Source organism: Heptranchias perlo, chromosome 31, assembly GCF_035084215.1.
Source record: "Heptranchias perlo isolate sHepPer1 chromosome 31, sHepPer1.hap1, whole genome shotgun sequence".
Lineage (NCBI taxonomy): Eukaryota > Metazoa > Chordata > Chondrichthyes > Hexanchiformes > Hexanchidae > Heptranchias > Heptranchias perlo.
Window position 1 is genome coordinate 2547638 of NC_090355.1, and position 576716 is coordinate 3124353.

The 576716-nt window shown below is 46.8% G+C and overlaps 4 protein-coding genes across 4 annotated transcripts; 2 read left to right on the forward strand and 2 right to left on the reverse strand.

Annotated features, from left to right (window-relative positions):
• The first annotated feature begins 474 nt into the window (after positions 1–474).
• Positions 475–70224, forward strand: zgc:92275 (cholesterol 7-desaturase nvd). The gene is made up of 7 exons (XM_067969457.1): positions 475–928; positions 49795–49983; positions 51575–51753; positions 58288–58413; positions 60440–60559; positions 61383–61559; positions 69692–70224. The coding sequence occupies exons 1-7, from the start codon at positions 547–549 to the stop codon at positions 69851–69853; spliced, it is 1335 nt and encodes a 444-aa protein (XP_067825558.1). The 5' UTR covers positions 475–546; the 3' UTR covers positions 69854–70224.
• A 26944-nt stretch (positions 70225–97168) lies between these two features.
• Positions 97169–486768, reverse strand: LOC137300457 (tetratricopeptide repeat protein 28-like). Its single transcript, XM_067969521.1, has 23 exons — positions 486699–486768; positions 463440–463520; positions 457849–457955; positions 440012–440221; positions 438121–438310; positions 436565–436815; positions 433618–433769; positions 431530–431701; positions 427388–428467; positions 424916–425101; positions 419985–420147; positions 393455–393621; positions 392207–392426; positions 390596–390817; positions 132669–132816; positions 129408–129574; positions 124119–124262; positions 121323–121601; positions 119062–119147; positions 114195–114352; positions 110018–111248; positions 108272–108463; positions 97169–97607 (listed from the first exon to the last, which is right to left on the reverse strand). The coding sequence occupies exons 3-23, from the start codon at positions 457939–457941 to the stop codon at positions 97392–97394; spliced, it is 5727 nt and encodes a 1908-aa protein (XP_067825622.1). The 5' UTR covers positions 457942–457955; positions 463440–463520; positions 486699–486768; the 3' UTR covers positions 97169–97391.
• On the reverse strand, positions 224691–227561 carry rnf208 (ring finger protein 208). Its single transcript, XM_067969458.1, has one exon. It carries the CDS (start codon positions 226537–226539, stop codon positions 225802–225804), a length of 738 nt encoding a protein of 245 aa, XP_067825559.1. The 5' UTR covers positions 226540–227561; the 3' UTR covers positions 224691–225801.
• LOC137300313 (RING finger protein 224-like) lies at positions 354530–376578 on the forward strand. The gene is made up of 2 exons (XM_067969401.1): positions 354530–354757; positions 376060–376578. The coding sequence occupies exons 1-2, from the start codon at positions 354530–354532 to the stop codon at positions 376576–376578; spliced, it is 747 nt and encodes a 248-aa protein (XP_067825502.1).
• Positions 486769–576716: the final 89948 nt, after the last annotated feature.

The window sequence follows — 576716 nt, forward strand, 5'->3', positions numbered from 1 at the left end:
CTCCATTGCCCCTCTCCCCTCTCCCCTCCCCTCTCCTCTCCTCTCCTCCATTGCCCATCTCCCCTCTGCTCCATTGCCCCTCTCCCCTCTCCCCTATCCAGTTCACTCCATTGCCCCTCTCCCCTCTCCCCTCTGCTCCATTGCCCCTCTCCCCTCTGCTCCATTGCCCCTCTGCTCCATTGCCCCTCTCCCCTCTGCTCCATTGCCCCTCTGCTCCATTGCCCCTCTCCCCTCTGCTCCATTGCCCCTCTGCTCCATTGCCCCTCTCCCCTCTGCTCCATTGCCCCTCTCCCCTCTGCTCCATTGCCCCTCTCCCCTCTGCTCCATTGCCCCTCTCCCCTCTCCCCTCTCCTCCATTGCCCCTCTCCCCTCTCCTCCATTGCCCCCCAGGTCGAGTCCCTTTTCTTGTACCTGTGCGGTGAGCTGGTGACGTGTGCTCCAGGTGTGAGGGGGGTGGGGCCCCGGCGACGGGGACAGGTGGCGGTGACGGGCAGCGAGACAGATGTGAGGAAGCGGACTGGCTCCTGAGCCGCCGCCGCCGCCGCCATGGAGAGCGAGGCTCCGAGCCGCCGCCGCCGCCTCCTCCTCCCCGCCGCCGGGCTGCTGGTCCTGGCCGCCGGGGCTGGATCGATGCTGCCCGCCTGGCCGCCGCTCCGCCCGCTCTCCCCGCTGCTGCCCGCCGGCCTGGCGCTGCTCCTCGCCCTCCGCTGGCTCTACCGCCTCTGCTTCGCCCCCCTCCAGCGGCTCCAAGCCGCCCACCAAGTGGGTTACATCCCCGAGCCCGGCGGCAGCAAACGAGAGGCGGCCAACGAAGTGAGGAGGAGGCGCAAGAGAGGGGACCTGCCCCCGGTCTACCCGAACGGCTGGTACCGGCTCCTGGACTCGAAGCAACTCCAAGTGGCACAGGTCAAGAATATCACCATCTTTGGTAAGGGGGGCGGGCGAGGGCGTGAGAGGGCGAGGGCGAGGGTGAGGGGGCGGGCGTGAGAGGGTGAGGGGGTGGGCGCGAGAGGGTGAGGGCGCGAGAGGGCGAGGGCGAGGGGGGCGGGCACGAGAGGGCGAGGGCGTGAGAGGGTGAGGGGGCGGGCGCGAGAGGGTGAGGGCGAGGGGGCGGGCGCGAGAGGGCGAGGGGGGTGGGCACGAGAGGGCGAGGGCGTGAGAGGGCGAGGGGGCGGGCGCGAGAGGGTGAGGGCGAGGGGGGCGGGCGCGAGAGGGTGAGGGTGAGGGGGGAGGGGGGCGGGCGCGAGAGGGTGAGGGGGACGGGCGTGAGAGGGTGAGGGCGAGGGGACGGGCGCGAGAGGGTGAGGGGGCGGGCACGAGAGGGTGAGGGTGAGGGGACGGGCGCGAGAGGGCGAGGGGACGGGTGCGAGAGGGCGAGGGGACGGGCGCGAGAGGGTGAGGGCGAGGGGACGGGCGCGAGAGGGTGAGGGGGCGGGCGCGAGAGGGTGAGGGCGAGGGAAGCGGGCGTGAGAGGGTGAGGGCGAGGGGGTCAGGTTTATGTTGGTACTGGCTGTGCATGAGGGTGGGGGTGAGCGGTTGTGTGTGGGGGTGCTAGGGGTTGCCTCCGGGGTGTGTGTGTTTAGTGTCCCCTAAGTGGGCAGACCTTGATGTAGACTCGGCAATACTGTTGTTTTGTGCAAACTCAAGCAGTAATCAGTAACTTGAGATCTGTTTGAGTTTTGTTTTATTTGTGAACGATCATCAGTTTTCGACCGTTGATTTAATCTCTTGAGTATTTCTATGTTAAGGGGTAGGTACCTGTAACGACAGTGAGTTGCTGGATGGTGTATCAGTAATTACAGCATAACTCAGCAGCAAAGGGCGGGCAGGAAACTGGTGTCAAGTGCTAGTTTGAGTGAGCTGCTTGGATTTGATAGATATCCGAACGGTAGCATTGATAATATCTGAGGTGTCTGGAGGTGCATGTTGATCACTGAAATGGAGCAGGGAGCTGCCTTAAAGGGACACTGTCCTCATGCGGCATTTTTGCACACAACAGCCAGGAATTTCCTACAACGCTGATGTTGATGATGTACGCATAAGTTAGACTGTTATCAGTCCCAAACATCCAGTGTCGAATTTACGCCAAATTCACCGGAGAGCTGATTAGAATAGGCTGCAGCAAGCGTCGCAGCCAATCAGAGGCCAATGGCCAATTCCGGGACAATGATGGTAGAACGGAGATGGGCCTCTCGTTTCAGTCTATTGTCACTTTGACATTGTTGATGAGTTGCCTCTTACCAATCTCCTGTAAGTGAAAATTCCTACGCTCTGTTCATGGAGCATCGCCTAGGTTGCTTCAAGTTTGACTTACACAGGACACCGATGTAAGCCATTGATTAGAATCTTGTATCAACATATCCTTATATTTCTTTCTCCCTCATTTAGTTATAAGTTAACCCAAGAAGAGTACCAGATTTACTCAGTTGTCAATAATGTACGAGATTCCAAAACCATTAGTATGATTGACCTGTGACGCTCTCCTTATCTACCTGGGAATCCAATTATTTTAGGAAGCAAGTTACAAAAAGCTGATGTTGTTCTGTGAATGCCATTTATGTTTTATTACGATCACATGTACCTGACCTCACCAAGATCCTGACACAGTCTTAATTTAGGGACATTCGGGCAGTTTCCGGGGATGAAGTTAGCGAGCCCACCTGCGGTGTTCTTTAACGGTCCCTAAGTGGCAGCAACGATCAAAGTCGGCTCATGCAACAAATTCACGAGCTCCCTTGATTTTAAGGGGTGGGGGGTGGAATTAATACTGTTCGCTATTTGGGCGAGGGGAACGGAGTGGCGCAAAAGTCCCCAGAAATTATGGCGTGTTGTAAATAATGACTTAAGTCACTTTAGGCATGTCCTAAGCAATAGCTTAGGTCATGGCAATGTAAGTAGCTTATGTCATAATTTCCTGGGACTTCTGTGCCATACAATGGGGCTCTGCAATGTAGATGCGCCATTACAATGACGTAAAACTCCAGGAAGTTCTGGGCCAATGACTTCTGACCATGATGCACCACACACGCCCCCATTTATTCTGTGTCTGATCACCAAGCTATATAGGTCTGAAGGATTCTGGTTACATACCTGGTCAGTGTAGTCAGCCAATCTCAGTTGGGGAGGTGGTAGAGATGCTACAATTGGCCTCAGTGCCTCTGGGCTAGGTAAAGGGGGTGTGTGTGATCACGCACATGTGAATGTTGGGTGAAGACTGTGAAGCTCATCTGTGCTGCCCCCACAGTCAAATAGCCAGCCAACAATTGTAATAAATTGGATAGCCAGGTGGTGAAGGATAGAATAATAGAGCCTGGTCTTCAGTTGCTTCCAAGCCTTTATTCACAGAGATCCACATTACACACGCTCATATAAATGGATACAAGAGAGTCCTAAATTGATACGCACCACCTGAATACAATTAACACTAATTGATATAAATCACATGGATACAATTAACAACAATCACTATCTAGGCCCACGGGAAAATTGTCCAATGTACCAGAGGGGACTTGGCATGAATCAGCACCTACAGGAAGAAAGGGGAAAAGATTTTGGCCCAAACAGTAGTGTCAACCAATCTATTGCAGAGGGTTCACTCTGGTAATCTGGCATTGCATTTACTCCAGTGGGAACACATGAGGGTAAATTTTAATCCCCAAGAACGGGTGGGAGGTTAAAGTAACAGCTTTTTGGAGTGGGACCAGAACCAGGCTCCAACTCTCCCACTTCTGCGTTTAACCCAGGCAGGTTTGTATGCCTGTGCACAACAGAAACCAGGAAGTCTCGCCGATACTTAAAAGGGCAGTGTACCTCATTGAGATACTTGAGGCATTTAATATTTTGTGTATTGGACAATTAAAACGAATTTAACCTTACCTGTTCGGGTTTCCCATCACTTCCAATTCGCGTCAGGTGAACGCAGGTGAGAAGGGCCGGATCCATGAGGTGAGTGCCTTTATTGCACTGCTTGTGGGCCCAGAGGAGCAGGAGTGCTTCATCCAGGCCCAACAAGCTCACTCGGCTGACAGGGCCCTGCGATCGGCTGACCTTCATTGTCGCTGGGTCTAAATCTTGGAACTCCCTTCCTAACAGCACTGTGGGAGATGCTACAATTGGCCTCAGTGCCTCTGGGCTAGGTAAAGGGGGTGTGTGTGATCACGCACATGTGAATGTTGGGTGAAGACTGTGAAGCTCATCTGTGCTGCCCCCACAGTCAAATAGCCAGCCAACAATTGTAATAAATTGGATAGCCAGGTGGTGAAGGATAGAATAATAGAGCCTGGTCTTCAGTTGCTTCCAAGCCTTTATTCACAGAGATCCACATTACACATGCTCATATAAATGGATACAAGAGAGTCCTAAATTGATACGCACCACCTGAATACAATTAACACTAATTGATATTGACTGCAGCGGTTCAAGAAAACAGCTCATCACCACCTTCTCAAGGGGCAATTATGGATGGGCAATAAATGCCGGCCTTGCCAACGACGCCCACGTCCCATGAATGAATAAAAAAAATATATTAAAGAGCTGTTCAGAGGAGAGTGTTCTCTATCGCCTACCCAATCCCCATGCCAGGTTTCTCACCAAACTATCTTAATGAAGTTCTTAATGAATACTTTGTGTCTGTCTTCGCAAAAGAGGGGAATGATGCAGACATTGTAGTTGAGTAGCAAGAGTGTGAAATATTGGATGGTATGAACATCGCGAGGGAGGAAATATCAAGGGGTTTAGCATCTATGAAAGTAGATAAATCACTGGGCCCAGATGAAATGTATCCCAGGCTGTTAAGAGAAGCAAGGGAGGAAATAGCGGAGGCTCTGACCACCATTTCCCAATCCTTTCTGGCTATAGGCATAGTACTGGAGGACTGCAAATGTTGTACCGTTGTTTAAAAAGAGAGACAGGGATAGACCGAGTAATTACAGGCCAGTCAGCCTAACCTCAGTGGTGGGCAAATTATTTTTTAAAATTCTGAGGGCCAGTATTAATCGTCATTTAGAAAGGCATGGATTTGTTAAGGGGAGGTCGTGTCTGACTAACTTCATTTTAATTTTTTGAGGCGGTAACAAGGAGGGTCGATGAGGGTAGCACGTTTAATGTACTCTATGTGGATTTTAGCAAGGCTTTTGACAAGGTCTCACGTGGCAGACTGGTAAAAGCCCATGGGATCCAAGGGAAAGTGGCAAGTTGAATCCAAAATTGGCTCAGTGGCAGGAAGCAAAGGGTAATTGTCGACGAGTGTTTTTGTGACTGGAAGGCTGTTTCCAGTGGGGTTCCGAAGGGCTCAGTAATAGTCCCTTGCTTTTTGTGGTATATATCAATGATTCAGATATAAATGTAGGGGGCATGATAGTTTGCAGATGATACAAAAATTGGCCGTGTGGTTGATAGTGAGGAGGAAAGCTGTAGACTGCAGGAAGATATCAATGGACTGGTCAGGTGGGCAGAAAAGTGGCAAATGGAATTCAATCTGGAGAAGTGTGAGGTAATGCATTTGGGGAGGGCAAACAAGGCAAGGGAATACACAATAAAGGGAGGATACTGAGAGGTGTAGAGGAAGTGAGGGACCTTGGAGTGCATGTCCACAGATCCCTGAAGGTAGCAGGACAGGTAGATAAAGTGGTTAAGAAGGCATACGGGATACTTTCCTTTATTAGCCAAGGCATAGAATATGCTAGAACTGTATAAAACACTAGTTAGGCCACAGCTAGAGTACTGTGTACAGTTCTGGTCACCACATTACAGGAAAGATATGATTGCACTAGAGAGGGTACAGAGGAGATTTAAGAGGATGTTGCCAGGACTGGAGAATTTTAGCTATGAGGAAAGATTGGATAGGCTGGGGTTGTTTTCTTTGGAACAGAGGAGGCTGAGGAGAGATTTAATTGAGGTGTATAAAATTATGAGGGGCCTAGATAGAGTGGATAGGAAGGACCTATTTCCCTTAGCAGAGAGGTCAATAACCAAGGGGCATAGATTTAAAGTAATTGGTAGAATGATTAGAGGGGAGTTGAGGAGAAATATTTTCATGCAGATGGTGGTGGGGGTCTGGAACTCACTGCCTGAAAGGGTGGTGAGGCAGAAACCCACATCACAATTGTAAAGTACTTGGATGTGAACTTGAAGTGCCATAACCTACAGGGCTACGGACCACGAGCTGGAAAGTGAGATTAGGCTGATTAGATCTTTTTCACCTGGCACAGACACGATGAGCTGAATGGCCTCCTTCTGTGCTGTAAATTTCTATGATTCTATCTTGGAATCTTAGAATGGTTACAGCACAGAAGGAGGCCTTTCAGCCCATCGAGTCCATGCCTGCTCTTTGTAAGAGCAATCCGGTTAGTCCCATTCCCCCGCTCTTTCCCCGTAGCCCTGCAAATTTTTTCCCTTCAAATATTCATCCAATTCCTTTTTGAAAGCCACGATTGAATCTGCCTCCACCACCCCCTCAGGCAGCACATTCATAACCACTCACGCGTAAAAAAGTTTTTCCTCATGTTGGTCTTTTGTTCTTTTGCCAATCACCTTAAATCTCTGTCCTCTGGTTCTCGACTCTTCCGCCAATGGGAACAGTTTCTCTATTTACTTTATCTAAACCTTTCATGATTTTGAACACTTCTATCAAATCTCCTCTCTGCTCTAAGGAGAACAACCCCAGCTTCTCCAGTCTATTCACATAACTGAAGTCCCTCATCCCTGGAACCATTCTAGTAAATTTCCTCTGCACCCTCTCTAAGGCCTTCGCATCTTTCCTAAAGTGCGGTGCCCAGAACTGGACACAATACTCCAGTTGTGGCCAAACCAGTGTTTTATAACTTCCTTACTTTTGTACTCTCTGCCTCTATTTATAAAGCCCAGGATCCCGTATGCTTTTTAACTGCTGTCTTAAACTGCCCTGCCACCTTCAAAGATTTGTGCACATACACCCCCAGATCTCTCTGTTCCTGCACCCAGTTTAGAATTGTGCCCTTTAGTTTATATTGCCTCTCCTCATTCTTTCTGCCAAAATGTATCACTTTGCACTTCTCTGGATTAAATTTCATCTGCCACGGTGCCCGCCCATTCCACCAGCCTGTCTATATCCTCTTGAAGTCTATCACTATCCTCCTCACTGTTTACTACACTTCGAAGTTTTGTGTCATCTGCAAATTTTGAAATTGTGCCCTGTACACCCAAGTCGAAGTCATTAATATATATCATGAAAAGCAGTGGTCCCAGCACTGACCCCTGGGGAACACCACTGTACACCTCCCTCCAGTCTGAAAAACAAACGTTCACCACTACTCTCTGTTTCCTGTCACTTAGCCAATTTTGTATCCACGCTGTCACTGCCCTTTTTATTCCATAGACTTCCATTTAGCTGACGAGCTTATTATGTGGCACTTTATCAAAGGCCTTTTGAAAATCCATATACACAACATCAGCCACATTGCCCTCATCAACCCCCTCACTGTTACCTCATCAAAAAACTCAATCAAGTTAGTTAAACATGATTTACCCTTGACAAACCCATGCTGGCTTCCTTTATTAATCCACATTTGTTCAATTGACTATTAATTTTGTCCCGGATTATCATTTCTAAAAGCTTCCCCACCACCGAGGTTAAATTGACTGGCCTGTAGTTGCTGGGTTTATCCTTAAACCCTTTTTTTGAACAAGGGTGTAACATTTGCAATTCTCCAGTCCTCTGACACCACCCCCATCTTCACTGCTTTTCTCCCTCAACCTCTGCATCGAGTAACTCCTCAGTCTCAGTGATTTCAGCCTCCATTTCAACTTACTTTGCCCTCTCTCCTCTGAGTTCACTGCCCTCCAAACCTCCCTTAACATCTCCCTGCATATAAACTCCCCTACCCATATTCACGGCCACACCCTTGACCTTACCATCTCACATGGCCTCTCTTTCCATCTTTTCAATCACGGATAAGGCCATCTCTAATCACTTCCTTGTATCCCTCTCCACTCACGTTCCCCTTCGTCCTCCCAGCCCCACTTTCTTCTGTGTCCTCCCCTGGAAAAAAAACTTTCTTCCCAAGTCATTTACAACGGCACTTTCAAATTCCCAACTGTCTAGCCTTTGGCCCTCCATTCACCAAGACATTTCTGCAGCTACCGATCTGCTCAATCACACCCTCACCTCCACATTTGATGCCCTTGTCCCCAGGAATGCCCTTACTCTCCTACCCTGGTCGCTCCCCATGGTATGGCCCCATCTTTGCTCCCTTAAGTCTAAGGGATGCGGACTTTAATGTTTATGGTGCACAACAGGTTTAGCCATTCATTGCCCGATCTGGCTGGACCGCATAAAGCACTATCGAGCCCATTTCTCCTCTGCCAAAACCGATCACTATTCTAGGATCATCCTGGAATGCAAAGATAACCCCTGACCTTTCTCCACTACAAACCATCTTCTTAAATCCCTCTTCCCTGCCCCCTCCACCCTCACCTCCAACAACAAGCGCGAGGAGCTCATGGACATCTTTGTCACTAAGATTGAGACCACCCGTTCAGCTGCCTCTGCCTAACCCTCCCTTCTCCTAGCCCACCATGCCATACTCCCCCAAGGTTCCCCCCTGCCCTAATCCTGAACTCGCATCTTTCTCTAGTTTCTCTCCTATCTCCCCTCATGCCCTCTCCGAGCTGATCTTGACCATGAGACCCACCTCCTGCTCTCTCGACCCTGTTCCCACTAAACTGCTGACCACCCAACTTCCCTTCCTGGCCCCCATGTTATCTGATATTTTTAACAGTTCTCTCTCCTAGTGTACTGTTCAGATCCCCTTCAAATCTGCCATCATCACCCCACCTCCGCTGATAACCCACCCTTGACCCCTCTGTCCTTGGAAACTTTCGCCCCATCTCCAACTTTCCTTGTTAAATGTGTTGTCGCCTCCCAAATCCGTTTCCATCCTTCCCACAACTCCATGTTTGAACCTCTCCAATCAGGTTTCTGCCCTTATCAAAGTCACAAATTACATCCTATGTGACTGTGACCGTGGTGAACTATCTCTCCTCATCCTTCTCAACCTGTCTGCAGCCTTTGACTCAGTTGACCACACCATCCTCCCCCAACACCTCTCCTCCGTTGTCCAGCTGTGTGGGACTGCCCTCGCCTGGTTCCATTTTTATCTCTCTCGTTGTAGCCAGAGAATCACCTGCAATGGCTTCTCTTCCCACTCCCGCACCGTTACCTCTGGAGTCCCCCAAGGATCTATCCTTGGCACCCTCCTATTTCTCATTTACATGCCGCCCCTCGCGACATCATCCGAAGATATGATACAGATTCCGCATGTACGCTGACGACACCCAGCTCTGCCTCATCACCACCTCCCTGGACCCCTCCACTATATCTGTGTTATTCGACTTCTTATCCGACATTACATGTGGTCCCGCCACAAACTCTGTTCCCGAGCCACTGATTCCACCCCTCTCCTTGGCCACTCTCTCAGACTGAACCAGACTGTCCATAACCTTGGCGTCCTATATTTGACTCTGAGCTGAGCTTCTGACCCCATATCCTCTCCATCACCAAGACCGCCTACTTCCAGCTCCATAACATCGCCTGTCTCCGCCGCTGCCTCAGCTCATCTGCTGCTGAAACCCTCATCCATGCCTTTGTCACCTCTAGACTTGACTATTCCAATGCTTTCTTGGCCACCTCCCATCTTCCACCCACCGTAAACTTGAGCTCATCCAAAACTCTGCTGCCCGTATCCTAACTGGCACCAACTCCTGTTCACCCATCATCCCTGTGCTCGCTGACCTACATTGGCTCCTGGTCCAGCAACGTCTCAAATTTAAAATTCTCATCCTCATGTTCAAATCCCTCCATGGCCACGGTACTCCCTATCTCTGTAACCTCCTCCAACCCTACACTCCTCCAAGAAAGAAAGACTTGCATTTATGTAGCGCCTTTCATTACCTCAGGACATCCCACAGCACTCTACAGGCAATGAAGTATTTTTGAAGTGTAGTCACTGTTGTAATGTAGGAAACGCGGCAGCCAGTTTGCACACAGCAAGATCCCACATATGTGAAATAAATGACCAGATAATCTGATTGTGATGTTGGTTGAGGGATAAATATTGGCCAGGACACTGGGGAGAACTCCCCTGCTCTTCCTCGAAATAGTGCCTTGGGATCTTTTACGTCCGCCTGAGAGGGCAGACAGGTCCTCGATTTAACGTCTCATCCGAAAGATGGCAACTCTGAAAGTGCAGCACTCCCTCAGCACTGGAGTGTCAGCCTGGATTATGTGCTCAAATCTCTAGAGTGGGGTCTTGAACCCACGTCCTTCTGACTCAGAGGCAAGAGTGATAACCACTGAGCCATGACTGACACCTAGAACTCTGTGTTCCTCCAACCCTGGCCTCTTCTCCAACCCCACACCCTTCACCCCATTATTGGCGGCCATGCCTCCAGCAGTTGAGGCCCTAAGCTCTGCAATTCCCTCCCTAAATCTTTCTGTTTCTCCACCTTTAGGACCCTTCTTAAAACCTACCTCTATGACCAAGCTTTTAACACCCATCCTAATAACCCCTCCTTTGGCTCGGTGTCAAATTCTGTCTGACTACACTCCTGTGAAGTGCTTTGGGATGTTTCCTACATTAAAGGCGCTATATAAATTCAAATTGTTGTTGAAAGGATCCTTGTCTTCAGTTGGTCCAATATTTGAGCTGGGTGAGTCAGCTGAGGGTTCAGGGAAGTGATGGTTAAAATATTATCCCTTTCTAACCAGGGATTGCAGTCGAGGCTGCTTTCTCCCATTTTCAGTTTCTTGTCTCACTGCCGATTCATGGGATGTCAGATCAGTGGGAACAGGAATGTCATCCAATGAGCAATGGAATAATCAGTCGTGATGCAATTTGGGATGTTCGGGAGGTCCTTGACCGACAGCTGAAGATCTCCGTGTCCTGAGCAGTGCCAACTAGGCTGGCACTATCACTGGACTGGCCTTGAGTCTCTCATGGTGAGAGTTGAGAATGTTTTAACTCCCTCCTCCCAATGCAGAGGTTGAGTTCATAGAATCATAGATTGGTTACAGCACAGAAGGAGGCCATTCGGCCCATTGAGCCCGTGCCGGCTCTTTGTAAGAGCAATCCAGTTAGTCCCATTCTCCCGCTGTTTCCCCGTAGCCCTGCAAATTTTTTCCCTTCAAGTATTTATCCAATTATTTTTTCAAAGCCACGATTGAATCTGCTTCCACAGCCCCCTCAGGCAGTGCATTCCAGATCATAACTACTCGCTGTGTAAACAAGTTTTTCCTCATATTGCTTTTGGGAGTGTTATCATGGAGTGGTAGCCAGTGAGTGGAAGAGAGAGTGAGAGAGGAAGTCCTTGCAGAGTAACATCCTTCAAAGAAAATCATGGGGTGTGGGTTAGGAGTTGGTACGTTTCAGTAAATGGTGAGAAATGTGGACATTGGGGAATCCGCGGTCTAATGTGACGGAAGAATGAGGGACAGTGAGGGATCACTGCCCTGTGACAGTAGAATGAGGGACAGTGAGGGATCACTGCCCTGTGACAGTAGAATGAGGGACAGTGAGGGATCACTGCCCTGTGACAGTAGAATGAGGGACAGTGAGGGATCACTGCCCTGTGACAGTAGAATGAGGGACAGTGAGGGATCACAGCCCGGTGACAGTAGAATGAGGGACAGTGAGGGATCACTGCCCTGTGACAGTAGAATGAGGGACAGTGAGGGATCACTGCCCTGTGACAGTAGAATGAGGGACAGTGAGGGATCACAGCCCGGTGACAGTAGAATGAGGGACAGTGAGGGATCACTGCCCTGTGACAGTAGAATGAGGGACAGTGAGGGATCACTGCCCTGTGACAGTAGAATGAGGGACAGTGAGGGATCACAGCCCGGTGACAGTAGAATGAGGGACAGTGAGGGATCACAGCCCGGTGACAGTAGAATGAGGGACAGTGAGGGATCACTGCCCTGTGACAGTAGAATGAGGGACAGTGAGGGATCACTGCCCTGTGACAGTAGAATGAGGGAGATTGGACAATGGAAATTTTGTAATTATATTGCTTATGTGTTAAGGGTGAATTCTTGATTGACATTCGGTTATTATTAGCTCAACATTGCAAGAACCAAAGGCTCTACAGAACGGTCACAGGACATCACATAAACTCCTGATTCTATTTACATATACAGAAAAAAATAAACATATAGTTGTATCGATGAGTTTGAACTATCCACGCCTATTTTATTTGCTGCCAGTTACACCCTTATAGATTTGTTGACATTCTACAGATATCGTCTGTCTGTTGCATTTGCAGGTTTTTTTAATTATAAGATTTTAACTACAGAAATAATAAATTGAAAGCAGTACAAGCGATTCTTCTGCCATTTCTTAACTATTTCTCAATCTTATTAACAGTCCCCTCTTTGTGGGATCTTGGGAATGAATTTTACAAACCTATCTTGAGCCATTTGCTCTTCCATTCCAAGTTTCCTTTGGTTAATATTACACATCGTGATACAGAGAAAGAAAATCAGAACACATTGTACAGCAAGCAATAGTTAAAACTGAACTCCAGCCAAATACTGCCATATATCAAGAAGTCATCCTCTGGACTTAAAAGATCCTCCAGATCTCCTTTTATTGTTATTCACCGTGGATAATTCTGATTTAAGTATTATTTTTCACTTGCCCTTTAATTGGCCCAATTTCAGTGTCAGTTCAGGTGAACCCAGCCCTGAATTCTGGAATTTCAAATTCAATGTCCCTCTATATTTTAATTCCCATCTCTCTGATAGGTGCCAGAATGTTTAATTGGATTCTGATTGTTTCATTAATTTGTATGTAAAAAGTTGATTTCTCTGTGGAGCATGTATCAGTGCCTTTTTAAAAAAAAAGTTTTAAATCAGTAGTGATACAGTATTTGCTCTCACTCTCCTGAGCCATATTAACCATTTCATGTAGTGGTTTTGTCAACATGGCTGAGCATGTCTGAGACCCGTTCTTCATCATGCATTCCACATACTAGTTGCCTCACACGCAGCATTTCACTAACTTGATTGAGTTCTTTGATGAAGAAACGGAGAGGGTTGATGAGGGTAGTGCGGTTGATGTTGTGTCGATGGACTTTCAAAAGGCGTTTGATAAAGTATTACATATTAGACTTGTTAGCAAAATTAAAGCCCATGGGATTAAAGGAACAGTGGCAGCGTGGATACAAAATTGGCTAAGGGACAGAAAGCAGAAAGTAATGGTGAACGGTTGCTTTTCAGACTGGAGGGACGTATACAATGGTGTTCCCCAGGGCTCAGTATAACAACATAAGAGTATAAGAAATAGGATCAGGAGTAGGCCATACGGCCCCTCGAGCCTGATGCGCCATTCAATCAGATCATGGCTGATCTTCAACCTCAACTCCACTTTCCCCCCCAACCCCCATAGCTCTTGATTCCCTTAGAGTCCAAAAATCTATCCATCTCAGCCTTGAATATATTCAATGACTCAGCATCCACAGCCCTCTGGGGTAGAGAATTCCAAAGATTCACAACCCTCTGCGTGAAGAAATTCCTCCTCATCTCAGTCTTAAATGGCCGACCCTTATCCTGAGACTATGCCCCCTAGTTCTAGACTCTCCAGCCAGGGGAAACAATCTCTCAGCATCTACCCTGTCAAGCCCCCTCATAATCTTATATGTTTCAATGAGATCACCTCTCTTTCTTCTAAACTCCAGAGAGTATAGGCCCATTCTACTCATAGGATAACCCTCTCACCCCAGGAATTAATCTAATGAACCTTCGTTGCACCGCCTCCAAGGCAAGTATGTCCTTCCTTAGATAAGGAGACCAAAACTGTACGCAGTACTCCAGGTGAGGTCTCACCAAAGCCCTGTACAACTGTAGTAAGGCTTCCTTACTCTTGAACTCCAACCCCCTTGCAATAAAGGCCAACATGCCATTTGCTTTCCTGATTGCTTCCTGTACCTGCATACTAACTTTTTGTGTTTCTTGTACAAAGACACCCAGGTCTCTCTCAATACCAACATTTAATAGTTTCTCACCATTTAAACAATATTCTGGTTTTCTATTCTTCCTACCAAAGTGAATAACTTCACATTCACCTTCTTGCCCACTCACTTAACCTGTCTATATCCCTTTGCGGACTCTTTGTGTCCTCCTCACAGCTTACTTTGCCACCTAGCTTTGTATCGTCAGCAAACTTGGATACATTACACTCGGTCCCTTCATCTGAGTCATTATTATAGATTGTAAATAGCTGAGGCCCAAGCACCGATCCTTGCAGCACCCCACTAGTTACAGCCTGCCAACCTGAGAATGACCCGTTTATCCCTACTCTCTGTTTTCTGTCCTTTAGCCAATCCTCTATCCATGCTAATATATTACCCCCAACCCCATGAGCCCTTACTGGTGGTATTAGGACCACTGCTCTTTTTTATATACATTAGTGATCTGGACTTGGGTATAGAGGGTATAATTTCAAAGTTTGCAGATGACACAAAACTTGGAAATGTGGTAAACAATGTGTAGAATAGTAACAGACTTCAGGAGGACATAGACAGATTGGTGAAATGGGCAGACACATGGCAGATAAAATTTAGCACAGAGAAGTGTGAAGTGATACACTTTGGCAGGAAGAATGAGGAGAGGCAATATAAACTAAATGGTACAATTTTAAAGGGAGTGCAGGTACAGAGAGACCTGGAGATGCACATATACAAATCTTTGAAGGTGGCAGGAGAAGTTGAGCAGGTTGTTAAAAACGCATATGGGATCCTGAGCTTTATTAATAAAGGCGTAGAGTACAAAAGCAAAGAAGTTATGTTGAACCTTTCTAAAACAACGGTTCGGCTACAACTGGAGTATTGTGTTCAATTCTGGTCACCGCACTTTAGGAAGGATTGAAAGGCCTTAGAGAGGGTGCAGAAAAGATGTACTAGAATTGTTCCAGGAGGCAGATTCGATAGTAACTTTCAAAAGGGAATTGAAGGGCAAAAATTTACAGGGCTATGGGGAAAAGAGCAGGGGAGTGGGACTAATGGCTAGCTGTTTCAAAGAGCCGGCAGAGGCACGATGGGCTGAATGGCCTCCTCCTGTGTTGCACCTACCATGATACTATGGTATATCTACACATCCCAAGATCATGCCACACAAGACATCAGATACAAGCCAATCCTGCACTTTCAGGCTATCTTACCAAAAGATCGGGGCTGTCTGGAGGTCTTTGATTAGAATCTCCCCCTTGCATGGCTCCAATGGGGGACAATTTAAGCCCCAAGGATGGGTGGGTTGGGGGCGGGTGGGAAGCTAAAAATTTTAAAATTCTCAAACCCGACCTCAACCTGCCCACATTGCGACGTTAAGCGACTACCACAGGTGCACTGTTAAACTCCAAAATTCAAAAACTTGCATCCTTAAGAATTAAAAATCTGGTAAAACAAGCAAAACCCATTAGTCGATTGATTACATTATCCGTACTGTTACCCGTCACTGTGTTACACAATCCTGTTGGGGAAGATGGAATTTAGTTTGTTCATCTCATTTAAAATGAAAAGTGGTGTTTCCAATCCCTGTCTCATCGACACTAAAGGATATACCTACTAATGTCTCAGATTAAACCCCAATTTTTGTTAAATTATTTATTCCTGTTTTATAGCTGAGAGCTGTTCAATACCACTTTAGTTCTTTTATACAAGTGTTAAAGTAGTTTTGACCTGGAGTTCAGTCAGTAAAGTCCAATCACAAGATGCCTCCAGTTGTTGCTATAGTGATGGCAGAAGACCCTCCAGTGTTTTCTTAGACTGCTGGGCCCACAGTTGGTCACAAGATCAAAGGGTGCTGGTCATTACCAAACTTACTCCAGGCTGAATTAATTGTTCTAATTCCTTTTAAAAGTTGACCAAACGAATGAGACAAAGCAGGACTACCTTAAATCTCCCAGGAATTTGGGGGCACAATCTTAAGCTGGACTTCATTAATTAGGTTTTCTTAGATATCAACTGTAATCAATTCTCCGATATTGAACAGAATAACTCCGGTCACCTTAAATATACGCAACATTCACTCCTTATTTACTCTAACACAGCTTAAATTATTGATTCCCTGTTATGGGTGATGAACTCTGAAGTGCCAATTGTTAAATGACGATCCCATGTCAAGACTCCAGCATCTTTTCACATAATTTACTTAATTAATTTTCTAAAATGGCCACTATACAAGACCAGTATTCAGAATTCAACAATGTATTCTGACACGGTTTGTTAACTCAGGTCAGCTAGTCTCAATTACTCTAATTCAGTTCAGACCCAAAAATGGAGGGACTCAATATCTCAAATTAACATATATGTAAACGTATATAGGACAGCAGGAGCTTACAAATATCCAGTAGATTACAAGTCATTTTCCTTGTTCTTTTCTTCAGCATGTCTTGCAGATAACTGTAAATCTAGTGAATATAAATCTGGAAAAATTAGCTTTTGCAGTTAAAACAAACATTGAAATGCTTGTTCAGTCTTAATAATGTTAGCTAAGGACTACAAAAGGTTAACATGGGAGACTGGATAGGGGGCGGAGCCAGGAGAACCGAAAAGTAAACATGCACACATGTTTAAAGAGACAGAACACTGAAAACAAAAACAATCCTGGAACCTTTTCATTTATCCTTTTTTCTCTCATTTCAGTTTCTGATGTTTGCTACTTAACCCCATTCTGTACTGATTTAAAACCTCGGTCTTGTATTGACCCTCCTAGTTTACTAGCTCAGGAGAGGTGGGTTTGTGTTTCTCCCGCCCCCCCCAACATGGTCATCGAACCATGGGTCAGAGTCTGTCTGCACCCAAGCCTGGTGTTGTAATGGCCTGTGGGCTTTTAATTTCTCTCCCTTTTCCCTAATTCCTTTGCTACACTCTGCGTGACTAAAAGAGGGGTTACAGCCTGCCTCTGCAAGGGCTGCCATTGTCGTCTCCTGCACAATGCCCTTCATTTCATTACAATGTTTTGAGCACTGTTCTGGTTGTTTTATTAGTGCCTGACAGGTTATACTGTACAGACTCCTTTCTTTCTCACCTGCTCTAATTCTTCCATTGTCCACAGTTAACATTTTCACATCTGCAGGGGCTGGAGGGGAATCTGGTTGCTGCTTCTGGACCACATAATCTCTGGCTTCAGGGTCACCGATGTTATTGGCCAAGCGATCAGCAAGGGGGTGAAGATGAAGGAGCTGGGGGAGTGGGGTGGGGTGGGGCCGGGCCCCGGGGGAGGGGGGGCGGAGCGGGGCCAGGCCCCGGGCCTGGGGGGGGGCGGAGCGGGGCCGGGCCCCGGGCCTGGGGGGGGCGGAGCGGGGCCGGGCCCCGGGCCTGGGGGGGGCGGAGCAGGGCCGGGCCCCGGGGGAGGGGGGGGGGCGGGGTGGGGCCGGGCCCCGGGGGAGGGGGGGCGGAGCGGGGCCGGGCCCCGGGGGAGGGGGGGCGGAGCGGGGCCGGGCCCCGGGCCTGGGGGGCGGAGCGGGGCCGGGCCCCGGGTCTAACTGCTGCTCGAGCGTCTGAGGAAAAACATCTCCTTTGTCAGTATGGGAGTACAATGTAAGATCTGCTCTGGCAGGGATAGGAGCAGTTAGAGACTGCATCTAAACTTGATGCTCGAATTCTGCACTTCGCTTTCTGAAATGCTGCTTCTCACAGATTAAATCGGATTACTAATTCTAAATTGCTCTACTGGAGCAGACGGGGATACATTCAGGACCTCTTGGTCTTAGTTTCCCTTTCTTAGTCGAATAAAATAGCAACATTCATTTAACCTCTTAGTTACTCTCTTGACAGCCATTCATAATTCCTGTAGGATTCATTCATTAATTAGGCCTTTATATTTATTAATTGCTAGCATTTTCCATTTGAATTGGTCATCTTACACTATCTTTAAACAAAATAAAACAATGAAACAAAAACAAACTAACGCAGGGAGCATTAATAAACCTGCAATATGTAAGAATTGTTTGGAATGTAAATGTTATAATCGTATATGCCAAGGGTTCAAACGTTAAACCAAAGCCCCATCTGCCCTCTCAGCTGGACATAAAAGATCCCATGACACCATTTGAAGAGCAGTGGAGTTCTCCCGGTGTCCTGGTCAATATTTGCCTCTCAACCAACATCACTAAAGCAGATTATCTGCTCAACATCACCATTGCTGACTGTGGGACCTTGCTGTGAGCAAATTGGCTGCTGCGTTTCCTACATCACAACCAATGCAGTACTTTTGAAACACTGTTGTAAAGCACTTTGGGGTGTCCTGAGGTCGTGAAAGGCGCCACATAAATGCAAGTCTTTCTTATTTCTTTCAACCAACACCATCAATAAACACTAATTGGTCATTGCTGTTTGTAGGACAGTGTTGGCACAGAATGTGTTCTGTTTACCTGCATAACAGTCACTAGCATTTCGCTGCATGAATCACTCTTTTGACATGACCAGGTGCTATATAAATAAGTGCTCATTATTAAATATATTTGTACAATAGGAAATACCCTGTTGGATTTTTCAATAGAAGTTAGTATTGACCTTTGATTCTACTGGGCTATGGAAATGTATCGGTTTGAAGTTTTCAACTCCCAGCAGTAGTCACTGTGTCTGTCTGTCTCCAGGGTTAAAGCTGTGCTGCTGTTAGGAGCTCTAACAATAACCTGTATGTGTGGCTTACTGAATGTGAGCTCGGGTGTGAGATTTTTGCCAAGTCTGTTGCTGCTCAGAATTTGCAAAAAAAAACCTAATAGCCGTGTCCAGAATGACGAATCTTTCCAGATGCGGCAAGTTCCAATAATGGTTAAATTGCTCTTTCAGCGGGAGGGATTGACCCAATGGCAGCTCTTCATAATGGGCTGTGAACCGGTATATCATGTGAGAAACGGTTGCTGAGCATGGTGCATTTGTGTGTGAGTAACCAGATTTGACACACATGTACTCCTCGCCCCTGCAGTATCTATCCTCTGGCATGGAGCTACATGTCCTAGATAAGATGTAGAGATGGATATCCACTGTACCCAGTCACAGGGCATTGTCTGTCCTTGAAATATCACAGCTCACCGAGGGACTGTCTCTTACACAAGCACTGTGTGCGTTCCTAATACATGAGGATAACTGTGTAAAATGTGCTACAGCAGTGACAATCATGTGAGTTCTTTACTAGTAGTCCAATAAAAGATTTGCATTTCTATAGCGCCTTTCACAACCTCAGGATGTCCCAAAGTGTTTTACAGCCAATGAAATACTTTAGAAGTGTCGCCACTGTTGTAATGTAGGAAACGCGGCAGCCAATTTGCGCACAGCAAGATCCCACAAACAGTAATGCGATAAATGACCAAATTAGCTGTTTTTTAGTGATGTTGGTTGAGGGATAAATATTGGCCACGACACGGGGAGAACTCCCCTGCTCTTCTTTGAATGGTGCCGTGGGATCTATTACATCCACCTGAGAGGGCAGACGGGGCCTCGGTTTAACATCTCAACGGAAAGACAGCTCATCCTCGTGTTGGATCACTTCACGGCCTCCCTATCCCTGTAACCTCCTCCAGTCCTACAGTTACCTCCCCTCCCCACCAAAGACTCCGTTCCTCTGACGCTGGCCTTTTGTGCATCTCCCTCCCTTCCCCCACCATTAGCAGGCTTGCCTATAGCCTTTTGGCTCCACATTCTGAAACTTCCTTTCCAAACCTCTCCGTTTCCCTCTCATCCCTTAAGATCCATCTTAAGACTCTTTGACCAAGATTTTAGTCACCCTCCTCATATCTCCTTCTTTGGCCCAGTGACCTTTTTGCCTGATTATGCTCCTGTGAAGTGCCTTGAGGTGAGAGGGGGCCGGGGCGAGAGGGGGAGATATGTATGTTGATGGCATAATTACCAGATCAGGGATTCAGACAGACCAGGGCTCTCTCTCTCTCTCTCTCTCTCTACTCCTTCAGCACTGCATTGAAGTGTCAGCCTAGATTTTGTGCTCAAGTCTCTGGAGTGGGACTTGAACCCATGACTTGGAGGCGAGAGTGCTGACACTAGTTTATAGTTACGTAACCTGATACCACCAGTGTGTGCAATCGAGGGTGTAGTTAGTACGGTATGGACAGGAGATTGAGCCTTGTGGGTATTAACCCTTTTAACTGTTGATTGTATCCCAGTAGTCATGACTGAGGGGAGTTTGAGTGCTTGGAGTCCTGGATAATGTAGGGTGTAGCGACTGTGCTGGTGGTTTTTGTCTGATAGTTACTCTTTGCTTAGCAGCAGTGTGGGTGGAAGGAATGTGTTTCCAAGAATGTTGAACTGAGAATGTGGTTTTGAAGAACTAGGAATACCAGATTGGTGAGTTATTGGTTGTAGGCGGGTGGGACAATAAGCATAGCACGGAGAAATGGGGTTGAAAGGCCTGTTGCTTTCTCCTGAATTGTCACACGATTTGAAAGCTTTGATATCAGAAGATTTATTGGTATCTCAGGCAGCCCTGTGCCTGAGACTTTTTATTTATCTCTGCACAAACCTTGGACGCTTCTCCATTGTGCTCAAGTGTCAGCTCCCAAAGTGCGGGTGACACCAAAAATAAACCCGTTGGACTTGTAAACCCGTCGGACATGTAAAGACTGGCTTAGCCCATTATCTTTGGTATAACTCTTGTCTGTGTGGGGCAGGAGCACTAAATGTAAAAGTGACCAATCTGGGTACAGCTCTCTTGATGTCACTGAGGCAGGATTTAGTGATGTATTTTGAACAGGAGTAGAGAGAGAGAGAGAGAGAGAGAGAGAGCCCTGGTCTGCCTGAATCCCTGATCTGGTAATTATGCCATCAACATACATATCTCCCCCTCTCGCCCCGGCCCCCTCTCACCTCAAGGCACTTCACAGGAGCATAATCAGGCAAAAAGGTCACTGGGCCAAAGAAGGAGATATGAGGAGGGTGACTAAAATCTTGGTCAAAGAGTCTTAAGATGGATCTTAAGGGATGAGAGGGAAGCGGAGAGGTTTGGAAAGGAAGTTTCAGAATGTGGGGCCAAAAGGCTGTAGGCAAGCCTACAGGTGGGGGAAGGGAGGGAGATGCACAAAAGGCCAGCGTCAGAGGAACGGAGTCTTTGGTAGGGAGGGGAGGTAACTGTAGGACTGGAGGAGGTTACAGGGATAGGGAGGCCGTGAAGTGATCCAACACGAGGATGAGCATTTAAAATTGGAGGCATTTGGAGATTGGGAGCCAATGGAGGTCAGCAAGGACAAATAATAGGTGAGCAGGACTTGGTGCAGGAAAGAACACGGGCAGCAGAGTTTTGGATGAGCTGAAGTTTATGGAGGGTGGAAGATGGGAGGCCGGCCAGGAGAGCATTGGAATAGTCAAGATTGGAGATGACAAAGCTTTGGATGAAACTCTCAATGGCAGATGTGCTGAGGTTGGGGTGGAGACGGGCGATATTACGGAGGTGGAGGTAGGGAGTTTTGGTGATGGAGCGGATATGTGGTCGGAAGCTCAGCTCAGGGTCAAATAGGACGCCGAGGTTGCGAGCAGTCTGGTTCAGCCTCAGACGGTGGACAAAGAGGGGGAAGGAATTGGTGGCTAGGGAATGGAGTTTGTGGCGAGGGCATAAGGCAATGGCTTTGGACTTCCCAATATTTAATTGGAGGAATTTTCGGCTCATTCAGGACTGGTTGTTGGACAAGCGGTCTGACAACACAAAGGCAGTGGAGGGGTTGAGAGAGGTGAAAGATCCAAATGTCCTAGCATCCACAATGTATGCAAATCAAAAAGCAATCAAAAAGGCTAATGGAATATTGGTCTTTATCTCAAGGGGGCTGGAATACAAAAGTGAGGAAGTCGGTGGGGGGAAGACTTTGAGACAATAATCCGGGACAAAATTAATTGGCACTTGGAATACTATGAGCTAATAAATGAAAGTCAGCACGGATTTGTTAAAGGAATATCTTGTTTGATTAACTTGATTAAACAATGTGGAGGATAGTGATAGATTGGTGAAATGGGCAGACACATGGCAGATGAAATTTAACACACAGAAGTGTGAAGTGATACATTTTGGTAGAAAGAATGAGGAGAGGCAACGTGAACTAAGTGCTACAATTTTAAAGGGAGTGCAGGAACAGGGAGACCCGGGGGAGTACGTACATTGACAACAACAATAACTTGCATTTATATAGCGCTTTTAATGTAGTAAAACGTCCAAAGGTGCTTCACAGGAGTGTTATTAAACAAAATTTGACCCCAATCTTTGAAGGTGGGTGTTAAAAAAGCATATGGGATCCTGGGCTTTATTAATAGAGGCATAGAGTACAAAAGCAAGGAAGTTATGCTAAACCTTTATTAAACACTGGCTAGAGCCCAGCTGTGGAGTATTGTGTTCAATTCTGGGCATCACACTTTAGGAAAGATGTCAAGGCGTTAGAGAGGGTGCAGAAGAGATTTACTAGAATGGTACCAGGGATGAGGGACTTCAGTTATGTGGAGAGACTGGAGAAGTGGAGGTTGTTTTCCTTAGAGCAGAGAAGGTTAAGAGGAGATTTGGTAGATGTGTTCAAAATCATGAACAGTGTTGATAGTGAATAAGGCAAAACTGTTTCCAGTGGCAGATGGGTCGGTAACCAACGGACACTGGTTTAAGGTGATTGGCAAAAGAACCAGAGGCGACATGAGGAAACATTTTTTTACGCATGACTTGTTATGCTGGAATGCACTGCCTGAAAGGGCGGTGGAAACAGATTCAATAATAACTTTCCAAAGGGAACTGGATAAACACTTAAGGGGAAAAAATTTACAGAGCTGTTGGAATCTTAAAAAGACAAGTCTAAAGGCATTGTGTCTTAATGCGCGGAGCATTCGCAATAAGCTAGATGAATTAACAGCGCAGATAGATATTAACGGTTATAATATCATTGTGATTACGGAGACATGGCTGTAGGGTGACCAAGGATGGGAACTGAACATCCAGGGGTATTCAATATTTAGGAAGGACAGGCAAAATGGGAAAGGAGGTGGGGGTAGCGTTGTTAGTAAAGGAGGAAATCAATTCAATAGTGAGGAAGGATATTGGCTCGGAAAATCACGATGTGGAATCTGTATGGGTGGAGCTAAGAAACACCAAGGGGCAGAAAACGTTGGTGGGGGTTGTCTATAGGCCCCCAAACAGTAGTGGAGATGTAGGGGAGGGCATTAAACAGGAAATTAGAGACGCATGCAAAAAGGGTACAACTATAATCATGGGTGACTTTAATCTACATATAGATTGGTCAAACCAAATTAGCAATAATACTGTTGGGGAGGAATTCCTGGAGTGTGTACGTGATGGTTTTCTAGACCAATACGTTGAGGAACCAACTAGAGAACAGGCGATCCTAGACTGGGTATTGTGCAATGAGAAAGGATTAATTAACAATCTTGTTGTGCGGGGTCCCTTAGGGAAGAGCGACCATAACATGATAGAATTCCTCATTAAGATGGAGAGTGAAGTAGTTGAATCCGAAACTAGGGTCCTGAATCTAAATAAAGGAAATTATGAAAGTATGAGGTGTGAGTTGGCTAGGATAGATTGGGAAACTTTACTAAAAGGGGTGACAGTGGATAGGCAATGGCTAATATTTAAAGAACGTGTGCAGGAATTACAACAATTATTCATTCCTGTCTGGTGCAAAAATAAAACAGGAAAGGTGGCTCAACCGTGGCTTACAAAAGAAATTAGGGATAATATTAGATCCAAAGAGGAAATACATAAAATTGCCAGAAAAAGTGGCAAGCCTGAGGATTGGGAGCAGTTCAGAATTCAGCAAAGGAGGACAAAGAGATTGATTTAAGAGGGGAAAAATGGAGTATGAGAGGAAACTAGCAGGGAACATAAAAACTGACTGTAAAAGCTTCTATAAATATGTCAAGAGAAAAAGATTAGTGAAGACAAATGTAGGTCCCTTACAGTCAGAAATGGGGGAAGTTATAATGGGGAACAAAGAAATGGCAGAACAATTAAACACATACTTTGGTTCTGTCTTCACAAAGGAGGACACAAATAACCTGCCAGAAATGTTAAGGAACCAAGGGTCTAGTGAGAGGGAGGAACTGAAGGAAACCAGTATCAGTAGAAAAAATAGTGCTAGGGAAATTAATGGGGCTAAAGGCTGACAAATCCCCAGGGCCTGATAATCTACATCCCAGAGTACTAAAGGAAGTGGCCCTGGAAATAGTGGATGCATTGGTGATCATCTTCCAAAATTCTATAGACTCTGGAACAGTTCCTACAGATTGGAGGGTGGCAAATGTAACCCCACTATTTAAAAAAGGAGGGAGAGGAAAAAACAGGGAATTACATACCGGTTAGCCTAACATCAGTAGTGGGGAAAATGCTAGAGTCTATTATAAAAGATGTGATAACAGAACACTTGGAAGGCATTAACGGGATTGGACAAAGTCAGCATGGGTTTATAAAAGGGAAATCATGCTTAACAAATCTACTGGAGTTTTTTGAGGATGTAACTAGGGATAGGGGAGAACCAGTGGATGTGGTGTACTTGGATTTTCAGAAGGCTTTTGATAAGGTCCCACACAAGAGGTTAGTGTGCAAAATTAAAGCACATGGGATTGGGGGGAATATACTGGCATGGATTGAGAATTGGTTGACAGACAGGAAACAGAGAGTAGAAATAAATGGGTCTTTTTCCGGGTGGCAGGCAGTGACAAGTGGGGTACCGCAGGGATCAGTGCTTGGGCCCCAGCTATTCACAATCTATATCAATGATTTGGATGAGGGAACTAAATGGAACCTTTCCAAGTTTGCAGACAACACAAAGCTGGGGTGGAATGTGAGCTGTGAGGAGGATGCAAAGAGGCTCCAATGTGATTTAGACAAGTTGGGTGAGTGAGCAAGAACATGGCAGATGCAGTATAACGAGGATAAATGTGAGGTTATCCACTTTGATTGTAAAAACAGAAAGGCAGATTATTATCTGAATGGTGATAGATTGGGAAAAGGGGAGACCTGGGTGTCCTTGTACACCAGTCGCTGAAAGCGAGCATTCAGGTGCAGCAAGCAGTTAGGAAGGCAAATGGTATGTTGGCCTTCATTGCAAGAGGATTTGAGTACAGGAGCAGGGATGCCTTACTGCAGTTATACAGGGCCTCGGTGAGACCACATCTGGAGTATTGTGTGCAGTTTTGGTCTCCTTATCTGAGGAAGGATGCCCTTGCCATGGAGGGAGTGGAACAAAGGTTTACCAGACTGATTCCTGGGATGGCAGGACTGACGTATGAGGAGAGATTGGGTCGACTAGGCTTATATTCACTGGAGTTTAGAAGAATGAGAGGTGATCTCATCGAAACATATAAAATTCCAACAGGACTAGACAGACTAGATGCAGGGAGGATGTTCCTGATGGCTGGGGAGTCCAGAACCAGGGGTCACAGTCTCAGGATACGAGGTATGCCATTTAGAACCGAGATGAGGAGAAATTTCTTTACTCAGAGTGTGGTGAACCTGTGGAATTCTCTACCACAGAAGGCAGTGGAGGCCAAGTCATTAGATGTATTCAAGAAGGAGATAGATATATTTCTTAATGCTGAAGGGATCAAGGGATATGGGGAAAAAGCGGGAACAGGGTACTGAGTTAGACAATCAGCCATGATCATTTTGAATGGCGGAGCAGGCCCGAAGGGCCGAATGGCCTAGTCTTGCGTCTATTTTCGATGTTTCCTTGTTTCTATAGAAAAGAGCAGGGTGTGGGACTAATTGGATAGCTTATGCTAAGAGCCGACACAGGCAAGATGGGTCGAACGGCCTCCTTCTATGCTGTACATACTATGATATTATGATGCTTCATTTGTATAGAGCCTTGGTCAGACCCCATCTGGAGTTCTGTGTTCAGTTTTGGGCACCACACCTCAGGAAGGATGTATGGCCTTGGAGGGGGTGTAGTGCAGATTCACCAGAATGGTACCGGGGCTAAAAGGGTTAAATTACGACGACAGGTTTAAAAAAACCTGGCTTGTATTCCCTTCAGTATCGAAGATTGAGGGGTGATCTGATTGAGGTGTTTAAAATATTAAAAGGATTTGACAGGGTAGCTATGGAGACATGATTCCCTCTGGTGGGAGAATCAAGAACCAGGGGACATAATAGAATTAGAGCCAGGCCATTTAGGAGTGAAATCAGGAAGCACCTTTTCATACAAAGGTTATTGGAAATCTGAAACTCTCTCCCCAAAAAGACTGTGGATGCTTGATCAGTTGACATTTTCAAGACTGAGATTGATAGATTTTTGTTAGGTAAGGGTATGGAGGGATATGGAGCAAAGGTGTTAAATGGGGTTGAGGTACAGATCAGCCATGATCTGATTACTGAACAGGCTCGAGGGGCTGAATGGCATGCTCCTGATCCTATGTTCCTAAAACAGTGCACTGATGTGGGATAGCATGGCATGTTCTTTATTTTGTATTATTACACCAAGATAAGTTGTACTGTTTGAATTAAGTGAGTCTCATCTCAACTACTGTCCTGTTGCTTCTCCTTACTGTGAAATAAAGCAGCTTATTGATTTGTACCGGGATTTGTCTCGCTGTTGTTTTGATCTGCTTTTGATGAGTTTGAAGAAGTACCCGTGAAAGACGTGAATATCCTTTTGAGGTCACAAGGGGGATATTAATGTTGCACCCCTGGGTTATTTTGCCATATACGTAGATATAGGGCCAGGTGAGTCAATTCCCCTAGAGGTATGATGCTCAGGCTCCTTACGGCAGTGACTGATACCACTGCACCCGAGAAGCTATCTGTGGCCGAATTAAGTATGTAAGAGTGGTGTCTTCACAGAAATCATCTTCTGTGGGCGGCTAAGGAGCTGCTCAGTCCTGGAGGCGTAGGGGGGAAGAATTAATCTATGCTTGCACCCCTTCAGTTACCTTTTGGGATTTTAAAATCTTCCGTGTGAGATTCAACACGAGACTTGAATTTGGCTGGTGTGTTTTCACGTTGATAGCTTGTTCACATACCTGTGTTTATATGCTTTTGTGCTTCTGGCATTTTCATCCAGAGACGAAAACCACCACAAATGGGGCTTGTTGAGCATTTGTTATTATGTGGCGCTTGAATTGAATTCAAAGAATGGGGAAGGTCATAACAAACATTTTTAGATCGCCTCAAGTGAAATGAAGCTCTAGATACGGCTGGTAGAAATGTAGAGAATGGATCTGATTCAAGTCATTGTCTTCCTCCTTCTCCGCACCCCATGTACTTCAAAGCTGCATTTGTGTTACTGGAGTGGGCAGAAATCTGCGTGTGGTTACAATATCAGCTTGGGGGGGAGTTACGGGGGTGGGTGGGTGGTGTGTGTATGGGAACTGGGGGCGGACGAAGTGTGGTCATGGTATTGGGGGGTTTGACTAGATGTGGTCACTGTATTGGGGGGTTTAATTAGATGTGCTCACAGTATTGGGGGGGTTTGATTAGATGTGCTCACAGTATTGGGGGGGTTTGACTAGATACGTACATGGAATTGGGGGGTTTGACTACATGTGGTCACAGTATTGGGGGGTTTGACTAGATGTGGTCACAGCATCGGGGGGGTTTGACTAGATGTGGTCACAGTATTGGGGGGGTTTGACTAGATGCGGTCACAGTATTGGGGGGGTTTGACTAGATGCGGTCACAGTATTGGGGGGGTTTGACTAGATGTGCTCACAGTATTGGGGGGGTTTGACTAGATGTGGTCACAGTATTGGGGGGGTTTGACTAGATGTGCTCACAGTATTGGGGGGGTTTGACTAGATGTGGTCACAGTATTGGGGGGGTTTGACTAGATGTGCTCACAGTATTGGGGGGGTTTGACTAGATGCGGTCACAGTATTGGGGGGGTTTGACTAGATGTGGTCACAGTATTGGGGGGGTTTGACTAGATGTGGTCACAGTATTGGGGGGGGTTTGACTAGATGCGGTCACAGTATTGGGGGGGTTTGACTAGACGGGCTCACAGTATTGGGGGGGGGTTTGACTAGATGGGCTCACAGTATTGGGGGGTTTGACTAGATGGGCTCACAGTATTGGGGGGTTTGACTGGATGGGCTCACAGTATTGGGGGGTTTGACTAGATGCGGTCACAGTATTGGGGGGGGTTTGACTAGATGTGGTCACAGTATTGGGGGGGGGGTTGACTAGATGGGCTTACAGTATTGGGGGGGTTTGACTGGATGGGCTCACAGTATTGGGGGGTTTGACTAGATGTGGTCACAGTATTGGGGGGTTTGACTAGATGTGGTCATAGTATTGGGGGGGTTTGACTAGATGCGGTCACAGTATTGGGGGGGTTTGACTAGATGGGCTCACAGTATTGGGGGGTTTGACTAGATGCGGTCACAGTATTGGGGGGGTTTGACTAGATGTGGTCACAGTATTGGGAACTGGACGAGATGTGTTTTTGAAGGTATATTGTTAGATTTTGAGGGTGTCGGCCCGTATTTGCCCTATTTGGCAACGTGGTGATGGGTAGAGATTCATCTGGAATCTGCGTCCTGGAATGCAATGAGGTGGAGTGCAAGAATCCAGGTTCAGTTAAAATTATCCAGCTGCATCCTGGGTGTTTGTGTCTGGGTTTCCCCCAGACCCGCCTCAACCCTGCTGAGGCAGGACAGGTGCTGAGACCTGTCTCGAGCTCGTGGGCGGCATCAGTGTAGGAAGAAGCACCATCCCTGCTGGCTGGACGTTCAGTAACCCTTCCAGCTCAAGAACTCTCTCTCTGTTTTTAATTGGGCTTTTTCTTCCTCTTCTGTTGCATGGTGGCGAGGAGTACCAAGGTCAAAGGTTTGATCCCCTCCACTCGAGTCCTGGTCTCATCCACGGCTGGCAGTGTAGGGGATGTATTTTGGCCAGGCACAACCTTGTACCTCTTGGCGGGTGGTCGAAGGGGTTTTGGCAGTGGTGTTGGTGGAGGTCTCCTGCAGGAAAGCAGCAAGGGATAAATTAAGTGTCAGGGGATGTTCCTTGTTTTGGAAAGTCTTCCCTGCAGTTATGTTTTGTAGTTGGAAGTGGAAGGGAGAGGAGTTCATTCTGAAATGGAGTCTCCATCTTCCCTCACTCCTCTGTTGCTGGCTGGGAGACTGAATTCTCTGGGTATTTATTGGTACTTGATTTATAGAATGAGAATGGAGTGATGGAATCCCAGCCACAGCCTCAGCCTTGAGGATTAGTAACCACTGAAAGTTGGTCTCAGCTGCTGAAAGTATTAAAAGTAAAAAAAAAACCCAAATTTTCCAGTGTTTAACCTCCTCTTTCTCTCCTCTCGGCGAAGACACTTTTCCTCAGCTGGTTGTGTGTGAGGAAGGTAGTTGACAATGGGGGCCTGAGGTGATCCCGGTCCTGTTCTTGTGGAAACTGAACAACTCACCCTGTTCAGTCAGGGCTCGCTAGACAGCGACTGAACCTTTTCTGCTCCCTTCGCTTGGATAACGTGGCTGATTGGAGCAACCTGCTGAGATCACCTGGCGCCTTCCTGGCCTGTATGGCTCAGTACCTCATGGGGCGGTGCCTTCAAACATCCAACCATGTAAATTAGAACCATAGAATCATACAGCACCCCCAGGAGAAGGCCATTTGGCCCATCGTATCTGTGCCAGCTCCTTGAAAGAGCTATCCAATTAGTCCCACTCCCCTGCTCTATTCCCATAGCTCTGCTACCCTTTCAGGCAGTGCATTCCAGATTATAATAACTCTCTGCGTGAAGCAATATCTCCTCACCTCCCCTTTGGTTCTTTTGCCAATTATCTTAAATCTGTGTCCTTTGGTCACCGACCCTGCTGCCACTGGAAACAGTTTCTCCCTATCTGAATGCCTCTATTAAAGCTCTGCTCTAAGGAGAACTATTCCAGATTCTCTAATCTCTCCATGTAATTGAGGTATATTAGTCAGGGGAACTAATATTTTGGGGTACACAGGACTGCCTAGCTAGTTGGCATTTATAGATCGATCAGTACCAGCGCAGTGTATTGGAGCAGAGAACCCAGAAAGGAGCAGCAGTGCAGCGTTTACAAAACTGAGGAGCTGAACTGACCTATAGGCCCCAATATTAGCAGGGAGGTGGGTTGGCAGCAAGCCGGGGGGGGCGGGGGGGGGGGGCTGCGATTGGGCACGTGGCAGACCTGCATGAACCAAACTTACCGTTTCCGACGTGATTACACGTTGATTGATTGATGGTGGTTAACGGCCTCTCCGGCTTTCGCGCCCGGCAGCTAGTCTGATTGACAGGCTGGCTGCCGTCAGGAGCTGCAACGCGAGGGGGGTGAGGGTGGGGGGCGCGGAAAAGAGAGAGAGCCAGTCATCATCCGGTGCTGGACTGGAGTATCTGGGGGTGGGGGCGGTGAAGAGGGGAAGATGATTGGGGGAGGAGAGGGGAAGACCGGGGGTAGGGGGGGGGACACCAGGAGGGTGAGATCGGGGTTGGGGGGGACATCGGGAGGGTGAAGAGGGGGACATCGGAGCGGGAGACATCGGACATCGGAGCAGATTTCCAAGGTAGGTGCATTTAGTGTTTTCGCTTCATTGCATGTTTTTTTATTGAATGTATTTAGTTTTTTGTTCCCTGATCCGCCTCTTCACACCTGGTTTCACCAGGCGTGCATCAGAAGCGGTGGACAAGCCGCCCAGGTAAGTTTAAAAAATCGTTCTAATGACTTACTCTGTCACAGGTAAAGTGCCTTAAGTACCTCAATGAGGTACATTTGGCTCTTTAACTATCATCCTGCCGGCTTTAATTGCCGGCGGGACTTCTGGTTTCGGGTCGCCCGTGCGCATACAGGTGGGTCCCTGAGAAACTCGGAAGCCGGCTTCCGAACCTGAACGGGATTTGCGTGATCTTCGGAACCCCCCCACGCCCAGCACACCCGCAATTGCCTCCTAAAATCACCGCCATAATGTTCAGGGGGCATCTGTGTGTTTATTGCACACTGTGTGTTTATGGGAGAAGAAGCAGTTAAAACAGCAATTTAGACCAATGAATCCTCCGGAGTGAGCCGAAGGCTGGGATTGAGGGATTTGGATGACTGATTAAACTGAGTTTGAAGTTTGCCTGTTAATATAGGCCCTGAGGTAATTACTGCTCATAAATTACTCCCATGGGTCCAATTACAGTATAGGTATGGGGAACAGCATCTTTAGCAGTTCTTGTCACTGCTAGTTTATGGCAACCAGCCATAGCCAGGCCCCTGGATTTAAATGGTGCAGTAATTTAAATCGGTGAGAATGAATGTGTAACAGCAAGGGATGTGTGTGTCTCACACTAACAGAGAGGCAGTGACTGAGTTAAATGTACAGGCAGCTGCTGCTAGTTAGGCCATGGGCTAGCAATTTAATCCAAGTGGATAGCGAGGGCTTTTGAAATATTTTTTTTAAAAAGAGCTTTGCTGAAAGCAGTGGATGAGGGAATGAAAAGATTGGAGGGTTGTGTGTATAGAATGAAATGCAGTTCTGTGGAAATGTGTGTGTGAGATATGTGGAGGAACAGGTTCGTGAAGCACAGGTAACGTTAAAAGAGAGATAATATTACAGGGAGAGGCGTGGTTAAAAAATGCTGCACCTGTTGACTTCCAGAGGAATGAATTGGAAGGGGAGCATTGAATCTGTGACCTGGACCTACTCGTATCCAGGGCTCCCAGTCCATAGCCTCACCCACTGAATCAGTCAGTGAAAACTGAAGTGGTTAGTTGACAGTATCATTCTTAATGGAACATTCCTTATATCGGGAGCATAAACTGCAATAGTACTTGAAATAAAAATCTGCAGTACAAGATGAGGAAGGCCATTTGGCCTCTCTTCATCCATCCAGAACAACCCTACACTCCCTCCATTGCAGCATCAAATTGTTAAATAATTTTAGGTTGTTGCCTCCACTATTCTCTGGGAGTCCATTACATACGTTAACCACTCTGTGTAACGAACAATATCCTCATATCAGTTCTAAAATTACTTATTACTAGTTTGAACTCAAGTCCGTTTATCCTACTTTTTTTATTCGTTCATGGGACGTGGGCGTCGCTGGCAAGGCCAACATTTATTACCCATCCCTACTCCCACGGTGTAATCTAAAATAGGAGCCGATTAGCCTTTTCCATATCATTTTATATGCCTCTATACCTCTCCTCTAGCGTGTCTCAGAGCAAAAAGCCCAAATTTCTCCAGTATTTCCTCATAACTGACCCCTGACCCTGGGGACCAGCCTTGCGACTCCTTCCTTCATGATAGTCCCTGAATGTCTCCTTATGTCTCTGACCAGAACTGGATGCAGTACTCAAGATGGGTCTGACCAGAGCTCAGTACTGTTTGATCACTACCTCCTCTGACTGGTATTCCACCGATTTGGCTGCACAGTCCAACATTCTGTTGCCTTTGTTGATTGAGGCTTTGCATTAGTTGGACATGTTGGGTGTTGTGTCTAAGATTCCGAGATCTCTTTCAACTTCAGGCTCAGCTATTTTAACATCATTTGTGGAATTTGCCTCTCTTAGTTTGTTATCTGCAAGTTTGACCACTGCATTGAAATTCTGAATCCAAGTCATGAATATAAATGAGAAACTATAGTAGTCGCAACCCTAGTCCCTGGGACACCCGACTCAACACATCCCCCTGCCCAGCCGAAGGTGACTCCTCTAATCAGTAGCCATTGTTTTCTACCCCACAGCCAAGTTTTTTTCACTCATTCCCAAATTTGAACTTGAATTCCACAGCTATGAGCTTAACTAGTTAAACTTTAGTCTGAAAGAAAGAACTTGCATTTATAAGAACATAAGAAATAGGAGCAGGAGTAGGAGTAGGCTAGATGGCCCCTCGAGCCTGCTCCTCCATTCACTCAGATCATGGCTGATCTTTTGACCTCAACTCCACTTTCCTGCCCGATCCCCATATCCCTTGATTCCCTGAGTGTCTAAAATCTATCGATCTCAGCCTTGAATATATTCAACGACTGAGCATCCACAGCCCCCTGGGGTAGAGAATTCCAAAGTTTCACAACCTTCTGAGTGAAGAAATTCCTCCTCATCTCAGCCTTGAGTGGCCGACCCCTTATCCTGAGACTATGACCCCTAGTTCTAGACTCTTCAGCCAGCGGAAACAACCTCTCAGCATTGACTCTGTCGAGCCCCTTCAGAATCTGGTATGTTTCAATGAGATCACCTCGCATTCTTCTAAACTCCAGAGAGTATAGGCCCATTCTACTCAATCTCTCATCACAGGACTATCCTGAAGTGTCAGCCGAGATTATGTGCTCAAGCCCTGGAGTGGGGCATGGACCCTCGACTTTCTGACTCAGAGGGAAGAGTGTTACCACTGAACCACAGTGTTTGGAGAGGGGATGAATGCTGAATCTTGTGGATCAAGCACTGATTGTGGGTGCAAGGTGACAAGTTCATGAAATGCTCAGAAGCACAAGTTCCAGGAGTTAATCTATAGGCGTTCTCTAAAGCACAAAGATCACTTTATGGGTGAAATAGCGGGTTAGAGAGCCCTGTGTCAGGGTCATGTGTCGGGTTAGAGAGCCCTGTGTCGGGGTGGTGTATCGGGTTAGAGAGACCTGTGTCAGGGTCATGTGTCGGGTTAGAGAGCCCTGTGTCGGGATGATGTATCGGGTTAGAGAGCCCTGTGTCGGGGTGGTGTATCGGGTTAGAGAGCCCTGTGTCGGGGTGGTGTATCGGGTTAGAGAGCCCTGTGTCGGGGTGGTGTATCGGGTTAGAGAGCCCTGTGTCGGGGTGATGTATCGGGTTAGAGAGCCCTGTGTCGGGGTGATGTATCGGGTTAGAGAGCCCTGTGTCGGGGTGGTGTATCGGGTTAGAGAGACCTGTGTCGGGGTGGTGTATCGGGTTAGAGAGCCCTGTGTCGGGGTGATGTATCGGGTCAGAGAGCCCTATGTCGGGGTGGTGTATCGGGTTAGAGAGCCCTATGTCGGGGTGGTGTATCGGGTTAGAGAGCCCTGTGTCGGGGTGATGTATCGGGTTAGAGAGCCCTGTGTCGGGGTGATGTATCGGGTTAGAGAGCCCTGTGTCGGGGTGATGTATCGGGTCAGAGAGCCCTGTGTTGGGGTGGTGTATCGGGTTAGAGTGCCCTGTGTCGGGGTGGTGTATCGGGTTAGAGAGCCCTGTGTCAGGGTGGTGTATCGTGTTAGAGAGCCCTGTGTCGGGGTGGTGTATCGGGTTAGAGTGCCCTGTGTCGGGGTGGTGTATCGGGTTAGAGAGCCCTGTGTCGGGGTGGTGTATCGGGTTAGAGAGCCCTGTGTCGGGGTGGTGTATCGGGTTAGAGAGCCCTATGTCGGGATGGTGTATCGGGTTAGAGAGCCCTGTGTCGGGGTGGTGTATCGGGTTAGAGAGCCCTGTGTCGGGGTGGTGTATCGGGTTAGAGAGCCCTGTGTCGGGGTGGTGTATCGGGTTAGAGAGCCCTGTGTCGGGGTGGTGTATCGGGTTAGAGAGCCCTGTGTCGGGGTGATGTGTCGGGTTAGAGAGCCCTGTGTCGGGGTGATATGTCGGGTTAGAGAGCCCTGTGTCGGGGTGTTGTATCGTGTTAGAGAGCCCTGTGTCGGGGTGATGTATCGGGTTAGAGAGCCCTGTGTCGGGGTGGTGTATCGGGTTAGAGAGCCCTGTGTCGGGGTGATATGTCGGGTTAGAGAGCCCTGTGTCGGGGTGTTGTATCGTGTTAGAGAGCCCTGTGTCGGGGTGATGTATCGTGTTAGAGAGCCCTGTGTCGGGGTGGTGTATCGGGTTAGAGAGCCCTGTGTCGGGGTGGTGTATCGGGTTAGAGAGCCCTGTGTCGGGGTGATGCATCAGGTTAGAGAGCCCTGTGTCGGGGTGGTGTATTGGGTTAGAGAACCCTGTGTCGGGGTGGTGTATCGGGTTAGAGAGCCCTGTGTCGGGGTGGTGTATCGGGTTAGAGAGCCCTGTGTCGGGGTGATGTATCGTGTTAGAGAGCCCTGTGTCGGGGTGGTGTATCGGGTTAGAGAGCCCTGTGTCGGGGTGGTGTATCGGGTTAGAGAGCCCTGTGTCGGGGTGGTGTATCGGGTTAGAGAGCCCTGTGTCGGGCTGGTGTATCGGGTTAGAAAGCCTTGTGTCAGGGTGGTGTATCCGGTTAGAGAGCCCTGTGTCGGGGTGATGTATCGGGTTAGAGAGCCCTGTGTCGGGGTGGTGTATCGGGTCAGAGAGCCCTGTGTCGGGCTGGTGTATCGGGTTAGAAAGCCTTGTGTCAGGGTGGTGTATCCGGTTAGAGAGCCCTGTGTCGGGGTGGTGTATCGGGTTAGAGAGCCCTGTGTCGGGGTGGTGTATCGGGTCAGAGAGCCCTGTGTCGGGGTGGTGTATCGGGTTAGAGAGCCCTGTGTCGGGGTGTTGTATCGTGTTAGAGAGCCCTGTGTCGGGGTGATGTATCGGGTTAGAGAGCCCTGTGTCGGGGTGGTGTATCGTGTTAGAGAGCCCTGTGTCGGGGTGTTGTATCGTGTTAGAGAGCCCTGTGTCGGGGTGGTGTATCGGGTTAGAGAGCCCTGTGTCGGGATGATGTATCGGGTCAGAGAGCCCTGTGTTGGGGTGGTGTATCGGGTTAGAGAGCCCTGTGTCGGGGTGGTGTATCGGGTTAGAGAGCCCTGTGTCGGGGTGGTGTATCGGGTTAGAGAGCCCTGTGTCGGGGTGTTGTATCGTGTTAGAGAGCCCTGTGTCGGGGTGATGTATCGGGTTAGAGAGCCCTGTGTCGGGGTGGTGTATCGTGTTAGAGAGCCCTGTGTCGGGGTGTTGTATCGTGTTAGAGAGCCCTGTGTCGGGGTGGTGTATCGGGTTAGAGAGCCCTGTGTCGGGATGATGTATCGGGTCAGAGAGCCCTGTGTCGGGGTGGTGTATCGGGTTAGAGAGCCCTGTGTCGGGGTGGTGTATCGGGTTAGAGAGCCCTGTGTCGGGGTGGTGTATCGGGTTAGAGAGCCCTGTGTCGGGGTGGTGTATCGGGTTAGAGAGCCCTGTGTCGGGATGATGTATCGGGTTAGAGAGCCCTGTGTCGGGGTGGTGTATCGGGTTAGAGAGCCCTGTGTCGGGGTGGTGTATCGGGTTAGAGAGCCCTGTGTCGGGGTGGTGTATCGGGTTAGAGTGCCCTGTGTCTGGGTGATGTCTCAGGTTGCAGTCACCATGTTTCCATGTGAAGGCAGAGGGTAAACCTACATCATTTGGTGCCAGCAAACCTGGGTTTCAGTAATTGTGATGGGCTCCTGTTCTTTCTTTCTTTATTCTAACAGTTTGGGGTTTTGGGGGCACACTGAGTACAGGATTGCTCCTCCCAGGGGTGGGGTTAACATTCTGACCAGGTCACTGCTCAGCGAGTCCTGACACCGCGCTGCATGGAGTCATGTGAAACACTGAGCGTAAATTCAAAGTTGCTCTGGTTTTGATGTGACCTGCCTCCACAGCTCTCTTTCCCCTCTTTATCTTCCCTCCTCTGCTCCTTCCTTGAAGCACCAGTGTTTTCAGTCATCTTTTACATACCCTCGGGTCTGGTGTGGTTTGGTTTGTTTGTGAGGGATTGCTGATAGTTTTGAGATAGTTTTACATTATGTCACTTACTCGATAACCAGTGTGATGATCATTCAGTTTGAACAGTATTGCTTTGAGCAGCTGTGCTTGTGGGGTGCACTGTTCTTTAACAGTATGTGTCGAGCACAAACCTCACCATCCCACATTCTATCTCCAGCATTACACTCAGCACTTTGATCAGTTAGAATATTAAGTAATACTTGTGTGCGTAGCTAGCGTGTGTGTGGTCAGATTTGGGTTGTATTGTTTTATGTAACCAGGTTTCAGTGACTATCAGATTAAACATTTGTGTTTGAACATGGGCTGTAACCTTGGGAGCACTGCCAACTGGGCAGTCCGTCAAACAAGGCAGTTGGTGATCCGATTTATCTGACCAGAAAGTTCATCCGAAATTCAGACCATCAGTAGCTTGGGAATCCTTTCCCTCAGTGCTCCTGGCTCACCTCTCCCAACATTCCCCCAGTGCTCCTGGCTCACCTCTCCCAACATTCCCCCAGTGCTCCTGGCTCACCTCTCCCAACATTCCCTCAGTGCTCCTGGCTCACCTCTCCCAACATTCCCCCAGTGCTCCTGGCTCACCTCTCCCAACATTCCCTCAGTGCTCCTGGCTCACCTCTCCCAACATTCCCTCAATGCTCCTGGCTCACCTCTCCCAACATTCCCTCAGTGCTCCTGGCTCACCTCTCCCAACATTCCCCCAGTGCTCCTGGCTCACCTCTCCCAACATTCCCCCAGTGCTCCTGGCTCACCTCTCCCAACATTCCCCCAGTGCTCCTGGCTCACCTCTCCCAACATTCCCTCAGTGCTCCTGGCTCACCTCTCCCAACATTCCCCCAGTGCTCCTGGCTCACCTCTCCCAACATTCCCTCAATGCTCCTGGCTCACCTCTCCCAACATTCCCCCAGTGCTCCTGGCTCACCTCTCCCAACATTCCCCCAGTGCTCCTGGCTCACCTCTCCCAACATTCCCCCAGTGCTCCTGGCTCACCTCTCCCAACATTCCCCCAGTGCTCCTGGCTCACCTCTCCCAACATTCCCCCAGTGCTCCTGGCTCACCTCTCCCAACATTCCCCCAGTGCTCCTGGCTCACCTCTCCCAACATTCCCCCAGTGCTCCTGGCTCACCTCTCCCAACATTCCCCCAGTGCTCCTGGCTCACCTCTCCCAACATTCCCCCAGTGCTCCTGGCTCACCTCTCCCAACATTCCCCCAGTGCTCCTGGCTCACCTCTCCCAACATTCTCTCTAGGAATCCTTTCCCCCAGTGCTCCACACCCTCCCCACCTGTCACTCCCTCTTTAATCAAAGTCACCAATGACATCGCTTGTGATACTAATAACGATGCACTATTCCTCCTTGACCTCTGACACTGACCGCTCCCCTCTGGTCTCTCTCCATGGCACTCTGCTGATGTGGTTCCACTCCCAAAATCGTCAGTGCATCTCCAATGTTTACATCCCATCCTTGAAGTTGTGTCTGCTCTGGGCCCTTCCCCTGCCGCTCTGGGCCCCACCCCCTGTCTCCAACCCACCCCGGGTCCCTCCACCCTGTTTACCACCCCCACCCCCCGCCCAACCCCAACCTCCCCCCTCCAACTTGGAGACTATTGCTGCTGGTGATCCATTATATATTTTTCTTTCTTCCCCTACCACCTCCCCCGCCCCACCCCCCAAAAAGAATGTGGGAAGAAATTTTAGTTTAATTGCAATTGAAATGTATTTGGTGAAAAAAGTGGAAGGTGCAGAAGGTCAGATGCTGACCTCTCACCTCTGGGCCTGGGGTTCAAATCGAGCCCAGACTGCTGGGAACGGAGTCAGCTCTTTCTATTGCCCACATAAACATAGAAACATAGAAAATCTACGGCACAGAAGGAGGCTATTAGGCCCAACGTGTCCGTGCCGGTCGAAAAAGAGCTATCCAGCCTAATCCCACTTTCCAGCACTTGGTCCGTAGCTCTGTAGGTTGAGGCACTTCAGGTAGACTGGGTACGGTAGCACAGTGGTTATATTACTGGACGAATAATCCAGAGGCCTGGACTCATCATCCGGAGTCATGAGTTCAAATCAATTAATAAAATAAAATCTGGAATTAAAATACCAGTATCAGTAATGGTGGCCATGAAACTACCGGATTGTCATAAAAACCCATCTGGTTCACTAAAGTCCTTTTGGGAAGGAAACCTGCCGTCCTTACCCGGTCTGGCTTATATGTGACTCCAGACCCACAACAATGTGGTTGACTCTTAATAGCCCTCTGAAATGGCCAAGCAAGCCACTCAGTTGTAAAATCTCGCCAGAAAAAGTCACAATGAGAATAAAACCGGATGGACCACCCGGCATCGGACCACTAAGCACAGGATACGACAACGGCAAACCAAGCCCAGTCGACCCTGCAAAGTTCTCCTCACTAACATCTGGGGACTTGTGCCAAAATTGGGACAGCTGTCCCACAGACTAGTCAAGCAACAGCCTGACATAGCCATACTCACAGAATCATACCTTTCAGCCAACATCCCAGGCATATGGGATACTTGCCTTTATTAGCCGAGGCATAGAATATAAGAGCAAGGAGGTTATGATGGAGCTGTATAAAACACTGGTTAGGCCACAGCTGGAGTACTGTGTGCAGTTCTGGTCGCTGCACTACAGGAAGGATGTGATCGCTTTGGAGAGGGTGCAGAGGAGATTCACCAGGATGTTACCAGGGCTGGAGCGCTTCAGCTATGAAGAGAGACTGGGAAGATTGGGTTTGTTTTCCTTGGAGCAGAGGAGGCTGAGGGGGGACATGATTGAGGTGTACAAAATTATGAGGGGCATAGATAGGATGGATACTAAGGAGCTTTTTCCCTTCGTTGAGGGTTCTATAACAAGGGGGCATAGATTCAAGGTAAAAGGCGGGAGGTTTAGAGGGGATTTGAGAAAGAACTTTTTCACCCAGAGGGTGGTTGGAGTCTGGAACTCACTGCCTGAGAGGGTTGTGGAGGCAGGAACCCTCACAACATTCAAGAAGCATTTGGATGAGCACTTGAAATGCCATAGCATACAAGGCTACGGACCAAATGCTGGAATATGGGATTAGATTAGACTGGGCTTGATGGCCGGCGCGGACACGATGGGCCGAAGGGCCTCTATCCGTGCTGTATAACTCTATGACTCTATGACTCTATGACTCTTCCATCACCATCCCTGGGTATGTCCTGTCCTACCGGCAGGACAGACCCACCAGAGGTGGCGGTACAGTGGTATACAGTCAGGAAGGAGTGGTCCTGGGAGTCCGCAACATTGATTCAGGACCCCATGAAATCTCATGGCATCAGGTCAAACATGGGCAAAGAAACCTCCTGCTGATTACCACCTACCGCCCTCCCTCAGCTGATGAAGCAGTCCTCCTCCATGTTGAGCACCACTTGGAGGAAGCACTGAGGGTAGCAAGGGCACAGAATGTACTCTGGGTTGGGGACTTCAATGTCCATCACCAAGAGTGGCTCGGTAGCACCACTACTGACCGAGCTGGCCGAGTCCTGAAGGACCGAGCTGCCAGACTGGGCCTGCGGCAGGTGGTGAGCGAACCAACACGAGGGAAAAACTTACTTGACCTCGTCCTCACCAATCTACCTGTCGCAAATGCATCTGTCCATGACAGTATTGGTAGGAGTGACCACCACACAGTCCTCGTGGAGACGAAGTTCCGTCTTCGCACTGAGGACACCATCCAACGTGTTGTGTGGCACTACCACTGTGCTAAATGGGATAGATTCAGAACAGATCTAGCAGCTGAAAACTGGGCATCCATGAGGTGCTGTGGGCCATCAGCAGCAGCAGAATTGTATTCCAGCATAATCTATAATCTAATGGCCCGGCATATTCCTCACTCCACCATTACAAACAAACCAACGGATCAGATCAAAGCTCTGCAGTCCTGCCACATCCAGTCGTGAATGGTGGTGGACAATTAAACAACTAACGGGAGGAGGAGGATCTATAAACATCCCCATCCTCAATGATGGCGGAGTCCAGCACGTGAGTGCAAAAGATAAGGCTGAAGCGTTTGCAACCGTCTTCAGCCAGAAGTGCTGAGTGGATGATCCATCTCGGCCTCCTCCCGATATCCCCACCATCACAGAAGCCAGTCAATTCGATTCACTCCACGTGATATCAAGAAACGGCTGAGTGCACTGGATACAGCCAAGGCTATGGGCCCCAACAACATCCCGGCTGTAGTGCTGAAGATTTGTGCTCCAGAACTAGCTGAGCCTCTAGCCAAGCTGTTCCAGTACAGCTACAACACTGGCATCTACCCGATAATGTGGAAAATTGCCCAGGTATGTCCTGTCCACAAAAAGCAGGACAAATCCAATCCGGCCAATTACCGCCCCATCAGTCTACTCTCAATCATCAGCAAAGTGATGGAAGGTGTCGTCGACAGTGCTATCAAGTGGCACTTACCAATAACCTGCTCACCGATGCTCAGTTTGGGTTCCGCCAGGACCACTCGGCTCCAGACCTCATTACAGCCTTGGTCCAAACATGGACAAAAGAGCTGAATTCCAGAGGTGAGGTGAGAGTGACTGCCCTTGACATCAAGGCAGCATTTGACCGAGTGTGGCACCAAGGAGCCCCAGTAAAATTGAAGTCAATGGGAATCAGGGGGAAAACTCTCCAGTGGCTGGAGTCATACCTAGCACAAAGGAAGATGGTAGTGGTTGTTGGAGGCCAATCATCTCAGCCCCAGTGCATTGTTGCAAGAGTTCCTCAGGGCAGTGTCCTAGGCCCAACCATCTTCAGCTGCTTCATCAATGAACTTCCCTCCATCATAAGGTCATAAAAGGGGATGTTCGCTGATGATTGCACAGTGTTCAGTTCCATTCGCAACCCCTCACATAATGAAGCAGTCTGAGCCCGCATGCAGCAAGACCTGGACAACATCCAGGCTTGGGCTGATAAGTGGCAAGTAACATTCGTGCCAGACAAGTGGCAGGCAATGACCATCTCCAACAAGAGAGAGTCTAACCACCTCCCCTTGACATTCAACAGCATTACCATCGCTGAATCCCCCACCATCAACATCCTGGGGGTCACCATTGATCAGAAACTTAATTGGACCAGCCATATAAATACTGTGGCTACAAGAGCAGGTCAGAGGCTGGGTATTCTGCGGTGAGTGACTCACCTCCTGACTCTCCAAAGCCTTTTCACCATCTACAAGGCACGAGTCAGGAGTTTGATGGAATACTCTCCACTTGCCTGGATGAGTGCATCTCCAACAACACTCAAGAAGCTCGACACCATCCAGGACAAAGCAGCCCGCTTGATTGGCACCCCATCCACCACCCTAAACATTCACTCCCTTCACCACCGGCGCACTGTGTCTGCAGTGTGTACCATCCACAGGATGCACTGCAGCAACTCGCCAAGGTTTCTTTGACAGCACCTCCCAAACCCACGACCTCTACCACCTAGAAGGACAAGAGCAGCAGGTACATGGGAACAAAACCACCTGCACGTTCCCCTCCAAGTCACACACCATCCCGACTTGGAAATATATCGCCGTTCCTTCATCGTCGCTGGGTCAAAATCCTGGAACTCCCTTCCTAACAGCACTGTGGGAGAACCTTCACCACACGGACTGCAGCGGTTCAAGAAGGCGGCTCACCACCACCTTCTCAAGGGCAATTAGGGATGGGCAATAAATGCCGGCCTCGCCAGCGACGCCCACATCCCATGAACGAATAAAAAAAAAAGTTTATCCTGTCCCTCAGAATTGATTCCATTAATTTGCCCACCACCGAGGTTAGACTGACTGGCCTGTAATTACTTGGTCTATCCTTTTCTCCCTTTTTAAATAACGATACAACATTAGCAGTCCTCCAATCCTCCGGCACCACATCTGTAGCCAGTGAGGATTAGAAAATGATGGTCAGAGCCTCCGCTATTTCCTCCCTTGCTTCTCATAACAGCCTGGGATACATTTCATCCGGGCCTGGCGATTATCTCCTTTCAAAGATGCTAATCCCCTTAATACTTCCTCTCTCACTATGTTTATCCCATCCAATATTTCACACTCCTCCTCCTTAACTACAATCTCTGCATCATCCCTCTCTTTTGTGAAATCAGACGCAAAGTATTCATTGAGACCCACACCCACATCTTCCGCCTCCACACATAGGTTACCTTTTTGGTCTCTAATAGGCCCTACTCTTTCCTTAGTTATCCTCTTGCTCTTTATGTATTTATAAAACATTTTTTGGTTTTCCTTAATTTTACTTGCCCATATTTTTTCATGCCCTCGCTTTGCTTTCCTAATTTCCTTTTTAATTTCACCCCTGCACTTTCTATACTCCTCTCGGCTTTCTGCAGTATTGAGCTCTCGGTGTCTGACATAAGCTTCCCTTTTTTGCCTTATCTTACTCTGTGTCATCCAGGGGACTCTAGATTTGACAGTCCCATCTTTTTCTTTGTGGGAATGTGTTTACTCTGAACCCCTTGAATCTCCCCCTTGAATGCCTCCCACTGCTCTGACACTGATTTACCTTCGAGTAGCTGTTTCCAGTCCACTTTTGCTAAATCATATCTCAGCTTAATAAAATTGTCCTTTCCCCAATTTAGAACTTTTACTCCTGTTCTATCTTTGTCCTTTTCCATAACTATGCTAAATCTAACTGAATTATGATCACTACCAGCAAAATGCTCTCCCACTGATACTCCTTCCACCTGCCCAGCTTCACTCCCTAAAACTAAGTCCAGAACTGCCCCCTCCCTTGTTAGGCTTGCTACGAACTGGCTAAAAAAGTTCTCCTGAATGTAATTTAAAATTCTGTGCCCTCTATACCTTTTACACTAATTGTATCCCAGTTAATATGAGGGTAGTTGAAATCCCCTATTACTGCCCTGTTGTTTTTGCACTTCTCAGAAATTTGCCTACATATTTGCTCTTCTATCTCCCTCTGACTGTTTGGGGGTCTATAGTGCACTCCCAATAGTGTGACTGACCCCTTTTTTGTTCCTTAGCTCAACCCATATGGCCTCATTTGATGATCCTTCCAACATATCATCCCTCCTCACAGCTGGAATTGTTTCTTTAACCACCCCCCCCTTTTTCATCCCCCTCTCCATCTCATCTGAAAACCCTGTAACCAGGAACGTTGAGCTGCCATTCCTGCCCCAGTTTAAGCCATGTTTCTGTAATAGCTAAAATATTGTACTGCCACATGTCTATCTGTGTCCTCAGCTCATCTGCCTTATTCACTATACTCCTTGCATTGAGGTATATGCCATTAAACACTGCCAAACTCCTTTGTTGTCTTTGTTGTTTCCTCTGCCTTCCAAATTCACTTACTAATTTTCTCACTTCCATTTCCAGCTCTGCTTCTCTCCCTTCTGAATCTACGTTCAGGTTCCCATCCCCGTACCAAGCTAATTTAAACCCTCCCCAACAGCACTAGCAAACCTCCCGGCGAGGAGATTGGTCCCGGACCTGTTGAGGTGCAACCCGTCCGGCTTGTACAGGTCCCACCTCCCTCAGAACCGGTCCCAATGCCCCAGGAATCTAAAGCCCTCCCTCCTGCACCATCTCTCCAGCCATGCATTCATCTGCTCTATCCTCCTATTTCTAAACTCACTAGCATGTGGCACCGGGAGTAATCCAGAGATTACAACCTTTTGAGGTCCTGCTTATTCATTTTTCTTAGCTCCTTAAAATCTGCCTGGAGGGCCTCATCCCTCTTTCTACCTATGTCATTGGTACCGATATGGACCTCGACCTCTGGCTGTTCACCCTTCCCCCCCCACTCCCCCCACCCCCACCCCAGAATGTTCTGCAGCCGCTCAGTGACATCCTTGACCCTGGCCAGGGATGCAACATATCATCCTGGAATCACATCTGTGGCCACAGAAATGCCTGTCTGTTCTACCAGCTATTGAATCCCCTATCACTATTGCTCTCCTGACCTTTCTGCTCCTCCCACCCTGTACAGCTGAGCTAGCCACGGTGCTGTGGACCTGGCTCTGGCTGCACTCCCCAGAGGAATCCTCAGGGGACTCCTACACTACCTGCCTGGTCCTTCTTGTCTGTCTGGTGGTCCCAGTCCCTCTCTGCCTGCTCTCCCTTAATCTGCGGGGTCACCACCTCCTGAAACGTGCTGCCCACGTAGCTCTCGGCCTCGCGGATGCACTGCAGTGACTCCAGCTGCTGCTCAAGGCCCGAAACCCGGAGCTCGAGCTCCACCAGCTGACGACACTTCCTGCACCTGTGGTCGTCCGGGACACGGGAAGGGTCCTGGAGTTCCCACATGGCCCAGGATGTGCATTCAATGGGACTGAGGTGCCCTACCGTGCCTCAATTTATTAGATTATTAAAAAAATATTGACCAGAAAAAGAAACACTCGCCAGATACTCACCAATCAGCTCCTTCCCTTGTGCTGACATCACTTTAGGTGTTTTTTCACCTCTCTCTCCCTCCCTCTCTCTCTCTCTCCCTCTCATCTCTCTCTCTCTCGCTTTCACCTCTCCCTCCCTCCCCGCCCTCTCTCTTGCTTTCATCTCTCCCTCCCATCTCTCTCTCTCTCCCTTTTATTGCTGATTCTGCACTCCCCTCTCTCTCTCCCTTTTATTGCTGATTCTGCACTCCCCTCTCTCTCTTCCTTTTATCGCTGATCCCACTCTTTCGCTCGCACTCTCTCACTCCCTTTTATCGCTCATCCCCGCTCTTCCCTCTCTCTCTCTCTCTCTCTTCCTTTTATTGCTGATCCCACACACCCCTCTCTCTCTCTCTTCCTTTTATTGCTGATCCCATAAAATGATGTGGAGATGCCAGTGATGGGCTGGGGTTGACAATTGTAAACAATTTTACAACACCAAGTTATAGTCCAACAATTTTATTTGAAATTCACAAGCTTTCGGAGGCTTCCTCCTTCCTCAGGTGCATGCACAACATTCACCTGAGGAAGGAGGAAGCCTCCGAAAGCTTGTGAAACCCATAAAATGAGGTTGAGCATCTCGTCCCAATGGATACAAGTCCACAACACAAATTGAGACTCCAGGATACCTTGAACTGGTATCAGCCTTGGCTCAGTGGTATCTCCCTCAACTCTGAGAGAAGGCCATGGATTCAAGTCCCACTCCACAGACTTGAGCACAAAATCCAGGCTAACACTCCCAGAGTAGTACTGAGGGAGTGCTGCACTGTCGGAGGTGCCGTCTTTTAGATGAGATGTTAAACCGATGCCTCGTCTATCCTCTCAGGTGGATGTAAAAGACCCCACGGCACTATTTCGATGATGAGCAGGGGAGTTCTCCCCGGTGTCCTGACCAATATTTATCCCTCAACCAATGTCACATTAAATAGATTATCTGGTTATTTATCTAATTGCTGTTTATGGGATCTTGCTGTGCGCAAATTGGCTGCCGCGTTTCCTGCATTACAACAGTAACTATGCTTCCAAATGTACTTCATTGGGACGTCCTGAGGTTGTAAAAGACGCTATATAAATGCAAATTTGTTCTTTCTTGATCTGGTGCTGGGAGTAGTGAAATTGACTGGTGTGGCAAGAAACATGAGAAAGCAGTGAGATTAGAGATAGTCGCAGTGTGAAGGGCCATTCCTGAGGGAGGTGACTGACCAGGAGTAACCTTCGAATAAAGCAAAAGTTAACCTCCCTCTAAGTCCTGAAGGTAAACAAGGACGGTGAGCAAATGGCAATCTAACCATTCAATCTAACCATTCAATCTAACCATTCAATCTAACCATTCAATCTACACTCAAAAACAAAATACTGTGGATGATAGGAATCTGAAATAAAAACAAAAAATGCTGGAAATACTCAGTAGGTCAGGCAGCATCCATGGAGAAAGAATCAGTTAATGTTTCACGTTGATGATCTGTTATCAGAACTGGAAGAAGTTTGAGATTTAACAGTTTATAAACCAGTACAGAGCCAGGGAGGGGGAGGGGAGGAAAGAACAAAACAAGAGGGAGGGTCTGTGATAGAGTGGAGGAGAGGAGTGATGAAATGACAACAGGGATGATAGCCAAGAAAATGGGAGCAGTGGTTCTGGTCTGAAGTTATTGAATTCAGTGTTGAGTCTGAAGGTTGTAAAGGGCCCAATCGAAAGATGAGGTGCTGTCCCTCGAGCTTCCGTTGAGCTCCATTGGAACAGTGTGAGAGGCCGAGGACAGAGAGGTTGGAGTGGGAGTGGGAGGGGGAATTAAAATGGCGAGTGACCGGCAGGTCAGGGTCATGCTTGCGGACAGAGCGGAGGAGAGTTCAGCAAAGCGATCACCCAATCTGCGTTTGGTCTCCCCGTTGTAGAGGAGACCGCATCGTGTGCAGAGAATACAATGTACTAAATTGAAAGAAGTACAAGTAAACTGCTGTTTCACCTGGAAGGAGTGTTCGGAGCCTTGAACGGTGGGAAGGGAGGAGGTGAAAGGGCAGGTGTTGCATCTCCTACACTCACACAGGAAGGTGTCGAGGGAAGGGGAGCGGGTGTTGGGGGTGATGGGAGAATGGACCAGGGTGTTGGGGAGGGAGCGGTCCCTTCAGAATGTTGAAAGGGGAGGGGAGGGGAAGATGTGTTTGGTGGTGGGATCACGCTGGAGGTGGCGGAAATGGCTGAGGATGATCCGTTTAATGTGGAGGCTGGTGGGGTGGAAGGTGAGGACAAGGGGGACCCATCATGGTTCTGGGAGAGAGGGGAAGGGCTTCCTTCCATCCCACTTCCTGTAAGGACTCTATTCCATTCTCCCAGTTTGTCCGTCTCCATCGCATCTGTTCTGACGATCCCACCTTCTGCACCAGTGCTTCTGATATGCCTTCCTTCTTCCTCAACTGAGGATTCCCCCTTCACTCTGGTCCGCCCCATTTCCAGCACTTCTGCCTAAATCCCTTCCCCTCTCTCCCAGACCCACGATAAGGTCCCCCTTGTCCTCAACTTCCACCCCACCAGCCTTCACTTTCAGAGGATCATCCTCAGCCATTTCCGCCACCTCCAGCGTGATCCCACCACCAAACACATCTTCCCCTCCCCTCCCCTTTCAACATTCTGAAGGGACCGCTCCCTCCCCAACACCCTGGTCCACTCTCCCATCACCCCCAACACCCGCTCCCCTTCCCTCGACACCTCCCGTGTGAGTGTAGGAGATGCAACACCTGCCCCTTCACCTCCTCCCTTCCCACCGTCCAGGGCCCCAAACAATCCTTCCAGGTAAAACAACGATTTACTTGTACTTCTTCCAACTGGTCTGAGATGGAGGTGGGGATGGTGATGGTCTCGGGCCTGTTTACGTGTCTATTCAATGCAGCACGTTTTCATATCAAGTGTTCTTTGGTGATGCTGCTTTTACACTGGGTGCGGTGATACCCCCTACACCGGGTGGATTGAGGGTACGGTGATGCCCCCCTACACCGGGTGGATTGAGGGTGCGGTGATACCCCCCTACACCGGGTGGATTGAGGGTGCGGTGATGCCCCCCTACACCGGGTGGATTGAGGGTGCGATGATACCCCCCTACACCGGGTGGATTGAGGGTGCGGTGATCCCCCTACACCGGGTGGATTGAGGGTGCGGTGATGCCCCCCTACACCGGGTGGATTGAGGGTACAGTGACCCCCTACACCGGGTGGATTGAGGGTACAGTGACCCCCTACACCGGGTGGATTGAGGGTGCGGTGATACCCCCCTACACCGGGTGGATTGAGGGTGCGATGATACCCCCTACACCGGGTGGATTGAGGGTACGGTGATACCCCCCTACACCGGGTGGATTGAGGGTGCGATGATACCCCCTACACCGGGTGGATTGAGGGTGCGGTGATGCCCCCCTACACCGGGTGGATTGAGGGTGCGGTGATTCCCCTATACCGGGTGGATTGAGGGTGCGGTGATGCCCCTCTACACCGGGTGGATTGAGGGTGCGGTGATCCCCCTACACCGGGTGGATTGAGGGTGCGGTGATGCCCCCCTACACCGGGTGGATTGAGGGTGCGGTGATTCCCCTATACCGGGTGGATTGAGGGTACGGTGATGCCCCCCTACACCGGGTGGATTGAGGGTGCGGTGATGCCCCTACACCGGGTGGATTGAGGGTGCGGTGATGCCCCCCTACACCGGGTGGATTGAGGGTGCGGTGATACCCCTCTACACCGGGTGGATTGAGGGTGCGGTGATGCCCCCCTACACCGGGTGGATTGAGGGTACGGTGATTCCCCAACACTGGGTGGATTGAGGGTACGGTGATTCCCCTACACTGGGTGGATTGAGGGTGCGGTGATTCCCCTACACCGGGTGGATTGAGGGTGCGTTGATGCCCCCCTACACCGGGTGGATTGAGGGTGCGGTGATGCCCCCCTACACCGGGTGGATTGAGGGTGCGGTGATGCCCCCCTACACCGGGTGGATTGAGGGTACGGTGATGCCCCCCTACACTGGGTGGATTGAGGGTACGGTGATGCCCCCCTACACTGGGTGGATTGAGGGTGCGGTGATGCCCCCCTACACTGGGTGGATTGAGGGTACGGTGATGCCCCCCTACACTGGGTGGATTGAGGGTACGGTGATGCCCCCCTACACTGGGTGGATTGAGGGTACGGTGATGCCCCCTACACTGGGTGGATTGAGGGTACGGTGATGCCCCCCTACACTGGGTGGATTGAGGGTACGGTGATGCCCCCCTACACCGGGTGGATTGAGGGTACGGTGATACCCCCCTACACCGGGTGGATTGAGGGTACGGTGATGCCCCTCTACACCGGGTGGATTGAGGGTACGGTGATGCCCCTCTACACCGGGTGGATTGAGGGTACGGTGATACCCCCCTACACCGGGTGGATTGAGGGTACGGTGATGCCCCCCTACACCGGGTGGATTGAGGGTACGGTGATACCCCCCTACACCGGGTGGATTGAGGGTACGGTGATCCCCCTACACCGGGTGGATTGAGGGTGCGGTGATGCCCCCCTACACCAGGTGGATTGAGGGTGCGGTGATACCCCCCTACACCGGGTGGATTGAGGGTACGGTGATGCCCCCCTACACCGGGTGGATTGAGGGTGCGGTGATGCCCCCCTACACCGGGTGGCTGAGGACAGTTTTGCCAATATTTTCAGCCTCCCATTCGGTGGTTCTGTTCCTTCTCTGCTGCCTGGAGGTGATCTGTCGTGTGTGAGTTCACCGTCCCTGGACTGGTGGATTCTCTGTTAAGTTTCTCTCTGGTTTGCACTGCTGCTGACTGGCTGTGTTCAGAGTTTGTGCTAACGACGCTCTGTCCTTTTGCAGGTGAGCAGGTGGCAGTGTATCGTGGCCAGGATGGGCAAGCTTACGTGGTTGATGCCTATTGCCCTCACCTGGGTGCTAACCTGGCAGTGGGGGGCCGGGTGATGGGGAACTGTATCGAATGCCCGTTCCATGGCTGGCAGTTCCGTGGTGAAGACGGCAAATGCACGAAGATTCCGTACGCAGAGAAAGGTACGGGCGGCAGAGATTCTCACCCGGCTGGTCCTGTTCAGGGTGCAGGGGGCGTCATGAGGAGTGGGGAGTGAGTGGCATGTAAAGGCTCTGTGTGTAACTCAGGGTGGGGAAAGGACTGGGGAAAGTCGGTGGAATGGGGCTGTGGGGGCGGAAGTGACATCTCAGAGCATGAAACATAATTGAGGGGAAAGGCAGGGAGCAGAGATGGGACGTGTGAACGGGGCTATATATGACTTGAGAGGGGAAGAAAGTTGAGGGAGGCCTGAATGGGATGGGGATGAAGTGTGGGGGAGGGTCTGTATGTAATGGGGCTGGGGGAGGGTCTGTATGTAATGGGGCTGGGGGAGGGTCTGTATTTGTGGGGCTGGGGGAGGGTCTGTATTAGTGGGGCTGGGGGAGGGTCTGTATGTAATGGGGCTGGGGGAGGGTCTGTATGTAATGGGGTTGGGGGAGGGTCTGTATGTAATGGGGCTGGGGGAGGGTCTGTATTTGTGGGGCTGGGGGAGGGTCTGTATTAATGGGGCTGGGGGAGGGTCTGTATTTGTGGGGCTGGGGGTGGGTCTGTATTAGTGGGGCTGGGGGAGGGTCTGTATTAGTGGGGCTGGGGGAGGGTCTGTATTAGTGGGGCTGGGGGAGGGTCTGTATTTGTGGGGCTGGGGGAGGGTCTGTATTAGTGGGGCTGGGGGAGGGTCTGTATGTAATGGGGGAGGGTCTGTATGTAATGGGGCTGGGGGAGGGTCTGTATGTAATGGGGGAGGGTCTGTATGTAATGGGGCTGGGGGAGGGTCTGTATTTGTGGGGCTGGGGGAGGGTCTGTATGTAGTGGGGCTGGGGGAGGGTCTGTATGTAGTGGGGCTGGGGGAGGGTCTGTATTAGTGGGGCTGGGGGAGGGTCTGTATGTAGTGGGGCTGGGGGAGGGTCTGTATTTGTGGGGCTGGGGGAGGGTCTGTATGTAATGGGGCTGGGGGAGCGTCTGTATGTAATGGGGCTGGGGGAGGGTCTGTATTTGTGGGGCTGGGGGAGGGTCTGTATTAATGGGGCTGGGGGAGGGTCTGTATTTGTGGGGCTGGGGGAGGGTCTGTATTAGTGGGGCTGGGGGAGGGTCTGTATTTGTGGGGCTGGGGGAGGGTCTGTATTAGTGGGGCTGGGGGAGGGTCTGTATGTAATGGGGGAGGGTCTGTATGTAATGGGGCTGGGGGAGGGTCTGTATGTAATGGGGGAGGGTCTGTATGTAATGGGGCTGGGGGAGGGTCTGTATTTGTGGGGCTGGGGGAGGGTCTGTATGTAGTGGGGCTGGGGGAGGGTCTGTATGTAGTGGGGCTGGGGGAGGGTCTGTATTAGTGGGGCTGGGGGAGGGTCTGTATGTAGTGGGGCTGGGGGAGGGTCTGTATTTGTGGGGCTGGGGGAGGGTCTGTATGTAGTGGGGCTGGGGGAGGGTCTGTATGTAGTGGGGCTGGGGGAGGGTCTGTATTTGTGGGGCTGGGGGAGGGTCTGTATTAGTGGGGCTGGGGGGCGTCTAGTGTTTGGGGGCACGATGTCGATGGTGGGGTTGGGCTGATCTGGTTGTCCCCTCTTTTCTCTCCTCCAGTGCCGGACTTCGTTAAGACTAAAACCTGGCTTTCATGTGAGCTGAACGGAGAGGTCTTTGTGTGGTATCACTGTGATGGCATTGATCCGAGCTGGAGCATTCCGGAACAGGAAGAGATCCACTCCGGAGCGTGGGTGTACCGAGGGATGACAGAGCATTACATCAACTGTCACATCCAGGTAGGATCAGGGGCCGTTTGCAGAACTGGCAAAAGCACCTGGCAGAGTGGAAGTGTGTGGACACCCGAGTAATGTGGGAGAGGAGAAAGAGATTGGAGTTTATTGAACCTCGAGCTATTTTCATATGGCACTAATACCACGGGCTACACAGACCTGAGATTCAGCAGCACGGACATGCACAATGGCCATTGTTTCTGGAAGGATCTTTTGCTTATAGTTACCTAACAATACTGAACTTGATTCAAACACCACTGGGAACAAGAAAGTTTTGAGGAACAGCAGGAGGCGGTTTTGGTCCATCAAGCCCGTCCCTTTTCGATGTTAACCTCAGTATCTCGCAGTACGCCTCAATCCCTTCTCTCTACAACAGCATGGTTAATTTCACTACTCTTGTACTCTCTGCTTCAGTTTCTTAGAGCTACAGAAGTTTACAGCATGGAAGGAGGGCATTTGGCCCATCATGTCTGTGCTGGCTCTTTGCTGGAACAATCCAAACCTGCCCTGTTCTCTGCCCATAGTCCTGTATCTTCCTCTGCTTCAAATTTTATCCACTTTTCCCTTAAAAGATGCAATGATCTCTGCCTCAAATATTCACTCAAAGTATTCAATGCCCCAACAACCCTCTGCTTAAAGAATCCCTGATAACTTATTCCACACTTTTTTTATTCATTCATGGGATGTGGGTGTCGCTGGCGAGGCCGGCATTTATTGCCCATCCCTAATTGCCCTTGAGAAGGTGGTGGTGAGCCGCCTTCTTGAACCGCTGCAGTCCGTGTGGTGAAGGTTCTCCCACAGTGCTGTTAGGAAGGGAGTTCCAGGATTTTGACGCAGCGACAATGAAGGAACGGCGATATATTTCAAGGTCAGGATGGTGTGTGACTTGGAGTTCCCCTCTTGGATGATAAAGTCCCCTCTGACTTCACTTTTTCTTCCTAACTCCTTAATGTTTAACCTGGGTTTTGAATTTTAGTGAATTCATGATGCTGAAAACTTTAATTTTCGAGGTGTGAAGATGAATCTCATGGTCTCACTGGAGTCTCTGTGAGGCCCGCCCTCTCTTTGAAGAATCAATCCCGTGCAGTCAGTCAGTAGGAATCCATCTATAGAAGTAAACTAGAGTAAATTAGCAATAACTATCCTAACAAATAGGAACTCCTAAAAAACAAAACCATTCACTTAGGAAATGTGGGAGGTTCTGGGCCCTCTCCAACAATCACCTCCCTCTCCCCAGACCCCCCAATCCCTCCTCTCCAACGATCACCCCCCCTCTCACCAGACCCCCCAATCCCCCCTCTCCCCAGACCCCCCAATCCCCCCTCTCCCCAGACCCCCCAATCCCCCCTCTCCCCAGACCCCCCAATCCCTCCTCTCCAACAATCACCGCCCCTCTCCCCAGACCCCCCAATCCCTCCTCTCCAACGATCACCCCCCCTCTCCCGAGACCCCCCAATCCCTCCTCTCCAACGATCACCCCCCCTCTCCCGAGACCCCCCAATCCCTCCTCTCCAATGATCACCCCCCCTCTCCCCAGACCCCCCAATCCCTCCTCTCCAACGATCACCCCCCCTCTCCCCAGACCCCCCAATCCCTCCTCTCCAACGATCACCCCCCTCTCACCAGACCCCCCAATCCCTCCTCTCCAACGATCACCCCCCTCTCACCAGACCCCCCAACCCCTCCTCTCCAACGATCACCCCCCCTCTCACCAGACCCCCCAACCCCTCCTCTCCAACGATCACCCCCCTCTCACCAGACCCCCCAACCCCTCCTCTCCAACGATCACCCCCCCTCTCACCAGACCCCCCAACCCCTCCTCTCCAACGATCACCCCCCTCTCACCAGACCCCCCAATCCCTCCTCTCCAACGATCACCCCCCCTCTCACCAGACCCCCCAACCCCTCCTCTCCAACGATCACCCCCCTCTCACCAGACCCCCCGATCCCTCCTCTCCAATGATCACTCCCCCCTTCTCACCAGACCCACCCATCTCTCCTCTCCAATGATCACCCCCCTCTCACCAGACCCCCCAATCCCTCCTCTCCAATGATCACCCCCCCTCTCACCAGACCCCCCAATCCCTCCTCTCCAATGATCACCCCCCTTCTCACCATACCCCCCAATCCCTCCTCTGCAATGATCACTCCACCTTCTCACCATACCCCCCCAATCCCTCCTCTGCAATGATCACCCCCCCCTCTCACCATGCCCCCCAATCCCTCCTCTGCAGTGATCACTCCCCTTCTCACCATCCCCACTGATTTCTCCTCTCTGCAGGAGTTCATCCACTTGTCTTTTGACCACATTCATACTGCCTGCTTCAATGACATTTCCTGAACTTGCTCCATAATTTGATAACCCTTCTCCTGCGAAGGCTCCTTTGCATTCCCTTCTTGCTCCTAACTGGTGTTCCCTGGTGGGTGAGTGTGTGGTGCCTGGTTTGTAGAGGGTCTTTGTGATCAGCACAATTCTCTGCTCCCTGCCACTACCCTCTGATCATGAGTACAATGACTGGGCAATGGTCCTGGGTGGAAAGGGAAGCCAACGCAGGGACAGAAGGCACTTTCATTCTGTCCAGTATTTAGAGCTCACGGCCACAAATAATGCCCATTGCTTGTTGTCCTGAGAAGACAGTGATGGGTCTTCTCCTAGAACCACTGCAGGCCTTGTGATGATGGTGCTCCCACAATATTGTTAGGCAGGGAATTCCAGGCCATTGACCCAGCAACAGTGTAGGTGCCCAAATCAGGTGTTGATATGGCTGCTTTAGTTAAGCTTTTGGTTTCCCCATCCTCCTCATTTTCTTCATTCAGTTTCATCTCTCCAACATGCTGACTCTCAGACTTCAGGCAGTGTGTAAAATGATTGGAGGCTTGAAGTGCTGACACGTGCTGACCACAGTCAGGATCATTGTTGCATGTCAACACTTGATCTGGTTTCTCTCTGGATTTCAGCCGGCATTGGGAGGAAGTCCTGTAAGATGGCACCTTTCTTTGTAAACAAGCTCAGTGAACAGTGGCTGGGTAGAGGACTTCAAATGCTGTAAACCAAACATCAGGACTATCTCTCTCGTTAGCCAGACTTGCCGTCAACCTGCTGTATGGTGACAGGATGGATAGAACTCAAATTAGCACTTGGAGAGGGAGTCCCATCTTCTGTGGAACCAACCAACCTGATTCTGCTGGTGGTTTGGGAGTCTGCCTGTACCACGTTAGCACTGCTTCATGTCAGCACAGTGAGGGGTGCAGTCCTGGGCTTACGTAGAACTACGTGCAATTTTAACAGAACAGAAACAGGCCATTCGGCCCAATTGGTCTATGCCTGCATTTATGCTCCACACGAGCCTCCTCCCACCTTCCTTCATCTCACCCTATCAGCATATCCTTCGATTCCTTTCTCCTTCATGTACTTATCTAGCTTCCCCTTAAAGGAATCTATACTATTCGCCTCAACTACTCCATGTGGTAACAAGTTCCACATTCTAACCAGTCTCTGGGTAAAGAAGTTTCTCCTGAATATCCAATTGGATTTATTGGTGACTATCTTATATTTATGACCCCTAGTTTTGGATTCCCCCACAAGTGGAAACATCTTCTCCACGTCTACCTTATCAGACCCCTTCATAATTTTAAAGACCTCTATCAGGTCACCTCTCAGCCTTCTCTTTTCTAGAGAAAAAAGCCCCAGTTGGTTCATTCTTTCCTGCTTGTCTATGCTATGTGAGTATTTCCATTGTGAGACACCTGGCATGTGGGTGACCTGACTCTAACTGTCTTTGTGTGATGGTCTGTTTGTGACACAGGGTTGCCTTGTTTGGTTTGCAGATTTCTGGAGGCACTGGTTGCCATGGTCAGTTGTTAGAAGAAGCATTAAGTGGTCCTAATGCATTCCCTGTACCATCAGGCTCACTAACTAACTCTTCCCAGCTGGTGCTCTGGGTTACTGTTTCTTCTTGGTCAGCTAGGTGTCTGATTACATGTGGAAACCCATCTCCAGATCAAGCGACTGACAAATGAATCCCCACCTCAGGGTTAAAATTCTCATCCTTGTTTTCAAATCCCTACATGGCCTCACCCCTCCCTATCTCTGTAACCTCCTCTAGACCCTAACCCTCCGAGATCTCTGCGCTCCTCCAATTCTGGCTCTTACACATTCCCGATTTTAACCGCCCCACCATTGGCGGCCGTGCCTTCAGCTGCCTAGACCCTAAGCTCTGGAATTCCCTCCCTAAATGTCCCCGCCTCTCTACCTCTCCTCCTTTTAAGACGCTTCTTAAAACCTACCTCTTTGACCAAGCTGTTGGTCACCTTCCTAACATCTCCTTATGTGGCTCGATGTCAAATTTTGTTTGTTAATCGCTCCTGTGAAGCGCCTTGGGACATTTTACTACGTTAAAGGCGCTATATAAATGCAAGTTGTTGTTGTTTCTATTTGCTTGGTGGAGTGCACGCTCTCTCCCTGTAGGGACACATCCCACTTACCCAAGTACCGAGAGCTTCAGATCAGGTTGGCAGACGTAAGACCTGAGGAGCCCCATGTGTGGGATGTGGTACTGCTGGAGTTTAACCAGCTAACACAGTACACGCTGCCAGGAAACACCTTCCTGCTGCTCGTCTAGCTGTGAATGCCTTCCCTGTTGGGACATTGACTTGAAGAGTTACTTGGAACCAAATGGGAAAAATTCTGGTCCCCACTGACTGAGTATCTGGGTCCATAGGACCTTTAGCCACCCAGTAACCAAGGAACTTTAGGTGACCATTCCACACCTTTCCTGTAAGGCAATGAAACACATCTGTTCCTTGAAGGTCAAGTCTGATCGTGACACCCAAGGAATTTGTATTCCAGGTGAGGCCAGACCTTGTGAGGGAATTCCTTGTGCTTCTCCAATGGAGTAATCACTGAGGCAGCTCATGGACATTGGTCAATGTGGTGCCCAGGCGGACCTGTGTACCAGCCCCACTCATGGCCTTCATCCCCTCTCCAACTGACCCTTTCGTTGTCCTGGTGCTGATGTGAGGTTTGCACGGAGGTTTTCATCATGTCACTCGAGGAGAGTTCCAATCATCTCCCTCACCTTAGATCCAGCTGTAACTAGATGTACTCCAGATGTACCCTGTCAGGAGTAGCCTGGCACTACAAACAACACCAGCCTTCCACCCAGAGCTGCTCTCCTCGAGGAACTTTCACAGTGCAGCCCGACTGCCCCGTAGTAGGGGTCCAGGATCACTCCTTCCTCAAAACATTCTGTTTGGTTGCCTTTGACTGGTTGATCCTGTCCTTTACCAGCGAGCTCCTTTCCCCAGGGTGGGGATGTACCTGTGTTAGGAGGCTGCCAGCGAGCTCCTTTCCCCAGGGTGGGGATGTACCTGTGTTAGGAGGCTGCCAGCGAGCTCCTTTCCCCAGGGTGGGGATGTACCTGTGTTAGGAGGCTGCTAATGACCAGCAGCGTTGTTGAAGACTGAGCCATTTACTGACTGTATCTGTACTGATGTTCATCCAACTCCCTTTCACTGTTAAGCTCAGCAACCCCTGTTACTGTCTGGTTTTATCTGCGCTGATAATTCAGTTCTCACTGATGGAAAATTAGCTGCTAACCTCGATCACAAATGTTTCTGCATCATGACCGGAAAAAAAATGGATTTTAATTTAAAGAAATCTGGTGTCCAATGATTATTAAATATTCGGGCCTTAATTTTAATCCCCCTGGCCCAGGGAGAATGGTGTGTGGGAGAGGTTAAAATCAGACCGAGTCCACTCACCGGCCTGAGGTCGCTCTGTTCCTGCCCGGTGACATCTTATCTTCACCGACTTTGAAGTCCCACTGCAGACAGGCCTCATTTAAATTCAAAAACTCACGGTTGGATGACGTCATTGGTACGAGTCAATGAAAGGCACCGCCTGGCGTGAACCGTGACACCAGAGCCACGGCCGGAGAAAGCGCCCGGTGTGAACCATGACCGGAGGGACCGACACGCCAGAAGTGGCCAAGGTAAGTTTAGAAAAATGACTTTTGTGTGAACTCCCTGTGGGCCAGGAGGAGCAGGCGTCCTTGGTCTCCCCAGCCGCGGCCTTGCCACGCTCTGCACGCTGGCACCAGCTGCCAAAGCCCTTGCCCAGTGCTGAGATTACGACAAGGACCGTACATTCCCGTGAGTACCCGACGGCCTGAGGCTCCCGCCCATTGGCCCTGACGTCAGTCCTGCTGTTTTCCCCCTGCCCCTCCCGAGCGCCCCCTCCCCATTGAAAACCGGGGCCTTCGTGTCTGGTCCAAGCCCTGATGGCGACAGACCCACTCTCCGCACAGTGAGGCTGAGAGGGTCGGTGAGCAGACGGACCCCGACCTCTGCTGTTCTCAGCCTGACTGCTCGTGTGAGGTGCTGTATGTTTTGAAGGTGCCGAGGCTGGGGTGGGTGGGTGGGTGGGGGTCTGCAGGTCCCAGGAGTAGCTGTTGTTGGCTGCGGTGTAACTCTGCTCTGCTGATAGGTTGTGAGTGTCTCCATTGAGTGACTCCCGTTGTGGCTGTGTTTCTGTAACAGGAGATCCCAGAGAATGCTGCCGACATTGCCCACCTGTCCCACCTCCACTCTCCAAGTGTCCTGAGCGGGGCAGATCTCCGCTACACCAGCTCCAGACTCTGGGGTTTTGCACAGCACGATTGGAAGGTAAGGGGAATGGGGAACGGGTTTTCCAACAGTCTGGCCCTTGGGCTTTTTATTGGGATAAGATACATTCAGACAGCTGAAATCTCCAGTGGGAGTCCTGTTTAATGTTCCTCGAGCTAGGAAGGGATTGGGGCTCCGACTGGGATATGCCTGGGAGGGAGAGAAGTGGGAAAGGGTTATTCAAGTACCATGGTGGTTTCCCGAGGGAATGGGAAGTGACCCTCTCGCTAAATGCGTCTCCCCTCCATCCCCCCACCCACCTTCGTTGGAGCTAGGCTCACTGACCTTGTGTGAAACCAGATGCCGAGACTGAAAAAACTGACCAAACATCGAACCTTGGACACACGCAAGTGTCTTTTGTACTTGTTCAGTCTTGGGCCACTTCACCTTCTGTGTTCACACCTTCACAAGAACCACAGCTCAGGGGCAGAAGGGAAGGGGAAGATGTACAAGCACAAAGGAAATTATGCTAAACCTTTATATATCACAGGTTAGGCTGCAGCTGGAGTATTGCGTCCAATTCTGAGCACCACACTGTAGGAAGGATGTGAAGGCCTTACAGAGGGTGCAGAGGGGATTTATTAGAATGGTACCAGGGATGAGGGACGTCAGTTGTGTGGAGAGATTGGAGAAGCTGGGATTGTTCTCCTTAGAGCAGAGAAGGTTAAGTGGAGATTTAATAGAGGCGTTCAAGATTATGAGGGGTTGTGATTGAGCAGAAAGGTAGAAGCTGGCTCCACTGGCAGGAGGATTGGTAACCAGAAGACACAGATTTAAGATGATTGGCAAAAAAGCCAGGGGAAGATGAGGAGAAAATCTTTTACGCATCAAGTTATTATGATCTGGAATGCACTGCCTGAAAGGGCGGTGGAAGCAGGTTCAATAGTAACTTTCAAAAGGGAATTGGATAAATACTTGAAAAAGAGAAATTTGCAGGGCTATGGGAAAGAGCAGGGGCGTAGGATTAATTCGATAGCTTTCAAAGGCCGAATGGCCTCCTCCTGTGAATTATTGAGGGGGGGTGGAATTACTAGATTACTGGAGGTGTAGCACCAATCTGACTTCACAAAGATATGGAGTTCAGATTGACACAACCTGATTGAGGACAGACGGAGTGAATTTTTTTTTTATTCATTCATGGGATGTGGGCGTCGCTGGCGAAGCCGGCAATAATTGCCCATCCCTAATTGCCCTTGAGAAGGTGGTGGTGAGCCGCCTTCTTGAACCGCTGCAGTCCGTGTGGTGAAGGCTCTCCCACAATGCTGTTAGGAAGGGAGTTCCAGGATTTTGACCCAGCGACAATGAAGGAACGGCGATATATTTCCAAGTCGGGATGGTGTGTGACTTGGAGGGGAACGTGCAGGTGGTGTTGTTCCCATGTGCCTGCTGCCCTTGTCCTTCTAGGTGGTAGAGGTCGCGGGTTTGGGAGGTGCTGTCGAAGAAGCCTTGGCGAGTTGCTGCAGTGCATCCTGTGGATGGTACACACTGCAGCCACGATTGGATTTGTCCTGCTTTTTGTGGACAGGACATACCTGGGCAATTTTCCACATTGTGTTGTAGCTCTACTGGAACAGTTTGGCTAGAGGCGCGGCTAGTTCTGGAGCACAAGCCTTGAGCACTACAGCCGGGATGTTGTCGGGGCCCATAGCCTTTGCTGTATCCAGTGCAGTCAGCCATTTCTTGATATCACGTGGAGTGAATCGAATTGGCTGAAGACTGGCTTTTGTGATGGTGGTGATATTCGGAGGAGGCCGAGATGGATCATCCACTCAGAACTTCTGGCTGAAGATGGTTGCAAACGCGTCAGCCTTGTCTTTTGCACTCACATGCTGGACTCCGCCATCATTGAGGATGGGGATGTTCACGGAGCCTCCTCCTCCCGTTAGTTGTTTAATTGTCCACCACCATTCACGACTGGATGTGGCAGGACTGCAGAGCTTTGATCTGATCCGTTGGTTGTGGAATCGGAGTGTTAATCATGGCCAGGGCGATGGGCTTTACTGAAGCTGCTGTTGTTTGTGTGCAGGCGGAGTGGAACCCAGAGCCAGAGCCCAACAAGCACTGCTCGCTGATGCTGGTGGACCACGTGCTCCATATTCTTGGTCGACGCTTCTCTCTCCTGGACGTCCATGTTGTTGCCAGGCAGGTAGGTACTGACGTGAGAAGCTCCAAATCCACAAAGACCGAGCAGACCGCTCTCTGAAACGCCTGGGCAAGGCTCCCACAGCTCAACACACAAACTCTCTCTCAGTCCCTGAACCCTGATAACTGATAATTGTCAGGCATGGTTCAGTGGGTATCTCTCTCGCCTCTGAGTCAGAAGGTTGTAGGTTCAAGTCCCACTCCAAAGACTTGAGCACATAATCTAGGCTGACCCTCCCAGTACTGAGGGAGTGCTGCACTGTCGGAGGTGCCGACTTTCGGATGAGATGTTAAACCGATGCTCGTCTGCCCTCTCAGGCGGATGTCAAGAAAACCCATGGCCATTATTCGTAGAGCGGGGAGCTCCCCCCCCCCCCCAGTGCCCTGGGCAATGTTTACCCCTCAACCAACATCATCTAAAACAGATTATCTGATCAATTATCTCATTGCTGTTCGTGGGATCTTGCTGTGCACAAATTAGCTGCCGTGTTTCCTACATTACAATGTGACTATACCTCAAACGTACTTCATTGGCTGTAAAGCTCCTTGGCCAATCCTACGGTCGTGGAAGGCGCTATATAAATACAAGTTCATTTTCTTTCTCTCTCCCAGGCTCCTCGCATGCACTGCATTTCTGTGGCCAACTCGAGGTCACCTTCTACCCATTCTCCTCCCCCGCCACCCCCCCAACAAAGAGGGGACCGTGTGCTGGCTCCGTTCCCCGCTCCCGCCTCCGACCCCGCTCCATTTGCCCGCTCGCCCGCTCCCTGCCCCCTAGCCCACTCAGTCTCTTTCCCCGCTCACCCTCTGTCTTTGTCTTGCTGAAGGTGGGCCCTGGCATCGTTTACCTGTGGTTCAGCCACTCGTTCCTGGGCCGTGGGGTGATCCTACAATGTGTGACGCCTGTAGAGCCTCTGCTGCAGCGAGTCTCCCATTCCATCTATTACCAGGCCAACATCCCCGCCATCATCCCCAAGTTCGTCATGATGGCAGAGTGTATACAGGTGAGTGCTGCTACAGAAGCCATCGCTGTGTGCTTGGGTGGTGTGTATATGGTGGGGGGCTGGGGGGAAGAGAGGCCAGGCCTGTTGCAAAAAGGAGTTTATACTGAGGACAGGTGTTAAAGCATTTTAAAGATGTCAGCTGTGGCTCAGTGGGTATTTCTCTCCTCTCCTGAGTCAGAAGGTTGTGGGCTCAAGGACCACTCCAGAGACTTGAGCACAAAATCCAGGCTGACACTTCAGGACGGTACTGAGGGAGTGCTGCGCTGTCAGAGGTGCTGCCTTTTGGATGAGACGTTAAACTGAGTCCTCGTCTGCCCCCTCAGATGGACATAAAAGATCCCATGGCACTATTCGAAGGAGAGCAGGAGAGTTCTCCCCGGTGTCCTGGCCAATATTTATCCCTCAACTGACATCACTAAAAAAAAAACCAGATGATCTGGTCATTATCTCGCTGTTTGTGGGATCTTGCTGTGTGCAAATTGCCGCATTTCAACAGTGACTACACTTCAAAAAGTGCTTCATTGGCTGTAAACGCTTTGGGACGTCCTGAGGGCATGAAAAGTGTGATATAAATGCAAGTCTTTCATTTTTCTTTTTATTTAATTCTGAGTCGTGGATAGTCTGGCTTCTCACTGGCCCACTAGGTGATGGATTCCGTCAACATTGCTCACCTAAGGACCTATCTCCAGGTTGGTGAGCCTGCAGTGTGCAGCAGGGAGTTAACCAGTGACAGTGCCCTCTCCCAGTGCTGCCGGCTGCTCAGGGAGTGACAGTGCCCTCTCCCAGTGCTGCCGGCTGCTCAGGGAGTGACAGTGCCCTCTCCCAGTGCTGCCGGCTGCTCAGGGAGTGACGGTGCCCTCTCCCAGTGCTGCCGGCTGCTCAGGGAGTGACGGTGCCCTCTCCCAGTGCTGCCGGCTGCCCAGGGAGTGACAGTGCCCTCTCCCAGTGCTGCCGGCTGCCCAGGGAGTGACGGTGCCCTCTCCCAGTGCTGCCGGCTGCTCAGGGAGTGACGGTGCCCTCTCCCAGTGCTGCCGGCTGCTCAGGGAGTGACGGTGCCCTCTCCCAGTGCTGCCGGCTGCCCAGGGAGTGACAGTGCCCTCTCCCAGTGCTGCCGGCTGCCCAGGGAGTGACGGTGCCCTCTCCCAGTGCTGCCGGCTGCCCAGGGAGTGACGGTGCCCTCTCCCAGTGCTGCCGGCTGCCCAGGGAGTGACGGTGCCCTCTCCCAGTGCTGCCGGCTGCCCAGGGAGTGACGGTGCCCTCTCCCAGTGCTGCCGGCTGCCCAGGGAGTGACGGTGCCCTCTCCCAGTGCTGCCGGCTGCTCAGGGAGTGACGGTGCCCTCTCCCAGTGCTGCCTGCTGCCCAGGGAGTGACAGTGGCTTGAGTGTTCTATGGAAACCATCTGTCCTTGAGGATGTGTAGATGACGGGTCTCCAGGTATCAGGACCAGGCCCCCTGCAGTTGTCGAGAGGGCGATGGTGGAATACCTTGCTGGAGATAACCACTGAGTATAAGAGACAGTTGGGTGCATTTCTAGTGAAAGGTGGAGGGGGGTTATTGAGTTCTATCAAAAATAGATGATCCTTCGGTTCAGAGGAATTAAGAACATAAGAAATAGGAGCAGGAGTAGGCCATCCGGCCCCTCGAGCCTGCTCTGCCATTCAATAAGACCATGGCTGATCTTGGCCCTCAACTCCACTTTCCCACCTGATCTCCATGTCACTTGATTCCCTTAGTGTCCAAAAATCTATCGCTCTCTGTTTTGAATATACTCAATGACTGAGCATCCACAGCCCTCTGGGGTAGAGAATTCCAAAGATTCACAACCCTCTGAGTGAAGAAATTTCTCCTCATCTCGGTCCTAAATGGCCGACCCCTTATCCTGAGACTATGACCCCTAGTCCTAGACTCTCCAGCCAGGGGAAACAGCCTCTCAGCATCTACCTTGTCAAGCCCATTAAGAATTTTATACGTTTCAATGAGATAACCTCTCATTCTTCTAAACTCCAGAGAATATAAGCCCATTCTACTCAATCTCTCCTCATAGGACAACCCTCTCATCCCAGGAATCAATCTAGTGAACCTTCGATATATCCCCTCTAAGGCAAGTATATCCTTCCTTAGGTAAGGAGACCAAAACTGTACACAGTACTCCAGGTGTCTCACCAGAGCCCTATATAATTGCAGCAAGACTTCCTTACTCTTATACTCCAACCCCCTTGCAATAAAGGCTAACACACCATTTGCCTTCCTAATTGCTATCTGTACCTGCATGTTAACTTTCTGTGAATTGTGTACAAGGACACCCAAATCCCTCTGAACACCAAAATTTCTTAGTCTCTCACCTTTTAAAAATATTCTGTTTTTCTACTCTTCCTGCCAAAGTGAATAATCTCACATTTCCCCACATTATACTTCATCTGCCACCTTCTTGCCCACTCACTTAACCTGTCTATATCCCTTTGCAGACTCTTTGTGTCCTCCTCACAGCTTACATTCCCACCCAGCTTTGTATTGTCAGCCCAAGCACTGATCCTTGCGACACCCTACTAGTTACAGCCTGCCAACCTGAAATTTTTTTTTAAAATTTGTTCATAGGATGTGGGCAAAGCTGGCGAGGTCGGCATTTATTGCCCATCCCTAATTGCCCTTGAGAAGGTGGTGGTGAGCCGCTTTCTTGAACCGCTGCAGTCCGTGTGGTGAAGGTTCTCCCACAGTGCTGTTAGGAAGGGAGTTCCAGGATTTTGACCCAGCGACGATGAAGGAACGGTGATATATTTCCAAGTCGGGATGGTGTGTGACCTTGCTGTTGAAGAAGCTTTGGCGAGTTACTGCAATGCATCCTGTGGATGGTACACACTGCAGCCACGGTGCGCCAGTGGTGGAGAGTGAATGTTTAGGGTGGTAGATGGGGTGCCAATCAAACGGTCTGCTTTGTCCTGGATGGTGTCGAGCTTCTTGAGTGTTGTTGGAGCTGCACTCATCTAGGCAAGTGGAGAGTATTCTATCACACTCCTGATTTGTGCCTTGTAGATGGTGGAAAGGCTTTGGGGAGTCAGGAGGTGAGTCACTCACCGCAGAATACCCAGCCTCTGACCTGCTCTTGTAGCCACAGTATTTATATGGTTGGTCCAGTTAAGTTCCTGGTCAATGGTGACCCCCCAGGATGTTGATGGTGGGGGATTCGGCGATGGTAATGTCGTTGAATGTCAAGGGGAGGTGGTTAGACTCTCTCTTGTTGGAGATGGTCATTGTCTAGTGCGAATGACCCGTTTATTCCTATTCCTTGGTTTCTGTCTGTTAACCAATCCTCAATCCATGCTAATATATTACCCCCAATCCCATGAGCCCTAATCATGTGTAACAACCTCTTGTGTAAATAAATGTAAGGAGTCACACAACACCAGGTTATAGTCCAACAGCTTTATTTGAAATCACAAGCTTTCGGAGCTTTGCTCCTTCGTCAGGTGAAGTGAAGAGATGCATAAAGGCACAGCATATATAGTCAGAGAACAATGCCTGGTGATTACAGATAATCTTTCTAACTGCCCTTTATCACACCTCGGCAGAGAGATAATCACAGCAATCAAAGGAGTGAATGGTGTTCAAACAGGTTAGTCAGGGAAACATTACATCCAAGAATACTGAGGTGGGGTCACAAGGGATCAAATGTAGCAGATGCTGGGGTTTGTATTAAAAACAGATAACTTTTTTTTGCTGGAAATCACAGCAGGTCCGGCCGCATCTGTGTATGGAGAACAAGCCAACTACGACTTGAGTCTGGATGACTCTACGTCAGGTGGGGTTACATGTAGCCTGACATGAACCCAAGATCCTGGTTGAGGCCGTCCTCATGGGTGCGGAACTTGGCTATCAATTTCTGCTTGACGATTTTGCGTTGTCGTTTGTCTCTAAGGCCGCCTTGGAGAACGCTTACCCGAAGATCAGAGGCTGAATGTCCTTGACTGCTGAAGTGTTCCCCGACTGGGAGGGAACCCTCCTGCCTGTGCGGTGTCCGTTCATCCGTTGTCGCAGTGTCTGCATGGTCTCGCCAATGTACCATGCTCCGGGGCATCCTTTCCTGCAACGTATGAGGTAGACAACGTTGGCCGAGTCACAGGAGTATGAACCATGTACCTGGTGGGTGGTGTCCTCTCGTGTGATGGTGGTATCTGTGTCGATGATCTGGCATGTCTTGCAGAGGTTGCCGTGGCAGGGTTGTGTGGTGTCATGGTCGTTGTTCTCCTGAAAGCTGGGTAATTTGCTGCGAACGATGGTCTGTTTGAGGTTAGGTGGCTGTTTAAAGGCGAGCAGTGGAGGCGTGGGGATGGCCTTAGCGAGGTGTTCGTTGTCATCGATGACATGTTGAAGGCTGCGAAGAACATGGTGTAGTTTCTCCGCTCCGGGGAAGTATTGGACGACGAAGGGTACTCTGTTGGTTGTCTTCTGAGGAGGTCTATGCGATTTTTCGCTGTGGCCCGTCAGAACTGTCGATCGACGAGTCGAGCGTCATATCCCGTTCTTACGAGGGCGTCTTTCAGCGTCTGTCGGTGTCCATCGCGTTCCTCCTCGTCTGAGCAGATCCTGTGTATTCGTAGGGCCTGTCCATAGGGGATGGCCTCTTTGACGTGGTTAGGGTGGAAGCTGGAAAAGTGGAGAATCGTGAGGTTGTCTGTGGGCTTGCGGTAGAGTGTGGTGCTGTGGTGCCTGTCTTTGATGGAGATTCGTGTGTCCAAGAATGAAACCGATTCTGAGGAGTAGTCCATGGTGAGTTTGATGGTGGGATGGAACTTGTTGATGTTATCATTTCGTCTCTTCAGTGATTCTTCGCCGTGGGTCCATAGGAAGAAAATGTCGTCGATGTATCTGGTGTATAGTGTTGGTTGGAGGTCCTGTGCAGTGAAGAAGTCCTGCTCGAACTTGTGCATGAAAATGTTGGCGTATTGGGGTGTGAATTTGGTCCCCATGGCTGTTCCGTGTGTTTGGGTAAAGAACTGGTTGTTGAAGGTGAAGACATTGTGATCCAGGATGAAGCGGATGAGTTGTAGGATGGCTTCTGGAGATTGGCTGTTGTTGGTGTTGAGTATTGATGCTGTCGCAGCGATGCCGTCATCGTGGGGGATACTGGTGTAGAGTGCCGAGACGTCCATCGTGGTGAGAAGTGTTCCTGGTTCAACTGGTCCGTGGGTGCTGAGTTTTTGTAGGAAGTCTGTAGTGTCGCGACAGAAGCTGGGGGTTCCCTGCACGATGGGTTTCAGGATGCCCTCGATGTATCCAGAGAGGTTCTCACACAGGGTTCCGTTGCCTGATACGATAGGACGTCCGGGTGTGTTGGCTTTGTGTATCTTTGGGAGGCAGTAGAAGTCTCCCACGCGGGGAGTACGTGGGATGAGAGTGCGTAGGATGCTTTGAAGGTCTGGATCGAAGGTCTTGATCAGTTTGTTGAGCTGGTGGGTGTGTTCTTTGGTCGGATCTGCGGGTAACCATCTGTCGTGTTCCTGGTTGTCCAGTTGTCGGTATGCTTCTTTGCAATAGTCTGTTCTATTCTGTATGACGATGGCTCCTCCTTTGTCCGCTGGTTTGATGACGATGTTGCGGTTGGTCTTGAGAGCGTTGATGGCGTTGCGTTGTGCTCGGGTGACATTCTGGACTGTCTTGTGAGTGCGGCTGATGAATCTGGCGTTGACGCATCTCCTGACAGCTTGAGCATACATGTCAAGCTTAGGGCAGCAACTCTCCGGAGGAGTCCAGTTTGACTCTTTCTTCTTCGGTTGTTGTACCGCGGATCCCTCTGTCTGCTGTTCCAGATCGTTGATTGTCTCATTGGGTTCGCTGCTGACATCTTGGGATTTGTGGAAGAATTCCCGGAGAACCTCTTGTGTGGCACCTCATCAAATGCCTTTTGAAAATCCAAATATACTACATCCACTGGTTTCTTTTATCTACCCTGTTCTAGAAACTAGGGAATTCTGTAAGCTCAAAACCAATGCATCCACTAACTCTGCAGCTACCTCTTTTAAAACTCTCGGATGTAGGCCGTCAGGTCCTGGGGATTTGTAGGCTTTTAGTCCCATTAATTTCTCCAGTACTTTTTCTTTACTAATCTTTATTACTTTAAGTTCCTCGCTCTCATTAGACCCTTGGTCCCCCACTATTTCCAGTATGTTTTGTGTGTCTTTTACTTCCAAAGTCACCTCTTCCTCCCAAGCATGATACACTTACCACATGTCATCTCTCAAATTACTCATATACTGAGTCCCAAGATGTTATTTTCTGAAAGAAATCTATCTAATTTGCCTTTGAATGAATCAATACTAACTGCTTCCACCGTCTCCCTCAGGAGCCTGTTCCAGAGATTGACCACTCATTGAACTATTGTTTCCACACATTAGTTTTGAATTTACCCTCCTTCGAGCACAGGCCGTGTCCTCTGGTTCTACTGTTCTGGACAAGGTGAAACAGCTTGTCATGGTCTACATTATCTAGTGCTTTTAGAATTCTAAAAACAGCAACCACATCACCTCTCAACCTTCTCTTTTCCAATGAGAACGTGCCTAATTTCCATAATCGCTCCTCATAATCCAATCCCTCCATCCCCTCAATCACTCTGGTTGCTCTCTTCTGTATTCTTTCAATAGCTGCAATATCCTTTTCGTACTGTGGCGACCAGAACCTTACACAGCATTCTAAGTGCGGTCGCACCAATGATTTATAAAGTAACCCCACTCTTGCGGCTCAATACTGATCTTTTAATACATCCCAATATCTGATTTGCTTTACTCACTGCCACTGAGCATTGTTGCAATAGTTTCAGTTTATTATCGATCAGGACCCCCAGATCTCTTTCATTTTCCATGCATTCCATTTGCATTCCATTTAAGTAATAGGCCCTTTCTCGATTTTTTTCATCCCCATGTGAAGCAATTTGCATTTCCCAACATTGAATATAATCTGCCAACTGTGTACCTAATTCCCAGGTATATTCAAATCCTCCTGCAGCTCATCCTGTTCAGCTTTAGAGTCTACCACTTTCATTAGCTTTGTATCATTTGAAAATTTAGCCACTGTGCTTGTGACTCCTAGCTTCTGATCATTTATAAAGATATTAAACAAAAAAGATCCCAAATCAGACCCCGGTCGGACCCCGGTGGTAACATTCTCCCTGGCTGATGACAATCCCTGTACCACCACCCTCAGGCTTCTATCGGTCAACCAGTTACTTATCCATTGTATCAAAGGCCTTACTGAAATCCAAGTAACCACATCCACTGCCTTACCCCTATCAAACTCCTTTGTCACACCCTCAAAGAAAATCAGTAAGTCATACAAAATTCGACATTTTTTCCGAGTACAATTTGGAGAGCAGCAGGGAGTTGTCCCAATCTCGTGGCTAAATTCTCCCGCAACCAACGTCGGCAAAACCGACAACAGCTTGCGTTTATATAGCACCTTTAACGTGGTGAAACGCCTCAGGACGCTTCACAGGAGCGATTATCGGACAAAATTTGACACTGAGCCACATAAGGATATATTAGGACAGGTGATCAAAGGGGTAGGTTTTAAGGAGCGTCTTAAAGGAGGAGAGAGAGGTGGAGAGGGGGAGAGGTTTCGGGAGGGAATTCCAGAGCTTGGGGCCCAGGCAGCTAAAGGCACGGCCGCCAATGGTGGAGCGATGAAAATTGGGGATGCGCAAGAGGCCAAAATTGGAGGAGTGCAGAGACCTCGGAGGGCTGTAGGAGGTTAGAGATAGGGAGGGGGCGAGGCCATGGAGGGATTTGAAAACAAGGATGAGAGTTTTAAAATCGAGGTGTTGTTGGACCGGGAACCAATGTAGGTCAGTGACACAGGGGTGATGGGAGAACAGGACTTGGTGCGAGTTAGGATACGGGCAGCAGAGTTTTGGATGAGCTTAAGTTTACGTAAGGTGGGAGGCCGGCCAGAAGAGCATTGGAATAGTCAAGTCTGCAGGTAACAAACTGGCCGGTCATCTCCTTTTTCGGGATCTTGCTGGCACAGGATGACTTGCCGTGTTTGCCCTATTGGCACCGCTCTTTGAAATAACTGGGTGTGCGAATCGTGGAGAGGTGTGGTTTAAGTTGCTGCATAAATGACACACACATTCTTATCTCTTCCAGTTCGAGCGGGACATAATGATCTGGAACAACAAGAAGTACATCTCGAAGCCGCTGCTGGTGAAGGAGGACTCTGCAATCGCTCGGCACCGCCGCTGGTACGCCCAGTTCTACAGTGAGAACAGCCCCCGGTTCCCCATCCAGCAGGACGGCCTGGACTGGTGACCATTGCTGGAGCAACCCTCCCCACAACTCCCAAACCCGAGCTGTGGCGGGCGGTGTTGGCAACTCACCCGAGGGGGGACCAGGTGGGAGTGGCAACTGCAGTCTCCCAGAGTCTGGGGCAATGTGTCCTGAATTCCATTTTAATATCATTGGCTAAAGAGGTTGAGGTGATCTCAGAACTGGACACCACTTCCACATTCATGGCTCCCCATCGGTCATCAAGGAGAAATGGTTTGGCGTGCATTTTACAAGAGATTTTATATTATTCTGACTTTTATTTTTTGCTGATCAGTAACGTGTATTTACGGACTGGAGCTGGTTGTCACTGGAGCTGGGTGAGCCCCTCCTGCTACTGGGGGAGAGGACTGGAGCAGGTGGGAGGGGTCCCCGCGAGGGGCGGGGGGGAGGGGTCCCCGCGAGGGGGGAGAGGGGTCCCCGTGAGGGGCGGGGGGAGGGGTCCCCACGGGGGGAGGGGTCCCCGCGAGGGGCGGGGGAGGGGTCCCCGCGAGGGGCGGGGGGGAGGGGTCCCCGCGAGGGGGGGGGAGGGGTCCCCGCGAGGGACGGTAAGTGTTTGATCCCTCCTTCGTGCAGTGCCTCTTGGGATGGCGCTGGCAGGTGAAGGCTCGGGCTGAGTACGCAGGTAATGCCTACTGCAGACCCCGCCCCCCACCCCCCACTCACCCCCCCCCCCCCCACCCCCCCCCCCACCCCCCCCCACCCAACCCAAGCGGTGACTGAAAGGCAGGAGCTGGCACTGGTTGTGGTGGGTAATGGAGAGGGGGTGGGGGAGGGGTGGACTCCACTTGCTGCTGTATAACGGGGAGTGCGGACACTGCTTTTCGCACCGTGTAACGGGAGGGGACGGCCGCTGGTCAACACCGTGTAATTGGAGAGCAGCGAGGGAGGTGCAGAGACCACAGCTCTTTTTTATCCAGTCTGTGGAACGTCAGCAGAAAGTGTTGTAGGATATTGATGAGCTGCAGGCATGAATCAGTGGCTATTTTAGACTAATTAATTAGGGGATCCAAAACATTACGATCCAGAACTACAGTCAACTGGTTACTTACAGTCACACTGTGAGGGAGGTTGGAGGGAGTTACTTATAGTCACACTGTGAGGGTGGGTCGGAGGGAGTTACTTACAGTCACACTGTGAGGGTGGGTCGGAGGGAGTTACTTATAGTCACACTGTGAGGGTGGGTCGGAGGGAGTTAATTACAGTGAAACTGTGAGGGAGGGTCGGAGGGAGTTACTTACAGTCACACTGTGAGGGTGGGTCGGAGGGAGTTACTTATAGTCACACTGTGAGGGTGGGTCGGAGGGAGTTAATTACAGTGAAACTGTGAGGGAGGGTCGGAGGGAGTTACTTACAGTCACACTGTGAGGGTGGGTCGGAGGGAGTTAATTACAGTGAAACTGTGAGGTACGGTCAGAGGGAGTTACTTACAGTCACACTGTGAGGGTGGGTCGGAGGGAGTTAATTACAGCATAACTGTGAGGGAGGGTCAGAGGGAGTTACTTACAGTCACTGTGAGGGAGGGTCGGAGGGAGTTACTTACAGTCACAGTGAGAGAGGGTCTGAGGGAGTTACTTACAGTCACACTGTGAGGGAGGGTCGGAGGGAGTTACTTACAGTCACACTGTGAGGGAGGGTCGGAGGGAGTTACCTACAGTCACACTGTGAGGGAGGGTCGGAGGGAGTTAATTACAGTCACAGTGAGAGAGGGTCGGAGGGAGTTACCTACAGTCACACTGAGAGGGAGGGTCGGAGGGAGTTACTTACAGTCACTGAGAGGGAGGGTTGGAGGTAGTTAATTACAGTCACATTGTGAGGGAGGGAATTACTTACAGTAACACTATGAGGGAGGGTCTGAGGGAGTTACCTATAGTCGCTGTGAGGGAGGGTCGGAGGGAGTTACTTACAGTCACAGTGAGGGAGGGTCTGAGGGAGTTACTTACAGTCACACTGAGAGGGAGGGTCGGAGGGAGTTACTTACAGTCACTGTGAGGGAGGTTGGAGGGAGTTACTTACAGTCACACTGTGAGGGAGGGTCGGAGGGAGTTAATTACAGTCACACTGTGAGGGGGGGTCGGAGGGAGTTAATTACAGTCACAGTGAGGGAGGGTCGGAGGGAGTTACTTACAGTCACAGTGAGAGAGGGTCTGAGGGAGTTACTTACAGTCACACGGAGAGGGAGGGTCGGAGGGAGTTAATTACAGTCACTGTGAGGGAGGTTGGAGGGAGTTACTTACAGTCACACTGTGAGGGAGGGTCGGAGGGAGTTACTTACAGTCACTGTGAGGGAGGTTGGAGGGAGTTACTTACAGTCACTGTGAGGGAGGTTGGAGGGAGTTACTTACAGTCGCACTGTGAGGGAGGGTCGGAGGGAGTTAATTACAGTCACACTGTGAGGGAGGGTTGGAGGGAGTTAATTACAGTCACAGTGAGGGAGGGTCAGAGGGAGTTACTTACAGTCACAGTGAGAGAGGGTCTGAGGGAGTTAATTACAATCACTCTGTGAGGGAGGGTCGGAGGGAGTTAGTTATAGTCACACTGTGAGGGTGGGTCGGAGGGAGTTAATTACAGCGTAACTGTGAGGGAGGGTCAGAGGGAGTTACTTACAGTCACACTGTGAGGGTGGGTCGGAGGGAGTTAATTACAGTCACACTGAGAGGGAGGGTCGGAGGGAGTTAATTACAGTCACACTGTGAGGGTGGGTCGGAGGGAGTTAATTACAGTCACTCTGTGAGAGAGGGTCGGAGGGAGTTACTTATAGTCACACTGTGAGGGTGGGTCGGAGGGAGTTAATTACAGCGTAACTGTGAGGGAGGGTCAGAGGGAGTTACTTACAGTCACACTGAGAGGGAGGGTCGGAGGGAGTTACTTACAGTCACACTGAGAGGGAGGGTTGGAGGGTGTTAATTACAGTCACATTATGAGGGAGGGAATTACTTACAGTAACACTATGAGGGAGGGTCGGAGGCAGTTACTTACAGTCACATTGAAAGAGGGTCTGAGGGAGTTACTTACAGTGTAACTGTGAGGGAGGGTCAGAGGGAGTTACTTACAGTCACTGTGAGGGAGGGTCGGAGGGAGTTACTTACAGTCACAGTGAGAGGGAGGGTCAGAGGGAGTTACTTACAGTCACTGTGAGGGAGGGTTGGAGGGAGTTACTTACAGTCACACTGAGAGGGAGGGTCAGAGGGAGTTACTTACAGTCACTGTGAGGGAGGGTTGGAGGGAGTTACTTACAGTCACTGTGAGGGAGGGTCGGAGGGAGTTAATTACAGTCACAGTGAGGGAGGGTTGGAGGGAGTTAATTACAGTCACAGTGAGGGAGGGTTGGAGGGAGTTAATTACAGTCACTGTGAGGGAGGTTGGAGGGAGTTACTTACAGTCACTGTGAGGGAGGGTCGGAGGGAGTTAATTACAGTCACAGTGAGGGAGGGTTGGAGGGAGTTAATTACAGTCACAGTGAGGGAGGGTTGGAGGGAGTTACTTACAGTCACAGTGAGAGAGGGTCTGAGGGAGTTAATTACAGTCACACTGTGAGGGTGGGTCTGAGGGAGTTACTTACAGTCACACTGAGAGAGAGGGTCGGAGGGAGTTACTGACAGTCACAGTGAGGGAGGGTCGGAGGGAGTTAATTACAGTCACACTGTGAGGGTGGGTCTGAGGGAGTTAATTACAGGGTAACTGTGAGAGAGGGTCGGAGGGAGTTACTTACAGTCCAATGAGGGGGGGAAGGAGGGAGTTACTTTCAGTCACACTGTGAGGGAGGGTTGGGATGAGTTACTTACAGTCGCTTTGAGGGAGGGTTGGAGGGAATTACTTACAGTCACTGTGAGGGAGGGATGGAGGGAGTTACTTACAGTGACACTGTGAGGGAGGGTCGGAGGGAGTTACTTACAGTGACACTGTGAGGGAGGGTCGGAGGGAGTTACCTACTGTCACACTGTGAGGGAGGGTCGGAGGGAGTTACTTACAGTCACAGTGAGGGAGGGTCGGAGGGAGTTACTTACAGTCACACTGTGAGGGAGGGTCGGAGGGAGTTACTTACAGTCACTGTGTGAGGGAGGGTCGGAGGGAGTTACTTACAGTCACACTGTGAGGGAGGGTCGGAGGGAGTTACTTACAGTCACTGTGTGAGGGAGGGTCGGAGGGAGTTACTTACAGTCACTGTGTGAGGGAGGGTCGGAGGGTTAGTTTTAACTCTGCTGGAATGCTCATGGTCTGACCTGTCACCAGTGCGACGTGCTGTTGTTGGAGTGTGACGATGTGGGATCAATGGGACACTGTCACTGGGACCACAGCCTGTCTCCCGGCGGGTTTTTGTATTCACACCGAGGGTGTGTCTGTCGTGCAGCTCAGGTGATGGGATTCCTAGTCTTGCTGTGTAGCCCACTGCTAAATAACCCTGGCTCCCTACCCATCTCCGAGGGACAGTCTCAAATTATTTTTGTAATTGTGCATCAAAATTGTTTTGTTATTAATACAGAATTAAAATAAAGTGTAATTTAACATGGAGTAACTTTCTTAAAATTAGGAGGAGCCATTGACCTCTTCTTCCTCCGCCTCTGCCCTTCCTCAAGGTTAACTCCCTGGCTACTCCTCAGGTTTAATTCTGGTACTGACGAGGCCTGGGTCACTTCATTTGTTCAATTGAACAAATTGGAATGATGGGGGCAGCATAATGACCCTCTGCCCCCTGCCCGCACTCTGATCCCCACTACACCCCCATCTGCCCTCGGAACCCCCCCCCTTCAAACACCCCCATCCACCCCAGCCATGTGATTTATTTAACTGGTAAATGAAAATACAAACAGTTTATTTATTAGAATAACAATACACTACTCAAGACTGAAGCAACAAAGGCTCTACACCCAGCCCTCCTTGTGTGACTACACGCCACGACACCGCTCCCCATTAGCTCCACACCACTCGAGGACCCAGACTGTCCTGACTATTTTATTCTAATACGACCGGAATTACATCTCCACTTTCTTTGACATTATCCCAGAACAAATGGAATCAAACTTGGGCATTTCTCAAACTACATTAAAGGGTCAGAGATTCTGCAGGATTCAGGCAGTGTTTACCCTGGACCCACAATCACCCGGCAAACGGGTGCTGTGATCAGCCGGCAAACGGGTGCTGTGATCAGCCGGCAAACGGGTGCTGTGATCAGCCGGCAAACGGGTGCTGTGATCAGCCGGCAAACGGGTGCTGTGATCAGCCGGCAAACGGGTGCTGTGATCAGCCGGCAAACGGGTGCTGTAATCAGCCCACCAGGTGCTTAGACTTGAATTGTTTGGTTTGATTCCTTTCTGAGAAACCCATTGATCTGCTTCACACACTTTGATCAAGCGATGATTATGGGGACACTTGCCTGGACAGCTAACGAGGGAGCTGCTGGACAGAATTTTAACCCTTTCTATTACAGCTGTCATTGTCACAGAAGCACGTTTAGTTATAAACACTAGTTATTAAGATATATTTGAAGATAGTAAACTGGGTCAGGGAGTGGAAAAGCTTTGATGCTCTTGCAGCTGCGATGAGATCTGGAACTTAGGTGCTTTCCCCTCTTGGAGTGAGAACGTACCCAATCTGGGCAGAGAATTTATGAATTCAAACATGATGCTGAACTGTTCCCAGGGACACAGGAAAATGCACAATAATAGTGGGTCAGCACTGCCATTGGCTCATCTAATCTTGCATGAACAGTATAACCACTTGTCATCCAGCAGCAGTCTGCCCTCATATCACCACATCTCACCCACGTGGCGCTCTGCGCCTCAGCTCCCCGTAACTTCAAAGACGCCCTCACTTACATAGAACTCCATAGATAGAATGTACAGCACAGAAACAGGCCATTCGGCCCAACTGGTACATGCTGGTGTTTATGCTTCACACGAGCCTCCTCCCGCCCCTCTTCATCTAACCCGACCTAGATCAATCTTTAAGACTTTAAAAATACCTTTTTCTTAAACATTTATTACGCAGTCCAATAAACCTCAAAGGCTACTCAGTACAGTATTCGTATGTGGGTCTAGTGAGTAACATCACCTGTGCACGGTCCAGTGAGCATCCTGTTGGTGAAGGAAATAGTGTTGGTGCCAACTCACAAAATGGAACTAACCAAGACCTTGGGATTTGAGACAGGGTCAGGGGCACATCTATGAGGCAGGCAGAAGTTCAGCACAAACCACGTCTGCCCCTGTAACGGCTCCTCCAGAATTTCTGGGCCTGGGTACTTGTTCATCAAAAATGTCAAATGGAAGCAGATTCCATTTCCTCCCAGTTGTTTGCTCAAGGCCTCGCTGTCCCAAATCGCTCCACTTTCCCTGTTGTTTTCTTCCCTCCCTTTCTAGACTTTTCCTTGGGCTCTGATGTTCTGTGAGCTCCCATATTTGTCTCAGTTCCTGCAGGTCTCCACATTGAAGGTGAGGGAGCCTCCAAGACCAGGCCCCAGCAGAGGAGCAACAGTGACTTGTTCTGCCTGCCCAGGGAGTGTATATGTGGAGTCTCCCAGCAAATGATGCCAACACAAGGTATTAGACAAAAAGCTGAATGCTTGGATAAACCAAACCAGCTCAAAATATATCAATTAAATCAAATGTCATGCAACACTTTAGACCTACAAGCTCCATCTCTCCATTTTTCCATCTCGGGTTCAGCGCCAAGTTTTCAATCAAGCCAGACTCCGAATCAATTTGTTCTTCGCGAGTCATCTGACTGGTATTCAGTGTGACTGGTGCCTGTTACAAGAGGGCTGGGCAATGACCATCTCCAACAAGAAAAGGCCCAACCACCTCCCCTCCCCCCATCTTCACTAGCACCACCATTCAGTCTCCCACCCAACATCTACATCCTGGGGGGTTCACCATTGATATCTACACCATGGCTACAGGAACAGGCCAGAGACTGGGTACTTTGCGAGATGTGGCTCACCTCCTGACCCCTCAAAGTATCTTCACCATCTGTGTGGATCAAGTCAGCAGTGTGATGGAATACTAACCATGTGTCTGGGTGGGTGCAGCTGCAAGAATACTTGAGAAGCTCAACACCATCCGGGACAAAGCAGTTAACTTGATCGGTGCACCTGCTTACCGGACTGGAGATTCACCATCACTGGCGCGGGTTGGCTGCAGTGTGCACAATCTACACAATTCACTGCAGCAACTCACCAAGGTTACTTCGCCAGCACTTCCCTCCCCGGCGACCTCTGCCGCTGAGAAGGACAAGAGCAGCAATGTCATGAGAACGCTATCAAGTTCCCCTCCAATTCACAAGACTTGGACTTGTGCCGTAACTTTCTATGATTCTATATATCGCCGTTCCCTCATTGTCGCTGGCTTAAAATCCTGGGATTCTCCATTAATTTCATTGTGGGATCACCATCACCACACGGACTGCAGCAGTTCAGGGAGAAGGCCCACTACCATCTCCTCAAGGCAACTAGGGGATGGGCAATAAAAGCCGGCCTTGCCATATCAAATAACTTAGAAAGGATAAAACCCCTGGTCCAGATGAATTGCACCCGTGCATATTAAAAGACATTAGGGAGGAGGTAGCCGGGGCACTATTACATACATATAAAAATTAATTAGAACAGGGTATAGAGCCAGAGGATTGGCAGACAATGTGATTCCTATGTTTGAAAAGGGAGATAGAACCAATCCAGGGAACTATAGACCAGTTAGTCTAACATCGGTATGGGAAAAATAATGGAATCTTTGAATCTCAAAGATGTAATAGAAAAACATCTAGCAACCGAAAATATAATAAAGAATAGTCAGCACGGATTCCAAAAGGGAAGGTCATGCTTGACCAACCTTATTGAATTCTTTGAAGAAGAAGTAACAGAAAGAGTAGATAAGTGTAATGTAGTAGATGTAATATATTTGGATTTTCAAAAAGCCTTAGTTAAAATGCCGCATAGTAGACTCATGGCTACAAAACAGAAAACAGAGAGTTACAGGTTAAACGTAGTTACTCAGACTGGCAAAAGGTGGGAAGTGGTGTTCCACAAGGATTGGTGCTGGGACCACAGTTGTTCATCATTTACATAAACAATTTGGACTCGGGAATCGGAAGTACAATTTCAAAATTTGCAGATGCCACCAAATTGGGGAGTGTAGTTAATACCGAGGAAGGCCGCGACAAAATACAGGACGATATTAATAAACTTACAGAATGGGCGTGTAATTGGCAAATGAATTTCAATATTGGTAAGTGTGAGGTGGTACATTTTGATAGGAAGAATAAGGAGGACACATATTGCTTGGATAATAAGAGTCTAAATAGGGTAGAGGGGCAAAGGGATCTGGGGGTACATATGCACACATCACTAAGTTAATGCAGGTTAATACGGCCATAAATAAAGCAAACCAAGCACAGGGGTTCATTTCTAGAGGGATAGAATTGAAAAGCAGAGAAGTTTGTTAAACTTGTATAGAACCTTGGTTAGACCACACTTGGAATACTGTGCACAGATCTGGTCTCCATATTATAAAAAGCATATAGAGGCACCGGAGAAGGTGCAAAAAAGATTTACTAGGATAATACCAGAACTGAAAGATTGAATCAGGAAAGGCTGAACAGGCTGGGGCTCTTTTCTCTAGATAAGAGAAGACTGAGGGGTGACCTGACAGTAATCTTTAAGATAATGAACGGGTTTGATAGGGTAGACGTAGAGAAGATGCTTCTACTTGTGGGGAGACCAAAACTAGAGGTCATAAATCTAAGATAGTCACTAATAAATCCAATAGGGAATTTGGGAGAATCTTCTTTACCCAGAGAGTGGTTAGAATTTGGAACTCGTTACCACAAGGAGTAGTTGAGGCAAATAGCATAGATGCATTTAAAGGGAAGATAAATAAACACTTGAGGGAGAAAGGAATAGAAGGATATGGTGATAGGGTGAGATAAAGATGGGTGGGAGGAGGCTCGTGTGGAGCATAAACACTGGCACAGACCTGTTGGGCCGAATGGCCTGTTTCTGTGATGTACATTCTATGTAATTCTATGTAACAATATTTTTTTAAAAGAGCAGGCTGGGAGGAGGGGGAAGAGTCCCACGGCCAGTTTGACTCCCAAGCTGCCTTTTGTTACCAAATTCTGAAAAAATGCTGGACACAGTTGAGTAAAATATGGAGCCTAGAATTTGCAGTTTGGCAATATTATGTTCATCTGAATTTTCTCTCCTGCTATTTTACCTGAGGTGTTAGTCTATTTATTTTAACCTGCCCTTGACCCCTCTGTCCTTGCCAACCACCGCCCCATCTCCAGCCTCCCTTTCCTCTCCAAAGTCCTTGAACCTTATGTCGCCTCCCAAATCTGTGCCCATCTTTCCCACATTTCATGTTTGAACCTCTCCAATCAGGTTTCCACCCCACCACAGCAGTGAAACGGCTCTTATCAGAGTCACAAATGACATCCTATGTGAGTGTGACGATGGTAAACTCTCCCTCCCCATCCTTCTCGACCTGTCTGCAGCCTTTGACACGGTTGATCACACCATCCTCCTCTGTTGTCCAGCTGGGTGGGACTGCCCTCGCCTGGTTCCATTCCTATCTGTCCAGTTGTAGCCAGAGACTCTCCTGCAATGGCTTCTCTTCTCGCTCCCGCGTCTGGAGTCCCCAAGGATCTATCCTTGACCCCCTCTTACTTCTCATCTCCATGCTGCCCCTCGATGACATCATCCGAAATCACATCAGATTCCAGGTGTACATTGACGACACCCAGCTCTACCTCACCACCACCTGTCTCAACCACTCCATTGCCTCTGATTTGTTTCGCTGCTTGTCTGACATCCAGTACTGGATGAGCAGAAATTTCCTCCAATTTAATATTGGGAAGACCGAAGCCATTGTCTTCGGTCCCCGCCACAAACTCCGTTCCCTGGCCACCGACATCATCCCCCTCCCTGGCCACTGTCTGAGGCCGAACCAGGCTGTTCGCAACCTTGGCTTCCTATTTGACTCTGAGCTGAGCTTCCGACCCCATATCCGCCCAATCATCAAGACCGCCTACTTCCACCTCCATAACATCGCCCGTCTCCACGCCTGCCTCAGCCCATCTGCTGCTGAAACCCTCTATGCCTTTATTACCTCCAGACTCCACTATTCCAATGCTCTCCTGGCCGGCCTCCCATCTTCCACCCTTCGTAAACTTCAGCTCATCCAAAACTCTGCTGCCCGTATCCTAACTCGCACCAAGTCCCGTTCACCCATCACCCCTGTGCTCGTTGACCTACGTTGGCTCCCGGTCCGGAAACACCTCGATTTTAAAATTCTCATCCTTGTGTTCAAATCCCCCCATGGCCTCGCCCCTCCCTATCTCTGTAACCTCCTCCAGCCCTACAACCCTCCGAGATCTCTGCGCTCCTCCAATTCTGGCCTCTTATGCATCCCGATTTTAATCACTCCACCATTGGTGGCCGTGCCTTCAGCTTCCTAGGCCCTGAGCTCTGAAATTCCCTCCCTAAACCTCTCGAACTCTTTACCTCTCTCTCCTCCTTTAAGACTCTCCTTAAAACCTACCTCTTTGACTAAGCTTTTAGTCACCTGACCTAATATCTCCTTATGTGGCTGTGTCAAAATTTATCTAATTACACTCCTGTGAAGTGCCTTGGGACGTTTTACTACGTTAAAGGCGCTATATAAATGCAAGTTGTTGTTGAATTTAATAGGTATGTATTAAGCATCTCTTTGCTATCATCCTACTGTCATAGTATCATAGTAGGTACAGCGCAGAAGGAGGACACTCGGCCCATCTTGCCTGTGCTGACTCTTTGAAAGAGCTATCCAATTAGTCCCATTCCCTCGCTCTTTCCCCATAGCTTTGTAAATTGTTTCCCTTCAAGTATTTGTCCGATTCCCTTTTGAAAGTTATTATTGAATCTGTCTCCACCGTCCTTTCAGGCAGTGAATTCCAGATCATTACAACTCGCTGTGTAAAAAAGTGTTTCCTTATGTCGTCTCTGGCTCTTTTGTCGATCATCTTAAATCTGTGTCCTCTGGTTACTAACCCTTCTGCCACTGGAAACAGTTTCTCCTTATTTACTCTGTCAAAACCGTTCATGATTTTGAACACCTCTATCAAATCTTCCCTTAACCTTCTCTGTTCCAAGGAGAACAATCCCAGCTTCTCCAGTCTCTCCACGTAACTGAAGTCCCTCATCCCTGGTACCATTCTAGTAAATCTTTTCTGCACCCTCTCTAAGGCCTTGTCATCCTTCCTAAAATGTGGTGCCCAGAATTGATCACGATACTCCAGCTGAGGCCCTAACCAGTGTTTTATAAAGGTTTAGCACAACTTCCTTGCTTTTGTACTCTATGCCTCTATTAATAAAGCCCAGGATCCCAAATGCTTTTTTAACAGCCTTCTCAACTTGTCCTGCCACCGTCAAAGATTTGTGTACATACACGTCCAGGTCTCTCTGTTCCTGCACCCCCTTTAAAATTGTACGATTTAGTTTATATAACCTCTCCTCATTGTTCCTACCAAAATGCACCACATCACACTTCTCTGCATTAAATTTCATCTGCCATGTGTCTGCCTATTTTACCACTCTGTCTACGTCCTCTTGAAGTCTGTTACTATCCTCCTCACTGTTTACCACATTTCTGAATTTCGTGTCATCTGCAAACTTTGAAATTATGTCCTGTATTCCCAAATCCAGGTCATTAATATATAATCAAAAAGAGCAGTGGTCCTAATACTGACCCCTGGGGAACACCACTGTATACTTCCCTCCAGTCTGAGAAACAACCATTCACCACTACTCTCTGCTTTCTGTCCATTAGCCAATTTTGTATCCGTGCTGCCACTGTCCCTTTAATCCCATGGGCTTTCATTTTGCCAACAAGTCTATTATGTGGTACTTTGTCAAATGCCTTTTGAAAGTCCATCTACACAACATCAACTGCACTACCCTCATCAACCCTCTCCGTTACTTCATCAAGGAACTCAATCAAGTTAGTCAAACACGATTTTCTATTAACAAATCCATGCTGACTTTCATTTATTAGCCCAGACTTTTCCAAGTGCCAATTTATTTGGCCCGAATTATTGTCTCTAAAAGTTTCCCCACCACCGACATTAGGCTGACTGGTCTGTAATTGCCGGATTGATCCCTCTCCCTTTTTTGAACAGGGATATAACATTTGCAATCCTCCAGTCCTCTGGCACCGTCCCCATATCTGATGAGGATTGGAAGATTGTGACCAGAGCCTCTGCAATTTCCACCCTTACTTCCCTCAGTAACCTCGGATGCCTCCCATCCGGACCGGGTGACTTTTCTACTTTGAGTACTGCCAATCTTTTAATTACCGCCTCTTTATCTATTTTTATCCTGTCCAATATCGCTACCACCTCCTCCTTTACTGCTACAATGGCAGCATCCTCTTCTCTAGTGAAGACCGATGCGAAGTATTCATTTAGTATCTCAGCCAGACCCTCTGCCTCCACAAGAAGATCTCCTTTTTTGTCCCTAATCGGCCCCACCCTTCCGTTTACTACCCATTTACTATTTATATGATTATAAAAGACTTTTATGTTAGCCGCTAATCTATTCTCATACTCTCTCTTTGCCCCACTTATTCCCTATTTTAGATCTCCTCTGTACTTTCTGTATTCTGGTTCTCTACTGTATTATGAACTTTACATTCATCATAAGCCTCCTTTTCCTGTTTCATGTTAATCTCTATATCTTTAGTCACCCAGGGAACTCTAGCTTTGGATGCTCTTTGTTTCCCCCCCATTGGGATGTGTCTACTCTGTACCCAAACCACCTCCTCTTTGAAGGCCTCCCATTGTTCAATTACTGTTTTGCTGCCAATTTTTGATTCCAATCCACCTGGACAAGATCCCTTTTTAACTCACTGAAATTTGCCCTTCTCTAGTTAAGCATTTTCACATTTGATTGTTCCTTGTCCTTTTCCATATCTATTTCAAACCTAATGATATTATGATCACTGTTTCCCAAATGCTCCCCCACTGAAACATGCTCCACTTGCCCCACTTTATTCCCCAGAACTAGATCCAGTACTGTTTCCTTCCTCGTTGGGCTGGAAACACACTGTTCCAGAAAGTTCTCTTGAACACATTTCAGGAATTCCTCCACCTTTTTGCATTTTACACTGTTACTGTCCCAGTCTAAATTGGGATAACTGACGTCCCCCATTATCACTACTCTGTAGTTCTTGCATCTTTCTGTAATTTGCCTGCCAATGTACTATGTAATTTCAAACTCCAGGAGTTAATGGAGACAAAGGAATGGGTTGGCAGTCATGCCAGGACTTAACTCTGCCTCCAGTATGCAGACTGAGCTAGGTTTAATTCCCATCAAAGATCGTAACATCTGTCCGTACATTTTACACACACGTCAAGGTGTGATTCCTTTTACTATGGTGCAAGTGGAAGCCGAGCGAGGGAGCTGTGAAAGCACAAGGTAATTCATAAATATCATTGAGATGTCTCAAAGCGTGTCACACAATGGAATGCTTTTGGAGTGCCGTGACATCATGTAACTGTAACATTGCGCCCATAACCTGTTTTGTTCACCAGAGGATTTTCCACCAGGTCCATTGCCTCAATATATCGTGAGCACCCGTCCATTTACAGGGATGGCAGACAGAGAACGTGGCCTTCCTCTGCTGGACTTTGTCTGAATGTGGAACAGGCTAATGGTCCATCTGCACCACTTTGCCCACCCTAACTGCAGTGCCCGCTTGTGTAACAGCGCTCTCATTGGGTTTCTGACCCCCTCCTGTGAGTTGTGGCCTCCTGACCAGTCACCCCGATCGCAGTGAGCTGCCATTCACGGTGTCTCCCAAATAGTGTCAGCTCGGCTGCACCTGCTCATTGTGCCTGGGGATGTCTCTTCTGTACAGTTGTGAGCACCTGATTAGGTGTCTCTCACACTCGTGATAAATGTGAGTCACTCAGCGGGTACATAGAACAAATTTCATGCCAGATCTCCCCGCCCCCTGAATGCCAAACTTTAGCTCATTTGGTGTCATATTTAGTTTTTGATGTTTCTTTGAACATTGGAGAACTTCTGCACACCCTCTGGATTTATTTATCCAGGTGGTGAGACATCATAGAATCATGGATGTCTACATGGGTATGGTAGCATAGTGGTTATGTTACTGGACTAGTAATCCAGAGTTATGAGTTCAAAATCCCGCCACGGCAGCTGGCGAATTTAAATTCAATTAATTAAATAAAATTCTGGAATTAAAAAAAACTAGTATCAGAAATGGTGGCCATGAAACTACTGGATTGTCGTAAAAACCCATCTGGTTCACTAATGTCCCTTCAGGGAAGGAAACCTGCCGTCCTTACCCGGTCTGGCGTATATGTGACTCCAAACCCACAGCAATGTAGTTGATTCTTAATTGCCCTCTGAAATGGCCTAGCAAGTCACTCAGTTGTAAAATCTCGCTATGAAAAGTCATAATGAGAATAAAACCGGACGGACCACTCGGCACCGGACATGACAAAGGCAAACCAAGCCCAGTCGACCCTGCAAAGTTCTCCTCACTAACAACTGGGGACTTGTGCCAAAATTGGGAGAGCTGCTCCACAGACTAGTCAAGCAACAGCCTGACATAGCCATACTCACAGAATCATATCTTTCAGCCAATGTCCCAGACTCTTCCATCACCATCCCTGGGTATGTCCTGTCCCACGGGCAGGACTAGACCCACCAGAGGTGGCGATACAGTGATATACAGTCAGGAGGGAGTGGCCCTGGGAGTCCTCAACATTGACTCTGGACCCCATGAAATCTTATGGCATCAGGTCAAACATGGGCAACCTCCTCCATGTTGAGCACCACTTGAAGGAAGCACTGAGGGTAGCAAGGGCACAGAATGTACTCTGGGTGGGGGACTTCAATGTCCATCACCAAGAGTGACTCGGTAGCACCACGACTGACCAAGCTGGCCAAGTCCTGAAGGACATACCTGCCAGACTAGGCCTGCGGCAGGTGGTGAGTGAACCAACAAGAGGGAAAAACCTACTTGACCTCGTCCTCACCAGCTACCTGTCACAGATGCATCTATCCATGATAGTATTGGTAGGAGTGATCACCGCACAGTCCTTGTGGAGATGAAGTCCTGTCTTCGCAATGAGGACACCATCCATCGTGTTATGTGGCACTACCACCATGCTAAATGGGATAGATTCAGAACAGATCTAGCAGCTCAAAACTGGGCACCCATGAGGCGCTGTGGGCCATCAGCAGCAGCAGAATTGTATTCCAGCACAATCTGTAACCTCATGGCCCGGCATATTCCTCACTCTACCATTACCAACAAGCCAGGAGATCAACCCTGGTTCAATGAGGAATGTAGAAGAGCATGCCAGGCGTACCAAAAAATGAGGTGCCAACCTGGTGAAGCTACAACACAGGGCTACATGATGCTAAACAGCGGAAGCAACATGCGATAGACAGAGCTAAGCGATTCTACAACCAACGGATCAGATCAAAGCTCTGCAGTCCTGCCACATCCAGTCATGAATGGTAGTGGACAATTAAAAATCTAACGGGAGGGGGAGGCTCTGTAAACATCCCCATCCTCAATGATGGCAGAGTCCAGAACGTGAGTGCAAAAGACAAGGCTGAAGCGTTTGCAACCATCTTCAGCCAGAAGTGCCGAGTGGATGATCCATCTCGGCCTCCTCCCGATATCCCCACCATCACAGAAGCCAGTCTTCAGCCAATTCGATTCATTCCACGTGATATCAAGAAATGGCCGAGTGCACTGGATACAACAAAGGCTATGGGCCCCGACAACATCCCAGCTGTTCCAGTACAGCTACAACACTGGCATCTACCGACAATGTGGAAAGTTTCCCAGGTATGTCCTGTCCACAAAAAGCAGGACAAATCCAATCCGGCCAATTACCAATCATCAGCAAAGTGATGGAAAGTGTCATCAACAGTGCTATCAAGTGGCACTTACCAATAACCTGCTCACCGATGCTCAGTTTGGGTTCAGCCAGGACCACTCGGCTCCAGACCTCATTACAGCCTTGGTCCAAACATGGAAAAAAGAGCTGAATTCCAGAGGTGAGGTGAGAGTGGCTGCCATTGACATCAAGGCAGCATTTGACCAAGTGTGGCACCAAGGAGCCCTAGTAAAATTGAAGTCAATGGGAATCGGGGGAAAACTCTCCAGTGGCTGGAGTCATACCTAGCACAAAGGAAGATGGTAGTGGTTGTTGGAGGCCAATCATTTCAGCCCCAGGACATTGCTGCAGGAGTTCCTCAGGGCAGTGTCCTAGGCCCAACCATCTTCAGCTGCTTCATCAATGACCTTCCCTCCATCATAAGGTCAGAAATGGGGATGTTCGCTGATGATTTCACAGCGTTCAGTTCCATTCGCAACCCCTCAGATAATGAAGCAGTCTGTGCCCACATGCAGCAAGACCTGGACAACATCCAGACTTGGGCTGATAAGTGGCAAGTAACATTCGCGCCAGACAAGTGCCAGGCAATGACCATCTCCAACAAGAGAAAATCTAACCACCTCCCCTTGACATTCGATGGCATTACCATCCCCAAATCCCCCACCATCAACATCCTGGGGGTCACCATTGACCAGAAACTTAACTGTACCAGTCACATAAATACTGTGGCTACAAGAGCAGGTCAGAGGCTGGGTATTCTGCGGCGAGTGACTCACCTCCTGACTCCCCAAATCCTTTCCACTATCTACAAGGCACAAGTCAGGAATGTGATAGAATACTCTCCACTTGCCTGGATGAGTGCAGTTCCAAAAACACTCAAGCAGCTCGACACCATCCAGGACAAAGAACCACGCTTCATTGGCACCCCATCCACCACCCTAAACATTCACTCCCTTCACCACTGGCACACAGTGGCTGCAGTGTGTACCATCCACAGGACGCACTGCAGCAACTCGCCAAGGCTTCTTCGACAGCACCTCCCAAACCCACAACCTCTACCGTTTAGAAGGACAAGGGCAGCAGGTGCATGGGAACAACACCACCTGCACGTTCCCCTCCAAGTCACACACCATCCCGACTTGGAAATATATCGCCGTTCCTTCATTGTCGCTGGGTCAAAATCCTGGAACTCCCTTCCTAACAGCACTGTGGGAGAACCTTCACCACACGGACTGCAGCGGTTCAAGAAGGCGGCTCACCACCACCTTCTTAGGGCAATTAGGGATGGGCAATAAATGTTGGCCTTGCCAGCGACGCCCACATCCCATGAACGAATAAAAAAAAAACACAGAAGGTGCCATTCAGCCCATTGTTTCTGTGCTGTGCCTTTGTTAGAGCTATCCAAAACTTATCCCACAGTCGGTGTCGGCTATGGCTCAGTGGGCCGCACTCTCGCCTCTGAGGCAGAAAGTCATGGGTTCAAGCCCCACTCCAGAGACTTGAGTACATAATCCAGGCTGACACTCCAGTGCAGGACTGAGGGAGTGCTGCACTATCAGCGGTGCCATTAAACCGGGGCCCTGACTGCCCCCTCAGGTGGATGTAAAAAATCCCACAGCACTATTTCAAAGAAGAGCAGAGACATTCTCCCTGGTGTCCCGGCCAATATTTATCCCATAACCAACAGATTATCTGGTCATCATCTCATTGCTGTTTGTGGGATCTTGCTGTGCACAAATTGACTGCCATGTTGCCTACATTGCAACAATGACTACACTTCAAAAGTAGTTAATTGGCTGTAAAGTGCGATGGGATGTCCTGAGGTTGTGTAAAGAGCTGTATAAATGCAACCCTTTCCTTCTTTCTTTACCTTTTTTACTTCAAGTGCTTATCTTCTCTTTCCTTAAAAGAGGCAGTGAACTTCTCCTTGTGCGAACCATTCCCTACGGCACCAATTCTGTGAAGAAATCTCTCCTCTCTTTCTTGGTGACAATTTCAAAATGATGACTCCTTGTTGCTGTCTCCCCAACCAATGGAAATCCATCTTTCCCTATTTACTCCAACTTAACCTTTCACCCTTTACAAAACTTCCATTAAATCCCCCTGTGGCCTTCTCTTAATGCAGTGGAAAGAATCCCACTGTCTCCAGCAACTGAGAGCCAGATGGAGATGTTAAAGTTTAGAAGTGGATTTGTTTGTGAGGCTGTTTTAGATCCAAGGTGTATGTTTACAATGTCACTGAAAACTCTATGGAACCTCTATGGTCTATTACCGGTCCATAATTGCAGCAAGACCTCTTTACTCTTATACTCCAACCCCCTTACAATAAAGGCCAACATACCATTTGCTGTACTTGCACGTTAACTTTCTGTGATTCGTGTACAAGGACACCCAAATCCCTCTGACTACCAACATTTCTTAGTCTCTCACCTTTTAAAAAATATTTTGCTTTGCTATTCTTCCTACAAAAGTGGATAATTTCACATTTCCCCACATTATACTCCATCTGCCACCTTCTCGCCCACTCACTTAACCTGTCTATATCCCTTTGGAGCCTCTCTGTGTCCTCCTCACAGCTTACGTTCCCACCTAGTTTTGTATCATCAGCAAACTTGGATACATTACACTCGGTCCCCTCATCTAAGTCATTAATATAGATTGTAAATAGCTGAGGCCCAAGCACTGATCCTTGCGGCACCCCACTAGTTACAGCCTGCCAACCCGAAAATGACCCTCTGTTTTCTGTACATTAACCAATCTTCAATCCATGCTAATATATTACCCCCAATCCCACGAACCCTTACCTTGTGTAACAACCTCTGGTGTGGCACCTTATCAAATGCCTTTTGAAAATCCAAATATACGACATCCTCTGGTTTCTTTTATCTACCCTGCTGGTTACATCCTCAAAAAACTCTAATAGATTTGTCAATCATGATTTCCCTTTCATAAAACCGTGTTGACTCTGCCTAATCATATTATGATTTTCTAAGTGCCCTGTTACTATGTCGTTAATAATAGATTCCAGCATTTTCCTTACTACTGATGTCAGACTAACTGGCCTTTAGTTCCCTGTTTTCTCTCTCCCTCCTTTCTTGAATAGCGGGGTTACATTTGCTACCTTCCAATCCACGGGGACCATTCCAGAATCTAGAGGTTCCTGGAAGATCAAAATTAATGCATCCACTATCTCTGCAGGCACCTCTTTTAAAACACTAGAATGTAGGCCATTAGGTCCAGGGGATTTATCGGCTTTTAGTCCCATTAATTTCTCCAGTACTTTTTCTTTACTAATCTTAATTACTTTAAGTTCCTGACCCTCATTAGCCCCTTGGTTCCCCACTATTTCTGGTATGTTTTTTGTGTCTTCTACTGTGAAGACAGATACAAAATATTTGTTTAACGTCTCTGCCATTTGCTTATTCCCCATTATAATTTCTCCTGTCTCAGCCTCTAAGGGACCCATGTTTATTTTTGCTAATCTCTTCTTTTTTACATACTTGTAGAAGCTCTTACAACCTGTTTTTATATTTCTTGCTAGTTTACTCTCATATTCAATTTTCTCCCTCTATCAAATTCTTGGTCATCCTTTGCTGGTTTCTAAAACTCTCCCAATCCTTAGGCTTACTGTTCTTCTTGGCAACATTGTAAGCCTCTTCTTTTAATCTAATACTTCTTTAGCTTCTTTAGTTAGCCATGGTTGGATCACTTTTCCCATGGAGTTTTTATTGCTGAAGGGTATGTATATTTGTGGAGAATTATGAATTATTTCTTTAAATGTTCGCCATTGCTTATCTACCGTTATAGCTTCAATCTAATTTCCCAATCTACCTTACGATCTTGGGATGGATGAATCAAAGTTAATGGGAAGTACACAATCGGCCATGTGTGTGGGCTGGAACAGCTCCAGATGCGGCCAGTCAACAGTGGAGTGTCCTAGTATTTAAATCCTTCCATCGGACTGGCGATGCGCGCCTGTTATGTCTTAAAATGGAAATCTGCTGTATGTATTCGATCAGTTAATTTTCATTGGTATTTCTGTGTTGCTCCCACTCATAGCCCCTCAGTCACGATCCCTGGTGACTGCTATCAAAGGATTTGAATCAACACTAGTAAATTGCCCATGGGAAGTCGGAGGGAGTGATGTCTCTGAGCTGTCTGTGTTGCAGGTTTTCTTTTTGTCTGCTGTTCTGGTTTGTGTGTCTGCTTCCAGTCCCTGAATGGTCTCCCTGCGTCTCAGTGACCAGAGCAGAACCCAAGGTGGGTCTGACCAGAGGTCTGTACAGTTTGATCACTACCTCCTCTGACTTTACTCTGCTATCTTGGTGAGGTAGTTCAACACCTCGGGGATGGCCCTGCTATCTACACTGGAAGTGAGTTAAATAATAGGGCCTTCTCCAAGCTACCTGCACTTCAAAAGGATGAGCAGGAGTAGGAGACAGGATCAGGAGAACAGGAGACAGGAGACGGGATCAGGAGACAGGAGACAGGAGCAGGAGACAGGAGAAGGAGACAGGAGACGGGAGCAGAAGACAGGATCAGGAGACAGGAGACAGGAGCAGAGACAAGAGAAGGAGACAGGAGACGGGAGCAGAAGACAGGATCAGGAGACAGGAGACAGGAGCAGGAGACAGGAGAAGGAGACAGGAGACGGGAGCAGAAGACAGGATCAGGAGACAGGAGACAGTAGCAGGGGACAGGAGCAGGGGACAGGATCAGGAGGCAGGATCGGGGACAGGAGACGGGAGCAGGAGACGGGAGCAGGAGACAGGAGACAGGAGCAGAAGACAGGAGCAGGAGACAGGAGAGAGGATCAGGAGGCAGGATCAGGGAACAGGAGCAGGAGACAGGATGACAGGAGCAGGAGACAGTAGACAGGAGCAGGGGACAGTAGACAGGAGCAGGAGACAGGATACAGGAGAGAGGAGACAGGATCAGGAGGCAGGAGACAGAAAACGGGAGCAGGAGACAGGATCAGGAGACAGGAGACAGGATCAGGAGACAGGAGATAGGAGCAGGAGACAGGATCAGAAGACAGGAGAAGGAGCAGGATACAGGATCAGGAGACAGGAGCAGGAGACAGGATCAGGAGACAGGATCAGGAGACAGGAGACAGTAGCAGGGGACAGGAGCAGGGGACAGGATCAGGAGGCAGGATCGGGGACAGGAGACGGGAGCAGGAGACGGGAGCAGGAGACAGGAGACAGGAGCAGAAGACAGGAGCAGGAGACAGGAGAGAGGATCAGGAGGCAGGATCAGGGAACAGGAGCAGGAGACAGGATGACAGGAGCAGGAGACAGTAGACAGGAGCAGGGGACAGTAGACAGGAGCAGGAGACAGGATACAGGAGAGAGGAGGCAGGGACAGGAGACGGGAGCAGGAGACAAGAGACAGGAGCAGGAGACAGGAGAAGGGAACAGGAGATGGGAGCAGGAGACAGGATCAGGAGATGGGAGCAGGAGACAAGAGACAGGAGCAGGAGCAGGGGACAGGAGCAGGGGACAGGATCAGGAGGCAGGATCGGGGACAGGAGACGGGAGCAGGAGACGGGAGCAGGAGACAGGAGACAGGAGCAGAAGACAGGAGCAGGAGACAGGAGAGAGGATCAGGAGGCAGGATCAGGGAACAGGAGCAGGAGACAGGATGACAGGAGCAGGAGACAGTAGACAGGAGCAGGGGACAGTAGACAGGAGCAGGAGACAGGATACAGGAGAGAGGAGGCAGGGACAGGAGACAGGAGACGGGAGCAGGAGACAAGAGACAGGAGCAGGAGACAGGAGAAGGGAACAGGAGATGGGAGCAGGAGACAGGATCAGGAGTTGGGAGCAGGAGACAAGAGACAGGAGCAGGAGCAGGAGACAGGAGACAGGATAAGAAGGCAGGAGACAGGAGGCGTGAGCAGGAGACAGGAGACGGGAGCAGGACGACAGCGGCTTTGTTTAAATTTTCCGTAGACCAGCGAGAGGCTGAATGCAGAATGCGAAGAGGTTAAAAGCTGTCAGTCGTGGCTCAGTGGGCAGCACTCTTGTCTTTGAGTCAGAAGGTTATGGTTCAAGCCTCACTTCAGGGACCTGAGCACATAATCCATGTTGACACTCCAGTGCTGCTGGTCTTTCAGATGAAACATTAAACTGAGGCCCTGACTGTCCTCTTAGGTGGACGTAAAAGGTCTCTTAGCAATTTGTCAAAGAAAAGCCGGGGAGTTCTCCACGGTGTCCTGGCCAATATTTATCCCACAATCCATATTACTAAAATAAATTATCTGGCTTATCTGGCCATTTATCTCATTGCTGTTTGTGGGATCTTGCTGTGTACAAATTGGCTGCTGTGTTTCCTACATTACAACAATGACTACACTTCAAAAGCACTTTATTGGCTGTGAGGCACTTTGGGTCGTCCTGTAAGGTGCTAGATCTTACTTTCATTCTTTTTCCTTTGCGTAAGAGGTAAGGAAATCATGTAAAGGAGAATGTTTTTAAACTTACCTGAATTTGGGCTGAATACTTAGAAAAGGAGAAAAGTTTTTTAAATTAAACTTGCCTGAATTGTGACTGGAGCCACTGCACTGGGCAGTGTACAGGTTGAACAAGCCGACAGCACCACCTGCTGTACACAGTGACCTGCCGATAGCTGCTCTGTTCACCATGGGATGTCATAGAATCATAGAAAGTTGCGGCACGGAAGGAGGCCATTCGGCCCATCGTGTCCTTGCCGGCCGATAAAGAGCGATCCCGCTTAATCCCACTTTCCAGCACTGTCCTATCGCAGTGCCACCTAGAGGTATGACGGGGAATGCTGATGCCCAGAAAGGAGTGCACAACATCTGTCCTGGATTCAATCTGATGGATTTCATTATATTTCTCTCTTTATTCAGACTATCTCTCATTTTTTTCCTCTAATATCTTTGGTTACTCTCACCTATTTAAATCGCACCAAGTGGTGAGGATGGGAATTTCTTTAGGAGTTCCCAAACTGCTATAGGATTTGGAGAAGGAAGATGGGTTTCTGAGAGGCCAATTAATGCCACTGCAACAACATCTGAGGTGTTTTGTCCGTATGGAGTACTACCCTGGAACCCGCGCTTATAGACTCTCCATGTGTACTCGGATCTGTCTTTGTCGCCTCTGTCACAGTTGTATCACTTACTGCACAACCCCATCTGGAAGATGGGAGGCTCCTCCTGCAGAGGGAAAGTTCCAACAGCCTCTAGATGTCCGCAACCTTCTGGCCAGCCACAGGAGGTATCTGCCACACCTGGCAGCCTGCAGTGCACACATGGATTAAGCAAGTGCCAAATGCTAAATGTTTGTAAAGATCCCTGTGGAGTGGAGCATCAGCTGGACAGGGTGCGGAGCTTCCACTGGGTTCCCTTGAAGGCAAGGAGTCAAAGGTAACAATCTTATGGGCAGCGGGGCTCTTCATCGAAATCCCCATGGACAGAAAGGGGCCTCATTTTAATCCCCATGGATGGAAAGGGGCCTCATCATAATCCCCATGGACGAAAAGGGGCCTCATCGTAATCCCCATGGACAAAAAGGAGCCTCATCATAATCCCCATGCACAGAAAGGGGCCTCATCGTAATTCCCATGGACAGAAAGGGACCTCATTGTAATCCCCACGGAGAGAAAGGGCCTCATTGTAATCCCCATGGACGGAAAAGAAACCTGATCGTAATCCCCATGGACGGAAAAGGGACCTCATCGTAATCCCCATGGAGAGAAAAGGGCCTCATTGTAATCCCCATGGACGGAAAAGGGACCTCATCGTAATCCCCATGGAGAGAAAAGGGCCTCATTGTAATCCCCATGGACGGAAAAGGGACCTCATCGTAATCCCCATGGACGGAAAAGGGCCTCATCGTAATCGCCATGCACAGAAAAGGGACCTCATCGTAATCGCCATGGAGAGAAAGGGGCCTCATTGTAATCCCCATGGATGGAAAAGGGACCTCATCGTAATCCCCATGGACGGAAAAGGGACCTCATCATAATCCCCATGGAGAGAAAAGGGCCTCATCGTAATCGCCATGCACAGAAAAGGGACCTCATCGTAATCCCCATGGAGAGAAAGGGGCCTCATTGTAATCCCCAGGGAGAGAAAGGCTCCTCATTGTAATCCCCATGGAGAGAAAGGCTCCTCATTGTAATCCCCATGGAGAGAAAGGCTCCTCATTGTAATCCCCATGGAGAGAAAGGCTCCTCATTGTAATCCCCATGGAGAGAAAGGCTCCTCATTGTAATCCCTATGGAGAGAAAGGCTCCTCATTGTAATCCCCATGGAGAGAAAGGCTCCTCATTGTAATCCCCATGGAGAGAAAGGCTCCTCATTGTAATCCCCATGGAGAGAAGGGCTCCTCATTGTAATCCCCATGGAGAGAAAGGCTCCTCATTGTAATCCCCATGGAGAGAAAGGCTCCTCATTGTAATCCCATGGAAAGGCTCCTCATTGTAATCCCCATGGAGAGAAGGGCTCCTCATTGTAATCCCCATGGACGGAAAGAGTTTACACACAATTAATGTTCAGGGGCATGAAAAGTTTAGGCATATCAGTGGCCCTTATCCAGGATGTAGCCATGTGGCCTTGATTATCCAGCAGTCAATGTATGCATATTTTTTGAAGGAGAGGAAACACTGGCGGAGAGATGGTATGTTCATTCTTCAATTATTCAAAGGCTAGAGAATGAGAGGACTTGTGCACATTCAGTGAGCTAATTATAGTCAGGGGGCATCAGTGCAATCCCTCCCCAACATTACCATCCAATATTGGGTGTTTTTTTGCCAAATATTCCCTTGGGTTCAGTGTCCCTGTAAGTGTACCTCATGTCCCCTACAATCTGGAGTGCACCCATTTATGCCCAATATCTAGTTAAATGATAGCACGATGCAGGGATTGTAACAGTGAACCCTTGCTCCGTATAACGGTTACTGAAATATCGCAGGTACCACCACATGCATTCTCCTTTTATGGAGGCAGACTGAAAAGTACACTATCTTTGTCCATTCAGAGCTCAGTTGTTAGTTTTATGGGTAAATGCACCACCTAGTGCCCTACTGAGCACCACAGAGTAGGAAAGCTCCAGATTTGATCCTTGGTCTGTACTGAGTTAGATGATCTCAGCCAGCATGGTAACTATAGCATTACAAGTCACCGCAGCGTCTCTGGGCTCGGGAGGGATGGCAGTCCGTTCGAGTTTCCACTCCTGATCACTATTCAGTGACCCAATGCTGGAAAGTGTTTGTGTGCAAAGTTAAGTGAAGATAGGATCGGGCTTGCCTCTAACGGCCTCCGTGTCAACACTCACTGATTCGACTCACATTTAAAGAATGGCCATTTGGGGTGAGGTCACTGGTCGGAGTCTAGAATCGTACCCAGTGGAAGTCAGCTCCTTCAGGAGAGGAGGGGAGATAATTGGATCTCTATTTAAAACTGCACGCTCATCTGGATGGTGATGAATCTGTTACCAATTTGTGAGATAAACTGCACGAGAGGGTAGTCTACATTTCCAGGGCATTGAAACTGCGCAGGAGGGAGAATAGCTTTATTGTACTGATCACCAATAAGAGTTAGATGTTTGCTCATTCATTGGTGTGTGGAGTTAATGTATTCCAACAAAGTACTCAGTGTCAGCCAATAAGAATTGTGTTTACTAAATCCTTTTCTTGAGTTCACATCATTCCACCCAGAGGAATCCATGCTTCTCATTTGGGATGGTCTCTGTTCCTATTGGGCGATTTTCTGCCAACCATGTAACCATGGATCCTGCACTGTTGTTTTAAGATTGACAAACAGCGAATGAGTCACAACAGCAGATACAATCTGTTAATTCCATCAAAGACGCAAAATACAACCGAGAAACAGCCATCGATTTACTCACTAAGAGTCTTCCTGGACTTGGAGAGTTTTCCTCTGTCTTGAGGGGATCTTGAAGGTGTTGGTTGTAAAGGAGACTAGGACACCGGTCCCAATTGTTGATTAGTCTGTAACAGTGAGGCAATGTCTGGCCCAGCTGCGAGATCCAGGACCAAGGCTGGGATCCAGGACCAATCTTTGAGGTAATTTGTGGCTAAAAAGGGGAGTGATTGCAGGGAGGGAGAACTCCGGCCCATACTGACCTCTCACTGAGTATCTGGAGGGGGAGTCAGTGGACATGGCTCTTTGCCAAAGTCCCTCAAATATGTAACTGGATTAAACTCTTTGAGAAAAATAAGCCTGGTACACTACGTTGGTCTTCAACACACAATCATATGCCGAGGGCTTGGTGCCAACCAGGGCCGGGTACTGGTGGAACTACGATTGATGGAACCTAACATTTGCCCATGCTGTGGTCAAACCAGCTCTTATCAATTGTCTACCGACCAATTTGTGACTGTCCTTCTTAGGGGAGAGGTACACTCAGCCTCTTTAGTGAGGTGTCTCCAAGGTGACATGCCTGGTGGTGGAAGTTCAGTACCAAATCAGCCCTCTCTGGCAGACTTGGTAATCTGATACCTCAGCCAGACTGGTCCTTAGTGCTCCAGGGCATTGTTGATTGAGAATCCTGGCTGGCTCACCGACTGAACCGACCTGTCGCTGGGGGCTGGGATTCTTGCTGCCAATTATCCACGTGGAAAGTGAAGAAGGCATTTGCCCTTGTGAACCATTTGATGCATCTGTGCATTGTAGATTGACTGATGTTGTTTATGTCCCCTGGGGTAGCTTGGAAGGAGCTGGAGGCTGTTGCTGCTATTTATAGGGTCAGGTGGCACATCTCAGTCATTCCCTCCCGGCTGAAGCAAGCATTCCCAGGTAGGGTGTACCTGGACCTGTCCACTCAGCTGGCAGGTGCGGCTCATCCACCTCTGCAGCCAGCAAACTTGCTTCGCATTGCTCTCTTCATCCTTTTTTCCCTTGAAAAAGTCAAATAAAGAGATGCATTCAATCCAGTGCCCATTCTAAGAGTTTAGGCTCTAGCAATGGAAAATGCAGGTATACAGCTCTCTGCCAGGCCGGAATGTGTCTGTCCTTGTTCAGCGGGCTGCCTGCACAGCACAATTCCAGAAAGGCAATCAAGGAACTCTGCTTGTCTGGTAATTGTCTTTCATTAGCATAACATTTGCGGCCTTAATTCTCTGCCGGATTTCCCGCACATGCTTCCCAGGCCGACAGGGCCAATCCCACTGGCCGGAAAATCTACCCCTTCTTCATTATACCTTCCCAGGTGGTGCAGGTAGGGAGGCTGCATTAACATCCCATGTGTATCAGTGTTGAGCTCATCCAGGACACCTGCACAACCGCTACAGTCGGCAGCTCCTGCCAGTCATTGGCAACCCATGCCACCGGCAGCCCTCCCTCCCCCCGTGTGCACTCACGGTGTTACAGATTCAGTCACTGAGGGAGGCCACGGCTTCTGGTTGGGGAATTGGTTGCTGAGTTTATTCAAATGGTCAGATCATTTTATGTCAGTGTTTGAGAGTTGCTGGGATCTCAGAAAATGTTAAATGATGATGTCTGCATTTGCATAGGTTCCTGTTTAGAGATATCACGTCGCACATCAGCACACACATACACAAATACAAGCATGGCCTCACACACGCATGTACACAAACACACTCACATAGATGCAAAGCTACAGTGTCAGGGCAATGGATCAATAAAAGGCAGGAAAAGGTCTTTGACTGCAGCTCTGTGTCGATGCCGCACATTCTCCTCTTGTTCCTTTATGATCTTCTGTGCAGTCGAGCGCAGTGCAACGTTCTGTGAAACAGGGATGGGTGGGGGCTCGTCTAAGGGGGTCCGGATATCGCTGGGGGTTCTGGGCCCTTTGACCTTCACCTTCTTTGGAGTGCAGTCCTGTTCAAACAAAAACGTAATGAGTCAGAGGGGTGGGAAACATTCAGCTTATCCTGGGGTACTCCAGGTAAGTGAATCATAACATACACCTCCGATGACAGCATGGTAGGGAGAAGCAGATCAGACACATAATTGTATGGCTTGAAAGATGGTGTAGAAAGCAAGGATTCAGATTTCTGGAGCACTGGAATGAGCTTTAGGTAGGGGGAAGGTCTTTATCTAAAGCGAACCAGTATTGATGGCCTCCCAAAGAGGGTAAATAGAACGGTGGAAGAGGATTTAAGCTAAAGAATCACAGAATAATACAGCACAGAAGGAGGCCATTTGGCCCATCGTGCCTGTGCCGGCTCTTTGAAAGAGCTATCCAATTAGTCCCACTCCCCAACACTTTTCCCATAGCCCTTCAAATTTCTCCTTTTCAAGTATTTATCCAATTCCCTTTTGAAATTTATTACTGAAACTGCTTCCACCACCCTTTCAGGCAGCGCATTCCAGATCATAACAACTCTCTGCGTAAAAAAAATTCTCCTCATCTCCAAGCTGGATTTTTTTTGCCAATTGACTTAAATCTGTGTCCTCTGGTTACCGACCCTTCTGCCACTGGAAACAGTTTCCCCCTATCGACTCTATCAAACCCCTTCATAATTTTGAACACCCCTATTAAATCTCCCCTTAACCTTCTCTGCTCTAAGGAGAACAATCCCAGCTTCTCCAGTCTCTCTACGTAACTGAAGTCCCTCATCCCTGGTACCATTCTAGTAAATCTCTTCTGCACCCTCTCCAAGGCCTTGACATCCTTCCTAAAGTGTGGTGCCCAGAATTGAACACAATACCCCAGCTGGGCCCTAACCAGTGTTTTATAAAGGTTTAACATAACTTCCTTGCTTTTCTACTCTATGCTTCTATTAATAAAGCCCAGGATCCCATATGCTTTTTTAACAGCCTTCTCAACTTGTCCTGCCACCTTCAAAGATTTGTGTACGTGCACCCCCAGGTCTCTCTGTTCCTGCACTCCCTTTAAAATTGTACCATTTAATTTATATTGCCTCTACTCATTCTTCCCACCAAAATGCATCAGGGCAAGGGCAGATCTGAAAGCATATGGAGAGGTGATAAAAATAAGGGGGAGATAGGGACAAGGATGTGGAGAAGGTTAGTGAGGGAAAGAACAAATAAAAACGGCAAAGAGTACTGAAGCATGTCATTGGTCAGGGTGCAGCATTTATATGTGAACCTAAAAAGGATTAGAAATAAGCAGGGGATAGATTTTATCAGCCTGGACAGGATGCAGGAGATGGATTTTATCAGCCTGGACGGGATGCAGGGGATGGATTTTGTCAGCCTGGGCGGGATGCAGGGGTTGGATTTTATCAGCCTGGGCGGGATGCAGGGGATGGATTTGATCAGCCTGGGCGGGATGCAGGGGATGGATTTGATCAGCCTGGACAGGATGCAGGGGATAGATTTTATCAGCCTGGACGGGATGCAGGGGATGGATTTTATCAGCCTGGACGGGATGCAGGGGTTGGATTTTATCAGCCTGGACGGGATGCAGGGGTTGGATTTTATCAGCCTGGGCGGGATGCAGGGGATGGATTTGATCAGCCTGGACAGGATGCAGGGGATGGATTTTATCAGCCTGGACAGGATGCAGGGGATGGATTTTATCAGCCTGGATGGGATGCAGGGGATGGATTTTATCAGCCTGGATGGGATGCAGGGGATGGATTTTATCAGCCTGGACGGGATGCAGGGGTTGGATTTTATCAGCCTGGATGGGATGCAGGGGTTGGATTTTATCAGCCTGGATGGGATGCAGGGGATGGATTTTGACAGCCTGGATGGGATGCAGGGGTTGGATTTTATCAGCCTGGATGGGATGCAGGGGATGGATTTTATCAGCCTGGATGGGATGCAGGGGATGGATTTTGACAGCCTGGATGGGATGCAGGGGATGGATTTTGACAGCCTGGATGGGATGCAGGGGTTGGATTTTATCAGCCTGGATGGGATGCAGGGGATGGATTTTGACAGCCTGGGCGGGATGCAGATACACACAATGCAGCAATAGCTAGGGGTGCAGATACATAGAATGAAGGAACAGAGAGAGCTAGTGGTGCAGATACAGAGAATGAAAATACAGGGTGAGCCAGGTGTGCGGATACCTTAAGTGTAGGAACAGAGGTGGTAGGGGTGCAGATACATTGAATGCAGGAACGAAGAGAGCTTGGGCGCAGATACATAGAATGCAGGAACAGAGCGGGTAGGTGAGCAGATTCATTGAATGCAAGTACAGAGGGAGCTAGGGGTGCAGATACAAAAAAACAGTGACAGAGAGCTGGGGGGCAGATACATAGAATGCAAGAACAGAGAGTGCTAGGGGATCAGATATATAAAATGCAAGAACAGAGAAATCTAGGGGTGCAGATACAGAGAATGCAAGTACAGAGAGAGCTAGATGTGCAGATACCTTAAGTGCAGGAATAGAGGGGGGTAGGCGTGTAGATACATAGTCTGCAGGAACAGAGAGCACTAAGGGTGCAGATACAAAGAATGCAAGAACAGAGAAATCTAGGGGTGCAGATACAGAGAATGTAAGTACAGAGAGAGCTAGGTGTGCAGATACCTTAAGTGCAGGAATAGAGGCGGGTAGGGGTGCAGATACATAGAATGCAGGATCAGAGAGGGTAGGTAGGCAGATATATAGAATGCAGGAGCAGAGGGAGCTAGGGGTGCAGATACAAAGAATGCAGGGACAGAGAGCTGGGGAGCAGATACATAGAATGCAAGAACAGACTCAGATAGGGATACTGATGTATAGAGTGCAGGAACAGAGAGCTAGGGCTGCAGATAAGTAGAATGCAGGAACAGAGAGGGTAGGTGGGCAGATATATAGAATGCAGGAACACTGAGAGCTATGGGTGCAGATACATAGAATGCAAGAACAGAGAGAGCTATCGGTGCAGATACAGAGTATGCAAGTACAGAGAGAGCTATCGGTGCAGATACAGAGTATGCAAGTACAGAGAGAGCTATCGGTGCAGATACAGAGTATGCAAGTACAGAGAGAGCTATCGGTGCAGATACAGAGTATGCAAGTACAGAGAGAGCTATCGGTGCAGATACAGAGTATGCAAGTACAGAGAGAGCTATCGGTGCAGATACAGAGTATGCAAGTAAAGAGAGAGCTAGGTGTGCAGATAACTGCAGGAACAGAGTGGGGATAGGGGTGTAGATACATGGACTGCAGGAACAGAGAGCTAAAGGGACAGATACATAGAATACAAGAACAGAGAGAGCTAGGGGTGCAGATACATAGAGGGGAGGAACAGAGGGAGCTAGGGATGCAGATACCTAGAATGCAAGGACAGAGAGTTAGGGTACAGATACATAGTGTGCAGGGAAAGAGAGAGATAGGGGTGCAGATATATAGAGTGCAGGAACAACCAGAGATGGGGGTGCAGATACATAGAATGCAGGAACAGAGAACTAGGGATGCAGATACATAGAGAACAGAAAAAGAGGGTGATAGAGGTGCAGATATATAGAGAGCAAGAGCAGCGAGAGCCAGAGGTGCACATACATAGAGTGCAGGAGCAGGGAGAGCTAAGGGTGCAGATACATACAGTGCAGGAATAGAGAACTAGGGGTGCAGATACATAGAGTGCACAATTAGAGAGAGCTCGGGGCGCAGATACATAGAGTGCAGGAACCAAGAGAGCTAGGGGTGCAGATACATAGAGTGCAGGAACAGAGAGAGCTCGGGGTGCAGATACATAGAGTGCAGGAACAGAGAGAGCTCGGGGTGCAGATACATAGAGTGCAGGAACAGAGAGAGCTCGGGGTGCAGATACATAGATCATTAAAGGTTTGGAGTGCAGGTAGAGAGGACATAAAAAGATAGATTAGATTCTGGGTTTTATACATAGGGGCACTGAGTAGAAAAGTATGGAAGTGATGCTGAATTTATATACGACATTGGTGAGGTAAAATGTGTGCAGTTCTGGATACTCCATTATAGGAATGATATTAGCACCCTGGAAAGGGCAAAGGGAAGATTCACTCGAATGTGACCAGGAGTGAGAGTTTATAGTTTGGATAGAACAGAGGAAGCTAAGGGGAGAGCTGAGAGGTTTTCAAAATTATGGAAGAGTATGGAGGGATAAATAGTGAAAGATTGCTCCCATCAAGATCAAGGCCGTAGACTCATGACTCTCACTGGAAGAATGAAGAGGAAATTGTTTTTTCACTCAGAGAGCTATTAAAACATGGAACACTTGACCACATGTGGCCACTGAGACAGAGACTATAACGTCATTTAAAATGCAAGTAGCTAAAAAGAAGAATATTAAAAGTTTCGAGGAAATGGGATGAGCAGATGACCCCGGGTTTTGTTGGGGCCAAAGTCCCAGTCCCAGTCGGCAGAGTGTGCAATGTAACTGGAGGAAACTTGGGCAGTCCCTGGATATGCAGGACCCAGGCCAGGCAGCCAATTCCCAACAGGACCTGAGCTGGGCAGAACCGTTGTCCACCTCAACCCCTGCATGTGGTGCAGGATGTTGGAGGCAGTGGGGGTGAGGCTGGGAACTTTCTCGATTCTGGCCTTCCTACCGCCCAGCAATCTGTACGCCAGGATGGACCCAGCGAACAGGACAACTAAGGGGTGGAAGTGGGGCCCACATGGGTCTCTGGGCCAGGAACATGGCTCGGAACACCCTGGTTGCCATTTGTTGGATTGGCACTCTTAGAAAGGGGTGTAACCCGCACTTCTAGTCCCATCAGGCAGCCGTCTGGCCCTACCTGCACCTCGAGTCCCTTCAGGCAGCTATCTGGCCCTGCACTCCATGGCCCTAAGCTACCGAGCTGCACTCATAACGGTGCAGACAGCCACCGATTTTATTATAAAGATTTGATACCATCATGAACCCTGGATACACTGATGGGGCCAGGAGCGGAGGTCAGCAATGCCCGTTTCCCTGCACTTATGCCAGTGGAGTGGGGCCACTATCTCCAGTTGAAGAGCTGGCACTGGCACAGTGCAATGGACTGAAGGGCCTCCTTCTGTATTTCTATGATTTCACGTGTAATGACACGTGAAATGGCAGTGATATCCCCAATAATAGTGACACTATAATGGCAGTGACAGCCCCAATAATAGTGACTCTATAATGGCAGTGATATGCCCAATAATAGTGACACTATAATGGCAGTGACATCCCCAATAATAGTGACACTATAATGGCAGTGACATCCCCAATAATAGTGACACTATAATGGCAGTGATATCCCCAATAATAGTGACACTATAATGGTAGCGATAGCCCCAATAATAGTGACACTATAATAGCAGTGATAGCCCCAATAATAGTGACACTATAATGGCAGTGACATCCCCAATAATAGTGACACTATAATGGCAGTGATATCCCCAATAATAGTGACACTATAATGGTATTGATATCCCCAATAGTAGTGACACTATAATGGCAGTGATATCCCCAATAATAGTGACACTATAATGGCAGTGATATCCCCAATAATAGTGACACTATAATGGCAGTGACATCCCCAATAATAGTGACACTATAATGGCAGTGATATCCCGAATAATAGTGACACTATAATGGCAGTGATATCCCCAATAATAGTGACACGATAATGGCAGTGATATCCCCAATAATAGTGACACTATAATGGCAGTGACATCCCCAATAATAGCGACACTATAATGGCAGTGATATCACCAATAATAGTGACACTATAATGGTATTGATATCCCCAATAGTAGTGACACTATAATGGCAGTGATATCCCCAATAATAGTGACACTATAATGGCAGTGATATCCCCAATAATAGTGACACTATAATGGCAGTGACATCCCCAATAATAGTGACACTATAATGGCAGTGATATCCCGAATAATAGTGACACTATAATGGCAGTGATATCCCCAATAATAGTGACACGATAATGGCAGTGATATCCCCAATAATAGTGACACTATAATGGCAGTGACATCCCCAATAATAGCGACACTATAATGGCAGCGATAGCCCCAATAGTAGTGACACTATAATGGCAGTGATATCCCCAATAATAGTGACACTACAATGGCAGTGACATCCCCAATAATAGTGACACTATAATGGCAGTGACATCCCCAATAATAGTGACACTATAATGGCAGTGACATCCCCAATAATAGTGACACTATAATGGCAGTGATATCCCCAATAATAGTGACACTATAATGGCAGTGATATCCCCAATAATAGTGACACTATAATGGCAGTGACATCCCCAATAATAGTGACACTATAATGGCAGTGACATCCCCAATAATAGTGACACTATAATGGCAGTGACATCCCCAATAATAGTGACACTATAATGGCAGTGATATCCCCAATAATAGTGACACTATAATGGCAGTGATATCCCCAATAATAGTGACACTATAATGGCAGTGATATCCCCAATAATAGTGACACTATAATGGCAGTGACATCCCCAATAATAGTGACACTATAATGGCAGTGATATCCCCAATAATAGTGACACTATAATGGCAGTGACATCCCCAATAATAGTGACACTATAATGGCAGTGATATCCCCGATAATAGTGACACTATAATGGCAGTGACATCCCCAATAATAGTGACACTATAATGGCAGTGATAGCCCCAATAATAGTGACACTATAATGGCAGTGATATCCCCAATAATAGTGACACTATAATGGCAGTGATATCCCCAATAATAGTGACACTATAATGGCAGTGATATCCCCAATAATAGTGACACTATAATGGCAGTGATATCCCCAATAATAGTGACACTATAATGGCAGTGATATCCCCAATAATAGTGACACTATAATGGTAGTGATATCCCCAATAATAGTGACACTATAATGGCATTGATATCCCCAATAGTAGTGACACTAGAATGGCATTGATATCCCCAATAATAGTGACACTATAATGGCAGTGACATCCCCAATAATAGTGACACTATAATGGCAGTGATATCCCCAATAATAGTGACACTATAATGGCAGTGACATCCCCAATAATAGCGACACTATAATGGCAGCGATAGCCACAATAATAGTGACACTATAATGGCAGTGATATCCCCAATAATAGTGACACTATAATGGCAGTGACATCCCCAATAATAGTGACACTATAATGGCAGTGACATCCCCAATAATAGTGACACTATAATGGCAGTGACATCCCCAATAATAGTGACACTATAATGGCAGTGATATCCCCAATAATAGTGACACTACAATGGCAGTGACATCCCCAATAATAGTGACACTATAATGGCAGTGATATCCCCAATAATAGTGACACTATGATAGCAGTGATATCCCCAATAATAGTGACACTATAATGGCAGTGATATCCCCAATAATAGTGACACTATAATGGCAGTGATATCCCCAATAATAGTGACACTATAATGGCAGTGACATCCCCAATAATAGTGACACTATAATGGCAGTGATATCCCGAATAATAGTGACACAATAATGGCAGTGATATCCCCAATAATAGTGACACTCTAATGGCAGTGATATCCCCAATAATAGTGACACTATAATGGCAGTGACATCCCCAATAATAGCGACACTATAATGGCAGCGATAGCCCCAATAATAGTGACACTATAATGGCAGTGATATCCCCAATAATAGTGACACTATAATGGCAGTGACATCCCCAATAATAGTGACACTATAATGGCAGTGACATCCCCAATAATAGTGACACTATAATGGCAGTGACATCCCCAATAATAGTGACACTATAATGGCAGTGATATCCCCAATAATAGTGACACTATAATGGCAGTGATATCCCCAATAATAGTGACACTATAATGGCAGTGACATCCCCAATAATAGTGACACTATAATGGCAGTGATATCCCCAATAATAGTGACACTATGATAGCAGTGATATCCCCAATAATAGTGACACTATAATGGCAGTGATATCCCCAATAATAGTGACACTATAATGGCAGTGATATCCCCAATAATAGTGACACTATAATGGCAGTGACATCCCCAATAATAGTGACACTATAATTGCAGCGATAGCCCCAATAATAGTGACACTATAATGGCAGTGATATCCCCAATAATAGTGACACTATAATGGCAGTGACATCCCCAATAATAGTGACACTATAATGGCAGTGACATCCCCAATAATAGTGACACTATAATGGCAGTGACATCCCCAATAATAGTGACACTATAATGGCAGTGATATCCCCAATAATAGTGACACTATAATGGCAGTGATATCCCCAATAATAGTGACACTATAATGGCAGTGACATCCCCAATAATAGTGACACTATAATGGCAGTGATATCCCCAATAATAGTGACACTATGATAGCAGTGATATCCCCAATAATAGTGACACTATAATGGCAGTGATATCCCCAATAATAGTGACACTATAATGGCAGTGATATCCCCAATAATAGTGACACTATAATGGCAGTGATATCCCCAATAATAGTGACACTATAACGGCAGTGATATCCCCAATAATAGTGACACTATAATGGCAGTGATATCCCCAATAATAGTGACACTATAATGGCAGTGATATCCCCAATAATAGTGACACTATAATGGCATTGATATCCCCAATAATAGTGACACTATAATGGCAGTGATATCTCCAATAATAGTGACACTATAATGGCAGTGATATCCCCAATAATAGTGACACTATAATGGCAGTGATATCCCCAATAATAGTGACACTATAATGGCAGTGATATCCCCAATAATAGTGACACTATAATGGCAGTGACATCCCCAATAATAGTGACACTATAATTGCAGTGATAGCCCCAATAATAGTGACACTATAATGGCAGTGATATCCCCAATAATAGTGACACTATAATGGCAGTGACATCCCCAATAATAGCGACACTATAATGGCAGCGATAGCCCCAATAATAGTGACACTATAATGGCAGTGATATCCCCAATAATAGTGACACTATAATGGCAGTGACATCCCCAATAATAGTGACACTATAATGGCAGTGACATCCCCAATAATAGTGACACTATAATGGCAGTGACATCCCCAATAATAGTGACACTATAATGGCAGTGATATCCCCAATAATAGTGACACTATAATGGCAGTGATATCCCCAATAATAGTGACACTATAATGGCAGTGACATCCCCAATAATAGTGACACTATAATGGCAGTGATATCCCCAATAATAGTGACACTATGATAGCAGTGATATCCCCAATAATAGTGACACTATAATGGCAGTGATATCCCCAATAATAGTGACACTATAATGGCAGTGATATCCCCAATAATAGTGACACTATAATGGCAGTGACATCCCCAATAATAGTGACACTATAATTGCAGCGATAGCCCCAATAATAGTGACACTATAATGGCAGTGATATCCCCAATAATAGTGACACTATAATGGCAATGACATCCCCAATAATAGTGACACTATAATGGCAGTGACATCCCCAATAATAGTGACACTATAATGGCAGTGACATCCCCAATAATAGTGACACTATAATGGCAGTGATATCCCCAATAATAGTGACACTATAATGGCAGTGATATCCCCAATAATAGTGACACTATAATGGCAGTGACATCCCCAATAATAGTGACACTATAATGGCAGTGATATCCCCAATAATAGTGACACTATGATAGCAGTGATATCCCCAATAATAGTGACACTATAATGGCAGTGATATCCCCAATAATAGTGACACTATAATGGCAGTGATATCCCCAATAATAGTGACACTATAATGGCAGTGATATCCCCAATAATAGTGACACTATAACGGCAGTGATATCCCCAATAATAGTGACACTATAATGGCAGTGATAGCCCCAATAATAGTGACACTATAATGGCAGTGATATCCCCAATAATAGTGACACTATAATGGCAGTGATATCCCCAATAATAGTGACACTATAACGGCAGTGATATCCCCAATAATAGTGACACTATAATGGCAGTGATATCCCCAATAATAGTGACACTATAATGGCAGTGATATCCCCAATAATAGTGACACTATAATGGCAGTGATATCCCCAATAATAGTGACACTATAATGGCAGTGATATCCCCAATAATAGTGACACTATAATGGCAGTGATATTCCCAATAATAGTGACACTATAATGGCAGAGATATCCCCAATAATAGTGACACAATAATGGCAGCGATAGCCCCAATAATAGTGACACTCTAATGGCAGTGATAGCCCCAATAATAGTGACACTATAATGGCAGTGATATCCCCAATAAATGTGACACTATAATGGCAGTAACATCCCCAATAATAGTGACACTATAATGGCAGTGATAGCCCCAGTCATAGTGACACCTCCAATGGTAGTGATATCCCCAATAATAGTGACACCTCCAATGGCAGTGACAGCTCCAGTGACAATGGGGGTGTCACTGCCACTGGGGGTGTCACTATCAGTGTCAGTGGGCTATTATAACTGGTGGTATGGCTGTGACTGTGTGGACTCAAACCCCTCTTGCAGAGTGTTAACTGACTGAGATGAGCCCTCTTCCTGGCACTTCTGCTGGTACCTGTCTCTTGTTTTCTCTCTTCCCTGGCTTTCTCTCCAGCTCCTGCAGAGTTTTCTTGTGCCATAGCCCCAGGCAGTGTAAGTGAGCCTGCTGCTGTGAATGGAGAGAGCTCATGCTCTGTGCCAGACCGTGCTTGACTCGTAATTCCTCCGAAGTTGGTTTGACAGTAAGCCATGGAGCCTGCATCATGATCTGAGAGAGACGGGGATAAATAAAAGGTTCAGAAGGGACATATTCATCGCCAGTGAAACTAGCAACAAAAACTAAAGTGATGCACTCTGGATGTGAATTGCTGATATTCTATTGAGTGTACATGTTGTGCATCTGTGATGTAATATCAGTGACAGGATTGGTATTAGCCCAATTATCATGGGGGATGCAGCTGGTAGTCACCCAATGCCTTGTTACCCCTTAATTAAATCACGAGAGGCCCTGACGTCCTGAGGCCTCAGTGACCAAGGACAACTAGTTTGAAGCTATAACATCCTCCCAGTTATACCTCAGCAAGCCTTATTCCTCCTACCAAAATGTACCACCTAACGTTTATCTATATTGAAATAAATTTGCCAATTACTCGCCCATTCTGCAAGTTTATTAGTGTCTTCCAGTATTTTGTCGCAGTCCTCCTCAGTATTGACTATAACCCCCAATTTGGTGTCATACGCAAATTTTGAAATTGTACTTCCAATTACCAAGTCCAAATTGTTTATGTAAATTGTGATGTCATGCCCACCATAGTCTCCCTGGTAAATACTGAGGCAAAGTAACTATTCGATATTTCTGCCATTTCACTGTCATTACTGTGAGTTTATCTTTGCATCCCTTAGTGGCCCTATCGCTATCCTGATTGTTCTTTTGTTATTTATGTGTCTGTGGAATACTTTACTATTTCTTTTTATATTCTTTGATAATTTAATTTCATAGTTCCTCTTTGCTTTCCTAATTGTTTTTGACTTCTTTCCTAACCTCTTCATATTGCCTTTTGTCATCCTCTCCGTTATTGTCTATGTACTTAGTGTGTGTTTTTTTCTTTAATTTCAATTTTGCCCTTATCTCTTTATTCATCCATGGTGTTTCAGTATTGATTAGTTTGTTCTTGTTTTTTAGTGGAATATATTTCTCCTGAACACTGTTGATCACCTTTTTAAATATTTCCCACCACTGTTCTATCTCTTTGTCAATATTTTTTCCCAATTTACCTTCCCTAGTTCGATTCTCCCCTCAAAATTTGCTTTTTTTCCAATCTATTACTTTGGTCTTTGTTTTACTTGTGTTTCTCAATCATTATCTTAAACCTTGTTATGTTATGATCGCTATTGCCTAGATGTTCCCCTATGCTTACTTCTCTTATCTGCTCTGGTTCATTTCCCATTACTAGATCCAGCAGTGATTCCTCTCTTGTTGGGTTTCTTACATACTGGGTAAGAAAGGAGCCCTGAACATACTGTAAAAACTCAATTCTCGTTTCCCCTTTCACTACTTCTTCTTGCCAGTTTATTTGGGGGTGGTTGAAATTTTCCATGAAAATTGTTCTCTGTCCCCTGATTATTATTCTATGTCCCCTGATTATTATTCTATGTCCCCTGATTATTATTCTATGTCCCCTGATTATTATTCTATGTCCCCTGATTATTATTCTATGTCCCCTGATTATTATTCTATGTCTATGTCTCTGGATCCAGTCTGTGATGTAATTGGAGAGAGGATCCTGCCCAGTGTTCATTACTCCGGTGTGTCGATCTTTACCTGGTGTCTCAGCACCAGCAATGGCTTCAGAGTGTTTAGATGGACTTTTGACTTTCCAGATGGATATGTTGTTCTTTTGCTGTCTGTCGCGTTTTCCTGAGGACCCTGTTTGTTTTTTTTGCCTCTCACGGTATCTGCCGAAGTTTCCTGAGGACCCTGTCTGGTTTTCTTGCCTCTCGATGTCGAAGTTTCCAGAGAATCCTGCCTGGTTTTCTTGGCTCTCGATGTTGAAGTTTCCTGAGGACCCTGTCTAGTTTGCTTGTCTCTCAGTGTCGAAGTTTCCTCAGGACCCTGTCTGGTTTGTTCATCTCCCGGTGCCGAAGTTTCCAGAGAATCCTGTCTGGTTTGCTTGTCTCTCGATGTTGAAGTTTCCTGAGGACCCTGTCTGGTTTGTTCGTCTTTCAGTATCGAAGTTTCCTGAGGACCCTGTCTGGTTTGTTCGTCTTTCAGTATCGAAGTTTCCTGAGCATCCTGTCTGGTTTGTTCATCTCTCGATGTTGAAGTTTCCTGAGGACCCTGTCTGGTTTGTTCGTCTTTCAGTATCGAAGTTTCCTGAGGACCCTGTCTGGTTTGCTCATCTCTCGATGTTGAAGTTTCCTGAGCATCCTGTCTAGTTTGCTCATCTCTCGATGTTGAAGTTTCCTGAGCATCCTGTCTGGTTTGCTCATCTCTCGATGTTGAAGTTTCCTGAGGACCCTGTCTGGTTTGCTCGTCTCTCAGTGTCGAAGTTTCCTGAGGATCCTGTCTGGTTTGCTCGTCTCTCGATGTTGAAGTTTCCTGAGCATCCTGTCTAGTTTGCTCGTCTCTCGGTGTCGAAGTTTCCTGAGGACCCTGTCTAGTTTGCTCGTCTCTCAGTGTTGAAGTTTCCTGAGCATCCTGTCTAGTTTGCTCGTCTCTCAGTGTCGAAGTTTCCTGAGGATCCTGTCTGGTTTGCTCGTCTCTCGATGTTGAAGTTTCCTGAGCATCCTGTCTAGTTTGCTCGTCTCTCGGTGTCGAAGTTTCCTGAAGATCCTGTCTAGTTTGCTCGTCTCTCGATGTTGAAGTTTCCTGAGCATCCTGTCTAGTTTGCTCGTCTCTCGGTGTCGAAGTTTCCTGAGGACCCTGTCTGGATTGTTCCTCTCTCACGCTGGCTGAGGAGTATTGCTGAGGGTCTGGTTTGGAGACTTCAGCTCCCTGTAGTGGCTGTGGACGCAGGGCTAAGAAGAGGCTGAGACTCCCCAGCAGCAGTGACCTGTGGAATAGATCAGAGTCCGTAGTTGATAAACTGGATATTCCTCACTGTGACTCAGCTTCAGAGCTGGGATTCCCAGACTGGGGCTGCCAGGCTTCCACATCAACACCTTCAACTCATGGCGACCAGCAGAGGGCTGGTGCTGGTGCTGGATCCACGTGAATGGGGGGCAATAACAAGTCCATCCCATCACCTGATGCTAAACTGGGCGGTGTCAGTGACTACAGGATATGGCTGATCCCATCTCGAGCACTGCGTTCAGTTCTGGGCAGCGTGCCTCAGGAAGGATATATTGGCCTTGGAGGGGGTGCAGCGCAGATTTACCAGAATGATACCGGACTAAAAGGGTTAAATAATGGGTCAGGTTGCATAGACTAGGCTTGTATTCCCTTGAATATAGAAGATTAAGTGGTGATCTAATTTATGTGTTTAAGATGATTGAAGGATTTGATAGGATAGACAGAGAGAAACTCTTTCCTCTGGTGGGGGGAGTCCAGAAGAAGGGGGCATAACCTTAAAATTAGAGCTAGGCTGTTCAGGGGTGATATCAGGAAGCAGTTCTTCACACAAAGGGGAGTGGAAATCTGGAACTCTCTCCCCCAAAAAGTTGTGGATGCTGAGGGACAATTGAAAATTTCAAAACTGAGATTGATAGATTTTTGTTGGGTAAGGGTATTAAGGGTTACGGAACCAAGGCGGGTAAATGGAGTTAAGATACAGATCAGCCATGATCTAATTGAATGGCAGAATAGGCTTGAGGGGCTGAATGGCCTCCTCCTGTTCCTAGCTCTGGTCTATTACTAGATTGGTAGTTCCTGGGCATGCCATCTGGGTCACACAGTTGGAGCCATGCCCTGAGGACTGGCACACCAGCAACGGGCAAGGGAACGTGCGGCTCAATGGGCAAAGTCAGATTGTGAGTTCCGGTCACTACTGGCTGTACTGGGTCAATAGCCGATACAGCCCTGCTTCACCATTACACAGGTCCAAAGCTGGGCTCGGCCACTCCCTGCAGGCATACATTCGCCAATGGTGACCGGACAGCAATCAGGACCAGGAACCCTGACTGTTCGCATAGGAGCAGGAGGAAGCCATTCAGCCCCTCGATTCTGTTCCGCCATTTAATCAGATCATGGCGGATCTGTACCTTAACTGCATTTACCCGCCTTGGTTCCGTACCCCTTGATACCATAACCTAACAAAAATCTAGCGATCTCAGTCTCGAAAGTTTCAATTGTCCCCAGCATCCATAGCCTTTTGTGGGAGAGAGTTCCAGATTTCCTATCCTCTTTGTGTGAAAGAATGTTTCCAGATTTCATTCCTAATTTTAAGATTATGCCCCATTGTTCTGGATTCCCCCATCAGAAGAAATAGTTCCTTTGTATATCGAATTCCTTTATCACTTTAAATACCTCAATTAGATCACCCCTCAATCTTCGAAACTCGAGGGAACATAAACCAAATTTATGCAAGCTGTCCTCATAATTTAACCCTTTATGCCCTGGTATCATCTTGGTGAATCTGCGCTCTACCCCCTCCAAGGCCGGTATATCCTTCCAGAGGTTCAATTCTATTTAGTTATGTCCCCCCTCCCTAGCCTGGGGCACTGAGGCTAACTGAAGCGTCCCCACCACTAGCCCAGCTGAGATTCAGTGCAGACAGGGATCCGGCGCGGACACGATGGGCCGAAGGGCCTCTATCCGTGCTGTATAACTCTATGACTCTGTATAACTCTATGACTCAAACCTGGGACCTTGTGGACTGTCTGGCTCTGTGCTACACCGACAATGCACTCGCCAAGCCAGCTATGGGGTTTATGATAGGTTAGTGTACTTGGAGTAGAGATGGCGGCCCTGAAAATGTATGGCTGGGGGCAGGGGGATCCTGATATAAGTGCATCCGCCTGAAACCTCTTCTGCTGACCCCACCAAAGTTCATGGGGTCATGGGGAGGGGCTAGCTGGACAGAGGGGAGGAGTCTGGGCCCCATCCCGGAAAGGTGGAAATCCAATCCGGGCCTGGAGCCCCAGTCCAAGCCCGGAACCCCAATACGGACCTGGATCCCCAATCCAGGCCTGGAACCCCAAAACTGGCCTGGAACCCCAATCCAGGCCTGGAGCCCCAGTCCAAGCCTGGAACCCCAATCCGGGCCTGGAACCCCAATCCGGGCCTGGAACCCCAATCCGGGCCTGGAACCCCAATCCAGGCCTGGAACCCCAATCCGGGTCTGGAGCCCCAGGTGGGCCCCATTTCCGCCAGTTGTCAGTAAGATATGCCTGGTGACATTAGGAGCACCTGTGCAGACTTTACAATGGGTCCAGACTGTCTGCCAGGGTGCATGATCTCCTGAATTATGGAGTCCCCGCCCTCCCCTTTCACTGATGGCCTTGTAAGGGTGGTTGAAGGCCTGGCAACGTGTAGTTAAGGCCTGGGACTGGGTATAAATGGGCAATTCCGGCAATCCCCTACCAAACCTACAGTGGGAGTCTGCTAGACCGACCGCAGATTATCAGCCCTCCAGTGTCCATCAGGCCCTATTGAGCCTGAGTATCAACCAATGCCCAGTGGCTTGCACTCTCAGTCCTTCTCTCTTTGTAAGGCATTCATCACCTTCTCCCCTCTCCCTCCCCTTATATTATGCACCATTCGATGGGCAAAGCAGTAGGCCCACAGCCTGCTCCCACGCCCCTGCTAATGCTTTGCGGTGCCAACCACTAGCAGATAGTCAAGGACGGCCTGAGGGAGTCAGGTGCTCCTGACTCGCTCGTCTCCGACTGGTGTGTGGGGAGCGAGAGGAGTGTGGCTCGGCCCTGCGGTTACACCCAATTCTACCAACAGAAAGTGCCAGCGTGCCCGTACAGCAGCCAGTCCCCCTCAATGCTTGGTGTGTCACTATATTAAACGCAGTGGGGGTTGGATTCTGCTCCAGCCAGAGAGGTGCACGCACTTGTTGAGGTCCCTGGGGTTGTGGAACAGGTAGAGTCCAGCCTGCTCGTATCCAATGACCTGCAGAAAGTCTCTGAGATGGGGCTGGTTCCAGAGAGTCGCCACCCCTTTCTCCGTCAGTCTAGGGCACACCGTGGGGGATGACTGATTCTTCTCCAGCTGCAATAGAACAAAGAGCAGAAGGGTAACTGTCGAGGATCACAGGAGCACAGAGATAGGAAGAGTCACCACTGACCTGCTAGGGGCCGTCCTCATTCTTTCAATGGGAAGCAATCCTCATCACACTGTCGGAGTAAAGCCCAGCTGGTTTTGGGGAGACCATGTGCTGAGCAGACATGTGAGAGTGTGGTCACGAGGTCGCAGATAGGCAGTGCCACACATGCTCTCCTACTTCCATGTCATATAAACCTCTAGGATCAGCTCCAGGGGGCAGCTCTAAACACCGACCTCTAACCCCCTCCCCGAAAAACTAAACGCCCCCACATCCTGTGCAGAAGGATGGGTGTGTGGAGGATGCATATCATTCGAACAGTGAAGAAAACTCCACCTTCATTCTTCACCCTCCACCCACCTTTGGAGCAGACGGAGAGACCAGCTTTGGAGCATACCATCGTAGTACAATTCAGGAGGGAGAGACCAGCTTTGGAGCATACCAACGTAGTACAATTCAGGAGGGAGAGACCAGCTTTGGAGCATACCAATGTAGTACAATTCAGGAGGGAGAGACCACTTTTGGAGCATACCAATGTAGTACAATTCAGGAGGGAGAGACCACTTTTGGAGCATACCAATGTAGTACAATTCAGGAGGGAGAAACCACCTTTGAAGAGCAACCATGACACCAGTTGTCAGATCCGATCTGTGTGCTGCAGTTGTGGATAATAATACATCGGAACAGGAGCAGGCCATTCAAGCCCTTGAGCCTCTTCTGCTATCCGGTTAGATCACAGCTGATCTGTACCTCAACTCCTTTACCCCCCCCGTTGCTCCATATCCCTCGATACTCTTACCCAACAAGCATCTATCAATCTCAGACTTGAAACCTCCAACTGAACCCCACCATCCACAGCCTGTTGTGGGAGAGAGTTCCAGATTTCCACTACCCTTTGTGTGAAAAAGTGCTTCCTGATTTCACTCCTGAACGGTCCAGCTCTAATATTAAGATTGTGTTCCTTTGTTCTGGATTCTTCCACCAAAGGAAATAATTTTTCCGTATCTAACCTATCGAACTCTTATTTCATTTTAAACACCTCGATCAGATCACCCCTCAACCTTCTATACTGGAGGGACTACAAGCCAAGTTTATGCAACCTGCCATCATTTTACCGTTTTAGCCCCGGTATCATTCGATATATATATTATTAAATATCTTGAGTAGTGTACACACTTCCTGTTCACAAACCTCACTTCCTGTTCATCACACTTTTGTGTTGCTATTTACCATTGCAAATTGCTATGTCAACATTTCCCATTCAATTTTGCCATCTCAACTCTCATGAGGTAGTTTGAGGCTTTGGCCACTTGGTGGCGCTGTGGGTTGAGTTTCCGAAGCTTCTCTCCCAACTCTGGCAGTGTTCTATAAAAAAACTGATCTTCATCAACTAACTGTGGGCAACGTCAACGGCAACGTGCTCGTGTTTAGTAAATGTGTGAGAATTGCTCTGTGTGGCAGCCTTGCACATAACATTAATTGGAGACTGACTGAGAAGGAAGCATTCATGGAATAGGGAGAATGGCCTTTATCCTCCCACTTGGGCCTTTTCGGTGGTGGTGTGGGATACACTCAACCCCAGTCATTTAACTATCGAATGGTTAGTTGTTGGTTTATATTGAGAAATGAATAACTACCGAGACAGTCTAACTTGCTCCATGTGAGAGGAGTAGTATCTCAGGGCTTTGAAAGCACTTAGGAATTGCTGGACGATAAAAGACCAAGGTCCATCTAGTTCACCTTCGACTATCCTGACAGTCCCATAATACAACAATAATGGAGTTGTTGATTAATCATAGCAATCAATCTCTATCAATTAGTCTACAGCAGACCCAGACATGAGGCGAGGAAAACCCCAGTCGTGGAGAGCTTTGGGAACCATAGGTCCAAAGTCACCTGTTCCTCCCAAAATATTATGTTCTGAAAGAAATCTATCTAATTTGCCTTTGAATGAATCAATACTAACTGCTTCCACCGTCTCCCTCGGGAGCCTGTTCCAGAGATTGACCACTCACTGAACTATTGTTTCCACACATTAGTTTTGAATTTACCCCCCTTCTGGTGTCCTCTGGTTTTACTGTTCTGGACAAGGTGAAATAGCTTGTCATGGTCTATATTATCTGGTCTCTTTAGAATCCATAGCATTTCCATAATGGAAACAAAGTTCCAGTTCTAACTTGTGACTGTACAACATTTCTTGACCCAACTGAGGTCAAAGATCAGCCATCATCTGATTGAATGGCGGAGCAGCTCGAGGGGCCATATGGCCTACTTCTGCTCCTATTTCTTATGTTCTTAACTAAAGCTGAGGGGCAATTTAGGTAAAACACTGGGTGCTAAGGACTATATTAATGACTTAGATGAAGGGACTGAGTGTAATGTATCCAAGTTTGCCGACGATACAAAGCTAGGTGAGAAAGTAAGTTGTGAGGAGGACACAAAGAGTCTGCAAAGGGATATAGACAGGTTAAGTGAGTGGGCAAGAAGGTGGCAGATGGAGTATAATGTGGGGAAATGTGAGGCTATTTACTTTGGTAGGAAGAATAGAAAAACAGAATATTTTTTAAATGGTGAGAAACTATTAAATGTTGGTGTTCAGAGAGACTTGGGTGTCCTTGTACAAGAAACACAGAAAGTTAGTATCCAGGTACAGCAGGCAATTAGGAAAGCAAATGGCATGTCAGCCTTTATTGCAAGGAGGTTGGAGTACAAGAGTAAGGAAGTCTTACTACCATTGTACAGGGCTTTGGTGAGACCTCACCTGGAGTACTGCAGAAGTTTCGGTCTCCTTATCTAAGGGATATACTTGCCTTGGAGGCGGTGTAACGAAGGTTCACCAGATTAATTCCTGGGATGAAAGGGTTGTCCTATGAGGAGAGGTTGAGTAGAATGGGCCTATACTCTCTGGAGTTCAGAAGAATGAGAGGTGATCTCATTGAAACATATAAGATTATGAGAGGGCTTGACCTGGTACATGCTGAGAGATTGTTTCCCCTGGCTGGAGAGTCTAGAACGAGGGGGCATAGTCTCAGGATAAGGGTTGGCCATTCAAGACTGAGATGAGGAGGAATTTCTTCACTCAGAGGGTTGTGAATCTTTGGAATTCTCTACCCCAGAGGGCTATGGATGCTGAGTCATTGAGTATATTCAAGGCTGAGGTAGGTAGATTTTTTGACTCTAGGGGAATAAAGGGATATGGGAAACGGGCAGGAAAGTGAGTTGAGGTCGAAGATCAGCCATGATTGATTGAATGGCGGAGCAGGATCGAGGGGCCGAATGGCCTACTGCTGCTCTTATTTCTTATGTTCTTATGACCTGCACTGTCTGAATGTCAAAACCAAATACAGCTGATCTAGAAGGGCTGGCATCACAATAACTCTGTGAGCTGAAACAGACACTAACAACAGTACAGGCCTCCATGGAAGAAATTTAAAATGACGCATTCAAAGAGGCACATGAACAGTGGCTCCATTAACTTGTTAACGAAAATAAGGTCTCAATTGGAAGCAGTGAGGGTCTAACTGGGCTCAATTGTCAAATACTTTGCATAAGACAGGACACCAGTGGGTGATTCCCTAATGATCTGAATGGGACTGAAATAGACCCATGAAGCTGAATAGAACTGGGCTATAAACTAATGTCAAACACATGCTGGAGACACTCCAGAATGTGTGGGACTGTCTCAGCAGGTTTTACCAGCTCTATTAGTGGTAATAAACAAGGCATCTACACCTGGACCTAGTGGCCTACATCCTAGGGCTTTAAAAGAAGTGGCTGCAGAGATAGTGCATTAGGGTTAGGGTTAGTTTTGATCTTTCAGAATTCCCTAGATTCTAGAACGGTCCCCGTGGATTAGAAGGTAGCAAATGTAACCCTGCAATGGTAGGAGAGATGAGAAAGGCAACCAAAACCTTGGTCAAAGAGCTGGGATTTAAGGAGGCTCAGAAGCAAGTGGCATTATCCCCATGTGGAAGCAGAGAGTAAAACCATCACCAATCACCCATCACCATCCTGTGGGCAGAGAGTAAAACCATCGCCAATCACCCATCGCCATCCAGTGGGCAGGGAGTAAAACCATCACCAATCACCCATCGCCATCCTGTGGGCAGGGAGTAAAACCATCACCAATCACCCATCGCCATCCAGTGGGCAGGGAGTAAAACCATCACCAATCACCCATCGCCATCCAGTGGGCAGGGAGTAAAACCATCACCAATCACCCATCGCCATCCAGTGGGCAGGGAGTAAAACCATCACCAATCACCCATCGCCATCCAGTGGGCAGGGAGTAAAACCATCACCAATCACCCATCACCATCCTGTGGGCAGAGAGTAAAACCATCACCAATCACCCATCGCCATCCAGTGGGCAGGGAGTAAAACCATCGCCAATCACCCATCACCATCCTGTGGGCAGAGAGTAAAACCATCGCCAATCACCCATCGCCATCCAGTGGGCAGGGAGTAAAACCATCACCAATCACCCATCGCCATCCAGTGGGCAGGGAGTAAAACCATCGCCAATCACCCATCACCATTCTGTGGGAGCAGGGATCAGGGAGGAAGAAGATAAACGTCATCTCAGCATCAGCTGGGGCCGAAGTCTGAGGGACCTATGGGACGCAGGCGATGAAACAAGGGATGAGATGGTACATACCAAAGTGATGAGTTGCTCCAGTCTGTCACGCGTCAGCGGCAGGATCCAGATCAAGGCATTCACACACTGAGAGCAGGCGCTGAGGTCTGAAACCAACACAAAACACACACCCTGGATGAAGATCAGCTCCTTTGATCTCATCATTCCTGAACACCAACCCCACCCTTTTCCAATTACAGCTGTTTGGCCACGCCAGCTGCACAGGCCAGGCCTCGGTTTAACGTCTCCCCTCCAACAATGCAGCACTCCCTCGGTAGTGTACTGGATTGTCAGCCTAGGTTAGGTGCTCAGGTTCGGGAGTGGGGCTTAAAATCCACAACCTTTGAACTCAGAGGCGAGACCGTTGCCAAGTGAACAAGGTGATAGCTTCAAACAGTGTACAACAGAGGCCTCGGCAGCAGAATTCTGTCACTGAAAAATCAATCAGGGGACATTTTCATTCTTTCTGTAGTTTCTTTACTTGTCCCATTACCACCCCCTTTGCCCCTGCACCATTATCCTTTCTGTCATTTAATCACTCATAGAATAGAACAATACAGCACAGAGGGAAGGCCATTCGGCCTATCGTGCCTGTACCGCCTCTTTGAAAGAGCCCTCCACCCTATCACAACCCTTCCACTTTGTTCTTTCCCTCTCCCTCCCCTTTTCCCTGACTCTGTACTTGCTTATAATCTCTTAACATCTTCCAGTTCTGACGAAGGGTCATCGACCTGAAAAGTTAACTCTGTTTCTTTCTCCACAGATACTGCCTGACTCGCTGAGTATTTCCAGCATTTCCTGTTTTAATGTCAATAGTTTTGATCATTGCAACACCCTCTGATTTTCTAATTGGAATGTATTTTTTTCCTGTCTCCTCCCCCTCACGCTGGTGTATAGCACCATGGGTGCCGCCTGTCACTGGTAGCCGAGGCTAGTGCCCATTTGTCCTGTGCCAGTGTAAACAGTAAGTGGTGATGGGCTATCTGACCACAAGACCATCAAAACTGAGCCCAATCCTATCCTCACCCAGCGTCCGCACATATACAAACATTCCAGGGTTCACTGGATAATAATCAGCAGCATGAACCTTTGGCCTGCTTTTCCCTCCTTAACACTAGGGTGCAGAGACCAATCATACTGCCCAACTGCCAGGCTAGACAACAGCTAACTCATCTCAGATTAGGAAATGAAGCTGGAATCTTCCTATGTGTGATCGAGGGTAGAGTCAGAGCATTGGTGGATGATCGAGGGTGGGGTCAGAGCATTGGTGGGTGATCGAGGGTGGAGTCAGAGCATTGGTGGGTGATCGAGGGTAGAGTCAGAGCATTGGTGGGTGATCGAGGGTGGAGTCAGAGCATTGGTGGGTGATCGAGGGTGGAGTCAGAGCATTGGTGGGTGATCGAGGGTGGGGTCAGAGCATTGGTGGGTGATCGAGGGTGGAGTCAGAGCATTGGTGGGTGATCGAGGGTGGAGTCAGAGCATTGGTGGGTGATCGAGGGTGGAGTCAGAGAATTGGTGGGTGATCGAGGGTGGAGTCAGAGCATTGGTGGGTGATCGAGGGTGGAGTCAGGGTATTGGTGGGTGATCGAGGGTAGAGTCAGAGCATTGGTGGGTGATCGAGGGTGGAGTCAGGGTATTGGTGGGTGATTGAGGGTGGAGTCAGAGCATTGGTGGGTGATCGAGGGTAGAGTCAGAGCATTGGTGGGTGATCGAGGGTGGAGTCAGGGTATTGGTGGGTGATTGAGGGTGGAGTCAGGGTATTGGTGGGTGATTGAGGGTGGAGTCAGAGCATTGGTGGGTGATCGAGGGTGGAGTCAGGGTATTGGTGGGTGATTGAGGGTGGGGTCAGGGTATTGGTGGGTGATCCAGGGTGGGGTCAGGGTATTGGTGGGTGATCCAGGGTGGGGTCAGGGTATTGGTGGGTGATTGAGGGTGGAGTCAGGGTATTGGTGGGTGATCGATTGTGGAGTCAGGGTATTGGTGGGTGATCGAGGGTGGAGTCAGGGTATTGGTGGGTGATCGAGGGTGGGGTCAGGGTATTGGTGGGTGATTGAGGGTGGAGTCAGGGTATTGGTGGGTGATTGAGGGTGGAGTCAGGGTATTGGTGGGTGATTGAGGGTGGGGTCAGGGTATTGGTGGGTGATCGAGGGTGGGGTCAGGGTATTGGTGGGTGATTGAGGGTGGAGTCAGGGTATTGGTGGGTGATGGATTGGACTGACTATGGGTAACATGTGCACAGATCGGATTGGCTGAGGGTTTAGTATAAACAATCTGCTGCTGACCAATAAGAGCAGCGATGGCCTGCTGTGCGACACAAATCAGTTTGTCCGGATTCCAGTGCGGGAAGATCACAGCCACTGGGTGGGCATTGGACAGAGGCAGTGTGGAATGATGTGATACGTCTCCCATTGCCGCTGATTCCCGTGCCGGCTGGAAGGTCCTGTCTCCCATTTTGGGTGGGATAGAGGCCAGAGACTGGAAGCGAAATCCCAGTAAATCAAGCATGGAGGAAACTCCTGGGATGCCGATTATATTTGCAGTCAACTTCACTGTGACATGGTCTGTGGGGAAAAGAAAGACCATCAGCATTGAAGCAGCCAGTCAGATCAACCACTGCCACTCACACCCCACTCACCCACTGCCACTCACACCCCACTCACCCACTGCCACTCACACCCCACTCACCCACTGCCACTCACACCCCACTCACCCACTGCCACTGACCCACTGCCACTCACACCCCACTCACCCACTGCCACTCACACCCCACTCACCCACTGCCACTCACACCCCACTCACCCACTGCCACTCACACCCCACTCACCCACTGCCACTCACACCCCACTCACCCACTGCCACTGACCCACTGCCACTCACACCCCACTCACGCACTGCCACTCACACCCCACTCACCCACTGCCACTCACACCCCACTCACCCACCGCCACTGACCCACTGCCACTCACACCCCACTCACCCACTGCCACTCACACCCCACTCACCCACTGCCACTCACCCACTGCCACTCACACCCCACTCACCCGCTGCCACTCACACACTGATTTTCAGATGTTGCCATTCATCTTCTAATTTCACCGTCCCCTTCACAACAAATGCAATTCGGTAGTCAAGGTATTAAGGGTTATTTTCCATCGGTTTTTGGACTGTGCTGAGTTATTGCTCGTGTGTCAGGAGGGATGCTACATTCTTTTCTTGCAGCACCTGGTTAGGGAGGGAGAAAACAGCCAGTGTTGCTGTTCTTGAACACTGGGGATTGAGGGGTGATCTAATCGAGGTGTTTAAAATGATTAAAGGATTTGATGAGATAGATAGAGAGAAACTTTTTTGTCTGATGGACTCAAACATCATCGGCAGGAGTCAGCGCCATCAGGAGGGGAGGGGAGATAATTGACAAAAAGAAAAAAATACTTGGAGCCAATATCAGCACCCAGCACATAGCCGGCTGTGGGATTAACACTGTCTGTCCCGTTGAGAACACTGCAGCTATTTAACAGAACGCAGAACAGAACAGAACGCTGGAAAACAGCACTTGTTCAGGTTCAGGGTTTTTAACACTCGTTTTGTAGATCTGAAATTCTGGAACAATTTTAAAACAGTAAATACGATGATTTTAGACTGTGGCTGTAATAAACTTGGCTTTGTGTGCGAAGGGTTAGAAATTTGAAAATATGGCAGGTGAGCTAAAGTTAGTGCGATTGGCCCCCTATAATCAGGTCATTCCTGTCTTTTCAGCAGGGTAAGGATCACTCACTGTGTAACTGTACAGAGTCACTGTTTATTCAGCAGGGTAAGGGTCACTCACTGTGTAACTGTACAGAGTCACTGTTTATTCAGCAGGGTAAGGGTCACTCACTGTGTAACTGTACAGAGTCACTGTTTATTCAGCAGGGTAAGGGTCACTCACTGTGTAACTGTACAGAGTCACTGTTTATTCAGCAGGGTAAGGGTCACTCACTGTGTAACTGTACAGAGTCACTGTTTATTCAGCAGGGTAAGGGTCACTCACTGTGTAACTGTACAGAGTCACTGTTTATTCAGCAGGGTAAGGGTCACTCACTGTGTAACTGTACAGAGTCACTGTTTATTCAGCAGGGTAAGGGTCACTCACTGTGTAACTGTACAGAGTCACTGTTTATTCAGCAGGGTAAGGGTCACTCACTGTGTAACTGTACAGAGTCACTGTTTATTCAGCAGGGTAAGGGTCACTCGCTGTGTAACTGTACAGAGTCACTGTTTATTCAGCAGGGTAAGGGTCACTCGCTGTGTAACTGTACAGAGTCACTGTTTATTCAGCAGGGTAAGGGTCACTCGCTGTGTAACTGTACAGAGTCACTGTTTATTCAGCAGGGTAAGGGTCACTCGCTGTGTAACTGTACAGAGTCACTGTTTATTCAGCAGGGTAAGGGTCACTCGCTGTGTAACTGTACAGAGTCACTGTTTATTCAGCAGGGTAAGGGTCACTCACTGTGTAACTGTACAGAGTCACTGTTTATTCAGCAGGGTAAGGGTCACTCACTGTGTAACTGTACAGAGTCACTGTTTATTCAGCAGGGTAAGGGTCACTCACTGTGTAACTGTACAGAGTCACTGTTTATTCAGCAGGGTAAGGGTCACTCACTGTGTAACTGTACAGAGTCACTGTTTATTCAGCAGGGTAAGGGTCACTCACTGTGTAACTGTACAGAGTCACTGTTTATTCAGCAGGGTAAGGGTCACTCACTGTGTAACTGTACAGAGTCACTGTTTATTCAGTAGAGTAAGGGTCACTCACTGTGTAACTGTACAGAGTCACTGTTTATTCAGCAGGGTAAGGGTTACTCACTGTGTAACTGTACAGAGTCACTGTTTATTCAGCAGGGTAAGGGTCACTCACTGTGTAACTGTACAGAGTCACTGTTTATTCAGCAGGGTAAGGGTTACTCACTGTGTAACTGTACAGAGTCACTGTTTATTCAGCAGGGTAAGGATTTAATATCAGCTAACAGATATCAAGTGGTGGAGGGATTGTGATTTGAAATACTGCTGTTTTCTAGTCCTTGCATCACATCCCTCCCTACCTGTGTTGGTGTGATACAGCCTCTTGATTGCTTCTTTCATCAGTAGATGGAGCAGTTTCAGCACTGATGACATGGAGCCGTGATTCACAATGAGTTCTTCCAGACTCTTCTGTATCTTTAACAGAAGGGCTTCCTGATCTGGAACTGAAGCAGCAGAGACCCCATTATATCTGGGACTGTGAATCCAGCGATCTGCTCAGGCCCCGTTAAATTGTTCAATATCAGATTGACACCAGAGGGTAACTTTACACAATCACGCTCCAGGCAGTGAGCCTTCCGTTGGGAGAGTGATGTTGTAAATGACCCCTTAAAGGGCCACTCAGATTCCCGGACACGGTAGGATATCAGGCTGACACTAGGAATCAATCAGGAATCCATCCCTGTCCAATTTCCAGGAGCCCAATTTCAAGGAAACAAAACAGAAGGTTGGAGTAAGCGCCCGCAGTAGTCTAGTGGGCAAAGTCACTGCCAGGAGCTCCTGACCCACACAGACAGAGGGCCCCAGGTTTGAACTGCAGTCCTGAGTTCTGAGAATCAGCTGGCATTCCTGGTCCTCATCACTGCCTGGAGACCCAGGCTGAATCTGTGCATTTGTGGACATTTCTCAAGCCTGTGTGTATCGGAAGATTCTGAGCACGTTGTCCACAGAGTTCAATGGATGGGTAATCATGATGTTGCGATACGTGCTGGGGTGGTGGGGTGGGGGGAGCAGAGGTCTCTTACTGACGGTGTGAGCGCAGGATCTGGCTTGACTGTGACTGTGACGCTTTTCATGAGAGAATAGTCTGTCAACTCCCAGTGCCCTGGTTTGCACACCTAATGCATTAGTAATGGTCACGGTAGGGTATGGCTGCTAGTGTCTGGCGAATGGTGTCCTACAGTGGGCTGACGCCCGACGGGGAGGAGAAACTCGGCAAACCCAGTCAGAGCAGCAACTATCTACTGGGCCAAAATACTTTGCAATCTTAATGATACATTTAATGTTCCGGGGTAATGAGGGTGGGGTGTAACAGAGTGTTATAACTGAGAGCCTTATACTGAGGGTGGGTGTAGGGGAGAGAGTGTTATAACTGAGAGTCTTATACTGAGGGTGGGTGTAGGGGAGAGAGTGTTATAACTGAGCCTTTTAATGAGGGTGTGGTGTGACCTATTGTTTTATTTTTGCCTCTTGCACTGGTCTAAAACAGTAAGATGTGTGGATGTTCTGATGATCTGTGCCCCGATTTGCTCTTATTCTTACATCACTTTGGACAATATACAAACTCGAGCTCTGTTCTAACAGCCTGCCAGAGCAGAGGGTGCATTTATACACCCGCTATAGTGCTTCACAGCCCAAGAAGTTTTTTTGAGATTCAGTGACGGTTATAACGCAGGCAGTCGTTGGGAGTGGTGTTCACGGTATATTGCGTATGTACAGGTTGAGTGCTTAATCTCAGTGTGTACTGCATATCTACAGATCGAGTACCTAGTCCCACTGTGTTCTGCATATGTACAGGTCGAGTGCCTAGACTCGGTGTGCACTGTGTGTGTACAGGTCGAGTGCCTACTCTTGGCGTGTACTGCGTATGTACAGGTCGAGTGCTAGTCTTGGGTTTGTACTGTGTTCGTGCAGATCAAGTGCTTAGTTTCAGTGTGTACTGTGTATGTACAGGTCGAGTGCCTACACTCGTGTGTACTGCTTGTGCATGGGTCGAGTGCTTAGTCTCAGGGTTGTACTGCGTATGTACAGGTCGAGTGCCTAGTCTCGGTGTGAACTGCATATGTACAGGTTGAGTGCCTAGTCTCAGTTTGTACTGCATACGTACAGGTCGAGTGCCTAGTCTCGGTGTGTACTGTGCATGTACAGGTCGAGTGCCTAGTCTCAGTGTGTACTAAGTATGTACAGGTCGAGTGCCTATCCTCAGTGTGTACTGCGTGTGTACAGGCTAAGTGCCTACTCTTGGTGTGTATTGTGTATGTACAGGTCAAGTGCTTAGTCTCAGTGTGTACTGCGTATGTACAAGTTGAGTGCCTAGTCTCTGTGTGTACTGCGTATGTACAGGCCAAGTGCCTCGTCTCACTGTGTACTGTGTATGTACAGATCAAGTGCCTAGTCTTGGTGTGAACTGTGTATGTACAGGTCGAGTGCCTAGTCTCAGTGTGAACTGCATATGTACAGGTCGAGTGCCTAGTCTCAGTGTGAACTGCATATGTACAGGTCGAGTGCCTAGTCTCAGTGTGAACTGCATATGTACAGGTTGAGTGCCTAGTCTCGGTGTGTACTGTTTATGTACAGGTCGAGTGCCTAGTCTCACTGTGTACTGTTTATGGACAGGTCGAGTGCCTACTCTCACTGTGTACTGTTTATGTACAGGTCGAGTGCCTAGTCTCACTGTGTACTGTTTATGTACAGGTCGAGTGCCTACTCTCACTGTGTACTGTTTATGTACAGGTCGAGTGCCTAGTCTCACTGTGTACTGTTTATGTACAGGTCGAGTGCCTAGTCTCACTGTGTACTGTTTATGTACAGGTCGAGTGCCTAGTCTCACTGTGTACTGTTTATGTACAGGTCGAGTGCCTAGTCTCACTGTGTACTGCTATTGTACAGGTTGAGTGCCTAGTCTCGGTGTGTACTGTTTATGTACAGGTCGAGTGCCTAGTCTCACTGTGTACTGTTTATGTACAGGTCGAGTGCCTACTCTCACTGTGTACTGTTTATGTACAGGTCGAGTGCCTAGTCTCACTGTGTACTGTTTATGTACAGGTCGAGTGCCTAGTCTCACTGTGTACTATTTATGTACAGGTCGAGTGCCTAGTCTCGGTGTGTACTGTTTATGTACAGGTCGAGTGCCTAGTCTCACTGTGTACTGTTTATGTACAGGTCGAGTGCCTAGTCTCACTGTGTACTGTTTATGTACAGGTCGAGTGCCTAGTCTCACTGTGTACTGTTTATGTACAGGTCGAGTGCCTACTCTCACTGTGTACTGTTTATGTACAGGTCGAGTGCCTAGTCTCACTGTGTACTGTTTATGTACAGGTCGAGTGCCTAGTCTCACTGTGTACTGTTTATGTACAGGTCGAGTGCCTAGTCTCACTGTGTACTGTTTATGTACAGGTCGAGTGCCTAGTCTCACTGTGTACTGTTTATGTACAGGTTGAGTGCCTAGTCTCGGTGTGTACTGTTTATGTACAGGTCGAGTGCCTAGTCTCACTGTGTACTGTTTATGTACAGGTCGAGTGCCTACTCTCACTGTGTACTGTTTATGTACAGGTCGAGTGCCTAGTCTCGGTGTGTACTGTTTATGTACAGGTCGAGTGCCTAGTCTCACTGTGTACTGTTTATGTACAGGTCGAGTGCCTAGTGTCGGTGTGTACTGTTTATGTACAGGTCGAGTGCCTAGTCTCAGTGTGTACTGTTTATGTACAGGTCGAGTGCCTAGTCACACTATTTACTGCGTATGTACAGTTCGAGTGCCTATTCTCGGTGTGTACTACATATGTACAGGTCGAGTGCCTAGTCTCACAGTGTAATGTGTATGTACAGGTTGAGGGTTTAGTCTCGGTGTGTACTGCATATGTACAGCTCGAGTGCCTAGTCTCGGTATGTACTACATATGTACAGGTCGGGTGCCTAGTCACGAATTATACTGTGTATGTACAGGTTGAGTGCCCAGTCTCAGTGTGAACTGAGTATTTATAGGTCGAGTGTCTAGTCTCAGTGTGTACTGCGTCTGTACAGGTCGAGTGCCTAGTCTCAGTGTGTACTGTGTATGTACAGGTCGAGTGCCTAGTCTCAGTGTGTACTGCGGATGTACAGGTCGAGTGCCTAGTCTCACTGTGTACTGCGTATGTACAGGTCGAGTGCCTAGTCTCGGTGTGAACTGTGTATGTACAGGTCGAGTGCCTAGTCTCACTGTGTACTGCGTATGTACAGGTCGAGTGCCTAGTCTAGGTGTGAATTGTGTACGTACAGGTCGAGTGCCTAGTCTCACTGTGTACTGCGTATGTACAGGTCGAGTGCCTAGTCTCGGTGTGAACTGTGTATGTACAAGTCGAGTGCCTAGTCTCAGTGTGAACTGTGTATGTACAGGTTGAGTGCCTCGTCTCAGTGTGAATTGCATGTGTACAGAGTTAAGTGCCTTGTCTCGGTGTGTACTGCATATATGCAGGTCGAGTGCCTTGTCTCAGTGTGTACTGTGTATGTACAGGTCATGTGCCTTGTTTGGATGTGTACTGTGTATGTACAGGTCGAGTGCCTACACTCAGTGTCTACTGCATATGTACAGCTCGAGTACATTGTCTCAGTGTGTACTGTGCATGTACAGGTCGAGTGCCTAGTCTCGGTGTGTATTGCTTATGTACAGGTCGAGTGCCTAGGCTCAGTGTGTACAGCGTGTGTACAGGCCGAGTGCCTAGTCTCGTGTGTACTGTGTATGTACAGGCCGAGTGCCTAGTCTCAGTGTATACTGTGTATGTACAGGTCGAGTGCCTAGTCTCAGTGTGTACTGCGTATGTACAGGTCAAGTGCTTAGTCTCAGTGTGTACTGTGTATGTACAGGTCGGGTGCCTAGTCTCAGTGTATACTGTGTATGTACAGGTCGAGTGCCTAGTCTCAGTGTGTACTGCGTATGTACAGGTCAAGTGCTTAGTCTCAGTGTGTACTGTGTATGTACAGGTCGGGTGCCTAGTCTCAGTGTATACTGTGTATGTACAGGTCGAGTGCCTAGTCTCAGTGTGTACTGTGTATGTACAGGTCGAGTGCCTAGTCTCAGTGTGTACTGCGGATGTACAGGTCGAGTGCCTAGTCTCAGTGTATACTGTGTATGTACAGGTCAAGTGTCTAGTCTTGGTATGAAATCTGTATGTACAGATGGAGTGCCTAGTTTCAGTGTGAACTGCGTATGTACAGGTCGAATACCTAGTCTCAGTGTGTACTGCGTTTGTACAGGTCGAGTGCCTAGTCTCAGTGTGTACTGCGTTTGTACAGGTCAAGTGCCCAGTCTCAGTGTGTACTGTGTATGTACAGGTCGAATACCTAGTCTCAGTGTGTACTGCGTTTGTACAGGTCGAGTGCCTAGTCTCAGTGTGTACTGCGGATGTACAGGTCGAGTGCCTAGTCTCAGTGCGTACTGCGGATGTACAGGTCGAGTGCCTAGTCTCAGTGTGTACTCCGGATGTACAGGTCGAGTGCCTAGTCTCAGTGTGTACTCCGGATGTACAGGTCGAGTGCCTAGTCTCAGTGTGTACTCCGGATGTACAGGTCGAGTGCCTAGTCTCAGTGTGTACTCCGGATGTACGGTGTGCCATTACCTGCAGGGGTGTACGGTGCAGGATTCAGCCAGTCCTGGTTGCTAGTGTGGGCCACCTCCTGCTCGATATTCTCCATGGTCTGGTGTAACATGTCACATTTGATCTCCAGCAAATTGATGAACGTGTCCAATCCAAGTAACACAAAGCAGCACCAGAACCTCCCAAATCTGCAGAGACACAAATAGAAACAGAAAATACTGCCAACACTCAGCAGCTCAGGGCTGTGTAGAGAACAAACAGGGTCCTACACCGCAAGTGGTGATGTGGTTATGTGGACTAGTCATCCAGAGGCCTGGGCTAATAATCCAGAGAGTGTGAGTTGAAATCCCACTATGGTGGTTTGAGAATTTGAATTCAGTTTTTAAAAAATATGGAAATTATAAGTGACCATGAAACTGTGGGGTTGTCATCAAAACCCAACTGGTTCACTAATGTCCTTCAGGACCTTCCCGTTCATACCCGGTCTGGTCTACATGTGACTCCCTCCAACGTGGTTGACTCCTAACTGAAATGGCCTAGCAAGCCGCTCAGTTGTGAAGGCCCACCGCCACCTTCTCAGGGCAATGAGGGACGGGCAATAAATGCCAGCCTTGCCAGCGACATTCACATCCTGAGAATTAATAAAAACCAAAGTAACGTTTCAGGTGTACACTGCGGTCTGACCAAGAGTCCACACCTGAAACGCTGACTTCTCTTCTATTTGTACAGCTGTTGAGTGATGTGCCGGGCCCTCTCACTCACACCAGAGTGGGTACAGGGTGGGAACGATCAGCTACCCAACAGAACCCAGGGCAAACTGCCCATCCTGTCCATTCTATCCTGTACTATCTTGTACATTCTATCCTAAACTATCCTGTACAGTCTATCCTATACTATCCTGTACAGTCTATCCTATACTATTCTGTACAGTCTATCCTGTACTATCCTGTACAGTCTATCCTAAACTATTCTGTACAGTCTATCCTGTACAGTCTATCCTGTACAGTCTATCCTGTACTATCCTGTACAGTCTATCCTGTCCAGTCTATCCTGTACAGTCTATCCTGTACTATCCTGTATAGTCTATCCTGTCCAGTCTATCCTGTACAGTCTATCCTGTACTATCCTGTACAGTCTATCCTAAACTATCCTGTACAGTCTATCCTGTACAGTCTATCCTATACTATCTTGCACACTCTATCCTGTACTGTCCTGTACATTCTATCCTGTACATTCTACCCTATGCTATCCTATAGATTCTACCCAAACCATCCTGTACATTCTATCCTGTACATTCTATCATATACCATCCTGTACATTCAATCCTATGCTGTACAGTCTATCCTATACTATCCTGTAGATTTTATCCCATATTATCATGTAGATTCTACGCTATACTATCCTGTAGATCCTATGCATTCTATCGCATACTATAATTTACATTATATCCTACACTATCCTGTACATTCTACCCTATATTATCCTGTACATTCTATCTTATACCATCCCATACATTCTAACCTATATTACACCGTACTTTCTATCCTATGCTATAATTTACTTTGTATCCAATACTATCCTATAGATTCTACCCTTTACTATGCTGTACTTTCTATTCGATATTATCCTTAACATTCAACCCTATACCATCCTTAATATTCTATCTTATACTAGCCAGGACACTCCATCATATACCATCTTATCCTTTCTAACCTATACTATTCTGTACATTTTATTGTATACTATATTACAATGCTAAGGGAGTGTGGACGGGGAGTGAGGAGGGTGAATGGGGAGTGAGGAGGGTGCATGGGGAGTGAGGAGGGTGGATGGGGAGTGAGGAGGGTGGATGGGGAGTGAGGAGGGTGGATGGGGAGTGAGGAGGGTGCATGGGGAGTGAGGAGGGTGGATGGGGAGTGAGGAGGGTGGATGGGGAGTGAGGAGGGTGGATGGGGAGTGAGGAGTGTGGATGGGGAGTGAGGAGAGTGAACGGGAGTTAGGAGTGTGGGTGGGGAATGAGGAGGGTGGATGGGGAGTGAGGAGGGTGGATGAGGAGTGAGGAGGGTGGATGAGGAGTGAGGAGGGTGGATGAGGAGTGAGGAGTGTGGATGGGGAGTGAGATGGGTGGATGGGGAGTGAGGAGGGTGGATGGGAAGTGAGGAGGGTGGATGGGGAGTGAGGAGGGTGGATGGGAAGTGAGGAGGGTGGATGGGGAGTGAGGAGGGTGGATGAGGAGTGAGGAGGGTGGATGGGGAGTGAGGAGGGTGGATGGGGAGTGAGGAGTGTGGATGGGGAGTGAGGAGAGTGAACGGGAGTTAGGAGTGTGGGTGGGGAATGAGGAGGGTGGATGGGGAGTGAGGAGGGTGGATGAGGAGTGAGGAGGGTGGATGAGGAGTGAGGAGGGTGGATGAGGAGTGAGGAGTGTGGATGGGGAGTGAGATGGGTGGATGGGGAGTGAGGAGGGTGGATGGGAAGTGAGGAGGGTGGATGGGGAGTGAGGAGGGTGGATGGGAAGTGAGGAGGGTGGATGGGGAGTGAGGAGGGTGGATGAGGAGTGAGGAGGGTGATGGGGAGTGAGGAGGGTGGATGAGGAGTGAGGAGTGTGGATGGGGAGTGAGATGGGTGGATGGGGAGTGAGGAGGGTGGATGGGGAGTGAGGAGGGTGGATGGGAAGTGAGGAGGGTGGATGAGGAGTGAGGAGTGTGGATGGGGAGTGAGAAAGGTAGATGGGGAGTGAGGAGGGTGGATGGGGAGTGAGGAAGGTGGATGGGGAGTGAGGAGGGTGGGTGGAGAGTGAGGAGGGTGGATGGGAAGTGAGGTGGGTGGATGGGGAGTGAGGAGAGTGAACGGGAGTTAGGAGTGTGGGTGGGGAATGAGGAGTGTGGATGGGGAGTGAGGAGGGTGGATGAGGAGTGAGGAGGGTGGATGAGGAGTGAGGAGGGTGGATGAGGAGTGAGGAGGGTGGATGAGGAGTGCTGAGTGACATAATCTGAGAGTGCTATTATAAGGGGATAGCAGCGCACTCCACTGGTTGTAGAGAAAACACAACAGGCGTTTGGTCCAAACTGTAGGAGAATCATTGGTATTGGAGCCGTGTCCCCATCCAAGAGAATCTCAGTGTGCCCGTGTAATAAAAGGGGAGCCTGATGATCAGCCTTGGACCTTGTGCTGTGCTGATGAGGCCAGTGTTTGGGATATGGCACATTACACTGTAGATTGGTCCAACCTCCCATGAATCCAGTCGCGGTGCTTTCTGCTCAGTAACCTGATGCTGGTTTGTACCTGGCGTCGTTCTGCATTTGGTACTTTGCGTATTCCATGGCGACACTGACGTAAGAGCCATTCCAAAGAGCAATGTAGAAGTGGTGAAAGAAGGTGAGTGAGGCTTGCACTGGGACTGGTTTAATCTGCAGCAGCACGGCAGAGGCTCCTGTTGAAAGACGAGAGATGGGTTTAATGTGCAGCGACTGAGGGTGCCCTGCCAACCCTGGCTGACTGGTTTATCATTGGACATGATCTTAAGAAAGAACTGAACATCAAAAGGCCTCTCAGCTTGTCGAGGCCACCCCCGCTCCCCCCCCCCCCCCACCCCTCCCCGCCATGGATCATGTATCACCTGTCCCGTCCTGTTCTCCACTCTGCCCATTTACTGTCCTGAGGGACAGTTCTGGATAAACACTCGCACATCCGCCAGGGATAATGGAGTAACATGGCAGAATATTCATCCATCCTCAGCGTGACTGTTCAGACCGACCATTCTGCACGGAGACCCTCGCCTAGAAAAGACCCAACGACGCCATGTGCCAGTGACGGGGGTCAGTGACGGGGTCACTGATGGGGTCAGTGACATGGTCAGTGACGGGGGTCAGTAGGAACATAGGAACAGGAGTAGGCCATTCAGGCCCTCGAGCCCGCTCCGCCATTTGATAAGATTATGATAGATTAGGTGAATGGGCAAAACTGTGGCAAATGGAATTCAATGTAGACAAATGTGAGGTCACTTTGGACCAAAAAAGGATAGAACGGGGTACTTTCTAAATAGTAAAAAGTTAAAAACAGTGGGTATCGAAAGGGACTTAGGGGTTCAGGTACATATCCCTTAATACCTTTGGTTGCCAAAAAGCTATCTATCTCAGATTTAAATTTAGCAATTGAGCTAGCATCAAGTGCCGTTTGTGGAAGAGAGTTCCAAACTTCTACCACCCTTTGTGTGTAGAAATGTTTTCTAATCTCACTCCTGAAAGGTCTGGCTCTAATTTTTAGACTGTGCCCCCTACTCCTAAAATCCCCAACCAGCGGAAATAGTTTCTCTCTATCCACCCTATCTGTTCCCCTTAATATCTTATAAACTTCGATCAGATCACCCCTTAACCTTCTAAACTCTAGAGAATACAACCCCAATTTGTGTAATCTCTCCTCATAACTTAACCCTTGAAGTCTGGGTATCATTCTAGTAAACCTACGCTGCACTCCCTCCAAAGCCAATATGTCCTTCCGAAGGTGCGGTGCCCAGAACTGCTCACAGTACCCCAGGTGCGGTCTAACCAGGGTTTTGTATAGCTGCAGCATAACTTCTGCCCCCTTGTACTCTAGTCCTCTCGATATAAAGGCCAGCAATCCATTAGCCTTATTGATTATTTTCTGCACCTGTTCATGACACTTCAATGATCTATGTACCTGACAGTCTCTTATATGGGACTTTATCAAATGCCTTCTGGAAGTCCATATAAATAACATCCATTGACATTCCCCTGTCCACTACTTTAGTCACCTCTTCAAAAAATTCAATCAGGTTTGTCAGGCACGACCTACCTTTCACAAATCCATGCTGGCTCTCTCTGATTAACTGAAAATTTTCGAGGTGTTTAGTCACCCTATCCTTAATTATAGACTCCAGCATTTTCCCCACCACAGATGTTAGGCTAACTGGTCTATAATTCCCCGGTTTCCCTCTCTCTCCTTTCTTAAAAAGCGGAGTGACATGTACAATTTTCCAATCTAGAGGGACAGTTCCTGAATCTAGAGAACTTTGAAAGATTATAGTTCGGGCATCCGCAATGTGCTCACCTACTTCCTTTAAAACCCTGGGATGGAAACCATCTGATCCTGGGGATTTTTCACTCTTTAGTGCTATTTTTTTCTTCATTACGGTTGTTTCACTTATGTTAATTTTATTGAGTCCCTTTCCCAATTCAATATTAGTTTTCTTGGGATTTCCGGCATGCTATCCTCTTTTTCGACTGTAAATACTGACGCAAAGTAATTGTTCAACATGTCCGCCATTTCCCCATTGTCAATGACAATATCCCCACTTTCAGTTTTTAAGGGGCCAACACTGCTCCTGACCACCCTCTTTTTCCTAATATAACTATAAAAGTTCTTCGTATTGTTTTTGATATCCCTTGTAAGTTTCTTTTCATACTCTCTTTTTGTAGCTCTTACTATCTGTTTTGTGACCCTTTGTTGATCTTTGTATCTTTCCCATTCGCCAGGATCTGTGCCATTTTTTGCCTTTTTGTATGCCCTTTCCTTATGCCTTATACTATCCCTTACCTCTTTAGTTGTCCATGGCTGTTTTTTTTGGCAAGTAGAGTTCTTGCCCCTCAGGGGTATAAACCGATTCTGTATCACGTTAAATGTTTCTTTAAACATTTCCCACTGATCATCAGTCGTTTTACCCATTAACAGATTTGCCCAGTTTACTGTGGACAGTCTCTGTCTCATCCCATTGAAGTCGGCCTTACCCAAGTCTAGAATCTTAGCAGCTGATTCACCTTGAACTCGATCATGTTATGATCACTATTGGATAGATGTTCACACAGTTACGCTGTTAACTAAATCTGGTTCATTACTCATTACTAAATCTAGTATGGCTTGCCCCCTTGTTGCCTCGAGGACATACTGCTGTAGAAAACTATCCCCGACACACTCAAGAAATTCACTACCTTTCTGACAGTTGCTAGTCTGCTTTTCCCAATCTATGTGAAGGTTAAAGTCCCCCATTAAGACCACTATGCCTTTCTTACATGCTTGTCTAATCTCTGCATTTATACAATCTAGCACTTCAGAGCTGCTGCCAGGGGTCCTATACACAACTCCCACTATAGTCTTAGATCCTTTCCTATTTCTCAATTCAACCCATAAGGTCTCTGTTGGCTGCTTACCTCTCGTTATATCCTCCTTTATCATTGAAGTGATTTCATCTCTAATCATTGAGGCTACTCCTCCCCCTCTTCCATTTTCCCTATCTCTCCTGTAGACCTTATAACCTGGTATATTTAGTTCCCAATCCTGACCATCCTGCAGCCATGTCTCAGTAATAGCTATCATGTCATTCCCTCCAATTTGAATTTGAACCTGTAGTTCATTTAATTTATTCCTTATACTCTGTGCATTTGTATATAGAACTCTTAGTTGGGCCACACACCCTAGCCTGACCTTCAGCTTTGATGCAGGATTAATCGCCTTACGCCTTCTAGTTTTCACTTTATCTGTAGTGCCTAAAGTACACTTTCTTTCTGCTGCTCTACGCTTTTCCCTTTCACTTGTTCTTGAACAACTGTTTGTACTATTTGTATCGTAAATTTCCCCTGGGTCTTCCCCTCTCTTGCTGCTCTCAACTTTACTCCCTTCTGACTCCCCAGTCAGGTTCCCATCCCCCTGCCACTCTAGTTTAAACCCTCCCCAACAGCAGTAGCAAACCCCCCTGCGAGGATATTAGTCTCGGATCTGTTGGGGTGCAGCCTGTCTGGCTTGTACAGGTCCCACCTTCCCCAGAATCGGTCCCAATTCCTCAGGAATCGAAATCCCTCCCTCCTGCATCAACCCTTCATCTGGTCTATTCTCCTATTCCTATACTCATTAGCACATGGCACTGGGAGTAATTCTGAGATTACTACCCTTGAGGTCCTGCTTTTTAACTTATTTCCTAACTCCTTATATTCTGCTTGCAGGACCTCATCCCTCTTTTTACCTATGTCATTGGTACCGATATGTACCACGACCTCTGGCTGTTCACCCTTCCCCTTCAGAATGTTCTGCAGCCGCTCAGTGACATCCATGACCCAGGCAGCAGGGGGGCAACACACCATCCTGGAATCACGTTTGCGGCCGCAGAAACGTCTGTCTTTTCCCCTAACTATAGAATCCCCTATCATAATTGCTCTCCCGACCTTTCTCCTCCCCCCCTGTACAGCTGAGCCACCCATGGTGCTCTGGTCTTGGCTCTGGCTGCACTCCCAAGAGGGACCCTCTCCCCCAGAACTGAATACTGGTTGGAGAGTGAGATGCCCTCAGGGGACTCCTGCACTACCTGCCTGGTCCTCCTTGTCTGTCTGGCGGTCACCCAGTCCCTCTCTGCCTGCACTTTCTTAATCTGCGGGGTCACCACCTCCTGAAACGTGCTGCCCACGAAACTCTCAGCCTCGTGGATGCACTGCAGTGACTCCAGCTGCTGCTCAAGGTCCGAAACCCGGAGCTCGAGCTCCTCCAGCTGACGTCACTTCCTGCACCTGTGGTTGTCCAGGACACGGGAATGGGGTCAGTGACAGGGGTCATTGATGGGTTCACTGATGGGGTCAGTGACAGGGGTCATTGATGGGTTCACTGATGGGGTCAATGACAGGGTCAGTGACAGGGGTTCAGTGACGGGGTCAATGACGGGGGTCAGTGACAGGGTCAGTGACAGGGGTTCAGTGACGGGGTCAGTGTCGGGGGTCAGTGACGGGGTCAGTGACGGGGTCAGTGACGGGGTCAGTGACGGGGTCAGTGACAGGGTCAGTGACGGGGTCAGTGACGGGGTCAGTGACAGGGGTCAGTGACGGGGGTCAGTGACGGGGGTCAGTGACAGGGGTTAGTGACAGGGTCAGTGACGGGGTCAGTGACGGGGGTCAGTGACAGGGGTAAAGTGACGCGGTCAGTGGCGGGGGTCAGTGACAGGGGTCAGTGACGGGGTTCAGTGACGGGGTCACTGATGGGGTCAGTGACAGGGTCAGTGACAGGGGGTCAGTGACAGGGTCAGTGACAGGGGTTCAGTGACGGGGTCAGTGACGGGGTCAGTGACGGGGGTCAGTGACAGGGGTAAAGTGACGCGGTCAGTGACGGGGGTCAGTGACAGGGGTCAGTGACGGGGTTCAGTGACGGGGTCACTGATGGGGTCAGTGACAGGGGTTCAGTGACGGGGTCAGTGACGGGGGTCAGTGACGGGGTCAGTGACGGGGGTCAGTGACGAGGGTCAGTGACAGGGGTAAAGTGACGTGGTCAGTGATGGGGGTCAGTGACAGGGGTCAGTGACGGGAGTCAGTGATGGGGTCAGTGACAGGGTCAATGACAGGGTCAGTGACGGGATCATTGACGGGATCACACGAGAGGACACCACCCACCAGGTACATGGTTCATACTCCTGTGACTCGGCCAACGTTGTCTACCTAATACGTTGCAGGAAAGGATGCCCCAGAGCATGGTACATTGGCGAGACCATGCAGACACTGCGACAACGGATGAACGGACACCGCACAACAATCGCCAGACAGGAGGGTTCCCTCCCAGTCGGGGAACACTTCAGCAGTCAAGGACATTCAGCCACCGACCTTCGGGTAAGCGTACTCCAAGGCGGCCTTCGAGACACACAACGCAAAATCGTCGAGCAGAAATTGATAGCCAAGTTCCGCACCCATGAGGACGGCCTCAACCGGGATCTTGGGTTCATGTCACGCTACACGTAACCCCACCAGCGAACAAAAGTTATCTGTTTTTAATATAACGGGTCATTTGCTGTCTTTCTCTTCCTTCCGGATGTTTTATGTTTCTGCCTCTCTCTCTCTGATTTTTTTTTTTTGTAAACAATTTTACAACACCAAGTTATAGTCCAGCAATTTTATTTTAAATTCACAAGCTTTCGGAGGCTACCTCCTTCCTCAGGTGAACGATGTGGAAATGATTTCCACATCGTTCACCTGAGGAAGGAGGTAGCCTCCGAAAGCTTGTGAATTTAAAATAAAATTGCTGGACTATAACTTGGTGTTGTAAAATTGTTTACAATTGTCAACCCCAGTCCATCACCGGCATCTCCACATCATGATTTTTTTTTGGTTGAGTGTATATTCGGTGGCCCTGTAGGTAACACCTCTCCGTCTGAACACTTTGATTGCCTTGGCAACGGGCAGTTGGAAAGACTATCTGTAATCACCAGGTATTGTTCTGTGATTTATAAATGCGAAAGGTTCGAGGATTACTTGACATTCACCTGAGGAAGAAGGAAGCCTCCAAAAGCTTGTGATTTTCATATAAAATTGTTGGACTATAACTTGGTGTTGTAAAATTGTTTACAATTTATTAATAGAGGCATAGAGTATAAAAGCAAGGAAGTTATGCTAAACCTTTATAAAACACTGGTTAGGCCCCAGCTGGAGTATTGTGTCCAATTCTGGGCACCACACTTTAGGAAGGATGTCAAGGCCTTAGAGAGGGTGCAGAGGAGATTTACTAGAATGATACCAGGGATGAGGGACTTCAGTTACATGGAGATACTGGAGAAGCTGGGATTGTTCTCCTTAGTGCAGAGAAGGTTAAGGGGAGATTTAATAGAAGTGTTCAAAATCATGAATGGTTTTGATAGAGTAGATAAGGAGAAACTGTTACCAGTGGCAGAAGGGTCAGTAACCAGAGGACACAGATTTTAAGGTAATTGGCAAAAGAACCAGAGGTGACTCGCACCGAGTTGTTATAATCAGGAATGTGCTGCCTGAAAGGGCGGTGGAAGCAGATTCAATAGTAATTTTCAAAAGGGAATTGGATAAATACTTGAAGCAAAAAATTTGCAGGGCTGTGGGGAAAGAATAGGGGAGTGGGACTAATCGAATAGCTCTTTCAAAGAGCTGGCACAGGCACGATGGGCCAAATGGCCTCCTTAAATAGAGTTACATAGTTACTTAGAGTCTACAGCACAGAAACAGGCTTTCTACCCAAATTGTCTATGTCGGCGTTTATTCTCCACACGAGCCTCCTCCCACCCCTCTTCATCTAGCCCTTCTGTGATGTATCATTCTATGTTCTAAGGCGTTCTCTGGAAGCAAATCTAATCATATAGGAAATGAGTTAGCAGAAGTTCTCACAGCCGAATCCCAGTCGATGTCAGGCAGCAATTGGGCTTTAGTGTCTGAGGACAGAATTAGACTCAGGTGTCCTACTCCCCATAATTGAATAGCTGGCCGACACTCAGCAACGGTAAAGTGTAAGGGACCGCCTCTTGGACAAAATAATTGAGTGTTCTCAGTGTCTATAGAACTGTACCCCAGTAAGGAATCAGAGTCTGTGGAACTGTACCCCAGTAAAGAGTCAACTCCTGTGGAACTGTACCCCAGTAAGGAGTCAGGGTCTGTGGAACTGTACCCCAGTAAAGAGTCAGCTCCTGTGGAACTGTACCCCAGTAAGGAGTCAGGGTCTGTGGAACTGTACCCCAGTAAAGAGTCAGCTCCTGTGGAACTGTACCCCAGTAAGGAGTCAGGGTCTGTGGAACTGTACCCCAGTAAAGAGTCAGCTCCTGTAAAACTGTACCCCAGTAAGGAGTCAGCTCATTTAGAAGTGTACCCCAGTAAGGAGTCAGGGTCTGTAGAAGTGTACCCCAGTAAGGAGTCAGGGTCTGTAGAAGTGTACCCCAGTAAGGAGTCAGGGTCTGTAGAAGTGTACCCCAGTAAGGAGTCAGGGTCTGTAGAAGTGTACCCCAGTAAGGAGTCAGGGTCTGTAGAAGTGTACCCCAGCAAGGAGTCAGGGTCTGTAGAAGTGTACCCCAGTAAGGAGTCAGGGTCTGTGGAACTGTACCCCAGTAAGGAGTCAGCTCCTGTGGAACTGTACCCCAGTAAGGAGTCAGCTCCTGTGGAACTGTACCCCAGTAAGGAGTCAGGGTCTGTAGAAGTGTACCCCAGTAAGGAGTCAGGGTCTGTAGAAGTGTACCCCAGTAAGGAGTCAGGGTCTGTGGAACTGTACCCCAGTAAGGAGTCAGCTCCTGTGGAACTGTACCCCAGTAAGGAGTCAGCTCCTGTGGAACTGTACCCCAGTAAGGAGTCAGGGTCTGTAGAACTGTACCCCAGTAAGGAATCAGGGTCTGTAGTACTGTACCCCAGTAAGGAGTCAGCACCTCTGGTATTGTATCCCAGTCAGGTACCAGCACCTTCAAATGTAGTACAGTCCTCTTTGCAGCACCACATTAGTTCTTAAAAGTTACTCAAAGTGCCTCCAGCATACAGTGACTGCACCCAGCCCAGAGCCCTAAATGTACAGAGAAGTCACCAAGGTGGGCACCAGACGTTTAAGAGTTAATTGAAGTAACAAGGTGTGCACGAGTCCTGGCCTGTTTATGTAATCAGCGTAGTTTGTTGAGCCTCAGCCCACTCAGGTCTGGGGCTTTCCTTAATTGGCTGCTGAGTAAGGCTTTGATGTAGCTGCTTGCTGTGATTTGCTGGGAGGCCTATTATCTCTCTAATCTAGCGGAGAGGCACGTTGCTTATCTGGCACCCGTCACCGATAGGGACAGGGCCGCAGAGTCACAGCTACAGGGTGGCACCTACATTACTGGGACATCTAATGCCGAGACTGGCAGCAATCCCTTGATGAATTGAGATTGAGGTCATTCGACAAGGAGACGGCCTGTAAGGATGGAAGAAGCTATCGGCTCCGAAGATACCATGCACTGTGAGTCCTCGGGGTTTGATGTCAAGGCAATGTCCCGGGACGTTTACCCGGCACCCCAGGCAAGAGCTGGGCCTCTTGGTGAGCTTGATCAAGTGGCCAGACAGCGGGGAGAGGCTGCAAACACAGAAGACTACGGTAGGCTGAGGGACACTGAAGCCCTAAGACGTGAGGCTGGCACGAGAAAGGCTGGACAAGCAGTGGCTTTTACTCATTGCCCAAACCGTGAGGAAGAAGCAAATGTGGAAGCTAACACCACAGGGAGTCATGGTAACAGAGATATTTACAATTATGTGACGCCTGTTCCCCTACCTGTACCAAAGAGCATCAGCATACATGCAAGAGCGACTCTGCTAACCCTTCAGGAGGAGACTGAATCTGACGATGAAGGTCAGGGGCACAGAACGTTCAAGGAATGGACTCATCTAAAGGTGACTGAGAGACAATCGGTGAATTCAGAGCAACCGAACCTTCCTGTGGAGCAGGAAATCAAGGGGAGGCCCCCGGCATCCAGCCGAGGCCCTGAGAACACGACACAGACCACTGGGGCATGTACCACCGAGGCATGTACCACCGGGGCATGTACTACCTGGGCATGTACCGCCATGGCATGTACCATTCACGATAAGGAGAGTGGCTTCCAAGGGACAGAGAAAGCCCAGTGTATGTGTGAGAGTGAGGGGGACAGTGGCCATGCCATTAAGAGAGGTGTGCAAAGTCCTTTCCAAACACTGCAGATTGTGTCTGAGACTTCAGAGATTGTTACTGTTTCCCCCGGGGGGGATAGTCGTGCAGCGCCTTGTCAGAAACAATCTGATGGGGAAGACGCACCAACTACGACATCATTAGGGGCCGACCAGGCAGAGAACTGCTGTCCTTCCCAGCACAATCCCGCGATGAATGGGATGGGAAGGCAGGGAAAGAACGGAGGTGGCCCCGGTGATGTCCCCCTGCTGGGCCCCGGTGATGTCCCCCTGCTGGGCCCCGGTGATGTCCCCCTGCTGGGCCCCAGTGATGTCCCTCTGCTGGGCCCCGGTGATGTCCCCCTGCTGGGCCCCAGTGAAGTCCCCCTGCCATCTGCTGCAGGGAGTGATTGGAGAGGACGCACAGGAGACGTCTCCAAGGCTTCCTTGGCCAGAGAGGTGGGCCTTGCAGTTGGAGAAAGTCAGACCGAAGCCTGTGCAACAGGGAGTGAACCCGGGGAAGAGAAGGATGAGTGCACTCGGGCTACGCTGCATCACAATGGCTCTGACACAACCCAGCGTGCTGTAACTGAAGTCACAACAGGCAGTGTGGAGCAGGAATGCCCTGTGTGTACTGAGCTGTATGACACTACCATTCACAAGCAGGCCTTGCTGAACTGTAACCACAGCTTCTGCGACAGCTGCGTAAAAAACATCATGGAGAAGGCGGGCGTAAACAGCACCAGCCAGATCCGCTGCCCCATCTGTCGCCAGAGGACCCCAATGCCCGAGTGGGAGATCCGCCAGCTTCAGGAAGAAATGACATTCTTAAACCAGGCAGCGGCTTGCAGGCTGGGGGCAATGCCCACACAACCAGCCGCACCAGAGGGGCCATGCGGGAGGCTGGCGCGGGATTTCCGCCAGCGGCTGTGGACCACACGGAGGTGTGGCTATTTGCCGTGTCTGCGTTACCCGTTGTGGCTGGTGAACGCGCTGGCACGGTGCGACCAGAAGTGTCGGTGCTGCTACCTCTGCTCCATCGTCCTCCTGTACGGGCTGGAATTGCTGTGCCTCTCTCTCATCTTTGCCCCCGTGATCACCCTCGTCTTACTCTTTACCTTGCTGGACAAAGAGTGAGGCAGTGGGGTGAGGGGCCAGGAGTCATGCACCCTGCTCTAACATCTTGGTATTAAAGTGATGTAGTGCTAGTCTCCAATCACTGCAAATCAATGTTAGAGGTGGTAAGTCGCAGGTGGTGAGTTATGGGTTGGAGGGAGGAGGAAGTGGCTCAGTTTGGGGTTGGGGAGAAGGTGGCTGGGTTCGAGGTTGGAGGGAGTAGGAGTCTGTTGGGTTAGGAGTTGCGATGCTGCTGATTAAGTTAGGAGTTGTGGAGGGACCGGCTGAGTTAGGGGTTAGGGGGAGCCGATTGGGTTAAGTGGGAGGAGTCGGTTGGGTTAAGGGTTGGAGGTGAGGAGGAGACGGCTGGGTTAAGGGTGGGAGGTGAGGAAGAGACGGCTGGGTTAAGGGTGGGAGGTGAGGAGGAGACGGCTGGGTTAAGGGTGGGAGGTGAGGAAGAGACGGCTGGGTTAAGGGTGGGAGGTGAGGAGGAGACGGCTGGGTTAAGGGTGGGAGGTGAGGAGGAGACGGCTGGGTTAAGGGTGGGAGGTGAGGAAGAGACGGCTGGGTTAAGGGTGGGAGGTGAGGAGGAGACGGCTGGGTTAAGGGTGGGAGGTGAGGAGGAGACGGCTGGGTTAAGGGTGGGAGGTGAGGAGGAGACGGCTGGGTTAAGGGTGGGAGGTGAGGAGGAGACGGCTGGGTTAAGGGTGGGAGGTGAGGAAGAGATGGCTGGGTTAAGGGTGGGAGGTGAGGAGGAGACGGCTGGGTTAAGGGTGGGAGGTGAGGAAGAGACGGCTGGGTTAAGGGTGGGAGGTGAGGAGGAGACGGCTGGGTTAAGGGTGGGAGGTGAGGAGGAGACGGCTGGGTTAAGGGTGGGAGGTGAGGAGGAGACGGCTGGGTTAAGGGTGGGAGGTGAGGAAGAGACGGCTGGGTTAAGGGTGGGAGGTGAGGAGGAGACGGCTGGGTTAAGGGTGGGAGGTGAGGAGGAGACGGCTGTGTTAAGGGTGGGAGGTGAGGAGGAGACGGCTGGGTTAAGGGTGGGAGGTGAGGAGGAGACGGCTGGGTTAAGGGTGGGAGGTGAGGAGGAGACGGCTGGGTTAAGGGTGGGAGGTTAGGCATTGGATGGGGGGCTTATAAAAAATCCAAGATCAAGCCATTGTTGTAGAATTGTCCAAATAAATAATTTAAATGCAGTGCACTTTTAATCAGTTTCCCGTTGCTGTGTGAGCTACAACAGTTAATCAGAACCGTTGGTCAGCACTTCCTTCCTGTCTCCTTCGTTGGTTCCTGACTCAGGTCAGAACTTTCAGTGACATTTTAACCCCAAACCACACAGCCAATCAATGTTCCAAAGAAATTTTAGATTAAGAAAAATAATTTTCCCAAACAAATTAAGTCAGAATCAGCTGTTTTGTACAAAACATGAGGTGTTATTTTTGATTCTGAAACTCAGCAACAAAATTTAACTTTTATCATACCCCAATATCATTGATTGAACTCAGAAATTCCTGTAGGTTACATTTTATGGAACTGGTCACCTGTACAATGTATTACTGTGAGTTACACTGTATGGAACTGGTCACGTGTAGGGGATGTTGCTGTGAGTTACACTGTATGGAACTGGTCACCTGTAGGGGATGTTGCTGTTAGTTACACTGTATGGAACTGGTCAGCCGTAAGAGGTGTTGCTGCGAGTTACACTGTATGGAACTGGGCGTCTGTAGCGGGTGTTGCTGTGAGTTACACTGTATGGAACTGGGCGTCTGTAGGGGGTGTTGCTGTGAGTTACACTGTATGGAACTGGGCGTCTGTAGGGGGTGTTGCTGTGAGTTACACTGTATGGAACTGGGCGTCTGTAGGGGGTGTTGCTGTGAGTTACACTGTATGGAACTGGGCGTCTGTCGGGGGTGTTGCTGTGAGTTACACTGTATGGAACTGGGCGTCTGTAGGGGGTGTTGCTGTGAGTTACACTGTATGGAACTGGGCGTCTGTAGGGGGTGTTGCTGTGAGTTACACTGTATGGAACTGGGTGTCTGTAGGGGGTGTTGCTGTGAGTTACACTGTATGGAACTGGTCAGCCGTAAGAGGTGTTGCTGCGAGTTACACTGTATGGAACTGGGCGTCTGTAGCGGGTGTTGCTGTGAGTTACACTGTATGGAACTGGGCGTCTGTAGGGGGTGTTGCTGTGAGTTACACTGTATGGAACTGGGCGTCTGTAGGGGGTGTTGCTGTGAGTTACACTGTATGGAACTGGGCGTCTGTAGGGGGTGTTGCTGTGAGTTACACTGTATGGAACTGGGCGTCTGTCGGGGGTGTTGCTGTGAGTTACACTGTATGGAACTGGGCGTCTGTAGGGGGTGTTGCTGTGAGTTACACTGTATGGAACTGGGCGTCTGTAGGGGGTGTTGCTGTGAGTTACACTGTATGGAACTGGGTGTCTGTAGGGGGTGTTGCTGTGAGTTACACTGTATGGAACTGGGCGTCTGTAGGGGGTGTTGCTGTGAGTTACACTGTATGGAACTGGGCGTCTGTAGGGGGTATTGCTGTGAGTTACACTGTATGGAACTGTATGGAACTCCTTAGCTATACAATGTGTTGCTGGGAGCTACACTGTATGGAACTGGTCACACATAGGTTTTCTTGTTGGGAGTTACACTGATTGGAACTGGCCACCTGTCGTAGGTGTTACTATGAGTTACACTGTATGGAACTGGTCAGCCGTAAGAGGTGTCGCTGTGAGTTACACTGTGTGAAACTGGGCACCTGTAGGGGGTGTTGCTGTGAGTTACACTGAATGGAACTGAGCACCTGTAGGGGGGTTGCTATGAGTTACACTGTATGGAACTGGGCGCCTGTGCAGGGTGATGCTGTGGGTTACACTGTATAGAATTGGTCACCTGTAGAGGGGTATCACTGTGAGTTACGCTGTATGGAACTGGGCAACCCTGTAGGCTGCATTGCTGGGAGTTACACTGTATGGAACCGGTCACTTGTAGGGAGTGCCGTTGTGAGTTACATTGTATGGAATTGGGCACCTGTAAGGAGTGTCACTGAGTTATACTGTATGGAACAGGTCACCTGTAGGGAGTGATGCTGGAAATTACCTGGAGGGGGTGCCACTGTGAGTTACACTGTATGAACTTGGTCACCTGTAGCTTATGTTGTTGGGAGTTACACTGTGTCGAATTGTTCAACTGTAGGGCGTGTTGCTGTGAAATACACGATATGGAACTGGCCATCTGTAAAGGTTGTTGCTAAGTTGCACTGCATGGAACTGGCATCCTGTAGGGGATGTTGCTGGAAGTTACACTGTATGGAGCTGGTCACCTGTAAGAGGTGTTGCTGTGAGTTAAACTGTACGGAACTGGCCACCTGTAGGGGATGTTGCTGTGAGTTACACTGTATGGAATTGGCCATCTGTAGGGGATGTTGCTGTGAGTTACACTGTATGGAATTGGCCATCTGTAGGGGATGTTGCTGTGAGTTACACTGTATGGAATTGGCCATCTGTAGGGGATGTTGCTGTGAGTTACACTGTATGGAATTGGCCATCTGTAGGGGATGTTGCTGTGAGTTACACTGTATGGAATTGGCCATCTGTAGGGGATGTTGCTGTGAGTTACACTGTATGGAACTGGGTGCGTGATGCTGTGAGTTACACTGTATAGAATTGGTCACCCGTAGCGGGTATCGCTGTGAGTTACACTGTATAGAATTGGTCACCCGTAGCGGGTATCGCTGTGAGTTACACTGTATAGAATTGGTCACCCGTAGCGGGTATCGCTGTGAGTTACACTGTATAGAATTGGTCACCCGTAGCGGGTATCGCTGTGAATTACGCTGTATGGAACTGGGCACCCCTGTAGGCTGTGTTGCTGGGAGTTACACTGCATGGAACTGGTCACTTGTAGGGAATGTCGCTGTGGGTTACATAGTATGGAACTGGACACCTGTAGGGGGTGATGCTGGAAGTTACACTGTATGGAACTCGTTACATGAAGTGGGTGTCGCTGTGAGTTACACTGTATGGAACTGGGCACCTGTAGGGGATGTTGCTGGAAGTTACACTGTATGGAGCTGGTCACCTGTAGGGGGTGTTGTTGTGAGTTAGACTGTATGGAACTGGTACCCCATAAGAGGTATCACTGTGAGTTACACTATATGGAACTGGACACCTGTAGGTTGTATTGCTGGGAGTTATATTGTATGGAACTCGTTAACTGTAGGGTGTGTCGCTGTCAATTACACTGTATGGAACTGAGCACCTGTAGGGGTTATTGCTGGGAGTTATATTGTTTGGAACTTGTTAACTGTAGGGTTGTCGCTGAGTCACACCGTATGGAACTGGTCACCTAGAGGGGGTGTCGCTGTGAGTCACACCGTATGGAACTAGTCACCTGGAGGGGGTGTCACTGGAAGTTACACTGTGTGGAGCTGGTCACCTGTAAGAGGTGTTGCTGTGAGTTACACTGTATGGAACTGATCACCCATAAGAGGTGTAGCTGTGAGTTACTCTGTATGGACTTGGTCACCTGTAGGTTATGTTCTTGGGAGTTACACTGTGTCAAACTGTTCAACTGTAGGGCTTGTTGATATGAGTTACATGGAACTGGCGATCTGCAGGGGTTGTTACTGTGAGTTGCACTATATGGAACGGGCTACCTGATGGGTGTGTTGCTATGAGTTACACTGTACGGAACTGGCCACCCGTAGGGGTTGTTGCTGTGAGTTACACTGTATGGAACTGGCCACCTGTAGCGGATGTTGCTGTGAGTCACGATGTGTGGACCTAGCCACCTGTAAGAGGTGTTGCTGTGAGTTACACTGTACGGAACAGGACACCTGTAATTGGTGTTGCTGTGAGTTAAACTGTGTGGAACTGGTCACCTGTAGGGGGTGTTACTGTGAGTTACACTGTATGCAACAGGGCACCTGTAGGTGGTGTTGCTGTGAGTTACACTGTATGGAACTGGGCACCTGTAGCGAGTTACACTGTATGGAACTGGGCACCTGTCGGGGTTGTCGCTGTGAGTTACACTGTATGGAACTGGCTACCTGTCGGGCGTGTTGCTGGGAGTTACACTGTGTGGAACTGGTCACCTGTAGGGGGTGTTACTGTGAGTTACACTGTATGCAACAGGGCACCTGTAGGTGGTGTTGCTGTGAGTTACACTGTATGGAACTGGGCACCTGTAGCGAGTTACACTGTATGGAACTGGGCACCTGTCGGGGTTGTCGCTGTGAGTTACACTGTATGGAACTGGCTACCTGTCGGGCGTGTTGCTGGGAGTTACACTGTATGGAACTGGTCACCTGTAGGGGGTGTTGCTATGAGTTACACTGTATAGAGCCAGTTACCTGTAAGAGGAGCTGCTGTGAGTTACACTGTATGGAATCAGCCACCTGTAGGGGTTGTTGCTGTGAATTACACTGTATGGAACAGGCCCCCTGTAGGGGTTGTTTCTGTGAGTTACACTGTATGGAACTGGCCACCTATACTAGGTGTCTCTCTGAGTTACATTTTATGGAACTGTGCAACTTTAGGGAGTGTTGCTGTGAGTTACACTGTACGGAACTGGCCACCTGTAGGGGATGTTGCTGTGAGTCACGATTAATGGACCTGGCCACCTGAAAGGGATGTTACTGTGAGTTACACTGTGTGGAACTGGTCACCCGTAGGGGGGTGTTGCTGTGAGTTACACTATATGGAACTGGGCACCTGTAGGTTGTGTTGCTAGGAGTTATACTGTATGGAACTCGTTAACTGTAGTGTGTCACTGTGAGTTACACTGTATGGAACTGGGCATCTGTAGGGGTTATTGCTGGGAGATACACTGTGTGGAACTGGACCCCTGTAGTCGAGTGTCACTGTGTGTTACACTGTATGGAACTGGACACCTGCAAGAGGTGTTGCTGTGAGTTACCCGGTATGAACTGGTCTACCATAGGCTGTGTCGCTGTGAGTTACACTGTATGGGCTTGGTCACCTGTAGGTTGTGTGGTTGGGGGTTACACTATATGGAATGGGCCACGTGTAGGGGGTGTCGCTGTGAGTTACATTGTATGGAACTGGGCAACTTCAGGGGGTGTTGCTGTGAGTTACACTGTATGGAACTGGTCACCTGTAAGAGGTGTCGCTGGGAGTTACGCTCTATGGAACTTGTTATATGTAGGGGTGTCGCTGTGAGTTATACTGTTTGGAACTGGTCACCTGTAGGGGGGTGTTGCTATGAGTTACACTGTATGGAACTTGACACCTATAAGGGGTGATGCTGTGAGTTACACTGTATGAAACAGCTTACCAGTACAGTGTGTTGCTGGGAGCTACACTGTATGCAACTGGGCACCTGTAGGGGCTGTTGCTGGGAGTTACACTGTTTGGAACTGGCCACCAGCAGGAGGTGTTGCTGTGGGTTGCAATGTATGGAACTGGTCACCTGTAAGGGGTGTTGCTGGGAATAACACTGTATGCAATTGGTTACCAGTAGGGGGTGTTGATGGGTGCTACACTGTATGGAACTGGGTACCTGTAAGAGGTTTTGCTGTGAGTTACACAGTATGGAAATTGTCACCTGTAGGGGGTGTCGCTGTGAGTTACACTGTATGGAACTGGACACTTGTCGATTGTGTAGCTGGGAGTTACACTGTATGGAACTGATGACCCGTAGTGGGTGTTGCTGTAAGATACACTGTATGGAACTGGTCATCTGTAGAGGGTGTTGCCGGGTGTTACCCTGTATGGAACTGGACACTTGTCAGTTGTGTAGCTGGGAGTTACACTGTATGGAACTGCTTACCTGTAGGGGGTGTTGCTGTGAGATACACTGAATGGAACAGGTCATCTGTAGGGGGTGTTGCTGGGTGTTACCCTGTATGGAAATAGCAACCTGTAGGGGTCTTGCTGTGAGTTACACTGAATGGAACAGGCCGCTTGTAGGGGGTGTTGCTGTGAGTTACAATGTTTGGAACTGGCCAACTGTAGGGGTTGTTGCTATGAGTTACACTGCATGGAACTGGACACTTGTCGGTTGTGTAGCTGGGAGTTACACTGTATGGAACTGACTACCTGTAGGGTGTGTTGCTGTGAGTTACAATATATGGAAATGGTCACCTGTAGGAGGTGTTGCTGTGAGTTACACTGAATGGAACTGGCCTCTTGTAGGGGGTGTTGCTGTGAGTTACAATGTTTGGAACTGGCCACCTATATGAGGTGTTGCTGTGAGTTGCACTGTATGGAACTGAGCAACTGTAGGGGATGTTGCTGAATATTACACTGTATGGAACCGGACTCCAATAGGGGGGTGTTGCTGGGTGTTGCACTGTACGGAACTGGTCCCCTGTAGAGGGTGTCACTGTGTGTTACACTGTATGGAATTGGTCACCTGTAGGTAGTGTTGCTGTGAGTTACGCTGTATGGAACTGGGCACCTGTAAGGGGTGTTGCTGTGAGTTACACTGTATAGAACTGGTTAACTGTAGGGGGGATTGCTGTGTGTTACACTGTATAGAACTGGTCACCTGTAGGGTGTGTTGCTGTAAGTTACACTGTATGGAACTGTGCAAAATGTAGTGGGTGTTGCTGTGAGTTACACTGTATGGAATGGGCACCTGTAGGTTGTGTTGCTGGGAGTTACACTGTATGGAACTGGGCACATGTAGTGGATGTTGCTGTGAGTTACACTCTCTGGAACTTACCACCTGAATGGGGTATTGCTATGAGTTACACCGTATGGACCTGCGCACCTGTAGGGGGTGTTGCTGTGGGTTACACTGTATGGAACTGGTTACCCGTAGAGGGTGTCGCTGTGAGTTAAACTGTATGGAACTTGCCACCTGTAGTGGGTGTTGCTGTGAGTTACACTGTATGGAACTCGTTACCTGTATGGAACTGGTTACCTGTACAATGTGCTGCTGTGAGATACACTGTATGGAACTCGTTACCTGTAGGGGGTATCATTGTGACTTACACTATATGGAACTGGGCTTATAGGGGGTGTTCCTGTGAGTTACACTGTATGGAACTGGCAAAAGTTGGGGGTCTTGCTGGGAGTTACAATGATTGGAACTAGTTACCTGTAAGGGGTGTTGCTGTCAATTAAGCAGTATGGAACTGGTTACCTGTAGGGGTGTTGCTGTCAATTAAGCAGTATGGAACTGGTTACCTGTAAGGGGTGTTGCTGTCAATTAAGCAGTATGGAACTGGTTACCTGTAGGGGTGTTGCTGTCAATTAAGCAGTATGGAACTGGTTACCTGTAGGGGTGTTGCTGTGAGTTACACTGTATGGAACTGATTACTTGTAGGGGATGTCACTGTGAGTTGAACTGTATGGAACTGGGCACCTGTAGGTTGTGTTTCTGGGAGTTACACTGTATGGAACTGGTCAACTGTAGGGATGTGTTGCTATGAGTTACGTTGTATGGAATAGGTTATCTGTAAGGGGGGGTTTGTCGTGAGTTATACTGTATGGAACTGGGCACCTGTAGTGGGTGTTGCTGAGAGTTAAACAGTTTTGATTTTTTATTGCACACACTGAGTTAGGTTGCCTTGGGTCTACAGGAAAGATATTCTCGTGACTGAACAATCAAGAATCAGTACAGTTACACACTCAATTAGCAGTACACTGCTCGGCTCCATTAGTACATTTTTTTGGGCAGATTTTGATGAAAAAATAACGGTGTCTGAACGACTCATGCCGTTATTAAGGTGCAAATCAGCCAGCAACTTGTAGTGAGGAGGTGAGACCCCCCTGAATTTCGAATCACTACAAGTTGCTGGCCAATTTGCGCCTCTCCACCGTTAGCTTTGTGTAAGCGGCTTCTCTCCATCAACCTCCCCGTGATTTTCATGAAGTTGCTCTATTTGCACATTAATTTCACATTAAACTTGCCACGGAAAGTTAAGTCTAGTAATTAACAGAGTTCGCACCCCTTTAATGATGTGATATTTGTTGATGACTGTCACTCAACCTCTCTTGCTCAGAAAGTGTGGGGTCTCTTCCTTCAGGTTGTGAATTGTTTTAGATTTTAAAAATGTCAAAATTTTAAAATGTTTTTTTTCACTTTTCCTTTCTTTCTCTCTCTCTTAATCCAATCTTTCTTTCCCTCTCTTCATTTTCTCTTTCTGCACCTGATTTGACACTGAATCACCCACTCTAATTCATTCATCCTCATTTTCCATCCTTCCTCTGTTTGTTTCTCAATCCTTAAATTGTGGACTCGATGGGCCGAATGGCCTCCTTCCGTGCTGTAACCTTTCGATGACTCTATCTCGTTGGTTAAGGAGATACCCTGTTTGTCCTGTTGTTCACTCAGGTCCCAGATGCCCTGTAGCCCTCGCTGCACTGATACCAGCTCCCACTTTCAGCAACTTACAGGTGAAAAGATTTTACAGCCTAAACGTGCACGAACAAGTCCAACTAACGGGGCACATTGCGAGATGCCCCACTCCAGCAAGATCTGGCCCCTTGAATTTGAGCTGAAAGCTTGTGAGTTCATGTCCAATGCCAGGATTTTAATTCAAGTTAACTCCCCAGTGCATTACTGAGGGAGTGCTGCACTGCCGGAGATGCTGAACGTCAGGTGAGACTTTAAACTGGTGCCTCGTCTACCCATTTAGCAGGTTACATTTCTCACGGCAATATTAGAATGGTAAAGATTTTCCTGGTAAGGTCAACAAGTCAATCAACTCACGAATGCCCTGGAATGTTTGCAACTTCAGTCACTGCACCTCAAAAATGATTTGTTGTGTGAAGGTATTGGAGACCTTTGGATGACCTGACAAGTCACAATAGAGGTGACCAAATTTTTGTTTCAGTGGAGTACCAGTTTTAGATGATTTAGTTGGAAACCATGAGTCTCCACAAGCCAAACACCATACAATCATCTCTGCTGAACAAGAAGTTTGTGTAATTAAAGCGCTCTGTGTATGTAAACATGCTACTCTGTTTCTATTGCCTGTTGTATATTTTGTTTTGCTGGGTTTGTCTGTGCAGATTTCGCAATTTTGGTAAAGGGTTGTTCATTGCTGGATTTAGGAATAACCCTTACCCTGCTGAATAAACTGTGACTCTGTACAGTTACACAGTGAGTAACCCTTACCCTGCTGAATAAACAGTGACTCTGTACAGTTACACAGTGAATAACCCTTACCCTGCTGAATAAACAGTGACTCTGTACAGTTACACAGTGAATAACCCTTACCCTGCTGAATAAACAGTGACTCTGTACAGTTACACAGTGAGTAACCCTTACCCTGCTGAATAAACAGTGACTCTGTACAGTTACACAGTGAGTGACCCTTACCCTGCTGAATAAACAGTGACTCTGTACAGTTACACAGTGAGTAACCCTTACCCTGCTGAATAAACAGTGACTCTGTACAGTTACACAGTGAGTGACCCTTACCCTGCTGAATAAACAGTGACTCTGTACAGTTACACAGTGAGTGACCCTTACCCTGCTGAATAAATGGTGACTCTGTACAGTTACACAGTGAGTAACCCTTACCCTGCTGAATGAACACCAACACACGTTCAGTGCCCATGGAATTAATTGCGTCATTAAATAAAACATTTGCAGCGTGGAAGTTTTGTTTTAAATGAATCCAGATATAGTTTTCCCGTCTTCTTTACTTGGATATTTCTGAAGGCCTCCTGTGTGACCTGCATGGCTGGATGGTAGCTTTTAGACCGAGGGGCTCCGATTATCACTCAGAGATGGTTGGTTTGCCTCATAAAGGCTGGTCCACCCATAGAGCAGCGAGGAAGATGACGATTGAAGCATGATGAGGGAGGAGAATACCATCCGTCTTTCGGATGAGACGTTAAACCGAGGCCCCCTCTGCTCTCTCAGGTGGATGGATGTAAAAGATCCCATGGCACTATTTCGAAGAAGAGCAGGGGAGTTCTCGCCGGCGTCCCGGGCCAATATTTATCCCTCAACTAACATACAATCAGATGATCTGGTGATTATCACACTGCTGTTTGTGGGATCTTGCTGTGCACAAATTGGCTGCCGCGTTTCCTACATTACAACTTTGGCTACAGTTTAAAAACGTACTTAATTGGCTCTAAAGCGCTTTGGGACATCATGAGGTCTTGAAAGGTCCTCTATGAATGGAAGCCATTTCTTTCTTTCTTTCTTAGCAGGGGATGAGCATGAACAGTTTTGAGTGTGTGGTCCCAAGGGCTCTTGAGTGATAATCATCCTTCCCAATTCCATCTAATGTATAAGGGCACTGCGGAAATAAGTAACATCATAAAGGTCTCGGATTCAGCCGACACAAGTAGGAGAAACCCAGTCATCAAGAGAGAGCCGTGGGCCAACATTGCTAACACAATACTACGCCAATCAGTCCACGCCCCCCAGCATTCTGCGTGCAGTGGGCAGCGTTTGTGTTCGCCCACGGGACACCGTCATCACTCTCCGAAAATCAAGCTCCTGTGGGAAAGAAGATTCAGATGTGAAGAATGGACAAGGGGCCCAGTGGAATTCATGCAATTTGTTCATCAGCCTCAGGTATCCTCATCAGCTTTTCCGTGGGACTCTGATAGGCTGTTTAATCTCCCCTGTTGAATACGACTGCAAACTGGCACACCCCAGCACTCAGTCTTAAGATTAAACGCACTAGGGTTTGGCTCTCTCGGTGCCTTACAGAGTAAAGTGATCACTTGGTGTGGCACTGAGCCGCACAGGCCAGAAGGCTTCTCGGCTGGATCCCCAGTCTGTGATGAGGAAGCTGATCTCATTCAGGGTAGCAGCTGGGTCTCAGCTCCCTTACGTTATGGAGGGCAAAAGGTCAGTCGGGGGTCACGCTCCGGATCACTCTCCAGTAACTCCTGCTGGAAAGTGCGCGTGCGTGGACGCCGGGTGAAGGCGGGTCGGGATTGGGCGTGACGCCCACGGTTGAATATTCTGACGACACTCAACATTACAGCTGAGGGCTGGTACCTGTGGAACCTGGGGCTCAGTGCCTTCAGGAGAGGAACAGAGAACCAGGGAGAACATTTAGAAATGATACACGAGGCTACACTCAGCTCGTTCCCAGCTGGGTGTGTCACAATGGTATGGGACCCGGTGATCTCTGAGAGCCAGGCTGCCCGAATGGGGTGGGAGGGAGGGAATGGTGGAGTGTTTATTACAGCTACGGACAACCTGCCAAAACTGGGTTTAACGATGTTGAGCTGGAAGGGCAGCGCTGCTCCCAATGTAAGCGGCTGAGTCGATCCCTGCACGGAAGGGGGGGGTGGTGGGCAGGAGGCACCAACACTCCAGCATTCCTACAGCAGCCAGAACAACAGAAAGACAATCGTGCACGCTGGTTGTTTTAAAGTCATGGTTCCGGACACTGGACAGGCTCCCATGGCTGAACCCGTCTGCTCGCCAGAGCTGAGATGGCCCTCCACGTACAGAGGGTCAATGATATTGTTGTCAATGGCGTCGCGGCCTCTCGAGGTCTCTGCAGATTCCACTTCCTCTAGCTGGTCCTGGAGCCAGTGCCCTGTCTCCTTCCCTCGCGGTGCTACGGCTGAAGTTGGGCCTGCTGTGGCCAAGCGACAGCAGCCCCCTTCCCCCTTCCCCCCCACTCTCCGGACAGCGAGGCTAGTGGCTTTAGTAAGGGAGCGCACTTCTTACCTCAAGAGTGCACACAGCCCTGCGATCAGGGACGGTGTCTGGACAGCTGGCTCTGTGTTGTCCTGGTGAAGCGTTGGTGGGCCGTGTAGTAGCTCGGGTGGCCTGGGCGCGGCGCATCCTCGGATGAGGCCGCTCTGCGTCTCCGCTGCGCCTGTGCCCAGCCAGCCGCAGGTGTGGCACTGGGTGATCGTCTCGTCTAGCCCGAGAGGGGCATAGAGGGTGAGGCTGCCGCAGGCTGGGCAGGCGGGGCCGTCGGGATCCACAAACCTCAAGATGCTCAAGTCCTGGCTCTGCGGGCTAGCCTGGGGAGTCAGGGAGAGCCTGGTGCTGATGGGCAAACTCTGGACCCCGCCAGCATCTGCCACATCATTGGCCTCTCTGCACACGGGGCAAACGACGTGGAACCCGCTGAACCCCACCAGTTTCTCAAGGCAGCCCTCGCAGAATGTGTGCAGGCACTGTGGGAGAATGCGTGGCCTTCTCTCAGCCTCCAGGCTATAGTCCTCCAGACACACAGTGCAGCGAATGGCCTCAGCGGGCTGCATCTTCTGCTAATTCCTTGGAGTCTTCACTCGCTTTTAGAACACACTGGGCACCTGATCCTCCAGTTTCTGCAGAGGCCGACTCACCCCTCTCCCTTCTCCCAGCGAGTCCAACACCTTAAAGAACGGGACTCTGGATCATTAGGAAGTCAGCTGGGATTCTGCGACTGGTGATTAGAAGGTCTCGACCGAATAACCTCTGTGAAGGTCAGCGGAGTTCGGTGCTGTTTTCAGGCTGTCACCATGTTTGACAGAGAGAGAGTAAGAGGATCCAGGTTCTGGGTAAAATGAGAACCCAACTGGTCTGCAGCACACGTGAATTAAAGTAACAAAAAATACTCCGGGAGACTTGTTCCACCTGCGGAAGATGATGTAATTTGAACCCAGTTTCCTGTGCACTATCCCAACCCCTGGGGGCTGCTTTGCCTGACTGTCGGTGCTGTGAATCTCCCTGTGCAGATGAGCTCCCTGGCTGGCAGCTCACTAAACAATGTTAAATATTTAACTGCTAAGAGTGCAAGCAGGAAGAGGTCAAAGGTCGCGCTCATTTATGTGGCGTGTTTCAGCATGTGCCTGGCAGGCGGAGGGTTCTTTGACTGGGATTGGGTCCCTGTCTGTGGCACCTCTTAATGCGGCTGTCAACATCTGGGAGATTTCAGCACTGAGAACTGTGATCAGATTTTTTCAGACAGGATGGAGGTGTACAGTGGTGTTCCCCAGGGATCAGTGCTGGGACCTCTGCTTTTCCTGATACATATTAATGACTTGGACTTTGGTGTATAGGGCACAATTTCCAAATTTGCAGATGACACAAAATTTGGAAGGGTAGTAAACAGTGAGGAGGATAGTGGTAGACTTCAAGAGGATATAGACAGGCTGGTGACATGGGTAGACACATGGGGTACGGTAGCGTAGTGGTTATGTTACTGGGCTAGTAATCCAGAGGCCTGGACTAAAATCCAGAGTCACGAGTTCAAATCCCGCCACGGTGGCTGGCGAATTTAAATTCAATTAATTAAATAAAACAAAAATGTAAATTAAATTTAAAAATCTGGAATTAAAATACTAGTATCAGTAATGATAGCCATGAAACTACTGGATTGTTGTAAAAACCCATCTGGTTCACTAATGTCCTTTAGGGAAGGAAAACCTGCCATCCTTACCCGGTCTGGCCTATATGTGACTCCAGACCCACAGCAATGTGGTTGATTCTGAAATGGCCTAGCAAGCCACTCAGTTGTAAAAATCTCGCTAGGGATGGGCAATAAATGCCGGCCTTGCCAGTGACGCCCACATCCCGTGAACGAATAAAAAAAAAAAACCACCATGGCAGATGAAATTTAACACAGAAAAATGCGAAGTGATACATTTCGGTCAGAAGAACGAGGAGAGACAATATAAACTAGAGGGCACAACTCTAAAAGGGGTACAGGAACAGAGAGATCTGGGGGTATATGTGCACAAATCGTTGAAGGTGGCAGGGTAAGTTGAGAAAACGGTTAAAAAAGCATATGGGATCCTGGGCTTTATAAATAGAGGCATAGAGTACAAAAGCAAGGAGGTTATGATGAACCTTTATAAAAAACTGGTTCGGCTACAACTGGAGTATTGTGTCCAGTTCTGGGCACCGCACTTTAGGAAAGATGTGAAGACCTTAGAGAGGGTGCAGAAGAGATTTACTAGAATGATTCCAGGGATGAGGGACTTTAGTTAAGTGGATAGACTGGAGAAGCTGGGGTTGTTTTCTTGGAACAGAGAAGGTTGAGAGGAGATTTGATCGAGGTATTCAAAATCATGAAGAGCCTAGATAGAGAGAAACTGTTCCCATTGGTGGAAGGGTCAAGAACCAGAGGACATAGATTTAAGGTGATTGGCAAAAGAACCAAAGGTGACATGAGGAAAAAGCTTTTTTACGCAGCGAGTGGTTATGATCTGGAATGCACTGCCCGAGGGGGTGGTGGAGACAGATTCAATCATGGCCTTCAAAAGGGAACTGGATAAGTACTTGAAAGGAAAAAATTTGCAGGGCTACGGGGATAGGGCGGGGGAGTGGGACTAGCTGGATTGCTCTTACATAGAGCCGGTGCGGACTCGATGGGCCAAATGGCCTCCTTCCGTGCTGTAACCTTTCTATGATTCTATGAGAGAGGGCAGGCCCCTTTAAACATGGAGCTGGGTGGTTATTTCTGAAACGTGAGAAAGTTGGAAGGCCTGCCCCTTTATTATCTAATGTGAATGGACGTACATTTACTCCTGTATCTTTTGTGACCTTTCCTTCATGTTTCAGTCTGACTAATCCTCACTGATTCCGTTTACTTTGGGTCAAACAACATTTTTTCTCTCAATATACTTTCACACATTTTCCCTGTCATTCCAGTTCTTGCCACACAGCCTGTTTAAGTGGCCGCCTGATGGTGTAGCTGCAGGCAAGTGTGTTCAAAATATTTACTGTGTAATCACGAGAGGTCACAGTTCACTCATAGTGCTGAGATATGATTGGCTTGTGAGGCAGCACCATTTTGAAATGATCCCGCCTTCCTCTATTTTCACAATTGTAAACAATTTTACAACACCAAGTTATAGTCCAGCAATTTTATTTTAAATTCACAAGCTTTCGGAGATTTTCTCCTTCCTCAGGCAATATACTCCTTCCTCAGGCAATATATTTTCACAATCCCATCGATATGCAATTCCACGCGTTGCATAATCCTAAGAGTCTCACAATACACCAATTCCACCATTCCAACAACCCCACAGTTTTTCAAGAATCCCAAATTCCCACAATTCCAACAATATGCCAGTTTCAAGGTTCTGCCCTGGGAGTCGGTGTTGGGACCCCGACTGTTTATTCTTCACATTAACTATTTCGATTCAGAAACTCAACGCAAATTGGTCAAATTTGCAGATGATACCAAACTAGGTCACAGCTGAATCTGATGAGGGAGCCACAAAATGACCTGATAACATGTGTAAGTGGGCAGAACAATGGCGAGTAACATTCAATATCGACAAGTGCAAAGTACTGTGGGCATCACTGGCAAGGGTGGTATTTATTGCCCATCCCTGATTGCCCTCGAGAAGGTGGTGGTGAGCCGCCTTCTTGAACCGCTGCAGTCTGTGTGGTGAAGGTTCTCCCACAGTGCTGTTAGGAAGGGAGTTCCAGGATGTTGACCCAGCGACGATGAAGGAACGGTGATATATTTCCAAGTCAGGATGGTGCGTGACTTGGAGGGGAACGTGCATAGAACCACAGAAAAGATACAGCACAGAAGGGGGCCATTCGGCCCATCGTGTCCACGCCGGCTCGAAGAACAACCAGGTGCCCATTCTAATCCCACCTTCCAGCACCCGGTCCGTAGCCCTGCAGCTTACAGCACTTTAGGTGCAGGTTCAGGTACTTTTTAAAAGAGTTGAGGGTCCCTGCCTCTACCACCAATTCGGGCAGCGAATTCCATACACCCACCACCCTCTGGGTAAAAAAGTTTTTCCTCATGTCCCCTCTAATCCTTCCGCCAATCAGCTTAAATCTATGTCCTCTTGTTCTTGAACTCTCTCCTAGGGGAAACAGATACTTACTGTCTACTCTCTCTGGGTCCCTCATAATTTTGTACACCCCAATCAAGTCACCCCTCAGCCTCCTCTGCTCCAAGGAAAACAATCCCAGCCTATCCAATCTCTCCTCGTAGCTGCAATTTTCAAGCCCTGGCAACATTCTTGTAAATCTTCTCTGCACTCTCTCCAGTGCTGGTGGTGTTGTTCCCATGCACCTGCTGCCCTTGTCCTTCTAGGTGGTGGAGGTCACGGGTTTGGGAGGTGCTGTCGAAGAAGCCTTGGCGAGTTGCTGCAGTGCATCCTGTGGATGGTACACACTGCAGCCACAGTGCGCCTGTGGTGAAGGGCGTGAATATTTAGGGTGGTGGATGGGGTGCCAATCAAGTGGGCTGCTTTGTCCTGGATGGTGTCGAGCTTCTTGAGTGTTATTGGAGCTGCACTTATCCAGGCAAGTGGAGAGTATTCCATTACACCCTTGAATAGTGCCTTGTAGGTGGTGGAGAGACTTTGGGGAATCAGGAGGTGAGTCACTCGCGACAGAATACCCAGTTTCTGATCTGCTCTAGTAGCCACGGCATTTATGTGGCTTTTTTAAAAATTCGTTCATGGGATGTGGGTGTTGCTGCCTAGGCCAGCATTTATTGCCCATCCCTAATTGCCCTCGAGAAGGTGGTGGTGAGCCGCCTTCTTGAACCGCTGCAGTCCATGTGGTGAAGGTTCTCCCACAGTGCTGTTAGGAAGGGAGTTCCAGAATTTTGACCCAGTGACGATGAAGGAACGGCGATATATTTCCAAGTCGGGATGGTGTGTGACTTGGAGGGGAACGTGCAGGTGGTGTTGTTCCCATGTGCCTGCTGCTCTTGTCCTTCTAGGTGGTAGAGGTTGGGGTTTGGGAGGTGCTGTCGAAGAAGCCTCGGCGAGTTGCTGCAGTGCATCCTGTGGATGGTACACACTGCAGCCACAGTGTGCCGCTGGTGAAGGGAGTGAATGTTTAGGGTGGTGGATGGGGTGCCAATCAAGCGGGCTGCTTTGTCCTGGATGGTGTCGAGCTTCTTGAATGTTGTTGGAGCTGCACTCATTCAGGCAAGTGGAGAGTATTCCATCACACTCCTGACTCGTGCCTTGTAGATGGTGGAAAGGCTTTGGGAAGTCAGGAGGTGAGTCACTCGCTGCAGAATACCCAGCCTCTGACCTGCTCTTGTAGCCACAGTATTTATGTGGCTGGTCCAGTTAAGTTTCTGGTCAATGATGACCCCCAGGATGTTGATGGTGGGGGATTCGGCGATGGTAATGCCATTTGAATGTCAAGGGGAGGTTGTTAGACTCTCTCTTGTTGGAGATGGTCATTGCCTGGCACTTGTCTGGCACGAATGTTATTTGCCACTTATCAGCCCAAGCCTGGATGTTGTCCAGGTCTTGCTGCATGCGGGCTCGGACTGCTTCATTATCTGAGGGGTTGCAAATGGAACTGAACACTGTGCAATCATCAGCGAACATTCCCATTTCTGACCTTATGATGGAGGGAAGGTCATTGATGAAGCAGCTGAAGATGGTTGGGCCTAGGACACTGCCCTGAGGAACTCCTGCAGCAATGTCCTGGGGCTGAGATGATTGGCCTCCAACAACCACTACCATCTTCCTCTGTGCTAGGTATGACTCCAGCCACTGGAGAGTTTTCCCCCTGATTCCCATTGACTTCAATTTTACGAGGGCTCCTTGGTGCCATACTTGGTCAAATGCTGCCTTGATGTCAAGGGCAGTCACTCTCACCTCACCTCTGGAATTCAGCTCTTTTGTCCATGTTTGGACCAAGGCTGTAATGAGGTCCGGAGCCGAGAGGTCCTGGCGGAACCCAAACTGAGCATCGGTGAGCAGGTTATTGGTGAGTAAGTGCCGCTTGATAGCACTGTCGACGACACCTTCCATCACTTTGCTGATGATTGAGAGTGAGGCTGATGGGGCGGTAATTGGTCGGATTGGATTTGTCCTGCTTTTTGTGAACAGGACATACCTGTCAATTTTCCACATTGTCGGTAGATGCCAGTGTTGTAGCTGTACTGGAAGAGTTTGGCTAGAGGCGCAGCTAGTTCTGGAACACAAGTCTTCAGCACTACAGCCGGGATGCTGTCGGGGCCCATAGCCTTTGCTGTATCCAGTGGCTGGTCCAGTTGAGTTTGTGGTCAATGGCAATTCGCAGGATGTTGATGGTAGGGGACTCGGTGATGGTAATGCCACTGAATGTCAAAAGTCAAGTGGTTAGACTCTCTCTTGGACGGTGTCCTCAGTGTGAAGATGTGACATAATTTCCACAAGGACTGTGCGGTGGTCACTCCGACCAATACCGTCATGGACAGATGCATCTGTGACAGGTGGATCGGTGAGGACAAATGTTGACTCTCTCACCCACTGCCGCAAGCCCAGTCTGGCAGCAATGTTCTTCAGGACTCGGCCAGCTCGGTCAGTGATGGTACTACCAAACCACGAGGTATATAAGGTAGTAAACTGTATCAAAGAGGTAGATTAGGATCATTACTTCAAGTTAAATTGTGTCAGCAGGACTGGTAGATAGAGGAGCAAACTAACAAATGACAAATTTAGGACTGATGGCAGGAAATTCCACTTCATACAAGTAGTTGTTGTGGAATGGAATTCAGGAAAGCAAAATCCCTGGAATCATTTCAGAAACAGTTGGACGCTGTGACTTTAGGTTTATTTCAGATGAATGAGAAACAATGGACCAAAACATTGTCTGGGCCACAATTACATTGTGTCTACAGCGCAGAAACAGGCCATTCGGCCCAACTGGTCTATGCCAGTGGTTATGTTCCACACAAGCCTCCTCCCTCCCTACTTCACCTAACCCGATCAGTAAATCCTTCTATTCCTTTCTCCTTCGTGTGCTTATCTAGCTTCCCCTCAACCCACATCCCCGACACCCTCACCCCACATCCCCCTCACCCCACATCCCCACTGTCATCTTCACCCCACATCCCCGTCACCCTCACCCCACGTCCCCACTGTCAACCTCACTTCAAATCCCCCTCACCCCACATCCCCACTGACAACCTCACCCCACATCCCCCTCACCCCACATTCCCCTCACCCCACACCCCGTCACCCTCACCCCACATCCCCACCGTCTCCCTCACCCCACACCGTCCTCACCCCACACCCCACTGTCTCCCTCAAAACCACATCCCCGTCACCCTCAACCCACATCCCCGTCACCCTCAACCCACATCCCTACTATTAACCTCACCCCACATCCCCCTCACCACACATCCCCACTGTCTCCCTCACCCAACATCCCCACTGTCTCCCTCACCCCACATCCCCACTGTCACCCTCACCCCACATCCCCACTGTCTCCCTCACCCCACATCCCCACTGTCACCCTCACCCCACATCCCCACTGTCACCCTCACCCCACATCCCCACTGTCACCCTCACCCCAGATCCCCACTGTCTCCCTCACCCCACATCCCCGTCACCCTCAATCCACACCCCCACTGTCAGGCTCATCCCACATCACTCTCACTCCACATTCTCACTGTCACTCTCACTCCACATCCCCACTGTCACCCTCACTCCACATTCTCACTGTCACTCTCACTCCACATTCTCACTGTCACCCTCACCCCCCATTCCCACTGTCACCCTCACCCCACATCCCCACTGTCACCCTCACCCCACATCCCCACTGTCTCCCTCACCCCACATCCCCACTGTCACCCTCACCCCACATCCCCACTGTCTCCCTCACCCCACATTCCCACTGTCACCCTCACCCCGCATTCCCACTGTCACCCTCACCCCACATTCCCACTGTCACCCTCACCCCACATCCCCACTGTCACCCTCACCCCACATCCCCACTGTCTCCCTCACCCCACATTCTAACTGTCACCCTCACCCCCCATTCCCACTGTCACCCTCACCCCACATCCCCACTGTCACCCTCACCCCACATCCCCACTGTCTCCCTCACCCCACATTCTAACTGTCACCCTCACCCCACATTCCCACTGTCACCCTCACCCCACATTTCCACTGTCACCCTCACCCCACATCCCCACTGTCACCCTCACTCCACATTCCCACTGTCACCCTCACCCCACATTTCCACTGTCACCCTCACCCCACATTCCCACTGTCACCCTCACCCCACATCCCCGTCACCCTCACTCCACATTCTCACTGTCACCCTCACCCCACATTCCCACTGTCACCCTCACCCCACATTCCCACTGTCACCCTCACCCCACATCCCCGTCACCCTCACTCCACATTCTCACTGTCACCCTCAATCCACATTCCCACTGTCACCCTCACCCCACATTCCCACTGTCACCCTCACCCCACATTCCCACTGTCACCCTCACCCCACATTCCCACTGTCACCCTCAATCCACATTCCCACTGTCACCCTCACCCCACATTCCCACTGTCACCCTCACCCCACATTCCCACTGTCACCCTCACCTATATCCCCACTGTCACCAACCCTCAATCTACATCCCCACTGTCACCCCACATTTCCACTGTCACCCTCACCCCACATTCCCACTGTCACCCTCACTCCACATTCTCACTGTCACCCTCACCCCACATTCCCACTGTCACCCTCACCCCACATTCCCACTGTCACCCTCACCCCACATTCCCACTGTCACCCTCACCCCACATTCCCACTGTCACCCTCACCCCACATTCCCACTGTCACCCTCACTCCACCCACTCGGTGCTAATAGCCTTTACCCATCGTCCACCCTCTACCACCATCAACAATTTTTGAACATTATTAAATGGGTGCTATTAATTTAGTAGTAGGGATTGCTGTTTATTTATGCATAAGGTTTACTCACCGTGTTCCTGATGATTCACCAGAGTAACGGTTACTCACCGTGTTCCTGATGATTCACCAGAGTAACGGTTACTCACCGTGTTCCTCTTTATTCACCAGAGTAACGGTTACTCACTTTGATCCTCTTTATTCACCAGAGTAAGGTTTACTCACCGTGTTCCTCCTTATTTACCAGAGTAATGGTTACTCACTGTGTTCCTGTTGATTCACCAGAGTAAAGGTTACTCACCGTGTTACTCTTTATTCACCAGAGTAACAGTTACTCACTGTGTTCCTGTTGATTCATCAGAGTAACGGTTACTCAGTGTGTTCCTGTTTTTTCACCAGAATAAGGGTTCCTCATTGGGGGTGAATTTTTGCGGGGAGGGTGTGACTTCCGGTCGCTCGCTGTTTGTTTAGTGGCAGAGCTCTGGTAAATGGCATAAATGGTGTTTACTGGTGATACTGTGGGAATGAGTGAGTGATTGAGTGGCTAGGACAGGAAGATGAATATTCTAGCCCAGATTCTGGATGCACCCATCCCACTGCTGCCAGTCTCGATCACTTTGCATGAGGCCTCTTTGAGGGGATTCAAAGGGCTTGAAATTGTGTGACCCTCCTCCCAACAGGGTTTGCTCCCTCCTGTTACAGGCCACCATGTCCTGTAAGTAGAGAAGTAATCTTGAGACGTTGGGAATCTTAAGAGCACATGCAGGGCTAATGGTTGTCAGTAGTGCACTGGGGTTCCATATTATTGGGCACAGAGGCTTGAGGCCTACTGTGAGTCCAATGGACTCAGCTCGTACTTGTGCAGGCAGGCGGTTACCAGCACACTGGTGTATTAGGCTCATTAAGGCCCCAGAAATGATTTAGTTATGGGGGCCTCCCTATAATGTGGCAGGAGCACTGAGGCAGCACTCCAGTTGCTGAGTGTCCATTTCCAACAGGCAATGAAGGGAGAGGCCTGCCTCATAAGTTAAAATTTTTCGTGCAGGGTGGCTATCAACTTGGAATATGGCCATCCTCACTAGTGTCCCACCCTTCTCTGGGCCTTAAACAGCCAGTTCCGCCATGCAGACGTTGTACTATGTCAAATTATAACAAACGGTGACACTGTAGGGGTAGCCAGGTGGCCTTCCATTGCTGCTGCGACCTAGCATTACTGCCCTCTCACCTCTGTGGCCCTCCCAGCACATCATGTGTTACGTGCTAGGAGCACCATTACAATATTTTGATTTACTGATTATTGTGCTAGGGAAGCTCATTATCGTACAGGTGCGACCAGTGGCCCTGGCACTAGCGCACCAGGATGGAAAGTTTGGCCCCACGGTCACACCAAGTACCAATGTTCATCCCAGCATAGGTGAGTAAATGAACGTACATCGTACAGCTAGATTTTGTTGGATGAATTTTTCCAGGACACACTATAAAGATTTACGTGTTGTAAAAATTCCGGTTGTAAGTTGCAACTTGAATGTATGCCCTGCTGGAATAGGGCTGTGCATGGTGATCAATCTAAGAGCTGTAGAGTTATCCAAGTGCTTTGCATTGGACAGTGGTAAATGTGTAACAGGTTGTGAAGAAACACTTTGTGGGATGCATACTCTACTCCTCTACTTGGCATAAGATACTTGTGGGAGGTCTTACCATGTATGACCTTACCCTGGCCGACCTTACCACGGCCGACCTTAACCTGGCTGACCTTATCCTGGCTGACCTTACCCCCTTACCTGGCCGGCCTTACCTGGCTGGCCTTACCCCCCTTACCCTGGCCGACCTTACCCTGGCCGACCTTACCACGGCCGACCTAATCCTGGCTGACCTTATCCTGGCTGACCTTACCCCCTTACCTGGCCGGCCTTACCTGGCTGACCTTAACCCGTTACCTGGCCGGCCTTACCCCTTTACCCTGGCCGACCTTACCCCTTTACCTGGCTGGCCTTACCTGGCTAGTCTTACCCTGGCTGGCCTTACCCCATTACCTGGCTGGCCTTACCTGGCTGGCCTTAACCCCTTACCCTGGCCGGCCTTACCCTGGCTGGCCTTATCCCTTTACCTGGCTGTCCTTACCTGGCTGGCCTTACCCTGGCAGCTTTTCTCAGATCAGCAGACCGTGTCCTTACTGGCTCCTATGTCCCCTTGGTGTTGCAGACAGTGCTGATTCTTTCCTCCCAGGCACCATTCTCCTCTCGGGAAGCTGAAATGCTGAGCATAGCAACCCTCCTGTCGATTACTTACCGCAGTGGCACCTCCATGGCTGCTCCATGATCTGGGGTGGTTTCTGCTGTCTCTGCTCCAGATGTTCCCCAGGTTCTCCCTTATTTTGTGCTGATAAAAGAACTTTACCTTCACATGGATGTTGAAGGCCTTTAATGAGCGACAACTAACACTGGAGGTTTCCACAGGAATGGATGTGCAGAGCACGATTGGGGAGCACAGCTTGCTAGGCACCGTTCCCTCCTCCAGTGTGCCAACAACAAGAAATCATATGCCACTGCGTAACTATAAGAGTTATTCAGCAGGGTAAGGGGTACTCACTGTGTAACTGTCTTTTAATTCAGGTTAAGGGTTACGCACTGGTAACTCTACAAAGTCTGTCTTTATTCAGCAGGGTAAGTGTAACTGTGAAATTCCTGTTTATTCAGCAGGTTATGAATTAATATGTGATGTATGATGTGGCTGTGTGTTTGTTTGTGTTACAGTCTGTGTAACAGATGATGCACCTCAAGTGAGGCAGTGTGAATGTTGAATCTATTTCCAGCAGCATACAGCGGTTTCCTGTGTGCAGCAGTTTATCTTGTCTGAAGTGATGTGCAACCACTGTGGCATTAGCAAGGCAGCAGCCTGTGAGTACTGTGCTTTCAAATAAACATCTTATAGTGTGCAGAGAGACACATAGACACACAGGCATACTGACACACACACACACACACACACACACAGAATTCACAGACAAAAGGCAAACAAGCATATGCATAGACAGACTTGCACACAGACATATGCAAACACACAGAGGTATATGTACACACACATACACGCACACACACACACACACAAAACCAATCCAGCTCTGACAATCAGCAAATATTTTTTGTAAGAAACTACTTTTTCCCCTGCATTCCTTTCAAATTCTCAAAATAGGTGAAAATGATTTATGACAAAATACCAGATAGACATTATTCAAAGGGAATCCAGCTTTCGATTTTCACTGTACCAATGAACAGGCCCAGTCAGAAACCTTGTATTTGTTCAGAAGCTGTGAGACAGGAAATGTTTCTAACCAGCAGAATTCACAAGCTGTGAGACAGGAAACATTCCGAACCAGCAGAATTCACAAGCTGTGAGACAGGAAACATTCCGAACCAGCAGAATTCACAAGCTGTGTACTTGTGACAGGGCTGGCTCCACATTAATCAGCTCTGATAAAAGGCAATCTCTCATACTGCGTTAGCGTGACCTGAGTATGTTGATTGGATTTTATTATTTAAACCTCATCTGGAGCACTGCGTTCAGTTCTGGGCACCGCACCTCAGGAAGGATGTATTGGCCTTGGAGGGGGTGCAGCGCAGATTCACCAGAATAATACCGGGGCTAAAAGGGTTAAATAATGAGGATGGTTTGCAGAGACTAGGCTTGTATTCCCTTGAGTATAGAATATTAAGGGATGATCTCATTGAGATGTTTAAGATGAATAAAGGATTTGTTAGGGTAGATAGAGAGAAACTATTTCCTCTGGTGGGACAGTCCAGAACAAGGGGGCATAACTTTAAATTTAGAGCTAGGCCATTCAGGGGTGATGTCAGGAAGCACTTCTTTACACAAATCTGGAACTCTCTCCCCCAAAAAGCTGTTAAGGCTGAGGGTGAATTGAAAATTTCAAAACTGAGATTGATAGATTTTTGTTAGGTAAGGGTATTAAGGGTTACGGAACCAAGGGGGGTAAATGGAGTTAAGATACAGATCAGCCATGATCTAATTGAATGGCGGAACAGGCTCGAGGGGCTGAATGGTTTCCTCCTGTTCCTATGTTACTATGATAGGTGAGGTCTGTGTGGTGGGTTGGGGAACGTAGCACACTGTCCTGTCAGCTCGAGGATCTGAACTCAAACTCAGCTCAGTTGGACTGAGCGAAAGGCTCTTCTCTCTCAGCTGGAAGGGTCCTGTGTGAAATTAGTTTGTTACCAATTCTTGTATATCGCAAGCAGCTGCTTGGGTTCAGTATCGTCAGTCGCTGCCGTAAGCAAAGGTCTTACAATGGGAGTTGACACCCACTGCTCTGTATCTGCTTGTATGGTAGTGGGGCCTGGGCAGTAACAATAGAACTCCCTTGTAATCTGAACCATGTCTTTCTTAATTTCTTAATTTCTCCAGAGGCGGACTGAACGAAGACCTGGTGAGACAGGACTTGATATGAATCATTAAACTGATGTATTTCGCAGTGAGTGAATGTACAGAGTAACAATTATGATCAGGTTCATTTAACTCAATCAGTACCAGTGTCAACTTGGACTCTGGTAGCACTCTCGCCTCCAAGTCAGAAGGTCATTGGTTAAAGGCCCACTCCAGGACTTGAGCACATAATCCAGGCTGACGCTGCAGTACTAAGGGAGTCCTGCATTAGCAGAGGTGCTGTCTTTCAAATGGGAATTAAAGTGAGGCCTCGTTGACCTGTCAAAGTGGGTAATATTGCTATGGGACCTTTTACAAAGAGGAACAGTGGAGTAGTGCTGGTCAACACTCATCCATCAATCAACACATCCAAAAATACAGATCACCTGGTTATTTATCTCACTGCTGTTGTGGGACTTGTGTGCACACTGGCTGTTGCAATTGTTTACAAAACAGTGACTAAACTTCAAAAGCAATTCTTTGGCTGTACAGTGCTTTGGGACATTGTGAAGCCATGAAATGTGCTATGTAAATGCAAGGTGTTTCTGAATATTGTTACGTAATGATACGGAATAAAGAAAATGCCACGTTTCCTCACATCAGTGGGTTGTCTTACTTGATTTAAACAAGAGACCTTCGAATTGTTCTTCCAGCATTTTTGACTTTCTGAACCTCCCTAGTTGTTTAAAAGTCTGACTGCCCCCATAGCCTCTGTATCAAAAAGCCTGCTTCTAATTATCTCTCTTCTCACAAACAGACAGGGATCAGAGGACTTTCCATCACAATGAGCGTGAGGCGTTATTCGATTACCTAGACAAGCTAATGAGTTATTTATTGTTTAGTTTATGGGGAAAACAACTTTCAGTTAGCGTATTAACCACCTATCACTTGGGCGTTTTTTTTAAAAAAACTTATAGGAATATACTTTGCTCAAACAACATTAAAAGTAACCCTTATTTTCTAAACCTTCCTCTGGAAAAATGGTAAACGAAAATCCTACAACACCTCAGGGTTTGTGCAATCTCATCCTGTCTTTCTGAATACTGGGTTAATTTGTGCTGTTACCCAGTCCTCAGGTACAGCCCCATTTTTAAGAGGTCCCTGAAAACTATTAAACCCGCCAGCCCACTTAATTCACAAATGGAAAAAGACAGGGAACCAAATGCTGAGACATGGAGGGCCAGGTTAGGAGCGGTGACCAAAAACTTAGTCAAAGGATGGGTTTGAGCAGGTTTTTAAAGGTGGGAGGGAAGAGTGAAGGGGGAGGGGTTTGGGGAGAGAGTTTCAGAGAGTGGAGTCGAGGTACCTGAAGACCAATCAGAGGATCAAAGTGCGGGGGTGGGATAAGGTTGCAAGAGGTTTCAGAGAGAGGGTGGGACAAGGCTGGAGATGGTGTATCAAGATGAGGATAAGAGGTTTAACTTTAGTATCTTGAGGCGACATTCATCACAACTGACAGCCCCCCCTTCCTCGTAACATTTCCAGCCACCTAGGACAGCCAGTGTGCTTGTCAGCCTTATTGCTGCCGACAATCCTCCTGTCTGCTGTCCGAACACAATATGAATTGCACCATGCGTTGCTACTAGGTTACTGAGGGGAGTAAGGGTGGAAATTGCTGAGGCTCTGGCCACAATCTTCCAATCCTCCTTAGATATGGGGGCGGTGCCAGAAGACTGCAGGATTGCAAATGTTACATCCCTGTTCAAAAAAGGGAGAGGGATAAACCCGGCAATTACAGGCCAGTCAGCCTAACGTCGGTGGTGGGGAAACTTTTAGAGACAATAATCCGGGAAAAATGAATTGGCACTTGGAAAAGTATGGGGCTAATAAATGAAAGTCAGCATGGATTTGTCAAAGGAAAATCATGTTTGACTAACTTGATTGAGTTCTTTGATGAAGTAACGGAGAGGGTTGATGAGGGTAGTGCAGTTGATGTTGAGTATATGGACTTTCAAAAGGCACTTGATAAAGTACCACGCATTAGACTTGTTAGCAAAATTAAAACCTATAGGATTAAAGGGACAGTGGCAGCGTGGATACAAAAATGGTTACAGGACAGAAAGCAGAGACGAGTGGTGAATGGTTGTTATGTAGACTGGTGGGAAGTGGTGTTTCCCAGGGGTCTGTATTGGGACCACTGCTCTTTTTAATAAATATTAATGACCTGGACTTGGGAATACAGGGTATAATTTCAAAGTTTGCAGATGACACGAAACTTGGAAATGTAGTAAACAATGCGGAGGATAGTAACAGACTTCAGGAGGACATAGACAGACTGGTGAAATGGGCAGACACATGGCAGATGAAATTTAATGCAGAGAAGTGTGAAGTGACACATTTTGGTAGGAAGAATGAGAAGAGGCAATATAAACTAAATGGTACAATTTTAAAGGAGGTGCAGGAACAGAGAGACCTGGGGGTGTACGTACACAAATCTTTGAAGATGGTCGGACAAGTTGAGAAGGCTGTTAAAAAAGCAGATGAGATCCTGGGCTTTATTAATAGAGGCATAGAGTACAAAAGCAAGGAAGTTATGTTAAACCTTTATAAAACACTGGTTAGGGCCCAGCTGGAGTATTGTGTTCAATTCTGGGCACCACACTTTAGGAAAGATGTCAAGGCCTTAAAGAGGGTGCAGAGGAGATTTACTAGAATGGTACCAGGGATGAGGGACTTCAGTTATGTGGAGAGACTGGAGAAGCTGAGGTTGTTCTCCTTAGAGCAGAGAAGGTTAAGAGGAGATTTGATAGAGGTGTTGAAAATCATGAACGGTTTTGACAGAGTAAATAAGGAGAAACTGTTTCCAGCGACAGAAGGGTCGGGAACCAGACGACACAGATCAAGGGTGATTGGCAAAACGAGCCAGAGGGGAGATGAGGAAACAACTTTTTACACAGCGAACTGTTATGATCTGGAATGCACTGCCGGAAAGGCTGGTGAAAGAAGATTCAACAATAACTTTCAAAATGGAATTGGATAAATAATTGAAAGGGAAAAATTTGCAGGGCGATGGGGAAAGAGTAGAGGAACGGGACCAATTGGATAGCTCTTTCAAAGACACGATGGTCCAAATGGCCTCCTCCTGTCCTGTACCTATTATCAAACTATGATACAATGACCAACACAGTACAAACTGCTCCACATGGTGTGACTAACACAGTACAAAATGGACCACATGGAGTGACTAACACAGTACAAACTGGACCACACGGAGTGACTAACACAGTACAAACTGGACCACATGGAGTGTTGAACACAGTACAAACTGCACCACACTGAGTGACCAACACAGTACAAACTGCACCACACGGTGTGACTAACACAGAACAAACTACACCACATGAGAGAATAACACAGTACAAAATGCACCACACAGAGTGACGAATACAGAACAAACTGCACCACACGGTGTGACTAACACAGAACAAACTACACCACATGAGAGAATAACACAGTACAAAATGCACAACACAGAGTGACGAATACAGAACAAACTGCACCACACGGTGTGACTAACACAGAACAAACTGCACCACACGGAGTGACTAACACAGAACAAACTGCACCACACGGTGTAACTAACACAGTACAAACTGCACCACACGAGTGACGAACACAGAACAAACTGCACCACACGGTGTGACTAACACAGAACAAACTACACCACATGAGAGAATAACACAGTACAAAATGCACCACACAGAGTGACGAACACAGAACAAACTGCACCACACGGTGTGACTAACACAGTACAAACTGCACCACACCGAGTGACTAACACAGGACAAACTGCACGACACGGTGTGACTAACACAGTACAAACTGCACCACACGAGTGACGAACACAGAACAAACTGCACCACACGGTGTGACTAACACAGAACAAACTACACCACATGAGAGAATAACACAGTACAAAATGCACCACACAGAGTGACGAACACAGAACAAACTGCACCACACGGTGTGACTAACACAGTACAAACTGCACCACACGAGTGACGAACACAGAACAAACTGCACCACACGGTGTGACTAACACAGAACAAACTACACCACATGAGAGAATAACACAGTACAAAATGCACCACACAGAGTGACGAACACAGAACAAACTGCACCACACGGTGTGACTAACACAGTACAAACTGCACCACACCGAGTGACTAACACAGGACAAACTGCACCACACGGTGTGACTATCACAGCACAAACTGCACCACATGGAGTAACTAACACAGGACAAACTGCACCACACGGAGTGACTAACACAGGACAAACTGCACCACATGGTGTGACTAACACAGGACAAACTGCACCACACGGTGTGACTGACACAGTACAAATTGCACCACATGGAGTAACTAACACAGGACAAACTGCACCACACAGAGTGACGAACACAGAACAAACTGCACCACATGGTGTGACTAACACAGGACAAACTGCACCACACGGAGTGACTAACACAGGACAAACTGCACGACACGGTGTGACTAACACAGGACAAACTGCACCACACGGTGTGACTAATACAGTACAAGCTGCACCACATGTTGTGACTAACACAGTACAAACTGCACCACATGGTGTGACTAATACAGTACAAGCTGCACCACATGTTGTGACTAATACAGTACAAACTGCACCACACGGAGTGACGAACTGAGTACAAACTGCACCACACGGAGTGACTAACTCAGTACAAACTGCACCACACGGAGTGACTAACTCAGTACAAACTGCACCACACTGTGTATCTTACACAGTACAAACTGCACCACATGGTGTGACTAACACAGTACAAACTGCACCACACGGTGTGACAAACACAGGACAAACTGCACCACACTGTGTTTCGAACACAGTACAAACTGCACCACATGGTGTGACTAACACAGTACAAACTGCACCACACTGTGTATCTTAACAGTACAAACTGCACCACATGGTATGACTAACACAGTACAAACTGCACCACACTGTGTATCTTACACAGGACAAACTGCACCACACTGTGTATCTAACACAGCACAAACAGCACCAAATGGTGTGACTAACACAGGACAAACTGCACCACACTGTGTTTCGAACACAGTACAAACTGCACCACATGGTGTGACTAACACAGTACAAACTGCACCACATGGTGTGACTAACACAGTACAAACTGCACCACACGGTGTGACGAACACAGTTCAAACTGCACCACACGGTGTGACTAACACAGTACAAACTGCACCACACGATGTGACTAACACAGCACAAACTGCACCACATGGTGAGACTAACACAGTACAAACTGCACCACACTGTGTATCTAACACAGTACAAACTGCACCACACTGTGTATCTAACACAGTACAAACTGCACCACACTGTCTGACGAACACAGTACAAACTGAACCACACGGTGTGACTAAAATATTACAAACTGCACCACAGGGAGTGACTAACACGGTACAAACTGCACCACACGGAGTGACAAACACAGTACAATCAGCACCACACGGTGCAACTAACACAGTACAATCTGCACCACACGGTGTGACTAACACAGAACAAGCTACACCACATGAGAGAATAACACAGTGCAAAATGCACCACACAGAGTGACGAACACAGAACAAACTGCACCACACGGTGTGACGAACACAGTACAAACTGCACCACACGGAGTGACTGACACAGTACAAATTGCACCACACAGAGTGACTAACACAGGACAAACTGCACCACACGGAGTGACTAACACAGCACAAAATGCACAACACGCAGTGAGCAACACAGGACAAACTGCACCACACTGTGTATCCAACAGAGTACAAACTGTACCACATGGTGTGACTAACACAGTACAAACTGCACCACACGGAGTGACTAACACAGTACAAAGTGCACGACATGTTGTGACTAACACCGTACAAACTGCACAACACTGTGTATCTTACACAGTACAAACTGTACCACATGGTGTGACTAACACAGTACAAACTGCACCACACGGAGTGACTGACACAGTACAAACTGCACCACACGGAGTGACTGACACAGGACAAACTGCACCACACGGTGTGACTACCACAGTACAAACTGCACCACACGGAGTGACTAACACAGGACACACTGCACCACACGGTGTATCCAACACAGTACAAACTACGCCACACTGTGTATCGAACACAGTACAAACTGCACCACATGTTGTGACTAACACAGTACGAACTGCACCACACGGTGTGACGAACACGGTACAAACTGCACCACACGGAGTGACTAACACAGGACAAACTGCACCACACGGAGTGTTTAAAACAGTAAAATCTGCACCACACGGTGTAACGAACACAGAACAAACGACACCACATGAGAGAATAACACAGTACAAAATGCACCACACAGAGTGACTGACACAGTACAAATTGCACCACACGGAGTAACTAACACAGTACAAACTGCACCACATGATGTGACTAACACAGTACAAACTGCACCACACTATGTATCGAACACAGTACAAACTGCACCACATGTTGTGACTAACACAGTACAAACTGCACCACATGTTGTGACTAACACAGTACAAACTGTACCACACGGAGTGACTAACACAGTACAAACAACAACACACGGAGTGACGAACACAGCACAAACTGCACCACACGGTGTGACTAACACAGTACAAACTGCACCACACGGTGTGACGATCACAGTACAAACTGCACCACACGGAGTGACGAACACAGTGCAAACTGCACCACACGGTGTGAATAACACAGTACAAACTGCACCACAAGGAGTGACTAACACAGTACAATCTGCACCACACGGTGTGACAAACACAGTACAAACTGCACCACACGGTGTGACTGACACAGGACAAATTGCACCACACGGAGTGACTAACACAGTACAAACTGCACCACACGGTGTGACTGACACAGGACAAATTGCACGACACGGTGTGACTAACACAGTACAAACTGCATCACACGGTGTGACTATCACAGTACAAACTGCACTACACTGTGTATCTAACACAGTACAAACTGCACCACACGGTGTGACTAACACAGTACAAACTGCACCACACTGTGTATCTAACACAGTACAAACTGCACCACACGATGTGACTAACACAGGACAAGCTGCATCACACGGTGTGACCATCACAGCAAAAACTTACAGACACAGAGTGACTAACACAGGACAAACTGCACCACACGGTGTGACTATCACAGCACAAACTGCACCACACGGTGTGACTATCACAGCACAAACTGCACCACACGGTGTGACTAACACAGTACAAACTGCACCACACGGTGTGACTAACACAGTACAAACTGCACCACACTGTGTATCTATCACAGCACAAACTGCACCACACGGTGTGACTATTACAGTACAAACTGCACCACACTGTGTATCTAACACAGTACAAACTGCACCACAAGGACTGACCAACTCAGAACAAACTGCACCACACGGAGTGACTAACACAGTACAAACTGCACCACACGGAGTGACTGACACAGTACAAACTGAACCACACGGTGTGACTGACACAGTACAAACTGCACCACACGGAGTGACTAAGAAAGTACAAACTGCACCACACTGAGTGACTGACACAGTACAAACTGCACCACACGGTGTGACTGACACAGTACAAACTGCACCACACGGAGTGACTAACACAGTACAAACTGCACCACACGGAGTGACTAACACAGTACAAACTGCACCACACGGAGTGACTAACACAGTACAAACTGCACCATACGGAGTGACTGACACAGTACAAACTGCACCACACGGAGTGACTAACACAGTACAAACTGCACCACACGGAGTGACTAACACAGTACAAACTGCACCACACGGAGTGACTAACACAGTACAAACTGCACCACACGGAGTGACTAACACAGTACAAACTGCACCATACGGAGTGACTGACACAGTACAAACTGCACCACACGGTGTGACTGACACAGTAGAAACTGCACCACATGTTGTGACTAACACAGTACAAACTGCACCACACGGTGTGACGAACAAAGGACAAACTACACCACATGTTGTGACAAACACAGTGCAAACTGCACCACATGGTGTGACTAACACAGTACAAACTGCACTCACGGTGTGACCAACACAGCACAAACTGCACCACATGGTGTGACTGACACAGTAGAAAGTGCACGACACGTTGTAACTAACACAGTACAAACTGCACCCCACTGCGTATCCAACAGAGTACAAACAGCACCAGATGATGTGACTAACACAGTACAAACTGCACCACACTGTGTATCTAACACAGTACAAACTGCACCACATGGTGTGACAAACACAATACAAACTGCACCACATGGAGTGACTGACACAGTACAAACTGCACCACATGGAGTGACTGACACTGAACAAACTGCACCACACGGTGTGACTAACACAGTACAAACTGCACCACCTGAGTGACTAACACAGTACAAACTGCACCACACGGAGTGACTGACACTGAACAAACTGCACCACACGGTGTGACTAACACAGCACAAACTGCGCCACACGGAGTGACGAACTCAGCACCAACTGCACCACACGCTGTGACTAACACATTACAAACTGCACCACACGGTGTGACTGACACAGTACAAACTGCACCACACGGAGTGACTAACACAGGACAAACTGCACCACACGGAGTGACAAACACAGGCCAAACTGCACCACACTGTGTATCCAACACAGGACAAACAGCACCACATGGTGCGACTAACACAGTACAAACTGCACCACACTGTGTATCGAACACAGTACAAACTGCACCACATGTTGTGACCAACACAGGACAAACTGCACCACACGGTGTGACGAACACAGGACAAAGTGCACCACACAGTGTGACTAACACAGTACAAACTGCACCGCACGATGTGACTAACACAGTACAAACTGCACCGCACGATGTGACTAACACAGTACAAACTGCACCGCACGATGTGACTAACACAGTACAAACTGCACCGCACGATGTGACTAACACAGTACAAACTGCACCACACTGTGTGACTTACACAGTACAAACGACACCACAAGGTGAGACTAACACAGTACAAACTGCGCCACACGGATCGACTGACACAGTACAAACTGCACCACAAGGTGTGACAAACCAGGTACAAACTGCACCACATGGAGTGACGAACACAGTACAAACTGCACCACACGGAGTGACTAACACAGTACAAACTGCACCACACGGTGTGACGAACCCAGTACAAACTGCACCACACGGAGTGTCCAACACAGTACAAACTGCATCACATTGAGTGAGAAATACAGTACAAACTGCACCACACGATGTGACTAACACAGTACAAACTGCATCACATTGAGTGAAAAATACAGTACAAACTGCACCACACGATGTGACTAACACAGTAAAAACTGCACCACACGGTGTGACGAACACAGTATAAACTGCACCACATGGAGTGTCCAACACAGTGCAAACTGCATCACATTGAGTGAGAAATACAGTACAAACTGCACCACACGATGTGACTAACACAGTACAAACTGCACCACACGGTGTGACGAACATCGTACAAACTGCACCACACCGTGTGACTTACACATTACAAACTGCACCACACGGAGTGTCTAACACAGTACAAACTGCATCACATTGAGTGACAAATACAGTATAAACTGCACCACACGATGTGACTAACACAGCACAAACTGCACCACACGGAGTGACGAACACAGTACAAACTGCACCACATGGTGTGACGAACACATTACAAACTTCTCCACACGGTGTGACTAACGCAGTACAAACTGCACCACATAGAGTGTCTAACACAGTACAAACTGCATCACATTGAGTGACAAATACAGTACAAACTGCACCACACGATGTGACGAACACAGTACAAACTGCACATCACGATGTGACAAACACAGTACAAACTGAACCACACGGTGTGACGAACACAGTACAAACTGCACCACACGGAGTGATTAACACAGTACAAACTACACCACACGGTGTGACTAACACAGTACAAACTGCACAACACGGTGTGACTAACACAGAACAAACTGCATCACATTGAGTGACAAATACAGGACAAACTGCACCACACAATGTGACTAACACAGTACAAACTGCACAACACGGTGTGACTAACACAGTACAAACTGCACCACATGGAGTGTCGAACAAAGTGCAAACTGCATCACATTGAGTGACAATACAGTACAAACTGCACCACACGGAGTGAAGAACACAGTATAAACTGCACAACACGGTGTGACGAACAAAGAACAAACTACACCACACGGTGTGACTTACACAGTACAAACTACACCACAAGGTGTGACTAACACAGTACAAACTGCACCACACGGAGTGACTAACACAGTACAAACTGCACCACAAGGTGTGACTAACACAGTACAAACTGCACCACACGGAGTGACTAACACAGTACAAACTGCACCACACGGAGTGACGAACACAGTACAAACTGCACCACACGGTGTGACGAACACAGTACAAACTGCACCACATGGAGTGTCTAACACAGTACAAACTGCATCACATTGAGTGACAAATACAGTGCAAACTGCAACACAAGGTGTGAGTAACACAGTACAAACTGCACCACAAGGTGTGACTAACCCAGGACAAACTGCACCACACGGAGTGTCCAACACAGTGCAAACTGCATCATATTGAGTGAGCAATACAGTACAAACTGCACCATACGATGTGACTAACACAGTACAAACTGCACCACATGGAGTGTCGAACACAGTGCAAACTGCATATCATTGATTGACAAATACAGTACAAACTGCACCACACGATGTGACTAACACAGTACAAACTGCACCACACGGTGTGACGAACATCGTACAAACTGCACCACACCGTGTGACTTACACAGTACAAACTGCACCACACGGAGTGTCTAACACAGTGCAAACTGCATCACATTGAGTGACAAATACAGTATAAACTGCACCACACGATGTGACTAACACAGTACAAACTGCACCACACGGTGTGACGAACATCGTACAAACTGCACCACACCGTGTGACTTACACAGTACAAACTGCACCACACGGAGTGTCTAACACAGTGCAAACTACATCACATTGAGTGACAAATACAGTACAAACTGCACCACACGGAGTGACGAACACAGTATAAACTGCACCACACGATGTGACGAACACAGCACAAACTGCACCACACGGAGTGACGAACACAGTATAAACTGCACCACACGATGTGACTAACACATTACAAACTTCTCCACACGGAGTGACAAACACAGTACAAACTGCACCACACGGTGTAACTAACACAGTACAAACTGCATCACATTGAGTGACAAATACAGTCCAAACTGCACCACACGATGTGACTAACACAGTACAAACTGCACTCCACAATGTGATTCACACAGTACAAACTGCACCACACGATGTGACGAACACAGTACAAACTGCACCACACGGTGTGACTAACACAGTACAAAATGCACCACACGGTGTGACTGACACAGTACAAACAGCACCACACGGATTGACTAACACAGTACAAACTACACCACACGGAGTGTCTAACATCGTTCAAACTGCATCACATTGAGTGACAAATACAGTACAAACTGCACCACACGGTGTGACTGACACAGTACAAACAGCACCACACGGAGTGACTGACACAGAACAAACTACACCACACGGTGTGACTGACACAGTACAAACTGCACCGCACGATGTGACTAACACAGTACAAACTGCACCACACAATGTGACTAACACAGTACAAACTGCACCACACGGTGTGACTAACACAGCACAAACTGCACCACACTGTGTGACTTACACAGTACAAACGACACCACAAGGTGAGACTAACAGTGCAAACTGCGCCACACGGAGTGACTGACACAGTACAAACTGCACCACAAGGTGTGACAAACCAGGTACAAACTGCACCACATGGAGTGACATACCAGGTACAAACTGCACCACATGGAGTGACGAACACAGTACAAACTGCACCACACGGTGAGACTAACAGTACAAACTGCACCACACGGAGTGACTGACACAGTACAAACTGCACCACACGGTGTGACGAACCCAGTACAAACTGCACCACACGGAGTGTCCAACACAGTACAAACTGCATCACATTGAGTGAGAAATACAGTACAAACTGCACCACACGATGTGACTAACACAGTACAAACTGCATCACATTGAGTGAAAAATACAGCACAAACTGCACCACACGATGTGACTAACACAGTAAAAACTGCACCACACGGTGTGACGAACACAATATAAACTGCACCACATGGAGTGTCCAACACAGTGCAAACTGCATCACATTGAGTGACAATACAGTACATACTGCACCACAAGGTGTGACTAACACAGTACAAACTGCACCACACGGTGTGATTAACATAGTACAAACTGCACCACACGATGTGACTAACACAGTACAAACCGCACCACACGGTGTGACTAACACAGTACAAACTGCACCACACGGTGTGACTAACACAGTACAAACTGCACCACACGATGTGACGAACACAGTACAAACCGCACCACACGGTGTGACTAACACAGTACAAACTGCACCACACGGTGTGACTAACACAGTACAAACTGCACCACACGGTGTGACTAACACAGTACAAACTGCACCACACGGAGTGACTAACACAGGACAAACTGCACCACACGGAGTGACTAACACAGTACAAACTGCACTCCACAATGTGATTCACACAGTACAAACTGCACCACACGATGTGACGAACACAGTACAAACTGCACCACACGGTGTGACTAACACAGTACAAAATGCACCACACGGTGTGACTGACACAGTACAAACAGCACCACACGGATTGACTAACACAGTACAAACTACACCACACGGAGTGTCTAACATCGTTCAAACTGCATCACATTGAGTGACAAATACAGTACAAACTGCACCACACGATGTGACTGACACAGTATAAACTGCACCACACGGAGTGTCTAACACAGTACAAACTACACCACACGGTGTGACTGACACAGTACAAACAGCACCACACGGAGTGACTGACACAGAACAAACTACACCACACGGTGTGACTGACACAGTACAAACTGCACCGCACGATGTGACTAACACAGTACAAACTGCACCACACAATGTGACTAACACAGTACAAACTGCACCACACGGTGTGACTAACACAGCACAAACTGCACCACACTGTGTGACTTACACAGTACAAACGACACCACAAGGTGAGACTAACAGTGCAAACTGCGCCACACGGAGTGACTGACACAGTACAAACTGCACCACAAGGTGTGACAAACCAGGTACAAACTGCACCACATGGAGTGACATACCAGGTACAAACTGCACCACATGGAGTGACGAACACAGTACAAACTGCACCACACGGTGAGACTAACAGTACAAACTGCACCACACGGAGTGACTGACACAGTACAAACTGCACCACACGGTGTGACGAACCCAGTACAAACTGCACCACACGGAGTGTCCAACACAGTACAAACTGCATCACATTGAGTGAGAAATACAGTACAAACTGCACCACACGATGTGACTAACACAGTACAAACTGCATCACATTGAGTGAAAAATACAGCACAAACTGCACCACACGATGTGACTAACACAGTAAAAACTGCACCACACGGTGTGACGAACACAATATAAACTGCACCACATGGAGTGTCCAACACAGTGCAAACTACATCACATTGAGTGACAATACAGTACATACTGCACCACAAGGTGTGACTAACACAGTACAAACTGCACCACACGGTGTGATTAACATAGTACAAACTGCACCACACGATGTGACTAACACAGTACAAACCGCACCACACGGTGTGACTAACACAGTACAAACTGCACCACACGGTGTGACTAACACAGTACAAACTGCACCACACGATGTGACTAACACAGTACAAACCGCACCACACGGTGTGACTAACACAGTACAAACTGCACCACACGGTGTGACTAACACAGTACAAACTGCACCACACGGTGTGATTAACACAGTACAAACTGCACCACACGGAGTGACTAACACAGGACAAACTGCACCACACGGAGTGACTAACACAGTACAAACTGCACCACACGGAGTGACTAACACAGTACAAACTGCACCACACGGAGTGACTAACACAGTACAAACTGCACTACACGGAGTGACTAACACAGTACAAACTGCACCACACGGTGTGACTAACACAGTACAAACTGCACCACACGGTGTGACTAACACAGTACAAACTGCACCACACCGAGTGACTAACACAGTACAAACCGCACCACACGGTGTGACTAACACAATACAAACTGCACCACACGGTGTGACTAACACAGTACAAACTGCACCACACGGTGTGACTAACATAGTACAAACTGCACCACACGATGTGACTAACACAGTACAAACTGCACCACACGGTGTGACTAACACAGTACAAACTGCACCACATGGAGTGTCCAACACAGTACAAACTGCATCACATTGAGTGACAAATACAGTGCAAACTGCAACACAAGATGTGAGTAACACAGTACAAACTGCACCACAAGGTGTGACTAACCCAGTACAAACTGCACCACACGGAGTGTCCAACACAGTACAAACTGCATCACATTGAGTGAGCAATACAGTACAAACTGCACCATACGATGTGACTAACACAGTACAAACTGCACCACATGGAGTGTCTAACACAGTGCAAACTGCATATCATTGAGTGACAAATACAGTACAAACTGCACCACACGATGTGACTAACACAGTACAAACTGCACCACACGGTGTGACGAACATCGTACAAACTGCACCACACCGTGTGACTTACACAGTACAAACTGCACCACACGGAGTGTCTAACACAGTGCAAACTGCATCACATTGAGTGACAAATACAGTATAAACTGCACCACACGATGTGACGAACACAGCACAAACTGCACCACACGGAGTGACGAACACAGTATAAACTGCACCACACGATGTGACTAACACATTACAAATTTCTCCACACGGAGTGACAAACACAGTACAAACTGCACCACACGGTGTAACTAACACAGTACAAACTGCATCACATTGAGTGACAAATACAGTCCAAACTGCACCACACGATGTGACTAACACAGTACAAACTGCACCACACGATGTGACGAACACAGTACAAACTGCACCACACGGTGTGACTAACACTGTACAAACTGCACCACACGGTGTGACTGACACAGTACAAACTGCACCACACGGATTGACTAACACAGTACAAACTACACCACACGGAGTGTCTAACATCGTACAAACTGTATCACATTGAGTGACAAATACATTACAAACTGCACCTCACGGTGTGACTGACACAGTACAAACAGCACCACACGGATTGACTAACACAGTACAAACTACACCACACGGAGTGTCTAACATCGTACAAACTGCACCACATGGAGTGACAAACCAGGTACAAACTGCACCACACGGAGTGACTAACACAGTACAAACTGCACCACACGGAGTGACGAACCCAGTACAAACTGCACCACACGGAGTGTCCAACACAGTACAAACTGCATCACATTGAGTGAGAAATACAGTACAAACTGCACCACACGATGTGACTAACAGAGTACAAACTGCATCACATTGAGTGACTAACACAGTACAAACTGCACCACACGGAGTGACGAACCCAGTACAAACTGCACCACACGGAGTGTCTAACATCGTTCAAACTGCATCACATTGAGTGACAAATACAGTACAAACTGCACCACACGGTGTGACTGACACAGTACAAACAGCACCACACGGAGTGACTGACACAGAACAAACTACACCACACGGTGTGACTGACACAGTACAAACTGCACCGCACGATGTGACTAACACAGTACAAACTGCACCACACAATGTGACTAACACAGTACAAACTGCACCACACGGTGTGACTAACACAGCACAAACTGCACCACACTGTGTGACTTACACAGTACAAACGACACCACAAGGTGAGACTAACAGTGCAAACTGCGCCACACGGAGTGACTGACACAGTACAAACTGCACCACAAGGTGTGACAAACCAGGTACAAACTGCACCACATGGAGTGACATACCAGGTACAAACTGCACCACATGGAGTGACGAACACAGTACAAACTGCACCACACGGTGAGACTAACAGTACAAACTGCACCACACGGAGTGACTGACACAGTACAAACTGCACCACACGGTGTGGCGAACCCAGTACAAACTGCACCACACGGAGTGTCCAACACAGTACAAACTGCATCACATTGAGTGAGAAATACAGTACAAACTGCACCACACGATGTGACTAACACAGTACAAACTGCATCACATTGAGTGAAAAATACAGCACAAACTGCACCACACGATGTGACTAACACAGTAAAAACTGCACCACACGGTGTGACGAACACAATATAAACTGCACCACATGGAGTGTCCAACACAGTGCAAACTGCATCACATTGAGTGACAATACAGTACATACTGCACCACAAGGTGTGACTAACACAGTACAAACTGCACCACACGGTGTGATTAACATAGTACAAACTGCACCACACGATGTGACTAACACAGTACAAACCGCACCACACGGTGTGACTAACACAGTACAAACTGCACCACACGGTGTGACTAACACAGTACAAACTGCACCACACGATGTGACTAACACAGTACAAACCGCACCACACGGTGTGACTAACACAGTACAAACTGCACCACACGGTGTGACTAACACAGTACAAACTGCACCACACGGTGTGACTAACACAGTACAAACTGCACCACACGGAGTGACTAACACAGGACAAACTGCACCACACGGAGTGACTAACACAGTACAAACTGCACTCCACAATGTGATTCACACAGTACAAACTGCACCACACGATGTGACGAACACAGTACAAACTGCACCACACGGTGTGACTAACACAGTACAAAATGCACCACACGGTGTGACTGACACAGTACAAACAGCACCACACGGATTGACTAACACAGTACAAACTACACCACACGGAGTGTCTAACATCGTTCAAACTGCATCACATTGAGTGACAAATACAGTACAAACTGCACCACACGATGTGACTGACACAGAACAAACTGCACCACACTGTGTGACTAACACAGTACAAACTGCACCACACGGAGTGTCTAACACAGTACAAACTACACCACACGGTGTGACTGACACAGTACAAACAGCACCACACGGAGTGACTGACACAGAACAAACTACACCACACGGTGTGACTGACACAGTACAAACTGCACCGCACGATGTGACTAACACAGTACAAACTGCACCACACAATGTGACTAACACAGTACAAACTGCACCACACGGTGTGACTAACACAGCACAAACTGCACCACACTGTGTGACTTACACAGTACAAACGACACCACAAGGTGAGACTAACAGTGCAAACTGCGCCACACGGAGTGACTGACACAGTACAAACTGCACCACAAGGTGTGACAAACCAGGTACAAACTGCACCACATGGAGTGACATACCAGGTACAAACTGCACCACATGGAGTGACGAACACAGTACAAACTGCACCACACGGTGAGACTAACAGTACAAACTGCACCACACGGAGTGACTGACACAGTACAAACTGCACCACACGGAGTGTCCAACACAGTACAAACTGCATCACATTGAGTGAGAAATACAGTACAAACTGCACCACACGATGTGACTAACACAGTACAAACTGCATCACATTGAGTGAAAAATACAGCACAAACTGCACCACACGATGTGACTAACACAGTAAAAACTGCACCACACGGTGTGACGAACACAATATAAACTGCACCACATGGAGTGTCCAACACAGTGCAAACTGCATCACATTGAGTGACAATACAGTACATACTGCACCACAAGGTGTGACTAACACAGTACAAACTGCACCACACGGTGTGATTAACATAGTACAAACTGCACCACACGATGTGACTAACACAGTACAAACCGCACCACACGGTGTGACTAACACAGTACAAACTGCACCACACGGTGTGACTAACACAGTACAAACTGCACCACACGATGTGACTAACACAGTACAAACCGCACCACACGGTGTGACTAACACAGTACAAACTGCACCACACGGTGTGACTAACACAGTACAAACTGCACCACACGGTGTGATTAACACAGTACAAACTGCACCACACGGAGTGACTAACACAGGACAAACCGCACCACACGGAGTGACTAACACAGTACAAACTGCACCACACGGAGTGACTAACACAGTACAAACTGCACCACACGGAGTGACTAACACAGTACAAACTGCACCACACGGAGTGACTAACACAGTACAAACTGCACCACACGGTGTGACTAACACAGTACAAACTGCACCACACGGTGTGACTAACACAGTACAAACTGCACCACACCGAGTGACTAACACAGTACAAACCGCACCACACGGTGTGACTAACACAGTACAAACTGCACCACACGGTGTGACTAACACAGTACAAACTGCACCACACGGTGTGACTAACATAGTACAAACTGCACCACACGATGTGACTAACACAGTACAAACTGCACCACACGGTGTGACTAACACAGTACAAACTGCACCACATGGAGTGTCCAACACAGTACAAACTGCATCACATTGAGTGACAAATACAGTGCAAACTGCAACACAAGATGTGAGTAACACAGTACAAACTGCACCACAAGGTGTGACTAACCCAGTACAAACTGCACCACACGGAGTGTCCAACACAGTACAAACTGCATCACATTGAGTGAGCAATACAGTACAAACTGCACCATACGATGTGACTAACACAGTACAAACTGCACCACATGGAGTGTCTAACACAGTGCAAACTGCATATCATTGAGTGACAAATACAGTACAAACTGCACCACACGATGTGACTAACACAGTACAAACTGCACCACACGGTGTGACGAACATCGTACAAACTGCACCACACCGTGTGACTTACACAGTACAAACTGCACCACACGGAGTGTCTAACACAGTGCAAACTGCATCACATTGAGTGACAAATACAGTATAAACTGCACCACACGATGTGACGAACACAGCACAAACTGCACCACACGGAGTGACGAACACAGTATAAACTGCACCACACGATGTGACTAACACATTACAAATTTCTCCACACGGAGTGACAAACACAATACAAACTGCACCACACGGTGTAACTAACACAGTACAAACTGCATCACATTGAGTGACAAATACAGTCCAAACTGCACCACACGATGTGACTAACACAGTACAAACTGCACCACACGATGTGACGAACACAGTACAAACTGCACCACACGGTGTGACTAACACTGTACAAACTGCACCACACGGTGTGACTGACACAGTACAAACTGCACCACACGGATTGACTAACACAGTACAAACTACACCACACGGAGTGTCTAACATCGTACAAACTGCATCACATTGAGTGACAAATACATTACAAACTGCACCTCACGGTGTGACTGACACAGTACAAACAGCACCACACGGATTGACTAACACAGTACAAACTACACCACACGGAGTGTCTAACATCGTACAAACTGCACCACATGGAGTGACAAACCAGGTACAAACTGCACCACACGGAGTGTCCAACACAGTACAAACAGCATCACATTGAGTGAGAAATACAGTACAAACTGCACCACACGATGTGACTAACAGAGTACAAACTGCACCACACGGTGTGACTAACACTGTACAAACTGCACCACACGGTGTGACTGACACAGTACAAACTGCACCACACGGATTGACTAACACAGTGCAAACTGCATCACATTGAGTGACAATACAGTACATACTGCACCACAAGGTGTGACTAACATAGTACAAACTGCACCACACGATGTGACTAACACAGTACAAACCGCACCACACGGTGTGACTAACACAGTACAAACTGCACCACACGGTGTGACTAACACAGTACAAACTGCACCACACGGAGTGACTAACACAGAACAAACTGCACCACACGGTGTGACCAACACAGTACAAACTGCACCGCACGATGTGACTAACACAGTACAAACTGCACCACACTGTGTGACTGACACAGTACAAACGACACCACAAGGTGAGACTAACAGTGCAAACTGCGCCACACGGAGTGACTGACACAGTACAAACTGCACCACAAGGTGTGACAAACCAGGTACAAACTGCACCACATGGAGTGACAAACCAGGTACAAACTGCACCACATGGAGTGACGAACACAGTACAAACTGCACCACACGGAGTGACTAACACAGTACAAACTGCACCACACGGTGTGACGAACCCAGTACAAACTGCACCACACGGAGTGTCCAACACAGTACAAACTGCATCACATTGAGTGACAAATACAGTACAAACTGCACCACACGATGTGACTAACACAGTACAAACTGCATCACATTGAGTGAAAAATACAGTACAAACTGCACCACACGATGTGACTAACACAGTTAAAACTGCACCACACGGTGTGACGAACATCGTACAAACTGCACCACACCGTGTGACTTACACAGTACAAACTGCACCACACGGAGTGTCCAACACAGTGCAAACTGCATCACATTGAGTGACAAATACAGTATAAACTGCACCACACGATGTGACGAACACAGCACAAACTGCACCACACGGAGTAACGAACACAGTATAAACTGCACCACACGATGTGACTAACACATTACAAACTTCTCCACACGGAGTGACAAACACAGTACAAACTGCACCACACGGTGTAACTAACACAGTACAAACTGCATCACATTGAGTGACAAATACAGTCCAAACTGCACCACACGATGTGACTAACACAGTACAAACTGCACTCCACGATGTGATTCACACAGTACAAACTGCACCACACGATGTGACGAACACAGTACAAACTGCACCACACGGTGTGACTAACACAGTACAAACTGCACCACACGGTGTGACTGACACAGTACAAACAGCACCACACGGATTGACCAACACAGTACAAACTACACCACACAGAGTGTCTAACATCGTACAAACTGCATCACATTGAGTGACAAACCAGGTACAAACTGCACCACACGGAGTGACGAACACAGTACAAACTGCACCACACGGAGTGACTAACACAGTACAAACTACACCACACGGTGTGACGAACACAGTACAAACTGCACCACACGGAGTGTCCAACACAGTACAAACTGCATCACATTGAGTGAGAAATACAGTACAAACTGCACCACACGATTTGACTAACACAGTACAAACTGCATCACATTGAGTGAAAAATACAGTACAAACTGCACCACACGATGTGACTAACACAGTAAAAACTGCACCACACGGTGTGACGAACACAGTATAAACTGCACCACATGGAGTGTCCAACACAGTGCAAACTGCATCACATTGAGTGACAATACAGTACATACTGCACCACAAGGTGTGACTAACACAGTACAAACTGCACCACACGGTGTGACTAACATAGTACAAACTGCACCACACCGAGTGACTAACACAGTACAAACCGCACCACACGGTGTGACTAACACAGTACAAACTGCACCACACGGAGTGAATAACACAGTACAAACTGCATCACATTGAGTGACAAATACAGTGCAAACTGCACCACAAGGTGTGAGTAACACAGTACAAACTGCACCACACGGAGTGACTAACACAGTACAAACTGCACCACACGGTGTGACTAACATAGTACAAACTGCACCACACCGAGTGACTAACACAGTACAAACCGCACCACACGGTGTGACTAACACAGTACAAACTGCACCACACGGAGTGAATAACACAGTACAAACTGCATCACATTGAGTGACAAATACAGTGCAAACTGCACCACAAGGTGTGAGTAACACAGTACAAACTGCACCACACGGAGTGACTAACACAGTACAAACTGCATCACATTGAGTGACAAATACAGTGCAAACTGCACCACAAGGTGTGAGTAACACAGTACAAACTGCACCAGAAGGTGTGACTAACCAGGTACAAACTGCACCACACGGAGTGACGAACACAGCACAAACTGCACCACACGGTGTGACGAACACAGTACAAACTGCACCACATGGAGTGTCGAACACAGTACAAACTGCACCACACGGTGTGTCTCACACTGTACAAACTACACCACACGGTGTGACTGACACAGTACAAACTGCACCACACGGTGTGACTGACAGAGTACAAACTGAACCACACGGTGTGACGAACACAGTACAAACTGCACCATGTGGAGTGTCTAACACAGTGCAAACTGCATCACATTGAGTGACAATAAAGTACATACTGCACCACAAGGTGTGACTAACACAGTACAAACTGCACCACACGGAGTGTCTAACACAGTACAAACTGCATCACATTGAGTGACAAATACAGTACAAACCACACCACACGGTGTGACTGACACAGTACAAACTGCACCACACGGAGTGACTAACACAGTACAAACTGCACCACATGGAGTGTATAACACTGTGCAAACTGCATATCATTGAGTGACAAATACAGTACAAACTGCACCACACGATGTGACTAACACAGTACAAACTGCACCACACGGTGTGACGAACATCGTACAAACTGCACCACACCGTGTGACTTACACAGTACAAACTGCACCACACGGAGTGTCTCACATCGTACAAACTGCATCACATTGATTGACAAATACAGTACAAACTGCACCACACGATGTGACTAACACAGTACAAACTGCACTCCACGATGTGATTCACACAGTACAAACTGCACCACACGATGTGACGAACACAGTACAAACTGCACCACACGGTGTGACTAACACAGTACAAACTGCACCACACGGTGTGACTGACACAGTACAAACAGCACCACACGGATTGACGAACACAGTACAAACTACACCACACCGTGTGACTTACACAGTACAAACTGCACCACACGGAGTGACGAACACATTACAAACTGCACCACACGATGTGACTAACACAGTACAAACTGCACCACACGGAGTGACAAACACAGTACAAACTACACCACACGGTGTGACTGACAGAACAAACTACACCACACGATGTGACTGACACAGTACAAACTGCACCACACGGAGTGACAAACACAGTACAAACTACACCACATGGTGTGACTGACAGTACAAACTGCACCACACGATGTGACTAACACAGTACAAACTGCACCACACGGTGTGACCAACACAGTACAAACTGCACCGCACGATGTGACTAACACAGTACAAACTGCACCGCACGATGTGACTAACACAGCACAAACTGCACCACACTGTGTGACTTACACAGTACAAACGACACCACAAGGTGAGACGAACAGTGCAAACTGCGCCACACGGAGTGACTGACACAGTACAAACTGCACCACAAGGTGTGAAAAACCAGGTTAAAACTGCACCACATGGAGTGACGAACACAGTACAAACTGCACCATACGGAGTGACGAACACAGTACAAACTGCACCACACGGAGTGACTAACACAGTACAAACTGCACCACATGGAGTGACAAACCAGGTACAAACTGCACCACATGGAGTGACGAACACAGTACAAACTGCACCACACGGAGTGACTAACACAGTACAAACTGCACCACATGGAGTGACAAACCAGGTACAAACTGCACCACATGGAGTGACGAACACAGTACAAACTGCACCACACGGAGTGACTAACACAGTACAAACTGCACCACATGGAGTGACAAACCAGGTACAAACTGCACCACATGGAGTGACGAACACAGTACAAACTGCACCACACGGAGTGACTAACACAGTACAAGCTGCACCACACGGTGTGACGAACCCAGTACAAACTGCACCACACGGAGTGTCCAACACAGTACAAACTGCATCACATTGAGTGAGAAATACAGTACAAACTGCACCACACGATGTGACTAACACAGTACAAACTGCATCACATTGAGTGAAAAATACAGTACAAACTGCACCACACGATGTGACTAACACAGTAAAAACTGCACCACACGGTGTGACGAACACAGTATAAACTGCACCACATGGAGTGTCCAAAACAGTGCAAACTGCATCACATTGAGTGACAATACAGTACATCCTGCACCACAAGGTGTGACTAACACAGTACAAACTGCACCACACGGTGTGACTAACATAGTACAAACTGCACTACACGATGTGACTAACACAGTACAAACCGCACCACACGGTGTGACTAACACAGTACAAACTGAACCACACGGAGTGACTAACACAGTACAAACTGCACCACACGGTGTGAGTAACACAGTACAAACTGCACCACACGGAGTGACTAACACAGTCCAAACTGCACCACACGGTGTGACTAACACAGTACAAACTGCACCACACCGAGTGACTAACACAGTACAAACTGCACCACACGGTGTGACTAACACAGTACAAACTGCACCACACGGTGTGACTAACACAGTACAAACTGCACCACACCGAGTGACTAACACAGTACAAACTGCACCACACGGTGTGACTAACACAGTACAAACTGCACCACACGGTGTGACTAACACAGTACAAACTGCACCACACGATGTGACTAACACAGTACAAACTGCATCACATTGAGTGACAAATACAGTACAAACTGCACCACACGATGTGACTAACACAGTACAAACTGCACCACACGATGTGACGAACACAGTACAAACTGCACCACACGGTGTGACGAACATCGTACAAACTGCACCACACCGTGTGACTTACACAGTACAAACTGCACCACACGGAGTGTCTAACACAGTACAAACTGCATCACATTGAGTGACAAATACAGTACAAACCACACCACACGGTGTGTCTCACACAGTACAAACTGCACCACACGGAGTGACTAACACAGTACAAACAGCACCACACGGTGTGACGAACACAGTACAAACTGCAGCACACGATGTGACTGACACAGTACAAACTGCACCACACGGAGTGTCTCACACAGTACAAACTGCACCACACGGAGTGTCCAACACAGTACAAACAGCACCACACGGTGTGACGAACACAGTACAAACTGCACCACACGGAGTGACTAACACAGTACAAGCTGCACCACATGGTGTGACGAACACAGTACAAACTGCACTACACGGAGTGTCTAACACAGTACAAACTGCATCACATTGAGTGAAAAATACAGTACAAACTGCACCACACGATGTGACTAACACAGTTAAAACTGCACCACACGGTGTGACGAACATCGTACAAACTGCACCACACCGTGTGACTTACACAGTACAAACTGCACCACACGGAGTGTCCAACACAGTGCAAACTGCATCACATTGAGTGACAAATACAGTATAAACTGCACCACACGATGTGACGAACACAGCACAAACTGCACCACACGGAGTAACGAACACAGTATAAACTGCACCACACGATGTGACTAACACATTACAAACTTCTCCACACGGAGTGACAAACACAGTACAAACTGCACCACACGGTGTAACTAACACAGTACAAACTGCATCACATTGAGTGACAAATACAGTCCAAACTGCACCACACGATGTGACTAACACAGTACAAACTGCACTCCACGATGTGATTCACACAGTACAAACTGCACCACACGATGTGACGAACACAGTACAAACTGCACCACACGGTGTGACTAACACAGTACAAACTGCACCACACGGTGTGACTGACACAGTACAAACAGCACCACACGGATTGACCAACACAGTACAAACTACACCACACAGAGTGTCTAACATCGTACAAACTGCATCACATTGAGTGACAAACCAGGTACAAACTGCACCACACGGAGTGACGAACACAGTACAAACTGCACCACACGGAGTGACTAACACAGTACAAACTACACCACACGGTGTGACGAACACAGTACAAACTGCACCACACGGAGTGTCCAACACAGTACAAACTGCATCACATTGAGTGAGAAATACAGTACAAACTGCACCACACGATTTGACTAACACAGTACAAACTGCATCACATTGAGTGAAAAATACAGTACAAACTGCATCACACGATGTGACTAACACAGTAAAAACTGCACCACACGGTGTGACGAACACAGTATAAACTGCACCACATGGAGTGTCCAACACAGTGCAAACTGCATCACATTGAGTGACAATACAGTACATACTGCACCACAAGGTGTGACTAACACAGTACAAACTGCACCACACGGTGTGACTAACATAGTACAAACTGCACCACACCGAGTGACTAACACAGTACAAACCGCACCACACGGTGTGACTAACACAGTACAAACTGCACCACACGGAGTGAATAACACAGTACAAACTGCATCACATTGAGTGACAAATACAGTGCAAACTGCACCACAAGGTGTGAGTAACACAGTACAAACTGCACCACACGGAGTGACTAACACAGTACAAACTGCACCACACGGTGTGACTAACATAGTACAAACTGCACCACACCGAGTGACTAACACAGTACAAACCGCACCACACGGTGTGACTAACACAGTACAAACTGCACCACACGGAGTGAATAACACAGTACAAACTGCATCACATTGAGTGACAAATACAGTGCAAACTGCACCACAAGGTGTGAGTAACACAGTACAAACTGCACCACACGGAGTGACTAACACAGTACAAACTGCATCACATTGAGTGACAAATACAGTGCAAACTGCACCACAAGGTGTGAGTAACACAGTACAAACTGCACCAGAAGGTGTGACTAACCAGGTACAAACTGCACCACACGGAGTGACGAACACAGCACAAACTGCACCACACGGTGTGACGAACACAGTACAAACTGCACCACATGGAGTGTCGAACACAGTACAAACTGCACCACACGGTGTGTCTCACACTGTACAAACTACACCACACGGTGTGACTGACACAGTACAAACTGCACCACACGGTGTGACTGACAGAGTACAAACTGAACCACACGGTGTGACGAACACAGTACAAACTGCACCATGTGGAGTGTCTAACACAGTGCAAACTGCATCACATTGAGTGACAATAAAGTACATACTGCACCACAAGGTGTGACAAACACAGTGCAAACTGCACCACACGGAGTGACAAACACAGTACAAACTGCATCATGTTGAGTGACAAATACAGTGCAAACTGCACCACAAGGTGTGACTAACACAGTACAAACTGCACCACAAGGTGTGACTAACGCAGTACAAACTGCACCACACGGAGTGTCTAACACAGTACAAACTGCATCACATTGAGTGACAAATACAGTACAAACCACACCACACGGTGTGACTGACACAGTACAAACTGCACCACACGGAGTGACTAACACAGTACAAACTGCACCACATGGAGTGTATAACACTGTGCAAACTGCATATCATTGAGTGACAAATACAGTACAAACTGCACCACACGATGTGACTAACACAGTACAAACTGCACCACACTGTGTGACGAACATCGTACAAACTGCACCACACCGTGTGACTTACACAGTACAAACTGCACCACACGGAGTGTCTCACATCGTACAAACTGCATCACATTGATTGACAAATACAGTACAAACTGCACCACACGATGTGACTAACACAGTACAAACTGCACTCCACGATGTGATTCACACAGTACAAACTGCACCACACGATGTGACGAACACAGTACAAACTGCACCACACGGTGTGACTAACACAGTACAAACTGCACCACACGGTGTGACTGACACAGTACAAACAGCACCACACGGATTGACGAACACAGTACAAACTACACCACACCGTGTGACTTACACAGTACAAACTGCACCACACGGAGTGACGAACACATTACAAACTGCACCACACGATGTGACTAACACAGTACAAACTGCACCACACGGAGTGACAAACACAGTACAAACTACACCACACGGTGTGACTGACAGAACAAACTACACCACACGATGTGACTGACACAGTACAAACTGCACCACACGGAGTGACAAACACAGTACAAACTACACCACATGGTGTGACTGACAGTACAAACTGCACCACACGATGTGACTAACACAGTACAAACTGCACCACACGGTGTGACCAACACAGTACAAACTGCACCGCACGATGTGACTAACACAGCACAAACTGCACCACACTGTGTGACTTACACAGTACAAACGACACCACAAGGTGAGACGAACAGTGCAAACTGCGCCACACGGAGTGACTGACACAGTACAAACTGCACCACAAGGTGTGAAAAACCAGGTTAAAACTGCACCACATGGAGTGACGAACACAGTACAAACTGCACCATACGGAGTGACGAACACAGTACAAACTGCACCACACGGAGTGACTAACACAGTACAAACTGCACCACATGGAGTGACAAACCAGGTACAAACTGCACCACATGGAGTGACGAACACAGTACAAACTGCACCACACGGAGTGACTAACACAGTACAAACTGCACCACATGGAGTGACAAACCAGGTACAAACTGCACCACATGGAGTGACGAACACAGTACAAACTGCACCACACGGAGTGACTAACACAGTACAAACTGCACCACATGGAGTGACAAACCAGGTACAAACTGCACCACATGGAGTGACGAACACAGTACAAACTGCACCACACGGAGTGACTAACACAGTACAAGCTGCACCACACGGTGTGACGAACCCAGTACAAACTGCACCACACGGAGTGTCCAACACAGTACAAACTGCATCACATTGAGTGAGAAATACAGTACAAACTGCACCACACGATGTGACTAACACAGTACAAACTGCATCACATTGAGTGAAAAATACAGTACAAACTGCACCACACGATGTGACTAACACAGTAAAAACTGCACCACACGGTGTGACGAACACAGTATAAACTGCACCACATGGAGTGTCCAACACAGTGCAAACTGCATCACATTGAGTGACAATACAGTACATCCTGCACCACAAGGTGTGACTAACACAGTACAAACTGCACCACACGGTGTGACTAACATAGTACAAACTGCACTACACGATGTGACTAACACAGTACAAACCGCACCACACGGTGTGACTAACACAGTACAAACTGAACCACACGGAGTGACTAACACAGTCCAAACTGCACCACACGGTGTGACTAACACAGTACAAACTGCACCACACCGAGTGACTAACACAGTACAAACTGCACCACACGGTGTGACTAACACAGTACAAACTGCACCACACGGTGTGACTAACACAGTACAAACTGCACCACACCGAGTGACTAACACAGTACAAACTGCACCACACGGTGTGACTAACACAGTACAAACTGCACCACACGGTGTGACTAACACAGTACAAACTGCACCACACGATGTGACTAACACAGTACAAACTGCATCACATTGAGTGACAAATACAGTACAAACTGCACCACACGATGTGACTAACACAGTACAAACTGCACCACACGATGTGACGAACACAGTACAAACTGCACCACACGGTGTGACGAACATCGTACAAACTGCACCACACCGTGTGACTTACACAGTACAAACTGCACCACACGGAGTGTCTAACACAGTACAAACTGCATCACATTGAGTGACAAATACAGTACAAACCACACCACACGGTGTGTCTCACACAGTACAAACTGCACCACACGGAGTGACTAACACAGTACAAACAGCACCACACGGTGTGACGAACACAGTACAAACTGCAGCACACGATGTGACTGACACAGTACAAACTGCACCACACGGAGTGTCTCACACAGTACAAACTGCACCACACGGAGTGTCCAACACAGTACAAACAGCACCACACGGTGTGACGAACACAGTACAAACTGCACCACACGGAGTGACTAACACAGTACAAGCTGCACCACATGGTGTGACGAACACAGTACAAACTGCACTACACGGAGTGTCTAACACAGTAAAAACTGCATCACATTGAGTGACAAATACAGTACAAACTGCACCACACGGTGTGACTGACACAGTACAAACTGCACCACACGGTGTGACTAACACAGTGCAAACTGCACCACACAGTATGACTAACACAATACAAACTGTACCACACGGTGACTCACACAGTACAAACTGCATCACATTGAGTGAAAAATACAGTACAAACTGCACCACACGATGTGACTAACACAGTAAAAACTGCACCACACGGTGTGACGAACACAGTATAAACTGCACAACATGGAGTGTCCAACACAGTGCAAACTGCATCACATTGAGTGACAATACAGTACAAACTGCACCACAAGGTGTGACTAACACAGTACAAACTGCACCACACGGTGTGACTAACATAGTACAAACTGAACCACACGGTGTGACGAACACAGTACAAACTGCACCACACGGAGTGATTAACACAGTACAAACTACACCACACGGTGTGACTAACACAGTACAAACTGCACAACACGGTGTGAGTAACACAGTACAAACTGCATCACATTGAGTGACAAATACAGGACAAACTGCACCACACGATGTGACGAACACAGTACAAACTGCACCACACCATATGACTAACACAGGACAAACCGCACCACACGGTGTGACTAACACAGTACAAACTGCACCACACGGTGTGACTAACATAGTACAGACTGCACCACACGATGTGACTAACACAGTACAAACCGCACCACACGGTGTGACTAACACAGTACAAACTGCACCACACGGAGTGACTAACACAGTACAAACCGCACCACACGGTGTGACTAACACAGTACAAACTGCACCACACGGTGTGACTAACACAGTACAAACTGCACCACACGGTGTGACTAACACAGTACAAACTGCACCACACGGTGTGACTAACACAGTACAAACTGCACCACACGGAATGACTAACATCGTACAAACTGCACCACACGGAGTGTCGAACACAGTACAAACTGCATCACATTGAGTGACAAATACAGTACAAACTGCACCATACGATGTGACTAACACAGTACAAACTGCACCACATGGAGTGTATAACACAGTGCAAACTGCATCACATTGAGTGACAAATACAGTACAAACTGCACCATACGATGTGACTAACACAGTACAAACTGCACCACATGGAGTGTATAACACAGTGCAAACTGCATATCATTGAGTGACAAATACAGTACAAACTGCACCACACGATGTGACCAACACAGTACAAACTGCACCACACGGTGTGACGAACATCGTACAAACTGCACCACACCGTGTGACTCACACAGTACAAACTGCACCACACGGAGTGTCTAACACAGTACAAACTGCATCACATTGAGTGACAAATACAGTATAAACTGCACCACACTATGTGACTAACACAGCACAAACTGCACCACACGGAGTGACGAACACAGTACAAACTGCACCACATGGTGTGACTAACACATTACAAACTTCTCCACACGGTGTGACTAACGCAGTATAAAACTGCATCACATTGAGTGACAAATACAGTACAAACTGCACCACACGATGTGACGAACACAGTACAAACTGCACATCACGATGTGACAAACACAGCACAAACTGCACCACACAGTGTGACTGACAGAGTACAAACTGAACCACACGGTGTGACGAACACAGTACAAACTGCACCACACGGAGTGATTAACACAGTACAAACTACACCACACGGTGTGACTAACACAGTACAAACTGCACAACACGGTGTGACTAACACAGTACAAACTGCATCACATTGAGTGACAAATACAGGACAAACTGCACCACACGATGTGACTAACACAGTACCAACTGCACCACATGGAGTGTCCAACACAGTGCAAACCGCATCACATTGAGTGACAATACAGTACATACTGCACCACAAGGTGTGACAAACACAGTGCAAACTGCACGACACGGAGTGACCAACACAGTACAAACTGCACCACACGGAGTGACTAACCAGGTACAAACTGCACCACACGGAGTGACTAACACAGTACAAACTGCACCACACGGAGTGACTAACCAGGTACAAACTGCACCACACGGAGTGACTAACACAGTACAAACTGCACCACACGGAGTGACTAACCAGGTACAAACTGCACCACACGGAGTGACTAACACAGTACAAACTGCACCACACGGAGTGGCTAACACAGTACAAACTGCACCACACGGAGTGAATAACACAGTACAAACTGCACCACACGGAGTGACTAACACAGTACAAACTGCATCACATTGAGTGACAAATACAGTGCAAACTGCACCACAAGGTGTGAGTAACACAGTACAAACTGCACCAGAAGGTGTGACTAACCAGGTACAAACTGCACCACACGGAGTGACGAACACAGTACAAACTGCACCACACGGTGTGACGAACACAGTACAAACTGCACCACATGGAGTGTCTAACACAGTACAAACTGCACCACACGGTGTGTCTCACACTGTACAAACTACACCACACGGTGTGACTGACACACTACAAATTGCACCACACGGTGTGACTGACAGAGTACAAACTGAACCACACGGTGTGACGAACACAGTACAAACTGCACCACATGGAGTGTCTAACACAGTGCAAACTGCATCACATTGAGTGACAATAAAGTACATACTGCACCACAAGGTGTGACAAACACAGTGCAAACTGCACCACACGGAGTGACCAACACAGTACAAACTGCATCATATTGAGTGACAAATACAGTGCAAACTGCACCACAAGGTGTGACTAACCAGGTACAAACTGCACCACACGGAGTGACTAACACAGTACAAACTGCATCATACTGAGTGACAAATACAGTGCAAACTGCACCACAAGGTGTGAGGAACACAGTACAAACTGCACCACAAGGTGTCACTAACCCAGTACAAACTGCACCACACGGAGTGTCGAACACAGTACAAACTGCATCACATTGAGTGAGAAATACAGTGCAAACTGCACCACACGATGTGACTAACACAGTACAAACTGCACCACACGGTGTGACTAACACAGTACAAACTGCATCACATTGAGTGAGAAACACAGTACAACCTGCACCACACGGTGTGACGAACCCAGTACAAACTGCACCACATGGAGTGTCCAACACAGTGCAAACTGCATCACTTTGAGTGACAATACAGTGCATACTGCACCACAAGGTGTGACTAACACAGTACAAACTGCACCACAAGGTGTGACTAACACAGTACAAACCGCACCACACGATGTGACTAACACAGTACAAACCGCACCACACGGTGTGACTAACACAGTACAAACCGCACCACACGTTGTGGCTGACACAGTACAAACTGCACCACACGGAGTGTCTAACACAGTACAAACTGCACCACACGGAGTGTCTAACACAGTACAAACTGCACCACATTGAGTGACAAATACAGTACAAACTGCACCACACGGTGTGACGAACACAGTACAAACTGCACCACACGGAGTGATTAACACAGTACAAACTACACCACACGGTGTGACTAACACAGTACAAACTGCACCACACGGAGTGTCTAACACAGTACACACTGCATCACATTGAGTGACAAATACAGTCCAAACTGCACCACACGGTGTGACGAACACAGTACAAACTGCACCACACGGAGTGTCTAACACAGTACACACTGCATCACATTCAGTGACAAATACAGTACAAACTGCACCACACGGTGTGACGAACACAGTACAAACTGCACCACACGGAGTGATTAACACAGTACAAACTACACCACACGGTGTGACTAACACAGTACAAACTGCACAACACGGTGTGACTAACACAGTACAAACTGAATCACATTGAGTGACAAATACAGTGCAAACTGCACCACACGATGTGACTAACACAGTACAAACTGCACCACACGGAGTGAATAACACAGTATCAACTGCACAACACGGTGTGACTAACACAGTACAAACTACACCACACGGTGTGACTAACATAGCACAAACTGCACAACACGGTGTGACTTACACAGTACAAACTACACCACAAGGTGTGACTAACACAGTGCAAACTGCACCACACGGAGTGACTAACACAGTACAAACTACACCACAAGGTGTGACTAACACAGTACAACCTGCACCACACGGTGTGACGAACACAGTGCAAACTGCACCACATGGAGTGTCCAACACAATACAAACTGCATCACATTGAGTGACAAATACAGTGCAAACTGCACCACAAGGTGTGACTAACCCAGTGCAAACTGCACCACACGGAGTGTCTAACACAGTACAAACTGCACCAGAAGGTGTGACTAACCAGGTACAAACTGCACCACACGGAGTGACGAACACAGTACAAACTGCACCACACGGTGTGACGAACACAGTACAAACTGCACCACATGGAGTGTCTAACACAATACAAACTGCATCACATTGAGTGACAAATACAGTACAAACTGCACCACACGATGTGACGAACACAGTACAAACTGCACCACACGGAGTGATTAACACAGTACAAACTACACCACACGGTGTGACTAACACAGTACAAACTGCACCACACGGAGTGTCTAACACAGTACACACTGCATCACATTGAGTGACAAATACAGTCCAAACTGCACCACACGGTGTGACGAACACAGTACAAACTGCACCACACGGAGTGTCTAACACAGTACACACTGCATCACATTCAGTGACAAATACAGTACAAACTGCACCACACGGTGTGACGAACACAGTACAAACTGCACCACACGGAGTGATTAACACAGTACAAACTACACCACACGGTGTGACTAACACAGTACAAACTGCACAACACGGTGTGACTAACACAGTACAAACTGAATCACATTGAGTGACAAATACAGTGCAAACTGCACCACACGATGTGACTAACACAGTACAAACTGCACCACACGGAGTGAATAACACAGTATCAACTGCACAACACGGTGTGACTAACACAGTACAAACTACACCACACGGTGTGACTAACATAGCACAAACTGCACAACACGGTGTGACTTACACAGTGCAAACTACACCACAAGGTGTGACTAACACAGTGCAAACTGCACCACACGGAGTGACTAACACAGTACAAACTACACCACAAGGTGTGACTAACACAGTACAACCTGCACCACACGGTGTGACGAACACAGTGCAAACTGCACCACATGGAGTGTCCAACACAATACAAACTGCATCACATTGAGTGACAAATACAGTGCAAACTGCACCACAAGGTGTGACTAACCCAGTGCAAACTGCACCACACGGAGTGTCTAACACAGTACAAACTGCACCAGAAGGTGTGACTAACCAGGTACAAACTGCACCACACGGAGTGACGAACACAGTACAAACTGCACCACACGGTGTGACGAACACAGTACAAACTGCACCACATGGAGTGTCTAACACAATACAAACTGCATCACATTGAGTGACAAATACAGTACAAACTGCACCACACGATGTGACGAACACAGTACAAACTGCACCACACGGAGTGATTAACACAGTACAAACTACACCACACGGTGTGACTAACACAGTACAAACTGCACAACACGGTGTGACTAACACAGTACAAACTGCATCACATTGAGTGACAAATACAGTACAAACTGCACCACACGGAGTGACAAACACAGTACAAACTACACCACACGGTGTGACTGACAGAACAAACTACACCACACGATGTGACTGACACAGTACAAACTGCACCACACGGAGTGACAAACACAGTACAAACTACACCACACGGTGTGACTGACAGTACAAACTGCACCACACGGAGTGACCAACACAGTACAAACTGCACCGCACGATGTGACTAACACAGCACAAACTGCACCACACTGTGTGACTTACACAGTACAAACGACACCACAAGGTGAGACGAACAGTGCAAACTGCGCCACACGGAGTGACTGACACAGTACAAACTGCACCACAAGGTGTGAAAAACCAGGTACAAACTGCACCACATGGAGTGACGAACACAGTACAAACTGCACCATACGGAGTGACGAACACAGTACAAACTGCACCACACGGAGTGACTAACACAGTACAAACTGCACCACATGGAGTGACAAACCAGGTACAAACTGCACCACATGGAGTGACGAACACAGTACAAACTGCACCACACGGAGTGACTAACACAGTACAAACTGCACCACATGGAGTGACAAACCAGGTACAAACTGCACCACATGGAGTGACGAACACAGTACAAACTGCACCACACGGAGTGACTAACACAGTACAAACTGCACCACATGGAGTGACAAACCAGGTACAAACTGCACCACATGGAGTGACGAACACAGTACAAACTGCACCACACGGAGTGACTAACACAGTACAAGCTGCACCACACGGTGTGACGAACCCAGTACAAACTGCACCACACGGAGTGTCCAACACAGTACAAACTGCATCACATTGAGTGAGAAATACAGTACAAACTGCACCACACGATGTGACTAACACAGTACAAACTGCATCACATTGAGTGAAAAATACAGTACAAACTGCACCACACGATGTGACTAACACAGTAAAAACTGCACCACACGGTGTGACGAACACAGTATAAACTGCACCACATGGAGTGTCCAACACAGTGCAAACTGCATCACATTGAGTGACAATACAGTACATCCTGCACCACAAGGTGTGACTAACACAGTACAAACTGCACCACACGGTGTGACTAACATAGTACAAACTGCACTACACGATGTGACTAACACAGTACAAACCGCACCACACGGTGTGACTAACACAGTACAAACTGAACCACACGGAGTGACTAACACAGTACAAACTGCACCACACCGAGTGACTAACACAGTACAAACTGCACCACACGGTGTGACTAACACAGTACAAACTGCACCACACGGTGTGACTAACACAGTACAAACTGCACCACACGATGTGACTAACACAGTACAAACTGCATCACATTGAGTGACAAATACAGTACAAACTGCACCACAAGGTGTGACTAACCCAGTACAAACCGCACCACACGGTGTGACTAACACAGTACAAACTGCACCACACGGTGTGACTAACACAGTACAAACCGCACCACACGGTGTGACTAACACAGTAGAAACTGCACCACATGGTGTGACTAACACAGTACAAACTGCACCACACGGTGTGACTAACACAGTACAAACTGCACCACACGGTGTGACGAACACAGTACAAACTGCACCACACCGAGTGATTAACATAGTACAAACTGCACCACACGGAGTGTCTAACACAGTACAAACTGCATCACATTGAGTGACAAATACAGTACAAACTGCACCACACGGTGTGACTAACATCGTATGAACTGCACCACACATTGTGACATACACAGTACAAACTGCACCACACGATGTGACTAACACAGTACAAACTGCATCACATTGAGTGACAAATACAGTATAAACTGCACCACACGGAGTGACTAACTCAGTACAAACTGCACCACAAGGTGTGACTAACCCAGTGCAAACTGCACCACACGGAGTGACTAACACAGTACAAACTGCACCACACGGAGTGACTAACACAGTACAAACTGCACCACACGGAGTGTCTAACACAGTACAAACTGCATCACATTGAGTGACAAATACAGTACAAACTGCACCACACGATGTGACGAACACAGTACAAACTGCACATCACGATGTGACTAACACAGTCCAAACTGCACCACACGATGTGACTAACACAGTACAAACTGCACCACACGATGTGACTAACACAGTATAAACTACACCACACGGTGTGACTAACACAGTGCAAACTGCACCACAGGGAGTGACTAACACAGTACAAACTACACCACACGGTGTGACTAACACAGTACAAACTGCACAACACGGTGTGACTGACACAGTACAAACTACACCACACTGTGTGACTGACACAGTACAAACTACACCACAAGGTGTGACTAACACAGTACAAACTGCACCACAGGGAGTGACTAACACAGTACAAACTGCACAACACGGTGTGACTAACACAGTACAAACTGCACCACACGGAGTGACTGACACAGTACAAATTGCACCACACGGAGTGTCTGACACAAAACAAACTGCATCACATTGAGTGACAAATACAGTACAAACTGCACCACACGGTGTGACTAACACAGTACAAACCGCACCACACTGTGTGACTTACACAGTACAAACTACACCACAAGGTGTGACTAACACAGTGCAAACTGCACCACACGGTGTGACTGACACAGTACAAACTGCACCACACGGTGTGACTAACACAGTACAAACTGCACCACACGGTGTGACTAACACAGTACAAAAACTGCACCGCACGATGTGACTGACACATTACAAACTGCACCACACGGAGTGACTTACACAGTACAAACTACACCACAAGGTGTGACTAACCCAGTGCAAACTGCACCACACGGAGTGACTAACACAGTACAAACTGCACCACACGGTGTGTCGAACACAGTACAAACTGCATCACACTGAGTGACTAACTCCGTATGAACTGCCCGACACAACTTCACTGAGGCTTTCTGCTCAGGTCACCTGGTTAAAATTGCAGTCTGGTCTCGACGACATCATCTGGACCAAACAGGCGCATGTTACAAAAGACCCTTTCAGTTGTGGATGGGCTTGCTTGCTAGCTGCTGAGGAGAGCAGGTGAGTAACCGAACCTGTCGGCTCCGAGCTACTCCACGATGGGTAAGTAACTCGGGTGACCTTACCTCCCCACCTGTCTGGTTTCTGCCTCGCTGCTAGGGTTAAAATCACTCCCATCGTCCCTGTAAGTGGTTTCAGGAGACAGATCCTAACTGGAATCTGCACAGTTTAAGTTGGCCAATAACAGCTCCATGGGAGAAAGACCAGGCCAGGTTTCTTCTGTCTAATTTTAAAAAACATTACCAAGGATCAGACTCTGCGAGTTTTCTGCTGGGTCTGAATTTTTACACAGTCCCAACCCCCTGAACACACTACTTATTTCCCACCAGCACTTGTTTGTCACTTTAGTTTTTACCATTCTGTCAGACATCGAGAGCTCAATACTGCAGAAAGCCTAGAGGAGTATAGAAAGTGCAGGGGTGAAATTAAAAAGGAAATTAGGAAAGCAAAGAGAGGGCATGAAAAAATACTGGCAAATAAAATTAAGGAAAACCCAAAATTGTTTTATAAATACATAAAGAGCAAGAGGATAACTAAGGAAAGACTAGGGCCTATTACAGACTAAAAAGGTAACCTATGCATGGAGGTGGAAGATGTGGGTCTGGGTCTTAATGAATTCTTTGCGTCTCTCTTCACAAAAGAGGGGGACGATGCAGAGATTGTTGTTAAGGAGGAGGAGTGTGAAATATTGGATGAGATAAACATAGTGAGAGAGGAAGTCTTAAGGGGATTACTATCTTTGAAAGTAGATAAATCACCAGGCCCGGATGAAATGTATCCCAGGCTTTTAAGAGAAGCAAGGGAGGAAATAGCAGAGGCTCTGACCACCATTTTCCAATCCTCTCTGGCTACAGATGTGGTGCCGGAGGATTGGAGGACTGCTAACAATTGTACCGTTGTTTAAAAAGGAAGAAAGAGATAGACCGAGTAATTATAGGCCAGTCAGTCTAACCTGGAAGTGCACATCCAAGTACTTTTTAAATGAGTTGAGTGTTTCTGCCTCTACCACCCTTTCCAGTGGAGTCCCGCAAGGCTCAGTACTAGGTCCCTTGCTTTTTGTGGTATATATTAATGATTTGGACTTGAATGTGGAGGGGCTTGATCAAGAAGTTTGCAGATGATACAAAAATTGGCTGTGTGGTTGACGGTGAGGAGGAAAGCTGTAGACTGCAGGAAGATATCAATGGGCTGGTCAGGTGGGCAGAAAAGTGGCAAATGGAATTCAATTCAGAGAAGTGTGGGGTAATGTATTGGGGGAGGGCAAACAAGGCAAGGGAGTACACAATAAATAGGAGGATACTGAGAGGTGTAGAGGAAGTGAGGGACCTGGGAGTTTATGTCCACAGATCCCTGAAGGTAGCAGGACAGGTAGATAAGGTGGTTAAAAAGGCATACGGGATACTTTCCTTTATTAGTCGAGGCATAGAATATAAGAGCAGGGAAGTTATGCTAGAACTGTTTAAAACACTAGTTCGGCTACAGCTTGAGTACTGTGTACAGTTCTGGTCACCACATTACAGGAAGGATGTGATTGCACAAGAGAGGGTACAGAGGAGATTTACGAGAATGTTGCCAGGGCTGGAGAATTTTAGCTATGAGAAAAGATTGGATAGGCTGGGGCTGTTTTCATTGGAACAGAGGAGGCTGAGGGGAGATTTAATTGAGGTGTATAAAATTATGACGGGACTGGATAGAGTGGATAGGGAGGACCTATTTCCCTTAGCAGTGGGGTCAGTGACCAGGGGGCATAGATTTAAAGTGATTGGTAGAAGGATTAGAGGGGAGCTGAGGAGACATTTTTTAACCCAGAGGGTGGTGGGGATCAGGAACTCACTGCCTGAAAGGATGGTAGAGGCAAAAACCCTCAACTCATTTAAAAAGTACTTGGATGTGCACTTGAAGTGCCGCAACCTACAGGGCTATGGACCAAATGCTGGAAAATGGGATTAAACTGGAAAGCTCTTTTTCAGCCAGCACAGACATGAATGGCCTCCTTCTGTGCTGTAACTTTCTATGCTTCTATGATTTGGTGGTCTGGTGAGGTAACAGTGGAGCTTCAGTCTCAGCTTCACCTCGCGACAGCTTCACTCAGCACTGACTGGCCCGTCTCATGCTGGTCGGCAATCTGATTGACCTGAGAGACGGATACAGCAAGAGATACAGTGAGAGAGAGACAGAGAATCAGAGAGAGAAAGGGAGAGAGGGAAAGAGAGTCAGAAAAACAAAGAGAGCGAGACAGAAAATCAGAGAGAGAGAGAGAGAAAGAGAGACAGAGAAACAAAGAGAGACAGAGAAACAAAGAGAGAAAAAGAGAGAGGGAAAGAGAGTCAGAAAAACAAAGAGAGCGAGACAGAAAATCAGAGAGAGAGAGAGAGAGAGAAAGAGATACAGAGAAACAAAGAGAGAGATAGAGACACAAAGAGAGAACGAGAGAGAGATACAGAGACAGAGAAACAAAGAGAGCGACAGAGAGAGAGAGACAGAGAGAGAGCGCGAGAGACAGAGAAAGAAAGAGACAGACAGAGAAAAAAAGAGAGCGAAAGAGAGAGACAGAGAGAGACAGAGAAACAAAGAGAGAGAAAAAGAGACAGAGAAACAAAGATGGAAAGAGTAAGAAAAAGAGACTGAGAAACAAAGAGAGCGAGAGAGAGAAAGAGAAACAGAGCGAGAAAAAGTGAGAGAGACGGAAAAACAAAGAGAGAGAAAGATAGAGAGAAACAGAGACAGAGAAAAAGAGAGACAAATAAAGAAGAGATAGATAGAAACAGAGAGAGAAAGGGACAAAGGAGAAAGAGAGAGAGAGAGAGAAAAAGAGAGATAGTGAAAGAAATAAAGAGAATGAGAGAAAGAAACAGAGAAAGAGAGAGAGAGAAAGAAAAAGAGAGAGAAAAAGAGTGAGACACAGACAGACAAAGAGAGAAAGAAAGAAAAAGAAAAGAACAGATGGGGAGAGACAGGCCAAGAGATGTGATAGAGAGAGAGAGAGACAGAAAGAGAGAGACAGCGACAGAGAAAGAGAGAATCAAAGAGGGGAATGTAAGCTCTGAGAGTGAGACTGGGGCGGGCGCCGTTACAGTGCAGCGTTAAGCCTTACCGCCCAATTCCCGCTAGCCACCATTTTAACTTCTCGCTGCAGCTCGGTGGCTGAGGCACTCGCCGGAAGCAAGGCGAGAGCCTTATAGATTTATGCAAATCGGGGTCCCTGTAGGTCCCATCAGGTGAAGGCAGGTCAGAAGCTGTCGAGAAGATGAGGAGTCCCTACTAGATAAGTGAAAAATCTTCATTTGTGGGACCAGAAGCCAGTCTTCAGCCAATTCGATTCACTCCACGTGATATCAAGAAACGGCTGAGTGCACTGGATACAGCAAAGGCTATGGGCCCCGACAACATCCCAGATGTAGTGCTGAAGACTTGTGCTCCAGAACTAGCCGCGCCTCTAGCCAAACTCTTCCAGTACAGCTACAACACTAGCATCTACCCGACAATGTGGAAAATTGCCCAGGCCCTGTCCACAAAAAGCAGGACAAATCCAATCCGGCCAATTACCGCCCCATCAGCCTATTCTCAATCATCAGCAAAGTGATGGAAGGTGTCGTCGACAGTGCTATCAAGCGGCACTTACTCACCAATAACCTGCTCACCGATGCACAGTTCGGGTTCCGCCAGGACCACTCGGCTCCAGACCTCATTACAGCCTTGGTCCAAACATGGACAAAAGAGCTGAATTACAGAGGTGAGGTGAGAGTGACTGCCCTTGACATCAAGGCAGCATTTGACCGAGTGTGGCACCAAGGAGCCCTAGTAAAATTGAAGTCAATGGGAATCAGGGGGAAAACTCTCCAGTGGCTGGAGTCATACCTAGCACAAAGGAAGATGGTAGTGGTTGTTGAAGGCCAATCATCTCAGCCCCAGGACATTGCTGCAGGAGTTCCTCAGGGCAGTGTCCTAGGCCCAACCATCTTCAGCTGCTTCATCAATGACCTTCCCTCCATCATAAGGTCAGAAATGGGGATGTTCGCTGATGATTGCACAGTGTTCAGTTCCATTCGCAACCCCTCAAATAATGAAGCAGTCCGAGCCCGCATGCAGCAAGACCTGGACAACATCCAGGCTTGGGCTGATAAGTGGCAAGTAACATTCGCACCAGACAAGTGCCAGGCAATGACCATTTCCAGCAAGAGAGAGTCTAACCACCTCCCCTTGACATTCAACGGCATTACCAGCGCCAAATCCCCCACCATCAACATCCTGGGGGTCACCATTGACCAGAAACTTAACTGGACCAGCCATATAAATACTGTGGCTACAAGAGCAGGTCAGAGGCTGGGTATTCTGTGGCGAGTGACTCACCTCCTGACTCCCCAAAGCCTTTCCACCATCTACAAGGCACAAGTCAGGAGTGTGATGGAATACTTTCCACTTGCCTGGATGAGTGCAGCTCCAACAACACTCAAGAAGCTCGACACCATCCAAGATAAAGCAGCCCGCTTGATTGGCACCCCATCCACCACCCTAAACATTCACTCCCTTCACCACCGGCGCACAGTGGCTGCAGTGTGTACCATCCACAGGATGCACTGCAGCATCTCGCCAAGGCTTCTTCGACAGCACCTCCCAAACTCGCGACCTCTACCATCTAGAAGGACAAGAGCAGCAGGCACATGGCAACAACACCACCTGCACGTTCCCCTCCAAGTCACACACCATCCCGACTTGGAAATATATCGCCGTTCCTTCATCCTTGCTGCGTCAAAATCCTGGAACTCCCTTCCTAACAGCACTGTGAGAGAACCTTCACCACACGGACTGCAGCGGTTCAAGAAGGCGGCTCACCACCACCTTCTCAAGGGCAATTAGGGATGGGCAATAAATGCTGGCCTTGCCCACATCCCATGAACGAAAAAAAGAGGAGCTCCTCTGGGCCCCATTAGGAAAGTCGCGGAGTCCTCTGCCCTGGACCCTCCCTCTTCCCTCCTGCGAGACTTTCTCGAAATCCCCTCCCCACGACTTACCTTCTTCCCGTGAGCCTTCCTTTGGTGCCGATCAGCAGCCTCTGGCCTCCCTGAGCTGCCCGCTCCCATCCACGGGCGAGCTGAGACATTTCGGGCGGTATGCAGATAAAGCCTGGGAGTTTAAATACACACACACACACTCACAATCACAAACTCACAATCACGTGTACATTCACTCATTCACTCACTGACACACACACGCACACTCACTCAATCGCAGATAACACACTCACACATGTGCACACACAAACACACATTCACACTCACTTACACATACACACACTCACCTGCTCACTCACTTACACACACACACAAACACTCACTCACACACATAGGGTCCGATTTTAGCACCCACTACCGGGTGCGTTCTCGGCGGGGGGGCCCTGAAAATCCCGAAATCCAGGTGCGGGACCGGATCGTGCCTCGATCCCGCCCACTTCCGGGTTCCCCGATGACGCGCCGGCGTGCGCGCGCAGCCCCCGCTGGTGGGAATCCCGCAGGCAATTAAAGCCAGCGGGATGCCATTTGAGAGTATTTACTTTGCTTGTTCAGGTCATTAACTGACCTGATTAAGGGACTGTGTGTGATTTTGGATAAACATGGGACTGTTTCACACACTGGGGGAAACACTCCCAGTTGAACTGGACGTGTTGCAGCTGTCAGCCTGTGGCAGCTGCAAAGGTCCATTTGACAGGTGGTGGGGGGGAGACCCTCAGCCATTGCAGGAGGCCGCTCTGTCACTTGGGACAAAGTTTGGCCTCCACCACCCTCCTCCTGATGGTCGAAGTCACCAACCTGCATACTTACCCCGGGGTCCGGAGACATGTACCTACCTTGCGGACCCCCTCAGATGTACATCTTGCGGATGGGGGCCGCCGTAGCTGCAGTCATGACCTCCTCGGAGGGCGAACAGCATCACCAGCCTCGCCATCCACGCCGTCCACCTCTGACACGTGGAGCTCCACAACAGAGTGCTGTGACACATCCACCTGTACAGCAGGAGGGAGGGCTACCGCAGAGAGAGATGTGTCGCAGAGGGCACTACCCTCGCCACACATTCCACAGACCAAGGCTCAGCCTCCTGGACCTCTCTGAGCAGCAGTGCACACGGAGGCTCAGAGTCAGTCGACATGTAGCCGTGGACATCTGCAGCCTCTTTCATGCCGAGCTGCTCCTGGCTGGCCCGTGCACCATCTTCCTACCTGTCGCTGTCAAAGTCACCACTGCCCTCCCGAACTTCTGCTCCACAGCCTTCCAGGCTGCAACCGGGGACATCCCCGATGTCTCTCAGTCGTCTGCGCAGAAGAGCCCTGCAAATACACCTACACCCACTCTGCAGTGACACACTGGGTGGCATCAGTGGTGGGTCCTCATAGGGATACCCAGGAGCGGGCATTATTGCACATACCGGACAGGATTCGCGAAGACATGGCAGTAGTGGTGCCAATATAATGTGTGATGTGAGTTGTTCTGAAATTCAATAGAAGTAAGAACCATGACAAACCCTCAACCACCCTTGTGCATCCCCTTCATGCTCACGACACGTTTGCCTTACGCTGCATACTGCACATATGTGATGCATGCCCTGTGGCTGCAGCACAGGTGGTGGCAGGTTGAGTGAGGCTGGCCATGAGAGAGATGCACGAGAGGGTGAGTATGGGATAGAGCCATGAGATTGTATGAGGATTGGGTTGCGTGGTAGTGGCGGGGTGAGTACTCGCGAGGTGAGTAGGTGCAGGTAAGATGAGGATGAGGTTTGAGTGGGTATGAGGGGTGATGTGACAGAGTAGTGTTGGCAGTGCCGAAGGAGATGTGGGGTGGGGGCAGTGTTGTGGCAGACGGAGTGTAGGGGAAAGACTACGTGTTCTCACTGTGGCTGACCTACTGAGGTCATTGGAGCGCCTCCTGCACTGTATGCAGGTGGGCGATATGTTGGTGGTGCAGGTGACCTCCTCTGCCACCTCGAGCCAGGCCTTCTTGGTGGCAGAGGCAGGCCGCTTCCTCCCGCCCGCCGGGTGGAAGATCTCTGTCCCCCCCCTCCTCCTCACCCCATCTAATGATACCTGGGGTGAGGCATCATTAAACTGGGAGCAGCCTTCCCCCTGGGCTGCTCCATGCTGTAATTTTTCCTATTTCTTGCAGCATATGTCAGTGGAGGACTGCCCCTTTAAATAGAGCGCCTCCAGCTGACAGATCTTACTGCGCATGCGCAGCCCGCCCGACGCGCAGATCAGCAGCGGGGAACCCGGAGGAGCAGGTAAGTGGATCCAATTAGTGCGTTGCCTGCTACGATCGCGCGGGCAACCCACTAATTTCACCGGGCGCGCTGGCCCACCCGCCGAAAACCCGCACCCCTGGTAAAATCGGGCCCATACTCTCACACACACTCACACTCATTCATTCACTCATACACACACATTGCAGTGTGTCTTAAACTGTATTAGTTCCAGTTGGTGTTGAAGGTATTGATGTTATTCTGAGCGTATGGCTGCGTTCGCCATGCTCTGTGTGAAATGAGCACATTGTTTAACATTGAGAATGTGGGACCTCGGATTCATATTTGGGCCTTGCTGTGCTTATAGAAAGGCAGCAGTGAAGAAATTGCTGAGTTCTGTATGATTCCTTCATTTATTTTTAAATTAATTTCAGCATGTGTTCTGGTGTAGTCCTGACCTCAGTCGAGCGGTGGCTGGGTCCAGATACTTACACCGGGATCAATGGCCCAAGCCCATTTGGGGCCATAATCAAAATAAATGTTTATATGACCAAAAATGTGTTTCAGTTTTAAAGGCCTCTCTCCTAGACCTATTAGCAGAGAAACTGAGAAGTTGCCCATTATTAAAATTGGACAAAGCTGCAGGAATGGATATTGGAGCTCATCGATTCAAGGTTTGGAGAGAGAGAACTCCATCAGGCCTTCTTCCTGGGAGGTGAAAATGCAGGCATTGTCATATCCCTCCTGCGGCAGTTGTCAAATCTTGCTGCGACTATTTCTTCGCTGGTGTGATTAATAATCATTCACAAACGAGGGTTTCATTCATTCAGTTTCATTCACAAACTGCTGATTCGTCTATTCAGATTCAATCATAAACTGCGGATTAATCCATTTAGTTTCATTCATAAACTGCGGATTCAACCATTCAGTTTCATTCATAAACTGCGGATTAATCCATTTAGTTTCATTCACAAACTGGGTCTTATCCATTCAGATTCATTCATATACTGAGGACCCATCCATTCAGTTTCATTCATAAAACTGGGGGCTCTTCCATTCAGTTTCATTCATAAAATTGGAGGCTCATCCATTCAGATTCATTCGCAAACTGAGGACTCATCCATTTAGTTTCATTCACAAACTGGGACTTATCCGTTCAGATTCATTCATAAACTCAGGACTCATCGATTCAGTTTCATTCACAAACTGGGTATTCATCCATTCAGTTCCATTCATAATCTGTGGACTCATCCATTCAGGTTCATTCATAAACTATGGACTGATCCATTCAGGTGCATTCATTCACTAGGGATTCATCCATTCAGTTTCATTCATAAACTGGGGACTCATGAATTCAGTACCTTGAATATTGGATTAACATTGAAGCCAGGGAATCTCATGCCAGACACAGGCACATGGAATTTCCGCAGGGCTTCTCCCGATCTACTGCTGTAACTTCAGTGGAATCCCCGGAGAAAAGGCGGAAATGTCTGTAAAAGGGAGTTTACGCTGTTTTTCCGCCAAAATTACGGCAGTAGATTGGGTGCCCACCCCCTGAGCTGCCTGCTTCCTGCCTCCTGTCTGCTTTTGAGGTTGGCAAAAGGTGGTCACCTATTTCTGTCATGACTTCTATCCCTCAACTTCAACCAATGGCTCACCCATCAAACCCAGTAACTGGGTCACACTGAACCAATGATTAAAATCCCAAGATTACATAGGAACAAACTGTAGTCAAAGTTACATCTATAATACCATGGTGTAAATGAACCAAACCCTAAACATGACCCTAAATAGCCAATCAAACTCACACCCAATGGGTGACTGACATTTCAACTGGATATTATGGGAAAGATCCTAAGATAAAATCTAAACATATAAACATTTCGAAATTATACTTAAGTAAGATTTGAAACAATGGGGCTAAATAAAAGGGGAATATTACAATAGAGGGGTAAAAATTCGGAACGTCTATGGAAAGCATCAAAAGCATCAGGGTACAGATTTGGTCTCCTTTCCTAAGGAAGGATATACTTGCCTTAGAGGCGGTGCAATGAAGATTCACTAGATTGATTCCTGGGATGAGAGGGTTGTCCTATGAGGAGAGATTGAGTAGAATGGGCCCATACTCTTTGGAGTTTGGAAGAATGAGAGGTGATCTCATTGAAACGTATAAAATTCTTAGAGGGCTTGACAGGGTAGATACTGAGAGGCTGTTTTCCCTGACTGGAGAGTCTCGAACTTGGGGTCATAGTCTCAAGATAAGGGGTCAGCCATTTAGGACTGAGATGGGGAGAAATTTCTTCACTCAGAGGGTGGTGAATCTTTGGAATTCCCAACCACAGAGGGCTGTGGATGCTCAGTCACTGTGTATATTCAAGACTGAGAGTGATAGATTTTTGGATACTAAGGGAATCAACGGATATAGGGATCGGGCGGGAAAGTAGAGTTGAGGTAGAAGATCAGCCATGATCTTAGTGAATGGTGGAGCAGGCTTGAGGGGCTGTATGGCCTACTCCTGCTCCTATTTCTTATGTTTCTATGTTCTTATCTCAGCCCATTACTAGCTTTTCCGAGGTTGAAAGGAGCAAGTGACTATGAAAAGACAGAAATGAAGGGAAAGGGAGCCCTATATATAGGCAAGTGACAGATCCAAACACCTGACTCCTGTTAGATGGCTGCTGAAGTGAAGTTGGCTCTGCACAAGGTGGTTGTGAGCAGAGTTGCCTTCTGCGCTGCTCTACTGTAACATCTCCATAGGCCAGCACTGCAATGAGGTGCAGCCAAGTTTCAGGCCACAGCTGATCATTGCTGTCATTGGATATGCCAGCTCTATGCTGCATGGTAGCTTCATGTGCCCTTGCAGTAAGTGGCACAGTTCTGCATCTGCGTCAGCCAAGATCATGTGCTCAAGTGGTGGAGTGGGGCTTGAAACTAAGGTCTCCGTGATTGTAGTGCTACCACTGAGCCACGGCTGAGATAAACAGATGGCTGGATAATAATGAAAGAGTGTGTGCAAGATATGCAGAGAGGGAAAGAGAAAGACTAGAAGGAGGAGGAGACAAAAGGGCGGATCTTAAATCTGTCTGGGCGGGTGGGCAGTTGTGATGGCCCATGGGACTTGCCCACCAATTCTGCTGTCTTCCCGCAGGTTCTGATCTTCTGAGCAGGCGAGAGGGACACCAGCTGGAAGCCAGCGGGGTCCTTCCTCAAATTGTGGCTTCCCTGCCAAGCCAACCGAGCAGGAAGAGGATCCGAGGCCTGAAGAGGCCCAGAAAGGTAAGTGGATTTTTTTCTTTACTTTCCTCGTGGGACCAGGAGGAGCAGAAGTGCTACAGGGAAACACTTAGGCCTTTCTTGACTACGAGGCCCTCCTGAACTCCCACCAAACCAGTTACCTGAGTGCCAGGGACTGTTCCTCCGGGCCCCACGAGGAAAGTTTCGGCCTCTCCCCTGCCCCGGGGTTTCCCACTCTTCTCCTGGCATGAGCCTCTCCTGAACTCCCTCCCAACCATACAGGAGTGCCAAGGACCCCTCCTTCCTTCGGATGCCCAGAGGTGGCCTTCTGGCATCCGATGCCCTACCCCCCGCCGGGTTCGGGCAAGTGACTCATGCTACTGAGGCCTGGACGGTTTGCTGCCCACCTCGGCCTCCGCCCCGAGTTAAAATCTGGGCTAAAGGGTTAGAGAGTGGGAGATCAGAGAGAGAGAGAGACTTATTTTTGCGTTTGAGCAACACCACAGGAGATTCAATTAGTATTTATAATATGTGCTGAAAACCTTAGGGGCAAATCGTTACTGCACCAACTCCTCCTTCACCTGAGACTTAAGTCCAGTACTGGACTCTGGTCGGTTTCTAGTTCACAATCCTAGATCTAACGACATGCCTGAGTTCCTGGCTTCTGAATCTGAATTCCAATGGAGCATGTGATTCTGAACGGTCTCTTTAGTTTCCTATTCCTTAAAGCACCAGCCCTTAAAGTGTGCGAGCTTCTTACACTCTCTCCAACATCCCCCGCCCTCAACCCCCAGGCATGGTTCAAGGTGAAAGGGTAGATGTTCCTAACCCTTACCCTCAGGTAATGCCCATTTCCAGAGGTGGAAAGGTCAGGAAAAAGCGGTGGAGACTTGGTCCGTCAGTTCTTCGCCCTATTATGTTGCCCCAGGATTCCAGGGGCTTCCCAGAAAGGCCAGAGCTGGACCTAGAGCTTGAGGTAGGTACAACGGGCCCATCACACCTACAGTAATGGGGTTGGATGTGGCATTAATGCCCTCCGGCTTCAGTTTGTAGGAACATTCTTAGCAGGGGGACCCAGCTGAGGGGGGACCCAGTGAATCATGGCGCTACAAACTGCTCTTGGACCCCCCATCCCCCGGGTCAGCGGGGGTCCCGGCAGAGGGGGGGCCCAGTGAAACATGGAATTACAAACTACGCTCGGACCCCCCCCTCGGATCTGCAGGGGTCCTGGCAGAGGTGGGGCACAATGAAACATAGCACTACAAACTGCTCTCGGGGTCCCGGCAGAGGTGGGGCCCAGTGAAACATGGCATTACAAACTACCCTCAGACCCCCTGGGTCTGTGGGGGTCCCGGCAGAGGTGGGGCCCAGTGAAACATGGCATTACAAACTACCCTCAGACCCCCTGGGTCTGTGGGGGTCCCGGCAGAGGTGGGGCCCAGTGAAACATGGCATTACAAACTACCCTCAGACCCCCTGGGTCTGTGGGGGTCCCGGCAGAGGTGGGGCCCAGTGAAACATGGCATTACAATCTACCCTCAGACCCCCTGGGTCTGTGGGGGTCCCGGCAGCAGGAAGGTAAATGGCCTTTTTTGATTTCCTCCATCTCCCCAGGGTGTTTTCAGGCGTTAGCAGCTGGAAAGCTCCAATCTCAGAGGCCCCAGAGGGTTGCACCTGTGCTCAGAATTTCCTCCCTGGGAGTGGGCCTATGCTGGGGGTGTCCCTGGGAAGTAGTGGTGCTCCTGGGCCTGGACAGGTGCAGTGTACTTTAGGGAGGAGGGGAACCGGGTCGATTTACTGTACTGTTCTCATTCTGACTTCAGTCAAAGGGGCATGGCATGGGACTAAACTTCACCTGTTGTAATTGTTTTGCATTTTTTACATTCTTGAGGTTTGAGGAGGAAATTTGTGAAATATAGAGTCTGGGATTATTAATAGTCCCATTGTGTTGTGGAGAAAGTAAAGCAGGAAGCTGTGTTCCTGCACTATAAGAGTAACTACTGATGAATAGCAAAATACTGCAGATACTGGAAATCTGAAATAAAAACAGAAAATGCTGGAGGAGCTCAGTAAGTGAGGCAGCATCGGTGGAGAAAGAAACAGAGTTAACGTTTCAGGTCGAAGACCTTTCGTCAGAACTACTCTGATCTGATGAAAGGTCTTCGACCTGAAACGTTAACTCTGTTTCTTTCTCAACAGATGCTGCCTCACTTGCTGAGCTCCTCCAGCATTTTCCGATTTTATTACTGCTGATGAAGATGCTTATCACTTCTTGTGACACTCTGTGATGATTTTCTGTTGATTTCCTCTTTAATTCTTAATGTTAAACCAACCTTAAATATTACTCCAGTACTGAGGAAGTGCTGCACTGTCGGAGGTGCCGTCTTTCGGATGAGCTGTTAAAGCAAGTCCCCGTCTGCCCTCTCAGGTGAATGTAAAAGATCCCATGGCACTATTTCAAAGAAGAGCAGGGGAGTTCTCCCTGGTGTTATGGCCAATATTTATCCCTCATCCAACATCACTAAAACAGATTATCTGGTCATTAACACATTGCTGTTTGTGGGATCTTGCTGTGCGCAAATTGGCTGCTACATTACAACAGTGACTGCACATCAAAAAATACTTCATTGGCTGTGAAGTGCTTTGGGATGTCCTGAGGTTGTGAAAGGCGCTAAATAAATGCAAGATCTTTCTTTCTTTCTTTACATCCTCATCAGAGTTTATCTCTATATACGTCGTGTTGCTGAGAGCTGTCAAATGCCGTCTGAGCCAGCACCATCACTGAGCAGCTCCCCTCGGGCCTCCGCAAGTCCCGCAGGGTTGAAGCACACTGCAGTTAACCTGTTCCTGCACAGAACTCACCGCAGGAGTAGCCGGTTATCCAATTAGACCCTGATCCCCAAACCAGTCCTGACATGCAACCAATTAGACTCTGGTTCCCAAACCAATCCTGACACACTATCCAATCAGATCCTACTCTGCACACTAATCCTGACACACTATCCAATCAGATCCTACTCTGCACACTAATCCTGACACACTATCCAATCAGATCCTACTCTGCACACTAATCCTGACACACTATCCAATCAGATCCTACTCTGCACACGAATCCTGACACGCTATCCGAGACCCCAATTCGCAAATCAAGCCTGAAATGTTGTCCAATCAGAACTCAATCCCCACTCCAAGCTTGAACTTGCTAGCCAATCATATCACAAGTCAAGCTGATAAATTGTCCAATCAGATCCTGATCTCCACACAACGCCTGGTACACCGTCCAATCAGACCCTGTTTTGCACCCTTCTCCCGCCCATTGTTCAAAACTGACCGACCTCCGTCCCGATCAGAATAGCAAATATAGGATTTAGGAGGTTGGAGTAAATGAAAATGCGCACATATTTATGGTTTCAGCTGTGGTTCAGTGGTAGAATTCTCACCTCTGAATCAGAAGGTGTGAGTGCAAGTTGCACTCCAGAGAGTTGGGAACATAATCTAGGCTGACACTCCAGTGCAGTATTGAGGGATGAGGTATCCGTCTGTCCCTCCGTCCCTATAACCATCCATACATCTAACTATCTAAATATCCATCCATCTATCTATCTAAATATCCATCCATCTATCTATCTATGTATCACACTCTCTGTCCCTATTGAGATCTTTGATTTCAGGTGGATTTCACATATTTATATCTAATGCAAACCTACAACTGATCATATTCAGCCTGTACCTGCAACAAACAACCTACACGCAATCATATTCAGCCTGTATCCTGCATTATACAACCCACACCCAATCATATTCAGCCTGTAACCTGCAATATTCATCCTACACCCAATCATATTCAGCCTGTAACCTGCAATATACAACCTGCACCCAATCGTATTCAGCCTGTACCCTGAAATATACAACCTGCACCCAATCGTATTCAGCCTGTACCCTGCATTATACAACCTACACCCAATGATATTCAGCCTGTACCCTGAAATATACAATTTACACCCTATCTTATTCAGCCTGTACCCTGAAATATACAACCTAAATCCCAATTATATTCAGGCTGTGCTCTGCAATATTCAACCTACACCCAATCATATTCAGCCTGTACCCTGCAATACTCAACCTACACCCAATCATATATAGTCCACACCCTGCAATATTCAACCTACACCCTATCTTATTCTGCCTGTACCCTGCAATACTCAAACTACACCCAATCATACACAGTCCACACCCTACAATATACAATTTACACCAAATCATATTCAGCTGGTACCCTGCAATATTCAATCTACACCCAATCACAGAGTCCACAACGTGCAATATTCAATTTACACCCAATCATATTCAGTCCACACCCTGAAATTCTCAACCTATGCCCTGAAATACACAAACTACATCCTGAAATACTCAAATTAACCCCGAAATTCTCAAACTACATCCTGAAATACTCAAACTACACCCAATCATATTCAGCCTGTATCCTGCAATATTCAACCTGCACCCAATCATATTCAGCTTGATTCAAACTACAAACTACACCCTGAAATATTCAAACTCACCCTGAAATTCTCAAACTACACCCTGTAATACTCAAACTACACCCTGTAATACTCAAACTACCCCCTGCAATATTCAACCTACACCCAACTACATTGAGCCTGTATCCTGCAATATTCAAACTACACCCAATCGTATTCAGCCTGTACCCTGAAATATTCAATTTACACCCAATCATAGAATCATGGACTGGCTACAGCACAGGAGGCCGCCATTCAGCCCATCGAGCCCATGCCGGCTCTTTGTAAGAGCAATTCGGTTAGTCCCATTGCCCCGCTCTTTCCCCATAGCCCTGCAAATATTTTCCCTTCAAGTATTTGTCCAATTCCTTTTTGAAAGCCATGACTGAATCTGCTTCCACCACCCTTTCAGACAGCACATTCCAGATCATAACCACTCACTGTGTAAAGAAATTTCTCCTCATGTCGCCTTTGGTTCTTTTGCCAATCCCCTTAAATCTGTATCCTCTGTTTCTCAACACTCCTGGCAATGGGAACAGTTTCTCTTAATTTACTTTATCTAAACCCTTCATGATTTTGAACACTTCTATCAAATCTCCTCTCAACCTTCTCTGCTCTAAGGAGAACAATCCCAGCTTCTCCAATCTATCCACGTAACTGAAGTCCCTCATCCCCGGAACCATTCTGGAACGTAAGATCTTAAGAAATAGGAGCAGGAGTAGCCATACGGCCCCTAGAGCCTGCTCCGCCATTCAACAAGATCATGGCTGATCTTCAACCTCAACTCCATTTTACCTCCTGATCCCCATATTCCTTGATTCCCTTAGAGTCCAAAAATCTATCAATCTCAGTCTTGAATATATTCAAGTAAATCTTCTCTGCACCCTCTCTAAGGCCTTCACATCCTTCCTAAAGTCCAGTGCCCAGACTTGGACACAATACTCCAGCTGTGGCCGAACCAGTGTTTTATAAAGGTTCAACAATACCCAAACTCACCCTGAAATACTCAAATTACACCCTGAAATACTCAAACTACATCCTGAAATACTCAAACTACATCCTGAAATACTCAAATTACACCCTGAAATACTCAAATTAACCTTGAAATACTCAAATTACACCCTGAAATATTCAACCCACACCCTAAACTTCAGCTTGCCCACTTTTGATATATAGCCTACCCCCAATGATATTCACTATGGAGCATGCTGTATTCAGCCTGTAGTCCACCTGCTGTGCTATTCAGCCTGTAGTCCACCTGCTGTGCTATTCAGCCTGTCTTCTACCCGTTGTGATATTCAGCCTGTCATCTACCTGCTGTGGTATTCAGCTTGTAGTCTACACCCTGTGATGTTCAGCCTGTAGACTACACTGTGCGATACTCAGGCAGCAAGCTGTACTATCTAGCCTGCAGTCTGCTGCCTGTGGCCAGCGGTACTCAGTCTGCTGCCTGTGGCCAGCGGTACTCAGCCTGCTGCCTGTGGCCAGCGGTACTCAGCCTGCTGCCTGTGGCCAGCGGTACTCAGTCTGCTGCCTGTGATGTTCACTCTGCTGCCTCCATCAGTTGGCCAGCGCCCCCTACATCCTACGGTAGTTAGTCAGCAGTCTATGAAATGTCACCAGCTCTTCTAGCAAAGTCTGGCTTTGGGAAACATTTTATCAATAAAATTCCCAATAAATATTTAAACGTGTGGGGAAAGGGTGGAGGGTGGAGTGAGGAGCCCACTCTGAGACATCCCACCACGTCAGTGCCTACTGGTCATTCCTGCCAGTTTAACCCTTTGCTGGAAGGTGCACCAGCGCTTGTCTACTTAACCCTTTAACCTATTCCTGCTCCTATTTTCTATGTTTCTATGTTAATCACTGCAGTAGCACGAAGACAAGTGGAAGGTCTGATATAGAGTTTATTCACAGAATACAATCAATAAAGAAACATTCTTTGTGTTCCTAGCACTGCTCTCGGCGAGCTCTCTGGCAATGACTGTTACCTTTGGCAGCAGGTACTCCATACACTTGATGACAAAGACGAGTATTTCTCCATCTGCACAGAATGTTGTGCCCTAAACGTGTTAACGGCTTCTTGGAGCCCAAGGCCGGGTGTGTGGGGTGGGGCGAGGAGCTAAAACAAAGCCAATCCGCTCGAACACACAGGTGAGAGCAGCTTTTGTATCTGCTTACTGTGACAGGTTGATCTGGAAACATACGGACTTTAACCCTTTTCAGCCCAGCTTCGCCCGGAACCGCAGGGACTGGTGTGCTCTCGTGCAGGGCCAGCTGGACCAGGTGGCTCGTGACTACTGGTGGTTACTTTCGACTGACGATGCACGAAAGCTTTCAACTTGCCTTTGACGTCAGGGAAGTTAGACACAGGTCTGTGGTTTAAGCAAGGACGCTTGCAATTAAAAATAAGTGCGGTTTAGATCCGTTTCTCTCTATCTAAAGATCAAAATCTAAAATTTAGGTAAAAAAATATGTTCTTGCCAGATTTGGCATTCCGGTGAAGGATTGGGCCGGAATGGGTCTCAATGGGCTGGCCGGGCACTGGGCCGAAATGGGTCTTAATATGCTGCCGAATACTGTGGTGCGGATCTAGAACACATTAAGCTTTACCGACCTATAGCGGGCATCAGTTTAAGACGCTGCATTGGCAATGGTTTTAGGCATCGTATAATACTGGGGTGGAAAAAGAAGCAATTCCGAGGTCAGAGTCAAGTATGTGCAGGTTGCTTGGCAACACTGCCTCTCAGGCAAAACTATCAAGGCAGCATAATACTTGCCACTCAATCTGAATTTGATACCTTTGATTTCACAGAAAACACAGAAACTCCCAGATGAGATAATGTAGTTATAGATAATTTACCATATAGGCCGCTGCAAAAGCACAGCAAATTGTTCAGTCTCGGAGTAATCCTATTTTTTTGTTTGTTGCAAATGCTACGGTGCGACAGGGAAAGGCCGGGGCCCTCCCCCTTCCCACCCTCTCCTCCTCTCCTCCTTCTACATGATGGCACAGGAAGACAGCGGGTTTCGGAGCTGGCAGCTGCAGGCCGCCCCGCAGTACTGCTGGAAGGTCTGGTAGCAGCTGCGGTCGGCCTCTCCGCTCCACTGGCCCGGGTTGGCGGCGAGGGCCTCGGCCGGGAGCCGGGCCAGGATGCTGGTGTTGACGGCCAGGGCCGCCAGGCCGTAGTCGGTGAAGAGGACGGTCTCCCGGCGGCAGGTGGGGCAGGAGATGAACTTGTATTTGGGACAGGACTCGTAGAGGATCTGCAGGCACTCCTCGCACACCGAATGCAGGCAGGAGAGGATCCGCGGGCGCTTGTTGGTGGCGTTGTACACATGGCCGCAGGTGGGGCATTCCAGGGGCTCCGAGGTGACGGACTGGTGAAGCACGTACTGGTTGACGATGACCTCGTCCGACGGCGTCTGGCGGTGGAAGCACATCTCTGCGCTGGCCTTGCGGTGACCCTGGACGAACTTCTCCCGGCGGGGCGGTGTCCTGGCCAGCCCGCCAGGGCTCCGGGCCTTCTCCAGGGCGGGGACGTCGGCGCAGGCTTGGTTCGCGATGATCTCTGACTCCAGGGGCCAGGCGCACTTCCCAACGAGCGGGGGCTCCCGCATGCACTGCGAGGGCCCGTAGCGGGACTGCGAGCTCGGGCAGTCGGCGAACTTCTCCGCCGGCACGATCTTCACCGCCTCCATCTTGATGGCGGCCTGCTGCTGTTTCAGACACGTCATGGGGAAGGGGTGCGAGGGGATGGGAGTCCGAGCTGCGGCTGGACAGCCTGCTTCACAGGCAGGGGCTGTACTCGCCGCGCTGTCTGTCCATCTCTGCACCCTGCAGGCTTCCCTCTGTGCACCAGGATTCTTCACTATCCATCCAGCAGGCTCAGGCTGCAACACAATCAGCGGGAAACATCCTGAATCCTCCACACACCCTCGACTGGATCCAAACACCCTGATATTTATCTAGTGAGGCTGACAGGTGCTCTCGGTGTCAGCTTTACAACAGCACGATCTGGCTTATCGTCCTCTGCTGGACTCTCAATCTCTTAATGGCAGTGAATGCTGCAATATTAAGCAAGTGGGCAGGTGAGCACTGCAATCATGTTCCAGAAGATGCCTCTATGACAGTGCTGGGTGAGGGATAGGGAAGCTCTCACTCACTGAGGAAATCTCCCAGCCGGGGAACAGTGAGCTGCTTGAAGATGTTTGCTCGAATCACGTTACCTGCACTTGCAGGCGATCTGGTGCTTCCAGTTTGCAATCGAGCACAGTCCTTCCTCCATCAGCAAAGTGTGTGTCTCTGTGTTGACAGTAAGGGCAGTGGCTGCTCTGCAGCTTGTTCTCTCTCTCTTGCTCTTTCTCTCTGAGCCCTCTGTTTACCTCTGATGGCAGCGTTGTCTGCAGCAGCACTGCAGTAGTGCAGCGAGCTCACATTTCTCTCATTCAGCACAGTGTGGGGGCTCCAGGCCGCAGTCTCTCAACGCAGGCTACCTCTGCAACTGAAGCCAACCTCTAGCTGCTTGCCTTTTTCATTCATCTGTCTAACCTTCAAAGAGCTCTCGCTGTGGTGCAATCGATGCTGAGAAAGCAGAGGATGATGCTGTTGCCATTTCCTTCCTGAGTCACAGTGGCTCGGTGCTGCTATTGCAAGAGAAGCAGCACCAGCTATTCCCCTGAGCACTTCACACCCTCCTCGCCTGCGAGGTCACCTCTAGATAGTTCACACACTTAACCCCTCCACTGTCCCTCTGTGTTCAATGTTGACTGCTGCCTCATGGCACCTCTGACTATCTCTGCTGTTTGATAATGGGCAATGATGAAAAGGAAACTAAATTTGTTTCGAGTCCCTTTTGAAGTTTGTCTGTTTGATGCGTTTTTCAGTCTCAAAATGTCTCAAGACAATGACATTTACTGAGTGTCCATGAAAATAACATTAGATTTTTAAGTACAAAGGGGGCCTCCCAAATGGTTTAATCCTATGAGTTCTGCGAAAGACAATTAAAGCAAATGTTTTTAATTGATTGAGAAGTGTTGGTGAAGTGCGAAGGCTTACGGTGCAGAACATCACACAGATCATAAAGATTAGGAGAGAAGACATGGTAAATCAGGAAGGTGTGAGAAACAGAACCAGACGTAAGTTTTAAAAGCCTGCAGATTATAGCATGAACAGAAGACCACAAGAGGTAAGGATTCCCATAAAGCTTCTATAGGAGGAGTCCTCAATGCAGCACAGTAAATAACAAGCCGGACTAAACAAAGTAACTTAGCGAGACTAAGGAACAGAACATGGGCCAATAAGAACAAGGTATGGAGCACACAGCGCCAATAAGACAAATTATGAAATAAACGGGGTAAATAAGAAAAAGGAATGAAATACACAGGGCCAATAAGAACAAGGTATTTTTTTTTATTCGTTCATGGGATGTGGGCGTCACTGGCGAGGCCAGCATTTATTGCCCATCCCTAATTGCCCTTGAGAAGGTGGTGGTGAGCCGCCTTCTTGAACCGCTGCAGTCCGTGTGGTGACGGTTCTCCCACAGTGCTGTTAGGAAGGGAGTTCCAGGATTTTGACCCAGCGACGATGAAGGAACGGCGATATATTTCCAAGTCGGGATGGTGTGTGACTTGGAGGGGAACGTGCAGGTGGTGTTGTTCCCATGTGCCTGCTGCTCTTGTCCTTCTAGGTGGGAGAGGTCACGGGTTTGGGAGGTGCTGTCGAAGAAGCCTTGGCAAGTTGCTGCAGTGCATCCTGTAGATGGTACACACTGCAGCCACGGTGCGCCGGTGGTGAAGGGAGTGAATGTTTAGGGTGGTGGATGGGGTGCCAATCAAGCGGGCTGCTTTGTCCTGGATGGTTTCGAGCTTCTTGAGTGTTGTTGGAGCTGCACTCATCCAGGCAAGTGGAGAGTATTCCATCACACTCCTGACTTGTGCCTTGTAGATGGTGGAAAGGCTTTGGGGAGTCAGGAGGTGAGTCAATCGCTGCAGAATACCCAGCCTCTGACCTGATCTTGTAGCCACAGTATTTATATGGCTGGGCCAATAAGAACAAAGTATGGGACACATGGAGCCATTAAGAACAAGGTATACCTGGGGCCAATAAGAATAAGGTATGAAATACAAAGGGTCAATAAGAACAAGGTATGAAATTCACAAGGCCAATAAGAACATGGTATGGGACACACACGGCCAATAAGACCAAAGCATGAAATACACAGGGCCAATAGGAACAAGGTACGAAATAAACAGGGCCAATAAGAACAAGGTATGAAAAACACAGGACGAATCTGAACACGGTATGAAATACACGGGCCCAATAAGAATAAGGTATGAATTACACGGGGCCAATAAGAACAAGTTATGAAATACAAGGGGTCAATAAGAACAAGGTATGAAATACATGGGGCCAATAGAAACAAGTTATCAAATGCACGGGACAAGGTATGAAATACACTGGACCAATAAGAACATGGTATGAAATACACAGGGCCAGTAAGAGCAAGCTATGGGACACACGGAGCCAATAAGAACAAGGAATCAATAAACAGGGCCAATACAAATAAGGTATGAACTACACAGGGCCAATAAGAACAAGGTATGAAATACACGGGGGCAAAAAGAACGAGGTATGACACAAACGGGGCCAATAAGAACACGGTATGAAATATCCAGGACCAATAAGAATAAAGTATGAAATACATAGGGCCAATAAGAATAAGGTATGAAATACCCAGGACCAATAAGAATAAGGTATGAAATACACGGGCCCAATAATAACAAGGTGTGGGACACAAGGGGCCAATAAGAACAAGGTATGAAATACACAGGGTCAGTAATAAGGTATGAAATATACAGGGCCAATAAGAACAAGGTATGAAATACACAGGGCCAATAAGAACAAGGTATGAAATACACAGGGCCAATAAGAACAAGGAATGAAATACACAGGGCCAATAAGAACACGGTATGAAATACATGTGGCCAATAAGAAGATGATATGAGATACACAGGGCCAATAAGAACACGGTATGAAATACACGTGGCCAATAAGAAGATGATATGAGATACACAGGGCCAATAAGAACACGGTATGAGATACACAGGGCCAATCTGAAAAAGGTATGAAATTCACAAAGCCAATAATAACAAGATATGAAATGCACAGGACCAATAAGAATAAGGTATGGGACACACGGGGCCAATGAGAACGAGGCATGAAAGAAACGGGTCCAAGAAGAACAATGAGTCACATGGGGTCAATAACGACATGTTATGAAATACACAGGGCCAATAACAATACGGTATGAAATGCAAAGGGCCAATAAGAACCAGGTATGAAATACAACAAGTCAATAATGACAGGGGATGAAATAGACAGGGCCAATAAGAACACGGAATGAAATACACAGGACCAATAAGAACACAGTATCAAATAAACATGGCCAATACAAATAAGGAATGAAATACACGGAACGAATAAGAACAAGGTATGAAATGCAAAGGGCCAATACGAACAAGGTACGAAAAAGACAGAGCCAAAAAGAACTAGGTATGAAATACACAGGGCCAATTAGAACACGGTCTAAAATAAACAGGGCCAATAAGGACATGGTATGAAATACAAGGGGCCAATAAGAACATGGTATCAAATACACAGGGCCAATTAGAACAAGGTATGAAATTCACAAGGTCAATAATAACAATGTATGAGACACATGGGGCCAATAAGAACAAGGTATGAAATACACAGGGCCAATAAGAACAAGGTATGAAATTCACAAGGTCAATAATAACACGATATGAAATACACCGGACCAATAAGAAGCAGGTATGAAATACACAGGGCCAATAAGAACCAGGTATGAAATACACAGGACCAATAAGAAGCAGGTATGAAATACACAGGGCCAATAAGAACGAGGTATGAAATACACAGGGCCAATAAGAACACGATATGAAATACTCAGGACCAATAAGAACCAGGTATGAAATACACAGGGCCAATAAGAACCAGGTATGAAATACACAGGGCCAATAAGAACCAGGTATGAAATACACAGGGCCAATAAGAACCAGGTATGAAATACACAGGGCCAATAAGAACGAGGTATGAAATACACAGGGCCAATAAGAACACGATATGAAATACTCAGGACCAATAAGAAGCAGGTATGAAATACACAGGGCCAATAAGAACCAGGTATGAAATACATAGGGCCAATAAGAACAAGGTATGAAATACACAGTGCCAATAAGAACTAGGCATGAAATACACAGGGCCAATAAGAACAAGGTATGAAATATACAGGGCCAATAAGAACAAGGTAGGAAATACACAGGGCCAATAAGAACAGGGGATGAAATACACAGGGCCAATAAAAACACGGAATGAAATACACAAGGCCAATAAGAACACAGTATCAAATAAACATGGCCAATACAAATAAGGAATGAAATACACGGAACGAATAAGAACAAGGTATGAAATGCAAAGGGCCAATACGAACAAGGTACGAAAAAGACAGAGCCAAAAAGAACTAGGTATGAAATACACAGGGCCAATTAGAACACGGTATGAAATAAACAGGGCCAATAAGGGCATGGTATGAAATACAAGGGGCCAATAAGAACATGGTATCAAATACACAGGGCCAATAAGAACAAGGTATGAAATTCACAAGGTCAATAATAACACGATATGAAATACACCGGACCAATAAGAAGCAGGTATGAAATACACAGGGCCAATAAGAACCAGGTATGAAATACACAGGACCAATAAGAAGCAGGTATGAAATACACAGGGCCAATAAGAACGAGGTATGAAATACACAGGGCCAATAAGAACACGATATGAAATACTCAGGACCAATAAGAACCAGGTATGAAATACACAGGGCCAATAAGAACCAGGTATGAAATACACAGGGCCAATAAGAACCAGGTATGAAATACACAGGGCCAATAAGAACCAGGTATGAAATACACAGGGCCAATAAGAACGAGGTATGAAATACACAGGGCCAATAAGAACACGATATGAAATACTCAGGACCAATAAGAAGCAGGTATGAAATACACAGGGCCAATAAGAACCAGGTATGAAATACATAGGGCCAATAAGAACAAGGTATGAAATACACAGTGCCAATAAGAACTAGGCATGAAATACACAGGGCCAATAAGAACAAGGTATGAAATATACAGGGCCAATAAGAACAAGGTAGGAAATACACAGGGCCAATAAGAACAGGGGATGAAATACACAGGGCCAATAAAAACACGGAATGAAATACACAAGGCCAATAAGAACACAGTATCAAATAAACATGGCCAATACAAATAAGGAATGAAATACACGGAACGAATAAGAACAAGGTATGAAATGCAAAGGGCCAATACGAACAAGGTACGAAAAAGACAGAGCCAAAAAGAACTAGGTATGAAATACACAGGGCCAATTAGAACACGGTATGAAATAAACAGGGCCAATAAGGGCATGGTATGAAATACAAGGGGCCAATAAGAACATGGTATCAAATACACAGGGCCAATAAGAACAAGGTATGAAATTCACAAGGTCAATAATAACAAGGTATGAGACACATGGGGCCAATAAGAACAAGGTATGAAATACACAGGGCCAATAAGAACGAGGTATGAAATACACAGGGCCAATAAGAACACGATATGAAATACACAGGACCAATAAGAAGCAGGTATGAAATACACAGGGCCAATAAGAACCAGGTATGAAATACACAGGGCCAATAAGAACGAGGTATGAAATACACAGGGCCAATAAGAACACAATATGAAATACACAGGACCAATAAGAAGGAGGTATGAAATACATAGGGCCAATAAGAACAAGGTATGAAATATACAGGGCCAATAAGAACAAGGTAGGAAATACACAGAGCCAATAACAAGGTATGAAATAGAAGGTGCCAATCAGAACAAGGTATGAAATACACAGGGCCAATAAGAAGCAGGTATGAAATACACAGGGCCAATAAGAACCAGGTATGAAATACACAGGGCCAATAAGAACGAGGTATGAAATTCACAGGGCCAATAAGAACACGATATGAAATACACAGGACCAATAAGAACAAGGTAGGAAATACACAGAGCCAATAAGAACAAGGTATGAAATAGAAGGTGCCAATAAGAACAAGGTATGAAATACATGGGGCCAATAAGAACAAGGTATGAAATACACAGGGCCAATAAGAACAAGGTATGAAATACACGTAGCCAATAAGAACAGGGTATGAAATACACGTGGCCAATAAGAACAAGGTATGAAATACACATGGCCAATAAGAACCAAGTATGAAGTACACAGGACCAATAAGGACAAGGTAGGGGAAACAGAGAGCCAATAAGAATTGCCACTGTAGCAATAAGAACGAAGTATGAAACAAATGGGGCCAATAACAACAAGGTTTGAGACAAATGGGGCCAATAACGAAACGGTATGAAATACACAGGGCCAATAAAAACAGGGTATTAAATACACAGGGCCAATAAGAACAAGGTATGAAATACACAGGGCCAATAAAAACAAGGTATTAAATACACAGGGCAATAAGAACAAAGTATGAAATACACAGGGCCAATAAGAACAAGGTATTAAATACACAGGGCCAATAAGAACCAGCTAAGAAATACACAGAGCCAATAAGAACAAGGTTTGAAATACACAGGACCAATAAGAACAAGGCATGAAAAACACAGGGCCAATTAGAACAAGGTAGGAAATACACAGGGCCAATAAGAACAAGGTATGAAATACACAGGGCCAATAAGAACAAGGTATGAAATACACAGGGCCAATAAGAACAAGGTATAAAATACACGGGGCCAATAAGAACAAGGTATGAAATACACAGGGCCAATAAGAACAAGGTATAAAATACACGGGGCCAATAAGAACAGGGCAGGAAATACATGGGGCCAGTAAGAACAAGGTATGGAATAAACAGGGCCAATAAGGACAAGGTATGAAATAAACAGGGCCAATAAGAACAAGGTATGGAATAAACAGGGCCAATAAGGACAAGGTATGAAATAAACAGGGCCAATAAGAACAAGGTAGCGGACACAGAGGGCCGATAAGAATTGCCACTGCGACAATAAGAACGAAGTATGAATCAAACGGGGCCAATAAGGACCAGGTTTGAGGCAAATGGGGGGACTAATGACACAGTATGAAATACACAGGGCCAATAAAAACACGGTATTAAATACACAGGGCCAATATGACCATTGTATGAAATACACAGGGCCAATAAAAACACGGTATGCAATACACAGGGCCAATAAGAACATGGTACAAAATACACAGGGCCAATAAGAATCAGGTATGAAATACACAGGGCCAATAAGAACCAGGTATGAAATACACAGGGCCAATAAAAATGAGGTATGAAATACACAGGGCTGCTGAGAACCAGATATAAAATACACAGGGCCAATAAGAACAAAATATGAAATACACAGGGCCAATAAGAACATGGTATGAAATACACAGAGCGAATAAGAACCAGGTGTGAAATACACAGGGCCAATAAAAACGAGGTATGAAATACACAGGGCCACTGAGAACCAGGTATAAAATACACAGGGCCAATAAGAACAAGATATTAAATACACAGGGCCAATAAAAATTCAGAATGAAATACACAGGTCCAATAAGAAAAAGGTATGAAATACACAGGGCCAATAAGAACACGCTATGAAATACGCAGGGACAATAAGAACAAGGTATGAAACACAAAGGCCAATCAGAACAAGGAATGGGACACGTAGTGCCAATAAAAACACAGTATGAAATACACAGGGCCAAAGGAACAAGGTATGAAATACACAGGGCCAATAACAATATGGTATGCAATACACAGGGCCAATAAGAACAAGGCATGAAATACGCAGGCCCAACATGAACATGGTATGAAATATACAGGGCCAATAAGAACAAGGCATGAAATACACAGGCCCAACATGAACAAGGCATGAAATACACAGGCCCAACATGAACATGGTATGAAATATACAGGCCCAACATGAACATGGTATGAAATATACAGGGCCAATACGAACATGGCTTGAAACAAACGGGGCCAATAAGAACAAGGTATTGGACACATGGGGCCAATAACAACACCGGATGAGATACACGGGGCCAATAACATCAAGGTATGAAATACACAGTTCAATAAGAACAAGGCATGGGGCACATAGGGCCAATAAGAATAAGGTATGAAATACAAAGGGCCAATAATAACACGGTATGAAATACACAGGTCCAATAAGAACAAGGCATGGGGCACACAGGGCCAATAAGAATAACGTATCAAATACAAAGGGCCAATAATAACACGGTATGAAATACACAGGGCCAATAAGAACAAGCTATGAAATACAAGGGGCCAATAACAACACGGTATGAAATACACGGTGCCAATAAGAACCAGGCATGAAATACATGGGGCCACTAACAACAAAGTATGAAATAGACAGGGCTAATAAAAATAAGGAATGAAATACACAGGGCGAATAAGAACAAGGCATGAAATACACAGGGCCAATAATCACAAGGTATGAAACACACACGGCTAATAATAACAAGGTATGAGACACACAGGGCCAAAAAGAACAAGGCATGAAATACACAGGACTACTAATAACAAGGTATGGGACGCTCATCGCCAATAAGAACATGGTATGAAATACACAGGGCCAATAAAAATCAGGTATGAAATACACTAGCCAATAAGAACATGGTATGAAATACAAAGGGCCAATAAAAATAAGGTGTGAAATCCAAAGGGCCAATAAGAACAAGGTATGGGATGCACAGCGCCAATAAGAACACGGAATGAAATACAAAGGCTCAATCAGAATAAAGTATGAAATACTCAGGGCCAATAAGAACATGGTATGAAATACACAGGGACAATAAGAACAAGGTATGGGACACATGGGGCCAATAAGAACAAGGTATGGGACACATGGGGCCAATAAGAACAAGGTATGAAATACATGGGGCCAATAAGAACAAGGTATGGGACACATGGGGCCAATAAGAACAAGGTATGAAATACATGGGGCCAATAAGAACAAGGTATGGGACACATGGGACCAATAAGAACAAGGTATGAGACACATGGGACCAATAAGAACAAGGTATGGGGAACACAGGGCCAATAAGAACAAGGTATGAAATACATGGGGCCAATAAAAATAAGGTATGAACTGCACGGGGCCAATAAGGGCAAGGTGTGAAATACACGGGGCCAATAAGAACAAGGTATGTGAAACATGGGGCCAATAGGAACAAAGTATGGGAAACAGAGGGCCAATAAGATCAACTTATGAAATACACGGGTCCAATATCAACACGGTATGAAATACACAGGGTCAATATACAGGCCAATAAAAATAAGGTATGAAATACACAGGGCCAATAAGAACACGGTATGAAATACACAGGGTCAATGAAATAAGGTATGAAATAAGAACATGGTATAAAACAAATGGGGCCAATAAGAACATGGTATGGGATAGACAGGGCCAATAAAAACAAGGTGTGAAATACACAGGGCCAATAATAACATGGTATGAAATAAGCAGGGCCAATAAAAACAAGGTATGAAATATAAAGGGCCAATAATAATAAGGTATGAAATACATAGGGCAAATAATTATAAGGTATGAGTCACACGTGGCCAATAAAAACAATGTATGCGGCATACAGGCCAATAAGGACACGGTATGAGACACATGGAGCCAATAATATCAGGATATGAAATACACGGGGCCAATAACGACACAGTATTAAATACACAGGGCCAATAAGAACAAGGTATGGCATATGCAGGGCCAATAAGAACCAGGTATGAAATACACGGGGCCAATAACAACACTGTATGAAATACCTAGGGCCAATAAGAACAAGATATGGGACACATGGGGCCAATAAGAACAAGGTATGAAACACATGGGGCCAATAAGAACGAGGTATGAAATACACAGGGCCAATAAAAATATGGTATGAGATACACAGGGCCAATAAGAGCAAGGTATGAACTACACGCGGCCAATAAGAACAAGGTATGAAATACACGAGGCCAATAAGAGCAAGGTATGTGAAACATGGGGCCAATAGGAACAAGGTATGGGAAACAGAGGGCCAATAAGACCAACTTATGAAATACACGGGTCCAATAGCAACACGTATGAAACACACCGGGCCAATAAGAACAAGGTATGAAATACACAGGGCCAATAAGAACAAGGTATGGGACAGACAGGGCCAATAAAAACAAGTTATGAAATACACGGGGCCAATAATAACAAGGTATGAAACAAACGGGGCGAATAAGAGCAAGGTATGAAATACACAGGGCCAATAAGAACAAGGTATGGGACACACAGGGCCAATAAGAACAAAGTATGAAATACACGGGGCCAATAAGAAGAAGGTATGAAATACACGGGGCCAATAACAACAGGGTATGAAATACACAGGGCCAACAAGAACACAGTATGAAATACACAGGGCCAATAAAAACAAGGTATGAAATATACAGGGCCAATAAAGAGAAGATATGAAATACACGGGGCCAATAAGAGCAAGGTATGAAATACACTGTGCCAATAAAAATATGGTATGAAATACACAGGGCCAATAAGAACACGGTATGAAATACACAGGACTAATAAGAACAAGGTATGAAATACACAGGACCAATAAGACCAAGTTATGGGACACGCAGGGCCAATAAGAACAAGGTATGAAATACACAGGACCAATAAGACCAAGTTATGGGACACACAGGGCCAATAAGAACGAGGTATGAAATACACAGGGCCAATAAAAATATGGTATGAGATACACAGGGCCAATAAGAGCAAGGTATGAACTACACGCGGCCAATAAGAACAAGGTATGAAATACACGAGGCCAATAAGAGCAAGGTATGTGAAACATGGGGCCAATAGGAACAAGGTATGGGAAACAGAGGGCCAATAAGACCAACTTATGAAATACACGGGTCCAATAGCAACACGTATGAAACACACCGGGCCAATAAGAACAAGGTATGAAATACACAGGGCCAATAAGAACAAGGTATGGGACAGACAGGGCCAATAAAAACAAGTTATGAAATACACGGGGCCAATAATAACAAGGTATGAAACAAACGGGGCGAATAAGAGCAAGGTATGAAATACACAGGGCCAATAAGAACAAGGTATGGGACACACAGGGCCAATAAGAACAAGGTATGGGACACACAGGGCCAATAAGAACAAAGTATGAAATACACGGGGCCAATAAGAAGAAGGTATGAAATACACGGGGCCAATAACAACAGGGTATGAAATACACAGGGCCAACAAGAACACAGTATGAAATACACAGGGCCAATAAAAACAAGGTATGAAATATACAGGGCCAATAAAAACAAGGTATGAAATATACAGGGCCAATAAAGAGAAGATATGAAATACACGGGGCCAATAAGAGCAAGGTATGAAATACATTGTGCCAATAAAAATATGGTATGAAATACACAGGGCCAATAAGACCAAGTTATGGGACACGCAGGGCCAATAAGAACACGGTATGAAATACACAGGACCAATAAGACCAAGTTATGGGACACGCAGGGCCAATAAGAACAAGGTATGAAATACACAGGACCAATAAGACCAAGTTATGGGACACACAGGGCCAATAAGAACAAGGTATGAAATACACGGGGCCAATAATAATAAGGAATGAAATACACGGAGCCAATAAGAGCAAGGTATGGGACACATGGGGCCAATAAGAACAAGATATGAAATACACAGGGCCAATGAAAATAAGGCATGAAATACACAGGGCCAATAAAAACAAGGTATGAAACAAACGAGGCCAATAAGAACAAGATATGGGAAACATGGAGCCAATAAGAACAAGGTATGAGACACAGAGAGCCAATAAGATCAAGGTATGAAATACACAGGCCCAAAAGAACAAGGTATGGGACACACAGGGCCAATAAGAACATGGAATGAAATACACAGGCCAATAAGAACACGGTATGAAATACACAGGGCCAATAATAAGAAGGTATGAAATACACAGGGCCAATAAGAACAAGGTATGAGACACACAGGGAGACTGATAATGATCTATACAAGCCAGAGCACACTTGGACTCGACCCTAGATTAATGGGTTAAAAGCCTTCTCTTTCTCCTGGCGGTAAGGTTTGTAATTAAAATGAGTTTGACTCTGAACCCAGCAGCTCATGTTGCAATGGGCACAACAAATGAATGACCATAAGGTGGCACAATCTGGCTCTAAGTTGGAAATCTCACTCAGAAAGGCCACAAGGTACAGATGTGGGAAAATATGATACTGGTATTTTGAGGAGTGCCCTTCTGAGATTGGGTTTGGGGAAGATGGTGGGGCAGGAAGAAGGATCTATACCCTGTATATAACTCATGTTGTGATGTGGAGATGCCGGTGATGGACTGGGGTGGACAAATGTCAGGAATCTTACAACACCAGGTTATAGTCCAAGTTTTATTTGAAAATCACAAGCTTTCGGAGGCTTTCTCCTTCGTCAGGTGAGTGTTCTTCACTCACCTGACGAAGGAAAAAGCTTCCGAAAGCTTGTGATTTTCAAATAAAACTGTTGGACTATAACCTGGTGTTGTAAGATTCCTTACATAACTCATGCTGAGCTGGGAGTGTTTGATGGGACAGTGTAGAGGGAGCTTTACTCTGTACCTAACCCGTGCTGTACCTGCCCTGAGAGTGTTTGATGGGACAGTGTAGAGGGAGCTTTACTCTGTATCTAACCCGTGCTGTACCTGCCCTGAGAGTGTTTGATGGGACAGTGTAGAGGGAGCTTTACTCTGTATCTAACCCGTGCTGTACCTGCCCTGGGAGTGTTTGATGGGACAGTGTAGAGGGAGCTTTACTCTGTATCTAACCCGTGCTGTACCTGCCCTGGGAGTGTTTGATGGGACAGTGTAGAGGGAGCTTTACTCTGTATCTAACCCGTGCTGTACCTGCCCTGAGAGTGTTTGATGGGACAGTGTAGAAGGAGCTTTACTCTGTTTGAAATCCATGATTTACCTGACCTCTGAGTGAATTAGATGCAAAAAGTGTTGCGGGCCCACCTGTAACATTCATCAGTTTGAAGATCACGAAAATCTCCAAAAAATACAAATTTAAAAAAATAACAGAACCAAGTGAAAAAAGAACAAATAAAAACAAAATACCAGAACAGAAGGGGCCATGAGAACCTGATTTAGGCACAAAGGGCCAATAAGAACCAGACAGTAACACACTGAACCAATGAGAACCAGGTACAGAACATGTTGAGCCAATAAGAACAATATATAGCCATACAGGACCAGTGAGAACGGGATATAGACACGCAACCAATGACAAACGGGTACAGAACGCACTGAGCCAATGACAACTGGATATAGACACACTGGATCAATGGAAACCAGGGGGTAACTTCTAACCCCCCAAGAACGGGTGGGTTAGGGTCGGGTGGGAGGTTAAAGTAACAGATTTACAGAGCAGAACCGCATCCGGCTCCAACCCACCCACTTCTGGGTTTAACCCAGGCAGGTTTGCCTGCACGTGAACAACAGACATCAGGAAGTCTCGCCCCCACTTAAAGCCAGCGGGCCGATACTTAAAGGGGCAATGTACCTCATTGAGATACTTGAGGTATTTAATATTTTGTGTTTTGGATAATTAAAACAAATTTAACCTCACCTGTTCGGGTTTCCCATCGCTTCTGATTAAGGTCAGGTGAATGTAAGTGAGAGGGGCCGGATCCATGAGGTGAGTGCCTTTATTGCACTGCTTGTGGGCCCAGAGGAGCAGGAGTGCTTCATCCAGGCCCAACAAGCTCACCCGGCCGACAGGACCCCGCAATCGGCTGAGACCTCCCCCCCCGCCATGGTGGATCCCCACTTACCTCCGACTCTTCACCTGACCATCAATGACCTCCGATCTTCTTCCCCGGCCCACCCATCTCTTCCCCGGCCCCCCGATCTTTCAGCCCCCAATCTTCTTCCCGGACCCTGATAATCTTCCCGGCCCCTGCCCCGATCTTCTTCCCAGCACCCCACACCATCTCTTTCCTGGCCGCCCCCACCCCGATCTTCTTCCCGACCCCTCGATCGTCTCCCCCGGCCCGAAATCTTCTTCCCAGCACCCCCATCTCTCCCCCGGCCCGAAATCTTCTTCCCGGCCCCCCCATCTTCTTCCCAGCCCACCAAACCCCTCCCCGGCCCTTCAATCTTCTTCCTTGGTCCCGCGTTCTTCTTCCCGGACACCTGAACTTCTCCCCGCCCCCCCCGCTGAACTTCTCCCCGCCCCCCCCGCTGAACTTCTCCCCGCCCCCCCCGCTGAACTTCTCCCCGCCCCCCCCGCTGAACTTCTCCCCGCCCCCCCCGCTGAACTTCTCCCCGTCCCCCCCCGCTGAACTTCTCCCCGCCCCCCCCGCTGAACTTCTCCCTGCCCCCGCCCCGGATTTCTCCCCGAATTTCTCCCCGGCCCCCCGAACTCCTCCCTGGCCCCCCCAAACTTCTGTCCGAACTTCTTCCCGGCCCCCCAAACTTCACCCTGGCCCCCCGAACTCCTCCCCAGCCCCCGAGCTCCTGCCCTGCCTCCCGACCACCTTCCTGGCTCCCCCGAACTTCTCCCCAAACTCCTCCCCAGTCCTACCCCCGAACTCCTCCCCGGCCCCCCAAACTTCTCTCTGGCCCCCCGAACTTCTCCCAGAACTCCTCCCCGGCCCCTCCGGACTCCTCCCCAGCCCCCCAAGCGCCTCCCCAGCCCCCCGAACTCCTCCCCGGCCCCCCCGAATTCCTCCCCGGCCCCCCCGAATTCCTCCCCGGCCCCCCCGAATTCCTCCCCGGCCCCCCAGAACTCCTCCCCGTCCCCCCCGAACTCCTCCCCGGCCCCCCCGAACTCCTCCCCGGCCCCCTCAAGCTCCTCCCCAGCCACCGAACTCCTCCCCGGCCCCCCCGAGCTCCACCCCGGCCCACCCGGACTTCTCCTCGAACTTCTCCCCAGCCCCCTGAACTCCTCCCCAGACCCCCAAACTTCTCCCTGGCCCCCAAACTTCTCCCCGGCCCCCCGAGCTCCTCCCCGGCCCCCCGAGCTCCTCCCCGGCCCCCCGAGCTCCTCCCCGGCCTCCTGAGCTCCTCCCCGGCCCCCCCGAACATCTCCCCAGCCCCCCCGAACTTCTCCCCAGCCCCCCCGAACTTCTCCCCAGCCCCCCCGAACTTCTCCCCAGCCCCCCCGAACTTCTCCCCAGCCCCCCCCGAACTTCTCCCCGGTTCCCCGAACTTCTCCCCGCCCCCCTGAACTTCTCCCCGAACTTCTCCCCGGCCCCCCTAACTTCTCCCCAGCCCCCCCCCCCCTAACTTCTCCCCAGCCCCCCCCCCCCCCGAACTTCTCCCCGGCCCCCCAAACTTCTCCCCGAACTTCTCCCTGCCCACCCCCCCAACCCCGAACTTCTCCCTGGCCCACCCAATCTCCTCCTCGGCCCACCCCGATCTCCTCCCCAGCCCCCCTCCCACGATCTCCTCCCCGGCCCCCCCCGATCACCTCCCCGGCCCCCCCCAAACTCCTCCCCGGTCCCCCGATCTTCTTTCCGGCTCCCCCCATCTTTTTCCTGGCCCACCCCCCATCTCTTCCCCGGCCCCCTGATCTCTTCCTGGCCCATGATTCCTCGTTCCCTCCGATCCCCAGCTGCAGCCTGCTACTGCAGGCCTTCCTGCCCGACAGCCAGCCTGTCAATCAGGCTGGCTGCTGGGTGCGAAACCCAAAAGTGAAATTGATTGACCTCACTAAGGTTGCAATTACTTAATTACTTACCTTCCGGGTTTCGCACCAGGACATCTTCATCACCAGCCCCCCCACCCCCCCCCCCCACCCCCCGCTCCCTTCCCGGCTCAAAGTTAGAATTTACTCCCTAGGTCTCTAAATGCATGTTGTTGTTGTTGTTGTTGTAGTAGTAGTAGTAGTAGTAGTAGTAGAGACACACTGAGCCAATGAGAACCAGGTTCAGACATTTTGAGATTTTTACCTATTTGTCACTGGAAGGGATTCTGGTTTAATTTATATTATGATGTTGCTATGAAATTAGATTCTGTTGTCAAAAGGTTAACTCCTAGAGAGAGACAAGCTATCTGGGATTTTTAGGGCAAATTAGTCAGATTAGTATGCACCTTAAATGTTAGAATGATTCACATAATAAGGCGCCCAGCATGGGGCCTAGCTAAACGGGCAATGCAATTGCCATAGCTCCCATACCATGGGGTGTTATCATTCAAGGGGGTAGCATTGATTGACCGCTCAGTGAGCCTATCCTCAACACAGATAGGTGAGGAGAGATCAGAGGTGAAGCTTTGTCTTTCTCTCTTTCTTTAGAACCTTGCTCAGTTTGGAGTCTCGAACAGAGTTTGACATGAGGGTTATAGTCAGCCTTCGGTCAGTGGGAGCACTCTCGCCACTGAGTGAGAAGGTCATGGGTTCAAGCCCCTATCCAGCTTTTTTGAGCACATAATCCAGGCTGACACCTCAGTGCAGTACTGTACTGTCAGAGGTACCGTCTTTTGAATGAAATGTTAAACCAAGATGGGCGTAAAAGATTGAAGAGCAGAGAAGTTCTCCAGTGTCCTGGCCAATATTTATCCCGCAACCAACATCACTAAAACAGATTATCTGGTCATTATCTCATTGCTGTTTGTGGGATCTTGCTGTGCACAAATTGGCTGCTGAGTTTTCTACATTACAACAGTGACTACACTTCGAAAGGTAATTCGTTGGCTGTGAAGCTCTTTAGGACGTCTTACAGTTACGTGAAAGGTCCCATATAAATGCAAGTTGTTTCTTTTGCTTTGTAAGGTTAGTGGCAGGTTAGGGGATTGCTGATTTGTAAACTGAGTTCAGCCCATAACAAAGAGGGAAGTCACATATTTCTATTACTTTGATGATATGAGGAGTAATAGCAAATTAATTTCCGCTGTGAAAACCGTGTTCTGTTCATTTATATACATCCTGCAAAATAAACCAGTTTGTTGGTTTACAATTGACCTCGACTCACGGGGGTGCTTTTCAGCCCATCTTCCAAAAGACTGGAGAGTACAGGTGGTGGCATGTGCGAGATCACAGTACACAGTACACCTAACAAGGGCTTAATGTTACAGTCCCTGGACTATGCTATCATTTAACGGATGTTTCTCTCTCTCTCTCTCTCTCTGTCTTTTGTTCTGGCCATTTGTATATTCGGTGGTCCTGTATGTAATGTCTCTCTGTCTGAACACTTTGATTGCCTTGACAACGGGCAGTTGGAAAGATTATCTGTAATCACCAGGCATTGTTCTCTGACTATATATGCGGTAACCTTCAAGGAATCCCACACTTCACCTGATGAAGGAGAAAGCCTCCGAAAGCTTGTGATTTTCAAATAAAACTGTTGGACTATAACCTGGTGTTGTAAGATTCCTTACATTTGTCAACCCCAGTCCATCACCGGCATCTCCACATCATCATTTAACTAGATATTGGGTAGTAAAGGAGGTCTCCAGTTCGAAGGTGATGTTAGGTCTACTTATGGGAGTGAGTGATGGTGCTGAACCCAAGAGAATATCTGGACTCAAAATTTGTAACAGACACATTGGATCAATGAAAACCAGTTATGAACACACCAGACCAATGAAAACCAAATATGGACACATCAGACCAATGAGAAGCAGTTATGGGCACACCAGACCAATGAGAAGCAGTTATGGACACACCAGACCAATGAGAACCAGTTATGGACACACCAGACCAATGAGAACCAGTTATGGACACACCAGACCAATGAGAACCAGTTATGGACACACCAGACCAATGAGAACCAATTATGGACACACCAGACCAATGAGAAGCAGTTATGGACACACCAGACCAATGAGAACCAGTTATGGACACACCAGACCAATGAGAACCAATTATGGACACACCAGACCAATGAGAACCAATTATGGACACACCAGACCAATGAGAACCAGCTATCTGAATTATTGAGAACCAGATGAGAACACTGAGCCAATGAGAACCAGACAGAAACAATTAGAAGTCAATATGGAAGACACTGAACCAATGAGAATCTGGTATGGAACACACATATGGATGAGCCGTAGAACATTTTACAAATGGCCATGTTGACTGTACATGAGCTACTGTCCAACAATGGGGATTTAAATGACTCTGCTTCTACTCACTCAGGGCAATGGTCAACCAGCTTTAACCATCTCTACTTTTTCTAAGGTGTCCATAAAGTATGCAAATGTATAGCATGAAACAGCATTTTTTTGATGTAGGTGCAAATGAGAAATGTGTCAATTCAGATTGGATATTACAGATCCCGCCTGTAATATCCAACAGATGGGACCCAGTAACATCCAACAGGTGGGACCTGTAACATAAAACAGGTAGGACCTGTAACATACAACAGGTTGGACCTGTAATATCCAACAGGTGGGACCTGTAATATCCAACAGTTGGGGACCTGTAACACACAACAGGTGGAACCTGTAATATCCAACAGATGGGACCTGTAACACACAACAGGTGGGATCTGTAACATTCAACAGGTAGGGCCTGTAATATCCAACCTGAAACCCTGGGAGGCTTTGGAAACCACATTGTCAAATGAGCAAGAACCAAAGAGCTTGACAAACACGCGGAGTATGGGGAAGGGCTTCATCCCTCATCTTGAATGACAGTGAATATTTGCTCCTGGACTCCAAAGGTACAAAGGGCAGCCACAATGAATAATTGACAGTGTCTCAGGCCCTGCCTAGACCAAGAAGGGCAGAGAAAACTGCATCAGCGATGTTCTGCATAGTAGTTTTGTCAGCACGAAGCCCCAACCTTTGAGGACCCAGCCCTGTGCAAACTGCAGCAAATCAACGGAAACACATCACTGTTTTAATGGAAACTGCTTATGCTCAAAGAACATAAAGCAAGTAAGAAATGCTGCTCTCCTCCAGCAAGCCTAGTCACAATGATGAAGCAATGGAAAACCTTTCTGCTTCCCTTCACCCCCAAAAAGGACGCATGGAGTCTAGTGTACAGAAGTTAGTTAATGTAAAGTCGTTCGCTCCCCAGCACACCCACACTGTATAATTTAGGCAATACATAGCCTTCACCTCCCCCCAGCATACCCACACTGTATCATTTAGGCAGTACATAGTCTTCACCTCCCCCCAGCAAAACCACAGTGACGTAGGTTGAGCAATATATAGATCTTGTATTGTCCAGCAGTAAACCACAGTGACAAAGGCAAGGCGTTGCATAGACTTCACAGCCTAGATTTTCCATTCAAATTTTAGTGAGAAGACCACCCACCCAGTAGTACACTCACCTTTCCACTCCTTACCTATTTCTGGTATCAACGTCATTTCCATATCCTCGGGGGGTTGCCAGGATGGAAAACACCTCTGATTGGGAGCTTGCCCGTTGCTGAGTGGAAAATTGTGTGCTGTCACAGGATTTGAAGAGGTGCAGCTGCTTAAAGGGGCAGTTGTTGTGGTTTGCAAGGCAGACCCTTCTGTTTAGAAGCATGCAATTATACAGTGTGGGTGTGCTGGGGAGCCAACAACTTTGATGTAGTGTACATGGATTTTAGCAAGGCTTTTGACAAGGTTCCACTTGGCAGACTGGTCAAAAAAGTAAAAGCCCATGGAATCCAAGGGAAAGTGGCTAAATTGGACCCAAAATTGGCTCAGTGGCAAGAAGCAAAGGGTAATAATTGACGGGTGTTTTTGCGACTGGAAGGCTGTTTCCAGTGGGGTACTACTCAAGCAAGGCTCAGTACTAGCTCCCTTGCTTTTTGTGGTATATATTAATGATTTGGACTTGAATGTGGGGGGCTTGATCAAGAAGTTTGCAGATGATACAAAGATTGGCCATGTGATTGATAATGAGGAGGAAAGCTGTAGACTGTAGGAAGATATCAATGGACTGGTCAGGTGAGCAGAAAAGTAGCAAATGGAATTCAGTCCAGAGAAGTGTGAGATAACGCATTTGGGGAGGGCAAACAAGGCAAGGGAGTACACAATAAATAGGAGGATACTGAAAGGTGTAGAGGAACAAAGGGACCTTGAGTGCATGTCCACAGATCTCTGAAGGTAGCAGGACAGGTAGATAAGGTGGTTAAAAAGGCATTGGAGATATTTTCCTTTATTAGCCGAGGCATAGAATATAAGAGCAGGGAGGTTATGCTAGAACTGTATAAAACATTGGTTAGGCCACAGCTTGAGTACAGCGTACAGTTCTGGTCACCACATTATAGGAAAGATGTGATTACACTAGAGAGGGTACAGAGGAGATTTACGAGGATGTTGCAAGGGCTGGAGAATTTTAGCTATGAGAAAAGATTGGATAGGCTGGGGTTGTTTTCTTTGGAAGAAAGGCGGCTGAGGGGAGATTTAATTAAGGTATATAAAATTATGACGGGACTAGATAAAGTGGATAGGGAGGACCTATTTCCCTTAGCATGGACACAATGGGCTGAATGGCCTCCTTCTGTGCAGTAACTTTCTATGATTCTGTGATGCTTGCAAACATGCTCAGCAGGGCACGTTTCTCTTGTGGAGCCATAAAAATTCCAATGGAGGAAACAAGCACAGGAAAGAGGCTCCCATTGAGCTGAAGTGCCAGAGAACCGCCAGGAAGCTGGCCAACAAGAATAATAGGAGGTGGCTCCCAGCATCAATGAGAAACATACTGCTTCCCTGGAGGCAATGTATGAAGAAATATAATGACCTTACCAGGTCATCCAAGGTAACAGAATCCACTGTTTCCTTCCATTAATACAGTGTACTCAGTATCTGTGATACTTCCAATTACCTTCCCCTCACATTGTCTTGAATTAGTTCTGATGTTTGCCGTGAATGCCCATCTGTACACTAAGTATCACCAGCCTTGCATTCAGGCCAAAGTAATCGTCCTGTCCAATGTAGCTGCGTGATGTCATGTCATCCCACTCTATGGACAGCATGCTAACATTGTGACAGTTCATCTCACTTTTTTGATTGCAACAGAAGAAGACAGCCCATAAGAAAAGAGAAAGCATGCACAACTGGGGGCCCGCTAACCTTTGTGCATTACCCCGTACAAGGAGGAAGCCCTGCAAATCATGGGTAGAGAAAGAAAAAAAGATTCCCATTTCTATAGCGCCTTTCACAACCTCAGGACGTCCCAAAGAGCTTTACAGCCAATTAATTACTTTTCTGACGTGTAGTCACTGTTGTAGAGGCTGTAGAAGGGGCTGGAGATGGGAAGTAGGAAGACTTCAGGGTTCATGCTAACCATTTTGTCCCACTCTTCCTTCTCATCTGTTCTCTCATTCACTCACTGACCACAAGCCAATTGGAAGCTGGATGTGAAGGTATTTCATAAGGACATTACTGCATTTCCTCTTCTTTTCCTCTTGTTGTGCTAGAGGAAGCCAAGCCATGGGCCCGGAAGACTTGGCCAACTAGCAGGTCACAGCGTATGCTGTCACTCATTCTGCTCCTCCCGAGATATATCCAATCTGGGGAGATTTAGAGAGTGACGTATAGAGGAGTGGACTGTGAAGACAAAGAGCTTGAGCATGATACAAGAGGCACAGGAACCGTCTGGCTGGAGGGCCAGTTCATTGCTCCCCTTGGGAATCTGGACCTCACCGATCCTGCTTTGAGACGGGGGCCACCTCAATCCAAAGAGTTTCTTATGCACACATGTCATAAACTGTGTCAGAGTACTAAAGGAAGTGGCCCTGGAAATAGTGGATGCATTGGTGATCATCTTCCAAAATTCTATAGACTCTGGAACAGTTCCTACAGATTGGAGGGTGGCAAATGTAACCCCACTATTTAAAAAAGGAGGGAGAGAAAAAACAGGGAATTACAGACCGGTTAACCTAACATCAGTAGTGGGGAAAATGCTAGAGTCTATTATAAAAGATTTGATAACAGAACACTTGGAGGGCATTAACAGGATTGGACAAAGTCAGCACGGGTTTATGAAAGGGAAATCATGCTTTACAAATCTACTGGAATTTTTTGAGGATGTAATTAGTAGAATAGATAGGGGAGAACCAGTGGATGTGGAGTACTTGGATTTTCAGAAGGCTTTTGATAAGGTCCCACACAAGAGGTTAGTGTGTAAAATTAAAGCACATGGGATTGGGGGGAATATACTGGCATGGATTGAGAATCGGTTGACAGACAGGAAACAGAAAGTAGGAATAAACGGGTCTTTTTCCAGGTGGCAGGCAGTGACTAGTGGGGTACCGCAGGGATCAGTGCTTGGGCCCCAGCTATTCACAATATATATCAATGATTTGGATGAGGGACCTAATGTAACATTTCCAAGTTTGCCGACGACACAAAGCTGGGGTGGAATGTGAGCTGTGAGGAGGATGCAAAGAGGCTCCAATGTCATTTAGACAAGTTGGGTGAGTGGGCAAGAACATGGCAGATGCAGTATAACGTAGATAAATGTGAGGTTATCCACTTTGGTTGTAAAAACAGAAAGGCAGATTATTATCTGAATGGTGATAGATTGGGAAAAGGGGAGGTGCAACGAGACCTGGGTGTCCTTGTACACCAGTCGCTGAAAGCGAGCATTCAGGTGCAGCAAGCAGTTAGGAAGGCAAATGGTATGTTGGCCTTCATTGCAAGAGGATTTGAGTACAGGAGCAGGGATGTCTTACTGCAGTTATACAGGGCCTTGGTGAGACCACATCTGGAGTATTGTGTGCAGTTTTGGTCTCCTTATCTGAGGAAGAATGTTCTTGTCATGGAGGGAGTGCAACAAAGGTTTACCAGACTGATTCCTGGGATGGCAGGACTGACGTATGAGGAGAGATTGGGTCGACTAGGCCTATATTCACTAGAGTTTAGAAGAATGAGAGGTGATCTCATCGAAACATATAAAATTCTAACAGGACTAGACAGACTAGATGCAGGGAGGATGTTCCCGATGGCTGGGGAGTCCAGAACCAGGGGTCACAGTCTCAGGATATGGGGTATGCCATTAACATATGCTACTCAGGGTCAAATGATGTAGTTCCAATCCCTGCCGTCATTTTCATCTCTGCCCTCATTGCTACCCCCAGTTCCTGCTCCCACCACAAAACATGGGCAGAAAAGTTGGGAGGGAGCTAATTCCAGCAATATTTAAAAGGATTCTCAACCTCACTCAGGTAAAGCAGTAGAAAGTTTTGGGAGACATTTTTCTTGCATTAGACAGGGTTTTTTTTGCTGCTTTGATGATTTTAAAATGTTTGTAGTTGCTACTGAACCTTGTGAACTCTTAAAGGCCTTCTGGCAGTGTACTTATGGGGTCAGTCTGGGAATCTCACTCTGGCAAAAGAAGGAAGAGCAGTGCGAGGAAGGAGCAAACAGAACTGCGGCTGGAGGGAGACTAAATAGAAGCAGGAATCCTTACCCTCCAAACAAAATTTATAGACCCAGGACAACACACCTGCAGTTCTGTGAGGAACAGTGCACAAGGAGGCTGTGCCTCTGTAGGGAGCCTGTGACTGAGTCATGTCACCTGCTTCAACAAGACCTACAACCAGCTGGCAGCAGCTGGCACAGCATTGCCTGTATCAGTCAGGGTCACTGCAGCCCTCAACTTCTTTGCCTCCAGCTCCTTCCCACTGCCATAGGCGATGCCAGTGACGTCAGTCAATCTGCAGTCCGTGCTTGCATTAAGCAGGTTAATGATGCCATATTTTCTGGAGAAAACACTTTCATCATTTTCCCCATGGACACCCGGAAGCAGCAGGATAGGGCTCTGGGTTTCGACTGCAGGATTTCCCCAAGTCCAGGATGTCATTGACTGCACCTATGATGCCCTGCAGACTCCTACACACAACCCTGCTGTCTTCATGAAATGGAAGGGCGAATAGCCTCCTTCTGTGCAGTAAATTTCTATGATTCCATGGTTGATTGCAGAGTGTTGATGCTATGCATCATAACCCCACACAAGTTGGTAGATGACTCCTCCATATTTTCCAAGTAGCAGAAGCTCCCTGACAGGCAGTCCAATGCATTCAGCAATTGCTGGTTAGCAGAAAGCATCTTTCGTCTGAAGGCTGGGCCCTAAAGTCTGCACCTCTGCCTCTTCAGCAGAAGTAAGACACCGGATGGCCCTCCAGTGAGCTGTATCCTGGGCCATCCTTACCACCTGCACCTGCTCCTGTTCACCTGTGTTTGGTGACTCACCCAGTACAGACCACTCCAACTCACTATCTACACCACGTGGGGTGCTGGTTTCTGTGCTGGTGCTTGGAAAAGTAAGACTGCATCATCTGGAGGGTTCTCCTCCTGTGTGCCTGATAGGAACACCTGAGTTGCCTGATGGACCTCAAGAAAGGGGAGACTGATGAGGGTTAGCATATAGTGGCAGGGGTAAGCAGTAACAGATGAGTGACAGCGCAATGCACCACCAGGTTGTTGACAGCGCAATGCACCACCAGGTTGTCACGCTGATTGTGTGACTGTGTGAGTGTGTAACTGAGAGAGTTTAAGTAGAAAGTTAAAGGAAGGGACGATGTCTGCTGTGTCTGGCCTCCAGCCTGGCCATTTCTGATCCTGCGTGCCCTTTGTCTGCTGATAATGTCAATGGTGGCCTCTTAAATTGGTGTCAGTTTCTGCAGAGTGGCAGGGCCTCCTCCTGTACTTGCTGTCTCCCTCCTGTTTTGCACCATCGTCTCCTGCAAGAACAGTGGAAGTGCATTGATACGTGTCATGTTTAAGGCGTGTGAGTGTTGGCAGGAAGTAGCAGCGAATGAGGTCAAGAGGAGGCAGTCAAAAGATGAGTGGGCAACTCTACTAGATAGGCAATCAAGTACTGAGGACAAATAAGTTCTATTTAAAACCATCTCAAACAGAATGAAGCCATGTATGTCCCAATGGTTAAAAGAAGGGCACATGGTAAAACAAAACCATTATGGTTGACGAGGAATATACAGAGGCATATTTCATTGAAACAGAAGGCATTCTACACACTTAAGACATTTAACTCACAGGAGAACAGGGCAAAGTATCACAAAAACAGCCGTAAGATTAACCAAGAGATCTCTGGAAAAGAAGATGGTGTGTAATTGTGGCAGTAATAGCAAAAGCTTTTTTAGCAATGTCCGTAGACAGAAGACCATAAAAGACCGTATAGGGCCACTAAAGGATACTGTAGGGCAGATTCAAACAGATTCTCAGGTTATGGCAGAGTTGCTAAATTACTATTTTGCATCAGCCTATACTCCTTTCGATGATGCTTATGTTCCAGATGGTGGGGGGGGGGGGGGCTGCTCTGTATTGAATGGCATTATTAATATTAAAATAGATAGTAATGTCATCTTTGATAGATTAGGAAAGCTCAAAATTGATAGGGTTCCAGGTCTGGATAATATCCATCCAAGGGTGATGAAAGAGATGGGACAGGTGCTCTGTGAGCCCCCTGCCCGTACCTTCAATAATTCAATAGAGTCTGAGAGGAGCCGAGCCGAGCCGAGCGGAGCTGCGACCGAGTTCGAAGTGACGTCAGGAATCAGATCGGGATGCGACACAGGGGAGGCACCTGATTGGTGAGTAGGTTCAGGTGAGTATTTCTACTTATCGACAGTAACTAAAGTAAAAGGAAAGGGAAGGTCTGCAGGTCTTATAGGAAGTAGCGTTTATTTTTTAGTGAATCAAGGTCCCTAGTGTAGTTAACATTCTCTAAATTGAGAACAATTTAAAGGAGTAAACTCCTTAAAGGGAGTGGTAAGTAGTTTTTCTTTCCTTTTTTTTTCTCTTGACATTGTAGTTGTTCTTAAGCTAATTTAAGGGTTAAGTCATGGCAGGAGATCCCAGGGCCGTGTCATGTTCCTCTTGTGGGATGTGGGAATTCAGGGCTCCTTCCTGTATCCCTGATTCCTTCACCTGCGGGAAGTGTGTCCAGCTGCAGCTATTGTTTGACCGCTTGACGGCTCTGGAGCTGCGGATGGACTCACTTTGGAGCATCCGCGATGCTGAGAAAGTCGTGGATAGCACGTTCAGTGAGTTGGTCACACCGCAGATAAAAATTACTGAGGGAGATAGTGAATGGGTGACCAACAGACAGAGGAAGAGTAGGAAGGCAGTGCAGGGGTCCCCTGCGGTCATCTCCCTCCAAAACAGGTATACCGTTTTGGATACTGTTGGGGGAGATGGCTCACCAGGGGAAGGTGGCAGTGGCCAGGTTCATGGCACCGTGGCTGGCTCTGCTGCACAGGAGGGCAGGAAAAAGAGTGGCAGAGCTATAGTGATAGGGGACTCGATTGTAAGGGGAATAGACAGGCGTTTCTGCGGACGCAACCGAGACTCCAGGATGGTATGTTGCCTCCCTGGTGCAAGGGTCAAGGATGTCTCGGAGCGGCTGCAGGACATTCTGGAGGGGGAGGGTGAACAGCCAGTTGTCGTGGTGCATATAGGCACCAACGATATAGGTAAAAAACAGGATGAGGTCCTACAAGCTGAATTCAGGGAGTTAGGAGTTAAACTAAAGAGTAGGACCTCAAAGGTAGTAATCTCAGGATTGCTACCAGTGCCACGGGTTAGTCAGAGTAGGAATGACAGGATAGCTAAGATGAATACGTGGCTTGAGAGATGGTGCAAGAGGGAGGGATTCAAATTCCTGGGACATTGGAACCGGTTCTGGGGGAGGTGGGACCAGTACAAATTGGACGGTCTGCATCTGGGCAGGACTGGAACCAATGTCCTAGGGGGAGTGTTTGCCAGTGCTGTTGGGGAGGGTTTAAACTAATGTGGCAGGGGGATGGGAACCGATGCAGGAAGTCAGTGGGAAATAAAGTGGTGACAGAAACAAAAGGCAGTAAGGGAGAGTGTACAGAACATGACCGGACAGATGGTCTGAGAAAGCAGGGCAAAGACCAAGGGAAGTCGAGATTAAACTGCATTTATTTCAATGCAAGAAGTCTGATGGGCAAGGCAGATGAACTCAGGGCATGGATGGGTACATGGGACTGGGATGTTATAGCTATTACTGAAACATGGCTAAGGGAGGGGCAGGACTGGCAGCTCAATGTTCCAGGGTACAGATGCTATAGGAAAGATAGAGCAGGAGGTAAGAGAGGAGGGGGAGTTGCGTTCTTGATTAGGGAGAACATCACGGCAGTAGTGAGAGGGGATATATCCGAGGGTTCGCCCACTGAGTCTATATGGGTAGAACTGAAAAATAAGAAGGGAGAGATCACTTTGATAGGATTGTACTACAGACCCCCAAATAGTCAACGGGAAATTGAGGAGCAAATATGTAAGGAGATTACAGACAGCTGCAAGAAAAATAGGGTGGTAATAGTAGGGGACTTTAACTTTCCCAACATTGACTGGGACAGCCATAGCATTAGGGGCTTGGATGGAGAGAAATTTGTTGAGTGTATTCAGGAGGAATTTCTCATTCAGTATGTGGATGGCCCGACTAGAGAGGGGGCAAAACTTGACCTCCTCTTGGGAAATAAGGAAGGGCAGGTGACAGAAGTGTTAGTGAGGGATCACTTTGGGACCAGTGATCATAATTCCATTAGTTTTAAGATAGCTATGGAGAAGGATAGGTCTGGCCCAAAAGTTAAAATTCTAAATTGGGGAAAGGCCAATTTTGATGGTATTAGACAGGAACTTTCAGAAGTTGATTGGGAGAGTCTGTTGGCAGGCAAAGGGACATCTGGTAAGTGGGAGGCTTTCAAAAGTGTGTTAACCAGGGTTCAGGGTAAGCACATTCCTTATAAAGTGAAGGGCAAGGCTGGTAGAAGTAGGGAACCTTGGATGACTCGGGAGATTGAGGCACTAGTCAAAAAGAAGAAGGAGGCATATGACATGCATAGGCAGCTGGGATCAAGTGGATCCCTTGAAGAGTATAGAGATTGCCGGAGTAGAGTTAAGAGAGAAATCAGGAGGGCAAAAAGGGGATATGAGATTGCTTTGGCAGATCAGGCAAAGGTGAATCCAAAGAGCTTCTACAAATACATAAAGGGCAAAAGGGTAACTAGGGAGAGAGTAGAGCCTCTTAAGGATCAACAAGGTCATCTATGTGCGGAACCACAAGAGATGGGTGAGATCCTGAATGAATATTTCACATCGGTATTTACGGTTGAGAAAGGCATGGATGTTAGGGAACTTGGGGAAATAAATAGTGATGTCTTGAGGAGTGTACATATTACAGAGAGGGAGGTGCTGGAAGTCTTAACGCGCATCAAGGTAGATAAATCTCCGGGACCTGATGAAATGTATCCCAGGACGTTATGGGAGGTTAGGGAGGAAATTGCGGGTCGCCTAGCAGAGATATTTGAATCATCCACCGCTACAGGTGAGGTGCCTGAAGATTGGAGGGTAGCAAATGTTGTGCCTTTGTTTAAGAAGGGCGGCAGGGAAAAGCCTGGGAACTACAGACCAGTGAGCCTGACATCTGTAGTGGGTAAGTTGTTAGAGGGTATTCTGAGGGACAGGATCTACAGGCATTTGGAGAGGCAGGGACTAATTAGGAACAGTCAGCATGGTTTTGTGAGAGGAAAATCATGTCTCACGAATTTGATTGAGTTTTTTGAAGGGGTAACCAAGAAGATAGATGAGGGCTGTGCAGTAGACGTGGTCTACATGGACTTCAGCAAAGCATTTGACAAGGTACCGCATGGTAGGTTGTTACATAAGGTTAAATCTCATGGGATCCAAGGTGAGGTAGCCAATTGGATACAAAATTGGCTTGACGGCAGAAGACAGAGGGTGGTTGTAGAGGGTTGTTTTTCAAACTGGATGCCTGTGTCCAGCGGTGTGCCTCAGGGATCGGTGCTGGGTCCGCTGTTATTTGTTATTTATATTAATGATTTGGATGAGAATTTAGGAGGCATGGTTAGTAAGTTTGCAGATGACACCAAGATTGGTGGCATTGTGGACAGTGAAGAAGGTTATCTAGGATTGCAACGGGATCTTGATAAATTGGGCCAGTGGGCCGATGAATGGCAGATGGAGTTTAATTTAGATAAATGTGAGGTGATGCATTTTGGTAGATCGAATCGGGCCAGGACCTACTCCGTTAATGGTAGGGCGTTGGGGAGAGTTATAGAACAAAGAGATCTGGGAGTACAGATTCATAGCTCCTTGAAAGTGGAGTCACAGGTGGATAGGGTGGTGAAGAAGGCATTCGGCATGCTTGGTTTCATTGGTCAGAACATTGAATGCAGGAGTTGGGATGTCTTGTTGAAGTTGTACAGGGCATTGGTGAGGCCACACTTGGAGTACTGTGTACAGTTCTGGTCACCCTATTATAGAAAGGATATTATTAAACTAGAAAGAGTGCAGAAAAGATTTACTAGGATGCTACCGGGACTTGATGGTTTGACTTATAGGGAGAGGTTAGACAGACTGGGACTTTTTTCCCTGGAGAGTAGGAGGTTAAGGGGTGATCTTATAGAAGTCTATAAAATAATGAGGGGCATAGATAAGGTCGATAGTCAAAATCTTTTCCCAAAGGTAGGGGAGTCTATAACGAGGGGACATAGATTTAAGGTGAGAGGGGAGAGATACAAAAGGGTCCAGAGGGGCAATTTTTTCACTCAAAGGGTGGTGAGTGTCTGGAACGAGCTGCCAGAGGCAGTAGTAGAGGCGGGTACAATTTTGTCTTTTAAAAAGCATTTGGACAGTTACATGGGTAAGATGGGTATCGAGGGATATGGGCCAAGTGCAGGCAATTGGGACTAGCTTAGTGGTATAAACTGGGCGACATGGACATGTTGGGCCGAAGGGCCTGTTTCCATGTTGTAACTTCTATGATTCTATGATTCTATGAGTCAGGGATAGTTCCCTTACACTGGAAGCTCGCTCATGTAGTTCCTATTTTCAAAAAGGGGACAAATCAGAGGCAGGGAACTATAGGCCTATCAGCCTGACATCCATTATTGGGAAGATGCCAGAAGGGATTGTAAGAGATGCCCTTCATGATCACTGGGAAAGGGAAGGGGCCATTAGAAATTCACAACACAGCTTCTGAAAAAATAGGTCGTGCCTAACAAATTTGGTAAGAGTTTTTTGAGGAAGTCACTCGGGTAGTGAATGAGGGAAATCCGGTAGACATTGTTTACCTGGACTTTCAGAAAGCTTTTGATAAAACATCTCAACACTAGGTTATTTCACAAGATAGAAGCTTGGAGACATGTTACTCGTGGTGTCCCCCAGGGATCGGTCCTAGGCCCGCTACTTTTCACGGTCTTTATTAATGACCTGGACAGTGGTGTTGGGATTATGGTTAGTAAGTTTACAGATGAAACCAAAATCTGTGCAGACGGCAAAGGAGCGCAAATCAAATTCAAAAAGATTTAGATGTGCAACAGGAGTGGGTAACACATTGGGACATCACAGAGCTGTCATGAACTGTGGCTCAAGAGGATAGCCTTGATTGCACAGGAGCCTTGTCATTTGGGTTGAAATATAAGAGGAACCTTGGACTGCCTTAATATTAAGGCATTGTGACAAATGCTTTTTGAAGCAACCGTTGACTTGTACAATTTAGCGCTGATGATTTTAAAATTCTCATCCTTGTTTTCAAATCTCTCCATGGCCTCGCCCCTCCCTATGTCTGTAACCTCCTCCAGCCCTGCAACCCTCTGAGATCTCTGCGCTCCTCCAATTCTGGCCTCTTGCACATCCCTGATTTTAACCGGCCGTGCCTTCAGCTGCCTAGGCCCTAAGCTCTGGAATTCCCTCCCTATACCTCTCTGCCTTTCTTTCTCTCTCTCCTCCTTTAAGATGCTCCTTCAAAACCTACCTCTTTGACCAAGCTTTTGGTCACTTGTCCTAATATCTCCTTAAGTGGTTTGGTGTTAAATTTTGTTTGATAATCGCTCCTGTGAAGCACCTTGGGATATTTTACTACGTTAAAAAGGCGCTATATAAATGCAAGTTGTTGTTGCTTACAAACGAATTGGACATTCATAGAGAGGAATCCTTTGCGCCTAATATAGTTAGTGGCGCTGCGCAATGGAGCGAGTCAGGCCACACGGATGCAATCTATAATTCTCAGGACCTTTGGGAATCCTGCCATTTGGTAAAATTGCACAGTCCTCTCATGCTGCTGCCGATTGTCCGTGAAGAAGGAGATGAAACTGCTCGCTCGAGCAAACACTTGCTTTATTTATCTATGTATTGCAGATTGATTAATGCGAGCGATGTCTTCAGTGGCACCTGGGAATGGTCCAGAGAAACAGGAATTAAGGGCTGTTCATAGCCTCTGACAGTGCTGTACCTGTGGGTGAGTTTGGCTGCAAGTCACTTTGCCGCAAATGGCACCATTTAGTTGCAGCGTCCCTTATGAATTGCAACCTGGACAAGCAGTGCCCTCTGACAGTGGGAGCTACACAGAATTATATAGAATTTACAGCACAGAAACAGGCCATTCGGCCCAACAGACCTAGGCCGGTGTTAATGCTCCACACGAGCCTCCTCCCTTCCTACTCCTTGTGGTAGCAAGTTCCACATTCTAACCACTCTCTGAGAAAAGAAGTTTCTCCTGAATTCCTTATTAGATTTATTAATGACCATCTTATAATTATGACCCCTAGTTTTGGACTCCCCCACAAGTGGAAACATCTTCTCTACATCTATCCTATCAAACCCCTTCGTAATTTTAAAGACCACTATTAGGTCACCCCTCAACCTTCTCTTTTCTAGAGAAAAGAGCCCCAACCTGTTCAGTCTTTCCCGATAGTTATTTCCTGATAGGTATGTCTGTCTCAATTTCTCAATGTAAGTGTGACAGTACCGGAAGGTGGGTGCAACCTAACTTGCCCTGCATCTCTCCTCTTCTTCCTCCAAAAAGCACAATACAGGGAGATTCCCATGGGGAAACCCACTGTGGTACGATTAATGAGGTTAAGGGCAAAAGGTCATGGGCCAGAGGGGAACCTGAAAATCTCAATGACAACAGCAAACTAAATTCTCTTTGCATGTTGCAGCATGAAGAAAGTGAAAAATGTAACTGAGGCCTCATTAACATACACAAACGATTAAACTAGCAGGCACCTTTGATAGCAGCACAAAATACGATGACAAACTGCAAAGGGAAAATTACAGCGTTATGGTTCTCCCATCTGAATTCTGGTCGGTTTCACCCATTTGATGCCAGTATTTGCGTGAAACCAATTGGAAAATCAGGGTGGAGAACCATATCTCTTCTGATACCAAGTGCAGGGATATAGGTTGGGCAATGTATAGCCTTTAGATCCCCTGGCAACAATCACAGTGACATAGGCTAGGCAACGCTTGGCTTCCACACGCCTCTAATAACAAGGTTGGACACTGCAAGGCCTTCATTTCCGCTAGCAACAAGCATAGTAACAGAGGTTAGGCAACGAAAGGACCTCCCCTAGCAAGCAGAGAGACACGGCATAATCAATGCAAATTTCTCACATTGCCACAGCAGGAAACGTCCAGTCAGACAGGTTATGCAACAAATGGAACAAGTTCAAAGCAAACCTTCGGTACATTGTGTCAGTTCCCTTTGATAATTTTAGGTTATATTATAAAAATGAGTTGCAGAGTGATGTATGACTTGTTTACAAACTGAGAGCAAAGTAATGCCTTTACAGTATTGCACTGTACATTCATTTTAACTGTCTTGTCCCCAATTAATTCGAGCATAAATCATGGATTGAGGAAAGGCCTGGCAGCCCAAGGGCAAGCTTAGTCCTTCTGTCACAAATTTGGAACTGCTTTCATTTTAATTCAAGAAATAGGTGGGGTCTTTTGAGCCAAGATCAGATTGGATCGCTGTTTAAAACTGGAATGTGGCTTGTATTGCATTTTGAGTGATTAATTGCTAGTGTCTGGGTAAAGCTCTGAATCCTGCCCAGGCCAAACTTGTATAATATGCTGCAGGACAGCTGGGTGCGAAAAGCAGTTACTATCTTCCCTTATGTGACTTTACTATTAAGATGAATGGGAGTCACTGTATATTCCAGTATCAGATCAATGACAGTCACTGTATATTCCAGTATCAGATCAATGACAGTCACGGTATATTCCAGTATAAATCAATAACAGTCACTGTATATTCCAGTATCAGATCAATGACAGTCACTGTATATTCCAGTATCAGATTAATGACAGAGGTGCCATGACACTAGTGGGTGTATTCTATGGGCCACCAACTAGTGGGAAGGATATAGAGGAGCAAATTTGCAGGGAAATTACAGAGAGGGGCAAAAGCCATAGAGTAGTGATAACTGGGGACTTCAACTATCCTAATATAGACTGGGATAACAATAATAATATAAGGGGTACAGAGGGGGAGGAATTTTTGAAATAACAGTCACGATATATTCCATTATAAATCAATAACAGTCACGGTATATTCCAGTATAAATCAATAACAGTCACGGTATATTCCAGTATCAGATTAATAACAGTCACGATATATTCCAGTATCAGACTATCTTTCTGCCTATTTCTTGGGATAACTTTCTTAACCAGTACGTTTCCGGCCCAACAAGGAAGGAGGCATTGCTGGACTTGGTTCTAGGGAATGAGGTGTGGCAAATGGAGTAAGTGTCAGTGGGAGAGCATTTAGGGAGCAGCGATCATAGTATCATAAGAATTAGAATAGCTATGGAAAAGGACATGGACCACTCTAAAGTAAAAATACTCAATTGGAGGAGGGCCAATTTTAATGGGATGAGAACAGATCTGGCCGGGGTAAATTGGAATCAAAGATCGGCAGGCAAAACTGTAATTGAACAATGGGCGGCCTTTAAGGAGGAGATGGTTCGGGTACAGTCTAGGTACGTTCCCACGAGGCAGAAAGGTAGAGCAACTAAAACCAGAGCTCCCTGGATGACAAAAGAGAAGGTGAGTAAGATGAAACGGAAAAAAGGGGCGTATGACAGATGTCAGGTTGATAACACAAGTGAGAACCAGGCAGAATATAGAAAGTTCAGAGGAGAAGTGAAAAAGGAAATAAAAGGGGCAAAGAGAGAGTATGAGAATAGACTGGAAGCCAACATAAAAGGGAAGCCAAAAGTCTTCTACAGGCATGTAAACAGTAAACGGGTAGTAAGAGGAGGGGTGGGGCTGATTAGTGACCATAAAGGAGATCTACTCATAGAGGCAGAGGGCATGGCCGAGATACTAAATGAGCACTTTGCATCTGTCTTCACCAAGGAAGAAGATGCTGCCACAGTCTCAGTAAAGGAAGATATAGTTAATATTGGATGGGCTAAAAATTGATAAAGAAGAGGTACATGAAAAGCTGGCTGTATTTAAAGTAGATAAGTCACCCGGTCCGGATGGGATGTACCCTAGGTTGCGAAGGGAAGTAAGGGTGGAAATCGTGAAGGTACTGGTCATAATCTTCCAAACATCCGTAGATTTGGAGGTGGTGCCAGAGGACTGGTGAATTGCTAATGTTACTCCTTTGTTAAAGAAAGGGTGTAAGGTTAAACCCAGCAACTATAGGCCAGTCAGTTTAACCTGAGTCGTGGGGAAACTTTTAGAAACGATAATCCGGGACAGAATTAACAGTCACTTGGATGAGTGTGGATTGATTAGGGAAAGCCAGCACTGATCTGTTAAAGGCAAATTGTGTTCAACTAAGCTGATACAGTTTTTTGATGAGGTAACAGAGAGGGTAGATGAGGGCAATGCAGTTGATGTGGTGCATATGGACTTTCAAAAGGCATTGGATAAAGTGCCGCATGGTAGGCTTATCATCACGATTGCGGCCCATGGAATAAAGGGGGCAGTTGCAACATGGATACAGAATTGGCGAAGGGACAGGAAACAGAGAGTAGTGTTGAACGGTTGTTTTTCAGACTGGAGGGAGGTGAACAGTGATGTTCCCCAGGGGTTGGTGCTGGGACCACTGCTTTTCTTGATATATATTAATGACTTGGACTTGGGTGTACAGGGCACAATTTCAAAATGTGCAGATGACACAAAACTTGGAAGGGTAGTAAACAGTGTGGAGGATAGTGATAGACTTCAAGACGATATAGACAGGCTGGTGGCACGGGCGGACACGTGGCAGATGAAATTTGAAGCAGAAAAATGCAAAGTGATACATTTCGGTGGAAAGAATAGAGCCTGTGCGGACACATTGGGCCGATTGGCCTCCTTCCGTGCTGCAACCTTTCTATGATTCCATGTTTCTATGACAGTCACTGTATATTCCCGTATCAGATTAATAACAGTCACTGTATATTCCAGTATCAGATTAATAACAGTCACTATACATTCCAGTATCAGATTAATAACAGTCACTGTACATTCCCGTATCAGGTAATAACAGTCACTGTATATTCCAGTATCAGATTAATAACAGTCACTGTACATTCCCGTATCAGGTAATAACAGTCACTGTATATTCCCGTATCAGATTAATAACAGTCACTGTACATTCCAGTATCAGATTAATAACAGTCACTGTATATTCCAGTATCAGATTAATGACAGTCATTGTATATTCCAGTATCAGATTAATGACAGTCACAGTATATTCCAGTATCAGATTAATGGCAGTCGCTGAATATTCCAGTATCAGATTCATCACAGTCACTGGAAATTCCAGCATCAGATTAATGACAGTCACTGTATATTCCAGTATCAGATTACTGACAGTCACTGTATACTCCAGTATCAGTTGAATGACAGTCACTGTATATTCCAGCATGAGATTAATGGCTGTCACTGTATATTGAAGTATCAGATAAAAGACAGTCATTGTATACTCCAGTATCAGATTAATGACAGTCACTGTATATTCTAGCATGAGATAAATGACAGTCACGGTATATTCCAGTATCAGATTAATGACAGTCACTGTATATTCTAGCATGAGATTAGTGGCAGTCACTGTATATTCCAGTATCAGATTAATCACAGTCATTGTATATTCCAGCATCAGATTAATGACACTCAGGGTATATTCCAGTATCAGATTAATGACAGTCACTGTATATTCCAGTATCAGATTACTGACAGTCACGGTATATTCTAGTATGAGATGAATGACAGTCACGGTATATTCCAGTATCAGATTACTGACAGTCACTGTATATTCCAGTGTGACATTAATGGTGGCCACAGTATATTCCAGTATCAGATGAATGACAGTCACTGTTTTTTGAAGTATCAGAACAATGACAGTCTCTGTATACTCCAGTATCAGATTAATGACAGTCACTGTATATTCCAGTATCAGATTAATGGGTCACCATATATTCCAGTAACAGATTAATGACAGTCACGGTATATTCCAGTATCAGATTACTGACAGTCACTGTATACTCCAGTATGAGATTAGTGGCAGTCACTGTATATTCCAGTATCCGATTAATGACTGTCAATGTATATTCTAGTATCAGATTAATGACAGTCACTGTATATTCCAGGATCAGATTAATGACAGTCACTGTATATTCCAGTATCAGATTAATGACAGTCAATGTATACTCCAGTATCAGTTTAATGACAGTCAATGTATATTCCAGCATGAGATTATTGACAGTCACAGTATATTGCAGTATCAGATTAATGACAGTCACTGTATATTCCCGTATGAGGTAATAACAGTCACTGTATATTCCAGTATCAGATTAATGACTGTCAATGTATATTCCAGTATCAGATGAATGACAGTCACTGTATATTCCAGTATCAGATTAATGACAGTCACTGTATATTCCAGCATAAGATTAATGACAGTCAATGTATACTCCAGTATCAGTTTAATGACAGTCAATGTATATTCCAGTATCAGTTTAATGACAGTCAATGTATACTCCAGCATGAGATTAATGACAGTCACAGTATATTGCAGTATCAGTTTAATGGCAGTCGCTGTATATTCCCGTATCAGATTAATCACAGTCACTGTATATTCCAGCATCAGATTAATGACACTCAGGGTAGATTCCAGTATCAGATTACTGACAGTCACTGTATATTCTAGTATGAGATTAGTGGCAGTCACTGTATACTCCAGCATAAGATTAATGAAAGTCACTGTATATTCTAGTATCAGGTTAATGTCAGGCACTGTATATTCCAGTATCAGATTAATGACAGTTGTTGTATATTCCAGTATCAGATTAATGACAGTCACGGTATATTCCAGTATCAGATTAATCACAGTCACTGTATATTCCAGCATCAGATTAATGAAACTCAGGGTATATTCCAGTATCAGATTAATGACAGTCACTGTATATTCAAGTGTGACATTAATGGTGGCCACAGTATATTCCAGTATCAGATTAATGACAGTCACTGTATACTCCAGTATCAGATTAATGACAGTCACCGTATATTCCAGTAACAGATTAATGACAGTCACTGTATACTCCAGTATCAGATTAATGACAGACACTGTATATTCCAGTATCAGATTAATGACTGTCAATGTATATAATAGTATCAGATTAATGACAGTCACTGTATATTGCAGTATCAGATTAATGACAGTCACTGTATATTCCAGTATCAGATTAATGACAGTCACGGTATATTCCAGCATGAGATTAATGTCAGTCACTGTATACTCCAGTATCAGTTTAATGACAGTCAATGTATATTCCAGCATGAGATTAATGACAGTCACAGTATATTGCAGTATCTGATTAATGGCAGTCGCTGTATATTCCCGTATTAGATTAATCACAGTCACTGTATATTCCAGCATCAGATTAATGACACTCAGGGTAGATTCCAGTATCAGGTTACTGACAGTCACTGTATATTCTAGTATGAGATTAGTGGCAGTCACTGTATACTCCAGCATAAGATTAATGACAGTCACTGTATATTCCAGTATCAGATTAATGACAGTCACTGTATATTCCAGTATCAGATTAATGAAAGTCACTGTATATTCTAGTGTCAGGTTAATGTCAGGCACTGTATATTCCAGTATCAGATTAATGACAGTTGTTGTATATTCCAGTATGAGATTAATAACAGTCACTGTATATTCCAGTATCAGATCAATGACAGTCACAGTATAATCCAGTATCAGATTAATGAGAGTCAATGTATATTGAAGTATCAGAACAATAACAGTCACTGTATATTCCAGTATGACATTAATGGTGGCCACTGAATATTCCAGCATCTGATCAATGACAGTCACTGTATATTCCAGTATCAGATTAATGACAATCACTGTATATTCCAGTGTCAGATTAATGACAGTCACTGTATATTCCAGTATCAGATTAATGACAGTCATTGTATATTCTAGTATCAGATCAATGACAGTCACTGTTTATTCCAGTATCAGATTAATGAAAGTCACTGTATACTCCAGTATCAGATTAATGACAGTCACTCTATATTCTAGCATCAGATGAATGACAGTCCTGTATATTCCAGTAGCAGATAAATGAGAATCACTGCATATTCCAGTATCAGATTAGTGAAAGCCACTGTATGTTCTAGTGTCAGGTGCATGTCGGGCACTGTATATTCCAGTATCAGATTTATCATAGTTGTTGTATGTTCCAGTATGTGATTAATGGCAGTCACTGTATATTCCAGTATCAGATTAATGGCAGTCAATGTACATTCCAGTATCAGATTTATGGCAGTCACTGTATATTCCAGTCTGGGATTAATGGCAGTCACTGTATATTCCAGTGTCAGATCAATGACAGTCAATGTATATTCCAGTATCAGATTAATGGCCATGATGTGGAGATGCCGGTGATGGACTGGGGTGGACAAATGTAAGGAATCTTACAACACCAGGTTATAGTCCACAATTTTATTTTAAAATCACAAGCTTTCGGAGATTATCTCCTTCGTCAGGTGAGTGAGTGAGTGAAAGGTTCTCAAATCGCATATCTTATATTAGGCTGGGACACGCTCACACCAATCAAAGGTGTCGTTGGTGTTCAGACAGGTTAGCCATGGAAAACAGTTCTGAATACACAATGGGTCAGATTACAAAGCCAGAGAGAGAAAGAGAGAATGTCCAGTTGTATTAAAAACAGATAACTTTTTTTTCCCCTGCTGGTGGGGTTACGTATAGCGTGACATGAACCCAAGATCCTGGTTGAGGCCGTCCTCATGGGTGCGGAACTTGGCTATCAATTTCTGCTCGACGATTTTCTGTTGTCCTGTGTCTCAAAGGCCGCCTTGGAGAACGCTTACCCGAAGATCGGTGGCTGAATGTCCTTGACTGCTAAAGTGTTCCCCGACTGGGAGGGAACCCTCCTGTCTGGCAATTGTTGCGCGGTGTCCGTTCATCCATTGTCGCAGTGTCTGCATGGTCTCGCCAATGTACCATGCTCCGGGGCATCCTTTCCTGCAACGTATGAGGTAGACAACGTTGGCCGAATCACAGGAGTATGAACCATGTACCTGGTGGGTGGTGTCCTCTCGTGTGATGGTGGTATCCGTGTCGATGATCTGGCATGTCTTGCAGAGGTTGCCTCAGCACCTCACTCTACCGCAAGCCCACGGACAACCTCACGATGCTCCACTTTTCCAGCTTCCACCCTAACCACGTCAAAGAGGCCATCCCCTATGGACAGGCCCTACGAACACACAGGATCTGCTCAGGCGAGGGCGTCTTTCAGCGTCTGTCGGTGTCCATCGCGTTCATGATGGACACCGACAGACGCTGAAAGACGCCCTTGTAAGAACGGGATATGACGCTCGACTCATCGATCGACAGTTCCGACGGGCCACAGCGAAGAATCGCATAGACCTCCTCAGAAGACAAACATGGGACGCAACCAACAGAGTACCCTTCGTCGTCCAGTACTTCCCCGGAGCGGAGAAACTACACCATGTTCTCCGCAGCCTTCAACATGTCATCGATGACGACGAACACCTCGCTAAGGCCATCCCCATGCCTCCACTGCTCGCCTTCAAACAGCCACCCAACCTCAAACAGACCATTGTTCGCAGCAAATTACCCAGCTTTCAGGAGAACAGCGTCCATGACACCGCACAACTCTGCCACGGCAACCTCTGCAAGACATGCCAGATCATCGACACGGATACCACCATCACACGAGAGGACACCACCCACCAGGTACATGGTTCATACTCCTGTGATTCGGCCAACGTTGTCTACCTCATACGTTGCAGGAAAGGATGCCCCGGAGCATGGTACATTGGCGAGACCATGCAGATACTGCGACAACAGATGAACGGACACCGCGCAACAATCGCCAGACAGGAGGGTTCCCTCCCAGTCGGGGAACAGTTGAGCAGTCAAGGACATTCAGCCACCGATCTTCGGGTAAGCGTTCTCCAAGGCGGCCTTCGAGACACATGACAACGCAAAATCGTCGAGCAGAAATTGATAGCCAAGTTCCGCACCCATGAGGACGGCCTCAATCGGGATCTTGGGTTCATGTCACGCTGCACGTAACCCCACCAGCAGGGGAAAAAAAAGTTATCTGTTTTTAATACAACTGGACATTCTCTCTTTCTCTCTCTGGCTTTGTAATCTGACCCATTGTGTATTCAGAACTGTTTTCCATGGCTAACCTGTCTGAACACCAACGACACCTTTGATTGGTGTGAGCGTGTCCCAGCCTAATATAAGATATGCGATTTGAGAACCTTTCACTCACTCACTCACCTGACGAAGGAGATAATCTCCGAAAGCTTGTGATTTTAAAATAAAATTGTTGGACTATAACCTGGTGTTGTAAGATTCCTTACAGATTAATGGCAGTCACTGTATACTCCAGTATCAGATTAATGACGGTCACTGTATATTGCAGTATCAGATTAATGACAGTCACTGTATACTCCAGTATCAGATTCATGACAGTCACTGTATATTCCAATATCAGATTAATAACTGTCACTGTATATTCTAGTATCAGATTAATGACAGTCACTGTATATTCCAGTATCAGATTAAGGACAGTCACTGTATATTCCAGCCTGAGATTAATGGCAGTCACTTTGTATTCCAGTATCAGATTAATGGCAGTCACTGTATATTCCAATATCAGATTAATGACAGTCACTGTATATTCCAATATCAGATTAATAACTGTCACTGTATATTCTAGTATCATATTAATGACAGTCACTGTATATTCCAGTATCAGATTAACGACAGTCACTGTAAATTCCAGCCTGAGATTAATGGCAGTCACTGTGTATTCCAGTATCAGATAAATGACAGTCACTGTATATTCCAGTATCAGATTAATGACGGACACGGTATATTCCAGCATGAGATAAATGGCAGTCACTGTATACTCCAGTATCAGATTAATGACGGTCACTGTATATTGCAGTATCAGATTAATGACAGTCACTGTATACTCCAGTATCAGATTCATGACAGTCACTGTATATTCCAATATCAGATTAATAACTGTCACTGTATATTCTAGTATCAGATTAATGACAGTCACTGTATATTCCAGTATCAGATTAACGACAGTCACTGTAAATTCCAGCCTGAGATTAATGGCAGTCACTGTGTATTCCAGTATCAGATAAATGACAGTCACTGTATATTCCAGTATCAGATTAATGACGGACACGGTATATTCCAGCATGAGATAAATGGCAGTCATTGTATACTCCAGTATCAGATCAATGACAGTCACTGTATATTCCAGCATGAGATTAATGGCTGTCACTGTATATTGAAGTATCAGATCAATGACAGTCATTGTATATTCTAGTATCAGTTCAATGACAGTCACTGTTTATTCCAGTATCCAATTCATGAAAGTCACTTTATATTCCAGTATGAGATTAATGACAGTCATTGTATACTCCAGTATGAGATTAATGAAAGCCACTGTATATTCTACTGTCAGGTTAATGTCAGGCACTGTATATTCTAGTATCAGATCAATGACAGTCACTGTATATTCCAATATCAGATTAATAATAGTCACTGTATATTCCAGCCTGAGATTAATGGCAGTCATTGTGTATTCCAGTATCAGATTAATAGCAGTCACTGTATATTCCAGTATCAGATTAATGACAGTCACTGTATATACCAGTATCAGATTAATGAAGGTCACGGTATATTCCAGCATGAGATAAAAGGCAGTCACTGTATACTCCAGTATCAGATTAATGACAGTCACAGTATATTCCAGTATGGGATTAATGGCATCACTGTTTATTCCAGTATCAGATGAATGACAGTCACTGTATATTCTAGTGTCAGGTTAATGTCAGACACTGTATATTCCAGTATCAGATTAATGAGAGTCAATGTACATTCCAGTATCAGATCAATGACAGTTGTTGTATATTCCAGTATGAGATTAATGTAAGTCACTGTTTAATCCAGTATGGGATTAATGGCAGTGACGGTATATTCCAGAATGGGATTAATGGCTGTCACTGTGTATTGAAGTATCAGATCAATGACAGTCACTGTATATTGCAGTATGAGATTAATGACCGTCACGATATATTCCAGTATCAGATGAATGCCAGTCATTGTATTTTCGAATCGCAGATTAATGACAGTCACTGTATATTCCAATATCAGAACAATGGCAGTTACTGTGTATTACTGTATCAGATCAATGACGGTCACTGAATATTCCAGCATCGGATTAGTGACAGTCGCTGCGTATTTGAATATAAGATTAATGACAGTAACTGTATATTCCAGTGTCACATCAATGTCAGTCACTGTATATTTCAGTATGTGATTCATGACAATCACTGTATATTCCAGTATCATATTAATGACAGTCACTGTATATTCCAGTATGGGGCTAATGCTGGAATATACAGTGTGTGTCATTAATCTGGCAGTCACTGTATATTCCAGTATCAGATTAATGACTGTCACTGTATATTCCAGTGTCAGATCAATGGCAATCATGGTATATTCCAGTATCGGATTAATGACAGTCACAGTATACACCAGTACCAGATTAATGGCAGTCACAGTATATTCCAGTATCAGATTAATGACACGCACTGTATATTCTAGCATGAGATTAATGGCTGTCACTGTATATTGAAGTATCAGATCAATGGCAATCACTGCATGTTCTAGTATCAGATTAATGACAGTCACTGTATATTCCAGTATTACATCAATGACAGTCATTGTATATTCCAGTATCAGATTAATGACAGTCACTGTATATTCCAGTATCAGATTAATATCAGTTGCTGCATATTCCAGCATGTGATTCATGTCAATAACTGTATATTCCAGAATCATATTAATGGCAGTTGCTGTATATTCCAGTATGAAATTAATGACAGTTACTGTATATTGCAGTATGAGATTAATGACAGTCACTGTATATTCCAGTATCAGATTAATGACACTCACTGTATATTCCAGTATCAGATTAATATCAGTTGCTGCATATTCCAGCATGTGATTCATGTCAATAACTGTATATTCCAGAATCATATTAATGGCAGTTGCTGTATATTCCAGTATGAAATTAATGACAGTCACTGTATATTCCAGGATCAGCTTAATAACAGTCACTGTAAATTCCAGTATCAGATTAATGACAGTCTCTGTATATTCCCGTTTAAGATTAATGACAGGAACTGCATATTCCAGTATGGGATTAATGGCAGTCACTGTACATTCCAGTATGAGATCAATGAGTCACCATATATTCCAGTATCAAATCAATGGCAGTCACTGTATATTCCAGTATGTGATTAATGACAATCACTGTATATTGCAGTATCATATTGATGAGAGTCACTGTATATTCCAGTATGGGATTAATGACAGTCACTGTATAATCCAGTATCAGATTAATGACTGTCACTGTATAATCCAGTATCAGATTAATGACCGTCACTATGTATTCCAGTATCAGATGAATGCCAGTCATTGTATTTTCGAATCGCACATTAATGACAGTCACTGTATATTCCAGTATCCAATTCATGAAAGTCACTTTATATTCCAGTATGAGATTAATGACAGTCATTGTATACTCCAGTATGAGATTAATGAAAGCCACTGTATATTCTACTGTCAGGTTAATGTCAGGCACTGTATATTCTAGTATCAGATCAATGACAGTCACTGTATATTCCAATATCAGATTAATAATAGTCACTGTATATTCCAGCCTGAGATTAATGGCAGTCATTGTGTATTCCAGTATCAGATTAATAGCAGTCACTGTATATTCCAGTATCAGATTAATGACAGTCACTGTATATACCAGTATCAGATTAATGAAGGTCACGGTATATTCCAGCATGAGATAAAAGGCAGTCACTGTATACTCCAGTATCAGATTAATGACAGTCACAGTATATTCCAGTATGGGATTAATGGCATCACTGTTTATTCCAGTATCAGATGAATGACAGTCACTGTATATTCTAGTGTCAGGTTAATGTCAGACACTGTATATTCCAGTATCAGATTAATGAGAGTCAATGTACATTCCAGTATCAGATCAATGACAGTTGTTGTATATTCCAGTATGAGATTAATGTAAGTCACTGTTTAATCCAGTATGGGATTAATGGCAGTGATGGTATATTCCAGAATGGGATTAATGGCTGTCACTGTGTATTGAAGTATCAGATCAATGACAGTCACTGTATATTGCAGTATGAGATTAATGACCGTCACGATATATTCCAGTATCAGATGAATGCCAGTCATTGTATTTTCGAATCGCAGATTAATGACAGTCACTGTATATTCCAATATCAGAACAATGGCAGTTACTGTGTATTACTGTATCAGATCAATGACGGTCACTGAATATTCCAGCATCGGATTAGTGACAGTCGCTGCGTATTTGAATATAAGATTAATGACAGTAACTGTATATTCCAGTGTCACATCAATGTCAGTCACTGTATATTTCAGTATGTGATTCATGACAATCACTGTATATTCCAGTATCATATTAATGACAGTCACTGTATATTCCAGTATGGGGCTAATGCTGGAATATACAGTGTGTGTCATTAATCTGGCAGTCACTGTATATTCCAGTATCAGATTAATGACTGTCACTGTATATTCCAGTGTCAGATCAATGGCAATCATGGTATATTCCAGTATCGGATTAATGACAGTCACAGTATACACCAGTACCAGATTAATGGCAGTCACAGTATATTCCAGTATCAGATTAATGACACGCACTGTATATTCTAGCATGAGATTAATGGCTGTCACTGTATATTGAAGTATCAGATCAATGGCAATCACTGCATGTTCTAGTATCAGATTAATGACAGTCACTGTATATTCCAGTATTACATCAATGACAGTCATTGTATATTCCAGTATCAGATTAATGACAGTCACTGTATATTCCAGTATCAGATTAATATCAGTTGCTGCATATTCCAGCATGTGATTCATGTCAATAACTGTATATTCCAGAATCATATTAATGGCAGTTGCTGTATATTCCAGTATGAAATTAATGACAGTTACTGTATATTGCAGTATGAGATTAATGACAGTCACTGTATATTCCAGTATCAGATTAATGACACTCACTGTATATTCCAGTATCAGATTAATATCAGTTGCTGCATATTCCAGCATGTGATTCATGTCAATAACTGTATATTCCAGAATCATATTAATGGCAGTTGCTGTATATTCCAGTATGAAATTAATGACAGTCACTGTATATTCCAGGATCAGCTTAATAACAGTCACTGTAAATTCCAGTATCAGATTAATGACAGTCTCTGTATATTCCCGTTTAAGATTAATGACAGGAACTGCATATTCCAGTATGGGATTAATGGCAGTCACTGTACATTCCAGTATGAGATCAATGAGTCACCATATATTCCAGTATCAAATCAATGGCAGTCACTGTATATTCCAGTATGTGATTAATGACAATCACTGTATATTGCAGTATCATATTGATGAGAGTCACTGTATATTCCAGTATGGGATTAATGACAGTCACTGTATATTCCAGTATCAGATTAATGACTGTCACTGTATAATCCAGTATCAGATTAATGACTGTCACTGTATAATCCAGTATCAGATTAATGACCGTCACTATGTATTCCAGTATCAGATGAATGCCAGTCATTGTATTTTCGAATCGCACATTAATGACAGTCACTGTATATTCCAATATCAGAACAATGGCAGTTACTGTGTATTACTGTATCAGATCAATGACGGTCACTGAATATTCCAGCATCGGATTAGTGACAGTCGCTGCGTATTTGAATATAAGATTAATTACAGTAACTGTATATTCCAGTGTCACATCAATGTCAGTCACTGTATATTTCAGTATGTGATTCATGACAATCACTGTATATTCCAGTATCATAATAATGACAGTCACTGTATATTCCAGTATGGGGCTAATGCTGGAATATACAGTGCATGTCATTAATCTGGCAGTCACTGTATATTCCAGTATCAGATTAATGACTGTCACTGTATATTCCAGTGTCAGATCAATGGCAATCATGGTATATTCCAGTATCGGATTAATGACAGTCACTGTATACACCAGTACCAGATTAATGGCAGTCACAGTATATTCCAGTATCAGATTAATGACACGAACTGTATATTCCAGCATGAGATTAATGGCTGTCACTGTATATTGAAGTATCAGATCAATGGCAATCACTGCATGTTCCAGTATCAGATGAATGACAGTCACTGTATATTCCAGGATCAGATTAATGACAGTCAATGTTTATTCCAAGATCAGATTAATGACAGTTACTGTGTATTCCAGTATCAGATTAATGACAGTCACTGTATATTCCAGTATCAGATTAATGACAGTCACTGTATATTCCAGTATCAGATTAATATCAGTTGCTGCATATTCCAGCATGTGATTCATGTCAATAACTGTATATTCTAGAATCATATTAATAACAGTTACTGTATATTGCAGTATGAGATTAATGACTGTCACTGTATATTCCAGTATTACATCAATGACAGTCACTGTACATTCCAGTATCAGATTAAAGACAGTCACTGTATATTCCAGTATCAGATCAATGTCAATAACTGTATATTCCATAATCATATTGATGACAGTTGCTGTATAGTCCAGAATGAGATAATTGAGCCACTGTATATTCCAGTATCAGATTAATGACAGTCACTGCATAGTCCAGTATCAGATAAATGACTGTCACTGTATATTCCAGTATTACATCAATGGCAGTCACTGTATGTTCGGTCACTGTCTATTCCAGTATCAGATTAATGACAGTCACTGTATATTCCAGTATCAGATTAATAACTGTCACTGTATATTCCAGTATTACATCAATGGTGGTCACTGTATGTTCGGTCACTGTATATTCCAGTATCGGATTAATGACAGTCACTGTATATTCCAGTATCAGATTAATAACAGTCACTGTATATTCGAGTATTACATCAATGGCAGTCACTGTATAGTCCACTGTCAGATTATTGACAGTCACTGTATATTCCAGTGTCAGATTTATGAAAGTCATTGTCTTTTCCAGTGTCAGATTAATGACAGGCACTGTATAATCCAGTATCAGATTAATGACAGTTGCTGTATATTCCAGTATGAGATTAATGACAGTCACTGTTTCTTCCAGCATCAGATTAATGACAGTCACTGTATATTCCAGTAACAGATTAATGACAGTCACTGTATATTCCAGTGTCAGATTAATGGCAATCATGATATATTCCAGTATTGGATTGATGACAATCAATGTTTACTCCAGTATCAGATTAATGGCAGTCACAGTATATTCCAGTATCAGATTAATAACAGTCACTGTATATTCCAGTGTCAGATTAATGGCAATCATGATATATTCCAGTATCGGATTGATGACAATCAATGTTTACTCCAGTATCAGATTAATAACAGTCACTGTATATTCCAGTATGAGATTAATGACAGTCACTGTATATTCCAGTATCAGATTAATGACAGTCACTGTATATTCCAGTATCAGGTTAATGACACTCACTGTATATTCCAGTATCAGATTAATGACACTGACTGTATATTCCAGTATCAGGTTATTGACACTCACCGTATATTGCAGCATGAGATAAATGGCAGTCACTGTATATTCCTGTATCAGATCAATGACAGTCACTGTACACTCCAGTATCAGATTAATGACAGTCACTGTTTATTCCAGTATCAGATTAATGAAAGTCACTGTATATTCCAGTATGAGATTAATGGCAGTCACTGTATATTCCATTATCCGCCTAACGATAGCCACTGTATATTCCAGGATCAGCTTAATAACAGTCACTGTAAATTCCAGTATCAGATTAATGGCAGTCACTGTATATTCCCGTTTAAGATTAATGACAGGAACTGCATATTCCAGTATGGGATTAATGGCAGTCACTGTATATTCCAGTATCAGATCAAATCAATGGCAGTCACTGTATATGCCAGTATGTGATTAATGACAATCACTGTATATTCCAGTATGGGATTAATGACAGTCACTGTATATTCCAGTATCAGATCAATGACTGTCACTGTATATTCCAGTATCAGATTAATGACCGTCACTATGTGTTCCAGTATCAGATGAATGACAGTCATTGTATTTTCGAATCGCACATTAATGACTGTCACTGTATATTCCAATATCAGAACAATGGCAGTTATTGTGTATTACTGTATCAGATCAATGACGGTCACTGAATATTCCAGCATCGGATTAGTGACAGTCGCTGCGTATTTGAATATAAGATTAATGACAGTAACTGTATATTCCAGTGTCACATCAATGGCAGTCACTGTCTATTTCAGTATGTGATTCATGACAATCACTGTATATTCCAGTATGTGATTCATGACAATCACTGTATATTCCAGTATCATAATGACAGTCACTGTATATTCCAGTATGGGGCTAATGCTGGAATATACAGTGCGTGTCATTAATCTGGCAGTCACTGTATATTCCAGTATCAGATTAATGACTGTCACTGTATATTCCAGTGTCAGATCAATGGCAATCGTGGTATATTCCAATATCGGATTAATGACAGTCACTGTTTACACCAGTACCAGATTAATGGCAGTCACAGTATATTCCAGTATCAGATTAACGACAGTCACTGTATATTCCAGTATTACATCAATGACAGTCACTGTACATTCCAGTATCAGATTAATGACAGTCACTGTATATTCCAGTATCAGATTAATGACAGTCACTGTATATTCCAGTATCAGATTACTATCAGTTGCTGCATATTCCAGCATGTGATTCATGTCAATAACTGTATATTCCAGAATCATATTAATGGCAGCTGCTGTATATTCCAGTATGAAATTAATGACAGTTACTGTATATTGCAGTATGAGATTAATGACTGTCACTGTATATTCCAGTATTACATCAATGACAGTCACTGTACATTCCAGTATCAGATTAAAGACAGTCACTGTATATTCCAGTATCTGATTAATGTCAATAACTGTATATTCCATAATCATATTGATGACAGTTGCTGTATAGTCCAGAATGAGATGATTGAGCCACTGTATATTCCAGTATCAGATTAATGACAATCACTGTGTATTCCAGTATCAGATTAATAACTGTCACTGTATATTCCAGTATTACATCAATGGCGGTCACTGTATGTTCGGTCACTGTGTATTCCAGTATCAGATGAATGAGGCACTGAATATTCCAGTATCAGATTAATGAATGTCACTGTATATTCCAGTATCAGATTAATGACAGTCACTGTACATTCCAGTATCAGATTAATGACAGTCACTGTACATTCCAGTATCAGATTAATGACAGTCACTGTACATTCCAGTATCAGATTAATGACAGTCACTGTATATTCCAGTATTACATCAATGACAGTCACTGTACATTCCAGTGTCAGATTAATGACAGTCACTGTATATTCCAGTATCAGATTAATATCAGTTGCTGCATATTCCAGTATCAGATTAATGACAGTCACTGTATATTCCAGTATTACATCAATGACAGTCACTGTACATTCAAGTGTCAGATTAATGAATGTCACTGTATATTCCAGTATTGCATCAATGGCTGTCACTGTATATTGAAGTATCAGATCAATGACAGTCACTGTATATTCCAGTATGGGGCTAATGGCAGTCACTGTATATTCCAGTATTACATCAATGACAGTCACTGTATATTCCAGTATCAGATTAATGACAGTCACTGTACATTCCAGTATCAGATTAATGACAGTCACTGTATATTCCAGTATCAGATTAATGACAGTCACTGTATATTCCAGTATTACATCAATGACAGTCACTGTATATTCCAGTATTACATCAATGACAGTCACTGTATATTCCAGTATCAGATTAATGACAGTCACTGTACATTCCAGTATCAGATTAATGACAGTCACTGTATATTCCAGTATCAGATTAATGACAGTCACTGTATATTCCAGTATTACATCAATGACAGTCACTGTACATTCCAGTGTCAGATTAATGACAGTCATTGTATATTCCAGTATCAGATTAATGACAGTCACTGTATATTCCAGTATCAGATTAATGACAATCACTGCATAGTCCAGTCTCAGATAAATGACTGTCACTGTATATTCCAGTATTACAGCTGAGAGGAGCCGAGCGGAGCGGAGGGAGCGACCGATAAAAGGCGGGATTTCAGAGCGCTGAGAACAGCTGAGAGGAGCGGATCAGAGCAGAGGGAGCGACCCATAAAAAGGCGGGATTTCAGAGCGCTGAGAACAGCTGAGAGGAGCCGAGCCGAGCGGAGGGAGCGTCCGACAAAAGGTGGGATTTCAGAGGGAGCTGCGACCGAGTTTGAAGTGACGTCAGGAATCAGATCGGGACGCGACACAGGGGAGGCACCTGATTGGTGAGTAGGTTCAGGTGAGTATTTCTACTTATCGACAGTAACTAAAGTAAAGAGAAAGGGAAGGTCTGCAGGTCTTATAGGTCATGATGTGGAGATGCCGGTGATGGACTGGGGTTGACAATTGTAAACAATTTTACAACACCAAGTTATAGTCCAGCAATTTTATTTTAAATTCACAAGCTTTCGGAGACTTCCTCCTTCCTCAGGTAAATGTTTCAGGAGCTCCTTGAAGCCTACGCATTTATACATATAGAACAATACATGGTGTTTACAGACTGCCCCTGCAACTGCCCGTTGCCAAGGCAATCACCGTGTTCAGACAGAGAGGTGTCACCTGCAGAACCCCCGAATACACATTCAACAAAAAAACAAACAGGGAAAAAAACAGAGAAAAAAAACAGAGAGAGGCAGAAACATCCGGAAGGCAGAGAGAGCCAGCAAATGACCCATTATATTAAAAACAGATAACATTTGTTCGCTGGTGGGGTAACGTGTAGCGTGACATGAACCCAAGATCGCGGTTGAGGCCGTCCTCATGGGTGCGGAACTTGGCTATCAATTTCTGCTCGACGATTTTGCGTTGTCGTGTGTCTCGAAGGCCGCCTTGGAGTACGCTTACCCGAAGGTCGGTGGATGAATGTCCATGACTGCTGAAGTGTTCCCCGACTGGGAGGGAACCCTCCTGTTTGGCGATTGTTGCGCGGTGTCCGTTCATCCGTTGTCGCAGCGTCTGCATGGTCTCGCCAATGTACCATGCTCTGGGGCATCCTTTCCTGCAACGTATGAGGTAGACAACGTTGGCCGAGTCACAGGAGTATGAACCATGCACCTGGTGGGTGGTGTCCTCTCGTGTGATGGTGGTATCTGTGTCGATGATCTGGCATGTCTTGCAGAGGTTACCGTGGCAGGGTTGTGTGGCGTCGTGGACGCTGTTCTCTTGAAAGCTAGGTAATTTGCTGCGAACGATGGTCTGTTTGAGGTTGGGTGGCTGTTTAAAGGCGAGTAGTGGAGGTGTGGGGATGGCCATAGCGAGGTGTTTGTCCTCATTGATGACATGTTGAAGGCTGCGGAGAACATGGCGTAGTTTCTCCGCTCCGGGTCTTATAGGTAGTAGCGTTTTTTTTAGTGAATCAAGGTCCCTAGTGTAGTTAACATTCTCTAAATTAAGAACAATTTAAAGGAGTAAACTCCTTAAAGGGAGTGGTAAGTAGTTTTTCTTTCCTTTTTTTTCTCTTGACATTGTAGTTGTTGTTAAGCTAACTTAAGGGTTAAGTCATGGCAGGAGATCCCACAGCCGTGTCATGTACCTCTTGTGGGATGTGGGAATTCAGGGATCCTTCCTGTATCCCTGATTCCTTCACCTGCGGGAAGTGTGTCCAGCTGCAGCTACTGTTTGACCGCTTGACGGCTCTGGAGCTGCGGATGGACTCACTTTGGAGCATCCGCGATGCTGAGAAAGTCGTGGATAGCACATTCAGTGAGTTGGTCACACCGCAGATATAAATTACTGAGGGAGATAGTGAATGGGTGACCAACAGACAGAGGAAGAGTAGGAAGGCAGTGCAGGGGTCCCCTGCGGTCATCTCCCTCCAAAACAGGTATACCGTTTTGGATACTGTTGGGGGAGATGGCTCACCAGAGGAAGGTGGCAGTGGCCAGGTTCATGGCACCGTGGCAGGCTCTGCTGCACAGGAGGGCAGGAAAAAGAGTGGCAGAGCTATAGTGATAGGGGATTCGAATGTAAGGGGAATAGACAGGCGTTTCTGCGGACGCAACCGAGACTCCAGGATGGTATGTTGCCTCCCTGGTGCAAGGGTCAAGGATGTCTCGGAGCGGCTGCAGGACATTCTGGAGGGAGAGGGTGAACAGCCAGTTGTCGTGGTGCATATAGGCACCAACGATATAGGTAAAAAACAGGATGAGGTCCTACAAGCTGAATTTAGGGAGTTAGGAGTTAAACTAAAGAGTAGGACCTCAAAGGTAGTAATCTCAGGATTGCTACCAGTGCCACGGGCTAGTCAGAGTAGGAATGACAGGATAGCTAGGATGAATACGTGGCTTGAGAGATGGTGCAAGAGGGAGGGATTCAAATTCCTGGGCCATTGGAACCGGTTCTGGGGGAGGTGGGACCAGTACAAATTGGACGGTCTGCATCTGGGCAGGACTGGAACCAATGTCCTAGGGGGAGTGTTTGCCAGTGCTGTTGGGGAGGGTTTAAACTAATGTGGCAGGGGGATGGGAACCGATGCAGGAAGTCAGTGGGAAATAAAATGGTGACAGAAACAAAAGGCAGTAAGGGAGAGTGTACAGAACATGACCGGACAGATGGTCTGAGAAAGCAGGGCAAAGACCAAGGGAAGTCTAGATTAAACTGCATTTATTTCAATGCAAGAAGTCTGATGGGCAAGGCAGATGAACTCAGGGCATGGATGGGTACATGGGACTGGGATGTTATAGCTATTACTGAAACATGGATAAGGGAGGGGCAGGACTGGCAGCTCAATGTTCCAGGGTACAGATGCTATAGGAAAGATAGAGCAGGAGGTAAGAGAGGAGGGGGAGTTGCGTTCTTGATTAGGGAGAACATCACGGCAGTAGTGAGAGGGGATATATCCGAGGGTTCGTCCACTGAGTCTATATGGGTGGGTAGAACTGAAAAATAAGAAGGGAGAGATCACTTTGATAGGATTGTACTACAGACCCCCAAATAGTCAACGGGAAATTGAGGAGCAAATATGTAAGGAGATTACAGACAGCTGCAAGAAAAATAGGGTGGTAATAGTCGGGGACTTTAACTTTCCCAACATTGACTGGGACAGCCATAGCATTAGGGGCTTGGATGGAGAGAAATTTGTTGAGTGTATTCAGGAGGAATTTCTCATTCAGTATGTGGATGGCCCGACTAGAGAGGGGGCAAAACTTGACCTCCTCTTGGGAAATAAGGAAGGGCAGGTGACAGAAGTGTTGGTGAGGGATCACTTTGGGACAAGTGATCATAATTCCATTAGTTTTAAGATAGCTATGGAGAAGGATAGGTCTGGCCCAAAAGTTAAAATTCTAAATTGGGGAAAGGCCAATTTTGATGGTATTAGACAGGAACTTTCAGAAGTTGATTGGGAGAGTCTGTTGGCAGGCAAAGGGACGTCTGGTAAGTGGGAGGCTTTCAAAAGTGTGTTAACCAGGGTTCAGGGTAAGCACATTCCTTATAAAGTGAAGGGCAAGGCTGGTAGAAGTAGGGAACCTTGGATGACTCGGGAGATTGAGGCCCTAGTCAAAAAGAAGAAGGAGGCATATGACATGCATAGGCAGCTGGGATCAAGTGGATCCCTTGAAGAGTATAGAGATTGCCGGAGTAGAGTTAAGAGAGAAATCAGGAGGGCAAAAAGGGGATATGAGATTGCTTTGGCAGATCAGGCAAAGGTGAATCCAAAGAGCTTCTACAAATACATAAAGGGCAAAAGGGTAACTAGGGAGAGAGTAGGGCCTCTAAAGGATCAACAAGGTCATCTATGTGCGGAACCACAAGAGATGGGTGAGATCCTGAATGAATATTTCACATCGGTATTTACGGTTGAGAAAGGCATGGATGTTAGGGAACTTGGGGAAATAAATAGTGATGTCTTGAGGAGTGTACATATTACAGAGAGGGAGGTGCTGGAAGTCTTAACGCGCATCAAGGTAGATAAATCTCCGGGACCTGATGAAATGTATCCCAGGACGTTATGGGAGGTTAGGGAGGAAATTGCGGGTCCCCTAGCAGAGATATTTGAATCATCCACCGCTACAGGTGAGGTGCCTGAAGATTGGAGGGTAGCAAATGTTGTGCCTTTGTTTAAGAAGGGCGGCAGGGAAAAGCCTGGGAACTACAGACCAGTGAGCCTGACATCTGTAGTGGGTAAGTTGTTAGAGGGTATTCTGAGGGACAGGATCTACAGGCATTTGGAGAGGCAGGGACTAATTAGGAACAGTCAGCATGGTTTTGTGAGAGGAAAATCATGTCTCACGAATTTGATTGAGTTTTTTGAAGGGGTAACCAAGAAGATAGATGAGGGCTGTGCAGTAGACGTGGTCTACATGGACTTCAGCAAAGCATTTGACAAGGTACCGCATGGTAGGTTGTTACATAAGGTTAAATCTCATGGGATCCAAGGTGAGGTAGCCAATTGGATACAAAATTGGCTTGACGACAGAAGACAGAGGGTGGTTGTAGAGGGTTGTTTTTCAAACTGGATGCCTGTGTCCAGCGGTGTGCCTCAGGGATCGGTGCTGGGTCCGCTGTTATTTGTTATTTATATTAATGATTTGGATGAGAATTTAGGAGGCATGGTTAGTAAGTTTGCAGATGACACCAAGATTGGTGGCATTGTGGACAGTGAAGAAGGTTATCTGGGATTGCAACGGGATCTTGATAAATTGGGCCAGTGGGCCGATGAATGGCAGATGGAGTTTAATTTAGATAAATGTGAGGTGATGCATTTTGGTAGATCGAATCGGGCCAGGACCTACTCCGTTAATGGTAGGGCGTTGGGGAGAGTTATAGAACAAAGAGATCTAGGAGTACAGATTCATAGCTCCTTGAAAGTGGAGTCACAGGTGGATAGGGTGGTGAAGAAGGCATTCGGCATGCTTGGTTTCATTGGTCAGAACATTGAATGCAGGAGTTGGGATGTCTTGTTGAAGTTGTACAGGGCATTGGTGAGGCCACACTTGGAGTACTGTGTACAGTTCTGGTCACCCTATTATAGAAAGGATATTATTAAACTAGAAAGAGTGCAGAAAAGATTTTCTCGGATGCTACCGGGACTTGATGGTTTGACTTACAGGGAGAGGTTAGACAGACTGGGACTTTTTTCCCTGGAGAGTAGGAGGTTAAGGGGTGATCTTATAGAAGTCTATAAAATAATGAGGGGCATAGATAAGGTCGATAGTCAAAATCTTTTCCCAAAGGTAGGGGAGTCTATAACGAGGGGGCATAGATTTAAGGTGAGAGGGGAGAGATACAAAAGGGTCCAGAGGGGCAATTTTTTCACTCAAAGGGTGGTGAGTGTCTGGAACGAGCTGCCAGAGGCAGTAGTAGAGGCGGGTACAATTTTGTCTTTTAAAAAGCATTTGGACAGTTACATGGGTAAGATGGGTATAGAGGGATATGGGCCAAGTGCAGGCAATTGGGACTAGCTTAGTGGTATAAACTGGGCGACATGGACATGTTGGGCCGAAGGGCCTGTTTCCATGTTGTAACTTCTATGATTCTATGATTCTATATTCCAGTGTCAGATTAATGACAGTCACTGTATATTCCAGTATCAGATTAATGACAGTCATTGTATATTCTAGTATCAGATCAATGACAGTCACTGTTTATTCCAGTATCAGATTAATGAAAGTCACTGTATACTCCAGTATCAGATTAATGACAGTCACTCTATATTCTAGCATCAGATGAATGACAGTCCTGTATATTCCAGTAGCAGATAAATGAGAATCACTGCATATTCCAGTATCAGATTAGTGAAAGCCACTGTATGTTCTAGTGTCAGGTGCATGTCGGGCACTGTATATTCCAGTATCAGATTTATCATAGTTGTTGTATGTTCCAGTCTGGGATTAATGGCAGTCACTGTATATTCCAGTGTCAGATCAATGACAGTCAATGTACATTCCAGTATCAGATTTATGGCAGTCACTGTATATTCCAGTCTGGGATTAATGGCAGTCACTGTATATTCCAGTGTCAGATCAATGACAGTCAATGTATATTCCAGTATCAGATTAATGGCCATGATGTGGAGATGCCGGTGATGGACTGGGGTGGACAAATGTAAGGAATCTTACAACACCAGGTTTAGTCCACAATTTTATTTTAAAATCACAAGCTTTCGGAGATTATCTCCTTCGTCAGGTGAGTGAGTGAGTGAAAGGTTCTCAAATCGCATATCTTATATTAGGCTGGGACACTCTCACACCAATCAAAGGTGTCGTTGGTGTTCAGACAGGTTAGCCATGGAAAACAGTTCTGAATACACAATGGGTCAGATTACAAAGCCAGAGAGAGAAAGAGACCCAAAAGGCAGAGAGAGAGAGAGAGAGAATGTCCAGTTGTATTAAAAACAGATAACTTTTTTTTCCCCTGCTGGTGGGGTTACGTGTAGCGTGACATGAACCCAAGATCCTGGTTGAGGCCGTCCTCATGGGTGTGGAACTTGGCTATCAATTTCTGCTCGACGATTTTCTGTTGTCCTGTGTCTCGAAGGCCGCCTTGGAGAACGCTTACCCGAAGATCGGTGGCTGAATGTCCTTGACTGCTAAAGTGTTCCCCGACTGGGAGGGAACCCTCCTGTCTGGCAATTGTTGCGCGGTGTCCGTTCATCCGTTGTCGCAGTGTCTGCATGGTCTCGCCAATGTACCATGCTCCGGGGCATCCTTTCCTGCAACGTATGAGGTAGACAACGTTGGCCGAATCACAGGAGTATGAACCATGTACCTGGTGGGTGGTGTCCTCTCGTGTGATGGTGGTATCCGTGTCGATGATCTGGCATGTCTTGCAGAGGTTGCCTCAGCACCTCACTCTACCGCAAGCCCACGGACAACCTCACGATGCTCCACTTTTCCAGCTTCCACCCTAACCACGTCAAAGAGGCCATCCCCTATGGACAGGCCCTACGAATACACAGGATCTGCTCAGGCGAGGAGGAACGCGATGGACACCGACAGACGCTGAAAGACGCCCTCGTAAGAATGGGATATGACTCATCGATCGACAGTTCCGACGGGCCACAGCGAAGAATCGCATAGACCTCCTCAGAAGACAAACATGGGACGCAACCGACAGAGTACCCTTCGTCGTCCAGTACTTCCCCGGAGCGGAGAAACTACGCCATGTTCTCCGCAGCCTTCAACATGTCATCGATGACGACGAACACCTCGCTAAGGCCATCCCCATGCCTCCACTGCTCGCCTTCAAACAGCCACCCAACCTCAAACAGACCATTGTTCGCAGCAAATTACCTAGCTTTCAGGAGAACAGCGTCCATGACACCGCACAACCCTGCCACGGCAACCTCTGCAAGACATGCCAGATCATCGACACGGATACCACCATCACACGAGAGGACACCACCCACCAGGTACATGGTTCATACTCCTGTGATTCGGCCAACGTTGTCTACCTCATACGTTGCAGGAAAGGATGCCCCGGAGCATGGTACATTGGCGAGACCATGCAGATACTGCGACAACAGATGAACAGACACCGCGCAACAATCGCCAGACAGGAGGGTTCCCTCCCAGTCGGGGAACAGTTGAGCAGTCAAGGACATTCAGCCACCGATCTTCGGGTAAGCGTTCTCCAAGGCGGCCTTCGAGACACATGACAACGCAAAATCGTCGAGCAGAAATTGATAGCCAAGTTCCGCACCCATGAGGACGGCCTCAATCGGGATCTTGGGTTCATGTCACGCTACACGTAACCCCACCAGCAGGGGAAAAAAAAGTTATCTGTTTTTAATACAACTGGACATTCTCTCTTTCTCTCTCTGGCTTTGTAATCTGACCCATTGTGTATTCAGAACTGTTTTCCATGGCTAACCTGTCTGAACACCAACGACACCTTTGATTGGTGTGAGCGTGTCCCAGCCTAATATAAGATATGCGATTTGAGAACCTTTCACTCACTCACTCACCTGACGAAGGAGATAATCTCCGAAAGCTTGTGATTTTAAAATAAAATTGTTGGACTATAACCTGGTGTTGTCAGATTCCTTACAGATTAATGGCAGTCACTGTATACTCCAGTATCAGATTAATGACGGTCACTGTATATTGCAGTATCAGATTAATGACAGTCACTGTATACTCCAGTATCAGATTCATGACAGTCACTGTATATTCCAATATCAGATTAATAACTGTCACTGTATATTCTAGTATCAGATTAATGACAGTCACTGGATATTCCAGTATCAGATTAACGACAGTCACTGTAAATTCCAGCCTGAGATTAATGGCAGTCACTGTGTATTCCAGTATCAGATAAATGACAGTCACTGTATATTCCAGTATCAGATTAATGACGGACACGGTATATTCCAGCATGAGATAAATGGCAGTCATTGTATACTCCAGTATCAGATCAATGACAGTCACTGTATATTCCAGCATGAGATTAATGGCTGTCACTGTATATTGAAGTATCAGATCAATGACAGTCATTGTATATTCTAGTATCAGTTCAATGACAGTCACTGTTTATTCCAGTATCCAATTCATGAAAGTCACTTTATATTCCAGTATGAGATTAATGACAGTCATTGTATACTCCAGTATGAGATTAATGAAAGCCACTGTATATTCTACTGTCAGGTTAATGTCAGGCACTGTATATTCTAGTATCAGATCAATGACAGTCACTGTATATTCCAATATCAGATTAATAATAGTCACTGTATATTCCAGCCTGAGATTAATGGCAGTCATTGTGTATTCCAGTATCAGATTAATAGCAGTCACTGTATATTCCAGTATCAGATTAATGACAGTCACTGTATATACCAGTATCAGATTAATGAAGGTCACGGTATATTCCAGCATGAGATAAAAGGCAGTCACTGTATACTCCAGTATCAGATTAATGACAGTCACAGTATATTCCAGTATGGGATTAATGGCATCACTGTTTATTCCAGTATCAGATGAATGACAGTCACTGTATATTCTAGTGTCAGGTTAATGTCAGACACTGTATATTCCAGTATCAGATTAATGAGAGTCAATGTACATTCCAGTATCAGATCAATGACAGTTGTTGTATATTCCAGTATGAGATTAATGTAAGTCACTGTTTAATCCAGTATGGGATTAATGGCAGTGACGGTATATTCCAGAATGGGATTAATGGCTGTCACTGTGTATTGAAGTATCAGATCAATGACAGTCACTGTATATTGCAGTATGAGATTAATGACCGTCACGATATATTCCAGTATCAGATGAATGCCAGTCATTGTATTTTCGAATCGCAGATTAATGACAGTCACTGTATATTCCAATATCAGAACAATGGCAGTTACTGTGTATTACTGTATCAGATCAATGACGGTCACTGAATATTCCAGCATCGGATTAGTGACAGTCGCTGCGTATTTGAATATAAGATTAATGACAGTAACTGTATATTCCAGTGTCACATCAATGTCAGTCACTGTATATTTCAGTATGTGATTCATGACAATCACTGTATATTCCAGTATCATATTAATGACAGTCACTGTATATTCCAGTATGGGGCTAATGCTGGAATATACAGTGTGTGTCATTAATCTGGCAGTCACTGTATATTCCAGTATCAGATTAATGACTGTCACTGTATATTCCAGTGTCAGGTCAATGGCAATCATGGTATATTCCAGTATCGGATTAATGACAGTCACAGTATACACCAGTCCCAGATTAATGGCAGTCACAGTATATTCCAGTATCAGATTAATGACACGCACTGTATATTCTAGCATGAGATTAATGGCTGTCACTGTATATTGAAGTATCAGATCAATGGCAATCACTGCATGTTCTAGTATCAGATTAATGACAGTCACTGTATATTCCAGTATTACATCAATGACAGTCATTGTATATTCCAGTATCAGATTAATGACAGTCACTGTATATTCCAGTATCAGATTAATATCAGTTGCTGCATATTCCAGCATGTGATTCATGTCAATAACTGTATATTCCAGAATCATATTAATGGCAGTTGCTGTATATTCCAGTATGAAATTAATGACAGTTACTGTATATTGCAGTATGAGATTAATGACAGTCACTGTATATTCCCGTATCAGATTAATGACACTCACTGTATATTCCAGTATCAGATTAATATCAGTTGCTGCATATTCCAGCATGTGATTCATGTCAATAACTGTATATTCCAGAATCATATTAATGGCAGTTGCTGTATATTCCAGTATGAAATTAATGACAGTCACTGTATATTCCAGGATCAGCTTAATAACAGTCACTGTAAATTCCAGTATCAGATTAATGACAGTCTCTGTATATTCCCGTTTAAGATTAATGACAGGAACTGCATATTCCAGTATGGGATTAATGGCAGTCACTGTACATTCCAGTATGAGATCAATGAGTCACCATATATTCCAGTATCAAATCAATGGCAGTCACTGTATATTCCAGTATGTGATTAATGACAATCACTGTATATTGCAGTATCATATTGATGAGAGTCACTGTATATTCCAGTATGGGATTAATGACAGTCACTGTATATTCCAGTATCAGATTAATGACTGTCACTGTATAATCCAGTATCAGATTAATGACTGTCACTGTATAATCCAGTATCAGATTAATGACCGTCACTATGTATTCCAGTATCAGATGAATGCCAGTCATTGTATTTTCGAATCACACATTAATGACAGTCACTGTATATTCCAATATCAGAACAATGGCAGTTACTGTGTATTACTGTATCAGATCAATGACGGTCACTGAATATTCCAGCATCGGATTAGTGACAGTCGCTGCGTATTTGAATATAAGATTAATTACAGTAACTGTATATTCCAGTGTCACATCAATGTCAGTCACTGTATATTTCAGTATCATAATAATGACAGTCACTGTATATTCCAGTATGGGGCTAATGCTGGAATATACAGTGCATGTCATTAATCTGGCAGTCACTGTATATTCCAGTATCAGATTAATGACTGTCACTGTATATTCCAGTGTCAGATCAATGGCAATCATGGTATATTCCAGTATCGGATTAATGACAGTCACTGTATACACCAGTACCAGATTAATGGCAGTCACAGTATATTCCAGTATCAGATTAATGACACGAACTGTATATTCCAGCATGAGATTGATGGCTGTCACTGTATATTGAAGTATCAGATCAATGGCAATCACTGCATGTTCCAGTATCAGATGAATGACAGTCACTGTATATTCCAGGATCAGATTAATGACAGTCAATGTTTATTCCAAGATCAGATTAATGACAGTTACTGTGTATTCCAGTATCAGATTAATGACAGTCACTGTATATTCCAGTATCAGATTAATGACAGTCACTGTATATTCCAGTATCAGATTAATATCAGTTGCTGCATATTCCAGCATGTGATTCATGTCATTAACTGTATATTCTAGAATCATATTAATAACAGTTACTGTATATTGCAGTATGAGATTAATGACTGTCACTGTATATTCCAGTATTACATCAATGACAGTCACTGTACATTCCAGTATCAGATTAAAGACAGTCACTGTATATTCCAGTATCAGATCAATGTCAATAACTGTATATTCCATAATCATATTGATGACAGTTGCTGTATAGTCCAGAATGAGATAATTGAGCCACTGTATATTCCAGTATCAGATTAATGACAGTCACTGCATAGTCCAGTATCAGATAAATGACTGTCACTGTATATTCCAGTATTACATCAATGGCAGTCACTGTATGTTCGGTCACTGTCTATTCCAGTATCAGATTAATGACAGTCACTGTATATTCCAGTATCAGATTAATAACTGTCACTGTATATTCCAGTATTACATCAATGGTGGTCACTGTATGTTCGGTCACTGTATATTCCAGTATCGGATTAATGACAGTCACTGTATATTCCAGTATCAGATTAATAACTGTCACTGTATATTCCAGTATTACATCAATGGTGGTCACTGTATGTTCGGTCACTGTATATTCCAGTATCGGATTAATGACAGTCACTGTATATTCCAGTATCAGATTAATAACAGTCACTGTATATTCGAGTATTACATCAATGGCAGTCACTGTATAGTCCACTGTCAGATTATTGACAGTCACTGTATATTCCAGTGTCAGATTTATGAAAGTCATTGTTTTTTCCAGTGTCAGATTAATGACAGGCACTGTATAATCCAGTATCAGATTAATGACAGTTGCTGTATATTCCAGTATGAGATTAATGACAGTCACTGTTTCTTCCAGCATCAGATTAATCACAGTCACTGTATATTCCAGTAACAGATTAATGACAGTCACTGTATATTCCAGTGTCAGATTAATGGCAATCATGATATATTCCAGTATTGGATTGATGACAATCAATGTTTACTCCAGTATCAGATTAATGGCAGTCACAGTATATTCCAGTATCAGATTAATAACAGTCACTGTATATTCCAGTAACAGATTAATGACAGTCACTGTATATTCCAGTGTCAGATTAATGGCAATCATGATATATTCCAGTATCGGATTGATGACAATCAATGTTTACTCCAGTATCAGATTAATAACAGTCACTGTATATTCCAGTATGAGATTAATGACAGTCACTGTATATTCCAGTATCAGGTTAATGACAGTCACTGTATATTCCAGTATCAGGTTAATGACACTCACTGTATATTCCAGTATCAGATTAATGACACTGACTGTATATTCCAGTATCAGGTTATTGACACTCACCGTATATTGCAGCATGAGATAAATGGCAGTCACTGTATATTCCAGTATCAGATCAATGACAGTCACTGTACACTCCAGTATCAGATTAATGACAGTCACTGTTTATTCCAGTATCAGATTAATGAAAGTCACTGTATATTCCAGTATGAGAGTAATGGCAGTCACTGTATATTCCATTATCCGCCTAACGATAGCCACTGTATATTCCAGGATCAGCTTAATAACAGTCACTGTAAATTCCAGTATCAGATTAATGGCAGTCACTGTATATTCCCGTTTAAGATTAATGACAGGAACTGCATATTCCAGTATGGGATTAATGGCAGTCACTGTATATTCCAGTATCAGATCAAATCAATGGCAGTCACTGTATATGCCAGTATGTGATTAATGACAATCACTGTATATTCCAGTATGGGATTAATGACTGTCACTGTATATTCCAGTATCAGATTAATGACCGTCACTATGTGTTCCAGTATCAGATGAATGACAGTCATTGTATTTTCGAATCGCACATTAATGACTGTCACTGTATATTCCAATATCAGAACAATGGCAGTTATTGTGTATTACTGTATCAGATCAATGACGGTCACTGAATATTCCAGCATCGGATTAGTGACAGTCGCTGCGTATTTGAATATAAGATTAATGACAGTAACTGTATATTCCAGTGTCACATCAATGGCAGTCACTGTCTATTTCAGTATGTGATTCATGACAATCACTGTATATTCCAGTATGTGATTCATGACAATCACTGTATATTCCAGTATCATAATGACAGTCACTGTATATTCCAGTATGGGGCTAATGCTGGAATATACAGTGCGTGTCATTAATCTGGCAGTCACTGTACATTCCAGTATCAGATTAATGACTGTCACTGTATATTCCAGTGTCAGATCAATGGCAATCGTGGTATATTCCAATATCGGATTAATGACAGTCACTGTATACACCAGTACCAGATTAATGGCAGTCACAGTATATTCCAGTATCAGATTAACGACAGTCACTGTATATTCCAGTATTACATCAATGACAGTCACTGTACATTCCAGTATCAGATTAATGACAGTCACTGTATATTCCAGTATCAGATTAATGACAGTCACTGTATATTCCAGTATCAGATTAATATCAGTTGCTGCATATTCCAGCATGTGATTCATGTCAATAACTGTATATTCCAGAATCATATTAATGGCAGCTGCTGTATATTCCAGTATGAAATTAATGACAGTTACTGTATATTGCAGTATGAGATTAATGACTGTCACTGTATATTCCAGTATTACATCAATGACAGTCACTGTACATTCCAGTATCAGATTAAAGACAGTCACTGTATATTCCAGTATCTGATTAATGTCAATAACTGTATATTCCATAATCATATTGATGACAGTTGCTGTATAGTCCAGAATGAGATGATTGAGCCACTGTATATTCCAGTATCAGATTAATGACAATCACTGTGTATTCCAGTATCAGATTAATGACTGTCACTGTATATTCCAGTATTACATCAATGGCGGTCACTGTATGTTCGGTCACTGTGTATTCCAGTATCAGATTAATGACAGTCACTGTATATTCCAGTATCAGATTAATGAGGCACTGAATATTCCAGTATCAGATTAATGAATGTCACTGTATATTCCAGTATTGCATCAATGGCTGTCACTGTATATTGAAGTATCAGATCAATGACAGTCACTGTATATTTCAGTATGGGGCTAATGGCAGTCACTGTATATTCCAGTATTACATCAATGACAGTCACTGTATATTCCAGTATCAGATTAATGACAGTCACTGTACATTCCAGTATCAGATTAATGACAGTCATTGTATATTCCAGTATCAGATTAATGACAGTCACTGTATATTCCAGTATCAGATTAATGACAATCACTGCATAGTCCAGTATCAGATAAATGACTGTCACTGTTTATTCCAGTATTACATCAATGACAGTCACTGTACATTCCAGTGTCAGATTAATGACAGTCATTGTATATTCCAGTATCAGATTAATGACAGTCACTGTATATTCCAGTATTACATCAATGACAGTCACTGTACATTCAAGTGTCAGATTAATGAATGTCACTGTATATTCCAGTATTGCATCAATGGCTGTCACTGTATATTGAAGTATCAGATCAATGACAGTCACTGTATATTCCAGTATGGGGCTAATGGCAGTCACTGTATATTCCAGTATTACATCAATGACAGTCACTGTATATTCCAGTATCAGATTAATGACAGTCACTGTACATTCCAGTATCAGATTAATGACAGTCACTGTACATTCCAGTATCAGATTAATGACAGTCACTGTATATTCCAGTATTACATCAATGACAGTCACTGTACATTCCAGTGTCAGATTAATGACAGTCATTGTATATTCCAGTATCAGATTAATGACAGTCACTGTATATTCCAGTATCAGATTAATGACAATCACTGCATAGTCCAGTCTCAGATAAATGACTGTCGCTGTATATTCCAGTATTACAGCTGAGAGGAGCCGAGCGGAGCGGAGGGAGCGTCCGATAAAAGGCGGGATTTCAGAGCGCTGAGAACAGCTGAGAGGAGCGGATCAGAGCAGAGGGAGCGACCCATAAAAAGGCGGGATTTCAGAGCGCTGAGAACAGCTGAGAGGAGCCGAGCCGAGCGGAGGGAGCGTCCGACAAAAGGTGGGATTTCAGAGGGAGCTGCGACCGAGTTTGAAGTGACGTCAGGAATCAGATCGGGACGCGACACAGGGGAGGCACCTGATTGGTGAGTAGGTTCAGGTGAGTATTTCTACTTATCGACAGTAACTAAAGTAAAAAGAAAGGGAAGGTCTGCAGGTCTTATAGGTCATGATGTGGAGATGCCGGTGATGGACTGAGGTTGACAATTGTAAACAATTTTACAACACCAAGTTATAGTCCAGCAATTTTATTTTAAATTCACAAGCTTTCGGAGACTTCCTCCTTCCTCAGGTAAATGTTTCAGGAGCTCCTTGAAGCCTACGCATTTATACATATAGAACAATACATGGTGTTTACAGACTGCCCCTGCAACTGCCCGTTGCCAAGGCAATCACCGTGTTCAGACAGAGAGGTGTCACCTGCAGAACCCCCGAATACACATTCAACAAAAAAACAAACAGGGAAAAAAACAGAGAAAAAAAACAGAGAGAGGCAGAAACATCCGGAAGGCAGAGAGAGCCAGCAAATGACCCATTATATTAAAAACAGATAACATTTGTTCGCTGGTGGGGTAACGTGTAGCGTGACATGAACCCAAGATCGCGGTTGAGGCCGTCCTCATGGGTGCGGAACTTGGCTATCAATTTCTGCTCGACGATTTTGCGTTGTCGTGTGTCTCGAAGGCCGCCTTGGAGTACGCTTACCCGAAGGTCGGTGGATGAATGTCCATGACTGCTGAAGTGTTCCCCGACTGGGAGGGAACCCTCCTGTTTGGCGATTGTTGCGCGGTGTCCGTTCATCCGTTGTCGCAGCGTCTGCATGGTCTCGCCAATGTACCATGCTCTGGGGCATCCTTTCCTGCAACGTATGAGGTAGACAACGTTGGCCGAGTCACAGGAGTATGAACCATGCACCTGGTGGGTGGTGTCCTCTCGTGTGATGGTGGTATCTGTGTCGATGATCTGGCATGTCTTGCAGAGGTTACCGTGGCAGGGTTGTGTGGCGTCGTGGACGCTGTTCTCTTGAAAGCTAGGTAATTTGCTGCGAACGATGGTCTGTTTGAGGTTGGGTGGCTGTTTAAAGGCGAGTAGTGGAGGTGTGGGGATGGCCATAGCGAGGTGTTTGTCCTCATTGATGACATGTTGAAGGCTGCGGAGAACATGGCGTAGTTTCTCCGCTCCGGGTCTTATAGGTAGTAGCGTTTTTTTTAGTGAATCAAGGTCCCTAGTGTAGTTAACATTCTCTAAATTAAGAACAATTTAAAGGAGTAAACTCCTTAAAGGGAGTGGTAAGTAGTTTTTCTTTCCTTTTTTTTCTCTTGACATTGTAGTTGTTGTTAAGCTAACTTAAGGGTTAAGTCATGGCAGGAGATCCCACAGCCGTGTCATGTACCTCTTGTGGGATGTGGGAATTCAGGGATCCTTCCTGTATCCCTGATTCCTTCACCTGCGGGAAGTGTGTCCAGCTGCAGCTACTGTTTGACCGCTTGACGGCTCTGGAGCTGCGGATGGACTCACTTTGGAGCATCCGCGATGCTGAGAAAGTCGTGGATAGCACATTCAGTGAGTTGGTCACACCGCAGATATAAATTACTGAGGGAGATAGTGAATGGGTGACCAACAGACAGAGGAAGAGTAGGAAGGCAGTGCAGGGGTCCCCTGCGGTCATCTCCCTCCAAAACAGGTATACCGTTTTGGATACTGTTGGGGGAGATGGCTCACCAGAGGAAGGTGGCAGTGGCCAGGTTCATGGCACCGTGGCAGGCTCTGCTGCACAGGAGGGCAGGAAAAAGAGTGGCAGAGCTATAGTGATAGGGGATTCGAATGTAAGGGGAATAGACAGGCGTTTCTGCGGACGCAACCGAGACTCCAGGATGGTATGTTGCCTCCCTGGTGCAAGGGTCAAGGATGTCTCGGAGCGGCTGCAGGACATTCTGGAGGGAGAGGGTGAACAGCCAGTTGTCGTGGTGCATATAGGCACCAACGATATAGGTAAAAAACAGGATGAGGTCCTACAAGCTGAATTTAGGGAGTTAGGAGTTAAACTAAAGAGTAGGACCTCAAAGGTAGTAATCTCAGGATTGCTACCAGTGCCACGGGCTGGTCAGAGTAGGAATGACAGGATAGCTAGGATGAATACGTGGCTTGAGAGATGGTGCAAGAGGGAGGGATTCAAATTCCTGGGCCATTGGAACCGGTTCTGGGGGAGGTGGGACCAGTACAAATTGGACGGTCTGCATCTGGGCAGGACTGGAACCAATGTCCTAGGGGGAGTGTTTGCCAGTGCTGTTGGGGAGGGTTTAAACTAATGTGGCAGGGGGATGGGAACCGATGCAGGAAGTCAGTGGGAAATAAAGTGGTAACAGAAACAAAAGGCAGTAAGGGAGAGTGTACAGAACATGACCGGACAGATGGTCTGAGAAAGCAGGGCAAAGACCAAGGGAAGTCTAGATTAAACTGCATTTATTTCAATGCAAGAAGTCTGATGGGCAAGGCAGATGAACTCAGGACATGGATGGGTACATGGGACTGGGATGTTACAGCTATTACTGAAACATGGCTAAGGGAGGGGCAGGACTAGCAGCTCAATGTTCCAGGGTACAGATGCTATAGTAAAGATAGAGCAGGAGGTAAGAGAGGAGGGGGAGTTGCGTTCTTGATTAGGGAGAACATCACGGCAGTAGTGAGAGGGGATATATCCGAGGGTTCGCCCACTGAGTCTATATGGGTGGGTAGAACTGAAAAATAAGAAGGGAGAGATCACTTTGATAGGATTGTACTACAGACCCCCAAATAGTCAACGGGAAATTGAGGAGCAAATATGTAAGGAGATTACAGACAGCTGCAAGAAAAATAGGGTGGTAATAGTAGGGGACTTTAACTTTCCCAACATTGACTGGGACAGCCATAGCATTAGGGGCTTGGATGGAGAGAAATTTGTGGAGTGTATTCAGGAGGAATTTCTCATTCAGTATGTGGATGGCCTGACTAGAGAGGGGGCAAAACTTGACCTCCTCTTGGGAAATAAGGAAGGGCAGGTGACAGAAGTGTTAGTGAGGGATCACTTTGGGACCAGTGATCATAATTCCATTAGTTTTAAGATAGCTATGGAGAAAGATAGGTCTGGCCCAAAAGTTAAAATTCTAAATTGGGGAAAGGCCAATTTTGATGGTATTAGACAGCAACCTTCAGAAGTTGATTGGGAGAGTCTGTTGGCAGGCAAAGGGACGTCTGGTAAGTGGGAGGCTTTCAAAAGTGTGTTAACCAGGGTTCAGGGTAAGCACATTCCTTATAAAGTGAAGGGCAAGGCTGGTAGAAGTAGGGAACCTTGGATGACTCGGGAGATTGTGGCCCTCGTCAAAAAGAAGAAGGAGGCATATGACATGCATAGGCAGCTGGGATCAAGTGGATCCCTTGAAGAGTATAGAGCTTGCCGGAGTAGAGTTAAGAGAGAAATCAGGAGGGCAAAAAGGGGACATGAGATTGCTTTGGCAGATAAGGCAAAGGAGAATCCAAAGAGCTTCTACAAATACATAAAGGGCAAAAGAGTATCTAGGGAGAGAGTAGGGCCTCTTAAGGATCAACAAGGTCATCGATGTGCGGAACCACAAGAGATGGGTGAGATCCTGAATGAATATTTCACATCGGTATTTACGGTTGAGAAAGGCATGGATGTTAGGGAACTTGGGGAAATAAATAGTGATGTCTTGAGGAATGTACATATTACAGAGAGGGAGGTGCTGGAAGTCTTAACGCGCATCAAGGTAGATAAATCTCCGGGACCTGATGAAATGTATCCCAGGACGTTATGGGAGGTTAGGGAGGAAATTGCGGGTCCCCTAGCAGAGATATTTGAATCATCCACCGCTACAGGTGAGGTGCCTGAAGATTGGAGGGTAGCAAATGTTGTGCCTTTGTTTAAGAAGGGCGGCAGGGAAAAGCCTGGGAACTACAGACCGGTGAGCCTGACATCTGTAGTGGGTAAGTTGTTAGAGGGTATTCTGAGGGACAGGATCTACAGGCATTTGGAGAGGCAGGGACTGATTAGGAACAGTCAGCATGGTTTTGTGAGACGAAAATCATGTCTCACGAATTTGATTGAGTTTTTTGAAGGGGTAACCAAGAAGATAGATGAGGGCTGTGCAGTAGACGTGGTCTACATGGACTTCAGCAAAGCCTTTGACAAGGTACCGCATGGTAGGTTGTTACATAAGGTTAAATCTCATGGGATCCAAGGTGAGGTAGCCAATTGGATACAAAATTGGCTTGACGACAGGGTGGTTGTAGAGGGTTGTTTCTCAAACTGGATGCCTGTGTGCAGTGGTGTGCCTCAGGGATCGGTGCTGGGTCCGCTGTTATTTGTTATTTATATTAATGATTTGGATGAGAATTTAGGAGGCATGGTTAGTAAGTTTGCAGATGACACCAAAATTGGTGGCATTTTGGACAGTGAAGAAGGTTATCTAGGATTGCAACGGGATCTTGATAAATTGGGCCAGTGGGCCGATGAATGGCAGATGGAGTTTAATTTAGATAAATGTGAGGTGATGCATTTCGGTAGATCGAATCGGGCCAGGACCTACTCCGTTAATGGTAGGGCGTTGGGGAGAGTTATAGAACAAAGAGATCTAGGAGTACAGGTTCATAGCTCCTTGAAAGTGGAGTCACAGGTGGATAGGGTGGTGAAGAAGGCATTCAGCATGCTTGGTTTCATTGGTCAGAACATTGAATACAGGAGTTGGGATGTCTTGTTGAAGTTGTACAGGGCATTGGTGAGGCCACACTTGGAATACTGTGTACAGTTCTGGTCGTCCTATTATAGAAAGGATATTATTAAACTAGAAAGAGTGCAGAAAAGATTTACTAGGATGCCACCTGGACTTGATGGTTTGACTTATAGGGAGAGGTTAGACAGACTGGGACTTTTTTCCCTGGAGAGTAGGAGGTTAAGGGGTGATCTTATAGAAGTCTATAAAATAATGAGGGGCATAGATAAGGTCGATAGTCAAAATCTTTTCCCAAAGGTAGGGGAGTCTATAACGAGGGGGCATAGATTTAAGGTGAGAGGGGAGAGATACAAAAGGGTCCAGAGGGGCAATTTTTTCACTCAAAGGGTGGTGAGTGTCTGGAACGAGCTGCCAGAGGCAGTAGTAGAGGCGGGTACAATTTTGTCTTTTAAAAAGCATTTGGACAGTTACATGGGTAAGATGGGTATAGAGGGATATGGGCCAAGTGCAGGAAATTGGGACTAGCTTGGTGGTATAAACTGGGCGACATGGACATGTTGGGCCAAAGGGCCTGTTTCCATGTTGTAACTTCTATGATTCTATGATTCCAGTATCAGATTAATATCAGTTGCTGCATATTCCAGCATGTGATTCATGTCAATAACTGTATATTCCAGTATCAGATTAATGACAGTCACTGCATAGTCCAGTATCAGATGAATGAGGCAATGAATATTCCAGTATCAGATTAATGACAGTCATTGTATATTTCAGAATCAGATCAATGACAGTCACTGTATATTCCAGTATCTGATCAATGACTGTCATTGTATATTCGAATCATTATCAGATTAATGGCAGTCATCGAATATTCGTGTATCAGATTAATGACAGGAAATGTATACTTCAGCATCAGATTAATGACAGTTGCTGTATATTCCAGTATGAGATGAATGACAGTCACTGTATATTCCAGTATCAGATTGATGACAGTCATTCTATATTTCAGTATCAGAATCATATTGATGACGTTTGCTGTAGATTCAGTATGAAATTATTGACTGTCACTGTATATTCCAGTATCAGATTAATGACAGTCATTGTATATTTCAGTATGAGCTTAATGGCAGTCACTGTCTATTGCAGTGTCAGATTAATCACAATCTCTGTATATTCCAGCATCATATCAATGACAGTCACTGTGCATTCCAGTGTCAGGTTAATGACAGTCACGGTGCATTCCAGTATGAGATTAATGACAGTCACTGTATATTCCTGTATCATATTAATGACAGCCACTGTATATTCCAGTATTAGATTAATGACAGTCTCTGTATATTCCAATTTCAGATAATGGCAATCACTGTATATTTAAGCATCAGATCAATGACAGTCACTGTATATTCCAGTCTCAGATCAATTACTGTCACTGTACATTCCAGTATCAGATTAATGACCGTCATTGTGTATTGCAGTATGAGATAAATGCCAGTCATTGTATATTCGAATCGCAGATTAATGACAGTCACTGCATATTCCAATATCAGAACAATGGCAGTTATTGTATATTCCTGTATCAGATCAGTGGCAGTCACTGTATATTCCAATATCAGAACAATGGCAGTCATTGTATATTCCAGTATCAGATGAATGACAGTCTCTGTATATTCCATTATCAGCTAAATGACAGTCACTGTATATTCCAGTATGAGCTTAATGGCATCACTGTATATTGCAGTATCATATTAATGACAATCACTGTATATTCTAGTATCAGATCAATGACTGTCACTATGTATTCCAGTATCAGATGAATGCCAGTCATTGTATATTCCAATCGCACATTAATGACAGTCACTGTATATTCCAATTTCAGATCAAATACAGTCATTGTATATTCTAGTATCAGATTAATGATTGTCACTGCATATTCCAGTATCAGATGAATGAGTCACTGTATATTCCAGTATCAGCTTAATTACAGTCACTGTATATTCCAGTATGAGATTAATGATAGTCATTGTATATTCCAGTGTCAGATTAATGGCAGACTCTGTATATTCCAGTATCAGATTAATGACAGTCACTATATATTCCAGTGTCAGATTAATGGCAGACTCCGTATATTCCAGTATCAGATTCATGAGTCACTGTATGTTCCGGTATCAGATTAATGACTGACACTGCATATTCCAGTATCAGATGAATGAGGCACTGTATATTCCAGTATCAGATTAATGACTGTCACTGTATATTCTAGTATTACATCAATGGCAGTCACTGTATATTCCAGTATCAGATCAATGACAGTCACTGTATATTCCAGTATCAGATGAATGATAGTCACTGTATATTCCAGTATGAGATTATTGACAGTGACTGTATATTCCAATATCAGATTAATGTCAGTTGCTGTATATTCCAGTGTGTGATTAATGACAATCACTGTATATTCCTGAATCATATTAATGACAGTCACTGTATATTCCAGCATCAGATTAATGACAGTCTCTGTATATTCCAATTTCAGATTAATGGCAATCACTGTATATTTAAGCATCAGATCAATGACAGTCACTGTATATTCCAGTCTCAGATTAATTACTGTCACTGTACATTCCAGTATCAGATTAATGACCATCATTGTACATTTGAATCGCAGATTAATGATAGTCACTGTATATTCCAATATCAGAACAATGGCAGTTATTGTGTATTACTGTATCAGATCAATGGCAGTCATTGTATATTCCAGTATCAGATTAATGACAGTCACTGTATATTCCAGTATCAGATCAATGAGTCACTGTATATTCCAGTATCATATTAATGACAGTCTCGTTCATGGGTTGTGGGTGTCACTGGCAAGGTCAGCATTTATTGACAATCCCTAATTGCCCTTGAGAAGGTGGTGGTGAGCTGCCTTCTTGAACCCCTGCAGTCCGTGTGGTGAAGGTTCTCCCACAGTGCTGTTAGGAAGGGAGTTCCAGGATTTTGACCCAGCGACGATGAAGGAACGGCGATATATTTCCAAGTCGGGATGGTGTGTGACTTGGAGTGGAACGTGCAGGTGGTGTTGTTCCCATGGGCCTGGTGCCCTTTTCCTTCCAGGTGGTAGAGGTCGCGGGTTTGGGAGGTGCTGTCGAAGAAGCCTTGACGAGTTGCTGCAATGCATCCTGTAGATGGTACACACTGCAGCCATGGTGCGCTGGTGGTGGAGGGAGTGAATGTTTTGGGTGGTGGACGGGGTGCCAAACAAGCGGGCTGCTTTGTCCTGGATGGTGTCAAGCTTCTTGCGTGTTGTTGGAGCTGCACTCATCCAGGCAAGTGGAGAGTCTTCCATCACACTCCTGACTTCTGCCTTGTTGATGGTGGAAAGGCTTTGGGGTGTCAGGAGGTGAGTCACTCGCTGCAGAATGCCCAGCCTCTGACCTGCTCTTGTAGCCACAGTATTTATGTGGCTTGTCCAGTTAAGTTTCTGGTCAATGGTGAACCCCAGGATGTTGATGGTTGGGGATTCAGTGATGGTAATGCCATTGAATGTCAAGGAGAGATGGTTGGACTGTCTCTTGTTGGAGATGGTCATTGCCTGGCACTTGTCTGGGTCGAATGTTACTTGCCACTTATCAGCCCAAGTCTGGATGTTGTCCAGGTCTTGCTGCAAGCGGGCACAGACTGCTTCATTATCTGAGGGGTTGCGAATTGAAATGAACACTGTGCAATCATCAGCGAACATCCCCTTTTCGGACCTTATGATGGAGGGAAGGTCATTGATGAAGCAGCTGAAGATGGTTGGGCCAAGGACACTGCCCTGGGGAATTCCTGCAGCAATGTCCTGGGGCTGAGATGTTTGGCCTTCAACAACCACTACCATCTTCCTTTGAGCTAGGTATGACTCCAGCCACTGGAGAGTTTTCCCACTGATTCCTATTGACTTCAATTTTACTTGGGCTCCATGGTGTCACACTCGGTCAAATGCTGCCTTGATGTCACGGGCAGTCACTCTCACTTCATCTCTGGAATTCAGCTTTTTTCTCCATGTTTGGACCAAAGCTGTAATGAGGTCTGGAGCCGAGTGGTCCTGGCGGAACCCAAACTGAGCATTGATGAGCAGTGTTATTGGTGAGTAAGTGCCGCTTGATAGCACTGTCGACAACACCTTCCATCACTTTGCTGATGATTGAGAGTAGACTGACGGGGTGGTAATTGGCCGGATTGGATTTGTCCTGCTTTTAGCTGACAGGACATACCTGGGCAATTTTCCACATTGTCGGGTAGATGCCAGTGTTGTAGCTGTACTGGAACAGTTTGGCTAGAGGCGTGGATAGTGCTGGAGTACAAGTCTTCAGCACTACAGCTGGGATGTTGTCGGGGCCCACAGCCTTTGCTGTATCCAGTGCACTCAGCAGTTTCTTGATATCATGTGGAGTGAATCGAATTGGCTGAAGACTGGCTTCCGTGATGGTGGGGATATCGGGAGGAGGCCGAGACAAATCATCCACTCGATACTTCTGGCTGAAGATGGTTGCAAACGCTTCAGCCTTGTCTTTTGCATTCCCGTGCTGGACTCTGCCATCATTGAGGATGGGGATGTTCACAGAGCCTCCTCCTCCCGTTAGTTGTTTAATTGTCCACCACCATTCACGACAGGATGTGGCAGGACTGCAGAGCTGTGATCTGATCCGTTGGTTGTGGAATCGCTTCGCTCTGTCTATAGCATGTTGATTCCGCTGTTTAGCATGCATGTAGTCCTGAGTTGTAGCTTCACCAGGTTGGCACCTCATTTCTAGGTATGCCTGGTGCTGCTCCTGGCATGCTCCTCTACACTCCTCATTGAACCACGGTTGATCCCCTGGCTTGTTGGTAATGGTCGAGTGAGGAATATACCGGGCCATGAAGTTACAGATTGTGCTGAAATACAATTCTGCTGCTGCTGATGGCCCACAGCGCCTCATGGATGCCCAGTTTTGAGCTGATAGATCTGTTCTGAATCCATCCCATTTAGCACGGTGATAGTGCCACACAACACGTTGGATGGTGTCTTCAGTGTGAAGACGGGACTTGGTCTCCACAAGGACTAGTGCGGTGGTCACTCCTACCAATACTGTCATGGACAGATGCATCTGCGACAGGTAGATTGGTGAGGACGAAGTCAAATAGTTTTCTCCCTCGTGTTGGTTCGTTCACCACCCGCTGCAGGCCCAGTCTGGCAGCTATGTTCTTCAGGACTTGGCCAGCTTGGTCAATAGTGGTGTTACCGAGCCACTCTTGGTGATGGACATTGAAGTCCCCTACCTAGAGTACATTCTGTGCACTTGCTACCCTTGGTGCTTCCTCCAAGTGGTGCTCAACACGGAGGAGGACTGATTCATCAGCTGAGGGAGGGCGGTAGGTGGTAATCAGCAGGAGGTTTCCTTGCCCATGCCCAATAGGTCTGCAAACTAATGTACTGTCACAGCCGTGTCCAGCTCTGTCCTCGCTTGTTAACCACTCTCCTGGGACACACTCCCTCACTAGCACATACAGGGCGGTGGGAGTCAACTACTTTAAAAAGCAGGCAATCAGACCAGTTAAAAGAGTGACTGACCATCGACTTCGGTAGAGCTGAATTCTTAACAGAGGCACTCCACTGAAGTTAGGTACAGGAGTGTTAGCCAGTGGAGCACTGTGTATGTATGTACACTGTGTGTACAATGAATGTGTGACTCACTAACACCTGCTGGAATAAGTTTTCACCTGAGTGAAAACTTCAGACGCATGATTTTTTTATACAACTAATAATTACCAAGTGAAGCACAAAGCAGCTTATCAGTAGCACAGATACACTTTGCATAGTCCAGCAGCATGTTTCACTGCAAGAACTACAGGAATACAGCAGCAGATGTGTTCCTACAAAGCAGACAAGTAACAAGGTTAGCGAGCCACTGAGAGGCAGACAAGTAACAAGGTTAGCGAGCCACTGAGAGGCAGACAAGTAACAAGGTTAGCGAGTCACTGAGAGGCAGACAAGTAACAAGGTTAGCAAGCCACTGAGAGGCAGACAAGTAACAGGGTTAGAGAGTCACTGAGAAGCAGTGATCTGCAATTTACTGCATTGATATTACAGAGCAAACAAGTGAAGAAATGTCAGCACTCAAACAGTTGATTCCTCGTGCACCCAAATGTAACCAGCAGAGCCTGACTCTTGTACTGAACACATATCCCACGTAGAGTCAGTGCTGACAACTTACTCTCAGACCCTGGATATCTGCCCAGTGGCGCTTCTCAAAACAGAAGGTCCCGAATTGTGCTAGGATCTGTTTCAGCAAGCATGGCTGTCTCATTACCCTCCCTAACTAAACTTATCAACAGTAACAGGGCAACAACTAATGTTGCAGTTGACAGAACTTGGTAGAAGCAAAGAACAGATCTTACACAGCTCACTCACAATACTACAATCACCAAGTTTTGGAATCTTTTTCTCTTTGTTCAAAGCTGTATGTACTGGACAGTGTGTTACACAGGGGGAGCTGTATGTACTGGACAGTGTGTTACACAGGGGGAGCTGTATGTACTGGACAGTGTGTTACACAGGGGGAGCTGTATGTACTGGACAGTGTGTTACACAGGGAGCTGTATGTACTGGACAGTGTTACACAGGGGGAGCTGTATGTACTGGACAGTGTGTTACACAGGGGGAGCTGTATGTACTGGATAGTGTGTTACACAGGGAGCTGTATGTACTGGACAGTGTGTTACACAGGGAGCTGTATGTACTGGACAGTGTTACACAGGGGGAGCTGTATGTACTGGACAGTGTGTTACACAGGGAGCTGTATGTACTGGACAGTGTGTTACACAGGGAGCTGTATGTACTGGACGGTGTTACACAGGGGGAGCTGTATGTACTGGATAGTATGTTACACAGGGGGAGCTGTATGTACTGGACAGTGTTACACAGGGGGAGCTGTATGTACTGGATAGTATGTTACACAGGAAGCTGTATGTTACTGGACAGTGTGCTACACAGGGAGCTGTATGTACTGGAAAGTGTGTTACACAGGGAGCTGTATGTACTGGACAGCGTATTATACAGGGAGCTGTATGAACTGGACAGTGTGTTACACAGGGAGAGCTGTATGTACTGGACGGTGTGTTACACAGGCTGAGCTGTTTGTACTGGACAGTGTGTTATACAGGGAGAGCTGTATGTACTGGACAGTGTGTTACACAGGGGGAGCTGTATGTACTGGATAGTGTGTTACACAGGGAGAGCTGTATGTACTGGACAGTGTGTTACACAGGGAGCTGTATGTACTGGACAGTGTGTTACACAGGGAGAGCTGTATGTACTGGACAGTGTGTTACACAGGGAGCTGTATGTACTGGACAATGTGTTACACAGGGAGAGCTGTATGTACTGGACAGTGTGTTACACAGGGAGCTGTATGTACTGGACAGTGTGTTACACAGGGAGCTGTATGTACTGGACAGTGTGTTACACAGGGGGAGCTGTATGTACTGGACAGTATGTTACACAGGGAGCTGTATGTACTGGATAGTGTGTTACACAGGGAGCTGTATGTACTGGACAGTATGTTACACAGGGGGAGCTGTATGTACTGGACAGTGTTACACAGGGGGAGCTGTATGTACTGGATAGTGTTTAACACAGGGAGCTGTATGTACTGGACAGTGTGTTACACAGGGAGCTGTATGTACTGGACAGTGTGTTACACAGGGGGAGCTGTATGTACTGGACAGTGTGTTACACGGGGGAGCTGTATGTACTGGACAGTGTGTTACACAGGGGGAGCTGTATGTACTGGACAGTATGTTACACAGGGAGAGCTGTATGTACTGGACAGTGTTACACAGGGGGAGCTGTATGTACTGGACAGTGTGTTACACAGGGAGCTGTATGTACTGGACAGTGTTACACAGGGGGAGCTGTATGTACTGGACAGTGTGTTACACAGGGGGAGCTGTATGTACTGGACAGTATGTTACACAGGGAGAGCTGTATGTACTGGACAGTGTTACACAGGGGGAGCTGTATGTACTGGACAGTGTGTTACACAGGGAGCTGTATGTACTGGACAGTGTTACACAGGGGGAGCTGTATGTACTGGACAGTGTGTTACACAGGGAGCTGTATGTACACAGTGTGTTACACAGGGAGAGCTGTATGTACTGGACAGTGTGTTACACAGGGGGAGCTGTATGTACTGGACAGTGTTACACAGGAGAGCTATAAGCATTATGATATCCATGGAGTTATATTAAGTGATCAGCTTGCTACAATTTGGGCTTCTACAGATACTTTTAATGTGCCCAGTACAAACTCCAGCTCCCATAGAAAGCCCCGGCTTGCCGTGAACACTGAAACGAGACCTTATGTGCACAGTGAATTGGGATAACTTGCCCTGGACAAACAGCAGACCTGCTGTCATCTGTGGAGTACGTGTACGATTTCTACCACGTGCCTATGTCACGTCAGAAGACAACTTATATCCATCATGTCACACACTTCTGTAACAAGTAAACTACTTGGAATTACATATGCTTCTAGCCCACAGAGCTGTGTTTTGTATCCACCTCTGTTGCGGCTCGGTCAAACGGTAGCTAACTGGTACATCAAAGGAATCGGACTCTTACATCCATAAAAACTTCACTTGTCTCTGTACCACACACGCACAAAACCATGGCAATGCCAATGATAGACAAGTGCTGTCTGCTTTGATTAATAGCCCATTGTTACACGTTAAACTGTTGTTAACACCTAGATGGGCTTTGAGCCTTCTTTCTTTCATTTGCTGATAACAGGGCTGTAAAGCCTCCCCTCTCTTTTTCTGGTCCTGGTCTTCCGTATTCCCTCAAAAGTAATGAATGACCTCAGATAAGAAAAGGAACTCAAAGTCACTCTGCTGGTGGCCATTATTGTTAGGCCGCATTCAGTGTAACCAATTTGAAGTGGCTACAGTGTTTGCCAGCAATGAAATCCCATTCGGAATAGCACTCTCACCTCTGAGTCAGAAAGTCTTGGCTTCAAACCCAACTCCACACACTTAAAAAATAATCTCGGCTGATACTCCAATGCAGTACCGAGGGAGTGCTGCACTGTCGGAGATGCCGTTTTTCAGATGAGACATTAAGCCGAGGCCCCATCTGCCCTCTCAGGTGGACGCAAAAGTTCCCATTGCACTATTCGAAGAAGAGCAGGGGAGTTCTCCCCAGTGTCCTGGCCAATATTTATCCCTCAACCAACATCGGTGAAATAGATTATCTGGTCATTTGTCTCATTACTGTTTGTGGGATCTTGCTGTACACAAATTGGCTGCCGTGTTTCCTACATTACAACAGTGACGACACTTCAAGTTATTTCATTGGCTGTGAAACGCTTTGGGACGTCCTGAGATCGTCCAAGGCGTTATTTGATTGCAAGTTCTTTCTTTCCTTTCTTTACTGCCTCGCTGGTATCGCGTTGGCTGTGTTTGCCCTTTGCACAAGACGGCCTTGCCCATCCAGCTCGGTCAGGTGACAGTGGCTGAACACAGTGTCCAGGCTTCGCCCAGCTGGCTCCATTCAGTCATGCCCTACGAGGAGTTAGCCTTGCTCTCATCTGATGGGCTATGTGATGCTGCGTTTCTCCTGAGAGCAGGCAAAACAAACCAGCTACATGGTCGCGTGCGTGGCTTGGCACTGAGCTATTATCGTGCCTTGTTGGGTGTCTCTGATGGCCCAACAACATGTTTCCTGGATGAAGTGACCCAGTAAACTCTTGACAATACTGCAAGGTTAGTGCTCCCCATCTGCCTCCTCACAGTCTCTCTTGTGAGGTCAGTGTGCTGATCGTCTCCCAGCTCCAGTGATTTGCTGCCGCTCCACATGCCCCGATGATGCAGCAGGTTCTTAACTGGCAGACAGACTGGCTGCCCACAACCCCCCACCCCTTTCAGGTGGGTAAAGCCTACACCCCAGCATGCCTTCAGCAGCCACATAAGGTGGGGTTCCCTTTTCCATCTCTGGCCTCCTTCTCTTGAAGTCGGTAGCACTCTCGCCTCTGAGTCAGAAGGTCATGGGTTCAAGTCCTACTCCAGAGGCTTGAGCATATAATCCAGGCTGACACTCCAGTGCAGTACTGAGGGAATGCTGCTTTGTCGGAGGTGCCGTCTTTCGGATGAGATGTTTGTGTTTATTTACTTAGTCAGGTGTCAGCCGTGGCTCAGTGGGTAGCACTCTCCCCTCTGAGTCAGAAGGTTGTGCATTCAAACCCCACTCCAAAGACTTCATCACAAAATCTAGGCAGAGGGAGTGCTACACAGTCGTTGGCGATGTCTTCTGGATGAGATGTTAATCCAAGGCCCCATTTGCCCTCTCAGGTGGATATAAAAAATCCCGCGGCACTATTCAAAGAAGAGCAGGACAGTTCTCCCTGGTTTCCTGGCCAATATTATCCTTCAACCAACACCTAAAACAGATTATCTGGCCATTATTACATTGCTGTTTGTGGGATCTTGCTGTGTGTAAATTGGCTGCCGTGTTTCCTATATTACAACGGTGGCTACAGTTCAAAAAGTACTTCATTGGTTGTAAAGCACTTTGGGACGCCCTAAGGTCGTGAAACGCGCTATATAAATGCAAGTTCTTTCTTTCTAACTTGGCCATAGCTTCCTGATTATTCATTCCCTAACAAAACATTAAACAACAAAAGATGTTGGAATTTCCACTTCTTTTACGCCCATCCATCTTCCAGCCATATCTGAGCTGGGAGCACCTTCACTGTCCGAAAAAAACCCAGCAATGCAGGCAGTCCTGCCCTTTACATCTTGACAGCTTTGCTCTAAAGTCAGACGAGAGCAGTATCACACAAGCCTTTCGTTTGCCACACGTTCAATGTGACCGGGCATTAGAATGGTACCACGCCCCCCGGTATTCAGGGTCACTGCACTCCCACGTCACACAGTTGCACTAGATCTTTCCGACTGCTACTCCAACCCTCATTCAGATCCACACTTGGCTGTTTTGTGTCTCACCTCATTGCATTTTAAACATTTAAGTTCCCTCACCTCTCCCCCTCTCTGCTCTGCTCTGCTCGGTTGCACTGCCGCAAGCTTGCAGGTTATGGGCTGATCCTGACTCAGTAAGTTTTCTGCTGGTTGACGGATGTCGGGCATCTGTCTGTATTCCCATGCACTCACCACTTTCCCTGCGCTCCAGACTCTGCATCGTGGGCAGTATTCTCTGCTATCTCACTTAGGGTTCTAAACGCTGTCCAGCAATGTCAATTGACTGGAGCAACCCCTTAAAGCTGTTCCTCACCACTGTTTGTGGGACCTTACTGTGAGCAAAATGGCTGCTGCGTTTCCTACATTACAATGGTAACTACACTTTAAAAAGTAATTCATTGGCTGGTAAAGCACTTTGGGTCATCCTGAGGTCGTGAAAGGCGCTGTATAAATACAAGTTCTAGCTTTCTTTGTCTTTATCTGTTCACTCCTCGTTCCATCGTGCATCTTTCCCTTCTACCTCCACTTCCATTCTATCTCTACAGAGCTAATTCTCTGCACAAGTGGTTAGGGCTCTTTATGTACTGTACCAAGCTTATGCCAATGACCATCTGGAGTGTGGCCAATTACATAGAATATTTTTACATACCTGTATAAAGCATGAGCGCCACGGTTTGGAACAAATTCCGAAAGTAACGAGACTAAACTGAACTGACTGGTGGAAGTTTCTGTTATAGTTCAGGATCTCTCCAAACACTTTCGTGCTCTCTTCATAAATAAATCGAATCTCCTGAGAACTGAACCTGTGTTTTTGTGTGTCACATGACTGGATAGAATGCAAAAGGATTAACAATTACCCCCCAGTTATGATTTATACTACACTGGCATTCACATGGGATGCCCATCACATTCTCTGCACTACACTGGCACTCACATCAGATGCCAATCACATTCTCTATACCACACTGGCACTCACATGGGATGCCCATCATATTATCTATACTACATTGGCACTCACAGGATGACCATCACATTCTCTGCACTACACTGGCACTCACATGGGATCCCATCACATTCTCTGTACTACACTGGCACTCACATGGGATCCCATCACATTCTCTGTACTACACTGGCACTCACATAGGATGCCAATCACATTCTGTATACTGCAATGGCACTCACAGGACGCCCATCACATTCTTTGCACTACACTGGCACTCACCTGGGATGCCCATCACATTCTCTATACTGCACTGGCATTCACATGGGATGCCCATCACATTCTCTGCATTACACTGGCGTTCACATGGGATGCCAATCACATTCTCTATACTACACTGGCATTCACATGGGATGCCCATCACATTCTCTGTACTAGAATCATAGAATCATAGAATCATAGAAGTTACAACATGGAAACAGGCCCTTCGGCCCAACATGTCCATGTCGCCCAGTTTATACCACCAAGCTAGTCCCAATTGCCTGCACTTGGCCCATATCCCTCGATACCCATCTTACCCATGTAACTGTCCAAATGCTTTTTAAAAGACAAAATTGTACCCGCCTCTACTACTGCCTCTGGCAGCTCGTTCCAGACACTCACCACCCTTTGAGTGAAAAAATTGCCCCTCTGGACCCTTTTGTATCTCTCCCCTCTCACCTTAAATCTGTGCCCCCTCGTTATAGACTCCCCTACCTTTGGGAAAAGATTTTGACTATCGACCTTATCTATGCCCCTCATTATTTTATAGACTTCTATAAGATCACCCCTTAACCTCCTACTCTCCAGGGAAAAAAGTCCCAGTCTGTCTAACCTCTCCCTATAAGTCAAACCATCAAGTCCCGGTAGCATCCTAGTAAATCTTTTTTGCACTCTTTCTAGTTTAATAATATCCTTTCTATAATAGGGTGACCAGAACTGTACACAGTACTCCAAGTGTGGCCTCACCAATGCCCTGTACAACTTCAACAAGACATCCCAACTCCTGCATTCAATGTTCTGACCAATGAAACCAAGCATGCTGAATGCCTTCTTCACCACCCTATCCACCTGTGACTCCACTTTCAAGGAGCTATGAATCTGTACTCCCAGATCTCTTTGTTCTATAACTCTCCCCAACGCCCTACCATTAACGGAGTAGGTCCTGGCCCGATTCGATCTACCAAAATGCATCACCTCACATTTATCTAAATTAAACTCCATCTGCCATTCATCGGCCCACTGGCCCAATTTATCAAGATCCCGTTGCAATCCTAGATAACCTTCTTCACTGTCCACAATGCCACCAATCTTGGTGTCATCTGCAAACTTACTAACCATGCCTCCTAAATTCTCATCCAAATCATTAATATAAATAACAAATAACAGCGGACCCAGCACCGATCCCTGAGGCACACCGCTGGACACAGGCATCCAGTTTGAAAAACAACCCTCTACAACCACCCTCTGTCTTCTGTCGTCAAGCCAATTTTGTATCCAATTGGCTACCTCACCTTGGATCCCATGAGATTTAACCTTATGTAACAACCTACCATGCGGTACCTTGTCAAATGCTTTGCTGAAGTCCATGTAGACCACGTCTACTGCACAGCCCTCATCTATCTTCTTGGTTACCCCTTCAAAAAACTCAATCAAATTCGTGAGACATGATTTTCCTCTCACAAAACCATGCTGACTGTTCCTAATTAGTCCCTGCCTCTCCAAATGCCTGTAGATCCTGTCCCTCAGAATACCCTCTAACAACTTACCCACTACAGATGTCAGGCTCACTGGTCTGTAGTTCCCAGGCTTTTCCCTGCCGCCCTTCTTAAACAAAGGCACAACATTTGCTACCCTCCAATCTTCAGGCACCTCACCTGTAGCGGTGGATGATTCAAATATCTCTGCTAGGGGACCCGCAATTTCCTCCCTAACCTCCCATAACGTCCTGGGATACATTTCATCAGGTCCCGGAGATTTATCTACCTTGATGCGCGTTAAGACTTCCAGCACCTCCCTCTCTGTAATATGTACACTGCTCAAGACATCACTATTTATTTCCCCAAGTTCCCTAACATCCATGCCTTTCTCAACCGTAAATACCGAAGTGAAATATTCATTCAGGATCTCACCCATCTCTTGTGGTTCCGCACATAGATGACCTTGTTGATCCTTTAGAGGCCCTACTCTCTCCCTAGTTACCCTTTTGCCCTTTATGTATTTGTAGAAGCTCTTTGGATTCACCTTTGCCTGATCTGCCAAAGCAATCTCATATCCCCTTTTTGCCCTCCTGATTTCTCTCTTAACTCTACTCCGGCAATCTCTATACTCTTCAAGGGATCCACTTGATCCCAGCTGCCTATGCATGTCATATGCCTCCTTCTTCTTTTTGACTAGTGCCTCAATCTCCCGAGTCATCCAAGGTTCCCTACTTCTACCAGCCTTGCCCTTCACTTTATAAGGAATGTGCTTACCCTGAACCCTGGTTAACACACTTTTGAAAGCCTCCCACTTACCAGACGTCCCTTTGCCTGCCAACAGACTCTCCCAATCAACTTCTGAAAGTTCCTGTCTAATACCATCAAAATTGGCCTTTCCCCAATTTAGAATTTTAACTTTTGGGCCAGACCTATCGTTCTCCATAGCTATCTTAAAACTAATGGAATTATGATCACTGGTCCCAAAGTGATCCCTCACCAACACTTCTGTCACCTGCCCTTCCTTATTTCCCAAGAGGAGGTCAAGTTTTGCCCCCTCTCTAGTCGGGCCATCCACATACTGAATGAGAAATTCCTCCTGAATACACTCAACAAATTTCTCTCCATCCAAGCCCCTAATGCTATGGCTGTCCCAGTCAATGTTGGGAAAGTTAAAGTCCCCTACTATTACCACCCTATTTTTCTTGCAGCTGTCTGTAATCTCCTTACATATTTGCTCCTCAATTTCCCGTTGACTATTTGGGGGTCTGTAGTACAATCCTATCAAAGTGATCTCTCCCTTCTTATTTTTCAGTTCTACCCATATAGACTCAGTGGGCGAACCCTCGAATATATCCCCTCTCACTACTGCCGTGATGTTCTCCCTAATCAAGAACGCAACACCCCCTCCTCTCTTACCTCCTGCTCTATCTTTTCTATAGCATCTGTACCCTGGAACATTGAGCTGCCAGTCCTGCCCCTCCCTTAGCCATGTTTCAGTAATAGCTATAACATCCCAGTCCCATGTACCCATCCATGCCCTGAGTTCATCTGCCTTGCCCATCAGACTTCTTGCATTGAAATAAATGCAGTTTAATCTCGACTTCCCTTGGTCTTTGCCCTGCTTTCTCAGACCATCTGTCCGGTCATGTTCTGTACACTCTCCCTTACTGCCTTTTGTTTCTGTCACCACTTTATTTCCCACTGACTTCCTGCATCGGTTCCCATCCCCCTGCCACATTAGTTTAAACCCTCCCCAACAGCACTGGCAAACACTCCCCCTAGGACATTGGTTCCAGTCCTGCTCAGATGCAGACCGTCCAATTTGTACTGGTCCCACCTCCCCCAGAACCGGTTCCAATGGCCCAGGAATTTGAATCCCTCCCTCTTGCACCATCTCTGAAGCCACGTATTCATCTTAGCTATCCTGTCATTCCTACTCTGACTAACCCGTGGCACTGGTAGCAATCCTGAGATTACTACCTTTGAGGTCCTACTCTTTAGTTTAACTCCTAACTCCCTAAATTCAGCTTGTAGGACCTCATCCTGTTTTTTACCTATATCGTTGGTGCCTATATGCACCACGACAACTGGCTGTTCACCCTCCCCCTCCAGAATGTCCTGCAGCCGCTCCGAGACATCCTTGACCCTTGCACCAGGGAGGCAACATACCATCCTGGAGTCTCGGTTGCGTCCGCAGAAACGCCTGTCTATTCCCCTTACAATCGAGTCCCCTATCACTATAGCTCTGCCACTCTTTTTCCTGCCCTCCTGTGCAGCAGAGCCAGCCACGGTGCCATGAACCTGGCCACTGCCACCTTCCCCTGGTGAGCCATCTCCCCCAACAGTATCCAAAACGGTATACCTGTTTTGGAGGGAGATGACCGCAGGGGACCCCTGCACTGCCTTCCTACTTTTCCTCTGTCTGTTGGTCACCCATTCACTATCTCCCTCAGTAATTTTTATCTGCGGTGTGACCAACTCACTGAACGTGCTATCCACGACTTTCTCAGCATCGCGGATGCTCCAAAGTGAATCCATCCGCAGCTCCAGAGCCGTCAAGCGGTCAAACAATAGCTGCAGCTGGACACACTTCCCGCAGGTGAAGGAATCAGGGATACAGGAAGGAGCCCTGAATTCCCACATCCCACAAGAGGAACATGACACGGCCCTGGGATCTCCTGCCATGACTTAACCCTTAAATTAGCTTAAGAACAACTACAATGTCAAGAGAAAAAAAAGGAAAGAAAAATGGGGGCATAATCTTAGAATAAGGGGCTGCTCTTTCAAAACTGAGATGAGGAGAAACTTCTTCACTCAGAGGGTGGTAGGTCTGTGGAATTTGCTGCCCCAGGAAGCTGTGGAAGCTACAACATTAGATAAATTTAAAACAGAAATAGACAGTTTCCTAGAAGTAAAGGGAATTAGGGGTTATGGGGAGCGGGCAGGAAATTGGACATGAAGCTGAGTTCGGATCGGTCAATGCCCTGTGGGTGGCGGAGAGGGCCCAGGGACTATGTGGCCGGGTCCTGCTCCGACTTCTTGTGTTCTTTAGATTTGTGGTTGGGATCAGATCAGCCATGATCTTATTGAATGGCGGAGCAGGCTCGAGGGGCCGATTGGCCTACTCCTGCTCCAATTTCTTATGTTCTTATGTTCTAAAACTACTTACCACTCCCTTTAAGGAGTTTACTCCTTTAAATTGTTCTCAATTTAGAGAATGTTAACTGCACTCGGGACCTTGATTCACTAAAAAATAAACGCTACTTCCTATAAGACCTGCAGACCTTCCCTTTCTTTTTATTTTAGTTACTGTCGATAAGTAGAAATACTCACCTGAACCTACTCACCAATCAGGTGCCTCCCCTGTGTCGCGTCCCAATCTGATTCCTGACGTCACTTCGAACTCGGTCGCAGCTCCGCTCGGCTCGGCTCCTCTCAGCGCTCTGAAATCCCGCCTTTTATCGGACGCTCCCTCCGCTCGGCTCCTCTCAGCTGTTTTCAGCGCTCTGAAATCCCGCCTTTTATCGGACGCTCCCTCCGCTCGGCTCGGCTCCTCTCAGCTGTTCTCAGCGCTCTGAAATCCCGCCTTTTATCGGACGCTCCCTCCGCTCGGCTCGGCTCCTCTCAGCTGTTCTCAACGCTCTGAAATCCCGCCTTTTATCGGACGCTCCCTCCGCTCCGCTCGGCTCCTCTCAGCTGTTCTCAGCGCTCTGAAATCCCGCCTTTTATCGGACGCTCCCTCCGCTCGGCTCGGCTCCTCTCAGTTCACATGGGATGCCCATCACATTCTCTATACTACACTGGCATTCACATGGGATGCCCATCACATTCTCTGTACTACACTGGCGTTCACATGGGATGCCCATCACATTCTCTGCACTACACTGGCACTCACGGGATGCCCATCACATTCTCTATACTACACTGGCACTCACATGGGATGCCCATCACATTCTCTGCACTACACTGGCACTCACATGGGATGCCAATCACATGCTCTGCACTACACTGGCACTCATATGGGATGCCAATCACATGCTCTGCACTACACTGGCACTTATATGGGATGCCCATCACATTCTCTGCACTACACTGGCACTCACATGGGATGCCCATCACATTCTCTGCACTACACTGGCACTCACATGGGATGCCAATCACATGCTCTGCACTACACTGGCACTTATATGGGATGCCCATCACATTCTCTGCACTACACTGGCACTCACATGGGATGCCCATCACATTCTCTGCACTACACTGGCACTCACATAGGATGCCAATCACATGCTCTGCACTACACTGGCACTCATATGGGATGCCAATCACATGCTCTGCACTACACTGGCACTCATATGGGATGCCAATCACATTCTCTGCACTATACTGGCACTCACATGGGATGCCCATCACATTCTCTACACTACACTGGCACTCACATGGGATGCCAATCACATTCTGTATACTGCACTGGCACTCATGGGATGCCCATCACATTTTCCTGCCTCCTTCAAAATGCAGTAAATACCACACTTGTCAGACCAATGTGTTTTGACTAATCTAATAGCCAGAATTATTTCAAATAGAATACCTGAAAGCAGTAGACACCGCACCTTACTGAAAATTGAATACTTGAAACAATAAAGATGGAATCAGTCCATAAGTATCCTTTTTAGAATAAAACAGCCTGATAAGCAATCTGACTCTAGGATGCAACAGTGTTTTGCAGACTTCAGAATGTGATGTTGCATGTGGATGATGTGAATCTTCAATCTACGGAGATCAGATCTCAGATAGAACTAAAACTGAGTAATCAAAGCTGCAACTAATTCAAATTACATCCATGTCTTCTAAATCCCAGGGCATTCTCGGGTAGAGTTTTTTCTTCATTGCCTTGAATCTGGTAGAGCAGAACTCCCACCTGTTATAGAGCCTACCTGATTTCCATTCATGATGACAATGAAAATCTACCTTCTGAGTGTAAAACAGGTTCACACCAAATTGGAAAAGGTGTTAATGTCAAGATATTACAGTCTTACTACAAACATCTCACTTTAATGGTTCAACAACCAGAGTAACTGAATGCATCTACTCCCTGGTCTGTTAATCTGCGTACGTTAAGATATCAAACAGCCACTAAAAGCCATCATGCAACCTTTGAACTTAATTAGTATCTGAACAGAGATGTTAACACAAACCAAGGGAATTTATCCAGGACTGGCCTCTCCCATTGCCATGTGCTGATGGTGCAGCAATTTATGTGTATTGGTCACTCTTGTCACAGAAACAATGAGCTCCACCCATAGATACACTTGTTGAAGACAATTTTTAAATCACAGTTACCTTGTTTATCTAAAATCATATAAAAATATAATGCAGAAACCCTCATTTCCATTTTCTCACTACACATTTCTCTCATTACATAGTGCCAGAAATAAAAATATATCTGATCAACTTTAGTATTCTGAGTTGTAAGGAGTGTATAAAAGATGAGTATAAAAGTATTGCTGAACAGAGTACATTAAATATATTACTACTTTTTTGAATAAGTAATGATGTACAATAAAATAGTGCAGCTATGTGCTTTCTCACAATGTAACAAACATCTCTCAAAGATGTATATCTTATGTTTGACGTAATTTATAAACGCAAATTATTTACACTTAATTGAGTCTTAATTGTTATGTTATGTTTCATGGATGTTTCCATGCAATTAAATTAATTATAAGTGGAAAGAGAAAGATGGTTCAGTAAGGTCATTCCTGAGTAGCTCAGCCGTACAGACCAGGAAGGTTCCAAGTTTGATCCACAGTTGGTTCTGCGTTAGCTGGGTTGGTGTTTGGGTTGTCACAATTGACTGCACTGCCCCTGGTTTAGGGAGAGGAAAACTGTCCAGGAGCCCCTGATCACTATCACTGCCAGATATATGCCTGTATGGATGTGAGACAAGCACAACCTCTGCCTCAGCTGTGATTCCCTTAATGCCCAAATAACCTGCCAACGTTCATGGTCTAGGCTCACACATAAAGAATGGTCACTTGGGAGAGGAGCGGAGGTGATAGTCACCTGTGAAACCATAGCCCAGCCTTGAGGAGGTAAGAAAATTGTCAAATGAAGAAAGTGAGACCATTCGAAAAGAAGAATCAGGGAATCGGGGGTGGGGGGGCGGGGGGATGAGAGAGGATAGAAGAGTGAATTATGACAAAGTTGAAGCATTTTTGTCAACAATACAGCATGGTTTTGGTTTCTTTCTTCTGTCACAATACATATGCTGTTAAAAACAAGGTTCACTCACTGAAAATGGCCAAGCTTGTTAGCCCCAGAATGTAGATGCTGTGTCTGCCCTGGTGTTCAAAGGAGGGGGCAAGCCATTCAATTCAAATACAAGCATTTAGTGGGCTTTATTTGAATACGTGTTTCATTGGCAGCTCTTCTTGAATTTATGGGGTGCTTATTTAAATTCCATTTGTCCAGGTCATTTTTGAAAAGTATTTCTCAGCCTGTCTTGTGCAAATCGAGTCGTCCATCTAAAGCCATCAGAGAGGGATAGACAAGGCAGAGACTCTCTGAATGGTCTGAATCAAAGCAGTGTAAAGGTTAATATTCAGGGATCTAGTGTTCAGCCCAGTTTACGTTGTAGTTTTGCACAGCAGACATGATTGTTACTTTTCTGTCTTCCAATGAGAGACAGTTAATCCTGTAATTGCTGTAAATTACAGTGTGTCATTCTTACTGTTCACATCCATTTACTCTTTAATAAATCTTTTTGGCAGTTTATAGCCTAACCCACGATCTAGTGCAGTGATTATATTACCGCTTACCATAGTCAAGGGAGAACATGGAAGGCCAGGTGTTGTAAACCAGTAGCTGAAATACAGTCAGAAGCGCTTTCAGTTTGCTTCAAATTACCTAAATATTAGGCAGGTAAAGGGCACATTCAGGGTCAAAGGGTGCAAGAGGGCTCGCCCACTGAACAGGTCTGAGACGCTGAAAACGGAGAAACATATCTAGAGTCAAAGTGAAAAATGTAATGATCACGTTTTTTAATGCAGGTTTCAGGGTTTACACCTGCCTGGATCCTGGAGGGAGTGAAGATACGATAAGGACACTTTTACTTTACTTCTCCGCCTCTCAAACGTTTACAGTGGGGTTACATTGAGTTACATCGAGTGTACAGCACAGAAACAGGCCATTTGGCCAACTGGTCTATGCCGGCATTTATGCTCCACACGAGCCTCCTCCCTCCCTCCTTCATCTACTCCTATCAGCACACCCTTCTATTCCTTTCTCCCTCATGTGTTTATCTAGCTTCCCCTTAAACGCATGTATGCTATTTGCCTCAACTAATCCTTGTGGTAGCGAGTTCCACATTCTAACCACTCTCTGGGTAAAGAAGTTTCTCCTGAATTCCCTATTGGATTTATTAGTGATTATCTTATATTGATGACCTCTGGTTTTCGACTCCCCACAAGTGAGAACATTTCCTCTACATCTACCCTATCAAACCCTTTCATTATCTTAAAGACTTCTCTCAGGTCACCCCTCAGCCTTCTCTTTTCTACAGAAAAGAGCCTCAGTCTGTCTAGTCTTTCCTGATAAGTATAACCTCTCAGTTCTGGTATCATCCTTATGAATCTTTTTTGCACCTTCGCCAGTGCCTCTGCATCCTTTTTATAATATGGAGACCAGATCTGTGCACAATACTCCAAGTGTGGTCTAACCAAGGTTCTATACAAGTTTAAGATAACTTCTCTGCTTTTCAATTCTATCTCTCTAGAAATGAACCCCAGTGCATTGTTAGCTTTTTTATAGCCTTATTAACCTGCGTCGCTACTTTAGTGATTTGCGTATCTGTACCCCCAGATCCCTCTGCTCCTCTCCCCCATTTAGACTCTTATTATCCAAGCAATATGTGGCCTCCTTATTCTTCCTACCAAAATGCACCATCTCACATTTACCCAGTTGTTTGTACTTAGGAGTGCAGCTGACAGTGGGGCACTATGGGCCTGTGCAGCCCGCTGGACTCTCTCAGTGGGTAGCGCACTCGCCTCTGTGTCTGAAGGTCGTGGGTTCAAGTCCCACTCCAGGGACTTGAGCATATAATCCAGACGACAACTCCAGGGCAGTACTGAGGGAGTGCTACAGTGTCGGAGGTGCCGTCTTTTAGATTCGACGTTAAACCAAGGCCTCATCTGCACTCTCAAGTGGACGTAAAAGGTCCCACGGTATTATTCGAAGAAGAGTAGGGGAGTTCTGACCAATATCTATCCCTCAATCAACATCACAAAAAGAGGTGATCTGGTCATTTATTTCATTGCTGTTTATGGAACCTTGCCATGTTTCCCTACATTACAATAGCGACTACACTTCAAAAGTACTTAATTGGCTGCAAAGCGCGTTGGGACATCTCGAGGTTGTGAAAGGCGTTATATAAATGCAAGTCTTTCCACCAATTTGGTGCAGGACCAGCTGTTTGTACTTAGGAGTGCAGCTGACAGTGGGACACTATGGGCCTGTGCAGCCCGCTGGACTCTCGCACCTAAGAGCATCTTAACAAGCATTAACGAGATGGCGTGAACTAAAGCTGCTACAGGTATTGGAGTTTCAACACCTGCTGTGGTGCTGCTTCCAGCTGTCAATCACACAGGTTTCTGGAAGCTCTAAGTGGAGTAGGTGCGAAAGGACATTACCCTGTCAGCAGATCGGAACACTCGGTGCTGAGGAGAGGAAAGGTGGCAGGCTGCGCTGGAGTGACTGCCTGGGCATGCTGGACGGAAGCAGAAGCCCCATGAATGAGCAATGATTCCCCGTTCACCAATCCCACTCAGCGCACAGCTGCACTGTGCAAGGTCGGACTGCCGCGCAACCTGGACCCCAACCAGTGCCACAGGGGGAAGGGGGTGGAGTAACTACAAGCAAGCAGCACTTAGCAACAGAGCTGGAAGCTGCAACGACTGCATGAGTTTCAGAGTCCCGGCTCAGACCTTCCCTTTTGTTCTTTCCTCCCTCCATTTTCCCTGGCGCTGCACTTGATTAAAAACTGTTAACTGTTAATCTCTAACATCTTCCAGTTCTGTTGAAAGGTCATCGAGCTGAAACATTAACTCTGTTTCTCTCTCCGCAGATGCTGCCTGACCTGCTGAATGTTTTCCAGCATTTTCTGTATTTATTTCAGATTTCCAGCAACCGCAGTATTTTGCTTTTGATAAAAATGGATTTGTTTGGGTAAAAGGACAAGCTGGAAATCTGAAACCCGCAGGGCCTCAGCTGAAACTTTAACCTGTATTTCTCATTCAGACGCTGATTAGCCCTTTCTGGGGGATTGGGTGGTGGAATGGACCTCTGGGACGGGGGCTCAAATCCCAGCCCACACTGAGAGGGTGACAGTCCCCTCTGGACTCTCTACTGGTTGTAAGATTCTTATGGTGAAATGAGTTGGGCAATCTGACGAAGGAGGAAGCCTCCGAAAGCTTGTGATTTCAAATAAAACTGTTGGACTATAACCTGGTGTTGTAAGACTCCTTACATCAATCTATTCCTATGAGCATAAACACACAGCACAAACCAGCTCCTAATTCAGCAATAAATTGGCAATCTCACTGTGACTATCATCATAGTACCAAGTTTAAAGTCTATTAAGCAAGAGACTTTAAAATATAAGCAGGAATAAATCCAAGGATGTTAAATTTAATAATTACTTTTGTTTGATCTTTAAAAGGGGGCTGATGGTGACGCTCCTTCTTTTAAAGGGGTCCTGATGTTCATGTACAGTCCTGTTTGTACTATTGTCTTTCGGATGAGACATTAAACTGAGGCCTCATCTACCCTCACAGGTGGGTGTAAAAGATCCCATGGTACTATTTGAAAAGCAGTGGAGTTCTCCACGTTGTTCTGGCCAATATTTATCCCTCAATTAACATCACTAAAACAGGTCATCTGGCAATTCATCTCACTGCTGTTTGTGGGACCTTGCAAATTTGGCTGCAGTGTTTCCCTACATTACATCAGTAACTGCATTTCAAAAGTACTTCACTGGCTGTGAAGCGCTTTGGTATATCCTGAGGTTATGAAAGGCGCTCTATAAGTGAAGTTTTTTACTTTCTTTCTTTTGCTAATACGTTTAAAATAAACAAGTTCAAGACTACAGTTAGATAGTGCATCTCGGAATTTATACAACCTTGTTAATGGGTGCAATAAAAATGAGGCACAAGGGAAGCTATACCCAATGGAAAGGAAACTTTCATCCCATCGGCCTAGGGTGGAATTTATGTTCCAAAGGTGAAAGGACAGCATGCACCACTAGTCTCCCTGTTTATGTAAGGACTCCCTCATCTCCAGTGAGGTCACATAAGAATTGTTGGCAACAAGAAAAGATCACTGGGTCCAACAATCTTGTTCATTTTTCAACCTGTAATGGGCTATTTAAAGGGATACATGACATGGCAATGTGGGAGTGTTAGGCTGGGAGCTGGAGGTCTCCAATTCCTTCAACATGCAGTTAAGACAAAGGGGTTCACTTTATACCAATACTATTTTGCATTCATAAATTTCAAACGTGTGTCTGGACTGATCAGATCAGATCAATCAGAGTATAATTGTTGTAAGGTTAGAGAACTTTTCACATTGAAACATGTTTGTCAGTTTCAGGATCCAGCTCAGAAGCACCCAGCATTTCAAAAATAGTTTGCAACTGTAACAAAGTGTGTGATATTTGTGCACGCTGCACTGGTTTAATGGTCGTAGTGTTCATGAGGGGAGCAGAGAGGTCCCTGCTCCCAGGGAATGGTTGAATAGTTTTCCTTAATTTGGTAGAAGGAACAGTGGACATTAGGGCACATTCTACGTTTATACCAAAGGTGATAATGAAGTTTCATTCACAACGAGTGGTCCCCAACTCAGGGAGCTGCCTTTTCTAGATCATGGGAAGATCACGTGGACAATGTCGCCAATGCCTCCACCTCACTGGCATCATGAAGAGAGCAATGTCCAAAGGACTTTCTCATTCAGTGATGTGAGCATACGTTGATGTGAGCTTACGGTGATGTGAGCAGTGTGGTTGTGAGGTTACAGTGATGTAAGCTTACAGTGATGTGAGCAGTGGTGATGTGAGCAGTGGTGATATGAGCTTACAATGATGTGAGCAGTGGTGATGTGAGCTTAGTGATGTGAGCAGTGGTGATGTGAGCAGTGGTGATGTGAGCTTACAGTGATGTGAGCAGTGGTGATTGTGAGCAGTGGTGATTGTGAGCAGTGGTGATGTGAGCAGTGGTGATGTGAGCTTACAGTGATGTGAGCAGTGGTGATGTGAGCAGTGGTGATTGTGAGCAGTGGTGATGTGAGCAGTGGTGATTGTGAGCAGTGGTGATGTGAGCAGTGGTGATGCTTCCATTTGAAGAAAGAAAATTCTACAAGACACATCATGTGACTTTATTCCCCGCATAGAGACCTATCTGGCCCTGAAACTGCAACCCTTGTTATCCAAGTTATTTCACCAGTAAGAGTATCAAAGAAACCGCCACATAGAATCATAATGGCATACAGCACAGAAGGAGGCCATTCAGCCCATCGAGCCCGTGCCAGCTCTTTGTAAGAGCAATCCAGTTTGTCTCATTGCCCTGCTCTTTCCCTTCAAATATTTATCCAATTCCTTTTTGAAAGCCACGATTGAATCCACTTCCACCACCCTTTCAGGCAGCGCACTGTAGAGTATAACTACTCGCTGAGTAAAAAAGTTTTTCCTCACTGCGCCTTTGGTTCTTTTGCAAATCACCTTAAATCTGTGTCCTCTGGTTCTCGACCCTTCCGCCAATGGGAACAGTTTCTCTTTATTTACTACATCTAAACCTGTCATGATTTTGAACACTTCTATCAAATCTCCTCTCAACCTTCTCTGCTCGAAGGAGAACAACCCCAGCTTCTCCAGTCTATCCACGTAACTGAAGTTCCTCATCCCTGGAATCATTCTAGTAAATCTTTTCTGCACCTTCTCTAAGGCCTTCACATCTTTCCTAAAGTGCAGTGCCCAGAATTGGACACAATACTCCAGTTGTGGCCGAACCAGTGTTTTATAAAGGTTCAACATAACTTCCTTGCTTTTGTACTCTATGCCTCTATTTATAAATTGTAAACAATTTTACAACACCAAGTTATAGTCCAGCAATTTTATTTTAAATTCACAAGCTTTCGGAGGCTACCTCCTTCGTCAGGTGAACGATGTGAGGTAGCCTCCGAAAGCTTGTGAATTTAAAATAAAATTGCTGGACTATAACTTGGTGTTGTAAAATTGTTTACAATTGTCAACCCCAGTCCATCACCGGCATCTCCACATCATGTCTATTTATAAAGTCCAGGATCCCGTATGCTTTTTTAACCGCTTTCTCAACCTGTTGTACAACCCCAACATTTTGTACCAACTCGTGCAACAACACAATGACAAGGTCAAATCACAAAGCAGCTTCAGCTGTTTGCTCAAACCACAGTGTTTCCCAACTCAGTCACCCCTCGATTGGGCTGCAGGCTGCTCTGAAGTACGAGCCTCATATGTTCCTAGATCCTGAGGACCCCCCCCAACCCGGTCCTCGGATCGCTCATCCAGATTCCAAGACCTGCCCCCAGTATTCCCAGAACCTCCCTCTCCAGGAATCCCGGAACACCCACTCAGTTCTCCCAGAGCCCTAGGATTCCTGTCAAAATACTGCTGCACCCTGAGACCCCATCCCAGTACTGCCAAGCCCCAGGCTCCTTTTCCAGTGCACCCATAGCCCAGGGCAGTCAGAATGCTGATAGATCAGTGACCTTGGTAATAATACTCGGTATAACACTCCCGTTCTTAATAAGCCACGACTCACCGTGAGCAATGCCACGGGAGATCTGCTAGTGACAGATTAGAATTCTTCCTGTTTGTCACACTTAATTCCTGTGTCGTGATTTGGTTACATCTGTTGTGATAATTTTCTCATGCCTGGGTAACACCTGAGTTAATGCTTTCTTAAAGGGAATTGAGCACAAAATCCAGGCTGGCACTCCAGTGCAATACTGAGGGAGTGCTGCACTGTCGCAGGTGTCGTCTTTCAGATGAGACGTTAAACCGAGGCCCCGTCAGCTCTCTCAGGTGGATGTAAAAGATCTCACTGCAAAGCCCCAGGAGGTCTGATAAAGTCATTAAAACTATCTCCGAGCAGCAAGCAGGTATCCTGTTTCTCTTATGTACTTTTAAAATAATAGAGATGGGAGGGTATCATGTAAAGAAAGTGCCCAGGCCTTTCCTTTTCATTTGCATATCTGTCAGCTCCCTGTATGATATGAAAGTGCCTTTATTGGTGAGGGTGAACATAGACCCCATTTATGGCCTCATCACTCGTGAGTTTCTGCTTACTCTCCCTCATACCTCACAGCCAGGCAGGACGTACCCTTGATTTCTGACATGTTATCACCAGTTGTGTGAGTTGGGGTAGTAAGGAGTTCAGGCATGCCCCAAGAATGACCTGGAACAGCTGGATAGAGGGGGCTACATTAGGGGCATGCTCCTGAGAACATAAGAACATCAGAAATAGGAGCAGGAGTAGGCCATATGATCTCTCGAGCCTGCTCTGTCATTCAATCAGATCTTCGCTGATCTTCAACCTCAACTCCACTTTCCCGCCCGATCCCCATAGTAGGAGTGGGGGCTCAGCTGCACACACCTTGGCCGGGGTGAGGTGGGGGAAGATGGTCCGATACAGGTTCCTGGGGAGGGAGAGATGGTCAGATACAGGTTCCTGGGAGGGAGGGATGGTCAGATACAGGTTCCTGGGAGGGAGAGATGGTCAGATACAGGTTCCTAGGAGGGAGAGATGGTCAGATACTGGTTCCTGGGAGGGAGAGATGGTCAGATACAGGTTCCTGGGGAGGGAGAGATGGTCAGATACTGGTTCCTGGGAGGGAGAGATGGTCAGATACTGGTTCCTGGGAGGGAGAGATGGTCAGATACTGGTTCCTGGGAGGGGGAGATGGTCAGATACTGGTTCCTGGGGAGGGAGAGATGGTCAGATACAGGTTCCTGGGAGGGAGAGATGGTCAGATACTGGTTCCTGGGAGGGGGAGATGGTCAGATACAGATTCCTGGGAGGAAGAGATGGTCAGATAGAGATTCCTGGGGAGGGAGAGATAGTCAGATACAGGTTCCTGGGAGGGAGAGATGGTCAGATACAGGTTCCTGGGAGGGGGAGATGGTCAGATACAGGTTCCTGGGAGGGGGAGATGGTCAGATACAGGTTCCTGGGAGGGAGAGATGATCAGATACAGGTGTTTGGGGAGGGAGAGATGGTCAGATACAGCTGTTTGGAGAGGGAGAGATGGTCAGATACAGGTTCCTGGGAGGGGAAGATGATCAGATACAGGTGTTTGGGGAGGGAGAGATGGTCAGATACAGGTTCCTGGGAGGGGGAGTTGGTCAGATACAGGTTCCTGGGAGGGGGAGATGGTCAGATACAGGTTCCTGGGGAGGGGAAGATGGTCAGATGCATGTTTCTGGGAAGGCTGCATAGTTAGGGAGGGGCTGGGGTGAGCTGCATCTCTTAGGAGGCAATGGGGAGGGGGGAGGGAGGTGGAGTGATAAACTGCATGTCCCTTGGGTTAGGGAGAGTCCAGAAGTGATGTTTCAACAGAAAATTTGTGATTGAAATGAGAGGGATTTTTGTTTTTGTGAATTTGCTCATCTAGGAAATGTGCTGGGGAAAACCAGAATCAAGCATTCCTGGGACATAGGGGTCCTTCACACCAGCACTGAGGGTACTGTGTACAGGGCTGACAAATAGAAAGGACGAAAGAACTTGCATTTATATCGAGCATTTCACGACCTCAGGCGTCCTAAAGCACTTTACAGCCAATGAAGTACTTTTGAAGTGTAGTCACTGTTGCAATGTAGGAAATGAATGCTAAAATGAGGTTCCTGCCCGTTTGAGTTGGGCACTGGTACCACTGCTGGTCTCGGCCACTGGGAGGTGTCTCAGAACGCAAACCCAGCGCTTCCAGGGGACTGGGACTTCCACTGATTACTTGCCCAAAAATCAGGTGCCATCCTCCGTAAACTTCAACTCATCCAAACTTCTGCTGCCCGTATCCTAATTCGTACCAAGTTCTATTCACCCATCACCCCCTGTGCTCGCTGACCTACATTGGCTCCTAGTCCAGCAACGCCTCGATTTTAACATTTTCATCCTTGTTTTCAAATCCCTCCATGGCCTCGCCCCTCCCTATCTCTGTTAACTCCTACAGACCTACAATCCTCCGAAATCTCTGCGCTCCTCCAATTCTGGCCTCTTGCACATCCCCAGTTTCCTTCACTCCACCATTGGTGGCCGTGCCTTCAGCCGCCTAGGCCCTAAGCTCTAGAATTCCCTCCCTAAACCTCTCCCCTTCTCTACCTCTTTGACCAAACTTTTGGTCACCTGCCCTAATATCTCCTTATGTGGCTTAAATTGTGAAATTTTGTCTGATAACGTTCCTGTGAAGCACCTTGGAACGCTTTACTACGTTAAAGGTGCTATATAAATGCAAGTTGTTGCTGTTATTGTTGAGTCCCTGCAGTCTCTCTGAATGAGGCTCCTTACTGATGCTGAATTCGGCGTAGTTTTCTGCTCACACCCATTAGGATCTGCGTTGAGGCTGCCCAAACTCACGTCACATCAGATAAATCCAGGAAACAGCAGTTTGAAAGTGTAATGTGACACAGCACACTGGCCCTGCGTGGGAAAGAAAATCATCACTACACCCAGTTAGTGAACGGGCGGATGATCAGAAACTCTGAGCAGCTCTTTGGCTTCAGTCCTGTTGGGACCATGAGGCTACTCGTCTGTGGCCAAACAGGTTGGGGCAGAATAATGTAGGCTGTAACGTGTCATATCCTGGAGTGTTTCACTCGACTGCCTGCAGGATTAAGGAGGGGTTCTGGAAAGCTCCGCAAGCTTTGATCTTGTATTTCTTCATGCCCTGGTTAAAAAAGAAATGATTCATTCTCGAGATGCGGACGTCACTGGCAAGTCCGGCATTTAATGCCCTGTTTGATACAACTGAGTGGCTTACTAGGTCACTTCAGAGGATAGTTAAGAGTTAACCACCTTGGTGTGGGATTGAAGTTATGTCTAGGGCAGACCGGGTAAGGACGGCAGGTTTCCATCCCTAAAGGACATTAGTGAACCAGTTGGGTTTTTACAACAAATCCAGCAACTTTGATGGTCATTTTTCTCCTGTTGCCAGCTGGTAAATTACCAGATTTATTGAATTCTTACCATGATGTGATTTGACCCCACAAACTCTGGGGATCCTTGTCTGGTACCAAAACCACTACGTTGCCATACTCTTCCAGGTTATCAGTGACTTATTAGTCCAGTGCCATAACCTTCCAGAGTAAGTAGTATACTGGTTGTGATGCTGGACTAATAAACTAGTAATCCTGTTGTTTAGTTGCTTTTAGTTGATGGAGTTCACAGGATATCACGTCTTCAATTAGCGAATAGAGCAGCACACTTTCATACCTCATTTTAAGTTTGAAACCATTCAACAAATTTCTTTAAGCAAAACTCCATCAATGAGCCTGTGCGGGGCTATGGCCCTAGGTGACGTTCACATTGTAACGCCACAATAGACTGAGTCACCAGTGTGGGCGCTCTCTCCTCTCCCTGATGTTACATAGCAACAGAGGCTGGTGCCCAAGTTCTGAAAACTGTCCCACAGACTAGTCAAGCAACAACCTGATGTAGCCATACTTACAGAATCATATCTATCAGCCACAGTCCCAGATTCCTCCATCACCTTCCCTGGGTAGGTCCTAGTCCACCTGAAAGATAGACTCACTATCAGTGGGACACAGTGGTATACAGTCAGGTGGGACTGGACATGGAAGTCCTCAACATTGATTCCGGATCCCATGAAGTCTCATGGCTTCAGGTCGTACAAGGTCAACGAAACCTCCTGCTGACGATCACCTACTACCTTCACCCTCAGCTATGACATCGGCACCTACCCAACAATGTGGAAGATTGCTCAGGTTAAACCTAACAGGCCAATTACTCCTCCATCAGTCTCCTCCCAATCAAGTGCTAAGTTATGAAAGGAGACAGGAATAGCGCCATCAAATGACCTACTCACCAATAACATGCTCACCAATGCTCAGTTCGGGTTCTGCCAGAACTATTCGGCTCTAGACATCGTCATAGCCTTGAACCTGAGATGCATGCAAGAGCTGAATGTCAGAGGAGAGGTGAGAGTGGATGTCCTTGACAACAAGGTAGCATTCAACCGAGTATATCAGCAAGGAGCCCCAACAAAACTGAGGTTAATGTGAATCAAAAGGAAATCCTTCTGTGGTAAGAGACACAGAGGATGATGGTTGTGGTTGTTGGAGCCCAATCATCACAGCTCCAGGGCATCACTGCAGCAGCTCCTCAAGAAAGTGTCCTTGGTCCAACCATCTTCAGGTGCTATATCAATGGCCTTCCCTCCATCATAACGTCAGGAGTGTGCTGTTCGCTGACGATTACACAATGTTCAGCTCCATTTGCAATTCCTCCAATAATGATGCAGCTTATGCTGGACCTGGATAGCATCCAGACTTGAGCTGACAATGGCAGGTAACATTCATGCTACATAACAGCTAGTCAATAACTATCTTGAACAAGGAAAAGCCCAGCCATTTCCCTCTGATCTTCTGCGACATCACCATCATAGAGTCCCCCACCATCACTCTTTGATGTGGAGATGCCGGTGATGGACTGGGGTGGACAAATGTAAGGAATCTTACAACACCAGGTTATAGTCCAACAAATTTATTTTAAAATCACAAGCTTTCGGAGATTATCTCCTTCGTCAGATGAATGAATGAAAAGGTTCTCAAATCGCATATCTTATACTATGTTGGGACAGCATCACACCAATCAAAAGGTGTCGTTGTTATTCAAACAGGCCAGTCACGGAGAACAGCACGTCCCAGTACACTCGATATACATTGTGTCTATTACACAGGCAGGCAGAAAGAAACTCAAAATGGCAGAGAGAGAGAGAGAGAGAATTTTAAAAAAACATATAAATTTTTTCCCCCTTTTTGCTGGTGGGGTTACGTGTAGCGTGACATGAACCCAAGATCCCGGTTGAGGCCGTCCTCATGGGTGCGGAACTTGGCTATCAACTTCTGCTCGACGATTTTGCGTTGTCGTGTGTCTCGAAGGCCGCCTTGGAGAACGCTTACCCGAAGATCGGTGGCTGAATGTCCTTGACTGCTAAAGTGTTCCCCGACTGGGAGGGAACCCTCCTGTTTGGCGATTGTTGCGCGGTGTCCGTTCATCCGTTGTCGCAGCGTCTGCATGGTCTCGCCAATGTACCATGCTCCGGGGCATCCTTTCCTGCAACGTATGAGGTAAACAACGTTGGCCGAGTCACAGGAGTATGAACCATGTACCTGGTGGGTGGTGTCCTCTCGTGTGATGGTGGTATCCGTGTCGATGATCTGGCAAGTCTTGCAGAGGTTGCCGTGGCAGGGTTGTGTGGTGTCGTGGACGCTGTTCTCCTGAAAGCTTTGATGTGGAGATGCCGGTGATGGACTGGGGTGGACAAATGTAAGGAATCTTACAACACCAGGTTATAGTCCAACAAATTTGTGTTGTAAGATTCCTTACTCCTGAAAGCTGGGTAATTTGCTGCGAACGATGGTCTGTTTGAGGTTGGGTGGCTGTTTAAAGGCGAGCAGTGGAGGCGTGGGGATGGCCTTAGCGAGGTGTTCGTCGTCATCGATGACATGTTGAAGGCTGCGGAGAACATGGTGTAGTTTCTCCGCTCCGGGGAAGTACTGGACGACGAAGGGTCGCAGCAAATTACCCAGCTTTCAGGAGAACAGCGTCCACGACACCACACAACCCTGCCACGGCAACCTCTGCAAGACTTGCCAGATCATCGACACGGATACCACCATCACACGAGAGGACACCACCCACCAGGTACATGGTTCATACTCCTGTGACTCGGCCAACGTTGTTTACCTCATACGTTGCAGGAAAGGATGCCCCGGAGCATGGTACATTGGCGAGACCATGCAGACGCTGCGACAACGGATGAACGGACACCGCGCAACAATCGCCAAACAGGAGGGTTCCCTCCCAGTCGGGGAACACTTTAGCAGTCAAGGACATTCAGCCACCGATCTTCGGGTAAGCGTTCTCCAAGGCGGCCTTCGAGACACACGACAACGCAAAATCGTCGAGCAGAAGTTGATAGTCAAGTTCCGCACCCATGAGGACGGCCTCAACCGGGATCTTGGGTTCATGTCACGCTACACGTAACCCCACCAGCAAAAAGGGGGAAAAAATTTATATGTTTTTTAAAATTCTCTCTCTCTCTCTCTCTGCCATTTTGAGTTTCTTTCTGCCTGCCTGTGTAATAGACACAGTGTATATCGAGTGTACTGGGACGTGCTGTTCTCCGTGACTGGCCTGTTTGAATAACAACGACACCTTTTGATTGGTGTGATGCTGTCCCAACATAGTATAAGATATGCGATTTGAGAACCTTTTCATTCATTCATCTGACGAAGGAGATAATCTCCGAAAGCTTGTGATTTTAAAATAAATTTGTTGGACTATAACCTGGTGTTGTAAGATTCCTTACTCTTTGATGAAGTAACGGAGAGGGTTGGTGAGGGTAGTGTGGTTGATGTTGTGTGTAAGGACTTTCAAAAGGCATTTGATAAAGTATCACGTAAGCAAAATTAAAGCCCATGGGATTAAAGGGGCAATGTTGGCATGGATACAAAATTGGCTAATGGACAGAAAAAGAGTAGTGTTGAACAGTTGTTTTTCAGACTGGAGGGAAGTCTACAGTGGTGTTCTCCCCAGGGGTCGATATTAGGACCACTGCTCTTTTAGGTATATATTAATTTGACCGAGTAATTACAGGCCAGTCAGCCTAACCTCGGTGGTGGAATCAATTCTGAGGGACAGCATAAACTATGACTTAGAAAGGCATGGACTAATCAAGGACAGTCAGCACGGATTTGTTAAGGGGAGGTTGAGTCTGACTAACTTCATTGAATTTTTCGAGGAGGTGACAAGGAGGATCGATGAGGGTAGTGCAATTGATGTAGTCTACATGGATTTTAGCAAGGCTTTTGACAAGGTCCCACATGGCAGACTGGTCAAAAAAGTAAAGGCCCATGGGATCCAAGGGAATGTGGCAAATTGGATCCAAAATTGGCTGTGGCAGGAAGCAAAGGCTAATGGTCGTTGGGTGTTTTTGTGACTGGAAGGATGTTTCCAATGGGGTACCGCAGGGCTCGGTACTGGGTCCTTTGCTTTTTGTGATATACATTAATGATTTGGACTTAAACATAGGGGGCATGATTAACAAATTTGCGGATGACACAAAGATAGGCCGTGTGGTTGATAGTGAGGAGGAAAGCTGTAGACTGCAGGAAGATATCAATGGACTGATCAGACAGGCAGAAAAATGACAAATGGAGTTCAATCCGGAGAAGTGTGAGGTAATGCATTTGGGGAGAGCAAACAAGGCAAGGGAATACACAATAAATGGGAGGATACTGATAGGTGTAGAGGAAGTGAGGGACCTTGAGGTGCATGGCCACAGATCCCTGAAGGTTGCAGGACAGGTAGATAAGGTGGTTAAAAAGGCATACGGGATACTTTCCTTTATTAGCCAAGGCATAGAATATAAAAGCAGGGATGTCATGCTGGAATTATATAAAATACTAGTTAGGCCACAGCTTGAGTACTGTGTACAGTTCTGGTCACCACATTACAGGAAGGATGTAATTGCACGAGAGAGGGTGCAGAGGAGATTTACGAGGATTTTAGCTATGATGACAGATTGGTTAGGCTGGGGTTGTTTTCATTGAAACAGAGGAGCTGAGGGGTGATTTGATTGAGGTATATAAAATTATGAGGGGCCTAGATAGAGTGGATAGGAAGGACCGATTTCCCTTAACAGAGAGGTCAATAACCAGGGGGCAAAGATTTAAAGTGATTGGTAGAAGGATTAGAACGGAAATGAGGGAATTGTTTTTCACCCAGAGGGTGGTGGGGGTCTGGAACTCACTGCCTGAGAGGGTGGTAGAGGCAGAAACCCTCAACTCATTTAAAAAAACCTGGATGTTCACTTGAAGAGCCGTGACCTGTAGGGCTACGGACCAAATGCGGGAAAGTGGGATTAGGCTGGGTGGCTCGTTTCTCTGCCGGCACGGACACGATGGGCTGAATGGCCTCCTTCTGTGCTGTAAGTTTTCTATGATTCTATGACCTGGACTTGGGTATACAGGGTATAATTTCAAACTCTGCAGATGACACGAAACTCGGAAATGTGGTAAACAATGTGGAGGATAGTTACAGACTTCAAGAGGACATAGACAGACTGGTGAAATGGGCAGACACATGGCAGATGGAATTTAACGCTGAGAAGTGTGAAGTGATGCATTTTGTTAGGAAGAATGAGGAGAGGCAATATAAACTAAATGGTACAATTTTAAAGGGGGTGCAGAAACGGAGAGATCTGGGGGTGTATGTACACAAATCTTTGAAGGTGTCAGGATAAGTTGGGAAGGCTGTTAAAAAAACAAACGGGATCCTGGGCTTTATTAATAGAGGCATAGAGTTCAAAAGCAAGGAAGTTATGCTAAACCTTTATAAAACACTGGTAAGGCCTCAGCTGGAGTACTGTGTTCAATTCTGGGCACCACACTTTAGGAAGGATGTCAAGGCCTTAGAGAGGGTGCAGAAAAGATTTACTCAAATGATACCAGGGATGAGGGACTTCAGTTATGAGGATAGACTGGAGAAGCTGGGGATGTTCTCCTTACAGCACAGATGGTTAAGAGGAGATTTGATGGAGGTGTTCAAAATCATGAATGGTTTTGAGAGAGTAAATAAGGATAAACTTTCCAGTGGCAGAAGGGTCGGTAACCAGAGGACACAGATTTAAGGTAATTGGCAAAAGAACCAGAGGCATAGAAATATAGAAACATAGAAAATAGGAGCAGGAGTAGGCCATTCGGCCCTTTGAGCCTGCTCCGCCATTCAATATGATCATGGCTGATCCTCTATCTCAATACCATATTCCCACTCTCTCCCCATACCCCTTGATGCCTTTTGTGTCTAGAAATCTATCTAGCTCCTTCTTAAATATATTCAGTGACTTGGCCTCCACAGCTTTCTGTGGTAGAGAATTCCACAGGTTCACCACCCTCTGAGTGAAGAAATTTCTCCTCATTTCAGTCTTAAATGTCCTACCCCATATCCTGAGACTGTGACCCCTCGTTCTGGACCCCCCAGCCAGGGGAAAACATCCCCCCTGCATCCAGTCTGTCTAGCCCTGTCAGAATTTTATATGTTTCAATGAGATCCCCTCTCAATCTTCTAAACTCAAGTCAATACAGGCCGAGTCGACCCAATCTCTCCTCATACGACAGTCCTGCCATCCCAGGAATCAGACTGGTGAACCTTCGCTGCGTTCTCTCTATGGCAAGTATATCCTTTCTTAAGTAAGGAGACCAAAACTGCACACAATACTCCAGGTGTGGTCTCACCAAGGCCCTGTATAACTGCAGTGAGACATCCTTGCTCCTTTACTCAAATCCTCTTGCAATGAAGGCCAACATACCATTTGCCTTCCTAACTGCTTGCTGCACCTGCATGTTTGCTTTCAGAGACTGGTGTACAAGGACACCCAGGTCCCTTTGTACATCAACATTCTCAATCTATCACCATTTAAATAATACTCTGCCTTTCTGTTTTTCCTTCCAAAGTGGATAACTTCACATTTATCCACATTATACTGCATCTGCCATGTATTTGCCCGCTCACTCAACTTGTCTAAATCGCCATGAAGCCTCTTTGCATCCTCCTCACAATTCACGATCCCACCTAGTTTTGTGTCATCAGCAAACTTGGAAATATTACATTTGGTTCCCTCATCCAAATCATTGATATATATTGTGAATAGCTGGGGCCCAAGCACTGATCCCTGTGGTATCCCACTAGTCACTGCCTGCCACCCCGAAAACGACACATTTATTCCTACTCACTATTTCCTGTCTGTTAATCAATTTTCAATCCATGCCAGTGTATTACCACCAATCTCATGTGCTTTAATTTTGCACACTAACCTCTTTTGTGGGACTTTATCAAAGGCCTTCTGAAAATCCAAATAAACCACATCCATTGGTTCTCCCTTATCTATTCTACCAGTTACATCCTCAAAAAACTCCAGTAGGTTTGTCAAACGTGATTTCCCTTTCATGAATCCATGTTGACTTTGTCTAATCCCGTTGATATTTTCAAAGTGTCCTGTTATCACATCCTTTATAATAGATGCTAGCATTTTCCCTACTACTGATGTTAAGCTAACTGGTCTATAGTTCCCTGTTTTCTCTCTCCCTCCTTTTTTAAATAGTGGGGTTACATTTGCCACCCTCCAATCTGCAGGAACTGTTCCATAATCTATAGAATTTTGAAAGATGACAACTAATGTATCCACTATTTCCATGGCTACCTCTTTTAGTACTCTGGGATGCAGATAATCAGGTCCTGGGGATTTATCAGCTTTCAGTCCAACATTAGGAAATTTTTTTTTACACAGTGAGTTGTTATGATCTGGAATGCACTGTCTGAAAGGGTGTTGAAAGCAGATTCAATAATAAATTTCAAAAGGGAATCGGATAAATACTTGGAGAGAAATCATTTGCAGGACTATGGTGGAAAAAGCAGGGAAGTGGGACTAATTGGACAGCTCTACCAAAGAGCCAGCACAAGCACGATGGGCCGAATGGCCTCCTTCTGTGCTGTATCCTACTACGATACTATGATCACCATCTTGGGTGGAGGGGGCTCACCAATGACCAGAGGTTTATCTGGAACAGGCATATCAACACTATGGCTACCAGGGTAAGGCTGCATACTCTGTGCCGAATGGTTCACATAAGTGAATGTAAATAAATCTCGGGGGTCTTAATGAGGGCATTGCATGAAATGTGCAATAGTTCTCAGTGCCGAAAGCGCAGCCTTGTTGAATCGGGAGTAATATGTTTGCCTGCCCGATTCTCCATCCCCCCTTACTGTATTGGTGCCAGTGCTACCAGTGCACCTGGCCAGGTAATCAGCCCTCGAGGTCCATTCCCCAGCACTGACATCCCTCACCATAGACAAGGTTTCTGCCGATCTTCCGCCGAAGTTACGCCGACTGATCAGGAGATGTCCTGAGGAAATTTATCCCCCATGTTCTTACATTTGAGGAAATAGTTACAACGGTGGATTACCAGTGTCAGATGCTAGTGTTCTTACTCTATTGTCCAAATTAACACAATGGTGCTTACAGACAAGTTTAATGCATACTGAAAAAGATATCGTACAACTGAACCAAACCACCTGCTGACTTGTTGCCAACACCATGTACAACAGACAGGGTATGTGAAATCAGTGGACTTATGGGGAACGGGGACTGTGTGTGTACACAGGAGAGCACTGTCTGTGTACACAGGAGAGCACTGTCTGTGTGGCAGGGGAATGGGGACTGTGTGTGTACACGGGAGAGCACTGTCTGTGTGGCAGGGGAATGGGGACTGTGTGTGTACAGGAAAGCACTGTCTGTATGACAGGGGAAATGGGGACAGTGTGTGTACACAGGAGAGCACTGACTGTGTGACAGGGGAAATGGGAGCAGTGTAAGTACATAGGAGAGTACCGTGAGTACGACAGTGAGGAATGGATACTGTGTGTGTACAGTAGAGCACTGTCCATGTGATGGGGGAATGGGGACTGTGTATTTACAGTAGAGCACCGTCTGTCTGACAGGGGGATGGGGACTGTGTATTTACAGGAGAGCACTGTCCGTGTGACAGGGGGGATGGGGACTGTGTATTTACAGGAGAGCACCGTCTGTGTGACAGGGGGATGGGGACTGTGTATTTACAGGAGAGCACTGTCTGTGTGACAGGGGGGATGGGGACTGTATTTACAGGAGAGCACTGTCCGTGTGACGGGGGGATGGGGACTGTATTTACAGGAGAGCACTGTCCGTGTGACGGGGGGATGGGGACTGTATTTACAGGAGAGCACTGTCCGTGTGACGGGGGGATGGGGACTGTATTTACAGGACACCACTGTCTGTGTGACAGGGGGGATGGGGACTGTATTTACAGGAGAGCACTGTCTGTGTGACAGGGGGGATGGGGACTGTATTTACAGGAGAGCACTGTCCGTGTGACAGGGGGGATGGGGACTGTATTTACAGGAGAGCACTGTCCGTGTGACAGGGGGGATGGGGACTGTATTTACAGGAGAGCACTGTCCGTGTGACAGGGGGGATGGGGACTGTATTTACAGGAGAGCACTGTCCGTGTGACAGGGGGGATGGGGACTGTATTTACAGGAGAGCACTGTCTGTGTGACAGGGGGGATGGGGACTGTATTTACAGGACAGCACTGTCCGTGTGACAGGGGGGATGGGGACTGTGTATTTACAGGACAGCACTGTCCGTGTGACAGGGGGGATGGGGACTGTATTTACAGTAGAGCACTGTCTGTGTGACAGGGGGGATGGGGACTGTGTATTTACAGGACAGCACTGTCTGTGTGACAGGGGGATGGGGACTGTGTATTTACAGGACAGCACTGTCCGTGTGACAGGGGGGATGGGGACTGTATTTACAGTAGAGCACTGTCTGTGTGACAGGGGGGATGGGGACTGTGTATTTACAGGACAGCACTGTCTGTGTGACAGGGGGGATGGGGACTGTGTATTTACAGGACAGCACTGTCTGTGTGACAGGGGGGATGGGGACTGTATTTACAGGACAGCACTGTCCGTGTGACAGGGGGGATGGGGACTGTATTTACAGGACAGCACTGTCTGTGTGACAGGGGGGATGGGGACTGTGTATTTACAGGACAGCACTGTCCGTGTGACAGGGGGGATGGGGACTGTATTTACAGGACAGCACTGTCCGTGTGACAGGGGGGATGGGGACTGTATTTACAGGACAGCACTGTCTGTGTGACAGGGGGGATGGGGACTGTATTTACAGGAGAGCACTGTCTGTGTGACAGGGGGGATGGGGACTGTGTATTTACAGGAGAGCACTGTCTGTGTGACAGGGGGGATGGGGACTGTGTATTTACAGGACAGCACTGTCCGTGTGACAGGGGGGATGGGGACTGTATTTACAGTAGAGCACTGTCTGTGTGACAGGGGGGATGGGGACTGTGTATTTACAGGACAGCACTGTCCGTGTGACAGGGGGGATGGGGACTGTATTTACAGGAGAGCACTGTCTGTGTGACAGGGGGGATGGAGACTGTGTATTTACAGGAGAGCACTGTCTGTGTGACAGGGGGGATGTGGACTGTGTATTTACAGAACAGCACTGTCCGTGTGACAGGGGGGATGGGGACTGTATTTACAGGAGAGCACTGTCTGTGTGACAGGGGGGATGGGGACTGTGTATTTACAGTAGAGCACTGTCTGTGACAGGGGGGATGGGGACTGTGTATTTACAGGACAATTGTAAACAATTTTACAACACCAAGTTATAGTCCAGCAATTTTATTTTAAATTCACAAGCTTTCGGAGGCTACCTCCTTCCTCAGGTGAACGATGTGGAAATGAAAATGTTTACAGGACAGCACTGTCCGTGTGACAGGGGGGATGGGGACTGTATTTACAGGAGAGCACTGTCTGTGTGACAGGGGGGATGGAGACTGTGTATTTACAGGAGAGCACTGTCTGTGTGACGGGGGGATGTGGACTGTGTATTTACAGGAGAGCACTGTCTGTGTGTCAGTGGAACGAGGACTGTGTGTACAGGGGAGAAGCAGGGACTGTATGGATACAGGAGAGCACCATCTGTTCTAATTCACTGGCCTGGAGGGAAATCTATTTCCAGAGCGATGGGTGTGCAGAGACCTCCTGAACTCTCAATGCAGTCAATGCATGAAGTGAGGCCAAGCTTTCATCCTGCTGCATTTTGGGGCTTCAGTGGTTTTATTTACATCGATGGGATCACTTTAGTTTACATAATAGACATTTACTCATTTACTCCTGTAAACGGCCCTGGTGACTTATGGAAATAATATTCCTTCTTACACTGTTGGCAGTAAACACATTCAGAAACTTCTCTGCAAGGTGAAAGGGAGGTCACAGCCATGTCTGCACTGGCACAGTGCCAGTAGTTAAAACTCACCCCTTGATTTACCAGCATACTGTACTGCGGAGGGGTCAGTGCAGCTTCGTGGCCATGGTGGATGAGGCTGAGGTCGGGGCCGGGACGGGGCTGGGAACTGGGGCTGGGTCAGAGATGAGGGAGCTTTACTCTGCATCTGGCTTCTAACCCAGTCCTGGCCAAGTACAACTTCTATCCCAGTCCTGACCAAGTACAACTTCTATCCCAGTCCTGGCCAAGTAAGACTTCTAACCCAGTCCTGGCCAAGTATGACTTCTAACCCAGTCCTGGCCAAGTACGACTTCTAACCCAGTCCTGGCCAAGTACGACTTCTAACCCAGTCCTGGCCAAGTACGACTTCTAACCCAGTCCTGGCCAAGTACGACTTCTAACCCAGTCCTGGCCAAGTACGACTTCTAACCCAGTCCTGGCCAAGTACGACTTCTAACATAGTCTGGGCAAAACACAGTGTCTTACCCATTCTTTTACTTTCTATTTTCATTTATGCTCTCCCCTTTGCTCATGTTATCAATTGACTCCACGTCCACACTGACCCTTGGCATTTATCAGCAGACTGACAGCTGACCTGCTGCTGTACCAATAGCAACAAGAAAATACACAATCCAGCAGCCACATCCCAGTACCAGTGAGTATCAAACTGTACCAGGCCGGGCCCCAGTACCAGTGACTATCAAACTGTACCAGGCTGGGCCCCAGTACCAGTGAGTATCAAACTGTACCAGGCCGGGCCCCAGTGCCAGTGAGTATCAAACTGTACCTGCTGGGCCCCAGTACCAGTGAGTATCAAACTGTACCAGGCCGGGCCCCAATACCAGTGAGTATCAAACTGTACGAGGCCGGGCCCCAGTACCAGTGTGTATCAAACTGTACCATCTGGGCCCCAGTACCAGTGAGTATCAAACTGTACCTGCTGGGCCCCAGTACCAGTGAGTATCAAACTGTACCTGCTGGGCCCCAGTACCAGTGTGTATCAAACTGTACCAGGCTGGGCCCCAGTACCAGTGAGTATCAAACTGTACCAGGCCGGGCCCCAGTACCAGTGAGTATCAAACTGTACCAGGCCGGGCCCCAGTACCAGTGTGTATCAAACTGTACCATCTGGGCCCCAGTGCCTTCAGATGAGGTGCCAACATGTGAAACACATTGGCCTGGATTTTCCTGAGTCAAAGCCCATTTTGGGACAGATTTGGGGCCATAAACAGTGTAAAAGGCATTCTTAAGGGCCATCACCTCAAAAAACTGCACCTGCATGCACTCCCACAAATTCCGTCACTTCCTTTTAAGGCCTGACAGAAGACTGCTCCGCCACATCTAAATGGGCCTGGCTAACCCCTCCACCCATTTCTTCTCCTTTCCGCCCCCAAACCATCTCTCTGGTGTCAGGCGTGTCTCAGTGGGTACCACTCTCGCCTCTGTCATAAGGTCATGGGTTCAAGCCCCACTCCAGAGACTTGAGCACATAATCCAGGTACCAAGGGAGTGCTGCATTGTCGGAGGTGCTGCATTGTCGGAGGTGCCGTCTTTCAGATGAGACGTTAAACCAAGGCCCGTCTGCCCTCAGGTGGACGTAAAAGATCCCATGGCATCATTTCGAAGAACAGCAGGGGAGTTCTCCCCGGAGTCCTGGCCAATATTTATCCCTCAACCAACAAAACTGAAACTGATTATCTGGTCATTCTCACATTACTCTTTGTGGGACCTTGCTGTGCACAAATTGGCTGCCACAATTCATACATTATAACAGAGACTTCAGAAAAGTACTTCATTGGCTGTAAAGCGCTTTGGGACATCCTGAGGTTGTGAAAAGCGCTGTATATTCTTTCTATCTTTCAAATAATTATCGTCACTATATTTTTGGTACTTTGGAGGTTTAGGTTTGACTTTTCCTGCTAACTTTACTCAGCTCTGCTCAAAGTCCTGTTTTGCATTGGGGACAAGGGTTTCCCAATGGGAATTCCTCTGTTCTTAAGTTAGGAAAACGAGGAGAATGAGGACTGCTTGTGCAAACCTTGTTGAGTTTCCTTGATGTCCAGGTGCTGAGAGAGAAAGAGTATGATAGGTAAGGAGGTGAGTGAAGCTGTATGAGTGGTAGTGTAGCAGTGCCTTGACTTATCATGGCCATCCTTGTATGGTCATTGAACCTCTTGCTGCATTGTGTGGCAGTTCCTGGAGGTTGCACTGAATGCCTCTGCCATCTCCCTCCAGACAGCCTGTACTGTCAGTGCCCATTCGATGGTCCCTCCTGCCCTCCCAGCTGCTCAAAACCCTGAGCTTGCTGCTCCATCTGGAAAGCAATACTGCCCTTTAACTGGCTGCAGCCTTTTAGAGGCTGCACCAGAACTGTGTTTCCCTCCCACCCAGTGTCGGTAAGCCAATAAAGGCTGCATTTCAGGCCTCCAAACTTCCCCGATTGGGTAATGGGGATTCTGGGAGCAAAATTGAGTGGGTGAATGGCAGTTTTACACAGGCAGGTATGAGGACCACCCAGTCACACACCCACCAATGGGAGAAGAATTCACCCAATGGCATCACTTATTATAGGAGCTGCAAGGAAGACACAACCCCCCGCCAGCTTATTACATGCCCCAGACAGACCCCCGCCAGCTTATTACATGCCCCAGACAGACCCCCGCCAGCTTATTACATGTCTCAGACAGACACCCGCTCAGGTTATTACATGCCCCAGACAGACCCCCGCCAGCTTATTACATGTCTCAGACAGACCCCCACCAGCTTATTACATGCCCCAGACAGACCCCCACCAGCTTATTACATGACTCAGACAGACACCTGCTCAGGTTATTACATGTCTCAGACAGACCCCTGCTCAGGTTATTACATGCCCCAGACAGACCCCCGCTCAGGTTATTACATGCCCCAGACAGACCCCCGCTCAGGTTATTACATGCCCCAGACAGACCCCCTCCAGCTTATTACATGTCTCAGACAGACACCTGCTCAGGTTATTACATGTCTCAGACAGACCCCCGCTCAGGTTATTACATGCCCCAGACAGACCCCCGCTCAGGTTATTACATGCCCAAGACAGACCCCCACTCAGGTTATTACATGCCCCAGACAGACTCCCGCTCAGGTTATTACATGTCTCAGACAGACCCCCTCCAGCTTATTACATGTCTCAGACAGACACCTGCTCAGGTTATTACATGTCTCAGACAGACCCCCGCTAAGGTTATTACATGCCCCAGATAGACCCCCGCTCAGGTTATTACATACCCCAGACAGACCCCTGCTCAGGTTATTACATGCCCCACACAGACCCCCCGCTCAGGTTATTACATGCCCCAGACAGACCCCCGCTCAGGTTATTACATGCCCCAGACAGACCCCCGCTCAGGTTATTACACGCCCCAGACAGACCCCCGCTCAGGTTATTACATGCCCCACACAGACCCCCGCTCAGGTTATTACATGTCTCAGACAGACCCCCTCCAGCTTATTACATGTCTCAGACAGACACCTGCTCAGGTTATTACATGTCTCAGACAGACCCCCTCCAGCTTATTACATGTCTCAGACAGACACCTGCTCAGGTTATTACATGTCTCATCCAGACCCCCACTCAGGTTATTACATGCCCCAGACAGACCCCCGCTCAGGTTATTACATGCCCCACACAGACCCCCGCTCAGGTTATTACATGCCCCACACAGACCCCCGCTCAGGTTATTACATGCCTCACACAGACCCCCTCCAGCTTATTACATGTCTCAGACAGACACCTGCTCAGGTTATTACATGTCTCAGACAGACCCCCGCTCAGGTTATTACATGCCCCAGACAGACCCCCGCTCAGGTTATTGCACGCCCCAGACAGACCCCCGCTCAGGTTATTACATGCCCCAGATAGACCCCCGCTCAGGTTATTACATGTCTCAGACAGACCCCCTCCAGCTTATTACATGTCTCAGACAGACACCTGCTCAGGTTATTACATGTCTCAGACAGACCCCCACTCAGGTTATTACATGCCCCAGACAGACCACAGCTCAGGTTATTACATGCCCCAGACAGACCCCCGCTAAGGTTATTACATGCCCCAGACAGACCCCCGCTCAGGTTATTACATACCCCAGACAGACCCCCGCTCAGGTTATTACATGCCCCAGACAGACCCCCGCTCAGGTTATTACATGCCCCAGACAGACCCCCGCTCAGGTTATTACATGCCCCACACAGACCCCCACTCAGGTTATTACATGCCCCAGACAGACCCCCGCTCAGGTTATTACATGTCTCAGACAGACCCCCTCCAGCTTATTACATGTCTCAGACAGACACCTGCTCAGGTTATTACATATCTCAGACAGACCCCCACTCAGGTTATTACATGCCCCAGACAGACCGCAGCTCAGGTTATTACATGTCTCAGACAGACCCCCGCTCAGGTTATTACATGCCCCAGACAGACCGCAGCTCAGGTTATTACATGCCCCAGACAGACCCCCGCTCAGGTTATTACATGCCCCAGACAGACCCCCGCTCAGGTTATTACATGCCCCAGACAGACCCCCGCTCAGGTTATTACACATCCCAGACAGACCATTGGTCACGTTATTACATGTCCCAGACAGACCCGTGACCAGGTTATTACATGTCTCAGACAGACTCCATGTCAGTTTGTTATGCATCCCATTCAGACCCTTGGTCGGTGTATTTCACGACCCAGTGCTAACCTGCTTCGTTGTTACAGGTTTTTCTGAGTTAAAGAAAGAACTTGCAATTATACAGCGCCATTCATGACCTCAGGACATCCAAAGTGCTTCACACTCAATGGAGTAATTTTGAAGTACTTTCAAAGTGTAGTCACTGTTGTAATGTACAAAACGCGGCAGCCAATTTTTGAACAGCAAGTTCCCACAAACAGCAATAAGATGATGACCAGATAATCTGTTTTCGTGATGTTGGTTGAGGGATAAATACTGGACTGGACACCAGGGAGAACTCCCCTGCTTTTCTTTAGATAGTGCCGTGGGACTTGGTGCAAGGATACGGGCAGAAGAGTTTTGGATGAGCTGGTGGAAGATGGGAGACCGGCCAGGAGAGCATTGGAAAAGTCTAGTCCAGAGGTAACAAAAGACGAGGGTTTCAGCAGCAGATAGCTGAGGCAGGGGCAGAGACGGTCAATAATACGGAGGTGAAAGCAGGCGGTCTTTGTGATGGAGAAGATGTGGGGTTGGAAGCTTAGCTCAGCGTCAATTAGGATGCCAAAGTTAACGGTTTCGATCTTCCCAATGTTTAATTGGAGTAAATTGCAGCTGATCCAGGAGTGGATATCAGACAAGCAGACTGGCAACACACAGGCAGTGGAGGGGTCGAGGGAGGTGGTGGTGAGGTAGAGCTGGTGTCGCCAGCGTATGTGTGGAATCTGACATTATGTCTTCGAATGATGTCGCCGAGGGGCAGCATGTAGATGAGAAATAGGAGGGGGCCAAGGATAGATCCTTGGGGGAATCGAGGTAAAGATGCCAGCAATTAACAAATGCGTACTCCTTGGCGCACCCCAGCAAGATTACTCTCGGGTTGCGCCCGGCTGGGTGGGACTACGTGTTGGCAGCTAACACCAGTACTACAAGTCTTGGTGCAATATCAGGCGGCCTCCACTGGTCTGGGGTTTTGCTCTATACCATTTTAATCATTAAAGGGTTAAACACCATCTGCGGCTATAAGGTTCTGAAGGTGCTCGCTCTGGTATAAAGGTGCAGGGTCCGAACATCTCCTGCTGTGCTTTACTGTAACAGTTCAGATTCTTCTGTCAGTACCCAGACAGACCCCTGTACAGTTAATTTAGTCAGTGCAGAATGTGTAGCTTCAATTGTGCAGTCACTTCCTGACAATCAGCTGAAACAATCACAATAAGCCACCCAATCGAAACCAAAGCAAACATACACGTATTCCACAACAGTGAGCTGGCTGTGAAATTGCACACAAAGCAGGTCGCTGGGTGGGGACCTTAATATGGCAACACAACAAAACACTCAATGTTTAATCACAGGGTGATGGTATTGGTACATCGGAGAGTGTTACAGTGAGGAATGTGCAGTACATCGGAGAGTGTTACAGTGAGGGGTGTGGGGTACATCGGAGAGTGTTACAGCGAGGAGTGTGAGGTACATCGGAGAGTGTTACAGTGAGGAGTGTGGGGTACATCGGAGAGTGTTACAGTGAGGAGTGTGAGGTACATCAGAGAGTGTTACAGTGAGGGGCGTGAGGTACATCAGAGAGTGTTACAGTGAGGGGTGTGCAGTACATCGGAGAGTGTTACAGTGAGGGGTGTGAGGTACATCAGAGAGTGTTACAGTGAGGAGTGTGGGGTACATCAGAGAGTGTTACAGTGAGAGGTGTGGGGTATATCGGAGAGTGTTACAGTGAGGGGTGTGGGGTATATCGGAGAATGTTACAGTGAGGGGTGTGGGGTATATCGGAGAGTGTTACAGTGAGGGGTGTGGGGTACATCGGAGAGTGTTACAGTGAGAGGTGTGGGGTATATCGGAGAGTGTTACAGTGAGGGGTGTGGGGTATATCGGAGAGTGTTACAGTGAGGGGTGTGGGGTACATCGGAGAGTGTTACAGTGAGGGGTGTGGGGTATATCGGAGAGTGTTACAGTGAGGGGTGTGGGGTACATTGGAGAGTGTTACAGTGAGGGGTGTGGGGTACATCGGAGAGTGTTACAGTGAGGGGTGTGGGGTAGATCAGAGAGTGTTACAGTGAGGGGTGTGGGGTACATTGGAGAGTGTTACAGTGAGGGGTGTGGGGTACATCGGAGAGTGTTACAGTGAGGGGTGTGCAGTACATCGGAGAGTGTTACAGTGAGGGGTGTGGGGTACATCAGAGAGTGTTACAGTGAGGAGTGTGGGGTACATCGGAGAGTGTTACAGTGAGGGGTGTGGGGTACATCAGAGAGTGTTACAGTGAGGAGTGTGGGGTATATCAGAGAGTGTTACAGTGAGGGGTGTGGGGTAGATCAGAGAGTGTTACAGTGAGGGGTGTGGGGTACATCGGAGAGTGTTACAGTGAGGGGTGTGGGGTACATTGGAGAGTGTTACAGTGAGGGGTGTGGGGTACATCAGAGAGTGTTACAGTGAGGAGTGTGGGGTACATCGGAGAGTGTTACAGTGAGGGGTGTGGGTTACATTGGAGAGTGTTACAGTGAGGGGTGTGGGGTACATCGGAGAGTATTACAGTGAGGGGTGTGGCGTACATCAGAGAGTGTTACAGTGAGGGGTGTGGGGTACATCAGAGAGTGTTACAGTGAGGAGTGTGGGGTACATCGGAGAGTGTTACAGTGAGGGGTGTGGGTTACATCAGAGAGTGTTACAGTGAGGGGTGTGGGGTATATCGGAGAGTGTTACAGTGAGGGGTGTGGGGTACATCAGAGAGTGTTACAGTGAAGGTTTGGGGTACATCAGAGAGTGTTACAGTGAGAGGTGTGGGGTAGATCGGAGAGTGTTACAGTGAGGGGTGTGGGGTACATCAGAGAGTGTTACAGTGAGGGGTGTGGGGTAGATCGGAGAGTGTTACAGTGAGGGGTGTGGGGTACATCAGAGAGTGTTACAGTGAGGGGTGTGGGGTAGATCGGAGAGTGTTACAGTGAGGGGTGTGGGGTACATCGGAGAGTGTTACAGTGAGGGGTGTGGGGTACATCAGAGAGTGTTACAGTGAGGGGTGTGGGGTACATCGGAGAGTGTTACAGTGAGGGGTGTGCAGTACATCGGAGAGTGTTACAGTGAGGGGTGTGGGGTACATCGGAGAGTGTTACAGTGAGGGGTGTGAGGTACATCAGAGAGTGTTACAGTGAGGGGTGTGCAGTACATCGGAGAGTGTTACAGTGAGGGGTGTGGGGTACATTGGAGAGTGTTACAGTGAGGGGTGTGGGGTACATCGGAGAGTGTTACAGTGAGGGGTGTGGGGTACATCGGAGAGTGTTACAGTGAGGGGTGTGCAGTACATCGGAGAGTGTTACAGTGAGGGGTGTGGGGTACATCAGAGAGTGTTACAGTGAGGAGTGTGGGGTACATCGGAGAGTGTTACAGTGAGGGGTGTGGGGTACATCAGAGAGTGTTACAGTGAGGAGTGTGGGGTACATCAGAGAGTGTTACAGTGAGGGGTGTGGGGTACATCGGAGAGTGTTACAGTGAGGGGTGTGGGGTACATCGGAGAGTGTTACAGTGAGGGGTGTGGGGTATATCGGAGAGTGTTACAGTGAGGGGTGTGGGGTACATCAGAGAGTGTTACAGTGAGGAGTGTGGGGTACATCGGAGAGTGTTACAGTGAGGGGTGTGGGGTACATTGGAGAGTGTTACAGTGAGGGGTGTGGGGTATATCGGAGAGTATTACAGTGAGGGGTGTGGCGTACATCAGAGAGTGTTACAGTGAGGGGTGTGGGGTACATTGGAGAGTGTTACAGTGAGTTGTGTGGGGTACATCAGAGTGTTACAGTGAAGGTTTGGGGTACATCGGTGAGTGTTACAGTGTGGGGTGTGGGGTACATCGGAGAGTGTTACAGTGAGGGGTGTGGGGTACAACGGAGAGTGTTACAGTGAGGGGTGTGGGGTACATCAGAGAGTGTTACAGTGAGGGGTGTGGGGTACAACGGAGAGTGTTACAGTGAGGGGTGTGGGGTACATCAGAGAGTGTTACAGTGAGGGGTGTGGGGTACAACGGAGAGTGTTACAGTGAGGGGTGTGGGGTACATCAGAGAGTGTTACAGTGAGGGGTGTGGGGTACAACAGAGAGTGTTACAGTGAGGGGTGTGGGGTACATCAGAGAGTGTTACAGTGAGGGGTGTGGGGTAGATCAGAGAGTGTTACAGTGAGGGGTGTGGGGTATATCGGAGAGTGTTACAGTGAGGGGTGTGGGGTATATCGGAGAGTGTTACAGTGAGGGGTGTGGGGTACATCGGAGAGTGTTACAGTGAGGGGTGTGGAGTATATCGGAGATTGTTACAGTGAGGGGTGTGGGGTACATCGGAGAGTGTTACAGTGAGGGGTGTGGGGTACATCGGAGAGTGTTAAAGTGAGGGGTGTGGGGTAGATCAGAGAGTGTTACAGTGAGGGGTGTGGGGTACATCGGAGAGTGTTACAGTGAGGGGTGTGGGGTACATTGGAGAGTGTTACAGTGAGGGGTGTGGGGTACATCGGAGAGTGTTACAGTGAGGGGTGTGCAGTACATCGGAGAGTGTTACAGTGAGGGGTGTGGGGTACATCAGAGAGTGTTACAGTGAGGGGTGTGGGGTACATCAGAGAGTGTTACAGTGAGGAGTGTGGGGTACATCGGAGAGTGTTACAGTGAGGGGTGTGGGGTACATCAGAGAGTGTTACAGTGAGGAGTGTGGGGTACATCAGAGAGTGTTACAGTGAGGGGTGTGGGGTACATCGGAGAGTGTTACAGTGAGGGGTGTGGGGTACATCAGAGAGTGTTACAGTGAGGGGTGTGGGGTACATCGGAGAGTATTACAGTGAGGGGTGTGGCGTACATCAGAGAGTGTTACAGTGAGGGGTGTGGGGTACATCAGAGAGTGTTACAGTGAAGGTTTGGGGTACATCGGTGAGTGTTACAGTGTGGGGTGCGGGGTACATCGGTGAGTGTTACAGTGTGGGGTGTGGGGTACATCGGAGAGTGTTACAGTGAGGGGTGTGGGGTACAACGGAGAGTGTTACAGTGAGGGGTGTGGGGTACATCAGAGAGTGTTACAGTGAGGGGTGTGGGGTACAACGGAGAGTGTTACAGTGAGGGGTGTGGGGTACATCAGAGAGTGTTACAGTGAGGGGTGTGGGGTACAACGGAGAGTGTTACAGTGAGGGGTGTGAGGTACATCAGAGAGTGTTACAGTGAGGGGTGTGGGGTACAACGGAGAGTGTTACAGTGAGGGGTGTGGGGTACATCAGAGAGTGTTACAGTGATGGGTGTGGGGTACATCAGAGAGTGTTACAGTGAGGAGTGTGGGGTACATCGGAGAGTGTTACAGTGAGGGGTGTGGGGTACATCAGAGAGTGTTACAGTGAGGAGTGTGGGGTACATCAGAGAGTGTTACAGTGAGGAGTGTGGGGTACATCAGAGAGTGTTACAGTGAGGGGTGTGGGGTACATCGGAGAGTGTTACAGTGAGGGGTGTGGGGTACATTGGAGAGTGTTACAGTGAGGAGTGTGATGTACATCGGAGAGTGTTACAGTGAGGGGTGTGGGGTACATCAGAGAGTGTTACAGTGAGGGGTGTGGGGTACATCAGAGAGTGTTACAGTGAGGGGTGTGGGGTACATCAGAGAGTGTTACAGTGAGGGGTGTGGGGTACATCGGAGAGTGTTACAGTGAGGGGGGTGGGGTACATCAGAGAGTGTTACAGTGAGGGGTGTGGGGTACATCAGAGAGTGTTACAGTGAGGAGTGTGGGGTACATCAGAGAGTGTTACAGTGAGGGGTGTGGGGTAGATCAGAGAGTGTTACAGTGAGGGGTGTGGGGTACATCGGAGAGTGTTACAGTGAGGGGTGTGGGGTACATTGGAGAGTGTTACAGTGAGGGGTGTGGGGTACATCGGAGAGTGTTACAGTGAGGGGTGTGCAGTACATCGGAGAGTGTTACAGTGAGGGGTGTGGGGTACATCGGAGAGTGTTACAGTGAGGGGTGTGGGGTACATTGGAGAGTGTTACAGTGAGGGGTGTGGGGTACATCAGAGAGTGTTACAGTGAGGGGTGTGGGGTACATCGGAGAGTATTACAGTGAGGGGTGTGGCGTACATCAGAGAGTGTTACAGTGAGGGGTGTGGGGTACATTGGAGAGTGTTACAGTGAGGGGTGTGGGTTACATCAGAGAGTGTTACAGTGAAGGTTTGGGGTACATCAGAGAGTGTTACGGTGAGGAGTGTGGGGTACATCGGAGAGTGTTACAGTGAGAGGTGTGGGGTATATCGGAGAGTGTTACAGTGAGGGGTGTGGGGTATATCGGAGAGTGTTACAGTGAGGGGTGTGGGGTACATCGGAGAGTGTTACAGTGAGGAGTGTGGGGTACATCGGAGAGTGTTACAGTGAGGGGTGTGGGGTATATCGGAGAGTGTTACAGTGAGGGGTGTGGGGTACATCGAAGAGTGTTACAGTGAGGGGTGTGGGGTACATCGGAGAGTGTTACAGTGAGGGGTGTGGGGTATATCGGAGAGTGTTACAGTGAGGGGTGTGGGGTACATTGGAGAGTGTTACAGTGAGGGGTGTGGGGTACATCGGAGAGTGTTACAGTGAGGGGTGTGGGGTACATCGGAGAGTGTTACAGTGAGGGGTGTGCAGTACATCGGAGAGTGTTACAGTGAGGGGTGTGGGGTACATCAGAGAGTGTTACAGTGAGGAGTGTGGGGTACATCGGAGAGTGTTACAGTGAGGGGTGTGGGGTACATCAGAGAGTGTTACAGTGAGGAGTGTGGGGTACATCAGAGAGTGTTACAGTGAGGGGTGTGGGGTAGATCAGAGAGTGTTACAGTGAGGGGTGTGGGGTACATCGGAGAGTGTTACAGTGAGGGGTGTGGGGTAGATCAGAGAGTGTTACAGTGAGGGGTGTGGGGTACATCGGAGAGTGTTACAGTGAGGGGTGTGGGGTACATCGGAGAGTGTTACAGTGAGGGGTGTGGGGTACATCAGAGAGTGTTACAGTGAGGAGTGTGGGGTACATCGGAGAGTGTTACAGTGAGGGGTGTGGGGTACATTGGAGAGTGTTACAGTGAGGGGTGTGGGGTACATCGGAGAGTATTACAGTGAGGGGTGTGGCGTACATCGGAGAGTGTTACAGTGAGGAGTGTGGGGTATATCAGATTCGTTACAGTGAGGGGTGTGGGGTACATCGGAGAGTGCTACAGTGAGGAGTGTGGGGTACATCGGAGATTGTTACAGTGAGGGGTGTGGGGTATATTGGAGAGTGTTACAGTGAGGAGTGTGGGGTACATCGGAGAGTGTTACATTGAGGTGTGTGTGGTATATCGGAGAGTGTTACACTGAGGGTGTGCTGTGTATCAGACAGTATTACAATGAGGGGTGTGGGTATCTCAGCGTGTGTTACAGTGATGGATGTGGGGTACCCTGGATTGTGTAACTGGGAAGATGTGGAGTATTTGACGTACCATAGTGGGATATATCGGATCAAGCCCTGAGTGCTGGTTAAAATAGGCACTTATTGCCTGGTACAACAAGCCCCAGTACTTGGTAGAACAGACCCCAATATTGGATAGAACAGATCCCGGTACAAGTCAATGGGAATCAGGGGGAAAACTCTCCAGTGGCTCGGGTCATACCTAGCACAAAGGAAGATGGTAGTGGTTGTTGGAGACCAATCATCTCAGCCCCAGGACATTGCTGTAGGTGTTCCTCAGGGCAGTGTCCTAGGCCCAACCATCTTCAGCTGCTTCATCAATGACCTTCCCTCCATCATAAGGTCAGAAATGGGGATGTTCGCTAATGATTGCACAGTGTTCAGTTCCATTTGCAACCCCTCAGATAATGAAACAGTCCGAGCCCGCATGTAGCGAGACCTGGACAACATTCAGGCTTGGGCTGATTACTGGCAAGAAACATTCGCCCCAGACAAGTGCCAGGCAATGACCATCTCCAACAAGGGAGAATCTAACTACCTCCCCTTGACGTTCAACAGCATTACCATCATTGATTCCCCCACCATCAACATCCTGGGGGTTACCGTTGACCAGAAACTTAACTGGACCAGCCACATAAATACTGTGGCTGCAAGAGCAGGTCAGAGTGCAGCTCCAACAACACTCAAGAAACTTGACACCATCCAGGACAAAGCAGCCCGCTTGATTGGCACCCCATCCACCACCCTGAACATTCATTCCCTTCACCACCGGCGCACAGTGGCTGCAGTGTGTACCATCCACAGGATGCACTGCAGCAACTCACCAAGGCTTCTTCGACAGCACCTCCCAAACCCACGACCTCTACCACCCAGAAGGACAAGAGCAGCAGGCACATGGGAACACCACCACCTGCACGTTCCCCTCCAAGTCACACACCATCCCGACTTGGAAATATATCGCCGTTCCTTCATCGTCCCTGGGTCAAAATCCTGGAACTCCCTTCCTAACAGCACTGTGGGAGAACTTTTCACCACATGGACTGCAGCGGTTCAAGAAGGGGGCTCACCACCGCCTCCTCAAGGGCAATTAGGGATGGGCAATAAATGCCGGCCTCGCCAGCGACGCCCACATCCCACGAACAAATTTTTTTAAAGTCCCGATACTGGGTACAGCGAATCCCAGTACAAGCCCCGATACTGGATAGAGCAGATCCCAGTACAAGCCCCGATACTGGATAGAGCGGATCCCAGTACAAGCCCCAATACTGGATAGAGCGGATCCCAGTTCAAGTCCCGATACTGGATAGAGCGGATCCCAGTACAAGCCCCGATACTGGATAGAGCGGATCCCAGTACAAGCCCCAATACTGGATTGAGTGGATCCCAGTACAAGTCCCGATACTGGATAGAGTGGATCCCAGTACAAGCCCCAATACTGGATAGAGCAGATCCCAATACAAGTCCTGATACTGGATAGAGCGGATCCCAGTACAAGCCCCGATACTGGATAGAGCGGATCCCAATACAAGTTCCGATACTGGATAGAGCGGATCCCAGTACAAGCCCCAATACTGGATAGAGCGGATCCCAATACAAGTCCCGATACTGGATAGAGCGGATCCCAATACAAGTCCCGATACTGGATAGAGTGGATCCCAATACAAGTCCCGATACTGGATAGAGGGGATCCCAATACAAGTCCCGATACTGGATAGAGCGGATCCCAGTTCAAGTCCCGATACTGGATAGAGCGGATCCCAGTACAAGCCCCGATACTGGATAGAGCGGATCCCAGTACAAGCCCCGATACTGGATAGAGCGGATCCCAGTACAAGCCCCGATACTGGATAGAGCGGATCCCAGTACAAGCCCCGATACTGGATAGAGCGGATCCCAGTACAAGCCCCGATACTGGATAGAGCGGATCCCAGTTCAAGTCCCGATACTGGATAGAGCGGATCCCAGTTCAAGTCCCGATACTGGATAGAGCGGATCCCAGTTCAAGTCCCGATACTGGATAGAGTGGATCCCAATACAAGTCCCGATACTGGATAGAGCGGATCCCAGTACAAGTTCCGATACTGGATAGAGCGGATCCCAGTACAAGTTCCGATACTGGATAGAGTGGATCCCAGTACAAGCCCCGATACTGGATAGAGCGGATCCCAGTACAAGTTCCGATACTGGATAGAGCGGATCCCAGTACAAGTCCCGATACTGGATAGAGCGGATCCCAGTTCAAGTTCCGATACTGGATAGAGCGGATCCCAGTACAAGCCCCGATACTGGATAGAGCGGATCCCAGTACAAGCCCCAGTGCTGGATTCTAACTCACACCAAGTTCATCCATCACCCCTGTCCTCACTGACCTACATTGCCTCCTGGTCCGGCAACGCCTCAATTTTAAAATTTTCAACTTTAGTTTCAAATCCTTCCATGGCCTCGCCCCTCACTATCTTTGTAATCTCCCCCAGCCCTACAGCCCTCCGAGATCTCTGCGTTGCTCCAATTCTGGCCACTTGCGCATCCCCGATTTTCTTTGCTCCACCATTGGCGGCCGTGCCTTCAGCTGCCTAGGTCCTAAGCTCTTGAATTCCCTCCCTAAACCTCTGCCTCTCTGTCACCTCCTTTAAGATGCTCCTTAAAACTTACCCTACCTGTCCTAATATCTCTTTATATGGCTTGTTGTCAAATTTTGTTTGCTAATCGCTCTTGTGAAGAGCCTTGGGCCGTTTTACTACGTTAAAGGTAAATTGATGTTGTTGGAGAGAACAGACCCCAGTACAAGCCCCAGTGCTGGATAGAACAGGTGGCCTATAAAGGAGACTCAGATGAAGTCATGGTTGGCCAGGGAGTATGAAAGCAATGGGCCTTTGGATGGGTGCCCAAGTGTTATTTACTCATTCATACAATAATGCAAAGATCACAGAGTTAAATGGGGCAACCTGTCTGTTAGTGGCTCTGGGGTGGGAAGTATGGCAGAAAGCATGACGATTACTGGAGGCTGTGACAGGGGTTTGCTCCAATACTGCTGGGCTTTAAAGGTCGAGATAACAGGAGTTAAAGAATTACATAGTATTTACAGCACAGAAACAGGCCATTCAGCACAACAGGTCTATGCCGGTGTTTATGCTCCATGCGAGCCTCCTCCCACCTTATTTCATCTAACCCTGTCAGCATATCATTCCAATCCCCCTCCCCCACGCACCTTCCTCAGAAATGCATCTACGCTGTTGGCCTCAATCCCTCCATGATGTAGCAAGTTTCACACTCTCTGGGTAAAAAAGTTTCTAATAAATTCCTTATTGGAGTGTGACTGCAACTTATCGGGCGTGGCTGGGAGAGATCCAGTCTCACACCACCACACACACAACATACTCTTGCACTGTTGATTCAGGGCTGGGAGAGCAAAAGGCAGGAGGGACTGGGCGTGTCTGACTCTTGTCAGGTTTATATAGCACCTCCCGGCAGTCTGCCAGCCCAGCCGGGTAGGTGTCAGGTAAAGAGGGAGAGAGACCGACCCTCGGGTGGCTGGGCTGTACCCTCTGCAGGTCCTGGCTGTTGCGCGTCCGCTTGACTCAAACAAGAAAGACCAATCTGTTGCCTTGGCACAGACACAACTCCAGGTGGGGTCTGGCTGCGAGGGAATGTGGCCGAGTGGAGTTTGAGTCCTTGCAGTGATTGTAAAGTGAGTGAGACGGCGGAAGGCTGACAGTCCTCGGCTAGCTCCAGTCTGACAGGCAGCCTGCTCTGGGCTTCACTCCACAGCCCAGCTGGGTGCCTGGATCTTATCAGGGGGGGGAAGCACCAGAGCCCGAGTAAAGAGTCCAGCAGCAGCAGCAGCGAGCCGGGTGGCCCCGGTGAAGATGAGCGTACAAAACCCTTACTCGGATGTGAAGATCCCGGGCAAGTCCTACTTTGCTAACGAGGCTTTTGAGCCCGACCAGAGCTCCCGGCCGGCCGGCGAGGTGAAGGAGAGGTTTCCCGGTCAGTTTCCACAGGCGGACGGGGCTCCCGCCCGGCGCCAGCCGGCCTCGGTCGCCAACCCTTACGGCTCCATCTACCGCTCGTCGCCAGGCGGCGACTCCAAGCAGGCGGGGCTCCCGGAGGGGGAGGAGGGGGACGGCCCCTGCCCCTGCCCCTGCCCCAGGTGGTGTAAATGCTGCTCCTGCTGCAGGTGCTGTGTCATCTCCTGAGGGGCTGGGCGGCGGGCAGGACCCGGCGTTGGATCGCAAAACACTTTCACCGCAAAAAAGAAAAGACATTGCTACTTTTTAACAAAAAAAAAACATGTGGCAGAAAATCAGGGCTGTGCACTTGGTCGGAGGTGTCAGGAGCGCCACCGTGAACCGAACTCTCGCTTTAGATTGGGAAGGAGGAAGGGGAATTTGCCACTGACCGTCCCCGCTGCGAGGCGTGAACCAGACCGGGGAAGCGCTCCGCCACTTTCGGAACAGGGTCGGATTTCTATCCCCGGATAAAGTGGCCGCTCCGAGAGTGGGGCTCCTTTACGCCACAGAGTGGGATTACTGACCCCCCCCCAGCTGCAGCCTCCGCCTCGCCTGGATTTTTGTGGCATTAAAACTTTACGTGGCACGATGTTGTCATGAGACTTTAGCAGGTGTACGGAGCTGAATGAGCGACATTGTCCCGCGTTTTACGCTGTTGGGCAGTCTGTCTGTGCGCTCGTCTCCGGTGATTCTCTGTGAATTTTTGATTGTGGATGTTATAATTTTGACCTCCCACAACCAAGGCGATTTGTTATGTCTATGATGCTATGAATAAACTGAGCCGCTCTGATCGTCCCTTAGTTTCATTTTGATGTACAGTTGCAGGGTAGGGTCCGGAGTGTGAGCAATGCTGAGCTCAATCTGCATAGTTGTATTGGCCGACGGTCGGACTTGTCAGCGATAGGCTGAGTTACTGCCCCAGTTTCAAAGTTTTCCAATTCCTCACATCAGAGATCAGTTGCCCGAGGTGGGCTTTGTGTTCATATCCAACTGACCATGTCTCTGCATCCCTCGGTTATCACAGGGTAAGGACTCAGCGCAGGGATCAAAGGTCAGTGTCCCTAATCAGCGGGGTCAGTGTCCTGAATCATGAGGGTCAGCGGGGTCAGTGTCCTGAATCAGCGGGGTCAGTGTCCTGAATCATGTGGGTTAGCGGGCTCAGTGTCCTGAATCAGCAGGGTCAGTGTCCCGAATCATGAGGGTCAGTGGGGTCAGTGTCCTGAATCATGTGGGTCAGCGGGGTCAGTGTCCCGAATCATGTGGGTCAGCGGGGTCAGTGTCCTGAATCATGAGGGTCAGCGGGGTCAGTGTCCTGAATCATGTGGGTCAGCGGGGTCAGTGTCCCAAATCATGTGGGTCAGCGGGGTCAGTGTCCTGAATCATGTGGGTCAGCGGGGTCAGTGTCCTGAATCAGCGGGGTCGGTGTCCTGAATCATGAGGGTCAGCGGGGTCAGTGTCCCGAATCATGTGGGTCAGCGGGGTCAGTGTCCCGAATCATGTGGGTCAGCGGGGTCAGTGTCCCGAATCATGTGGGTCAGCGGGGTCAGTGTCCCGAATCATGTGGGTCAGTGTCCCGAATCATGTGGGTCAGCGGGATCAGTGTCCCAAATCATCAGGGTCAGTAGGGTCAGTGTCCCGAATCATGTGGGTCAGCGGGGTCATTGACCTGAATCACCAGGCTCACAGTGATGATGAGTGTGTGATTTAATAGACTTGAGATTTACGGTCATGAAAGAAATAGTCTGTAACCAAACAACTTCTGAAGGTTACAACAGATCTATTTGGATTCGAGTGGTTAAGGCTGTGATCCCACAACGTGAGCTCCCAGTCGCAGGCGTAGCAGGGACTGGCGTGAGCGGCCCTAGCAGTTCCTATCAGTTGCAGTTAGAGAAAATTGCCTCCTTGTTCCCATATTGTCCTCCGGTTTACAAGGGGGTAAAGACCTAGATGGTGACTGGCTTCCCAGTTGCCCACTCTGCTGTCAGGCCGATAGCGAAAGCAGAAAAAAGGCTAAAAATTACTTAAACAATTCAGGAACAATTGAAATCTGAGCTCCCCGGTGGTTCAGTGGGTCAGTACACCACGAGTCTAGGGCTGTGCTCAGTGCTGAGTTAGCTGATTTCAGCATTGGCAGTAAAGGGACCCTTCTAATTGGCCTCAGTGTCCCTGGACTAGGCAGTGGTGAACCAGCCAGGGCTACTGCTCCTGGACGCTATCCAGTGATCTCTGCTTGAATGCGTGGACGCGAGGTGAGGACATGATAGGCTGGGCTGTGATTCTCTGGTCAAACAGTCTGCCCAATACTCAAGGTAGCAGAGGTTGCTGCTGGCACCTGTGGTCCAGCAAGAGGATCAGTGCTTCAAACCACAGGGCTTGGGGCAATCAGTGTACACAAATGAGCCACCAAGCAAAGGGGCAAGAAACTTGGGCAAGAAATAGGAGATCATCAAGCAACAAGACCGTAAGGGAAGGTCGTGTCTGACTAACGTGATTGAATTTTTTGCGCCGGTAACAAGGAGGGTCGCTGAGGGTAGCGCGTTTGATGTAGTCTACATGGATTTTAGCAAGGCTTTTGACAAGGTCCCACATGGCAGACTGGTCAGAAAAGTAAAAGTCCATGGGATCCAAGGGAAAGTGGCTAGTTGGATCCAAAATTGGCTCAGTGGCAGGAAGCAAAGGGTAATGGTTGACAGGTGTTTTTGTGACTGGAAGACTGTTTCCAGTGGGGTTCCACAGGGTTCAGTACTAAGTCTCTTACTTTTTGTGGTATATATTAATGATTAAGAAGTTTGCAGATGATACAAAAATTGGCCATGTGGTTGATACTGAGGAGGAAAGCTGTAGACTGCAGGAAGATATCAATGGACTGGTCAGGTGGGCAGAAAAGTGGCAAATGGAATTCAATCCGGAGAAGTGTGAGGTAATGTATTTGGGGAGGGCAAACAAGGCAAGGGAATACACAATAAATGGGAGGATACTGGGAGGTGTAGAGGAACAGGTGGACCTTGGAGTGCATGTCCACAGATCCCTGAAGGTAGCAGGACAGGTAGATAAGGTGGTTAAAAAGGCATACAGGATACTTTCCTTTATTAGCCGAGGCATAGAATATAAGAGCAGGGAGGTTATTCTAGAACTGTATAAAACACTAGTTAGGCCACAGCTTGAGTGCTGGTCACCACATTACAGGAAAGATATGATTGCACTAGAGAGGGTACAGAGGAGATTTACGAGGATGTTGCCAGGACTGGACAATTTTAGCTATGAGGAAAGATTGGATAGGCTGGGGTTTTTTTTCATTGGAACAGAGGAGGCTGAGGGGAGATTTAATTGAGGTGTATAAAATTATGAGGGGCCTAGATAGAGTGGATAGGAAGGACCTATTTCCCTTAGCAGAGGGGTCAGTGACCAGGGGGCATAGATTTAAAGTGATTGGTAGAAGGATTAGAGGGGAGCTCATGAGAAACTTTTTCACCCAGAGGGTGGTGGGGGTCTGGAACTCACTGCCTGAAAGGGTTGTAGAGGCAGAGACCCTCAACTCATTTAAAAAGTACTTGAAGTGCTGTAACCTACAGGGCTATGGACCAAATGCTGCAAAGTGGGATTACACTGGATAGCTCTTTTCGGCCGGCATGGACACGATGGGTTGAATGGCCTCATTCTGTGCCATAACTTTCTAAGATTCTATGAAGACCACACCTGGAGGAACTCACAATCAAGTCATGTTAGAGGTCAGAGGGTAATCTGTGTTTGTGGCGAGAGCCCTGCCTCACACAGGCAGAATAATCCAGTGTAATCTTAGTGTTGATGAGAATCCTGATTCTCATTGGCAGGGTAATCCAGTGTAATATCAGTGTTGGTGAGAGCCTTACCTTACACTGGCAGGGTAAACCAGTGTAATATCAGTGTTCATCAGAGTCCCATTTACACTGGCAGGGTAATCCAGTGTAATATCAGTGTTGGTCAGAGTCCTGACTCACACTGGCAGGGTAATCCAGTGTAATATCAGTGTTGGTCAGAGTCCTGACTCACACTGGCAGGGTAATCCAGTGTAATATCAGTGTTGGTCAGAGTCCTGACTCACACTGGCAGGACAGAGTTAGTTTCACATCCCAATTCTATTAGGGAGGTGCCTCCATGGGAAGGTATTTGTTTACAGCTCTTGGCACTGGAGATGACCATCTTAGGGGAGTCCCACAGGAGAATGTGCAGCCTCGAGAATGGAGAGGTGGCAGAAGAAGCTGTAGGCAACACACATAAACTGTGAACTAATTAGAAATCGGAGGGTGGGGGGAATTAAATTGAACCTCAGACCCTCAATAGCCAATGCATAAGGCCCACAGGAACAGAAGGAGGCCATTCAGCCCCTCGAGCCTGCTCCATCATTCAATTAGATCATGGTTGATCTGTACCTCAACTCCATTTACCCACCTTAGCTCCATATCCCTTGATACCCTTACCCAACAAAAATCTATCCATCTCCCAATGGTAACCTTCTGTTGCCAGTGTCTAATCCAAGCCGTGCCCAAGAATAACGAAGGAAAGAAATAACTTGCATTTATATAGTGCCTTTCACGACCTCAGGATGTCACAAAGAGCTTCACAGCCAATGAAGTACTTTTGAAGTGTAGTCACTGTTGTAATGTAGGAAACGCGGGAGCCAATTTGCGCACAGCAAGATCTCACAAACAGCAATGTGATGACCAGATAATCTACTTTAGTGATGTTGGTTGAGGGATAAATCTTGACCAGACACTGGGGAGAACTCGCCTTGCTCTTCTTCGAAATAGTGCCATGGGATATTTTACACCCACCTGAGGGGCCAGAAGGGACCTTGGTTTAACGTCTCGTCTGAAAGACGGCACCTCCGAGAGTTCTGCACTCCCTCAGTACTGCACTGGGAATGTCAGCCTGGATTATGGGTTCAAGTCTCCGGAGTGGGGCTTGAACCCACGAGGTGACTCCGAGGTAAGAGTGTTACCCACTGGGCCACGGCCGACACCTGAGGGCTCACCGAGAAACACAGCTGCTCACAGCCTCTGATCAGTCAACCTGTAAATGTTACAGCTGGAGACAAATGAATGCGCTGTTGCCCAGGTGTGAGGTGGTACAGTGTGATATGAAGGGCAGCCACGCTGACCCAGTTGAGAGCTGCCCGAGATGACAGTGATACATCTTCTTGTTTTGGCCAGAATTATGTGTGGATTGGGGGATTAGGTTTCCGCTCCTTTAAACGATCTGTTTGCGGTGAGCGAGTGGTTAACCTAACAGACTCCCTTGGGAGACAGTGGAAGCAGTTAGTATTGATTCATTCAGATGCAAATTAGATAGATTTCTTTCGGAAACAACATTTTGAGATTCAGTATGTGATTAATTTGAGACATGACAACAACTTGCATTTGTATAGCACCTTTAACACAGTAAAATGTCCCAAGGCAGGTGGTAAGTGTAGCAGGCTTGGTAGGAACAAGCTCTCCTCATGCCTGGGTCTGTTGTGGACTAATTGATAGAGATTGATTGCCACGATTAGTCAACAACTCCATTACCGTTGTGTTAAGCCGATGGTAGATCTTTTTTTTTGACTGGTCTTCAGCCTTATCAGGTGAATGACATCATCAGACAAGGTCAAACCTCAAAAGGACAACCAGCCAATCAGCTGCCCGACACAGCGACGAGCTGCCCAAAGTTCTCAAGTCTTTTTTTCTTTAACAACTTTGAACAAAACAAAACTCTGAAGTGAATTATAATATGGTAGATGGGGAGCTAGATGGCAGTTCTATGTGTGCCTCAGCCCCTTTGATCATTCTTCCTGCAGTGGGATCGAAACTCAGACACTGGTAAAGAAAGCAGGAGGCTGTGGGGATCGTGGGCAAGAAAGAAAGACGACTTTCATTTATACCCCGCCTTTCACCACCTCAGGACGTCCGAAAGCACTTCACAGCCAATTAAGTACTTTTGAAATGTAGTCACTGTTGTAATGTAGGAAACACGGCAGCCAATTTGTGCACAGCAAGATCCCACAAACAGCAACGAGATAAATGACCAGATAATCTGTTTTAGTGATGGTGGTTGAGGGATAAATATTGGTCAGGACACTGGGGAGAACTCCCTGCTCTTCTTCGAAATAGTGTCATGAGATTTTTTAAGTCCACCTGAGAGGGCAGACGGGACCTCAGTTTACCGTTTCATCCGAAAGGTGGCACCTCAGACAGTGCAGCCCTCCCTCAGTACTGCATTGGCAGTGTCAGCCTCAATTTTGTGCTCAAGTCTATGGAGTGGGTCTTGAACCCACGACCTTCTAATTCAGAGTCAAGAGTGCTACCACTGAGCCATAGCAGCTCCCACCAGGAGAAGACGCCGAGATACCACTGTGGCCACCCAGCTGGTCTGAAACCAAACAGTCCAGCTTCAGGAAGTGGGAGTGGCTGCTCCGTAATATTAACAGCTGAAAGCCAGACAGTAAAAGCTGGGTTTTCGATTGTTGTATTTAAAAACCAGAGAGCGTTCATGTCAATGGAGTCGTTTCGTGTTCAATGATAGAAACGTGAAGGGGTGATCTAAGCTTTTTTTCATTTAAGCTTTTATTTTTCTAGAGGGTTATTTCATTACCACAAGGGGCTACAGAAGCCAAGTCAATCATATTTAAGAGGAAATTCAATAAAAACATGAAGCAGAAATTGATTTATGGTTACAAGGGGAAAATCAGGAGAATGAGTTGTCTGTAGGTAGCTGTGGTGTGGAGCAGCACAGGCACAGTGGGCTGACATGGGCCTCTGTGCTTAAATTTCAATAATCCTATCAATGAGATTAAAGGTGGAATCGAGTCTGCAGTATCAGCAGGTGGCAGTGCGGAGAAGGTAGATTCCACCACCAGCAGGAACAAAGAGTTACTGCAGTCACAACAGAGGAGGTCAAACTGACTGGGAAACAGTTGATGCCTGGCTCAGAAAGTGTGTATCATGAAACAGATTTGTGCCATTCGTGTCACAAATAATCCTTTCCGATTGTCTACAGACAGCGGATAGCACACAACAGTAAAACCAGAGATCACTGCAGCATGTAAGGAAGACTGAGGGCGGACCTGATACAGGTCTTTAAAATTATGAAGGGGTTTGGTAGGTTAGACGTAGAGAAGATGTTTTCATTCGTGGGTAGGGTTGCCAACTCTGGTTGAAAGGCATTCCTGGAGGTTTGATCACGTGACATCTGACCATGTGATGCCTGATCACATGACTTCTACCATTGTTACTGCATTTACCTGATAAAGGTTGGGTCTATAGTTGAGTATTAGGTGAGTGGTTTTGCCCCAGCAACTGGCGCACGAGAAGTTCCAAGAACCAGGAGGCCACCCATGAGCAGATGAAGAGGGGAATCTGAAGGCAGGGAAGAGGGGGAACTGTGAAACTCCCCCCAACCCCCCAAGTGCCGAGACCCCCCCTCGGGTGCTCAGACCTCAAACTCCCCCCGCCCCGAGTCCCGACTCTCAAGCCCCCTCCCGACTGCACTCCATGCGGTTGTGGCTCCATGTGGGTGATGTCACTGAGCCCGAGGTGGGGCGCGCTGCGGGGGGGAAATTTAAATGGCTGATCTCCCGGGCTGCTGGAGGCAGTGCTTGGGGGTGGGAACCTCGATTCCTGAAAACTCCCGCTCATTCCAGAAGCTTTGGGAACCCTACTTGTGGGGGAGTCCAAAACTAGGGGTGATAAATAAAAGATAGTCACCAATAAATCCAATAAGGAATTCAGGAGAAACCTCTTTACCCAGGGAGTGGTTAGAACGTGGAACTCGTTACCACAAGGAGTAGTTGAGGTGAATAGCACAGATGCATTTAAGGGGAAGTTAGATAAACACTTGAGGGAGAAAGGAATAGAAGGATATGTTGATAGGGTGAGATGAATTCGGGTGGGAAGAGGCGCACATGGAGCGTAAACACCAGCATAGACCTGTTGGGGCAAATGGCCTTTTCTGTGCTGTACATTCCATGTAATTCTTTGTAAGTAAACATTTGGAGCAGAAGCTGATACTGGGCAATGGGAAGAGCAGGGCAGTGGGATTAGTTTGGGTTTTGTCGAGCAAAAAGCAGACGCAGACAATTTCAGTAAGGGCAGTGAGCGACAGACAGGATGACACGGGCAGTAAGGGCAGTGAGTGACAGAGAGGGCATACACCGGCAGTAAGAGGCAGTGAGTTACAGACAGGGCATACACTGGCAGTAAGTGACAGACAGGGATAAACTGGCAGTAAGGGTGGTGAGTGACAGGCAGGGCATACACTGGCAGTAAGGATGGTGAGTGACAAGCAGGGCATACACTGGCAGTAAGGGTGGTGAGTGACAAGCAGGGCATACACTGGCAGTAAGGGTGGTGAGTGACAGGGCATACACTAGCAGTAAGGGTGGTGAGTGACAGATAGGGCATACACTGGCAGTAAGGGACAGACAGGGCATACACTGGCAGTAAGGGTGGTGAGTGACAGACAGGGCATACACTGGCAGTAAGGGACAGACAGTACATACACTGGCAGTAAGGGACAGACAGGGCATACACTGGCAGTAAGGGACAGACAGGGCATACACTGGCAGTAAGGGACAGACAGGGCATACACTGGCAGTAAGGGACAGACAGGGCATACACTGGCAGTAAGGGACAGACAAGGCATACACTGGAAGTAAGGGACAGACAAGGCATACACTGGCAGTAAGGGTGGTGAGTGACAGACAAGGCATACACTGGCAGTAAGGGTGGTGAGTGACAGACAGGGCATACACTGGCAGTAAGCGCTTCCCTTAATGGATCGTGCCCAGATTGCCATCTGGACCACTGCAGTATGTTCCGCTGGAATCTGCGGAGAGAGTGGAAACCCATTGAGCTCCATGAACCCCAAGGAGCTGGGTTTATTGTTCAGAGTGAGAGATCTCAGAATTAGTGACATTTAGGACTGAAAGTGAGAGTGCCTCATTGCTATGGGTGAGAGTTTTTTTTACCTTAGTGCCCTATCTGCTGTGTGGGTAGGTAGATGCAACGCTTGTAATGCTTGTAATGCTCCTGTGCCTTTGGGACCAGGACGCTCCAGCTTTATAGAATCATAGATTCTCCTAGTTGTTTTGCCAAGTGAGTTGATCTCAACTGGGGCATTCTTTGTGTTGCTGCAATTTGCCTCAGTGACCCCCCCAACCTTGAGATAGAGAATGGAAATAACCAACTGGGGTTCCTACTCCTGAGGGAAGGCAGCGCCTGTGGAACCTTACGCCAGCAAGAGTTAGTGAGCACAAGGGAGGAGGGGAGAGTCCAATTGTTTCTGAAATGATTCCAATGTTTTCGTCTCCACCACCATATCCGAGAGTTCAATCAAAGGTAATAGTCTCTGGATTACTACCTGAGCCATACAGGGGCACAAGAAGGGTATTTATATACTGCAGCTAGGAATCTGTGTGTATGGGCATACATAAGTAAATAATTTTTTATATATATAATATATTCTCCTCTCCTGAAGATTTGACTCAGGATACAGGTTCCACAAGTTTCAGGCACCTGCAGTATCTCTCCCAAGTTCTCATTCTTCATGCGTGAGTCTAGAATGAATGTCAACAGACTATTTTACCACAGGGTATCACACTGATCCTACTCCTGTCCTCATTTAACATCTATACACATACTTTCCGAAAGGAGGCCCCTGGATAAGCACCTGGAGCAGGAACACTGCCTGATATTCCTCTCCCTGACGCAGGGATCCCTGATAGAGATGTTGAGGCTCCTATCACTGCGACTGGGCAGATTAACCATAATGGTCTTATGAAATCCTGTACCACAACCCTGTGACCAGCTAACTCAGCACAGACCAGGGATCTTGCTGTTGTAACACTCAGCCACTCACTGGATAAATCTCCTGAATTATCTCTATACTTCCAATGGGTGATTGCACTCTGGGGCAGTGTGGTTTCCTTCACTCTGTATTCTCAATAGGTGATGGTACCATGAGGCAGTACAGTTTCCCCCTCTCTCTACTCTCAATGGGTGATGGTACCATGGGGAAGTACAGTTTCCCCCTCTCTCTACTCTCAATGGGTGATGGTATTATGGGGAAGTACAGTTTCCCCCTCTCTCTACTCTCAATGGGTGATGGTACCATGGGGTAGTACAGTTTCCCCCTCTCTCTACTCTCAATGGGTGATGGTACCATGGGTCAATACGGTTTTCCCCCTCTATCATAGTGTCATAGTATGTTGCAGCACAGAAGGAGACCATTTGGACCATCGTGTCTGTGCCAGCTCTTTGAAAGAGCTCACCAATTAGTCCCACTCCCCTGCTTTTTCCCCATAAACCTGTAAATTTTTCCCTTCAAGTATTTCTCCAATTCCCTTTTGAAAGTTATTACTGAATCTGCTTCCACCACCCTTTCAGGCAGTGCATTCCAGGTCATAACAACTCGCTGTGTAAAAATAATGCTTCCTCATGTCACCTCTGGTTCTTTTGCCAATCACCTTAAATCTGTGTTCTCTGGTTACCGACCCCTCTGCCACCGGAAACAGTTTCTCCTTATTTACTCCATCAAAACCCTTCAGGATATTAAATCTCCCCTTAACCTTCTCTGCTCTAAGGAGAACAACCCCAGCTTTTCCAGTCTCTCCACATAACTGAAATCCCTCATCCCCGGTACCACTATAGCAAATCTCCTCTGCACCCTTTCTAAGGCTTTGACATCCTTCCTGAAGTGTGTTGCCCAGAATTGAACGCCATATTCCAGTGTTTTACAAAAGGTTTAGCATAACTTCCTTGCTTTTGTACTCTATGCCTCTATTAATAAAGCCCTTTTGCTTTTTTAACAGCCTTCTCAACATGTCCTGCCGCCTTCAAAGATTTGTGTACATACACCCCCAGGCCTCACTGTTCCTGAATCCCCTTTATAATTGTGCCCTTTAGTTTATATTGCCTCTCCTCGTTCTTCCTACCAAAATGTATCACGTCACACTTCTCTGCATTAAATTTCATCTGCCTTGTGTCTGTCCATTTCACCAGTCTGTCTATGACCTCCTGAAGTCTGTTACTATCCTCCACATTGTTTACTACATTTCCAAGTTTCGTGCCATCTGCAAACTTTGAAATTATACCCTGTATACCCAAGTCCAGGTCATTAATATATCAAAAAGAGCAGTGATCCTAATACTGACCCCTGGGGGATACCACTGTATACTTCCCTCCAGTCTAAAAAACAACCATTCACCACTACTCTCTGCATTCTGTCCCTTAGCCAATTTTAGAACCATAGAAAAGATACAGCACAGAAGGAGGCCATTCGGCCCATCATGTCCGCGCCAGCTTGAAGAACAACGAGGTGGCATTCTAATCCCACCTTCCAGCACCCGGTCCGTAGCCCTGCAGCTTACAGCACTTTAGGTGCAAGTCCAGGTACTTTTTAAAAGAGTTGAGGGTCCCTGCCTCTACCACCAATTCGGGCAGGGAATTCCATACTCTGGGTAAAAAAGTTTTTCCTCATGTCCGCTCTAATCCTTCCACCAATCAGCTTAAATCTATGTCCTCTAGTTCTTGAACTCTCCGCTAGGGGAAACAGGTACTTCCTGTCTGCTCTATCTGGGCCCCTCATAATTTTGTACACCTCAAACCAATCCCCCCCGTCAGCCTTCTCTACTCTAACGAAAACAACCCCAGCCTATCCAATCTCTCCTCGTAGCTGCAATTTTCAAGCCCTGGCAACATTCTTGTAAATCTTCTCTGCACTCTCTCCAGAGCAATTACGTCCTTCCTGTAATGTGGTGACCAGAACTACGCACAATACTCCAGCTGTGGCCTAACCAGATTTTTATACAGTTCCATCATTACATCCCTGCTTTTGTATTCTATACCTTGGCTAATAACGGAGAGCATTCCGTATGCCTTCTTCACAACCTTATCTACCTGTACTGCCACCTTCAGGGACCTGTGCACATGCACTCCAAGGTCTCTCACTTCCTCTACCCCTCTCAATATATTCCCGTTTACTGCGTATTCCCTTTTACTGTTTGCCCTCCCTAAGTGCATTACCTCACACTTCTCCGGGTTGAACTCCATTTGCCACTTTTCCGCCCACTCCACCAACCCATTGATATCTTCTTGGAGTCTACAGCTATCCTCTTCACAATCAACTGCACGGCCAATTTTTGTGTCGTCTGCAAATTTGCCAATCATTCCCCCTATATTCAAGTCCAAATCATTAACATATACCACAAACAGCAAGGGACCCAACATTGAGCCCTGTGGCACACCACTGGAAACGGATTTCCATTCGCAAAGACATCCATCGACTTTTACCCTTTGTTTCCTGTTACTGAGCCAATTTTGGATCCAATTCGCCACATTTCCCTGTATCCCATGGGCTTTTACCTTTCTGACCAGTCTGCCATGTGGGACCTTGTCAAATGCCTTACAAAAATCCATGTAGACAACATCCACTGCACTACCCTCATCAATCCTCCTTGTCACTTCCCCAAAGAATTCAATCAGATTTGTAAGGCATGACCTTCCCTGAACAAATCCATGCTGACTATCCCTGATTAAACCATGCCTTTCCAAGTGACAGTTTATCCTATCTCTCAGTATAGATTCTAATAGTTTGCCCATTACCGAGATAAGACTGACCGGCCTATAATTGTTCGGCCTTTCCCTCGTACCCTTTTTAAACAATGGTACTACGTTTTCAGTCTTCCAGTCCTCCGGTACCTCCCCTGTATCTAGTGAAATGATCCTCAGAGCATCTGCTATTTCCTCCCTGGCTTCCTTCAATAGCCTAGGAAACAATCCATCCGGCCCTGGTGACTTATCAACTTTCAAGGATTCCAATCCCTCTAATATTTCCTCTCTCGTTATGTTTACCTTATCCAATATTTCACACCTCTCCTCTTTAACTACTACGTCCGGATCATCCCCTTCCTTTGTGAATACGGAGACAAAATATTCATTTAAAACCCTACCCACATCTTCTGCTTCTACACACAAGTTACCCTTATCATCCCTGATAGGTCCACGCTACCACTGTCCCTTTAATCCCATGGGCTTTAATTTTGCTTACAAGTCTATTATGTGGTACTTTATCAAATGCCTTTCGATGGGTGATGATGCCATGGGGCAGTACAGTATTCCCTCTGTACTCTCAATGGGTCAGGGCCTATGGGGTGGTATAGTATAGTGTGCTTGATACAGAGTTTGACATGTTTAGCGCTGTGGTCTACGCACAGCCTTACTGAGCGTTACTCAGGAGCAAATATGGTGCAAAAGAGTTAAAGGCCGGCTCTAATATAAAGGACACGCCATGACTCCCTACCCCAGAGTCACAGTATTGTCTTTCCAATGCACTCCTTGACAGTCTGCTGTGGATGTAATAAAGGCTGTAACCCAACACCAACAGTTCATGATCGGCCGCTGGGGAACAATGGGAAAATGAGCTGTCGAAAAGAAACTTGAAGCTTTTAACTCAGAGACAGAAAGAGACACAAAGGCATAGATAGAGAGTGGGTAAACAGATGTACTGCCTTCTGTTGGCGAGAAAGAACATGGAGACGAGCTGAATCCCTGAATTCTAGCTCAAGAGCAGCAGAGTACAAGCTGCGATATGGGTTTGTTTAGAAGAGCCTTTACCTGGTAATGCTTTACGTATTTGCCTATTGGAGCCATTTTCTCTCCTTTGCCCTGGATATTACAGGAGTTACAAGCTGAAAGCTGCCCAGTCTGATATTGAAGCCACGTATGCTGCCTGCTATGTTCCAGAGGCTGAACTATTACAGGATATTAGTGTCTTGGATCGCACCTAATAAATCACAAGAGCTAGACGACTGCTCCTAACATTGTCTGCTGTGTTACAGTGAAGGTTGTGTAAGCCTCGGCTGTCCCAAACACACAGCAAGATGCACGAGAACCAAGAGCGAAGAAGAACGATGGCTGGCGCCAGAACGGCCCCTGAGAATTGCACCCTGTGATGAGCTGCACAACAGTAACAAGCACTGGAGATAGCAGCGCAAAGGAGTGAGTACCACCCACATTCTGAGCATGGAGGGAGAAGGAAATACCTTACACAGAGGTAAAGGTTAGAAATGGGCTCCCTCGAGCAGGATCAGAAACAGTTTGAATTGTTTGGAGACGCATTAGGGAGGGAGGCGGGGTTCACTGTGCCCGAGTTTGAAGAGTGAGAGGCAATCCAATACCATCAGATGCACAATTACACCAGAAGGACAATTAGTGGGGTCCAAATCCAGTGCCGTTTAACAAGAAGCCATTTAAAGCAAAGGAATGCCTGTGGAGTGTCACCAAGAATGTCAAAAGGGGGAGTTCATTTTCAGCTTCATAAAATTAAAACCACTATCAGTTATCAATAAACCTTAGGTGACAGGTTAGCAACAAAACCATCAGATTAGTTATTAAACCTTTCACTGGCAGTCTCTCCCTGCCCCTCCAACAGACAGAGAGAGTAACACCCCCTCCCCTCAACAGAGAGAGAGTAACACCCCCTCCCCTCAACAGAGAGAGTGTAACACCTCCTCCCCTCAACAGAGAGAGTGTAACACCCCCTCCCCTCAACAGAGAGAGAGTAACACCCCCTCCCCTCAACAGAGAGAGAGTAACACCCCCTCCCCTCAACAGAGAGAGAGTAACACCCCCTCCCCTCAACAGAGAGAGAGTAACACCCCCTCCCCTCAACAGAGAGAGAGTAACACCTCCTCCCCTCAACAGAGAGAGAGTAACACCTCCTCCCCTCAACAGAGAGAGAGTAACACCTCCTCCCCTCAACAGAGAGAGTAACACCCCCTCCCCTCAACAGAGAGAGTGTAACACCTCCTCCCCTCAACAGAGAGAGAGTAACACCTCCTCCCCTCAACAGAGAGAGAGTAACACCTCCTCCCCTCAACAGAGAGAGAGTAACACCTCCTCCCCTCAACAGAGAGAGTGTAACACCTCCTCCCCTCAACAGAGAGAGTGTAACACCTCCTCCCCTCAACAGAGAGTAACACCCCCTCCCCTCAACAGAGAGAGTGTAACACCCCCTCCCCTCAACAGAGAGAGAGTAACACCTCCTCCCCTCCAACAGAGAGAGTGTAACACCCCCTCCCCTCAACAGAGAGAGTGTAACACCTGAGAGGAGATTCAGAAGGGAGAGTAACAAAGTTGGAAGTGGAAGACAGAAAGGTAGTAAGTGAAATTGGAAGGCAGCAGAAACAAAGGCCAGCAGCAAATAAGGTCAAAATAGGAAAAAATGTTAAAAAGGCAAAATTAGAGGCACTTTATCTGAATGCACACAGCATTCGCAACAAGGTAGATGAATTGATGGCACAAATAGAAGTAAATGGGTATGATCTAATTGCCATTACAGAGACGTGGCTGCAGGGTGACCAAGGCTGGGAACTGAATATTCAAGGCTATTCAACGTTTAGGAAGGACAGGCAAAAGGGAAATGGAGGTGGGGTAGCGCTGTTAATAAAGGATGAGATCAGTACAATAGTGAGAAAGGATCTTGGCTCAGAAGATCAAGATGTAGAATCAGTTTGGGTGGAGCTAAGAAACAGCAAGGGGCAGGAAATATTGGTGGGAGTTGTTTACAGGCCACAAAACAATAATGGTAATGTTGGGCACGGTATAAAGCAGGAAATTAGAAGTGCATGTAACAAGGGTAACACAGTAATCATGGGGACTTTAATCTACATATAGATTGGGCAAACCAAATTAGCGCTAATACTGTGGAGGACAAATTGCTGGAATGTATACGAGATGGTTTTCTAGATCAGTATGTTGAGGAACCAACTACGGAACAGTGGATTTTAGACCTAGTGTTGTACAATGAGAAAGGGTTCATCAATAATCTTGTTATAAAGGAGCCCTTAGGGAAGAGTGACCATAATATGATAGAATTCTTCATTAAGTTTGAAGTTGATGTAGTTCAATCCGAAACTAGGGTCTTAAATCTAAACAAAGGAAACTACGAAGGTATGAGGTGTAAGTTGGCTACGGTTGATTGGGGAACCACATTAAAAGATATGATGGTAGACAGGCAATGGCTAGCATTAAAAAAATTAATACATCATTTGCAACAAATATATATTCCTTTAAAGCACAAAAACCCAACAGGAAAAGTGGTCCAACCGTGGCTAACAAGAGAAATTAAAGACAGTATTAAATCAAAGAAAGAGGCATATAAAGTTGCCAGAAAAAGCAGTAAGCCTGAGGATTGGGAGCATTTTAGAATTCAACAAAGGAGGACCAAGAAATTGATAGAGGGAAAATAGAATATGGGAGTAAACTAGTGAGAAATATAAAAACAGACTGTAAAAGCTTCTATGGTATGTAAAAAGGAAAAGACTGGAGAAGGCAAATGTGGGTCCCTTACAGACAGAGACGGGAAAATTTATAATGAGGAAAAGGAATTGGCAGAGAAATTAAACAAATACTTTGTGTCTGTCTTCACGGAAGACGCAAAAAACCTCCCAGAAATATTAGAGAACCAAGGGTCTGGCGAGAAGGAGGAACTGAAGGAAATTAGTATTAGTAAAAAAAAATAGTACTCGAGAAATTAATGGGACTGAAAGAACTAGGGGGCATAATCTTAGAATAAGGGGCTGCTCTTTCAAAACTGAGATGAGGAGAAACTTCTTCACTCAGAGGGTAGTAGGTCTGTGGAATTTGCTGCCCCAGGAAGCTGTGGAAGCTACATCATTAAATAAATTTAAAACATAAATAGACAGTTTCCTAGAAGTAAAGGGAATTAGGGGTTACGGGGAGCGGGCAGGAAATTGGACATGAAGCTGAGTTCGGATCGGTCAAGGCCCTGTGGGTGGCGGAGCGGGCCCAGGGGCTGAGTGGCCGGGTCCTGCTCCTACTTCTTGTGTTCTTTAGATTTGAGGTTAGGATCAGATCAGCCATGATCTTATTGAATGGCGGAGCAGGCTCGAGGGGCAGATTGGCCTACTCCTGCTCCTATTTCTTATGTTCTTAAATCCCAAGGACCTGATGATCTACATCCCAGGGTTTTGAAAGAGGTTGCTATAGAGATAGTAGATGCTTGTCATCTTCCAAAATTCTATCGATTCTGGAACGGTTCCTGCAGATAGTAGGGTAGCAAATGTAACCCCACTATTTAAGAAAGGAGGGAGAGAGAAAACAGGGAACTACAGACCTGTTAGCCTGACATCAGTAGTAGGGAAAATGCTAGAATCTATAATAAAGGATGTGATAACAGGACACTTAGAAAATAATAATAGGATTTGGCAGAGTCAACATGGATTTATGAAAGGGAAATCATGTTTGACAAACCTATTGGAGTTTTTTGAGGATGTAACTACTAGAATAGATAAGGGGGAACCAGTGGATGTGGTGTATTTGGATTTTCAGAAGGCTTTCGATAAGGTCCCACACTGGAGGTTGGTGAACAAAGTTAGAGCACATGGAATTTGGGGTAATATACTAGCATTTAAAAAATTAATTATAATCTCTTTGAAACATATAAAATTCTGACAGGGCTAGACAGACTGGATGCAGGGAGGATGTTTTCCCTGGCTAGTGGGGTCCAGAACTAGGGGTCACAGTCTCAGGATATGGGGTAGGACATTTAGGGCTGAGACGAGGAGAAAATTCTTCACTCAGAGGGCGGTAACCTGTGGAATTCTCTACCACAGAAGGCTGAGGAGGCCAAGTCACTGAATATATTTAAGAAGGAGCTAGATAGTTTTCTAGACACAAAAGGCATCAAGGGGTGTGGGGAGAGAGCAGGAATATGGTATTGAGATAAAGGATCAGCCATAATCATATTGAATGGTGGAGCAGGCTCGAAGGGCCGTATGGCCTACTCTTGCTCCTATTTTCTATGTTTCTATGGATTGAGAATTGATTAACAAACAGAAAACAGAGAGTAAGAATAAACGGGTCTTTTTCAGGTTGGCAGACTGTGACTAGTGGAGTACCACAGGGATCAGTGCTTGGGCCCCAGCTATTCACAATCCATATCAATGGTTTGGATGAGGGGACCAAATGTAATATTTCCAAGTTTGCTGATGACACAAAACTAGGTGGGAATGTGAGTTGTGAGGAGGATGCAATGAGACTTCAAGGGGATATAGACAGGCTAAGTGAGTGGGCAAGAACATGGCAGATAGAATATAATGTGGAAAAATGTGAAGTTATCCACTTTGGTAAGAAAAACAGAAATGCAGAGTATTTTTTAAATGGCAAGAGATTAGGAAATGTTGATGTTCAAAGGGACCTGGGTGTCCTTGTACATGAGTCACTGAAAGCTAATATGCAGGTGCAGCAAGCAATTAGGAAGGCAAATGGTATGTTGGCCTTTATTACAAGAGGATTTGAGTACAGGAGTAAAGATGTCTTACTGCAATTATATAGGGCCTTGGTGAGACCACACCTGGAGTACTGTGTACAATTTTAGTCTCCTTACCTAAGAAAGGATATACTTGCCATAGAGGGAGTACAACGAAGGTTCACCAGACTGATTCCTGGGATGGCAGGATTGTCATATGAGGAGAGATTGAGTAGACTAGGCCTGTATTCTCTAGAGTTTGGAAGAATGAGAGGTGATCTCATTGAAACATACAAAATTCTTACAGGGCTCGACAGGGTAGATGCAGGGAGGATGTTTCCCCATTTAGAAATTTCTTCACTCAGAGGGTGGTGAATCTTTGGAATTCTCTACCCCAGAGGGCTGTGGAGGCTCAGCCATTGAGTACATTCAAAACAGAGATCGATAGATTTCTAGATATTAAAGGCATCAAGGGATATGGGGATGGTGCAGGAAAATGGCGTTGAGGTCAGCCATGATCTTGTTGAATGGCGAAGCAAGCTCGAGGGGCTGGATGGCCTAGTCCTGCTCCTATTTCTCATGTTCTTATGTTCTTACCTTCTCCCCTCCAAAAGAGATAGTGTAACACCTCCTCCCTTCCAACAAACCCATCTGTGCAAAATTCAGGCCCTAAGGCGGAGCAAATATTTGTGACTTGTGGAGGAAGCACTGAGGGTAGCAAGGACATAGAATATACTCTGGGTGGGGGACTTCAATGTCCATCACCAGGACCGGCTTGGTAGTACCACCACTGACCGAGCTGGCCAAGTCCTGAAGGACACAGCGGCCAGACTGTGTTTGCGGCAGGGGTGAGAGAACCAATACGAGGGTATAACCTACTTGACCTCATCCTCACCGATCTACCTGTCGCAGATGTATCTGTCTATGACAGTATTGGTAGGAGTGATCGCTGTACAGTCCTCGTGGAGACCAAGCCCCGTCTTCACACGGAGGACACCCTCTATCATAGGCTTGGGCTGATAAGTGGCAAATAACATTGACACCACACAAGTGCCAGGCAATGATCATCTCCAACAAGAGAGAGCATAACCACCTCCCCATGACATTCAACAGCATTACCATCACCAAATCCCCCACCATCAACATCCTGGGGGTTACTACTGACTGGAAACTGAACTGGACCTGCCATATAAATGCCGTGGCTACTACAGCAGGTCAGAGGCAGGGTATTCTGTGACGAAAGACTCACCTCCTGACTCCCCAAAGCCTTTCCAACAACTACAAGGCACTATTGAAGGGTGTAATGGAATAGTCTTCACTTGCCTGGATGAGTCCAGCTCCGACAACACTCAAGAAGCTCACCACCATCCAGGACAAAGCAGCCTGCTTGATTGGCACCTCATCCACCACCTTAAACACTCACTCCCTTCACCACCGGCACACAGTGGCTGCAGTGTGTGCCATCTACAGAATGCACTGCAGCAACTCGCCAAGGCTTCTTTGACAGCACCTCCCAAACCCGCGACCTCTACCACCTAGAAGGACAAGGGCAGCAGGTGCATGGGAACAACACCACCTGCACGTTCCCCTCTAAGTCACACACCATCCCGACTTGAAAATGTAACGCCGTTCCTTCATCTTCATTGGGTGAAAATCCTGAAATTTCCTCCCTAACAGCACTGTGGGAGAACCTTCACCACACGGACTGCAGCGGTTCAAGAAGGTGGCTCACCACCACCCTCTCAAGGGCAATTAGGGATGGGCAATAAATGTCGACCTTGCCAGCGACGCCCACATCCTGAGAATGACAAGAAAACTGGAGGATACCACTTCTCTATAGTTACTGTTTGGTTGAATATTAATTTTTTATGTAAGTGCATCCTTGAATTATTAATGCAGTACAATTTCTAACTTAGCACAGTTGGAAGGTATAATTGAATATCCTTTTGACAAAGTAGTGTCTTCATCTTAAACACATCCAGATATCTACATTAATCATTGCCTGCTTGCTAGGGGCAAGTGCATGCAACTGACCTCTGTACTGCTTTTTCCTACTCAGACAGTGAGTGATATATCAGTGACAAGGTCAGGTAATTTAACAGTTACAGGTTTAGGGTTTAGCTTTCGATATTCTGTCAGGTACAGCGATGCGAGTCATTCACATAAGCGCTTTGAGTATCTTGCGTTTAGTGGAGCCAGTATCTAACTATAGGATAACGTAACCAAGGGGTGAAACTGGGACCGCAGTGTGATCTGAGCTGGATATTCGCTTCCTTTGCTCCCACATGACTCTCCAGTCTTCTCACAGGAATACTGAGAAAACACTTGGTTAGACAAGGCCAGATACGAATCATTAATCTGCTTTATTTCAGAGCAAATGAGCATACAACTATGATCAGACTCAATTAGTTCAGTCAGTACAACTTGTATTTGAGCAGAAATGCCATAGAGCTCAGCGATTTGCCCTGCTGTCTGGACAGACTCCTTGACTCTCTCAGTGGGGGTTTGGCTCAGTGTTACCAATGGATTCAGGCAGCAGTACATTCCCACCACGTCAACTTTTGTGACCAACCTAAATTGTTCACTACAAAAACGTGGCAGGCTGTCCACTATCTGTTCACAGCAGTTACCGTCATTGAGTCCAAGGACTTGAGCACACAAATCTAGGCTGGCCCTCCCAGTGTAGTACTGAGGGAATGCTGCACTACCAGAGGTGCCGTCTTTCAGATGAGACGTTAAATCGAGGTCCCGTCTGCCCTCTCAGATGGACATAAAAGATCCCATGGCACTATTTTAAAGAAGAGCAGGGGAGTTCTCCCCGGTGTCCTGGCCAATATTTATCTCTCAACCAACATCACTAAAACAGACTATCTGGTGATTACTTCATTGCTGTTTGTGGGATCTTGCTATGTGCAAAATTAGCTGCTGCATTTCCCCATATTACAACAGTAACTGCACTTCAACAGTACTTCATTGGCTGTAAAACGCTATGGGACGTCCTAAGGTCAAGAAAGGCGCTATATAAATGCAAGTCTTTCTTTTTTTTCTTTTTACAGGCACCGTGTCTTGTGATTCTGACTGTGTGTTTCTGTGTATCTCCTCAGATGTTCCGCAGGGACGAGCTGGCTGAGGCTGCCCCAATCGAGAGTTCGGATCGCACCGCAGACAGGAGCCTGTTTGACAGTCATCCTCCAGCTCAGCACAAGAACATCGAATGCATCGTCTGCTACTCCGCCCACAACCTTTCAGACAGGCTGCCTCGGAAACTCTACTGTGGGCACACCTTCTGCCAGGCCTGCCTGCGGAGACTGGACACCACGTTAAATGAGCAGAGATGGATCCCGTGCCCCCAGTGCCGTCAAAATACCCCGTGCCCTCGCGGTGGCGTCGTCATGCTCGAACTGGACTTGGGCATCTTTTTGGCCCTTAAAACAGAAATGGAGACTGCGAGAACAGCAGTGAGACAGGACACGGAATCACAGCACAAAGTGACAGCCAAAAAGCACCACACCTCACAGCCAGTCACTGAGCAGCCTGCAGCTCTGTGTCAAGACACCCCACGAGAGCCGCAGTTTCTCAGAAGCCCTTGCTGTGCTCGGTGTACGGGGTGCTGCTGTATCTAACAGCATTCCTCGCAAAGATTACTAATGGAGACGACCAACGGGAATCAATCTTAACCCAGCACAAAACCACTGCGACACATCATCGAAAACCACACGCCACTGTGCCTTATCTGATGTCAATGCAAGTGGATAACCAGCAACACTATAACTGCACAAACTGGACAGTGTGTTACACAGGGGGAGCTGTATGTACTGGACAGTGTGTTACACAGGGAGCTGTATGTACTGGACAGTGTGTTACACAGGGAGAGCTGTATGTACTGGATAGTGTGTTACACAGGGAGAGCTGTATGTACTGGACAGTGTGTTACACAGGGAGAGCTGTATGTACTGGACAGTGTGTTACACAGGGAGAGCTGTATGTACTGGACAGTGTGTTACACAGGGAGAGCTGTATGTACTGGACAGTGTGTTACACAGGGAGAGCTGTATGTACTGGACAGTGCGATACACAGGGAGAGCTGTATGTACTGGACAGTGCGATACACAGGGAGAGCTGTATGTACTGGACACTGTTACACAGGGGGAGCTGTATGTACTGGACAGTGTGTTACATAGAGAGCTGTATGTACTGGACAGTGTGTTACACAGGGGGAGCTGTATGTACTGGACAGTGTGTTACACAGGGAGCTGTATGTACTGGACAGTGTGTTACACAGGGAGAGCTGTATGTACTGGACAGTGTGTTACACAGAGAGCTGAACAGTGTTATACAGAACTGAAGATTGTATTGTCTTTTTGGAAAATTTCTTGTAAAGTAAGAAATTATATGTTTAATTACTGTAAACTAATGAACGGATTCTCTACATTTGACAAAATGATGACCGTATCACTTGGAGTGTGCTCCCCCCGCTGGGAACGTCACTTGGAGCCTGCTCCCCCTTTGGGAACATCACTTGGAGTGTGCTTCCCCCGCTGGGAACGTCACTTGGAGCGTGCTCCCCCTTTGGGAACGTCACTTGGAGCGTGCTCCCCCTTTGGGAACGTCACTTGGAGCGTGCTCCCCCTTTGGGAACGTCACTTGGAGCGTGCTTCCCCCGCTGGGAACGTCACTTGGAGCATGCTTCCCCCGCTGGGAACGTCACTTGGAGCATGCTTCCCCCGCTGGGAACGTCACTTGGAGCGTGCTCCCCCTTTGGGAACGTCACTTGGAGCGTGCTCCCCCTTTGGGAACGTCACTTGGAGCGTGCTCCCCCTTTGGGAACGTCACTTGGAGCGTGCTCCCCCTTTGGGAACATCACTTGGAGCGTGCTCCCCCTTTGGGAACGTCACTTGGAGCGTGCTTCCCCCACTGGGAACGTCACTTGGAGTGTGCTCCCCCCGCTGGGAACGTCACTTGGAGCGTGCTCCCCCTTTGGGAACATCACTTGGAGCGTGCTCCCCCTTTGGGAACGTCACTTGGAGCGTGCTCCCCCTTTGGGAACATCACTTGGAGCGTGCTTCCCCCGCTGGGAACGTCACTTGGAGTGTGCTTCTCTTTTAGGAATATCATGCGTAGAGCACTTCTTGTCTGGGAATGTCATTCATAAAGTGCTTTCCTGTCTGGTAACGTCACTCATCAAGGACAAGGATGAGGAGGATGTGGGCTACAGTGTGGTCACGGCATTCCAGGTGACTTGTAATGTTTGGATGGAGGAAGTGGGGAGCCTGCCAGGAGATTATTAGGGAAATTAAGTGACAGGATTGTTATTTTGGTAGCAGAGGTAGAGATGGAGGCAGGCAATGTTGTGGAGCTGAAAGAAAGGATTGGTGGTGGAGAGGAAGCTGAGCTCGGGGTTGAGTGGTATGCCAAAGCTCTACATCTCAGGGCTAAGCCTGAGGTGGCAGCCCCAGGAAAGGAGATAGAGTTCAGGCCAGAAGCATGTAGGTGTTCGTGGGAGCTGCACAAGGGTGGCTTAGATTTTGCTGACATTAAGCTCCAGAAAGTTTTGGCTCATCCAGGTCTTAATGTCTGATGGGCAGTGGAGATGGCGGCAACAGCTGTGGGGTCGGTAGAGAAATGGAGAGGTAAAGGTGGGTGTCATCAGCATACAGGTGAAGTTGATTCTGTGCTTCTGAATGACTTGCCAAGGGGTATTATGTAGACTAAGGGAAAGAAGAGGCCAAAGACTGAACCTTGGGATATACCAGAGGTAACCGCGTGGACACAGAAGGAGAAACCATATGAAGTGATGTGCTGTCTCTGGTGTAACAGGTCCATAGATGTTGGAGGAGGATGGAGTGATGGAGTGAGCAGTGTTCGCAGTCATGTATGAAATCTTTGGTGAGATTGACCAACAACAACAGCTTGCATTTATATAGCACCTTTAATGTTGTAAAACATCTCAAGGCACTTCATAGGGAATAATCAGACAAAATTTGACACCGAGGTAGAGAGGCGGAGGGGTTTAGGGAGGGAATTCCAGAGCTTAGGGCCTAGGCAGCGGAAGGCATGGCCGCCAATGGTGGAGCGAAGAAAATCATGAATGCGCAAGAGGCCAGAATTGGAGGAGTGTGGAGATCTCAGAGGGTTGTAGGGCTGGAGGAGGTTACAGAGATAGGGAAGGGCAAGGCCATGGAGGGATTTCAAAACAAGGATGAGAATTTTAAAATTGAGGCATTGCCGGACTGGGAGCCAATGTAGGCCAGCAAGCACAGGGATGATGGATGAATGGGAATTGGTGCGAGTTAAGATATGGGCAGCAGAGCTTTGGATGAGCTCAAGTGTCAGTTGGGCAGTGTCCTGGGCCAAACCATCTTCAGCTGCTTCATCAATGACCTTTCCTCCATCATAAGGTCAGAAATGGGGATATTCGCTGATGATTGCACAGTGTTCAGTTCCACTTGCAACCCCTCAGATAATGAAGCAGTCCGTGCCCGCATGCAGCAAGACCTGGACAACATCCAGACTTGGGCTGATAAGTGGCAAGTAACATTCACGCCAGACAAGTGCCAGGCAATTACCATCTCTCCTTGACATTCAATGGCATTACCATCGCCGAATCCCCCACCATCACATCCTGGGGTTCACCATTGACCAGAAACTTAACTGGACCAGCCACATAAATACTGTGGCTACAACAGCAGGTCAGAGGCTGGGTATTCTGCAGCGAGTGACTCACCTGACTCCCCAAAGCCTTTCCACCATCTACAAGGCACAAGTCAAGAATGTGATGGAGTACTCTCCACTTGCCTGGATGAGTGCAGCTCCAACAACACTCAAGAAGCTTGACACCATCCAGGACAAAGCAGCCCGCTTGATTGGCACCCCATCCACCACCCTAAACATTCACTCCCTTCACCACCAGCGCACTGTGGCTGCAGTGTGTACCATCCACAGGATGCACTGCAGCAACTCGCCAAGGCTTCTTCGACAGCACCTCCCAAACCCGCGACCTCTACCACCTAGAAGGACAAGGACAGCAGGCACATGGGAACAACACCACCTGCACGTTCCCCTCCAAGTCACACACCATCCCGACTTGGAAATATATCGCTGTTCCTTCATTGTTGCTGGGTCAAAATCCTGGAACTCCCTTCCTAACAGCACTGTGGGAGAACCTTCACCATACGGACTGCAGCGGTTCAAGAAGGCGGCTCACCACCACCTTCTCAAGGGCAATTAGGGATGGGCAATAAATGCTGGCCTCGCCAGCGACGCCCACATCCCATGAACGAATGAAAAAAAAGTTTACGGAGGGTGGAAGATGGGAGGCCAGCCAGGAGAGCACTGGAATAGCCGGGTCCAGAAGCAACAAAGGCATGGATGAGGGTTTCAGCAGTAGATGAGCTGAGGCAGGGGCAGGGACGGGCAATGTTACGGAGGTGGAAGTAGGCAGTTTTGGTGATGGAGCGGATATGTGATCGGAAGCTCATCTCAGGGTCAAATAGGAGGCCAAGGTTGCGAACAGTCTGGTTCAGCCTCAGACAGTGGCCAGGGGGAGGGATGGAGTCGGTGGCTGGGAAACGGAGTTTGTGGCGGGGACCGAAGACAATGGCTTTGGTCGTCTCAATATTTAATTGGAGGAAATTTCTACTCATCTAATACTGGATGTCAGATAAGGAGTGTGACAAATCAGAGGCAGTGGAGGGGTCGAGAGAGGTGGTGGGGAGGTAGAGCTGGGTGTCGTCAATGTACATGTGGAATCTGATATTGTGTTTTCGGATGATATCACCAAGGGACAGCATGTAGATGAGAAACAGGAGGGGGCCAGGAATAGATCCTTGGGGGACTCCAGAGGTAACGGTATGGAAGCAGGAAGAGAAGCCATTGCAGGTGATTATCTGGCTATGACTGGATAGATAGGAATGGAACCAGGCGAGGGCAGTCCCACCCAGCTGGACAACGGAGGAGAGGTGTTGGAGGAGGATGGTGTGGTCAACCGTGTCAAAGGCTGCAGACAGGTCGAGAAGGATGAGGGGAGATAGTTTACCACGGTCACAGTCACATAGGATGTCATTTGAGACTTTGAAAAGAGCCATTTCGGTACTCGGGGCTGAACCTGACTGGAGAGGTTCAAACACGGAGTTGCGGTTTCAGTTCGATGGGTGAGATAGAAGCCTGATTTGAGGGCTTTGAGCAGTGAGTGAGATGGGAGCATAGTTGGAAAGAAACACTGTGAAGAGAGGAGGTATGGGTGGAAATGGGCCGTAAGTTGGAGAGCATGGAGCAAGTGATGACAATGGCTTTGAAAGATATACGTAGCAAGCAAGAAGATAAGGACAGGTTGGTGATATTGGTAATCGTGGGGCTGAAGAGCAAGTTAGGTGGCTAGGAACAGGGAAGAGAAAGTCAATGGAGCAGATGGTGGGTTCCCAAAGGGCAGGGCTGAGAGCGGAGGGGTTAGAAGAGGCAGAGAGAGCTGAGCGGATACTTTTGATTTTGGACACAAAAATTCCTGTTTATAATTATTACAATAAACTTTGTCCTGGGTCGCTTTGCCCATTTTCAGTTGCGCAAACAGTCTGATTATGAGCCCATTTGCTGATACTTCAGTCGGACTCAACAATAACTTGCATTTATATAGGGCACTTAACATAATAAAACGTCCCAAGGTGCTTCACAGGAGCATAATCAGACAAAAATTAATTACGAGCTAAAGATGGAAATATTAGGGCTAGGTGCGGCAATGGTTTGTCCCATTACACTTTGACATTAGTGAACAGCGAGTGTGGGGATTCACTCCCGATGTGTCAGGCCAAATTGAGGTGGGACCCTCAAAAAGACACGTTCCAGACTGGCTATTCATCACCTGCACTGTGCCTCTCTGAAACTTGTTGAGAGATGGACTCATCATAAAGAATATTTTATAAGTAAGGTGAGAAAATACATCAGACAAGAGGTACAGTTACGGCCGGTGTCTCTATATGGCTAATCCATCATATAGAGACCATCTCTATATGATGGATTAAAGAATATAAGGCAGTGCTGTACTTTGGTGCCCTAACGCACTCTGGTAAGGGGTGACTTTCTGCCTCCCATCGCCTGAAGGTGTTGACTGTTGCTGGGGTTCCACAGCACCCTCTGGTACCTTGCTGAATTAATCATTCTTCAGGTGTGAGCCTAGGATATGAGAGTCAGTCGACTGTTCGACCATGGAGGGCAACATAGCCAAATCTTACCCTTCTCTTAACCAAAGTCCATGCACAAACACATCTCCCGCAGGACTCACCCAAGCCCTGGAGATAGCCCTGTGTCTGCACCTTATTTGAATTAGCGCAGGGTAACACTAACTATTAAAGGTGGCAGCCTTGGCTCAGTGGCAGCACCCGCGACTCTGAGTCAGGAGGTCGTGGGTTCAGAGACTTGAGCCCATGATCTAGGCTGACACTTCAGTGCAGTACGGAGGGAGAGCTGCACTGTCGGAGATGCCGTCTTTTGGATGAGACATTAAACCGAGGTCTCGTCTGCCTGTTCCGCTGAACCTAGAAGATCCCATAGCACGATTGAAAGAAGAGCAGGGGAGTTCTCCTGAGTCCTGGCCAATATTTGTTACTCAACTAATATTACAAACAGATTATCTGGTCATTTATCTCACTGCTGTTTGTGGGGGCCTTACTGTGTGCAAATTGCCTGCCGCATTTGCCTGGAAAACAACAGTGACTACACTTCAAACGCACTTCATTAACTGTGAAGCAGGAACATCCTGAGAATGTGAAAGGTATTATCTTAAATAAATGCAAGTTCTTTCCTTTTAACTGTCTTCACAAAACTTTGAGTGAGTATCAGGACCTTGCAGTAAGTGACGAGGTCAGATTAGAACACTGGGCCTGGGAAGCGGTCACTCCTCCTCATTTTACTTGTGTTTTTAAAGCTATTGCAACACACTAATACAATGTGCCAATGAGCTTCTCCTGCAGTAATGACAGACGATTTAATTGATAAACACAGGTCTCATCAGATAGAACGCTCACTCAGCACCGCTGTATATCCACTGATCTATAAAATGTGGTCAGTGCTCAAATAACCGAAAACCACAACAAGCCAGTCTCGACAAATTCACCTTAGCCTGACCCATTATCGTGGTTACAGTTTCTATTATACTGTTGGATGCAAAATCTCTACCTAGCCATTCATCTCTCTATCTGGCAATCTACCATCGATCACCTGTCTATTTACATAGTGGTACCCAATTAGCTCAAGTTTTATTTTCATAAAACTGTAACAAAAAGGAGGTAAGCAATGTACCAATTAAACTTGGGGAAAACTTCTAATAAAAAACTAAAGATCTATGAAAATAACTAATCCAGAATGACAAGTTGGCAAAATCTACCAATAAAAGATAAGGCTACCAATTAAGTTGCATAAAATATATTTTGAAAACCCTTTCAGTCACCACCTTGGTTTCTCACTAAGGTACTTGGTACTGGACAAAAAGGTTTCTAATATAATAGAGACAACAAATGTACAAAAAAATTAAACTAACCTATACAATCGCATTTTGTGTGTTAAAATTGTGGCTAGCAATATTTTGCATCGGTGACGTGAGCTTTTCTGAGGGTTCCAGGCTGGAATTCGTAGGGCATCCCAGGGCCATCACTGGCACAAAGAGACTCAATAAGGCAGCAGGCCGCACTTTCTGACTGGCCATTGACAGAGCGTGCCAGGACTTGCTGCTTGTAAGTCCAGTCCTGTCTCTTCCAGTCCTGTGTATCAATGGAAAATTACTGAGGAGGAAAGTGCAAGGGAAACCATTTATAGGAGCAAGTTAAAGTAACGGGAATTTGTTTTGTTTTGAACAAAACTTCAAAGGAAGGTAAAGACCATAAGAGAAAGCAGCAGGAGTAGGCCATTCGGCCCCTCGAGCCTGCTCCGCCATTTAATGAGATCATGGCTGATCTGATTTTTACCTCAACTCCACTTTCCCGCTCTTTCCCCATATCCTTTGACTCCTTTGCTGATCAAAAATTTGTCTAACTCAGCCTTGAATGTATTCAATGACTCAGCCTCCACAGCTTTTTGGGGTAAAGAATTTCAAAGGTTCACAACCCTCTGGGAGAAGAAATTCTTCCTAATTTCCGTCTTAAACGGGCGACCTCTTATTCTGAGACTGTGCCCCCTAGTTTTAGATTCCTCCATGAGGGGCAACATCCTCTCAGCATCTACCCTATCGAGTCCCCTCAGAATCTTGTATGTTTCAATAAGATCTCCTCTCATTCTTCTAAACTCCAATGAGTATAGACCCAACTTGTTCAATCTTTCCTCATAAGACAACCCTTCCATACCCAGAATCAACCTAGTGAACCTTCTCTGAACTGCCTCCAATGCAAGTATGTCCTTCCTTAAATAAGGGCACCAGAACTGTATGCAGTACTCCAGGTGTGGTCTCACCAGCACCCTGTACAGTTGTAGCATGACTTCCCTGCTTTTATACTCCATCCCCCTAGAAATAAAGGCCAATATTCCGTTTGCCTTCCGGATTACTTGCTGCAACTGTATGTTGACTTTTTGTGTTTCATGTACGAGGACACCCAGATCCCTCTGTACCGCAGCATTTTGTAGTATTTGTAGTAAAGCATGAAACAAAAATAGAAAATTCTGGAAAGACCCTTCACACCTGAAATATTGTGACCAGTCTTTTCTCTTTACGGATGCTGACTGACCTACCATGTATCTCCAGCCCCCCCGAGATCCCCAATTGTTGGCCAGCTCTGCGTAGGGAGCCGGCCCATTTGTCATCCTCCCCAACCAACCAGTTGCCGTGGCTTGCCGGATTCATTTAAATAAGGCTGCGGCCTCAAAATGACTCGGGCCTCACAGGGGTAACAACAGGCAGGGAGGCCGGTACACTTCTGCCTGCCAACCAATCGCCCATAGTACCCCTAAAACTAAAATTGGCCCCCGCTGTAAGTAAAACCATGGGCAATGTGCTGGTTTATCTATTTGTAATATATTAAAAGATTTGCAAACGACGTGCATTTCCAGAGCTCATTAACCATACTTTTTGTGTCGTGATTTCTGAGCAATGGTTTGCATTTCGATATTGAGAAGTTGTCAACATTTCTCAGTGTTAAGTACATGTCAATATTACCTGTTGTACTTCTGTATTATGAAACCTTGAAGACCTCTGGACACTAGGTCACACCGTCGTGCCTCCTCACTGCATCTCCTACTCTTGTGGCCATTTGGTTTCTGTCACTCAATTTTCATTTTTTTTTAACCTGATTTTCAAGTTTCCAAGTTCTCGTCCACCCGATTTCTGGGTTTAACCCCGTCACCGACCGCATACTCAGGCAGCTGGGTTCTACTCCCGCACCCCACCACCCATCCCAACCCATTTGCTGCTGCCTAATTCTGATTTCAGGCCTTAAACTTAACATTCACTTCACTGCAGGTGTTACAATGAAATTTGCTATGAGACCTTGTATATGGTCAAAGCAGGGGGCTTAAACAGCCTGTCATCTGGCTCGTCGAAATCAACGCCCTCAAGACCAGCTATAGTGCTGCATTTAGTGTGCATTTCCTTGGAACATAGGAACATAGGAACAGGAGTCATCCATTCAGCCCCTCGTGCCTGCTCTGCCATTCGATAAGATCAAGGCTGATCTGTGATCTAACTCCAGAAACCTGCCTTTGGCCCATATCCCTTAATACCTTTGGTTGCCAAAAAGCTATCTATCTCAGATTTAAATTTAGCAATTGAGCTAGTATCAATTGCCGTTTGCGGAAGAGAGTTCCAAACTTCTACCACCCTTTGTGTGTAGAAATGTTTTCTAATCTCGCTCCTGAAAGGTCTGGCTCTAATTTTTAGACTGTGCCCCCTACTCCTAAAATCCCCAACCAGCGGAAATAGTTTCTCTCTATCCACCCTATCTGTTCCCCTTAATATCTTATAAACTTCGATCAGATCACCCCTTAACCTTCGAAACTCTAGAGAATACAACCCCAATTTGTGTAATCTCTCCTCGTAACTTAACCCTTGAAGTCCGGGTATCATTCGAGTAAACCTAGGCTGCACTCCCTCCAAGGCCAATATGTCCTTCAGAAGGTGCGGTGCCCAGAACTGCTCACAGTACTCCAGGTGCCGTCTAACCAGGGTTTTGTATAGCTGCAGCATAACTTCTGCCCCCTTGCACTCTAGTCCTCTAGATATAAAGGCCAACATTCCATTAGCCTTCTTGATTATTTTCTGCACTGTTCATGACACTTCAATGATCTATGTACCTGAACCCCTAAGTCCCTTTGGACATCCACAGTTTTTAACTTTTTACCATTTAGAAAGTACCCTGTTCTATCCTTTTTTGATCCAAAGTGGATGACCTCACATTTGTCTACAATGAATTCCATTTGCCACAGTCAATATCCCTTTGTAATTCTATGTTTCCATCTACACTGCTTACAATGCCACCAATCTTTGTGTCATCGGCAAACTTAGATATGAGACTTTCTATGCCTTCATCGAAGTCATTAATAAATATTGTGAATAATTGAGGTCCCAAGACAGATCCCTGCGGGACTCCACTAGTCACATCCTGCCAATGTGAGTACCTACCCATTATCCCTACTCTCTGTCGCCTTTCACTCAGCCAACTTTCTAACCAAGTCTGTACTTTTCCCTCGATTCCATGGGCTTCTATCTTAGCGAACAGTCTCTTATGTGGGACCTTATCAAATGCCTTCTGGAAGTCCATATAAATAACATCCATTGACATTCCCCTGTCCACTACTTTAGTCACCTCTTCAAAAAATTCAATCAGGTTTGTCAGGCACGACCTACCTTTCACAAATCCATGCTGGCTCTCTCTGATTAACTGAAAGTTCTCGAGGTGTTCAGTCACCCTATCCTTAATTATAGACTCCACCATTTTCCCCACAACAGGTGTTAGGCTAACTGGTCTATAATTCCCTGGTTTCCCTCTCTCTCCTTTCTTAAAAAGCGGAGTGACATGTACAATTTTCCAATCTAGAGGGACAGTTCCTGAATCTAGAGAACTTTGAAAGATTATAGTTAGGGCATCCGCAATGTGCTCACCTACTTCCTTTAAAACCCTGGGATGGAAACCATCTGGTCCTGGGGATTTGTCACTCTTTGGTGCTGTTATTTTCTTCATTACTGTTGCTTTACTTATGTTAATTTTATCGAGTCCCTGTCCCCGATTCAATATAAGTTTTCTTGGGATTTCCGGCATGCTATCCTCTTTTTCGACTGTAAATACTGACGCAAAGTAATTGTTCAACATGTCCGCCATTTCCCCATTGTCAATGACAATATCTCCACTTTCAGTTTTTAAGGGGCCAACACTGCTCCTGACCACCCTCTTTTTCCTAATGTAACCATAAAAGTTCTTCTTATTGGTTTTGATATCCCTTGCAAGTTTCTTTTCATACTCTCTTTTTGTAGCTCTTACTATCTGTTTTGTGACCCTTTGTTGATCTTTGTGTCTTTCCCATTCGCCAGGATCTGTGCCATTTTTTGCCTTTTTGTATACCCTTTCCTTTATGTCTTATACTGTCCCTTACCTCTTTAGTTGTCCATGGCTGTTTTTTTTGGCAAGTAGAGTTCTTGCCCCTCAGGGGTATAAACCGATTCTGTATCACGTTAAATGTTTCTTTAAACATTTCCCACTGATCATCAGTCATTTTACCCATTAACAGATTTGCCCAGTTTACTGTGGACAGTCTCTGTCTCATCCCATTGAAGTCGGCCTTGCCCAAGTCTAGAATCTTAGCAGCTGATTCACTTTTTTCCCTTTCAAACACTACATTGAACTCGATCATGTTATGATCACTATTGGATAGATGTTCACGCACAGTTAAGCCGTTAACTAAATCTGGTTCATTACTCATTACTAAATCTAGTATGGCTTGCCCCCTTGTTGCCTCTAGGACATACTGCTGTAGAAAACTATCCCGGACACACTCAAGAAATTCGCTACCTTTCTGACAGTTGCTAGTCTGCTTTTCCCAATCTATGTGAAGGTTAAAGTCCCCATTAAGACCACTATGCCTTTCTTACTCGCTTGTCTAATCTCTGCATTTATACTATCTAGCACTTCAGAGCTGCTGCCAGGGCTCCTATATACAACTCCCACTATAGTCTTAGATCCTTTCCTATTTCTCAGTTCAACCCATAAGGTCTCTGTTGGCTGCTTACCTCTCGTTATATCCTCCTTTATCATTAAGGCTACTCCTCCCCCTCTTCCATTTTCCCTATCTCTCCTGTGGACTTTATAACCTGGTATATTTAGTTCCCAATCCTGACCATCCTGCAGCCATGTCTCAGTAATAGCTATCATGTCATTCCCGTCCAATTTGAATTTGAACCTGTAGTTCATTTAATTTATTCCTTATACTCCGTGCATTTGTATATAGAACTCTTAGTTGGGCCACACACCCTAGCTTGACCTTCAGCTTTGATGCTGGGTTAATCGCCTTACGCCTTCTAGTTTTCACTTTATCTGTCGTGCCGAAAGTACACTTTCTTTCCGCTGCTCTACGCTTTTCCCTTTCACTTGTTCTTGAACAACTATTTGTACTATTTGTATTGTAAATTTCCCCTGGGTCTTCCCCTCTCTTGCTGCTCTCAACTTTACTCTCTTCTGACTCCCCGCTCAGGTTCCCATCCCCCCGCCACTCTAGTTTAAACCTTCCCCAACAGCACTAGCAAACACCCCCGCGAGGACATTGGTCCCGGTCCTGCTCGGGTGTAACCCGTCCCGCTTGTACAGGTCCCACTTTCCCCAGAACCGGTCCCAATGTCCCAGGAATCTAAATCCCTCCCTCCTACACCATCCCTGCAGCCACGCATTCATCTGGTCTATTCTCCTGTTCCTATACTCACTAGCACGTGGCACTGGTAGTAATCCTGAGATCACTACCTTTGAAGTCCTGCTTTTTAATTTATCTCCTAACTCCTTAAATTCACCTTGCAGGACCTCATCCTTTTTTTTACCTATGTCGTTGGTACCAATATGGACCAAGACTACTGGCTGTTCACCCTCCCCCTCCAGAATGCCCTGCAGCCACTCCGTGACATCCATGACCCTAGCACCAGGGAGGCAACATACCATCCTGGAATCACGTTTGCGGCCGCAGAAACGCCTATCTGTTCCCCTTACAATTGAATCCCCTATCACTATAGCCCTGCCACTCTTCTTCCTCCCCTCCTGTGCAGCAGAGCCACCCGTGGTGCCCTGAACCTGGCTGTTGCTGCTTTCCCCTGATAAGCCATCTCCCCCAACAGTATCTAAAGCAGAATATCTATTTGAGAGGGAGATGGCCCCAGGGGACTCCTGATCTACCTGCCTGGTCCTTTTACTCTGCCTGGCGGTCACCCATTTCCTTTCTGCCTGCGTAATCTTTACCTGCGGTGTGACCACCTCACTGAACGCGCTTTCCACGATAGTCTCAGCATCGCAGATGCTCCACGGTGAATCCACCCGCAGCTCCAGCTCTGAAATACGGTTAGCCACACTTACTTCCTGCGTCATCATTTGTCTGTCACGCTTTCCCGCCAGGGTATTATTTTCAGCTGCAAGGTATTTCTCCTTATTCTTACACTGACCTTCAGCTCTTCCAACACTAGGTGGAAGAGCTAAAGGTCACATCGTTCACCTGACGAAGGAGGAAGCCTCCGAAAGCTTGTGAATTTAAAATAAAATTGCTGGACTATAACTTGGTGTTGTAAAATTGTTTACAATTGTCAACCCCAGTCCATCACCGGCATCTCCACATCAACACTAGGTGGAGCTGTTGCTCCTCCACCGCCATCTCCCAAATCCATTCCTCTAGACAGCACTGCAGGTATGTTTCATTACTTTTAGATTTAATGCTTCCTTCCCCAAACCACTGTTCCCAGCAGGTAATTTTTTAAAAATTAAATTATTTAACATTTATATCCTGCCACAGCCTGGTAAGTTAGCAATGCCATGGGGGATCTACTTGTTTATCTATTAATATATTAAAAATCATATCTGCGTGCACTTTCTGTCTTACTTCTGGTTGTCCAATTACCATTATAAATTCCTGTCTGGATTTATAATGGAAATTGCCTATGTAAACTAGTCACACAGTAATTACACCCTCCTGCCAGTGGTGGCGGTGTAACAACTCAGTGTTGCGTCTCTTAATTCCTCAGTCTGCAGTGCAGAGAAACTCTTGGACTCCAACCAGATCTACATCGCTACTTCCTAATTCCTGTAAGTGTTGCTACTTAAACTATATAAATTATATAAATTGAAAATTAAGGACAAAATGCATGATTTTACAATGAGGCTGAATTAAGTCTCGATCCAATGATCCCCTGTCCCTGACCCTGCTTCACAGGAAGACTGCATGGTCTTCACTCCCCCTATGTGAAACTGCAGGAGGTCGAGTAGCAATATATTAAAAGTCTTAAATATGGCACACATTTTCTGTACACATTTACCTTCCACTGACTGTGTCACAAATTGGGATTAATCCTTAACCACATCGTCCAACAAATGCAGGCAGAGCTCGAGTTTCCGTTAGAATATCCCCCTCGGTGCTGCATTTAGTGAATATCACCTCGCGACTACAATTCACATCGGAAAAGTCAGCAAAATACCAAACACTTACCAGCTCTGAGGAAGGCAGTGGGCAGTTCTAAGGGTAGCACAGGATCCTGGGCAGTACCTCCTTCCCCACAGCTAGATAGGACTACAATCCTGGCCTTCAGTTTCAACTCCAGGATCTCGGGAATGGTCAGTAAATAGGAGCGTTCCTCCACGAGTTCTCCAGCAGCTGGAGGTGGATGCGGGGTAAAGAGCAACACACCGTCTTCCCAGCTCCCGTATGTCGCTGCAATATCAGAAAATCATTAGGGGAGTGTCTATTCATTCTTTAAAACTTCTTGGTGTGAATTTTGTGTTCATCTAGGTGAGGGACATCAGTGTCCCATCAAACACTCCCAGGGCAGGTACAGCACGGGTTAGATACAGAGTAAAGCTCCCTCTACACTGTCCCATCAAACACTCCCAGGGCAGGTACAGCACGGGTTAGATACAGATTAAAGCTCCCTCTACACTGTCCCCATCAAACACTCCCAGGGCAGGCGCAGCATGGGTTAGATACAGAGTAAAGCTCCCTCTACACTGTCCCCATCAAACACTCCAAGGGCATCTACAGCATGAGTTATATACAGAGTAAAGCTCCATCTACATAGAATTATATATAATTACATAGAACGTACAGCACAGAAACAGGCCATTCGGCCCAATAGGTCGATGCTGGTGTTTTTGCTCAATACAAGCCTCCTCCCACCCCTCTTCATCTAACCATCTCTGTGACAGGACTCAGTATTACTGGCCTCTCTGTGACAGGACTCTACGTTTACCTGCACCAATAAAAATGAAAAGATTGCAAATTCCAGAAATCGGAACAGGAAATGCTGGAATACACAACGGGTCAGTCAGCATCCAAGAGAGAAAATAATATTTGCAGCGGCAAGGCGAGACTCGAACCTGTCTGTGCTCAGGTTCTGATGGAGCTGGGTTTCTGCCACAATTCCGGTGGTTACGACAGCAGCACCTCTGAGAAAATTGCCGGCTGCGAATGCACCAAGTTGACTGAATGAGCCACCTGGAATCTTACACAGTTTACTTACTTCAGCCGGGTACACTACTCTAGCCAGTGTCTCTGCCCATATGTTGATCTTTACTTCAAGATGGAGCAAGTGAGAATCCCAGGTTTCAATTTGAACTAAGTGAACCTATTACCTTCAATTCTCACTTTATTACCCTGCTGAAGAAATTCACATTTTTCCTTTGTTTTTCCCAGGAGCTTTGAGACGTTAATTTTGAGGAGAAATCCAGGTCAGGGATAGTGAGGTTAGATGCTGCGTAAAGCTCGCTCCACTCTATCCCAACACAGTGTCTCAGTCCCAAACTCAGGAGAGCTCTCCTATTGCCACTTTAGTGCCAATTTAGGGGAGGTTTTGTTCAGTCAGCTTCTACCTAGTTGGATTGAGCCTATTAACCAAAGGCATTTCATACAGGACCCCAGCAGCTAATAGACACGGTCCCGGCAGGATTTGGACATGTGTCAGCAAAGGTGTCTAACCCACCGCATCACCCGCTGATTACCAGCTCATTATCACACCATGGCAATACCAATTTTGGGCCGTATTGTGAGCTGGCTCAGTGGACTCCAAGAGAATGTACGGCCTGGAAGCAGGCAGGCTCTGCTTACCGATATGTACGACCTGCATCAGCGGAAGTTCGCTGAGCACACGTTTCTTAGTCGCTTCCTCGCCCATGACTGCCTCTGTTTGCAGGTACTCAGCCACCTTGATAACTTCCTTCTGGGCTCCGATTAAAGGGCCCCACGGCTTCCAAACTCTTCCCCATAAGGACAACGCTGAAGGGAAATGTGGGCTTCCCACGACCAGAGCCCGAGATCTGCTAAACACCTGAGGGGGGAAAATCCCACAGTTAAACGCTCCCATTGTTATAACAGAGGGCACATGGATTTCCAATCAGTGAATGGGTCATGAATGAATAAATCCTTTCTATCAGGTGTGATATGTGCAGCTTCCATAAAACTAGAAAGAAAGAGAAAGAACTTGCATTTATATAGCGCCTTTCACGACCCCAGGACATCCCAAACCGCTTTACACCCAATTTGGAATACTTTTGAAGTGTAGTCGCTGTTGTGATGTAGAAAACACGACAGCCAATTTGCACACAGCAAGATCCCACAAACAGCACTGAGAAAATGACCAGATAATCTGTTTTTAGTGCATGTTAGTTGAGGGATAAATATTGGCCAGGACACCGGGGAGAACTCCCCTGCTGTCCTTCAAATAGAGCCATGGGATCTTTTAAGTCCACCTGAGGGGGCAGACGGGGCCTCAGTTTAACATTTCATCTAAAAAACGGCACCTCCAACAGTGCGGCACTCCCTCAGTACTGCACTGGGAGTGTCAGCCTAGATTTTGTGCTGAAGTCTCTGGAGTGAGACTTGAAGCCACGACCTTCTGACTCAGAGGTGAGTGTGCTACCCACTGAGTTCAACAACAAGAAATACCAACCAGAGGAAATCTTCAAGGGATTGCAGAGGTTTCTACACCAGAGCAATCCTTGCCCACAGCTCACTACATAACCCTGAGGAGACGATGACAGAGTGAAATTAAAGTTTATGGGCAAATACAGACTCAATTCTGAGAAGAAAGTCACATCTTTTATCACTGCTTCCTCTTACTTACTTGATTTCTGCAAATCTCACTCAACGTCAACACATAAGTAGCAGTATATTGCAGAAATCAGAGCATTCTGAGAGAGCAAACACCAGCCGCACTCTCTTCTCTGACCTCTGACAACCAATGTCATAAAGTCTGTGTAGTCAGACTACAATTAGAGCCCCAGACACCCCCTCCCAGTCTGAGTAGTCAGACTACACTTACAGACCCAGACACACAGCTTCCAATCAGATACATGCCTGTTTGAACGGAGGAATGAGGTATGGGGATCTGGCAACAATCGTGTTAGTGGACGTACAGTTGACGAGGTGAGTTACAGTGTCCATGAGTCCCAGCTTCTGTAACCCACACAGCTCCTGGTGCGACCCACCCATCTTTTCCAGCATAGCCATCGTTGAAATAGACCCTATGACACAAGAGAAGGAGGAGGAGGAATCATGGTGAACTGGGAATACATTAAGGTCTGACTCTGATTAAATAACTAATAGATTACAGTGCTATGTCCTTATAAACTTTAAAGCTGACAGGAGTCAGGTGTGAAGAATGGAGGACAGCACTTGAAAGATGCAAAGCACACACTGATCCTCGACCATTACTAGTCATTGTCAAAACTGACCACAATACAGCAACCCCAATGGCTCAGTGGTTGAGGCAGTGAGTTGATAGGTTATGCAAACCAGCTCTGATCCCCAGCCTGTGCCGAGTTAGCGGATTTGAGCCTGGGGAAATAGTCTCGGTCTGACAGTTGGCCTCAGCAACTCGGGGCTTGAGGGAGTGAGGGAGTGAGTGTTTATATCAGGCTTGGCTGTGATGACCCAAGCACTCCAGCAGCCAGCTGACCCCCACTGTCTAGGTTTGCAGATGAGGAGTGGCCCCTTGGGTGGGGTACCAGAGGGTGCCTGCCGCCTGTGGGGGGAATTGGTGGCCTGAATCTATGACCTTCTGACTCAGAGGCAAGAGTGCTACCACTGAGCCAAGGCTGACACCGAATTTGAATTTATCAATTGGGAAAACAGCATATACAGTCCTGCTAATAGTCAACACTGGGATTCATTTCTAGAGGGACAGAATTGAAAAGCAGGGAAGTTATGTTAAACTTTACAGCACCTTGGTTAGCCCCACACTTGTGCACAGTTCTGTTCTCCATATTATAAAAATGGATATAGAGGCACGAGAGAAGGTGCAAAAAAGATTTACAAGAATGATACCAGAACTGAGAGGTTACACCTATCAGGAAAGACTGAACAGGCTGGGTTCTTTTCTCTAGAAAAGAGAAGGCTGAGGGGTGACCTAATAGAGATCTTTAAGATTATGAAAGGGTAGACATAGAGAAAATGCTTCCACTTGTGGGGTAGACCAGAACTGGGGGACAGAAATATACGATAGTCACTAATAAATCCAATAGGGAATTCAGGGAGAAACTTCTTCACCCAGAGAGTGGTTAGAATGTGGAACTCACTCCCACATGGAATAGTTGAAGCGATTAGCAAAGATGCATTTAAGGGGAAGCTGGATAAACACATGAGGGAGAAAGGGATAGAAGGATATGTCAGAGACCCTGGAGAAAATAAGTACCGAATGGTTTTATCCATTAATTCTGTGTTTCAAAGTAGAAAGTATGAACTGCTGGGCTGTACCAGGTTCATTGTTAAATCGTGTATTGGCATTCATTGCAAATAGCACATGGTTCCAGCACAGTAAATCTGGTACTGTCCCATAAATGTGTATAGTAAATCTGATACTGTCCCGTTAATGCCTGTAGCATATCTGGTACTGTCCTGTTAATGCCAACAGTAAATCTGGTACTGTCCCGTTACTTTCGATAGTAAATCTGGGACTGACCTGATACTTTCGAAAGGAAATCTGGTACTGTCCCGTTACTTTCTATAGTAAATCTGGTACTGTCCCGTTACTTTCTATAGTAAATCTGGTACTGTCCCGTTAATTTCTATAGTAAATCAGGTACTGTCCCGTTACTTTCTTTAGTAAATCTGGTACTGTCCCATTCCTTTCTATGGTAAATCTGGGACTGTCCCGTTACTTTCTATGGTAAATCTGGTACTGACCTGTTACTTTCTATAGTAAATCTGGTGCTGTCCGGTTACTTCCTACAGTAAATCTGGTACTGTCCCGTGAAGGTCTACAGTAAATCTGGCACTGTCCCGTTAATGCCTGTAGTAAATCTGGTACTGTCTTGTTTATTTCTATGGCAAATCTGGTACTGTCCCGTTACTTTCTATAGTAAATCTGGTACTGTACTGTTACTTCCTACAGTAAATCTGGTACTGTCCCGTTAAGGTCCACAGTAAATCTGGTACTGTCCCGTTACTTTCGATAGTAAATCTGGTACTGTCCCTTTAAGGTCTACAGTAAATCTGGTACTGTCCAGTTAATGCCAAAAGTAAATCGGGTACTGTCCCGTTACTTTCAATAGTAAATCGGGTACTGTCCCGTTACTTTCTACAGTAAATCAGGTACTGTCCCGTTACTTTCAATAGTAAATCTGGTACTGTCCCGTTACTTTCTATAGTAAATCTGGTGCCGTCCCGTTAATGCCGATAGTAAATCTGGTACTGTCCCTTTAAGGTCTACAGTAAATCTGGTACTGTCCAGTTAATGGCAAAAGTAAATCGGGTACTGTCCCGTTACTTTCAATAGTAAATCGGGTTCAATAGTTAGTCTGTGGAATTTGCTGCCCCAGGAAGCTGTGGAAGCTACATCATTAGATAAATTTAAAACAGAAATAGACAGTTTCCTAGAAGTAAAGGGAATTAGGGGTTATGGGGAGCGGGCAGGAAATTGGACATGAAGCTGAGTTCGGATCGGTCAATGCCCTGTGGGTGGCGGAGAGGGCCCAGGGGCTATGTGGCTGGGTCCTGCTCCGACTTCTTGTGTTCTTTAGATTTGTGGTTGGGATCAGATCAGCCATGATCTTATTGAATGGCGGAGCAGGCTCGAGGGGCCGATTGGCCTACTCCTGCTCCAATTTCTTGTGTTCTTGTGTTCTTGGGTACTGTCCCGTTACTTTCTACAGTAAATCAGGTACTGTCCCGTTACTTTCAATAGTAAATCTGGTACTGTCCCATTACTTTCTACAGTAAATCGGGTACTGTCCCGTTACTTTCTACAGTAAATCGGGTACTGTCCCGTTACTTTCTACAGTAAATCAGGTACTGTCCCGTTACTTTCAATAGTAAATCTGGTACTGTCCCGTTACTTTCTATGGTAAATCTGGTACTGACCTGTTACTTTCTATAGTAAATCTGGTACTGTCCCGTTACTTTCTATAGTAAATCTGGTGCTGTCCGGTTACTTCCTACAGTAAATCTGGTACTGTCCCGTGAAGGTCTACAGTAAATCTGGCACTGTCCCGTTAATGCCTGTAGTAAATCTGGTACTGTCTTGTTTATTTCTATGGCAAATCTGGTACTGTCCCGTTACTTTCTATAGTAAATCTGGTACTGTACTGTTACTTCCTACAGTAAATCTGGTACTGTCCCGTTACTTTCGATAGTAAATCTGGTACTGTCCCTTTAAGGTCTACAGTAAATCTGGTACTGTCCAGTTAATGCCAAAAGTAAATCGGGTACTGTCCCGTTACTTTCAATAGTAAATCGGGTACTGTCCCGTTACTTTCTACAGTAAATCAGGTACTGTCCCGTTACTTTCAATAGTAAATCTGGTACTGTCCCGTTACTTTCTATAGTAAATCTGGTGCCGTCCCTTTAATGCCGATAGTAAATCTGGTACTGTCCCTTTAAGGTCTACAGTAAATCTGGTACTGTCCAGTTAATGGCAAAAGTAAATCGGGTACTGTCCCGTTACTTTCAATAGTAAATCGGGTTCAATAGTTAGTCTGTGGAATTTGCTGCCCCAGGAAGCTGTGGAAGCTACATCATTAGATAAATTTAAAACAGAAATAGACAGTTTCCTAGAAGTAAAGGGAATTAGGGGTTATGGGGAGCGGGCAGGAAATTGGACATGAAGCTGAGTTCGGATCGGTCAATGCCCTGTGGGTGGCGGAGAGGGCCCAGGGGCTATGTGGCCGGGTCCTGCTCCGACTTCTTGTGTTCTTTAGATTTGTGGTTGGGATCAGATCAGCCATGATCTTATTGAATGGCGGAGCAGGCTCGAGGGGCCGATTGGCCTACTCCTGCTCCAATTTCTTGTGTTCTTGTGTTCTTGGGTACTGTCCCGTTACTTTCTACAGTAAATCAGGTACTGTCCCGTTACTTTCAATAGTAAATCTGGTACTGTCCCATTACTTTCGACAGTAAATCGGGTACTGTCCCGTTACTTTCTATAGTAAATCTGGTACTGTCCCGTTACTTTCTATAGTAAATCTGGGACTGTCCCGTTACTTTCTATGGTAAATCTGGTACTGACCTGTTACTTTCTATAGTAAATCTGGTACTGTCCCGTTACTTTCTATAGTAAATCTGGTGCTGTCCGGTTACTTCCTACAGTAAATCTGGTACTGTCCCGTGAAGGTCTACAGTAAATCTGGCACTGTCCCGTTAATGCCTGTAGTAAATCTGGTACTGTCTTGTTTATTTCTATGGCAAATCTGGTACTGTCCCGTTACTTTCTATAGTAAATCTGGTACTGTACTGTTACTTCCTACAGTAAATCTGGTACTGTCCCGTTAAGGTCCACAGTAAATCTGGTACTGTCCCGTTACTTTCGATAGTAAATCTGGTACTGTCCCTTTAAGGTCTACAGTAAATCTGGTACTGTCCAGTTAATGCCAAAAGTAAATCGGGTACTGTCCCGTTACTTTCAATAGTAAATCTGGTGCTGTCCGGTTACTTCCTACAGTAAATCTGGTACTGTCCCGTGAAGGTCTACAGTAAATCTGGCACTGTCCCGTTAATGCCTGTAGTAAATCTGGTACTGTCTTGTTTATTTCTATGGCAAATCTGGTACTGTCCCGTTACTTTCTATAGTAAATCTGGTACTGTACTGTTACTTCCTACAGTAAATCTGGTACTGTCCCGTTAAGGTCCACAGTAAATCTGGTACTGTCCCGTTACTTTCGATAGTAAATCTGGTACTGTCCCTTTAAGGTCTACAGTAAATCTGGTACTGTCCAGTTAATGCCAAAAGTAAATCGGGTACTGTCCCGTTACTTTCAATAGTAAATCGGGTACTGTCCCGTTACTTTCTACAGTAAATCTGGTGCCGTCCCGTTAATGCCGATAGTAAATCTGGTACTGTCCCTTTAAGGTCTACAGTAAATCTGGTACTGTCCAGTTAATGGCAAAAGTAAATCGGGTACTGTCCCGTTACTTTCAATAGTAAATCGGGTTCAATAGTTAGTCTGTGGAATTTGCTGCCCCAGGAAGCTGTGGAAGCTACATCATTAGATAAATTTAAAACAGAAATAGACAGTTTCCTAGAAGTAAAGGGAATTAGGGGTTATGGGGAGCGGGCAGGAAATTGGACATGAAGCTGAGTTCGGATCGGTCAATGCCCTGTGGGTGGCGGAGAGGGCCCAGGGGCTATGTGGCCGGGTCCTGCTCCGACTTCTTGTGTTCTTTAGATTTGTGGTTGGGATCAGATCAGCCATGATCTTATTGAATGGCGGAGCAGGCTCGAGGGGCCGATTGGCCTACTCCTGCTCCAATTTCTTGTGTTCTTGTGTTCTTGGGTACTGTCCCGTTACTTTCTACAGTAAATCAGGTACTGTCCCGTTACTTTCAATAGTAAATCTGGTACTGTCCCATTACTTTCTACAGTAAATCTGGTACTGTCTTGTTTATTTCTATGGCAAATCTGGTACTGTCCCGTTACTTTCGATAGTAAATCTGGTACTGTTCCGTTACTTTCAATAGTAAATCTGGTACTGTCCCGTTACTTTCTATGGTAAATCTGGTACTGACCTGTTACTTTCAATAGTAAATCTGGTACTGACCTGTTACTTTCAATAGTAAATCTGGTACTGTCCCATTACTTTCTATGGTAAATCTGGTACTGCACTGTTACTTCCTACAGTAAATCTGGTACTGTCCCGTTAAGGTCTACAGTAAATCTGGGACTGTCCCGTTAATGCCGATAGTAAATCTGGTACTATCCCGTTACTTTCTATAGTAAATCTGTGCCGTCTCGTTAATGCCTCAAGTAAATCTGGCACTGTCCCGTTAATGCCTGTAGTAAATCTGGTACTGTCTTGTTTATTTCTATGGCAAATCTGGTACTGTCCCGTTACTTTCGATAGTAAATCTGGTACTGTTCCGTTACCTTCTATAGTAAATCTGGTACTTTCCTGTTACTTCCAACAGTAAATCTGGTACTGTCCCGTTAAGGTCCACAGTAAATCTGGTACGGTCCAGTTAATGCCAATAGTAAATCTGGTACTGTCCCGATACTTTCTACAGTAAATCGGGTACTGTCCCGTTACTTTCTATCGTCAATCTGGTACTGTCCCGTTACTTTCTATAGTAAATCTGGTACTGTCCCGTTAATTTCTATAGTAAATCTGGTACTGTCCCGTTACTTTCTATAGTAAATCTGGGACTGTCCCGTTACTTTCCATGGTAAATCTGGTACTGACCTGTTACTTTCTATAGTAAATCTGGTGCTGTCCGGTTACTTCCTACAGTAAATCTGGTACTGTCCCGTGAAGGTCTACAGTAAATCTGGCACTGTCCCGTTAATGCCTGTAGTAAATCTGGTACTGTCTTGTTTATTTCTATGGCAAATCTGGTACTGTCCCGTTACTTTCTATAGTAAATCTGGTACTGTACTGTTACTTCCTACAGTAAATCTGGTACTGTCCCGTTACTTTCAATAGTAAATCTGGTACTGTCCCGTTAATTTCTATAGTAAATCAGGTACTGTCCCATTCCTTTCTGTAGTAAATCTGGTACTGCCCCGTTACTTTCTATAGTAAATCTGGTACTGTCATGTTACTTTCTATCGTAAATCTGGTACTGTCATGTTACTTTCAATGGTAAATCTGGTACTGTCCTGTTACTTTCTGTGGTAAATCTGGAACTGTCCCGTTATCTTTTATAAAAAATCTGGTACTGCCCCGTTACTTTCTATAGTAAATCTGGTACTGCCCCGTTAACTTTTATAGTAAATCTGGTACTGTCCTGTTACTTTCCAAAGTAAATCTGGTACTGTCCCGTTACTTTCTATGGTGCATCTGGTACTGTCCCATTCCTTTCTATGGTAAATCTGGGACTGTCCCGTTACTTTCTATGGTAAATCTGGTACTGACCTGTTACTTTCTATAGTAAATCTGGTACTGTCCCGTTACTTTCTATAGTAAATCTGGTGCTGTCCGGTTACTTCCTACAGTAAATCTGGTACTGTCCCGTGAAGGTCTACAGTAAATCTGGCACTGTCCCGTTAATGCCTGTAGTAAATCTGGTACTGTCTTGTTTATTTCTATGGCAAATCTGGTACTGTCCCGTTACTTTCTATAGTAAATCTGGTACTGTCCTGTTACTTTATATAGTAAGTCTGGTACTGTCCCGTTACTTTATATAGTAAGTCTGGTACTGTCCCGTTACTTTCTGCAGTAAATCTGGGACTGTCCCGTTACGTTCGATAGTAAATCAGGCACTGTCCTGTTAATGCCTATAGTAAATCTGGTTCTGTCCCGATACTTTCTGCAGTAAATCGGGTCCTGTCCTGTTACTTTCTACGGTAAATCAGGTACAGTCCTGTTACATTCCATCGTATATCTGCTATTGTCCCGTTACTTTCTATCATAAATCTGGTACTGTCCCGTTACTTTCAATAGTAAATCTGGTACTGTTCCGTTACTTTCGATCATAAATCTGGTCCTGTCCCATTACTTTCTATGGTAAATCTGGGACTGTCCCTTTACTTTCTATGGTAAATCTGGTACTGTCCCGTTACTTTCTATGGTAAATCTGGTAGTGTCCCATTACTTTCCATAGTAAATCAGGAACTGTCCCATTACTTTCTGTGGTGAATCTGGGACTGTCCCGTTACTTTCTATGGTAAATCTGGTCGTGTCCCATTACTTTCAAAAGTAATTCAGGTACTGTCCCATTACTTTCTATTGTAAATCAGGTACTGTTCCGTTACTTTCTGCAGTAAATCTGGTACTGTCCCGTTACTTTCCATTGTAAATCTGGTACTGTCCCGTTACTTTCCATTGTAAATCTGGTACTGTCCCGTTACTTTCCATTGTAAATCTGGTACTGTCCCGTTACTTTCTATAGTAAATCAGGTACTGTCCCATTCCTTTCTGTAGTAAATCAGGTACTGTCCCATTCCTTTCTGTAGTAAATCTGGTACTGCCCCGTTACTTTCTATAGTAAATCTGGTACTGTCATGTTACTTTCTATCGTAAATCTGGTACTGTCCCGTTACCTTTTATAAAAAATCTGGTACTGCCCCGTTACTTTCTATAGTAAATCTGGTACTGCCCCGTTAACTTTTATAGTAAATCTGGTACTGTCCTGTTACTTTCTATAGTAAATCTGGTACTGTCATGTTACTTTCTATAGTAAATCTGGTACTGTCTCTTTACTATCTATAGTATATCTGGTACTGTCCCGTTAATGCCTACAGTAAATCTGGTACTGTCCTGTTACTTTATATGGTAAACCTGATACTTTTCTGTTACTTTCTATAGTAAATCTGGCACTGTCCTGTTACTTTCCATCGTAAATCTGGTACTGTCCCGTTACTTTCTATAGTAAATCTGCTACTGTCCCGTTACTTTCTATCATAAATCTGGTCCTGTCCCGTCAATGCCTATAGTAAATCTGGTACTGACTCATTACTTTCTATCGTAAGCCTGATGCTTTTCCATTAATTTCGATAGTAAATCTGGTCCTGTCCCGTTACTTTCCATGGTAAATCTGGTACTGTCTCCTTCCTTTCTATAGTAAATCTGGTACTGTCCCGTTACTTTCTATGGTAAATCTGGTACTGTCCGGTTACTTTCTACAGTAAATCTGGTACTGTACCGTTACTTTTTATAGTAAATCTGGTACTGTCCCGTTACTTTCTATAATAAATATGGTACTGTCCCGTTACATTCTATAGTAAATCTGGTACTGCCCTGTTACCTTCTATAGTAAATCTGGTACTGTCCCGTTACTTTCTATAGTAAATCTGGTACTGACCCATTACTTTCCATAGTAAGTCTGGTACTGTCCCGTTACTTTCTATAGTAAATCTGGTACTGTCGGGTTACTTTCCATAGTAAGTCTGGTACTGTCCCGTTACTTTCTATAGTAAATCTGGTACTGTCCCGTTACTTTATATAGTAAGTCTGGTACTGTCCCGTTACTTTCTATAGTAAATCTGGTACTGTCCCGTTACTTTATATAGTAAATCTGGTACTGTCCCGTTACTTTATATAGTAAATCTGGTACTGTCCCGTTACTTTCTATCGTAAATCTGGTGCTGTCCTGTTACTTCCAACAGTAAATCTGGGACTGTCCCGTTAAGGTCTGCAGTAAATCTGGTACTGTCTTGTTAATTTCTATCGTAAATCTGGTACTGTCCCGTTACTTTCGAGAGTAAATCAGGTACTGTCCTGTTAATGCCTATAGTAAATATGTTACTGTCCCAATACTTTCAACAGTAACTCTGGTACAGTCCCTTCACCTTCTATAATAAATCTGGTACTGTCCCGTTACTTTCAGTAGTAACTCTGGTACTGTCCCGTTACTTTCAATAGTAACTCTGGTACTGTCCCGTTACTTTCAATAGCAACTCTGGTACTGTCCCGTTACTTTCTACAGTAAATCTGGTCCTGTCCCATTCCTTTCTGTACTAAATCTGGTACTGTCCCGTTACTTTCCATGGTAAATCTGGTACTGTCCCGTTACTTTCTATAGTAAATCTGGTACTGTCCCGTTACTTTCTATGGTAAATCTGGTACTGTCCGGTTACTTTCTACAGTAAATCTGGTACTGTCCCGTTACTTTTTATAGTAAATCTGGTACTGTCCCGTTACTTTCTATAATAAATATGGTACTGTCCCGTTACATTCTATAGTAAATCTGGTACTGCCCTGTTACCTTCTATAATAAATCTGGTACTGTCCCGTTACTTTCTATAGTAAATCTGGTACTGACCCATTACTTTCCATAGTAAGTCTGGTACTGTCCCGTTACTTTCTATAGTAAATCTGGTACTGTCGGGTTACTTTCCATAGTAAGTCTGGTACTGTCCCGTTACTTTCTATAGTAAATCTGGTACTGTCCCGTTACTTTATATAGTAAGTCTGGTACTGTCCCGTTACTTTCTATAGTAAATCTGGTACTGTCCCGTTACTTTATATAGTAAATCTGGTACTGTCCCGTTACTTTCTATAGTAAATCTGGTACTGTCCCGTTACTTTCTATCGTAAATCTGGTGCTGTCCTGTTACTTCCAACAGTAAATCTGGGACTGTCCCGTTAAGGTCTGCAGTAAATCTGGTACTGTCTTGTTAATTTCTATCGTAAATCTGGTACTGTCCCGTTACTTTCGAGAGTAAATCAGGTACTGTCCTGTTAATGCCTATAGTAAATATGTTACTGTCCCAATACTTTCAACAGTAACTCTGGTACAGTCCCTTCACCTTCTATAATAAATCTGGTACTGTCCCGTTACTTTCAGTAGTAACTCTGGTACTGTCCCGTTACTTTCAATAGTAACTCTGGTACTGTCCCGTTACTTTCTATTGTAAATCTGGTACTGTCCCGTTACTTTCTACAGTAAATCTGGTCCTGTCCCATTCCTTTCTGTACTAAATCTGGTACTGTCCCGTTACTTTCCATGGTAAATCTGGTACTGTCCCGTTACTTTCTATAGTAAATCTGGTACTGTCCCGTTACTTTCTATGGTAAATCTGGTACTGCCCTGTAACTTTCCATTGCAAATCTGGAACTGTCCCGTTACCTTTTATAGTAAATCTGGTACTGTCCCGTTACTTTCTATAGTAAATCTGGTACTGTCTTGTTACTTTCTATAGTAAATCTGGTACTGTCTTGTTACTTTCTATAGTAAATCTGGTACTGTCCCGTTACTTTCTATAGTAAATCTGGTACTGTCTTGTTACTTTCTATAGTAAATCTGGTACTGTCCCGTTACTTTCTATAGTAAATCTGGTACTGACCTGTTACTTTCTATAGTAAATCTGGTACTGTCCCGTTACTTTCTATAGTAAATCTGGTACTGTCCCGTTACTTTCTATAGTAAATCTGGTACTGACCTGTCACTTTCTATAGTAAATCTGGTACTGTCCCGTTACTTTCTATAGTAAATCTGGTACTGTCCCGTTACTTTCTATCATAAATCTGGTACTGTCCCGTTACTTTCTATAGTAAATCTGGTACTGTTCTGTTACCTTTTACAGTAAATCTGGTACTGTCCTGTTCCTTTCCAGTCAATCTGGTACTGTCTTGTTACTTTCTATAGTAAATCTGGTACTGTCCCGTTACTTTCTATAGTAAATCTGGTACTGTCCCGTTACTTTCTATAGTAAATCTGGTACTGACCTGTTACTTTCTATAGTAAATCTGGTACTGTCCCGTTACTTTCTATAGTAAATCTGGTACTGTCCCGTTACTTTCTATAGTAAATCTGGTACTGACCTGTCACTTTCTATAGTAAATCTGGTACTGTCCCGTTACTTTCTATAGTAAATCTGGTACTGTCCCGTTACTTTCTATCATAAATCTGGTACTGTCCCGTTACTTTCTATAGTAAATCTGGTACTGTTCTGTTACCTTTTACAGTAAATCTGGTACTGTCCTGTTCCTTTCCAGTCAATCTGGTACTGTCCCGTTACTTTCTGTAGTAAATCTGGTACTGTCCCGTTAATGCCTATTGTAAATCTGGTACTGTCCCGTTAATGCCAAAAGTAAATCTGGTCCTGTCCCGTTAATGCCTATTGTAAATCTGGTACTGACTCATTACTTTCTATCGTAAGCCTGATACTTTTCCATTAATTTCGACAGTAAATCTGGTCCTGTCCCGTTACTTTCCATGGTAAATCTGGTACTGTCTCCTTCCTTTCTATCGTAAATCTGGTACTGTCCCGTTACTTTCTATGGTAAATCTGGTACTGTCCGGTTACTTTCTACAGTAAATCTGGTACTGTCCCGTTACTTTCTATAATAAATCTGGTACTGTCCCGTTACCTTCTATAATAAATCTGGTACTGTCCCGTTACATTCTATGGTAAATCTGGTCCTGTCCCGTTACTTTCCATGGTAAATCTGGTACTGTCTCCTTCCTTTCGATAGTAAATCTGGTACTGTCCCGTTACTTTCTATGGTAAATCTGGTACTGTCCGGTTACTTTCTACAGTAAATCTGGTACTGTCCCGTTACTTTTTATAGTAAATCTGGTACTGCCCTGTTACCTTCTATAATAAATCTGGTACTGTCCCCTTACAGTCTTTGGTAAATCTGGTACTGTCCTGTTACTTTCTATAGTAAATCTGGTACTGCCCTGTTACCTTCCATACTAAATCAGGTACTGTCCTGTTAATGCCGATAGTAAAGCTGGTACTGTCCCGTTAATGCTATAGTAAATCTGGTACTGTCCTGTTACTTTCTATCATAAATCTGGTACTGTCCCGTTACTTTCTGTAGTAAATCTGGTACTGTCCCGTTACTTTCTGTAGTAAATCTGGTACTGTCCCGTTAATGCCTATTGTAAATCTGGTACTGTCCCGTTAATGCCAAAAGTAAATCTGGTACTGACTCATTACTTTCTATCGTAAGCCTGATACTTTTCCATTAATTTCGACAGTAAATCTGGTCCTGTCCCGTTACTTTCCATGGTAAATCTGGTACTGTCTCCTTCCATTCTATCGTAAATCTGGTACTGTCCGATTACTTTCTACAGTAAATCTGGTATTGTCCGGTTACTTTTTACAGTAAATCTGGTACTGTCCCGTTACCTTCTATAATAAATCTGGTACTGTCCCGTTACTTTCTATAGTAAATCTGGTACTGTCCTGTTACTTTCTATAGTAAATCTGGTACTGTCGGGTTACTTTTTATAGTAAATCTGGTACTGCCCTGTTACCTTCTATAATAAATCTGGTACTGTCCCCTTACAGTCTTTGGTAAATCTGGTACTGTCCTGTTACTTTCTATAGTAAATCTGGTACTGCCCTGTTACCTTCCATACTAAATCAGGTACTGTTCTGTTACTTTCTATAGTAAATCTGGTACTGCCCTGTTATCTTCTACACTAAATCTGGTACTGTCCTGTTAATGCCGATAGTAAAGCTGGTACTGTCCCGTTAATGCTATAGTAAATCTGGTACTGTCCTGTTAATTTCTATCATAAATCTGGTACTGTCCCGTTACTTTCTGTAGTAAATCTGGTACTGTCCCGTTACTTTCTGTAGTAAATCTGGTACTGTCCCGTTACTTTCTGTAGTAAATCTGGTACTGTCCCGTTAATGCCTATTGTAAATCTGGTACTGTCCTGTTACTTTCGGTAGTAAATCTGGTGCTGTCCCGTTAATGCCTATAGTAAATCTGGTCCTGTCCCGTTACTTTCCATGGTAAATCTGGTACTGTCTCCTTCCTTTCTATCGTAAATCTGGTACTGTCCCGTTACTTTCTATGGTAAATCTGGTACTGTCCGGTTACTTTCAAGAGTAAATCTGGTACTGTCCCGTTACTTTTTATAGTAAATCTGGTACTGCCCTGTTACCTTCTATAATAAATCTGGTACTGTCCGGTTACATTCTATGGTAAATCTGGTACTGTCCCGTTACTTTCTATAGTAAATCTGGTACTGTCCCGTTACTTTTTATAGTAAATCTGGTACTGCCCTGTTACCTTCTATAATAAATCTGGTACTGTCCCGTTACTTTCTATAGTAAATCTGGTACTGCCCTGTTACCTTCTATAATAAATCTGGTACTGTCCCGTTACTTTCTATAGTAAATCTGGTACTGCCCTGTTATCTTCTACACTAAATCTGGTACTGTCCCGTTAATGCTATAGTAAATCTGGTACTGTCCCGTTAATGCTATAGTAAATCTGGTACTGTCCCGTTAATGCTATAGTAAATCTGGTACTGACCCATTACTTTCGATCGTAAACCTGATACTTTTCTATTAATTTCGATAGTAAATCTGGTACTGTCCCGTTACTTTCCATAGTAAATCTGGTACTGTCGGGTTACAATCTATTGTAAATCTGGTACTGTCCGGTTACTTTCTACAGTAAATCTGGTACTGTCCCGTTACTTTCTATAATAATTCTGGTACTGTCCCGTTACATTCTATAGTGAATCTGGTACTGCCCTGTTACCTTCTATGGTAAATGTGGTACTGTCCCTTTACTTTCTATAATAATTCTGGTACTGTCCCGTTACATTCTATAGTGAATCTGGTACTGCCCTGTTACCTTCTGTGGTAAATCTGGTACTGTCCCTTTACTTTCTATAGTAAATCTGGTACTGTCCCTTTCCTTTCTATAGTAAATCTGGTACTGCCCTGTTACCTTCGATGGTAAATCTGGTACTGTCCTGTTACTTTCTGCAGTAAATCTGGTACTGTCTTGTTAATTTCTATAGTAAATCTGGTCCTGTCCCGTTACTTTCTGCAGTAAATCTGGTGCTGTCCCGTTACCTTCGATGGTAAATCTGGTACTGTCCCGTTACTTTCCATAGTAAATCTGGTACTGTCGGGTTACAATCTATTGTAAATCTGGTACTGCCCGGTTACATTCTACAGTAAATTTGGTACTGTCCCTTTACTTTCTATAATAAATCTGGTACTGTCCCTTTACTTTCTATAGTAAATCTGGTACTGTCCCTTTACTTTCTATAGTAAATCTGGTACTGTCCTGTTACTTTCTACAGTAAATCTGGTACTGTCCTGTTAATTTCTATAGTAAATCTGGTGCTGTCCCATTACCTTCTATGGTAAATCTGGTACTGTACCGTTACTTTAGATAATAAATCTGGTACTGTCCCGTTACTTTTTATAATAAATCTGGTACTGTCCCGTTAAATTCTATAGTAAATCTGGTACTGTCCTGTCACTTTCCAAAGTAAATCTGGTACTGTCCCGTTACCTTCTATGGTAAATCTGGTACTGTACCGTTACTTTAGATAATAAATCTGGTACTGTCCCGTTACTTTTTATAATAAATCTGGTACTGTCCCGTTACTTTTTATAATAAATCTGGTACTGTCCCGTTACATTCTATAGTAAATTTGGTACTGTCCTGTTAATTTCAAAAGTAAATCTGGTACTGTCCCGTTACCTTCTATGGTAAATCTGGTACTGTCCTGTTAAATTCAAAAGTAAATCTGGTACTGTCCCGTTACCTTCTATGGTAAATCTGGTACTGTCCTGTTAATTTCTATCGTAAATCTGGTACTGTCCTGTTACTTTCTATGGTAAATCTGGTACTGTCCTGTTAAATTCAAAAGTAAATCTGGTACTGTCCCGTTACCTTCTATGGTAAATCTGGTACTGTCCTGTTACTTTCTATAGTAAATCTGGTACTGCCCTGTTAATTTCTATCGTAAATCTGGTACTGTCCCGTTACTTTCTACAAATAAATCTGGTACTGTCCAGTTACCTTCTATGGTAAATCTGGTCCTGTCCTTTTACTTTTTATACTAAATCTAGTACTGTCCTGTTAATGCCTATAGTAAATCTGGTACTGTCCCGTTACTTTCCTTAGTAAATCTGGTACTGTCGGGTTACAATCTATCGTAAATCTGGTACTGTCCCGTTACTTTTTATATTAAATCTGGTACTGTCCCATTACTTTCTATAATAAATCTGGTACTGTCCCGTTACTTTCTAAAATAATTCTGGTACTGCCCTGTTACCTTCTATCGTAAATCTGGTACTGTCCCGTTACTTTCCATAATAAATCTGGTACTGTCCCGTTACTTTCTAAAATAAATCTGGTACAGTCCCGTTACTTTCTAAAATAAATCTGGTACTGTTCCGTTACTTTCTATATTAAATCTGGTACTGTCCCGTTACTTTCTAAAATAAATCTGGTACAGTCCCGTTACTTTCTATATTAAATCTGGTACTGTCCCGTTACCTTCTATGGTAAATTTGGTACTGTCCTGTTAAATTCAAAAGTAAATCTGGTACTGTCCCGTTACTTTCTATAGTAAATCTGGTACTGTCCCGTTACCTTCCATAGTAAATCTGGTACTGTCCTGTTACTTTCTAAAATAAATCTGGTACTGTTCCGTTACTTTCTATATTAAATCTGGTACTGTCCCGTTATTGCTGTAGTAAATCTGGTACTGGCCGGTTACATTCTGTAGCAAATCTGGTACTGTCCAATTGGTGCTTATAGTAAAGCTGGTACTGTCCCATTAATGCTATAGCATATCTGGTACTGTCCCGTTACTTTCTAAAATAAATCTGGTACTGTTCCGTTACTTTCTATATTAAATCTGGTACTGTTCCGTTACTTTCTATAATAAATCTGGTACAGTCCCGTTACTTTCTAAAATAAATCTGGTACTGTTCCGTTACTTTCTATATTAAATCTGGTACTGTCCCGTTACTTTCTATAATAAATCTGGTACTGCCCTGTTACCTTCTATGGTAAATCTGGTACTGTCTTGTTTCTTTCTATGGTAAATCTGGTACTGTCGTGTTCATTTCTACAGTAAATCTGGTACTGTCCCGTTACCTTCTATAGTAAATCTGGTACTGTCCCGTTACTTTCTATAGTAAATCTGGTACTGCCCTGTTACCTTCTATAATAAATCTGGTACTGTCCCGTTACTTTCTATAGTAAATCTGGTACTGCCCTGTTATCTTCTACACTAAATCTGGTACTGTTCTGTTACTTCCTATACTAAATCTGGTACTGTCCCGTTAATGCTATAGTAAATCTGGTACTGTCCCGTTAATGCTATAGTAAATCTGGTACTGACCCATTACTTTCGATCGTAAACCTGATACTTTTCTATTAATTTCGATAGTAAATCTGGTACTGTCCCGTTACTTTCCATAGTAGATCTGGTACTGTCGGGTTACAATCTATTGTAAATCTGGTACTGTCCGGTTACTTTCTACAGTAAATCTGGTACTGTCCCGTTACTTTCTATAATAATTCTGGTACTGTCCCGTTACATTCTATAGTGAATCTGGTACTGCCCTATTACCTTCTATGGTAAATGTGGTACTGTCCCTTTACTTTCTATAATAATTCTGGTACTGTCCCGTTACATTCTATAGTGAATCTGGTACTGCCCTGTTACCTTCTGTGGTAAATCTGGTACTGTCCCTTTACTTTCTATAGTAAATCTGGTACTGTCCCTTTCCTTTCTATAGTAAATCTGGTACTGCCCTGTTACCTTCGATGGTAAATCTGGTACTGTCCTGTTACTTTCTGCAGTAAATCTGGTACTGTCCTGTTAATTTCTATAGTAAATCTGGTGCTGTCCCGTTACCTTCGATGGTAAAACTGGTACTGTCCCGTTACTTTCCATAGTAAATCTGGTACTGTCGGGTTACAATCTATTGTAAATCTGGTACTGCCCGGTTACATTCTACAGTAAATTTGGTACTGTCCCTTTACTTTCTATAATAAATCTGGTACTGTCCCTTTACTTTCTATAGTAAATCTGGTACTGTCCTGTTACTTTCTACAGTAAATCTGGTACTGTCCTGTTAATTTCTATAGTAAATCTGGTGCTGTCCCGTTACCTTCTATGGTAAATCTGGTACTGTACCGTTACTTTAGATAATAAATCTGGTACTGTCCCGTTACTTTTTATAATAAATCTGGTACTGTCCCGTTAAATTCTATAGTAAATCTGGTACTGTCCTGTCACTTTCCAAAGTAAATCTGGTACTGTCCCGTTACCTTCTATGGTAAATCTGGTGCTGTCCCGTTACCTTCTATGGTAAATCTGGTACTGTACCGTTACTTTAGATAATAAATCTGGTACTGTCCCGTTACTTTTTATAATAAATCTGGTACTGTCCCGTTACTTTTTATAATAAATCTGGTACTGTCCCGTTACATTCTATAGTAAATCTGGTACTGTCCTGTGACTTTCCAAAGTAAATCTGGTACTGTCCCGTTACCTTCTATGGTAAATCTGGTACTGTCCCGTTACCTTCTATCGTAAATCTGGTACTGTCCTGTTAATTTCAAAAGTAAATTTGGTACTGTCCTGTTAATTTCTATAGTAAATCTGGTACTGTCCCGTTACCTTCTATGGTAAATCTGGTACTGTCCTGTTAATTTCTATCGTAAATCTGGTACTGTCCTGTTACTTTCCTTAGTAAATCTGGTACTGTCGGGTTACAATCTATCGTAAATCTGGTACTGTCCCGTTACTTTTTATATTAAATCTGGTACTGTCCCATTACTTTCTATAGTAAATCTGGTACTGCCCTGTTACTTTTTAAAATAAATCTGGTACTGTCCCGTTACTTTCTAAAATAATTCTGGTACTGCCCTGTTACCTTCTATCGTAAATCTGGTACTGTCCCGTTACTTTCCATAATAAATCTGGTACTGTTCCGTTACTTTCTAAAATAAATCTGGTACAGTCCCGTTACTTTCTAAAATAAATCTGGTACTGTTCCGTTACTTTCTATATTAAATCTGGTACTGTCCCGTTACTTTCTAAAATAAATCTGGTACAGTCCCGTTACTTTCTAAAATAAATCTGGTACTGTTCCGTTACTTTCTATATTAAATCTGGTACTGTCCCGTTACTTTCTAAAATAAATCTGGTACAGTCCCGTTACTTTCTAAAATAAATCTGGTACTGTTCCGTTACTTTCTATATTAAATCTGGTACTGTTCCGTTACTTTCTATAATAAATCTGGTACAGTCCCGTTACTTTCTAAAATAAATCTGGTACTGTTCCGTTACTTTCTATATTAAATCTGGTACTGTCCCGTTACTTTCTATAATAAATCTGGTACTGCCCTGTTACCTTCTATGGTAAATCTGGTACTGTCTTGTTTCTTTCTATGGTAAATCTGGTACTGTCGTGTTCATTTCTACAGTAAATCTGGTACTGTCCCGTTACCTTCTATAGTAAATCTGGTACTGTCCCGTTACCTTCTATAGTAAATCTGGTACTGTCCCGTTACTTTCTATAGTAAATCTGGTACTGTCCCGTTACCTTCTATGGTAAATCTGGTACTGTCCTGTTACTTTCCAAAGTAAATCTGGTACTGTCCCGTTACCTTCTATGGTAAATCTGGTACTGTCCTGTTACTTTCTATACTAAATCTAATACTGTCCCGTTATTGCTGTAGTAAATCTGGTACTGGCCGGTTACATTCTGTAGCAAATCTGGTACTGTCCAATTGGTGCTTATAGTAAAGCTGGTACTGTCCCATTAATGCTATAGCATATTTGGTACTGTCCAGTTAATGCCTATAGGAAATCTGGTACTGGCCTGTTGCATTCTATAGCAAATCTGGTACTGTCCTGTTACTTTCTATGGTAAATCTGGTACTGACCTGTTACTTTCTACAGTAAATCTGGTACTGTCCCGTTATTTCTATAGTAAATCTGGTACTGTCCTGTTACTTTCTACAGTAAATCTGGTACTGTCCCGTTATTTCTATAGTAAATCTGGTACTGTCCTGTTACTTTCTACAGTAAATCTGGTACTGTCCCGTTATTTCGATAGTAAATCTGGTACTGTCCCGTTATTTCTATAGTAAATCTGGTACTGTCCCGTTACTTTCTACAAATAAATCTGGTACTGTCCCGTTACCTTCTATGGTAAATCTGGTCCTGTCCTTTTACTTTTTATGCTAAATCTAGTACTGTCCTGTTAATGCCTATAGTAAATCTGGAACTGTCCCGTTACTTTCCTTAGTAAATCTGGTACTGTCGGGTTACAATCTATCGTAAATCTGGTACTGTCCCGTTACTTTTTATATTAAATCTGGTACTGTCCCATTTCTTTCTATAGTAAATCTGGTACTGCCCCGTTACCTTCTATGGTAAATCTGGTACTGTCCCGTTACTTTCTAAAATAAATCTGGTACTGTCCCATTACTTTCTATTGTAAATCTGGTCCTGTCCCGTTACTTTCTACAGTAAATCTGGTCCTGTCCCGTTACTTTCTATTGTAAATCTGGTCCTGTCCCGTTACTTTCTAAAATAAATCTGGTACAGTCCCGTTACTTTCTATAGTAAATCTGGTACTGTCCTGTTACTTTCTACAGTAAATCTGGTACTGTCCCGTTACTTTCTATGGTAAATCTGGTACTGTCCCGTTACTTTCCATGGTAAATCTGGTACTGTCCCGTTACTTTCCATGGTAAATCTGGTACTGTCCCGTTACTTTCAATGGTAAATCTGGTACTGTCCCATTACTTTCTATTGTAAATCTGGTCCTGTCCCGTTACTTTCTAAAATAAATCTGGTACAGTCCCGTTACTTTCTATAGTAAATCTGGTACTGTCCCGTTACTTTCTATGGTAAATCTGGTACTGTCCCGTTCCTTTCCATGGTAAATCTGGTACTGTCCCGTTACTTTCAATGGTAAATCTGGTACTGTCCCATTACTTTCTATTGTAAATCTGGTCCTGTCCCGTTACTTTCTAAAATAAATCTGGTACAGTCCCGTTACTTTCTATAGTAAATCTGGTACTGTCCCGTTACTTTCTACAGTAAATCTTGTACTGTCCCGTTACTTCCTAGAGTAAATATGGAACTGTCCCGTGACTCTCTATCGTAAATCTGGTACTGTCCTTTTAATGTCTATAGTAAACCTGATACTTTTCCATTGCTTTCCATGTTAAATCTGGTACTGTCCCGTTACTTTCTATGGTAAATCTGGTACTGTCCCATTACTTTCTATAGTAAACCTGGTACTGTCCCGTTACTTTCTATCGTAAATCTGGTACTGTCCTGTTACTTCCTATAGTAAATCTTGTGCTGTTCCGTTACTTTCTATGGTAAATCTGGTACTGTCCCGTTACTTTCTGTAGTAAATCTGGTACTGTCCCGTTACCTTCGAAAGTAAATCTGGTACTGTCCCGTTACTTTCCATGGTAAATCTGGTACTGTCCTGTTACTTTCGAAAGTAAATCTAGTACTCTCCCGTTACTTTCTATAGTTAATCTGGTACTGTCCCGTTACTTTTTATAGTAAATCAGGTACTGCACGGTTACCTTCTATGGTAAATCTGGTACTGTCCCGTTACTTTCTAAAATAAATCTGGTACTGTCCCGTTACCTTCTATGGTAAATCTGGTACTGTCCTGTTACTTTCAAAAGTAAATCTGGTACTGTCCCGTTACTTTCTACAAATAAATCTGGTACTGTCCCGTTACCTTCTATGGTAAATCTGGTCCTGTCCTTTTACTTTTTATGCTAAATCTAGTACTGTCCTGTTAATGCCTATAGTAAATCTGGTACTGTCCCGTTACTTTCCTTAGTAAATCTGGTACTGTCGGGTTACAATCTATCGTAAATCTGGTACTGTCCCGTTACTTTTTATATTAAATCTGGTACTGTCCCATGACTTTCTATAGTAAATCTGGTACTGCCCCGTTACCTTCTATGGTAAATCTGGTACTGTCCCGTTACTTTCTAAAATAAATCTGGTACTGTCCCATTACTTTCTATTGTAAATCTGGTCCTGTCCCGTTACTTTCTGTTGTAAATCTGGTCCTGTCCCGTTACTTTCTGTTGTAAATCTGGTCCTGTCCCGTTACTTTCTACAGTAAATCTGGTACTGTCCCGTTACTTTCTATGGTAAATCTGGTACTGTCCCGTTACTTTCTAAAATAAATCTGGTACTGTCCCATTACTTTCTATTGTAAATCTGGTCCTGTCCCGTTACTTTCTATTGTAAATCTGGTCCTGTCCCGTTACTTTCTAAAATAAATCTGGTACAGTCCCGTTACTTTCTATAGTAAATCTGGTACTGTCCCGTTACTTTCTATGGTAAATCTGGTACTGTCCCGTTACTTTCCATGGTAAATCTGGTACTGTCCCGTTACTTTCAATGGTAAATCTGGTACTGTCCCATTACTTTCTATTGTAAATCTGGTCCTGTCCCGTTACTTTCTAAAATAAATCTGGTACAGTCCCGTTACTTTCTATAGTAAATCTGGTACTGTCCCGTTACTTTCTACAGTAAATCTGGTACTGTCCCGTTACTTCCTATAGTAAATATGGAACTGTCCCGTGACTCTCTATCGTAAATCTGGTACTGTCCTTTTAATGTCTATAGTAAACCTGATACTTTTCCATTGCTTTCCATGGTAAATCTGGTACTGTCCCGTTACTTTCTATAGTAAACCTGGTACTGTCCCGTTACTTTCTATCGTAAATCTGGTACTGTCCTGTTACTTCCTATAGTAAATCTTGTGCTGTTCCGTTACTTTTTATAGTAAATCTGGTACTGTCCTGTTACTTTCTATGGTAAATCTGGTACTGTCCCGTTACTTTCTGTAGTAAATCTGGTACTGTCCCGTTGCTTTCTATAGTAAACCTGGTACTGTCCCGTTACTTTCTATGGTAAATCTTGTGCTGTTCCGTTACTTTTTATAGTAAATCTGGTACTGTCCTGTTACTTTCTATGGTAAATCTGGTACTGTCCCGTTACTTTCCATGGTAAATCTGGTACTGTCCCGTTACTTTCCATGGTAAATCTGGTACTGTCCCGTTACTTTCAATGGTAAATCTGGTACTGTCCCATTACTTTCTATTGTAAATCTGGTCCTGTCCCGTTACTTTCTAAAATAAATCTGGTACAGTCCCGTTACTTTCTATAGTAAATCTGGTACTGTCCCGTTACTTTCTACAGTAAATCTGGTACTGTCCCGTTACTTCCTATAGTAAATATGGAACTGTCCCGTGACTCTCTATCGTAAATCTGGTACTGTCCTTTTAATGTCTATAGTAAACCTGATACTTTTCCATTGCTTTCCATGGTAAATCTGGTACTGTCCCGTTACTTTCTATAGTAAACCTGGTACTGTCCCGTTACTTTCTATCGTAAATCTGGTACTGTCCTGTTACTTCCTATAGTAAATCTTGTGCTGTTCCGTTACTTTTTATAGTAAATCTGGTACTGTCCTGTTACTTTCTATGGTAAATCTGGTACTGTCCCGTTACTTTCTGTAGTAAATCTGGTACTGTCCCGTTGCTTTCTATAGTAAACCTGGTACTGTCCCGTTACTTTCTATGGTAAATCTTGTGCTGTTCCGTTACTTTTTATAGTAAATCTGGTACTGTCCTGTTACTTTCTATTGTAAATCTGGTACTGTCCCGTTACTTTCCATGGTAAATCTGGTACTGTCCCGTTACTTTCCATGGTAAATCTGGTACTGTCCCGTTACTTTCAATGGTAAATCTGGTACTGTCCCATTACTTTCTATTGTAAATCTGGTCCTGTCCCGTTACTTTCTAAAATAAATCTGGTACAGTCCCGTTACTTTCTATAGTAAATCTGGTACTGTCCCGTTACTTTCTATGGTAAATCTGGTACTGTCCCATTACTTTCTATAGTAAACCTGGTACTGTCCCGTTACTTTCTATCGTAAATCTGGTACTGTCCTGTTACTTCCTATAGTAAATCTTGTGCTGTTCCGTTACTTTTTATAGTAAATCTGGTACTGTCCTGTTACTTTCTATGGTAAATCTGGTACTGTCCCGTTACTTTCTGTAGTAAATCTGGTACTGTCCCGTTGCTTTCTATAGTAAACCTAGTAGTGTCCCGTTACTTTCTATGGTAAATCTTGTGCTGTTCCGTTACTTTTTATAGTAAATCTGGTACTGTCCTGTTACTTTCTATGGTAAATCTGGTACTGTCCCGTTACTTTCCATGGTAAATCTGGTACTGTCTTGTTACTTTCTATAGTAAATCTGGTACTTTTTTTTTTATTCGTTCATGGGATGTGGCATCGCTGGCGAGACCAGCATTTATTGCCCATCCCTAATTGCCCTTGAGAAGGTGGTGGTGAGCGGCCTCCTTGAACCGCTGCAGTCCGTGTGGTGACGGTTCTCCCACAGTGCTGTTAGGAAGGGAGTTCTAGGATTTTGACCCACCGACGATGAAGGAACGGCGATATATTTCCAAGTCGGGATGGTGTGTGACTTGGAGGGGAACATGCAGGTGGTGTTGTTCCCATGTGCCTGCTGCTCTTGTCCTTCTTGGTGGTCGAGGTCGCGGGTTTGGGAGGTGCTGTCGAAGAAGCCTTGGTGAGTTGCTGCAGTGCATCCTGTGGATGGTACACACTGCAGCCACTGTGCGCCGGTGGTGAAGGGAATGAATGTTTAGGGTGGTGGATGGGGTGCCAATCAAGCGGGCTGCTTTATCTTGGATGGTGTCGAGCTTCTTGAGTGTTGTTGGAGCTGCACTCATCCAAGCAAGTGGAGAGTATTCCATCACACTCCTGACTTGTGCCTTGTAGATGGTGGAAAGGCTTTGGGAGTCAGGAGGTGAGTCACTCGCCACAGAATACCCAGCCACTGACCTGCTCTCGTAGCCACAGTATTTATATGGCTGGTCCTGTTAAGTTTCTGGTCAATGGTGACCCCCAGGATGTTGATGGTGGGGGATTTGGCGCTGGTAATGCCGTTGAATGTCAAGGGGAGGTGTTTAGACTCTCTCTTGTTGGAGGTGGTCATTGCCTGGCACTTGTCTGGCGCGAATGTTACTTGCCACTTATGAGCCCAAGCCTGGATGTTGTCCAGGTCTTGCTACATGCGGGCTTGGACTGCTTCATTATTTGAGGGGTTGCGAATGGAACTGAACACTGTGCAATCATCAGCGAACATCCCCATTTCTGACCTTATGATGGAGGGAAGGTCATTGATGAAGCAGCCGAAGATGGTTGGGCCTCGGACACTGTCCTGAGGAACTCCTGCAGCAGTGTCCTGGGGCTGAGATGATTGGCCTCCAATAACCACTGCCATCGTCCTTTGTGCTAGGTGTGACTCCAGCCACTGGAGAGTTTTCCCCCTGATTCCCATTGACTTCAATTTTACTGGGGCTCCTTGGTGCCACACTCAGTCAAATGCTGCCTTGATGTCAAGGGCAGTCACTCTCACCTCACCTCGGGAATTCAGCTCTTTTGTCCATGTTTGGACCAAGGCTGCAATGAGGTCTGGAGCCGAGTGGTCCTGGCGGAACCCAAACTGAGCATCGGTGAGCAGGTTATTGGTGAGTAAGTGCCGCTTGATAGCACTGTCGACGACAACTTCCATCACTTTGCTGATGATTTAGAGTAGACTGATGGGGCGCTGATTGGCCGGATTGGATTTGTCCTGTTTTGTACTGTCCCGTTATTTTCTATCGTAAACCTGGTACTGTCCCGTTACTTTCTATGGTAAATCTGGTACTGTCCCGTTACTTTCTATAGTAAATCTGGTACTGTCCCGTTACTTTCTATAGTAAATCTGATACTGTCCCGTTACTTTCTGTGGTAAATCTGGTACTGTCCCGTTACTTTCTATGGTAAATCTGGTACTGTCCCGTTAATGTCTATAGTAAATCTGGTACTGTCCTGTTACTTTCTGTGGTAAATCTGGTGAAGTCCCGTTACTTTCTATAGTAAATCTGGCACTGTCCCGTTACTTTCTATGGTAAATCAGGTACTGTCCCGTTAATGTCTATAGTAAATCTGGTACTGTCCCGTTAATGTCTGTAGTAAAACTGGTACTGTCCCGTTACTTACTATGGTAAATCTGGTACTGTCCCGTTACTTTCTATAGTGAATCAGGCTATCCTTTTAGCCCTTATTGGTAAATTTGCAAGTATCCTGTTACTCACTATAATAATTCTGTTACTATCCTGTTGCTTCATTTAAACAAATCTTTTACTATCTTGTTGCTCCCTGTAGGTAAATTTGTTATTATCTGCTTATTGTTGTTATTAGTCCCTATAGTTAAATCAATTACTGTCCTGATACTTCCTATACATAAATCTGTTCCTATCCTTTTACTCTCTGTTGGTAAATCTGTTTCTGTTTTGTTGCTTCCTGAAGGTAACTCTTTTACGATCTCATTAGTCCCTGTAGGTCAGTCTGTTATTATCATCTTACTCCTTACAGGTAAATCTATTATTATCCTGTTACTCCCTGTAGATAAATCTGTAACTAACCACTTACTCCCAATAGATAAATCTGTTACTATCTTGTTAGTCTCAACAGTAAGTAAATTTTGTTCCTCTTAATAGAGAGAAAAGAAAGAATTCATTTATGCAGCGCCTTTTACAACCTCCGGACATCCCAAAGTACTTTGCAGTCAATGCAGTGCTTTTAAAGCGTAGTCACTGTTGTAATGTACGAAATGCGGCAGCTAATTTGGGCACAGCAAGATCCCACAAGCAGCAATGAGATAAATGGCCAGATAATCTGGTTGAGGGATAAATATTGGCCAGGACACCGGGGAGAACTCCCCTGCTCTTCTTCGAATAGTGTCGTGGAATCTTTTACATCCACCTGAGAGGGCAGAAGGGGCCTTGGTTTAACGTCTCATCCGAAAGACAGCACTTCTGACAATGCTGCACTTCCTCAGTACTGTACTGAAGTGCCAGCCTGGATTATGCGCTCAAAGCCTCCAGAGTGGGACTTGAACCAAAAGCTTCTGACTCAGAGACGAGAGTGCTACCACTGAGCCACGACTGACACCTAATTTCTCTTGAACGTGTTTACCTCCTTTACATAGGAAGAGATTTGCTTCCCTGTGGGAATAATCAGTGATTTTGAGAGCATAATGACAGATTCAGGGTTCTTTGAGCCCAACATTGCAAATTGTTGAAATGTGACTCCTAAAATGGTGTGCCATTGAATGTATTGGGCCTGTTGCTCGGAGGGATCAATTACCTGATCCTACAGCCGCTCCTAAACTACTTTCTGCCTGGTTCTTAACGTGAGCTCCAGTAAGGTTTGCCACCGCTTCAATCGCAAACAGGGATGGTGCGAGGGTAACACAAAATCTCTTTCCCAGCTTCTTATTCTTTAAATCCGGCAGGCTTGCAAAGGGAACCTGGGATTAGAGAAGATTTCAATCAGTGAGGAGGAAGGAAGGAAAAGGGTTAGAGAAGAACGAGCAATGTCACGTTAACCTTTGCTCAGGGTAACATTAACAAATTACAGTTGAACTGATAGGTGCAGCAGGATGAGCAACACACCAAATAGCTTGTGAAGGGTCCAATGTGCACATACTGCTCAACAGTTCAACAGGTTTTAACCAAGTCTAGTTACCATTACTAGCCAGCACCATCGCTTTTAAGGAATGCGAAGTTATTCTTATCAGTGGGTAAATGCACTGCATGGTGTGGTAATGAGCCAAATCGAGCAGGATGGCCTCAGGTGCAACTGTGCAGAATTAGTTGATCGCCAGGGCAGGAGTAAGAACAATATTATAAAGCACTGGTTAGGAATCAGCTGGAGTATTTTGTCTAATTCTGGGCACCACACTTTAGAAAGGACGTCAAGGCCTTGGAGAGGGTACGGAGCAGATTTACTAGAATGGTATCAGGGATGAGGGACTTCAGTTATGTGGAGAGACTGGAGAAGTTGGTATTGTTCTCCTTAGAGCAGAGAAGGTTAAGGGGAGATTTAATAGAGGTGTTCAAAATTATGAGGTATTTATAGAGTAAATTAGGAGAAACTGGCAGGAGGGTCGGTAACCAGGGTACACAGATTTAAGGTAATTGGCAAAAGAACCAGTGGGAAGATAAGGAATTGTTATGATCTGGCATGCACTGCCTGAAAGGGTGGTGGAAGCAGATTCAATCGTAATTTTCAAAAGGGAATTGGATAAATACTTAAATAGGAAAAATTTGCAGGGTTATGGGGAAACAGCAGGGAGTGGGACTAATTGGATAGTTCTTTCAAAGAGCCGGCAAAAGCACGATGGGACAAATGGCTTCCTTCTGTGTTGTAAGATTGTATAATACAGGTCACCTCTGGGCTACAATGCAGAGAATTGGCTGGCATTCCTGGATGTTAACTGTGGCTCCTATTGAAAAGTGTGACCTTTGGGTGAGCATTGGCCTTGACTATATGGTTCCCTCCACAGTCGAATGCATTTATATAACATGGCCTCAGGATGTCCCAGAACGCTTTACAGCCAATGAAATATTTTTATGAAGTGTAGTCACTGTTGTATGAAATGCGGCAGCCAATTCGCACACAGCAAGATCCCACAAACAGTAATGTGACAATGACCAGATAATCTGTTTTCGTGATGTTGGTTGAGGGATAAATATTGGCCAGGACACTGGGGCGAACTCCCCTGCTCTTCTTCGAAATAGTGCCATGGGATCTTTTACATCCACCTGAGAGTTTATCGTCTCATCTGAAAGACAGCACTTCTGACAGTGCAGCCTAGATTTTGTGCTCAAGTCTCTGGAGTGGGGCTTGAACACACGACCTTCTGACTCAGAGGCGAGCGTGCAACCCACTGAGCAACAGGGGTAGTTTTGCGATTGCGTGCACCTGACAGGGAGTCTCGCCTGCTGAGAGCTATATTGGAAACTCTAGCACACACTGTACACAATGATTTAACCAAATAGTCAGGAAATTGTGCACGGTGCACGCCTGAATTTCCCGTATGAGTACTTAGCAGGCAAGATCTTGACGTAGAAGACCAGCCATGATCTTACTGAAGGGCGGAGCAGGCTCGAGGGGTCATATGGCCTATTACTGCTCCTATTTCTTATGTTCTTATGAGACTTTCTGATGGGAGCTTGAAGTCCAACAGTGACCACTGTGATGTCCACTTTGCCATGGTACTGGCAATCATTTAACCATCCATTTAGTGATTTCTACTGTTAGAATGCCCAACTCAGAACACATTTAGTCATCTGGGATGGAAATAGCCGTCACAGGTAGAATCACCTGGAAAAGGTTACAATGCCACAGTCCCAATGAGGACTAATGTACAACATTCCCAAACACATAACTCAGAGCTCTCTGAATTCATTCAGTGATGAGCAGTGGACAATAAAGTCAGAATTTTAAATTGAATTCTTTTGCTGTGTTGCAGATCATGACTAAGAGGGCAAGTCGAGACCTCCTCCCACTCGACAGCCATTGGCTCCCAACAACATTTAATTTGGGAAGTTGTTTGTGGACGTATCAATAAGCATCCCATGTGATTCCTCAGTGGTCTTACGTGGAGCAGTCTCAGTGTGAACATGTTGTCAACAGCCTTTTATTCTCCTTGCAGAATCAAGGTGAGGGACCTGAGGTGGTCATAACATTTATAGATGCTTTACTGCAATCTGCTGACACCACCCCCGCCTGCTCTCCCGCCCTCCCGCCACCCCCTCCTGCTCTCCCGCCCTCCCGCCAGCCCCGCCTGCTCTCCCGCCACCCCCTCCTGCTCTCCCGCCCTCCCGCCACCCCCTCCTGCTGCTCTCCCGCCCTCCCGCCACCCCCTCCTGCTCTCCCGCCACCCCCGCCACCCCCTCCTGCTCTCCCGCCACCCCCGCCTGCTCTCCCGCCCTCCCGCCACCCCCGCCTGCTCTCCCGCCCTCCCGCCACCCCCTCCTGCTCTCCCGCCACCCCCTCCTGCTGCTCTCCCGCCCTCCCGCCACCCCCTCCTGCTGCTCTCCCGCCCTCCCGCCACCCCCTCCTGCTCTCCCGCCACCCCCGCCTGCTCTCCCGCCCTCCCGCCACCCCCTCCTGCTCTCCCGCCACCCCCTCCTGCTCTCCCGCCACCCCCTCCTGCTCTCCCGCCACCCCCTCCTGCTCTCCCGCCCTCCCGCCAGCCCCGCCTGCTCTCCCGCCACCCCCTCCTGCTCTCCCGCCCTCCCGCCACCCCCTCCTGCTGCTCTCCCGCCCTCCCGCCACCCCCTCCTGCTCTCCCGCCACCCCCGCCACCCCCTCCTGCTCTCCCGCCACCCCCGCCTGCTCTCCCGCCCTCCCGCCACCCCCTCCTGCTCTCCCGCCCTCCCGCCACCCCCTCCTGCTCTCCCGCCCTCCCGCCACCCCCTCCTGCTGCTCTCCCGCCACCCCCTCCTGCTGCTCTCCCGCCACCCCCGCCTGCTCTCCCGCCCTCCCCTCCTGCTCTCCCGCCCCCCCCCTCCTGCTCTCCCGCCCCCCCTCTCCTGCTCTCCCGCCACCCCCCTCCTGCTCTCCCGCCACCCCCCTCCTGCTCTCCCGCCACCCCCCTCCTGCTCTCCCGCCACCCCCCTCCTGCTCTCCCGCCACCCCCCTCCTGCTCTCCCGCCACCCCCCTCCTGCTCTCCCGCCACCCCCCTCCTGCTCTCCCGCCACCCCCCTCCTGCTCTCCCGCCACCCCCCTCCTGCTCTCCCGCCACCCCCCTCCTGCTCTCCCGCCACCCCCCTCCTGCTCTCCCGCCACCCCCCTCCTGCTCTCCCGCCACCCCCCTCCTGCTCTCCCGCCACCCCCCTCCTGCTCTCCCGCCACCCCCCTCCTGCTCTCCCGCCACCCCCCTCCTGCTCTCCCGCCACCCCCCTCCTGCTCTCCCGCCACCCCCCTCCTGCTCTCCCGCCACCCCCCTCCTGCTCTCCCGCCACCCCCCTCCTGCTCTCCCGCCACCCCCCTCCTGCTCTCCCGCCACCCCCCTCCTGCTCTCCCGCCACCCCCCTCCTGCTCTCCCGCCACCCCCCTCCTGCTCTCCCGCCACCCCCCTCCTGCTCTCCCGCCACCCCCCTCCTGCTCTCCCGCCACCCCCCTCCTGCTCTCCCGCCACCCCCCTCCTGCTCTCCCGCCACCCCCCTCCTGCTCTCCCGCCACCCCCCTCCTGCTCTCCCGCCACCCCCCTCCTGCTCTCCCGCCACCCCCCGCCTGCTCTCCCGCCACCCCCCGCCTGCTCTCCCGCCACCCCCCGCCTGCTCTCCCGCCACCCCCCGCCTGCTCTCCCGCCACCCCCCGCCTGCTCTCCCGCCACCCCCCGCCTGCTCTCCCGCCACCCCCCGCCTGCTCTCCCGCCACCCCCCGCCTGCTCTCCCGCCACCCCCCGCCTGCTCTCCCGCCACCCCCCGCCTGCTCTCCCGCCACCCCCCGCCTGCTCTCCCGCCACCCCCCGCCTGCTCTCCCGCCACCCCCCGCCTGCTCTCCCGCCACCCCCCGCCTGCTCTCCCGCCACCCCCCGCCTGCTCTCCCGCCACCCCCCGCCTGCTCTCCCGCCACCCCCCGCCTGCTCTCCCGCCACCCCCCGCCTGCTCTCCCGCCACCCCCCGCCTGCTCTCCCGCCACCCCCCGCCTGCTCTCCCGCCACCCCCCGCCTGCTCTCCCGCCACCCCCCGCCTGCTCTCCCGCCACCCCCCGCCTGCTCTCCCGCCACCCCCCGCCTGCTCTCCCGCCACCCCCCGCCTGCTCTCCCGCCACCCCCCGCCTGCTCTCCCGCCACCCCCCGCCTGCTCTCCCGCCACCCCCCGCCTGCTCTCCCGCCACCCCCCGCCTGCTCTCCCGCCACCCCCCGCCTGCTCTCCCGCCACCCCCCGCCTGCTCTCCCGCCACCCCCCGCCTGCTCTCCCGCCACCCCCCGCCTGCTCTCCCGCCCTCCCCGGCCTGCTCCCCGAGACCCCCGGCCTGCTCCCCGAGACCCCCGGCCTGCTCCCCGAGACCCCCGGCCTGCTCCCCGAGACCCCCGGCCTGCTCCCCGAGACCCCCGGCCTGCTCCCCGAGACCCCCGGCCTGCTCCCCGAGACCCCCGGCCTGCTCTGCCCTCCGTCCCCAAATTCCTGACATGCGCTCTGGTCACATGAAGCTCTGGGCCCAGAGCACTAATGCAGGATTTAAAGTTGGCACGATGGTGAGTCTCGCTCACACCCACCTGGATGAGCTGTTTGTCCGGCACAATCAGGAGGTTACTGCCCTTCTGCAGCTCCTCCAGCAGGTCAGTCGCAGGTCCAATCAGCAGCAGGTACATTTGTTTCCAGTGTTCAGTTTCCCTCCCATCTTCCAGCAGTCTTTCCACTATCCCGGGATCCTTATACGATGAGCTGGGCATATGCCATCTCTAAAGCAGAAAGATATCAGAACAAGGGGATGGGAGGGGTTGTTTTAAATACAAAAGGCACTATTACAAGTTTAACTGTTTACATTTCAAAGTCTGATGAAAAAAAGCATTACAATCGCAAGCCCATTTTAAAATCTACACTGCAGTTACAGTTATTATAATGCTCATTTTCAGTTTAGTACTGATCTTTTTCCATTTTGCTTAAATCCAGTTCAGTACCGAGTCTCCTCTCTCTAATTCTTGCCAGAAACCAGACTTTAAAGGGGTTTGGAGAGTGTTGCCCAGCTTCCAGTGTAACACAAGCAAAAAACTATCTGTATGTTAAACTGATCGAAGTGAGTGTTCACACCACTGTGTCAGCCATTGAGTTTGAGATGCGGCAGGACTTATTACAGCAAACAAAGTCTCTTTACTCAGCAAACAGTCTATTTAAAAAGAGTCTCTATGAACTGCAGTAAATAGAATCCACAACCGAAACTACATCAAAGTCTCCCGATAAAAGCAGGATTATTTCTCCAGCAAAATGCAGTGAGTGAAGGATAGTTACATAATACAAATTATGCGTGTAAAATCAATCTCAGTTACTTACAGCAGTGCGGTCTCCAGATATGACTGATGGGGGGATTACCTAATCATTTCCATTCTGGCCGGGACTTGTGGTGTCACGATACGCTGCCTAAACTAATTGGCTTTAAATTTCCAATGCCATCAGAGCAGCCTAAGGGAACTCATTAGAAATGTGTGATGTCAGCATAGAGCTGAAGCTGTTTTACCTATCAAAGCCAGGGGTGTACCAGGGGGCATCTATAGAGGAGGCAGAGAGTTACTGGAGGCTGGATCAGTTAAGTGTTTGGGTACAATTGTTGTTGATTAGGTAACAAAAAGGTTAAAACTTACCACCAGATTGTAGCTGTGGTTGGGCTTTCGCTGACCTACCATGGAAGGCATCACAACAGAGCCCAGTCCTATCCTCACTTAGCCCACACAGCAGGAATCAATCAGGGACGGGAACCCAGGCTGATTTTGCCTCTCTCTGACTAAAATCAGCTCACTTAGCACAGACCGGGATAAACGTTGGGACCTTTGTGCTGTGTCCAGCTCATGTAACACACTCAGCAGCACATTACCCACCGGTCATTCAATACTTCACCCAATCATTACCCACCGGTCATTCCATACTTCACCCAATCATTGCCCACCGGTCATTTCAAACTTCACCCAATCATTGCCCACCGGTCATTTCAAACTTCACCCAATCATTACCCACCGGTCATTTCATACTTCACCCAATCATTACCCACCGGTCATTTCATACTTCACCCAATCATTGCCCACCGGTCATTCCATACTTCACCCAATCATTACCCACCGGTCATTCCATACTTCACCCAATCATTACCCACCGGTCATTCAATACTTCACCCAATAATTACCCACCGGTCATTCCATACTTCACCCAATCATTGCCCACCGGTCATTCAATACTTCACCCAATCATTACCCACCGGTCATTCAATACTTCACCCAATCATTACCCACCGGTCATTCAATACTTCACCCAATCATTACCCACCGGTCATTCAATACTTCACCCAATCATTGCCCACCGGTCATTCAATACTTCACCCAATCATTACCCACCGGTCATTTCATACTTCACCCAATCATTGCCCACCGGTCATTTCATACTTCACCCAATCATTGCCCACCGGTCATTTCATACTTCACCCAATCATTGCCCACCGGTCATTCAATACTTCACCCAATCATTGCCCACCGGTCATTCAATACTTCACCCAATCATTACCCACCGGTCATTCAATACTTCACCCAATCATTACCCACCGGTCATTCAATACTTCACCCAATCATTGCCCACCGGTCATTCAATACTTCACCCAATCATTGCCCACCGGTCATTTCATACTTCACCCAATCATTACCCATTGGTCATTCCATACTTCACCCAATCATTGCCCACCGGTCATTCAATACTTCACCCAATCATTGCCCACCGGTCATTTCATACTTCACCCAATCATTGCCCACCGGTCATTTAATACTTCACCCAATCATTACCCACCAGCCATTCGATACTTCACCCAATCATTACCCACTGACCATTTGTTACTTCACCCAATCATTACCCACCAGCCATTCAATACTTCACCCAATCATTACCCACCAGCCATTCAATACTTCATCCAATCATTACCCACCAGCCATTCAATACTTCACCCAATTATTACCCACCAGCCATTCAATACTTCCTCACCCAATCATTACCTTGTTTTGTTTGCCGACAGTGGTTCGCCTCGACCTTCTTTTTGGGATGTTCCTGGCCTCAGTCTCGTAAAGCAGGGACCTGTTCTTCAGCAGCTGCAGGAACTGGCAGATTTGCCTGTGGATATCTTCTGACTCTGCACTGTTGGTGGAGTGAAAGTGGACCAGGCCTTCCTTCGGCTTCAGCACCCACAGAAAAAGGCCCGTTTCCACCAGTGAGTAGTACAGCACAGGCACAGAGACGGCATCTAGAATGTTGTAAAGCTCCTCCAAGCTCGGGACGTCTAAAGCTGCTGAAGATTCATCCATCGCCTTGTTCCAATGTGGGACTTCCTCCTTCATGAATGTACATGTTAGGAATCTGTGTCTCCTGCCAGCCTCTGCGTATTGCAGTGTCTTCATGCGGTCACCCAGTTTTTCAAGGACTGACTGGATCCCATCATAGCTCTCCAGAAGAATATCACTGATTTCTTTTGGTAACACGGTTCCTTCAACTGTGTATTTCCTACTAAGCCAATGGTAATAAGCTATCACTCCCTCAAAAGCCTTGCATCCTTTCATGAGTTCCTTTGCGGAGTAGGAGAACTGGCAGATGCACGCAATGTTGAATTTACACTTATAGATCAACTCATCGTCCCCAGATACCTCTGCGGCTTCCAGAGCCTGTTCGTAGAAGTACAAGGCGTGCTGATAATGAGCTGTCCCTTTATAAACCTCCGCTATACCCAGCGCAGCCTGGCATTTCAATTTGGGATCATCTCCCCTGCTGTCATGATCCCAAGCTTGTTGGTACCAGTTTGCTGCCTCCTCTAAGTTCTCCGTTATCCTGTATACGTCCCCGAGTCTAATCTGTGCTGCTAATCGAAGCTGCCGCTCTCCTACGGCTCTGGACAAGTTGAAACTCTGGTGGGCGTGGGTTATTGCAAGATCACAGTTACCGAGTGCAGCATGAACCATGCCCATTGCTCCATGGGCCTCAGCCTCGGCTGCGAAGTTGCCCAGCATCTTACTCAGCTCACAGTACTGCTGGTAGTTGATTAGCGACTCACTGTAAAACTCCAACTTGTCTTGTAGTTTGGCAACCTGCAACACAAACAAACTCAGTGTCAACACCTCCTACCGATGCTTCCCAGTTCTCCAAATCCTTTCCAAAGGACTTTCAGTGATGAAAACATTGGGGAGATTGTCCTCTCTTTTGCACTCAAGGAACACACAGTTAGCAAAAGGGCTGGAGACCCACTCATCCGGCTTTCCGTCCCCTTTGTGTTGCTCTCAGGATTTTAACAACAACAACAACAACTTGCATTTATATAGTGCCTTTAACATAGCAAAACTTCCCAAGGCGCTTCACAGGAGCAATTATGAAACAAAATTGACATTGAGCCACATATGGAGATATAAGGACAGGTGCAAAGAGGTGGGTTTTAAGGAGCGACTTGAAAGGAGAAGGAATTCCTCCAGTGTCACCAGAAGCAAAAGTCAATAAGGCAAGTGCCCTAGGGCAGCACAAATATGAAACATACAATAATAACTATGTAGAATACAGCGACATTATCTAAGGTCACTGCTTCAAGATAACCAAGTTAAATTCCTTTTTATTGAAAGGGGTTTCAGGATTTTTATTAGTGTTTTGGGCAATTCACTTTGTTCTTCTATGAAAGCCAAGACCCAGTGGCCTCAGGTACGTATAGTCACAAAAATCGTCCGCTGTTGGAGCAGACATCGGCTTTTTCAGCCCCTGTTGGTGCCACTGGTGCGGAAGTTTGGAAAGCAGGGGGTCCTGCTGAAATCCTCGGTGCTCACTCACTCCCACATGGCTGCTGGTTTGTTGCTGCTGCTGGCTAGGCCTCCAACCTTGGCTTATGTGTCATGTGAGAGAGAGCACGGGACGGTATCACAGCTCACTCCCTGCGCTGCATATCAGTGTGTGTGTGTGTGCGTGTGTGTGCGTGTGTATAGACATGAGGGTGCAGAGAGGGCTGCGCTCCATGGCCGTTTGCTCAGGTCTTGCTCTGCAAACCCAGTGGCTGTTCGCACCATGCTGGATGGGTCTCGGGACTACCTATATCCAACTGCAGTTCATTATCCAATCCAACTGCAGTTCATCTGAAAATCTCGCCGAACCCAACGAACGGGCACTCACACCCGTCGGCCTGGTATAGCAAGTAAGATCGGTCAGAGAGAGATCAGAGACTGGGTGCCAATTGGAACGACGAGAAGAATTACTTGAGGTGGGAGCGGGGGGAGAAAAAGAGGGACAAGGGTTCGGGAACTATAACAAGCCAACTGCCCCCATTTTATCTCTAGGCAATTAACCGTGGTGCAACATATACAATGGTAATGCAGTGGAAGACCCGGTCCCTCTCGTCATCCCGTCTACAGGATGCTTTGATGCAACCAGTTCAAACTCCACGGAATTCATTGAACTAAATGCATTGTAAGTGAATATCAAAGTTGTGATGTCCGAACCAAGGCAAGATAAAAGGATTGGATATATTTGGCCTTTGTGGTTTTAGTATGATCGGGAGACCTCCTTCTGTATTGGTTTTGGATCATGTAATTAAATCAGTCACAGGGTGAAATCAAACTATTGAGCAGTCAATTTGACAAGTTCCAATACAAACGCTTACAATATGCACACAATGTAATGAATACCACATTATAAACGGAAGCAAAGTAATGTCTATGGTATTTACTCATTTTCTTAGCTTGTATGGTGGCGTTGAAAAAAGAAATCAAGCAAATTACAACCAGTGCAAAATCTTCAGCATAAATAAAGGTGTGTTAACAGCATCAGTCTGAAGCTACCAGCTATCACTGCAAACTAACAGTATCTGCATGATGTGATGTGTAGTCTGTTTCCTGCCATCTCTTTCCAGTCCCTGGTCCATACTCATCCGGGGGGTGGGAAACTCTGCGCATTTACAAAGGAGAAGCAACACATGCTAAAGGGGCAATTTCACGCAAACCCGAAAACAGACGACTTTTCATCCTTGGTGTGAACAGCGCAAAAGGGGTATGGAATTCCTGACTATCCATCACACACACTCTTCACAGGGAGGGTATGGAATTCCTGACTATCCATCACACACACTCTTCACAGGGAGGGTATGGAATTCCTGACTATCCATCACACACACTCTTCACAGGGAGGCTGAGGTATTCCTGACTATCCATCACAACACACTCTTCACAGGGAGGCTGGGGTATTCCTGACTATCCATCACACACACTCTTCACAGAGAGGGTATGGAATTCCTGACTATCCATCACACACACTCTTCACAGAGAGGGTATGGAATTCCTGACTATCCATCACACACACTCTTCACAGGGAGGCTGGGGTATTCCTGACTATCCATCACACACACTCTTCACAGGGAGGGTATGGAATTCCTGACTATCCATCACACACACTCTTCACAGGGAGGGTATGGTATTCCTGACTATCCATCACACACACTCTTCACAGGGAGGGTATGGAATTCCTGACTATCCATCACACACACTCTTCACAGGGAGGGTATGGTATTCCTGACTATCCATCACACACACTCTTCACAGGGAGGCTGAGGTATTCCTGACTATCCATCACAACACACTCTTCAGGCAGGGGCTGGGGTATTCCTGACTATCCATCACAACACACTCTTCACAGAGGGGGTAGTGTATTCCTAACTATCCCCTCCCAATACACTTTTCAGATGAAGGGCAGGACACAGCCAAAAAATCCCCTCCTTTCTTGATATGGGATGTTTTTCGCTCTCCTTCAGATGCAATTTGGTCTCTACACTGAAACCCTCCAATGCCATGGAACACCTCCATCACCTGTAGCATGCTGTCCTCCTTTAGGATGGTTGGGGACTTGTGTGACTATTTCCAGCTCTACTCTGTAACCTTCCAACAAAAGACACTCTTGTAGAAAGGGATGATAAATCTCTCTCTCTCAGATGGAATATACTCAAACATTTCACCCCCGAGAGGCCAAGAAACAAACTGTAACTGATCCAACCTACAGCAGGGCCGATTCGATCAGGGTCAGACAACACAGTTACCTTAATGGCAAACTCAGTGCTCTACCCGCTCCCAGCTCAGGTCACTCTCAATCATGATCAACAACTCCATGAGATATTGAAACTACCCACCTGACGATAAGCAGATGTAACTTCCTGACAGTAGCCCCGAGGTGGTCCCCCGATTAGGTGCTCCAGGTACTTCTTCCCAAAGATCAATGCTTTCTGGTACTGATGAATAATACAATAGGCCTCAGTCAGGTTCAGATACACAGCCATCTCTCTCTCCGGGCTCCAGAATTCTCTGCGGCAAACAAAACAACAGCACTGGAGTCAGCATCACTTCTGTAAGTTGCAAAATCCACTCTGCTTTGGGTATGTGGGGGGGTGTCAAGGGACACTGAAGCTTGTGGCGATGACCAAGTATCACTGCTTATATAGAGACCTTCCTAGCACTGGATAACTTCTGTATTCTACAACTAATCAGCGACCATCCCATTTATAATAGAACAAGTGTCAGTTTGGCTCAGTTTGTCGCACTCTCACTTTTGAGTCAGAAGGCCATGGGTGCTAAACCCCACTCCAGAATCTGAGTACATAATCAAGGCTGACACTTCAGTGCAGTACCGAGGGAGTGCTGCACTGTTGGAGGCGAGTTATTGGGCTGGATTTTGCTGTGAGAGGCGAACGAACACTTAGACTTCCACTTGCCCATAGACTTTCGATGAGCTTTTGCACAGCAAGCTCCTGTAAATTAGAGATCCAAAAAGTGCGGTGCTCTCTACAGGGCATCTGGGGCCTGTGTGAACAGGGTAAGCAACTGTGTATCTCCTTAACCAATCAGACTGAAGCATCATTAATAACAGCGCAGAGTCAGAAGCAGGAAGTGTAAGTGAGAATAGTGAATTCAATGTCAAATCAGGTACAGAAAGCTAAATCAAGAGAGGGTAAGAAAGATTGAATTAAGAGGCAGAGATAAAAGAGACAGAATGAAAAAGTTAAAAAATAATAATTTATTGAATTTTTATTTAAATGTCCAACAATAATTAAAATCTGATGGAATGAGATTGCACACTTATAAAAGTTAATTTTCAGTGCCAGAGTGTTTGTTTGTCAGTAATTAAGACTTACCTCGCTGCTAAAAGGGTACGTACATCAGAATGGACAAGCCCCAACTTTTTCTGGCAAGTTTAGTCTGTATCTGCGAGGTCACTGCAGGAACGTCACGCTGTTACGTTCATTTGAACGGGGAGCCAGCCGGCGAGCTGCTGACTTCACAGAGCTTACGGAGGAGCAGGGCATCTGGTACAGCAACTTACGGATTTCCGCATCTAACTGCGCGCGTACGGTCGCCAGAAGTTGCTGTCCGATTTTCACAGAAATAAAGGTGAGGGCTGTCAGCCTGACCATTATTTTCACAGCAAAATCCAGCCCATTATTTTAATAATACACCTCTTTACCATGGGGTGGTTTTGACTGCCCTTCAGACCTGTTTGGTCTCTGCACTGATAATATCCAGTCCTGTGGAACACCCGCATCACCCGTAGCTGAGCAGGTCGTTACCTGTGCCTGGCCAAACATCAGCCATTGGTGGGATTCAACTGCATTTTTAAAGGAAAGTTACTTTTTGTGATACTTTAGAAGAGAAAAAAACTCAATGACAAGCAAAAGCCACTCAGCCCTCCCCCGATACCCTAACTTTCCCATCAAAGCCCATCCCCCAATACCCCAATTCTCTCACCAAACCCCATCCCCTTTACCCCAACTCTCCCATTGTAGCATCCAGCTGTATTTTGAATGTTCCTCATGTTTTCCTCCATTACCCTTGCGACAGGTTATTCAAAAGGTTGCCCCACTTTGGTTGAAGAATTTCTTCCTGGTGTGTGGTGTAAATTTACTTATCACTAGTTTGAACTTATATCCTCTGGACCTACTATAGTGTTCATGACAACATAGCGCACTGCACTATCGGTGGCACGGCGCACAGCGCCAACACGGGCGCCGCCCCCTGTGCCATCGTGGACCACTTGGCCCGAAGATCTTGAGCAGCGCACCCCCTGTATTACCATAAGCACTGCTGGCAGGGAGCTTCACCCACCCACTGCATACTCGTAAATCAGCCTACAGAGCACGGAGTGAAAAAAACTCAGTGCAGTACTGATTGTCTCCACTTCTATCTTCTGTGTTCTTTGACTCTGTATGTTGAGCTCAGTGATGTACCTGGTGGATAAAGACTGCCTTTCATATCTGGAGAGGTTGTCCCACGGTTGCTGTTCGCTGAGCTCCAGGGTTGCTAGGAGTTCCAGGTAGTATCGAATGGCTTCTTCGGGGCATCCACTTTTCATATGTATGGCAGCAAGACTTGCATAGCACTGAAACCAGAAACCAGATAACATAGAATTAACAGCACAGAACCAATCCATTTGGCCCAACAGGTTCATGCCGGTGTTTATGCTCCATGCGAGCCTCCTCCCACCCTTCTTCATCTAACTCTTATCAGCATATCCTTCTATCTCTTTCTCCCTCGTGTGTTTATCTAGCTGCCCCTTAAATGCATCTATGTTATTCACCTCAACTACTCCATGTAGTAGCGAGTTCCACATTCTCACCCCTCTCTGGGTAAAGAAGTTTCTCCTGAATTCCCTATTGGATTTATTAGTGATTATCTTATATTTATGGCCCCTAGTTCTGGTCTCCCCCACAAGTGGAAACATCTCTACGTCTACCCTATCAAACCCTTTCATAATCTTCAAGAGTTCTATCAGGTCACCCCTCAATTTTCTCTTTTCTAGAGAAAAGAGCCCCAGCCTGTTCAGTCTTTCCTGATAGGTATACCCTCTCAGTTCTGGGATCAACCTTGTAAATCTATTTTGCAATTTCTCCAGTGTCTCTATATCCTTTTTATAATATGGAGACCAGAACTGTTCACAGTACTCCAAGTGTGGTCTAACCAAGGTTCTGTACAAGTTTAACATGACTTCCCTGCTTTTCAGTTCTATCTCTCTAGAAATGAACCCCAGTGCATTGTTAGCTTTTTTATAGCCTTGTTAACCAGTGTTGCTACTTTTAGTGATCTGTGTATCTGTACCCCCAGATCCCTCTGCTCCTCTACCCCACTTAGACTCTTATTTTCCAAGGAGTATGAGGCCTCCTTATTCTTCCTACCAAAATGTACTACCTCACACTTACCTATATTGAAATTGATTTGCCATTTATACGCCCATTCTGCAAGTTTATTAATGTCTTCCTGTATTTTGTCGCAGTCCTCCTCAGTATTAACTATACCCCCAAGTGTACTTCTGATTCCCGAGTCCAAATCGTTTATGTAAATGGTGAACAACAGTGGTCCCAGCACCGATCCTTGTGGAACACCACTTCCCACCTTTTGCCATTCTGAGTAACTACCTTTAACCCCTATTCTCTGTTTTCTGTTTTGCAGCCAGCTTGTTATCCATTCTGCTACTTGTCCCCTGACTCCACCAGCTCTGACCGTAGTCATGAGTCTACAATGCGGTACCTTAGCGAAAACCTTATAAAATCCAAGTATATTACATCTATTACATTACCCTTGTCTACTCTTTCTGTTACTTCTTCAAAGAATTCAATAAGGTTGGTCAAGCACGACCTTCCCTTTTGAAATCTATGCTATTTTATTTTTGGTTTCTAGATGTTTTTCTATTACATCTTTGAGTAAGGATTCCATTATCTTTCCTATCACCAACGTTAAGCTAATTGGTCTGTGGTTTCTTGGACTTGCTCTAGCTCCCTTTTTTACTATAGGAATCAGATTAGCTGTCCGCCAATCCTCTGGCACTATTTCCTTTTCTAATGAATTTTTATATATATGTAATAGTGCCCTGCTATCTCTTCCCTAACTTCTTTTAATATGTGTGGATGCAATCAATCCGGACCAGGAGTTTTATCCTTTCTAAGTTTGATTAGTTTATCAATTACCTTCCTCCTTTCTATCTTAAATGTCTTTATATCTTTTTTGCATGAGATAGGGTGAGGTGTAATACTGATCTGTTCTTAGACTGGGTGAGGTGTAATACTGACCTGTTGTTAGACTGGGTGATGTGTAATACTGACCTGTTGTTAGACTGGGTGATGTGTAATACTGACCTGTTGTTAGACTGGGTGATGTGTAATACTGACCTGTTGTTAGACTGGGTGATGTGTAATACTGACCTGTTGTTAGACTGGGTGATGTGTAATACTGACCTGTTGTTAGACTGGGTGATGTGTAATACTGACCTGTTGTTAGACTGGGTGATGTGTAATACTGACCTGTTGTTAGACTGGGTGAGGTGTAATACTGACCTGTTGTTAGACTGGGTGAGGTGTAATACTGATCTGTTGTTAGACTGGGTGAGATGTAATATTGATCTGTTGTTGGACTGGGTAATTTGTTGAGCTATTGATGCCCTTTCCAGGTAATACACAACCTCCCTTCTGTACTACCTGGAGAGATGGCATACAGCGTGATCCCTACATTGCCCTCACTGCTTGCCTCAGTTGTGATTAGTACTCTGACATCCTGGATTGAACACCTTCTATAATTCAATTACCATCTGACTGCTGGTTTAAAAACAAGAGTATCTTCTCGCTGAATACATTTTCAAAATTTTCAAATAAATTTTCAAATGACTCAAGAAACATCCTTCTTAATTGGCAGGACAATAAATCCTCCAATTTTGGGGTCATTAGCAAGCTCTGAACAACTAAAACAAAAGCAAAATACTGCGGATGCTGGAAATCCGGAGTAAAAACAGAAAATGCTGGAAATACTCAGCAGGTCAGGTAGCATCTGTGGAGAGAGAAGCAGAGTTAACGTTTCAGCTCAAGGACCATTCATCAGAACTACAACTAAGTTGCCTTTTCCCAAAAGTGAACTCCCTGAAAAGTATTTGGTCTCAGTGCCCCTCAGGATGGAGGGGAGAGATCTCTCAGATGAAAGTTCGTCTCCCGATTGCCTTGCAATGATCCCTGTTGGAAAGTATGCCTGGTGGATGCCATGTCAGAAGAAGTTTGGATTGGCTACAAGGCCCTCGGCAATGAGCGTGGCCGCTTTGGATGAAGCCCTGGAGAGCTGCTGGTTCCCATGGAACCGTAACCCCAGCGTAAGTCAGGAGGGAAAATTGGAGGCAAACAGTGTTCTATTCCGTACCTTGATTTTCTCCTCAATGCTGCTGAGCCCCAGTGCCAGCTTCAGGCAGTTTTCGTAAGCTGCTCTGGCCATGTCCTCGTTGTTTGCTGCTGAATAACAATTGGCATGGATCAGGCAGAACTGCATCCTGATTGGATCACTCATTGTTGACCGATAAAGCTGCATGGCTGAGCTGACCAACTGAATGCAGAGGTCGTGTAACGAGGCATCACACAGCAGGCTCCCAATCTGGAGAAGCACCTCATCCAAACCTAAACAGTAGATAAATCGTCATCTCAAGAGTGTCAAAAACGGCCACAATTTAAAGTTTATTTTGTAAAAGGATTTTTATTTATTTGTTCATGAGATGTGGGTGACTCAGGCAAGCTGGTGTCTGTTGCCCAGCCCTAGTTGCCCGGAGGATTTTACAAGTCAACCACATAGTGTGGGACTGGAGTAACGTGTAGGCCAGATCAGGTAGGTTCCCTTCCCTGCAGGGCAATGGTGAACCAGTTGGGTTTTAGCGACAATCAGGAGGATTTAAATGAGGGAAAAATAGTTAAACAGATCTTAGGGAGAATGTCTTTACTCAAAGAGTAAGAAATGTTTGGAATATCTTCCCAGGAGGATGGTAGAAACATAATCATTAAGGAAGTTTAAAATTCATCTGGATATTATAATGGAAAAAAACCAAAAAGTGCTGGAAATACTCAGCAGGTCAGGCAGCATCTGTGGAGAAAGAAACAGAGTTAATGTTTCAGGTCGAGGACCATTCATCAGAATTTCTGACGAAAGGTCTTTGACCTGAAACGTTAACTCTGTCCCTCTCTCCACAGATGCTGCCTGACTTGCTGAGTATTTCCAGCATTTTCTGGTTTTATTTCAGATTTCCAGCATCTGCAGTATTTTGCTTTTGATTATAATGGAAGAGTTACCGTACCAGGGCGGACGGGCTGTGATGGGAGAGTTAGGGTACCAGGGGACGAGCTTCAATGAGGAGAAGTTTGGAGACAGAAAGAAGTAGAACGGCTTTTCTTATTGCTGATGGTGGTGGATCCACCCCATCTACAGCGAGAACCAACGGCAACAGATGAACAGCTTTCCAGATGTGTTGGGAAGTCACACGTTATCTAACTATAAAATGGAAAGAAGCACCAGGAGAGCTGCCCCCCAGCCTGGTGCCCAGTTATAATGGGATTTATATAACAAGAGTGCTGTCCATATTGAAGACCTCTCTTGTCCAGGTGGAATGCACCTTAACTGAATGTACCTCGTGTCCAAATTGAAAGCATCACCTGTCCTGATTCAATACAATCAGGTTGAACTTCATTTCTCAAACGGTGAAAGATCATTTGCCAAAGTCCCTGACTGGATCACAAGCTGCACATCCCAGCACAAACAGTCAGCCTCAGCTACTCTTCCTGGTGTTGTCTCTTTTTTGCCCGTTCACCATTACACATTGGAAGCAGAGTGTCCTGTGTCTATATTCATGTCTACATATGTCTAACTATATGACAGATTGATTCTGTACTCTGCTAACACTCTCTGGATCGGGGTATCAGAGTACAGTTGTGTACCTTTCTCATCATCGTAGCAATAGTTATTGTCCTCTGTTTCACCTTTACACAGTTTCTTGGTGACCCTGTGAAGGTCTTTCACAATCTCTTCCTGATGCGTTGAATCGAGCTCCAGACAACGAAGCAGGGACCGGAAAGCCTCTGGGAGATGACCAAGGTACCCATTAGCCAGGGACAGCAAGTAATGATTCTGTAATGGAAGAAAAGCAGCAAGTTATCAGCACAGTAACAGACAGTCAGAGAGTTCTACCACCTGATTAGTCAGCAGGGTCACCCCAAATCTTCGACTCAAATGGCTTTTCCTCTTTGATATTTGAACCCGAAATTCCCTGCCTCCCTCTTGCCCAGGCACTGGACAGGCAGAGCACACCTGAAGCACCCTTGGCTGTCCAGGACTCAGAGCACCCAAATTTGGTGGGTGACACAGACCTGTCCCCTCACAGGCCCCAAAGCTTCAAAATCAGAGTGGAAACTGAAGATCAGCTGTTGGAGAAGCTCTTCAGACTCGAAGATCTGGTGGGAGGCTGCACGAGAAAGGAAGCGCTTATCTTAGTGGCCTACCTTGCTCTGGCTCCCTCAGACACTCTGATCTGAGGAGTCCCAGGCAGAAAGTCCTACGCCAGCTTCTGTGGGCTCCCCGAGAAAAGGGCACCCTTTGAACAAAATGACAGACAAGTGAGACAGGAGGCTGGGAACACTCCTCCCACCTCATTACCATGGCTGCCCCGGTCCAGTGCCTCGTCTCGGTGCAGGCCCAGAACTACCTGTCTGGGGAAAGGCCGGAAATCCTGGGGCAACTTAAAGGGGACGGAGACTGACATAATGAGGGTGAAATTGTTCTTGGCGGAAGCACAAAACGGACAGTAGCAAATCGGCCGTCCGATTTTCTTTTCCATCGACGTCAATAGAAAGGAGAATCAGGCCGGCGGGGGGGTCCGACGGGCCGCGGGGTCTGACGGGCAGCTGATTCACTACCACCCATTTTGGTGAACTTGAATTTTACCCCCAACATGTCATGCTTTACGTGGTATCAAATGAAACAAGATATGGCAGGGTGGACATCAGTTAGCAAAGCCTCTCATTGCTCGCACCACCAACCGTATAGCCATGGGGAGGTGTCTTCACAGGGTCTGGGTAAGCAGAGGTTCCAATGCAGAGTCGTGCCTTCTGCTGTAAGGATACCTGCTGCTAGCATTCACCAGCTGTGGCCTCCAACCTGTATAGGTTTCCTTTCTCTTTGCTTTTGGCTGTCAATGCTCAACCCATTACCCCTTTGGTCTTAGCAAAGGCTGCAAAGGAGTTGGAATGCCTTTTGAGCCTTGCTGAAATCTTTGAGTTCCTGTTCTTGTACTGCAACACTTTCTTTCAATTGTCTCCATCCTTTAAATTTCAGTCATTTTTCTCTCCCACTGCTAGTGCGCTCCCCACACTTGCCCATGTCTGCACTTGGATCTGTGAACAATGATGCATAGGAGCTGGCCCAGGAAAAGTTAGTGCTAATAACCCATTACCAATCTGGAGAAATTGGCACCACTTTTTAACCTTTTATAGGAACGTAGGAACAGGAGTAGGCCATTCAGCCCCTTGTGCCTGTTCCGCTCGTGCGTGGTCTGCATGAAAAATTAGCCCCTTAACTCCAGCACCCTGACTATATTTGCCTGCTGATGGCAAATGAGGATGGTGTTTGCATCAAAAATACCACAATTTCCTAACTCAGTGGCAGTGGCAAACTATGCCACTGGTAGGTAGAATGATCTCCTGAGCTGCAGGGAAACGAGGAGGGCGTTTTGATTTCCACCAATTCTGAATGCATTTTGGAAGAGCTTTTCCCCCCTCAACTTTTAAACTGAGTGAGTGGGTTTTCCCAACTAGTGTCTCCCAGAAGCCTGACCTGTGGGGCCTCGGGCTGGAGCTGAGTCAGCACTTCTCCATCCAACCTCGCATCCTCGTACTGCTTCATCTGGATGAACGCCACAGCCCGGCACGATCGTAACTGGCAGTCTTTGGAGTCCAGCCCGAGAGCCCGAGTGTAACAGCTCACTGCCTCCTGGTACTTGCCCTCTTTCAAAGCTTCATCCCCTTTTACCTGCAGGCACGTAACCTGTAACAAAGACACAGCATTCATCAGCAGCCTTGTAGAAACTCTGACCAACTGTTCACAAATGGCCTTCAACTCTTACTGAAGTGCACTGGACTGAAGGGCTCCTACTTAGCGAGTGTTATACAGAAGGGAAACTGTACTGCTCAGTGTAATAAGAAACTCAGCTTTATACTTCATTAAACCACATTTTGCTGTTAAAGCCATAATAAACAGGCAAACACTACACCACATACAAACACCTAATTCACCACAAGGACACACTTCAGGTTAAAATTACCACAGTACTTTTGTGCAGCCTCGAGGAGCACTCCTGCTCCACTGAGGTAAAAGTATCAAAAAAGTTACTTAGCTTTTGGCGGGCGGTCCCTTTAAGGATCGCTGGTTATGCTACTGTCGATCTGGAACATCTAGGAGGACAATATACGATGCTAGCTCCGCCCAGTTGATGACAAATTTCAAGTGGGTCCTAAACAATGAGTTGACAACGTGATTTGTATATTCAAGGGGTCTCCTAGCTCCTGTCTCAGGCGGGCACCCTGGACACTTGGAAGTCACCGGCTTCTATTTGGTAGCCGGCATTCGCACCCCCAAAAGTCTTTTTTCAACCAAAGGGTGCGACGAGTTCCAATTTCTCCCCCACAGTCTCTCATCCAACCCAACATACAGACCTTGTAAGACTACAAATATGGAAAATACTGTAAAAACACTGTAAAACTGCAAGACGTGGAACAGGCTGTGAGATATGAAACTGTTAACCCTGGGCGCCAGTCAAAGAGACTCCAGCCCATGATCAGTTTCGGAGACTATTTACATCAAACAACGATCCCCTGGCAAAGACACATTAACATCGAGACAATGTATAATCAAACTGAGCCTCTGAGCCATGCTCAGTCTCGGACAAGAACGGAAGGCCTTTCACACCTAAACAATGCTGTGAGCCAAGGGCCCATCGCAGTGAGGAATACCGCATTGACTGGATACTGTGCAGGTAGTGGGGAGGAGATAAGGAGTTGTCTCTCGACCTCACAGCTCTGCACAACTAAAGAGTTTTGAATCACCGAGATGCCCAGATGAAGAGGTGTGGATGTCAAGCAATCCAACAGGTTGATAGCTGAAACCACAGATGAGGCCCAGGTGGGGGTTTGCATGACTGGAACACTATAAGACGGTACAACAGCAGCACGTGGAGGCTGCAGTCAGGTGAAGACGGACGAGGACCAGTCACCTCCAGATCCAGGCCTACAATCAACATCGGTAACGACCAGCCACGTGGGTGATTGTGAGTTCCAGGCAAACCACTAAGGGGTTTGCACTGTGGAGACTGCAGTCACGGGAAGAAGGAAGGAAACTGGTAATTTCCAGGTCCAGGCCTACGATCTGCATCGGTAACGACTAGCTGCATGGGTGATTGTAAGTTTCAGTCAAATCATAGAAGGGTTTGTACTGGGGTTTTGTTGGTCTAATAAACTAATTTGGGTTGAGCCAAAGCCTGTTTATCACGTGCAATTTTGTTCTTGTAATTCCGAGGTCCAAGAACTGGTGTAAGGCGGAAGGGAACGGAACACCTTACAATCTATAAATAATCCAACACAGTCTCTCACCCAACCCAACACACAGGCCTGTAAATAATCCAACACAGTCGCTCACCCAACCCAACACACAGGCCTGTAAATAATCCAACACAGTCGCTCACCCAACCCAACACACAGGCCTGTAAATAATCCAACACAGTCTCTCACCCAACCCAACACACAGGCCTGTAAATAATCCAACACAGTCTCTCACCCAACCCAACACACAGGCCTGTAAATAATCCAACACAGTCTCTCACCCAACCCAACACACAGGCCTGTAAATAATCCAACACAGTCGCTCACCCAACCCAACACACAGGCCTGTAAATAATCCAACACAGTCTCTCACCCAACCCAACACACAGGCCTGTAAATAATCCAACACAGTCGCTCACCCAACCCAACACACAGGCCTGTAAATAATCCAACACAGTCTCTCACCCAACCCAACACACAGGCCTGTAAATAATCCAACACAGTCTCTCACCCAACCCAACACACAGGCCTGTAAATAATCCAACACAGTCTCTCATCCAACCCAACACACAGATTTATATCTAGTCCAACACAGATTCTCATCCAAACAAACAAACACCTATATCTAATCACAGCATCACAGTAGGAAACAGGACAGAAGGAGGCCATTCGGCCAGTCATGCCTGTGCCAGCTCTTTGGTAGAGCTATGCAATTAGTCCCACTCCCCTGCTCTTTCCCCAAAAGCCCTATCATTTTTTTCCCTTCAAGTATTTATCCAATTCCCTTTTGAAATTTATTATTGAATCTGCTTCCACCGCCCTTTCAGGCAGTGCATTCCAGATCAGAACAACTCGCTGCATAAAAAAATGCTTCCTCACATCGTCTCTGGTTCTTTTACCAATCACCTTAAACCTGTCTCCTCTGGTTACCGACCCTTCCACTGCTGGAAACAGTTTCTTCTTACTTAATCTGTCAAAACCCTTCATAATTTTGAATGCTTCCATCAAATCTCCTCTTAAACTTCTCTGCTCTAAAGAGAACAACCCCAGCTTCTCCAATCTCTCCACATAACTGAAGTCCCTCATCCTTGGTATCATTCTAGTAAATCTGTTCTGCACCCTCTCTAAGGCCTTGTCATTCTTCCTAAAATGTGGTGCCCAGAATTGAACACAGTACTCCAGCTGAGGCCTAACCAGTGTTTTACAAAGATTTAGCATAACTTCCTTGCTTTTGTACTCCATGCCTCTATTAATAAAGCCCAGGATCCCATATGCTTTTTTTAAACAGCCTTCTCAACTTGTCCTGCCACCTTCAAAGATTTGTGTACATATACCCCCAGGTCTCTCTGTTCCTGCACCCCCTTTATAATTGTATCATTTAGTTTATATTGCCTCTCCTCATTCTTCCTGCCAAAATGCATCACTTCACACTTCTCTGCATTAAATTTCGTCTCCCACATGTCTGCCCATTTCACCAGTCTGTCTATGTTCTCCTGAAGTCTGTTACTATCCTCCGCATTGTTTGCTACATTTCTGAGTTTTGTGTCATCTGCAAACTTTGAAATGATATCCTGTATACCCAACTCCAGGTCATTAATATATATATTAAAAAGAGCAGTGGTCCTAATACCGACCCTTCAGGAACACCACTGTATAATTCCCTCCCTTAGCAATTTTGTATCCACGCTGCCACTGTCCATTTAATCCCATGAGCTTTAATTCTGCTTACAAGTCTATTATGTGGTACTTTATCAAATGCCTTTTGATAGCCCATATACATATCAACCACACTTATCCTCATCAACCCTCTCCTTTACTTCATCAAAGAACTCAGTTAGTCAAACACGATTTTCCTTTAACAAATCGATGCTGACTTTCATTTATTAGCCCATATTTTTCCAAGTGCCAATTAATTTTGTCCTGGATTATTGTCTCGAAAAGTTTCCCCACCACCGTTAGGGTGACTGGCCTGTAATTAGCAAGTTTATCCCTCTTCACTTTTTTGAACAGGGGTGTAACATTTGCAATCCTCCAGTCCTCAGGCACCGTCCCCATATCTGAGGAGGATTGGAAGATTGTGGACAGAGCCTCTGCAATTTCCACCCTTACTTCCCTCAGTAACCTAGGATGCATCCCATCTGGACTGGGTGACTTTTCTACTTTGAGTACTGCCAATCTTTTAAATACCTCCTCTTTATCTATTTTTATCCTATCCAATATCGCTACCACCTCCTCCTTTACTGCTACATTGGCAGCATCCTCTTCTCTAGTGAAGACCGATGCGAAGTATTCATTTAGTACCTCAGATATGTGCTTTGCAGCCAGAAGAAGATCTCCTTTTTTGTCCCTAATTGGCGCCACCCTTCCTTTGACTACCCTTTCACTATTTATATGTTTATAAAAGACTTTTGGGTTCCCTTTTATGTTAGCCACTAATCTATTCTCATACTGAATGGTGGTGGACAATTAAACAACTAACGGGAGGAGGAGGCTCTGCAAACATCCCCATCCTCAATGACGGCGGAGTCCAGCACGCGAGTGCAAAAGACAAGGCTGAAGCGTTTGCAACCATCTTCAGCCAGAAGTGCCGAGTGGATGATCCATCTCGGCCTCCTCCCGATATCCCCACCATCATGGAAGCCAGTCTTCGGCCAATTCGATTCACTCCACGTGATATCAAGAAACGGCTGAGTGCACTGGATACAGCAAAGGCTATGGGCCCCAACAACATCCCAGCTGTAGTGCTGAAGACTTGTGCTCCAGAACTAGCTGCGCTTCTAGCCAAGCTGTTCCAGTACAGCTACAACACTGGCATCTACCCGACAATGTGGAAAATTGCCCAGGTATGTCTTGTCCACAAAAAGCAGGACAAATCCAATCCGGCCAATTACCGCCCCATCAGTCTACTCTCAATCATCAGCAAAGTGATGGAAGGTGTCGTCGACAGTGCTATCAAGCGGTACTTACTCACCAATAACCTGCTCACCGATGCTCAGTTTGGGTTCCGCCAGGACCACTCGGCTCCAGACCTCATTACAGCCTTGGTCCAAACATGGACAAAAGAGCTGAATTCCAGAGGTGAGGTGAGAGTGACTGCCCTTGACATCAAGGCAGCATTTGACCGAGTGTGACACCAAGGAGCCCTCGTAAAATTGAAGTCAATGGGAATCAGGGGGAAAACTCTCCAGTGGCTGGAGTCATACCCAGCACAAAGGAAGATGGTAGTGGTTGTTGGAAGCCAATCATCTCAGCCCCAGGACATTGCTGCAGGAGTTCCTCAGGGCAGTGTCCTAGGCCCAACCATCTTCAGCTGCTTCATCAATGACCTTCCCTCCATCATAAGGTCAGAAATGGGGATGTTCGCTGATGACTGCACAGTGTTCAGTTCCATTCGCAACCCCTCAAATAATGAAGCAGTCCGAGCCCGCATGCAGCAAGACCTGGACAACATCCAGGCTTGGGCTCACAAGTGGCAAGTAACATTCGTGCGAGATAAGTGCCAGGCAATGACCATCTCCAACAAGAGAGAGTCTAAACACCTCCCCTTGACATTCAACGGCATTACCATCGCTGAATCCCCCACCATCAACATCCTGGGGGTCACCATTGACCAGAAACTTAACTGGACCAGCCATATAAATACTGTAGCTACGAGAGCAGGTCAGAGGCTGGGTATTCTGCGGCGAGTGACTCACCTCCTGACTCCCCAAAGCCTTTCCACCATCTACAAGGCATAAGTCAGGAGTGTGATGGAATACTCTCCACTTGCTTGGATGAGTGCAGCTCCAACAACACTCAAGAAGCTCGACACCATCCAAGGTAAAGCAGCCCGCTTGATTGGCACCCCATCCACCACCCTAAACATTCACTCCCTTCACCACCGGCGCACTGTGGCTGCAGTGTGTACCATCCACAGGATGCACTGCAGCAACTCGCCAAGGCTTCTTCGACAGCACCTCCCAAACCCGCGACCTCTACCATCTAGAAGGACAAGGGCAGCAGGCACATGGGAACAACACCACCTGCACGTTCCCCTCCAAGTCACACACCATCCCGACTTGGAAATATATCGCCGTTCCTTCATCGTTGCTGGGTCAAAATCCTGGAACTCCCTTCCTAACAGCACTGTGTGAGAACCTTCACCACACGGACTGCAGCGGTTCAAGAAGGCGGCTCACCACCACCTTCTCAAGGGCAATTAGGGATGGGCAATAAATGCTGGCCTCGCCAGCGACGCCCACATCCCATGAACGAATAAAAAAAAACGCTCTCTTTGCCCCTTGTATTCCCTTTTTAGATCGCCTCTGTACTCCCTGTTTTCCGCCTGGTTCGCCACTGTATTGTGAACCATACATTTGTCATGAGCCTCCTTTCCTTGTTTCATTTTAATCTCTATATCTTTAGTCATCCAGGATGCTCTAGTTTTGGACGTCCTTCCTTTCCCCCTGTTGGGAATGTGTCTACTCTGTACCCAAACCACCTCCTCCTTGAAGACCTCCCATTGTTCAATTACTGTTTTGCCTTCCAATTTTTGATTCCAATGCACCTGGACAAGATCCCTTTTTAACTCAGTGAAATTTGCCCTCCTCTAGTTAAGTATTTTCACATTTGATTGTTCCTTGTCCATTTCCATAATTATTCTAAACCTAATGATATTATGATCGCTGTTCCCCAAATGCTCCCCCACTGAAACATGCTCCACTTGACCCACTTCATTCCCAGAACTAGATCCAGCACTGTTTCCTTCCTCACTGAGCTGGAAATACACTGATCAAGAAAATTCTCTTGAACATATTTCAGGAATTCCTCCCCCTCTTTGCCCTTTACACTGTTACTATCCCAGTCTATGTTGGGATAATTGAAATTCCCCCATTATCACTACTCTATAGTTCTTGCATCTTTCTGTAATTTGCCTGCAAATTTGCTCCTCTATCTCCTTCCCACTATTTGGTGACCTATAGAATACACCCAGTAGGGTAATAGCTCTTCTATTGATCCTTAATTCTAACCAATTAGATTCTGTCTTTGACCCCTGAACGACATCATGCCTTTCCAGTGCTATAATAGTTTATTTGATCAATACTGCAACCCTCCTCCTTTCTTTCCCTCCCTATCTTTCCTGAATACCCTGTAGCCAGGAATATTAAGTTCCTAATCCTCCCCTTCTTTGAGCCAGGTCTCTGTTATTGCCACTATATCATAGTCCCATGTGGTGACCTGAGCCTGCAGCTCACCAACCTTATTTACCACACTACGTGCATTTACGCACATGCACTCCAAACCCATCTTAGACTGCCTCGCATTCGCCCCCTGTTTGATCACTCCTATTTAGTAATCACAGTGGTACGGTCGCACAGTGGTTATGTTACTGGACTAGTAATCCAGAAGCCTGGACTAATAATCCGGAATCATGAGTTCAAATCCCGCCACGGCAGCTGGGGAATTTAAATTCAATTAAATAAAAATCTGGAAAAAAAAACTAGTGTCAGTAATGGTGGCCATGAAACTACCGGATTGTCGTAAAAACCGATCTGTTTCACTAATGTCCTTTCGGGAAGGAAACCTGCAGTCCTTACCCGGTCTGGCCTATATGTGACTCGAGACCCACAGCAATGTGGTTGATTCTTAATCGCCCTCTGAAATGGCCTGTAGCAAGCCAATTTCGCTACAAAAAGTCATAATAAGAATAAAACCGGACGGATCACTTGGCATCAGACCACTAGGCACCGGACACGACAAAGACAAACCAAGCCCAGTCGACTCTGCAAAGTCCTCCTCACTAACATCTGGGGACTTGTGCCAAAATTGGGAGAGCTGTCCCACAGACTAGTCAAGTAATAGCCTGACATAGCCATACTCACAGAATCACATCTTTCAGACAACGTCCCAGACTCTTCCATCACTATCCCTGGGTATGTCCTGTCCCACCAGCAGGACAGACCCACCAGAGGTGGCGGTACAGTGATATACAGTCAGGAGGGAGTGGCCTTGGGAGTCCTCAACATTGACTCTGGACCCCATGAAATCTCATGGCATCAGGTCAAAGATGGGCAAGGAAACCTCCTGCTGATTACCACCTACCATCCTCCCTCAGCTGAAGAATCAGTCCTCCTCCATGTTGAACACCACATGGAGGAAGCATTGATGGTAGCAAGGACACAGAACGTGACTTCAATGTCCATCACCAAGAGTGGCTCGGTAACACCACTACTGACTGAGCTGGCCGAGTCCTAAAGGACATAGCGGCCAGACTGGGCCTGCGGCATGTGGTGAACAAATCAACATGAGGGAAAAATCTACTTGACCTCGTCCTCACCAATCTACCTGTCACAGATGCATCTGTCCATGACAGTATTGGTAGGAGTGACCACCGCACAGTCCTCGTGGAGACAAAGTCCCATCTTCACACTGAGGACACCATCCAATGTGTTGTGTGGCACTACCACCGTGCTAAATGGGATAGATACAGAACAGATCTAGCAGCTCAAAACTGGGCATCCATGAGGCGTTGTGGGCCATCAGCAGCAGCAGAATTGTATTCCAGCACAAGCTGTAACCTCATGGCCTGGCATATTCCTCACTCTACCATTACCAACAAGCCAGGGGATCAACCCTGGTACTTCAAACAATTTGATTCACTCCACATGATATCAAGAAACGGCTCAGTGCACTGGATACAACAAAGGCTACGGGCTCCGACAACATCCCAGCTGTAGTGCTCCAGAACAAGCCACGCCTCTAGCCAAACTGTTCCAGTACATCTACAACACTGGCATCTACCCGACAATGTGGAAAATTGCCCAGGTATGTCCTGTCCACAAAAAGCAGGACAAATCCAATCCAGCCAATTACCACCCCATCAGCCTACTGTGAATGCACTGCAGCAACTCGCCAAGCTTCTTCGACAGCACCTCCCAAACCCCTGACCTCTACCACCTAGAAGGACAAGAGCAGCAGATACATGGGAACAACACCACCTGTACGTTCCCTTCCAAGTCACACACTATCCTGACTTGGAAATATATCGGCGTTCCTTCATCGTCGCAGGGTCAAAATCCTGGAACTCCCTTCCTAACAGCACTGTAGGAGAACCTTCACCACATGGACTGCAGCGGTTCAAGAAGGAGGCTCACCACCACCTTCTCAAGGGCAATTAGGGATGGGCAATAAATGCTGACCTTGCCAGCGACACCCACATCCCATGAATGAATAATAAAAAAAAAGTGAACTATTCTTTACTCTAGTGCTATTTGTCTCTCCCAGTCCTCTGTGCACCTTGTTTCTCCTCTCTAATGTTCATCCTGGTGCCCATTCCCCTGCCAAATTAGTTTAAACCCTCCCCCACAGCACTAGTTAACCTTCCCGCGAGGACACTGATCCCAGATCTGTTGAGGTGCAACCCACCGGTCTTGAAAAGATCCCTCCTGCTCCAGAACTGGCGCCAATGGCCCAGGAATCTGAAGCCCTCCCTCCTGCACCATTGCTCCAGCCATGCATTCATCTGTCTTATCCTACTATTCCTATACGCACTAGCACGCGGCACTGGGAGTAATAGAGATTACTAACTTTGAGGTCCTGCTTTTTAACTTCCTTCATAGCTCCTGAAACTCTTGACTGCAGGACCTCGACCCTTTACCTTCCTATATCATTGGTTCCCACACAGATCACAACTTCTGGCTGTTCCCCTTCCTCCCTCAAAATGTTCTGCACCCTCTCAGTGATGTCCTTTACCCTGAGACCAGGGAGGCAACACACCATGCGGGACTCACATTGGCAGGTGCAGAAATGCCTGTCTGTCCCCCTGACTATTGAATCCCCTATAATCACTGCATTCCTACACTTCACTGTGCCCCACCGTGTAGTCCTTTGCCCCACAATACTATGCTCCGGACTGCACTCCTTTAAGGAGTTGTCACCCTCACCAGTATTCAGCACTGAAAACCAGTTAGTGACACATTACCGGAGATTCCTGCACTGCCTGCCTCTCTCTTCCTACCTTCCAGATGGCACCCAATTACTGTCCTGAGCTTTCTGTGGCTGTGTGGTGACCACCTCCTGCAACGTATGATCCAGGAAATTTTCAGCCTCCCGTGTGCCCTGCAGTGACTCCAACCGTCCCTCAAGCTCAGAGACTCTGAGCTCGAGCAAGTGGAGGCACTTCCTGCACACATGGTCACCCAGGACATATGAAGTGTCCTGGAGTTCCCACATGGCACAGGAATTGCAGGCAACAGGTTTCAGCTGTCCCTCCATTCTATTTAGAGTCTACATACATATATACCCAACAGTTATTTAAAACAGTCTGTGCAGCATTAAGGCTATTTAACTGTTCAGCTAACACTAAAACACCAACCACTAAAGACACTAACCAACCACTAAACTAAATACTTACTGACTTACCCTCAGCGTTCCTCTTTGTTTTGTGATGTCACTTTTTGACTTTTTTTTTTCTGTCTGTTTCAGACGTGCCACTCCTTATGATTCTCTGCTGGTTCCCTCCTGCTCCCCGGGCCTCTCGCGATGCTCTGCTGGTTCCCTCCTGCTCCCCGGGCCTCTCGCGATGCTCTGCTGGTTCCCTCCCACTCCTGGTCCTCTTGCGATGCTCTGCTGGTTCCCTCCTGCTCCCCGGGCCTCTCGCGATGCTCTGCTGGTTCCCTCCCATTCCCCGGACCTCTTGCGATGTTCTGCTGGTTCCCTCCTGCTCCCCGGGCCTCTCGCGATGCTCTGCTGGTTCCCTCCCATTCCCCGGACCTCTCGCGATGCTCTGCTGGTTCCCTCCCATTCCCCGGGCCTCTCGCGATGCTCTGCTGGTTCCCTCCCATTCCCCGGACCTCTCGCGATGCTCTGCTGGTTCCCTCCTGCTCCCCGGGCCTCTCGCGATGCTCTGCTGGTTCCCTCCCATTCCCCGGACCTCTTGCGATGTTCTGCTGGTTCCCTCCTGCTCCCCGGGCCTCTCGCGATGCTCTGCTGGTTCCCTCCCATTCCCCGGACCTCTCGCGATGCTCTGCTGGTTCCCTCCCATTCCCCGGACCTCTCGCGATGCTCTGCTGGTTCCCTCCCATTCCCCGGACCTCTCGCGATGCTCTGCTGGTTCCCTCCTGCTCCCCGGGCCTCTCGCGATGCTCTGCTGGTTCCCTCCCATTCCCCGGACCTCTTGCGATGTTCTGCTGGTTCCCTCCTGCTCCCCGGGCCTCTCGCGATGCTCTGCTGGTTCCCTCCCATTCCCCGGACCTCTCGCGATGCTCTGCTGGTTCCCTCCCGCTCCCCGGACCTCTTGCGATGCTCTGCTGGTTCCCTCCCGTTCCCCGCACCTCTTGCGATGCTCTGCTGGTTCCCTCATAAGAACATAAGAAATATGAGCAAGAGTAGGACAATCGGCCCCTCAAGCCTGCTCCGCCATTCAATAAGATCATGGCTGATCTGATCCTAACCTCAAATCTAAATTCATGTCCAATTTCCTGCCCGCTCCCCGTAACCCCTAATTCCCTTTACTTCCAGGAAACTGTCTATTTCTGTTTTAAATTTATTTAATGATGTAGCTTCCACAGCTTCCTGGGGCAGCAAATTCCACAGACCTACTACCCTCTGAGTGAAGAAGTTTCTCCTCATCTCAGTTTTGAAAGAGCAGCCCCTTATTCTAAGATTATGCCCCCTAGTTCTAGTTTCACCCATCTTTGGGAACATCCTTACCGCATCCACCCGATCAAGGCCCTTCACAATCTTATATGTTTCAATAAGATCGCCTCTCATTCTTCTGAACTCCAATGAGTAGAGTCCCAATCTACTCAACCTCTCCTCATATGTCCGCCCCCTCATCCCCACCTGTTCCCCGGGACTCTCGCGATGCTCTGCTGGTTTCCTCCCGCTCCCCGGGCCTCTCGCAATGCTCTGCTGGTTTCCTCCCGCTCCCCGGGCCTCTCGCGATGCTCTGCTGGTTCCCTCCCGCTCCCCGGGCCTCTCGCGATGCTCTGCTGGTTCCCTCCCGCTCCCCGGGCCTCTCGCGATGCTCTGCTGGTTCCCTCCCGCTCCCCGGGCCTCTCGCGATGCTCTGCTGGTTTCCTCCCGCTCCCCGGGCCTCTCGCGATGCTCTGCTGGTTCACTCCCGCTCCCCGGGCCTCTCGCGATGCTCTGCTGGTTCCCCCCTGCTCCCCAAGCCTCTCGCGATGCTCTGCTGGTTCCCTCCCGCTCCCCGGGCCTCTCGCGATGCTCTGCTGGTTCCCTCCCATTCCCCGGACCTCTTGCGATGCTCTGCTGGTTCCCTCCCGCTCCCCGGACCTCTCGCGATGCTCTGCTGGTTCCCTCCCGTTCCCCGCACCTCTTGCGATGCTCTGCTGGTTCCCTCATAAGAACATAAGAAATATGAGCAAGAGTAGGCCAATCGGCCCCTCAAGCCTGCTCCGCCATTCAATAAGATCATGGCTGATCTGATCGTAACCTCAAATCTAAATTCATGTCCAATTTCCTGCCCGCTCCCCGTAACCCCTAATTCCCTTTACTTCTAGGAAACTGTCTATTTCTGTTTTAAATTTATTTAATGATGTAGCTTCCACAGCTTCCTGGGGCAGCAAATTCCACAGACCTACTACCCTCTGAGTGAAGAAGTTTCTCCTCATCTCAGTTTTGAAAGAGCAGCCCCTTATTCTAAGATTATGCCCCCTAGTTCTAGTTTCACCCATCTTTGGGAACATCCTTACTGCATCCACCCGATCAAGACCCTTCACAATCTTATATGTTTCAATAAGATCGCCTCTCATTCTTCTGAACTCCAATGAGTAGAGTCCCAATCTACTCAACCTCTCCTCATATGTCCGCCCCCTCATCCCCTCCTGTTCCCCGGGCCTCTCGCGATATTCTGCTGGTTCACTCCCGCTCCCCGGGCCTCTCGCGATGCTCTGCTGGTTCACTCCCGCTCCCCGGGCCTCTCGCGATGCTCTGCTGGTTCACTCCCGCTCCCCGGGCCTCTCGCGATGCTCTGCTGGTTCCCTCCCGCTCTCCGGGCCTCTCGCGATGCTCTGCTGGTTCCCTCCCGCTCCCCGGGCCTCTCGCGATGCTCTGCTGGTTCCCTCCCGCTCCCCGGGCCTCTCGCGATGCTCTGCTGGTTCCCTCCCGCTCTCCGGGCCTCTCGCGATGCTCTGCTGGTTCCCTCCCGCTCCCCGGGCCTCTCGCGATGCTCTGCTGGTTTCCTCCCGCTCCCCGGGCCTCTCGCGATGCTCTGCTGGTTCCCTCCCGCTCCCCGGGCCTCTCGCGATGCTCTGCTGGTTCCCTCCCGCTCCCCGGGCCTCTCGCGATGCTCTGCTGGTTCCCTCCCGCTCCCCGGGCCTCTCGCGATGCTCTGCTGGTTCCCTCCCGCTCCCCGGGCCTCTCGCGATGCTCTGCCGGTTCACTCCCGCTCCCCGGGCCTCTCGCGATGCTCTGCCGGTTCACTCCCGCTCCCCGGGCCTCTCGCGATGCTCTGCCGGTTCCCCCCTGCTCCCCGGGCCTCTCGCGATGCTCTGCCGGTTCCCTCCCGCTCCCCGGGCCTCTCGCGATGCTCTGCTGGTTTCCTCCTGCTCCCCGGGCCTCTCGCAATGCTCTGCTGGTTTCCTCCTGCTCCCCGGGCCTCTCGCGATGCTCTGATGGTTTCCTCCCGCTCCCCGGGCCTCTCGCGATGCTCTGCTGGTTCCCTCCCGCTCCCCGGGCCTCTCGCGATGCTCTGCTGGTTCCCTCCCACTCCCCGGGCCTCTCGCGATGCTCTGCTGGTTCCCTCCCGCTCCCCGGGCCTCTCGCGATGCTCTGCCGGTTTCCTCCCGCTCCTTATGAGGACGTTCCTTGGCACTCTTACAATGCTCTGGTGACCGTGTTCCTCACGTACAAGTGATACACCTACACTTACCTAATCCAACACAGTCTCTCATCCAACCAATCACACAGACTCACATTGATCCCAGGCCCATTTCTAAGTCTCTGTGTACTAATGCTATTCTATTCAATATATATTTATGTCCTATATTTTTGGCCCAATATGCAATACCTTAATTTTTCAGTGTAATTAGCCATTTATCTACATAACTGATCTAAGTCCTTCCATAAATCATTAACTGCATTCTCCGTCTCTACTAATCTCCCTATTTTAAAGTTGTCTGCAAATTTGACATGCTTACAATTGAATTTGACACTTTGATTATTTATTTAGATTAGAAACAAAAAGGGTCCAAGTACTGACCACTACAGGTCTCCACTCAACACCTCTCATAATACACTAGTTGTACAAGGCTTTGCACCAACAATGTAGTTACAGGGTAAATGCAGCCTGAATCCAGCCTCAGAGCCTCTCCTGACACTGCAACAAAGCTGAGTGACACTGCCTGGAGGAGGTAGCCTCCAGGGAGTCAAGTTCAGACCTTGGCGCCCAGTTTCCACTCAAGATTTGGGAACAGTGTGGAGCAGTTTCACCTTCACACCAACACTAAACTTCTGGAATCTAAATGCATCCTCTGTTTTTTACTTTTTAAAATCAGAGGCAAACTACATTACTTAAGAGCAGATGAAGGAGGCCATGCAGCTCAAATAGCTTATCTTTCAACCAAGGTCCATGGTCCCATCGTCACACCATTCTTGTGCTGTTCTCAACATCTTCCAGTTCCATGGTCTACCCTAGAACCCATGGCTTTTATTTTAATTCGGAGTCTTTCAGATATTCTCCAGTGCAATGTGGACAGAAATACAAGCTGAAATAGACACAAGTCTCCAAATGCACCAAGAGATGGTCAAAAGTAACATTCCTTTGTATGCCTGCAACGTTCATTGAAAGATATAGTGACTGCTTGGTAAACTTGGTTAGTGATGATGACTGAAGGCAGCTCAAGAAACCACAGCTATTATTTACACAGGTGGCAGCCACATTATATTTCTTTATACAGACAAACTGGCTCAATTAGCTGGAACCGCTATAGACACCTGATTACTCATCGGGTCTGCTTTACTTCCTACGATGACTAAAATAGGTTGAGGGCACCCAGATTTTAGTCACTCTAAGTCACCAGACCATAGCGGAGAATTGGCAAGCCCTTCACACAAGGCTCCGTCGGTGGGTGTTTGGAGGGAGTTAGTGATGCTGTGAGTCACAGCACAGTTCTTTCAGCTCTGGAACCTGGGTTTGCAGCCACGGGGACGATATGAGTGTTCCAGCTGTCTGCTGACTGAAAAGATCCTAAAAAGAACTTGATAATAAACTGCCCATTAACTACAAAGCTTCACTCAGGGAAGTCACAAGGATGGATGGTGTGGGAACTGGTTGGGTCTGCTTTCTGTGGTCTGGCAGTTGAGATATTATTGACACAGGGAAGAGAGAGTTTTATGCTTAATCTAACCTATATGTGGCCTTTGATGCTGAAAAATGTCACCAAAATAGGGGAGGAAAAAATATAATTCACTATAACCGCCATCCCTAATTTTGATAAACATACAATTAAAACACAGAAAAAAAACCACAAAATGGCTATTCAGTGCCATCCGCCATTTTGAGTGGTGCTCCTCATATCATACAGAAACGTCACTATTCCAAGACCCATTGTGGCACTGACCCTCCTCTCCATCGGTCTGCCGAAGTTTGGGTCCATCCTGCCGCAGGAGTTAGTCATAATTGGCATCCATCTAACTACACAATCACCAAAACACCAGCAAACTACAACTGAACAGGTGTCGAACGTACATATCAAGCACAGGGAAAGCGTGCAACAAACTCATGCTATTTCTAAAGCTTCAGAGGTTTACTGTTTAAACTGTAATCAGGGGCACTGGGTCTATAGCACTACTCCTAGGCTAGCTTTAGTCCTCACAGTATTCTGCCCTCCTCCCCTGAATATATTGATCCTGCTGGGACAGTCCTCTGGTACCTCGCCCAAGTGTTCAGACAGTAAGCATCAATGGGCTGCTTCCAGCAGCAGTCACCTGACGTGGGTCAGGAAGCGGAGTCCTTGCTGCTACCTCCGCTCCCTAGCCCAGGGCATTACAACCAACTGTAACACACTGACTGCTGCCCTGGCCGAGATGAGCTGAACACCAACTGGGCATGGAACCTGGGTCATTACTGACCGCCTGGCTTTAAACTTCATGTTTGACTGTTATTTGGATGATTGTTCTGCTCGGGATGTTGTTGATCTGCCTCATGAGGAGAACTTATAGAATATCACAAAGATCAGGCAGTCTCCTGACTGATGTCACGTCTGTACAGGAAACACGAGACATTCTTGGCACTGCACGGATTCCTTAGCCTGCTACACCGCTGTGTATTTGACTGTGTAGTGCAAAGTTATACTGTCACTTCAAAAGACTAATGTGCAGAAAAAAAGTACTTTGGAACATCAGTCAATACAAGTTACAGGGTCTCTTCCCATATCCCACATCACTGCATTAGGTATCCGAATATACAAGTTATGTTGTGAACCACCTCGCCCCTCATGGTAGTCAGAGGACCCTTCGAAGTTTCTGATCTTATTGTTTTAAAACTGACTACAATGAATCATGGATCTCGGCTGGGTCATCAATAGGAGCCTCAGTGCTCCTGGATAGGAAGAGAATCATAGAATGATGCAGCACAGAAAGAGACCAATTGGCCCATTGTGCTTGTGCCAGCTCTTTGAAAGAGCTATCCGATTAGTTCCATTCCTCTGCTCTTTCCCCATAGTCCTGCAAATTTTTCCCCTTCAACTATTTATCCAATTCCCTTTTGAAAGTTATTATTGAATCTGCTTCCACCGCCCTTTCAGGCAGTGAATTCCAGATCATAACAACTCTCTGGGTAAAATTCTTTCCCTCGTGTTGCCTCTGGTTCTTTTGCCAATCACCTAAAATCTGTGTCCTCTGGTTACCGACCCTTCTGCCACCGGAAACAGTTTCTCCTTATTTACTCTATCAAAACCCTTCATGATTTTGAACACCTCTATCAAATCTCCCCTTAACCTTTTTTGCTTGTGCACATACACCCCCAGGTCTCTCTGTTCCTGCACCCCCTTTAAAATTGTACCATTTAGTTTATATTGCTTCTCCTCATTCTTCCTAGCAAAATGCATCACTTGATACTTCTCTGCATTAAATTGCATCTGCCATGTGTCTTCCCATTTCACCAGTTTGTCTATGTCCTCCTGAAGTCTGTGACTATCCTTCACATTGTTTACTAGGAGGCCGAAGAAAATCAGCCAGGGTTCCTGTTCCTGATTGCTAGGTGTTAGCTGGGGCTCAGTGGTAGCACTCTCGCCTCTAAGTCAATAGGTTGTGGATTCCTGTCTTTAAGATCAGACGTTAAACCGAGGCCTTGTCTGCCCTCTCAGGTAAACATAAATGATTCCACGGTACTATTCGAAGAAGAGCAGGGGAGTTCTCCCCGGTGTCCTGGCCAATATTTATCCCTCAACCAACACCTAAAAGCAGATTATCTGGCCATTATCACATTGCTGTTTGTGGGATCTTGCTGTGCGCAAATTGGCTGTTGTGTTTCCTACATTACATCAGTGACTACACTTCAAAAGTACTTCATTGGCTGTAAAGCGCTTTGGGACGTCATGAGGTTGTGAAAGGAGCTATATAAATGCAAGCTTTTCTTTCTTTATTCTTCTATTCAGTGTCCCCTGCTGGGAAATGAGCACGTGGGTGATCTGCATCAGGCTTGATTATGACACCTCCTATGCTTGAATAGACTGATGGCCCTCACTCAGAGATGGCCTCTTGGGCAATACATTGCTGGAGCTGAATGGAGCAGGCAGAGAGTGAATTCTAGATCCTCTCCTACAGGGAGGTTGGGAGCACTGGTACACCAGTTATCATGTGTCAGTCTGAATCACCAACTGAATGGTGCACGTCATGGGGTCACTCTGTGAAGCTGTGACGACAACGGGCAACCTGGCCTGATTTGGTAGGTCAGAGGTCAGACTCTTACAGCACAGCATAGCTCTCCAACCCCCGCTCGCCCTCACCGAGCCTCCGCACTAGCAGTGAAACCTTGCAAAATGATCCCTCAAATGTCCACACCTGGGTCTATCAAACAAGACACACGTATTGCTGAGGGTGAGTATGTCTCACTGTTTAACCTTTAATGCTTACCTTTCGAGAGTCCGTGATCGTGTCTGCTGAGGCTGATTCTGGACTACAGGGAGGATCTGTTGGCATGCTGCTCTGGTCAGCCTCCGAAATCATCTTCACTCACTAGCCTGAGGGATCAAAGAGCGCGTTAAAGGTAACATATAAACTGATCAGTAGTGGTCACAGCTCCGCTGTACACTGACCATGCCTCAATTCACAGGGTTGTTGAGGTGACTTCATCTAGGACAACCAACCCTCGGCCCTCAGTGTCACAACATGTCGAGCCGTGTTACCACACATCCCACCTGGCAGCACTTAGCCTAAACCACAAGAGACCAATCTGTTTTCCTGTGGTACAAAGGCAATATGTCCAGTTGTACAACCCTGTGCAAAGACACAGGGGGAAATCTTGACTTGTGTGAAAGTGCAAAATGGTTGATAGTGAATTGGCAGCCCGTTGTACATCTCTCCTCATTTTTATTTCTATTGACTTCAGTGGAAATAAACATCAGGAGAGATGTGAAACAGGCTGCTTACTCGCAAACAGTTAAAATTGCCCTCTACGTGTCTTCATCCGAGAGCACTGCCTTAAAAAAGAGGAGTCACACAACACCAGGTTATAGTCCAACAGTTTTATTTGAAATCACAAGCTTTTGGAGCTTTGCTCCTTCGTCAGGTGAAGTGAAGAGTGACATAAAGGCACAGCATATATAGTCAGAGAACAATGCCTGGTGATTACAGATAATCTTTCTAACTGCCCTTTATCACACCTCGGCAGAGAGATAATCACAGCAATCAAAGGAGTCAACGGTATCTCTCTGCCGAGGTGTGATAAAGGGCAGTTAGAAAGATTATCTGTAATCACCAGGCATTGTTCTCTGACTATAAATGCTGTGCCTTTATGTCACTCTTCACTTCACCTGACGAAGGAGCAAAGCTCCGAAAGCTTGTGATTTCAAATAAAGCTGTTGGACTATAACCTGGTGTTGTGTGACTCCTTACATTTGTCCACCCCAGTCCATCACCGGCATCTCCATATCTTAAAAAAAGAGGGGTACCACAGTTGAAGATTTTTGAGCCCGCCAGCGCCGGAGAGGGGCGAGCCCGCCAGCGCCGGAGAGGGGCGAGCCCGCCAGTGTAACTGAGACACTTGCAAAATATTTACTATACCACATATAAGTACATTGTATATCAGATAACGGACTTATACTATACCACATCTAGGGTAAGTACTATATCACAGTTAGGATACGTATAGTATCAAATGTAGGGTACATACTATACCCCTGCAGCGTATAGAATTCGACATAGGGTATATGCTATGCCACATCTAAGGTATATATTGGTTCACACGTAGAGTAGGTGCTATTGATTATGGAGGGTTTGTATTGTTTAAACATAAAAGCAGAAAATGCAATAGTTACACAGCATGTCCATTAGCATCCATAAAAGAAAAGATGCCTTAACGTTTTGGGTATGAACCCTGAAACAGAACTGGAAACTGAGAGATATGCTCTTTGACAGGACCGAACAAAACAAAGAGGGAGGGGTAACAACAAGCAATGAGGTATACAACGTCCTATCACAAAGAAATTGTAAATGGGTTCAATAACATGTGCATTTTAAACAATTTTACAACACCAAGTTATAGTCCAGCAATTTTATTTTAAATTCACAAGCTTTCGGAGGCTACCTCCTTCCTCAGGTGAACGATGTGGAAATGAAGTCCTCGAAATGAAGTCGCATTTATAATTCACAGAACAATGCTTGGTGGTAACAGACAGTTTTTTCAACTGCCCGTTGCCAAGGCAATCAGTGTGCAGACAGACAGGTGTTACCTGCCAGGTCTCAGAATATACAAATCACCAAAAAAAACAACAAACAAAAAAAAAGAGATAGAGAGGTAGAAACATAGAAAAGACAGTAACTGACCCGTTATATTAAAAACAGATAACATTTGTTCGCTGGTGGGGTAACGTGTAGCGTGACATGAACCCAAGATCCCGGTTGAGGCCGTCCTCATGGGTGCGGAACTTGGCTATCAATTTCTGCTCGACGATTTTGCGTTGTCGTGTGTCTCGAAGGCCGCCTTGGAGTACGCTTACCCGAAGGTCGGTGGCTGAATGTCCTTGACTGCTGAAGTGCTCCCCGACTGGGAGGGAACCCTCCTCTTTTGCGATTGTTGCGCGGTGTCCGTTCATCCGTTGTCGCAGTGTCTGCATGGTCTCGCCAATGTACCATGCTCTGGGGCATCCTTTCCTGCAACGTATGAGGTAGACAACGTTGGCCGAGTCACAGGAGTATGAACCATGCACCTGGTGGGTGGTGTCCTCTCGTGTGATGGTGGTATCTGTGTCGATGATCTGGCATGTCTTGCAGAGGTTACCGCGGCAGGGTTGTGTGGTGTCGTGGACGCTGTTCTCTTGAAAGCTAGGTAATTTGCTGCGAACGATGGTCTGTTTGAGGTTGGGTGGCTGTTTAAAGGCGAGTAGTGGAGGTGTGGGGATGGCCATAGCGAGGTGTTCGTCGTCATTGATGACATGTTGAAGGCTGCGGAGAACATGGCGTAGTTTCTCCGCTCCGGGGAAGTACTGGACGACAAAGGGTACTCTGTTGGTTGCGTCCCGTGTTAGTCTCCTAAGGAGGTCTATGCGATTTTTTGCTGTGGCCCGTCGAAACTGTCGATCGATGAGTCGAGCGTCATATCCCGTTCTTACTAGGGCGTCTTTCAGCGTCTGTAGGTGTCCATCGCGTTCCTCCTCGTCTGAGCAGACCCTGTGTATTCGCAGGGCCTGTCCATAGGGGATGGCCTCTTTGACGTGGTTAGGGTGGAAGCTGGAAAAGTGGAGCATCGTGAGGTTGTCCGTGGGCTTGCGGTAGAGTGAGGTGCTGAGGTGCCCGTCTTTGATGGAGATTCGTGTGTCCAAGAAAGAAACTGATTCTGAGGAGTAGTCCATGGTGAGCTTGATGGTGGGATGGAACTTGTTGATGTTATCGTGTAGTCTCTTCAGTGATTCTTCGCCGTGGGTCCATAGAAAGAAAATGTCGTCGATGTATCTGGTGTATAGTGTTGGTTGGAGGTCTTGTGCAGTGAAGAAGTCCTGCTCGAACTTGTGCATGAAAATGTTGGCGTATTGGGGTGCGAATTTGGTCCCCATGGCTGTTCCGTGTGTTTGGGTAAAGAACTGGTTATCGAAGGTGAAGACATTGTGATCCAGGATGAAGCGGATGAGTTGTAGGATGGCGTCCGGAGATTGGCTGTTGTTGGTGTTGAGTATTGATGCTGTCGCAGCGATGCCGTCATCGTGGGGGATACTGGTGTAGAGTGCCGAGACGTCCATCGTGGTGAGAAGTGTTCCAATACGCCAACATTTTCATGCACAAGTTCGAGCAGGACTTCTTCGCTGCACAAGACCTCCAACCAACACTATACACCAGATACATCGACGACATTTTCTTTCTATGGACCCACGGCGAAGAATCACTGAAGAGACTGCACGATAACATCAACAAGTTCCATCCCACCATCAAGCTCACCATGGACTACTCCTCAGAATCAGTTTCTTTCTTGGACACACGAATCTCCATCAAAGACGGGCACCTCAGCACCTCACTCTACCGCAAGCCCACGGACAACCTCACGATGCTCCACTTTTCCAGCTTCCACCCTAACCACGTCAAAGAGGCCATCCCCTATGGACAGGCCCTGCGAATACACAGGGTCTGCTCAGACGAGGAGGAACGCGATGGACACCTACAGACGCTGAAAGACGCCCTCGTAAGAACGGGATATGACGCTCGACTCATCGATCGACAGTTCCGACGGGCCACAGCAAAAAATCACATAGACCTCCTTAGGAGACTAACACGGGACGCAACCAACAGAGTACCCTTTGTCGTCCAGTACTTCCCCGGAGCGGAGAAACTACGCCATGTTCTCCGCAGCCTTCAACATGTCATCAATGACGACGAACACCTCGCTATGGCCATCCCCACACCTCCACTACTCGCCTTTAAACAGCCACCCAACCTCAAACAGACCATCGTTCGCAGCAAATTACCTAGCTTTCAAGAGAACAGCGTCCACGACACCACACAACCCTGCCGCGGTAACCTCTGCAAGACATGCCAGATCATCGACACAGATACCACCATCACACGAGAGGACACCACCCACCAGGTGCATGGTTCATACTCCTGTGACTCGGCCAACGTTGTCTACCTCATACGTTGCAGGAAAGGATGCCCCAGAGCATGGTACATTGGCGAGACCATGCAGACACTGCGACAACGGATGAACGGACACCGCGCAACAATCGCAAAAGAGGAGGGTTCCCTCCCAGTCGGGGAGCACTTCAGCAGTCAAGGACATTCAGCCACCGACCTTCGGGTAAGCGTACTCCAAGGCGGCCTTCGAGACACACGACAACGCAAAATCGTCGAGCAGAAATTGATAGCCAAGTTCCGCACCCATGAGGACGGCCTCAACCGGGATCTTGGGTTCATGTCACGCTACACGTTACCCCACCAGCGAACAAATGTTATCTGTTTTTAATATAACGGGTCAGTTACTGTCTTTTCTATGTTTCTACCTCTCTATCTCTGTTTTTTGGGGGTTTTTTTTGTTTGTTTTTTTTTTGGTGATTTGTATATTCTGAGACCTGGCAGGTAACACCTGTCTGTCTGCACACTGATTGCCTTGGCAACGGGCAGTTGAAAAAACTGTCTGTTATCACCAAGCATTGTTCTGTGAATTATAAATGCGACTTCATTTCGAGGACTTCATTTCCACATCGTTCACCTGAGGAAGGAGGTAGCCTCCGAAAGCTTGTGAATTTAAAATAAAATTGCTGGACTATAACTTGGTGTTGTAAAATTGTTTACAATTGTCAACCCCAGTCCATCACCGGCATCTCCACATCATGACTGTGCATTTTACACAAAGATCATCTCAAGCGGTGAAAAGGCATTAGAAAGACCGAAAAGGGACAAAACAGTTCTAAAATGGGAGGGAACGGAAGGGAGGGAACGGAGGAGAGTAACAAGCAAGAAAATGGGGGAGACAGCTAACATCTGATGTTGCTGAAGTCAAAGATCACCCCACAGGGCTGCAGAGTGACCAGGAGGATGATAAAATACCGCTCTTGAAGTGTGAACTGGGCTTGTTGGAGCAAAGTCGGCAGCCAAAGACAGAGAAATCAGAGTGGGAATGTTATTGATGTCAGGCACAGAGAGGTCAGGACCGAGGTAACAGAACAGAGATGTCCAGAAACATACAACCCAATCTGCTATTGATCTCCCCAAGGTAGAGGAGATCGCACCATGAGCAAGTGAATACAGTATACTAGAAGGAAGGAGTACAAGTGAATTGGTGCCTCACATGAAAGGAGCGGTTGGGAACCCTGGACAACGGTGGGGGACGAGGCAAATGGACAAGTGCTGCATCTGCTACAATTACACAGGAAGTGTCAGAATGGCAGCCAGACGTGGGGGTAATGGAAGAGTGAATCAGCGTATCGCAAAGTGAATGATCCCACTGGAAACTAGAGAGAAGGGAGCTGACAAAAAATAACTGTATTTAAGGGGTTAACCCGCTCAGTTCATTGACTTACGTGTACAGTTGCTCCTCATCTGAACCAAAGGTGTATTTTATTCTCACTTATGTTTAATTTCATCTGGTTAAAATTCAAGTCCTGGCAAGATAAAAAAGTTAATTGAAGTTTATTAAGCAAATTCAGAAAGAGTTATAAACAGACAATTGAATCAAGTGTTCAGAGGGCTGCATGAGAGAAACACCATATTCCTCTCGTTATAGATTGGAAGATGTTCTACAGTACACATAGGGGAGCCAAAAGTGCTTGGCAGGTGTCCATCAGAATGGCCACATACTCCACTGGAACCTGGATATGTTGTGACTTGGACCTGCCCTGAATTTTCTATGCTAAACACCAGAAGCAGCAGACTATGGGCAGAGCTCAGCCATCCCATAACCAATAGATCAAACCAAAACTCTGTACCCTACTGCATCAATTTGAGAACCATGGTGGACAACCATGCAGAGGAGGAAACTCCATGAACATCCCCATCCTCAACCATGGTACCACCCAGCATGCGAGTCCGAGACAGGGGCCAAGCATTTGAAAACGTCTTCAGCCAGAAGTGTCGAGTGGATAATCCTACTCAGCCTCCTCCCAAGTCCCCACCATCACTGATGCCAATATCCAGTCAACTCCACGTCACATTAAGAAGCAGCTGGGTACACAGGACACAGCAAAAGCTATGGGCCCTGATAAGAGCTGAAGGTTTGTGCACCAGAGCTAGCCGCTCCCCCAGCCAAACTATTCCAGTACAGCTATTACAGTAACATCCAGCGGACAACATGGAAAATTATCCAGGTATGTCCTAACCACAAATTGCAGTACAAATCTCAAGTGGCCAATTACCGTCCTGTCAACCTCCTCCCAATCAGCAATAAAGTGATGGAAGTAGTCATCAACAGTGCCAAGAAACAACACCTACATACCAATAACGATGCTGAGTTTGGGTTCTGCCAGAACCACTCAGTTTCAGACCTCACCACAGTCAAGGCACGGATGCGAGAGCTGAATGGCAGAGGAGAGGCGACAGTATCGGCCCTCAACAGCAGGGCAGCATTCGACCAAGTATAGCAACAAGAAGTCCGATAAAAATTGAGGTCAATGGCAGTCAAAAGGAATACTCTCCAGTGGCTGGAGCCATGCCTGACATAAAGGAAGATGGTTATTGTAGGTGGAGGTCAGCCATCGCTGCCATCAGAGCCTCGACACTATCTATAAGGCTCAAGTTAGGAGTGTGATGGAATACTCTCCACTTGCCTGGGTGGCTGCAGCCGCAACAACACTCAAGAAGTTCGACCCCATGCAGGACAGAGCAGTCCGCTTGGACAGTACCCCTGCTACTGAACTCAAAATCCACCCCCTTCACCACCAGCACACAGCAGCTCCAGTATTTACTCTCTAAGTATATTGCAATAACTCACCAAACTTACATTAGCAGTACCCCCCTCCCTCCCCTGCGACTCTACCTCCAAGAAGCACAAGAGCAGCAATGTTGTGGGAACATAATCAGCTGCAAGTTCCCCTTCAAGTCACACAACACCCTGACCTGGATGTATATCTCGGTTCCTTCATTGTCGTGGCTCAACATCCTGGAATTCCTTTAATAACACCGTCAAATGGAGGACAGCAGCGGTTCAGGGAGAAGGCCCACCACCACCTTATCAGGGCAACTAAGGGTGGGAAATAAATTCGGCCCACAGCCCAAAGACAAATATAAAAAGAAAAGTGGTTGATGGACCCCACAAGAAACGTGTGCAAAAGTTAGCTTTTTGCCCTGCTCCTGATACATTTGCAGCGAGGTGTGAGGGAGCTGGGTGACTGCACTGACTTAGTCAGAACCTCCCTCCATGCAGCCAACACCTGTGCTGTGACCGGAAGATGGGCTTCAGCTCCAAGTAAGGCCAAATTTTCTTCGGTGCTCTTCCCGCAGCAAGACCACCACATCTACAGCATTAGTGGGAGCAGAGTTGCCCGCTTGTCCCTGCTAGGCCTTTGTGAACAATTAGCCCGTTATTCTGACACCGCAGCTGGCCGTTTAAAGGCTGCTCCCTGCGGGATTTTGCACTCCTCGGCCAAGTGTGCTACAGCCCAAGCATTCTCGGCAAATCTCCATCTGCCAGTAGCCTTGTCAAATTAGGGTAAGGACTTCCAACCAAAAGTTCGACACGGTCCATCCTTAAGCTACCAGTGCAAGTGTACCTGTGTCATGAGCCTGCGCAACCGCATTTCCACCTCCCTCACAATACCAGGGATTATGGCCCTAATATTTATGGGAAGACGGGGAGAGAGCAGGGGAAGGGAGCGGGGGAAAGGGGGGAGTGCAGGGAGGGAGCAGGGGAGACCTGGCAAGGCCGGGGACGTGGAGTTCCTGCCGAATTTAACGGCAGGACCTCATTAGGACATTTTTTTCCAATTCCCGCCCGGCGGCCAGCCAAAGTGACGGGAAAACCAAAGACAGAAGGCCGGAGCTGGGGACCCTTGAGGACGGCCCCCGGCAATTGAGAGGCGATCGCGAGCTACAGATCGGATATGGAGGAGGGGGGAGGTCTGCGATCATGACAGGGGCTCAAGAGAGGCCGCAATCGGCAGAAGGGAGGCCGAAGGCTTCCTTGAGGGTTCGGGGGGGGTTGGAGCAGTCCTGCTCCTCCTGGCCCACAAGGACTGCTATAAAAGGTACTTACCTTGTGGAGCCTGCAGCTCTCGCCTCTATTTCTCGGTCTGGTTTCCCGAGCCCTGGGAAACCCAGACGGCAGTAATTAAATTTAAATCAGGCTCCCAATTGCACTGTGGGAGCCTGATTTAAATATGATAATGAAGTATCCCGCCTCTCCAAGACTGGACACTTACACATTTCGCTACCCCCTACCATAAAAATGGCTCCTGTGACTCGGCCAACGTTGTCTACCTCATACGTTGCAGGAAAGGATGCCCCAGAGCATGGTACATTGGCGAGACCATGCAGACGCTGCGACAACGGATGAACGGACACCGCGCAACAATCGCCAAACAGGAGGGTTCCCTCCCAGTCGGGGAACACTTCAGCAGTCATGGACATTCATCCACCGACCTTCGGGTAAGCGTACTCCAAGGCGGCCTTCGAGACACACGACAACGCAAAATCGTCGAGCAGAAATTGATAGCCAAGTTCCGCACCCATGAGGACGGCCTCAACCGGGATCTTGGGTTCATGTCACGCTACACGTTACCCCACCAGCGAACAAATGTTATCTGTTTTTAATATAACGGGTCAGTTGCTTTCTTTTCTATGTTTCTACCTCTCTATCTCTGTTTTTTTTTGTTTGTTGTTTTTTTTTGGTGATTTGTATATTCTGAGACCTGGCAGGTAACACCTGTCTGTCTGCACACTGATTGCCTTGGCAACGGGCAGTTGAAAAAACTGTTTGTAATCACCAAGCATTGTTCTGTGAATTATAAATGCGATTTCATTTCGAGGATTTCATTTTCATATCGTTCACCTGAGGAAGGAGGTAGCCTCCGAAAGCTTGTGAATTTAAAATAAAATTGCTGGACTATAACTTGGTGTTGTAAAATTGTTTACAATTGTCAACCCCAGTCCATCACCGGCATCTCCACATCATAAAAATGGCGGCAGGCGCATACGCGGCGGGTTGAGGTCACGTTCCCCATTTTTAATTTTAACCCGCGCCGCCCCCGCCCGCACACCCCCCCCCCCACTGCCCGCACCCCCCTGCCCGCCCGCCCCCCACGTCCCTACAGTGCCCATGTAGGTAAACTAGGGACATAGCAGACACATTTGCAATGAGAATAGTCATATTGGACAAACCATAAACATTCTGGGAAACCCAGGTAACAAAGGAATCCTACGCACCAATCTCACCGGTTATTTCCAATTAACCTATGATTGTAATTACCAATAATTAATGTGTGACAGTCCTCAAACAAATAGGACTAACTAGCTAAGGACAATTTTGAAAAACTATTGATACCTTCGCTTTGATGATTTAGCCACTAGCAAAGATGAAACGAGTGAGTCATCTAATGATGAGTTTGTTCTTTGTCAAACAAATTAAAATCTGGCAAGTATACTTTCCGGCCATTGAATGACACTTTGAAAAAGGATCCATGCGATAGAACTGATCATTTTAGTGACTCCCCGATGGTCATGTATGGGATTAAATTAGTAAAAATTAAGGTATCTAAGGTCATTACTTGCCCGCCCAAATCAGAAGGTTCTTTGGGAGGGGAGAAGGGTAAAGGAAATTGTAAAAACTTTTGAAATAGGTCTTCAAAGAGAGGAAGTGTTAAGAATGAAAGTTGGAGAGTTAGGAAAGGAAAGCTGTTTAATTGCACAGAAGTAACATGTACAGAAGTGAAATGCATCACAACTGTTACCTGATGGGATATGTTGATAGGGTGAGATGAAGTAAGGTTCGTGTGGAGCATAAACACTGGCATAGACCTGTTGGGCCGAATGGCCTGTTTCTGTGCTTAAAAATTCTATATAATTCTATGCAATACTAGTTTAAGTCTCTGAAGCCAGAGAGCAAAGTAACAATATAACGATACCCTGCATACATGCAAGGTTAGTTAAACTTGTTAGAGAAGCAGACAACAACACGGGCGGTGACTCACTGCTGGTGCCTCAGAGGTACATCCAGGCTACCCGGAGAAAGGCAAAACCGCCCAATGCTGCAGCAACCAATTTACTAAAAGAAAAAGATTGCATGTTTTATGCTCACATTGTAGAAGAACAGCCGAATACTGGGAGATTATCAGTGATGTATTGAATACAAACCGTAAAGTTAACCTTGCTAAACCAAACTGTAATCTTGAAAACATTGAACATAACTTTGTCACACTATAGTTGAGCAAAACAACAATGAGATATAGTTAATACTGAGGAAGACTATGACAAAATACAAGACAACATTAAAACTTGCAGAATGGGCGTGTAAATGGCAAATGAATTTCAAGATAGACAAGTGCAAGGGGTGCATTTTGGTGGGAGGAATAAGGAGGCCTTGGAAAATAAGAGACTAAATGGGGTAGAGGCATAAGGGGATCTAGAGGTACAGATTTACAAATCATTAAAATTAGCAACGCAGGTTAACAAAGCCATAAAAAGTGCATGATGTGGAGATGCCGGTGATGGACTGGGGTGGACAAATGTAAGGAATCTTACAACACCAGGTTATAGTCCAACAAATTTATTTTCAAATCACAAGCTTTCGGAGATTATCTCCTTAGTCAGATGAATGAATGAAAAGGTTCTCAAATCGCATATCTTATACTATGTTGGGACAGCATCACACCAATCAAAAGGTGTCGTTGTTATTCAAACAGGCCAGTCACGGAGAACAGCACGTCCCAGTACACTAGATATACATTGTGTCTATTACACAGGCAGACAGAAAGAAACTCAAAATGGCAGAGAGAGAGAGAGAGAATTTTAAAAAACATATAATTTTTTTCCCCCTTTTTGCTGGTGGGGTTACGTGTAGCGTGACATGAACCCAAGATCCCGGTTGAGGCCGTCCTCATGGGTGCGGAACTTGGCTATCAACTTCTGCTCGACGATTTTGTGTTGTCGTGTGTCTCGAAGGCCGCCTTGGAGAACGCTTACCCGAAGATCGGTGGCTGAATGTCCTTGACTGCTAAAGTGTTCCCCGACTGGGAGGGAACCCTCCTGTTTGGCGATTGTTGCGCGGTGTCCGTTCATCCGTTGTCGCAGCGTCTGCATGGTCTCGCCAGTGTACCATGCTCCGGGGCATTCTTTCCTGCAACGTATGAGGTAAACAACATTGGCCGAGTCACAGGAGTATGAACCATGTACCTGGTGGGTGGTGTCCTCTCGTGTGATGGTGGTATCCGTGTCGATGATCTGGCATGTCTTGCAGAGGTTGCCATGGCAGGGTTGTGTGGTGTCGTGGACGCTGTTCTCCTGAAAACTGGGTAACTTGCTGCGAATGATGGTCTGTTTGAGGTTGGGTGGCTGTTTGAAGGCGAGCAGTGGAGGCATGGGGATGGCCTTAGCGAGGTGTTCGTCGTCATCGATGACATGTTGAAGGCTGCGGAGAACATGGTGTAGTTTCTCCGCTCCAGGGAAGTACTGGACGACGAAGGGTACTCTGTTGGTTGCGTCCCGTGTTTGTCTTCTGAGGAGGTCTATGCGATTCTTCGCTGTGGCCCGTCGGAACTGTCGATCGACAAGTCGAGCGTCATATCCCGTTCTTACGAGGGCGTCTTTCAGCGTCTGTAGGTGTCCATCGCGTTCCTCCTCGTCTGAGCAGATCCTGTGTATTCGTAGGGCCTGTCCATAGGGGATGGCCTCTTTGACGTGGTTGGGGTGGAAGCTGGAAAAGTGGAGCATCGTGAGATTGTCCGTGGGCTTGCGGTAGAGTGAGGTGCTGAGGTGCCCGTCTTTGATGGAGATTTGTGTGTCCAAGAAAGAAACCGATTCTGAGGAGTAGTCCATGGTGAGTTTGATGGTGGGATGGAACTTGTTGATGTTATCGTGTAGTCTCTTCAGTGATTCTTCGCCGTGGGTCCATAGGAAGAAAATGTCGTCGATGTATCTGGTGTATAGTGTTGGTTGGAGGTCCTGTGCAGTGAAGAAGTCGTGCTCGAACTTGTGCATGAAAATGTTGGCGTATTGGGGTGCGAATTGGGGCGAGACCATGCAGACGCTGCGACAACGGATGAACGGACACCGCGCAACAATCGCCAAACAAGAGGGTTCCCTCCCAGTTGGGGAACACTTTAGCAGTCAAGGACATTCAGCCACCGATCTTCGGGTAAGCGTTCTCCAAGGCGGCCTTCGAGACACACGACAACGCAAAATCGTCGAGCAGAAGTTGATAGCCAAGTTCCGCACCCATGAGGACGGCCTCAACCGGGATCTTGGGTTCATGTCACGCTACACGTAACCCCACCAGCAAAAAGGGGGAAAAAAATTATATGTTTTTTAAAATTCTCTCTCTCTCTGCCATTTTGAGTTTCTTTCTGCCTGCCTGTGTAATAGACACAATGTATATCTAGTGTACTGGGACGTGCTGTTCTCCGTGACTGGCCTGTTTGAATAACAACGACACCTTTTGATTAGTGTGATGCTGTCCCAACATAGTATAAGATATGCGATTTGAGAACCTTTTCATTCATTCATCTGACGAAGGAGATAATCTCAGAAAGCTTGTGATTTTAAAATAAATATGTTGGACTATAACCTGGTGTTGTAAGATTCCTTATAAAAAGTGCAAACAAAGCACCAACGTTCATTTCTAGAAGGATAGAGTTTCTAGAGTTGATAGGGTGAGATGAAATAAGGTGGGAGGAGGCTCGTGTGGAGCATAAACATCGGCATAGACCAACTGGGCCGAATGGCCTGTTTCTGTGCTGTAAATACTATGTAATGTAATATATGGAATGTAATGAAATATTGTAATACACTTCAATTAAGGTTGTGCCAACAATCATTTAGACTCTGTCGATTAGCAATAAATACCCAAGTACTTTATGTAATCCTCAATGTTTAACCTTCAATATTAATTATGTTATCATAGATGCTGTTAAATAAAAGTGTTAGTTAATGCATCTCCGTGATAACTCTGACCAGTAGGAGTTAATTACACTTGTTACACAATGTTGAGCTGCAGTTTTGTTGTGATCCATTTGGCTGGGGTAATTATCAATATAATTTGGACTGGATTATGTGGGACAGTCCAAAGGCAAGCTAATTTAAGTCTCTTTTAAATCTTAAATATGAATGGTAGATCCCAATCCAATTTTTCAATACATAAGTTTAAGGAAAGGGGGAAAGAGATCTGCCTACTATTTACTCTGTTCAGCTAATGCAAGTTCATCTCAGAATTAGGATTTAGTATTTATCTATCCAACATCCATTGGCTGCTCCCAGGTCAGAGTATTGGTTAAATGCAGAGTAAAGCTGCCTCTTCATCATTCCAACAGAGTGTGCGAGACAGGATGAAACACAGAGTGGGGAAGAAACAGGGAAGCTACGAGAAGAGAGCGGCACAATTTTTGAAAAATCTTATCCATGCGCAACGCTCTTGGGGATAAACTAGTGATAATTTATGGACAGTGTTTGCAAGTTACAACAGAATTCTATCAATTCTCAACTGCTTCTATATGCATGGCACAATCCCTCATTGGAAGCGAGGTGAAACTAAGCAGGAGGATGAAAATGAAACCTTTTCTTGCCAGGTATCCTGCCTAGCGTACCCATGGCACTGGGGCCAATATTACTGGGCAATAACCCAGCCTCAGTGACTAATACAAACCCTCCACCCCAAGGAAAGGTGTCAAAATCGCTTTTGCTGTTGCAACAAGTTTAACAGGGTGCCCATGGCCTCTTTCAGTTAGTCATATTCTCCTGCAGTTTTGGAAAGATCAACTCTGAAGAGGAGTGACGGGGACTTGCTGTAAATGTGAGGTAGAAAGAACAACCACTTCATTTATATTGGGCCGTTAGCATAGAAGACACCCGAAGGCACTTCACAGAACAGAAATGGACGCCAAGCAGTAGTGGAAGAGTTGGGAGAAATGAACAATAACATGGTCAAAAGGAAAAGTTTCAGGAGGCCCTTAAAGATGGGGAGAGAAGTAGCAAAGTGGAGGCGGTTAGGGAGAGATGTCCAAAAGAATGCGCTGAGACAGCCGAAGGTTTAGCCACCAATAGTGGAACTGAGGGAGGTGGACATGTGTAGGGGGCCAGAATCAGAGAACCGAAGAGCTGGTGCTGGTCCATGGGTTTAAGGTCATTGCAGAATTAGGATGGGTGAAACCAAGGAGGAATTTGTAAATATGGATGAAGATTCAGGATTTTAGCCAATGGGGAACAGGGAACATAAGAACATATGAAATAGGAGCAGGAGTAGGCCATACAGCCCCTCGAGCCTGCTCCACCATTCAATCAGATCTTCTAGCTCAACTCCACTTTCCCACCCGATCTCCATATCCCTTGATTCCCTTAGAGTCTATCGATCTCAGTCTTGAATATACTCAACAACTGAGCATCCACATCCTCGGAGGTAGAAAATTCCAAAGATTCACCACCCACTGAGTGAAGAAATTCCTCCTCATCTCAGTCCTAAATCACCACCCCTTATCCTGAGACTATGACCCCTAGTTCTAGACTCTCCAGCCAGGGGAAACAGCCTCTCTGCATCCACCCTGTCAAGCCCTCTAAGCATTTTATATGTTTCAATGAGATCACCTCTCATTCTTCTAAACTCCAGAGAATATAGGCCCATTCTACTCAAACCCTCCTCATAGGACAACCCTCTCGTCCCAGGAATTAATCTAGTGAACCTTTGTTTCACCGCCTCTAAGGCAAGTGTATCCTTCCTTAGGTAAGGAGACCAAAACTGTACACAGTATTCCAGGTGTGGTCTCACCAAAGCCCTGTACAATTGTAACAAGACTTTCTTACTCTTATACTCCAACCCCCATGCAGTAAAGGCCAACATACCATTTTCCTTCTGTAGAATTCAGCGAATTCCACCTTTTCCCTGAGTCTGTAAAATTTGGCCATTGACCAAAATTCTAAGATGGAAGGTGCAGTTGAAAGGTCACCAAACGAATCAACAAAACACAGTGGAATGTGGGGAAAAAAAAACAAGGTTGAATTAAACAGCCCCCACCCAGTGAATCACATCTCCAGACAGGGTGGGGCCATGTTATTGTTTTAAAGCAAAACCGATCAACACCTAGGACGTTGGATACAAAAGGTGTCCTGTATAGCAGGTGATCAACAATCAGCATTAATTCAAAGAACAATAGCCCATTGAGAGAGGCAACTGCAGCAAGACGAGGGGCCATCGAAACACATCAAGGACTTTTAAGAGGTTTTGAAATAACTTTTAAACTAATATTGAAGTAACCTTGTTAACGTTAAAAACTATTGTAAGAGAGGGGTATAAAAGTGGAAGCCCAAAACCCCCTTTTCTCTCTTTTATCTCTCGGATTCCTCACTCGTGCAACTCAGCCCTGACCTTTTGGGCTGATTCCTCCGCCACCCGAGCTCTCCAGAGAGGAGAGCGGCTTCCAGCGAAACCAACAAACCCTACGGGAGAGAACAGGCCAGCCAGACCTGCAAGTGCACAAGGATTGGTGAGCCTCGACCACGTGTGTGTGTGTGTGAGAGAGAGATAGGTGTCTCCAGGGTCCCCACCAACCTCTTAGTTTAGTGAGGTAGTGTAGTGTAGTGTGTGTGCAACCCAACGTACTGCGTAGGACCATTTTAATCGTCATTTTCTTCACGTTGGCGGTACAATAAAAGCAACCTTCCGATTCAAAAATCAAACACCGAGTTTGTGTGTTCTCTGTGATATTCGGCTACATGATGCATCACCGGGTGCGTTAGCATAAGTCCCGTTTCTCCCAGACCCCGATCCGTGAGGTATAGGTGTTCCTGGGCTAGACCGGGGGCCCGATATCGGCTCCGATCAATAGGGTGAGAACACCCCCAAAACACCCTACAGAATGGCGAGTCAGGCAGGAGAAACAGGCGGTGTGCCCGTTGGATCACTGAGTCATAGCACAGTAGAATGGAAAGGGATGGAAAGGCGGATTAACAGCTATGCCTACACGAAGATTAATGTGGCTAAGCAGTGGGTTCTGGACTTGTAAACTCCAGCTGCCTGCAACAGAGTGCGGCGGTGTGGACGGGGTCCAAAGACCATAAGAAGTCTCAGGAGAAGGCCGTTTGGTTGCTGTGTCTAGTGAAACAAGTCCAGCTGTTAAGAGAGCAGCTGGACCGGCTAGAGAAGGAACTAGAGGCAGCAGATAAGGAAGCAGAAGCAAGGGGTGTAGCGTCGAGCCAGTTGTTAGAAAGGCTCCACTACACAGAGCGTGAGATGAGTAACCAAGTAAAAGCCTCCCGGACTGAGGGAGAATTCCTAAGGGGTGAGCTGACTGAGGCAAGAACCCTGGTTAGGAACAGCCCGGATGAAATACGGGCATTAGAGTATGAGAATGCAGAGCTAGAAGAGCGTCTCAGGGATACGAGGGGCGCGTATATGGTGATGAAAGAAATGACCCAGGGAGGGACAAATCACAGTCTGTGCCAGGAAGGATTCAGGAGTTGACCCAAGCTCTGTCCAACACCAGAGGAATGGTGTGTCTGGTAGCACAGGGGGCAGCCTCGGTGGCCAGGGATGGGAGACGATGGGGAGGTAGGGTAGCGGAACCCGAGGTGAGGGTGGCCGTAGGGTCCCAGGGTGGGACTGACGGGGGAAGCCTACCCCAAAGGACGGAGCTGAGCATCCCCGATGGTCCAACGGGGCCAGGGAGACTCAGGGACATGGGAAGTCCGGAGGTTCTGGGGAGGCCTGAGGATCCCATGGGTGCGGGGAACCTGGAAGGCCCGATGAGGTCCGGGAACCCGGGTATGCAAGAGACCCCAATGGTCCGGTGAGGCCAGGGAATCTCGGGGACATGGGAAGTCCGGAGGGTCCGGGGAGGCTCGAGGATCCCATGGGTAGGGGAGGTCTGGAAGACCCGAATTGGTCTGGACACTCCGTTGGGAACAGAGGGAGGCCCCTGCTAGGTCCAGTGAGGGAAGGGAAGCTCCCAGGAAAGGGAAGCCTAGAGGGTCCGGTCAGGCCTAGGTAACCCATGTGCCCTCTGCGACAGCAGAAGTTCGGCCCGCCAGCAGTTAATGGGGACCGAGGGCAGTTGCAGAGTGACTACGTGATTCCATTCGACACGCAGTAGTTACAGGCAATGGTGGCGGGGAAACCGCACATAACGAGAGAAGGGGATGCCTCCATCCATTCTGCTACGATAGAGCAGGTGGGTGGGCTCCACGGGTGTAATGAGGAGGAGATCAACAAGCTCTTGTTGTTCTCCCTAGATGGGCGTCTGTACGGAAGCCCCCCCTCCGCCATTAAGAATGGGGGCGGACGTACAGAAGAGCTGAAGGAGGAAATCCTCAGAGCCATGGGTCATCATAAGGGTAGTCCATTTGCCCAGGTAGAAAGGACGAAGCAGCTACTGGACGAACCACCGGAAGCCTTTGCGATTCGGTTGTGGCCGGTGTACAGCCGGGCCATGGTAGGAATAGTGGGAGACAGGTTCCAGCTCGCAGAGGATGCGAGGTGTTATTGGCTGCGACTCTTGGTGGCGAACTGCCTACCAAGGGTGCGACAGTGCATCGACAACTGGTTCGATGGGGAAGACCCCAATCTTACCGAGGAAGTGGTGGTGTGCCGGCTCACAGTGGCGTACTAGAATGACACCGGGGATGAGCCAAAGAGGAAACTCCATGAGGCTCATCACGGGGAGAAAAGGAGAGAATGGCGTCATGAAGGGGATAGTGGGCCCCCGATAGAACGTAAAAAGGAGTGGCGCACCAATGGGGGTAGTGGGCCCTCAAACGTAACATGCTTCGGGTGAGGGAAGACGGGCCACTACCGGATCGGCCGGTGCAGAGACCCTACCAGGAGCGCACACATGAGGACGATGCTAAGGAACTCGCCCTGTTGATGCGTGCCATGAGACAGGTCCTGGCGCAGTGGAAGGGGAAGCTGGACACAGCCGTGCCCAGCACAGCCCCTGTCGCCCCTGTTGCACCCCCACTGCCCTGACTAGAGAGCGCCAGGCCCGTACTCCTGTGTCCATTGCACTATGACGAATGGGGCAGACCTTGCGTGGACATGGAGGTGGAGGGGGTCAAGGGGGAGTATCTGATTGACACCGGGACATCGAGCACGGTGATCAAGGAAGATAACCCGGCCACTTCGCCCCTGTCCAGCGGGAAGCCGTTCGACCTAGTGGGTTTCACAGGAGACGAGCAGGTGGGCGTGATTTCCAAACCACTAGAGGTCCACCTGGGAGCCCTTTGCACACGGTGGAAGGTGGTGCTTCTCAGGTGGAAGCAGCCGGGATCTGGTGTCCTCGGGGCCGACTTCCTGTTGGCGCACTGAGTGATAGTGGATCTCCAGAAGGGGTTCCGAGAAGGCAGACGAAGTGTTAATTATCCCAAGGGCTAGGGACAGCGAGGGGAGCTGCTGCACCTTGCGGCAGAAAGGGAGCTACGACCTGGGGGATCTGGTCGCAATCACCCCAGCCCCGTTCCAAGGGATTGTGCAGGCAAACCCGGCAGCGTTTGCCTCGCACAAGCATGACTGTGGCCGAATGACGGGAATGGAGGTCCAGGTCGAGGGGGACCCGATGTCACGGCCACAAAGGCAGTACGGCTTCCTGAAGGAAGCTGAGGCGGACCTGGAGACAGCACTGGGATCCCTTGTGGAGCAGGGGGTGTTGAGAATGATAGCCACACACGTGAACTCACCATTGTGGCCGGTTAAGAAACCGGACGGGTCGTGGCGAGCCACGGTGGACTATCGCGTCCTCAACAAAAATATCCCAGCGGCGTGCCCATGGTCGCAGCCGTAAGTTGAGAGGGGGAATTCCAGCCACTGCTACAGTGTTTACGGTGCTGGACATTTCCAACGGGTTCTGGTCCATACCCCTGAAAGGGGAGGAGCAGTACAAGTTCGCGTTCACATTCAAGGGACAGCAGTACACGTGGACGTGCCTACCCCAGGGGTTTCACAATAGCCCCTCCATTTTCCACCAGAGCATGGCTAAAGCCATGAAGGCGTTCAGCCAACCCCACCAGTTGGTACGGTATGTAGATGACCTCTTGCTCTTCTCAGAAGGGGAGGAGGAGCATGGGGCCCTATTAGATGAGTTACTTGGGTTGCTCAGGGAGACGGGGTTGAAGGTTAACCCCAAAAAGGCCCAGATTGGTCAGGAGGAGGTCAAGTTCCTGGGTCTGACCATATGGGCAGGAGAGAGAGCGCGATAGACAAGGCAAGGAGGGAGGCGGTACAGGAGTTGCCAGAGCCAAAGGACATTACGGGGGTAGGTTTTTTCTGGGACTCACCGGGTACTGCTGAGACTTTATTGAGGGCTACGTCGCCACAGCAGCCCCTCTACTTCAGCTCCTCCACAAGGGAGTCCAATGGGAGTGGGATTCCAACTGCAAGGCTGCGTTTGAGCGCCTCAAAAGGGATCTCCTGACAGTGCCAGCACTAGGGGCTGAGTGGGTGGGAGGACTTCTCACTGGAGGTGGCTGCGGGCGAGGACAGCTTGGGGACCGTGCTGCTGCAGGAGCGGCATGCCAAGCTGAGGCCCATAGTGTACGCCTCCCGAGTCCTCACGGATGTAGAGCGGGGGTAGTCCAACTGCGAGCGGCACCTCTTGGCCACGCATTGGGCCGTGAAGCACTTCCTGCTCTTCACGGGGTTATCCCAGATAACTCTATTAACCCATCACACCCCCACTCAGATACTGCTGGACGGCAGGAACAAGGACAGCACAGTGAGCAGTGCTCGCATTGCGTGCTGGACCTTGCTTCTGTCTCAGCTAAATCTGAAAGTGCAGGGACTCACGGAGCCCCGCTTGGCGCTGAACCTCCTCCATACGGGAGAGCCCCATAGGTGCTCGGTCGAGGGGGTTTGGGACCAGGACATGGGTTTCAAGGCCGGTATTTGTCCTACCGGCTGGGATATCTATGTTGATGGGTCCAGTTCGGTGGTGAAGGGCGAGAGGCTCACAGGTTGCGGGATTTATGACCCTGAGAACCAGGTGGAAAGGGCGATTAAACTCCCGGCAAAGTTGAGCGCCCAACAAGCCGAACTCACGGCAGTAGCGTACGTGGTCACGCACCCCGCGCTGTTTCCCCCTCCTTACACCATTTGCACAGACTCGATGTTCACGTGTAACTCGTGTACTGAGTATCTGGCGATCTGGAGCGGCCGTGGTTTCAGAGCGGTAGATGGGAAACCCCCAGTAACAGCACCATTATTAAGGAGAATCCTGAGCGTTGTTGAGGGGAAGGAAGGGTTTTATATCCATAAGGTCAAGGCCCAAAGAATGAGCCCCGATGGAAGGGGAATTCTAGGGCAGACGAGCTAGCCAAGAAGGGGGTCAGAGAGGGAGAAGTATGGGATCCCTATCCGATAGGCCCGGTAGGGGCGATTCGAGACAAAGGAGGGACACAGGGGGTAGTGTTAGCCCCAGAACTGCACCGGGTGCAGGAACAGGATCCAGAGATCAAGGCGGTCATGGGGCGTTGAAAGAAGGAAAGAACGTAGAAGGGCCGTATGGAGCAGCCGGTGTAACATTTAAGCAAGGAATGCTATTAAAGGGGGAGAATTGGATAGTCCCGGAGCAAATCAGGAGGATTTCCTCCAGCTGGCACACGGGGGCCCAGGAGCAGGGCACCCCGGGCCAGAGACAATGTGGAAGCGGGTAGAAGAGGCCAGGTGGTGGCCTCAACTTAGAGGGGACGTACGGGAGTTCTGCACACACTGTTTGGTGTGCGCGGCGAACAACCCCGATCCCCAGCGAAGGAAGGCACTTTTTGGCCACGTTAGAAGGGTAGAGGGGCCATGGAGGTCCCTGGAAATCGATTACATCGAGCCACTGCTGACCACGAGGTCGGGGTACAGGTTTGTCTAGTGGTGGTAGATGTGTTTTCGAAGTGGGTGGAAGCGTTAGCAACCACGAGGTTGCTGGTGAGGGAGGTGTTCTCCCGGTGGGGGCTGCCACATGTGGTGGAGTCCGACCAGGGGAGCCACTTTACTGGAAGGGGAATGCAGGCCACGCTTCAGCTTTTGGGGATACAGGGGAAGTGCCATGTGTCCCACAATGCCCAGTCGTCGGGAATTGTGGAATGCATGAACCGGACCCTGAAGGAGAGATTAAGGCAGTGGGATAAGGCCCTTCCTACGATCCTCATGGGGATACAGGCCAGCCCGTCCCAGAGCACCGGGTATTCCCCACACCAGTTAATGACGGAGAGAGAGATGAGGACCCCCACACATTTGTTAGCGCCAGGCTTGAATGAGACGCAGCTCAGGGAGGTGAAGTGAGACCGGTTTGTCAGTAACCTTCACGAGACGCTGCGGGCGATTTACCTACAAGCTGCAGGTAATATAGGGACACAGCACAGGCAGAATCAGTTACTGCTGGGGCCACAGCGCTGCCAGGAATGGAAGGTCGGGGACCAGGTGATGGTCTGTAACTACACCCATGTAAGGGCGTTCGAGCCGCTGTACATGGGGCCATTTAACATCCTAGATAAGACTGGCCCCATGGTTTATGCAGTGAAGCTCCCCAGGAGGACAAGATGGCTGCACATCAATCAGTGCAAGCTATATATTCCTAGGGAGGAGAGAAGGGCAGCCAAGATGAAGGACGGCACAGGTCAGGTGTCCTCGTTGCTGAGCCGTGGTCTCCCACTGATCGTGTGGGTTGACGAGGACCAGGACGAGACCAGGGTAGGGGTGAGAAGGAGCAACCGGGTGCGTCGGCCACCGGAGCGGTGGACGCCACCAAACTCACCCCCGCGGCATCGCAAAAACCCCGGCTAGTTACCCTGTGGTCGTGGGTGGCTTTGTTGACGACCGTGTATATAGTAGTTTTGTGAAGAGTGTGTTTTAGTGAACAGTTAGTGTGTGCGTGTTATGATTGTGTCAGTTTGTGTTGTGTTTTATAATCACGGACCTGTGGAGGTAGTCGCCTCGCACCGAGGATTATGGTGGAGTTTGTTTGTTTTTTGGGTTTCAGAAAGTATGAAGGCCCAGCGGATAAGGGCAGCACACAGCGCCATATTGACAAGGCGTTCATCCTGGGAATGCTCCAGACCGGGAGCGTGAAGAGGGGAGATACCGAAGCATCCTTCATGTACGGATGCATTGGAGGACTCAGACCGACGGTGACTAAAGGGGGCGCAGGGACAGTGGACGGACAGGGTCAGTATTCCCATGTGGGGAGGTGGCCTGGGTGGGTAGGGTCAAATTCGACGCGCTACCTGAATGAGACTGGGTACACCTTCGGGGAAGCATCCGTGCCATGTCTCCGGACTCGGATAGTCACCAACAGGGTCAGGGTAGCTGAAGGCAAGCGCATCTGCCTCAGATGCGCGGGACACAATTCCCTGGGAAGATGGTGGTAGTTGAGGAAGTTAGATCAGGACAAGGGCAACGCCACAGCAGCCTGGGAGAGGCTAGGGAACGACACCTACCGGACTATCACAGGGAAACGAGGGGGTGTAGAAGCGTGTTGGAACAAGTGGTGGAAGGAGGAACAAGGGATTTATGTGTGTGTGGGGATCGTTGTGGGTCTGTCCGAAGGGTGTGTCAATTGCCTTCCAGCGGCAATGGCAGGACGAAGGGACAGGTATGGGATGGTACAGGGGTCACATTTCCTGTGTGTCCCTGGATCCCTACAACACAATAAATGCCACCGAGATTGTGACAGAGGAGAAGAGGCCCCCGACAACACCCCGACCGGTTAGGGAAGATGAGATAGGTTGTCCGCACACCACACCGGGTCTCGGGAATGGGTTAGTGTTAGTCCCCACGGGAAGGGTACTATACCACGAGGTACACCATCAGATCGCCTCAGTGATTCTGAACCTCACGCAAATCCAGTTACCATCATGGTGTCTGGCAGAGACGGAGCAATTGTACGAGACGTTGCTCCGAACCATGTACCATCAGTTCTACGAATCAAGCTACAGTGAGGATCCGTTAAATAACATGCAGTCAAATGTAGAGAGAAGCCCCGGGGAAGGCACCGGTTCTAGTAGGTCCAAGCGTGGACTGATAAACGATGCAGCGACTGCGTTCAGTACGGGAACGTCGGTGATTAACAGTCTGGATAATGCTGAGCTACAAGTGCAGATAAACACCCTCAGGAACCATTTGCGAAAGGTCCTGGGGGACGGAAACGAGATTGTTACGAATGAGTTGCATGAGGATCAAGCAATGACAATCTACTTGCATGAAGTGATCGCCCAGCTTGAGTCCCGTGCTATAAACGCCTTAATAACGGAAGATAAGAATGCCTCCGCTCAGGCGGCGCGGAACGACGCTTGCGTGTTTTACGGTGCCTGGCTGTTAAATGAAGGACGCAGTAATTTGGAAGACCTTAGGGAAGGTCGCGTCCCTTCATGGGTCACGAACAGGCACCTGCAGCGATCAGTCAGTACCACAATGAGCTGAGTTTGTGTCGGCTTCGGTCGGCCTCGGAAGCGTTCCCAGTTTTGACGGACTGCGGCTGGTCGAACCACACAATTATGGGGATAGTGTTACGGTTACCGGTCCTCAGCAGGGGTCAGAGGCCTGCGCCGGTATACTGAGTTGAGAACATTGGGATAATAAGGAACGGTGTCCATGTGCGACACCGGGAGGTCCCAGCATACGTGATCCAGTGGGAGCACGGTGTGGGTGGGAGTGACCTGCAGGGATGTCAGATGAATGGGGAACACCTTGTCTTGTGCCCTCAGCATCTGAACCCGTTTGATCAATCGGTGTATAGGTTTAAATCAGAGGGAACTGAGCCGTTGAGTTGTACCATCGAGGCGATGGATGGGGATCACGTATCGCCTCAGGTGGCATACTCCGGGGGTGTCACCACGGGGGTGGACAGGTACAGGGTTCACGAGGACACATGGTGTCCTGTGACCGAAAGCACCTTCTGCTTTAAGCCCAGCACCAAAGTACAGATTGGGAATGAGCAATTGCTTCCGATCGCAGGGAAGCAGTTACGGTTGGAAATCAATGATTCTGTGGGGGACTTGTAGAGATATCTGGCCACGTTTGGGTACGACATCCCACCTCTGCCTGATTACCTCACAGCCTTGGTTAAAGTAGTGGAACTGGTCCAGGTTCATTTTTACAAACTGGAACAGCAGAGTAGAGAGATAGGGACAGCGATCCTGGATATGGTATCGCCACCGTGGTGGGACTTCGGTTTAGATATAGAGATCCCACCGTGGATCCGAATAATTTCACATGTTCTAGTTGTGTTACAGCTTCTCATGGTTCTGTATCTGATATCAAAAGCTTGCGCGGGGAATCGAGACATTCTCCGGCACAGACAGGACCGGTTGCTGGAAAGACCCATCGGGGCTCCGATATACAGCCCATGAGATGCACGACAAGCTATGATGAACTGTTTCAAACTCTGCAATTAAAGTTTTGAGTTCTCTGTAATGAAAAGTCCAAAAGCCTGTACAATCCTCTGTAGGCAAAAGTTTGACCAAAAAGCATCTTCTGTAAGGTAAGGTCAGATGTCGGAATTTGTGATGTAATGCTTCACATGTACAGTTAAGTTGATTTTGAAAGTATGTGTGTAACTGAGAGAGGAATGGACGAGGGGATGCCTCCCCGAGTTAGTGTAACGGGGGAGGGAGAGCTTGGTTGGAATCGCTGGGACGGCCGACACACACACAGCACCAGGAAGCATCAACCGGGGAAAAGTATTTTTCGAGGAATCCACGTCCTTTGAGGGACTCATTTCCTCGTAGGGACGATTGTAGAATTCAGTGAATTCCACCTTTTCCCTGAGTCTGTAAAATTTGGCTATTGACCAAAATTCTAAGATGGAAGGTGCAGTTGAAAGGTCACCAAACGAATCAACAAAACACAGTGGAATGTGGGGAAAAAAACAGCCCCCACCCAGTGAATCACATCTCCAGACAGGGTGGGGCCATGTTATTGTTTTAAAGCAAAACTGATCAACACCTAGGACGTTGGATACAAAAGGAGCCCTGTATAGCAGGTGATCAACAATCAGCATTAATTCGAAGAACAATAGCCCATTGAGAGAGGCAACTGCAGCAAGATGAGGGGCCATCGAAACCCATCAAGGACTTTTAAGAGGCTTTGAAAGAAATTTTAAACTAACATTGAAGTAACCTTGTTAACATTAAAAACTATTGTAAGAGAGGGGTATAAAAGTGGAAGCCCAAAACCCCCTTTTCTCTCTTTTGTTTCTCGGATTCCTCACTTGTGCAACTCAGCCCTGACTTTTGGGCTGATTCCTCCGCCACCCGAGCTCAACCAACGAAACCTACGGGAGAGAACAGGTCAGCCAGACCTGCAAGTGTGCAAGGATTGGTGAGCCTCGACCGTGTGTGTGTGTGTGTGTGTGTGTGTGTGTGTGCGTGCGAGAGATAGGTGTCTCCAGGGTCCCCACAACCTCTTAGTTCAGTGAGGTAGTGTACTTTAGTGTGTGTGTAATCCATTTTAATCGTTATTTTCTTCACGTTGGTGGTACAATAAAAACAACCTTCCAATTCAAAAATCAAACACCGAGTTTGTGTGTTCTCTGTAACTAGTGGGGTGCCGCAAGGATCAGTGTTTGGGCCTCAGCTATTTACAACCTACATTACGCTATTCGGCTACGTGATCCATCACCGGGTGCGTTAGCATTAGTCCCGTTTCTCCCAGACCCCGATCCGTGAGGTATAGGTGTTCCTGGGCTAGACCGGGGACCCGATATCGGCACCGATCAATAGGGTGAGAACACCCCCAAAACACCCTACCTTCCTAATTGCTTGCTGTACCTGCATGTTAACTTTCTGTGTTTCGTGGACAGGGACACCCAGATCTGTCTGAACACCAACATTTAATAGTGTCTCACCATTTAAAAAATATTCTGTTTTTCTTTTCTTCCCACCAAAATGAATAACCTCACATTTCCCCATCTACCACCTTCTTACCCACTCACTTAACCTGTCTATATCTCTTTGCAGACTCTTTGCGTCCCCCCTCACAATTTACTTTCCCACCTAGCTTTGTATCGTCAGCAAACTAGGATACATTATACACAGTCCCTTCATCTAAGTCATTAATATAAATTGTAAATAGCTGAGGCCCAAGCACTGATCCTTGTGGCACCCCACTAGTTACAGCCTGCCAACCTGAAAATGACCCGTTTATCCCTACTCTTTGTTTTCTGTCCAATAACCAATCCTCTATCTATGCTAATATATTACCCCCAACCGCATGAGCCCTTATCTTGTGTAACAACCTCTTGTGTGGCACCTTATTGAATGCCTTTTGAAAACCCAAATATACTACATCCACTGGTTCCCCTTTATCTACTCTGCTAGTTACATCCTCAAAAAAACTCTAATATAGATGTGTCACTCATGATTTCCCTTTCATAAAACCATGTTGACTCTGCCTAATCATATTATGATTTTCTAAGTGCCCTGTTACCACTTCATGATAATGGATTCCAACATTTTCCAAATGATTGATGTCAGGCTAATTGGCCTGTAGTTTCCTATTTTCTCTCTCCCTCCTTTCTTGGAGCCAATGGAGATCTGTGAAGAGAGAGAGATGATGGGCGAGCAGGACTTAGTCCAGGACAGGATGCTGACAGCAGAGCTTTGGGAGAGTTGCAGTTTGTACATTCTGGAGCTGGGGGATGGGCAACGAGGAGGGTGTTGGAGAAGGCATTTCTTGAGGTAATGAAAGTATGGGTAAGGGTTTCAGCAGCAGTAGGGATGAGTTAAGGTAGAAGGTGAGTAATAGTGTAGAGGTGGAAGTAAGTGGTCTCAGTGATGGATATGGTATGGCACCTGGATCCCAAGGTTACATACCATCTGGTTCAGCCCGAGTGAGTAGCTGGGATGGAGAAGGTAACCAGGGGCAAGGGTACAATGTTTTTGTTAGGAGCTGCATTAGATGGCTGCAGTCTTCCCAATGTTCAATCACAGAACAATCTGATAACTCTTCCCCTTATTTCAGTCATAAGAAAAAACACTGATGTTGTGGTGTGATCACTTTCTACAATAGTTTGCTGATTCACAAAAGTCACATTCAGAGGAATCTCCAGTTGTTAATAACACCGCTTGTCCCATCCCACCAACTGCTTTATCCTAACTTTCTGTCACCTTACCTCTCAACCAATTACCAACCCATGTTTTTAAGTTACCTCCAATTCTGTGCGCTTTCATTTTTGCTAATAATCTCGTGTCACTCTGCCTCCGATATTAGATTCCAGTAAATTCCCCACAACTGATGTTAAAGTGGTGAGGTCTGTCGTTACCTGGAGTCTACCTCCCTCCTTTCTTAAATAACAGAGCAACATAAACAATTTTCCAAAGGCACAATTCCTGAATCAAAAGCGCTTTGGAAAATTACGACTAACACATCTGCAATTTCCACACCTATTCCTTTGAACACCCTGGGGTGGAAACCATCAGGTTCTGCAGCTTTGTCCATCTTAAATCCTGTTATTTTCTCCATTACCACTTTTTTGCTTATATATTTTTAGGTTCCCTTGTACCATTGGTATTTTGTCCTCTTCATCTACTGTGAAGACAGATACAAAGAACTCATTTAACAAATCTGTCATTTCCTTATTGTCTCGCCTGCATCTGCCTTTAATAGCCCACATTCCCCTTTAAACACTTGACCAAAAGTTTAAAGAGCCAGTGACGAGGAGTGAAAGTGGGTCATGTGTGATACCAAGGCACAACAGAGCATTCACTATACAGTGCAGTATACACAGTAACACATGCAGCAGTGGACCGAGACTCTGGCTGGCAGTTCTGTAAATCACTGCCAGTTTTATAAACTAAATAACTAAACATCCTTCAGCAGAATTTAACCACTGATGTGTTGCCCTCCCCCCGGGCCTTACCTGAGGCTGTCCTCCCCGCCCCCCCGGGCCTTACCTGAGGCTGTCCTCCCCGCCCCCCCGGGCCTTACCTGAGGCTGTCCTCCCCCCCCCCCGGGCCTTACCTGAGGCTGTCCTCCCCGCCCCCCCCGGGCCTTACCTGAGGCTGTCCTCCCCGCCCCCCCCCGGGCCTTACCTGAGGCTGTCCTCCCCGCCCCCCCGGGCCTTACCTGAGGCTGTCCTCCCCGCCCCCCCGGGCCTTACCTGAGGCTGTCCTCCCCGCCCCCCCCCCGGGCCTTACCTGAGGCTGTCCTCCCCGCCCCCCCGGGCCTTACCTGAGGCTGTCCTCCCCGCCCCCCCCCCCGGGCCTTACCTGAGGCTGTCCTCCCCGCCCCCCCGGGCCTTACCTGAGGCTGTCCTCCCTCCCCCCCCCCCCCCCCCGGGCCTTACCTGAGGCTGTCCCCCCCCCCCCCGGGCCTTACCTGAGGCTGTCCCCCCCCCCCCCCCCCCCCGGGCCTTACCTGAGGCTGTCCTCCCCCCCCCCGGGCCTTACCTGAGGCTGTCCTCCCCGCCCCCCCCCCGGGCCTTACCTGAGGCTGTCCTCCCCGCCCCCCCCCCGGGCCTTACCTGAGGCTGTCCTCCCCGCCCCCCCGGGCCTTACCTGAGGCTGCCCTCCCCCCCGGGCCTTACCTGAGGCTGCCCTCCCCCCCGGGCCTTACCTGAGGCTGCCCTCCCCCCCGGGCCTTACCTGAGGCTGCCCTCCCCCCCGGGCCTTACCTGAGGCTGCCCTCCCCCCCGGGCCTTACCTGAGGCTGTCCTCCCCGCCCCCCCGGGCCTTACCTGAGGCTGCACTCTCTCTGCAACCCTCGCCACCTGTGTGAGCACGGCAGCGGCGGCGCCATGGCAACGCCATAGCAACGAGCACGCTGGAGAAGGCGGTTTCCTGCGTGATGACGTCGCCGGACGCACGACGCGCAGGCTCGCCGGTTGAGAGCGTGCTGAGCGCCGACCACTCAAGAGAGGCGTGGTTATCCCAGCGCGGTGACGTCATGGCCTTTCATTGGCGCGCAGAGTGTGGGAGCTCTTCATTCATAAATTAGCTCACGCACCTGCACCTGATTTAGGTGAGGTCACAGGGAGGGAAACCCACAGGTTTGCTTTCAATTAAGAAGAAGGACAAAAGTCTCGACTGTCAAAATGCAATGTTTCTGAAGCAGTGCATAAAGGCAAATAATGAGCTTAAACTAAGGCAAGTTCACATGGTACCATCTGCCTCTGGGTCAGCAGGTCGTGGGTTCAAGTCCCACTCCAGAGAGTTGAGCACAGAATCTAGGCTGACACTCCCAGGGTAGCAATGAGGGGGCGCCGCCCTGTCGGAGAGTCGGTACTGAGGGGGCGCCGCCCTGTCGGAGAGTCGGTACTGAGGGGGCGCCGCGCTGTCGGAGAGTCGGTACTGAGGGGGCGCCGCCCTGTCGGAGAGTCGGTACTGAGGGGGCGCCGCGCTGTCGGAGAGTCGGTACTGAGGGGGCGCCGCGCTGTCGGAGAGTCGGTGCTGAGGGAGCGCCGCCCTGTCGGAGAGTCGGTACTGAGGGAGCGCCGCCCTGTCGGAGAGTCGGTACTGAGGGGGCGCCGCCCTGTCAGAGGGGCTGTACTGAGGGGGCGCCGCCCTGTCGGAGAGTCGGTACTGAGGGGGCGCCGCCCTGTCGGAGAGTCGGTACTGAGGGAGCGCCGCCCTGTCGGAGGGGCTGTACTGAGGGGGCGCCGCGTTGTCGGAGAGTCGGTACTGAGGGAGCGCCGCCCTGTCGGAGAGTCGGTACTGAGGGGGCGCCGCCCTGTCGGAGAGTCGGTACTGAGGGGGCGCCGCGTTGTCGGAGAGTCGGTACTGAGGGAGCGCCGCCCTGTCGGAGAGTCGGTACTGAGGGGGCGCCGCCCTGTCAGAGGGGCTGTACTGAGGGGGCGCCGCCCTGTCGGAGAGTCGGTACTGAGGGGGCGCCGCCCTGTCAGAGGGGCTGTACTGAGGGGGCGCCGCCCTGTCAGAGAGTCGGTGCTGAGGGGGCGCCGTGCTGTCAGAGGGGCTGTACTGAGGGGGCGCCGCCCTGTCGGAGAGTCGGTACTGAGGGGGCGCCGCCCTGTCAGAGGGGCTGTACTGAGGGGGCGCCGCCCTGTCGGAGAGTCGGTGCTGAGGGGGCGCCGTGCTGTCGGAGGGGCTGTACTGAGGGGGCGCCGCCCTGTCGGAGAGTCGGTGCTGAGGGGGCGCCGTGCTGTCGGAGGGGGCGCTGCCCTGTTGGAGGGGCTGTACTGAGGGGGCGCCGCCCTGTCGGAGAGTCGGTGCTGAGGGAGCGCCGCACTGTCAGAGGGGCTGTACTGAGGGAGCGCCGTGCTGTCGGAGAGTCGGTGCTGAGGGAGCGCCGCCCTGTCAGAGGGGCTGTACTGAGGGGGCGCCGCCCTGTCAGAGAGTCGGTGCTGAGGGGGCGCCGTGCTGTCGGAGGGGGCGCTGCCCTGTTGGAGGGGCTGTACTGAGGGGGCGCCGCCCTGTCGGAGAGTCGGTGCTGAGGGAGCGCCGCACTGTCAGAGGGGCTGTACTGAGGGAGCGCCGTGCTGTCGGAGAGTCGGTGCTGAGGGGGCGCCGCCATGTTGGAGGGGCTGTACTGAGTGGGCGCCGCGCTGTCGGAGAGTCGGTGCTGAGGGAGTGCCGCACTGTCAGAGGGGCTGTACTGAGGGAGCGCCACACTGTCGGAGGTGCGTCTTTCGGATGAGACGTTAAACCGAGGCCCCATCTGGCCTCTCGGATGGTGGTAAAAGATCTCATGACACTATTTTGAAGAAGAGCAGTGGAGGTCTCCCCCAGTGTCCTGACCAATATTTATCCCTCAACCAACATCACTGAAATATTATCTGGTCATTTATCTCATTGCTCTTTGTGGGGCCTTGCTGTGTGCAAATTGGCTGCTGCGTTTCCGACATTACAACAGTGACGACACTTCAAAAGTACTTAATTTGCTGTAAAGAGCTTTGGGACGACCTGAGGTTGTGTAAGGTGCTACATAATTGCAAGTTCTTTGAATTGGATCAAGAATCATTCCCAAAACACTCAGGGATCTGATCAGTTTCTGAAACATCCCACCAGAGCATGCAGGAAAGACTGAGGGGCTGTCACGTTTCGGGACTCTGACTATTTTTTCCACTGGCAGGATTTGGGGAAAAAAAACTGTTGCCTTTAAATTTGGGGTTTTTAAAGCAAAGTGTACCCACATAGATTAAAATGCACTGAGACAATTGGTGGTTAAAATACCAATAAGCTAAGCTCTGATGTTGCTTTACTGTAAATAGTAAACAATTAAGCAACTAGTTAGCCTGTCTGGACAATCAATAAACACCTCACACCCATTTTGTTTGGAAGTCACTGGTCCATTCTGGCAGTGAGCATAGGTTGTTAAAAAACAGAGATAGAGATTTAAGCAGTCAATCAGGTCTTCAATCAGAAAGCAGCAAGGGAAGGTTTTGGCCAGGTTTGAAGGAGAATGCAGGAGTGCTTTTTAATCAAGCAAGATGACCCACTGATGTAGAGAAATGTAGCATGTTCTTTATTTTGTATTATTACACAAAGACAAATCATGCTGAGTGAATTAAATGAGATTGATCATAACTGCTGCTCTGTTCACCCATCACCTCTGTTCTCGTTGACCGACATTGCTCCCAGTCCAGCAAGCCCAACGAACTATAGACCAGTTAGCTTAACGTCGGTGGTAGGAAAGATAATGGAATCTTTACTCAAAGATGTAATCGATAAACATCTAGAAACCAAAAATAAAATGAAGAGTAGTCAGCATAGATTTCAGAAGGGAAAGCATGCTTGACCAACCTTATTGAATTCTTTGAAGAAGCAACAGAAAGAGTAGACAAGGGCAATGTAGTAGATGTCATTTATTTGGTTTTTCAAAAGGCCTTCGATAAGGTACCACATTGTAGACTCATGACTAAGGTCAGAGTATGTGGAGTCAGGTAGCAGAATGGAGAGCAAGCTGGCTATCCAAGAAAACAGAATAGGGATTAAGGGCAGTTACTCAGACTGGCAAAAAGGTGGGAAGTGGTGTTCTACAGGGATCGATGCTGGGACCATAGTTGTTCACAATTTACATTAATGATTTGGACTTGGGAATTGGAAGTACAATTTCAAAATTTGCAGACGACACCAAATTGGCAGATGTAGTTAATAAAAAGGAAGAATGTGTCAAAGTACAAGAGGACTTTAATAAACTTGCAGAATGGGTGAGTAATTGGCAAATGAATTTCAATATAGACAAGTGTGAAGTGGTGCATTTTGGTAGGAAGAATAAGGAGGCCACATACAGCTTGGATAATAAGAGTCTAAACGGGATAGAGGAGCAAAGGGATCTCGGTACAGATACACAAATCACTCGAAGTATCGACACAGGTTAATAAGGTCATAAAAAAGGCAAACCCAGCACTGAGGTTCATTTCTAGAGGGATAGAATTCAAAAGCAGAGAAGTTATGTTAAACTTGTGTAAAACCTTGGTTGGACCACACTTGGAGTACTGTGCACAGATCTGGTCTCCGTATTATAAAAAGGATATAGAGGCACCGGAGAAGATGCAAAAAAGATTCACAAAGATGATACCAGAACTGAGAGGATATCCTTATCAGGAAAGATTAAACAGGCTGGGGCTTTTTTCTCTAGATACGAGAAGGCTGAGGAGTGATGTGATAGAGGTCTTTAAGATAATGAAAGGGTTTAGTAGGGTAGACGTAGAGAAAATGTTTTCACTTGTGGGGAGTCCAAAACTAGAGGTCATAAATATAAGATACTAATAAATCTAATAGAGAATTCAGGAGAAACTTCTTTACCTCATTACCAGGCAAATAGTATAAATGCATTTAAGGGGAATCTAGTTAAGCATATGAGGGAGAAAGGAATAGATGGATACGCTGATAGGGTTAGATGAAGTAGGGGGGGAGGAGGCGCATGTGGATCATAAATGCCAGCATTGGTCAGTTGGGCCAAATGGCCTGTTTCTGTGCTGTAGTTTTGATGTAACGCGATGTAACTTGATTTAAAAATTCTCATCCTTGTTTTCAAATCCCTCCATGGCCTCGCCCCTCTCTATCTCTGTAACCTCCTCCAGCCCTACAACCCTCCGAGAACCCTGCGTTCCTCCAACTCTGGCCTCTTGCGCATCCCCCCGCTTCCTTCACTCCACCATTGGCGGCCGTGCCTTCAGCTGCCTAGGCCCTAAGCTCTGGAATTCCCTCCTTAAACCTCTCCAACCCTCTCTACCTCTCACTCCTAGAAGACGCTTCTTAAAACCTACCTCTTTGACCAAGCCTGCCCTAATATCTTCTTATGTGGCTCGGTGTCAAATTTTATTTGATAATCGCTCCTGTGAAGCGCCTTGGGATATTTTACTATGTTAAAGGCACTATATAAATGCAAGTTGTTGTTGTATTTTCACTTGCTGTGAAATAAAGCAGCTTAAGGATTCGTATCTGGACTCAACCTCAACAAGTGTTCTCTCAGTCCACCTTCAAAGAGTTTGGAGGGACAGGTGGGGAAATGTGCAAAAGGCACAAATATCCAGTTCAGATCACAAGAAGGTACTACTGGATTGTACGATTGTAGAGTCAGATATGGGATAGTACAGGCACAGGTGCTCTGACCACGTGTGGGAGTGACTCACTGCTGTACCCAAGAGAATGTCCAAAACAAAACCCTAAACTTAGTGCAAGCACCATCCCTGGTTCTTGTATTTTTACGTTCTTAGATGGACAGATAACGACACAAAGAGAATAAGTGAAAGAGAGATAGATTCTTTATCAATAATAAACTTGTAGAGAGATAAAGATAGTGGCCAGGAGATGGGGCTGTCTCCTGTAGATCACAATGTATCAGCCTTACAGTGCCAGTGATAATGACAAGTGTGGGGAAGAGACCTGGTCACTGATAGTGATCATGTTAGAGGGTATGAGGGGAGCGATCTGTTAAAGCATAATGTAGAGCATGCAGTTAGCACTCCAGTGGCTAATAGCTGTGTAGACATTGTGCACACTCATCGAATAATAGCCTTACAGAACATGGAAATCTCCCCAAGCCGGAGCCCTGGTCAGTGCCAGTTTTGTAGGTCACGACCCTGCCAATGGGGCCTGAAGTGCTCCCGGCCGATTTTTGGAAGGCCACTTTTGGGGGCATTTTTGAGGCTCGTGCTTCAGTTGTTCACGGGCCTCCTAATCGAGTGAAAATGGGGGGTTAAATACGCCCATCGAACCTTGCAAGGTTGGGTGATGCACTGCCTATAAAAACTGGGCGGGGTGAGGTGCAAACCAGCAGGCCTCATCACTCAGCCTTCGGAAAAGGGAAAAGTAAGTGGTTTTTGGTGTTTTTTAGGTTGCATTTTGCTCCGTGCAGTATGTGGTTTGGGCGGATAATCCTCCATTTCTGTATTTTTGGGTTTTTTCCCCACCAATACTGCTCTCTCTTCTGGGTTGCTGCTGGCTTTGTCATTTACCCTTACAAAGAGGCGAGGATGGGTATTCAATTGAGGGTACTCTATAATTGAAATGAGGAAAGAAAGACTTGCATTCATGCAACGCCTTTCACAACCTCAGGACGTTCCAAAGCACTTGACAACCAATGAAATACTTTTGAAGTGTAGTCACTGTTGTAATGTGGGAAACATGGCAGCCAATGTGTGCACAGCAAGATCCCCAAAACAGCAACATGATGAGGACCAGATAATCTGTTTGTGATGTTGGTTGAGGGATAAATATTGGCCAAGACACCAGGGAGAACTCCCCTGCTCTTTTTTGAAATAATGCCATGGGATCTTTTACTTCCACCTTAGAGGGCAGACAGGGCCTTGGTTTAACAAATCATCCGAAAGACAGCACCTCCAAACACAACCTTCTTCCCTAGAGGCGAGAGAGATACCCACTGAGCCACGACTAGCACCAAACGAAGAGGAGTTTATGAGGGTGCAGTAAGTGCAGATGGACCAATTGCCGAGTCATTTTGGCCACACCTGTCACTGTCCCGGGACCTGCACCTGGACATGTGAGAGGAGTCCTATCTTCACCACCTCCACTCCACAAAACAGGCCGGCACTGAGTTGTGCCATTTATGTCCAATGACCTGCACACACCTGGTCCAAGGATGCTGCGCCTTTTTTGTCGAGTTAATTATTTTAGTTTCTCTGCTCCCCTTACCCTCTCCAATCTCTCCACCTCTGAACTTGTAGCTCTCCATCCTCTCAGCTCCAACCCTGACATCATCAAATCTGTGGAAAGACTTCTATTTGGCTGAGTCCTATCTCCCTGTGGACCATGACCCAATAACAAAGACTAGACCATTATTTCTCAGCTTGATATTAATCTCATCTCTTCCAAGGATCTTCCTCCCACTGCCTCCAACCTCATAGTTGCCCTACCCTGCACGGCCTGTTTATACCTTCTCCTTAGATACACAACAGGACTATACTGGTAGAACAGTGGACAAATGTGTGGTTGAGGTGAATAGCGTAGATGCATTTAAGGTGAAGCTAGATAAACACATGAGGAAGAAAGGAATAGAAAGATATGGTGATAGGGTTAGATGAAGAGGGGTGGGAGGAGGCTCTTGTGGAGCATAAACACCAGCATAGACCAATTGGGCCAAATGGCCTGTTTCTGTGCAGTACATTCCTTGTAATTCTATGCAACAGTTCCCTGGGGCAATCCCCATCGCCCACTTGCCTACATCCAAGGCTCTCCTGATTCTCAATACCCATTTGACAATTTCAAGTTCTCCAGCCCCAATCAGCTCCTTTTCACCAAGTCTGTCCAGTCCCTCTCCATCTCCATCCTTCACTGGGACAGTTCCCGGCCCTCTCTGCTTATTCCTTGAACGGTGGACCAACCAGTCCCCAACCTTTGAGAATGACTCGCCGAACGTTTCCAAAACGGTGGGAGTGGTCATTGTGCTTGCGCCAAATGTCTGTACTGTTCTGAAAGGGGGAACGCAGTGATGGGACTGTCCCTGCCTTGGCCACAGGTATCCACGGGCACCAGTGTCGTCAGCGATGAGTGGGCCACAGGTGAAAATGGACTGAAATCGGGTAGCTGACATCACAGCCTCTATTAAATACAATTTACACATGGGGGGCAGTATTTGGACGGGCACACCTGGCCGTTGACCTCACACCTGGCCTTTGACCTCATATCTGGCCGTTGAGCTCACATCCAGCCATTGACCTCATGTCTGGGCGAATATGTGTATGGGCGCAGTGAGAGGTGGGCATTCTACGGCACGACGCGCCCCCCCAAAACTGTCTGAAATTGGCGGTAAAAGGGGAGAATCCCAGCCCAAATCTGTGCTCACCTTGTGGAGAGCTAATGCCCAGGAGATGGCACTGTGGTGATGTTTTGATCTGAATGAGTCACTCTCCCGATGTCAGGGCCTGAGGTTCTCCTGCCAGTCTATCTCCACACAAACTGCTCCTGCCAGTCTATCTCCACATGTACTGCTCCTGCCAGTCTATCTCCACATGTACTGCTCCTGCCAGTCTGTCTCCACACATACTGCTCCTGCCAGTCTGTCTCCACACATACTGCTCCTGCCAGTCTATCTCCACATGTACTGCTCCTGCCAGTCTATCTCCACACAAACTGCTCCTGCCAGTCTATCTCCACACAAACTGCTCCTGGCAGTCTATCTCCACATGTAATGCTCCTGCCAGTCCGTCTCCACACAAACTGCTCCTGCCAGTCTATCTCCACATGTACTGCTCCTGCCAGTCTATCTCCACACAAACTGCTCCTGCCAGTCTGTCTCCACACAAACTGCTCCTGGCAGTCTATCTCCACACAAACTGCTCCTGGCAGTCTATCTCCACATGTACTGCTCCTGCCAGTCTATCTCCACACATACTGCTCCTGGCAGTCTATCTCCACATGTACTGCTCCTGCCAGTCTATCTCCACACATACTGCTCCTGGCAGTCTATCTCCACATGTACTGCTCCTGGCAGTCTATCTCCACACAAACTGCTCCTGCCAGTCTATCTCCACACAAACTGCTCCTGGCAGTCTATCTCCACATGTAATGCTCCTGCCAGTCCGTCTCCACACAAACTGCTCCTGCCAGTCTATCTCCACATGTACTGCTCCTGCCAGTCTATCTCCACACAAACTGCTCCTGCCAGTCTGTCTCCACACAAACTGCTCCTGGCAGTCTATCTCCACACAAACTGCTCCTGGCAGTCTATCTCCACATGTACTGCTCCTGCCAGTCTATCTCCACACATACTGCTCCTGGCAGTCTATCTCCACATGTACTGCTCCTGCCAGTCTATCTCCACACATACTGCTCCTGGCAGTCTATCTCCACATGTACTGCTCCTGGCAGTCTATCTCCACATGTACTGCTCCTGGCAGTCTATCTCCACACATACTGCTCCTGCAATCTTTGGGTGCCTTTCACCAATTGTCCTGGTTTCCCACATATTTTTATTTCAGTACTTCACTTGATTTAATTTATTTCTCTCTCTCTCTCTCTCTCTCTCTCTTTCTCTGTCTCCACCTCTCCCTCTTTCTTTTCTCCGCGTTCTCTTGCGCTCTTCCCATCACTGTCTCTCTCCCTCTTTCTCGCTCTCTCCCTTTCTCTTTTTCGATCTCTCTGTTTCCTATTTGTTTTGGAGGGGGGAGGGGAGGGAGGGGGGAGGGGAGGGAGGGGGGGGAGGGGTGGGGGGGGGAGGGGTGGGGGGGGGAGGGGGAGGGGGTGGGGGGAGGGGGGAGGGATGGCCCACAACCTTTTTTAACCGTCTTTAGTTTTTCATTCCCATCATTCATCTAATGTGACATTTCATTTCCATTTGCTGTTTTCCATTCCTGTCCAAATATGTTGATTATTAAATATTTATGAAAAAGGGGGTAGTTGTTTCCTGTTGTGAAGTGCGTGTAACGGTGTTTGTATATGGAACAACGCTTGATATAAGAGGGAGAGAAAAGCAGCAACAATGAAAACACAAACTAAGACCAGAAACTATCGGGAATGTACTGCAGGGCCCGACCGACTGAGGAGAGGAAGGAACGGTTTGGGTAGCGATCCCTCACCAGAGGCCGTGTATTTGCTGTTAGTCCTGATCTCGATAGAGCTGCTGTGTGTGCACTGCTCAATGTCTGCCCCTACCTCGGATTCCAGTCTGATCATCAATATGACATCGTACTCAGCTGTACAATGAGCCTTCGTCTGGTATAACAAAGAAAGAACATGCATTTATATAGCAACTTTCACAACATCCCAGAGCTTTACAACCAATGAAGCACATTTTGAAGTGTAGTCACTGTTGTAGGAAATGTGACAGCCAATTTGTGCACAGCAAGATCCCACAAACAGCAACAAGATAAATGACCCGATAATCTGATTTTTAGTGACACTGGGGAGAGCTCCCACTGCTTTTCTTCAAATAGTGCTATGGGATCTTTTACCTACTCCTTAGAGGGCAGACAGTGCCTTGGTTTAACATCTCAACTGAAAGACAGCACCTCCTACAGTGGAGCACTCCCTCAGTACACCACTGGAGTTACACCCATAGGTTATGTGTGTAAGTCTCTGGAGTGGAACTATGAACCCACAACTTTCTGACTCAGAGTCAAGAGAGATATTGCTGAGCCACTGGCTGACGTGGGCCTGTTTGCACTTCCCCTGGTGGTGTGTACACTAGACTGTTGAGCGTAGTTAGAGAGGAGATAGCACAGGCTCTTGCTACAACTGATGGACCCTTTGTTGGGGTACACAGTACTGGGGGTCACTGTGTTGAGGGACACTGCGCTGGGGGACACTGCGCTGGGGGACACTGCGCTGGGGGACACTGTCCGGGAAACACTGTCCAGGAGACACTGTCCAGAGGACACTGTCCAGAGGACACTGCATTGGGGGACACTGCATCAGGGGACACTGTGTAGAAGGACATTGTTTGGGGGACACTGTCCAGGGGACATTGTGTGAGGGGACATTGCCCGGGAGATACTGCGTTGGGGGACAGTGTCTGGGGGGACAGTGCGTTAGGGGACACTGTCCGGGGGACAGTGCGTTAGGGGACACTGTCCGGGGGACAGTGTGTTGGGGGACAGTGCGTTGGGGGACACTGTCCGGGGGACAGTGCGTTGGGGGACACTGTCCGGGGGACAGTGCGTTGGGGGACACTGTCCGGGGGACAGTGCGTTGGGGGACACTGTCCGGGGGACAGTGCGTTGGGGGACACTGTCCGGGGGACAGTGCGTTGGGGGACACTGTCCGGGGAACAGTGCTTTGGGGGACACTGTCCAGGGGACAGAGCGTTGGGGGACACTGTCCGGGGGACAGTGCGTTGGGGGACACTGTCCGGGGGACAGGGCGTTGGGGGACACTGTCCGGGGGACAGTGCGTTGGGGGACACTGTCCGGGGAACAGGGCGTTGGGGGACAGTGTGTTGGGGGACACTGTCCGGGGGGACAGTGCATTGGGGGACAGTGTGTTGGGGGACACTGTCCGGGGAACAGTGTGTTGGGGGACAGTGCGTTGGAGGACACTGTCCGGGGGGACAGTGCGTTGGGGGACAGTGTGTTGGGGGACACTGTCCGGGGGACAGTGCGTTGAGGGACACTGTCTGGGGGGACAGTGCGTTGGGGGACACTGTCCTGGGGGACAGTGCGTTGGGGGACACTGTCCGGGGGGACAGTGCGTTGGGGGACACTGTCCGGGGGGACAGTGCGTTGGGGGACACCGTCCGGGGGGACAGTGCGTTGGGGGACACCGTCCGGGGGGACAGTGCGTTGGGGGACACCGTCCGGGGGGACAGTGCGTTGGGGGACACCGTCCGGGGGGACAGTGCGTTGGGGGACACCGTCCGGGGGGACAGTGCGTTGGGGGACACCGTCCGGGGGGACAGTGCGTTGGGGGACACCGTCCGGGGGGACAGTGCGTTGGGGGACACCGTCCGGGGGGACAGTGCGTTGGGGGACACCGTCCGGGGGGACAGTGCGTTGGGGGACACCGTCCGGGGGGACAGTGCGTTGGGGGACACCGTCCGGGGGGACAGTGCGTTGGGGGACACCGTCCGGGGGGACAGTGCGTTGGGGGACACCGTCCGGGGGGACAGTGCGTTGGGGGACACCGTCCGGGGGGACAGTGCGTTGGGGGACACCGTCCGGGGGGACAGTGCGTTGGGGGACACCGTCCGGGGGGACAGTGCGTTGGGGGACACCGTCCGGGGGACAGTGCGTTGGGGGACACCGTCCGGGGGACAGTGCGTTGGGGGACACCGTCCGGGGGACAGTGCGTTGGGGGACACCGTCCGGGGGACAGTGCGTTGGGGGACACCGTCCGGGGGACAGTGCGTTGGGGGACACCGTCCGGGGGGACAGTGCGTTGGGGGACACCGTCCGGGGGACAGTGCGTTGGGGGACACCGTCCGGGGGGACAGTGCGTTGGGGGACACCGTCCGGGGGGACAGTGCGTTGGGGGACACCGTCCGGGGGACAGTGCGTTGGGGGACACCGTCCGGGGGACAGTGCGTTGGGGGACACCGTCCGGGGGGACAGTGCGTTGGGGGACACCGTCCGGGGGGACAGTGCGTTGGGGGACACCGTCCGGGGGACAGTGCGTTGGGGGACACCGTCCGGGGGACAGTGCGTTGGGGGACACCGTCCGGGGGGACAGTGCATTGGGGGACACCGTCCGGGGGACAGTGCGTTGGGGGACAGTGTCCGGGGGACAGTGCGTTGGGGGACAGTGTCCGGGGGACAGTGCGTTGGGGGACACTGTTATAATCGACCTTGTGCTGATCAGGCTGGAAACCCGTGGGCACTGAAAGCCCCACCCAGTGACCGAAGGGACAGCTGGACACTGTTTTCCTGCTTCAATTGGTTGCTGATGTAGATAATAAATGACGGCCTGAGATCCACAGTCCCGTCACTGTGTGCTGGGAGAGGCAGTTTGGTTGCACAGAGGCAACATGGGCTGAGTCCGGAATTTCAAGGCGATCAGGCGGACTGCGCCTCATCACCAGAGTGAGGGAGAAATCCCTGCTCCACGTCCAGGGGGGAGGGGGAATCTGCCCCAGATCCCCATCACTCCGTGACTCACTTGGCGAGTGGATCACTATCTCCACACAATGTAGACTGGAGCTCGGATCAAACAACACTTCGTCACGCAAAGGGGAGTGGAAATCTGAAACCCTCTCCCCCAAAAGGCTGTGGATGATGGGGGTCAATTGGAGCTTTCACGACTGAGATCGATACATTTTTGTTGGGTAAGGGTATCGAGGGATATGGAGCAAAGGTGGTAAATGGAGTTGAGATACAGATCAACCATGATCTAATTGAATAGCAGAGCAGATTTGAGGGGCTGAATGGCCTCCGCCTCTCACTACATTCCGATCTAGCAGCACGAGATGCTCCAAATCTGCACTTTGAGGAGTATCAGAAGCTTGGCGTTTGCACTGAATGTTCCTCCCTTCTGATTATGCGCTTCCTTTGACTATAAATAGAGCTTTGACCTTGGTAAAGGTTCCTGATGGGTGGGTGGGTGGGTTGATGTAGTGGGTGTTGTTTACCGTGTGTTGGAAATATTATTAAATATTGTGATTACTTTGGTTACTTGTTCATCCCAGTCACATAAGGCTTCAGCTCTGTTATTGCACGGGACCTACTAAAATGACCTATGAGTATAATTGTTTATGGAACGCATGCAATACTTGTAACTGTGAGGAAAAATTGGAAAGGTCATGTGCAAAGTTATATAAAGGTCAGTGAAATCATCTCGTGCCCCTGTTACGCTGCAAAGCCACCCCCAGTGGAGGTATTCCGTGCTGCCCAGTCTGCCCAGTGCGTGACGTGGCTGACAGAAGGCCCTCAAAGCCAAGCACTGGTGAAAATGCACTGCTGGTCTGTACAGACCAGCTGAGGAAACAGCCCAGGGCCCACCCAGTGAAATCTCTTCACGGAGGCTCACCATCTCCCCTGGCATTGGTGCCAGGTGGCTCACTGAGCTAACTGGGGACTGCAGGACTGTGGGCTTCTCATTGTGTTGTAGGGAGGTGGTTGAGAGCTGACCTTATAGAGGTATATAAGGCAGGAGGAGAATGGAAAAAATAAACTAAATTACAAGAGTAGAACAAGGAGGCACAGGTTCATAGGAACAGGCGGAAGCCATTCAGCCCCTCGAGCCTGTTCTGCCATCAATTAGATCACGGCTGATCTGTACCTCAACCCCATTTACCAACCTTTCTATCAATCACAGTCTACAAAGCTCCAAATGTCCCCCATCATCCACGGCCTTATGGGGGAGAGAGTTCCAGATTTCCACTACCCTTTGTGTGAAAACGTGCTTCCTGATTTCACTCCTAAATGTCTTAGCTCTAATTTTTAGGTAATGCCCCCGTGTTCTGGATTCCCCCACCAGAGGCAATAGTTTCTCCGTATCTACCCTGTCAAATCTTTTTAACATTTTAAACACCTCGATCAGATCACCCCTCAATCTTCTATAGTCAACAGAATACAAGCCTAATTTATGCAACCTGTCCTCCTAATTTAATCCTTTAAGCCCCGGCAAAAAATTTAGATCTGATACCAGGAAGTTGTCCTTCAGACACAGAGCGTTAAAACCTTGGATTGGACTCCCAGATAGAGTGGTGGAAGTGGAAATCCTGGAATCATTTCAGAAACAATTGGATGCAGCAATAGCGGGAGTGTAGGGTCCTTCTGGATGGATGTTAAGATGGGCCCAACAGCCTTCCTCATCTGTAATCATCTTGTGAATCCCACCACTTGTCACGTTGTTGGTGGTTGACATGGGAAGGCGATGAGCCGGCTAGTTCTAGCCAACAATGCACGTGTGTCTTGCTTTCCATAGAATTTACAGCACAGAAACAGGCCATTCGGCCCAAATGATCCATGCCGATGTTTATGCTCCACACGAGCCTCTTCCTACCCTACCTTATCTAACCCTATCAGGATACCCTTCTATTCCTTTCTCCCTCATGTGTTTATCTAACTTCCCCTTAAATGCATCTATACTATTCACCTCAACTCCCTGTGGTATCGAGTTCCACATTCTCACCACTCTCTGGGTGAAGAAGTTTCTCCTGAATTCCCTATTGGATTTATCAGTGACTATCTTATATTTATGGCCTCTAGTTCTGGACTCGCCCACAAGTGGAAACATCTTCTCGACATCTATCCTATCAAACCATTTCATTATCTTAAAGACCTCTATCAGGTCACCCCTCAGCCTTCTCTTTTCTGGAGAGAAGAGTCCCAGCCTGTTCAGTTTTTCCTGATAATTATAACCTCTCAGTTCTGGGATCATCCCAGTAAATCTTTATGGTACCTTCTTATGTATCTCTGCACAGCTGATTGGCTTAACCTTACCAGTCACGAATGACTCTGTTGGATTGAATTTGAATGGTGCTTGGGACCTTTCCAGCCACTGGCAGTGCGGTGCCTGTGGCAGAGGAGGGCTGTCGATCGGATTGAAGCAAGAGGCAAACTCATTGCCGTGCCCCTTACATCATTGCTGCACCCACATTTCATAGCGACGGTCTATGGCAGGCACCCTGCATACCAGAACTGCAGGAACTTCGATCTTTAAATGAAGCTGACTCATTTCAGGAAGACACTTCTACTGCTGCTGGACCCTCCAATCAGAACATACCGCATGACACAGAGTGTGTGACAGTGAATGTGTGACAGTGAATGTGTGTGACAGTGAATGTGTGACAGTGAATGTGTGTGACAGTGAATGTGTGAGTGTGATACTACGTGACAGTGAATGTGTGACATTGACACTGCGTGACGGTGAATGTGTGACAGTGAATGTGTGTGACATTGACACTGCGTGACGGTGAATGTGTGACAGTGAATGTGTGTGACATTGACACTGCATGACGGTGAATGTGTGACAGTGACACTGCGTTTCAGTGAATGTGTGCAACAGTGACAATGATTGTGTGCGACAGTGACAATGATTGTGTGCGACAGTGACACTGCGTTTCAGTGAATGTGTGCGACAGTGACAATGATTGTGTGCGACAGTGACAATGATTGTGTGCGACAGTGACACTGCGTTTCAGTGAATGTGTGCAACAGTGACAATGATTGTGTGCGACAGTGACAATGATTGTGTGCGACAGTGACACTGCGTTTCAGTGAATGTGTGCGACAGTGACAATGATTGTGTGCGACAGTGACAATGATTGTGTGCGACAGTGACAATGATTGTGTGCGACAGTGACAATGATTGTGTGCGACAGTGACACTGCGTTTCAGTGAATGTGTGCAACAGTGACAATGATTGTGTGCGACAGTGACACTGCGTTTCAGTGAATGTGTGCGACAGTGACAATGATTGTGTGCGACAGTGACACTGCGTTTCAGTGAATGTGTGCAACAGTGACAATGATTGTGTGCGACAGTGACACTGCGTTTCAGTGAATGTGTGCGACAGTGACAATGATTGTGTGCGACAGTGACACTGCGTTTCAGTGAATGTGTGCGACAGTGACAATGATTGTGTGCGACAGTGACAATGATTGTGTGCGACAGTGACACTGCGTTTCAGTGAATGTGTGCGACAGTGACAATGATTGTGTGCGACAGTGACAATGATTGTGTACGACAGTGACAATGATTGTGTGCGACAGTGACACTGAGTTTCAGTGAATGTGTGCGACAGTGACAATGAATGTGTGTGACTGTGACACTGCGTGACGTTTCATTGGGTCTGCAGCGTTGATGGGCCGGTCTCCTCTGTATCTAGTTATAAAGCAGCTCGGTCCTTGTGTGTTCGCGCCTGACTAAACAATTTGATTTGTTGGCAAACTGACGAATGTCGCTGCCACCATCAGCAGGGCCTCACCTTTCCTTTTAAAATCCGAGCTGTGACACATCTCCTGCGCTGTTTGAGCCTCTGACCGGGACACGCTATACCTTGGAGAACTCCATCATATTAACTCCACTTCCATGGTTATTTTCATCTAGTTTCTCCCCTGCTCAACTAAAGGCGTTGACTCAGGCCCAGGTACAGTCCTCCAACACCTCAACCAAGGGCTTGTTCTTCATGTCTGAGCCAACACAGTGAGTGTCAACGGGCAATTCAACCATGGGGGCAGCATCATTCAGTTCAATGCTCACACCAGGGGCTCACTGGATGGTGATCAGGTGCCGGGAAACCTGCTGATTTTTCTTCCCCCATACTAACTCAGGACACTGAGGCCAAAAACACAGTGACCCTGACCAGCTCCCCCCACTCAACTTAACCCAATCAGAATAGACCAGGAGTCGAGCCTGGGATCTTCCTGGGGTATCAGGAGTGAGCAGGAGAATGGGACGACAGCAGACAATTCAGATGGTCCGTGTCTGTGCTGTAATGTTCAAGGGCTCGTGCGCCCCTGGTCTGCGAGGTTCAGTAGAAGAAAGAACTCGCATTTAGAGCCCGCCTTTCATGACCTCACAAAGTGATTTACAGCCAATGAAGTACTTTTGAAGTGTAGTCACTGTTGTAATGTAGGAAACGCAGCAGCCAATTTGCGCACAGCAAGATCCCACAAACAGCGATGTGATAATGACCAGGTCATCTGTTTTATTAGTGATGCTGGTTGAGGGATAAATATTGACCAGGACACCAGGGAGAACTCTCCCGCCCTCCTTCAAAATAGTGGCCATGAGACCTTTTACGTCCACCTGAGAGGGCAGACAGGGCCTCAGTTCAACGTCTCATCCAAAAGACGGCACCTCCAACAGTGCAGCACTCCCTCAGTACTGCAATGAAATATCAGCTGGAGTGGGACTTGAACCCACAACCATCTACCATCAGCAGCAAGAGTGCAACCCACTGAGTCACGGCTGACACAGTGTCACACAATGCTCTTTATGCTCTTTTTACCCTCTGCTCTTGACAAAGCGTCAGTTTTGGCATCGATACTAAAGTTTTCCTCTGAAAGGATCTTCCCTACATTTCAGATTTCTGCATTTTATCTTTTCATAGAATCTTAAAGCACAGAAGGAGGCCATTCAGCCCATTGTGACTGTGCTGGCTCTTTGAAAGAGCTGTCCAATTAGTCCCACTCCCCCGCTCTTCCCCCAGAGCCGTGTAAATTTTTCTTTTTAAAGTATTAATCCAATTCCCTTTTGGGCCAAACAAAAAAAAATTATAAATCTTTCCACAGAACCCAGGAAGAAAAACTCTCTGATTCTGATGTAATTTTCCAGATGACATTTGAAGCTGTATTTTTTTGATTTGAAATCTGCCTTCAGCGTTCGACTTTATGGAATTACAGCTCCCGAACAAGTCCCGAGACGGCAGCTGTCAGAATAGAGGAGCCCGAGCAGGAGGCAGTGACGAGACCAGCTACGAGGAGAATTCTTTACTCAGAGAGTTGTTCTGATCTGGAATTCGCTGCCTGAAAGGGCGGTGGAAGCAGATTCAATAATAACTTTCAAAAGGAATTGGATAAATACTTGAAGGGGAAAAATTTACAGGACTATGGGGAAAGAGCAGGGGGAGTGGGACTAATTGGATAGCTCTTTCAAAGAGCCGGCACAGGCACGATGGGCTGAATAGCCTCCTTCTGGTGTGTACGACTCTATCAGAGTGGATTCCTTGGCGACACTGCTATCAGTCAGTACGTTTGACACAGTCACCCAACACTGCCCTGTGTGTCGAACTGACTGACGCCCCAATCAATGTGACATTTATTCTGATTGTTCAGAAACTCACAGCGTCAAGACTGTCCCCCGCCCTGCCCTGAGCCACCAAAGGCCACATTATTCCTTCACGTAACATAATCACAACTCTCAACATAGATGGGACCGGTGGACAAAAGATTGATTTAATTACAAGACGTAAATAGCTCCAGTGATGGGGAATTACAACTGATGTATGAAGAGTGAAACAGAGCCTCACAATCACATCCTTTGAAGCAGCACAGTCTGTGTTACGTCACAGAAGGTCATGGGTTCAAGTCCCACTCCAGAGACTTCAGCTCACAATCCGGGCTGACACTCCAGTGCAGTGCTGAGGGAGTGCTGCACTGTCTTTCGGATGAGACGTTAAACTGAGGCCCCCTCTGCCCTCTCAGGTGGATGTAAAAGATCCCATGGCACTATTCCAAAGAAGAGCAGGGGAGTTCTCCCTGGTGTCCTGGTCAATATTTATCTCTCAATCAACATCACTAAAACAGATTATCTGGTCATCTAACTCATTGCTGTTTGTGGGATCTTGCTGTGCCCAAATTGACCGCCAAGGTTGCCTGTAAAATGACAGTGACTACATTTCATCAGGATTTCATTGAGCATGTGAAAGGTGTTACATCAATGCAAATTCGTTTTTCTTTCCTCTTCTCCCATCGACAGGCGCTGACTCTCGCTGGGGATCAGGCCCGGCAGTGTGGGGTGTGACCCCAGTACATCATTGTCACTCTCCATGTGAGAGACCAGTCACTCAGTGTCACCAGGATCATCAATCACGGGGAGACTAATCACAGCTCATCACAATAAGCTCCGCCCTAATGTCCAATCAGGCACACCTCGCATATCACTGGACACTGAGCAGGGGTGGGGACAGGTCACTGGACACTGAGCAGGAGTGGGCACAGGTCACTGGACACTGAGCAGGAGCGGGGACAGGTCACTGGACACTGAGCAGGAGTGGGGACAGGTCACTGGACACTGAGCAGGAGCGGGGACAGGTCACTGGACACTGAGCAGGAGCAGGGACAGGTCACTGGACACTGAGCAGGAGCGGGGACAGGTCACTGGACACTGAGCAGGAGTGGGGACAGGTCACTGGACACTGAGCAGGAGTGGGGACAGGTCACTGGACACTGAGCAGGAGTGGGGACAGGTCACTGGACACGGAGCAGGATTGGAACAGGTCACTGGACAATGAGCAGGAGTGGGGACAGGTCACTGGACACTGAGCAGGAGTGGGGACAGGTCACTGGACACTGAGCAGGAGTGGGGACAGGTCACTGGACACTGAGCAGGAGTGGGGACAGGTCACTGGACACTGAGCAGGGGTGGGGACAGGTCACTGGACACTGAGCAGGAGTGGGGACAGGTCACTGGACACTGAGCAGGAGTGGGGACAGGTCACTGGACACTGAGCAGGAGTGGGGACAGGTCACTGGACACTGAGCAGGAGTGGGGACAGGTCACTGGACACTGAGCAGGATTGGAACAGGTCACTGGACACTGAGCAGGGGTGGGGACAGGTCACTGGACACTGAGCAGGATTGGAACAGGTCACTGGACACTGAGCAGGATTGGAACAGGTCACTGGACACTGAGCATGGTGTCTGTTACTCATTTTTAATTTGATAATCAGAAATGCAATTTGTCACATCTGGATTCCTAATTAGCCACATGTGGCTAACATATTGGAAAATACTGGTGTGAAGGGGTGAACAGTGACAGATGGAATAGTGCACCAGAGGAGCAGGATTGTAACACTGTCAAACTTATAAGAACATAAGAACATAAGAAATAGGAGCAGGAGTAGGCCAATCGGCCCCTCGAGCCTGCTCCGCCATTCAATAAGATCATGGCTGATCTGATCCTAACCTCAAATCTAAATAACACAAGAAGTAGGAGCAGGACCCGGCCACTCAGCCCCTGGGCCCGCTCCGCCACCCACAGGGCCTTGACCGATCCGAACTCAGCTTCATGTCCAATTTCCTGCCCGCTCCCCGTAACCCCTAATTCCCTTTATTTCTACGAAACTGTCTATTTCTGTTTTAAATTGATTTAATGATGTAGCTTCCACAGCTTCCTGGGGCAGCAAATTCCACAGACCTACTACCCTCTGAGTGAAGAAGTTTCTCCTCATCTCAGTTTTGAAAGAGCAGCCCCTTATTCTAAGATTATGCCCCCTAGTTCTAGTTTCACCCATCCTTGGGAACATCCTTACCGCATCCACCCGACCAAGCCCCTTCACAATCTTATATGTTTCAATAAGATCGCCTCTCATTCTTCTGAACTCCAATGAGTAGAGTCCCAATCTACTCAACCTCCCCTCATATGTCCACCCCCTCATCCCCGGGATTAACCGAGTGAACCTTCTTTGTACTGCCCCGAGAGCAAGTATGTCTTTTCTTAAGTATGGACACCAAAACTGTATGCAGTATTCCAGGTGCGGTCTCACCAATACCTTATATAACTGCAGCAATACCTCCCTGTTTTTATATTCTATCCCTGGAGCAATAAAAGCCAACATTCCATTGGCCTTCTTGATCACCTGCTGCACCTGCATACTAACTTTTTGATTTTCTTGCACTAGGACCCCCAGATCCCTTTGTACTGCAGTACTTTCCAGTCTCTCGCCATTTATGTAAAGAAGGCACCTGAACAGCTGTAAGTGCAGGTGTTGCAATGCCTGTGACTCCAGTCACTGGCGAGCCTGGTCTGTGTGTTGATTGTGGATTGAGTGATGCCTATTCTCTGCAGCCCTGTATTCCGGCCATGATTATGGATCAGCTGTAACCACTTTGAATTATATTCCCGTATTTAGCTATGTGGCCAGTGGAAGAGGTGTGAGTCAGCTACCTGGAATTTGGACACAACTCATGTGTGTAGCAGGGAAATGTTTAGGATTGTGATATAGGATACTCTCTGTACTTATCTGGCAGTGTTACTCAGTGAAGGACTGCACCCTGCAATCCAAAGGAGGCTGGTATAATCACACAGATTATTACATTATTATTATTACATTATATTATAATCGGATTTAAGATAATTGGCAGAATGACCAGAGGGGAGATGAGGATAAAATGTTTTACACAGAGAGTTGTGATGATCTGGAATTCACTGCCTGAAAGGGCGGTGGAAGCAGACTCAATAATAACTTTCAAAAGGGAATTGGATAAATACTTAAATAGGGAAAATTTGCAGGGCTATGGGGAAAGAGCAGGGGAGTGGGGCTAATTGGATAGTTCTTTCAAAGAGCCGGCACCAGGCACGATGGGCCGAATGACCTCCGTCTCTCTGTATCATTCTGTGATTCTATCTATGTTGCGGGAATCTCTCTCGACCATGGTGTGGAGGCTTGGTGGAGATGTGAGTTTGGACGTGGTGTGATCACAAAAGGCTTAAAGCCGGAGTTTAAGGGAATATTGTTTGCAAAATAGGAAGTCTAACAAAAACATTTAACATTTGGCCTGAGCTTTAGAAGGAGGATTATAACACTGACATTTACACTCCCTTAACCGAATAGGTCAGTACGTGCCTCAGGAATTAGCTGGCATTACTCCGGTAACATGGACATTACCAGAGATGGTTGTGATTGTGGGATCATGACCATTGACATTTACTTGTGACATCATCTTGGTCTCACTGTTAGTTGCTGGATTTAGTTTAAGAACACTAATCCCAGCTTCCTGACTGAGCACATTTCTCCATTGTCGCCGACACTCCCTCCCAATAATTCACCTCTCCTCCTGTAAACAACCAACTCACGCCCAGCCACCCAACCAGGTCTTATCAACATGTGAGCCCGGCCGCTGAGTGATGCACTGTTTGGAGAACTCTCCAGCTCTCTTTTCAGTCCAACACAGCTGCTGAGAGCTGGTGTGGGAGGCACTGTGCTCAGATTGTTTAAATATTCTGAACGGAATGACATTTGCTGACAACATCACTGGAAGAACTGTTTCTTGAGGAGTTAATGAGCTCAGTAGAGTAAGGGAACCAGACTAACCGCAAACAGTGAGGAGCTGCTGCAAAATCATAGCACTGAAAGCAAAAAGAAAAGACTTGTATTTCTATAGCACCTTTCAGGCCATCCCAAAGCATTTCACAGCCAATGAAGTGTAGTCACTGTTGTAATGTAGGAAACGCGGCAGCCAATTTGTGCACAGCAAGATCCCACAAACAGTAATGTGATAATGACCAGATAATCTGTTTTTTAGTGATGTTGGTTGAGGGATGAATATTGACCAGGACACCGGGGAGAACTCCCCTGCTCTTCTTCAAATAGTGCCATGGGAACTTTTACGTCCACCTGAAAGGGCAGATGGGGCCTTGGTTTAACATCTCATCCGAAAGACGGCACCTCTGACAGTGCAGCACCGGGATTGTCAGCCTAGATTATGTGCTCAAGTACCTGAACCTTCTGACTATGAGTTGAGAATGCTGCCATTGAGCCATGGCTGACACTGAGCAATGTTAGCACAGTGAACTATGTTAGTGACACTGTTACTAACTCGGACTGTCAGGGATTTACTGTCAAAAACTCAGTGGGCTCAATCTCTCTCCGATTGGTGAGTTTAAGATATCAACCTCAGTGGTAGCACCCTCGCCGTTGAGTCAGAAGGTAGTGGGTTCAAGTCCTGATCAGAGACTTGAGCACAAAATCCAGGCTGACACTTCAGTGCAGTCCTGTGGGGGTGCTGCACCATCAGATGCCGTCTTTCGGATGAGACGTCTGCCCTCTCAGATGGTCATAAAGAGTCCCATGGCACTATTTGAAGAAGAGCAGGGGAGTTCTGCTCAGTGTCCTGGCCAATATTTATCCCTCAAACATAATCACTAAAACAAATTATCTGGTAGGTGTCATATTGCTGTTTGTGGGATCTTGCTGTGCGCAAATTGGCTGCTGCGTTTCCTACATCACAACAGTGACTACACTTCAAAAGTACTTCAGTGGCTGTAGAGTGCTTTGGGACATCCTGAGGTTGTGAAAGTTGCTATATAAATGCAAGTTCTTTCTTTAGTGGTGGAGCAGGAAGACTGCCCCGCCAACATGAACCGGCTACCACCCCCTTCCAGCCTCCTCGTTTGCCATGCCGGGTTTGGAGTCGCCAGATAAAGGGCAGCATCACTTTTTGCAAGAATGTCTGACATAGAAGCAGCCTTGGGGAGGGGGGGGGGGGGGTGGTGGTGTCAGCAGCTGGAAGGGCTCTTCAATTCTTGGCCGCATCTGGAGACATGGCTCTGAGTCACGAGGACTGGCATGAATGAATTGTTGCCCAATGAAAGCAGGTCCCTGGGTATCTGACACTGGCGTGCAGGACCAGGTGATTGGCATCACACACTAGCTGGACATTAACAGAACAAAAGCCCTTCCTATAGAGGGAAGGGTATCATATGGGGCTTTGACAGGGTAGATGCTGGGAGGTAGTTTCCCATGGCTGGAGAGTCTAGAACTAGGGGCATAGTCTCAGGATAAGGGGTCGGCCATTTAAGACTGAGATGAGGAGGAATTTCTTCACGCAGAGGGTTGTGAATCTTTGGAATTCTCTACCCCAGAGGGCTGTGGATGCTGAGTCATTGAATATATTCAAGGCTGAGATGGATGATTTTTGGACTCTAGGGGAATCAAGGGATATGGGGATCAGGCGGGAAAGTGGAGCTGAGGTTGAAGATCAGCCATGATCTTATTGAATGGTGGAGCAGGTTCGAGGGGCCGGATGGCCTACTCCTGCTCCTATTTCTTATGTTCTTATGTCAGTCGCCGTTTGAACCTGTGGGAACCCTGCTAGTCTGTAGAACTGAGTAACTCTCGCCTCGTTGGTCAGCTTCCATTGGGAAGAATGAGGTGAAATTGCCGCTGGGGTTCGCCCGATCTCCTAACATAACGTTGGCAGAAGAACGGGGGAAACCCTGGAGAAACGGCATCTGCGCCAACCTCCGCCCGTACTACAGCAGGCAACGGGGAAATGCCCGCAGAAATACACGCACGTGGCAGAGTGGCAGCACTCACTTCCACTGCCATAGGCAGAGCTCGGGTCACCAACACTGGTTGGACGTATTCGTCACATGACCTGACGCCTCCAACCACCCCGCCCCCCCCCCACACTCTCACCTGATTGGCTAGTTAATGAAAGTCAGAGTGCAAGCTGATTGTACAAACGGGCTGTCAGTCCATTTGAGACCACAGCCTGATTGGTTAACATCATTGTCCATCAAGATAGGGGCGCGACCTGATTGGATGCTGAACCAGCTTTTAGTCTTGCTTTTAGAATTTTTTGTTTTTAAATTAAATTCTTTGCTAGAAAAGGTTAAAAATTAATTTTTTCAGTGGAATTCAACAAAAAAATGTTAGAACGCCCAATGTCAGAGATAATCCTGTCTGTACGTCTGATTGGTTGAGCTTCATCTCCCCACCCCCCCCCCCCAACCACACCACCCCTCAGACCCCACTCCGCAATCCAATTGGTCGTCAATGAGTGTGGAGGCAGAGGAGTGTGATTGGAGGACGCGGCTGTCAATCAGAGATGGGGCAGCGAGGGGAGAGGAGTGGAGGGGAGAGGAGAGGAGGGGAGAGGAGAGGAGAGGAGGGGAGAGGAGAGGAGTGGAGGGGAGAGGAGTGGAGGGGAGAGGAGAGGAGTGGAGGGGAGAGGAGAGGAGAGGAGTGGAGGGGAGAGGAGAGGAGGGGAGAGGAGTGGAGGGGAGAGGAGAGGAGAGGAGGGGAGAGGAGAGGAGTGGAGTGGAGGGGAGGGGAGAGGAGAGGAGGGGAGAGGAGTGGAGGGGAGAGGAGAGGAGGGGAGAGGAGGGGAGAGGAGAGGAGAGGAGTGGAGGGGAGGGGAGAGGAGAGGAGGGGAGAGGAGAGGAGAGGAGTGGAGGGGAGGGGAGGGGAGAGGAGAGGAGTGGAGGGGAGAGGAGTGGAGGGGAGAGGAGAGGAGTGGAGGGGGAGGCAGTCACCGCTCGGGGAACATTCTCACTCCGCCGGCCGTTAATGCTCCTGTGGTTCCTCCCCCGGGTTGCTTAATTCCAGGAGGCCCCAGGACAATCCAGGAACGGCTGGCGATCCCGGGCTGAGCTGTCCCACGCAGGGATGAGGTTTAGAGGACCGGCTGCAGGAGAGGACACTGAATCTGAGACTGGCACCCTAGCAGTACACACAGCTCCTCGGTCATTGCCCATCGGGGCTGTCTGTGCACCTGCCCCCTGAGGTGGGAGTGGGCCAGCTGTGCTCATGGCTGTCCAACGCCTCCTTGTTCTCCAGCTCACTGAGTGCACAGGATATACTGGCCTTGGAGGGGGGGCAGTGCAGATTCACCAGAATAATACCGGGGCTAAAAGGGTTAATTACGAGGACAGGTTGCATAGACTAGGCTTGTAGTCCCTTGAGTATAGAAGATTAAGGGGTGATGTAATTGAGGTATTTAAGATGATTAAAGGAGTTGATGGGGTAAATAGAGAGAAACTATTTCCTCTGGTGGGGGAGTCCAGAATAATGGGGCATAACCTTAAAATTAGAGCCAGGCCGTTCAGGGGTGACGTCAGGAAACAGTTCTTCACACAAAGGGCAGTGGGAATCTGGAATTCTCTCCCCCAAAATGCTGCTGAGGCTGGGGGTCAATTGAAAATGTCAAAAGTGAGATTGGCGTGCAGGATCAGGAGATAATGATCAGATAATCTGTTTCAGTGACGTTGGTTGAGGGATGAACATTGCCCAGGATACCAGGGAGAACGCCCCTGCTCTTTCAATAGTGCCGTGGGATCTGAAACCAGCACAGTGTAGGGAGTCTCATTCCATCAGCCTGGCTGGCTTCAAACCCAGGACACAGAAGTGAAATCCAAGTGTCTAATTTACAGCAAAGCCCATTCCCACGGCAGACTCATTAATATCCACATTCAGCCAGCCGAGGAATTGTGCTGTGATTCAGGAGCTTAGAGAAAGTTCGGGTGGAGAACAGATGAAAGGTTACCACAGATTGCAATTATTTGCAAACAGGTTCGGGCAGCCATGAGCAAACAGTCCCCACCCTCCTGCTATAAAAAGCATATTAAGGGACAGCAAGGCTTACTCATCACTCAAACCTGCTCAGGGATACTCCACCCCAAGGGTGCGATCAAAAGGAAACTCTCCTTTGTTTTCCCACCTCTCCCACAGCAAACAATATCTAGTAATAGACCATATAATCCATTGGTGGGTGTGCAGTCCCTACTGGCGCTAATGCTTATAGATACCGTGTGGCCGCATGTCAGAATATCATTACTCACTGGGGCACCCAGTGAGAGCAGCACGCTATTTATTACAAGTGGTTTGGTAATTCGAACTCAATCATTGCAACCTGGGCTAGCACTTGGTATCTCCCATCAACACCACAAGGTAGATAGAGTTGAGAATTTTCACTAAAATGATACCGAGGCTAAAAGGTTTAAATTACGAGGCCAGGTTGCATAGACTAGGCTTGTATTCCCTCGAGTATAGACGATTAAGGGATGATCTAATTGAGGTGTTTAAGATGATTATAGGAGTTGATGGAGTAGATAGAGGGAAACTCTTGCCTCTGGTGTTAATGGAGTGGTCCCCTTTCTTGTTGATGTAAACACCAGAGTTATTGTGAGGAGCCAGAACAAGGGGGGGGGGCATAACATTAAAATTAGAGCTAGGCCATTCAGGGGTGATGTCAGGAAGCACTTCTTCACACAAAGGGGAGTGGAAATCTGGAACTCTCTCCCCCAAAAAGCTGGGGGTCAATTGAAAATTTCAAATCTGAGAATCTGAGATTGATAGATTTTTGTTACAGAACCAAGGCGGGTAAATGGAGCTAAGCCATGATCAGCCGTGATCTAATTGAATAGCGGAACAGGCTCGAGGGGCTGAATGGCCTCCTCCTGTTCCTATATTCATAGGCCCAGTGGAGGGAGGGGGTCTGGGCAGTGAATGCCACCATCACTGCATCCCTTCCATTACCCCAGGGTAAAAGCCCATTCCAGGTGCTGATGGTTGAGGAAATCCACTCTAGATCTGTGGAGGAGGGCGGTGGTGGAGGGGGTCTGATTGGGCTCAGGGGGCAGGCTCCTCTACATCGGGGAGACCAAACACGGATTGGGTAACCGCTTTGCTCAACACATCCCTTCTGCCCACGAGTGCGACCGAGCCCCCTGTCGCTTGTCACTTTAGTTCCCCGCCGCACGCCCACTCCAACCTTTCTGTCTTTGTCCCCGTCCATGCAAACTTGAGGAACAGCACCTCATTGTTTTACTTTACAGCCCTCTGGCCTTGATATCAACTTTAACCACTTCAGACTTTAAATAGAGCTGCCATTTTCTCTCCGCCAGGAAGTGATGCCTAGGTAGGGTGGTTGTGCCAGCGTTTCCAGTGACGGAGGAGGGGAGCGGAGTGGTGACGGAGGAGGGGAGCGGAGTGGTGACGGAGGAGGGGAGCGGAGTGGTGACGGAGGAGGGGAGGGGAGTGGTGACGGAGGAGGGGAGGGGAGTGGTGACGGAGGAGGGGAGTGGAGTGGTGACGGAGGAGGGGAGGGGAGTGGTGACGGAGGAGGGGAGGGGAGTGGTGACGGAGGAGGGTAGGGGAGTGGTGACGGAGGAGGGGAGGGGAGTGGTGACGGAGGAGGGGAGGGGAGTGGTGACGGAGGAGGGGAGGGGAGTGGTGACGGAGGAGGGGAGGGGAGTGGTGACGGAGGAGGGGAGCGGAGTGGTGACGGAGGAGGGGAGGGGAGTGGTGACGGAGGAGGGGAGGGGAGTGGTGACGGAGGAGGGGAGGGGAGTGGTGACGGAGGAGGGGAGGGGAGTGGTGACGGAGGAGGGGAGGGGAGTGGTGACGGAGGAGGGGAGGGGAGTGGTGACGGAGGAGGGGAGGGGAGTGGTGACGGAGGAGGGGAGGGGAGTGGTGACGGAGGAGGGGAGGGGAGTGGTGACGGAGGAGGGGAGGGGAGTGGTGAGGGAGGAGGGGAGGGGAGTGGTGACGGAGGAGGGGAGGGGAGTGGTGACGGAGGAGGGGAGCCTCTAAGGTCGTCACCACCTGTTACACAATGTTGTCATCCAACGAGGAGCAGCAGGATGGGAAGGAATCCCATGGGGCTGCAGTCCTAGAGGAAAAGGAGGAGGCCGACAGGCCAATCCATACAGTCTCTCCCTTACGAGTTGAGCCGGTCAGATCGGCAGTAACAGGTTCCTGTAGCTGAGGGCCCAGGGCATCAATGGTACCTGTCAGAGCCTCCATAAGAGGAAATTGTCCTACTCTCGTTCCCTCTGTGCTCTGGGGCTCCCCTGCAAATGACTCTGAAGCTGCCACTGGCTATCTTGGTTCACTGCCTTTGAATTGCTCCCTCAGGCAGAATTGAAGTGATGTCGGAGCTGCGATGCTGTGGATTCTCCACCAGCTGCAGGATGATGGTATTATAAGGGCTTTCTGCCTTGCAATAGCCCCCATCTGAAGGTAAGCCGTGTAGGGTGCCAGTCCCTTAACCTTGCAGCAGATAGACAAATTGGGCATTGCAGGCTTTCTCGCTCTTTCCTCTTCCTCTCCTGTCATCTCCTTCTCACTAGGGAGTGGTGAGTGACCCAGTGAGTCTTCTTCAAACACACTACTAGACTCCCCAGGGTGACAGGATCGGTACTGGGGCATGGGACTGGTTGAACGGGTGACACAAGCTGCCCAGATGTGCCAGTTCCGTGGTGCCACTTGATCTGCCCGCAACATCTTAGGATGAACCTATTGGAAGAGCAATGGAGGAACTGCAATGTGTCCTCGAGATGACGCCCTCAAAGAGACGTACGATCAGAAGACATTTTGTACTGATTAAGAAAACGAGCCGTGTAGAAAGGATCAAGGTACATGGAGGGCAAAGTGGGTGGCAATGTGGAACATGCTTTTAACTTTCTATTGGTTCATAAAGGGATGGCCTCCCCTTACCGCGGTCAAACTGGCGAGCTTATTGAGCAGGGATTGCTGGAAGTTGCACTCACTGCCCAGACTCCCTCCCTCCACTGGGCCTAGGAACATAGGAACAGGAGGAGGCCATTCAGCCCCTCGAGCCTGTTCCACCATTCAATTAGTTCATGGCTGATCTGTATCTTAACTCCTTTTACCCGCTTTGGTTTCATATCCCTTAATACCCTTACCTAACAAAAATCTATCGGTCTTAGTTTTGATATTTTCAATTTCCCCCCAGCCTGAACAGCCTTTTGGGGGAGAGAGTTCCAGATTTCCACTCCCCTTTGTGTAAAGAACTGCTTCCTGACATCACCCCTGAACGGCCTAGCTCTAATTTTAAGGTCCTGCCCCCTTGTTCTGGACTCCCCCCACCAGAGGAAATAGTTTCTCTCGATCTACCCCATTAACTCCTTTAATCATCTTAAGCAGCTCGATTAGATCAACCCTTAGTCTTCTATACTCAAGGGAATACGAGCCTAGTCTCTGCCTTCCTTCACTCTCCTTCCCTCACTGGGCTGTCCTTTGTCTGATTCCCACCTGAAGAGTCTGTAAATTTGGGGGCTGAGCCTCAGACATTGCAGTGTCTGAAATTGTTGCTGGCAGGAAATGGCTGGCCTTGCCCCTTTAAGTTGTGCTGCGGCTATCCCTCACGCTGCAGAGGGGGCTCCCAATTGACGGTGCCCTCTACGGAAGCAGAGCCTCCTGGGTGGTGAGTGTATTCTGGTTTCTTGACATATTCCTTCCATTTCTCCATTTCCTTTTGATTATTGACCTGAAATTGCAAATAACAGGCACTGGGATCACACGGAGCCCTGCCCACTGGCACTGGGATCACACGGAGCCCTGCCCACTGGCACTGGGATAACACGGAGCCCTGCCCACTGGCACTGGGATAACACGGAGCCCTGCCCACTGGCACTGGGATAACACGGAGCCCTGCCCACTGGCACTGGGATCACATGGAGCCCTGCCCACTGGCACTGGGATCACACAGAGCACTGCCCACTGGCACTGGGATCACACAGAGCCCTGCCCACTGGCACTGGGATAACACAGAGCTCTACCCACTGGCACTGGGATAACACGGAGCCCTAACCACTGGCACTGGGATAACACGGAGCCCTGCCCACTGGCACTGGGATAACACGGAGCCCTGCCCACTGGCACTGGGATCACACAGAGCCCTGCCCACTGGCACTGGGATAACACGGAGCCCTAACCACTGGCACTGGGATAACACGGAGCCCTGCCCACTGGCACTGGGATAACACGGAGCCCTGCCCACTGGCACTGGGATAACACGGAGCCCTGCCCACTGGCACTGGGATCACCAGTTCCCAGCGATGTTGTGGGTAGATTAAAATTGCTCACGCTCTTGGTGTGTCTAGCTCTGTTGCTGAAGTCATTCTGATGGCCTCATTATCTTTCGCTCATGGTTATTAATTGTTTTAGTGTTAACTAAACAATTAAATTGCCTTAAAACTAAACAAACAGTTTTAAATAACTGTTAGCTAACGTGGCAGGACAGCTGGGGCCCATCACCTGCACATCCTGTGCTATGTGGAAACTCCGAAACATTTTGTGTGACCTGGTGAACTACCTGTGCAGGAAGTGCCGCCAGCTGCTTGAGCTCGAGCTCAGAGTTTCTGAGCTTGAGGGGCAGCTGGCGTCATTGCAATGCATACGGGACGCTGAGAGTTTCGTGGATAGCACATTTCAGGAGGAGGTCACCCTGCAGCTGCAGAGAGTTCAGGAGGAGAGGGAGTGGGTGACCACCAGGCAGACTATAAGGAACTGGCAGGCGGTGCAGGAATCCCCTGGGAGTGTGGCACTGACAAACCGGTATTCAGTGTTGAATACCAATGAGGGTGATGACACCTTGGGGGAGTGCAGCCTAGTGCAAATCCACGGCACCATGGGAGACTCGGCTGCCCAGGGGGCACAAGAAAGTGTAGAAATGCAATTATTATCGGTGATTCGATAGTCAGGGGTGTTGACATGTGATTCTGTAATGACAGACGTGAGTCCCGCATGGTGTGTTGCCTCCCTGGTTTCAGGGTAAAGGACATTACTGAGAGGGTGCAGAACATTTTGAGGGGGGAAGGGGAACAGCCAGAAATCGTGGCCCATGTGGGAACCAATGATATAGGAAGGATGTGCTGAACGGCCTCTTTCTGTGCGGTAACATACTACGATACTACAATGATACTCTGAATAAGCACACCATGTCTGTAATCAGTTACTCAACCCCCATTTCACTTCCCTCACTATAACACAGCACTGTTTGGGAGCTGGGTGTGTCGCTAAGCAGAAGTATAACAGGTTTTCCCTGTAATTATGTCCCTGTATTTATGAGGTGATGTCAAATAATTACACCTCAAGAAACTGCAGATCATTTATTGAATTCCATTGAATCTTCTCAACCCTTTAGAACCCAGTTCAGGTTAGCAGGAGCTCCCTGGTCTCACTGAGTGCTGGTCCCCATGAGAGTTCTTAGAGGGTCAATCCCAGGGAGCACAAGGGAAGGTGAGGCTGGGGGATATGGTGAGAAAGTAGGTAGGGGAGGCTGGGGGGATACGGTGAGAAAGTAGGTAGGGGAGGCTGGGGGATACGGTGAGAAAGTAGGTGGGTGAGGCTGGGGGATACGGTGAGAAAGTAGGTAGGGGAGGCTGGGGGGATACGGTGAGAAAGTAGGTGGGTGAGGCTGGGGGATACGGTGAGAAAGTAGGTGGGTGAGGCTGGGGGATACGGTGAGAAAGTAGGTAGGGGAGGCTGGGGGGATACGGTGAGAAAGTAGGTAGGGGAGGCTGGGGGATACGGTGAGAAAGTAGGTAGGGGAGGCTGGGGGATACGGTGAGAAAGTAGGTAGGGGAGGCTGGGGGGATACGGTGAGAAAGTAGGTAGGGGAGGCTGGGGGATACGGTGAGAAAGTAGGTGGGTGAGGCTGGGGGATACGGTGAGAAAGTAGGTGGGTGAGGCTGGGGGATACGGTGGATTGGTGGGGTTGAGGAATATTTTGAGAAGGTGGGGTAGAAAGATATTTTGAGACAGTGGGCTTGAGAGATATTTGGAGGAGGTGGGTAGGTGGGGTTGAGAGATATTTGGAGGAGGTGGGTAGGTGGGGTTGAGAGATATTTGGAGGAGGTGGGTAGGTGGGGTTGAGAGATATTTGGAGGAGGTGGGTAGGTGGGGTTGAGAGATATTTGGAGGAGGTGGGTAGGTGGGGTTGAGAGATATTGGTGGCATTAATCTATGAAAATTCTTATATTCCTCTGTCTGTGAGTCCAGTTCTATTGAACATTGCCTTGGGTACCATGCTGGAGTACAGGCCTGGGAGATGATTAAAGCACAGCTTTGATGTACTTCCTGCTTTATTCAGCTCGCAGTGTCCCTCAATTACTGGCTCTCCCTGTACGATCGGCTATCCTGACAGCCCCTCCATTAATTAGTCAGACTGACTGATGTTTCTAAACATGTTGCTCTATTTCTCACGCGATTGTAACCAGTAATCTCAAACACAGCCCAGGGTGATGGGTGCCCACAGGGACTTGTTTAAACACAGAGCAAGCCCCAAACCACTCAGGGTTAAATGTCGCCCCAGTTCGATTGGTTAAAATGATTGGCTGACAATAACCAAGCATGAATCAACTGCCCAGCAGATGTTTTGGAGATGGTTCAGAGACAGAACAAGTGTAAGGGTCAAAGGGCAAAGGGTGCAGAACAATTCAAAGAAAGGGCCAACTTTGTCACGAAATATCAAATAAGAAGTAGTATTTGTAAGGAAAATCCTGAATATTTGGGACTTAGGACGAGAGGAGATAACTTTAAATCAGCGAAAAGTACATTTAAAGCAGGTATTTACTCAAATACCTGGGTCCAAAACGCGGAAAAACACACCAGAGAGTGTAACGACCGATGCAATCTGATCTCGATTTACCTGTACGGCTCTGCTTTCCTCCTGAGGCTATTTCTGAGCTAAACCAACTGCTCGCCCCTCAGTTACAACCCATTCCAGCCAGAAATTCCTTCCCAGTGACTGCTCGAGGGAACAGCACTTAAAGAGGGAGCAGAATTGATAGAGGGAACAGAACTGATAGAGAAAACAGAACTGATAGAGAGAACAGAACTGATAGAGGGAACAGAACTGATAGAGGGAACAGAACTGATAGAGGGAACAGCACTGATAGAGGGAACAGAACTGATAGAGAAAACAGAACTGATAGAGAGAACAGAACTGATAGAGAAAACAGAACTGATAGAGGGAACAGAACTGATAGAGAGAACAGAACTGATAGAGGGAACAGAACTGATAGAGAGAACAGAACTGATAGAGAGAACAGAACTGATAGAACATAAGAACATAAGAAATAGGAGCAGGAATAGGCCAATCGGCCCCTCGAGCCTGCTCCGCCATTCAATAAGATCATGGCTGATCTGATACTAACCTCAAATCTAAAATCATGTCCAATTTCCTGCCCGCTCCCCGTAACCCCTAATTCCCTTTACTTCTACGAAACTGTCTATTTCTGTTTTTAATTTATTTAATGATGTAGCTTCCACAGCTTCCTGGGGCAGCAAATTCCACAGACCTACTACCCTCTGAGTGAAGAAGTTTCTCCTCATCTCAGTTTTGAAAGAGCAGCCCCTTATTCTAAGATTATCCCCCCTAGTTCTAGTTTCACCCATCCTTGGGAACATCCTTACCGCATCCACCCGATCAAGACCCTTCACAATCTTATATGTTTCAATAAGATCGCCTCCCATTCTTCTGAACTCCAATGAGTAGAGTCCCAATCTACTCAACCTCTCCTCATACGTCCGCCCCCTCATCCCCGGGATTAATCGAGTGAACCTTCTTTGTACTGCCTCGAGAGCAAGTATGTCTTTTCTTAAGTATGGAGACCAAAACTGTATGCAGTATTCCAGGTGTGGTCTCACCAATACCTTATATAACTGCAGCAATACCTCCCTGTTTTTGTATTCTATCCCCCTAGCAATAAAAGCCAACATTCCATTGGCCTTCTTGATCACCTGCTGCACCTGCATACTAACTTTTTGATTTTCTTGCACTAGGACCCCCAGATCCCTTTGTACTGCAGTACTTTCCAGTTTCTCGCCATTAAGATAATAACTTGCTCTCTGATTTTTTCTGCCAAAGTGCATAACCTCACATTTTCCAATATTGTATTGCATCTGCCAAATCTCCGCCCACTCACCCAGCCTGTCTATATCCCCTTGTAGGTTTTTTATGTCCTCCTCACTCTCTACTTTCCCACCCATCTTTGTATCATCTGCAAACTTTGATATGTTACACTCGGTCCCCTCCTCCAAATCGTTAATATAGATTGTAAAGAGTTGGGGACCCAGCACCGACCCCTGTGGAACACCACTGGCTACTGGTTGCCAGTCCGAGAATGAACCATTTATCCCAACTCTCTGCTTCCTGTTAGATAACCAATCCTCCACCCATGCCAGAATATTACCCCCAATCCAGTGATTCTTTATCTTGACCAACAATCTTTGATGTGGCACCTTGTCGAATGCCTTCTGGAAGTCTAAATACATTACGTCCACTGGTTCCCCTTTATCCACCCTGTACGTTATGTCCTCAAAGAACTCAAGCAAATTTGTCAGACATGACTTCCCCTTCGTAAAGCCATGCTGACTTTGTCCTATTAAATTATGCTTATCCAAATGATAGAGAAAACAGATCTGATAGAAGGAACACAACTGATAGAGAGAATAGCACTGATAGAGGGAACACAACTGATAGAGGGAATAGCACTGATAGAGGGAATAGCACTGATAGAGGGAACAGAACTGATAGAGGGAACAGCACTGATAGAGGGAATAGCACTGATAGAGAGAACAGAACTGATAGAGGGAACAGCACTGATAGAGGGAATAGCACTGATAGAGGGAACAGAACTGATAGAGGGAACAGCACTGATAGAGGGAATAGCACTGATAGAGAGAACAGAACTGATAGAGGGAACAGCACTGATGGAGAGAACAGCACTGATAGAGAGAACAGCACTGATAGAGGGAACAGCACTGATAGAGGGAACAGAACTGATAGAGAGAACAGAACTGATAGAGAGAACACAACTGATAGAGAGAATAGCACTGATAGAGGGAATAGCACTGATAGAGAGAACAGAACTGATAGAGGGAACAGAACTGATAGAGGGAACAGCACTGATAGAGGGAATAGCACTGATAGAGAGAACAGAACTGATAGAGGGAACAGCACTGATGGAGAGAACAGCACTGATAGAGAGAACAGATCTGATGGAGAGAACAGCACTGATAGAGAGAATAGCACTGATAGAGAGAATAGCACTGATAGAGAGAACAGATCTGATAGAGAGAACAGCACTGATAGAGGGAATAGCACTGATAGAGAGAACAGATCTGATAGAGAGAATAGCACTGATAGAGAGAATAGCACTGATAGAGAGAACAGATCTGATAGAGAGAACAGCACTGATAGAGAGAATAGCACTGATAGAGAGAATAGCACTGATAGAGGGAACAGATCTGATAGAGAGAACAGCACTGATAGAGAGAATAGCACTGATGGAGAGAACAGATCTGATAGAGAGAATAGCACTGATAGAGAGAATAGCACTGATAGAGAGAACAGATCTGATAGAGAGAACAGCACTGATAGAGAGAATAGCACTGATAGAGAGAATAGCACTGATAGAGGGAACAGATCTGATAGAGGGAGCAGCACTGATGGAGAGAACAGCACTGATGGAGAGAACAGAACTGATAGAGAGAATAGCACTGATAGAGAGAACAGATCTGATAGAGAGAACAGCACTGATAGAGAGAATAGCACTGATAGAGAGAATAGCACTGATAGAGGGAACAGAACTGATGGAGAGAACAGCACTGATGGAGAGAACAGAACTGATAGAGAGAACAGAACTGATAGAGAGAACAGCATCAATAGAGAGAACAGCATCGATAGAGGCAACAACTTCAATAGAGAGAACAGCACAAAAACCGAACAAGAAAAGTGGTCCAACTGTGGAAAAGAGAAATTAAATATAGTATTAAATCAAAGAAAGAGGCATATAAAGTTGCCAGAAAAAGCAGTAAGCCTGAGGATTGGGAGCATTTTAGAATTCAACAAAGGAGGACCAAGAAATTGATAAAGAAAGGGAAAATAGAAAGGAGAGTAAACCAGCCAGAAACATAAAAATGAACTGTAAAAGCTTCTATCGGTATGTAAAAAGGAAAAGACTGGAACATAGGAACATAGGAACAGGAGTAGGCCATTCAGCCCCTCATGCCGGCTCTGCCATTTGATAAGATCATGGCTGATCTGTGATCTAACTCCATATATCTGCCTTTGGCCCATATCCCTTAATACCTTTGGTTGCCAAAAAGCTATCTATCTCAGATTTAAATTTAGCAATTGAGCTAGTATCAATTGCTGTTTGTGGAAGAGAGTTCCAAACTTCTACCACCCTTTGTGTGTAGAAATGTTTTCTAATCTCACTCCTGAAAGGTCTGGCTCTAATTTTTAGACTGTGCCCCCTACTCCTAGAATCCCCAACCAGCGGAAATAGTTTCTCTCTATCCACCCTATCCGTTCCCCTTAATATGTTATAAACTTCGATCAGATCACCCCTTAACCTTCGAAACTCTAGAGAATACAACCCCAATTTGTGTAATCTCTCCTCGTAACTTAACCCTTGAAGTCCGGGTGTTATTTTAGTAAACCTACGCTGCACTCCCTCCAAGGCTAATATGTCCTTCCGAAGGTGCGGTGCCCAGAACTGCTCACAGTACTCCAGGTGCGGTCTAACCAGGGTTTTGTATAGCTGCAGCATAACTTCTGCCCCCTTGTACTCTAGTCCTCTAGATATAAAGGCCAGCATTCCATTAGCCTTATTGGTTATTTTCTGCACCTGTTCATGACACTTCAATGATCGATGTACCTGAACCCTTAAGTCCCTTTGGACATCCACTGTTTTTAACTTTTTACCATTTAGAAAGCACCCTGTTCTATCCTTTTTTGATCCAAAGTGGATGACCTCACATTTGTCTGCATTGAATTCCATTTGCCACAGTTTTGCCCATTCACCTAATCTATCAATATCCCTTTGTAATTTTATGTTTTCATCTACACTGCTTACAATGCCACCAATCTTTGTGTCATCGGCAAACTTAGATGTGAGACTTTCTATGCCTTCATCTAAGTCGACGGCAAATGTGGGTCCCTTACAGACAGAGACAGGAAAATTTATAATGGGGAATAAGGAATTGGCAGAGAAATTAAACAATCACTTTGGGGTCAATTTTCAGGTGGCCGAGTGGGTGCGTCCATGGCGAGGGGGCTCCTAAAATTGGGGATTCCCTGAGCGGGTCCGGAGCCCGGCTCTAACCCGCCCACTTCCGGGTTCCCCAATGATGCGAATCGGTGCACGCGCAGCCCCCGCATGCGGGACTCCCACCGGCAATCAAAATCGGTAGGATCCCACTTAAGATCATTACCTGGGTACTTGTGGTTGTTTACAGACCTCATTTGTTGGAGATTTTAGGAGGATTTGGATTTTGGACTACCCAGAGCGTGTTTCCCATGCTGGGGGAAACACTCCCTGTTTAAACAGACGTGTTGCAGCCAGCAGCCAGTGGCAGCTGCAAAGGTCCATTTAACAGGTGCAGGGTAAACCTTCATTCATTGCAGCAGGGCACTTTGTCACCTCAGACAAAGTTTTGCCTGTCACACTATTGTCTCCACACTCCAAATTATTAAATCAGACCCTAAACTCTGCTGTCCAAACACATTTACCTACTTTGTGGACCCCCCCACACTCACACCGTCATTGCTGCATTCATCACTCCATTGGAGGATGAGCAACATCACCAGCCTCGCCAGGCATGCCGTCCACCTCCGCCATGTGGAGCTACACAACACAGTGCTGCGCAACATGTGCTACAAAGTAGTCGTGCAACTACACATACACCCACTGTAGGGTGACCCAATGGGTGGCATCAAGGGTGTTCATGGAAAACCTCATGAAAGGGCATTATTGCACAAGCCAGTCAAGAATAGCCAAGATGTAGTGGCAGTAGTGGTGACTATAATATGTAATGTGAGTTGATCAGAAATCAAATATAAGTAAAAACCATGACAAACCCTCAAACACCCTTGTGCATCCCCTTCATGCTCACGACACGTTTGCCTTATGCTTCCTACTACACATACATGATGCATGCCCTGTGGCTGCAGGTAGTGGCAGGTGGGGTGAGGCTGACTGTGAAAGAGATGCATGAGAGGGTGAGTATGAGATAGAGCCATGAGATTGTATGAGGATTGGGTTGAGTGGTAGTGGTGGGATGAGTACTGGCGAGGTGAGGAAGTGCAGGTAAGATGAGGATGAGGTTTGAGTGGATGTGAGGAGTGATGTGATAGAGTAATGTTGGCAGAGCAGAAGGAGATGTGGGGTGGGGGCGATGATGTGGCAGACAGAGTGTAGGGGAATGAGTAAGTGTACTCACTTCAGCTGACCTACTTAGGTCATTGCAGCGCCTCCTGCACTGTATGCAGGTTGGCGATATGTTGGTGGTGCTGGTGACCTCCTCTGCCACCTCGAGCCAGGCCTTTGTGGTGGCAGAGGCAGGCCACTTCCTCCCGCCCGCCAGGGGGAAGATCTCCCTCCTCTTCCTCCTCCTCCTCACCCCATCCAATAAGACCTGGAGTGAGGCATCTTTAAACCTGGGAGCAGCCTTCCTCCTGGGCTGCTCCATGCTGTAATTTTGCCTATTTTCTGCAGCATCAGTAGTGGAGGACTGCCCCTTTAAATAGGGCTCCTCCAGCTGACAGCCTATGATGCGGGTGCGCAGTCCGCCCGCTGCGCAGCTTTCCAGCGCGAAGCCCGGAAGCACAGGTAAGTGGCTTCGATTTACTTACAATCGCAAGCCAAACCCACCGATTTCACTGGATGCGTTACCCACACGCCCAGTCAATCTCCCACTGCCAACCCGCCTCCCTCCTAATATCGGGCCCTTTGTGTCTGTCTTCACGGAAGAAGACACTAAAAACCTCCCAGAAACACTACAGAACCAAGGGTCTGGTGAGAATGTGGAACTGAAGAAATTAGTATTAGTAAAAAAATAGTACCAGAGAAATTAATGGGACTGAAAGTCGATAAATCCCAAGGACCTGATGATCTACATCCCAGGGTTTTGAAAGAGGTGGCTATAGAGATAGTGGATGAATTGGTTGTCATCTTCCAAAATTCTATCGATTCTGGAACGGTTCCTGCAGATTGGAGGGTGGCAAATGTAACCCCACTATTTAAGAAAGGAGGGAGAGAGAAAACAGGGAACTACAGACTGGTTAGCCTAACATCAGTAGTAGGGAAAATGCTGGAGTCTATTATAAAGGATGTGATAACAGGACACATAGAAAATAATAATAGGATTTGGCAGAGTCAACATGGATTTATGAAAGGGAAATCATGTTTGATAACCTGTGGAGTTCTTTGAGGATGTAACTAGTAGAATAGATAAGGGGGAACCAGTGGATGTGGTGTATTTGGATTTTCAGAAGGCTTTCGATAAGGTCCCACACAGGAGGTTGGTGAACAAAGTTGGAGCACATGGAATTGGGGGTAATATACTGGCATGGATTGAGAATTGGTTAACAGACAGAAAACAGAGAGTAGGAATAAATGGGTCTTTTTCAGGTTGACAGATTGTGACCAGTGGGGTACCGCAGGGATCAGTGCTTGGGCCCCAGCTATTCACATTCCATATCAATGGTTTGGATGAAGGAACCAAATGTAATATTTCCAAGTCTGCTGATGACACAAGTAGGTGGGAATGTGAGTTGTGAGGAGGATGCAAAGAGGCTTCAAGGGGACATAGACAGGCTAAGTGAGTGGGCAAGAACATGGCAGATAGAATATAATGTGGAAAAATGTGAAGTTATCCACTTTGGTAGGAAAAACAGAAATGCAGAGTATTTTTTAAATGGTAAGAGATTGGGAAATGTTGATGTTCAAAGGGACCTGGGTGTCCTTGTACATGAGTCACTGAAAGCTAACATGCAGGTGCAGCAAACAATTAGGAAGGCAAATGGTATGTTGGCCTTTATTACAAGAGGATTTGAGTAAAGATGTCTTACTGCAATTATACAGGGCCTTGGTGAGACCACACCTGGAGTATTGTGTACAATTTTAGTCTCCTTACCTAAGAAAGGATATACTTGCCATAGAGGGAAAACTCAGAGATGTTTTATCAGTACATTAAGAACAAGAGGATAGCTGAGGAAAAGGTGGGACCTATCAGGGATGATAAGGGTAACTTGTGTGTAGAAGAGGATGTGGGTAGGGTTTTAAATGAATATTTTGTCTCCGTATTCACAAAGGAAAGGGATGATCCGGACGTAGTAGTTAAAGAGGAGGTGTGTGAAATATTGGATAAGGTAAACATAACGAGAGAGGAAATATTAGAGGGACTGGAATCCTTGAAAGTTGATAAGTCAGCAGGGCCGGATGGATTGTTTCCTAGGCTATTGAAGGAAGCCAGGGAGGAAATAGCGGATGCTCTGAGGATCATTTTCCAATCCTCACTAGATACAGGGGAGGTACCGGAGGACTGGAAGACTGCAAAAGGTACGAGGGAAAGGCTGAACAATTCTAGGCCGGTCAGTCTTACCTCGGTGGTGGCCGAACTATTAGAATCAATACTGAGAGATAGAATAAATTTTTGCTTGGAAAGGCATGGTTTAATCAGGGATAGTCAGCATGGATTTGTTCAGGGAAGGTCATGCCTTACAAATCTGATTGAATTCTTTGGGGAAGTGACAAGGAGGATTGATGAGGGTAGTGCAGTGGATGTTGTCTACATGGATTTTAGTAAGGCATTTGACGAGGTCCCACATGGCAGACTGGTCAGAAAGGTAAAAGCCCATGGGATACAGGGAAATGTGGGGAATTGGACCCAAAATTGGCTCAGCAACAGGAAACAAAGGGTAAAAGTCGATGGATGTCTTTGCGAATGGAAATCCGTTTCCAGTGGTGTGCCACAGGGCTCAGTGTTGGGTCCCTTGCTGTTTGTGGTATATATTAATGATTTGGACTTGAATGTAGGGGGCATGATTGGCAAATTTGCAGACGACACAAAAATTGGCCGTGCAGTTGATAGTGAAGAGGATAGCTGTAGACTCCAAGAAGATATCAATGGGTTGGTGGAGTGGGCGGAAAAGTGGCAAATGGAGTCCAACCCGGAGAAGTGTGAGGTAATGCACTTCGGGAAGGCAAACAGTAAAAGGGAATACGCAGTAAACGGGAATATATTGAGAGGGTCAGAGGAAGTGAGAGACCTTGGAGTGCATGTGCACAGGTCCCTGAAGGTAGCAGTACAGGTAGATAAGGTTGTGAAGAAGGCATACGGAATGCTCTCCGTTATTAGCCGAGGTATAGAATACAAAAACAGGGATATAATGATGGAACCGTATAAAACGCTGGTAAGGCCACAGCTGGAGTATTGTGCGCAGTTCTGGTCACCGCATTACAGGAAGGATGTAATTGCTCTGGAGAGAGTGCAGAGAAGATTTATAAGAATGTTGCCAGGGCTTGAAAATTGCAGCTCCGAGGAGAGATTGGATAGGCTGGGGTTGTTTTCCTTGGAGCAGAGGAGGCTGAGGGGTGACTTGATTTGAGGTGTACAAATTATGAGGGACCGAGATAGAGCAGACAGGAAGTACCAGTTTCCCCTAGCGGAGAGTTCAAGAACAAGAGGACATAGATTTAAGCTGATTGGTGGAAGGATTAGAGGGGACATGAGGAAAAGCTTTTTACCCAGAGGGTGGTGGGTGTATGGAATTCGCTGCCCGAATTGGTGGTAGAGGCAGGGACCCTCAACTCTTTTCAAAAGTACCTGAACCTGCACCTAAAGTGCTGTAAGCTGCAGGGCTACGGACCGGGTGCTGGAAGGTGGGATTAGAATGGGCACCTGGTTGTTCTTCGAGCCAGCGCGGACACGATGGGCCGAATGGCCCCCTTCTGTGCTGTATCTTTTCTATGGTTCTATGGTTCTATTTGTCGTATGAGGAGAGATTGAGTAGACTAGGCCTGTATTCTCTACAGTTTAGAAGAATGAGAGGTGATCTCATTGAAACATACAAAATTCCTACAGAGCTCGACAGGGTAGATGCAAGGAGGATGTTTCCCCTGGCTGGGGAGTCTAGAACCAGGGCTCACAGTCTCAGAATAAGGGGTAGGCCATTTAGGACTGAGATGAGGTGGAATTTCTTCACTCAGAGGGTGGTGAATCTTTGGAATTCTCGACCCCAGAGGGCTGTGGAGACTCAGCCATTGAGTACATTCAAAACAGAGATCCATAGATTTCTAGATATTAAAGGCATCAAGGGATATGGGGATACTGCAGGAAAATGGCATTGAGGTCGAAGATCAGCCATGATCTTATTGAATGGCGGAGCAGGTTCGAGGAGCCGGACGTCCTACTCCTGCTCCTATTTCTTATGTTCTTGTGAGACAGCAGCGCTGCGAGAGAGAACAGCACTGATAGCGAGAACAGTACTGATGGAGAGAACAGTGGTGATAGAGGGAACAGCACTGATAGAGAGAACAGAACTGATAGAGAGAAAAGAACTGATAGATGGAACAGCACTGATAGAGAGAAAAGAACTGATGGAGGGAACAGAACTGATAGAGAGAACAGAACTGATGGAGAGAACAGAACTGATGGAGGGAAAAGAACTGATAGAGAGAACAGCACTGATAGAGAGAACAGAACTGATGGAGGGAAAAGAACTGATAGAGAGAACAGCACTGATAGAGAGAACAGAACTGATAGATGGAACAGAACTGATAGATGGAACAGAACTGATAGAGAGAAAAGAACTGATAGATGGAACAGCACTGATAGAGAGAACAGCACTGATAGAGAGAAAAGAACTGATAGAGAGAAAAGAACTGATAGAGAGAAAAGAACTGATAGAGAGAACAGAACTGATAGAGAGAAAAGAACTGATAGAGAGAAAAGAACTGATAGAGAGAAAAGAACTGATAGAGAGAACAGAACTGATAGAGAGAACAGCACTGATAGAGAGAACAGAACTGATAGAGAGAACAGCACTGATAGAGAGAAAAGAACTGATAGAGAGAACAGAACTGATAGAGAGAACAGAACTGATAGAGAGAAAAGAACTGATAGAGAGAACTGCACTGATAGAGAGAACAGAACTGATAGAGAGAAAAGAACTGATAGAACAGAACAGAACTGATAGAGGGAACAGCACTGATAGAGGCAACAGAACTGATAGAGGGAACAGAACTGATAGAACAGAACAGAACTGAGAGAGAGAACAGAACTGATGGAGAGAAAAGAACTGATAGAGAGAAAAGAACTGATAGAGAGAACAGAACTGATAGAGAGAAAAGAACTGATAGAGAGAAAAGAACTGATAGAGAGAAAAGAACTGATAGAGAGAACAGAACTGATAGAGAGAACAGCACTGATAGAGAGAAAAGAACTGATAGAGAGAACAGAACTGATAGAGAGAAAAGAACTGATAGATGGAACAGCACTGATAGAGAGAAAAGAACTGATGGAGAGAACAGAACTGATAGAGAGAAAAGAACTGATAGAGAGAACAGCACTGACAGAGAGAACAGAACTGATAGAGAGAAAAGAACTGATAGAACAGAACAGAACTGATAGAGGGAACAGAACTGATAGAGGGAACAGAACTGATAGAACAGAACAGAACTGATAGAGAGAACAGAACTGATAGAGAGAAAAGAACTGATAGAGAGAAAAGAACTGATAGAGAGAACAGAACTGATAGAGAGAAAAGAACTGATAGAGAGAAAAGAACTGATAGAGAGAAAAGAACTGATAGAGAGAACAGAACTGATAGAGAGAACAGCACTGATAGAGAGAAAAGAACTGATAGAGAGAACAGAACTGATAGAGAGAAAAGAACTGATAGATGGAACAGCACTGATAGAGAGAAAAGAACTGATAGAGAGAACAGAACTGATAGAGAGAAAAGAACTGATAGAGAGAACAGCACTGACAGAGAGAACAGAACTGATAGAGAGAAAAGAACTGATAGAACAGAACAGAACTGATAGAGGGAACAGCACTGATAGAGGGAACAGAACTGATGGAACAGAACAGAACTGATAGAGGGAACAGCACTGATAGAACAGAACAGAACTGATAGAGAGAACAGAACTGATAGAGAGAACAGAACTGATAGAGAGAACAGAACTGATAGAGGGAACAGCACTGATAGAACAGAACAGAACTGATAGAGGGAACAGAACTGATAGAACAGAACAGAACTGATAGAGAGAACAGAACTGATAGAGGGAAAAGAACTGATAGAACAGAACAGAACTGATAGAGGGAACAGAACTGATAGAGGGAACAGAACTGATAGAGAGAACAGCACTGATGGAGAGAACAGAACTGATAGAGAGAACAGAACTGATGGAGGGAACAGAACTGATAGAGAGAAAAGAACTGATGGAGAGAAAAGAACTGATCGATGGAACAGCACTGTTCGAGAGAACAGCACTGATAGAGAGAAAAGAACTGATGGAGAGAAAAGCACTGATAGATGGAACAGCACTGATGGAGAGAACAGAACTGATGGAGAGAACACAATTGAGAGAGAACAGAACTGATAGAGAGAACAGCACTGATGGAGAGAACAGAACTGATAGAGAGAACAGAACTGATAGAGAGAACAGAACTGATGGAGGGAACAGCACTGATAGAGGGAACAGCACTGATGGAGGGAACAGCACTGATAGAGAGAACAGAACTGATAGAGGGAACAGAACTGATAGAGGGAACAGCACTGATAGAGGGAACAGAACTGATAGAGGGAACATCACTGATAGAGGGAACAGCACTGATAGAGGGAACAGCACTGATAGAGGGAACAGAACTGATCGAGAGAACAGAACTGATGGAGGGAACAGCACTGATAGAGAGAACAGCACTGATAGAGAGAACAGAACTGATAGAGGGAACAGCACTGATAGAGAGAACAGCACTGATGGAGAGAACAAAACTGATGGAGAGAAAAGAACTGATAGAGAGAAAAGAACTGATGGAGAGAACAGAATTGATAGAGAGAAAAGAACTGATAGAGAGAACAGAACTGATAGAGAGAACAGAACTGATAGAGAGAACAGAACTGATAGAGAGAACAACACTGATAGAGGGAACAGAACTGATAGAGAGAACAGCACTGATAGAGGGAACAGCACTGATAGAGAGAACAGAACTGATAGAGAGAACAGAACTGATAGAGAGAACAGAACTGATAGAGAGAACAGCACTGATAGAGGGAACAGCATTGATAGAGAGAACAGCACTGATAGAGGGAACAGCACTGATAGAGAGAACAGAACTGATAGAGAGAACAGAACTGATAGAGAGAACAGAACTGATATAGAGAACAGCACTGATAGAGAGAACAGAACTGATAGAGAGAACAGAACTGATGGAGGGAACAGAACTGATAGAGAGAACAGAATGATAGAGAGAACAGCACTGATAGAGGGAACAGCACTGATAGAGAGAACAGAACTGATAGAGAGAACAGAACTGATAGAGAGAAAAGAACTGATGGAGAGAACAGAACTGATAGATGGAACAGAACTGATAGAGAGAACAGAACTGATAGAGAGAAAAAGAACTGATGGAGAGAACAGAACTGATAGATGGAACAGAACTGATAGAGAGAACAGAACTGATAGAGAGAAAAGAACTGATGGAGAGAACAGAACTGATAGATGGAACAGCACTGATAGAGAGAAAAGAACTGATAGAGAGAACAGAACTGATAGAGAGAACAGAACTGATAGAGAGAAAAGAACTGAAAGAGAGAAAAGAACTGATAGACGGAACAGCACTGATAGAGAGAAAAGAACTGATAGAGAGAACAGAACTGATGGAGAGAACAGAACTGATAGTGAGAAAAGAACTGATGGAGAGAACAGAACTGATAGAGAGAACAGAACTGATGGAGAGAAAAGAACTGATAGAACAGAACAGAACTGATAGAGGGAACAGCACTGATAGAGAGAACAGAACTGATAGAGAGAACAGAACTGATAGAGAGAACAGAACTGATAGAGAGAAAAGAACTGATGGAGAGAACAGAACTGATAGATGGAACAGAACTGATAGAGAGAACAGAACTGATAGAGAGAAAAGAACTGACAGAGAGAACAGAACTGATAGAGAGAACAGAACTGACAGAGAGAAAAGAACTGATAGATGGAACAGAACTGATAGAGTGAAAAGAACTGATAGAGAGAACAGCACTGATAGAGAGAACAGAACTGATAGAGAGAACAGAACTGATAGAGAGAAAAGAACTGATAGAGGGAACAGAACTGATAGAACAGAACAGAACTGATAGAACAGAACAGAACTGATGGAGGGAACAGCACTGATAGAGGGAACAGAACTGATAGAGGGAACAGAACTGATAGAACAGAACAGAACTGATAGAACAGAACAGAACTGAGAGAGAGAACAGAACTGATGGAGAGAAAAGAACTGATAGAGAGAAAAGAACTGATAGAGAGAACAGAACTGATAGAGAGAAAAGAACTGATAGAGAGAAAAGAACTGATAGAGAGAAAAGAACTGATAGAGAGAACAGAACTGATAGAGAGAACAGCACTGATAGAGGGAACAGCACTGATAGAGAGAACAGCACTGATAGAGGGAACAGCACTGATAGAGGCAACAGAACTGATAGAGGGAACAGAACTGATAGAACAGAACAGAACTGAGAGAGAGAACAGAACTGATGGAGAGAAAAGAACTGATAGAGAGCAAAGAACTGATAGAGAGAACAGAACTGATAGAGAGAAAAGAACTGATAGAGAGAAAAGAACTGATAGAGAGAAAAGAACTGATAGAGAGAACAGAACTGATAGAGAGAACAGCACTGATAGAGAGAAAAGAACTGATAGAGAGAACAGAACTGATAGAGAGAAAAGAACTGATAGATGGAACAGCACTGATAGAGAGAAAAGAACTGATGGAGAGAACAGAACTGATAGAGAGAAAAGAACTGATAGAGAGAACAGCACTGACAGAGAGAACAGAACTGATAGAGAGAAAAGAACTGATAGAACAGAACAGAACTGATAGAGGGAACAGAACTGATAGAGGGAACAGAACTGATAGAACAGAACAGAACTGATAGAGAGAACAGAACTGATAGAGAGAAAAGAACTGATAGAGAGAAAAGAACTGATAGAGAGAACAGAACTGATAGAGAGAAAAGAACTGATAGAGAGAAAAGAACTGATAGAGAGAAAAGAACTGATAGAGAGAACAGAACTGATAGAGAGAACAGCACTGATAGAGAGAAAAGAACTGATAGAGAGAACAGAACTGATAGAGAGAAAAGAACTGATAGATGGAACAGCACTGATAGAGAGAAAAGAACTGATAGAGAGAACAGAACTGATAGAGAGAAAAGAACTGATAGAGAGAACAGCACTGACAGAGAGAACAGAACTGATAGAGAGAAAAGAACTGATAGAACAGAACAGAACTGATAGAGGGAACAGCACTGATAGAGGGAACAGAACTGATGGAACAGAACAGAACTGATAGAGGGAACAGCACTGATAGAACAGAACAGAACTGATAGAGAGAACAGAACTGATAGAGAGAACAGAACTGATAGAGAGAACAGAACTGATAGAGGGAACAGAACTGATAGAGGGAACAGCACTGATAGAACAGAACAGAACTGATAGAGGCAACAGAACTGATAGAACAGAACAGAACTGATAGAGAGAACAGAACTGATAGAGGGAAAAGAACTGATAGAACAGAACAGAACTGATAGAGGGAACAGAACTGATAGAGGGAACAGAACTGATAGAGAGAACAGCACTGATGGAGAGAACAGAACTGATAGAGAGAACAGAACTGATGGAGGGAACAGAACTGATAGAGAGAAAAGAACTGATGGAGAGAAAAGAACTGATCGATGGACCAGCACTGTTCGAGAGAACAGCACTGATAGAGAGAAAAGAACTGATGGAGAGAAAAGCACTGATAGATGGAACAGCACTGATGGAGAGAACAGAACTGATGGAGAGAACACAATTGAGAGAGAACAGAACTGATAGAGAGAACAGCACTGATGGAGAGAACAGAACTGATAGAGAGAACAGAACTGATAGAGAGAACAGAACTGATGGAGGGAACAGCACTGATAGAGGGAACAGCACTGATGGAGGGAACAGCACTGATAGAGAGAACAGAACTGATAGAGGGAACAGAACTGATAGAGGGAACAGCACTGATAGAGGGAACAGAACTGATAGAGGGAACATCACTGATAGAGGGAACAGCACTGATAGAGGGAACAGCACTGATAGAGGGAACAGAACTGATCGAGAGAACAGAACTGATGGAGGGAACAGCACTGATAGAGAGAACAGCACTGATAGAGAGAACAGAACTGATAGAGGGAACAGCACTGATAGAGAGAACAGCACTGATGGAGAGAACAAAACTGATGGAGAGAAAAGAACTGATAGAGAGAAAAGAACTGATGGAGAGAACAGAATTGATAGAGAGAAAAGAACTGATAGAGAGAACAGAACTGATAGAGAGAACAGAACTGATAGAGAGAACAGAACTGATAGAGAGAACAACACTGATAGAGGGAACAGAACTGATAGAGAGAACAGCACTGATAGAGGGAACAGCACTGATAGAGAGAACAGAACTGATAGAGAGAACAGAACTGATAGAGAGAACAGAACTGATAGAGAGAACAGCACTGATAGAGGGAACAGCATTGATAGAGAGAACAGCACTGATAGAGGGAACAGCACTGATAGAGAGAACAGAACTGATAGAGAGAACAGAACTGATAGAGAGAACAGAACTGATATAGAGAACAGCACTGATAGAGAGAACAGAACTGATAGAGAGAACAGAACTGATGGAGGGAACAGAACTGATAGAGAGAACAGAATGATAGAGAGAACAGCACTGATAGAGGGAACAGCACTGATAGAGAGAACAGAACTGATAGAGAGAACAGAACTGATAGAGAGAAAAGAACTGATGGAGAGAACAGAACTGATAGATGGAACAGAACTGATAGAGAGAACAGAACTGATAGAGAGAAAAAGAACTGATGGAGAGAACAGAACTGATAGATGGAACAGAACTGATAGAGAGAACAGAACTGATAGAGAGAAAAGAACTGATGGAGAGAACAGAACTGATAGATGGAACAGCACTGATAGAGAGAAAAGAACTGATAGAGAGAACAGAACTGATAGAGAGAACAGAACTGATAGAGAGAAAAGAACTGAAAGAGAGAAAAGAACTGATAGACGGAACAGCACTGATAGAGAGAAAAGAACTGATAGAGAGAACAGAACTGATGGAGAGAACAGAACTGATAGTGAGAAAAGAACTGATGGAGAGAACAGATCTGATAGAGAGAACAGAACTGATGGAGAGAAAAGAACTGATAGAACAGAACAGAACTGATAGAGGGAACAGCACTGATAGAGAGAACAGAACTGATAGAGAGAACAGAACTGATAGAGAGAACAGAACTGATAGAGAGAAAAGAACTGATGGAGAGAACAGAACTGATAGATGGAACAGAACTGATAGAGAGAACAGAACTGATAGAGAGAAAAGAACTGATAGATGGAACAGAACTGATAGAGAGAACAGAACTGATAGAGAGAAAAGAACTGATGGAGAGAACAGAACTGATAGATGGAACAGCACTGATAGAGAGAAAAGAACTGATAGAGAGAACAGAACTGATAGAGAGAACAGAACTGATAGAGAGAACAGAACTGATAGAGAGAAAAGAACTGATAGAGAGAAAAGAACTGATAGACGGAACAGCACTGATAGAGAGAAAAGAACTGATAGAGAGAACAGAACTGATAGAGAGAACAGAACTGATAGAGAGAAAAGAACTGATAGAGAGAACAGAACTGATAGAGAGAACAGAACTGATAGAGGGAACAGCACTGATAGAGAGAACAGAACTGATAGAGAGAAAAGAACTGATGGAGAGAACAGAACTGATAGATGGAACAGAACTGATAGAGAGAACAGAACTGATAGAGAGAAAAGAACTGATGGAGAGAACAGAACTGATAGATGGAACAGCACTGATAGAGAGAAAAGAACTGAGAGAGAGAACAGAACTGATAGAGAGAACAGAACTGATAGAGAGAAAAGAACTGATGGAGAGAAAAGAACTGATAGACGGAACAGCACTGATAGAGAGAAAAGAACTGATAGAGAGAACAGAACTGATAGAGAGAACAGAACTGATAGAGAGAAAAGAACTGATAGAGAGAACAGAACTGATAGAGAGAACAGAACTGATAGAGAGAATAGAACTGATAGAACAGAACAGAACTGATAGAGGGAACAGCACTGATCGAGGGAACAGAACTGATAGAACAGAACAGAAATGATAGAGGGAACAGAACTGATAGAGAGAAAAGAACTGATAGAACAGAACAGAACTGATAGAGAGAACAGCACTGATAGAGAGAACAGAACTGATAGAGAGAACAGCACTGATGGAGAGAACAGAACTGATAGAGAGAACAGAACTGATGGAGGGAACAGCACTGATAGAGGGAACAGAACTGAAAGAGGGAACAGAACTGATAGAACAGAACAGAACTGATAGAGAGAACAAAACTGATAGAGAGAACAGAACTGATAGAGGGAACAGAACTGATAGAGGGAACAGCACTGATAGAACAGAACAGAACTGATAGAGGGAACAGAACTGTTAGAACAGAACAGAACTGATAGAGAGAACAGAACTGATAGAGGGAAAAGAACTGATAGAACAGAACAGAACTGATAGAGGGAACAGAACTGATAGAGGGAACAGAACTGATAGAGAGAACAGCACTGATGGAGAGAACAGAACTGATAGAGAGAACAGCACTGATGGAGAGAACAGAACTGATAGAGAGAACAGAACTGATGGAGGGAACAGAACTGATAGAGAGAACAGAACTGATAGAGAGAAAAGAACTGATAGAGAGAACAGAACTGATAGAGAGAAAAGAACTGATAGAGAGAACAGCACTGATAGAGAGAACAGAACTGATAGAGTGAACAGAACTGATAGAGGGAAAAGAACTGATAGAACAGAACAGAACTGATGGAGGGAACAGAACTGATGGAGGGAACAGAACTGATAGAGAGAACAGCACTGATGGAGAGAACAGAACTGATAGAGAGAACAGAACTGATGGAGGGAACAGAACTGATAGAGAGAAAAGAACTGATGGAGAGAAAAGAACTGATCGATGGAACAGCACTGTTCGAGAGAACAGCACTGATAGAGAGAAAAGAACTGATGGAGAGAAAAGCACTGATAGATGGAACAGCACTGATGGAGAGAACAGAACTGATGGAGAGAACACAATTGAGAGAGAACAGAACTGATAGAGAGAACAGCACTGATGGAGAGAACAGAACTGATAGAGAGAACAGAACTGATAGAGAGAACAGAACTGATGGAGGGAACAGCACTGATAGAGGGAACAGCACTGATGGAGGGAACAGCACTGATAGAGAGAACAGAACTGATAGAGGGAACAGAACTGATAGAGGGAACAGAACTGATAGAGGGAACAGCACTGATAGAGGGAACAGCACTGATAGAGGGAACAGCACTGATAGAGGGAACAGAACTGATGGAGGGAACAGCACTGATAGAGAGAACAGCACTGATAGAGAGAACAGAACTGATAGAGGGAACAGCACTGATAGAGAGAACAGCACTGATGGAGAGAACAAAACTGATGGAGAGAAAAGAACTGATAGAGAGAAAAGAACTGATGGAGAGAACAGAATTGATAGAGAGAAAAGAACTGATAGAGAGAACAGAACTGATAGAGAGAACAGAACTGATAGAGAGAACAGAACTGATAGAGAGAACAGCACTGATAGAGGGAACAGAACTGATAGAGAGAACAGCACTGATAGAGGGAACAGCACTGATAGAGAGAACAGAACTGATAGAGAGAACAGAACTGACAGAGAGAACAGAACTGACAGAGAGAACAGCACTGATAGAGGGAACAGCACTGATAGAGAGAACAGCACTGATAGAGGGAACAGAACTGATAGAGAGAACAGAACTGATATAGAGAACAGCACTGATAGAGAGAACAGAACTGATAGAGAGAACAGAACTGATGGAGGGAACAGAACTGATAGAGAGAACAGAATGATAGAGAGAACAGCACTGATAGAGGGAACAGCACTGATAGAGAGAACAGAACTGATAGAGAGAACAGAACTGATAGAGAGAAAAGAACTGATAGAGAGAAAAGAACTGATGGAGAGAACAGAACTGATAGATGGAACAGAACTGATAGAGAGAACAGAACTGATAGAGAGAAAAAGAACTGATGGAGAGAACAGAACTGAAAGATGGAACAGAACTGATAGAGAGAACAGAACTGATAGAGAGAAAAGAACTGATGGAGAGAACAGAACTGATAGATGGAACAGCACTGATAGAGAGAAAAGAACTGATAGAGAGAACAGAACTGATAGAGAGAACAGAACTGATAGAGAGAAAAGAACTGATAGAGAGAAAAGAACTGATAGACGGAACAGCACTGATAGAGAGAAAAGAACTGATAGAGAGAACAGAACTGATGGAGGGAACAGAACTGATAGAGAGAAAAGAACTGATGGAGAGAACAGAACTGATAGAGAGAACAGAACTGATAGAGAGAAAAGAACTGATAGAACAGAACAGAACTGATCGAGGGAACAGCACTGATAGAGAGAGCAGAACTGATAGAGAGAACAGAACTGATAGAGAGAACAGAACTGATAGAGAGAAAAGAACTGATGGAGAGAACAGAACTGATAGATGGAACAGAACTGATAGAGAGAACAGAACTGATAGAGAGAAAAGAACTGATGGAGAGAACAGAACTGATCGATGGAACAGAACTGATAGAGAGAACAGAACTGATAGAGAGAAAAGAACTGATGGAGAGAACAGAACTGATAGATGGAACAGCACTGATAGAGAGAAAAGAACTGATAGAGAGAACAGAACTGATAGAGAGAACAGAACTGATAGAGAGAACAGAACTGATAGAGAGAAAAGAACTGATAGAGAGAAAAGAACTGATAGATGGAACAGCACTGATAGAGAGAAAAGAACTAATAGAGAGAACAGAACTGATAGAGAGAACAGAACTGATAGAGAGAAAAGAACTGATAGAGAGAACAGAACTGATAGAGAGAACAGAACTGATAGAGGGAACAGCACTGATAGAGAGAACAGAACTGATAGAGAGAAAAGAACTGATGGAGAGAACAGAACTGATAGATGGAACAGAACTGATAGAGAGAACAGAACTGATAGAGAGAAAAGAACTGATGGAGAGAACAGAACTGATAGATGGAACAGCACTGATAGAGAGAAAAGAACTGATAGAGAGAACAGAACTGATAGAGAGAACAGAACTGATAGAGAGAAAAGAACTGATAGAGAGAAAAGAACTGATAGACGGAACAGCACTGATAGAGAGAAAAGAACTGATAGAGAGAACAGAACTGATAGAGAGAACAGAACTGATAGAGAGAAAAGAACTGATAGAGAGAACAGAACTGATAGAGAGAACAGAACTGATAGAGAGAATAGAACTGATAGAACAGAACAGAACTGATAGAGGGAACAGCACTGATAGAGGGAACAGAACTGATAGAACAGAACAGAACTGATAGAGGGAACAGAACTGAAAGAGAGAAAAGAACTGATAGAACAGAACAGAACTGATAGAGAGAACAGCACTGATAGAGAGAACAGAACTGATAGAGAGAAAAGAACTGATAGAGAGACAGCACTGACAGAGAGAACAGAACTGATAGAGAGAACAGAACTGATAGAGAGAAAAGAACTGATAGATGGAACAGAACTGATAGAGTGAAAAGAACTGATAGAGAGAACAGCACTGATAGAGAGAACAGAACTGATAGAGAGAACAGAACTGATAGAGAGAAAAGAACTGATAGAGGGAACAGAACTGATAGAACAGAACAGAACTGATAGAACAGAACAGAACTGATGGAGGGAACAGCACTGATAGAGGGAACAGAACTGATAGAGGGAACAGAACTGATAGAACAGAACAGAACTGATAGAACAGAACAGAACTGAGAGAGAGAACAGAACTGATGGAGAGAAAAGAACTGATAGAGAGAAAAGAACTGATAGAGAGAACAGAACTGATAGAGAGAAAAGAACTGATAGAGAGAAAAGAACTGATAGAGAGAAAAGAACTGATAGAGAGAACAGAACTGATAGAGAGAACAGCACTGATAGAGGGAACAGCACTGATAGAGAGAACAGCACTGATAGAGGGAACAGCACTGATAGAGGCAACAGAACTGATAGAGGGAACAGAACTGATAGAACAGAACAGAACTGAGAGAGAGAACAGAACTGATGGAGAGAAAAGAACTGATAGAGAGAAAAGAACTGATAGAGAGAACAGAACTGATAGAGAGAAAAGAACTGATAGAGAGAAAAGAACTGATAGAGAGAAAAGAACTGATAGAGAGAACAGAACTGATAGAGAGAACAGCACTGATAGAGAGAAAAGAACTGATAGAGAGAACAGAACTGATAGAGAGAAAAGAACTGATAGATGGAACAGCACTGATAGAGAGAAAAGAACTGATGGAGAGAACAGAACTGATAGAGAGAAAAGAACTGATAGAGAGAACAGCACTGACAGAGAGAACAGAACTGATAGAGAGAAAAGAACTGATAGAACAGAACAGAACTGATAGAGGGAACAGAACTGATAGAGGGAACAGAACTGATAGAACAGAACAGAACTGATAGAGAGAACAGAACTGATAGAGAGAAAAGAACTGATAGAGAGAAAAGAACTGATAGAGAGAACAGAACTGATAGAGAGAAAAGAACTGATAGAGAGAAAAGAACTGATAGAGAGAAAAGAACTGATAGAGAGAACAGAACTGATAGAGAGAACAGCACTGATAGAGAGAAAAGAACTGATAGAGAGAACAGAACTGATAGAGAGAAAAGAACTGATAGATGGAACAGCACTGATAGAGAGAAAAGAACTGATAGAGAGAACAGAACTGATAGAGAGAAAAGAACTGATAGAGAGAACAGCACTGACAGAGAGAACAGAACTGATAGAGAGAAAAGAACTGATAGAACAGAACAGAACTGATAGAGGGAACAGCACTGATAGAGGGAACAGAACTGATGGAACAGAACAGAACTGATAGAGGGAACAGCACTGATAGAACAGAACAGAACTGATAGAGAGAACAGAACTGATAGAGAGAACAGAACTGATAGAGAGAACAGAACTGATAGAGGGAACAGAACTGATAGAGGGAACAGCACTGATAGAACAGAACAGAACTGATAGAGGCAACAGAACTGATAGAACAGAACAGAACTGATAGAGAGAACAGAACTGATAGAGGGAAAAGAACTGATAGAACAGAACAGAACTGATAGAGGGAACAGAACTGATAGAGGGAACAGAACTGATAGAGAGAACAGCACTGATGGAGAGAACAGAACTGATAGAGAGAACAGAACTGATGGAGGGAACAGAACTGATAGAGAGAAAAGAACTGATGGAGAGAAAAGAACTGATCGATGGAACAGCACTGTTCGAGAGAACAGCACTGATAGAGAGAAAAGAACTGATGGAGAGAAAAGCACTGATAGATGGAACAGCACTGATGGAGAGAACAGAACTGATGGAGAGAACACAATTGAGAGAGAACAGAACTGATAGAGAGAACAGCACTGATGGAGAGAACAGAACTGATAGAGAGAACAGAACTGATAGAGAGAACAGAACTGATGGAGGGAACAGCACTGATAGAGGGAACAGCACTGATGGAGGGAACAGCACTGATAGAGAGAACAGAACTGATAGAGGGAACAGAACTGATAGAGGGAACAGCACTGATAGAGGGAACAGAACTGATAGAGGGAACATCACTGATAGAGGGAACAGCACTGATAGAGGGAACAGCACTGATAGAGGGAACAGAACTGATCGAGAGAACAGAACTGATGGAGGGAACAGCACTGATAGAGAGAACAGCACTGATAGAGAGAACAGAACTGATAGAGGGAACAGCACTGATAGAGAGAACAAAACTGATGGAGAGAAAAGAACTGATAGAGAGAAAAGAACTGATGGAGAGAACAGAATTGATAGAGAGAAAAGAACTGATAGAGAGAACAGAACTGATAGAGAGAACAGAACTGATAGAGAGAACAGAACTGATAGAGAGAACAACACTGATAGAGGGAACAGAACTGATAGAGAGAACAGCACTGATAGAGGGAACAGCACTGATAGAGAGAACAGAACTGATAGAGAGAACAGAACTGATAGAGAGAACAGAACTGATAGAGAGAACAGCACTGATAGAGGGAACAGCATTGATAGAGAGAACAGCACTGATAGAGGGAACAGCACTGATAGAGAGAACAGAACTGATAGAGAGAACAGAACTGATAGAGAGAACAGAACTGATATAGAGAACAGCACTGATAGAGAGAACAGAACTGATAGAGAGAACAGAACTGATGGAGGGAACAGAACTGATAGAGAGAACAGAATGATAGAGAGAACAGCACTGATAGAGGGAACAGCACTGATAGAGAGAACAGAACTGATAGAGAGAACAGAACTGATAGAGAGAAAAGAACTGATGGAGAGAACAGAACTGATAGATGGAACAGAACTGATAGAGAGAACAGAACTGATAGAGAGAAAAAGAACTGATGGAGAGAACAGAACTGATAGATGGAACAGAACTGATAGAGAGAACAGAACTGATAGAGAGAAAAGAACTGATGGAGAGAACAGAACTGATAGATGGAACAGCACTGATAGAGAGAAAAGAACTGATAGAGAGAACAGAACTGATAGAGAGAACAGAACTGATAGAGAGAAAAGAACTGATAGAGAGAAAAGAACTGATGGAGAGAACAGAACTGATAGTGAGAAAAGAACTGATGGAGAGAACAGAACTGATAGATGGAACAGCACTGATAGAGAGAAAAGAACTGATAGAGAGAACAGAACTGATAGACGGAACAGCACTGATAGAGAGAAAAGAACTGATAGAGAGAACAGAACTGATGGAGAGAACAGAACTGATAGTGAGAAAAGAACTGATGGAGAGAACAGAACTGATAGAGAGAACAGAACTGATAGAGAGAAAAGAACTGATAGAACAGAACAGAACTGATAGAGGGAACAGCACTGATAGAGAGAACAGAACTGATAGAGAGAACAGAACTGATAGAGAGAACAGAACTGATAGAGAGAAAAGAACTGATGGAGAGAACAGAACTGATAGATGGAACAGAACTGATAGAGAGAACAGAACTGATAGAGAGAAAAGAACTGATAGATGGAACAGAACTGATAGAGAGAACAGAACTGATAGAGAGAAAAGAACTGATGGAGAGAACAGAACTGATAGATGGAACAGCACTGATAGAGAGAAAAGAACTGATAGAGAGAACAGAACTGATAGAGAGAACAGAACTGATAGAGAGAACAGAACTGATAGAGAGAAAAGAACTGATAGAGAGAAAAGAACTGATAGACGGAACAGCACTGATAGAGAGAAAAGAACTGATAGAGAGAACAGAACTGATAGAGAGAACAGAACTGATAGAGAGAAAAGAACTGATAGAGAGAACAGAACTGATAGAGAGAACAGAACTGATAGAGGGAACAGCACTGATAGAGAGAACAGAACTGATAGAGAGAAAAGAACTGATGGAGAGAACAGAACTGATAGATGGAACAGAACTGATAGAGAGAACAGAACTGATAGAGAGAAAAGAACTGATGGAGAGAACAGAACTGATAGATGGAACAGCACTGATAGAGAGAAAAGAACTGATAGAGAGAACAGAACTGATAGAGAGAACAGAACTGATAGAGAGAAAAGAACTGATGGAGAGAAAAGAACTGATAGACGGAACAGCACTGATAGAGAGAAAAGAACTGATAGAGAGAACAGAACTGATAGAGAGAACAGAACTGATAGAGAGAAAAGAACTGATAGAGAGAACAGAACTGATAGAGAGAACAGAACTGATAGAGAGAATAGAACTGATAGAACAGAACAGAACTGATAGAGGGAACAGCACTGATCGAGGGAACAGAACTGATAGAACAGAACAGAACTGATAGAGGGAACAGAACTGATAGAGAGAAAAGAACTGATAGAACAGAACAGAACTGATAGAGAGAACAGCACTGATAGAGAGAACAGAACTGATAGAGAGAACAGCACTGATAGAGAGAACAGAACTGATAGAGAGAACAGAACTGATGGAGGGAACAGCACTGATAGAGGGAACAGAACTGATAGAGGGAACAGAACTGATAGAACAGAACAGAACTGATAGAGAGAACAAAACTGATAGAGAGAACAGAACTGATAGAGGGAACAGAACTGATAGAGGGAACAGCACTGATAGAACAGAACAGAACTGATAGAGGGAACAGAACTGTTAGAACAGAACAGAACTGATAGAGAGAACAGAACTGATAGAGGGAAAAGAACTGATAGAACAGAACAGAACTGATAGAGGGAACAGAACTGATAGAGGGAACAGAACTGATAGAGAGAACAGCACTGATGGAGAGAACAGAACTGATAGAGAGAACAGCACTGATGGAGAGAACAGAACTGATAGAGAGAACAGAACTGATGGAGGGAACAGAACTGATAGAGAGAACAGAACTGATAGAGAGAAAAGAACTGATAGAGAGAACAGAACTGATAGAGAGAAAAGAACTGATAGAGAGAACAGCACTGATAGAGAGAACAGAACTGATAGAGTGAACAGAACTGATAGAGGGAAAAGAACTGATAGAACAGAACAGAACTGATGGAGGGAACAGAACTGATGGAGGGAACAGAACTGATAGAGAGAACAGCACTGATGGAGAGAACAGAACTGATAGAGAGAACAGAACTGATAGAGAGAAAAGAACTGATGGAGAGAAAAGAACTGATCGATGGAACAGCACTGTTCGAGAGAACAGCACTGATAGAGAGAAAAGAACTGATGGAGAGAAAAGCACTGATAGATGGAACAGCACTGATGGAGAGAACAGAACTGATGGAGAGAACACAATTGAGAGAGAACAGAACTGATAGAGAGAACAGCACTGATGGAGAGAACAGAACTGATAGAGAGAACAGAACTGATAGAGAGAACAGAACTGATGGAGGGAACAGCACTGATAGAGGGAACAGCACTGATGGAGGGAACAGCACTGATAGAGAGAACAGAACTGATAGAGGGAACAGAACTGATAGAGGGAACAGAACTGATAGAGGGAACAGCACTGATAGAGGGAACAGCACTGATAGAGGGAACAGCACTGATAGAGGGAACAGAACTGATCGAGAGAACAGAACTGATGGAGGGAACAGCACTGATAGAGAGAACAGCACTGATAGAGAGAACAGAACTGATAGAGGGAACAGCACTGATAGAGAGAACAGCACTGATGGAGAGAACAAAACTGATGGAGAGAAAAGAACTGATAGAGAGAAAAGAACTGATGGAGAGAACAGAATTGATAGAGAGAAAAGAACTGATAGAGAGAACAGAACTGATAGAGAGAACAGAACTGATAGAGAGAACAGAACTGATAGAGAGAACAGCACTGATAGAGGGAACAGAACTGATAGAGAGAACAGCACTGATAGAGGGAACAGCACTGATAGAGAGAACAGAACTGATAGAGAGAACAGAACTGACAGAGAGAACAGAACTGACAGAGAGAACAGCACTGATAGAGGGAACAGCACTGATAGAGAGAACAGCACTGATAGAGGGAACAGCACTGATAGAGAGAACAGAACTGATAGAGAGAACAGAACTGATAGAGAGAACAGAACTGATATAGAGAACAGCACTGATAGAGAGAACAGAACTGATAGAGAGAACAGAACTGATGGAGGGAACAGAACTGATAGAGAGAACAGAATGATAGAGGGAACAGCACTGATAGAGGGAACAGCACTGATAGAGAGAACAGAACTGATAGAGAGAACAGAACTGATAGAGAGAAAAGAACTGATAGAGAGAAAAGAACTGATGGAGAGAACAGAACTGATAGATGGAACAGAACTGATAGAGAGAACAGAACTGATAGAGAGAAAAAGAACTGATGGAGAGAACAGAACTGAAAGATGGAACAGAACTGATAGAGAGAACAGAACTGATAGAGAGAAAAGAACTGATGGAGAGAACAGAACTGATAGATGGAACAGCACTGATAGAGAGAAAAGAACTGATAGAGAGAACAGAACTGATAGAGAGAACAGAACTGATAGAGAGAAAAGAACTGATAGAGAGAAAAGAACTGATAGACGGAACAGCACTGATAGAGAGAAAAGAACTGATAGAGAGAACAGAACTGATGGAGGGAACAGAACTGATAGAGAGAAAAGAACTGATGGAGAGAACAGAACTGATAGAGAGAACAGAACTGATAGAGAGAAAAGAACTGATAGAACAGAACAGAACTGATCGAGGGAACAGCACTGATAGAGAGAGCAGAACTGATAGAGAGAACAGAACTGATAGAGAGAACAGAACTGATAGAGAGAAAAGAACTGATGGAGAGAACAGAACTGATAGATGGAACAGAACTGATAGAGAGAACAGAACTGATAGAGAGAAAAGAACTGATGGAGAGAACAGAACTGATCGATGGAACAGAACTGATAGAGAGAACAGAACTGATAGAGAGAAAAGAACTGATGGAGAGAACAGAACTGATAGATGGAACAGCACTGATAGAGAGAAAAGAACTGATAGAGAGAACAGAACTGATAGAGAGAACAGAACTGATAGAGAGAACAGAACTGATAGAGAGAAAAGAACTGATAGAGAGAAAAGAACTGATAGATGGAACAGCACTGATAGAGAGAAAAGAACTAATAGAGAGAACAGAACTGATAGAGAGAACAGAACTGATAGAGAGAAAAGAACTGATAGAGAGAACAGAACTGATAGAGAGAACAGAACTGATAGAGGGAACAGCACTGATAGAGAGAACAGAACTGATAGAGAGAAAAGAACTGATGGAGAGAACAGAACTGATAGATGGAACAGAACTGATAGAGAGAACAGAACTGATAGAGAGAAAAGAACTGATGGAGAGAACAGAACTGATAGATGGAACAGCACTGATAGAGAGAAAAGAACTGATAGAGAGAACAGAACTGATAGAGAGAACAGAACTGATAGAGAGAAAAGAACTGATAGAGAGAAAAGAACTGATAGACGGAACAGCACTGATAGAGAGAAAAGAACTGATAGAGAGAACAGAACTGATAGAGAGAACAGAACTGATAGAGAGAAAAGAACTGATAGAGAGAACAGAACTGATAGAGAGAACAGAACTGATAGAGAGAATAGAACTGATAGAACAGAACAGAACTGATAGAGGGAACAGCACTGATAGAGGGAACAGAACTGATAGAACAGAACAGAACTGATAGAGGGAACAGAACTGAAAGAGAGAAAAGAACTGATAGAACAGAACAGAACTGATAGAGAGAACAGCACTGATAGAGAGAACAGAACTGATAGAGAGAAAAGAACTGATAGAGAGACAGCACTGACAGAGAGAACAGAACTGATAGAGAGAACAGAACTGATAGAGAGAAAAGAACTGATAGATGGAACAGAACTGATAGAGTGAAAAGAACTGATAGAGAGAACAGCACTGATAGAGAGAACAGAACTGATAGAGAGAACAGAACTGATAGAGAGAAAAGAACTGATAGAGGGAACAGAACTGATAGAACAGAACAGAACTGATAGAACAGAACAGAACTGATGGAGGGAACAGCACTGATAGAGGGAACAGAACTGATAGAGGGAACAGAACTGATAGAGAGAACAGAATGATAGAGGGAACAGCACTGATAGAGGGAACAGAACTGATAGAGAGAACAGAACTGATGGAGGGAACAGAACTGATAGAGAGAACAGAATGATAGAGGGAACAGCACTGATAGAGGGAACAGCACTGATAGAGAGAACAGAACTGATAGAGAGAACAGAACTGATAGAGAGAAAAGAACTGATAGAGAGAAAAGAACTGATGGAGAGAACAGAACTGATAGATGGAACAGAACTGATAGAGAGAACAGAACTGATAGAGAGAAAAAGAACTGATGGAGAGAACAGAACTGAAAGATGGAACAGAACTGATAGAGAGAACAGAACTGATAGAGAGAAAAGAACTGATGGAGAGAACAGAACTGATAGATGGAACAGCACTGATAGAGAGAAAAGAACTGATAGAGAGAACAGAACTGATAGAGAGAACAGAACTGATAGAGAGAAAAGAACTGATAGAGAGAAAAGAACTGATAGACGGAACAGCACTGATAGAGAGAAAAGAACTGATAGAGAGAACAGAACTGATGGAGGGAACAGAACTGATAGAGAGAAAAGAACTGATGGAGAGAACAGAACTGATAGAGAGAACAGAACTGATAGAGAGAAAAGAACTGATAGAACAGAACAGAACTGATCGAGGGAACAGCACTGATAGAGAGAGCAGAACTGATAGAGAGAACAGAACTGATAGAGAGAACAGAACTGATAGAGAGAAAAGAACTGATGGAGAGAACAGAACTGATAGATGGAACAGAACTGATAGAGAGAACAGAACTGATAGAGAGAAAAGAACTGATGGAGAGAACAGAACTGATCGATGGAACAGAACTGATAGAGAGAACAGAACTGATAGAGAGAAAAGAACTGATGGAGAGAACAGAACTGATAGATGGAACAGCACTGATAGAGAGAAAAGAACTGATAGAGAGAACAGAACTGATAGAGAGAACAGAACTGATAGAGAGAACAGAACTGATAGAGAGAAAAGAACTGATAGAGAGAAAAGAACTGATAGATGGAACAGCACTGATAGAGAGAAAAGAACTAATAGAGAGAACAGAACTGATAGAGAGAACAGAACTGATAGAGAGAAAAGAACTGATAGAGAGAACAGAACTGATAGAGAGAACAGAACTGATAGAGGGAACAGCACTGATAGAGAGAACAGAACTGATAGAGAGAAAAGAACTGATGGAGAGAACAGAACTGATAGATGGAACAGAACTGATAGAGAGAACAGAACTGATAGAGAGAAAAGAACTGATGGAGAGAACAGAACTGATAGATGGAACAGCACTGATAGAGAGAAAAGAACTGATAGAGAGAACAGAACTGATAGAGAGAACAGAACTGATAGAGAGAAAAGAACTGATAGAGAGAAAAGAACTGATAGACGGAACAGCACTGATAGAGAGAAAAGAACTGATAGAGAGAACAGAACTGATAGAGAGAACAGAACTGATAGAGAGAAAAGAACTGATAGAGAGAACAGAACTGATAGAGAGAACAGAACTGATAGAGAGAATAGAACTGATAGAACAGAACAGAACTGATAGAGGGAACAGCACTGATAGAGGGAACAGAACTGATAGAACAGAACAGAACTGATAGAGGGAACAGAACTGAAAGAGAGAAAAGAACTGATAGAACAGAACAGAACTGATAGAGAGAACAGCACTGATAGAGAGAACAGAACTGATAGAGAGAAAAGAACTGATAGAGAGACAGCACTGACAGAGAGAACAGAACTGATAGAGAGAACAGAACTGATAGAGAGAAAAGAACTGATAGATGGAACAGAACTGATAGAGTGAAAAGAACTGATAGAGAGAACAGCACTGATAGAGAGAACAGAACTGATAGAGAGAACAGAACTGATAGAGAGAAAAGAACTGATAGAGGGAACAGAACTGATAGAACAGAACAGAACTGATAGAACAGAACAGAACTGATGGAGGGAACAGCACTGATAGAGGGAACAGAACTGATAGAGGGAACAGAACTGATAGAACAGAACAGAACTGATAGAGAGAACAAAACTGATAGAGAGAACAGAACTGATAGAGGGAACAGAACTGATAGAGGGAACAGCACTGATAGAACAGAACAGAAGTGATAGAGGGAACAGAACTGTTAGAACAGAACAGAACTGATAGAGAGAACAGAACTGATAGAGGGAAAAGAACTGATAGAACAGAACAGAACTGATAGAGGGAACAGAACTGATAGAGGGAACAGAACTGATAGAGAGAACAGCACTGATGGAGAGAACAGAACTGATAGAGAGAACAGCACTGATGGAGAGAACAGAACTGATAGAGAGAACAGAACTGATGGAGGGAACAGAACTGATAGAGAGAACAGAACTGATAGAGAGAAAAGAACTGATAGAGAGAACAGAACTGATAGAGAGAAAAGAACTGATAGAGAGAACAGCACTGATAGAGAGAACAGAACTGATAGAGAGAAAAGAACTGATAGAACAGAACAGAACTGATAGAGGGAACAGCACTGATAGAGGGAACAGAACTGATAGAACAGAACAGCACTGATAGAGGGAACAGAACTGATAGAGGGAACAGAACTGATAGAACAGAACAGAACTGATAGAGAGAACAGAACTGATAGAGGGAACAGAACTGATAGAGGGAACAGCACTGATAGAACAGAACAGAACTGATAGAGGGAACAGAACTGATAGAACAGAACAGAACTGATAGAGAGAACAGAACTGATAGAGGGAAAAGAACTGATAGAACAGAACAGAACTGATAGAGGGAACAGAACTGATAGAGGGAACAGAACTGATAGAGAGAACAGCACTGATGGAGAGAACAGAACTGATAGAGAGAACAGAACTGATGGAGGGAACAGAACTGATAGAGAGAAAAGAACTGATGGAGAGAAAAGAACTGATCAATGAAACAGCACTGTTCGAGAGAACAGCACTGACAGAGAGAAAAGAACTGATGGAGAGAAAAGCACTGATAGATGGAACAGCACTGATGGAGAGAACAGAACTGATGGAGAGAACAGAACTGAGAGAGAACAGAACTGATAGAGAGAACAGAACTGATGGAGGGAACAGCACTGATGGAGGGAACAGCACTGATAGAGAGAACAGCACTGATAGAGAGAACAGAACTGATAGAGGGAACAGAACTGATAGAGAGAACAGAACTGATAGAGAGAACAGAACTGATAGAGGGAACAGCACTGATAGAGGGAACAGCACTGATAGAGAGAACAGAACTGATAGAGGGAACAGCACTGATGGAGGGAACAGCACTGATAGAGGGAACAGAACTGATAGAGAGAACAGAACTGATAGAGGGAACAGAACTGATAGAGGGAACAGCACTGATAGATAGAACAGAACTGATAGAGAGAACAGAACTGATGGAGGGAACAGCACTGATGGAGGGAACAGCACTGATAGAGGGAACAGCACTGATAGAGGCAACAGAACTGATCGAGAGAACAGAACTGATAGAGGGAACAGAACTGATAGAGGGAACAGCACTGATAGAGAGAACAGAACTGATGGAGGGAACAGCACTGATAGAGAGAACAGAACTGATAGAGAGAACAGAACTGATAGAGAGAACAGCACTGATGGAGAGAACAGAACTGATAGAGAGAACAGCACTGATGGAGGGAACAGCACTGATGGAGGGAACAGCACTGATGGAGAGAACAGAACTGATAGAGGGAACAGCACTGATAGAGAGAACAGCACTGTTAGAGAAAACAGAACTGATAGAGGGAACAGCACTGATAGAGAGAACAGCACTGATGGAGAGAACAGAACTGATGGAGAGAAAAGAACTGATAGAGAGAACAGAACTGATAGAGAGAAATGAACTGATGGAGAGAAAATAACTGATAGAGAGAAAAGAACTGACAGAGAGAAAAGAACTGATGGAGAGAAAAGAACTGATAGAGAGAAAAGAACTGATGGAGAGAACAGAATTGATAGAGAGAAAAGAACTGATAGAGAGAACAGAACTGATAGAGAGAACAGAACTGACAGAGAGAACAGAACTGATAGAGAGAAAAGAACTGATAGAACAGAACAGAACTGATAGAGGGAACAGCACTGATAGAGGGAACAGAACTGATGGAACAGAACAGAACTGATAGAGGGAACAGCACTGATAGAACAGAACAGAACTGATAGAGAGAACAGAACTGATAGAGAGAACAGAACTGATAGAGAGAACAGAACTGATAGAGGGAACAGAACTGATAGAGGGAACAGCACTGATAGAACAGAACAGAACTGATAGAGGCAACAGAACTGATAGAACAGAACAGAACTGATAGAGAGAACAGAACTGATAGAGGGAAAAGAACTGATAGAACAGAACAGAACTGATAGAGGGAACAGAACTGATAGAGGGAACAGAACTGATAGAGAGAACAGCACTGATGGAGAGAACAGAACTGATAGAGAGAACAGAACTGATGGAGGGAACAGAACTGATAGAGAGAAAAGAACTGATGGAGAGAAAAGAACTGATCGATGGAACAGCACTGTTCGAGAGAACAGCACTGATAGAGAGAAAAGAACTGATGGAGAGAAAAGCACTGATAGATGGAACAGCACTGATGGAGAGAACAGAACTGATGGAGAGAACACAATTGAGAGAGAACAGAACTGATAGAGAGAACAGCACTGATGGAGAGAACAGAACTGATAGAGAGAACAGAACTGATAGAGAGAACAGAACTGATGGAGGGAACAGCACTGATAGAGGGAACAGCACTGATGGAGGGAACAGCACTGATAGAGAGAACAGAACTGATAGAGGGAACAGAACTGATAGAGGGAACAGCACTGATAGAGGGAACAGAACTGATAGAGGGAACATCACTGATAGAGGGAACAGCACTGATAGAGGGAACAGCACTGATAGAGGGAACAGAACTGATCGAGAGAACAGAACTGATGGAGGGAACAGCACTGATAGAGAGAACAGCACTGATAGAGAGAACAGAACTGATAGAGGGAACAGCACTGATAGAGAGAACAAAACTGATGGAGAGAAAAGAACTGATAGAGAGAAAAGAACTGATGGAGAGAACAGAATTGATAGAGAGAAAAGAACTGATAGAGAGAACAGAACTGATAGAGAGAACAGAACTGATAGAGAGAACAGAACTGATAGAGAGAACAACACTGATAGAGGGAACAGAACTGATAGAGAGAACAGCACTGATAGAGGGAACAGCACTGATAGAGAGAACAGAACTGATAGAGAGAACAGAACTGATAGAGAGAACAGAACTGATAGAGAGAACAGCACTGATAGAGGGAACAGCATTGATAGAGAGAACAGCACTGATAGAGGGAACAGCACTGATAGAGAGAACAGAACTGATAGAGAGAACAGAACTGATAGAGAGAACAGAACTGATATAGAGAACAGCACTGATAGAGAGAACAGAACTGATAGAGAGAACAGAACTGATGGAGGGAACAGAACTGATAGAGAGAACAGAATGATAGAGAGAACAGCACTGATAGAGGGAACAGCACTGATAGAGAGAACAGAACTGATAGAGAGAACAGAACTGATAGAGAGAAAAGAACTGATGGAGAGAACAGAACTGATAGATGGAACAGAACTGATAGAGAGAACAGAACTGATAGAGAGAAAAAGAACTGATGGAGAGAACAGAACTGATAGATGGAACAGAACTGATAGAGAGAACAGAACTGATAGAGAGAAAAGAACTGATGGAGAGAACAGAACTGATAGATGGAACAGCACTGATAGAGAGAAAAGAACTGATAGAGAGAACAGAACTGATAGAGAGAACAGAACTGATAGAGAGAAAAGAACTGATAGAGAGAAAAGAACTGATGGAGAGAACAGAACTGATAGTGAGAAAAGAACTGATGGAGAGAACAGAACTGATAGATGGAACAGCACTGATAGAGAGAAAAGAACTGATAGAGAGAACAGAACTGATAGACGGAACAGCACTGATAGAGAGAAAAGAACTGATAGAGAGAACAGAACTGATGGAGAGAACAGAACTGATAGTGAGAAAAGAACTGATGGAGAGAACAGAACTGATAGAGAGAACAGAACTGATAGAGAGAAAAGAACTGATAGAACAGAACAGAACTGATAGAGGGAACAGCACTGATAGAGAGAACAGAACTGATAGAGAGAACAGAACTGATAGAGAGAACAGAACTGATAGAGAGAAAAGAACTGATGGAGAGAACAGAACTGATAGATGGAACAGAACTGATAGAGAGAACAGAACTGATAGAGAGAAAAGAACTGATAGATGGAACAGAACTGATAGAGAGAACAGAACTGATAGAGAGAAAAGAACTGATGGAGAGAACAGAACTGATAGATGGAACAGCACTGATAGAGAGAAAAGAACTGATAGAGAGAACAGAACTGATAGAGAGAACAGAACTGATAGAGAGAACAGAACTGATAGAGAGAAAAGAACTGATAGAGAGAAAAGAACTGATAGACGGAACAGCACTGATAGAGAGAAAAGAACTGATAGAGAGAACAGAACTGATAGAGAGAACAGAACTGATAGAGAGAAAAGAACTGATAGAGAGAACAGAACTGATAGAGAGAACAGAACTGATAGAGGGAACAGCACTGATAGAGAGAACAGAACTGATAGAGAGAAAAGAACTGATGGAGAGAACAGAACTGATAGATGGAACAGAACTGATAGAGAGAACAGAACTGATAGAGAGAAAAGAACTGATGGAGAGAACAGAACTGATAGATGGAACAGCACTGATAGAGAGAAAAGAACTGATAGAGAGAACAGAACTGATAGAGAGAACAGAACTGATAGAGAGAAAAGAACTGATGGAGAGAAAAGAACTGATAGACGGAACAGCACTGATAGAGAGAAAAGAACTGATAGAGAGAACAGAACTGATAGAGAGAACAGAACTGATAGAGAGAAAAGAACTGATAGAGAGAACAGAACTGATAGAGAGAACAGAACTGATAGAGAGAATAGAACTGATAGAACAGAACAGAACTGATAGAGGGAACAGCACTGATCGAGGGAACAGAACTGATAGAACAGAACAGAACTGATAGAGGGAACAGAACTGATAGAGAGAAAAGAACTGATAGAACAGAACAGAACTGATAGAGAGAACAGCACTGATAGAGAGAACAGAACTGATAGAGAGAACAGCACTGATAGAGAGAACAGAACTGATAGAGAGAACAGAACTGATGGAGGGAACAGCACTGATAGAGGGAACAGAACTGATAGAGGGAACAGAACTGATAGAACAGAACAGAACTGATAGAGAGAACAAAACTGATAGAGAGAACAGAACTGATAGAGGGAACAGAACTGATAGAGGGAACAGCACTGATAGAACAGAACAGAACTGATAGAGGGAACAGAACTGTTAGAACAGAACAGAACTGATAGAGAGAACAGAACTGATAGAGGGAAAAGAACTGATAGAACAGAACAGAACTGATAGAGGGAACAGAACTGATAGAGGGAACAGAACTGATAGAGAGAACAGCACTGATGGAGAGAACAGAACTGATAGAGAGAACAGCACTGATGGAGAGAACAGAACTGATAGAGAGAACAGAACTGATGGAGGGAACAGAACTGATAGAGAGAACAGAACTGATAGAGAGAAAAGAACTGATAGAGAGAACAGAACTGATAGAGAGAAAAGAACTGATAGAGAGAACAGCACTGATAGAGAGAACAGAACTGATAGAGTGAACAGAACTGATAGAGGGAAAAGAACTGATAGAACAGAACAGAACTGATGGAGGGAACAGAACTGATGGAGGGAACAGAACTGATAGAGAGAACAGCACTGATGGAGAGAACAGAACTGATAGAGAGAACAGAACTGATAGAGAGAAAAGAACTGATGGAGAGAAAAGAACTGATCGATGGAACAGCACTGTTCGAGAGAACAGCACTGATAGAGAGAAAAGAACTGATGGAGAGAAAAGCACTGATAGATGGAACAGCACTGATGGAGAGAACAGAACTGATGGAGAGAACACAATTGAGAGAGAACAGAACTGATAGAGAGAACAGCACTGATGGAGAGAACAGAACTGATAGAGAGAACAGAACTGATAGAGAGAACAGAACTGATGGAGGGAACAGCACTGATAGAGGGAACAGCACTGATGGAGGGAACAGCACTGATAGAGAGAACAGAACTGATAGAGGGAACAGAACTGATAGAGGGAACAGAACTGATAGAGGGAACAGCACTGATAGAGGGAACAGCACTGATAGAGGGAACAGCACTGATAGAGGGAACAGAACTGATCGAGAGAACAGAACTGATGGAGGGAACAGCACTGATAGAGAGAACAGCACTGATAGAGAGAACAGAACTGATAGAGGGAACAGCACTGATAGAGAGAACAGCACTGATGGAGAGAACAAAACTGATGGAGAGAAAAGAACTGATAGAGAGAAAAGAACTGATGGAGAGAACAGAATTGATAGAGAGAAAAGAACTGATAGAGAGAACAGAACTGATAGAGAGAACAGAACTGATAGAGAGAACAGAACTGATAGAGAGAACAGCACTGATAGAGGGAACAGAACTGATAGAGAGAACAGCACTGATAGAGGGAACAGCACTGATAGAGAGAACAGAACTGATAGAGAGAACAGAACTGACAGAGAGAACAGAACTGACAGAGAGAACAGCACTGATAGAGGGAACAGCACTGATAGAGAGAACAGCACTGATAGAGGGAACAGCACTGATAGAGAGAACAGAACTGATAGAGAGAACAGAACTGATAGAGAGAACAGAACTGATATAGAGAACAGCACTGATAGAGAGAACAGAACTGATAGAGAGAACAGAACTGATGGAGGGAACAGAACTGATAGAGAGAACAGAATGATAGAGGGAACAGCACTGATAGAGGGAACAGCACTGATAGAGAGAACAGAACTGATAGAGAGAACAGAACTGATAGAGAGAAAAGAACTGATAGAGAGAAAAGAACTGATGGAGAGAACAGAACTGATAGATGGAACAGAACTGATAGAGAGAACAGAACTGATAGAGAGAAAAAGAACTGATGGAGAGAACAGAACTGAAAGATGGAACAGAACTGATAGAGAGAACAGAACTGATAGAGAGAAAAGAACTGATGGAGAGAACAGAACTGATAGATGGAACAGCACTGATAGAGAGAAAAGAACTGATAGAGAGAACAGAACTGATAGAGAGAACAGAACTGATAGAGAGAAAAGAACTGATAGAGAGAAAAGAACTGATAGACGGAACAGCACTGATAGAGAGAAAAGAACTGATAGAGAGAACAGAACTGATGGAGGGAACAGAACTGATAGAGAGAAAAGAACTGATGGAGAGAACAGAACTGATAGAGAGAACAGAACTGATAGAGAGAAAAGAACTGATAGAACAGAACAGAACTGATCGAGGGAACAGCACTGATAGAGAGAGCAGAACTGATAGAGAGAACAGAACTGATAGAGAGAACAGAACTGATAGAGAGAAAAGAACTGATGGAGAGAACAGAACTGATAGATGGAACAGAACTGATAGAGAGAACAGAACTGATAGAGAGAAAAGAACTGATGGAGAGAACAGAACTGATCGATGGAACAGAACTGATAGAGAGAACAGAACTGATAGAGAGAAAAGAACTGATGGAGAGAACAGAACTGATAGATGGAACAGCACTGATAGAGAGAAAAGAACTGATAGAGAGAACAGAACTGATAGAGAGAACAGAACTGATAGAGAGAACAGAACTGATAGAGAGAAAAGAACTGATAGAGAGAAAAGAACTGATAGATGGAACAGCACTGATAGAGAGAAAAGAACTAATAGAGAGAACAGAACTGATAGAGAGAACAGAACTGATAGAGAGAAAAGAACTGATAGAGAGAACAGAACTGATAGAGAGAACAGAACTGATAGAGGGAACAGCACTGATAGAGAGAACAGAACTGATAGAGAGAAAAGAACTGATGGAGAGAACAGAACTGATAGATGGAACAGAACTGATAGAGAGAACAGAACTGATAGAGAGAAAAGAACTGATGGAGAGAACAGAACTGATAGATGGAACAGCACTGATAGAGAGAAAAGAACTGATAGAGAGAACAGAACTGATAGAGAGAACAGAACTGATAGAGAGAAAAGAACTGATAGAGAGAAAAGAACTGATAGACGGAACAGCACTGATAGAGAGAAAAGAACTGATAGAGAGAACAGAACTGATAGAGAGAACAGAACTGATAGAGAGAAAAGAACTGATAGAGAGAACAGAACTGATAGAGAGAACAGAACTGATAGAGAGAATAGAACTGATAGAACAGAACAGAACTGATAGAGGGAACAGCACTGATAGAGGGAACAGAACTGATAGAACAGAACAGAACTGATAGAGGGAACAGAACTGAAAGAGAGAAAAGAACTGATAGAACAGAACAGAACTGATAGAGAGAACAGCACTGATAGAGAGAACAGAACTGATAGAGAGAAAAGAACTGATAGAGAGACAGCACTGACAGAGAGAACAGAACTGATAGAGAGAACAGAACTGATAGAGAGAAAAGAACTGATAGATGGAACAGAACTGATAGAGTGAAAAGAACTGATAGAGAGAACAGCACTGATAGAGAGAACAGAACTGATAGAGAGAACAGAACTGATAGAGAGAAAAGAACTGATAGAGGGAACAGAACTGATAGAACAGAACAGAACTGATAGAACAGAACAGAACTGATGGAGGGAACAGCACTGATAGAGGGAACAGAACTGATAGAGGGAACAGAACTGATAGAACAGAACAGAACTGATAGAGAGAACAAAACTGATAGAGAGAACAGAACTGATAGAGGGAACAGAACTGATAGAGGGAACAGCACTGATAGAACAGAACAGAAGTGATAGAGGGAACAGAACTGTTAGAACAGAACAGAACTGATAGAGAGAACAGAACTGATAGAGGGAAAAGAACTGATAGAACAGAACAGAACTGATAGAGGGAACAGAACTGATAGAGGGAACAGAACTGATAGAGAGAACAGCACTGATGGAGAGAACAGAACTGATAGAGAGAACAGCACTGATGGAGAGAACAGAACTGATAGAGAGAACAGAACTGATGGAGGGAACAGAACTGATAGAGAGAACAGAACTGATAGAGAGAAAAGAACTGATAGAGAGAACAGAACTGATAGAGAGAAAAGAACTGATAGAGAGAACAGCACTGATAGAGAGAACAGAACTGATAGAGAGAAAAGAACTGATAGAACAGAACAGAACTGATAGAGGGAACAGCACTGATAGAGGGAACAGAACTGATAGAACAGAACAGCACTGATAGAGGGAACAGAACTGATAGAGGGAACAGAACTGATAGAACAGAACAGAACTGATAGAGAGAACAGAACTGATAGAGGGAACAGAACTGATAGAGGGAACAGCACTGATAGAACAGAACAGAACTGATAGAGGGAACAGAACTGATAGAACAGAACAGAACTGATAGAGAGAACAGAACTGATAGAGGGAAAAGAACTGATAGAACAGAACAGAACTGATAGAGGGAACAGAACTGATAGAGGGAACAGAACTGATAGAGAGAACAGCACTGATGGAGAGAACAGAACTGATAGAGAGAACAGAACTGATGGAGGGAACAGAACTGATAGAGAGAAAAGAACTGATGGAGAGAAAAGAACTGATCAATGAAACAGCACTGTTCGAGAGAACAGCACTGACAGAGAGAAAAGAACTGATGGAGAGAAAAGCACTGATAGATGGAACAGCACTGATGGAGAGAACAGAACTGATGGAGAGAACAGAACTGAGAGAGAACAGAACTGATAGAGAGAACAGAACTGATGGAGGGAACAGCACTGATGGAGGGAACAGCACTGATAGAGAGAACAGCACTGATAGAGAGAACAGAACTGATAGAGGGAACAGAACTGATAGAGAGAACAGAACTGATAGAGAGAACAGAACTGATAGAGGGAACAGCACTGATAGAGGGAACAGCACTGATAGAGAGAACAGAACTGATAGAGGGAACAGCACTGATGGAGGGAACAGCACTGATAGAGGGAACAGAACTGATAGAGAGAACAGAACTGATAGAGGGAACAGAACTGATAGAGGGAACAGCACTGATAGATAGAACAGAACTGATAGAGAGAACAGAACTGATGGAGGGAACAGCACTGATGGAGGGAACAGCACTGATAGAGGGAACAGCACTGATAGAGGCAACAGAACTGATCGAGAGAACAGAACTGATAGAGGGAACAGAACTGATAGAGGGAACAGCACTGATAGAGAGAACAGAACTGATGGAGGGAACAGCACTGATAGAGAGAACAGAACTGATAGAGAGAACAGAACTGATAGAGAGAACAGCACTGATGGAGAGAACAGAACTGATAGAGAGAACAGCACTGATGGAGGGAACAGCACTGATGGAGGGAACAGCACTGATGGAGAGAACAGAACTGATAGAGGGAACAGCACTGATAGAGAGAACAGCACTGTTAGAGAAAACAGAACTGATAGAGGGAACAGCACTGATAGAGAGAACAGCACTGATGGAGAGAACAGAACTGATGGAGAGAAAAGAACTGATAGAGAGAACAGAACTGATAGAGAGAAATGAACTGATGGAGAGAAAATAACTGATAGAGAGAAAAGAACTGACAGAGAGAAAAGAACTGATGGAGAGAAAAGAACTGATAGAGAGAAAAGAACTGATGGAGAGAACAGAATTGATAGAGAGAAAAGAACTGATAGAGAGAACAGAACTGATAGAGAGAACAGAACTGATAGAGAGAACAGAACTGATAGAGAGAACAGCACTGATAGAGGGAACAGAACTGATAGAGAGAACAGCACTGATAGAGGGAACAGCACTGATAGAGAGAACAGAACTGATAGAGAGAACAGAACTGACAGAGAGAACAGAACTGACAGAGAGAACAGCACTGATAGAGGGAACAGCACTGATAGAGAGAACAGCACTGATAGAGGGAACAGCACTGATAGAGAGAACAGAACTGATAGAGAGAACAGAACTGATAGAGAGAACAGAACTGATATAGAGAACAGCACTGATAGAGAGAACAGAACTGATAGAGAGAACAGAACTGATGGAGGGAACAGAACTGATAGAGAGAACAGAATGATAGAGAGAACAGCACTGATAGAGGGAACAGCACTGATAGAGAGAACAGAACTGATAGAGAGAACAGAACTGATAGAGAGAAAAGAACTGATAGAGAGAAAAGAACTGATGGAGAGAACAGAACTGATAGATGGAACAGAACTGATAGAGAGAACAGAACTGATAGAGAGAAAAAGAACTGATGGAGAGAACAGAACTGAAAGATGGAACAGAACTGATAGAGAGAACAGAACTGATAGAGAGAAAAGAACTGATGGAGAGAACAGAACTGATAGATGGAACAGCACTGATAGAGAGAAAAGAACTGATAGAGAGAACAGAACTGATAGAGAGAACAGAACTGATAGAGAGAAAAGAACTGATAGAGAGAAAAGAACTGATAGACGGAACAGCACTGATAGAGAGAAAAGAACTGATAGAGAGAACAGAACTGATGGAGGGAACAGAACTGATAGAGAGAAAAGAACTGATGGAGAGAACAGAACTGATAGAGAGAACAGAACTGATAGAGAGAAAAGAACTGATAGAACAGAACAGAACTGATCGAGGGAACAGCACTGATAGAGAGAGCAGAACTGATAGAGAGAACAGAACTGATAGAGAGAACAGAACTGATAGAGAGAAAAGAACTGATGGAGAGAACAGAACTGATAGATGGAACAGAACTGATAGAGAGAACAGAACTGATAGAGAGAAAAGAACTGATGGAGAGAACAGAACTGATCGATGGAACAGAACTGATAGAGAGAACAGAACTGATAGAGAGAAAAGAACTGATGGAGAGAACAGAACTGATAGATGGAACAGCACTGATAGAGAGAAAAGAACTGATAGAGAGAACAGAACTGATAGAGAGAACAGAACTGATAGAGAGAACAGAACTGATAGAGAGAAAAGAACTGATAGAGAGAAAAGAACTGATAGATGGAACAGCACTGATAGAGAGAAAAGAACTAATAGAGAGAACAGAACTGATAGAGAGAACAGAACTGATAGAGAGAAAAGAACTGATAGAGAGAACAGAACTGATAGAGAGAACAGAACTGATAGAGGGAACAGCACTGATAGAGAGAACAGAACTGATAGAGAGAAAAGAACTGATGGAGAGAACAGAACTGATAGATGGAACAGAACTGATAGAGAGAACAGAACTGATAGAGAGAAAAGAACTGATGGAGAGAACAGAACTGATAGATGGAACAGCACTGATAGAGAGAAAAGAACTGATAGAGAGAACAGAACTGATAGAGAGAACAGAACTGATAGAGAGAAAAGAACTGATAGAGAGAAAAGAACTGATAGACGGAACAGCACTGATAGAGAGAAAAGAACTGATAGAGAGAACAGAACTGATAGAGAGAACAGAACTGATAGAGAGAAAAGAACTGATAGAGAGAACAGAACTGATAGAGAGAACAGAACTGATAGAGAGAACAGCACTGATGGAGAGAACAGAACTGATAGAGAGAACAGAACTGATAGAGAGAATAGAACTGATAGAACAGAACAGAACTGATAGAGGGAACAGCACTGATAGAGGGAACAGAACTGATAGAACAGAACAGAACTGATAGAGGGAACAGAACTGAAAGAGAGAAAAGAACTGATAGAACAGAACAGAACTGATAGAGAGAACAGCACTGATAGAGAGAACAGAACTGATAGAGAGAAAAGAACTGATAGAGAGACAGCACTGACAGAGAGAACAGAACTGATAGAGAGAACAGAACTGATAGAGAGAAAAGAACTGATAGATGGAACAGAACTGATAGAGTGAAAAGAACTGATAGAGAGAACAGCACTGATAGAGAGAACAGAACTGATAGAGAGAACAGAACTGATAGAGAGAAAAGAACTGATAGAGGGAACAGCACTGATAGAGGGAACAGAACTGATAGAACAGAACAGAACTGATAGAGGGAACAGAACTGAAAGAGAGAAAAGAACTGATAGAACAGAACAGAACTGATAGAGAGAACAGCACTGATAGAGAGAACAGAACTGATAGAGAGAAAAGAACTGATAGAGAGACAGCACTGACAGAGAGAACAGAACTGATAGAGAGAACAGAACTGATAGAGAGAAAAGAACTGATAGATGGAACAGAACTGATAGAGTGAAAAGAACTGATAGAGAGAACAGCACTGATAGAGAGAACAGAACTGATAGAGAGAACAGAACTGATAGAGAGAAAAGAACTGATAGAGGGAACAGAACTGATAGAACAGAACAGAACTGATAGAACAGAACAGAACTGATGGAGGGAACAGCACTGATAGAGGGAACAGAACTGATAGAGGGAACAGAACTGATAGAACAGAACAGAACTGATAGAGAGAACAAAACTGATAGAGAGAACAGAACTGATAGAGGGAACAGAACTGATAGAGGGAACAGCACTGATAGAACAGAACAGAAGTGATAGAGGGAACAGAACTGTTAGAACAGAACAGAACTGATAGAGAGAACAGAACTGATAGAGGGAAAAGAACTGATAGAACAGAACAGAACTGATAGAGGGAACAGAACTGATAGAGGGAACAGAACTGATAGAGAGAACAGCACTGATGGAGAGAACAGAACTGATAGAGAGAACAGCACTGATGGAGAGAACAGAACTGATAGAGAGAACAGAACTGATGGAGGGAACAGAACTGATAGAGAGAACAGAACTGATAGAGAGAAAAGAACTGATAGAGAGAACAGAACTGATAGAGAGAAAAGAACTGATAGAGAGAACAGCACTGATAGAGAGAACAGAACTGATAGAGAGAAAAGAACTGATAGAACAGAACAGAACTGATAGAGGGAACAGCACTGATAGAGGGAACAGAACTGATAGAACAGAACAGCACTGATAGAGGGAACAGAACTGATAGAGGGAACAGAACTGATAGAACAGAACAGAACTGATAGAGAGAACAGAACTGATAGAGGGAACAGAACTGATAGAGGGAACAGCACTGATAGAACAGAACAGAACTGATAGAGGGAACAGAACTGATAGAACAGAACAGAACTGATGGAGAGAACAGAACTGATAGAGGGAAAAGAACTGATAGAACAGAACAGAACTGATAGAGGGAACAGAACTGATAGAGGGAACAGAACTGATAGAGAGAACAGCACTGATGGAGAGAACAGAACTGATAGAGAGAACAGAACTGATGGAGGGAACAGAACTGATAGAGAGAAAAGAACTGATGGAGAGAAAAGAACTGATCAATGAAACAGCACTGTTCGAGAGAACAGCACTGACAGAGAGAAAAGAACTGATGGAGAGAAAAGCACTGATAGATGGAACAGCACTGATGGAGAGAACAGAACTGATGGAGAGAACAGAACTGAGAGAGAACAGAACTGATAGAGAGAACAGAACTGATGGAGGGAACAGCACTGATGGAGGGAACAGCACTGATAGAGAGAACAGCACTGATAGAGAGAACAGAACTGATAGAGGGAACAGAACTGATAGAGAGAACAGAACTGATAGAGAGAACAGAACTGATAGAGGGAACAGCACTGATAGAGGGAACAGCACTGATAGAGAGAACAGAACTGATAGAGGGAACAGCACTGATGGAGGGAACAGCACTGATAGAGGGAACAGAACTGATAGAGAGAACAGAACTGATAGAGGGAACAGAACTGATAGAGGGAACAGCACTGATAGATAGAACAGAACTGATAGAGAGAACAGAACTGATGGAGGGAACAGCACTGATGGAGGGAACAGCACTGATAGAGGGAACAGCACTGATAGAGGCAACAGAACTGATCGAGAGAACAGAACTGATAGAGGGAACAGAACTGATAGAGGGAACAGCACTGATAGAGAGAACAGAACTGATGGAGGGAACAGCACTGATAGAGAGAACAGAACTGATAGAGAGAACAGAACTGATAGAGAGAACAGCACTGATGGAGAGAACAGAACTGATAGAGAGAACAGCACTGATGGAGGGAACAGCACTGATGGAGGGAACAGCACTGATGGAGAGAACAGAACTGATAGAGGGAACAGCACTGATAGAGAGAACAGCACTGTTAGAGAAAACAGAACTGATAGAGGGAACAGCACTGATAGAGAGAACAGCACTGATGGAGAGAACAGAACTGATGGAGAGAAAAGAACTGATAGAGAGAACAGAACTGATAGAGAGAAATGAACTGATGGAGAGAAAATAACTGATAGAGAGAAAAGAACTGACAGAGAGAAAAGAACTGATGGAGAGAAAAGAACTGATAGAGAGAAAAGAACTGATGGAGAGAACAGAATTGATAGAGAGAAAAGAACTGATAGAGAGAACAGAACTGATAGAGAGAACAGAACTGATAGAGAGAACAGAACTGATAGAGAGAACAGCACTGATAGAGGGAACAGAACTGATAGAGAGAACAGCACTGATAGAGGGAACAGCACTGATAGAGAGAACAGAACTGATAGAGAGAACAGAACTGACAGAGAGAACAGAACTGACAGAGAGAACAGCACTGATAGAGGGAACAGCACTGATAGAGAGAACAGCACTGATAGAGGGAACAGCACTGATAGAGAGAACAGAACTGATAGAGAGAACAGAACTGATAGAGAGAACAGAACTGATATAGAGAACAGCACTGATAGAGAGAACAGAACTGATAGAGAGAACAGAACTGATGGAGGGAACAGAACTGATAGAGAGAACAGAATGATAGAGAGAACAGCACTGATAGAGGGAACAGCACTGATAGAGAGAACAGAACTGATAGAGAGAACAGAACTGATAGAGAGAAAAGAACTGATAGAGAGAAAAGAACTGATGGAGAGAACAGAACTGATAGATGGAACAGAACTGATAGAGAGAACAGAACTGATAGAGAGAAAAAGAACTGATGGAGAGAACAGAACTGAAAGATGGAACAGAACTGATAGAGAGAACAGAACTGATAGAGAGAAAAGAACTGATGGAGAGAACAGAACTGATAGATGGAACAGCACTGATAGAGAGAAAAGAACTGATAGAGAGAACAGAACTGATAGAGAGAACAGAACTGATAGAGAGAAAAGAACTGATAGAGAGAAAAGAACTGATAGACGGAACAGCACTGATAGAGAGAAAAGAACTGATAGAGAGAACAGAACTGATGGAGGGAACAGAACTGATAGAGAGAAAAGAACTGATGGAGAGAACAGAACTGATAGAGAGAACAGAACTGATAGAGAGAAAAGAACTGATAGAACAGAACAGAACTGATCGAGGGAACAGCACTGATAGAGAGAGCAGAACTGATAGAGAGAACAGAACTGATAGAGAGAACAGAACTGATAGAGAGAAAAGAACTGATGGAGAGAACAGAACTGATAGATGGAACAGAACTGATAGAGAGAACAGAACTGATAGAGAGAAAAGAACTGATGGAGAGAACAGAACTGATCGATGGAACAGAACTGATAGAGAGAACAGAACTGATAGAGAGAAAAGAACTGATGGAGAGAACAGAACTGATAGATGGAACAGCACTGATAGAGAGAAAAGAACTGATAGAGAGAACAGAACTGATAGAGAGAACAGAACTGATAGAGAGAACAGAACTGATAGAGAGAAAAGAACTGATAGAGAGAAAAGAACTGATAGATGGAACAGCACTGATAGAGAGAAAAGAACTAATAGAGAGAACAGAACTGATAGAGAGAACAGAACTGATAGAGAGAAAAGAACTGATAGAGAGAACAGAACTGATAGAGAGAACAGAACTGATAGAGGGAACAGCACTGATAGAGAGAACAGAACTGATAGAGAGAAAAGAACTGATGGAGAGAACAGAACTGATAGATGGAACAGAACTGATAGAGAGAACAGAACTGATAGAGAGAAAAGAACTGATGGAGAGAACAGAACTGATAGATGGAACAGCACTGATAGAGAGAAAAGAACTGATAGAGAGAACAGAACTGATAGAGAGAACAGAACTGATAGAGAGAAAAGAACTGATAGAGAGAAAAGAACTGATAGACGGAACAGCACTGATAGAGAGAAAAGAACTGATAGAGAGAACAGAACTGATAGAGAGAACAGAACTGATAGAGAGAAAAGAACTGATAGAGAGAACAGAACTGATAGAGAGAACAGAACTGATAGAGAGAACAGCACTGATGGAGAGAACAGAACTGATAGAGAGAACAGAACTGATAGAGAGAATAGAACTGATAGAACAGAACAGAACTGATAGAGGGAACAGCACTGATAGAGGGAACAGAACTGATAGAACAGAACAGAACTGATAGAGGGAACAGAACTGAAAGAGAGAAAAGAACTGATAGAACAGAACAGAACTGATAGAGAGAACAGCACTGATAGAGAGAACAGAACTGATAGAGAGAAAAGAACTGATAGAGAGACAGCACTGACAGAGAGAACAGAACTGATAGAGAGAACAGAACTGATAGAGAGAAAAGAACTGATAGATGGAACAGAACTGATAGAGTGAAAAGAACTGATAGAGAGAACAGCACTGATAGAGAGAACAGAACTGATAGAGAGAACAGAACTGATAGAGAGAAAAGAACTGATAGAGGGAACAGAACTGATAGAACAGAACAGAACTGATAGAACAGAACAGAACTGATGGAGGGAACAGCACTGATAGAGGGAACAGAACTGATAGAGGGAACAGAACTGATAGAACAGAACAGAACTGATAGAGAGAACAAAACTGATAGAGAGAACAGAACTGATAGAGGGAACAGAACTGATAGAGGGAACAGCACTGATAGAACAGAACAGAAGTGATAGAGGGAACAGAACTGTTAGAACAGAACAGAACTGATAGAGAGAACAGAACTGATAGAGGGAAAAGAACTGATAGAACAGAACAGAACTGATAGAGGGAACAGAACTGATAGAGGGAACAGAACTGATAGAGAGAACAGCACTGATGGAGAGAACAGAACTGATAGAGAGAACAGCACTGATGGAGAGAACAGAACTGATAGAGAGAACAGAACTGATGGAGGGAACAGAACTGATAGAGAGAACAGAACTGATAGAGAGAAAAGAACTGATAGAGAGAACAGAACTGATAGAGAGAAAAGAACTGATAGAGAGAACAGCACTGATAGAGAGAACAGAACTGATAGAGAGAAAAGAACTGATAGAACAGAACAGAACTGATAGAGGGAACAGCACTGATAGAGGGAACAGAACTGATAGAACAGAACAGCACTGATAGAGGGAACAGAACTGATAGAGGGAACAGAACTGATAGAACAGAACAGAACTGATAGAGAGAACAGAACTGATAGAGGGAACAGAACTGATAGAGGGAACAGCACTGATAGAACAGAACAGAACTGATAGAGGGAACAGAACTGATAGAACAGAACAGAACTGATAGAGAGAACAGAACTGATAGAGGGAAAAGAACTGATAGAACAGAACAGAACTGATAGAGGGAACAGAACTGATAGAGGGAACAGAACTGATAGAGAGAACAGCACTGATGGAGAGAACAGAACTGATAGAGAGAACAGAACTGATGGAGGGAACAGAACTGATAGAGAGAAAAGAACTGATGGAGAGAAAAGAACTGATCAATGAAACAGCACTGTTCGAGAGAACAGCACTGACAGAGAGAAAAGAACTGATGGAGAGAAAAGCACTGATAGATGGAACAGCACTGATGGAGAGAACAGAACTGATGGAGAGAACAGAACTGAGAGAGAACAGAACTGATAGAGAGAACAGAACTGATGGAGGGAACAGCACTGATAGAGGGAACAGCACTGATAGAGGGAACAGCACTGATAGAGAGAACAGAACTGATAGAGGGAACAGCACTGATGGAGGGAACAGCACTGATAGAGGGAACAGAACTGATAGAGAGAACAGAACTGATAGAGGGAACAGAACTGATAGAGGGAACAGCACTGATAGATAGAACAGAACTGATAGAGAGAACAGAACTGATGGAGGGAACAGCACTGATGGAGGGAACAGCACTGATAGAGGGAACAGCACTGATAGAGGGAACAGAACTGATCGAGAGAACAGAACTGATAGAGGGAACAGAACTGATAGAGGGAACAGCACTGATAGAGAGAACAGAACTGATGGAGGGAACAGCACTGATAGAGAGAACAGAACTGATGGAGAGAACAGAACTGATAGAGAGAACAGCACTGATGGAGAGAACAGAACTGATAGAGAGAACAGCACTGATGGAGGGAACAGCACTGATGGAGGGAACAGCACTGATGGAGAGAACAGAACTGATAGAGGGAACAGCACTGATAGAGAGAACAGCACTGTTAGAGAAAACAGAACTGATAGAGGGAACAGCACTGATAGAGAGAACAGCACTGATGGAGAGAACAGAACTGATGGAGAGAAAAGAACTGATAGAGAGAACAGAACTGATAGAGAGAAATGAACTGATGGAGAGAAAATAACTGATAGAGAGAAAAGAACTGACAGAGAGAAAAGAACTGATGGAGAGAACAGAACTGATAGAGAGAACAGAACTGATAGAGAGAAGAGAACTGATAGAGAGAACAGCACTGATAGAGGGAACAGAACTGATAGAGAGAACAGCACTGCTAGAGAGAACAGAACTGATAGAAAGAACAGAACTGATATAGAGAACAGCACTGATAGAGAGAACAGAACTGATAGAGAGAACAGAACTGATAGAGGGAACAGAACTGATAGAGAGAACAGCACTGATAGAGGGAACAGCACTGATAGAGAGAACAGAACTGATAGAGGGAACAGCACTGATGGAGGGAACAGAACTGATAGAGAGAACAGAACTGATAGAGAGAAAAGAACTGATAGAGAGAACAGAACTGATAGAGAGAAAAGAACTGATAGAGAGAACAGCACTGATAGAGAGAACAGAACTGATAGAGAGAAAAGAACTGATAGAACAGAACAGAACTGATAGAGGGAACAGCACTGATAGAGGGAACAGAACTGATAGAACAGAACAGCACTGATAGAGGGAACAGAACTGATAGAGGGAACAGAACTGATAGAACAGAACAGAACTGATAGAGAGAACAGAACTGATAGAGGGAACAGAACTGATAGAGGGAACAGCACTGATAGAACAGAACAGAACTGATAGAGGGAACAGAACTGATAGAACAGAACAGAACTGATAGAGAGAACAGAACTGATAGAGGGAAAAGAACTGATAGAACAGAACAGAACTGATAGAGGGAACAGAACTGATAGAGGGAACAGAACTGATAGAGAGAACAGCACTGATGGAGAGAACAGAACTGATAGAGAGAACAGAACTGATGGAGGGAACAGAACTGATAGAGAGAAAAGAACTGATGGAGAGAAAAGAACTGATCAATGAAACAGCACTGTTCGAGAGAACAGCACTGACAGAGAGAAAAGAACTGATGGAGAGAAAAGCACTGATAGATGGAACAGCACTGATGGAGAGAACAGAACTGATGGAGAGAACAGAACTGAGAGAGAACAGAACTGATAGAGAGAACAGAACTGATGGAGGGAACAGCACTGATGGAGGGAACAGCACTGATAGAGAGAACAGCACTGATAGAGAGAACAGAACTGATAGAGGGAACAGAACTGATAGAGAGAACAGAACTGATAGAGAGAACAGAACTGATAGAGAGAACAGAACTGATAGAGAGAAAAGAACTGATAGAGAGAAAAGAACTGATGGAGAGAACAGAACTGATAGTGAGAAAAGAACTGATGGAGAGAACAGAACTGATAGATGGAACAGCACTGATAGAGAGAAAAGAACTGATAGAGAGAACAGAACTGATAGACGGAACAGCACTGATAGAGAGAAAAGAACTGATAGAGAGAACAGAACTGATGGAGAGAACAGAACTGATAGTGAGAAAAGAACTGATGGAGAGAACAGAACTGATAGAGAGAACAGAACTGATAGAGAGAAAAGAACTGATAGAACAGAACAGAACTGATAGAGGGAACAGCACTGATAGAGAGAACAGAACTGATAGAGAGAACAGAACTGATAGAGAGAACAGAACTGATAGAGAGAAAAGAACTGATGGAGAGAACAGAACTGATAGATGGAACAGAACTGATAGAGAGAACAGAACTGATAGAGAGAAAAGAACTGATAGATGGAACAGAACTGATAGAGAGAACAGAACTGATAGAGAGAAAAGAACTGATGGAGAGAACAGAACTGATAGATGGAACAGCACTGATAGAGAGAAAAGAACTGATAGAGAGAACAGAACTGATAGAGAGAACAGAACTGATAGAGAGAACAGAACTGATAGAGAGAAAAGAACTGATAGAGAGAAAAGAACTGATAGACGGAACAGCACTGATAGAGAGAAAAGAACTGATAGAGAGAACAGAACTGATAGAGAGAACAGAACTGATAGAGAGAAAAGAACTGATAGAGAGAACAGAACTGATAGAGAGAACAGAACTGATAGAGGGAACAGCACTGATAGAGAGAACAGAACTGATAGAGAGAAAAGAACTGATGGAGAGAACAGAACTGATAGATGGAACAGAACTGATAGAGAGAACAGAACTGATAGAGAGAAAAGAACTGATGGAGAGAACAGAACTGATAGATGGAACAGCACTGATAGAGAGAAAAGAACTGATAGAGAGAACAGAACTGATAGAGAGAACAGAACTGATAGAGAGAAAAGAACTGATGGAGAGAAAAGAACTGATAGACGGAACAGCACTGATAGAGAGAAAAGAACTGATAGAGAGAACAGAACTGATAGAGAGAACAGAACTGATAGAGAGAAAAGAACTGATAGAGAGAACAGAACTGATAGAGAGAACAGAACTGATAGAGAGAATAGAACTGATAGAACAGAACAGAACTGATAGAGGGAACAGCACTGATCGAGGGAACAGAACTGATAGAACAGAACAGAACTGATAGAGGGAACAGAACTGATAGAGAGAAAAGAACTGATAGAACAGAACAGAACTGATAGAGAGAACAGCACTGATAGAGAGAACAGAACTGATAGAGAGAACAGCACTGATAGAGAGAACAGAACTGATAGAGAGAACAGAACTGATGGAGGGAACAGCACTGATAGAGGGAACAGAACTGATAGAGGGAACAGAACTGATAGAACAGAACAGAACTGATAGAGAGAACAAAACTGATAGAGAGAACAGAACTGATAGAGGGAACAGAACTGATAGAGGGAACAGCACTGATAGAACAGAACAGAACTGATAGAGGGAACAGAACTGTTAGAACAGAACAGAACTGATAGAGAGAACAGAACTGATAGAGGGAAAAGAACTGATAGAACAGAACAGAACTGATAGAGGGAACAGAACTGATAGAGGGAACAGAACTGATAGAGAGAACAGCACTGATGGAGAGAACAGAACTGATAGAGAGAACAGCACTGATGGAGAGAACAGAACTGATAGAGAGAACAGAACTGATGGAGGGAACAGAACTGATAGAGAGAACAGAACTGATAGAGAGAAAAGAACTGATAGAGAGAACAGAACTGATAGAGAGAAAAGAACTGATAGAGAGAACAGCACTGATAGAGAGAACAGAACTGATAGAGTGAACAGAACTGATAGAGGGAAAAGAACTGATAGAACAGAACAGAACTGATGGAGGGAACAGAACTGATGGAGGGAACAGAACTGATAGAGAGAACAGCACTGATGGAGAGAACAGAACTGATAGAGAGAACAGAACTGATAGAGAGAAAAGAACTGATGGAGAGAAAAGAACTGATCGATGGAACAGCACTGTTCGAGAGAACAGCACTGATACAGAGAAAAGAACTGATGGAGAGAAAAGCACTGATAGATGGAACAGCACTGATGGAGAGAACAGAACTGATGGAGAGAACACAATTGAGAGAGAACAGAACTGATAGAGAGAACAGCACTGATGGAGAGAACAGAACTGATAGAGAGAACAGAACTGATAGAGAGAACAGAACTGATGGAGGGAACAGCACTGATAGAGGGAACAGCACTGATGGAGGGAACAGCACTGATAGAGAGAACAGAACTGATAGAGGGAACAGAACTGATAGAGGGAACAGAACTGATAGAGGGAACAGCACTGATAGAGGGAACAGCACTGATAGAGGGAACAGCACTGATAGAGGGAACAGAACTGATCGAGAGAACAGAACTGATGGAGGGAACAGCACTGATAGAGAGAACAGCACTGATAGAGAGAACAGAACTGATAGAGGGAACAGCACTGATAGAGAGAACAGCACTGATGGAGAGAACAAAACTGATGGAGAGAAAAGAACTGATAGAGAGAAAAGAACTGATGGAGAGAACAGAATTGATAGAGAGAAAAGAACTGATAGAGAGAACAGAACTGATAGAGAGAACAGAACTGATAGAGAGAACAGAACTGATAGAGAGAACAGCACTGATAGAGGGAACAGAACTGATAGAGAGAACAGCACTGATAGAGGGAACAGCACTGATAGAGAGAACAGAACTGATAGAGAGAACAGAACTGACAGAGAGAACAGAACTGACAGAGAGAACAGCACTGATAGAGGGAACAGCACTGATAGAGAGAACAGCACTGATAGAGGGAACAGCACTGATAGAGAGAACAGAACTGATAGAGAGAACAGAACTGATAGAGAGAACAGAACTGATATAGAGAACAGCACTGATAGAGAGAACAGAACTGATAGAGAGAACAGAACTGATGGAGGGAACAGAACTGATAGAGAGAACAGAATGATAGAGAGAACAGCACTGATAGAGGGAACAGCACTGATAGAGAGAACAGAACTGATAGAGAGAACAGAACTGATAGAGAGAAAAGAACTGATAGAGAGAAAAGAACTGATGGAGAGAACAGAACTGATAGATGGAACAGAACTGATAGAGAGAACAGAACTGATAGAGAGAAAAAGAACTGATGGAGAGAACAGAACTGAAAGATGGAACAGAACTGATAGAGAGAACAGAACTGATAGAGAGAAAAGAACTGATGGAGAGAACAGAACTGATAGATGGAACAGCACTGATAGAGAGAAAAGAACTGATAGAGAGAACAGAACTGATAGAGAGAACAGAACTGATAGAGAGAAAAGAACTGATAGAGAGAAAAGAACTGATAGACGGAACAGCACTGATAGAGAGAAAAGAACTGATAGAGAGAACAGAACTGATGGAGGGAACAGAACTGATAGAGAGAAAAGAACTGATGGAGAGAACAGAACTGATAGAGAGAACAGAACTGATAGAGAGAAAAGAACTGATAGAACAGAACAGAACTGATCGAGGGAACAGAACTGATAGAGAGAACAGAACTGATAGAGAGAAAAAGAACTGATGGAGAGAACAGAACTGAAAGATGGAACAGAACTGATAGAGAGAACAGAACTGATAGAGAGAACAGAACTGATAGAGAGAACAGAACTGATAGAGAGAACAGCACTGATAGAGGGAACAGAACTGATAGAGAGAACAGCACTGATAGAGGGAACAGCACTGATAGAGAGAACAGAACTGATAGAGAGAACAGAACTGACAGAGAGAACAGAACTGACAGAGAGAACAGCACTGATAGAGGGAACAGCACTGATAGAGAGAACAGCACTGATAGAGGGAACAGCACTGATAGAGAGAACAGAACTGATAGAGGGAACAGAACTGATAGAGGGAACAGCACTGATAGAGAGAACAGAACTGATGGAGGGAACAGCACTGATAGAGAGAACAGAACTGATAGAGAGAACAGAACTGATAGAGAGAACAGCACTGACAGAGAGAACAGAACTGACAGAGAGAACAGCACTGATAGAGGGAACAGCACTGATAGAGAGAACAGCACTGATAGAGGGAACAGCACTGATAGAGAGAACAGAACTGATAGAGAGAACAGAACTGATAGAGAGAACAGAACTGATATAGAGAACAGCACTGATAGAGAGAACAGAACTGATAGAGAGAACAGAACTGATGGAGGGAACAGAACTGATAGAGAGAACAGAATGATAGAGAGAACAGCACTGATAGAGGGAACAGCACTGATAGAGAGAACAGAACTGATAGAGAGAACAGAACTGATAGAGAGAAAAGAACTGATAGAGAGAAAAGAACTGATGGAGAGAACAGAACTGATAGATGGAACAGAACTGATAGAGAGAACAGAACTGATAGAGAGAAAAAGAACTGATGGAGAGAACAGAACTGAAAGATGGAACAGAACTGATAGAGAGAACAGAACTGATAGAGAGAACAGAACTGATAGAGAGAACAGAACTGATAGAGAGAACAGCACTGATAGAGGGAACAGAACTGATAGAGAGAACAGCACTGATAGAGGGAACAGCACTGATAGAGAGAACAGAACTGATAGAGAGAACAGAACTGACAGAGAGAACAGAACTGACAGAGAGAACAGCACTGATAGAGGGAACAGCACTGATAGAGAGAACAGCACTGATAGAGGGAACAGCACTGATAGAGAGAACAGAACTGATAGAGAGAACAGAACTGATAGAGAGAACAGAACTGATATAGAGAACAGCACTGATAGAGAGAACAGAACTGATAGAGAGAACAGAACTGATGGAGGGAACAGAACTGATAGAGAGAACAGAATGATAGAGAGAACAGCACTGATAGAGGGAACAGCACTGATAGAGAGAACAGAACTGATAGAGAGAACAGAACTGATAGAGAGAAAAGAACTGATAGAGAGAAAAGAACTGATGGAGAGAACAGAACTGATAGATGGAACAGAACTGATAGAGAGAACAGAACTGATAGAGAGAAAAAGAACTGATGGAGAGAACAGAACTGAAAGATGGAACAGAACTGATAGAGAGAACAGAACTGATAGAGAGAAAAGAACTGATGGAGAGAACAGAACTGATAGATGGAACAGCACTGATAGAGAGAAAAGAACTGATAGAGAGAACAGAACTGATAGAGAGA

What these genes read in the sequence shown, in the direction of transcription:
- zgc:92275 (XM_067969457.1), top strand. Translation starts at nt 547, where the DNA reads ATGGAGAGCGAGGCTCCGAGCCGCCGCCGCCGCCTCCTCCTCCCCGCC. An exon ending in CAAGAATATCACCATCTTTG is followed by an intron (nt 929 to 49,794) that starts GTAAGGGGGGCG and finishes GTCCTTTTGCAG; the next exon opens with GTGAGCAGGTGGCAGTGTAT. An exon ending in ACATCAACTGTCACATCCAG is followed by an intron (nt 51,754 to 58,287) that starts GTAGGATCAGGG and finishes TTTCTGTAACAG; the next exon opens with GAGATCCCAGAGAATGCTGC.
- LOC137300313 (XM_067969401.1), top strand. Translation starts at nt 354,530, where the DNA reads ATGAGCGTACAAAACCCTTACTCGGATGTGAAGATCCCGGGCAAGTCC. An exon ending in CAGGCGGCGACTCCAAGCAG is followed by an intron (nt 354,758 to 376,059) that starts GCGGGGCTCCCG and finishes GTATCTCCTCAG; the next exon opens with ATGTTCCGCAGGGACGAGCT.
- rnf208 (XM_067969458.1), bottom strand. Translation starts at nt 226,539, where the DNA reads ATGACGTGTCTGAAACAGCAGCAGGCCGCCATCAAGATGGAGGCGGTG.
- LOC137300457 (XM_067969521.1), bottom strand. Translation starts at nt 457,941, where the DNA reads ATGATTTCGGAGGCTGACCAGAGCAGCATGCCAACAGATCCTCCCTGT. An exon ending in GGCCATCGCTGCTCTTATTG is followed by an intron (nt 119,148 to 121,322) that starts GTCAGCAGCAGA and finishes TGTTGGTTTCAG; the next exon opens with ACCTCAGCGCCTGCTCTCAG. An exon ending in AACCCCAGGGACCTCAACAA is followed by an intron (nt 111,249 to 114,194) that starts GTGCGTGCACCT and finishes TCTATTCCACAG; the next exon opens with GTCACTGCTGCTGGGGAGTC.